This window comes from Phyllobates terribilis, unplaced genomic scaffold (genome assembly GCF_046119375.1).
Source record: "Phyllobates terribilis strain yellow unplaced genomic scaffold, ASM4611937v1 Scaffold_4__5_contigs__length_816908805, whole genome shotgun sequence".
In the NCBI taxonomy this organism is placed as follows: Eukaryota; Metazoa; Chordata; class Amphibia; order Anura; family Dendrobatidae; genus Phyllobates; species Phyllobates terribilis.
The window spans coordinates 63,795,801-64,320,405 of record NW_027362764.1 but is presented as its reverse complement, the minus strand read 5'-3'; the positions used below and the strand labels follow the sequence as shown (position 1 = coordinate 64,320,405).

Below are 524,605 nucleotides of genomic sequence, written 5' to 3'. Positions count from 1 at the left end.
TCAACCCAAGGACAAAAGCAAAAGACCTTGTGAAGTTGATGGTTGCAACCTGGTAAGATTGTGTCAATAACCACAGTGAAACGAGTACTGTATCAACATAGGCTGAAAGGCCCCTATGCCAGGAAGAAGCCATTACTCCAAAAGAAACATTAAAAAGCCAGATTAATGTTTGCAAATGCACACAGGAACAAAGACCTTCATTTTTGGAGTCATGTCCTGTGGTCTGATGAAACGAAATTTGAACTTTTTGGGCATAATGACTATCATTACGTTTGGAGGTAAAAGGGAGAAGCTTGGAAGCCTAAACACCATCCAAACTGTGAAACACGGGGGTGGCAGCATCATGTTGTGAGGTTGTTTTGCTGCAGGAGGGACTGGTGCACTTCACAAAATAGATGGCATCATGAGAAAAGAAGATTATGTGGCAATACTGAAGCAATATCTCAAGATATCAGCCAGGGAACTAATCTACCGCTATATTCCTTCACGTAACCTCCGTTCCTCCCAAGACCTCCTTCTCTTCTCCACACTTATTCGTTCCTCACGCAATCGCCTCCAAGATTTCTCCCGAATATCCCCCATCCTATGGAATTCTGTGCCTCAACACGTCCGATTATCCACCACACCTGGATCCTTCAGACGGAACCTGAAAACCCATCTCTTCAAACAAGCTTACAGCCTGCCATGACCACGCTGTCACCTCAACCAACAACACAGGAACTACTGCAACCCCTCACCCTACTGTCTCCTTCCCCATCATCCTGTAGAATGTAAGCCCGCAAGGGCAGGGTCCTCTTCCCTCCGTACCAGTCTATCATTGTTAGTTTGTTTACTGTAAGTGATATCTGTATTTGGTATGTAACCCTTCTTATGTACAGCGCCATGGAATCAATGGCGCTATATAAATTAATAATAATAAATAATAATAATAATAATAATAATAATAATAAAAGGGAGTTAAAGCTTGGGCAGAAATGGGTCTTTCAAATGGACAATGATCCAAAGCATACTGCCAAAATGGTAATAAAGTGGCTTAAGGATAACAAAGTCAATGTTTTGGAGTGGCCATCACAAAGCCCTGATCTCAATCCTAATGAATATTTATGGGCAAAGCTGAAAAGCAGGTGCAAGCAAGGCGACCTACAAACCTGGATCAGTTACACCAGTTTTGTCAGGAGGAATGGGCCCAAATTCCGATAAACTATTGTGAGAAGCTTGTGGAAGGAGATCCCAAAGGTTTCACCCAACTCATTCAGTTTAAGGGCAATGGTACCAAATACTAATGAAATGTATGTAAACTTTTGACTTTGCACTAAGTAATAAAAATGCCTTAAAACATTCTCTCTCTCATTGTTCTCACATTTGGTAAATATTAAAAATGATGGTAATCCTAATTGACCTAAAACGGGAAAGGTTTATTCTGATTTCATGTCAGATATTGAGAAAAACATGCAGATGTGTCTTTTTATATAGTGTATGGAAACTTCTGGTTTCAACTGTAAATGGATAGATATAGATAGATAGATAGATAGATAGATAGATAGAGATAGATAGATAGATAGATAGATAGATAGATAGATAGATAGATAGATAGATAGATAGATAGATAGATATGGGATAGAAAGATAGATAGATCGATATGGGATAGATAGATAGATAGATAGATGATAGATAGATAGATAGATAGATAGATAGATAGATAGATAGATAGATAGATAGATAGATAGATAGACATCTTGGTGCACATAGTAGCTGCAGCCAGAGGTGTATCTAGGTTTTCTAGTAGCCGGGGAAAGAATTCAGTTTGGCGTCCCCCCCTACCCTCCAGCACATTTGCGATTTGTGCACTTAGACACGTGCCGACGAGCTGCTCTCCCTAATTCTCTCAATGTTCAGTGAACAACTGAGAGAAGCAGGAAGAGACGCTCGTTGTCACATGGTCATCAATAGGAAAATTGCATATAGGTGAAGTGGCCATGTGATGTCTGATGAAACCTGGAAGCAGAGCTGAATCTAGACAGTGAGTATATTACACGTTGTTAGGATTGGCTGCCAGGGCTTCTTTTTATAATGGGCTTGTCCAGGTTTGAGATGAAAGTCTGCATTCACTCTGTGTGACTGAAGGCTTCTGAATTCTCACAGCGCATGCACTGCATACTTTTAGGATTCCCCCTTGCCAGTGGCAAGAGTGGACGGTCATGTCAGCACAAGTATGTGATTTGTATACTTTTGGCCATTTTCCATCTAGACGTGTCTGGCCTCACTCAATTGATTTCCATTGAGTGAGGCCAGGGCCGTCTCCAGGTTTTTGTGGGCCCTGGGCGAAAGAGTCTCACTGGGCCCCTTTAACACATACCACGATTCATGATGCACAGATACCGCAGAGAAATATATTCAGTACTGACCAAATGTTTGGACACACCTTCTCATTTAAAGATTTTTCTGTATTTTCATGACTATGAAAATTGTACATTCACACTGAAGGCATCAAAATTTTGAATTAACACATGTGGAATTATATACTTAACAAAAAAGTGTGAAACAACTGAAAATATGTCTTATATTCTAGGTTCTTCAAAGTAGCCACCTTTTGCTTTGATGACTGCTTTGCACACTCTTGGCATTCTCTTGATGAGCTTCAAGAGGTAGTCACCGGAAATGGTTTTCACTTCACAGGTGTGCCCTGTCAGGTTTAATAAGTGGGATTTCTTGCCTTATAAATGGGGTTGGGACCATCAGTTGTGTTGTGCAGAAGTCTGGTGGATACACAGCTGATAGTCCTACTGAATAGACTGTTAGAATTTGTATTATGGCAAGAAAAAGCAGCTAAGTAAAGAAAAACGAGTGTCCATCATTACTTTAAGAAATGAAGGTCAGTCAATCCGAAAAATTGGGAAAACTTTGAATGTGTCCCCAAGTGCAGTTGCAAAAACCATCAAGCGCTACAAAGAAACTGGCTCACATGAGGACCGCCCCAGGAAAGTAAGACCAAGAGTCACCTCTGCTTCTGAGGATAAGTTTATCAGAGTCACCAGCCACAGAAATCACAGGTTAACAGCAGCTCAGATTAGAGACCAGGTCAATGCCACACAGAGTTCTAGCAGCAGACACATCTCTTCAACAACTGTTAAGAGGAGACTTTGTGCAGCAGGCCTTCATGGTAAAATAGCTGCTAGTAAACCACTGCTAAGGACAGGCAACAAGCAGAAGAGACTTGTTTGGGCTAAAGAACACAAGGAATGGACATTAGACCATTGGAAATCTGTGCTTTGGTCTGATGAGTCCAAATTTGAGATCTTTGGTTCCAACTACCGTGTCTTTGTGCGACGCAGAAAAGGTGAACGGATGGACTCTACATGCCTGGTTCCCACCGTGAAGCATGGAGGAGGAGGTGTGATGGTGTGGGGGTGCTTTGCTGGTGACACTGTTGGGGATTTATTCAAAATTTAAGGCATACTGAACCAGCATGGCTACCACAGCATCTTGCAGCGGCATGCTATTCCATCCGGTTTGCGTTTAGCTGGACCATCATTTATTTTTCAACAGGACAATGACCCCAAACACACCTCCAGGCTGTGTAAGGGCTATATGACCAAGAAGGAGAGTGATGGGGTGCTACGTCAGATGACCTCGCCTCCACAGTCACCAGACCTGAACCCAATCGAGATGGTTTGGGGTGAGCTGGACCGCAGAGTGAAGGCAAAAGGGTCAACAAGTGCTAAGCATCTCTGGGAACTCCTTCAAGATTGTTGGAAGACCATTTCCGGTGACTACCACTTGAAGCTCATCAAGAGAATGCCAAGAGTGTGCAAAGCAGTCATCAAAGCAAAAGGTGGCTACTTTGAAGAAGCTAGAATATAAGACATATTTTCAGTTGTTTCACACTTTTTTGTTAAGTATATAATTCCACATGTGTTAATTAATAGTTTTGATGCCTTCAGTGTGAATGTACAATTTTCATAGTCATGAAAATACAGAAAAATCATTAAATGAGAAGGTGTGTCCAAACTTTTGGTCTGTACTGTATATAGTACAATGCTGAAGATTTCACTTCTTACATTACATGAGCGATATCTATTGTAAATTCTACAAAAGCTCAGAAACCAATATAGTCCTCCATACAGAATACTGGCCCCCATATAATGCTCCATACAGGATACTGGTCCCCATATAATGCTCCATACAGGATACTGGCATACTGGCCCCCATATAACGCTCCATAGAGGATATAGAATGTCACCACCCTCCCCATATAATGCCCCATGCAGGATGTCACCTCTCCCTCCCATATAATGCCCCATGCAGGATGTCACTTCCCCGCCATATAATGCCCCATGCAGGATGTCACCTCTCCCCCCCCATATAGTGCCCCATGCAGAATGTCACCACCCTCCCCCATATAATGCCCCATGCAGGATGTCACCTCTCCCACCCATATAATGCCCCATGCAGGATATCACCTCTCCCCCCATATAATGCCTCATGCAGGATGTCACCTCTCCCCCCCATATAATGCCTCATGCAGGATGTCACCTCTCCCCCCCATATAGTGCCCCATGCAGGATGTCACTTCCCCCCCATATAATGCCCCATCCAGGATGTCACCTCTCCCCCATATAATGCCCCATGCAGGATGTCATCTCTTCCCCCCATATAATGCCCCATTCAGGATGTCACCTCTCCCCCCCTTATAATGCCCCATGCAGGATGTCACCCCCCCATATAATGCCCTACGCAGGATGTCACCTCTCCCCCCATATAATGCCCTATGCAGGATGTCCCCCCCCGTATAATGCCCCATGCAGAATGTCACCTCTCTCCCATATAATGCCCCATGCAGAATGTCACCTCTTCCCCATATAATGCCCCATGCAGGATGTCACCTCCCCCCCATATAATGCCCCATCCAGGATGTCACCTCTCCCCCATATAATGCCCCATGCAGGATGTCATCTCTTCCCCCCATATAATGCCCCATTCAGGATGTCACCTCTCCCCCCCTTATAATGCCCCATGCAGGATGTCACCTCTCCCCCCATATAATGCCCTATGCAGGATGTCACCTCTCCCCCCATATAATGCCCTATGCAGAATGTCACCTCTCCCCCCATATAATGCCCTATGCAGGATGTCACCTCTTTCCCCCATATAATGCCCCATACAGGATGTCACCTCTCCCCCCATATAATGTCCCATGCAGGATGTCACCTCTCCCCCCATATATTGCCCTATGCAGGATGTCCCCTCTCCCCCCCATATAATGCCCCATGCAGGATGTCACCTCCCCCCCATATAATGCCCCATGAAGGATGTCACTTGCCCCCCCCCCATATAATGCCCCATGCAGGATGTCACTTCCCCACCATATAATGCCCCATGCAGGATGTCACTTCCCCACCATATAATGCCCCATGCAAGATGTCACTTGTTTCCCCCCACGATATAATGCCCCATGCAAGATGTCACTTGTTCCCCCCCACCATATAATGCCCCATGCAAGATGTCACTTGTCCCCCCCCACCATATAACGCCCCATGCTTCCATACATATAACAAAAAAAATCAAATACTCACCTCACTTCTCACCTGCTGCTGCTGCTCTGGACCCCTCACCTGCGCCGGTGTCTTCCCGCTCTGCGCTGCCTGTGACGGCTCAGGAGAGATAGTGGTGTAAAGACCTCACTGCGCCCTCTGACCTGAGACGTCACTGTGCAGCAGCCGCGGAAGAGATCGGAGTTGGTGCGGAGGCACGAGGAGAGGTAAGTATTGTGCCGGCTGCCGGGGCCCTGAGCAAGCGGGGGGAGGGAGCAGGCACTGACACCGGCACCGCACCATTCAAGGGTCCCATAGCGCGCCGGGGTGCCTGACGGTGAGTGGGTCCCCCCGCCTGCTCAGGGCCCCAGCACTTGCGGGTGCACCGGGTGCTGACGCCGGCCCTGAGTGAGGCCACACATGTCTAGTCGATATGTGACCGCATGTATGTAAATCGCCGGCACAAGAGAATCCTGACTGTGTGCAGTGCGCACTGAAAGAATTCTGTTGTCTGCAGTCACATAGAATGACTGCAGACTCATCACAGACTTGGACAACCCCTTTAATGTTCCTAACATAAATAAAAATATGACCATTAGTCAGTATCACAAACAACATTTACATCCAGGTACTATTTGGGATGGATCGGTCCCCGAGCTGGAAGAATTTTTCTCCTCCCTGAATGTGAACGACTACAACATCAACCTCACTTATAAACATCATTTCGACTTCTTGGATATCAAGATTTCGATTCATGAGGATGGTGGGGTAGGCACGACTATATTCAGGAAGGAGACCTCGGTTAATTCTCTCCTGTATGCCTCATCTGCCCACACCAGATCTACAATCAGTGCAGTACCCACAGGACAATTTTCGCGTCTCAGACGCGTTTGCTCTGATGAGGTGGATTTTAATGTGTGTGCGGCGGACATGCGGGAGAGATTTGTTTCGAGAGGCTACAGTAATCGTAGCATTAAGAGGGGGTACCAGAGAGCGAAGGAGGCCTCCAGACAAGAACTGCTCGTACCCAAGCCACCTTCAAGATCCACAAGTCGACCCGTGGTGAGATTTATATCTACATTCAATAATCAGTGGCATGCCATCAGGTGCATCCTTGATAGACACTGGCAGGTCCTAAAAACCGATCCAAGCCTCTGAGAGTTTTTAGCTGATCGTCCTCTTATGACTGCGAGGAGGGGCAGAAGCCTCAGAGATACTCTTGTGCACAGTCATTATGTGCGCCAGAGTGTCTTGCCCTTTAATATCGGTAACCATAAATGGGGCTGTTATCCCTGCGGATCCTGCCTCTCCTGCAGAAATATAGTTAGGACTAAAACATTCCATAATGCGGATGGCACGAGAGTTTTTGATGTCAGGCAATACATCTCCTGCAGCAGTGTCGGAGTCATTTATCATGCTACCAGTGGATGTGGGCTCGTCTATGTGCGGCTCACGTCTAGGGAATTGAGGAGACGCATGAGGGAGCATGTGTTGGATATCTTGGGGGCTGGAGAGGTGGAGGACCTATCATCACTTCGGACCCTGCCAAGACATTTTAAGCAATATCATCATTGCGATCCCAAGAGTCTGCAGGTCCGCGGCATTGATCAGATCCATTTGTGCCTAAGGGGAGGTGACGCCAAGAAGGCACTGGCCAAACTAGAATGCCGTTGGATCTATAGACTGGGAACTATGTCATCAGCGGGCCTGAATGAACGATTGAGTTTCTCCCCCTTCCTCTAACCGTATGGCGGCTACCTGCTCTTTCCGCGCCTCTTCTTCTCTGGACGTGGGTACCCTCATGATACGACCCATGTCTTCTGGTTCATGATCATCTATAAGACATTTTGATCAGGTTAATCGCTGCCGTTCGACTTCTCTTTATGATGGCCCATTGTATGATCGCTATTAATTTTTCTTATCTGGATGCTCTGACCTCCTGGTGACCTTCCCCTTCATACTGTTTAAGTATGATCAATCAATATTTCTGATCGATTTATCTCTGTGCTTCTGTCCTATATCTCTTTTTTGCAGTCTGTCTTTTAATAGTGTGTGACATGGACATGGACATTTATCCATATTATGGACATTGATTGTAATGTCATCTGCTGTGCATCATATGTGTTGCTTAAAATATACATTTTGAGCGGGGTGACATGGTTACATTGCGAATCGATATGATATCTATTTATCTCTCTATGTGGAGTAACTTTTGTTTTGTTCAATATCTGTCCCCTGCATGTCCATGACTGGTATCTGTGGGCTGACCTTGTGCGCATGCGCCGGATGCCGCGGTCATGTGACTGTGACGCGGTCTCGGATGGGCGGCGCCCCGGAACATGTGACGTCACTGGGGGAGTTCCCCTTTTCCGGGACGCTGCTTGAGACCGCGCCGTGGTCACCAAAGTCCGCTGGCGTGCGGCGCTATGCGCCTCCATTGGTCAGTGCCCACCTGCTCTTTATAGGGCTCACATATATAAGAGGCCCTGTATCCACACACACCCCACCACTGCCCCCTGAGGAAGTACGGAAACACGTGTCGGGGCTTCCCCTGGCACTGCTGGTTATCTTTTACCTTACTAAGTATGTCTTGTCTAGCCTTGTCCATGTGATACTTGTATTTTCTGTGTGTTGCAGGATTTGATGATAGTCTACATTGACCTTATACAGGTCACATGACCAATGTTACTGTGACTTTTCCTGCACACTTCTTGGTGTGATTAATGGATTATATGGGTTGGATTATGTGATTTATTTATTATAGGTTCGCTTTCAATCTGATACCCACTGTGTCTCTATCTACCCTTTGTTGCCTCACCTACCCATGTTATGTCTGATAATATATGAAATTTATACAATGTGTGTCTTTTTAAATATCCAATAAAGTATTGTATCTTTTTAGTCATCACGTTGTGTACTAACTACGTCCTACCTTGGGGTTTTTGAAACACTTATGGTCTTTTCTTCGCTTAACATTTACATCACCTTATAGATGACATTGTCCCTGGAGTCGTTCGCTATCTTTTCATCTTCCTCTTGTCCAGACTCCACAATGACTTTTCTCATCCACAGCTCGTCTCTGCAGACTTCCATCTTCTCCGGTTTTCTGCAGCACATCCCCACACGATGCCCTGAAAGATAGCAGTGTCATTATAATGCTCCTGAATAAAAATATCTGCCCTACGCTGAGCCCCTGAAAAAATATTGTCCCTCACTATATTCCCTGCATAAAATATGACCCCCACACTGTCCCTCTTATGGTACATGCTCTCCACACTGCTCTCTCCTTTCCATATTGGGCCCCCTCTTCACACTGTCCTCTCACACTGGGTCCCCCCTATAGGGCCCAGTCTCTATACTGTGCCCCCTCATCACACTCCCCCTACTTAGCATACTATCCACTCCTGACTGTGCTCTTACAGTGTCCCCCCATGCTATGCCCCCCACACTACTCAGTCTTTATTCTGTGCCCACTCACACTTTTCTCCCCTCATACTGTCTCCTCTCACATCCCCCCTGCTAACCATACTGTCTCCTCATATATTTACTCCCTCACTCTCTATACTTTCTCCTCCACATCCCCCCACCTCCCCATACTGTGTCCGCACACATTCCATCACCCTCACTCCCCATACTATGTCTGCACACATGCCATCACCCTCACTCCCCATACTGTGTCCATACACATCCCATCACCCTCACTCCCCATACTGTGTCTGCACACATGCCATCACCCTCGCTCACCATACTTTTTTCCCCTTGCTAATAATACTCTGTCCGCACCTATCTTCCCACTCGCCATACTGTGTCTGCACCCACCCCCCACTCACTCCCCAGATTATAAATCTTCAACCACACAGAATAAATCTTCTCCAACCACACAGAATAAATCCCCCTTCCACACAGAATAAATCCCCCCTACTACACAAGATAAATCCCCTCCTACTACACAAAATAAAGCCTCCCTCCACACAGAATAAATCCCCCCTCCACACAGAATAAATCCCCCCTTCACACAGATTAAATCTCCCCCCTCCACACTATTCCCCCCTTCACACAGAATAATTCCCCCCTCCACATAGAATAAATCTCCCCCCTCCACACAGAATCCATCCCCCATCCACACAGAATAAATCTCACCCCTCCACACAGAATCAATCCTCCCTCCACACAGAATCAATCCCCCCTCCACACAGAATAAATCTCCCCCCTCCGCACAGAATCAATCCCCCCCTCCACACAGAATAAATCCCCCCCTCCACACAGATTAAATCTCCCCCCTCCACACAATTCCCCCTCATCCACACAGAATAAATCCCCCCTCTACACAGAATAAATCCCCCCTCCACACAGATTAAATCCCCCCCCTACGCTAAATCATCAGTATCTTCAACTCCACAGCCAAAGGAACACTTACCACTGATGCTCTTCGCTCTTCTGGGCGCCGGCTAGTGACGTCAGCAGCGTGATCATATGACCTGATCGCGCTGCTGATGTCGCCCTGACCCGGCGGTCAGAGCTTCAATTATACTCGCATCTGAAAGAAAGACACTAGTACAATTGAACACTGGGAGCCGGCGCGCTGCACGTTCTGGGAGCCGACTGTCAGCTTAACAGCCAGGTCAGAGAACAGCCGAATCCCAGTGTGGGGGGTGAGAAAATACAACCGGCGGGGGAGACACCTCGGACCACCACATTATTCGGCCCGACTACGCCCCCTGCCTGCTGAGCCCGGGGTACATGCCCCGGCTGCCCTCCCTACATACACCTCTGACTGCAGCACTCTCTGGTATGTATATATTGCAGTCACAGCAGCTTGCACCAGTTCTCATTTGCTTTGTTCTCTTAGGAGGTGCTGGTCTAATTTGTTTCTTCGTATCTATCTGTGTCACCCTGGCCTGGATGCCAAAAATGTATAATAAAGCTGTGTCTGAGAGCAAGGGGGAGGTTCTCTGGTCAAGGACCATTAGCATGCAGCACCTCCTGTCCCAGGCCAGTAGGGGGAGCAGGCTGCCCCTATAAAAGCTGGAACTGAGGGCAGGGTTAGAGAGAACTGGACAACCTGTCTCTGAAGAAAGAGGTGTCCCAGAGCAGGGACAGACAGTTGTGTTGCAGCCTAAGAGGCCGTGTGGCAATAGGAGAGCCACGAGCCAGGGACAAGAGGCGAAGTGAGCCTGTCCTGGCAGATAGAGAAACTATTCTACCAGACTTTGGTGTCTGAGGCTGTGGGGATTCCAAGACCTACAGCAGATAACCAGTCCGCAGGGGATTGTATGTTCCTTGGCCTAAGAAGCCCGGAGGTTCCGCCACAGCAGAAGGGACCAGCAAAGCCGTACTAGGCCGGCAGTAGAAAGGGACCCAAGTTGCAAGCCATACAGGCGAGAAGACACGGCGAGCTCAGGAACGTGGGCTATTACACCACGAGGAGGGAAATAGCCAGAAAGAGCGCAGAGATCACGGTAGGCCTACACCCTCACCCTGACCAAGGCCAGCTTCCCACTTGTTCTCAGAAATTCAGGCCCCCTCCTAGCTGGGACTGTTTTTGGGTCGTCTCACCTGTTCTAATAAAGACCCTGAACTGTTTAAGAGGCCTCCGTTCCCTGACTATTGCGGTTGGAAACATCCCCTCCATCCTCCATCTATAAACTGCCCTGGGGCCATACTCCTCCCGTGGGGAGTTGTACTATTCAGTGCTGCACATTTACATCTGCCCCAGCGGTCTGCACGGCAGTGGCGGTTAGCACTGACCGCAATCCACGGGTGGCGTATTCGGACATTGCAAAACATATAGAAGACTGCCACGGACCGGGTTGCCACTACTACCCCCATCATTGCCTTGTTGCCCGGCTCCGAGTGCCCCACGGCCCAGGGGGCGAGTCAGCTTTGGCGTAGTCGGCAGGATTGTGACCAACCCGCCACAAACGGGTATTGCGTGCCTGAAAAAGACTGTACACGTACCTTAAAACAAAGGTTTCCCGCCATCCGGAGCCGTTTCCTGCCATTTTCAGCCGTCTCCCGTCATCTTCAGCAGTTTCCCGCCATCTTCAGCCGTTTTGCCGCCATCGGACGCCATCTGCAGGACGCCGCGCGGGAAGAAGAGGGGCGTGGACGTCCAAAGCGCGCGAGACTTGAAGCCCCGCCCTACGCACCAATGCTGCGCAAGGTCCTGGAAGGGAGAGAGTGCGACGCTGACATCACCAGGACGCGACGCAAGGTCCTCGTCCGGAGCAGCACCAGCGGAGCCGCGGCCTACAGAAGAGGATAGTCGGAAGGTAGGCCACGGTTGACTAGGGGGGAAGAAGATGTCGGACGCGGAGGCGCCCACTACCACCAGCGCAGCTGCAGCAGCGGTGATGCCATTGTCCCTGCTTTACATCCCTGGAGCGGCCTGGCTGCCCAAGTATTCAGGGGAGCCCCATGCACTAACTGACTTTAAGGAAAGGCTGTACAGTTTATTCCAAGTTTACCCCCTGACAGAGGAACAGAAGATTAGCATACTGACAGGGCAGTTAACTGGCGCAGCCCAGCGGGAGGTAAAGTCATGGCCCGCTGAGGAGAAAAGGACTGTAAGGGACATTCTGGCCCGGCTGCGGGGTACCTTTGATACACGTACCTCCGCTGAAATTAAAATGTGGTTCTACGGATGTAAGCAGCGGGCACAGGACAGCATCAGAGACTATGCTCTAAATTTGCAGGAAGCCTTGAGAGCCATCAAACAAGCTGACCCTGGCAGCGTACAGGATACAGATAGGCTATTAACAGAACAGTTCATAGAAGGTCTGCTGTCCAGCGCCCACAGGACCCAGCTGCGCCTCATGTTCTTTCAGAACCCTGATCTGACCTTTGCCCAATTCAAGGTCAGGGCCATAGGGGTGCTCCGCGAACCCGCAACAAGTGGCGCTATAACCCCCCGGCGCCCTGCTCTCACCTACCACCAGGAGGCGGCGCCCTCCTCTATAGACTCTGTGGGGACTGATGCACAGGCCCTGAACCAAGCCCCATCGAAAGATCTGCACCACCAAGTCCAGGAGCTGACCAGGAGCGTCGCGGCGTTGACCAGGACCGTCCAGGCGTTGCAAGTGGACCCATCAAGACCCATCGAGTTGGCCTCAAGTCCGGAGGATGTCCCGTGGCGTCGACAGAGGAGGATCCCGTCGTTCCGAGGGAGGCCCACAGACCGCTACGCGGAGGATGGACAGCCAATTTGCCGTCGATGCAACCAGCCCGGACACATTTCCAGGTACTGTAATTTAAACGGGTCCAACCTGGGGCAGAGGGCCAACCCCCAGGCATAAGATCACCAGGCCCTTATAATTGGCGTGATAAGCACGTTGGGGGGCGCCCGGTTTTACCCGTGGTGCAGGACGGTATCCCCATGAGCGCCTTGCTGGATACCGGGTCGCAAGTAACTACTATCCCTTATGTACTTTTTAAGCAGTATTGGACTGATGCTGATATAACACGGTACCCAGACAGTGACTTGAGCATCATCGCCAGTAATGGCTTGCCCGTGCCGCAGATGGGGTTCAAGATGACCATTAAGATTGGTAATGTTGAACTGCCGGCACAGGGAGTAATTATTGTGGATATTGACCGTCGTGAAAGTCACCCTAAAATAACTGTGGGTACTAACGTGATTGAAAATTGTCTTTCAGAGGTAATTGTAATTCTACAACAGGTGGTGGTGAATGCTAGTTCCAGCCAACAGAGAGTCCTCAACAAAGAGATAAAGGCCCTGATGAGACAGCAGCAGGTAGAACTGTCTGGTGGTGAGATCGGTAGCGTAAGACTGAGTGATCCGTTCCCCATTTCCATGCCTCCCAAAAGTGAAATGATGATCTGGTGTCGGACTGCAATCGGGTTGAGAGGTAGAGACTACCAAGCCATGGTAGAACCCGTGTACTCAGACAGCAGGCCCACCATTTTGACAGCCCGGGGGGTGGTTGATGTCCGTCATGGGAGGGTGCCCGTTCGCATTCTCAACATTGGGGAGAGGGAGGTACACTTACCCAGGTACGCTACACTTGCCAAACTGTTTGCTGTTGAACACAAAGCTATGAGGGCCGTGGAGCCTTTGCCTCCATCTCCACAGGCGGAGGGTAATGGCTCCCAGAAACAAAAGGAGGACTGGTGCCAGAAACTCCACGTGGGTGCTGACTCCACCCCCCTGCACCAAAAACAAGGAGTCTACCGGGTGGTACAGGAGTACGAGAGTATCTTTAGTAAGCACCCGCTAGACTTCGGCAGAGTAAAAGGGATAGAACACCACATCCCCACAGGGAGCCACCCACCAATAAAAGAGAGACACAGACCTGTACCCCCTGCACATTATCAGAACGCAAAGGGCATGCTAAGAGAAATGAAAGAAGCTGGGGTCATTAGAGATAGCTGTAGCCCCTGGGCAGCCCCCTTGGTTCTGGTAAAAAAGAAAGACGGTACCATGAGAATGTGCGTGGACTATAGACAAATCAACCGTATTACCCATAAAGACGCGTATCCGCTACCTAGGATAGAGGAGTCTTTGGCCGCCCTAAAATCAGCTAACTTCTTCTCTACTTTGGATCTTACTAGCGGGTACTGGCAGGTTCCTGTGGCAGAGGCTGACAAGGAGAAGACCGCATTCACCACCCCGATGGGACTGAGCGAGTTCAACTGTATGCTCTTCGGGCTCTGCATCGCACCAGGGACCTTCCAGAGGCTGATGGAATGCTGTCTAGGGCACCGAAACTTCGAGACGGTCCTCCTTTACCTGGACGACGTGATCGTCTATTCGAAGACTTACGAGGACCATCTAAAGCACCTGGCCGAGGTGTTCGAAGCCCTGGCAGGCTATGGCCTGAAGGTGAAACCATCAAAGTGTCACCTGTTGAAACCGAAGGTCCAGTACCTAGGGCACGTGGTAAGTACGGAAGGAGTAGCCCCCGACCCTGACAAGGTCACAGCAATCAAGAGCTGGCCAAGCCCCTCGAACATCAAGGAAGTGAGGCAATTCCTCGGGTTGGTAGGCTACTACCGAAGGTTCATCCCCGGGTTTACTAAGATGGCAGCTCCTATGCAGGACCTCCTGATAGGACAGTCTAAGTCCAGAAGCCAAAAGCCACCCTTCAAGTGGGACAAACCGGAAGAGGAGTCCTTCCGCCAGTTGAAGATGGCCCTCACAGGGGATGAGATCCTGGCCTACCCCGATTATGGCCAGCCTTTTATTCTCCACACAGACGCCAGTAATGTGGGGCTGGGAGCCGTACTGTTACAAAACCAACAGGGTAGAGAAAGGGTGATCGCGTATGCCAGCCGGAAGCTGAGGCCCACCGAGAGGAACCCGGAGAATTACAGCTCCTTCAAGCTAGAATTCTTGGCAGTGGTGTGGGCCGTAACGGAACGCTTCAAGCATTACCTGGCCTCCGCAAAGTTCACTGTGTACACGGACAACAACCCGTTAACACACCTAGACAATGCAAGACTTGGTGCCCTGGAATAGCGATGGATGGCCCGTCTCTCCAATTATGACTTCACGATCAAGTACCGGGCAGGCAGAACCAATGCCAATGCTGACGCTCTATCAAGAATGCCTCACTTACCTGACGGAGGCGAAGACCCAGAAGAGCTGGAGGAGGTAGAACTCCCTGCGTTTCACCGGTATGGAGCCACCCAATACTCCCACCGCGTGAAGGAGGAAGACTTAACAACCGTCATGGTCAATCCCCTACCTCACTACAGCTGGGCCGAGACCCAAGATAGTGACCCTGCAATCCGCATGGTGAAAGACCTGCTGACCCAAGAAGACGCCCGTCTAGATCCAGATGCTCCAGAGGAAGCCAAGCAACTATGGAAAGAGAAGGGCTGGCTGTTCCTCTATGAAGGTAAGCTGTACAGGAGACTCGTCAACCACCGGACGCACGAGCTGACCTGGCAAGTCGTGGTCCCAAGGCGAGATGCAGCTATGGTCCTGGAGGCTTACCATGACAGAGCGGGGCACTTCGGCTGGAAGAAACTGGAGTTCCTGCTAAGAGGACGGTTCTTCTGGATCGGCATGAGAGGGGCTGTAGAGAAGTGGTGCAGGGATTGTGGCCCTTGTAATTTAAGGAGAAAGGACCGCACCAGCCAGAAGACACCCTTGAGGCCCATCGTCACCCAGCAGCCTCTTGAGCTGGTAGCTCTGGACCACGTCAAATTGGCTCCAAGCCGGTCAGGATACATTTATGCCCTGACAATCGTGGACCACTATTCCCGTTTTCTAGTGGTGGTCCCGGTAAAAGACTTGACAGCCCAAACGGCGGCCAGAGCCTTCCAGCAATACTTCTGCCGTCCACATGGGTATCCGGAACAGGTCCTGACAGACCAGGGTCCAGCGTTCGAGGCTGAAATCTTCCAAGAGTTCTGCAACCTCTACGGCTGTAAGAAGATTCGGACAACGCCTTACCACCCACAAACCAACGGGATGTGTGAGAAAATTAACAATATAGTCATTGATCTCCTGAAGACGTTGCCCCTGGAGGAACGCAGCCTGTGGCCAGAAAAACTGCCGGACCTGATAGACTTATACAACCATATCCCGGTGAACGCTACAAACTGCACCCCGACTTACCTGATGCGAGCCAGACCAGGTAAGCTGCCCATAGACCTGGAGATGGGAGTCCTAACGCCTGAGGACACCTCCCCAGATGCGGACTGGGATACGGAAAGGCGACTGCAGTACAAGAAGGTACAGGAGAGTGTGGAGAAGAGCCTGGCCCAGGTGAGAGAAAGGCAAGAAAGACTCTTCAACCAACACGCCCCTGCTGGTCCCCTAGAACCTGGTGAGCAGGTCCTGAAGCGAAAGAGAAGGCTACACAAGCTGGACGACCAGTGGGAAAGGGAACCCTACACCGTACTGCAGTCTGATCACGACAACCCGAAGGTGTGCGTGATCACTAAGGATGGAGGAGAAACCACTAGTACCGTCTCCAGAGACCACCTAAAAAGGTGCCCCGAGCAACTCCGTAGTGCAGAAGAGGATCAAAGTGACCTTGAACCCGCAGAGGACAAGGAAGAGATGATCAGCACGGTTATTGGGGAGTTCCCGCAGTCCTGGACTCGAATAAACGATGCCATAGTGGTACCCGTCCTGCATTTCCTGCAACCGGCTCAGCTACAACCTACACCAGAGTAGGAAGGTGAAGAAGAACAAGCAGCTCCAGAGGCAGAAAAGCCTGTACCAGCAGCCCAGGAGAGTCAACCCTCTGCTGACAGTGAGCCTGCCATGCCTGCGGTAAGCCAAAGGACCCGCAGACAGCTGCCTGCCCTGCCTGTACACCCAGCTAGTAGCTGTACCCTTAATGATAGTGGGGAAAGCCAGGTTAGACCACCACCAGACAGTGGGTTAAGGAGGTCAACCCGGAGCACTAGGGGTCAAACACCAGCTCGCTGGATGATATGAGTACAAGATCTAAATGTACAATGTATATATTTAATGTGTTATGTTTGTTACCTGATAACAAATAGTCTTTTCTTCAGTTTTTCTAGTTATATGGACTAACAGGTTACGAACTTTGGGTAACCGGGACTTCCTTGTAAATATGTTCGGAGCCTAACCAAAGGAGTGAATAAAGACTGTCAAGGACTCGGGGCAAGGACAGACCCCCACCTGGTTAAGGCTCCCATTGTGTTGGTGAAATGGACACCTGGTCACAGACCACACTGTGACCTTAAGAACTCAACCTGTGCGTCGTTTGTCTACTAATGTTTTTATGGTCATGCATGTTACTCTTGTTTCTTGTTTAGTCCTGGAGTACTAAATTTTACTAGGGGGGAATGTGTCACCCTGGCCTGGATGCCACAAATGTATAATAAAGCTGTGTCTGAGGGCAAGGGGGAGGTTCTCTGGTCAAGGACCATTAGCATGCAGCACCTCCTGTCCCAGGCCAGTAGGGGGAGCAGGCTGCCCCTATAAAAGCTGGAACTGAGGGCAGGGTTAGAGAGAACTGGACAACCTGTCTCTGAAGAAAGAGGTGTCCCAGAGCAGGGACAGACAGTTGTGTTGCAGCCTAAGAGGCCGTGTGGCAATAGGAGAGCCATGAGCCAGGGACAAGAGGCGAAGTGAGCCTGTCCTGGCAGATAGAGAAACTATTCTACCAGACTTTGGTGTCTGAGGCTGTGGGGATTCCAAGTGTAACGGGTCTGGGAGGCGGAACCTCTGAGCTACTATACAAGGGGGCGGTCCTTGTAAGGGAGCGGGTGGCGACCAGGGTAGACGGGCAGGCAGTCACAGCAGGTGACTGGGACAGTCTCTGAATGAACGGGCAGGAGGTCACGGCAAGTGACCGGGGCAGTCTCTGGATGAACGGGCAGGAGGTCACGGCAAGTGACCGGGGCAGTCTCTGGATGAACGGGCAGGAGGTCACGGCAAGTGACCGGGGCAGTCTCTGGGTAAAGGATTGGTACGACCTGTGGCGGCAGATGATAGACGTGAGCTCCCAGGTGAGCAGGCGAGAGTCTCTGGATAATCGGGTGGTCACAGCATGTGACGGCGGAGCCTCCAGGAAGACCAACAGACAGGTAGCAGATGAGCGCTCCCAGGTGAGCGGGCAGGAGTCTCTGGACAGGCGGGTGGTCACAGCACGTGACGGCAGAGCCTCCTGGTAGGCTAGCAGACAGGCAGCAGATGAGCGCTCCCAGGTGAGCGGGCAAGCTGGTCCTTAGACAGACTGACAGGAGTTGGAAGGCAGACCGTCGGACCTCAGGCAAGCAGGCAGGTAGAAGATGTGCGCTCCCAGGTGAGCGGGCAAGCTGGTCCTTAGACAGACTGACAGAAGTTGGAAGGCAGACCGTCGGACCTCAGGCTAGCAGGCAGGTAGCAGGATATCAGGCAGGAATTAGACAGCAGACTGGCAGGAATCTGGCAGGTATCTGGCAGGTAACTGGCAACGGGACCTGAGGGCTGAAGCAGAGTAGTGAACAGTGCTACAACATTGCTCGGGCACCTCCATTTTGGAGGAGGTGCCTTTTATATGGGAGGTCCTCCGGCAATTGGCCGGGGACTCCTTAGGACGGCGCGCGCGGTCCCTTTAAGAGAGGGGGAGCGCGCGCGCCCTAAGCACACTGCCGGGGAAGGAGCGCGTGCCGGAAGCAGCGGGAGGAGAAGCGCTGGAGGACGCCGCGCCAGGAGCGGGGAGGTGAGAGGGACGGCGTCTCTGCCTAGAACGGGGCAGAGACGCCGATGCTACAGTACCCCCCCCTTTAGGCCCCCTCTTTTATTGGCCAGAAAGAAATTTCTCAAGGAGAAGCGGGGCGTTGATGTTCTCCCTGGGTTCCCAAGTTCTCTCCTCAGGACCAAACCCCTTCCAATCTACCAGAAAAAAGGTTTTTCCTCTTACCCTCTTGGAGGCCAGAATACTCTCTACCTCAAAGATGTCATCAGCGGAAACCGGAGCAGGAGGGGCACCTGGATTTTTGGAAAAAAAGTTAAAGACAACGGGTTTGAGGAGAGATACGTGGAAGGAGTTGGGGATCCGTAGGGTGGCCGGGAGTTTTAATTTGTAGGCCACAGGGTTAATTTGCCTGAGGACTTCGAAGGGGCCGATGAATCGAGGACCCAACTTGTAGGAGGGTACTTTGAGCCGCACATGTTTGGATGAGAGCCAAACCTTGTCTCCCGGACGGAATTGGGGCGGATCCAGACGTCTCTTATCAGCATATCTCTTCATCCGTTCAGAGGAGAGAAGAAGAGCGGACCTGGTGCTCTCCCAAATAGTAGAAAATTCGCTGACAAGAGACTCCGCAGCAGGGTTGTCCACAGAAACGGAGACAGGAAGTGGAATCCGGGGATGTTGGCCACCGACTATAAAGAACGGGGATTTGGAAGAGGACTCGCTCTCATGGTTGTTATAAGAGAACTCGGCCCATGGTAGGAGATCCACCCAGTCCGAGTGGTGAGCATCAACAAAGTGCCGGAGGTAGCTGGACAAGATCTGATTGATCCGCTCCACTTGACCATTGGACTGAGGGTGATAAGCGGAGGAGAAATCCAGGGTAATGTCCAGCAGCTTACATGTGGTTCTCCAGAAGCGAGAGGTGAACTGAGCCCCACGATCCGACACGATGTGGAGGGGCAGACCATGGAGACGGAAGATGTGGCGGATAAAGTCTTTAGCCAGCTCGGGTGCAGACGGAAGACCAGGCAGGGGAATGAAGTGGGCCATCTTAGAAAAACGGTCAGCGACAACCCAAATGACAGTACAACCGGCAGAAACTGGAAGGTCGGTGATAAAGTCCATAGCGATGTGTTGCCAAGGAGCAGCAGGTACGGGAAGGGGCAGGAGATGGCCGGCAGGTAGATGTCGGGGAACTTTGTTACGGGCACAGGATGAACAGGCCGCGACGAAGTCTACCATGTCCTTACGCAGGGTAGGCCACCAGTAATGCCGGGTAATAAGTTGGAAGGTCTTCTTTTGGCCAGCATGGCCAGCTAGTTTAGAAGAATGTCCCCAGCGAAGAACCGTCTCCCGATCTGGCACAGCTACGAACGTCTTACCGGGTGGAAGACGAGTCAGATCCAAGGGGGCCACATTCATCACCTTGGAGGAGTCGATGATGTGCGTAGGTTCCTCTTCTTGATCGGAGGACAGGAAGGACCGGGACAAGGCATCAGCTTTGACGTTCTTGTCCGCCGGACGGAAATGAAGAATGAAGTCGAAGCGGGCAAAAAACAACGACCACCGGGCCTGGCGAGGATTGAGTCTCTGGGCATTTTGGAGATATGCCAGGTTTTTGTGATCCGTGTAGATAATTACCGGGTAGAGAGCCCCTTCAAGCAGATAGCGCCACTCTCCCAGTGCCAATTTGATGGCTAGCAATTCCCGGTCTCCAATGGAGTAGTTGCGCTCCGACGAGGAGAAGATTTTGGAGAAGAAGCCGCACGTTACCATTCTCCCGGTAGAAGACTTCTGGGTGAGCACCGCTCCGGCTCCGGAGGAGGAGGCATCAACCTCCAGGTAGAATTGTTTATTACAGTCCGGACGGTGCAGGACGGGAGCAGAGGCGAAGGCTTTCTTTAGGGAAAGGAAGGCCTCCTCGGCTTCAGGCGACCATGTCCTGGGGTTAGCCCCCTTACGGGTAAGTGCAGATATGGGAGCAGTCCGAGACGAGAAGTGTGGGATGAAAAGACGATAATAATTAGCGAAGCCCAGGAATCGCTGTATCGCCTTCAAACCTTCAGGACGAGGCCATTTTAGAACGGAAGAGAGCTTCTCGGGATCCATTTGCAGACCTGTTTGGGAGATGACATAGCCCAAGAACGGAAGGGAGGTCTGATCGAAGAGGCACTTCTCGTATTTGGCGTAAAGGTGGTTCTGCCGAAGCCTAAGCAGGACCTGACGAACATCCCTCCGGTGTGTGGGGAGATCCGGAGAGAAGACCAAGATATCGTCCAGGTATACCACTACGCAGGAGTACAGGAGGTCACGGAAGATGTCGTTGACTAGTTCCTGAAAGACCGCGGGAGCATTACAGAGACCGAAGGGCATCACAAGGTACTCGTAGTGACCGTCCCGGGTATTGAATGCCGTCTTCCACTCGTCTCCTTGACGGATACGGACCAGATTATACGCTCCTCGTAGATCCAGCTTGGAGAAGATCCTGGCGCCCTTGAGACGGTCAAACAATTCGGAGATGAGTGGCAGGGGATATTTGTTTTTTACCGTGATGAGATTGAGTCCTCTGTAGTCAATACAGGGACGTAGCGAGCCGTCTTTCTTTTTGACAAAGAAGAATCCGGCTCTAGCCGGGGAGGTAGATTTTCGGATAAATCCCCTAGCCAGATTCTCTTCAATGTACTCAGACATGGCTCGGGTCTCGGCTGCAGACAACGGGTAGATACGCCCACGGGGAGGAGTGGTGCCAGGTACCAGGTCGATCGGGCAATCGTATGGCCTATGGGGTGGCAACGTCTCAGCTTCCTTCTTACCGAAGACGTCCGCATAGGGCCAGTAGGGAGCCGGGAGACCAGGTAAGTTAGCTGGAGTAGGCTGAGGGCGAAGTGGACGGACCGGGACCAGGCAGGTCCTATGGCAGTCAGGACCCCATCGGAGTACTTCACCGGACCGCCAGTTCAATACGGGTTCATGTGTCTGGAGCCAAGGTAGACCTAGCAACAGGGAGTGAGAAAGTCCGGACAGCACATGGAATGAGATCTCCTCAGAGTGCAGCATTCCCACCTGCAGGGTTATGGGTTCGGTGACGAGCAGGATGGTCTCCGAGAGAAGTCTTCCATCCACGGAGGCGACTGACAATGGTTCAGCCAGGGACTTGGTGGGAATATGGTATCTCTCTACCAGAGACTGGGAGATGAGGTTTCCAGCAGCTCCAGAATCCAGATGGGCGAGTTCAAAGAGACGATTTTCTCCCCAAGCAATAGAGACCGGTAAGGTCAGAGACGGAGAGGGCTTACTTTTGTCTAGGACGACCTCTCCGAGTGGTCCTAGACACTGGCGTTTCCCGGCTTTTCCGGGCAGGAACGGATGAAGTGCTTCATACTGCCACAATAGAAACAGCTTCCCTTGGCTCGGCGAGATTCTTGGCGAGAACCGACCATCTTGGTCTGGTCGACCTGCATAGGCTCAGGAGAGTGTAGCTGAGGAGAGACGGAGGGAGTGATGGATTTCTGAAAAGTAGGAGCTAGACGTGGAAACCTCCTCTCACGGGTGACCTCTTTGGCACGCTCCTGGAACCGCAGGTCAATCCGGGTGGCAAGAGTTATTAGGTCATCGAGAGTGGTAGGAATGTCCCGACCGGCAAGTTCATCTTTAATACGGCCGGACAGACCCTCCCAGAAGACGGAAACCAGAGCGTCATTATCCCAGGCCAGCTCCGAGGCAAGGGTACGGAACCGTATGGCATATTGGCCCACGGAGAGACTTCCCTGACGGAGGCGTAGCAGAGATGATGCGGATGAGGTCTTCCGTCCGGGTTCGTCGAAGACTTTCCGGAAAGCCGTGAGAAAGGCAGGCAAGTCGGACACCAGGGGGTCTCCTCTCTCCCATAGAGGATTTAGCCAGGCCAGGGCCTCTCCGGTGAGATGGGACATGATGAAGGCAATTTTGGCCCGGTCGGAGTTAAACTGGTGAGACAGGAGTTCAAAGTGCAGGGTGCACTGATTTATGAAGCCCCAAGCCTGGGCGGAGTCGCCTCCGAAACGAGGAGGTGCAGAAAGCCGGGGTCCGGGGTAGGATACCATGTTATTAGTGGGCAGTGGAGCTGCCGGATTGCGAGTCATGGCACTGGCGGTGGTTGCAGGCAGAGCAGTCAGAGTGTCCAGGCGAGAATTGACATTCCGCAGGTGACCCAGGATGGACTCCTGTTGGGACCTCTGACGGGACAGTTCATGACACAGGTCCGAGAGCGAGGGAGCTTGGGTGCCACCGGGTTCCATGGCCCGAGCAAACTGTAACGGGTCTGGGAGGCAGAACCTCTGAGCTACTATACAAGGGGGCGGTCCTTGTAAGGGAGCGGGTGGCGACCAGGGTAGACGGGCAGGCAGTCACAGCAGGTGACTGGGACAGTCTCTGAATGAACGGGCAGGAGGTCACGGCAAGTGACCGGGGCAGTCTCTGGATGAACGGGCAGGAGGTCACGGCAAGTGACCGGGGCAGTCTCTGGATGAACGGGCAGGAGGTCACGGCAAGTGACCGGGGCAGTCTCTGGGTAAAGGATTGGTACGACCTGTGGCGGCAGATGATAGACGTGAGCTCCCAGGTGAGCAGGCGAGAGTCTCTGGATAATCGGGTGGTCACAGCATGTGACGGCGGAGCCTCCAGGAAGACCAACAGACAGGTAGCAGATGAGCGCTCCCAGGTGAGCGGGCAGGAGTCTCTGGACAGGCGGGTGGTCACAGCACGTGACGGCAGAGCCTCCTGGTAGGCTAGCAGACAGGCAGCAGATGAGCGCTCCCAGGTGAGCGGGCAAGCTGGTCCTTAGACAGACTGACAGGAGTTGGAAGGCAGACCGTCGGACCTCAGGCAAGCAGGCAGGTAGAAGATGTGCGCTCCCAGGTGAGCGGGCAAGCTGGTCCTTAGACAGACTGACAGAAGTTGGAAGGCAGACCGTCGGACCTCAGGCTAGCAGGCAGGTAGCAGGATATCAGGCAGGAATTAGACAGCAGACTGGCAGGAATCTGGCAGGTATCTGGCAGGTAACTGGCAACGGGACCTGAGGGCTGAAGCAGAGTAGTGAACAGTGCTACAACATTGCTCGGGCACCTCCATTTTGGAGGAGGTGCCTTTTATATGGGAGGTCCTCCGGCAATTGGCCGGGGACTCCTTAGGACGGCGCGCACGGTCCCTTTAAGAGAGGGGGAGCGCGCGCGCGCCCTAAGCACACTGCCGGGGAAGGAGCGCGTGCTGGAAGCAGCGGGAGGAGAAGCGCTGGAGGACGCCGCGCCAGGAGCGGGGAGGTGAGAGGGACGGCGTCTCTGCCTAGAACGGGGCAGAGACGCCGATGCTACACCAAGACCTACAGCAGATAACCAGTCCGCAGGGGATTGTATGTTCCTTGGCCTAAGAATCCCGGAGGTTCCGCCACAGCAGAAGGGACCAGCAAAGCCGTACCAGGCCGGGAGTAGAAAGGGACCCAAGTTGCAAGCCATACGGGCGAGAAGACACGGCGAGCTCAGGAACGTGGCCTATTACACCACGAGGAGGGAAATAGCCAGAAAGAGCGCAGAGAGCTCGGTAGGCCTACACCCTCACCCTGACCAGGGCCAGCTTCCCACTTGTTCTCAAGACATCCAGGCCCCCTCCTAGCTGGGACTGTTTTTGGGTCGTCTCACCTGTTCTAATAAAGACCCTGAACTGTTTAAGAGGCCTCCGTTCCCTGACTATTGCGGTTGGAAACATCCCCTCCATCCTCCATCTATAAACTGGCCTGGGGCCATACTCCTCCCGTGGGGAGTTGTACTATTCAGTGCTGCACATTTACATCTGCCCCAGCGGTCTGCACGGCAGCGGCGGTTAGCACTGACCGCAATCCACGGGTGGCGTAGTCGGACATTGCAAAACATATAGAAGACTGCCACTGGTCTGACCACCCTGAGCCACGGACCGGGTTGCCACTACTACCCCCATTATTGCCTTGTTGCCCGGCTCCGAGTGCCCCACGGCCCAGGGGGCGAGTCATATCTATAAACAAAAGAATACAACAGCACTCTGTAAGCGCTAATATGTACGCAAACATTAAATATTTGTTTGCCAATTCCTAAGAGCCCACCAGCCATGACAAGGCGACCTTTCTTGGATGAGACCCTGAACCTAATATGTATCAGACATACCCATCCCTGGCTAAAAGCTCATAAATTTAAAGGGCGGGTAGCATCCAGCACTAATTAAAAACAGCTTTAAGCTATGTTCACGAATTGCGTTTTTGCTGCGTTTTTTCATGCAAATTTTCAGCTGCGTTTTACAGTACCAGCAAAGTCTATGAGATTCCAGAAATCTCATGCATACATCTTGGTTTTTTTAATCAGGATTTTGTGCTTTGCATGTATTTTTGCAAAATAGAGCATGTCATTTCTTTCAGCGTCTTTTCACCCAATGAAAGTAATGGGTGATGAAAAAATCGCCGAAAAAAACGCACTAAAAACACAGGTGTCAGCTTTTCTCTGCGTTTTTTGTGCCAAAACCAGAATGAGATTTATTTTTTTTTCACTGAACTTTATGTACATGCATAAAGAGACAAAAGGACAGTGAAAAAAATGCAGCAAAATGCACCAAAAAAAAAAAGAAAAAAAACAAGAAAAATCCTGAACAAACCTCCTGGCAAGAGATCAGGTTTTGCTGCAGAAAAAAAACACACAGCAAAAACGCAATGCGTGAACATAGCCTTAGGCTATATTCACACATCAGTATTTCTGATCAGCATTTCATTAGTATTTGTACGCCAAAATCAGGAGTGCCTGCAAAACACAGAACAGGTGTCAATCTTTCATTTATAGTTTTTCTCTGTAAATTACACTCCTCGTTTTGGCATATAAACACTGATGCAAAACACTGACATGTGAATGAGCCTGATGGAAGGAGTGCTCAGCAAAATGAGAAGGCAATCACCACCTCCAACAGTATACCGCAAAAAAACCCACTCTAAATCAGGGGTCTCAAACTCAGCTGGGTATATGGGCTGCACACGGAAAAAAATTGAATTTGGGGGGCCGCATTCTTTGCATGACAAAGTGACATTTTTAGTGATACCATTTTTTTTCTATACACCTTTTGAATTGGTCCTCATCTTGTAGTAATGCCCCATCCTGGTCCTAATCTTGTAGTAATGCCCCATCCTGGTCCTCATCTTGTAGTAATGCCCCATCCTGGTCCTCATCTTGTAGTAATGCCCCATCCTGGTCCTCATCTTGTAGTAATGCCCCATTCTTGTCATCATCTTGTAGTAATGCCCCATCCTGGTCCCCATCTTGTAGTAATGCCCCATCCTGGTCCTCATCTTGTAGTAATGCCCCATCCTGGTCCTCATCTTGTAGTAATGCCCCATTCTTGTCATCATCTTGTAGTAATGCCCCATCCTGGTCCCCATCTTGTAGTAATGCCCCATCCTGGTCCTCATCTTGAAGTATTGCCCCATCCTGGTCCTCATCTTGCAGTAATGCCCCCATCCTGGTCCTCATCTTGTAGTAATGTGCCCATCCCGGTCCTCATCTTGTAGTAATGCCCCATCCTTACCTCATCTTGTAGTAATGCCCCATCCTTACCTCATCTTGTAGTAATGCCCCATCCTGGTCCTCATCTTGTAGTAATGCCCCATCCTGGTACTCATCTTGTCGTAACGTCCCCCATCTTGGTCCCCATATTGTAGGAATGTCCTCATCCAGGTCCCAATATTGTAGGAATGTCCCCATCCAGGTACCATATGTCCCCATCCAGGTGCCCATATGTCCCCACCCAGGTGGCCATACGTCCCCATCCAGGTGCCCATATGTCCCCATCCAGGTTCCCATATGTCCCCATCCAGGTGCCCATACGTACCCATCCAGGTGCCCATAGTGCACATAACAGAAAAAAAAAAGATTCTTCTAGCACCTGTCCTCCGTTCCCTCTGCGTTCTTCTGCACATGCAGCATGCAGGTGACTCGCACCCTGGGCCGTGGGGCACTCGGATCCGGGCAATAGGGGAACGATGGGGGTAGTAGTGGCAACCCGGTTCCGTGGCTCAGGGTGGTCAGGCCAGTGGTAGTCCGTTATGTGCTGATGATTATGTCCGACTACGCCACCCGTGGATTGCGGTTATTAGGAACCGCTGCTGCATGCAGACCGCTGGGGCTGATGAGGTGTGCAGCTAGGGTAGTGTGACTCCCCACGTGAAGAGTGCGGCCCCAGGGCAGTATAATGGATGGTGGGAGTGATGGTGGTGAGAGTCCCAGTACCGGTAGTGCTGGAGGCGCGAAGGAGCACACAGACAACAGGTTGCAGTCCAGGGTCTTTACTAAAACAGGTAAACTGACCCATAAACAGTCCCGGCTAGGAGGGGACCTGGATGTCTGAGAGCAATGGGGAAGTTGGCCCTGGTCAGGGTGAGGGTGTAGGCCTACCGTGCTTTCTGTGCTCCTTCTGGCTACCTCCTCCTTATAGGGTAACAGCCCACGTTTCCGAGCTTTCCGTGTACTCTCGCCTGTATGGCCTGCGACGTGGGTTCCTTTCTGCTCCCGGCCTGGTACGGCTGTGCTGGTCCCTTCTGTTGTGGCAGAGCCTCCAGGCTTCTTAGGCCAAGGAATATACAGTCCCCTGCGGACTGGTTATCTGCTGTAGGATGTGGAATCCTCCCAGCCTCAGACACCAAAGTCTGGTAAATTAAGTCCTTTATCTGCCAAGACAGACTCACTTCGCCTCTTGTCTCTGGCTTGTGGCTCTCCTCCTGCCACACTTCCTCTTAGGTGCAATACAACTTTCTGTCCCTGCTCTGCTCCGGGACACGTCTCAGTGCTGAGACAGGTCATCCAGTTCTCTCTAACCCTGCCCCCAGCACCAGCTTTTATAGGGGCAGCCTGCTCCCCCTACTGGCCTGAGACAGGAGGTACTGCATGCTAATGTTCCCCTGACTAGAGAACCTCCCCCTTGCTCTCAGACACAGCTTTATTACACTTGTGGCATCCAGGCCAGGGTGACACACAGGCACCATAGACCCCTTGACGATCGCGACCTGGTCCAGGAGCCGCGGACACCAGCGCTGTAGTGCAGTGTATTGCCGAGCAGAGACCGGCTCTCTGCACAGCAATACCAGTGTCAGCCGCCGGCCTATCAGAGGCCAGAAGCTGACACCTGCGCATGTCAGTGATGTCATACACCGCTGCGCTGGGACGCAGATGTCAGCTGCTGGCCTCTGATATGCCGGCGGCTGGCATTGGTATTGCTGTGCAGAGAGCCGGTCTCTGCGCGGCAATACACTGCACTACAGCGCTGATGTCGGCGGCTCCTGGACCGGGCTGCGATCGGGGTCTATGGTGTCTGCGGGCCGCATGAAGCAGCCGGAGGGACCGCATGCGGGCCGCGTGTTTGAGACCCCTGATCCAAATAGAATAAAGCAAGTGTGAACGGGTGCAAGCTGCTGTTACTGCAAAATATACAAACAGAAGAATACAGCAGCACTCTGTAAACACTAGGATACATGCAAACATTCAATATATGAAGTTTGGACAGCATTACTGCTATATAGAATATACTTATAACATGATAGTATTAGAACACAAATTGGCCAATTCATGAGAGCCCATCAGCCGTGACAAGACGACCTTTCTTTGATGGGACCCTAAACCTATTATATGTCAAACATGTTTCTTCCTTTCTAAAAGTCTATGAATTTAAAAGGCAGGTAGGATCCATCCAGCAATAATTAAGAATAGCAAAATAGAGAATGGTCTAGCAGGGAGACCACCGCAGAGTTTAACTGCATTGGTGTTCTCTGTGTTCCTCAGAAGAGGGTAGCTTTGATGGACCACCCTTTATTTTTCCTAAAAGATGGTACAATGCTGTGAACTAAAGAAAGTTCTCCAGTGTTTCCTAAATAAATAGACACGGCCCAGCCTGTTAATGAAATAATATTTAGGGAATGAATATTTAGAATTTTTTTAATATTTTGACTCAAAAATAACTATATTGTTTCAGCACATCCCTTTACGAGGTCCTGCCAGAATCAACTATAAAACGGAAAAGCTATTGTATTTAGAGCAGTTGGACACGGCCTGTACGCAAAACTCTGATCTAATCTGTGTCTAATACTGGGATAGTGGCCATAAAATGTTATTAAAGGAAACCTGTCACCGCTCCGGACATTTCTGTTTTAGTTAATTCTTCGCCATTAAATAACGCTGGTACGTCTTCTCAGACATAGGGGGTCATGTAGTATCAAGGGAATTTTTTAAAGTAGTTGTCTGGTATAAAGACATTGATTACCCATCCTTAGGATTAGATCATTGCAGTCTGACACCCACACCCACACCCTCACGATCAGCTGTTTTATGCTCCGGTGGCATGATGCAAAGACATTGCATGGTGCTGAAATGTCCAGATCAATTCAAAGTGTAGCTGCTGTTGATGGGTACTGCAGAGCAGATTCAATTCAATGTGTTTACATCCGACCAACGCCGGAGCTTCCAAAGCAGTTTGGTGGGGATGCCAAAAGATGAACCCCCACCTATCTGATAATAATGACCTATCCCTTGAATACAGCCTCAATATCTTGAGACTGGACAACCCCTTTAAGTCACTTTAGGAGTGTGATTTTTTTTTCCCTAAAGTAGCAGACTTTGCACCAAATTTATAAAATGGTGAAATTAGAAAACAAACAAACTAGAACTTGTACTGCAAGTGGAGTACAATAATCACTGACAGTCAGCAGACCTCACGACAGAAGAGTAGACAGATTATGGCTAACGAGAAACATGTCAAGAGTTGTCTGGAAAAAAATTATTTCTGCATCCATACTAAGTACAAACTAATAAAATTGTCACTTTATTTTATTTAAAAGGTGAACGCCACCATTTGTATGTGTGGTATTTTATTAGATTGTACTATTTTATTAGCTGTATTGCCAGAGTAGTATAATAAAAAATAAAGTAAATTAAATAAAAAAATAAATATACATGTATCCTGTACATATACCGTGTGCATATATATATATATATATATATATATTCACACAGATACTATATATATATATATATGTGTTAAAGTTATCTACGCCACCCAGGCAATAGAATAGATTTGCATTAAAGTTTTTTGCCATTAAAGGGAATCCATCAGTAGGATCAACCCTCCTAAGCCGTCTATATGGCCATGTAGGTCATAGGAGGCTGAATAAAATAATACCTTGATATCTGCAATCTGATGTCTTATTCCCAAGAAATTAATTTTTTTTTAATATCTAAATGAGTTGTTAAGATCTATGGAGTGGACATAGATCTCGCTGAGAAACCGCCTCCAGCGCTTATTGTAAATGAAAGGGGGCGTTACCAGTGTGAGACATGTAGATCTGGAGAGCAGACTGTCAGTCATTACATGTCTCACACTGGTAACGCCTCCTTTCATTTACAATAAGCTCTGGAGGCAGATTCTCGGGGAGATCTATGTCCGGCCCTTAGATCTTAACAGCTCATTTACATATTAAGAAAAATGTGGATTTCTCTGAAATCGGATTGCAGATATCAGCTTCCTATGACCTACATGCCCATATAGACGGCTTAGAGGGGTTGATCCTACTGACAGATTGCCTTTAAAAAGTTGCATATCGTAAATGTTTCTAAAACATCTTGCAAGGCGACCCCTGCACCCACTCACTGTCCGTTTACATGAAAATTAGGTGAAAAGTGTTGAAAAATAATTTTAGACACAAGAAAAGACAAAAAAAGACACAAATTTAAAAATATAATGATTTACTAAATGAATAATAACTTTGTGTTGTGTTGTACCAATCAATGCTCATGGTGTCAGATTGTAGGGACATGCTCCTTTGACAATAGAATTGGGAAAGTCATAAATAGAGCTCCTGTGGTGCTTCAAACAGGGACAATGCTGCTTTAGAGATCGGTGGTGATTATAAATATATTACCTATATTGTAGATAGATGAATAATGTTTGTCTTGGGCCAATCCCTTTAGTTATTTTTTGGGCTTAAAATTATAATTTTTCTTTAAGACATATTTAAAATAATTTCTTAGTATATTTTTGCGGCAGTGGATACAGATCTCCATATCTAATGTACAGTTATACAGTTATACAGTTATAGATTGATGAAACTGTCTAAAAGAATCACCACACTTGTTGCCCATAGCAGCCAATCACAACACAGCTTTTATTTCTTATAGTCCTCTTGAAAAATGAAAGCTGCGCTGTGATTGGTTGCTATGGGTAGCAAAGACAGTTTTGCTTAGAGACAGTTTTAATAAATCTGCCCTATACAGATTAATGAGAATTTGAATCGAGAACTTAAAGGGTATTTCCATTTCTGGTATTTAGAGCATATCATAAGTATAAGTATGTGGCCTAAATATCTGGTAGATTGGGGTCCCACCTCTAGGTCCCTCTCCTATTGCCGCTTTAGCACACCATATGAGTGCTTCTCTCCATTCACGTTTATGGCAGTTATGAAAATTGCTAAGCAAGAGCATTTGTGAATGAAGGGAGACCCCCAGTTACGGTCATCTCTCCATTCCCAGTGCTGTAAGGTTTTACAACATTTTGCCATGAAAGTGCATCAGGCAATCATGGGCGGACATAGAAACTGTGGGGCTCTATAGCAAAACTTCTAATTGGACCCCCCCCCCCAAAAAAAAAAAAATATTCGGTGGGGTAACAGAAGAGCATATCTCGTAACTTTGACTTTCCAGCCTTTACAAAGTAATTTTCCTCCTCGTGAAGACCTAGGTTCCCCTCTTTGAATTCAATCGTCTTACATATCAGGACATCAAGAAAAAACAATCGGGTCCTTATAAAATCTATACGACCTCAGATGAACAACACATGACAGATTACACCAAGTCATTAATTATTTACCAAACAGTAATCCAAAGTACAGAAGCAGTGTGTGAAAAATTAAGTACACCCCATGACCCAATAGCTTGTAGAACAAGCTTCATCAGCAATAACTTGAAGTAATGGCTTCAGTATGACTTTATCAGGGATTCTCTCCCACTCTTCTTTACAGCGTTGCTTCAGTTCATTGAGGTTTGTGGGCATTTGTTTCTCCACCGCTCACTTAAGGTCCCACCATAGCGTCTATATTGGGTTTTGGTTTGAACATGAACTCGGGCAATGCAACACCTTGAGTCTTTGCTACGAAACAAGCCCAAAACATCAGCCCTCCACCACCATTCTTAAAGGGGTATTCCCATCTCCAAGATCCTATCTCAATATGTAGTAGGTCTAATTATAATAATAATATTAGCAAATACCTCCAATTAGAAATGTAGTACAGTATTTTTAATTCGCTATGCCACTTACCTCATGTGCAGGCAATACAGGACCTTAGGTATCCATGGTTACGACCACTAGCAGCTAGCTAACTAACTGTCACTTTATCAGTGGAAGTAACCATGGATACCTAAGGTCCTGCAATGCCCTGCACATCAGGAAAGAGACATAGCGAATCAAAAATACTATACTACATTTCTAATTGGAGGTATTTGCTAATATTATTATTATTACACCTATTACATATTGGGATAGGATCTTGGAGATGGGAATACCCCTTTAATACTTCTCCTTGTGGAGAATGACATACCGGCCCGGGCATGCCAATGTAAGGAGGCTTATTCGCCATGCAATGCTCCTCTTGGAAATTAAATATGCAAATTGCCTCTTCAGAAAGGATAAGGACTAGAGCTCTATAATGGTTTTAATCTAACATGTCGCTAGACATTATGTCCATCCATCTATCTATCTATCTTGCCAAATTTTAGGGACACCCTTCCGGGAAGGATATTCTACATCCATATCCATAGTTGCCAATGTATTAATACGTTTCCTAGGGACACATTGGCTCTGACAGGCCGCATGGTATGTTGGGATGCGGCTTGTCCTATTCCAATGATCCTACCCAACCCCATGTACAGTAGATAATTATACAATTTGATTATTTTATAGATGTTTCACAATGAGTAGACCTATTAAATAAAGAAAAGTAAAGAGGGAGAAAGGAAAAAAAAGAAGTCTTCCTTTCTCTCTGTTTCTTCTTGAAAGAACAGGACATTCTCTTTCTTTCTTCATTTTGGAAAAACTGAGAAGATGGTTATAGTAGATACAGAATACTGGACTGTATTTCAGTTACTTTTTGTTTCTTGCTTTAGGCAAATCAATATCTTTACAGGAATTTGACTATTGATATAGGCCTTGTGCAAGGTGACGGTGTACACATAGGCACTGTGTGCTTAACCTATACAGAAAAGTCCTAAATCCAGTCCTGCAGAAAGGAAATACAATCATACTTTTCTTCGGGAACCCTAAAGAATGAAATTTATAATATAAGCAGCGATAATCAAGATTTGTTAATTTATTAGCCATTTTATCTTTCTTCCTCTAAAACTTTTGTGGCGCCCCTGAGGGTTCAGTCGCCACAGAGGTACTGCACCTCACCACGAGATGTGGTGTCTCCCTTCTCTCAGGTAAGGTGGGAGTGCTGCTCGGAACCCCAAACACCTGCATCCAACACTACACTGCTCCAGGCCGGCTGGAGGGGCAACATGCAGAGTGCAGCTGCTGAGCCCTGACCCTGACTGGAGTGGAGTGAACCCAAAGGTAGGGGGAACCAGTAGTGGGTGTGGGTGGATTAAGTAGTTAGAGGGAGCACTTTGGTAAGAGTATATATAGGGAAGCCATCTTAGGGTGGCAGTGCTGTTAGGGAGAGTTCAGTCAGTGGGAGCAATTCAGAAGAACAGCTCGAGACAGTTCAGAAGAACAGTCCGGGAGCAGAGTCTCATTAGGAGATCTGCTCCACAAGTAGGGCCAAGTCAGGAGGCCCAGAAGGGGAGCAGGGAGTAGGCTCCGTTCTAAGAGAGGATCCCAGGGGGTACGGCGCGTGTGTGGCGCCCCTGAGGGATCAGTCGCCACAGGGGTACTGCACCTCAGATTGAGGTGTGGTATCTCCTCTTCCAGGTAAGGATGGAGCATCACTCAGGACCCCACTTCACCACTCAACACTACACCACTCCTGTCCTGTAGGGGGTCTAAATGCACCAGGGTGCTGCCCCGTCCCGGGATAAGAGGAGATGGGGGGAACCAAAGATAGGGGGAACCAAGTAGTGGGTGAGGGTGGAGGAAACACTTACAGGAAGCACTTATAGAATCATATATAATATTTGGCCATCTTTAGTTCAAGGTCTTTGATTGTGGGTCTTCTGTCAGGGTCCAGCAAGAGTCTGCAGCTGGCTGAAGATTTGCGATCCTCGTACTCTGGCCTTGAGACGAGGAGCGGGTCAGAGTTAACCAGTGTCTCTGGCCGGTCAGGGTCCTGTTCTAAGAAGGCCTTGGAGGGGAGCAGAGGAGATAGGCTCCACAGGCAAAAGGATCCCAGGGGGATACGGACGGAGCAGAGTCGCCACCTGTATTCTTCACTCTGGCCTAGCCAGAGGGATTCCTGCTGCAAGAGGGGTAACCGGCCCCCGATATCTGACTTTGTTACTTCACGTCTCAGTCAGAAAAGCCCGGAGGCTTAGTGGATCCCAGGGGGATACGGATGGAGCGGAGTCGCCACCTGTATCTCTCAACCTGCGTTTATCCAGTGGGACCCGGCCTTACACCACGTTCATACCACACACACTCAGGAGAAGACTCAGTGGGAGAACTTACTAAGGAGATGAACACACCAACGGGGTCTTGACAGGTGCTCCTGATCTACCTGGGAAGTGCCGAACCCCCTTCCTGGTGGCCGCAGTGCGCCGTGTGTAGCAGAGAGAAGCTTTGCGGCTGAAAGTGCATCTAAAGTGAGTAAAGACCTGGATGACTTCATTCACCGCCTCCGCTTGTTTATTCCTGCGCGGCACTGCACCCACCATACCTCCACACAGTTCATCAATCACTGCCCTGAGGCCTACTCCGCCTGTGGGGAGTAGTACCAACCGAGCTGCCAGAACATCAGACTCAGAGGACTGTTGCAGCGCTGGTGGCCTTCACCAGAAACCACAGGTGGCGTAGTCGAACAACCACTCATCCAAAAGCCCATTCTTTTTTGTGTGACAGCCCTGGGCACGGAACGGGTCAAGGCCACGACTGCATCCCCACAACATCTGCAAGGCCCGGCTCCGATTAACCCCACCGCTCAGGGAGGGCGCGTCACGTGCAGGACAGAGGGATCGTTGCCGCATTCTAGACCCCTGAGGGTCAAGCAAGTCTGTGTAACTCCGACGGACAGGAGGGACTTCAGAGTACCCGAACAGGATTCAGAGTGGGCCGCGCAGGGCAGGAGGGAGAAGGACCTAGTGTGAAGACGATCAAAATAGGAACACGAGAAAGTGGGGTTCTGCCAGGTATTCCCAAGCTGCCTGAGGAAGGATTGAACCCTAGCCCGGTGAACGCAGCGTGACGCGGGATGCCTTCACCTGTGCAGTGCACCTGTGGATGGTCTTAAGAACTGTGAGTAAAAATCTCGGATGACTGCACGGTACTGCCTCCGTCCATTCTTTCATCGGCACCATTGTCCCCCCCTGCACTACAACGCCCAGCGCAACCCACTCTCTCACTTCACTGCCCTGAGGCCTGCACCACCTGTGGGGAGCCGTTCCATCACAAGCTGCCCTAACATCTGCCTCAGAGGACTGTTGCAGCGCTGGTGATCCTCACCAGATACCACAGGTGGCGTCACGAACTTTCTAAAATATTCCCCCCTTTTTGCACTGACCGCCCTGGGTCACGGACCGGGCCAGCCACCGTGATATCCCCGGTAACCAGAGGCCCGGCTGCCGAGTATCCCACGGCCCTGGGGGCGCGTCACTTTCATCTCCTGGTAAAATATCTCCCCTTTCTGTTTCCATAGAGTTGGCAAGTAGGCTTTACATTTAAAAGGGTTGTCTAAACTGCATTAAAGGCTAGACTTACAAGGAGCTCGTGAAAATAAGCAAATTTTTATTTTACATCTTATTTAAAACCTTTTCTCCAGAGTGGCAATATGATTCTTCCGGTCAGTACGGGTATGGTGATACCAAACGTATATGTTTTTTTTGTTTTGATTTCATATTTTAGTGGTTAAAACAAATGCAGAACTTTTTTAAAAAGATTTGTAACTTTTATAAGTTTCCGTCGATGGACATGTGTGAGGGCTTGTTTTTTGGCTGCCAAGCAAATATTTTTATTGATACAATTTTGAGGTAGTTATGATGTTTTGCTTGCTTTTATTGCATTTTTGGGAGAACTGCTGCCACCAAAAAATAGCAATTATGGTGTTTTCATTTTCTTTTTCTTTTTGGCTGCTCTTCACAGGAGGACCAATATGACAGCAACATGGGCTTTTATTAGACCCGGGCTGCCATGCCATGTGCCCTCTATGATCGCGTTTTAGAGGGAGTGATGGATGCCAGTGCAGGTATACACCGGCAACTCAGCCATTTAAATGCTGTTGTCAAAGCTTCAGATGAGACCATTCTCGACCTCCATCTATCAGAAATGTATGGCATATTTTGTGGTCGTACCATGAATGTCTAAATAATAAAATAAAACACATTTTCTAATATACTCATGTTATCATTTAAAGGGAACCTGTCACTAGCTTCTTGCTGCCTAAATCACGGGCATCATGAATCAGAGCCTGGCTGCACAATTGTATCCAGGTATCCAAAAAAGCGAGCCGAGCACTATAAGAAAAAACGTGACTAGTCACCAGCCGACTTTTCCCCACACTGCTCCAAGTAACTGACTGGTCTCTCCTCATGTAAATACATGATATAGATCTGTCAATCAACTGGGGAAAAGTTGGTCGTGAGCAGCGCCGGCTAGTTAGGTCTCCGGCGTTAAAAAGACAGGCATACCTGACTGCAATTTTGCAGGCAGTCTCTGATTCATGCTACCTGAGGTTCGGGCAGTATGAATCTAGACATAGGTTCTCTTTAATTTACAGCAGCTTTGCACTGCTCCTAAGTTTTGTCTCGTCTTGTGTATGGCCAGCAACAACTGTTTAGTTCTGCAGAAGACCATTTAGACTAGTAACTTGCTCCTGGGTTGAGATGAGCGAACCCTAACTTCAAAGCTCGGCCTTCATTCTGGATAGTTAGTGTTCGATGCCAAACGCCTAACAAGGACTTCTCCCGGAAGTTCATTGCAATGTTCGGAGTTCCGGGGGAAGTCCAGGAGAAGAGAGATAGAGAGAACCTGAACTTCCACGGGTCTGCTCATCCCTGCTCTTGAGCTCTAATGCAAAATCTCTAACAGAACACCTAGCTATGATACCTCATTTTTAGGACTGATCTATAGATACATCTTCTAGAACTGCTCATCTCAGAGACAGGATATATCTGGGGCTTATGTGGTGTGACTGTCTGCAGAACTTTGCACTTTGCAGGCACTGTTGTCCTAGTTTCACTCCTACTGTTGCTTTTCTATGTAAACTGCTTGATAATGTGTAGTCTGAGGACAGCAGTCACCACCACAGGTCACATTGTGTCTGCTCCTCCTCCTGTGTGCAACCTCAGGGTGCAGAGGAACCCAACTGCTCCACTCCCTGATGGTGCAGAGGCTGCCTGGATGCTGGAGGTCTCAGACCCTGACAATTGGTGAGCTGCAGGAGGGATGCTAAATCAGTAACACCTTGGGACTTGTCTGCAGAGAGATGGAGCTATAGCTATATATTGGGGCATGCTGTCCATGATACAGGGCACTGAGCTGACCATCACGTTACAAGAATCTGTGACTGGCAATAGCATAGGGCAGGAGATACCCAACCTTTCTTACCTTGAAAGCCACATTCAGCACTGAGAGATGGTCGACTCGTGAGCCACATGCTAATAAATCTTAATTGCCCCCTGTGTTCTGCTTCACATAGATCTTAAATGTCCCCTTATAAAGTAATAATGCCCCAATTCCTCACCCATGTAGTAGTAATGCCCTGAGTGCCCCCTTATAAAATAGTAATGCCCTGAGTGCCCCCCTTATAAAATAATAATGCCCAAAGTGGCCATTTTATAAAAGGTACCACCTTATAATATGCTCCAATTGGCCCCTCATAAAGTAATAAAGCCCTGAGTGCCCCCTTATGAAGTACTTATCACATGAGTCCCCCCTTATAATATGCCCCGTGTTCCCCCTTATAATGTTTTCATGCCCCAAGTGCCCCCTTATAAAATAATAATGTGCTGAGTGCCCCCTTATGAAGTATTTATGACCTGAGTGCCCCCCTTATAAAATAATAATGCCCAAAGTGGCCCTTTTATAAAGAGCTTATGACCCAAGTACCTCCTTATAACATGCCCCAATTGGCCCCTCATAAAGTAATAAAGCCCTGAGTGCCCCCTTATGAACTACTTATCACATGAGCACCCCCTTATAATGTACTTGTGCCACCTTATCAGGGGTGAACACTGACTGCTTGGGGCCCCTGTGCAAGAAATGTGTCTGGGCCCCCCACCTTTTATGGCGACAAAGCTACAGATGTATATATAGCCACACACACATATATACCTCTTACATAGTCTCCTTTATTATGTATATTGCCGTCCCTTATTACACAGTGCCCTCTCTTGTTAAGTACAGCACCATCCCTTACATATTGGATTATCTATAGCGCCCTGTTCTTTATTACATACCGTCCTCTCTTGTTAGATATATAATGCAATGACGGCTGATAGAACAAGGGAAAGCTTCTTTTTTAATGGAGGAGCTGATGGACTGGTCTTCTGGTCACCGGCTGCTCCATCAGCCGTCATTTTATATCTAACAAGAGAAAACTATGTAATAAAAGAGGACGCTGTGACTGACAAAAATAACAAGAATACGCTATGTAAGGGACAGCACTGTACATAACAACAGAGGAAGCTATATACAGTAATAAGAGACAGCACCATATATAACTAGAGAGGATGGTACATAATAAAATAGGGTGTTATACATAATAAAAAAGGAAACTATATAACTAAGGATGGCGCTATACATAATAAGTGAGTACACTATATACTAAGGGACTGTGCTATACATAATAAGGCTATATTCCTGCATCTGTGTGCAGTGTTAGTGTGCTGCCCGCTTTTACAGACGCATTGAGCATGTCCTATTCTGATCCTCAAAATTGGATCAGTACAGGACATTCTCTGACCCTCACAGATCTCATTCTCAGATCCGTGACTTTCATGATTGTGTGAATGGATCTATAAAACTCCACGAGTCCGTGGACCATCCGATAAAAAAATCTGGCAGCACACGGACATTTCACACAAATGTGAGAATGCAGCCTAAGGGATTTTACAGATAACATTATCACTCCAAGTCACACAGTGCAGATACAGAATAATATTTACATCCAGGCACTTACCGCTGACGTCTCATCTGATCAGAGTCGGTTTCTTGTCACGATGATCTCCAGCCTAAAAAATAACAAGGTCACATATATTGTATACATACATGCGTCTCCCCCACACTGCGCCCCTGACTACATATATGTACCACCCCCTATTAATATACTAGTAGCCACTTAGTAATCAAAATATAAAGTGATAAGCAGCACTGTGCCCCCCATTAACTATAATCTCCACTGGCCAATAATATAAATTGTTCAGTGTCTGTGACTCTCCCCAGTTACCTGTAAGGCTATGTGCACCTGGAAAATATACAAGGCTTTACAGTACAAGCAAAGTGAAACCCCCATCATTGCTCTCTCCCAGCACCCCCATCATTCCTCTCTCCCAGCACCCCATCATTGCTCTCTCCCAGCACCCCCATCATTGTTCTCTCCCAGCACCCCCATCATTCCTCTCTCCCAGCACCCCATCATTGCTCTCTCCCAGCACCCCCATCATTGCTCTCTCCCAACACCCTATCATTGCTGTCTCCCAGCACCCCCATCATTGCTCTCTCCCAGCACCCCCATCATTGCTCTCTTCCAGCACCCCCATCATTGCTCTCTCCCAGCACCTCCGTCATTGCTCTCTCCCAGAACTCCTGTCATTGCTGTCTCCCAGCAACCCCTGTCATTGCTCTCCCCAGCCCCATCATTGCTCTCCCCACCCCAACCATCCTCATCATTGCTCTCTCCATCCCCATCATTGCTCTCCCCATCCCTCCCATCCCCATCATTGCTCTCCCCATCATCATCATTGTTCTCCCCATCATTGTTCTCCCCATCCCCATCATTGCTCTCCCCAGTCCTGTCATTGCTCTCCCCATCCTTGTCATTGCCCTCCCCATCCCCATCATTGCTCTCCCCAGCTCCATCATTGCTCTCCCCATCCCCATCATTGCTCTCCCCATCCTCATCATTGCTCTCCCCATCCCCATCATTGCTCTCCCCAGCCCAATCATTGCTCTCCCCATCATTGATCTCCCCATCCCCATCATTGCTCTCCCCATCCCCATTATTGCTCTCCCCAGCCCCATCATTGCTCTCCCCAACCCCATCATTGCTCTCCCCATCATTGCTCTCCCCTTCCCCATCATTGCTCTCCCTATCCCCATCATTGCTCTCCCCAGCCCCATCATTGCTCTCCCCATCCCCACCATTGCTCTCCCCCACCTCCACTCATTCCCCTGTTCCTCTCCCCAGCGTTTCAGTTTAAAAAAATAAAAAACACAACTTACCTCTCTCCTCGCTCCCCTGCTGCAGCACCCTCCTCATTGCCGGAAACTTTTGCTCTGACCCAGGCGTGCGCTGTATGATGACGTCATCAAGCAGCGCGGGCCTGTGTCAGGGAGGAAGCGCCGGGCAGGAAGCAGAGAACGACTCCCTCAGCTCCGCTGCCATTGTCTTACTCTCAGCAGCGGAGCTGAAGGAATCACTCCATGCATGCCGCATATGATGAGGGCAATCTGGCCAAAGGGCCCCCCGGAACCTGGGGGTCCGAGAAGCAGGCCAGATTGCCCTCAAAATTAACCGCCTGGCAAGGCCCCCCTGCACCGGCTGCACCGTCGGTAGGTCCACCCCTGCCCCTTATAAAATGATAGTCACCTTATGAAGTAATAATGGCTAGAGTGGCTGTTTATAAAGTAGTAATGCCTCCTAATAAAGTAATAATGCCATAAGTGGCAACTTATATATTAGTAAATGCCTGAGTGCCTATTCTGTGTTCTTGATAAAGTGCCCCTATTAAAGTAATATAGCCCCCCTCCACAAGTAATAACCATTGAGGCACTTGTTTAAGAGGTTGGTCACACATCAGGGACCCCTGGGAGACGGCTCTCCATTTGGGTGATATGTTATAGGTCTCTGTGCCCGACAGTGGTATGCAGCACTGTGTTTGGCTATATGTTATAGGTCTCTGCGACTGGCTATGTTATTCTGTAATAGCTAACAATAAGATAAAACTTCCAGTGACGTTACATTATTCACTCTTCATATGACATGCAAAATGTTCACACTGTGTGATTTATTCAAAATATAGATTTTTTTTCTAAAACAGCTGACAGTGGAGTACCATGTTGGAAGATTATAAATGGTACTTTTTGGGATATGCAGAGGAGGTTAGGGGCTTATATACAGTGTAGAGTTTCACTCGCTTTCAGGCAGCTGGTAGCGTTCACACAGGTACAGGAAGGCAATGCGGTTGAGTCCAAGCAGGTAAAACTTATTATCTCCATAAACTTCGGAGGAACCCAGTCTAAACAAAACCTTTCTAACATATAGATATAACAAAAGAAAACAATGCCCTCAAAAAGTACAAGGTCATCTGTGTAGTATCAAGTCCTTTCAAGTCTCTAAATAATCACAGGTCCCTTCACCTTTACAAAGCCAAGTCCAAAAAGTGTTTCCACCTCTACTGCCAGACAACTCTGTAGCAGGTCATCTCCCCTTTTACACCTGCTGCACCTCCTGGATTGGAGGATAGGAACGGCCAGTCCCTCCCAGCTCTTCCAGTCATTCCTAAAACCCGGACCCATTTTACTTCTCAGCACTATATGTGATGGAGCCTGCTTCTCTGGGTTTCACATCACCGAGGCTAAGCACCTCTGTGACACATATACTACATCTAGGACCTGTCCTGCTGCTTTCTCACAACAGGCTACTAGACTACTATAAAAGAGGTGGCCGTAGTTTATATTGGGAAAACCTGGTGACAAGTTCCCTTTAAGCCAAAATCCTGGAGAGACAGGCAGAACACTAGGGCACGCGAAGGGTCAAATAGTCCACAGTCAAAGCCAAAGCAGAAGAGTAGACATGCAAAGCTGGGTGAAAGATCAGGGATAAAAATCCAATGTGACGGACTGGTGTACCTAGGGACACAATAACTGGCACAGATACAACTAAGTCCTCATTCACACGTCAGTATTTTTCAGGTATCAGAAAAACAGACCAGTTATGTTGATCAAACTTTGATCAGAGTGTTGTCATCAGTTTTTCTCGTACATGGAGAAAACAAAAAGTTTCTCTACCTTCTCCTGTGAGAAAGTCCGTGAAAATCGGACCATTCTCACATGGAATCTGAGCGCGGTCCTATTTTTTCATGGATCCATAGAGTTGCATTGCCGATTTTGATCCGACGTTTGAATCAAAATAGGTCATGTATGAGAGCATTGGATGTCTGAATGAGGCCTAACAGAAATTTAATTAGAGAAGCTGGTTTGCTAATTGGCTGCAGAACCATCCGCCTGATTGCTCCCCTGGACTAGTCCTTTGATTTGCTAGTTAGTCAAACCTTTCCATTGGCCAGATAGTTGGAACCTCTGTATAAATGGACCAACAAGCCCACTACCCTCGTTCCGCTCATCCTCCCTGCCATCACTGCTAAAAAGCCTGGCACCCAGCAAAAGATAATGTTGAGGGAATGCCCATCTAATGGTATAGAGTTCACACGCGAATAGTGCTAATCAGTAATGGCCATAGTACCGCTTTCACAAATATGTCCTATCCCATGGACAGGTCATCAATGTCTTTGGACCGGAGATCGCCTTTAAGGATATTTTAAGTATTGAACCCACTGGGCTGTCAGTGACTTTCTGATGTAGCTGTGCATGTTGTAGTTTCTGGTAATTGCGTTTGTGCATTACACGTCGTCCAGATCTGTCAGTGATTTCTATGGTAGCCCGTAGAATAATGGTGCTTAATTGGAAATTCCTTGTAGCTTTCTGCTTATTGTAGTGAGATTATACGGGTCATGCACAGTTTTGTTTTCCAGGACAACTGATGTAACATAAGAGAACTTCAAGCAGTGATTTTACCTATGTGTACCTGTTGCTACAGGAGCGGGAGAGGCTGATTATTAGGGCGGAGTACTGTGTAATAGACGGTTTTGTATTATCCTGTATTACGTAATATGACTGTATAGTGGAATACGTCCTGCCATAGTCTACACTGTGCCACAGGGCTGGGACTGCCGAAGTAGGGGCATAGCTAAGCCAGGTACCACTCCTAGGCATATCCAGGTACTGCAAGGGTTAGGTTAGCTGATACAGACTTGGGCTCCGTTCAGACTAATAGGTTCAGGATTACTCCAGAACAGTTACTGACAGGGAGACTCAGACAGGTACTTCAGAGATAGGTTGTAGCAGTCCGGATACATGGGCTACTCTGATAGGGAAACGTTCAGACACTGGACACACCGGGACCAGGGGACTTCGGGAACACGAGTGGCCACACCAGGACCAGGACAATGTTCAGATACTGGGCACACCGGGACCAGGGGACTTTGGGAACACGACTGGCTGCACCAGGGCCAGGGGACAGTGTTCAGATACTGGGCACACCAGGAGCAGGGGACTTTGGCAACACGACTGGCCGCATCAGGAGCAGTGGACAATGTTCAGGCACTGGCCGCACCGGGACCAGGGGGCTTCGGGGACAGGACTGGCTGCACCAGGACCAGGGGACAATGTTCAGGTTCTGGCTGCACCAGGGCCAGGGGACTTTGGGAACAGGACTCGCCGCACCAGGACTAGGGGACAATGTTCAGGCGTTGGCCGCAACGGGACCAGGGAACTATGGGAGCAGGATACTGGCTGCACTGAGACCAGGGATTAGAGTTCAGGACACTGGCCACACTGGGACTAGTGGACCTAACAACTCGCTAGTAGCGGAGACTACACACTAATGAATGCTGTTGCTTCGGCCACTCCCTAAGGATTAGGGAGTCTTGTATAAAAGATGCCTCCCAGCTATTGGCTGGAAGCTATCTTGCAGGTGAACTAATTATATTAAATGCCTCTCAGCTACAAGCTGAAGGCATTTACTATATGCGCGCTACCCCTTTGAGAGCAGGGGAGGCCGCGCATGGACTAGGCACGCCGGGGACCATGACAGGGTTGTGAATAAGCCGGCGTCCCTGCATGGAGGGGGAAGGGGACACCATGCAGGGGCGTCACCCATGGTGTAGCATTCTGCACCTCCTATAGCCCCACATGGAGCTCCTGCATGTTTTATGGGAGCTGATCTAGGCGCCCATCACATTATCATGTACAGAGGAAGATTGTTATTGAGTCACTTGTATTGAGCGAGGCCGTGCATGTCTAGTCGGAATGTGACCAGGAGTATGCATACTGCATACTTGCAGTCTTGTGACTGCTCGGTCTCACCATGCATAGAGTGACTGCACAATTTCGTGAAAATTTGGACAACCTCTCTAAGAACTGTGAGGAATACAGAAGTTAGATTGGGAAATTGTGCAAGATTTCGTAATGCAAAAATTTGCAGCAGAATATTGATTTTCTCATGACAATGGCACTCGTTAAAGAGTCAAATATATTAGACAGCATGTGAACAGTATATTCTTAACCCCTTATTGAATGTCACCGTACATGTACAGGACATGTATGGAGCGGGATCAGGAGCTGAGTCAGCTACATACACACGGCTGACGGCTCTGTTATACAGCCAGCAACTACCTCCAACAGCAGCGAATGTGGCTGTCTCCAGTGTCTGCTGATTAACCACTTAAAGGCAACCTGTCATCTGATTCATGCTGCCTAAATCATGGGCAGCACGAATCAAGAGTCTGGCTGAACGACTGCAACCAGGTATATTTTTTGTGCTATGGGAGAGACCTGTCAATCACCTCCAGGAAGAGGCGGCCGGAGGGGGAGAAAGATCAGACTTGTTTCCAGATCTTTAAAGTATATATTTTCTGAAACACTGCAGCCTTTCAGAGAACATTATAACTGGCTGCAATACTTTAATACTCTAGCACAAGAGATTAAAGAATAGCAGGTTGGAGTCCCCAAGTGAAACTAAACAAAAAACAAGTATCCAAAAAAGTTTGGAAAAATATATAAAAAAATAAATAAAAAATATAAAGTTTAAAAGTTTGAGTCACCCATCAAAAATAAAGAAAAAAATATATACGATACATTTGATATTGTCGTGTCCGTAAAGGTCCGATCTATCAAATTCTAAAATAATTTCACTTGTATGATAAACACCAGGGCCGGACTGGCCATCTGGCAATTCTGGCAAATGCCAGATGGGCTGGTGTCAGCTCTGGGCCTCTCATTCATACCAGGGACGTACATGCAAACCTTCCCGCTGATGCCCCATTTGTTCTATAAAGATTCTGCACTGCGCAGGGATTAAATGCAGTGGTGATCTGACCTCTTCTTCTTCCTAGCCGCATTCAGTACATAAAGGAGGTAGGAGGGCATGACGCTGACGCTGATGCAGCCTGTCAGCTTACAGGGGTCTAAAATGAAGACTCTCCTTGCTTCCTTGCTTTTGGACAAATCCAGACATGCAGAGGAAGTGAGAGCTGCGTCTGGCTTCTTACCCACTTTGGATGTAAGGTACGTCCAAAGGAGGGGAGAGTGAAGAAGTAGCTGAATTGCTACAGGGATCACCTGGAACGGCGTCAGCATCAGAGGTGAGTAAAAGTGTTATATTTTTTACTGGGAGGAATTAAACAATAGTGATTTAGAAGGGGTTGTCCAAGTAGTGGACAACCCCTTTAATTTTACATTTATCATCAATTACTAAACAGCAAAAAGGGGCTAATAATAATCTTTTTATTTATATAGTGTAGCACCCTGAGGATTCGGCTGCTACAGGGGTATTGCACCTCAGCCAGAGGTGTGATATTCCACTCCCGGGTAAGGATGGAGTGTGGAACTGAGCTCAGTTAGCTGCATGCACTACACACATCCCATTTCCGGGGAACAGACCGATGGTACTCCCACTAGAGAAATGTGCAGGTACGACAGTGTCTGTTCCTGGCTGGAGTGGGAGGGGGGTGGAACATCCCAGTAGTGTAGGGGCAGATAGGGGGAGCAGCCTGGGTAAAGCTAGGAGCTCATTGGGTGCTGGTCACCTGAGCTCACACATAGAGGGAGTATTTAAGGTGGGCACCATCTTAGATCAGGGTCAGTCTGTGAGACGTCAGTCAGTCAGCCACAGTCAGTCAGTCAGACAGTCTGTCTGAGAGCCTGAGAAGCAGAGCAGAGGAGAAGGAAGAGGGACCCAGAGGCGCAGGAAGAGGGGACCCCAAGAGCCCATAAGAGAGCTAATAGGGTGAAGGGTCGGCAACAGGGTACCGGATCCCAAGCTGGTGGAGGCTACAGCACTAATCCTCAGCCAGAGACCGGAGGTCGTGGGCAGGATCTGCCACGACCACCCACTAAATCCACCCGGAAGGCAGACCAAGAATAGGGTCAGGGAACCCAGAGACAAGGGTTTACCAACAGGAGGCCCGAGGGAGCCGGACTTAGGTGGATCCCTGGTGGGAACGGCCAGAAGAAGGGAGAGTCAGAAAGGAGCTCAGGACCACACTCCGGAGTTGCCTGGGAGTTGACCGAGTCCAGGGCCTGGTGGACGCAGCACGGCTTGGGTGGTCACTGCTGTACACAGTGACCCGAGCAACACCAGTAAGTAAAACCCTGGAACTGCATTTTATGCCTCTGAGTCTCTTTGCTGCACCTTCACAACCACCATCCTCCACGGCTGACCCCCTGAGGCTATACCCCTCCCGTTGGGGGTTATACTACCAAAGCTGCACACATACCAACAGCCTCAGCGGACCCTGCTGCAGCGGCGGCCTTTTGACCGCAAATCAACGGGTGGCGTAGTCGACATAAAAGAACATCTAGTAACATCTATAAGGACTGCCACACACTGAGCTTGACACCCTGGGCACGGACCGGGTCACAGCCACTCGGAGACTACAACCCCCATCTGATCCGGCTCCGGGTATCCCCAACAACACTGGCCCAGGGGGCGCGTCAACTTTGGCGTAGTCGGCAGGATAACGTGCCCGCAACAACCGGGTACTGCGTGCCTGAAGAAAAGTTCACCGTTACCTCAAAAAGGAGTCTCCCGTCGGTTCCGGAGGGTCCCCGCTAACGGACCCTATCACAGGTCGTTTCCCGCCGGTTGTCCGCCATTTGCAGCTTTTTACCGCCATCCATGGAGTTTCCCGCCACTGGGAGACGATTCCCGCCATTTCCAAAGATTTCCCGGTTTGGGGGAGCGGACGCCATTATGGGCGTGCCAGAGGGTGGCAAAAGGCCACCTCCCATCGTGGGCCAGGTCGAAGAATGGCGCCAAAAGCGGAAACCGCGCCCACCAACAGAGACTGTGATGCTGGAAGTGTCCATCAGCGTGAGAGAACTGCCCCTGGAACTGAAGTTGCCCCGGGACCACCCTCAATGTGGACGGAGACAGAACAAGAGAACGAAGATGGGTGCAGCCTGGAGGAGTCTGGAGAGAGCGCACCCGGAGACAAGACGTCTGGAGGAGAGTCCAGAGAGAGCGTACCCGGAGATGGAGGGAGAGACAGGCAGCACCGACCCAGTGGTCAGGAGCCTGCTGCAAGCAACAACCCCACTAGGCTTAGTGGAGATCCTGGCACAGCTCCCCCGAGACCGGGAGTGTGCACAGACCGCGCTGGAGGGCCTCGCACGGAGGATGGCCCGGGTGCAGCGGGAGACGTTGGCGGAGTGGAGCCGAGAGATGGCCCAGCAGACCGGAACCCGTCAGCGGAGCACGCCACCCGAGACGAGGAGACAGACCGCCTCTGAGGATGGTGCAGGAGGACTCAAGGCCGGAGACGGCGCCGAGAAGGGAGCTGAACGAATGGAGGCAGGTAAAGGGGACGTCTCTACCCCGAGTCGGGAAACCGCGTGCCTGCCCCAGCTCCCCGTCGCAGAGCCCGAAATTCCCCCTGCCGTGCCCGTCGCTGCATCGTCACCGCCGCAGACTAGGTCTCAACCGGAAACCGCGGCCGCGACCCCTGTGACGTCACGCGCTTCGACCCTGAGTGCGGCAAAGCAGGAAATACCATCGGCCTGGTCGCAAGGCCTAGTACACCCGGGCGCCGCCATTCCAACAGCGCCCCCTACCTCCGCGGAGCCACCAGCCTGGTCACAGGGCCGAGTAACCACGGGCGCCGCCGTTCTTACGGTGCCCTTTTCCTTTAGCGTGCCCCAAGCCTGGTCGCAAGGCCTGGTCAACCCGGGCGCCGCTACCACCACAGCGCCCATAACACCTAAAGTACCGCACCTGGGTGAGGACCTGTTCGCCCAGCATACGTGCCCGGATGGGCAGCCCTTCAGATGGCCACCGGAGTTTCACCATCCCCGACTCCGGAAAGAGAGACCCCTAGATGAACCCCTGATTCCGGTTCCGAAGCCCGCAAGGAGGACCTCGCCCCCGCTGGAGGAGGCACAGTTCGAGTGGTACCCCACTGGAGAAGACCTCATGGGGTTCACTCAGGAGACTCGGGCGGCCGCAGCGGAGCGTGCAGAGTGCTGCCGCCAGCAGCTCGAGGTCTTCGAGAGGGAGCGGGGAGAGAGGCGGGTCCGGGAACAGCAAGCGCAGATAAGGAGCGCGGAGCAGAAGAGCCGGACCAGGAGGAATCCCCGTGCAGCTCATGGTCCCCCTTCCACCGGGACTGTGATAAAATTCAACATGCAGCATGGGTGGGGCTTCATTAGGGACCATCATACCCCCGGCGACGTCTTTGTGACCCGCAGAGACGTAGAAAGCCATCTGCCGGAGGGACACAGAGGTCGTGACCTGTACGTAGGGGACGAGGTCACCTTCACCCGGCACAAGTGTGCCAAAGGACCCTACGCCCTCCATGTGCATCGCCTGACGGAGGAGGAGCTGCGGTGTGAGGAGGAGCAAGAGGACCCGGACGGGTCTGAAGAATCTAAAGAAGGAGCAGGAGGACGCCGTCGTTGAAGTACGGTAGAGAGAGACTGTACATAGTTACCCGTCAGGGTATAAGAACTGTTCTAGTTAAAATATAGTCCCCGTTGGGACCAGCCAATTGAACTGAAACCCGTGTGTCCCTGTTCCCACTGACCGAGGACTGAGAGCGGTCATTCCTCCCTAATACCTGGCCGAGGACTGAGAGCGGCCATATTTCCCTTGTATATAGTTGCGCTTCCTAAAACGCCCCCTACCGGTTTTATAGGAAACTGTTTTCTTCCAAGAGAGACTGTCGCACTTTACCCGGTCACAAGTTGCACCGTGACCGGAGGAACCAGAAACAAGAATGTTATTTATATGAAAAGTTTATTGCTGATATATATATATGATGTTTTCTATGTTTATGTTTATGAAAAAAAAAAATTGTATGTTTTGGATGTTTATATCTTACAGCCCGAGGACGTGCTGTGATTTACCAGGGGGGAATGTAGCACCCTGAGGATTCGGCTGCTACAGGGGTATTGCACCTCAGCCAGAGGTGTGATATTCCACTCCCGGGTAAGGATGGAGTGTGGAACTGAGCTCAGTTAGCTGCATGCACTACACACATCCCATTTCCGGGGAACAGACCGATGGTACTCCCACTAGAGAAATGTGCAGGTACGACAGTGTCTGTTCCTGGCTGGAGTGGGAGGGGGGTGGAACATCCCAGTAGTGTAGGGGCAGATAGGGGGAGCAGCCTGGGTAAAGCTAGGAGCTCATTGGGTGCTGGTCACCTGAGCTCACACATAGAGGGAGTATTTAAGGTGGGCACCATCTTAGATCAGGGTCAGTCTGTGAGACGTCAGTCAGTCAGCCACAGTCAGTCAGTCAGACAGTCTGTCTGAGAGCCTGAGAAGCAGAGCAGAGGAGAAGGAAGAGGGACCCAGAGGCGCAGGAAGAGGGGACCCCAAGAGCCCATAAGAGAGCTAATAGGGTGAAGGGTCGGCAACAGGGTACCGGATCCCAAGCTGGTGGAGGCTACAGCACTAATCCTCAGCCAGAGACCGGAGGTCGTGGGCAGGATCTGCCACGACCACCCACTAAATCCACCCGGAAGGCAGACCAAGAATAGGGTCAGGGAACCCAGAGACAAGGGTTTACCAACAGGAGGCCCGAGGGAGCCGGACTTAGGTGGATCCCTGGTGGGAACGGCCAGAAGAAGGGAGAGTCAGAAAGGAGCTCAGGACCACACTCCGGAGTTGCCTGGGAGTTGACCGAGTCCAGGGCCTGGTGGACGCAGCACGGCTTGGGTGGTCACTGCTGTACACAGTGACCCGAGCAACACCAGTAAGTAAAACCCTGGAACTGCATTTTATGCCTCTGAGTCTCTTTGCTGCACTTTCACAACCACCATCCTCCACGGCTGACCCCCTGAGGCTATACCCCTCCCGTTGGGGGTTATACTACCAAAGCTGCACACATACCAACAGCCTCAGCGGACCCTGCTGCAGCGGCGGCCTTTTGACCGCAAATCAACGGGTGGCGTAGTCGACATAAAAGAACATCTAGTAACATCTATAAGGACTGCCACACACTGAGCTTGACACCCTGGGCACGGACCGGGTCACAGCCACTCGGAGACTACAACCCCCATCTGATCCGGCTCCGGGTATCCCCAACAACACTGGCCCAGGGGGCGCGTCAATAGCACCAACATATTCCGCAGCGCTTTACAATTCAGACAATTTACAGACATTATGGGCACTGTCCCCATTGGGGCTCACAATCTACATTCCCTATCAGTATGTCTTTGGAGTGTGGGAGGAAACTGGAGAAAACCCACGCAAACATGGGGAAAACATACAAACTCCTTGCAGATGTTGTCCTTGGTGGGATTTGAACCCAGGACCCCAGTGTTGCAAGACTGCAGTGCTAACCACTGAGCCATCGTGCTCCCAATAGGCTAATGAAAATGTAGAAAAAGGGTGCAATACAGTCATGGTGGCAGTTTAGGGAGTTAGGGCAGCTGACAGGTTCTTTAATGGTACATTTAGGTGCAGTCAATGCACCTTAAAGGGGTGGTCCAAAGCTAAATGATTTTCATCCTAAATTACTATTAATTCTAATAATTGAATAGCATTTCTAGTATACTTTAATTACAAAGTCCTTATTATTCCCTCTCTAATCTATCTGCTTTAGATATTTTTTTTATCTATTTCCTCTTTGATGATCTTCTGTTTGAAAATCCCCATTGCATGCTGGGATACTCAAACGAGTCATTATCAGAAGGCAAAGGCTGCGGTCAGTGCCGCAGCCTCTGTCCCCACCCTGAAACAAATTTGTCATCCAGGGGCGGACATATCATTGATGTAACCTATGGTGCCCCACAGGGGCCCAAGAGGTAAAAGGTCCCATTTCCACCTCCGAAACAGGTGGAATTGTGCATTATGATGATCTATTGGACTGCAAAGGGCCTATAAACTGTTCTTGCACAGGGGCCCTTTTATGTTTGTGTCTGACAATGGCGTCATCAGTGACATACATTTCTGGGGCTGGGATAGTCCCTGCTCTACTGAGCATGTGTCAGTTGTCAATTCCGATGTATGCTCAGTAGGACTTCCCTTGTTACTATGCAATCGTCTTCTCAGTGCACAGTGACAGCGCACAACCTCGCCGGCTCTAATGATAAGTGGACGAGCCGGTAAGAGAGCACACTGTTAGTGCGCATTGTAAGGAGCAAACAGAGAGAGCAGAGACCAGCCCTGCCCCCAATAGTGAAGTCACTTTCATGGGTGGACCAAGTCCCTGTTTGCTGCAATCTGTGCATCAGTGCACAGCTGGCTGTCAGTCAAAGTGCCAGGGAGTGATTACAGCTGCTGCTCTCACTGCTGTGACTGTAATTACTCCGGGCACGCCTCCATGACTGAAAGTCGGTGGCTCCTGGGAGAAATAAAATGTATTTTGTCCCAGGTGCCGCACTTTTAGCACAGCGATGGGGCGCCTTCATAATGCAATTAACCTGCAAATTAACCCTTTATCTGCAAGTAAATAGCTATCTGACCTGACAGGTTCCCTTTAAATTTCACATAGCATTATTCTGGCTTCACAGCAGTTTGTATTCTGTAAATGTGATATATATCTCAAGCGATCCACAAAAATCGACGAACATATATCACATTGACTTCATAACAAGTGGGCCTGTGTGCTCACAAAGGCCAGGGCTGACTTTAAATCCAAGTCCGACCCCGATAAACACCATAAGGCTATGTGCCCACTATGCAAAAATGAAGCTGAAAATTCCTGCAGCGTTTTTGCATGTTCTTGGCAGTCAAAAACGCTTGCGGATTTTACACGTGTTTTTGACGCGTTTTTGACGCGTTTTTACATGCGGATTTGACTTGTGTTTTTCAAATGCATTGGGACCTCAAATCCGCATGCAGAAACGCACAGATAATGGACATGCTGCGGATTTTTCCGCAATGATAATCCGCACTGGAAAATTCCGCAGCATGTGCACAGAACATGCAGATTTTCATTGGGGATCATGGGGCACGGATTACCAAGTGATTTGCAAGCGTTTACGCTGCCGAAATTCCGCATCAAAAACGATTGAAAAACGCGTAGTGGGCACGCAGCCTAAAGCTTAAAAAAATTGCCAGAATTGCTGTTCGTTTAGTCACTAAACCTCCCGATAAAAATACAAGAAAAAATGATCAAAATATCAAGGATGTACCCTAAAATTATACTAATCATCATGTCAGCCCACAACTCAAAAAACAAGCGCTCACACAGCTCCATCAACAGGAAAATAAAAAAAATGACAAGTCTCAGAAAATGGTGACAACATTTTTTTTTTTTTTAACTGCCAAAATAAAAAAATAAAAACTTTTCTAGCTTGGTAGAACATCAATTGTACTGATCTGTGGAGTCATGTTGGCAGGTCATTTACCACATAATAAACACTGTAAAAACAACCCCTCACTCCCATCCCCCACCCCTCCAAAAAAAAAAAAAGTGGAATTGCATTTTTTTTCTCCAGATTGTAATTTTTTTTCCCTGTTTCTCAGTAAATTGTATAGTAAAGTGAATCGTGATATATAAATCTACAGCTAGTGCCAGAAAAAAAAAACAAGCCCTGATACGGCTACATTGATGGAAAAATACAAAACGTATGGTTATTGGAAGAAGGGGAGGAAAAAACAAGAGCACAAAATCAGAAAGTCACCTGGTTGGGAGGGGGTTAAGGATATGTTCACACATGTTGTTTTTTTTTAACGTCACAAATCTGCAGCAAAACTGATCTCTGGAAGGAAATCAGCTGCGTAAAAAATGCAGATTTTGCTGCGTTTTTTGTTCATTTTTTCAGCGTTTTTTCCACTGTCCTACTGTCTCTATGCATGTGCATAAAGTTCTGTGAAAAAAAAGAACCCCATTCTATTTTGCCTAAAAAAACGCTGAAAAAAAAAACGCATCAAAAACGCTGATGCAAATTTTGGCAAGTTTTTGATGCATTTTTTCAGTGTTTTTCTCACCACCCATTACTTCCTATGGGTGAAAAAACGCTGAAAGAACTGACATGCTCTATTCTCCAAAAACCCAACCAAGGCACAAAATACCCACCAAAAAAACCCATGATGTGTGAACAGAAAATTCTGGTTTCTCATAGACTTTGCTGGTACTGCAAAAGGCAGCTGAAAATTTTCATAAAAATCTGCAGTAAAAAACGCTGAAAAACACAACATATGTGAACATAGCCTAACGGTAATTCTGTGGAAGCAGGAAAAATGAGCAAGCATAAAAATCTGAAATGTCCACTACATGGAAGTTATTTCCTACCAAAATTGGTGTAAAGTTAGGCTGTGTTCACACCTTGCGTTTTTGCTGCTTTTTTTAATGCAAATTTTAGGCTGCGTTTTACAGTACCAGCAAAGTCTATGAGATTTCAGAAATCTCATGCACACACATTGTTTTTTTTTTCCTAGCTGATTTTGCAGACTGCTGTGTTTTTGAAAACTACAGCATGTCACGTCTTTCAGCGTTTTTGCAGCGTTTTTCCCCCATAGAAAGCAGTGGGTAGTGCAAAAATGCAGCAAAAATACAAAGGTATCAGGTTTTGCTGCGTTTTTTGTGCCAAAACCAGAATGAGATTTTTTTTTCCACTGAACTTTATGTACATGCATAAAAGAGACTAAGGCTATGTGCCCACGTTGCGGACCTGAAGCATATTTTTTACCCTCCCCCTGGCGGGAAAATCGCATGCGGATATTACATGCGGTTTTCCCACCAGGTAGAAGCGTTTGTGAGGCGTCTTTGCATGCATTTCCGCATGCGGGTTATCAAGCACTTCTCCAAGCATCACTTGGAAAAGTGCTTGACAACTTGTTCAGAATGGTAAAATAAAAAAATAAACTTCATACTCACCTTCTGATGCATCCTCTGCCCCGTCCGGAGTCTTGAGCGGCTCACGCTGTTGTGTGCAGGACCTGCGGTGACGTCATTGAGTCATGTGGTGGGTCACATGACTCAATGACGTGGCAGGTCCTTCAGACAACAGCGCGACGGAGGGAAAACATCAGAAGATAAGTATAAACTTTATTTTATTCTTTTTTTTACAGGTTCTTTGGTACCCAGGTCTGGATGAGAGTCTCCTCTCATCCAGACTTGGGTACCATCCGCACATTGATTCCGCTGCGCTTCCGCAAAATTAATGAACATGCTGCGGATTTTTGACTGCAGCATATACGCTGCGGAAAAATCCGCAGCATGGGCATTGACATTGCGGAATGCCATTGGGGACCATGGGGTGCGGATATACATGCGTTTTTCAAGCGTTTACGCTGCGGAAATTCCGCAGCATATACGCTTGAAAAACGCTACGTGGGCACACAGCCTAAAGGGCAGTGAAAAAACGCACACAAAAAAACAAGCAAAAAAAGCAAGAAAAATCCTGATTAACCTCCTGGCAAGAGATCAGGTTTTGATGCAGGAAAAAAACGCTTTTAAAAAACATGGTGTGAAAACATAGCCTTACTGCCAAGAGAGCAGGTTTTGCCTGCGGGAAAAAATGCAGCAAAAAAGCAACGTGTGAATACAGCCTTAAACCTTGTATACCAGTAATACGGTAAATGTAACCAAGGCTCACCGAAACCTGTATTTACTGCTATGGCTGATTGGTGTATGAAATGTGATAACCACATTCGCTGCAACAGGAGGAGTGTAACTATAACGTAGATGCAACATTGTTGCCATCTAAAACCCCATAATACGTTTTAGAAAAAATATATAGCAAAGGTGTTTCTATATGAAAAGGAAAAAGTAAGATCCATTGAAAATCTTCCAACTTAAGTTGTGTTTTTATGTTATAATGTTTCCTTCCTTTTCAGCAGGATGAGGGGGTTGAACCTGAGCTCCAGGCCACATACACATAAATCACACAGCGCTGGCTCCATGTAACGAGCGCAGACTCCATGTAACGAGCGCACAGCCTTATTCAAGGGTTAAGTTCAAGGTACAAGTTATAAACAGTCACATGCCGACATCAGTAACCAGAATATGGATTTCACAATAGTTATGGGTTATGGCAGCGAACAGAATATACAGCGTTACTGGCTTCATAGAAATCTTGCATCATACAGGATGGAGACAATACTGACACCTGGCTCTATCTATGAATCTGTCTACCGTTCTCAGTGTAAATGAGTACACCCCCTTTTAAAAGTAACATTTTAATCAATATCTCACTGAATAAAAATAACAATTTCCAACAAGTTTCAATGAACATTTTTTGAACCCATAACACGAAAGTAAGGTTAATATAACTTTCATTCCAAAATCTTCAGTTTTACACAAATTAGTTGATGCAAAAATGAGTACACCCTACATCAAATACTAATACAATTTAGTATTTTGTATGACCTCCATGATTTTTAAGGACAGCACCAAGTCTTCTAGGCATAGAATGAACAAGTCGGCGACAGATTGCAAGATCTTTCTTTTTCCATTCTTCAAGAATGACCTCTTTTAGGCCTCTTTTATTTTTTCTCAGGAGTGGGAGCCAAAACCAGGAGTGGGTGATAAATGCAGAATTGGTGACTTGTTTCTATTATACCATTTCTCTGATTGTTCCTCACCTGGTTTTGGCTCCCACTCCTGAGAAAAAATACTGACCGAATACTGATCAAATACTGATAGTGGGGCCGTGGCCTTAGATCCTGGATGCTGGATGGAGAGTGATGACAACTTGTCTCTTCACAATTCCCCATAGGTGTTCGGTTGGGGTCTGATCAGGAGACACTTGGCCACTGAATCACTTTCATCCTGAAATCCAGAAATGCAACAGATGTGTGTTTTGGATCATTGTCATGTTGGAAAAGAGCATATCTACCAAGGGCACGGAGTGATGGCGGCATCTTTTCTTCAATATACGGCAGAACATCTGTGAATTCATGATCCCATCAATGAAATGTAGCTCCCAACACCAGCAGTTCATCCAGCCCCACATAAGGACACTGCCACCACCATGCCTCACTGTAGGCATCATGCATTTAGAAAACTGAATTTACAGTAGAAAAAACACACTTCTAAGCAGAGGCGTAGCTAGGGCTTTGGTTCAGTGGGAGCGAAACTTCTGAGTGGGCCCCTAACCAGGTAACACTGATTACAACTATGGTGGCGCATCCAGATAGTAGATGTAGGAGAACCTCAGCAGATAACGGCGCTGTTACTGAAAATAATCTCTATACAAAGACCAGCACTGATATTACCGCCATATGGTGACATATTGATAGATGCCAATCCTGCAGAACATATAAGAGTAATTTTTATATTATACTACAGCTGTTCTGAGGAGAAAAGTATGGCTAACATGTAATCACTTTGCACACTGGGTTGCACTTATCCCTGTGGGGTACTGATAAACTCACAATATGATTTCATACAATCCTATTTCCTTATGTGTATAAAAGAGGGGATTATTTTATGATGATCAATGGGATACTTACTGTGTGAAATGGCCTTTTTTTGCTATAAGGGCTCTATGGAATAACCAATAGAGTTTAGTACCTCTGGTGCGGTTTTTACACAATAGTCTTGTGTGCTTGTCCGCTTTTTAAGAGATTTTTTGATTAAAGGTATTTTTTATTCTGAGATTACATATTAGCCAGAACATATAAGAGATCACAGCACAGTTATATATAAGGAAAAAAACACAAAATTTGAGCTTGGTTTGATCAAAAACAGTGTTACTAAGAACCCTATTTTATTTAAATGCACTTGCTTTTTATTTATTTACAGCAGGGTTTATTTTCATTTTGCTTCTTGTAGGTTTTACAGTTATATATAGTAACTTACAGGTGACGTTTCTGATTAAATTGTTCACTTTTCCCGTCTTTTCCATCTTGCCCAGACCGACACAACAACTTCTCCATCCAGGACTCAGAGTCTCAGGTCTGCAGAGATCACAACAAAGACACATTTGACTCCTTACATTTCAGGCCCCGTCCCCATCTATCGTCAACCTGCACAAACTCCTCATCCTGCTGATACCCCAATACTGAGCCGCTGCTGCCGTGTCCCTATTACTGCACCTGCTGTGTGGTGCGGTGCGCCCTCTAAATGGTAAAACTAACCTCTAGAATATAGTAATGCACTGTGCAAGTGCCCTAGAAAACAGTGCCCACATTGTGCCCCATATAAAGTAATAGTGCCCTCTGTGTGCCCCTCTCACGGTCACAATAACCTGAGGTCCCCTATAACAATAAGTGTCCACTTAAAATTTAAAAATGTCCTGAATCTCCCCCCATGTACAGCTCCGCTATACACAGTATGATGCTCTCTTATACACAGTATAATGCCCCCTCACTGTATAGTACCCCCCACACAGTATACTGACCCCTTAGTAGCCTCCAAACTGATGGCTCTAACACTGTATGATGGCCCCACACTATACAAAGACCCCACATTATCTCCCACACTGTATGATGGCCCCCACACTGTGCAAAGACCCCACATTATCTCTCACACTGTATGATGGCCCCCACACTGTACAAAGACCCCACATTATCTCCCACACTGTATGAAAGCCCCCACACTGTAAAAAGACCCCACATTATCTCCCACATTGTATGATAGCCCCACACTGTACAAAGACCTCACATTATCTCCCACACTGTATGATGGCCCTCACTGTAATCCCCACACTGTATAAATAGCCTACATATAGTATAATGCCCCCCATAGTCCTTCATATAGTATAATCCCCCCCATAGGCAGGGTCTGTAGTATAATCCCCTCCATAGGCAGAGTATATAGTATAATCCCTCCATAGGCAGAGTCTGTAGTATAATCCCCCCATAGGCATAGTATATAGTATAATCCCCCCATAGGCAAAGTCTGTAGCATAATCCCCCCCCATAGGCAAAGTCTGTAGCATAATCCCCCCCATAGCCAGAGTCTGTAGCATAATCCCCCCATAGGCAGAGTCTATACCATAATCTCCCCCATAGGCAAAGTCTGTAGCATAATCCCCCATAGGAAGAGTCTGTAGTATAATCCCCCATATAGGCAGAGTATATAGTATAATCCCCCCCATAGGCAAAATCTGTAGCATAATCTTCACCATAGGCAGAGTCTGTAGCGTGATCCCCTCATAGGCAAAGTCTGTAGCATAATCCCCCACAGGCAGAGTCTGTAGCATAATATCCCCCCCATAGGCAAAATCTGTAGCATAATCCCCTCCCATAGGCAAAGTCTGTAGCATGATCCCCCACAGGCAGAGTCTGTAGCATAATATCCCCCCATAGGCAAAGTCTGTAGCATAATCCCCTCCATAGGCAAAGTCTGTAGCATGATCCCCCCCCATAGGCAAAGTCTGTAGCATAATCTCTCCCCCCTCCCATAGGCAAAGTCTGTAGCATGATCCCCCCCCATAGGCAAAGTCTGTAGCATGACCCCCTTCCCTCCCATAGGCAAATTCTGTAGCATAATCCCCCCATAGGCAAACTCTGTAGCATAATCCCCCCTCCCATAGGCAAACTCTGTAGCATAATCCCCCCTCCCATAGGCAAAGTCTATAGTATAATTCCCCATAGGCAAAATTTGTAGCATGAGCCCCCCCCCCCATAGGCAGAGCCTGTAGCATAACCCCCCCCCATAGGCAGACTCTGTAGCATAACCCCCCATAGGCAAAGTCTGTAGCATAATCCCCCCCCCGATAGGCAAAGTCTGTAGCATGATCCCACCCATAAGCGAAGTCTGTAGCATAATTCTAATCCCCCCCCCCCCCATAGGCAAAGTCTGTAGCATGATCCCACCCATAAGCAGAGTCTGTAGCATAATCTCCCCCATAGGCAAAATCTGTAGCATAATCCCGGCCATAGGCAAAGTATGTAGCATGACCCCCTCCCCTCCCATAGGCAAAGTCTGTACCATAATCCCCCCCCCATAGGCAAAGTCTGTAGCATAATCCCCCCATAGGCAAACTCTAGCATAATCCCCCCCTCCCATAGGCAAAGTCTATAGTATAATCCCCCATAGGCAGAGTCTGTAGCATAATCCCCCCCCCCCATAGGCAAAGTCTGTAGCATAATTCCCCCATAGGCAAAATCAGTAGCATAATCCCCCCATAGGCTAAATCTGTAGCATGATCCCCCCCCATAGGCACAGTCTGTAGCATGACCCCCTCCCCTCCCATAGGCAAAGTCTGTAGCATAATCCCCCCCATAGGCAGAGTCTGTGGAATAATCCCCCCCATAGGCAAACTCTGTAGCATAATCCCCCCTCCCATAGGCAAAGTCTATAGTATAATTCCCCATAGGCAAAGTCTGTAGCATGATCCCCCCCATAGGCGAAATCTGTAGCATAATCACCCTTCCATAGGCAAAGTCTGTAGCATGACCCCCTCCCCTCCCATAGGCAAAGTCTGTAGCATAATCCCCCCCCCCCATAGGCAGAGTCTGTAGCATAATCCCCCATAGGCAAACTCTGTAGCATAATCCCCCCTCCCATAGGCAAAGTCTATAGTATAATTCCCCATAGGCAAAGTCTGTAGCATGATCCCCCCCCCATAGGCAGAGCCTGTAGCATAACCCCCCCCCATAGGCAGAGTCTGTAGCATAACCCCCCCATAGGCAAAGTCTGTAGCATAATTCTAATCCCCCCCCCCCATAAGCAAAGTCTGTAGCATAATCTCCCCCATAGGCGAAATCTGTAGCATAATCACCCTTCCATAGGCAAAGTCTGTAGCATGACCCCCTCCCCTCCCATAGGCAGTCTGTAGCATAATCCCCCCCCCATAGGCAGAGTCTGTAGCATAATCCCCCATAGGCAAACTCTGAAGCATAATCCCCCCTCCCATAGGCAAAGTCTATAGTATAATCCCCCATAGGCAAAGTCTGTAGCATGACCCCCCCCCCATAGGCAGAGTCTGTAGCATAACCCCCCCCATAGGCAAAGTCTGTAGCATGACCCCCCCCATAGGCAGAGTCTGTAGCATAACCCCCCCCATAGGCAAAGTCTATAGCACGATCCCCCCTTCATAGGCAGAGTCTGTAGAATGATCCCCCCCCCCCATAGACAGAGTCTGTAGCATAACCCCCCCATAGGAAAGAAAATAAATAAAAACAATACTCCCCTCTCCTCCTCGTTCCCTCGCTGCTCCGAGCGCCAGAACATCTTCAGCCCAACGTGCCGGGCGCCAAGTGATGACGTCAGATGCAGAGGGGGGACTGATGGGAGAGGGAGCGTCGCGCTCCTTCTCTCATCACTGAGCTTGCGGTGACGGCGGGGGGCCTGATGCTGGCATCGGGGGCCCCCACTCCTGCTCAACGGCTGCCAGGCTGTGCAGTGACATAGTCTCCCTGCTCTGCCCTGGAGTGCTGCGCACACCGATACAGTTACGATAGCGTAGCTCCGGGTGGGCCCGCTCAGAGCTCATGGCCCGGGACCACCGCCGTCTCTGCCCCCCCCAGCAGCTACACTGCTGCTTCTAAAGCCTCCTTTACATTTCTGAAGAAGAACAGGGTGACAGTTATTCAGTGGCCAAGTGTCTCTTGATCTGACCCCAACCGAGCACCTATGGGGAATTCTGCAGAGACAAGTAGTCATCACTCCATTCTGCATCCAGACTCTAAAGAGCTCGTTCTTGAAGAATGGAAAAAGATAGATGTTACACTGTGTCACCAACTTGTTCATTCCATGCCTAGAAGATCGGGTGCTGTCTTATCTATCTGTATATCTTTTTATCTCTTTCTTTCTTCTTTCCTTACATCTATCTTTTTTTATTTCTTTCTCCTTTTTTCTTACTTTCTAACATCTGTTTTTATTTTTTTTCTGTCTTTCCTTTTTTTCTCTATTTTTTTAACCTTTTCTTCCTAACAATTACTACTATTATTTTATTTAACAGGAACATAACTATTTTTATGTATTTATCTTTCTTTTTCTTTCCTCAAACCATCTACTATCTTTCTCTCTTTATTTCTTTCTCTATTTTTTATCTATTTATCTTTCTTTTTCTTTCTCTGCTTTTTTTTTTCCAAACATCTATATTTTTCTCCTTCCTTCCTTCCAAATGAAGGCAGAACTCCAAGTTGTGTGACGCAGATAGGTGGACAGTTTATTTGCGCTGATGTTTCAGCTCAACACAAATTGAACCTTTCTCAGTCTCTCTACCTACAATCCTGTGTAAATGGTTTTTAGGTCACGGCTCCACTATCAGTATTTAGTCAGTATTCGGTCAGTATTTTTTCTCAGGAGTGGGAGCCAAAACCAGGAGTGGGTGATAAATACAGAATTGGTGACTTGCTTCTATTATACCTTTTCTCTGATTGTTCTTCACCTGACTTTTGTGTTTTCATTGGCTGTAAGCCATAATCATCACCATTAACAGAAATAAACACATGAAATAGATCACTGTGTGTGTAATGACTCTATATAATATAGGAGTTTCACTTTTTGTATTGAAGAACTGAAATAAATGAACTTTTTGATGATATTCTAATATAGTGAGAAGCACCTGTGGATTATAATGGAGCCATTGTACATCATCAGCATACTGTCATATATGCACAGAGAAATGTTGTGTTTCCCATCAATCAATCATCATGTCAGCTGCAGACTTGTGTACATGGTAAATACAGCCACTGGTTTAACCTGTTATGTCTCATGGTTACAAGAGACCGAAATTTGTTACTCCACACCTTTTACTTTTACTTTGGGCTTTTCCCTTCTATGTGATGTCATATCACAAGGAGATGACATCATTTTATGATTGATGAGGGTCCTACTGCTGGGAAACCCACCAATTCTGGGACTAGAGGTGTAGAATCAAATGCAGATTTCTGTCCCAGCTCCAGACTTAGGCAACGGCCCCACTATCAGTATTCAGTCAGTATTCGGTCAGTATTTTTTCTCAGCAGTGGAAGCCAAAACCAGGTGAGGAACAATCAGAGAAAAGGTATAATAGAAACAAGTCACCAATTCTGCATTTATCACCCACTCCTGGTTTTGGCTCCCACTCCTGAGAAAAAATACTGACCAAATACTGATAGTGGGGTCGTGGCCTTATTGTATATTCCGTTGCCTTTGCTGAATGTGCAGGGCAAACATGGTGTGCACACTGCCTTAAAGGGGATGTGTCATCTGAAAATTACCTATTGTTTACATCAGATTGTACAATAAATGTAAGTAAAAAATTATATATATATACAGGGTGGTCCAAAAGTAGGTGGACAGAAAGTGTAATAAGGTTATGAAGGGGGAGATTTAGCAAACACTAAATTGCAGCCCCCTGTCTGGATCATCCTCCAATAAACCATGAATTAGACGTGGACGATCAGCTTCCACCCAATAGATTTCAGGATTCGCATGATAGAAGCTCGTGAAATTCCCAATTCCAGAGAGGCTCTTCTGATGGACTTTTTTGGACTCTGAACAAATGTTTCAGCAACAAGTTGTTTATTATCTTCTGTACAGACGGTTTTGGGTCGACCAGTTTTTGGGGCATTAAGGATTGAGCCAGTGGCAGTGAATTTGTTACGAATGCGGTAAATGGTTTGTCTCTTTGGGGCTTGAGTACCAAATGTTTCAACTCAATTTGCTCTAACATTTTGAGATTTCCAATACTCTGTTAAAATCCATTTTCTTTGATCTGTATTTAAATTATTTGCCATCATGTGTTATCTGAATTATCTGAAAAGAAAATTATCTGTGAAGACTAGATCTGTGAAACTGGCTCCGTTGCCCTTAGCAACCAATCAGATTCCACCTTTCATTTCCATCCTGTGAGGAATGAAAAGTGGAATCTGATTGGTTGCTAAGGGCAATGGAGCCAGTTTCACTTTACACCATGTTTGATAAATCTCTCCCTCCATAACCTTATTACACTTTCTGTCCACCTACTTTTGGACCAACCTGTATTGTTCATGAGGGGAAAGAGGAGGTGAGCTGTGACATCACTTATTGTGAATGGTGGATCCTGTGTTATCTACTGTATATAGAGGTGTTATCAGTCATTGTACAGGAGGAGGAGGAGGTGAGCTGTGACATCACTTATTGTGAATGGTGGATCCTGTGTTATCTACTGTATATAGAGGTGCTATCATCCATTATACAGGAGGAGGAGGAGGTCAGCTGTTGACGCGCCCCCTGGGCCTGTGTTGTGCAGGGAATACCCGGAGCCGGATCGCTGGGGGTTGTAGTCTCCGTGGCGCTGACCCGGTCCGTGCCCAGGGTGGTCAATTCAGTGGCAGTCTTAGTGTAATAACAAGTGTCCGACTACGCCACCCGTGGATTGCGGTCAGTGGGGACCGCCGCTGCAGTGCAGACCGCTGAGGCTGATGCTGTATGCGCAGCCAAGTATGGGATAACTCCCCACGGGAGAAGTATTGCCTCAGGGCAGCTAGTGTGGATGATGGGAGTGATGGTGTGAGCGTCCCAGTACTGATGGTGCTGGTGCGGCGATGAAACACAGAGACGTGTGGTTGCAGTTTCCAATGCTTTACTCACAGTTCTTTACTGGTCCTAGTCACCTCGGTACCGGCGGTGACTGCCCAATCCGTACTGCGTCCACCAGGCAAGGGGCTCGACCAACTCCCAGGCAATTCCAGAGCGTGGCACGGGGCTCCCTTCTCTTCCTTTCTCTGGCCGTCCTCACCAGTGACCCACCTTTTTCCAGCTTCCTCGGGCCTTCTCTTGGCGAAACCTATCTCCGGTTTCCCTGACCCTATGTGGTATGCTTTCCTGGTGGATGTAGTGAGGGGTCGCACCAAGTTATGGTCACAACCTCCGGTCTTTGGCTGAGGAATTTATTGCCTCCACCAATTTGGGTTCCGGTACCCTGTTCTGCCAACCCGTCACCCGCAATCTCCTGGGCCTATGGAGTTCCTTCTTCTCTCGTGTCTCTGGGCCTCTCTTAAAGTTCCTTTTCTTCTTTCCTTTCTGTTCCTTTCTGTTTCCGTTCTCTCTGGCTCCGGCCTTCACCCTAGGCCTGCCTCGTGGAGCTGGGCCCAGACTGAGCCATAGCTCCCTGTCAGCCCTCTCTGGCTGAACTCCTTCTCTCACTGCACTCCTTTGACTGTCTTGTCTGTCTCCTTCTAAGATGGTGCCCACCTTATATACCTCCCTCTATGTGTGAGCCCAGGTGACTAGCAACCAATGGGCTCCTACCTATGCCCAGAGACCCACCCCCATCTGCTCCTACACCACTGGGTGTGCTTCCCCCTCCCCACTCCAGCCAGGGACAGATGCTGTCGTGCCTGCACTCCTGTCTCGTGGGAGCACCGTTGAACTGTCCCTCGGAAATGGGGTGTGTGTGGTGCATGCAGCTACTGAGTCCTGGTCCACACTCCATCCTTACCCGGGAGTGGAATATCACACCTCTGGTTTGAGGTGCAATACCCCTGTAGCAGCCGAGCCCTCGGGGTGCTACACTGTGACATTACTTATTGTGAATGGTGGATCCTGTGTTATCTACTGTATATAGAGGTGTTATCAGTCATTGTGCAGGAGGGGGAGGAGGTGAGCTGTGGAGCTGTGACATCACCTATTCTGAATGGTGGATCCTGTGTTATCTACTGAATATAGAGATGTTATCAGTTATTGTGCAGGAGGGGGAGGAGGTGAGCTGTGACATCACCTATTGTGAATGGTGGATCCTGTGTTATCTACTGTATATAGAGGTGTTATCAGTCATTGCACAGGAGGAGGAGGTGATCTGAGACATCACCTATTGTGAATGATGAATCCTGTGGCATCTACTGTATAAAGAGGTGTTATCAGTCATTGTACAGGAGGAGGAGGTGAGTTGTGACATCATCTAATGTGTATGGTGGATCCTGTGTTATCTACTGTATATAGAGGTGTTATCAGTCATTGTGCAGGAGGGGGAGGAGGTGAGCTGTGACATCACCTATTGTGAATGGTGGATCCTGTGTTATCTGCTGTATATAGAGGTGTTATCAGTCATTGTACAGGAGGAGCAGGTGAGCTGTGACATCACCTATTGTGAATGGTGGATCCTGTGTTATCTACTGTATATAGAGGTGTTATCAGTCATTGTACAGGAGGAGGAGGATGTGAGCTGTGATATCATCTATTGTGAATGGTGGATCCTGTGTTATCTACTGTATATAGAGGTGTTATCAGTCGTTGTACAGGAGGGGGAGGAGGTGAGCTGTGACATCACTATTGTGAATGGTGGATCCTGTGTTATCTCCTGTATATAGAGGTGATATCAGTCATTGTGCAGAAGGAGTAGGAGGTGAGCTGTGACATCACCTATTGTGAATGGTGGATCCTGTGTTATCTACTGTATATAGAGGTGTTATCAGTCATTGTTCAGGAGGAGGAGGTGAGCTGTGATATCACCTATTGTGAATGGTGGATCCTGTGTTATCTCCTGTATATAGAGGTGATATCAGTCATTGTGCAGAAGGAGGAAGTGAGCTGTGACATCACCTATTGTGAATGGTGGATCCTGTGTTATCTACTGTGTATAGAGGTGTTATCAGTCATTGTTCAGGAGGAGGAGATGAGCTGTGATATCACCTATTGTGAATGGTGGATCCTGTGTTATCTACTGTATATAGAGGTGTTATTGCACAGGAAGAGAAGGTGAGTTGTGACATCACATATTATGAATTGTGAGTCATGTGTTACTGACTGTTGTGTTAACTTATATTGTAATCCTGTCTGTCATAATAATGAGACTGCTACAGCAAGTATGAATATTGAAATGTATGGCAAGTATTGAAAACTGCAATATTTCAGGATTTTTTTTTTAATAATGATATCGATATGAAAAATTATCTAAAAAATTGTGTTAAATCAATTTACCTTAAAAACTTTTAAAAAAAAAACAATGCGTCTTTTTCTGCTGGCAAATTCGCTTTAAAGGGCTATTCCCAATATTGCAAATTACTGTATTACCTGTCCACAGTGATCACTAGATGCTGAGAAACCCAGTGATCCTGAGAACAGGGATTACAATTCTCTATAGTACAGACCGCTTTATTCTAATAGGACAGAACCCTGTCACAAGGATTGGTGGGAGTCCTGGTAATCAGACCCCCGGTGAAGTTTCTTATGCGGTAAATTATATGGACTGTATAGAGAAAATGAGACATTGGGAAGGATACAGTGGGCAAATATGACAATGAAAGTAACTAGTGATTGACAGAAAGCCGAGTACTTGGAAACAGTGCGGAACTGATACAGAAATGATAATGTAATCCACAGAAATCTACTAGAAGTCACAAAGCTGGTGACTTCCAGGAGGGCTGGAGGATGATGTAACTGGCCACAAATTTCATAGAGAGCTGGCTGCCTGGGCGAAGAGCTGGAGGGGGCTGGAGGGACGGATGGAGTATATATAAGTATGGGAGGAGTTTCAGATATGACAATGTGCGTGAGAACAGAATATTACTGCTGATCTCCAGCAAATATTAACAGATACAGCAGCAACTTATCACCGGGCGAGGAGGAGCCGCAACCAGGGACACCCAATCCGGGCCATATTAGGAGAATTAATGCCATTTATTGCTTACAGGGAGGAGGATCTCAGCACGTTTTACCCATTAGCACAGTACTTTAAGCCTCTATTCCTCAGTCCACCTCCACATTGTAACACCAGGACTGTACAGCATCCCCTGTGGAAATATCTGAGCGATTTATGTTAAAGAACCTGTTAGGGTAAGTACAAAATAGCAAAGCGGAGCTGGAAAGACGCAGCTGGAGGTTGTTATTTTCAATACTGATGTGAGATTGCAACATATTATGGTTTTACATAGGACTGCAATATAGTCCCAAAAAAGTGAAACGAACAATTCTGCTCTGCTACATCTGTAGAGTTGCGTTCGTTACAAGTACATTTCATACTTTAATTCTTCTCTTTTATCTTTTACCCGTTCGTTTGTGCTTGTGAGCTAATGTATTGGGGAATAAAGAATATACATGGCATATAAATGTAGACTTCTAATATGAGCATATTTACAAAAATGTACATATATATATATATATATATATATATATATATATATTTATTTATTTATTTAATATATTTATTTATTGTGTATAAATATGTAATATAATAAATGGAATATAAAATAATATATGTAATTTATTAAATAATGATATAATATATTCATTAAAGTTTACTTTTATATACCTTTTTTATTTAGATATATATTTATTTAATATATTAAATAATATCTATATAATATATTAATTCAATTTTACTTTTATATACTCTTTTTTAATTTAGATATATAGATTTATTTAATGAATTAAGTAATATCTATATAATATATTAATTAAAGTTTACTTTTGTATACCTTTATTTGATGGAATTGTGTAGAAATGTATTTTTGTTTTATTTGTATACATTTTTGAACAAAAGCCAATTGAAACAATATATATAAAGTAATTGTCATTTAAGGAATTTTCAGACTGTCTAAGTGCAGGTACTCGCAACTAATCTAAAAGATTGCTCCTGTCATTTGTTTGGTTGTCATATACGCCATAAATATATTTTTTTTTTTTCTTCCAGTAATCAAACATGGCAAGTAACCCGAATAGCGCAGCCAATGGCGTCGAGGGGAAAGGGAAAGCTAATGACCCTGGAGAAGTAAAAGTGGATGTTCAAGACACTACCGAACCAAAAAGGTGAGTTTTATAGATCTATGGATTATTATATGGAAAAAAAAGAAAATTAATAAATATTATATCAATGCATAAGACTAACATAAATTCCTAACAATAGAAAAAAATGGACACGTTGCGGTATATTCTATTATATTTTATATATATATATATATATATATATATATATATATATATATATATAAATATATATTTTACCCTATGCTTCTGGAAAATAAGCTATACCATTGTGTAGGAGTCATTCAGTTATGGCCAATGTCAACAGAGACTGGCGGCACAGAGCTGTAATATGGCTCTGTACAGGTAGCAAGGTTTATGGGGCTGCGGCTGTACCAAAGCCATATTGCTTTGTTTTTTTATGATTCATAAGAAATCTGACTAATCACATGTGAAATGCGGTACTGCATTGTATATAGGAGAGAATATTGGTGACACTATGCTGCATTGAGGCATTATATGGTGGCACATGGAGCGCCTATAGGACTGTCTGCATATTCTGCTTTTCAGTGTCTGTGCGGACACCTCTGTTGTGTGCATGAGGCCCAAGTTCATATTTGCTATTTTTTGCTATTTTTTTTCCTGAGAACAAGGATATTTTATCAAAGCATAATATATATGTATATATATATATATATATATATATATATATATATATACACGTGGTCAAAATTGTTGTTACCCCTTGTTTAATAAAAGAAAAATCCACAATGGTCACAGAAATAACTTGAATCTGACAAAAGTAATAATAAATTAAAAATCTATGAAAATGAACAGATGAAAGTCAGACATTGCTTTTCTGCTTCCACAGAATTTTAAAAAAAATTAACCTCATGAAATAGGCCTGGACAGGAATGATGGTTCTTCTTAACTTAATATTTTGTTGAACAACCTTTTGAGGCAATCGCTGCAATCAAACGATTCCTGTAACTGTCAATGAGACTTCTGCACCTCTCGACAGGTATTTTGGCCGACTCCTCATGAGAAAACTGCTCCAGTTGTCTCGTGGTTGAAGGTTGCCTTTTCCAGACGTCATGTTTCTGCTGTTTCCAAAGATGCTGAATAGGATTTAGGTCAGGGCTCATAGAAGCCACTTCAGAATAGTCCAATGTTTTCCTCTTAGCCATTCTTGGGTGTTTTTAGCTGTGTGTTTTGGGTCATTATCCTGTTGCAAGACCCATGACCTGTGACTGAGACCAAGCTTTCTGACACTGGGCAGCACATTTCTCTCTAGAAACCCTTGATAGTCTTGAGATTTCATTGTACCCTGCACAGATTCAAGACACCCTGTGCCAGATACAGCAAAACAGCCCCAGAACATAACAGAGCCTCCTCCATGTTTCACAGTAGGGACAGTGTTCTTTTCTTGATATGCTTCATTTTTCTGTTTGTGAACATAGAGCTGATGTGCCTTGCCAAAAACTTCCAGTTTTGTCTCATCTGTCCATCGGACATTCTCCCAGAAGCTTTGTGGCTTGTCAACATGTAGTTTGGCAAATTCCAGTCTGGCTTTTTTTATGATTTTTTTTCAACAATGGTGTCCACCTTAGTCGTCTCCCAGGAAGTCCACTTTGGATCAAACAATGACGGATGGTGCGATCTGACACTGATGTTCCTTGAGCTTGAAGTTCACCTTTAATCTCTTTAGAAGTTATCCTGGGCTCTTTTGTTACCATTCGTATTATCCATCTCTTTGATTTGTCATCAATTTTCTTCCTGTGGCCACGTCCAGGGAGGTTGGCTACAGTCCCATGGATCTTAAATTTCTGAATAATATGTGCAACTGTAGTCACAGGAACATCAAGCTGCTTGGAGATGGTCTGATGATTATGGATGATTACAAGATTGTAGACACCTGTGATGCTAATTAGTGGACACAACTTGATTAAACATGTCCCTTTTGTCACTTTATTTTCAGGGGTACCATCATTTCTGTCCAGGCCTATTTCATGAGTTTAATTATTTTTTTTTTAAATTCTGTGGAAGCAGGGATGAAAAGCAATCTCTGACTTTCATTTGTTCATTTTCATCGATTTTTTATTTATTATTACTTTTGTCAGATACAAGTTGTTTCTGTGACCATTGTGGGTTTTTCTTTCATTAAACGAGGGGTACCAACAATTTTGGCCACTTGTGTATGTATATCAGTTATCTGTCGCCAAATAGAGAATATTGTATTGTAGTAGTTGGGTTTACTTACAAGCACATCGGTGATGCGGATGCTACATTGCAGTTGTTTTGCAGCTATTTAAATTGGCCTTAGGTCACACTAATATTTTGATATAACTCTCAGATTTAGCAACCTCTTTGTCGCAAAGGCCAAAATGGGCATAATATCTAGTGAAACTTAAAATATAACACAGAAAATATGGTCTTCTCAGGGAGGTGGTCCACCTGTCTCTATCTATCTATCTATCTATCTATCTATCTATCTATCTATCTATCTATCTATCTATCTATCCCATATCTATCTATCTATCTATCTATCTATCCCTCTTTTTATTAAATATCTCTGTATCTAATATCTATCTATGTAATATATACATACAGTATATTCTTTATTCTTTTCTTTCTTTGTTTCTTTCCTTTTCTCTTTCCTTCTTTCTTTTCTTTATTCTTTCTTTCCTTCTTTCTGTTCTTTTCTTTCTTTCCTTTTCTCTTTCTCTCTTTCCTTCCCTCTTTCTTTCGTTCCTTCTTTTCTTTCTTTCCTTCTTTCTGTTCTTTTTCTTTTCTCTCTCATTCTTACCTTCATTCCTTCTTTCTTTTTTCCTTTTTTCTTTCTTTTTCTTTCTTTCCTTCCTTCTTTATTTCATTCTTTCTTTCCTTCCTTCCTTTCTTTCTTTCCTTCTTTCTTTTCTTTCTTTCCTTCTTTCTTTCCTTCTTTCTTTCTTTCCTTCTTTCTTTCCTTCTTTCTTTCCTTTTTTCTTTCTTTTCTTCTTTCTTTCCTTTTCTCTTTCCTTCTTTCTTTCTTTCCTTCTTTCTATTCTTTTCTTTCTTTCCTTTTCTCTTTCATTCTTTTCTTTCTTTTCTTTCTTTCCTTTTCTTTCTGTTCCTTTCTTTCTTTCCTTCCTTCTATCTTTCCTTCTTTGTTTCTTTCTTTTCTTCTCTTTCTTTCCTTCTTTTCTTTCTTTGTTTCTTTCCTTTTCTCTTTCCTTCTTTCTTTTCTTTATTCTTTCTTTCCTTCTTTCTGTTCTTTTCTTTCTTTCCTTTTCTCTTTCTTTCTTTCCTTCCCTCTTTCTTTCGTTCCTTCTTTTCTTTCTTTCCTTCTTTCTGTTCTTTTCTTTCCTTTTCTCTTTCCTTCTTTTCTTTCTTTCCTTTTCTCTTTCCTTCTTCCTTCTTTTCTTTCTTTCCTTCTTTCTGTTCATTTCTTTCTTTCCTTTTCTCTTTCTTTCTTTCCTTCCTTTTTTCTTTCCTTCCTTATTTTCTTTCTTTCTTTCCTTCTTTCTGTTCTTTTCTTTCTTTTCTTCCTTCTTTCTTTCCTTCTTTCTGTTCTTTTCTTTCGGTCTTTCCTTCCTTCTTTCTTTCATTCCTTCTTTCTATTCTTTTCTTTCTTTCCTTTTCTCTTTCCTTCTTTTCTTTCTTTCCTTCTTTCTGTTCTTTTCTTTCGGTCTTTCCTTCCTTCCTTCTTTCTTTCCTTCTTTCTATTGCAGTTGCTCACAAATTATTATTTCATGATTGATTATTTGGTAACAGAAGTGAACCTGACGATAAACCTGTAGGGAAAATAAATACGTGCCACCTCCCTGGGTGATGAGGAGGGTCCAGGTGCTGTTTGTGGCAGCCTGTATACAATGTAGGAAGGAGAGCTGCCATGTACACAGTCACCAGTACCAACACAATAGTGGGATTTATTTTACAGGGTTGTTCCTATGAGACATTTCTAGAATATTTCCTAGTATTGGTGATTATGGCATGGAGCAGAGCCAAGACGTGCAGGCACAAGTGACACGAGAGTAAAAGGAGGGAAGATTGTTTCTGCAGGAAACGACTAATCGTATTTCTCCCTCTGTAGCTGTAATGGTTTCTGTTACTATAGCAGTCGCTCACGTAAGGTCTCTGCGGTCACCTCTGCTCCTCAGGAAGTGGTTGAGCCGACATAGTGTAATTCTGAATTCTCACAAGAAAATCCATCTCTACAGCCAAAATCAATCTTTAATGATCACTTAAAAAGTTCACATCTCTTAGTAAGAGTCGTGGTTAATTACAAAGAGCGTCTCTCGTTCTGGAGGACCTGCCCTGTCCATTCATGTGAATGGACACTGTGTAATGCCTAGATTTCCCTGGGGTGGCGCTGCAGAGAAACCGAACACTTACCACCACACTTTCTCATAGATTACAGCTGGTCGCTGTGATTATCTTCTCTTCAAATGACATATTTGGTTGCCTCACTGTCTAAGTGGGAATCAAATCTTAAACATTTTTAGCCCTTTCTAGCTTTACGACATACTGTTACACAAAGGGGCCGAGCTTACACCCCAAAGGGTTGAGGGACATCGGCTACAAATGGCTCATGTTCCCGGTGGGGCATCTGGGCAGCCATCACCCTTATTCCCCCCACGACGCTGGGCATCAACGAATTGATGATGAAGGTCCTAATCACCACCACCTCCCCCAAAATATGCAATAAAAAGTATATACCGTATATCCCAATAAGGTACCAATAAAAACTATAACCCGCCACAGAAACAACACAGCCTCTTACACTTCATCATCAGAAAAGTAAAAAAAAGTTACGGGTAATTTTTAGTGGATGATGAATGGTATAATGAAATAAAAAAAGGCAGAAAGGCACATTTTATCCACTTGGATTTTTTTTTTCCAATACATTGATTGATTGGTAAAATTAATAGTGTCATTCAAAAAGAAAACCCGTCCCTCAAAAAATAAGCCCTCATACCAATATGCTTACTGAAAAATAAAAAAAAAAGTTATGGCGCTTGGAAAAAAGGGAAGAAAGAAAAATAGAGTTAAAATGAATAATGAGGTTAGAAATTTTTCAACGCTTCCCTGCTTTTCGGGATGACTTATTATCTTTCTCCCAGCGATCGCTCTTTATCCAGCACCTCAGTGTCATGTCATGTTCATGGTCACACGGTCATAAACATGGATCCTGAATGTTGTTTGTTCCCACAAGGCCTCCATGATTGGGATTTTTTATGACAGCACATGATCACTTTTTATTGCAGGGCAAACAGTGTTCAGTGTTTTCAACAGTTTTTTTTTTCCAGCTGACTGTTTGCTCTCTTTCTGTAAAAATAACATTATATTACCTGATTTATAGGGCAAGCTGATTATATCACGAATATTTATGACCATGGAGCCATAAGAGGCTAATTAATAGAGACTAGAAAGTCCATTTATATTCATGTAGATAGACAGCATTAACAGGTTGCGGAGCAGCGACAAAATTGTACATTACAGTTGGGTGCTGGTTTTCTATATTTTTCATCATTGTGCCATTATCTTGCAGAGCAGCTCTATGTTACAGAGCCCTGCTCCTGCCACAGGTTACTGGATCGGAGATAACTCTGATCCTGGTAGTCAGCTCCTTAGGGGTTCATCTCTGCAATCGTGGAGTACAGATAAGCACAAGTCACAGAATCAGAGATAACTCTGATCCTGGCATTTCAACCCTTTAGGGGCTCCCTCTGTATTCCCTGTGATTGTGGAGTGTAGATATGTCTAAAGTGACAGGACCAAATATTGTCCTGGTATTTCAACTCTTTAGGGACTTACACTGTCACCTCTGCTATCATGGAGTTCTGAAAGACTGCAAGTGAGAGGATCAGAGGTAAATCTGATCCTGGCAGTTTAACCACTGTAGCAAATCCTAGCACTGCAGGTCTTAATTAGATGCACCTGGCTAGCTTTGACTTATAACAAGGAAATGGGTTCACCTTGTGTCAGTCTGTGGGATGTTGAGCAGAGTAGAGAGTGTTGAAGCTGGTGAGTGACCAGCCAAAATGTGAGCTGTAACTGGGAGAGAGACAAGCCAGGGTTTCTCTCTGAATGGAGACTGCACGGGTCAGCTAGGAAAGCTGAGCAGTCTGTGTGTTAGCGCTGCAGAGTAATGTTTGGAAGCTGCAGTCTGTTCAGTGTGAACTGTGCCCAGAGTTGAATACTTCTGCTTGGCGCTTGAGCTCAGGCTAAGGGGATACTTAGACTGGAAGGACCGTACCTCTTCTGTGTATAAAATTTGGAGATAGGACTATAATCTGTTCAGGTGAGCCCACACTGATATATACGGTATGTGCCTTCTGAATTAACTGTTTATTTGTTGTGATTCCTTTGTGCCCAGAAAAGGCTGTTTTTGGTTTTGAATCCGTTTGAGTTTTATGAAAGCGATAAAACTGCACATGTTTAGACCAAACCGCATTGCCTGTGTGAACGTTACTTAATGCTTACCTGAGAGAGTGACTCCCTACATCACATAAAGAGGTTGTCCACTACTTATTCATTGATGACCTATTATAGGTTATCAATGTCTGATCGGTCGGGAATAGGGCATCAATGTAAAAGTTGTAGACAACTTCTTTAAGGACAGCCCTTCTTAAAGCTGGGTTCAAGTTACATTTTTCACCTGTGTTTGCTGTATGTACCGAGTAAAGCTCCTGACATATACGTTAAATAGACACCTATGACTGGTACCATACAGTGACATCTGTCACCCATAGCCTATTATGTTAACCCTTTCCTGACATGTGACATACATGTTTGTCATATCTACGCACATGATGAGCGCTGGCTGTGTTACTGGCTGACTGAACCTCATAAGAGATCATGATTTTTACTATATACTACAATACTAACTTGCTACTATATACAGTCATGGCCAAAAGTGTTGGCACCCTTCAAATTGTTCCAGAAAATGAAGTATTTCTCCCATAAAATTATTGCAGTTACACATGTTTTGTTATACGCATGATTATTTCCTTTGTGTTTATTGGAACAACACAAAAAACAGAGAAAAAGGGCAAATTGGACATAATTTCCACATAAAACCCCAAAAATGGTCCGGACAAAATTGTTGGCACCTTTACAAAATTGTGGGTAAACAACTTTGTTCTATGCATGTGATGCTCGTTCAAACTCACATGTGGCAAGTAACAGGTGTGGACAACATGAAAATCTCACCTGACACCAGATAAAAAGAGGAGAAGTTGACTCAATTTTTGCATCGTATATCTGTGTGCCACACTAAGCATGGAGGACAGAAAGAGGAGAAGAGAACTGTCTGAGAACTTGAGAACCAAAATACTTAATTTTTCTTGAACAGTTTCAACAGTGCCAACACTTTCGGCCATGATTGTATGTTTCAAGTCGTGTTAAATTACCCAAGTGAAAATTAAAGAAAATAAAAAGTTTTAAAAAATATTAACTAAGAACATAAAAGATTGACTCACTCCCTGTTTCCCAATCTAAAAAAAAAAATAATAATCATACTTAGTTTTGCCGCAATTATTAAAAGTCCCATCTAGAAAAATATAAATTTATCTCATGTTAAAATTAATCTCATAAGATTAATCTAGTGATCTCATACAGTAAATGAAAAAATAAAAATCGTAACATCGGAATTGCCATTTTTTGGTCAGCTCACCTCTTTCCATGAATGTAATAAAATGCAATTAAAACAGCTTGGGGGGAAAAAATCACTCTCATAAAGCATCTTCATGAACTGAAAAAGAAAAAAGTTACGAGTCTGAAAATGGTGAAACAAACTATTTTTTTTTACAAAGGTTTTTTTTTTAATTTCTTTTTTTTTTACCACTAAAATCTTAAAGCATACAAGCTTGGTATCGCCGTAATCATACTGACCTGTATAATTGTGATGGCAGGTAATTTTTATGCCGTAAAAATTAAACCCATAAAACAATGGTGTAATTTTTTTTCACCATTTAACTGCACTTGGATTTTTTCTTCCTATTTTACAATACATTATTATTATTATTATTATTTTTATTACATTAATGGTGTCAATCAAAATTATAACTCATCTCACAAAAAAAACCCAAAACATACAGCTATGAAGATACAAAAATATAAAAAAAAGTTATGTATTTTGAAAGGAGAGGAAAAGAAACAAAAATTGGTCAAATAAAATTATCCTGCGCTCTTGCCTATAGAATATCATAGTTTTCTATACTTTTCCACCCTTTTTGCATTAGGGATTTTACTAAGAACTACACTTAATCTATTTTAGTAACATATCTTATGTTTATTTATTTTTATTTATTTTACTCACTTATGTAGCGCACGTTACAGATAATATCATCAGCATTTTACTGTGGCCCCCATAAGTAGCAGAATCTGACAGCGTTTCCTCTGGGCTAAAATTACCCTTCCCCTATGTTGTAGATATATTCTACATTCCTCATCTATAAAAATATACATATTTATTTCTTTTTATTTTTTTTCCCATATGATTTAGAGGAATCAGCATCTTTGTGTTTCCCGGTCGCTCGCAGATGTGGATTTTATCACAATTAAAACCTGTATCCGGAATCGCAGGGGGTCTAATTGTGTCGAAGGGAAAAAGATAATAATTCACTGTAGGAGCAGAATCTGGTACATTGTGATATTCATTTGTTTTGCTGGATCTCCAGGATATTAAAGGTTTTCTTTGGGACTGTACTCGTGAGGGTCTATCCTGAATGAAGGCAAACAATGATGGAGATGTTGTGGTTGCTGGACCGTTGCAACGCCTGCCTTGATCGGCGGGGGTCCTGGAAGTTGAGGCTTTGATCAGACATGAAGATACAGACAATGTCGGACTGGGGTGCCAAGGGCCCATCAGTAACCAACTCCACGGCCCCGCTTTTCAGCTACATGTAAATGTGACATTATCCTCAATCACACATTTATATAACAATGAACTGGGTAGATTGTTAGATGAATAAGATGCTGCCCTTGTTTGTACATAGTGATTCATATAAGAGGGTGGTAGCTCTTGCACAGGGGCCCACCGGAGGATTCTCCTGTTCTCCTGTGGGCCAGTCCAAGCCTGGACACAGGAAAGGGGCTCTGATTGACAGCTGCACTCCCACACTCAGGCCACGTTCACATGTTCAGTATTTGGTCAGTATTGTGCATCAGTATTTAGAACCCAAAACCAGAAGTGGTGACGTGTTTCTATTATGGTTTTCCTTTGATTGCTTCACTCCTGATTTTGGCTTACAAATACTGATATAAAATACTGACCAAATACTAAACGTGTGAACGTGGCCTAAGTGCCAGGTGGAAACTTACAATTCCAGATGTTTATGTCTATAAATACTATGATTAATTAGGTGCCCACTTTTTTGCTTACTGTGACCATCTTGTGGATCACTTAGGTTCACCCTTTTGATACCGGTTGCGCGGGCCCTGTGACAATAATATTGCCTTAAAGGGAATCTGTCAGCAGGTTTTTGCTAGGAAATCTGAGAGCAGCATGATGTTGGGACAGAGACCATGATTCCAGTGATGTGTCCCTTACTTGACTGTGTGATATCATTTTAATAAAATCACATTTTTTTTTGCTGCAGATCTGCCAGTTCTCTGAATGCTGAGCTGTGTATAATCCCGCCCACATCACTGTTTGGCAGCTTTCTGTGTACACTGTGCATAGGCAAAAAGCTGCCAATCATTGGTGGGGGTGTGGTTATACAGAGCAGGAGGACTGCATGGCACAAGACATCTAGTCCTGTAGTGATACTCTCCTGATGATAAAACTCTGATTTTATTGAAAATGAAACAAGCAGCCTAGTAAGTGACAGATCGCTGAAATCAAAGTCTCTTTCTCTACATCATGCTGCTCTCAGATTACATAGTTAAACATACTGACAGATTCCTTTTAACCTGTAGAATACATTTTACACCTTTTTTTTATTATGGCTGCTAAATCCATTTCAACTTGTTACACATAAAACTGAGCCTCAAGCCTCACACTTTAATGAAAAAAATATCAAATGCAAAAAAATAAAATTATGGAATGTTTTGTTTATTGTATTGTTTTAGAATATTTTTACTTTAAAAAAAAATAGTTTTGTGATCTTCACTGTTGGAAAAAGTTTAGTACTTCTCCAGGTCAGTAATCTGAATCCAAACATTTCCTAAGCAATTCCAAACAAGTGTCCAAACATTTCCTGAAATAGCTGCATTGAATCTCGTAACTGTTTTACTTCTGGAGTGCAATGTGCCTTATATGAGCCAGACGTGACTCACCAGAATTGTACAGTCCGGGTGATGATTATTCCAACATCTGAAGGCTGAGGGCCCTAATGCAAAATCTCCAATTGGGCCCCAACTATCACGGGTCTTTAATAGTTTTATTCTTCAAATATGGACAAATAGGACCTTTTGAACAACGGTAAACTTTAGGGCCTGGGTGTGACTACAACCCCTGCACCCACTATAGTTACGCCCTTAATTTCAATCCTCTCCCAAAATTGCCCACTGAGGCTGCTATGGCCTAAAAGTACAATACCACCAAAGACTCAACTTATAAATTTCATAAATGAAAAACCCAACATAACCCATAAATGGAAAAACTCAACCTACCCCATAAATGGAAAACTCAACCTACCCCATGAATGAAAAACTCAACCTACCCCATACCCTACCAGTACCCTACCCCAATTACTTCTAGCTTTAACCACTGGTTTAGGGCCACCATAACCACCACAACTGGCTGATTTACCCTCCACCAATTCCCAGAGACACAACCCTGTAAAGATCTCCTAGTATTCATCAGACCAACAAAATTGTTAAATAATTGTAACCAGACCCATAATGATCTCCCTCACACCACTTTAGCACCAACTGCAAGGACCACCTACCCACCGAGGCTGCTATGACCTAAATATTTTACCTAATTCCTTGGGATCTATGAACCTCATAGATACTAACATTGATGTTTGATTTAGGGATGCTTTTGTCCAGCCCCAAAACAATCCAGAAATGCTCATTTGTGGTTTGGGTGAGCACCACCCTGTCTTCCTCCCTACCTTCCAAACCAAGTCATGTTGGCCTTCCCTCACTTCTCCAACACTGCTCCATCTTTTCTTTACTATCTCCATATTGTACATTACCCCATTTCTGAAAAACATGAAAAAACTCTGTATAATCAGATTAGTTTTATTCCTTGTCCTGTGATATGTGTAGCCGGCAGAGATTTTTTATGTTTATTTTTTTTATGGGAAATTTATTTTACTGGAACAGGCAGCAGGTCCTCTTTAAGAGATCATGAGTATCATGTAATTAATCAATCACTGTAAACTAAGACACCATCATTTCTTGCTATGCCCTGATGACTTCCTGACTGATAAGTCCACTGATGACCCCAGCAGCCTATTTCCTCTCATTTTGGTTTCATTAATACTCTACAATACAATTATATACTAAGGACTGATATTTGTATCCCTCAGAATTGATCTCATTACTGACGCACATTACGTAACATCGGGATCTCTAACATTATTTTTTTTTTCTTGCAGCAAGAAGAAAGGATTTTTTTCCAGGTCAAAGAACAAAACCAAAGAGGAAAAACCAAAGGTCGGCGCATTCACAATGGTAAGAAGCACCGCCTTCAGAAATAATTGAATTCTATTAAAAAAATAAATAAATCAATTAAAATATATCTGGAGAGAAGCCCTCTTATTTTTTTGTCTAACACAGAAAAAATGTTTTCTATTATATATTATCAAAACTCAAGAAAAATATCCCTCCCAAAAAAACAAAAATGAGCATATACCCTACAGCTAGTAAATCAGTAAATGGCAATAGTACATAAATAACATAGGGTACTTATTTAACGCTATTTTGATCAAAAAAGCATAAAAGCCATTCCACCACAACAAGGTGTACCCATCGGGACGGTTCTAACCTTACTATGTAGCAAAGTAGAGCTCAGTTTGTTATGTGATTAAACTCTTTATAATATATACAGTACTGAACTGTCAGTAAAGGGCACTTGTGAAGGACTTGTATCAGGACCCAACACGTAAACACACGCACATTTACACAAATATTCACATTAGGCACAATATAATAAAACATGCACGCATATCTACACATTACATTACACATACATATACCTAGTACAAAAATGCACACAAGCACATGTAACATAACCACATAATACATGCAGACGCTTAATGACATTTTTGCTATGCTCTTCTCCAGACAACTGTTTGTTATTTTTTTGTTCTTTCATTCATAGCTGCAACAGCTATAACTTTTTATTTTTACGTAAGTTTTCACTACATGGGTATGTGCACACAACATCTTTTATACACCGGCGTACCCGCTGAGATTTTCTTGCAAAAGACACTTCAGGACAACGCTAGTGGTGTTTTTTTCTCAAGTGTTATTTTCTTTTGTCTCTTCTGACGCATTTTGCAGCGGTTTCGCCTGTGGCCTTTTTTTTTAAATCGTATGTATTAATAGTAGGTGGCTTCAAAGCAGAAGCTGCCAGAAGAATATTCTGGAGGCTGTGGTAACGCGACTTGCTCGGCTCTCCCAGAGGCAGACACAGGACACACGTGTCGGGTTAACTTCCTGCTGGTTTATTTAGACGGCATGAGCTCCAGCAGGGTTCCACAAAAATAAACAGGCCCTCTCCGGGGTAACGGAAAAATAAAAGATAAAGTATAACAGAGTCCATTATCGAGCGGGGCTTCGCCCACTCTGGGTAGCACAGTGAAGTCTCTCCAAACACCAGTCCTTCGGTGTTGCTCTCTGGCTTCACCAAACAGAGCTTGGAGACTACACTCTCCAGACCACACACTGCAGACAACAAAAACAGTGACTGAGCATTTAAACTTGCTCATCCACACCCTGAGGGGAGGTAGTGTGAATAGCATCCCACCCTCTTAACATGCTGGCACAAAGTTTGTAGGTTTCAGTTCACAAAGCAGCCGGAGTGACACATACCTCCCCTCGTATATAACACCAGTAACTCTGTCACATATTCCCCCCCTCTGCCCAAAGCCGGGGGTTTGGGCACCTTCAGATACCAGACAGGGAATTCTAGAGAGGACATCAGCGTTCCCGTGTAACTTCCCTGGCCTATGCTCCACGTTAAAATTAAAGTCCTGAAGACCTAGGAACCATCTAGTTACCCTGGCATTTTTACCCCTCTTTTCCCTCATCCATCTCAAACGGGCATGGTCTGACACCAATTTAAACTTACGGCCTAGTAGGTAATATTTTAGTGTATCTACGGCCCACTTTATGGCTAAACAGTCTTTTTCTACTATTGTGTAGTTCTTCTTGCAGGACGAAAGCTTACGGCTCACATAGAGAATGGGATGTTCTTCCCCATTTATCACTTGAGAGAGTACTGCTCCTAGACCAACCTCTGAAGTGTCTATTTGGACCACGAAGTCTTTCTTAAATTCTGGTGCAACCAGGACCGGCTGCTTACACAGTGCTAGCTTCAACTGTTGAAACACGGACTCTGTTTTGTCCGTCCACTTCACCATGGTTGATCTGGTGCCTTTCAGGAGATCCGTCAATGACGTATCCATTATGGCAAAATTTGGGATAAACCACTGGTAATATCTCACCATTCCCAGGAACACTCTCACCTGGTTCTTGGAGAGCGGTTGCAGCCAGGTCTGGATTGCCTCCACTTCATTGACTTGCGGCTTTATTTATCCTCTCCTGACAACATAGCCCAAGTACTTGGTGTCCTCTTTTATAACGGCACATTTTCTCTGATTTATAGTAAATCCCACCTTCCTCAGAGCATCCAGAACGGCCTGTAGTTTAGGTAGATGACTAGCCCAGTCTGGGCTAAAGACTACAATGTCGTCAATGTAGGCTGCGGCATACGTCTTATGTGGGGCTAGGATCCGATCCATAGCCCTCTGGAAGGTGGCTGGGGCCCCCTGTAGTCCGAATGGCATCCGAGTGTATTGAAAGCACCCATCATGTGTCATGAAAGCCGTCTTCTCCTTGGCCGTCTGGGACAAGGGGATCTGCCAATAGCCCTTCGTCAGGTCAGGGGTGGTGATATACCTGGCTGATCCCAGCCTCTCGATGAGCTCGTCGACGCGGGGCATCGGGTATGCTTCGCACTTGGACACCTCATTCGAGATCACTTCCCGGCGTGCTTCGGGAATCCAGTACGGCTTCAGATTCACTCTTACATGTGGCTCTGTTAGCATGTCATGCTCTACCACCTGAGTATGCCCTGGCAACTCTAAGAACAGGTCACGATTCCGCTGTAGCAGTTATTGACACTGTTGCTTCTGGGCCGGCGATAGAGTCTCTGCTGCAGTGACCTCTTCCACCTTGCCTTTGGGAGTGGCTTCCAGGCAAGCAGTTTCCACAGGTTCCCGGTCCTGCCACGGCTTGAGCAAGTTCACATGGTACACTTGGTGCGGCTTTCTTCGGCCAGGCTAGTGGACTTTATAATTAACTTCGCTGACTTTATCCACCACCTCGTAGGGACCTTGCCATTTGGCCAGAAACTTGCTCTCAACTGTGGGGATTAGCACCAATACACGGTCCGGGGCTGGAACTGCCTCAGCCTCGCCGATCGGTTATACACCCTTGCTTGGGCTTCCTGCTCCTGGAGGAGATGCGCCTTCACGATCGGCATCACTTTCGCTATTCTTTCCTGCATCTGGGCGACATGTTCAATGATGCTCCGGTGTGGCGTAACCTCGGCTTCCCAGGTATCCTTAGCGATATCCAGGAGCCCTCGTGGATGTCGTCCATATAGTAGTCAAACGGAGAAAAGCCAGTAGAGGCTTGTGGAACCTCCCTTACCGAGAAGAGCAGGAATGGCAGCAGGTAGTCCCTGTCATGTCCATCCTTCTCTACGACTTTCTTGAGCATCGCTTTCAGGGGTTTATTAAAGCGCTCTACTAGGCCGTCTATCTGTGGATGGTAAACAGAGGTTCGCAGCTGGCTAATCTGGAGGACCTTGCACAGCTCCTTCATTACCTTGCTCATGAACGGGGTCCCTTGATCCGTCAGGATTTCCTTCGGCAGACCGGTCCAGGCAAATATATGGACAAGTTCCCTGGTTATGTATTTGCTCGATGAGTTCCTTAGCGGTACCACTTCTGGATACCAGGTCGCATAGTCCATGATCACCAGAATGTATTGGTGGCCTCGGGCTGATTTGACTAAGGGCCCTACTAGGTCCATAGCAATCCTCTCAAATGGGACCTCTATCACCGGTAGTGGAACTAATGGACTACGGAAGTGAGCAGAGGGAGCCGTTATTTGGCAGATGGGGCAGGATCTACAGTAGTCTAGAATTTCTCGGTAACACCCTGGCCAATAAAACCTTCTCAATATCCACTCCTGAGTTTTCTCGACCTCTAGGTGTCCCCCCAGAACATGTGAATGGGCCATATCTAGACCCTCCATCTGTATGGCCCTGGCACTAGCAGCTGTTCCACTATCTCACCGCCCCTTAGTTTGGCCACCCGATATAGCAACTCCCCCTGAACTCCAAAATGGGAGAACCTGGTGTCGGCCCCCGGCTCTTGAGCAACCCCATTACATACAGTAATCTGGTCAAATTCCCCCTTCAAGGACAGGTCCCAAACTTGAGCAGTCCCAAAGTTCTCTCCGGACACATCTAACCCAGGGAGGTCGGCCTCCTCGGTCACCGTCTCGCCCTCATCACCGGCAAGGATGCACAGTGGGAACTCATCCACTTGAGACTGCGTCGGGGGTTCTTCCCCAGGGACCTGGCTTTTTCCAACGTTACTTAGTCCGGTTCCCTTTCCCCACAAGTCGCCCACTCCAGGTAGCACAGTGAAGTCTCGCCAAACACCAGTCCTTCGGTGTTGCTCTCTGGCTTCACCAAACATAGCCTGGAGACTTCACTCTCCAGACCACACACTGCAGACAACAAAAACAGTGACTGAGCATTTAAACTTGCTCAGCCAAACCCTGAGGGGAGGTAGTGTGATTAGCCTCCCACCCTCTTTGCCATTCACAAAAAAACATACCCTTTAAGTGAGTTAACCCCCAGCATATAACATGCTGGCAGAAAATTTGTAGGTTTCAGTTCACACAGGCTAGCAGCCAGAGTGACACGTACCTCCCCTCGTATATAACACCAGTAACTCTGTCACAAGGCCTACAGCAGTTAAAAGAAGTTCATAAATACTGAATATGTGCACAGCAAGTCGTTTTGACATACTGTAGTATATGTTCATTCCTTTTAGCATTTTTCAGTGCTTTTTCAGGAGGATTTTAGACAGAATCCACCTGAAAAAGACGTTATGTGCACATAGCCCATAAAGGTCGTGTTTTTTGTGAGATGAGCTGTAATTTTTTTTAGTGTTAAGAGTTACATTCTTGTTAACTTTTTTATTCATTTAATGGAGAAAAAGAAACAATCACAACATTTTTTCTTTTTTTACGACATTCACGGTCACCATGTGTGTACTGTTGACTGCATTGTAAGGGTTGTTACGATTACAGGGATACCAAATACGTCTGTGTTATTTACCATTTTGTGACATTTATTTTTAAAAAGTGTGTTAAAAGTGTCATTATTGTAATTGTTTTTTAATATTTTTTGAATAATTTTGCAGGAAAAAAAACCTCCTTGACTTTTATTTTACTTCTAATATACGGGTGTATACAGATTTGCTGATATTATAGGGAAAGTACAGTGCTGTGAAAAAGTGTTTGCCCCCCTCCTGATTTCTTATTCTTTCACATGTTTGCCACACTTAAATGTTTCAGATCTCAAAACAAATTTAAAGGGGTATTCCCATCTCCAAGACCCTATCCCAATATGTAGTAGGTGTAATAATAATAATATTAGCAAATACCTCCAATTTGAAATGTAGTATAGAATTTTTGATTCGCTATGTCTCTTTCCTCATGTCCAGGTATTGGAGGACCTTAGGTATCCATGGTTACGTCCACTGATAAAGTGACAGTTAGTTAGCTAGCTGCTAGTGGTCGTAACCATGGATACCTAAGGTCCTGCAATGCCTGCACATGAGGTAAGTGGCATAGCGAATCAAAAATACTATACTACATTTCTAATTGGAGGTATTTGCTAATATTATTATTATTACACCTACTATATATTGGGATAGGATCTTGGAGATGGCAATACCCCTTTAAATATTAGACAAAGATAACACAAGTAAACACAAAATGCAGTTTTTAAATAAAGGTCTTTATCATTAAGGGAAAAAGAAATCCAAAACTACATTGCCCTGTGTGAGAAAGTGATTGCCTCCCCCCCCCCTTAAAACATACATTTACTGGGGTTTATCAAATCTTTGGGAATCTGAGCTCAATTTCCCTAGCCACACACAGGCCTGATTACTGCCACAATTGTTCTCAATCAAGAAATCACTTAAATAAGACCTGACTGACAAAGTAAAGTAGACGAAAAGATCCTCAAAAGCTAGACATCATGCTGCGATCCAAAGAAATTCAGGAATAAATGAGAAACAAAGTAATTGAGATTTCTCAGACAGGAAAAGGTTATAAAGCCATTTCTAAAGATTTGGGACTCCAGCGAACCACAGTGAGACCCATTATCCACAAATGACGAAAACATGGAGCAGTGGTGATCCTTCCCCGGAGTGGCCGGCCAATCAAAATTACCTTGAGCGCAGCGTCAACTCATCCAAGAAGTCACAAAAGATCCCACAACAACATTCAAACAACTGCAAGTCTCACTTGCCTCAGTTAAGGTCAGTGTTCATGACTCCACCATAAGAGAGACTGGATTAAAATGGCATGGATGGCAGAGTTCCAAGACGAAAACCACTGCTGAGCAAAAAGAACATAAAGGCTTGTCTCAATTTTGCCAGAAAACCTCTTGATGATCGCCAAGACTTTTGGTAGAATACTCTGTGGACTCTGTGATCCCATTACATCTGGTGTAGAAGTAACATAGCATTTAAGAAAAGGAACATCATACCAACAGTAAAATATGGTGGTGGTAGTGTGATGGTCTGGGGCTGCTTTGCTGCTTCAGGACCTGGAAGACTTGCTGTGATAAATGGAACCATGAATTCTGCTGTCTACCAAAGAATCTTGAAGGAGAATGTCCGGCCATCTGTTCGTGACAGCAAGTTGAAGCCCACTTGGGTTATGCAGCAGGACAATGATCCAAAACACATCGGCAAGTCCACCTCTGAATGGCTTAATAAAAACAAAATTAAGACTTAGGAGTGGCCTAGTCAAAGTCCTGACCTTAATATAATTGAGATGCTGTGGCATGACCTTAAAAAGGCGGTTCATGTTCGGAAACCCTTCAATGTGGCTGAATTACAACAATTTTGCAAAGATGAGTGGGCCAAAATTCCTCTAGAGCATTGTAAAAGACTCATTGCCAGTTATCGCAAATGCTTGATTGCAGTTGTTGCTGCTAAGGGTGGCCCAACCAGTTATTAGGTTTAGGGGGCAATCATTTTTTCACACAATGCCCTATAGGTTTGGATTTCTTTTTCCCTTAATAATAAAGACTTTCATTCATAGACTGCATTCTGTGTTTACTTGTGTTATCTTTGTCTAATATTTAAATTTGTTTTATGATCTGAAACATTTAAATGTGACAAACATGCAAACGAATAAGAAATCAGAAAGGGGGCAAACACTTTTTCACACCGCTCTATGTCTATTTACCAGTACAATATGCCTGTAAAAAAGAATATAATTTGACTTTTTTACAGATTTAATGGAAAAAACGAAACAATCACAACATTTTTTCTTCTTTACGACATTTACGATTACCGTATGTAAACTGTTGACTACATTATAAGGGTTGTTACGATTACAGGGATGCCAAATATGTCTGTGTAAATTACGCTTTTGTGACATTTATTTTTTAAAAAGTGTGTTGAAAGTGATTATTGTAATTGTTTTTTTAATATTTGTAATAATTTTGTAGGAAAAAACCCTATGTGGCTTTTATTTTACTTCTAATATACAGATGTATAGAGATTTGCTGCTATATAGGGATGTATAGCTATTTACCAGTACAATATGCCTGTAAAGAAGAATATATTTTGGTTCTTTAGAAAAAAATCTTCCTAAATTTACCAGTGCAGCCTGTGGCTCACTGATAAAGCTTCTGCTTGCTGTGCATAAAGAGATGCTGGGGTCCTTCCCCCAATGTCCTGAGTCAGAGCAGGAGAATCTACAATAAGAGAAAGTAGAGTGGCCACAGCAGCATCTGAAAAACCTGCAGTGCTACATGGCCCCCCTCCACCACGGGCCCCTGTGCATGTGACCCAGCCACCTATCTGGTATTTCCACCCCTGCTACAGAGCCTCTCTCGCTTTCTCATGCATTACATGGATTGCTCAATGAGCACCATGTACTGCCTTATTCTTCCTGTGGTGGCGCTGCAGGGAAATTGAACACTTTTTGGCTAGGATCTCCCACAGAATATAGCCGCCCACCGAGGGGGGGGGTCACAGTAGCGGATCCCCTTTGATACTTTAATTTTTTTTAAATCTTTCTAACAAAAAGAGGTTCTTCAAAGCAGACGACCCCTGCAACATTGCCAACATTTTTGGAGATGTTTAAAGCCCTGTCCCTACTGAGAACACACCCACCACTAATATAAACTCCACTCCATTTTGGCCTGGAATCCTACAAAAATCGAGACAACAACATCTGCAAGGAGTTTGTACGTTCTCCTCGTGTTTGCGTGGGTTTCCTCCGGGTTCTCCGGTTTCCTCCCACACTCTAAAGACATACTGATAGGGAGTTTAGATTGTGAGCCCCAATGGGGACAATGTATGTAAAGCGCTGCGGAATATGTTAGCGCTATACAAAAATAAAGATGATTATTATTATTATTAATTGGGAACTATTCCACCTTAGCTCAAAGAGCCATTATGGTGCACTAAAGATAATTTTAATGACTAATTCTGCTCTGCTACAACCCGCACAAATCCTCTAATCTCATCTGTTAACTGTCACATTTCAGATAATCTGTTTACAATTATATAATTGAAAGGTAGATCAAAGATATCATGAAATTTCTCATTAAATATCTAAAAGTCACTCACACTTGTCCTGCGGTTATGATTTGGCTGGTACTTGGGCACATGGTGTATGTTCTCTTCTAGGAAGTCTCGAGTGGCCAAGGCCTAATATCTGATCCAATTAGTTTAATTACCCAAAATGTCCTTTTATCGCTAATGGCTCATGCTTCTTGCATCTCTAATGGACACCCACTGCTAAAAGTCTCTTTCCATTTCCTTAAAAGGGGTTCTCTGGGAATAGAAAAAAAAATAAAGAACCAAAGAAAATGTCATTATAAATAAATTCCTAAATGCTTTCATTTAGAAAATCATAATAGTTTTGTCTTAAAGAGGTAATCGCTATATAATGAAGATGGCTGCCGAATGTTGAGCTTCTTACTGCACATGCTCACAGGCATCAGTACTAACATTCTTATTGCACATGCTCACAGGCATCAGTACTAACATTCCTATTGCACATGCTCACAGGACATGTCCTAACATTCTTACTGCACATGCTCACAGGCATCAGTACTAACATTCTTACTGCACATGCTCACAGGCATCAGTACTAACATTCTTACTGCACATGCTCACAGGCATCAGTACTAACATTCTTTTTGCACATTCTCACAGTCGCCTGTACTAACATTTTTACTGCACATGTTCACAGGACCTGTCCTAACATTCTTACTGCACATGCTCACAGGCACCTGTCTTAACATCATAACTACACATGGTCACATGCACCTGTCCTAACATCATTACTACACATGCTCACAGGCACCTGTCCTAACATTCGTACTGCACATGCTCACAGGCATCTGTACTAACATTCCTACTGCACATGCTCTCAGGACCTGTCCTAACGTTCTTACTGCACATGCTCACAATCACCTGTCCTAACATTCTTACTGCACATGCTCTCAGGACCTGTCCTAACATTCTTACTGCACATGCTCACAATCACCTGTCCTAACATTCTTACTACATGTGCTCTCAGGACCTGTCCTAACATTCTTACTGCACATGCTCACAGGACCTGTTGTAACATTCTTACTGCACATGCTCACAGGCATCTGTACTAACATTCTTACTACATGTGCTCACAGGCACCTGTCCTAACATTCTTACTGCACATGCTCACAGGCATCTGTACTAACATTCTTACTGCACATGCTCACAGGCACCTATCCTAACGTTCTTACTGCACATGCTCACAAGCCCCTGTCCGAACATCATTACTGCACATGCTCACAGGCACCTGTACTAACATTCTTACTGCACATGCTCACAGGCACCTGTACTAACATTCTTATTGCACATGCTCACAGTCGCCTGTACTAAAATTCTTACTGCACATGCTCACAGGACCTATCCTAACATTCTTACTGCACATGCTCACAGGACCTGTCCTAACATTCTTACTGCACATGCTTACAGGCACCTGACCTAACATACTTACTGCACATGCTCACAGGTACCTGTCCTAACATTCTTACTGCACATGCTCACAAGTTCCTGTCCTAACATCATTACTACACATGCTCACAGGCACCTGTCCTAACATTCTTACTGCACATGCTCACAGGCATCTGTACTAACGTTCTTACTCCACATGCTCACATGCACCTATCCTAATGTTCTTACTGCACATGCTCACAAGCACCTGTCCTAACATCATTACTGCACATGCTCACAGGCACCTGTACTAACATTCTTACTGCACATGCTCACAGGCACCTGTACTAACATTCTTATTGCAAATGCTCATAGTCGCCTGTATTAAAATTCTTACTGCACATGCTCACAGGACCTGTCCTAACATTCTTACTGCGCATGCTCACAGAACCTGTTCTAACATTCTTACTGCACATGCTCACAGGCACCTGTACTAACATTCTTATTGCAAATGCTCATAGTCGCCTGTATTAAAATTCTTACTGCACATGCTCACAGGACCTGTCCTAACATTCTTACTGCGCATGCTCACAGGACCTATCCTAACATCATTACTGCACATGCTCACAGGACCTGTTCTAACATTCTTACTGCACATGTTCACAGGCACCTGTACTAACATTCTTACTGCACATGCTCACAGGCACCTGTACTAACATTCTTATTGCAAATGCTCATAGTCGCCTGTATTAAAATTCTTACTGCACATGCTCACAGGACCTATCCTAACATCATTACTGCACATGCTCACAGGACCTATCCTAACATCATTACTGCACATGCTCACAGGACCTGTTCTAACATTCTTACTGCACATGCTCACAGGCACCTGTCCTAACATTCTTACTGCACATGCTTATAAGCACCTATCGTAACATTCTAGGACAGGTTTCTGTCTATTTAACAAGGCAGCGGCCATCTTAATTATACAGCAATTACCTTTCTAGACAAAATGATTGTGATTTTCTAATTTTAATCTATTTAGGAATTTATTTCTATTGACATGTCCTTTTTCGTTATTTTTTTTTCTATTCCCGGAGAACCCCTTTAATCAATCGCATTATAAACTTACAGGGCTAACTTTTTGGAAAAGAATCTAAAAAATTATACTTGTATCTGATAATCACTCATAACAAAATACAGTAGGACCTGAATATTTTAAAGTTTGATTTAATTATTCAGGATTTCATTCATAATTATGCTGGTAGGTAAAAATATACCCAGTAAACAGTATTTCAAGCACAGCCTGATCCCGCTGAATCGCATGGTGTCCTTCAACCAGTCAACAGCCTTGGAAAGTATCACGCGATGCCTATTTTTGTGAAGTGGTGGACTATATGTCACTTGAGAGGGAACACATGAGACAGCACGTAACCCAGTATTTTCTTTTCTACACCCTTTTTGGAGGTATTTTAGTTAATTCAGTTTTATTATTGGGGTATAATACTCATGCATTTTTAAAGACATCTGTCATAAAGGATAATTCTCTTAAAGTCTTTAAAGGGGTTGTCCAGGATTATAAAAACATGTCTGCTTTCTTTCAGAAGCAGCGCCTTGCCTGACCATCTGTTGTGTATAGTATTGCAGCTCAACTCCATTGAAGTAAATGGGGCTGAGCATTATATTAATAATAATACAATATTAACTTGCATTACCAGGACCAAGGTAGTCCGATGTTACTGAAAATCCTTTAAATTCCATTATATATATATTTTTTTTTCTAGTTCCGATATTCTGGAGGAGTAGACAGACTTCTGATGTTGGTAGGGACAATATCAGCGATGGCTCATGGCGCCGGCCTGCCGCTCATGATGCTCGTTTTTGGAGACATGACAGACAGCTTTGTGGACTTTGGGAAAAATATGACCGGTGAGTACATAATCACATGGCTTGCATTAATGACTGTTCAATATTCTATCGTATGCTAAAAAAAACCTATGTACAATGCAGCCCTACAAAACGGAATTGTGGAAAGTGACCTTGTTTTCTATAGGGAAAAGTCAGCATTTTGGTTTTCTAAATTCATGTTCACACATTGCAGATTTTCTTTAGTGCACAATCCGTGCTGAAATCCTTTTTTAAATCCGGAAAGTTTTGATTGGTTGAGGCAACAAGGGTATTGTTTTCTTTATCAGTGGGAGAAGTATTGGTTCTCCTTAAATGGTCACTGTCCTTTCAACAAACTTTGCATAAAACAATAGTACAAGCAAAAATAAGAAACTTTGTAATATATCTTATCAGAGAATTCAACTTCTTTCTCCACTTCTAAGCCATTTCTACCTCCTGCCTCCTGAACTTAACATCTGCTGTGAAAAAATAGCTCTAATCAGTCTTGGCCAAATCAAGATGGACTGCTAGCATTTTGTTGTGTGTGCTGTGAATGGGAGACATCATAGCAGATAGTCTCCACTCTCTAGCTCAGAGACAACTGAAAATTAGAGCTGGAGCCTGCAGAGGTGAAAACATAAGAGAAACGTATGATAAATTACATAATGGCCAGAAATAGTGTTATTCCTCATGTACACGCACATGTCAACCTATTCTGAAAAATTACCTGAAATGTTCAGTACCTTAAGGAGACCGGCTAAGTACGGAGACATCATCTGCTCTACACTAAAGAGGGACAAATACCCCCCACCCCCCGAAACAGGCTTTTTGCAGATGAGTTTCTGTCTTGGCAATTATTCCTTCATTCCTTCTTAAAGGTTAAGACATTGATTTAAAGAGTAGCTACCTCTCCTAAGCGGTACTGGTGAGCTTTTTTCTGAGACCTGTTAGATTATATATTTATCGCCATATATGGATAATATATACCATCATGTATGGATGATATATACACTGCTCAAAAAAATAAAGGGAACACTCAAATAACACATCCTAGATCTGAATGAATGAAATATTCTCATTGAATACTTTGTTCTGTACAAAGTTGAATGTGCTGACAACAAAATCACACAAAAATCATAAATGGAAATCAAATTTATTAACCAATGGAGGCCTGGATTTGGAGTCACCCCCAAAATTAAAGTGGAAAAACACACTACAGGCTGATCCAACTTTGATGTAATGTCCTTAAAACAAGTCAAAATGAGGCTCAGTATTGTGTGTGGCCTCCACGTGCCTGTATGACCTCCCTACAACGCCTGGGCATGCTCCTCATGAGGTTGCGGATGGTCTCCTGTGAGATCTCCTCCCAGACTAAAACATCCGCCAACTCCTGGACAGTCTGTGGTGCAACGTGACGTTGGTGGATGGAGCGAGACATGATGTCCCAGATGTGCTCAATCGGATTCAGGTCTGGGGAACGGGCGGGCCAGTCCATAGCTTCAATGCCTTCATCTTGCAGGAACTGCTGACACACTCCAGCCACATGAGGTTTGGCATTGTCCTGCATTAGGAGGAACCCAGGGCCAACAGGACCAGCATATGGTCTCACAAGGGGTCTGAGGATCTTATCTCGGTACCTAATGGCAGTCAGGCTACCTCTGGCGAGCAGATGGAGGGCTGTGCGGCCCTCCAAAGAAAATGCCACCCCACACCATTACTGACCCACTGCCAAACCGGTCATGCTGAAGGATGTTGCAGGCAGCAGATCGCTCTCCATGGCGTCTCCAGACTCTGTCTCATCTGTCACATGTGCTCAGTGTGAACCTGCTTTCATCTGTGAAGAGCACAGGGCGCCAGTGGCGACTTTGCCAATCCTGGTGTTCTGTGGCAAATGCCAAGTGTCCTGCACGGTGTTGGGCTGTGAGCACAACCCCCATCTGTGGACGTCGGGCCCTCATACCACCCTCATGAAGTCGGTTTCTAACCGTTTGTGCAGACACATGCACACTTGTGGCCTGCTGGAGGTCATTTTGCAGGGCTCTGGCAGTGCTCCTCCTGTTCCTCCTTGCACAAAGGCGGAGGTAGCGGTCCTGCTGCTGGGTTGTTGCCCCCCTATGGCCCCCTCCACATCTCCTGGTGTACTGGCCTGTCTCCTGGTAGCGCCTCCAGCCTCTGGACACTACGCTGACAGACACAGCAAACCTTCTTGCCACAGCTCGCATTGATGTGCCATCCTGGATGAGCTGCACTACCTGAGCAACTTCTGTGGGTTGTAGAGTCCGTCTCATGCTACCACGAGTGTGAAAGCACAACCAACATTCAAAAGTGACCAAAACATCAGCCAGAAAGCATTGGTACTGAGATGTGGTCTGTGGTCTCCACCTGCAGGAACACTCCTTTATTGAGGGTGTCTTGATAATTGCCAATAATTTCCAGCTATTGTCTATTCCATTTGCACAACAGCATGTGAAATTGATTGTCAATCAGTGTTGCTTCCTAAATGGACAGTTTGATTTCACAGAAGTTTGATTTATTTGGAGTTATATTCTGTTGTGTAAGTGTTCCCTTTATTTTTTTGAGCAGTGTAGATATATATATATATATATATATATATATATGTATATATATATATATATAATCATAATAATGTATATTATTTTTTTGTTCTATACAGCTGAAGACATGATAGAAGCATCCAACAAGTTCCAAGACGATATGACAACGTAAGTACAATTTTGTTGACAAAGTTAATAAAAACTTATTATCAACTGATTAAAGGGAACCTGTAAGCTCTCCTAACCTTCTATAAACAGTCATTATGACTAAATATATAAGCCTATTTTTGCTTTACAATAAACTCCTTAATTTGCGACATACTTGTTATATGTGAAAAATAAAGCTTTAAGCCTTGCTTGCATTATGCAGATTAGCCAGGATTAGTTGGATGGAGCATTGATACCCCCAAACTAGTCCAGATTCAGATGTCCCCCTAGGCGCTAATATGGACATCCTGGCAAGTCTCAGAGCATGTGTCACAATGTTCAGCCTCCCTGCTCATGCACAATGAAGCCAGGTGTAGGCTCCCTAGCTTCATCAACACACTGTTTGAGACCATATAGGCAAATTGTTGCTCGCATGCACCGTGATTTTGCCTTGCCGCTGTACTGGATGTCAATCATACCAAGGGGGCTGGCTTACAATATCTGTGGCTGGACTAGTTAGGGCTAATAAACACTCCATACAAGAGTCATCTGCCATCTTCATGAACTGATTTCAAACATCTCCATAAGAGAGTCAGTAGACCACAAAACACACTACATAGTCAGTCGATCCCAACCACGTTGGCCAAAATTGGCAGGTTACCCCAGCAATCCCCCAGCAATCAGCTTTAATCTGTGGAGAAACCTGGTAGTAGGTGAACCACCACAGGACAGACTAAGCATTACACAGTGGCCTCAGCGATGACCAACACATGACCGTGTGGCCACCGATCAGCTACAGTGGACATGCCATCCCCAACAGAAGAGCGTAAAAGGAGACTGGTAGGGTACAGGACAGCGCTACGGAGAAGTCGTGGGAGACTAGTAGGCAGGTATAGATTTGTTTTTATTTTGAGACTACACAGGACCCTGTAAAAAAAAGGGGGTGGCCAAATCCCTAATAGGGAATATATGGGTATCCTAAATGTACTGCAAAGATCCCTTTCTTATATCATTGGTTTCGTTTTGGGATGAAGTTTAAAAAAAATATCTGAGGCGAGGGAATTGCTTTCTGACAAATCCATTTACAGGACTGTGATTGCTAAGCAATGAGTTTATAGTAACCACATATGATTCAGTTCATAGTAACCAGACATTATTTAGTCCTTAGTAACCAGAACCGATTCAGTCCTTAGTAACCAGAAATGATTTAGTCCATAGCAACCGGACATGATTCAGTCCATAGTAACCAGACTTTATTGAGTCCATAGTAACCAGAACCGATTTGGCCCATAGCAATCGGACATGATTTAGTCCATAGTAACCAGACATAATTTAGTCCATAGTAACCAGACATGATTTAGTCCATAGTAACCAGACATGGTTTAGTCCATAGCAACCGGACATGATTCAGTCCATAGTAACCAGACATGGTTTAGTCCATAGCAACCGGACATGATTTAGTCCATAGTAACCAGACATGATTTAGTCCATAGTAACCAGACATGATTTAGTCCATAGTAACCAGACATGATTTAGTCCATAGTAACCAGACTTTATTGAGCCAATAGTAACCAGAACTGATTCGGCACATGGTAACCAGACATAATTCAGTCCATTGCAACCAGACATTATTGAAGTCATAGTAACTGGACATGATTCAGTTCATAGTAACTGTAATGTATGCTAGGGCTACAGAGGCAAACACAAAGCTTGCAGTTTTGGTAGGCAACATACAGTAACCTCAGATGGTTGTCAGTGGTGTGCACAGTGACCGAACATGGCCGCAACTTGGAAATGACACGCGACCTGTTTTTTCTTTTTATAACTAAATTAAAGAAGAGTCCTTCCAATGTTTTGGTTTGGGTAACTTATCTGATAATTGATGTTGTGCAGCTAGTTAGCGTCTTGCCGACACTGGGAGCTGTAGTTTTACAAGAACTGGAGAGCAAACTGTTAGCAATCACCGTCCTATAAAGATTATAAAATAACCCAGCGCAGACTGGTGGACTTATTACAAATTCATAAAATACAGTGAATTCAGTGGTATTCGGAGGGCTGGGGTCACTATAGGAGGTGCAGACGTCTCCTTCCTTATCAGCTCCAGAAGACTTCCTCCCATTCTTCCTTAGTGTTTATTTTGAGTTTTCAATGTGATGGAGTCGTAGGTACAAATCTTGAGTCTATCCTTCCGTGCTCATTCCCCAATTATTGCAACTCGGGTGGTGCTATTCACACTAGATTTATGGGAATTGATTAATACTTTACAAATTGTCCAAATTTTACTGATAATAAATTAAATACAATTTAAGAACTATATTTAAAAAAAGTGGTTTTTACATATATATACATTTATGTTTCTAATCATACTGCTTTCTGGCAGTGAAAAAAAAATTGCGTTTGCATTCAAGAATTGAAAGCCTAATCATGTCTAACTGGAAAAGGTATATGGCTGATAAGGCTGAGTTCACACGTAATATCATGGTGCGGCATCAGTGTGGCCGAAAATTGTGTCAGCGCGTGGTTTCCCACCAAATGAGTGTGATTTTACAACCGTTGGTTATGCTAGGTTCAGGCAAGCGCATCTTCCTTTTTGTTATTCGTATTATATCTGGTTTTATACACTATTAATTAAAACATTTTACAAAGCCATTACATTTTTCTATGTTAATAATTGCAATGGACCCATTAAAAACAGATGCAGTACAAATGGTGACCATGTGGCATCCATTTAGTTTATAGGCGAGTCTGATCCGAAAAACTATGCTGTGATCTTTCTTTCTGTACTAGCTCAGTCACTCCTATTGGCCTGTGTGTGGCATGTTTGGCACAGGGACAACATACGGACCAAAAATATATCTAAACAAGACCTTAAAGAGGTTGTTCAGGATTTTTTATTTTACGATGTGCCTGAAAACCAACAGACAGGTAGTTGCAAACTGCCTGCCTGTTGTACCCGCGTTGGCTCAGAGCGGTGACCACTGCTGCTGTCGGCGATTTAGCTGCTTCAAGTCAGCAGAGCAGCTCTTCTTCTTCAAAGCTGTTCTGTTGACAGGGTGTGACTGCTGGCATCACGCTGATTCACAGCTGGCTTCCTGCAGTTAGGCAGCAGGGAGCCAGCTGTCAGTCAGCATGAAGTTGGCAGTCAAGTCCAACCCACAGAGCAAAACGGAAAAGAAGCCGCTGCTCTGTCGACATGACGTCAGCGGAGGAAGCCGATTTGCCGGTAGGTGCAGTCGTGACCACTCTGTGCCGGCACAGATCGGCGCCGGGTACAACAGACAAGTAGCTAGCAACTTGTGCCTGCTAGTTATTAAGCACATTGTAAATAGTCCCTTTAATGACCCTCCGGTTTTGCAGGTAAAAACTAACGTTTAACTTCAACACTGTGCACCCCTGAACAATAAATGTGAAAACCTTACTGATTTGCACTTAAACCACATTCAGCCATGGTTTTTTTTGCAGCACTGTTGTCATTACCATGAATTTACCCTTTTTCACAGCTATGATTCTGTTCCATCTGCCATTTATAGTACCCGCATCTTCTTTTGTACAAATGGGGACTTTGATCCCCCACAAGCTCCATGACCCAGGTTCGTCCGGTACTTCTGCACCCCCCATAGCGATGCCTTTGTCAGCAGGACATGATCAAGACTCATAGGTCAGCACAGTTACCTTGCACCAGTTTTCTGTCCAGTCTCATGGAGTCTCATGTGACCTCAGGGGTATATGCTCCCCTAAATGTAGGAGGTCATTACAGTAGATGGACTAAGTCTTCGTGTCCTTCAAAGGGTATCGCATAACTAGTTCTTGGAATTCAGATAAAAATGTTTCTTTCTTGTGTTTATCAGCTTCTCGAGGTGTGGTTATACTGTATGTCATGGTGCAAAGTCCGAATATTACAGGTTATCTATTAACAATAAGTTATTTCCACAATACATCTATATCTGATTAGTTGTCTTCACTGTATGCAGAGATGGGCAGAACAAACTGAGTAACAAGGTGATAAAAGCAAAGACAAAGGTCACTGCTAAGTATGATTCCTTGCATAGTAGTAAAACTTTGGCTCTTTATTTAAAGGGATCTTTCATTATGACTAACATAATGGCATCCATAATATACCCCGATAGGGTCACTCTACTGTGTGCAGCTGCCCTCTTTAAATACCCCAACATTTAGACATGAGGAATGAAATTACTGGCACCTTTAGTAATGGAGAATATCAGGTAACGGCAGTATATTATATAAACTGATTAATATAATGTAGGCTTCCCCTAAGATGTCAAGTACTAACCCTAAGGAGGTGAAGTCAATGGGTATTTATATGAGGCAAGTCATATTATTTATTCTAGCTCTTACAGATACTGTCGTTATTGCAGATATTCTTTAAAGGGATTTTCCTACCAAAATCATTATAGGTATTCCCGTAGGATATATATTTGCCAGTGGCGGTGTACCTATGGGTTAATCACAGTAACAGGGGCCTCTGTTTGTTGCCACGTAGCCTGAATTTATATGCATTCTCCATTAGTGGGTCTCAATATATAGGCTAATCCAGCATTTTGTCATATACCGACACCTATTCTTTCTTGCCCATATTTATTTCAGTATATAGATGTGATATTCAGATCTGTAAATACACGTTATTTCCCTCTCATTGACGGTCCTCATAACTTACAAAAATGTACCTTACATGGTATAAGCTCTAAATGAAACTCCCTTTAAAGAGGACCTACAGTCCTTGCAGAAAATGTGTGTAAATGCCGCTGTTCTCCTGAATCCGGAAATGTTTTTCTTTTGTTCCTGCTCCTCTCCATTCTTGAGATATGGGGCAATTTTCCCTGTATATAAATCAAGTCTTTTTAGCCAACAGGGAGTGGTTCTCATGAAGATGCCCACAGAGTACACTTGAGGACCACACCCACTTGTTTAACAAGACTAGATTCATGTAAAGGGAAAAGAGGTCTGTATCTCAGGAATGGAGAGGAGCAGAAACAAAAGAAAAACATCGCCGGATTCAGGAGAACAGCGGCATTTACACCAGGTAAAAAAAATTACAAAATTATGGCAAGTGACAGGTCCACTTTAAGTTTGTCCACTGAACAAAATGCTTTTAGTACAGTATGACAAGTCAAAATTAAAGGGGTATTCTGGATAGAGAAATTATTTTTTAACTCTCGATATATGTATTGCTCTGAATATCCTAAAAATAACCCAGCCTCACGCGAGTACAATTTACCTAAATTAATCACCCCAATTAACACCTCTCTGTTACTAAATCACAAGCCAATTGGACGTGCTCACCATGAATCCCATCACAGGCCTAACCCCTCTTCCTACTACAAGTCCCATAATTCCATGCTATACAGGACTATGTGAAAGGGCTCTGCACATTCGTCAGTACTGTAGAGTTCATATTTACAAAGCCTCTTAAATAGTGAACAGGGTACTGTGAATGCTCGACCACCAATTGTGAAAAGTCTACAGGTCGGAACTAATTGAAATAAAACCACTGGCAGGGAGGACTGGTAAGATATTTTAGAAGAGAACGGCTTTTAGAACAGTAAGTTGGAAAGTTGTACAACTTTTAGAATGTAATACAAAAACAATAACTTGATGTAACCAGAATCATCGTTGTACATAGTGTTGACCATTATCCTTTCCTGATGCAGGTATGCCTATTATTATTCGGGGTTAGGATTTGGAGTGCTTCTTGCCGGCTATATCCAAGTTGCATTTTGGACCTTGGCTGCCGCCCGGCAAATCAAGAAAATAAGAAAGAATTTCTTCCATGCGGTGCTGAGGCAGGAAATCAGTTGGTTTGACATCAATGACGCTGGAGAACTGAACACCAGGCTGACTGAGTGAGTACTCACTGACACTATATACTCAGATTTTACATAGTGTTATTGTATGGCTCCAAAAGTGCCACCTTGGAGGATAGGGTATGGCCTGGGTCACCCCTGAGTAATTATCAAGGGGTAAAACTACTCAGGGCTCTACTTTTTGTTATCCAAGGACTTGTCACTAACTTTCCCCCAAAGACGACCACTCCAAACTAGAAAATAATTCTACTATTATGGGATTATAATCTTCATTCAGGAAGAGAATAGGAAGAGAAATTCTAGAAGTGGATATTGACCTATGCCACGTGCCAGAGCCAGACCAGAATCTTCTCCAAAATGAAAAGATCTCCATTTGCAAGCAGCTGGTTTGGGGTTTTTGTCCCTCATCAATGAAAAGTGGGAGTTGGAGAAAGCCATTGATATCTTTCTTGGCCTTTTTATTAAGGAGGCTGTCAAGTCGGTAGAATGAGACTTATAGACCAGGCTTTGCTTCCTTGTAAAAGTTAGGCAAATAGCCTCCTCATTGAGGGAGCATTTCCTGGCCTATAAGTCTCCCTGTGCCATAGATGTCAAACTCAAATACACAGAGGACCAAAATAAAAAAACTTGGACAAAGTCGCAGGCCAAACTTGATATCTACTAAAAAAATAGTCTACAATTGAGGAAGTTTTTCCTTATCATCAGATATAATGATGAACCTTTTCATATAGAAACAAACCTAAATGGGGTTTCCACACAAACCAAGTACATTTTATTTAATAGATATAAGAATAAAATAAACGCATAATCACAAATGGGGCATACTGGAATATAATAATATGTTATGTAAGGCCAGTAAAAAGATATGGCCCAAGGGCCGAATTTATATATCTAATAACAAAAGGACAAAAACCTTAGATTAATAAATAATGTAAATAAATTATGATGCCAACAAAAGTGCCCCCAAACACAGTATGATGCCCCCACAGTGAATTCCTCCACAGTACCCCCCAAATGCATGGTAAAATGACCCTACTGTACCCCCGCCAGCAAAGTATGGTGACCCAACTGTGTTCCCCACACAGCCCCCCGCACAGTATAATGGGCCACACATAGTCCTCCGTACAGTATAATGGGCCCCACATAGTCCTACATACAGTATAATGGCCCCACATAATCCTCCAAACATAATAATGGCCCCACATAGTCCTCCATATGGAATAATGGGCCCCACATAGTCCTCCATACGGAATAATGGGCCCCACATAGTCCTCCATATAGTATAATAGGCCCCACATAGTCCTCCATACAGTATAATGGGCCATACATAGTCCTCCATACAGTACAGTATAATGTATAATGGATGAGTAGATTGTACTTCCTAAGGAAGTTAAGGTCTTTTAATGTGTGTGGCAAAATGCTTGAGGTGTTCTACCAATCCATTGTGGCTAGTGCCACCTTTGCGGCAATAATTTGCTGGGGTAACAGTGTGCGTGTTGCTGACGCCAACAAGCTCAACAAACTTATAAAGAAGGCTAGCGCGACGGTGGGCCTACAGCTTGGGACTTTTGAAGAGGTGGTAGAGGATAGGATTAAGAAGAAGTGCAGAGCTATAATGGGCAACAACACACACCCGCTTTATGAACTGTTTGCGAAACAGAAGAGCACATTCAGCAATCGCCTAATACAACTAAGGTGTAAAAAGGAAAAATACAGGAGATCGTTTGTTCCAACAGCTATGGGGGTGTTTAACAAATGTCTGAAAAGCAATGTCTAAAGCATTCCAAATGTTATGTTATCATATGTGTCATGTTCGAGATCTGTGTTCTGCTGCTGTGATACCGCAATTTCCTCCGGGATAAATAAAGTATATCTTATCTTATCTTATCTTATCGTATAATGGGCCATACTTAGTCCTCCATACGGAATAATGGGCCACACATAGTCCTCCATATAGTATAATGGGCCGGCCCCACATAGTCCTCCATACAGTATAATGGGCCATACATAGTCCTCCATACAGTTTAATGGGCCATACATAGTCCTCCATACAGAATAATGGGCCCACATAGTCCTACAAACAGTATAATGGGTCCCACATAGTCCTCTATACAGTATAATGGGTCCCACATAGTCCTCGATACAGCATAATGGCCCCACATAGTGCTCCTACAGTATAATGGGCCACACATAGTCCTCCATGCAGTATAATAGGCCACACATAGTCCTCCATACAGTATAATGTCCACACATAGTCCTCCATACAGTATAATGGGCCACACATAGTGCTCCATACAGTATAATGGCCCCACATAGTCTTCCATACAGAATAATGGCCCCACGTAGTCCTCCATACAGTATAATGGGCCCCACATAGTCCTCCATACAGTATAATGGGCCCCACATAGTCCTCCATACAGTATAATGGGCCACATATAGTCCTCCATACAGTATAATGGGCCCCACATAGTCCTCCATACAGTATAATGGGCCCCACATAGTCCTCCATACAGTATAATGGGCCCCAGATAGTCCTCCATACAGAATAATGGGCACCACATAGTCCTCCAAACAGAATAATGGGGGGGAGGGTGCTGGCAAATATAATCACAATGCAGGCCAGATTTGGTCCCCGGGCCAGAGTTTGACACGTGTGCCCTATGCTGACTTGGCCCCCCAGAGCCTCTTCTTATTATGTTACATGCATAGGGATCAAGGAAGCTGAGAAATTGTAATTTGTTTGCCAAATTGGTTTTCCTACCAAAGGGTAAAAAAATCTAAAGAATACAAGGAAATTAACAACAGGAACTTCAATAAACAACACCCCACATTTCAGCTTCCTGGATCTTGTGGGTGTAACATGGTTAGAAGAAAGTGCGATGTTGGACTTCTTGCAGCCAGACATCCAGAACATTATTTTCATTTTTTGTGAATTCATACAGGGAAGGCATGCAGGAATCCACTGATTGCTGAGGATTTATTATTTTTTAGGATATTTTTTATGTTACAGTGGGTACGGAAAGTATTCAGACCTCTTTAAATTTTTCACTCTTTGTTTCATTGCAGCCATTTGGTAAATTCTAAAAAGTTCATTTTTTTTCTCATTAAAGTACACTCTGCACCCCATCTTGACTGAAAAAACCCCCAGAAATGTAGAAATTTTTGCAAATTTATTAAAAAAGAAAAACTGAAATATCACATGGTCATAAGTATTCAGACATAATCCTTAAATGGAAAAAGTTTGAGACCACCAGAAGTCTTCCTAGACCTGGCCGTCCAGCCAAACTGAGCAATCGTGGGAGAAGAGCCTTGGTGAGAGAGGTAAAGAAGAACCCCAAGATCACTGTGGCTGAGCTCCAGGGATGCAGTAGGGAGATGGAAGAAAGTTTCACAAAGTCAATTATCACTGCAGCCCTTCACCAGTTGGGCCTTTATGGCAGAGTGGCCCGATGGAAGCCTCTCCTCAGTGCAAGACATATGAAAGCCGGCATAGAGTTTGCTCAAAAACACATGAAGGACTCCCAGACTATAAAAAACAAGATTCTCTGGTCTGATGAGACTAAGATAGAACTTTTTGGTGATAATTCTAAGCGGTATGTGTGGAAAAAAACAGGCACTGCTCATCACCTGCCCAATACAATCCCAACAGTGAAACATGGTGGTGGCAGCATCATGCTATGGGGGTGTTTTTCAGCTGCAGGGACAGGACGACTGGTTGCAATTGAAGGAAACATGAATGCGGCCAAGTACAGAGATATCCTGGATGAAAACCTCTTCCAGAGTGCTCTGGACCTCAGACTTGGCTGAAGGTTCACCTTCCAACAAGACAATGACCCTAAGCACACAGCTAAAATAACAAAGGAGCGGCTTCAGAACAACTCTGTGACCATTCTTCACTGGCCCAGCCAGAGCCCTGACCTAAACCCAATTGAGCATCTCTGGATAGACCTGAAAATGGCTGTCCACCAACGTTCACCATCCAACCTGACGGAACTGGAGAGGATCTGCAAGGAGGAATGGCAGAGGATCCCCAAATCCAGGTGTGAAAAACTTGTTGCATCATTCCCAAGAAGACTCATGGCTGTACTAGCTCAAAAGGGTGCTTCTACTCAATACTGAGCAAAGGGTCTGAATACTTATGACCATGTGATATTTCAGTTTTTCTTTTTTAATAAATTTGCGAAAATTTCTACATTTCTGTTTTTTTCAGTCAAGATGGGGCGCAGAGTGTACTTTAATGAGAAAAAAAATGAACTTTTTATAATTTATCAAATGTCTGCAATGAAACAAAGAGTGAAAAATTGAAAGGGTCTGAATACTTTCCGTACCCACTGTATGTTCTTTTTATGGTCTGTGTTGTTGTTACATCTTATTGTTCTGAATTACCTGATAACCTGCTTGGTTTCTGTGGAGACTTTGGAAGATATAATTATATCTGAAATAGATCTAATCTGTTTACTGACTAGACAGTGGAAGAGGGAAAAAGAGAAACACAGACAACAGGGTGTCCTTATAAAGAATGTAAAACCTTCAAATCTTAAAAAGAAATTGAAATAAATAAACATAAAAAAATGAAAAAAAAAACAACCATAAAGTATAATTAATCAATAATAATGATAATAATAATTACTGTTATTATTATTAAAGGTGTTTTCCCATGTTTAAAATTAATTGGATACACCATCAGTGTACCTGTCTCTGGAGAAAGGAGATTTCGGCCATATGAAGCTCATGATGACCCTTGTGAAAATAAAGCAAATTTAAAAAAGGGTATTGTATTGATCTGGAGTGAAAAGTATCTGTTGGTCTTTCTCCCAAATGGCGAAAGTCTAGTATTGGTGGGTGAGATAAGGATTTCTAAAATTCGAGGAAGAGCATGACACACCACCCTTGAAGCAGACTTTATAACCGGAGAACCAGTTGGGTAGCTTGAGTTTGTGAGCCCTAATTTTCAACAGGGGTCCTAACTATCACATGTTTTTAATAGTTCTGATTTCCATATATGGACCAAAGGTACCTATTGGGCCTCTCTAGGCTTCAGGGCCCTGGTGCCACCTACTACAGTTACACCCCATAATGCTCGAGAGAGTGAAGGAAGTGTGAGAGTTTTGTTACTTGCTGGAGAGAGAGGATAAGGTAGTGGCACAACCTGCCAAATTCCCCTTTTATTAGCTCTCCATTAACCTTGTTTAGGGGAGACCTTGCTTTAGTTTTCATGAGGAACAAGGATAGCATCACCCTCTGTCGTCCGTAACCTTTTGACTTGGATGCCTCTCTATGGTATGTACACCCTTAATTGTAGGTTAACCCTTGGGCAGGCTTTCCATGTTATCCAAAGGTACCCTTTGGGCCTCTCTAGGCTTCATGGCCCAGGTGCTACCTACTATAGTTACATCACAGAAGGCTCAAGAGAGTGAAGGAAGTGTGATAATGTTGTTACTTGCTGGAGAGAGAGGGTAAGGTAGTGGCACAACCTGCCAAATTTCCCTTTTATTAGCACTCCATATCCTTTGTTTAGGCGATACCTTGCTTTAGTTTTCATGAAGAACAAGGATGGCATCACCCTGTGAGGGCCCGTAACCTTCTGCCTTTTGCCTTTCTATGGTATATGTACCCTAATTCTATGTTATTCCTTGGGAAGGCTTTCCATGGTATTGTTGGTACGAGTGAAGATGTCTTCTCTATCCCTTCAACATTACAGCTAGGTCTGTTTTGAATTTTCCTTTCTTTTTTTTATTTCAGTGATGTCCAAAAAATCAACGAAGGCATTGGAGATAAGATCGCCATGCTGGTCCAATCCTTGGCTACTTTTTTGACCGGATTTATCATTGGCTTTGTTAAGGGTTGGAAGCTGACCCTGGTCATATTAGCAATCAGCCCCGTAATGGGACTTTCAGCAGCTATTTGGGCAAAGGTAATAAAAAAAACCCACAGCTTCTAGTTCTTCCCTATAAAATGTCAATAGTTGAGGTCAATTTAAATCTTACCATTTATTCACAGATATTGTCAGCATTTACTAACAAGGAGCTGACGGCATATGCCAAAGCTGGAGCCGTGGCTGAGGAAGTGCTCGCCGCTATCAGGACTGTTATAGCCTTTGGCGGACAAGATAAGGAAATTAAGAGGTAGAGCTCTCTTCTTATAATACTGTTTTAGGCCGGGAATAGACAGTGACCATCACAGCATCAGTGATTGACTTGTTTAACCCTTTTGTGTACCCAGGTATGAAAAGAATCTAGAGGAGGCCAAAAAGATAGGGATCAGGAAGGCAATCACGGCTAACGTCTCAATAGGATTTGCGTTTTTAATGATATACGCATCCTATTCATTGGCATTTTGGTATGGTACCACCCTGATCATAGAAGGACAGTACACTATTGGGAGCGTGCTGACCGTGAGTACAGATGTCTATGAATTCTCCTTCTAAAAAAAAATTATAGAGAATATTGATTTACTATGGCCACATTTATAGAAAGATGGCTAGGATGTAAAGCGCCTTTGTTAACATCTGGAAGCAGTCGCAGTTGGGGTTTTGTCAATGTCTAGGAGGTGTTAATTTGATTGTCAGATTTAGAAAACCCATTTGCAAATCACCTATATTCATAATCAAAACTGGGTACCAATTTCCCAAAAATTTCAGGTTTGCTAAAATAATCAAGATTCGATTGAGCAGTGACCATGTTGGAAGAATCTTTGAGTGCTGAGAAGAGGGTTAAAAATAATAAAAGATTATACTAACCTGTGGGAGGGCCACCCCAACCATCCAGGTCCTCTGCTCTGAATCAGTATTTGGATCAGTTCTCAATCCAGATCTTACGATTAGCCCTCATGTGGGGCGCAATTTAGCCCTCATGTGGGGCGCAATTTAGTGACGCCTGAAGATCTGAACCAAAGACCGATCTGATGACCAATACAAATCGAGCAGAGGACCAGGATGAGATCGGCAGTTGGAAGACATGTGAGGACCACCCTTTATTTTGATTTTGGATATGGAGAGGTAAATGTCTTTTCAAGACAGATTTTATTCGGAGCGAATTTTATTCAGGCCACATTGAGAGTACAGGTCAATTTGAGCAAATGAATTTTGAGGGATTTTCTTATCTCTACTTGTCTACAATCCAGAATGGAGCATAGGTATGAAAAGCATTCCCTAGTCTGGAGTACCTGGCTCCTTTGAGGACACTTTGCACAGACAGTTCATATTTAATTTCCCCTGTGACGGCGTTATAGAAGAATTGAACACTTTCTGATGGTTTCCCCAGCAGATTGCATCTGATTACTGGGGACTCCAGAAGAAGGACTCCCTCCGATCCTGTGATCAACTTATCATATTAGGACCCTTCTACAAAAAAGATTGTCAAAACTAGACAGCCCCCTGTAAATTAACTTTTAATTTATATCTATCAGTGTCATGACGGACTATTGAGATGTCTTTCTTTTATGACTCTCTTAGGTATTCTTTTCTGTCATTATCGGAGCTTTTGCCGTTGGACAAACATCCCCCAATATTGAAGCATTTTCCAACGCCCGGGGGGCCGCATATGCAGTATTTAACATTATCGACAATGTAAGACTTTTTTTTTGTAGATTCTTTTTATTTGCAGGAATCTTTACTGTTTGTGACTATGTGTATAGAACTTTTTATGAAATATGGGGGAGGTACATGGAGCGGTCACAAGTTTTTTTGACTTCTGACCACTAATAGCGTCGTCTATGCCGCTCTCCAGTGTGGCTAGACTCGCTGTCTCAGCATAGGTGTCTCCTGGCCTTCTTGGTCTTTGGGCCAAATGGGTCAACTGACTTCTAGCTTCTTTTTGCAGGCTTTGGATTTGTGAGCAAATGTTGAGTAGAGGAGCAGTTGGGAGGGAGGAGGGAGATGCAGCTGAAGCTCTGTGAAACTCAATATTGGATTTACATCGCAGACCTCTGTAGGTACAGATTGTCCAGTGCTGTAGACTCAAATAATTCACAACCTAAAGGGGTTATCCAACGTGTCTCACTTATGTGAGAGGTGCTGCTGTTATGTCACCAGTATAGACCTACATTGTCTGTATACGCACAGGTCTACATTGCCTGTCGGTAAAGCCTGCCTTGCTAGAGGTGCCTGTTATTTGCTCTGCCTGCTTTATTGCAGTTCATCATATCTAGGGGCTACTAATTAATTAAGGGGTCCCATAAATTAATACATTTTGTCTATACATACTTACACTTTTTTTTTGTTTTTTTCCTACAGAAACCCAAAATAGACAGTTTTTCCTCTGCAGGCTTCAAACCTGACAAGATTAAGGGAGACATACAGTTCAGAAATGTGAAGTTCACATATCCATCCAGGCCTAACATCCAGGTTAGTAACTTGTGTTACCACAGCAATACTCCTAATGACGATAATAACAAGGCCATTATAGCTGACAACATTATGTAGGGTTTTTATTTGGGCACTGTATAGTGGTATTATTTATTTTTACAGTATGGTGGTACTTGTACTTTTAATGTGTAATGTACTGTGGTATTACCTATGTGTACAGGATGGCACCATTATCTCCATACAAGTGACATGCGTAATGAGAATATTTCTCTCTGAAGGTTTTGAAAGGCTTGAACCTTACGGTTCCCAGCGGTCGGACGGTGGCCCTCGTGGGGAGCAGTGGTTGCGGAAAAAGTACAACGGTCCAGCTTATTCAGAGATTCTATGACCCAGATGAAGGCACGGTAAGGTGGATTTTTACATCCTTTTCAGAATTTTCCTGCCATCATTGGATAGATTTTAACTGTCTTCTTCTTGAAGATCACCATTGATGGACAAGATATTCGGAATCTGAATACCAGATACTTAAGAGAGGTCATTGGGGTGGTGAGCCAAGAACCAGTCCTGTTTGATACCACCATAGCTGAGAATATCCGCTACGGCCGGGAAGATGTAACCATGGAGAAAATTGTACAAGCCACTAAGGAAGCCAATGCCTACAACTTCATCACGAAGCTTCCAGATGTAAGCTCTACATGGTTTTATCTTTTTATATATAGTCAATTAATTACTCTCTTTTTGACATTGTGGTTATCTCGATCTTGATACCAGTAGTTATGACTTTCCAATTAAATTGGGGTGACTCATGAGTTCAGCGCCTATTGGGAAATATGGACATTGTAGAAGGGTCCTGAAACTTCTGTGAGACCATTGTCTAAGGACATACATGATACAGATGTTTGAATGAGCATGTTTTTGTGAATTTGCAGAAATTTGAGACTCTTGTGGGAGAGAGAGGAACTCAGCTCAGTGGAGGCCAGAAACAAAGAATTGCGATTGCCAGGGCCTTGGTTCGCAACCCCAAAATTCTTCTTCTTGATGAAGCCACATCAGCTCTGGACACTGAGAGTGAATCTGTTGTCCAGGCAGCTCTGGATAAGGTAAAGTGACTAGCATATTTTTTACTTTAATGACCAATCTGTTTTGTTTTTTTTATAAATTCATTACAAAAGCCAAATCGTTTTGTTGTTCCCCCCCAATTTTTTTTTTATGATGCCCTCAGCCTACATGATAACTTATTGTGACCCTGTGACATGGCACTATGGCATAGAGCCCGTTAACGACTGCTGGGAAAAGGTTTATTAGTGGTTGTTTAGTGTTCAAGTCATTTGGCTCATGTATCTTATATGGTATAACATTACTGTGGCCGGACTAAAAAGTTATACCTAAATTTCCAATTCATACTATTCTCTGGGGCACTAATCATTCAGTATGACTGTCTCTAAGCACTTTACTATTAATTTTTCTGTAGGCTAGAGAAGGACGGACCACTATTGTCATTGCCCACCGATTGTCAACGATCAGGAACGCAGATACTATTGCTGGATTTTTGGAAGGTGTCATAACTGAGGAAGGATCCCATGGAGAACTCATGAAGAAGGAAGGAATTTACTATAAGCTGGTCACTATGCAGGTAAAAAAAACTATACATGCAGAATATCTTTCAACAATTCACTTGTACCTGAAAAGTTAGACATTTTAATTTAGCCATAATTTCAATGTAGTCCAAAAGCCAACCATACACGTCAGATAGCTGCCATAGCTGTCGACTCCTGTGTTCTCTATGAGAACAGCTGTTAAACTCCCCAGGTAGCAGAGAACTAAGGATCACTTTGAATATCAACATTATGTCCCCCAACATCTGTGATTAGAGAGTCGGGAGACCCCTATATGCATTGTACAGTTGGCCGATCTTGCCGATATCGATGGGTTCGGCTGACTTTAGCCTATTCTGTATGGGGGCTTTAAATCATAACAACTCATGACAGTGGATCCTATAGGCTATGTTATAGCTGATCCTTGTTACTTCTCTTCCATTTATGATATACTCCTCATTTTGGCTTCAAAATCTGTATCAAATAGCCCCCTTATTAAGACATTTCAATGTTTGTTTTTTTTAATAACATAAAAACCCAATGAATTTAAAAAGAAGCTTACGAGTTGTCTTATTTATCAGACCAGATCTACTATGTGGGTGCAATATAAATTGTAAAGTTTTGGCATCTCCAGAATATAATCTGTGGCTGTTCCATGATATGCTTCATCACTGTGTTTCTGCTTGCTTTATTGTGATTTTTTTTTTATAGAATCCTTTTTATTAAATTGTAGAATTCAATAAATGGGATTGTGAAAAAAAAGAAAAAGCAGTATGAATTAAAAAAAGCTAAAAAAAAAAAAAGCATTTTTCTAAACCAGCATCTGCAGGCACCAAAAATGCACCCATGGACGTACCTTAAAGTTGACCATACACATTAGATAGTTGTTGCTGAATGCTCCTTTGGCCAGCAGCTTTTTCTCTTGATCTTCCCTTAGCCAAACTCTTCTGATAGCAGCAAAAGGATCGGTTAGTTAAAATCCAACTTCTCCAACCTTATCTTCCCCGATGGAAAATGTCATGAGCTTCCTATGCACATTAGATGGAAAGCCAAGGACAAATCAACCTATGTACATCTAAAGTGCATGGCCAGCTAAGGGTGTCAGTAGACATATTGGTTTTACATAGGTTTTTTGTGCCATTTTTCAAGCCAAAATATCGAGTAGATTTTAAAAAGATAAAAAATATGTGTCCTTAAGTCTGCATCTTCACATCCCGCCAATCTCCACGTGATATAATTTAATATGTACTCTCCTTCATCATTAGACAATAGATGCTGAGGATAAGGAAGGTCAAGAAAAGGGTAATGAATACGAAATTATAGATGGCTATGAAAAAGTCCCTGATACCAACATAATCAGGAGGAAATCAAGTCGGCACAGCAGCTACAAGAAAACAACAGAGAATGAAGATAAGAAGAGCGACAAAGAGGAGGAGGTGAGTGCCAGGAAATACCATTAATACCTGTTCTATTTTAGCTGGAAAAATTTAATGAATAACATAAGGCTGGGCTATAAGTACAACATCAAGGTGTGTTAAAGGGGTATTCCCATCTCTAAGATCCTATCCAAATATGTAGTAGGTGTAATAATAATAATAATTTTAGCAAATACCTCCAATTATATATGTAGTATAGTTCTTCTGATAAGCTATGTCGCTTACCCCATGTGAAGGGCATTGCGGTAGCTTTGGTATGCATGGTTACAATCACTCATATAGTGACAGTTAGTTGTTAGTGGTCATCACCATGGATACCTAAGCTACTGCAATGCCCTGCAAACGGGTTAAGTGACATATTTAATGAGAAGAACTATACTACATTCCTAATTAGAGGTATTTGCCAATATTATTATTATTGCACGTGCTACATATTGGGATAGGATCTTGGAGATGGGAATATTCCTTTCAACCATTCATGATCAGACCATTTTTCATCTTTGCACTTTCATTTTTTCTTCCTTTAGTTTCAGGACCCATAACATTATTTTTTCTGTCTCCATCGCCATATTAGGGCCTGTTTTTTTTCAGAGCGAGCTGTAGTTTTGATTGACATCATTCACTTTACCATATAATGTGCTGAAAAATGGGGAAAAATTCCAAATGGGGTGAAATGGTAAATAAAACCCCGAAATTCCACCATTGTTTTGAGGTTTTTTTTTTTATTTCGGCATTCATTGTGCTGTAAAAATGACCTGGCAGCTCGATTCTTCAAGTCCGTAGGATTAATGCAATACCAAACTTATAAAGTTCTTTTTTTTTATTTGAATGGTTTAAAAAATGTAAGAAGTTTGTGGGGGAAAAAAAAGTTTGGTTTGTGTCGCCATTTTTTGGGAACTGTAACTATTTTTTATTTTTCCATCGATGGAGCTGTTGTTTGTTTGTAGAGATGTAGTTTGTGTTGTTACCTTTTTAAGGTACATACAATGTTTTGATTGCTTTTAATAGCATTTTTGGAAGGGAGGTGTAAAAACTGTGATAGCAATTCCGGCGTTTTTTTTCTTCTTTTTTTTGGAATTTAACACATGGTTTAAATCACTTCATATTTTGATAGATGCCATTTTTAAGGACATGACAATATCAAATATATTTGTTTTATTTTGATTTATTTATTGTTTTGAGCTGGAAAAAGGAGATTTACATTTTTATTTATTTTACTTATATAGCACTATTAATTTAACAGCGCTTTACAGACATCATCATCACTGTCCCCATTGGGGCTCACAGTCTAGATTCCCTATCAGTATGTCTTTGGAGTTTCGGAGAAAACCGGAGAACCCGGAGGAAACCCACGCAAACAGGGGGAGAACATACAAACTCCTTGCAGATGTTGTTTTTGGTGGGATTTTTAAACTCAGGACCCCAGCGCTGTGCTAACCACTGAGCCACCATACTGCCTTTTATATTTTATTTATTTTTTCACATTTTTACTTTAGTTTTGAGTCCCCTGAAAGGAGGACTAAAATGGCAGCCATGTAGCTTTCAACGGGAATCCAGCTGCCACGGTAATTCTTCGGCTCCCCACTGATGGGGGGGTGGATGGGAGCTGGTGCGACCCAGTACAACCAGTATATTGAAATGCCACTGTCAGCAGCATTTAAATGGTTAAACAGCAGCCATCTTTGCTAGAGAAGGTTCATCTATATTTGAACAGGGACACGCAGTGGAGTTTCCAAAAAAATAAACATATTACATCCTAATTTTATAGAATAATCATGTATTTACTGTATTTATGATTCCACTGTGGGGTTTGGTAATTAATTATCAATCTCCTCGCTTCCCAACTCATATATTGGACATGTATATTTCAGGCTGAAAAAGTTCCGCCAGTCTCTTTTCTCAAAGTCATGAAGTTAAACAAACCCGAATGGCCATATTTTGTGGTTGGGATCATTTGTGCCGCTATAAATGGTGCCACACAGCCTGCCTTCGCAATTATATTCTCAAAGATTATTGCGGTAAGTAAATAATTGTAAACAGAACATTGCATTTCACTTGTGTTTTATCTTTTATTGCATTAAATCAAAGCAAAATAATAAAAAAGTGTAACTGGGGGGCTTTCTTAGTGTAGAGATGAAAAGCTGTGCTGTGCTTTGACCAATCATATTAAATGTGCTGCCCCTTTCCTCTTTAATAGCATGAGACTCCGAGACTGAGAATGAAATTCTGCAGTATCATCCCCCTCCTCTCCCCCCACACCTCTTTTTTTTCCTCCTTTTTTCCTTCAGTTACTGAAGCTTGATTTTTTTTTAGTGACTGGTAAGGTCTCTGAACATTTTTAAGGGAAACTAAATGCTTTTGATAAGTGAGGAACATATCAACTTCAACTAAAAGGAAATATTCCAAAAGTTTATTGTTTCATCTTTAGGATTATTGAAGGTTCTTCACACAAATTCCACATTAGTAATTTCTTATTAAACTATCTCATATTATGTGCTGAACCACGGGAATGTCGTTGCTTATGTATTATGTTTTTCATTCTTCGTTGTGCACAGATCACGTAGTAATTATTGTTTTCTTAAATTGTAGGTATTTGCCGGTGAGCCGGATGAAATGAGATCCCAAAGTAACATGTTTTGTTTGATATTTCTGGGACTGGGAGGCATCTCTTTTGTGACCTTTTTCCTCCAGGTATTTCAGTTTGAACAGTGTCATATCACTTAACATTTTTTTTATTTTAAAGAGGTTGTCTTAAGAGTAAAAACAAGCTATTTTGCTGTTTACCTTTCATTAAAAATCCTCTCCGTTCTCAAGAATTTAAGGAATTTTAAATTGTTTACTGCTGGTTGCTTGGGCTACCGACCACCTTTGAAGTTTAGCAGCTGTGGCCAGACTCCTAGGCAATAGAGTTTGTAAGCGCTGCCAATGCATTCCTCCAATGCTGCAAAGGCAAATCTACCTTCGCTCGTAGCATCGCAGACCTGCGGTGCAACCATGCAATTGGTCCCAACTGTTGATCAATCAGGAGCGCATGGACTCCGGCAAGTAGGACGCCGGGTGGCAAATGCACTCCTAAGATAAGACCATGAGACAAACCCTGCTCAATAAATAATATCTACCCCAGTAATTCATTCTCTAAGGGTATGTTCATACAATGCTTACGTGTTGCATTTTTGCAGCATTATTCCAAAAATGCAGTAGTTTTTGCCTGAATTTTTGAAAAAAGTAATAAAAACGAGGCCAAAAAAGTTTCTAAAATGCATTGTGTAAACATTCTCTAAAGGTGTGTTCCCAAGTGGCAGATTTCATGCTCATTTTGTTGTTGTCATACTTCTGGATTTGAACCCTTGATCCTGTGCTCGGGTCTCTTTCCGCTGAGCCACAACAGATACACCTTTTCTTTGAGTGTTTTAGTTCTATTATCATTGTTTCTGTCGGTTTTGGGTAACAGGTGTTTTTCATTTACTCTGTTTGTTTGACCTATCACCTTTCGGGTGCAGCTTTAAATACTTACTAAATGCTTTAAAGAAAGAAACTCGGTACTGAGTTTGTAGGATTACAAAAACATGGCTGATTTTTTCCAAAAACAGCGCCATGCCGGCCGACAGGTTTTGAGAGATAATGAAGCTGAGACTCATTCATTTTAATACCAAAATATAGATATAGACAGCGTCCACTCCAGGGTGATAGTGAAATAAAGATGTCTTTTATTCCGCCATGTATAGCACAACGTTTCGACTCCAGTGTGTCTTTTTCAAGTGTACATAATATCAAACATGGTGGCCTTATATGGTGTGATTTACAAATCATTCATTTTAATAGTGATGAGCTGCAATACCAGGCACAACCTCTGGACAAGTGTGGCACTGTTTATGGATAGAAGTAAACATGTTTTTCTAACCTTGGTCTTCTGCTAAGATACATTTTCTCATAGCACGAGATAATTTCCTAATACTTTCTATTTCTAATTTTCCAGGGATTCACATTTGGAAAAGCCGGAGAAATTCTTACAACAAGACTCAGGCTATTTACCTTTAAAGCGATGTTAAGACAGGTATGATCATCTATTGCATTTACTTTATAAGGGTTGACACCCCTAGGACATATAGAGAGGGGGTTTCTCAGGCAGAATATCCGTTTAAAAAAATTCAGCTTTATAGTACTATCTATTCAGTCAGGGACAGGTTGTGGTGTTGTACAGCGATATGTCATTTCTCCCACAATGCTGCCCCCGCTGGCTGGGAAGGGTAGTACATGAAGAAAAACAGTTTTATCCAATGGTTAATTTACCCATCTTCTGTAAAGAAGCCAATATATCCATCATTACGATGTTGACCTTATTACGATGGTAGAACCCTAGAATAAAAAGGGAGGCTGCAATCTGTGTTGAGGCCAAGGTCTAGGTACTGAGGATAATAGAGGTTTCACGAAGTGGATTATTTCATGTCGTCTTTTGTATTTCAGGAAATGGGCTGGTTTGATGACAAGAAGAATAGCACTGGTGCTTTAACGACAAGACTGGCCACCGATGCCTCCCAAGTGCAGGGGGTACGTGTTTAGTTTTGATGACTTTGCTAGAGGAAGCTCAAAAATAAAACCTAATATGTGGACAGTAGTAGGATACTTTGGGCTATGTACCGACATTGCAGCTACTATGGGGTCTTGCAGCCACATATACTCAGAGGAATGAGGAGCTGCTGACCACTAGAGATGATGGAAAGAGGGATACAAAAAAAAACACATGCATTCGGTTAATGTCGGCCCTATCCGTGAATATAAGTCTCCCGACAGATCGAGGCAGGGAAAGTACTTGGGTATCACCAGCAGTCTCACAGAGAATGAATGGAGCTCTATTAAATATCGGGCATTCCCGATGCTCCTGACATCTGCAGGATGTCAACCATAGATCTTTACTTACAGCTGCTGAAATGGGACGTAATTTACCTTATTTTACCTGTGTGTCTTTCTTGCAGGCCACCGGATCCAGACTGGCCTTACTGGCACAGAACATTGCCAACTTGGGCACCGCCACGATAATATCTTTCATCTACGGATGGCAGCTAACGCTCCTTATCTTGGCGATTGTACCAGTCATCGCCGTCTCTGCGCTTCTCCAAATGAAAGCGTTTGCTGGGCACGCGAAGAGGGACAAAGACGAACTGGAAGTAGCTGGGAAGGTGAGCGACGTCTGCCGTAATATGTGCCGTCAGCCCGTCACATGCTAAGGCTCTGTTCACACATCCAGTTGTCAACTGTTCGTAATGGATCCAGTATTAAAAAAATCTAGATCAGTTACATAAGAAGCAAAAATGTATGCACATTGGAAACCATCCGATATGATCCATAGACTTCACTGCTAAATTAAACATCCATTTTTTTTCGGAAAGGAGGCAATTGGTAAACATTTTATGACACTTCCGATCCCATTAAAATGAGTGGGTCCTGTACTGAAACATTTTATTTCTATTTTTATGACCCCAAAACTGGAAATATCTACTGGACATGTGAACAGAGCCTAACACATACAGGCCAGGATGTCCTTTGATACCGCCTCCTAGTGGCGAGGCAGCCACAGATGAGCGGATATCTCCCTGATACTACTGATGTCCAGACATCTGCCTACCTCAGACCCATACTGTGTAAGAACAGTGCATTATAGGGTCCCACGTTGCCATAATTGGATCTTGCACTCTGGCATTCTGCTGGCAGCGCCCGGCTGCACAACCAGAGCCTCTTACTTACTGATCCCCGCTCCTTCTATCATCTATCATAGATCGCCACTGAGGCTGTAGAGAACATTCGTACCGTGGTCTCATTAACCCGAGAGAGGAAGTTCGAGGCTATGTATGATGAAAAACTGGTCGGACCTTACAAGTAAGAGAAGCCATAATGTGTGCACTTGTGCGTTTGTGGGGTATGATACCGGCCGAGACGCAGCACAGAAGATCCCTCGTCTCACATTGAATTTATTGTCTTTTTGCCCAGGAATTCCATTAAGAAAGCGCACATTCATGGAGTGACTTTTGGATTATCTCAAGCCATCATGTTTTTTGCCTACGCCGGGTGCTTCCGCTTTGGGGCTTGGTTGGTAGCAAACAATCACACGAGTATGGAGGATGTATTCTTGTAAGTCAATCTGTCTATCCATCCATCTATGATTCTAGCTACTCCTACAATCCTGAGCATGAAGGACCCCTTTACAGTTTCACCCAGCTAAAGAACGACCTCACCTAAATGAGGCTGTGTTGCATTTGCCTTAAAAGGGTGGTCGGCACCTAAAATGTATATTCTAAATACCTATCCTTACACCCTAACCACTTTTGTACATTTTTCCCTATCTAGCAAATCCCTGTTTTTTTTTTTTTTTTTACAGTATTTCCTGTGACATTTCGTTTGAGAGAAGTCTCAAATGTGACGTCACAGGAGGCTGGGGCTGCACTCGCTCATCGCAGCATCCATAACCCCTCCTGGAACAGGACGTCACAGGGGGCAGCGCTGCAGTTACTTACTAGTTTCTTGCATCGTGACCCCCCTCTGAAGATGTCCTAGATCCTGGATGATGTAAGCTGTGGGAGATGTGAGTGCAGCGCCGGCTCTCTGATTCTATCTCTGCTGTCGTTGTAGCTTCTAACTGAAGGAAGAACTATCCATCTACCTACCTTTGTCTGTTTATCTTTCTACCAAACTCTTTATATCATTGACCACTACACTTATGTATTTTTTCTATACAGGGTATTTTCAGCCATTGTATTTGGTGCCATGGCTTTGGGTCAGACCAGCTCCTTTGCTCCAGACTATGCAAAAGCCAAGACGTCAGCAGCTCATATATTCAATCTGCTGGAGAGGCAGCCTCTTATAGACAGCTACAGCGAGGCCGGAGACAAACCTGTAAGATTTTTAATGAATAAGTGGAATTATTTTTCGTGAATTGTCTATTTGCTCATATTTTAAAAAGAAGACATATCTATAGCCACTTAGAAGTGCAGCTATATAATGTGGGGAGGGGTAATGGCACTAAGGCTAATTCTTTAAATGTTATACAGAATTATGAAAATGTTTTCTTCCCAAAACAGCCCAATATCTCTGTAATAGATTGTGTGTGGTATTACTAGTGGGCTCCATTAACTTCACGGGAAGGGATCTGCAATACCAGACACAACCTGCATGCAAGTGGGGCACTGTTTCTAACAAAAAGCATCCATGTTTTTCTAATTCTAAGATTTGCCGCAGGAGCAGATCAATAAAACTCTCTTGTCATTTCCTCCAGTCTCAATGTGATGGGAACGTCAGATTCCAAGGAGTCCGGTTTAATTATCCAACACGACCAGATTTGCCGGTGCTTCGAGGATTGGATATCAGCGTTGGGAAAGGAGAAACCCTGGCACTAGTGGGCAGCAGTGGATGCGGGAAAAGTACCACGGTCCAAATTCTCGAAAGATTCTATGACCCATTGGATGGAGAAGTGGTAAGTAAACCCAATGGAAAAGATTATGGTAATGGATGTCTTAGTGCCCACTGGCAACTCTGTGTCTAAGCGCTTAGCCACTCGGTGTCTTTCTTATAGAGTGTGGACAATTCTGACGTGAGGACGGTGAACATCCAGTGGCTCCGGGCACAAATGGGCATTGTGTCTCAGGAACCCATGCTGTTTGACTGCAGTATAGCGGATAATATCGCCTATGGAGACAACAGCCGGGTGGTGCCATTTGAAGAAGTGGAGAAAGCAGCCAAGGAGGCCAATATCCAGAGCTTCATTGAATCACTCCCTGATGTAAGTCAGCAAAATGTCAATTTCTATGTGACTTCTAATTTTCACATGTAGGCTGGATCACATTGAAATGGACTATTGCAAGATTAAAAGTCGTGGTTGACTTGTGATTGTTACAATAAGGCCACGGCTCCACTATCAGTATTCGGTCAGTATTTTTTCTCAGGAGTGGGAGACAAAACCAGGAGTGGATGATAAATGCAGAATTGGTGACTTGTTTCTATTATACCTTTTTGCTGATTGTTCTTCACCTGGTTTTGGTGTTAGGGTGAACAGTTTGGTATGTTCACTAGTTGCCTGCTCCTGGCCTAATGGATATGATCAAGTGCATGCAAGAAAGAATAACATCAGACACACACAGGCGGATGTAAGCTCTCCTTGATCAGCTATGGCACAGCTCCAAGTGTCCTTTATTCAACTCCAACATAGGTTTATATAAACTCTGTACATGGGCTCGGTTAGCCCCAGAATGTGAGTAACCAGATGTATTGATTGGTTAGTCCATAGGCAGAACCATGAGGTCATCAGGGTGGGTTGGTCCATGAGGTCATCAGGGGGCATGATCCATGAGGTCATCAGGGGGCGTGATCCATGAGGTCATCAGGGGGCGAGATCCATGAGGTCATCAGGTGGCGTGATCCATGAAGTCATCAGAGTGTGTGGTCCATGAGGTCATCAGGGTGGGTGTCTCCAAGCGATGTGTCGCTCTGTGATTGGTTAGTCCTTCTATAGAATTCAGCTTCCTCTTGGAACTTCCTTGTACGACAGGATGTAGTCATAAATAAAGTCTCCACCTTTGCCACATGTACAACAGGATGTAGTCATAGGTCCAGTTGCCATCTTGCATAACAGAGCATGGTGTGATGAAACAGGAAATGGCAGCCATCTTTTGATTTAAACAAGCTTATGTAAGGTGAAATAATACACTTTATGGGTCTTTTCTCTCAATCGTATATGTCTTGAGGTTAATTAAGTATTAGATCCTATGGCTCTCCTCAACATTGGCTCCTACTCCTGAGAAAAAATACTGACCGAATACTGATAGTGGGGCTGTGGCCTTAGTTTAACCCTGCCACAATATTATTCCACAACTCTTTCCTAAATACAGTGAACCCTAGATTTTAAGAGTACCTTTCATCAAACTTTTTGTGTTGAACTGGACACATGATGTAATAGGTGCTGCAGAGTAGAAGAAAACGTTTTGGTTTTTCATCATTTCGCCCCTCCGTTGCGGAGATATTAGCGATCAAAGTATTTGACATCTAAACAGTTAATTTTTTTTTAGTCCAAGTGGGTGTTACCAGAGAGATTTCACTGAGGGCGTGCACTTCATCCTCTTTCTGACGCTGACCAATCATAAGCAAGCAGCAACACACTGGAGAAAGAAGAACACGCCCCCCATAATAGCTTACAGCAGGTTCTTCAATGTGTGATATGTAAGGATACAGCTGGGATCTCCTGATCTAACATACTGCATGATTAGAAAATGCTGGCAAATTAGAGCTCAGATGACACACAGCTTTCAGTTAAGGTCGTTATATGAGCAGAGCAGCCTGTCATATGTCTCACACAGGAGTCGTTTGTTCTGCTCTCATTGCAGTTCGATTACAAGTTGCTTTGAGCACAACAGACATAAGTGTGACTCATCACCGGACAGGCTGTGGGGTGGAAGGGGCAGTACAGCAGAATTGACAGTCCTATGAGAGGAGGAGAGCTTATAGAAGGATTTGCAATGTGGCACTGCTAAACTCAGCTGTGCTAACCCTTCCCCCACGTCCACATTATCTGAAAAGGGATAGTCATCTGCTTCAATCTTCCAGCACATTCTAGCCATGCATGAGGTTAGACCAGGAGATCAGGGCTGTATCTTTGTATCTTACAGCCTGTGAAACCTAAGCTATGGTGGAGGGGTGTTCTTTTTCTGCTGTGATTTTGCCCGCGAATGATTGGGCAACTCAAAGAGGGAGACGTACACGCCCCCCAGTGAAAACTATCTGATAACAGCCACTTGGACTTATCAAAAGATAACTCATTACCCAACAAATACTGATTTCTAATATCTCTAAAAAAAAATAATGACCTAATAATTGTGCCTAAATTTTGCAACTTTTTGTGTTTTCACATCAGTTTTCTCCAAGCTCTGCCAAAATAGGTGGGGGTGGGGTGAGACAAGGGCATGGCGGAGGTGTCAGTGGAGGGCGTGACACCACAGCTTCTCTAATTCATGACGAGTTGTGACGTTCCGTATCTGACATGAGATTTCTGGTGTTGTGCACAGAGGCGCACGCCACTCTTCAGATGCAGGGCTGCCACTAGGAATTTTGGGGCCCCCTTGAGACTCTGCACAGGCTCCACCCCCAACTCCGCAGCTAGAAATGGCCCCAGCAGCCTCCCCCCAGTCTTCATACACTGCCCGATGTGGCCTTCTCACTGATGTGCACACACTGACACACACACTGACTGCCTACCTCCTGCTACTGCCTAAGTCTTCCTGCCTGACCCGGGCGGTCCCAATGCACGTGTGGCACGCTGCTACTCTGCTCCAAAATGAAAGTGAGCGTGCAGCGTGTCACATGACTGGCGTCAGGACCATGATGCACCCGGCGGCGGTTTAAAGGTATAGCGCTCATTTCCGGGTGCATTAAAGTTTAAACAGTTCCCCCTGAGTAGAGGCAAAGAGAAGGCAGGGCCCTGGCTGACCACCCCCCCCCCTTTTTCCTTCTGTTCACCGGGCCCCATACAATAGTAAGAGCAGTAATGCCCTGATGGCGGCCCTGTTCAGATGTTCCAGATTCATTAAGAGGCATGCACCTCTTCACAAAACAGGAGCGTCTGATTCCAACACACCCCATCATAACACTCTGGTATTGAGGCATCGAGGCCATAGTTTTTATTCTAAATTGCATAACCTCGGTTTTGATAATCATTCTGGGCAGTGTGGTCAAGCGGTTCCAATGATAGTGAGCCCACTGTAACTTTTTATTCTTTTAAGAGAAGACCACTCCAGCAGGTTTTTTTTTATTGCAGCGCTGGAGTGGTGCAACTAATCGAAGTTCCCTGCCCCTAGTTTTAAACTTACCAGCCGCCGTTTTCATGTTACCGGCGCCGCTCCGGTTGGTCTTCTGCAGGTTGTGACCTGTCAGATCACTCCAGTGTTTGCTGGGTGATCCAGAAATCACTTCTCAATGTAAGACTACGAGAGCCAGAACGAGGCCAGAACACGGCTCTCATAGACTTATATTGAGAGCGTGTGACCGTTACCCTCTGACTTCCGGTCAGTAAAAGAGTTGCGGTCACAAGTTGGCGGCATGAGACCGGAGCAGTGCCGGAAACAGATGAAGACGGCAGCTGGTGAGTGTAATACTAGGGTCAGGGAACTTACCGTAAATTAGTTGCACCACTCCAGCGGTGAAATAAAAAAAAAAATTCTGGAGTGGTGCTTTAAATTTTTGACCATATGTAATGCAGAATTGATGTCTCCTAAAAATCCCTTTCTTTTCCAGAAATATAACACCCGTGTTGGAGATAAGGGAACGCAGCTCTCCGGGGGTCAGAAGCAGAGAATCGCCATAGCACGAGCTCTGGTCCGTCGACCCAAAATCCTGTTATTGGATGAGGCCACATCTGCTCTGGATACAGAGAGTGAGAAGGTAAAAAACAGCATAGTGAGCGAGCACACATTGTCTATAAGAGGAAGCATATAGACATAAATGTTACCTGCCCTGCATTACACCAAAACTTCAGCGCCTTGATTGAGGAAGAAAAAAAATCATGGCTGGACTTGGGCCTAATGGTGCCCTCTGCAAAATTGTCCTTTGATGTCTCCACCCAATTGTTTTTTTTACTCTGTCTCCTTAGGACAGAGGGGTGGGCAGGTTTCTATCTCTTATATCTTAGGAAAATTGATGGCAGTGGCAATGTATGGCAATTGGGCAAAATAGGACACTAAACAGAAGGACAAAGGGGCAGTCATTTGATATTATGCAGATAGGGGGCGCTAAGCTGAAGGACACTATTATGCAGAGTGGGGTGGCAGCAAGTAGTGAACTGAGAATGAGTCATTTGAATCTGACCTGCTTTCGCCCCTGCTGCAGTCTATGCAAAAGCAATGGTTGCACATAGCTCAGCCTAGATATGAAAAAAAATGATCAGGCATGTTGAATTTCCACATGCCCAATCTTGTGCTCTCAAGAGAGATAAGTCTCCATTCACATTTGGCAGTGACTTACTTTACTCCCTTCCTCTATGCACACTCATCCATACTGAATGGGCAAGGTTATGGCAGGCACTGTCAGCCAAACCATAGGCATCAATTTAAGTCTCTCCTTGAAATTTTTGCACTATTTTTTGTTTTTATATTTTGATTTTTGTTATAGCCATTTTATCTGTAACAATCTAATGTTTTCTCTCCCCCTCAGGTTGTACAGGAAGCTCTGGACAAAGCTCGGGAAGGTCGCACATGTATCGTCATCGCTCACCGCCTGTCCACCATTCAGAACGCAGATAAAATCGCCGTGATCCAGAACGGAAAAGTTGTAGAACAAGGGACACATCAGCAGCTGCTGCAGATGAAGGGGGTGTATCACTCACTGGTCACAATACAGCTCGGACCCACATGAGAAGGACACGAGAGCGGACATTGCAGATTCAGATGGTGTTACTGTGAATCCAACGACCATTAACGCCCAGCGCCGCGGACATTACACCGGGGACGGATCTCTCGCTCTTTGCTCCTTCTGACAATAACCAAATGTAAAATGATAAAAATTAACGTTATTTTTTTGTAAGAATTGGTTACGTCATTTCCCGTATATGTCGGAAGGAAGCAAAGGCGCTGGTGTAGAGACCTGGATGATGAGCGCTCTACTACTGATGTTGAAGCTGTTCTCTGTATGCAAAATGGTTAAAAATTCCAAAAATGTGTTTATTTGTTGATGTGTCTAATGCTGTTCTGATATTGAAACATAAGTTAAAGTGGTCTTCTGTGACTACGCTACAAGGTGGGAAACAGCGCCTCTCTTTCCTATAGGCTGTGCCTGGTATTGCATAAACAGCACCACTCTTTTTTGTGAGTTGTGTCTGGTATTGAAGCTAAGATGCAAGACTGCACACAGCGCACAGAGAAGAGTGGCGCTGTTTCTGCAAAGAAAAAAAAAAACACAGTCACTTAGGACTTCTTTAACGTTTGATATAATTTTTGTATAATTTTTTCCTTAATATTTTGTGTATTGTTAATATGATATATACCTCTTATTTAATAACAAGTATTGATCACTTGATAATTTCGGAGACAGGATAGTCGGAGGGTTGTTGTACTGCTGCTATCTTCCCACTTTGTTTTTTTTTTACCACTCCAGTACTGGAATAAAAGTTTTATTGAGCAAAGTTTGAAAAAAAAAATAAAATAAACTTTTTTTTCCTTAACATTTCAACTTGGCGGTTTCTTTGGGGTTGTTTTACAATTAAGTACAAATACGGACAAGGTAGTTACAACGTCCTCCTAGGGCCATGCTCTAAGAAACATATCACCAGGGTGTAACTACGGGCAAAGCAAACAATACAACTAGTTTTGAGAAGATTTTTTTCTTTAAAAGTGAATGTGTCATCAGAAAATGATCTGTTGTTGAAATAAGATTTTTTTTTTTTTATGTTAAATATATTTTTAAAAGTTTTTGATGATTTTGATAATGGGGGGAAAAGTTGCCTAGCATTATAAATGCACACTGATAAGACTTGTATAAGGTGCCAGTCACACAGATACAAGTAGTGGAACACTCTAGCTTATTTATTTTAATTTTTTTTCCATATACCTATGTTTTTAAAAAAATATATAAAATTAAATCTAGCAATTTTCACACTGGTCACTACAGTCATGGCCAAAAGTATTGAGAATGAGACAAATAGTAATTTTTCCAAAGTTTACTGCTTCATTTTTTGTAATGGCAATTTGCATATACTCCTGAATGTCAAAGAGTGATCAGCTTAACAGCAATTACTGTACTTGCAAAGTCAATATTTGCCCAGAAAATGAACTTTAACCCCCAAAACACATTTCAACATCATTGCAGTCCTGCCTTAAAAGGAGCAGCTAACATCGTTTTAGTGATTGATCCATTAACACAGGTGTGGGTGTTGATGAGGACAGGGCTGGCGATCAATCAGTCATGATTAAGTAAGAATGACATCACTGGACACTTTAAAAGGAGGCTGGTTCTTGGTATCATTGTTTCTCTTCAGTTAACCATGGTTATCTCTAAAGAAACATGTGCAGCCATCATTGCACTGCACAAAAATGGCCTAACAGGGAAGAGTATCGCAGCTACAAAGATTGCACCTCAGTCAACAATCTATCGCATAATCAAGAACTTCAAGGAGAGAGCTTCCATTGTTGTCAAAAAGGCTCCAGGGCGCCCAAGAAAGACCAGCAAGCGCCAGGACCGTATCTTAAAACTGTTTCAGCTGCGGGATCGGACTACCAGCAGTGCCGAGCTTGCTCAGGAATGGCAGCAGGCTGGTGTGAGTGCTTCTGCACGCACTGTGAGGCGGAGACTCTTTGAGCAAGGGCTGGTTTCAAGGAGGGCAGCAAAGAAGCCACTTCTCTCCAGAAAAAACATCAGGGACCGACTGATATTCTGCAAAAGGTACAGGGAGTGGACTGCTGAGGACTGGGGCAAAGTCATTTTCTCTGATGAATCCCCTTTTCGATTGTTTGGGACATCTGGAAAACAGCTTATTCGGAGAAGAAGAGGTGAGCGCTACCACCAGTCTTGTCTCATGCCAACTGTAAAGCATGCTGAAACCATTCATGTGTGGGGTTGCTTCTCAGCCAAGGGAATCGGCTCACTCACAGTCGTGCCTAAAAACACAGCCATGAATAAAGAATGGTACCAGAATGTCCTCCAAGAGCAACTTCTCCAAACCGTCCAAGAGCAGTTTGGCGCCCAACAATGCCTTTTCCAGCATGATGGAGCACCTGGCCATAAAGCAAAGGTGATAACTAAATGGCTCATGGAACAAAACATAGAGATTTTGGGTCCATGGCCTGGAAACACCCCAGATCTTAATCCCATTGAGAACTTGTGGTCAATCATCAAGAGACGGGTGGACAAACAAAAACCAACAAATTCTGGCAAAATGCAAGCATTGATTATGCAAGAATGGACTGCTATCAGTCAGGATTTGGACCAAAAGTTGATTGAGAGCATGCCAGGGAGAATTACAGAGGTCTTGAAGAAGAAGGGGCAACACTGCAAATATTGACTTGCTGCATTAACTCATTCTAACTGTCAATATAACCTATTGGTACTCATAATATGATTACAATTATATTTCTGTATGTGATATAAACATCAGACAAACACTAATAAAAACCAGAGGCCAGCAGATCATGTGAAAATATAATTTTGGTGTCATTCTCAAAACTTTTGGCCATGACTGTAGCCCATATACTAGACTGAAACTTCCTGTTCTGTACAGAAGAGTGTTCAGCAGTCTCATTATCGTCACAGAGAAGAATACAATGAAAGGTAACACTACTATACATAGGATCCACCACAAAAGGTCGTCACAGGTCACCTCCTCCCCCTCCTATACAGTGACTGACAATATTTCTATATGCATATCAAAAGACTGACTGTCACTTCCAAACAGAAAACTGGTGTGTACAGGTGCATACTAAGAGTAGCCATCTCCATACATAACTAACAAATTTGCACTCTGTAATGCTATAGCATGTAAACATGAAATATATGAAATTTTAATTGAATTACTGCTCTAGAAAATAGAAAAAAGCGAAGATACTTAGCACATAAAATTTGGCAAATTCCTGCATGCCCAGAAGCCACGGCAAGGCGACCTTCATTGCTGGGAACCTATCCTACAGGTGCTACTCTTAGTGAGCACCGGTACAGACCTGTTTTCTGTTTGGAAGTGGCAATCAGTCTTTTGTTATTTATATATTGGTGCTCTGATCGATTACTGCACCCATCAGCCCGTGGTTGTTTTAATTACAGCGGGATCCTACCTACCCATATAAATGTAGGCTTTATCCTAGGAGAGGATTCACATTAGGATAGGTTCCCAGAAATGAAGGTTGCCTTGCCGTGGCTACTGGGCATGCATGAAATGGCCAAATTATGTGCTAAGTATCTTCGCTTTTCCTATTCTCTAGAACAGTAATGCAAATCAAATTTTATATATTTCATGTTTACATGCTATACTGCTACAGAGTGCTCCTTTATTTGTTAATATATCTATATAAAGTAAATAGCACAGGGTCCACCATGAACAATAGGTGATATAACAGCTCACCTCCTCCTTACGTCTGTATACATTAGATATTACAGAATCCACCATGTTAAATATTTGGCTGTAACAGAAGGCAGTTTATTCACTAAAAGGGCTGTAGAGCAGCATTATAATGAGGGTCTGCAGAAACAGTGAAGCATGGTGGAGGCTCCTGGCAAGTCTGTAGCTGCATTTCAGCAAATGGAGTTGAGGATTTGGTCAGATTAATGGTGTCCTCAATGCTGAAAAATACAGGCAGATACTTATCAATCATGCAATGCCATCAGATTGTGTTCAAATATATGCTGCAGCCCCCAAATGATCCCAAACATTCAACGAATGCAGTTACAAGGGGTTATCCACTACTGGTAAAGAAGAACGGGTCCGGAAAGTGATAATCCGGGCCCCCACAGAGCCCTGATCTCGCATCATCCAGTCTGTCTGTGATTATATGAAGAGACAGAAGGATTTGCAAAAGCAAAATCAACAGAAGATCTGTGGTTAGTTCTCCAAGATGTTTGGAACAACCTCCTGCCAACTTTGTTTAAAAACTTTGTGCCTAGAAGAACTGAACTTGTTTTAAAGGCATAGGGCGGTCACACCAAAAATTGATGAGATTTAGATTTCACTTTTGTGCATTCATTTTACATTTTATTAACGGATGAAAAATAAACTATTAACACTTCTTTTAAAACATTCTTACTTTAAAGCACATTTTCCTCATCTGCCTAAAATTTTTGCACAGTACTGTATATTCAGCTTATATATAGACAGAGGAGCGTATGGTGGAGAGAGACAACTGCAACACATTCTGTTTAAATGCTTTATTTTCTATGTTAAAATTCTCATTAATAACAGCAGTCAGACTGGCGACAAGGCCAGATCCTGGAAAAGCAGCACTGAGGTTGGAAGCACACAGAGAAAAATACATTCAGTGTGAAAGTCATAGGTACAGTCATCAATCTGATCATATGTGGTCTGCCCAATATCCTGAAGATTAACACCACGCAGGCTGGGGATAACACGACCGAGAGGTCTCCCGATGTTAAAAATGAGAAAAAAGTTTATTTCACATCTTGCATCCGGCCTCAAATAAGATGGATATAAGCTTCAGGCCCGATGCCTAAGACTGCACTACTGAGACTCTGAAGACAACATTCTGATTTTTGTCATGAAGACATAAAGTTGTAAATCTGTCTCCTTCTGGGGTGAAATGTTTTTATTTTTTATTTTTCCAGTAATTTTTTGCAATATTATCACAAATTTGAAAAGTGATGAGAAAAGTAGGAGATGAAGCTTAAAGGGGCTTTCTCACAAAAAAAACAAAAACATTTCTCTAACTGGCGAGATCTCTTCCGATGAGGAGAATGGGGATAATTGTGAATGGAGAGGTAATGAGCAGGTGTGACCACTGTACTACAGGACTGGGGGTGGCGCTTGTTTATTACCACTCCATTCACAAAGGGACTTTTAGGCTCCCAATTCTGAAATCGGTGGGGGTTTCAGCAGCAGAACCCTCAGTGGTCACACATGTATCATCCATCCAATGTACTTATTATCATCATCGAACCCCTTTAAATAACTATGGTTTGTCCAAAGCAGGTCAACCTCTATAGGCCGCGTTCACACATTACGTATTTGGTGCAGCTTTTACGCACTTAAAATCCGCACTGCAGCATTTTACAGTACAGGCAAAGTGGAGGAAAGGGAACTTAATTTCGTTCCCATGCGATTTTGTGCCTAATCCATATGAAAATTAGATTTTTTTTTTTTTTCCTTAAACAGCAGTATGACATTTTTTGACAATTTTTTTTATGCAGATTTTATCCATTCATTTTAACGGGGACCCTAAATCTGTAGGCCACGCTACCGGCCTTAAAACACAAGAAAAAAAAAAAAATTAAAGAATAAGTGCAAAAAAATATGCACGGATTTTAGGCGCATCTGTGAGTAAAATCCGCACCACATACGGAACGTGTAAAGCCAGCGCTGCTGTATAGCAGAAACCTTCATGTATAGGAATTACGGATAAAGGTTGCTAAAAAAAACAACATAAAGAGGCCACAACATAAACAGGCCACCGATCAAGTAGTAAAGTTCATTTCTTGTCGTTCACTTGTAAAATGAACAGTGATTGGTCGATGTGTGCGGCACCACTGCTCTTCTTTGCACTAATTGTACCACATAATCAGCCTCGTGTATCAATGTGATGGCAGAATACGTGGGTTTGTTGCCCTTAAAAACAGAATAGATTTCAGTTCTCCGCTTCACTGAGAAAATGGAGGCTCCATTGACTGGTTGCTATGGGCAACATGGCCGCTGTTTATCAGAGGGATGAGGCCTTGTGTGGCCGTCGGTGACCTCTAGTGGTTATAATAGGCCACCAGTGTTCTCATCCAGTCAGACCTGACAGTGTGTGTGTGTGTGTGTGTGTGTGTGTGTGTGTGTGTGTGTGTGTGTGTGTGTGTGTGTGTGTGTGTGTGTGTGTGTATATATATATATACACACACGTGTGTGTATGTGTATGTATGTGTGTGTGTGTGTGTGTGTGTGTGTATGTGTGTGTGTATATGTGTGTGTGTGTGTGTGTGTGTGTGTGTGTGTGTGTGTATGTATGTATGTGTGTGTGTGTGTGTGTGTGTGTATGTATGTATGTATATGTGTGTGTGTGTGTGTGTGTGTATGTATGTATGTATATGTGTGTGTGTGTGTGTATGTGTGTGTGTGTATGTATATGTGTGTGTGTGTGTGTGTGTATGTGTGTGTGTGTATGTATATGTGTGTGTGTGTGTGTATGTGTGTGTGTGTGTGTATGTATATGTGTGTGTGTGTGTGTGTGTGTGTATGTGTGTGTTTCTTATTCTACACTATAGACTGTAGTTTTTTTTTTTTTTTTTTTTTTTAAGATTTATTGGTAAAATTACCTTTCAAAATGTTAAAAGAATTATACACTGGAGGCAGCCATGCATGTCTTGACTAAATTAACCCAAATTAATAAGGATTTTGTTTATTAATTCATTAGAAATCTCCGCCGCCCCTCTACGGACACGCCTGCTTGGCCTATTGCGTATTTTTATTTAAAGGGGTATTCCCATCTCCAAGATCCTATCCCAATAGGTAGTAGGTGTAATAATAATATTATCAAATACCTCCAATTAGAAATGTAGTATAGTTGTTCTGATTAGCAGTAGTTTAGGTATCCATGCTTACAACCACTAGCAACTAACTGTCACTATATGAGTGGTCGTAACCATGGATACCTAACCTACTGCAATTCACTGCACATGGGGTAAGAGACATAGCTAATCAGAAGAACTAGACTACAATTCTAATTGGAGGTGTTTGCTAATATTATTATATCTACTACATATTGGGATAGGATCTTGGGAGACGGGAATAGCCCTTTAAGTAACAAAAGGTGCCGCTTGCGACGCTCATCTCCCATGGGAGCAAAGTATCGGAATTCTGAAATCCGACAGACCTGATCCTCGCAATTAGTAGATGTCAGCAGTCCCATGTGCCATGCGTCCCGTCGTGTTGAGGGCAACCTGGTAGTCAGACGGTACGGTGAAACTGTGAATGGCTCATGAAATCAGTTGTGTATGGCCGACTTTACGACAATGGATCAATTGTGCGACCTTTTGAACCTGAAAAATTTCGTTGCATAAGGGCTTGTTCACACGTAGGCCAGTCCAGAGCAGATCTGCTATGACAATACTAAGTGAGAGTACAGAGCAGCTACAGTGAGCGTCTCTCGCTGGAGGACCTGTCCCGTAATACACTCACAAACCATGAATTAAATAACTGTAATGCTTAGCTCCTCCTGTGGGGGCACTGCAGAGAAATAGAGCACTAACTGCCAGGTTTCCCTACATATTACAGAGGGTCTAATATTTGGTCTTTTTCATATGCGCTTTATTCTACTTTTAATTTTTCATCTTTTTTAAAGTCTATTTATGTCCCCACGCTTGTTTCTTTGTAATATGTTCGCCATTGTGGGAAGAGTTTGGGGTTTTCCAGAGGTTTTCCGCCAAGAATTTTTTTAAAAGTTGCAAAAATGTACAACTCCAGTCTCCTCCAGAGTGATTTTATGCACGTCTGAATTTTTTGTGCAAACTTTGCCAAATTTTAGAGGAACATGTGACTTTTTGCACAAAAAAAGTAATAAAAAAAAAAGTTAAAAAGTCAAAAAACAATGAGCAATTCTGATTTTGCGCAAAATTCATAGACCACATGAGCCATTTTCAAGAAAAATATCAACTAATACCATCAAAGGGAAAAAAAATGACATAAAAAAAAAATGAAAATGATAAATTGAGCCCATAGGTGATCAGCTTATGGTGAAGGGATTGTCAAAAACAGAGAACCGGTGACCAGGTGAAAAGTGAACAGTTTTTCTCTTATTTTATTCCCGCTGCTCATCTGAGTATTCCGGCTTTTATTTTTTTTAAATCCGCCATACGGTTCCAGAGATATGGGCCTTTTTATTTGGTGCTATATTTTTTTTACGGCCTTTACAAGGAGGCGTGGCTCACAGGTAATTATGCAGAGCGGATTTAAAGACACGCCCCTGAGGATCCGTAAGCACCTCCCCTTTAGAAAAAGCCGTTAAAAGCTAGCAATAGATAGAAAGACCCCTATCTCTGGAACCGTATGGCCGATTTTAAAAAACAAAAAAATGTCAAACTCAGGGGAGCAGGGGGAATAAAACTAAAACTAAAAACTACATCTATATTTGTAGATTACATTCAAATAGTTTCTCTATGCCAGTGATGATTGGAGTCTACTTAAAGGGGTAAATATATAAGAAAAGAAATACTGCTTAAGTTTAATTACATTATTATTTTTTTTTACGTTTTTTTGTGGTTTTAAAACCTTAAAAATAATCACGTTATGTATTTTAATATTCATCTATAACATATTATAGGTCTGGACACCTTGTAAGCCCAGAATTTTCTTGTTGTACACAGTTATACCTATCAACAGACGGCATCAATAGCTTTTCATCATCATCATCATCATCATCATCATCATCATCATCATCAAATCTAATTAAAAAGAAAACATAAAAATGAAAAAAAAAAATAATCCCATGCTCTCGGGGTAAGTGATAAAATGGACGAGACATGTCTCACACACCATGACGGATGTAGTCTTTATGGGTTTCTTAGGACATTGCATTGTTTTTGCGTTGAGCACTCTGCATTGGTTAATGCTTTTTTTTTTTTTTTTTTTTTTTTAGGACCCGCTTTTGCTTTGTTTTTTTTTATTTTTTCATGATACAGACAGAGCCGCTCCATTATGGGTCATAAAGTGATGGGTGGGGTGGATACTATAGTAAATACTGCCCCCCTATGGCTCAATAAGGTCGGACATACTGCAGGGTGCCGATCTGAAATTAAAAGGGTTTGTCCCAAAGGGGCAAATTATTACCTATACACAGGTTATAGGGGATACCTTGCTGATCGCTGAGAGTTTGACTGCTCAGACCCCCAACAATTTGGCAGAAGGGGGCGGCATGCCTGTACTACAACACTCCATTCGGAGATGGCACCATTTCAGAGTCCCCAGCGTTTAGAAAGTTATCATCGATCATGTGGACAATCCCTTTAAAAGGCAATGTAATTACCTGTTCCCATGTTGCAGGAGAGTTAAAGCATGACCCTGTGCCCACTAAAATCCATGGGCATCCATAATGGTTATGGATTTAAATAAGTCTTATTACTCGGTGCAGAACAGTTCTGCGTCCCCCTCATCATCTGCATATTAGCCCCCTAGACTCTAATACTGCAGACAAAACAGCCCCTTTAAAGGGTTATTTTCATCTCCGCTTATGATGACCAATAGGAGAATAACTCATTTTAGATCCTGATCACCAAAAAAAAAAAAAATAGAAAATATGGGAGACATTCTGCAAAATTCATCACTGATATTAAAAGGTATTTTTCCATAAACAAATATATCACAGGATAGGTGATAAATGATGGGGGTCCCAAAATCCCCTTTGTAAACGGACATGTGCGACATCCTTCTCTCCACTGATAATCTACTGTCTATGGGAATTTTAGACAGTTAAAGGGGTTGTCCACTTTAGGGAACATTTTTATTTTTTACATAAATTTGTGTATTTTGGACTAAAAAAATATTTTTTTTTTTAATTGGGTCTCATTAACAATTTTGCACTGTTTGCCTTCCACTGTCTCTGTGTTTCACTGTCTCTTGCTGGCTGTAGAATGAGCTAACTCAGAACCTGTCAGTGAGCTCGCTGTGACTGTCTGATGGAGAGTTTCTAGCTCTTTTATATGTCTTTCTGAGCTCTTCTAGGATGATTTATGACCAAAGACCACATCAAAATTGAATGTTTAGGGAAACTGGGAGCAAATCTGTGCAAAAATTTTAAAGACACCCAATTGCAAAAATGATTTTTAGCCCAAAATACATGTATTACGTATAGAAAAAAAAAAAAAAGTTTCCTAAAGGCCAATAACGCCTTTAATGAATCAGTAGTCGTATGGGCTCACTACGAGAAAGGCACCATGTTTGCATAGGACACTTCAAGCAGTTGCTTAAATAATCACACCCCGAAGCCCATGAGGACACTGCTGGAAGCGAGTTCATGTATGGGAAAAAAAAAAGATCTGATGTTTTTGGAACTCCCCTTTAAATATGGAAGACAATGAGGCTGGTTCTGTCTGTAGGACTGTGGGTGGCAGGTCCACGTATACCGGTATTGTTCTGTAAGATCGGCTTCACAAGTCCAACATTTAAAGGTCCATGTACGGACTGCGACTTCTGGACCGAACTGAACTCAACAGCCTCGTGCGTGTATATCAGGCTGTTAAGTTCGGGTCCGGAAATCGCAGTTCATGTACGGACCCCGAAACTCGGTCTGAAGATTTGTAAACATTGTGCTAAAATCTGCATTTTATGTGATAATGGAAAGTTAAAAAGGACAAAGGCGCATGGTCGTCACCAACTACAGCTGAGCGCCGACCGTCAGCTGCACGATGTCATGGAAGTTCTGGAACACGGTCCGGCACATCTTTTCGGTGTCCGTTTCGGGGCTGGATTTCCAAGCACTGCAGGATACAACGAACCTGAGACATCAAAAATAATAAAAATAAAAAGATGTTAGTAGTTTTTTGAGGATTTGTTAAGAGGAAAAAAAAAAAAACTAAAAAATACTAGTGATTCAGGATAGCGATATGTGCACACGGAGTTGTTTTTTTTTTTTGCTAAAAAAAAAATGCAAAAAAAAAAAAGCTTAAAATACTCTCCCTATTCAGTTTCAATGTAAAAAAACAAAAACAAAACATTTTACTGTGCACATGTTGAGTCTTTTTTGAGCATTTTTATTCCACTTTAGGTTTTGAAAAATGCCTGGTGGGAAAAAAAGATTTATTGGAATCACTGGAATTACCCAATGAGAAAAACATTTTAAAGCTCTAAAAAACATAAAAAAATGCCTGGTCAGTAACGGGGTTAATTGGAATGGTCTTGAACTGGTTAATAATTATGTAAAAAAAAATAATTAGTAATCTTGCAATTTTTACAATGGCCACTGGAGCTTTTCTAGACTCATACTTTCTTTACTTTTAGGAAGAGTTTTCAGCAGGCTCATTATTATCAGAGGCAGGATCACAATGACTGATAACCTTGGATCCACCAATCACAAAAATCCATGTCACAGCTGATCCCTCAATAACTGTTGCACGCCCTCATTAGAAGCTTTAATATAGAAGATAGGCTGCTAATGTTCATGTGTTGTTTCCTAAAAGTTTGAGTCTAAAAGAGCCCCAGTGGCCGGTTTGAGTATTGCAATGTTTTGCTTTTTAATAAAAGATTGTGATATGGAATTTAAAAAGAAAAAAACAAAAACAAAACACATTGCAAACATTTTGTTTCACACCTGGTTTAAACAATAGGTCATTTTCTGATGATAGCGTCCCTACCTGTCATCTCGGATTCTGTAGAAAAAGCCGTATCCATCGTGTATCATAGGAACGACAGCCCCGTGGATATTTGTGTAGCCGATCAGACTCGTGGACAGAACAAAGTTGCCACCACCTCCACTGGGATCACACCGAGGACACATAGTGAAGATATCAGATGGGTGTATTCAGTGCAAAATGACAATATAATGTGCAATAAGTGTAATTTATCAATTTACTTTGGAACATGCAACGCACTGACTGCAACATTTAACCCATTTCTGCCGTGACCAGTTTTCATTTTTCCTCCCTGTCCTTCCAAAATCCATAACGATTTTATTTTTCAAGGCTTGTTTTCTTTAGCAGGATGAGGTGTAGTTTTGCATGAGACTGTATTAAATGTTACCATATAAAATGTATAAAAAAAAAAAAGGAAAAAAAAAAAAGGAAAAAAAAAAAAAAAAATTGTTGTTTTTGGGGTTTTGTTTGTCACAGCATTCATTGTGCGATAAAAATCACCCAAGAACACGATTCTCCAGGTCAGTGCGATTAAGCCAAAACCAAATTATATAGTCTTTTTCTTTCTTTGCTTTTTTTTTTTTTTAATTTAAAGTGGTAAAAAATATAAATTCATAAATTTGTATAAAATAAATAAATAATCTTGGGGCAGATACAATGTTTTAATGTTTTTTTAAAGGGTGTACAGCTACCATATAAAAAAAGAAAATCTGGAGTTTCGATTTCTTTTTTATTTATAGTACATTGCCGTTCAGGTTATTTTATTTTATATTTTGATAGATTGGACTTTTACAGTGATATGCGATAATACCAAATATGCTTTTTTTTCTGTACTTATATAAAGGGAAAAGGGTGATTTGAATTTTGATATTTTTTAATATTTATCCAAACCTTTTATTTTTTTTATATTTTTAGTATTTATAATAAGCCAATCCAATAACGGCATTATAATCACCTCTTTGTGAAAGCCGGGTCGTTATAGAGTTCTGGGACGGCAAGTCCTTCTTCTTTTGCAATGAGGAGGAGACCCAGCAGATGGCGGTCAAATCCTGCAAGTAAATGGATAGAAGGGCATTTCAGAGAAAATATTCATTAGTATATGAAATTATTAGAAAACTGAGCAAAATCAGTAAAACAAAAAAGATTTACAAAACGTTCTCAACTTTTTATCAACATTCAATGGTGACATTTCAATAAAAGAGTGAAACGTGGTTGTGCAACGCCTCTCGTTTCAGCATCAGGTGCAGCAGAACCAGCCTTGGTACCTGCGGACCTCACCCTATCCCGGGCAGCAGAGGTGTCGCTCCTTATCCGAAAATGTGAGCTGCTGCACAACCCCTTTTCTGCATTTTTAATTACCTTTGCCGACCTGGCATTCATTCATCATCTTGTTATGCTTCGCAAATGCCTTGAGCATCAGTTCTTGGCGCTGGGCACGCTGCAGAAATAACAATTGTGAAAATTTACGTTTACATTTCTCCTACAAGATGGAAAAAAGTGAGAAATGGCTTTCTGGGATCTTTAATCCCCCCATTAATCACCTAAATGAAGGTCATTGCTGTACATTTCTGTGTGGCTGTGTCTGGTACTGCAGCTGTGTACTATTCCCTTGTATGGGATTATGACGCAGTACCAGGCACATCGCTGTACATTTCTGTGTGGCTGTGTACTATTCCCTTCAATGGGACTATGACACAGTACCAGGCACATCGCTGTTCATTTCTGTGTGGCTGTGTCTGGTACTGCAGCTGTGTACTATTCCCTTGTATGGGACTATGATGCTGTACATTTCTCTGTGGCTGGGCCTCGTACTGCAGCTGTGTACTAATCCCTTGAAGGAGTTTATGACGCAGTACCAGGCACATCTCTGTACATTTCTGTGTGGCTGTGTCTGGTACTGCAGCTGTGTACTATTCCCTTGTATGGGATTATGACGCAGTACCAGGCACATCTCTGTACATTTCTGTGTGGCTGTGTCTGGTACTGCAGCTGTGTACTATTCCCTTGTATGGGATTATGACGCAGTACCAGGCACATCGCTGTACATTTCTGTGTGGCTGTGTCTGGTACTGCAGCTGTGTACTATTCCCTTGTATGGGACTATGACACAGTACCAGGCACATCGCTGTACATTTCTCTGTGGCTGTGCCTGGTACTACAGCTGTTTACTATTCCCTTGTATGGGACTATGATGCTGTACATTTCTCTGTGGCTGGGCCTCGTACTGCAGCTGTGTACTAATCCCTTGAAGGAGTTTATGACGCAGTACCAGGCACATCTCTGTACATTTCTGTGTGGCTGTGACTGGTACTGTAGCTGTGTATTATTCCCTTGTATGGGACTATGACACAGTACCAGGCACATCTCTGTACATTTCTGTGTGGCTGTGTCTGGTACTGCAGCTGTGTACTATTCCATTCAATGGGACTATGATACAGTACCAGAGAAGGCCACTACACAATGTAAGGCACTGAGTCTGGTAGACAATGATAGAGACACAACACTGCTGGTCCCCTTATTTGGCCGATTGGTGGGGCTGGATGGAATCAGACCCTCCCAGTCGGATATTGATAACATAATGATAAGACATCAACAATATAGCCTCTAAAACTTTTTTTTAATGGCAATTGGGTAGAACATAAATGAGGACCTACTGTGGAAGCAGGATCCAGCATGGATCGGCACCAATTCACAGCCTCCATTGTGCAAGGCCTCATGGTTTCTGTGCGGCCGTGATAGAACATCCTAGTCGAAGCGGTTTCATAGCAGCATCCGGGGCTGTGCCACCGACAAAAAACAGACGAGATACATTTTTGCATTTCTCTTTTAAATAAATAGCTAATGAAAGGTATGTCAACAGCGTCTTTTTGTTGAGTTTTTCGGAGCAGAACCTTCCAGTTTTTGAGGAGTATTTGGAGAGTTTCCGCTCAGTTTCTGCTTTGAAAAAAATTCCATTTGCACATTAACCCCTTAACAACATTAGACATACTAATACGGGTCTGTGCCCTGGGACTTAAGAGCCAGACCCGTATTCGTACGTCATGGCGATCGCGCGCACACACAGGCTGTGCGGGCGCGATCGCCGCCGGGTGTCAGCTGATTGTCACAGCTGACACCCGATACTATGTGCAGGGAGCGGTCACGCACCGCTCCCAGCACATTAACCCCCGCGATGCTGCGATCGAAGTCGATCGCAGCATTGCGGTGGCAAGAGGAGGTGATCGCAGATACTCACCTCCTCTTCCGGCTTCCAGCGCTGACTGCCGTGGCTTTCAGGATGTTGCCATGACGACCCGATGTCGTCATGACAACATTCGGGTTACCAGACAGCAGGAAGATTTTTTGGACATGCGCAGTGCATCTCCAAACAATCTTCTCCCTGTCCAGCGCTGATAGCCTGCATGGCACAGGGATGGTGCTGCATTCCTGTGCCATGCAGGCGATCAGAGAAAAAAAAGTGAAAGTCCCACAGTGCGACAAAGTAATAAAGTATAAAAACTATCAGAAAGTGAAAAAAAAATAAAAAATTGTAAAAATATTAAAAAAAAAGAAAAAAAATAATCCACCAAAAATAAAAATATAATGTACTCATCAATAAATATTATTATAGAAAAAAAAAACAACAAACAATAAAAGTACACATATTTGGTATCGCCGCGTCCGGAACAACCTGACCTATAAAACTGTCCCACTAGTTAACCCCTTCAGTAAACACGGTAAAAAAAATAGATAAAAAAACGAAGCAAAAAACAATGCTTTATCACCATACCGCCAAACAAAAAGTGGAATAACACGCGATCAAAAAGACAAATATAAATAAAAATGGTACCGCTGAAAACGTCATCTCGTCCCGCAAAAAACAAGCCACCATACAGCTCCATCAGCCGAAAAATAAAAAAGTTATAGCTCTCAGAATAAAGCTATGCTAAAAAAAATTTTTCTATAAAATTGCTTTTATTATGTAAAAATGCAAAACATAGAAATACGATATAAATGTGGTACCGCTGTAAATGTACTGACCCGAAGAATAAAGCTGCCTTATCAATTTTACCACACGTGGAACAGAATAAAAAAAAAAAAAAAAAACAATTCCTGAATTGTTGGTTTTTGTTTATTCTGCATCCCAAAAATCGGAATAGAAAGCGATAAAAAAATGTAACGTGCCTGAAAATGGCACCAATAACAACGTCAAGTCATCCTGCAAAAAAACAAGCCGTCACATGACTGTCTGCCAAAATCTGGAAAAATGATAGCTCTCAAAATATGGCAATGCAAAAACTAGATTTTACAAAAAATGCGACTTTTAGTGTGTGACAGCTGTCAGTCATAAAAACCCCATATGATTCTGGTATCGCTGTAGTCTCACCGACCCGAAGAATAAAGTCGTCTAATCACTTATACCGCACGAGGAACGGCGTAAAAAATAAACTCTCAGGTTAGGGTTGTGCTAGGGTTAGGGTTGGGGTTGGGATTTTTTTCAAAAGTAAGAAAAAAAGATGACGATATGGCGACTAGTGTTGAGCGCAAGTGCTCGCTACTTGAGTTTGCATCGGGTGTTCTGGTATGCATTGAGTATCTGAGTGACATGCTCGAGTCTCCGCCCCATATGCTTCACGGCCCAAAAAACTTTGCGGGGATTGCCTGCCATGCACGAGCGGTCCCCGCATGTTTTTTTTTGGGTGTCTAATAACCGTGAAACATCCGGGCGGGGACTCGAGCATGTCACTCGAGCACACGCAGTACATGGTGCATACCTGAGTACCTGATGCAAACTCAAGTAGCGAGCACTTGCGCTCAAGACTAATGACAACTTATTCAATATGATGACCTAATTTTATCAAATTCTGTGTCGTACCTCTGGGTTCAAAATGTTCACTATACACCTTAATAAAATCCTTGAGGGGTATAGTTTCCAAAATGGGGTCACTTGTGGGGGAGCTCCACTGTTTAGGCACATCAGGGGCTCTCCAAACGCGACATGGTGTCCGCTAACCAATTGAATGGAAAAATCGGCTCAAATTGTTAGCGGACGCCATGTTGCGTTTGGAGAGCCCCTGTGTGCCCAAACATTGGAGCTCCCCCACAAGTGACCCCATTTTGTAAACTAGACCTCCCAAGGCACGTATCTAGATGCATAGTGAGCACTTGGAACCCCCAGGTGCTTCACAAATTGATTCATAAAAATGAAAAGGTGTTTTTTTTTCACATTTTCATTTTTACGAATCAATTTGTGAAGCACCTGGGGGTTCCAACTGCTCACTATGCATCTAGATAGGTGCCTTGGGGGGGTCTAGTTTCCAAAATGGGGTCACTTGTGGGGGAGCTCCAATGTTTGGGCACACAGGGGCTCTCCAAACGCAACATGGTGTCCGCTAACAATTTGAGCCAATTTTCCATTCAATTTGTTAGCGGACACCATGTTGCATTTGGAGAGTCCCTGTGTGCCCAAACATTGGAGCTCCCCCACAAGTGACCCCATTTTGGAAACTAGACCCCCCAAGGCACCTATCTAGATGCATAGTGAGCAGTTGGAACCCCCAGGTGCTTCACAAATTGATTCGTAAAAATGAAAAAGTGAAAAAAAAACACTTTTTCATTTTTATGAATCAATTTGTGAAGCACCTATGGTTTCCAAGTGCTCACTATGCATCTAGATAGGTGCCTTGGGGGGTCTAGTTTCCAAAATGGGGTCACTTGTGGGGGAGCTCCAATGTTTGGGCACACAGGGGCTCTCCAAACGCAACATGGTGTCCGCTAATTATTCAAGCAAATTTTACAATCAAAAAGTCAAATGGCGCTCCTTCCCTTCTGAGCCCTGCCGTGCGCCCAAACAGTGTTTTTTCCCCACACATGGGGTATCTGCATGCCCAGGGGAAATTGCACAACAAATTTTGGGGTCCATTTTTTTCTTGTTACACCTGTGAAAATAAAAAAAATTGGGTCTAAAGTAACATTTTTGTGAAAAAAGTTAAATGTTCATTTTTTTCTTCCACATTCCAAAACTTCCTGTGAATCACCTGAAGGGTTAATAAACTTCTTGAATGTGGGTTTGAGCACCTTGAGGGGTGCAGTTTTTAGAGTGGTGTCACTTTTGGGTATTTTCTGTCATAAAGACCCCTCAAAGTGACTTCAAATGTGATGTGGTCCCTAAAAAAATGGTTTTGCAAATTTTGTTGGAAAAATGAGAAATCAACTTTTAACCCTTATAACTCCCGAACAAAAAAATATTTTGGTTCCAAAATTGTGCTGATGTAAAGTAGACATGTGGGAAATGTTATTCATTAACTCTTTTGTGTGACATATCTCTCTGATTTAAGGGCATAAAAATTCAAATTTTGAAAATTGCAAAATTTTCAAAATTTTCGCCAAATTTCCGTTTTTTTCACAAATAAACGCAAGTGATATCGAAGAAATTTTACCACAATCATGAAGTACAATATGTCACGAAAAAACAGTCTCAGAATCAGGGGGATCCGTTGAAGCGTTCCAGAGTAATTACCTCATAAAGTGACAGTGGTCAGAATTGTAAAAATTGGCCTGGTCATTAACGTGCAAACCACCCTCGGTGGTTAAGCGGTTAAAGAAGGTGCATTCTCTTTAAAGGGGTTTTCCCATTTCAGAAAATCCCTGTCCCCGGCTGCATTTTGTTTAAAAAAAAAAAAAAAGTGCTTTACCCTTCCTTCCCAGGTCCAGCGTGGAATCTCCACCTCAGCTCCCGATGTCTGTTATTGTCTGCAGCGCTGCAGTCAGTCAGTCAGCTCGTCTACCCAAGCTGACCGGTCTTCTGACCTGGACTCACAGCCTCTTAGACACGTGGTCGATATAGAGACCATGAATACTGTCTGAACCAGGTCCAAGAAGTAGAAACTGTCCAAAGTTTTCTAAGACTGATGAATTGTACTAAATAACATTATAACATGCTGTCCTCCTAATATTTTAACCCTTACCGTCCATGAAGTTTGTAAAATGCCAACTGTAGAGACAGCTGGACAAACGTGTCTGGGTGAAGCCTCTTCTTCTTCACAAGCGACTTCCCGAAAGATGTAAAGGCGTAACTAGCTACCTGTAAGTCAGAAGCCTGGGAACAAAAAAAGACGTGAAAAATACCGACTCACCTACCAAGAAATAAATATTATACATGCTGATTTGGATTTTCATTGATAGATCTGTAATGATGATCTGCTCAACTTGAAGCCTCACTAATCCCAAAAATGGATGGACTGAGGTTCCTTCACACTTTTTCCTGCACAGCAGCCTACCTTTCCACCGACAGCAGGTGGAAAAAAAATCCAATATATATTGATATCGAATAGTAAGAGCAGCTCCTATGTGTACCTGAGTGTGATACTGAGCTTTGGCCGAGGCAATATCATTTATTATCTTCTGATCCACGGTGAAGACCAACTCTTCCGGATCGGAAAGCTCCCGAACAGAGGATGAGCCCTGAGAAGAGAAGGAGGACATTACACGGACCAAACAATCTTACTCCGGTGATAGTGATCGGCTGCATACCTTCCAGCGCCCCTCACAGGCCTTGATGTTCTGGTCTAGGTAGTCACATAATGCCACGAGCACCATGGCGTCATAAGGCGCGTGCTGGAAAATAAGCGCAGAGAATGAGATCATACTGCAACCTCCTGCATGGGAAGAGCGGACAAACAAAGTGGTAGTTTTAGTTTTTTTTTTAATTATTGTTACCATTTTTGGCATTTATACAACTTTTCAATTATTTCTGGGGGCCAGAATAACAAAAAAAAAAAACCAGCAATTTTTTCACCATTTATTTTTTTATGGCATTTACTGTGCAGGATAAAAAAAAATGCACTCACTTTAGTGCAATTACTTGGATTCCAAATATGACCCTATTTTTTTGTGATTTATTTTTTTTGCTTTTTTAGGCATTTTTATATTTGCACCACATTCATTATGGCTTTTGTTCCATTTTTTTTTCATTCCTTGTTATTTTTTAGTTTCATCATCAATGAGGGTGTGATTTTCACGACCCAGATGCTTTTCAATTCATTGCTGATTTAATACACTACTAAACTTCTTTATTGCAATTTATTATACTTGTCGGTGTAAAACTGACAGGCATCCCATTATGGCCTGCCTCTGGCAAAAATTGCAGACATAAGGTCTTCAGTAGTCCCCCGACACAGGGTCTTCAGTAGTCCCTTGACATAGAAACTCATCATTACCCCCCAGGTACGTTCCCAGGGCACTAATGGGGTGGAGAAAGGAGTCCCTTCTCTCGGTCTAACCGCTTAGGTGCGGCAAGCACTAACGACTGTAGCATCTGAGGGGTTTTGGTAGGATCGGGATTTAATCTGGACAACCCCTGAGGTCCACAGATAAACAGAAACTGGACCAGGCCTCCAGAATTTGAATCCTGATATTTTGACTTACATCACAGTTCGATCCTAACAAACCATTCCGGTATACGATGGAGTTGTAGGATTTGTCACCCCAGCGTACAGTTGGGTTTCCGGCCAGGCCCATCCATGTAATCTGTGTGATAGAGAACGCAGATAAATCTAATTAGCCAAAACTAACCCAAACCAAAAAATTAAATCCCGCTCAACCCTATGAGCTGTAACGCAGGACATTGGTGGTTGTTGTTAGAGATCACTCACATCTCACTTGTCTACCTTTACACCATGGCTGGCTTATTTTGCCCCAATAATTTGCACCAGAATGGCCGCAACTTCTTGGCATATCCCGACTGTCTTACAGTCAAGGGAAAGGTTTATTCTGATTTCATGTCAGATATTGAGAAAAACATGCAGATGTGTCTTTTTATATAGTGTATGGAAACTTCTGTATATCCTGACATCTCACACACTGAGCTATGGTGGGGGCGTGTTCTTTTTCTGCTGTGTTGTTTGCCTGCTTCTGATTGGTCAGCATTATACAGGGAAAAGTAGAATAAGCTCCCAGTGAAAGCCATCTGATAACTTTTGCAAAGCGTAGTTGGTATTAACTCATTAGATGCCAAATACTTTGATTGCTAGTATCTCCACAACAGAGAGGCGTATTAAGAAAAAAAAAAAAAAAAAACATTTTTATTAAGTTCTGCAGCCACTATTAAATTATGTGTCCAGTACGACATGAAAAATTTGGAAAAAGGTCCTCTATAACACATGATGGAACTGAAAATTACTCACAGGAAATCGGTTTAAATATATGACTGACAACAAGGAATCCACCATTCAATAGGTGATGTCACAGCTCACCTCCTCCCCCTCCTGTACAATGACTGATAACACCTCTATATACAGTAGATAACACAAGATCCACCATTCACAATAGGTGATGTCACAGCTCACCTCTTCCTCCTGTACAATGACTGATAACACCTCTATATACAGTAGATAACACAGGATCCACCATTCACAATAGGTGATATCACAGCTCACTTCTTCCTTCTCCCCTCAAAATGGCATTTTGACTTTTGGCCAGTCAGTAAATTGCAAGATTGCCCTATCCTGGGTGAGAGCCGACATCACGGCCATACTGATTGTCTAATTGATCTATTTTGGGGAGAGATGCATGAAATGCTGACACAACTTGTTATATAAAGGTTACCTGGCTATAGTCCTCGGGCGAGCCGTGGGGACACTCATCATCAATGGACTGAACAAACAAGCTGCTCTGAATCCGCTCCAGATGGGATAAATTCTTTGGGTCAAGGCTAATGAGGTGTTCACGAGACTAAAAGAGACCAGCGATGGCGCAATGGTAAAAAAAAAACAGCTGAAACGTACAAGTAACAAAGAAGAAATAAAAACGAACCATAGCCCAGCGCGTCCTCTCCTCTGTTGTCAGTGCCGACAGTCCTATCCCGTCCCGGCCACTCTGGCAAATGTCCTGGATGTAAGAAAATTGCCTGAAAAGAGATAACTAATCAGAAGCTGCCAGAATGGCCGAACCACAGGACTGCACGAGTTAAAGTGAACCCGCCGCTAGGGTACTTAAAGAGATTCTACCAGTTGCCATAAATATGTTTTTTTTTTTACCAGGTGTAAAAGCCGATGTACTTCTGATTCCGGAGTTGTTTTTCTTTTGTTCCTGAGCCTCTCCGTTCCTGAGATATGATCCCCTTTCCCCTGTATGTAAATCTAGTCTTTTGAGTGAAGAGGGTGTGGTCCACAACCCATCTCTGTGGGAGTCTCCTGGAAGACCACGCCCATTTCGATAAAATGACTAGATTTAAATACAGGGAAGACGAGGCCATATCTCAGGAACGGAGAGGCGCAGGAGCAAAATAAAAATATTACTAGATTCAAGAGAACACCGGCATTTACAGCAGGTAAGAAAATTATTGATCCATAGCAAGTGGCCAGTCAAAATCCCCACCACCACCACCATCAACATAAATCTCTAAGTCAGTACGGTAATGGTGATTACCAAAAGTTGCATAGTTTTCTCTTTTTTTTTTATTTAAAAAAAATAATAATTATATATATTTTTTTAGATATTATATATATATATATATATATATATATATATATATATATATATATATATATATATATATATATATATATATATATCTCTCTCTCTATCTCAAATATAAATATATTCTTTATATATAAAAAAAATTATATATACACACACATCTATCTATCTATCTATCTATCTATCTATCTATCTATCTATCTATCTATCTACCTCAATATTTCTGGAGGAGAGAGCATCTGGCCATCGACAATAGCTTCAAAGCTGAAAAGTCGTCCCCTGCACATGACGATCAGGTGAGATGGGCAGTTGCCTTCTGATTCTGGAATAAGAGAAAAAAATATAATAAAAATTAAAAAAATGCAAGATTATGGACCCTTTATAAGATATTTCTACTTTTATTTTTTTTTTATATGGTCCAGCAGGCAAATAGTGTGGTCCAGGAATCTGCAGTAATGTGGAGGAAACAAGCAGGAAGTGTTCAATTTCTCTTCAGCACCCCCAAAGGATAAAGAGAGAATTACACAGTTCTCACTTGTCTGCCCATGTAATACATAGAAGCGCTGGGTCCTCCAGACAGAGGGTAGTCAATCATCTGCACGGATTTGCAGCAGATTTTACCACTGAACATAGGGGAGAAATCTGCAGCAGAACAAGTTCTACTCACCGGTCTTGAAATAGTTGGAGATTCGATCTCTGGTCACACCAGGGATTTTGCAGGTGTTGAATATATTTCGGAATTGGGACATATCCAGGGGGGAATTCCGAGCCTTATCAACGACCATCTTCTCCCTGTAGAAAAAAAAAAAAAATAAATCAGCAATGTTTCCACCAGGCGTACGAATGTACTGGTCGCTCCTGCGTTATTACGGTTCTATACATAGTGCGGGACAAGAGAAATACGAAGGGAGTGGGGGAAGACTTTTATAGCACTCGCAGCTAGATGGCGGCATAATTGTAGAAATGCATTCACACAAATCAGAGAAATTTGTTAAGCCTTTCCCGACATAATTGTTTGTTCTATGTCGGCTCTCTGTGTTGAGATCCCCTAAAGGAACTATATGTTGTCTCAAATCGTCAGGTATTGTGTACACGTCCATTCTACGTCCGGACAACCCTTTTGAAAGGGTTTTTCTGCTTTTTGGAAACCCCTCTGCCCAGCTGCAGTTTGTTTTAAAAAAAAAAAAACAAACAACAACAACAAAAAAAAAAACAGCTGTGCTTTACTCACCCTCCTTGGGTCCAGCATTGAGGTTCTGCTGATGCCTCCTCGGTATCTATTATCTGCAGAGCTGAAGTCGCATTAACAGCATGAGAACAGTGGCTCTACCCGAGTAGACAGCACGAGCCGCTCAGAGCTCTTATTGTCTGCAGCGCTGTTAATGTGACATCAGCAGCGCTGTTAATGTGACATCTGCTTTGCAGATAATAACAGATACAGGGGGCAGCAGTGAAGACTAAAGGCCCCGTCACACTAAGCGACGCTACAGCGATCCCGACAACGATACGACCTGTCAGGGATAGTTGCTGCGTCGCTGTGTGGTCGCTGGTGAGATGTCAAACAGTCAGATCTTCCCAACGACGCAGCAACGATGCGGCGACCCGTAATGATCTGTATAACGATGCACGCCTATGTGTTTCTGTGTCTGAGTCGTTAACAAGGTTGTTGGTTAGGTGTCAAACACAGCGATGCATGCTACCCAGCGGGGCCTCAACGATCAAAGAAATGTCCAGACCATTCCGACACGACCAGCGATCTCACAGCAGGGGCCTGGTCGCTGCTAAGTGTCAAAAGTAGAGAGATCGCTGCTAAGGTCGCTGTTGCATCACAAAACTTGTGACTCAGCAGCGATCTCGCTAGCGATCTCGCTTAGTGTGATGGGGGCTTAAGCGCTAAACCAGGGGAGGGTGAGTAAAGGACATGCTTCCGGGGGACAGGGGTTTGCTGAAACCAGAAAGGTTTGGAAATTGCCACACAATGTCCACGGCACAGCGTCACTAGATGTGAGCGTCTCACCTTCTGATGAGGTCCCAGAATTTCAGTGTGTACCATGTCGCTATGCTCGCTCGTTCCAGTTGGGTGCCAATTTTGGGAGGCCAGTAATGCTCCAGGTAAGGGGCAGGGCCACCAAAGTTGACGTTGAGCTGAGATGGCATCCGCACATCCAGATACGCTGCATTCAGCCACCATTCCTCCAGCTGAAAGAAAAAGACAAAAAGGCATCAAATGCCGGCAATGATCGGGCTCCATTATTGCTTGGGGGATTCCTAAAGGCTCCCATTGACAGTCGGCCCAAAGCTGCACCTCCTGCCTCGCCATACACATGTATACCCGGGCTAGTCCGGCGATCGCGTGCTTTTCTCTTTAGGAAGAGAAGAATAAGTTTATACCAGACATATCTCCCCTTAGAACAAAAGGCTCGGGCACTGTAATTCAACATGTCCGACATCATCATAATCATCTACCGGGGCCCTCCATACACATCAGATGGTCAGCTGCTCCTGACAAAATCAGCAGCTTATTATCTTATTTGGGGACCCAAACGCAACTAAAACCTGGCCATTCAGTTGCGCACAGTAACCACTCCCCCCCCATATCCTATTATCCCCCTTTCTTTAAACTTGTGCCGTCCCTCTGTTACTCCTCCTGGAAATGCATGAATAAGAATGGATAGGGTGTGTCCCTCCCTACTAATTCTGATTGGACAGTGTCAAACACGCCCCGAGGAAATGGTAACACCCAAACAAGTGGTCACCTGTTTCCAGACAAGTCCCACCCCTCATGCATTTAAACAGGCCGGCGGGCACACACATCAGGGTGGACACCGCGTTCTAGCCCCTCACATGTCTGCAGCAGGTCTACCTATCCCACACCCAGCCTCACACCAATGTCTCTAATGGGCGATCTCCATTACGCATTTCTTTAGATCTGTGACCCTCACTACCAGAAACACGGCGTCCCTCCTCCTCCTCCTCTACACCTGATTTCTCCAGTAGGTTTTTCCTATCTCCCGCTTAGATACCGGTCTGTCTTATGTATTATTCGGAGGTCTTTTTGTGAATTACACACTTTAATGATAACCTATGTATATACCTTTTTTTTTATTTTTGTTGTCATTTAATTTTGTTCATTTGTCCTATTCTGTTTATTTAGATTACATTGATGAAGGCCTAAATTGGCTGAAACGTTTGGTGTTTCCTTGGACTGCATTTAAATTAAAGATTTTTTTTGCAAAGTTACCATTTGATTGCCGAGGTTTTCTCATACAAGTTCGGGTTTGGACCCTACTCGAGCACCTTTCTAGTAGTGCAGCGCTCGTTCTCTAATTATATGGCTTTTATTCTAAGTCACATGACAAGGCTTGTTAGAGAGTCGATATTGACTTTTAGGATCACTGCTTCCAATAGGTGCCCCAGGAGTTCTAGCCTCCTTCTTCTCTGAAGAGTCGGCGGGGGTATATATATCGGGCAGAGTCGGCGGGGGTATATATATCAGGCAGAGTCGGCGGGGGTATATATATCGGGCAGAGTCGGCGGGGGTATATATATCGGGCAGAGTCGGCGGGGGTATATATCGGGCAGAGTCGGCGGGGGTATATATATCGGGCAGAGTCGGCGGGGGTATATATATCGGGCAGAGTCGGCGGGGGTATATATATCGGGCAGAGTCGGCGGGGGTATATATATCGGGCAGAGTCGGCGGGGGTATATATATCGGGCAGAGTCTGCGGGGGTATATATCGGGCAGAGTCGGCGGGGGTATATATATCGGGCAGAGTCGGCGGGGGAATATCGGGCAGAGTCAGTGGGGGTATATCAGGCGCCATTGCTATGTGTACGACTGATCTAGAACTGAAGCTGTATCATACTCCTCGAATATATGGAGCCCGATGCTGGTTTATACAGGAACCCTTTTAAATGGGTTTGTATCAGATTAGAAAAACATGGCGGCCTTCTTCAGGAGCCAGGGTGATTAAAGGTCATGGAATAATAATTGCAGCTCAGTCCTATTTACTAGGGCTGCAATACCGAACACTGCCTAAACACAAGTGTGGCGCTGTTTTCTAAAAAAAAAAAAAAAAAAAATGCAGCCAAGTTTTCCTAACTCCATACAACTCCGTGTACGTATTCTGATGATGCCCCCGTCCTGGCATTACAAATGACTATGAGAGTTCAGAGGCGGCTGGGTGTAAAAGGCACAGACTGATGTTGAAGGGAACATTCATGGACAAATTTCCAGGTCACAGAATATAAAGTGGCCGATCATTAAGGTTTCTATTACAAGACACAATGGAGTGACCTGAGAACATGAAAAGGAGAAACCCCCGCTGGGTCAATGAGCCGCTCGGGTACCTATGACCAGGTGCAGAGGAAATAGTCACCTTCAGTATCTGCGGTGTGTAAGTCAGCTCTGCTATGAGTTTTCTCTAAGTCATAGTTTGCATCTTCCGCTCTATGGCAGCCTACTCTTAATTTGGAACGATCTAGGTCTGTCCAGTTCCTCCTGTGATCTGATCATGGCAAAGAGTTTCCAAAAAAATAAAAACCTTCCCATTTGCACACTTGCCCTTAGGGCTATTTTACACTCATATTTCACGTTCTTTATTGAAGACTTTTCAGAAGTCTCATTATCATCACAGGCATGATTACAATGACAGGTAATACAGGATTCACCCAATCACAATAAGTAAGCCCTGTCACAGCTCACCTCCTTACTTCACAATTAATTTTGCACACGCTCATTAGAGGCTTCAATACAAAAAATAGGAATCTGACAAAGCCTATTGCTACTAATGTACATGTGCATTTCCTGAAAGAACTGGAAGCGCGAGTCTAGAACAGCCCTAGTGGTAAGTGTGAATACTGCACAATTATTATTTTTAAAATATAATACGTGAAATGAAAAAAAAATATATATATTTATATACCATAATTTAAAAAATATATATATTTTACACAAAACCTGATTTAGAACATTAGGTCATTTTCTGATGACATATTCCCTTTAAGTGAGGGATAGCATGATTTCAGGTGACTCATGGGATGGAGTTGCCAGTGATCAGACCCACAGCGATTATACATTTATCGCCTATCGATAAGTCATCAATGCTGTTTATAGGACAGTTTTCTTTACCTAAATGCCTGTATTTGGGGCTAAAAATCATTTTTGCTATTGAGATTCATTAAAAATTTTGCAGCAGTTTGCTTTTTTTTAGGCTCTTTAGTTTCCCTGCACATTGAACTTTGATGTGGTATCTGGTCATAAATCAGTTGGGAGGTGCTCAGAAAAAGAAAGACAAGAGAGCTCGCTGACAGATTCTCTGTTAACTCATTATGCAGCCAGAAATAGACAATGCAACACAGAGGCTATAGAAGGCAAACGGTGCTAAATTTTTAATGAAACCCAATCGGAAAGAATATTTTTAACCCTTTATACAAGCATTTAAGTAAAAAAAAACGTCCCTAAAAAGTGGAGTTTCTTTCATAGTGTCAGTCTCGGTGTCACTACTGGGTGTAATACTAGTTACAATCAGATAGATCTCGAGTTCCTTACCTTACAATGTAAGAAAATCCGTCTTAAAAGGAGTAGGGGATTGTCTATAAGGCCAAGTAATCTGACACTGATGCTGGGACAGAGAGGCTGATGCATTGCAAGACTGTACAAGAACTCGCCATGACTTCTGCTTTTATATCTATTACACGGATGTCAAGACTAAAATTCAGATCCACTGTGAAATATACAATACAGGGACTAGTTTTTAAAAGCTCCCATTTGTGCAAACATGATGTCAGTGCTGCATTAAATTGCTACCTCCTGTGCCAAGTGTACGCAGCCTTGCTGTCACTGAACATTGCGGGTTTTTTTTTAAGGAAACAAGTGTATTTTTTTGGGCTAAAAAAGTAGTTTTTTTTTTTTTTTTTTTTAAAACAATTTTGATCCCTTTAGATTCTACATCCTCTATGTATCAAAGTACATAGATGGCTGCAGAATAAGCTCCAGTGGATCCGTAAGTGAGCTCGCCTGACGGCAGGGTGTGTAGCCCTCAACTTTCTTCTTGTAAACTGGGTTAAGCGCAGAATGAGCTCACTGACACATTCACTTTTAACTCTATCTGTAGTCTGCTATGTACTGTGATACGTAGAAACTACAGAAACCTAACATTTAACCAATTTGCACAAAATACAATAATAAGTGTGTGATGAAATACAAATCATATTCCCTACAGGAAGAAATGTCACACTTATAGGTTTGCATCCTTTGATGCATTTAAGGAGATACCATTTGGTGTCTTTAAAATGAGATTTTAGATTATCCCTTGTGGTTGGGGATAGATTGGGAATAATGAAGGACCAAGTCATGAGAAATTTACCTGTTAGTCTTTCTTTATCTGTTAATGTTTCCAACCATTCCATCTTGAATAAGAATGATCATTTGGACTGTATCAGAGATTGGGATGGGACGTTTGGGTTCAGCCAGTTGTGTAGGATGCTTTTCCTAATTGCTGAAGCCCATAACGTCAGTGTTGCTTTAATGTGTTTAGGAAGAAACTTCTGGTCTTCCTCTAATATATTAAATATTGCCCACTGTGGTGTGAGTGGAAAGGTAATACTAAGAATGTTTTGAATTTCTGTGTGGTTTTCATGCCACATGTCCTGTACTTTTGAGCAGCTCCAAAGATGATGAAATATGTCTGCATTGAGCGTTCCACATTTTGAGCCATTATATGGTGCTGTAGGTGTCATTTTGGCTTGTTTAGCTGTGAAGGATCAACATGGCCATATCAGTATAGCTGCTATAGGGAATATGGTTTTTTTTGTGACATTGTAGCATTTAGGAAATCACCCTGGGAGATCCTTTTCCCATTTGGAAGGCCCCGAATCTTTCTCTTCCCATGACCAACGTTGGCGTAATATGGAGTAGATAGTTCTAGTTGAAGTAGTCTGTGATCTCGAAGTTTTGAGAAAAGTCTCCATGTTATTTAACGGAGCATTATTTTTCCTACCGTTGAGCTACTTTTTTGGGCTAAGCTACGTGCCTGGAGGAAAAGGAAGGGCCTGAAAGAAGGAAAGCGATGAGCTGCTGTTGTGAATGTTAATAATGAGAAATTTTGATCTAGCAAGTCAGCTGCCAAAGTGCAGCCCTGTTCCACCAGCAATAAATAATGTGTGGGTGGGTGATTCTTTATAAAATTAGGGTTACCTAGAAAAGGTTGGAAGGGGGAAATAGTCCCTAGACCTCCACAAATTTTTCTTCCCTTCCTCCAGGTCAAAATGGTTTGTCAAAGGACTGGATGTTTCCTAATTTCATCAGGAATTTCATCATTTCTCAAGTGGATTAGAGCAGTTAAGGAGATCTGTGGATATAGCTGTTGTTCTAATTGTACATTGGCAAAGTGAGAAACACCCCTGATCCAATCTGTTATGTATCTGAAATTTGCTGCCAAATTATATCTTCCAACATCTGGAAAGTTAATTCCACCCTCACTCCTAGGCAGTTGTAGTTTTGGCAAACTTATGCGTGATCTAGCTTTCTCACCCCAAATAAATTTTCTAAAAGTAGTATTTATAATTTTTTGATCAGATTGTGTCAGCAGCAGCGGAAGAGTTTGAATTAGGTATAATAACTTTGGGAATATGATCATTTTGATCAGGTAACATCTGCCTGTAAAGAATAATGAAAAATGCTTCCATGAATTAAGTGTGTTAGCCAATGATGCAATGAGTGGTCTAACGTTAATAGAGTACAATTTGTCTATGACTGCTGGAAGACGTATGCCTAGGTATTTGTAACGGACTCCATACTCCATCGAAAAGGGAAGGAAATATCCGATATCCTACCCGATCGGACCAGTGCTAGAGCCTCTGATTTATTATAATTTACTTTAAAGCCTGTTTCTCTACCAAATAAGTCTATTATTTCCATTATAGCTGGTATGGCCTGTGTCGGGTTAGAGATGAATAATAATAGATCATCTGCAAAGGCTAGAAGCTTGATTGATGCTTTACCTACCACAAAGCCTTGAAATGTAGATGAGTTTTGTAAGATTCTTAAAAGAGGGTCTAGAATTATACTGAATAACAATGGTGATAATGGGCATCCTTGTCTTGTGCCTCGCTGTATTTGGAAGTGATCAGAGAATGTGTGATTTATGTATAGTCTGGATGTGGGATTTTTATATATCTGTTTAACGGCATTGCAGAATTGTGTGCCAAAGTTGCGGATTTCTAACAATTTATGAAGATAGGACCAAGAGATGCGGTCAAAAGCTTTGTCTGCGTCTAGGCTTACTACAATATTATGTTTGTGACCTTTTGCTCTGCCTGAGGATATTGCCCCTATAGCTGTTCTAATGTTGTATGTAATGGATTTCCCATGAACAAATCCGGTTTGGTGTGGAGATATTCATTTAGGGATTATCTGCTGTACTCTATTTGTTAGTATTTTTGTGAAGATTTTAAAATCAGAGTTTAGTAGTGATATTGGTCTGTAACCGTTGACCTGCAGAGGATCTTTTCCTGGTTTGGGTAGTATAATAATGTTTGCCTCGTTGAATCTATCGGGCAATTTGCCATCTTTTATTATTCCATTAAATACCTCACAGAGGTGTGGGCTAATTATGGTTCCAAGTATTTTGTAGTGTTCGTTTCCAAAACCATCTGGTCCCGGGGCTTTAGATAATTGTAAGGTGTTGATAGTTTGTAGTACTTCTGTTGGGGTAATAGGGTTATTTAGTATTGTTCTTTGTTCTTCTGAGAGTGTGGGGGCGACATTGCTCTGAAGAAAAGCTGAGCTATCATCGCTTTCCTAAAAGCGAGCTGAAAAAACTCATTTACTATCTCTTCGTTTCTGAGTGCCAACCGACCATTTTTTGGGGGGATTTTGTTTATTCTGGTTTGTGTTCTAAAGGGTTTTGTATGGGATGGAAGCAGTCGCCCTGGTTTGTTTCCCCTTTTGAAGTATTTGCGTTTTTGGTAATTCAAATTGTGTAGTGCATATTCATGTGCCAATGTGTCAGCTATTTCTTTTGCTTCTAAAAAAAAAAAATTTTCTATTAGTGGGAGTGTTATTAGATTTGAAGTTTTTGTAGGATTGTGTCAGTAGTTTCTGAGATTCTATGGTTTTTTTTCCATTAATTTTTTTTTCTTTTATTGCTTACATAAGAAATAATTTGTCCCCTTATCACAGCTTTGGATGCGGCCCAGAACAAAGAAGCATCATGGCATCGCTCCTTGTTGTCATTTTTATATATGTCCCAGGAAGCTAGAAGGAATGTCCTGAACTCCTCTGATTTGTAAAGATAGGCAGGAAATCTCCAGCTTCTCTCTCTTTTTATTGGATAAGTTAAATGTGAGCTGAACGTTACTGGAGCATGGTCTGAGATATGGATATTTAGAATATCTGACTGGTGTACTAGTGGGAGCATAGATGTGCTCAGCAACCAGCAGTCAGTTCTAGCATGAGAGTAGTGTGAGTAGTCTCTTTCCAGTGGGTGTTGCAATCTCCATATGTCTATTACTCCCAGCTGGTTCAGTAGGGATTGGATGTACCCATTCTGTGATGACTGCCGTGTCAAGTGAGGGCTGGATCTGTCTAATAGTATGTCGTGAGCTTCATTGAAGTCTCCCCCTATAATTAGATTAGGAGTTTCCCAATCAGTTATATGGGTTATTAGATGTGCCTGAAATTGAGGATCATGAACATTTGGTGCGTAAAGCTTGACCAAGCAATAAGTTGTTTCTTCAATAGTAACTTTGACCAATAGGAATCTCCCCTGCGGATCTGCCTTCACATCCAAAATCTCGTGATTAATATTTTTGTTGAAGAGTGTGGCTACTCCTCTTTGTTTTTTCTTGTAAGAAGCTTCTGCACCTAATATATATTTTTTTTTACTGAGTAGAGATGGATGGTTATCTTTTATCCAGTGTGTTTCCTGTAGGAAAATAACATGGAAATCTGTGCGTTGTAGATAGTTCAATACTTTTTTTCTTTTAACAGGAGAGTTAAGCCCATTGACATTCCAAGAACTCCATTGAATAGATAGGATTGTGGATATCTCTGAAGTGGCTGTGTGTTTCATTAACCTATCCCCATTTTTGGAAACATCCATAAAATTATTAAAATTTGAGTTTTAGCTCTCCACCTACCCCAGCGAGTGAGTGCAAGAGCTTTTAGAACCTGTGACCTATGTAGGATCATGCAGAGACCCCCCCCCCCCCCTTCTCCCCAACATCAAAAAAAACATTTCCCAAAGATTAATGTTACTGCAACTTATAGGAAGTATTATGACTAAACATAACATTTTTAAGAAAGAGAAAGAAAACTAGGTATGTGTGGTCTTGGCTACTGCCTAGAAGAAAGAAAGATTAGTGACGTCGCTATTAGTAGAAGGAATGGAACTGCTGAACAATGCAACTCTAAGTGTTCAGGTATCGCCTAGGTCGCCAGGTGAGGATTTAAGTTCTGTGTGTAGATAGGTTAGGGCCTCTGTTGGATCGTCAAAGGACTGATTCTTTCCAGATCTGTGCAAATTAGGGGTGTGGCATCCCCCTTGTTGAGCTGGTCAGTATATATGTAGCTTACCACGGGCTTAGGTGGTCTGATATTGGGACCCGGTTCTATTTGTCTACCCTTTTATATGCATTACTTCAATATACAGTAAGGTTTTTAATATAGACAGTGTAGGACCATCCCAATTTAGGGTCACCTTGTCGCTGGTGGGACGGCTTGTATACTTTTTTTGATCAAAAATAGTTCACTAAGTACCCTATATTTCATATGCAACTTTGCTTTACATTTATATATAATGATGGTAGGGTATGAGATAGTTTTTGTCTTTTGTAGGTTTTGCATTTTTTTGCTAGTGTGAACATGCTCCTATTTCTTGCATGTGTACCATCTTAGACCTCAGTTCACATTGCTTGATTTTTAAGATATGGTGAAAGGTAGAATAGCCGGATATTGTAAGCCAAACCGAATATTGTTCTCCACCAAGACTCTGCATGCTGGATTAAAGGCTTTACGTTTTGTCGCCAGGGCTGCAGAATAGTCCTGAAAAAGCAGGAGATCGTTGTTGTTGTAGACAAGCTTTTGTTTCTTCCGGAAGGCCGACAGCAGACGAAGTTTATCTTGAAAGTCTAGGACCCTGAAAATGACCGGTCTTGGTCTATCCTTTTCTCCACTCCTCGGTGGTCCCACACGATGGGCCCTCTCTACCATTAATTCTTTTATTGTTGGATTCAAGTTTAATGCCTTAGGGAGCCATGTTGAAGTGAAGGTGATGAGATCAGATGCAGGAACAGATTCAGGGAGACCTACCAGTCTCAAGTTATTGCGACGTGATCTATTCTCAAGGTCATCAACCTTTTCTAGTAGGAAGGATGTCTCTCTATCCTTGGAGGTTAACTTATTTGAGATATCTTTTACTGTATTTTCCAAATCAGAGATTCTCCGTTCTGCCTCTGTAATACGTGTTCCCTGAGAGTTGACTTGAGAGACAATCCCTTCTAGTGATGCTTGAGAGGTTTTCAGTCTATTGTCAATTTCTGGCATTAAGCGGTCCATTATGGCTTGGGCTAGGGGTTGTGGATCGTCCAATGTGCCTTCGCTTACCGCTTTTGTAGGGGAGTTGGCATTTTGTGAGCGCATTGATGATCTACTCCCTTTATTGTTTTTCCCTACAAATTTATCCATTGTGTGAAAAGTTCCAAATGTGATTTCATTTAAGAGGTGGTGACGTCACCAAAGTTTTGATAATCACACGAGACTGTGGGAGGCAGTCAGCCAAGAGGCTTTAAGTGGTAGATTACATGGAAGTATGTTATTTTGTAAAGATTGTTTGCTTTGTGTGTGGCACCATCTGCGCCCGAAGACTCTGGGGTTTCCGGAGAGCTGGGCTAACGTTATGAGCCCTTGTCCGGTCCTTATCCTAAATATTGTGTCTCTGATTGAGAAGGGAGAGAACAATTTCTTATAGATAGGAGACTCAATTAAAATGCAGGCTGGTTGCCTGCCTCCCGGAGGTCTTCCAAATATTTCCCTCCAGCACTTACATCTGTCTCAATAGGTCTCAGACTGAGGAACAGTTCCCACCTATCTATGAGCCGTGGGGTCTCCCTTTTGCTCTCTATTTGGCTGTAACAGGTTTTGGGGATTGTGACAGTATGTCTCTTTTCCTCTCTCCTATCTGCTTGTTAGGGTTTAAGAGAAATATAAAAGAGAAAGAGGGGAGGTAAACAAATAGGACTTGTCTCAGGCCTGATTCCTGTGCCTCAGACTTCTATTCTTTAGGAGTCCTTTGTGGGAGGAAATAGAATGGCCGCTGGGGTACGCAAAAGTGCAAATCCCTCCGCCTTCTGGAAGCCCACACACTTCACTCATCCACCAGGGCCCCCAAATTCCTCTGTGGGTTTCCGAACCCGATGTCCCCCACAATCAAAGACTGGGAGCCACCACTCAGCCCCGGCCAGTGGAACCGTCCCACGCCAGGCCCAGAGGAGGTGAGAGAGGGGGAGAAGGGCGCCCCAGGCGGGAGAAACGGCCGCCGCCAACTCTGATCCTGCAGCACCGGAGGTAACTGATCTTCTCCTCTATGTCCCTCTGAGTTCCCGGTGATATCTGGCAGCCCTGCGGCTGACGTCCGTGCCTCACCGCCCGTGATCCCCGCTCACAGACCCAGGACAAGGTGAGAGAGGGAAGACGGGGAGGGGGGAGCGGAGGGTGAAATGGCTGCTGCAGCACGTGTCAGTGCTCCTCACTCCTCTCCGCCGTGGAAGTCGCGGACGGGAGTTGCGGTACCTTATTGAGGGGTTCTGCAGTTATCCCAAGATGCTGGTCCAAGCCTGATGTCGTGGGGTATCACGGGACTCCATCGGTGAGGACCGTTGCAAGCACGTGCCGGGCCTCTTCCTCTGGCACCCTCGGTCCGGGGCCGGATCGTCTCAGCGCCCCGCCGGTCTGCGTCCAAGCACCGGGGACAAGGCTGCCAATGTCCGACCCACCACACAGCTCGGCGAGAGCCCACCGCCCGAAGGTATAGTTCTCCGCTCCTCTACAATCACGTGGGGAAGGCCGCGGTCTCGGTCCTCACAGCAGGCCCCAGCTCACAGCGCAGGGAAAGCTCTCCGCAGGCCCTCAATCCAAGGTCAGGTGAGTCTGCAAAGACTCCGGGTGTCTGTATAAACGTCCGTTAGGGATAAGATGCCCCCAAAAGCAGGGGGATTAAGGGGGATTTGAAAGTATGTATAGGAGCTCCTCCACATGCGATCTTCTCCTTCAGTGGTTGGACATGCCCCCCAAAAATACATATTTTAATATATTCTATATACCCACACAGATTGCAGGGCGTAGTGAGCACAATCAGCGAGTATCGGGAGATGGCGGGTATATATTGATAATACAAAGTTACGATGGCACACAGATATTCTATATGGGGATCAATAAATGCAAGAATAATACCAAAATTATAAAATCTTGTAGATAATTATTGAATGACCTTGATAAGTACAAAATATTCATAGATGCAAGTGCATGAGTGCTTTTTGTTTAGATGCTAAATAATAGCGATAAAAAAAATAATATATAAAATATACATATAAAGTCCGATAGATAATCACCTCAAATCAATCACGGAATAACTGAACCCCGACGCGCGTTTCGCACATTTGCTTCCTTAGGGGAGACTCGAGTGCTGATTACTCCTTGTATGAATCTGTGTGTATACACTACGATACGAGGAAGCCACGCAAAACGCGCGTTGGGGCTACAGCACGGCTACGTGGTTACCTCAGTCCCCATGGATGAGTTCTTTATTTTGAATTATTTCTCTATTCTGGCCATTTACTCTTTCACTTTGAGCAGTGGCCACTTTTTCCTCATCTTTAGATTCTGAGCTTGCAGAAATGCCTTACATTTGCATATACTGTGGATATATCATCCTAATTGCTTCATGATTTATGAATCCATTGATGGGATTACTGTACCTTGTCCCCGGGGGACCCACATATATATTGCCGCCATTGCTGTTCATGTATTTCCTATCCTGTAGAGACTGTCTACTATCTTTATATATACATACATTTTTTAATGTTTCTATTAAATAAAAGTGATTCTTTTAAATCATACAACAATCCTTTTGTTCTTGATATGTTGGGTGTCCCACTCCAATTTTTCTAGGTTCTATATTTGATTAAGGAGTACCCTTTTCATTGACTATTACTATGTACCATGGTGTTCGGTCCAATTGTTTGATATTTTTGTATATTATTTATTTTTAAGCTATTTAATAAACTAGAATTTTTTTAACTTTCTATACAAGAAGGCAGACAGTGCAAAATATTCATAAAAAAAACTATTGCAAAAAGCCAAATATGCAGGCATTCAAAGAGGTTTTGTCATCTTCAGTAGTGCACTGCTCTCCAACTTTCTGGGACAAGATGGAGGGAGGGGGCAACAGTGAGCTCTTGAAAATTGACCATAGGTACGACTGTCCAAACAGTCTGCTCTACCATGCTGAAAGTAGAGATTGCAAGTAGGATCCAGCAGCATTAGCAATCATGTTCTCTTTGCCTAGTAAACCGACCACCTCTGATAGACTTCGGAGGTGGCTTGGCAAGGAGATCTTTTTAACAAGAACATTGCAATTTTATCCATGTAAGATGAGGCAGCTCCTTTAAGAAAAAAAAAACAACAAAAAAACCCCAACATTATAAAAGCACTTAATAAAGAAAAAGAACCTACCCAGTTTTTCCTTGTTCTTGCCCTTTCCAATAACTTTTGGTGAAGTTCTTTGCCTATTCCATTTCCAAAGTCGTTCACGATCCTACAAGTCTTCTTGTATTCTTCTTCATTTAGAAAGGGTTTTACTGAGAAAAAAAATGAAACAGCACATGTGAACAATGATGTAAGACACGGGTAACTCGTATGCCTTCTCTCGTGTGTCCAGATCAATAAGGGCCACAACGCAGACTTCACAATGTGCAGGAGAAAGATGTTCCTGGCTCTGCACTGGTACAGGTGCGTCTCACTAAATTAGAATATCATCAAAAAGTTCATTTACTTCAGTTCAGTTAAAAACAAAAAGTGAAACTCCTATATTACATAGAGTCATTACACACAGAGTGATCTATTCCAGGTGTTTATTTCTGTTAATGTTGATGATTATGGCTTACAGCCAATGAAAACACAAAAGTCATTATCTCAGTAAATTAGAATACTTTATAACAACAGTTTGAAAAATGTTTTTAAAATCCGAAATGTCCTACTGAAATGTATGTTCAGTAAATGCCCTCAATACTTGGTCGGGGCTCCTTTTGCATCAATTCCTGCATCAATGCGGCAATGTGGCATGGAGGCGATCAGCCTGTGGCACTGCTGAGGGGTTATGGAAGCCCAGGTGGCTTTGATAGCAGCCTTCAGCTCGTCTGCATTGTTGGGTCTGGTGTCTCTCATCTTCCTCTTGACAATACTCCATAGATTCTCTATAATAGATTCTCTATGGGGTTAAGGTGAGGCGAGTTTGCTGCCAATCAAGCACAGTGATACTGTTGTGTGTAAACCAGGTATTGGTACTTTTGGCAGTGTGAACAGGGGCCAAGTCCTGCTGGAAAATGACATCTCCATCTCCATAAAGCTTGTCGGCAGAGGGAAGCATGAAGTGCTCTAAAATGTCCTGGTAGACGGCTGCGCTGACTTTGGTCTTGATAAAACACAGTGGACCTACACCAGCAGATGACATGGCTCCCCAAACCATCACTGATTGTGGAAACGTCACACTAGACCTCAAGCAGCTTGGATTGTGGCCTCTCCACTCTTCCTCCAGACTCAGGACCTTGATATCCAAATGAAAATTGGAACTCTGGGACCTTGTGGAGTGTGTCAATGACTGCCTTCTGGACATCTGTCAAGTCAGCAGTCTTCCCCATGATTGTGGAGCCTACTGAAACAGACTAAGGGACCTTTTTAAACGCTTAGGAAGCCTTTGCAGGTGTTTTTTGTTAATTATTTTAATTTACTGAGATAATGACTTTTGTGTTTTCATTGGCTGTAAGCCATAATCATCAACATTAACAGAAATATACACTTGAAATAGATCACTCTGTGTGTAATGACTACAGTGGGTACAGAAAGTATTCAGACCCCTTTAAATTTTTCACTCTTTGTTTCATTGCAGCCATTTGGTAAATTCTAAAAAGTTCATTTTTTTCTCATTAAAGTACACTCTGCACCCCATCTTGACTGAAAAAAACAGGAATGTAGAAATTTTTGCAAATTTATTAAAAAAGAAAAACTGAAATATCACATGGTCATAAGTATTCAGACCCTTTGCTCAGACACTCATATTTAAGTCACATTCTGTCCATTTCCATGTGATCCTCCTTGAGATGGTTCTACTCCTTCATTGGAGTCCAGCTGTGTTTAATTAAACTGATCGGACTTGATTTGGAAAGGCACACACCTGTCTATATAAGACCTCACAGCTCACAGTGCATGTCAGACCAAATGAGAATCATGAGCTCAAAGGAACTGCCCAAGGAGCTCAGAGACAGAATTGTGGCAAGGCACAGATATGGCCAAGGTTACAAAAGAATTTCTGCATTACTCAAGGTTCCTAAGAGCACAGTGGCCTCCATAATCCTTAAATAGAAGAAGTTTGGGACCACCAGAAGTCTTCCTAGACCTGGCGGTCCAGCCAAACTGAGCAATCATGGGAGAAGAGCCTTGGTGAGAGAGGTAAAGAAGAACTCCAAGATCACTGTGGCTGAGCTCCAGAGATGCAGTAGGGAGATGGGAGAAAGTTCCACAAAGTCAACTATCACTGCAGCTCTCCACCAGTCAGGCCTTTATGGCAGAGTGGCCAGACGGAAGCCTCTCCTCAGTGCAAAACATACGAAAGTCTGCATAGAGTTTGCTCAAAAACACATGAACGACTCCCAAACTACGAGAAATAAGATTCTCTGGTCTGATGAGACGAAGATAGAACTTTTTGGCGATAATTCTAAGCGGTATGTGTGGAGAAAAACAGGCACTGCTCACCTGCCCAATACAATCCCAACAGTGAAACATGGTGGTGGCAGCATCATGCTATGGGGGTGTTTTTCAGCTTCAGGGACAGGACGACTGGTTGCAATTGAAGGAAACATGAATGTGACCAAGTACAGAGATATCCTGGATTAAAACCTCTTCCAGAGCGCTCTGGACCTCAGACTTGGCCAAAGGTTCACCTTTCAACAAGACAATGACCCTAAGCACACAGCTAAAATAACAAAGGAGTGGCTTCAGAACAACTCTGTGACCATTCTTGACTGGCCCAGCCAGAGCCCTGACCTAAACCCAATTGAGCATCTCTGGAGAGACCTGAAAATGGCTGTCCACCAACGTTCACCATCCAACCTGACAGAACTGGAGAGGATCTGCAAGGAAGAATGGCAGAGTATCCCCAAATCCAGGTGTGAAAAACTTGTTGCATCGTTCCCAAGAAGACTCATGACTGTACTAGCTCAAAAGGGGGCTTCTACTTAATACTGAGCAAAGGGTCTGAATACTTATGACCATGTGATATTTCAGTTTTCCCTTTTTTAATAAATTTGCAAAAATTTCTACATTTCTGTTTTTTTTCAGTTAAGATGGGGTGCAGAGTGTACATTAATGAGAAAAAAATGAACTTTTTAGAATTTACCAAATGTCTGCAATGAAACAAAGAGTGAAACATGTAAAGGGGTCTGAATACTTTCCGTACCCACTGTATAAATGGTAGTAAATAAAGAAAGGTAATCAGCTGAATGATGAGTGTCCTGGAGATAACCGAATATCCTGGGGACAGAATAATTAGGACATATATCCCCTCTACAGTGACAGAGATGATATTGTCATTCATTCAAATGTGCTGCGAATGACACATATTGTCATATGTGTCATTATAAAGCAATACAGGAACTTTTCTTCATGTTATCACCCTTCTTTCCAGTCACAGTCTATTAGGGTCATCACTCCTTTAGTATAGATTCCAGTGACCTGAGGAAATGGACAGTAACATTTTTTTTTATGTTACAGTAATGTATCCCTCCCTCAGTAAAGCATCAGGTGATCTGGGAAAATGGACAGAAACTTTTTTTATGTTATCATCCCTTTCATTAATCACTGCTTGCCTAATACTGTTATCTCTACCCTGTGCAGACAAGGAAAGATGCAGGAACCTTTCTTCAGGTTATCACCCCTTTCACAATCACAGAGAATATCTGCTCTCTTGGTTTTTCATATTTAGGGGACAGATTATGTTTTTTGCCATTATAGTTGTGGGGAGATGAGCAATTACATATCAAATTCTCACACATTTGTTGATGGGCAGCCAAATCAATGACATTTTTTGACTGATGTATCTACGTGATGATTTTTGTACTTACATGAATAAACCACTGCACATTCTGAAAGTTTATTTTTGGATGTTGTGGATGAGACTTATAGAGACAAACATATGCATAGATATATTTTTTTAACATTACACTTTTATACAGAATTGCATAAAGGTCTCATGATTGTAAAGTGCTGCCTGGCATTTTCAGAAGGATCCGAAATTCAGAAAATATTCAGCTCCTGAGATGTAACTTAGGTTTTATTTCATTTTGACAAAAGTGTGATAATTCTCATGGTAGCAAAAGGATTACAACTTTTTTCAGGGCGTCTTCCACATACTCTACCTGATTCACAGTACTTAGACAAGGACTCTTCAAGGAGAGGAACAGGGAGAGGAGGGAGAGAGTCCTGGTACTGAAATGTCCTCTCCTCTACAGACCCAAACACGTGATTCTCCATGATGATCAGGAGTCAGTCATCTGCGGGGAAAGATGAAGGAGAACTAGAGATGGGTCACACTTTTAATTTTAGACACAGATGGACGAGGCTTGATTTTTTTCTCGTTTTGAATGACACCATTCATTTTTCCATATAATGAACTGAAAATGGGGGAGAAAAAAAAATGGCAATTTTATATTTTTTAAAGTTTTTTTTTTAATTGTTACTTTACTTACTCTCTTGTGGGACTTGCATCTTCCTTTGTTCTATATTAAACAATACAACTGTATTGTAGTATATAGCTAAAATCACAGTCTTGTATCAAGTATTAAAGGGGTTTCCACAAATTTTTTTTTTATTGATTGCCTACCCTTAGAATAGGTCTGACTGGTTGGGGGGTGCGATATTCGGCCCCCTCGCCAATCAGCACAGGGGGCAATGCAGAAATGGATTCAAGTTAATCTTTTAATAACACTAAGAATTTCTCAGAAATTCCTCCCAGCACCGCACGGCCGAGTCCTATCGGCACCAGAGCCACAGATTCTCCACTCAGGTTTCCAAATAATCTAAAAAGTGACATTTATACAGAGAGCAGCACATTATGGCTGCACCGTGTCCTGCAGGATGATAATGTAACGAGCTGCTCAGCTGCGAGCACGAGTGGCTGCAGTCCAGACCCGGCGCACTCCGCTGATAAGGCTCGTTAATAAAACATTTACAGATATCAGGGGTGAACGTATCCGAGGGCAAACTGAACTCTGCCCCAGATACGGGGGCTCGGTGCAAGCCCTGCTGACACTGGAGCACAATCTGGTTATCACAGTGTGCAACAGGTAAAGAGTAAAATCCACCATGCACACACTGATTACTGGGTGACTGCAAGTGTGACGGCTGCCACTGATCCCTTCCTGAAATCAGGCCCGATTTATAACAAGATGCCCATAGTGAGAGCTTGCTAATGGCCAGGAGTCTGCACAAGCAGAACTTTATTGTAGTGAGGGGCCGGGCGGACGCACCAAAAGAGCCGATCGGGGCCGGGCGGACGCAGCAAAAGAGCCGATCGTTGCCCGGCGGACGCAGCAAAAGAGCCGATCAGGGCCGGGCGGACGCCGCAAAAGAGCCGGGCGGACGCAGCGAGGTGCTGATCGTTGCCCGGCGGACGCAGCGAGGTGCTGATCGTTGCCCGGCGGACGCAGCGAGGTGCTGATCGTTGCCCGGCGGACGCAGCGAGGTGCTGATCGTTGCCCGGCGGACGCAGCGAGGTGCTGATCGTTGCCCGGCGGAAGCTACTTGTGCCTAGATGCTCAAAGCCAGGCTATTTACTGGACTCTCCCACATATTAATATGACGCCCAGACCTTACCCCTCCTGACGCCCGTGGCTCGGGATACATGGTGACTTGGGCCGTGTGACATGACTTTCGCACAGTTGTATCTAATGATTGTCACTGCGACTGCACAGGACTGCGCTGCTGCCATAATGTCCACCCCTGGTGGATTTTCGGGTGCGGGTTCCTTGCGATTTGCCATCATAGATCAAAGCTCAAGTCACGTGCTGTGTGAAGAGTCATGTGGGCGGGACCTGGCTCCTGAGGACTCATGCAGTCTTCATACACTGTGACTACAGGTGTGTGTGGCCCCGACCTCCTCCATTACTCGGGGGCCACATTACGTGTGCTCATTCTTGGTGCATGATGGGAGTAGTTTCCATATATTAAGGCTGAATGCTACAACTTTTTATGTCACTTAGGAACTAATTCTGCACTAGTGATGTCCACACCAGCAGCGAGTGGAGTTGCCCTTTAAGTCAGAGCCATAATAACAAACATGCCGTAAAGTGACATGTAAAGCTGCAGGAGTCGCACCCCCGTCAATACACCCCCCCCGTACAAGCCTGTGTGTTAGCCTGGACCCCGTACCTGCGGCTCAGCCTCCGTGCGAGCTCCGTCCGCACCGATCACCTTTACCCTGGATTATTTCCAAGTACAATACTACGGTACGCCGAAAGGCACAAACATCCACACTGTGCGGTGATTGGACAACCAGAATGGATAAGTCAAGCTAAAACCCGCCTACTGGGCGGAGGCAAGCTCTACGATTGGTTGTCACGTCTGGCTCATGTACGTATAAACACTGTGACCAGCCAATCAGAACATTGCATTGCAACGGCCATATTTGAAAAGGGCAAAGTGCTGGGAAATGAGTGTGACAGCCAGGAAGAGGAAGCAGGTACAGGGCAGCAGCCTGGCACTGTGATCCGTGGGCACCAGGGGCAGCCAGGGCACTGTGGTATATGATGGCATGTGTTGTATTATGTAGATGGGCTCTGCTGTGCACAGGTGCAGGGGAGAGATGGTGCTATACAGCAAATTCTTCACATAGCACACAGCTTACTGACGCATTTCACACACAGCTTACTGACGCATTTCACACTCAGCTTACAGAATAGTTTCACACACAGCTTACTGATGCGTTTCACAAACAGCTTACTGACGCATTTCACACTCAGCTTACTGACACATTTCACACACAGCTTACAGACTCTTTTTACACATCTTACTGACGCAGTTCACACTCAGCTTACTGACGCAGTTCACACTCAGCTTACTGACTCTTTTTACACATCTTACTGACGCAGTTCACACTCAGCTTACTGACGCAGTTCGCACTCAGCTTACTGACTCTTTTTACACATATTACTGACGCATTTCACACAGTTTACAGACTCTTTACACATTTTAATGACACATTTCACACACGGCTTACTGACACATTTCACACTCAGCTTACTGACACAATTCACACACAGCTTACAGACTCTTTTACACATCTTACTGACGCATTTCACACACAGCTTACAGACTTGTTTCACACACCGATTACTGATGCATTTTCCACAGTTTGAAAAATGTTGCACACAGTATGCTTATTTACACATATCACGTAGTTTTCTGCTGTATTTCATTCAAAACCGTTTGATGCATTTCACGCACAATTTTTTCATGCATTTCGCGTACAGTTTGCTGTATTTTGCACAGCTTTCTGACGCATTTCACACTCAGCTTACTGACACATTTCACACACAGCTTACAGACTTTTTTTTTTTTTTTACACATCTTACTGATGCATTTCACTCTCAGCTTACTGACGCATTTTGTACATCAAAAAGAAAAGGGAAATCCACCGTCACATCCAACAGGAAATAATTAAAAATTGTTCTTTATTGAAAAAAAACCTAAAACATGCTAAAATGAAACCTCAGAAACCTGACGCGTTTCGGTGTATACAACACGCTTAATCATAGGACAACCATTTTTAATTATTTCCTGTTGGATGTGCCGGTGGATTTCCCTTTTCTTTTTCATTTGTTTGTGATCACCAATGGGTGCGGCACCCTCAGGATGGATTCCGGCTGACATATGGTTTTGAAATCGACAACGTGGTAAGCTTTCTATATTTCCCCTCACCTCCTCCCTTCTATGCGACGCATTTTGTACAGTTTGACTCATTTTGTAAAAAGTTTACTGACTCATTTCAGACAGTATACTGATGCATTTTGCTCACTGAATAGTCATGCATTTTGCACAGATTGCTGACACTTTTCACATACAGTTTACTGACTCCTTTCACAGTTTACTGATGCATTTTGCACACAGCTTGCTGACGCGTTTTGCATGTAGATTAAAGATGCGTTTCACACAGCTTACTGATGCATTTTGCACACAGCTTGCTGACGCATTTTACACGATTTCCCTCATTTCGCAGTTTACTGACTCATTTCACACGGTTTATTGATGAATATTGCATACACATTACTGACGCGTTTTGCATGTAGATTAAAGATGCGTTTCGCACAGCTTACTGATGCATTTTGCACGGTTTGAGAGATTTTGCTCACACTTTTTTTACTCATTTCGCGCAGTCTCTGCTGTATTTTGCGCACAGTTTCTGACGCACTTTGCATCATATGACCCCATATTGCTGTATAGGAGACGGCTACATAGAGACAGCATAGCATGTGCCATCCTATATAAGAGAGTTCTCAATCCTGGCATATAAAGAGCGGTCCTGGTTGGGAGAAGTCTCTGATTGTTCTTAATAGTAAAAAAAAAAAAAAAAGCCGCACGTCCACAAATCCATGGCATATAAATCCTGTATAATCATGAAATTAAAAGAACATAAAAAATAAACAATTCAATCTTTATTCCAATATAAGGATGGGAAATGTTAAATAATGAATACTCAGCCATTCTGGCCTGGATTTCCAAAATACGTACATCAGCCTCATCAGGTCTAAAATATATACAGTGGATACAGAAAGTATTAGGACCCCTTTAAATTTTTCATTCTTTGTTTCATTGCAGCCATTTGGTAAATTCTAAAAAGTTCTTTTATTTCTCATTAATGTACACTCTGCACCCCATCTTGACTGAAAAAAACAGAAATGTAGAAATTTTTGCAAATTTATTAAAAAAGAAAAACTGAAATATCACATGGTCATAAGTATTCAGACCCTTTGCTCAGTATTGAGTAGAAGCCTCCTTTTGACCTAGTAACACTGAATACTTATGACCATGTGATATTTCAGTTTTTCTTTTTTAATAAATTTGCAAAAATTTCTACATTTCTGTTTTATTTCAGTCAAGATGGGGTGCAGAGTGTACTTTAATGAGAAATAAAAGAACTTTTTAGAATTTACCAAATGGCTGCAATGAAACAAAGAGTGAAAAATGTAAAGCGGTCTGAATACTTTCCGTACCCACTGTACATTTAGTAATATATGCTGTTTGTATTGTAAAATTTGATGACAGATCCATATTAACCAAGTCCATACTTTGTGTTTTTAAAGGATGGATAAGCTGGTGAACTGCTTTTATAAACAACCCAATGCCTTAACCCGATTAATATGCTTTCCCTGGGCTGGAGGAGGATCGCTGTTTTATGCACAGTGGGGACGTTTGTTAGATGAATCCATTGAAGGTTTGTGTTGTGCATTTTACATTGAGAATAAGTGCAGTCACTGTGTACATACATTACAATACTGATACTATACTGATTCTGAGTTACATCCTGTATTATACTCCAGAGCTGCACTCACTATTCTGCTGGTGCAGTCACCGTGTACATACATTACATTACTGATCCTGAGTTACATCCTGTATTATACTCCAGAGCTGCACTCACTATTCTGCTGGTGAAGTCACTGTGTACATACATTACATTACTGATCCTGTACTGATCTTCAGTTACATCCTGTATTATACTCCAGAGCTGCACTCACTATTCTGGTGGTGGACTCACTGTGTACATACATTACATTGCTGATCCTGTACTGATCCTGAGTTACATCCTGTATTATACTCCAGAGCTGCGCTCACTATTCTGCTGGTGCAGTCACTGTGTACATACATTACATTACTGATCCTGTATTGATCCTGAGTTACATCCTGTATTATACTCCAGAGCAGCACTCACTATTCTGCTGGTGCAGTCACTGTGTACATACATTACATTACTGATCATGTACTGATCCTGAGTTACATCCTGTATTATACTCCAGAGCAGCACTCACTATTCTGCTGGTGCAGTCACTGTGTACATACATTACATTACTGATCCTGTATTGATCCTGAGTTACATCCTGTATTATACTCCAGAGCTGCACTCACTATTCTGCTGGTGCAGTCACTTTGTACATACATTACATTACTGATCCTGTACTGATCCTGAGTTACATCCTGTATTATACTCCAGAGCAGCACTCACTATTCTGCTGGTGGAGTCACTGTGTACATACATTACATTACTGATCCTGAGTTACATCCTGTATTATACGCCAGAGCTGCACTCACTATTCTGCTGGTGCAGTCACTGTGTACATACATTACATTACTGATCCTGAGTTACATCCTGTATTATACTCCAGAGCTGCACTCACTATTCTGCTGGTGCAGTCACTGTGTACATACATTACATTACTGATCCTGAGTTACATCCTGTATTATACTCCAGAGCTGCACTCACTATTCTGCTGGTGCAGTCACTTTGTACATACATTACATTACTGATCCTGTACTGATCCTGAGTTACATCCTGTATTATTCTCCAGAGCTGCACTCACTATTCTGCTGGTGCAGTCACTATGTACATACATTACATTACTGATCTTGTACCGATTCTGAGTTGCATCCTGTATTATACTCCAGAGCTGCACTCACTATTCTGCTGGTGCAGTCACTGTGTACATACATTACATTACTGATCCTGAGTTACATCCTGTATTATACTCCAGAGCAGCACTCACTATTCTGCTGGTGGAGTCACTGTGTACATACATTACATTACTGATCCTGAGTTACATCCTCTATTATACCCCAGAGCTGCACTCACTATTCTGCTGGTGCAGTCACTGTGTACATACATTACATTACTGATCCTGAGTTACATCCTGTATTATACTCCAGAGCTGCACTCACTATTCTGCTGGTGCAGTCACTTTGTACATACATTACATTACTGATCCTGTACTGATCCTGAGTTACATCCTGTATTATACTCCAGAGCTTCACTCACTATTCTGCTGGTGCAGTCACTGTGTACATACATTACATTACTGATCCTAAGTTACATCCTGTATTATACCCCAGAGCTGCACTCACTATTCTGCTGGTGCCGTCACTGTGTACATACATTACATTACTGATCCTGTACTGATCCTGAGTTACATCCTGTATTATACCCCAGAGCTGCGCTCACTATTCTCCTGGTGCAGTCACTGTGTACATACATTACATTACTGATCCTGTACTGATCCTGAGTTACATCCTGTATTATACCACAGAGCTGCACTCACTATTCTGCTGGTGCAGTCACTGTGTACATACATTACATTACTGATCCTGTACTGATCCTGAGTTACATCCTGTATTATACTCCAGAGCTGCACTCACTATTCTGCTGGTGCAGTCACTGTGTACATACATTACATTACTGATCCGGAGTTACCTCCTGTATTATACTCCAGAGCTGCACTCACTATTCTGCTGGTGCAGTCACTGTGTACATACATTACATTACTGATCCTGAGTTACAGCCTGTATTATACTCCAGAGCTGCGCTCACTATTCTGCTGGTGCAGTCACTGTGTACATACATTACATTACTGATCCTGAGTTACATCCTGTATTATACTCCAGAGCTGCACTCACTATTCTGCTGGTGCAGTCACTTTGTACATACATTACATTACTGATCCTGTACTGATCCTGAGTTACATCCTGTATTATACGCCAGAGCTGCACTCACTATTCTGCTGGTGCAGTCACTATGTACATATATTACATTACTGATCCTGTACTGATCCTGAGTTACATCCTGTATTATACCCCAGAGCTGCGCTCACTATTCTGCTGGTGCAGTCACTGTGTACATACATTACATTACTGATCCGGAGTTACCTCCTGTATTATGCTCCAGAGCTGCACTCACTATTCTGCTGGTGCAGTCACTGTGTACATACATTACATTACTGATCCTGAGTTACATCCTGTATTATACTCCAGAGCTGCACTCACTATTCTGGTGGTGGACTCACTGTGTACATACATTACATTACTGATCATGTACTGATCCTGAGTTACATCCTGTATTATACTCCAGAGCAGCACTCACTATTCTGCTGGTGCAGTCACTGTGTACATACATTACATTACTGATCCTGTATTGATCCTGAGTTACATCCTGTATTATACTTCAGAGCTGCACTCACTATTCTACTGGTGCAGTCACTGTGTACATACATTACATTACTGATCCTGTACTGATCTTCAGTTACATGCTGTATTATACTCCAGAGCTGCACTCACTATTCTGCTGGTGCAGTCACTATGTACATACATTACATTACTGATCCTGTACTGATCTTCAGTTACATCCTGTATTATACTTCAGAGCTGCACTCACTATTCTGCTGGTGCAGTCACTGTGTACATACATTACATTACTTATCCTGTACTGATCCTGAGTTACATCCTGTATTATACTCCAGAGCTGCGCTCACTATTCTACTGGTGAAGTCACTGTGTACATACATTACATTACTGATCCTGTACTGATCCTGAGTTACATCCTGTATTATACTCTAGAGCTGCACTCACTATTCTGCTGATGGAGTCACTGTGTACATATATTATATTACTTATCCTGTACTGATCCTGAGTTACATCCTGTATTATTCTCCAGAGCTGCACTCACTATTCTGCTGGTGCAGTCACTATGTACATACATTACATTACTGATCCTGTACCGATTCTGAGTTGCATCCTGTATTTTACTCCAGAGCTGCACTCACTATTCTGCTGGTGCAGTCACTGTGTACATACATTACATTACTGATCCTGAGTTACATCCTGTATTATACTCCAGAGCAGCACTCACTATTCTGCTGGTGGAGTCACTGTGTACATACATTTCATTACTGATCCTGAGTTACATCCTGTATTATACTCCAGAGCTGCGCTCACTATTCTGCTGGTGCAGTCACTGTGTACATACATTACATTACTGATCCTGAGTTACATCCTGTATTATACCACAGAGCTGCACTCACTATTCTGCTGGTGCAGTCACTGTGTACATACATTACATTACTGATCCTGAGTTACATCCTGTATTATACCCCAGAGCTGCACTCACTATTCTGCTGGTGCAGTCACTGTGTACATACATTACATTACTGATCCTGAGTTACATCCTGTATTATACTCCAGAGCTGCGCTCACTATTCTGCTGGTGCAGTCACTGTGTACATACATTACATTACTGATCCTGAGTTACATCCTGTATTATACTCCAGAGCTGCACTCACTATTCTGCTGGTGCAGTCACTGTGTACTTACATTACATTACTGATCCTGTACTGATCCTGAGTTACATCCTGTATTATACTCTAGAGCTGCACTCACTATTCTGCTGATGGAGTCACTGTGTACATATATTATATTACTTATCCTGTACTGATCCTGAGTTACATCCTGTATTATTCTCCAGAGCTGCACTCACTATTCTGCTGGTGCAGTCACTATGTACATACATTACATTACTGATCCTGTACCGATTCTGAGTTGCATCCTGTATTTTACTCCAGAGCTGCACTCACTATTCTGCTGGTGCAGTCACTGTGTACATACATTACATTACTGATCCTGAGTTACATCCTGTATTATACCCCAGAGCTGCACTCACTATTCTGCTGGTGCAGTCACTGTGTACATACATTACATTACTGATCCTGAGTTACATCCTGTATTATACCCCAGAGCTGCACTCACTATTCTGCTGGTGCAGTCACTGTGTACATACATTACATTACTGATCCTGAGTTACATCCTGTATTATACTCCAGAGCTGCACTCACTATTCTGCTGCTGCATATATAGTTACATAGTTAGTAAAGCCGAATAAAGACTTGCGTCCATCAAGTTCGACCTGTTAGTTCTGTAATTGCTAAAGTTGATCCAGAGGAGGGCAAAAACCCCAAATGATTTAGCCAATCTTCACCTGAGGAAAAATTCCCTCCCGACTCTGAAACCAGCAGTCAGAATAAATCCCTGTATCAACCTACTATTTTATTTTATTTTTAAGTATATGCTGAAATCTGCCTGGTATCTAGAAATGCATCCAGTCCCCGCTTGAACTGGTGTAGTGAATCCGACATTACAGTCTCCTCACTCAGTGAATTCCATATTCTCACTGCTCTTACCGTAAAGAACCCCTTCCTATGCTGGTGCTGAAACCTTTTCTCTTCCAGTCTTAGTGAGTGCCCTCTTGTTACCGTAATATTCCTCCTTTTGAACAAATCCCGGGCAAGATCTCTATACTGTCCCCTAACATATTTGTACACATTTATTATGTCCCCCCTCAACCTTCTCTTTTCCAGGCTGAATAGTCCTAGTTTTGCCAACCTCTCTGGGTATTGCAGTCCCTCCATTCCCTTTATTAATTTTGTTGCCCTCCTTTGTACCTTTTCAAGCTCATTTATATCCTTTCTATATATTGGGGCCCATAACTGAGCACAGTATTTCAAGTGTGGTCTGACCAGAGCTTTGTACAGTGGAAGAACTCTGTACATACATACTGTGTACATACATTACATTACTGATCCTGTACTGATCCTGAGTTACATCATGTATTATACTCCAGAGCTGCACTCACTATTCAGCTGATGGAGTCACTGTATACATATATTACATTACTTACCCTGTACTGATCCTGCATTACATCCTATATTATATCCCAGAGCTACACTCACTATTCTGCTGGTGCAGTCACTGTGTACATACATTACATTACTGATCCTGTACCGATTCTGAGTTACATCCTGTATTATACTCCAGAGCGGCGCTCACTATTCTGCTGGTGCAGTCACTGTGTACTTACATTCCATTACTGATCCTGTACTGATCCTGAGTTACATCCTGTATTATACTCCAGAGCTGCACTCACTATTCTGCTGGTGCAGTCATTGTGTACATACATTACATTACTGATCCTGTACTGATTCTGAGTTACATCCTGTATTATACTCCAGATCTGCACTCACTATTCTGCTGGTGCAGTCACTGTGTACATACATTATATTACTGATCCTGAGTTACATCCTGTATTATACTCCAGAGCTGCACTCACTATTCTGCTGGTGCAGTCACTGTGTACATACATTACATTACTGATCCTGAGTTACATCCTGTATTATACTCCAGAGCTGCACTCACTATTCTGCTGGTGCAGTCACTGTGTACATACATTACATTACTGATCCTGAGTTACATCCTGTATTATACCCCAGAGCTGCACTCACTATTCTGCTGGTGCAGTCACTGTGTACATACATTACATTACTGATCCTGAGTTACATTCTGTATTATACCACAGAGCTGCACTCACTATTCTGCTGGTGGAGTCACTGTGTACATACATTACATTACTTATCCTGTACTGATCCTGAGTTACATCCTGTATTATACCACATAGCTGCACTCACTATTCTGCTGGTGCAGTCACTATGTACATAAATTACATTATTTATCCTCTACTTATCGTGAGTTACATCCTGTATTATACTCCAGAGCTGCGCTCACTATTCTGCTGGTGGAGTCACTGTGTACATACATTACATTACTTATCCTGTACTGATCCTGAGTTACATCCTGTATTATACCACATAGCTGCACTCACTATTCTGCTGGTGCAGTCACTGTGTACATACATTACTGATCCTGAGTTACATCCTGTATTATACCCCAGAGCTGCACTCACTATTCTGCTGGTGCAGTCACTGTGTACATACATTACATTACTGATCCTGTACTGATCCTGAGTTACATCCTGTATTATACCCCAGAGCTGCACTCACTATTCTGCTTGTGCAGTCACTGTGTACATACATTACTGATCCTGAGTTACATCCTGTATTATACTCCAGAGCTGCACTCATTATTCTGCTTGTGCAGTCACTGTGTACATACATTACATTACTGATCCTGATGTACATCTTGTATTATACTCCAAAGCTGCACTCACTATTCTGCTGGTGTAGTCACTGTGTACATACATTACATTACTTATCCTGTACTGATCCTGAGTTACATCCTGTATTATACTCCAGAGCTGCACTCACTATTCTTCTGGTGCAGTCACTGTGTACATACATTACATTACTGATCCTGAGTTACATCCTGTATTATACTCCAGAGCTGCACTCACTATTCTTCTGGTGCAGTCACTGTGTACATACATTACATTACTGATCCTGATGTACATCCTGTATTATACTCCAGAGCTGCACTCACTATTCTGCTGGTGTAGTCACTGTGTACATACATTACATTACTTCTCCTGATGTACATCCTGTATTATACTCCAGAGCTGCACTCACTATTCGGCTGGTGTAGTCACTGTGTACATACATTACATTACTTATCCTGTACTGATCCTGAGTTACATCCTGTATTTTACTCCAGAGCTGCACTCACTATTCTGCTGGTGCAGTCACTTTGTACATACATTACATTACTGATCCTGAGTTACATTCTGTATTATACTCCAGAGCTGCACTCACTATTCAGCTGATGGAGTCACTGTGTACATACATTACATTACTGATCCTGAGTTACATCCTGTATTATACCCCAGAGCTGCACTCACTATTCTGCTGGTGCAGTCACTGTGTACATACATTACATTACTGATCCTGTACTGATCCTGAGTTACATCCTGTATTATACTCCAGAGCTGCACTCACTATTCTTCTGGTGCAGTCACTGTGTACATACATTACATTACTGATCCTGAGTTACATCCTGTATTATACTCCAGAGCTGCACTCACTATTCTTCTGGTGCAGTCACTGTGTACATACATTACATTACTGATCCTGATGTACATCCTGTATTATACTCCAGAGCTGCACTCACTATTCTGCTGGTGTAGTCACTGTGTACATACATTACATTACTTCTCCTGATGTACATCCTGTATTATACTCCAGAGCTGCACTCACTATTCGGCTGGTGTAGTCACTGTGTACATACATTACATTACTTATCCTGTACTGATCCTGAGTTACATCCTGTATTTTACTCCAGAGCTGCACTCACTATTCTGCTGGTGCAGTCACTTTGTACATACATTACATTACTGATCCTGAGTTACATTCTGTATTATACTCCAGAGCTGCACTCACTATTCAGCTGATGGAGTCACTGTGTACATACATTACATTACTGATCCTGAGTTACATCCTGTATTATACCCCAGAGCTGCACTCACTATTCTGCTGGTGCAATCACTGTGTACATACATTACATTACTGATCCTGAGTTACATCCTGTATTATACTCCAGAGCTGCACTCACTATTCTGCTGGTGCAGTCACTGTGTACATACATTACATTACTGATCCTGAGTTACATCCTGTAGATCTTTTATTATAAAAATGAAAAACATAACAATAATAATAACAGAAACATAACAAAATTAATAACCAGAAAATAAACAATGTAATGAAACTGGTCCAGCCGCTCTCTCTCTCCTCACACACATATTATACATATATACACAATAATAACTACCTACACCATGACATCTGGTCCGGTTACCAAACAAATAATAACAATATAATAAACAATAACCGACAAATTATATACATACTAATATATACATTCTTTTTTTTTTTTTTTTTTTTTTTTAAATAAATAAAATAAAATAAATACTAACTATACAAATATATACAAGACAAAACAAAACCCCCCACACTCAAGCCCACCAGTCCCTCCCCGGCACTGACCTGAGAGCTGGTCCTGCGCCTCATGCCTCAGTCCAACGTCCATAGGCCAGATCAGGCAGTGCCAGTTTTTCACCCAAATAACCGGTGTCCCACAAGATGAACCCACCTCCCCCCTTTTCCCTCCACCCAACCTAACACCTCCACCCAAACCCATATATACAATATATACAGAAACAAGCAATACAATAACAAACAATACAATAACCACAACTGACAAAGCCCAAGTTCGGCGCCTGCAGCCCTACATCACTGTCTACTGAACAAAACAAAACAAAAATCTATGGTGTCAGCAGCAGCCCACCACCAGGAGAGGAGATGACCAGACTAGGGCACACTAAAAGAAAAGCCCCTCCAGAGGAGAGCGGCCCTCTGTGTACCCAGTCTCTCATACTCCAGAGAACGCACCTTCACCAGGTCACCGAGTATGGTCCTAAACACATCGTCCACTGGGAGGATTTTCCGCTGCGTCGATACTAAGCACCGTGCGTTCCACGTGTGATACCTAACCACTGCGTTAACTAGAAATAAGGTGCAGCGGTCCCGACCACCCAGGTCCCCGAATGCTCCATAGGCCCATTCCGCATAAGAGAGACCGGCCAGCCGGGGCCAGCCAATGGAGGCGCCCACCCTGTTGTACACCTCTGTGTTAAAGGGACAACGAAGCAGGAAGTGGTCCATGCTTTCAAGCATGGTACCACAATGCTCCCGAGGACAGTTCCTGTCCTCAGAGCTCCTACACTTCAGATTGTCCCTCACACACAGTTTCCCATGGAAGCAGCGCCAAGCCAAGTCCCAAACCTTCGAGGGGATCCTGATAGAATTCAAAAGATGCAGACCCACCCCAAGATCCCGACTTGAGCAATCCCTGAGCGCCAGAGGCCTCTGAAAATGGGTCAACAGAACCCTTTTGTCAAGGAGCTTCCTTGGCAGAGTCCTGACCTCCCACATTCCCAGACCCCACCGGCGAATTACCTTCAGAACCACGGTAGCGTAAGCCGGGAGATGTCCATGCGGTGTGCGGAGATCCTTCACTTGCCCTCCTGTCTCCCATTCCTGGAAGAAAGGCTGAAACCATCCCTTACAGGAGAATACCCACGGAGGAGCCCTCTCTTTCCAGAGGTTTGCAATATTGATCTTAATGAAGGTATTCACAAGGAATACCACAGGGTTGACCATACCCAACCCTCCTAGTCTCCTCGTACGGTAAGTAACCTCCCTCTTGACCAGGTTCAGTCTATTCCCCCATAACAGTTGAAAGAACAAACTGTAGACCCGAGTCCAGAGAGGCTCTGGCAAGATGCACACACTGCCCAGATAGATCAGCAAAGGGAGCAGGTAAGTTTTGATCAGGTTTACCCTTTCCCTTAGGGTCAAAGACCAACCCTTCCATTGGTTCACCTTCTGAGTGGCGATCTCTAGCCTGCTGTCCCAATTTTGTTTGGGGTAATCCCCCTGGCCAAATTCGATGCCAAGAACTTTTGCAGAGACTTTGGGTTCTGGAAGGGTGTCCGGGAGATCAAAACCAGGATCTCCTCCTCCCAGCCAGAGACTCTCACACTTATCCCGGTTGATCTTAGACCCGGATGCCTCCGAGTAGCGATTTACTTCTGACATCAGCCATTCTGCCTCCCCATCAGAGGAAACAAAAACGGTGACGTCATCGGCATACGCCACCACTCTCAGAGTGGCTTCCGGTGCTGCCCGGTCCATCCCGATCCCAGCCAACGGTCCACGCTCCACCCTCCTAAGAAGTGGGTCAATCGCAAACACGTACAGTAGCGGGCTCAAGGGACAACCCTGGCGAACACCACACCCAACCTCAAAAGAGCTGCCAATCCAACCGTTCACAAGCGGGAAACTCTCTGCCCCAGAGTACAAGGTCTTAAGCCAATCAACAAACCCCCCCGGCAGGCCATACCTCAGAAGGACAGACCAGAGGTACTCATGATTAACCCGATCAAACGCTTTTGCCTGGTCCAATGACAGCATGTACCCCTTCCAGTGGCCAGCCCTACCCTGCTCCACCGCCTCTCGGACACAGAGTACAGCACTAATTGTACTGCGGCCCGGAACAGAGCAATGCTGGGCCCCCGAAAGGAGCTGGGGTGCAAATTTCACCAGCCGATTAAACAGCACCTTTGCCAAAACCTTCCTGTCTGCATTGAGAAGCTCTATGGGACGCCAATTCTCAATGCAAGATGGGTCCTTACCCTTTGACAAGATGATCAGGGCAGACCTCCTCATTGACTTTGGCAGAGTGCCCGAGGAAAGACACTCATTGAATACCTCAGTCAAGAGGGGAACCAAGGCGTCCTTAAAGGTCTTATAGAATTCAGATGTTAAGCCATCCGGACCGGGAGATTTCTTCAGGGCAAGCCCTTCAATCGCCAACTTAACTTCCTCTTCCCTGATCATCTCTGTCAAAACGCCAAGAGAGGGGTCTACCCCTGGTTCGGGGACGGCTTCAGCCAGAAAAGCCGACATCTCATCCCAATCCAGATCCCTCTTCCCCAAGAGGTGTGAGTAGAAGGATCTGACGACCTCCAGGATCCCTGATCTGGATCTTTTCAGGGACCCCGCAGTGTCAACCAGTCCTGTAACAACTTTACTATTTACTGACATCTTGCAGTTTCTATAAGGGTCGGGCGAGCGGTACTTCCCGTAATCCCTCTCAAAAACCAAAGATGCGTGTCTATCATACTGACACCTCATTAGCAAAGATTTCACTCTGGAGATCTCCTCGCGGCTACCTCCAGTTGAGACAAGATGCTCGAGTTTCCTCCTCAGGCCCTGATACAGGCGGTACCTGTCCAGGCTCCTGAGGCTCGAGAGCTGGCGGAAGAATCTCGCCACCCTTTTCTTAAACATCTCCCACCACTCTGACTTACTACTACAAAGATCCAGTAAGGGTACCTGGCTCTGAAGAAAATCCTCAAAGGACTGTCTTATCTCCGCTTCTTCCAAGAGAGACGAATTGAGCCTCCAAAAGCCTCTTCCCATCCGGGGGGTCTCTGTAACATTCAGGGAAAACAAAATCAAACAGTGATCGGAGAACTCCACCTCAACAACAGATACAGCTGAAGAGACGGCTTCCTCCTTTAAATAAAACCTGTCTATCCTGGACCTACAGTTACCTCTATGATAGGTGAACCCCTCGTGGCCTGCGGTGTGCCGGATGTGGACATCCACCAGGCGAGCCTCACTAGCTATACTATTAAGGGCGACGCTATCATAAGTCAGCTTGTCTCTGGAACCTCCTCTATCCCGGGGCCTCGTGACAGTGTTGAAGTCCCCTCCAAAGACGACCTGCCAACTCGTAAAAAGGTAGGGCTTGATCCTCATAAAGAGACACTTCCGGTCCCATTTAGATTGGGGACCATAGATGTTAATGAGCCGAAGCTCTTGTCCCTTCATGAGGACATCTAATATCAGGCACCTCCCCATTTCTAACTCAATAACCCGTCGGCATTCTACCGGTGCGGTAAAAAGGACCGCCACTCCGCTATACGGCTCGGCCGCAAGAGACCAATAGGAGGGCCCGAGTCTTCACTCCCTCTTAGCTATAAACTCCTCTGCCATATTTGGCAGCCTGGTCTCTTGCAAAAAGAAAATGTCAGCTTCAACTCGGCTGAGAAAATCAAAGGCCGCAAATCTAGCCATGTTTGACTTAATGCTGGCGACATTAATGGACGCCAGCGTCAACGGAGTGGGTACCGCCATCATTGGTGATTGAGTTAGATGGCTTTCTTCTTCCCACTCCCCTTATCCTCTGCCTCAGAGGAGGAATCCTTCCCCCTCTTTAATGACACAGAGGTGTCCATTCCCACATTTTTCCTTCTTTTTTCGTCCTAGTCTCCGGACTCTGGGCCAGTCCCTCCCCCCAAGGACCTTGCATCCCCAGGAGAAGGAGACTCTGCGCCCCCTGTAAGCTCCGCTGAAGCCGGAACCTCACCCTCAGCCTCCTCCTCAGAGGAAGAGACGTTATCAAGGGCTTGGAACCGGTTAGAAAGACCAACTAGAGGGGAGTCGGTTTTACCTTCCTTAGGTACATTGGTCAGAGCGGGAGAAGATGTTTTATCTCCCTTCTTTCTCTTCTTTTTGGTGCCGAGCTTACGCTTGTGCTCTAGCCACCGCTTATTATCCTCATCCATACTTTCATAATGGGAGGATTCTGAAGCAGAGGCAGTTTCCTCCCTGTGGATCCTCCTGACCTCCTCATCCAACTCATCATCCCTCGGGGCCTCAGCAGCAACACTGGCATCCAGGACAGGGGCTGCCCCGGTAGTCTGGGGCTCGCCCCGCTCCCTCTCCTGTCTGCGCTTGTCTAGACGCCTCAGCTGGGCAGGCGTCTTTTTATTGCTTTTCTTCCCTGGCCCCTCAGCTCCCCCACCCCTGCTAGTCCCCTCTCCAGCAGAATCGGCCTCACGGCTTACTCCCACCGGGGTCTCTACTGCATTAGCAAAGGAGCGAGGACAACGGCTGAATGGGTGGCCTAACTCACCACACAGGTGGCACCTAATCTCCACACAAGAGGCGGCAAGATGGCCGACACCCCCACACAACGCGCATTTCTGCATGGTGCAGTTTGCACTGAAGTGTGTGGGGTCGCCGCACCTGTGACAGAGCTTCGGTTGCCCCTGGTAGAAGACCAGGATACGATCCCTACCCAGAAAGGCAGACGATGGAATGTGGGCAACCGTACCACCTGAACGCTTAAGTTTTACCATAAACGTCCAGGCCCCTGACCAGATACCAAACTCGTCGTGGTTTTTGTTTGGCATCTCCACCACCTCTCCATACCGACCAAGCCACGTCATGATGTCATAGCAAGAAAGCGACTCGTTACGAGTCATCACGGTCACTTTCTTGATCTGGTTTTGGCGAGACACTGCCTGAACGGCAAAGTCTCGCCAGCCGGGCTCATTTTTTGCCAACTCATAATTCGCCCAGAAGAGCTCAAGCCCCTCCGGCCGAACAAAGCTGACATCAAACTCAGGCGTGGAATAGGGATGTATCAAGGCGTAGATGTCAATCGCCTTGAAGCCCATCCTCAGCAGGAGCTCCACAACTTTAGACCTTGGCGGACATGCATCACTGCCCCTCCACCGAATACGGACCACATTCCTACGCACACTGCCTGGCCCGGCTGTTTGGAGGGACCACACTGTATCTCCCCCTTTTTGCTCTCGGAAGGCCCCGAGAAGGATAGATCAACCTCTCGACCCTCTACCATTAGTGATCTCTCCCCCTTCTTTAGAGCCTCCAGAAGGCGCCGTTGCAACATGCCGTCCCCAAAGCCCGGAGACGAGGAGGATGCCCTATTTGCCCCGGAGGTGACACTGGCATAACTCTGGACAGGTGTTGCCACCCCCGGGGGGGGCAACCGGACCAGTGACCACATCAGCCCCAACAGTATCACCATTACCCACCTCCATCTCACCCTCCACCAAACCAGCAACCACACCACTAGACAATGAATTATCCTCATTCACCTCCACCACCACATTCATTCCTGCTGGACCAGTAACAATGGTGGATGACCTTCTGACCTCCGCATCAGGCACAAGGGGCTCAGTCACCTCCATAGAACTGGAGGCGACCTCACCCCCGGTCTTATGTGTGCCCTCCACATCATCGGTCGGTAATTTCCGCTGTTTGGTATTTGGTATAATGTGCCGCTGATCTCTAGCTGCAGTTAGGCGCCGCTGGTCTTTAGCATCAGGATCTTCCGGACCAGCGGCGCCAACACAAAATAGCACTTTCGTGGGAGGACCGGAACGCTCAGCCCCAACTGCCCCCTCACACTGCCGCCGCTTCTCAACTAAGTGATCAGCGGCAACAGCATTCAGAGGCGCCGAGGCTACCGGAGCTGCCCCCGACACCGGGCTGCTCCCCCCTCCCACTGAGGAGCGCACCACAGCATCGTGGCCTGATGGAACGCCCGCCGCCGGGCCGCCCTCACTGTCCAGCCTCTCGGCTGATGCACCTCCTGCTACGTCCCCACTACTACAAGCAGAGACGGAGCTCTGCGCCTCACTACCGCGCTCTGTAATCTCCCCGCGCCTTTGCACCGGATCCACAGCAGAACCCGGGCTGGGCTGGGCAACGGGGCTTATACAGCGAGCTGAGCCTGCCGCCGACTCAGGGGGTACAGGGAGGGGGGCATATACGTATCTTACCGCTTCCTGCAGCTTTGGCTTGGTCTTCTTTGCCTTTTTGTGGCCCCCAGGTGCCTCTTCTGGTAGATCGTCACCAAGATGGAAGTTTTGGAGGCACACTGGGGACTCCAGGAGCTTAATCTCCGCCATTAGCGCCCCTCCCTGGCCGCTGCTGTCACTGTCCTCCCCAGAGCCGGCAGAACTGCGACCGGATGTCACTGTCGCCTGTCCTGCAGGGAGCTCGCTGCACGTGGCCTGCGGGTGACTTTGCAGGCTGCCAGGTGGGGCTTGCTGCTGGTCATCATCACTCTCATCATCCACCTGGCTCTCAGGCTGCAGCCCTATCTGCCTTTGCTCTCTGGTATCAGCCATTTCTCTAAAGCGGTCTTTATTTATAAGTTTTTCTTTGAAAGGACCACTCTGCTCCCTGATGGTGGTTTTCCTAAGTTCCAGGCGTTGAATTTCACTGCTCAGTCTTTTTACCTCGGCTTGGAGTTTTGCCTTCCTTGGTTTGGAGGCCCCCGCAGCTTTGGCGCTTGTGCAGCGCAACTCCTCCCGGAGCCTCCTGATGAGCTTACTCGCATCTTCATACTCACGGAGGCGGATCATGACCCGGGAGGCATAGGTGGACACAGACTCCCGGGGTCCCTGCAGCGCCCATTCCCCCTCAGGAAGGTCGGCCTCACCTCCGTGAGCACTCAGCTTTCCTCCGGAAGGAGCACCATCTTGCACGCCGCTGTCAGGCTTTTCCTCCATGCTGGAAGCCTTGCGGCTTCTGGGGGTCTCCACAATCCCGGGGGGAGTAGGAGCCACATTGCTGCGACTCCTGGTGCAGCGTCTCACCCCCGAGTCCTCTGATGTGCAGGCCGGTTGCTGGTTTCTTCTGCCCCCCGCCGGCCTGGTTCGGGAAGCAGAAGCCTGGGACTTGGCTCCATCACTCATCCCAGAAACCCGCTCCCTCCCTGTGAAAGAGAGAAAGCAGGTCCCCAGGTGGAGAGGTGTTGGTTTCTCAGAGATCAGGAGCTCACAGCAGGATCTGCAGCCACCACACCCGTAATCAGCACATAGTAACATAGTAACATAGTTTGTAAAGCCGAATAAAGACTTGCGTCCATCAAGTTCGACCTGTTAGAACACTGACTAGCAGCTGATCAGAGCTGCACCCAGTATGCTGCTGGTGCAGTCACTGTGTACATGCATTACATTACTGATCCTGAGTTACATCCTGTATTATACTCCAGAGCAGCACTCACTATTCTGCTGGTGCAGTCACTGTGTACATACATTACATTACTGATCCTGAGTTACATCCTGTATTATACTCCAGAGCAGCACTCACTATTCTGCTGGTGCAATCACTGTGTACATACATTACTGATCCTGAGTTACATCCTGTATTATACTCCAGAGCTGCACTTACTATTCTGCTGGTGGAGTCACTGTGTACATACATTACATTACTGATCCTGAGTTACATCCTGTATTGTACTCCAGAGCTGCACTCACTATTCTGCTGGTGCAGTCACTGTGTACATACATTACATTACTGATCCTGATGTACATCCTGTATTATACTTCAGAGCTGCACTCACTATTCTGCTGGTGCAGTCACTATGTACATAAATTACATTATTTATCCTCTACTTATCGTGAGTTACATCCTGTATTATACTCCAGAGCTGCGCTCACTATTCTGCTGGTGCAGTCACTGTGTACATACATTACATTACTGATCCTGTACTGATCCTGAGTTGCATCATGTACTATACTCCAGAGCTGCACTCACTATTCAGCTGATGGAGTCACTGTGTACATATATTACATTACTTACCCTGTACTTATCCTGCATTACATCCTATATTATATCCCAGAGCTGCACTCACTATTCTGCTGGTGTAGTCACTATGTACATAAATTACATTATTTATTCTCTACTTATCGTGAGTTACATCCTGTATTATACTCCAGAGCTGCGCTCACTATTCTGCTGGTGCAGTCACTGTGTACATACATTACATTACTGATCCTGAGTTACATTCTGTATTATACTCCAGAGCAGCACTCACTATTCTGCTGGTGGAGTCACTGTGTACATACATTACATTACTTATCCTGTACTGATCCTGAGTTACATCCTGTATTATACCCCAGAGCTGCACTCACTATTCTGCTGGTGCAGTCACTGTGTACATACATTACATTACTGATCCTGAGTTACATCCTGTATTATACTCCAGAGCTGCACTCATTATTCTGCTGGTGCAGTCACTGTGTACATACATTACATTACTGATCCTGAGTTACATTCTGTATTATACTCCAGAGCAGCACTCACTATTCTGCTGGTGGAGTCACTGTGTACATACATTACATTACTTATCCTGTACTGATCCTGAGTTACATCCTGTATTATACCCCAGAGCTGCACTCACTATTCTGCTGGTGCAGTCACTGTGTACATACATTACATTACTGATCCTGAGTTACATCCTGTATTATACTCCAGAGCTGCACTTACTATTCTGCTGGTGGAGTCACTGTGTACATACATTACATTACTGATCCTGAGTTACATCCTGTATTAAACTCCAGAGCTGCACTCACTATTCTGCTGGTGCAGTCACTGTGTACATACATTACATTACTGATCCTGAGTTACATCCTGTATTATACTCCAGAGCTGCACTCACTATTCTGCTGGTGCAGTCACTGTGTACATACATTACATTACTGATCCTGAGTTACCTCCTGTATTATACTCCAGAGCTGCACTCACTATTCTGCTGGTGCAGTCACTGTGTACATACATTACTTTATTTTTATTAATCTAGTTTACATTATCAATAATGAAGCTATAATTATTTTTTTCTTGTAGAAACCTCCTTGTATTATGTATTGGTAGATTTTAAGAATGCACAGTAGATAAATAGCAGCTGCTGAACTTGTAGTGCAGTGATAACCAACAGATGGCGCTGTATATAGCCTGTCATACAATGATTTATGTGGAGAGTTGAAGAGGTTGATATTGAATTATTTTATTCTTATATATAATACTGCGCAAAAACTTTAGGCTGGTGTGCAAAAAATGCTGCAAAATAAGAATGCATTTAAAAGTAGAAATGTTATTAGTTTATATTTATCAATGAGCAAAATGCAAAAATCTTAATAAAATCAATATTTGGCGACCGCCCTAAACAGCATCAATTCTTCTAGGTAAACTTGCAACAACAGTGAATCATGGTGGAGGCTGCTACAAGTTTCTGGGGGTTCAGCTACTGAGACTCCAAAGAACAGGAGGCATAAAGTCCCCTGTGTGACTGAAGCATTGGTGAACATGTGACAACTAAGCTAAATGCTCTTCACCTCCCCCAAAAAATGGAATAAAAAAAAAAAATCAGAAAACCAAAATGTGTTACCAATAAAAACTACATAAAAAAAAAAAAAGAAGTGAGGCAAATCGATTCTCATGAGCCTCTTCATCAGCCAGGTCAGTAATTTGTGGCCCCTGGACAGGAGTCCGAAGAATTGTCACTTACATCTCGGCATCCCTGACTCATTTGATTAGAAAACATAGCACGATGCGGCCAATGGACCCAGTCCTGCGAATCAACTTGCACCAACTCTAGTCCTCATACAGATCTGTTCCCCGAAAAGCTAAATAGTTATATCTCTATATACAGTAGATAACACAGGATCCACCATTCACAATAGATGGTATCACAGCTCACCTCCTCCTCCTCCTGTACAATGACTGATAACACCTCTATATACTGTAGATAACACAGGATCCACCATTCACTATAGGTGATATCACAGCTCACCTCCTCCTCCTCCTGTACAATGACTGATAACACCTCTATATACTGTAGATAACACAGGATCCACCATTCACTATAGGTGATATCACAGCTCACCTCCTCCTCCTGTACAATGACTGTTAACACAGGATCTACCATTCACAATAGATCATATCACAGCTTACCTCCTCCTCCTCCTGTACAATGACTGATGACACCTCTATATACAGTAGATAACACAGGATCCACCATTCACAATAGGTGATGTAACAGCTCACCTCCTCCTCCTCCTGTACAATGACTGATAACACCTCTATATACAGTAGATAACACACAATCCACCATTCACAATAGATGATATCACAGCTCACCTCCTCCTCCTCCTGTACAATGACTGATGAAACCTCTATATACAGTAGATAACACAGGATCCACCATTCACAATATATGATATCACAGCTCACCTCCTCCCCCTCTTGTACAATGATTGATAACACCTCTATATACAGTAGATAACACAGGATCCACCATTCACAATATATGATATCACAGCTCACCTCCTCCTCCTCCTGTACAATGACTGATAACACCTCTATATACAGTAGATAACACAGGATCCACCATTCACAATAGGTGATGTCACAGCTCACCTCCTCCTGTACAATGACTGATAACACCTCTATATACAGTAGATAACACAGGATCTGCCATTCACAATATGTGATGTCACAGCTCACCTCCTCCCCCTCCTGTACAATGACTGATAACACCTCTATATACAGTAGATAACACACAATCCACCATTCACAATAGGTGATGTCACAGCTCACCTCCTCCCCCTCCTGTACAATGACTGATAACACCTCTATATACAGTAGATAACACACGATCCACCATTCACAATAGGTGATGTCACAGCTCACCTCCTCCCCGTCCTGTACAATGATTGATAACACCTCTTTATACAGTAGATATCACAGGATCTACCATTCACAATAGATCATATCACAGCTCACCTCCTCCTCCTGTACAATGACTGATGACACCTCTATATACAGTAGATAACACAGGATCCACCATTCACAATAGGTGATGTCACAGCTCACCTCCTCCTCCTGTACAATAACTGATAACACTTCTATATACAGTAGATAACACAGGATCCACCATTCACAATATGATATCACAGCTCACCTCCTCCTCCTCCTGTACAATGACTAATAACACCTCTATATACAGTAGATAACACAGGATCCACCATTTACAATAGGTGATATCACAGCTCACCTCCTCCTCCTGTACAATGACTGATATCACCTCTATATACAGTAGATATCACAGGATCCACCATTCACAATAGGTGATGTCACAGCTCACCTCCTCCTCCTGTACAATGACTGATAACACCTCTTTATACAGTAGATAAGACAGGATCCACCATTCACAATAGGTGATGTCTCAGCTCACCTCCTCCTCCTGTACAATGACTGATAACACCTCTATATAAAGTAGATAACACAGGATCCACCATTCACAATAGCTGATGTCACAGCTCACCTCCTCCCCCTCCTGTACAATGACTGCTAACACCTCTTTATACAGTAGATAAGACAGGATCCACCATTTACAATAGGTGATGTCTCAGCTCACCTCCTCCTCCTGTACAATGACTGATAGCACCTCTATATACAGTAGATAACACAGGATCCACCATTCACAATAGGCAATTTCACAGCTCACCTCCTCCTCCTCCTGTACAGTGACTGATAACTGATCAGTAGATAACACAGGAGCCACCATTCACAATAGGTGATATCACAGCTCACCTCCTCCTCTTCCTGTACAATATGGCGATTGAAGACACCCTGACCTGTACAACAAAATTACCAGGTAATTTTTACTGCAAAGTGAATGTGGAAGAACAAAACCCAAAAAGCCAATGGCGGGATTGCTGTTCATTTTTTTTTTTATTCCACCTTATCTGGAATATTTTTCCTCGTTTTTTTTTGTTTTTTTTTAGTATATTTTATGGTAAAGTTTTTAATTACCCCAATCCTATCTGCTATGTTTAGGGAAAAATAAAAAAAAAGTTTTTAGAAACGCCTTTAAAAGAAAAAAGGGAAATGAAAAAGAGTCTCTAAAGGGATAAGAATAGCACAGAATAAAACTGAAAATCCCATTGCTCCATTTTTTAAAAATGTAGGAGAGCAGCTTAGTTTAGGACTAAAAATACATCTGATGAGTAACTTTCTGGCCCCCTTGTGTGCATAAAGTGGGGTAATTGGGGACGTGGTCAGTAATTGGGACCAGTTAAAGTCATGGCATTTTTCGGGGGGGGGGGGGCGAGCACTGATTACCTTATAGTCAGCCCAAATTATATTACATTACTTCATAAAAGGGGGGATAATAAAGATACAAAGAAGCATTAAAGGAATATTCCCATTTCCAAGAACCTATCCCAATATGTAGTACGTGTAATAATAATATTAGCAAATACCTCCAATTAGAAATGTAGTATAGTTCTTCTGATTAGCTATGTCGCTTACCCCGTGTGCAGGGCATTGCAGTAGCTTAGGCATCCATGGTTACGACCACTCATATAGTGAGACTTAGTTGTTAGTGGTCATAACCATGGATATCTTAGCTACTGTAATGCCCTGTACACGGGGTAAGCAACATAGCTAATCAGAAGAACTATACTACATTTCTAATTGGAGGTATTTGCTAATATTATTATTATTATTATTATTATACCTGCTACATATTGGAGATGGGACTACCCCTTTAAGCACAGCAGATTTGGACCCAGAGCTCAGGATCTGAGCTCCTCCTCGGTGAGGTCATTGTCTGCGTTACTTTGTATCGGTATCCAAAACCGGCAAGTGCCCACAGAAAGCATTTATGGGGGAAGAAAAGCTGGAGGCGCTGGTAAAAGAACAGAATGGCTCGGACTCCGGGGTCCGACATTAGCATAGGGAACAAAGGCAAGCCGCGGAGTTGGCACTCGGAGCTCGGCATTGATGTGCCGGTCACATCACATCTTTCTCCAGCAGTGAAGAAACCCTCTGTTTCCCAGTGAAAGGCATCCACAATATATCCTGCTGCTGGGCACAATGCCGGCCTCTGTGGCCGCGCTACTCGCAGCTAATGGCAACACGTTTCGGGATCCAGTGTATCCAGGATAATCCCTGAGACCAGCCGCCCCAGCCTCCGCCTCTATAGGGCCAGCACTTCTCTGCTTCATTACAGGGAGTGTACCATCAAATATCACCTGGGGTTTAAATCAGCTTTTTATGGTTAATTGATTTTTTTTTCTTTTTTTCAGATCCCTATTTATATTTAAAAGATATCAAAGATCTTTAGTATTCACATTGGCCACGCGGCCTAATATTATCCTCCTACTGTTCTTCACATGAACATTAGCAGCAATAGACTGACTCAGGCCCTATCTGTATAGAAGTGTTATCTGAGCATGCTCTAATCTGTGCAAAGGTCAATGTATAGGGAGGAGGTGAGCTGTGACATCATCTATTGTGAATGATGGATCCTGTGATATCTACTGTATATAGAGGTGTTATCAGTCATTGTACAGTAGGAGGAGGTGAGCTGTGAAATCACCTATTCTGAATGGTGGATCCTATGTTATCTACTGTATATAGAGGTGTTATCAGTCATTGTACAGGAGGAGGAGGTGAGCTGTGATATCATCTATTGTGAATGGTGGATCCTGTGATATCTACTGTATATAGAGGTGTTATCAGTCATTGTACAGTAGGAGGAGGTGAGCTGTGAAATCACCTATTCTGAATGGTGGATCCTATGTTATCTACTGTATATAGAGGTGTTATCAGTCATTGTACAGGAGGAGGAGGTGAGCTGTGAAATCACCTATTGTGAATGGTGGATCCTGTGTTATCTACTGTATATAGAGGTGTTATCGGTCATTGTACAGAAGGAGGAGGTGAGCTGTGACATCACCTATTGTGAATGGTGGATCCTGTGTTATCTACTGTATATAGAGGTGTTATCGGTCATTGTACAGTAGGAGGAGGTGAGCGATGACGAAAGAGATAAAACAACTAAAAATTTAAAAAAAATAATGTATATTTTTAATGCATTTACCATAAAACCTGATTTATACAATAAGTCATTTTCTTCTGATGCTTTCCCTTTTAAAGAGAACCTGACAGCTGGTACATGTGTATTTTTTCAGACTCTCCACAAATGAATATAGAGAAAAAACAGCATCTTTAGGCCGTGTTCACACATAACAATCTTATCTGATTATTTTCTTTTTGCTGTGTTTTCCCCTTTATTTGATACAAAAACCTAAATAGATGAACTAGAATATAAGTTGATGTAATAGATTGTAGTTTGCGAGCTGCAGGGACCTCACTCCTTTTGGTATCTGAGTTATGTGTTATTATGTAACGTCTTTATTGTCTGTACAAGTCCCCTCTACAATTTAAAGTGCTGCGGAATATGTTGGCGCAATAGAAAATATAAAACATATTATTATTATGCATGCAGTCTGTAGGCGCTTGTTCACTCTGGCCACTAAATAGACAAAAACAAAATGAGCAAATACCCTGCAGTGAAAAAATAAATAGCAATAGTGCATAAAAATAATATAGGGTACGTGGTTAATGTAATTTTCATTAAAAAAATGTAAAAGCCACCCCACCACGTCATGGTGACCCTATTCGGGACGGTCCTAACCTCTAGTATTAAAACCTTACCATGTGTCTAACGATGTAAATATGAATAAGGTCCGAGCAGAACCAGGAGTGGAGACCCCTAAGCAGATCTAACAACACCCTGATTCCCCTATCGTACCTAAATAGGTTCCGCACCTATTGCCGAGCAGGATACCTAATCCCTGACTGACCCTAGAGCTAGGCCCTAGGTGGGGAGGGAAAGGAGTGAGCACTAGTCAGCCCCACTGCAACTAAAGACAAACAAGGGAAACATACAAGGGGATACACTTAGCTTTGAGAAGACATCAGAGAGATCACGCCAACAATCCACTAAGGAACTCCAAGAAGAAACTAGCCGACTGCTAGATCTCCAGGCCTGAACAGAGGAATATGCTTCCATCACCGGCAACTCTCTGGAGACACTGAGGGTTTTTAAAGATCAAGCAAGGGTGTGTTAATTAGCAGCAGAAGGAGATCACTGCTGGGTTCTAGTGAGAGAAGGATGATGAAACAATCAAGAAGGTGTCTGCAAGGCCAAACGCAGCGACCTTCTACAGCCGGATCCAGAACCACTGTCTGTCAAAACTGATACACCCGTGACAATAAGCTGCAGCTGGACACCTCCAATGGTGGCTTATCTCCTATGAGAACAATGTTATCGGATATGCAATCTTTTATTTCCCAAACATCGGGGAGAGTCGGGACACTGCCATACACTTTAGATGGTCATTCAGTCCTACCGAAATTGTCTTCTGTTCGGACCCCTAACATCCAAGTTCAGCCATTAATATGAATGACTGCTAAAAGTTTCAGGACCCTCTGTGATTGCCTGGGACTGTTTTAAGAGAAGACTCCAAATACAAGACCCTGTCACTAAAGGGACTTGCAGCGCTGGGGTCCTGACTTTAATTCTCATCTGCATGGAATTTGTTTGTGCCGTAAACAATGAATAAAGCAGTGCATGGCCATTGCTTCTTTCTGAAAGAATAAAGCAGGGTACGGCCATTGCTTCTTTCTGAAAGAATAAAGCAGGGTACGGCCATTGCTTCTTTCTGAAAGAATAAAGCAGGGTACGGCCATTGCTTCTTTCTGAATGAATAAAGCGGGGTACAGCCATTGCTTCTTTCTGAATGAATAAAGCAGGGTACGGCCATTGCTTCTTTCTGAATGAATAAAGCGGGGTACAGCCATTGCTTCTTTCTGAATGAATAAAGCGGGGTACAGCCATTGCTTCTTTCTGAATTAATAAAGCAGGGCACGGCCATTGCTTCTTTCTGAAAGAATAAAGCAGGGTACGGCCATTGCTTCTTTCTGAATGAATAAAGCGGGGTACAGCCATTGCTTCTTTCTGAATGAATAAAGCGGGGTACAGCCATTGCTTCCTTCTGAATGAATAAAGCAGGGCACGGCCATTGCTTCTTTCTGAATGAATAAAGAGGGGTACAGCCATTGCTTCTTTCTGAATGAATAAAGCAGGGTACGGCCATTGCTTCTTTCTGAATGAATAAAGCAGGGTACTGCCATTGCTTCTTTCTGAATGAATAAAGCAGGGTACGGCCATTGCTTCTTCCTGAATGAATAAAGCAGGGTACGGCCATTGCTTCTTTCTGAATGAATAAAGTGGGGTACAGCCATTGCTTCTTTCTGAATGAATAAAGCAGGGTACTGCCATTGCTTCTTTCTGAATGAATAAAGCAGGGTACGACCATTGCTTCTTCCTGAATTAATAAAGCAGGGCAGGGCCATTGCTTCTTTCTGAATGAATAAAGCAGGGTACGGCCATTGCTTCTTTCTGAATGAATAAAGCAGGGTACGGCCATTACTTCTTTCTGAATGAATAAAGCAGGGTACGGCCATTGCTTCTTCCTTAATTAATAAAGCAGGGTACGGCCATTGCTTCTTTCTGAATGAATAAAGCAGGGTACAGCCATTGCTTCTTTCTGAATGAATAAAGCAGGGTACGGCCATTGCTTCTTCCTGAATTAATAAAGCAGGGTACGGCCATTGCTTCTTCCTGAATTAATAAAGCAGGGTACGGCCATTGCTTCTTTCTGAATGAATAAAGCAGGGTACGGCCATTGCTTCTTTCTGAATGAATAAAGCAGGGTACGGCCATTGCTTCTTCCTGAATTAATAAAGCAGGGTACGGCCATTGCTTCTTTCTGAATGAATAAAGCGGGGTACAGCCATTGCTTCTTTCTGAATGAATAAAGCGGGGTACAGCCATTGCTTCTTTCTGAATGAATAAAGCGGGGTACTGCCATTGCTTCTTTCTGAATGAATAAAGCAGGGTACGGCCATTGCTTCTTCCTGAATTAAAGCAGGGCACGGCCATTGCTTCTTTCTGACAAGCCATTTCAAAGCCCCTTTGTTAGAATATCTGGGGGTCCTCGTGGTCAGACATCAAACGTTCTGCAACTTTTAACGAGAGGCACAATCATTAAAAGCTTGCTACATCACGGTATGTCAAAATAATGTTCTCCACTTTTGTACAATTTGCACCAAATTCACTTATGTCTGCAACAGTCCGTAAACTTGGAGAGAAATAATGTTGCTGACAACAAAGTGGCATCTTTACAAATGTTCCCCTAAGGTACAGGGCATAATGCCACCCGAGGCTTATCATCTGCAAGAGGAAAGCAAGAATTACGGAACATTCTATACACGTCTTTCTCTACCTGTTTGTTTTGTTTTTTCAGTTTTCTCCATCAGGCTGCCAGGAAGAGAGTCCCGGTTTTCAGAGCCATTTCTTCAAAGTATGGACCAAATAGTGGATGAAATTATTACCGTGTTGTTACCGCAACTGCAGGAAAAAAGTTTTTCTTTTTTTGGCCACAGGTAAATATTTCCTAGATCACATTAAAAGGATCCTGTTACCTTGAAAATACTGTTTGATCTGGGGGCATGAAGGTGACGATCAGGAAGAACTGAGCAAAATGATATATAGTTTTAGTCATTCTTGCTCATTGAGAACATCGGAGTCCAGTGGGTGGTCCAAATCAGTGACTGATAGATTTCCTTGTATGTCAGTCACTGACTAGGACCGCCCACTGGACTCCTAAGTCCAGAATGAGTAGACATTCCAAGAAATACTGAATCTTTTACCATAAACGTATAAATCAATCTGCTCAGCTGCTCCTGCTTTAAATATTTAATCCAAGTCTGACCTTTAATGCTCAAGTCCCAAATTCTAGTAAAAAACCCTTTTGTAAAAGACTGATTTTTTTTTGTTTTGTTTTTTATGTAATTTAACTCCTTAGCGACCTATGACGAAAAAAAAACAACCCTAAAAAATCAATAGAAGTCAGTTTTTGATCTAAGTCACGAATCAGACTCTCCTATAGAAAATCAATGGTTCCATAAAAAAAATAATGGAGGTCATCCGTGTGCCATCTGTGTGTCATCCGAGTGTTGTTAGTTGTTTTCTTCTGTTTAATGGGAACTTGAATGAGGCCTTAGTCTTTCGGATCCCTTGTTAGCTAATAGTCCGGAGCACATGTCGTCTTATGAAGTCTTTATCTATTAAACAGAACAGAGAGGATAAAGCCGCATTGTGTTCTTGTCTATAGAGTCCGGCCGGAGCGTACGTTCCAGATGGGAGGATGAATTGTTCCGTCCTTCCATGTGTCCATTGTGGATTTCATTTTGCCACTTTCCTGAAAATTGAAGCATTTTTTTTATTATTATTTGTTTCATTTTCTTTGCAGCTTTGGATCCTTCACCAGTTTTGCTACTGCTGTAAGACTGAAAGAAAAGTATGGTCTGGAGCCCGTGCACATGTTTGTGTCTGGAGCCTCTGCGCCTCATGTGAGTCCTGGGCCTCATGCACATTAATATACCGTAAATGACTATAAAGAATAATTTAAAATGATCCCTGGAGAAATGCACACCAAAATCTATGTGCACACGACGTCTTTTTCAAGCAAACTCCACCTATAATCCGCTGGAAAAGTGCTCCAAGTGCTCCAAAAAATTAACATAAACCACAGCAATATCAAAACGACATTGCTGTGCACGTGTTCAGTTTTATGTCATGTCTTCCGCTTAAGGGTCTTTCTGAAGTGGCTGTGGCTGGAAAAACTCAGATGCGCTAGCATCTGAAAGACGTTGTGTGCCCATAGCTTAAGAGTAACTTTTTGCAGATTTTTTGGAAAAGAAGCTGAGCAGAACTTCCAAGTTTTTGATGAGTTTTGGAGAGTTTCCTATCAATTTGTGCTCCAAAACCTCCAAAAAAAAAGAAGAAAACAAAAGCTCACTGTGCATGGCTACACAATATCTTTTCCAGGCGGATTCTGCCTGGAACCCACCTAAAAAATAGTAACGCAAAACTGCAGCAAAAAGTGAACATAATGCACAGCAATGTAAAAACTACATTGTTGTGCACTTGTTCAATCTTTTGTTATGGTTTAGAAACCGTGAAGCTGTTAAAAGAAGCTTCTTAGTGGAAGTCGCTCGCTAGTCAAAGTTTAAGGCCACGTTCACACGTTCAGTATTTGGTCAGTATTCTACATCAGTATTTGTAAGCCAGAACAAGGAGTAAGTGAAAAATACAGAAGTGGTGACGTGTTTCTATGATACTTTTCCACTCCTGGTTTTGGCTTCTAAATACTGATGTGAAATACTGACCAAATACTGAATGTGGCCTAAATTATGGAAAAAATACGCCAGGGGTGGAACCGTTGCAAAAGCGATGTCAAAAAAATCAGAGAGGCTGCTTCTGGTACTCCCGGCTGTTTTCTAAGGCAGCTTCGCCTAGGAGAGCCTCAGCGGGTCCCCTGGCATCTTAAAGTTACCGTTTGCTCATACCCTAAAAATTCTTGTGAACAAACTATCAGTACCTTCCTTTCAACCTTAGGATATGTCCACTTTGGACTGCTGAAGATTTGCAACTAAAATTTGGATTGGATCTAGATTAGACTTTTAGGTCACGGCCCCACTATCAGTATTTGGTCAGTATTCGGTCAGTATTTTTTCTCAGAAGTGGGAGCCCAAACCAGGAGTGGGTGATAAATGCAGAATTGGTGACTTGTTTCTATTATACCTTTTCTCTGATTGTTCCTCACCTGGTTTTGGCTCCCACTCCTGCGAAAAAATACTGATTGAATACTGACCAAATACTGATAGTGTGGCCGTGGCCTAAAAAAAAAACCCTCTCTTTTACTTCCTCTCCCTGGGTCCAACGCTCAGTCTCCCGCACTGCTCCGGGTGCCTGTTATTGTCTGCAGCGCTGACATCACCTCGGCTGCAGCCAATCAATGTGACAGTATGTGCCACTGAGCTCACTCCTGCAGTGCTGTCGACGTGACAGCGCTGCAGAAAATAACAGGCACGGGGAGCAGCAGTGGAGACAGCACTGGACTCGGGGGAGAGAGTAAGGCCGTTTTGTTTTTTTTTCTAAATAGCAGCCAGGGGACATTGGTTTTCCGAAACTGTAAAACCAACTTTAACAAATTTTAATTCACATGTTGTTGAATTTTTTTTCCATTGGCAAATTGATTTGCTGTGCAGATTTTTAACCTCTTCTTCTTGATATAGGGGGAAAACTCCAACTAAAAATAGCAAACCGAGTTTATTTTAATTTTTTTTTTAAAGTTAACATTTTTTAAAAGTGACAAAAATGTTAAAACAATTATTTAAATGTGGTAACCCTCTTATTTTTACTACACAATCAACGTATTAAAAGTGAAATTTGAGCAGAATTGCCACTTCTTCTTTTTGTTCACTATTTCGCCCCACATAGAATTTTTTTTCCCTGTCTTTCATCTGATTTTCATGAATTCTCTATAGCTGGCATTATATTCTGATAATTAGAAGATTAAACTCTCTGTAAATTCCATAACCTAACTCTTCAAAATTATTTATCCACTGACATATATTTTTAGGATAAAAAAGGCTTAATTTTCCTTTTCAACAATGTTTTCTGCTAATCCTACAATATAGTGATTATGTTGGAAATGGAATTGTAATCACAAACCACTACAACTCGGGCAGTAGAGATATTATAAGGTAGAGGACTTTTAAATAATAAAAGGAAACTTATATATACTGTGGTGGCCAAAAGTATTGGCACCCCTGCAATTCTGTCAGATAATATTCAGTTTCTCCCTGAAAATGATTGCAATCACAAATTCTTTGGTATTATTATCTTCATTTAATTTGTCTTCAATGAAAAAAACACAAAAAGAATTGTCCTAAAGCCAAATTGGATATAATTCCACACCAAACCTAAAAAAGGGGGTGGACAAAAGTATTGGCACTGTTTGAAAAATCATGTGATGCTTTTCTAATTCGTGTAATTAACAGCACCTGTAACTTACCTGTGGCACCTAACAGGTGTTGGCAATAACTAAATCACACTTGCAGCCAGTTAACATGGATTAAAGTTGACTCAACCTCTGTCCTGTGTCCTTGTGTGTACCACATTGAGCATGGAGAAAAGAAAGAAGACCAAAGAACTGTCTGAGGACTTGAGAAACCAAATTGTGAGGAAGCATGAGCAATCTCAAGGCTACAAGTCCATCTCCAAAGACCTGAATGTTCCTGTGTCTTCCGTGCGCAGTGTCATCAAGAAGTGTAAAGCCCATGGCACTGTGGCTAACCTCCCTAGATGTGGACGGAAAAGAAAAATTGACGAGAGATTTCAACGCAAGATTGTGCGGATGGTGGATAAAGAACCTCGACTAACATCCAAACAAGTACAAGCTGCCCTGCAGTCCGAGGGTACAACAGTGTCAACCCGTACTATCCGTCGGCGTCTGAATGAAAAGGGACTGTATGGTAGGATACCCAGGAAGACCCCACTTCTTACCCCGAGACATAAAAAAGCCAGGCTGGAGTTTGCCAAAACTTACCTGAGAAAGCCTAAAATGTTTTGGAAGAATGTTCTCTGGTCAGATGAGACAAAAGTAGAGCTTTTTGGGAAAAAGCATCAACATAGAGTGTACAGGAAAAAAAAGAGGCATTCAAAGAAAAGAACACGGTCCCTACAGTCAAACATGGCGGAGGTTCCCTGATGTTTTGGGGTTGCTTTGCTGCCTCTGGCACTGGACTGCTTGACCATGTGCATGCCATTATGAAGTCTCAAGACTACCAACAAATTTTGCAGCATAATGTAGGGCCCAGTGTGAGAAAGCTGGGTCTCCCTCAGAGGTCATGGGTCTTCCAGCAGGACAATGACCCAAAACACACTTCCAAAAGCACTATGAAATGGTTTGAGAGAAAGCACTTGAGACTTCTAAGGTGGCCAGCAATGAGTCCAGACCTGAATCCCATAGAACAAGAGTGTGCAAAGCAGTCATCAAAGCAAAAGGTGGCTACTTTGAAGAACCTAGAATATAAGACATATTTTCAGTTGTTTCACACTTTTTTGTTAAGTATATAATTCCACATGTGTTAATTCATAGTTTTGATGACTTCAGTGTGAATGTACAATTTTCATAGTCATGAAAATACAGAAAAATCTTTAAATGAGAAGGTGTGTCCAAACTTTTGGTCTGTACTGTATATATATATATATATATATATATATATATATATATATATATATATATTACACTGCTCAAAAAAAATAAAGAAAGCACACAAATAACACATCCTAGATCTGAATGAATGAAATATTCTCATTGAATACTTTGTTCTGTACAAAGTTGAATGTGCTGACAACAAAATCACACAAAAATCATCAATGGAAATCACATTTATTAACCAATGGAGGCCTGGATTTGGAGTCACCCCCAAAATTAAAGTGGAAAAATACACTACAGGCTGATCCAACTTTGATGTAATGTCCTTTAAACAAGTCAAAATGAGGCTCAGTATTGTGTGTGTGGCCTCCACGTGCCTGTATGACCTCCCTACAACGCCTGGGCATGCTCCTGATGAGGTTGCGGATGGTCTCCTGTGGGATCTCCTCCCAGACCTGGACTAAAGCATCCGCCAACTCCTAGACAGTCTGTGGTACAACGTGACGTTGGTGGATGGAGCGAGACATGATGTCCCAGATGTGCTCAATCGGATTCAGGTCTGGGGAACGGGCGGGCCAGTCCATAGCTTCAATGCGTTCATCCGCACCAGCATATCGTCTCACAAGGGGTCTGAGGATCTTATCTCGGTACCTAATGGCAGTCAGGCTACCTCTGGCGAGCACATGGAGGGCTGTGCGGCCCTCCAAAGAAATGCCACCCCACACCATTACTGACCCACTGCCAAACCGGTCATGCTGAAGGATGTTGCAGGCAGCAGATCACTCTCCAAGGCGTCTCCAGACTCTGTCACATCTGTCACATGTGCTCAGTGTGAACCTGCTTTCATCTGTGAAGAGCACAGGGCGCCAGTGGCGACTTTGCCAATCCTGGTGTTCTGTGGCAAATGCCAAGCGTCCTGCACGGTGTTGGGCTGTGAGCACAACCCCCATCTGTGGACATCGGGCCTTTATACCACCCTCATGGAGTCGGTTTCTAACCGTTTGGCAAGACACATGCACATTTGTGGCCTGCTGGAGGTCATTTTGCAGGGCTCTGGCAGTGCCCCTCCTGTTTGCACAAAGGCATCGGTAGCGGTTCTGTTGCTGGGTTGTTGCCCTCCTACGGCCCACTCCACGTCTCCTGGTGTACTGGCCTGTCTCCTGGTAGCGCCTCCAGGCTCTGGACACTATGCTGACAGACACAGCAAACCTTCTTGCCACAGCTCGCATTGATGTGCCATCCTGGATGAGCTGCACTACCTGAGCAACTTCTGTGGGTTGTACAGCCCATCTAATGCTACCACGAGTGTGAAAACACAACCAACATTCAAAAGTGACCAAAACATCAGCCAGAAAGCATTGATACTGAGATGTGGTCTGTGGTCCCCACCTGCAGAACCACTCCTTTATTGAGGGTGTCTTGATAATTGCCAATAATTTCCATCTATTGTCTATTCCATTTGCACAACAGCATGTGAAATTGTTGCTTCCTAAGTGGACAGTTTAGTAATATAGTAACATTGTTTTTAAGGTTGAAGGAAGACTAAGTCCATCTAGTTCAACCCATAGCCTAACATGTTGATCCAGAGGAAGGCAAAAAAAAGCCCATGTGGCAAACACTAAGCTCCACATTGGGGAAAAAAATTCCTTCCCGACTCCATACGACAATCAGACTAGTTGATCAACGCCCTATCAAGGAATCTAGTATATATAACCTGTAATATTATACTATTCAAGAAAAGCATCCATGCCCTTCTTAAATGTTCGTAGTGAATCACTCATTACAACATCATGCAGCAGAGAGTTCCATAGTCTCACTGCTCTTACAGTAAAGAATCCGCGTCTGTGATTATGATTAAACCTTCTTTCCTCCAGATGTAGAAGATGCCCCCTTGTCCCCGTCTCAGGCCTCAGAGTAAAAGGATCAGTAGACAGGTCTTTGTACTGTCCCCTCATATACTTGTACAGAGTAATAAGATCACCCCTAAGCCTTCTTTTTTCCACACTAAATAACCCCAAGTGTAATAACATGTCTTGGTATTGCAGACCCCCCAGTCCTCTAATAACCTTGGTCGCTCTTCTCTGCACCTGCTCTAGTTCAGCTATGTCTTTCTTATACACCGGAGACCAGAACTGTACACAGTATTCATAGAATCATAGAATGGTAGAGTTGGAAGGGACCTCCTGGGTCATCTGGTCCAACCCCCTGCTCAAAGCAGGATTCACTAGATCATCTCAGACAGATGTCTGTCCAGCCTCTGTTTGAAGACGTCCATTGAAGGGGAACTCACCACCTCTCGTGGCAGCCTGTTCCACTCATTAATCACCCTAACTGTCAAAAAGTTTTTTCTAATATCTAATCTGTGTCTCCTCCCATTTAGTTTCATCCCATTGCTTCTAGTCTTTCCTTGTGCAAATGAAAATAAAGATGATCCTTCTACAATGTGACAGCCCTTGACATATTTGTAGACAGCTATTAAGTCTCCTCTCAGTCTTCTTTTTTGCAAGCTAAACATTCCCAAATCCTGCAACCGTTCCTCATAGGACATGGTTTGCAGACCAGTCACCATTCTGGTCGCTCTTCTCTGAACTTGCTCCAGTTTGTCTATGTCTTTTTTAAAATATGGTGCCCAAAACTGTACACAGTATTCCAGATGAGGTCTGACCAAAGAGGAGTAAAGACCGATAATGACTTCACGTGATCTAGACTGTATGCTTCTGTTAATACATCCCAGAATTGTATTTGCCTTTTTTGCTGCTGCATCACACTGTTGACTCATGTTCAGTCTATGATCTATTAGTATACCTAAGTCTTTTTCACATGTACTGTTGCTTAGCTCTATTCCTCCCATTCTGTATATGCTTTTTTCATTTTTATTGCCCAGATGTAGTACTTTGCATTTTTCCCTGTTAAAAACCATTCTGTTGGTTGCTGCCCACTGCTCCAGTTTATTTAGGTCTTTTTGAATCCTCTCTCTCTTCTCTAGTATTAGCTATCCCTCCTAGCTTTGTATCATCAGCAAATTTAATCAGTTTACCCTCAATTCCTTCATCTAAATCATTGATAAAGATGTTGAACAATACAGGTCCCAGGACGGAGCCCTGTGGTACCCCACTTGAGACATTCATCCAGCTGGATGTGAAGCCATTTACAACCACCCTTTGAGTCCGATCACTAAGCCAGTTATGAATCCACCTAACAGTTGCCTGGTCCATTGCATACTTGGTCATTTTTTCAATAAGGATGGTGTGAGATACTTTGTCAAATGCTTTGCTGAAGTCAAGATATACTATATCTACAGCATTTCCCTGATCCACCCAGTCAGTGATTCTGTCATAGAAGGAAATTAAGTTAGTCTGACATGACTTGTTAGTTACAAACTCATGCTGACTCTGGTTAATCACTTCATTCTTATCCATGTACTTACATATATGTTGTTTAATAATTTGTTCAAAGATCTTTCCTGGTATAGAAGTCAGACTCACCGGCCTATAGTTCCCTGGGTCCACCTTCTTCCCCTTTTTGAAGATAGGAACAACATTTGCTCTTCTCCAGTCTTCTGGGACTTCTCCTGTTCTCCAAGAATTTTCAAAGATTATGGAGAGTGGTTCTAAAATTTCTTCTACGATCTCCTTCAGTACTCTGGGGTGTAATTCATCTGGACCTGGAGACTTGAACTCATTTATGTTAGCTAAATATTCCCTCACAATCTTTCTGTTTACAGATAACTTGGATTCCTCTATTCCTTTAAAAGGACAGTGAAGATCAGTTGATGTTACATTTTCTTTCTGAGAGAAAACAGATGCAAAATAGGAGTTAAAAAGTTCGGCCTTCTCAACATCCTCTCTTACCATTTCTCCATTTTCATCCTGTAAAAATCCTATAGCATCTTTGACTTTTCTTTTACTTTTGACATACCCCCAAAATCCTTTTTTATTGCTTTTGACATCTCTTGCAAGCCTTAATTCATTGTCAGCTTTAGCTAACCTGATACGTGCCCTGCAGGATCTGCAGACTGCATTATAATCTTCTTTAGATATGCCTCCCTCTTTCCATTTAATAAACATTTCTTTCTTTCTTTTTAGCATGTGTTTAAGTTCTGTGTTCATCCATCCTGGTTTCCTTAAATGCTTCCCATTCTTCCTACTTTTCGGGATTGTTAACGATTGTGCTTTGAGAATCTCATTTTTAAAAATTTCCCATCCTTCCTGGACATTTTTGTCCTTAAGGACATCCAGCCATTGGATCCCTCCTATTCTCTTTCTGAGTCTCTTAAAATCTGCCTTTCTAAAATCTAACCTTGAGGTTTGAGTCTTCACATGTCTTCCTCCTCTAGTTATCCAAAATTCTATAATAGCATGATCGCTGCCTCCTAGGGTCCCAGCCACCTTTACCTCCTCAACCATTTCCTCCCTGTTTATAAGGATTAGATCCAAAGTAGCAGATCCCCTTGTTTTCTCCCCTACCTTTTGGAAGATAAAGTTGTCAGCAAGAGAGGATAAGAATTTGCTTGACCTGTTAGTTTTACTTGAGAGAGATTCCCAACAAATGTCTGGATAGTTGAAATCTCCCATGACCACGACGTCATATTTTTTGGAGAACTTGGTCATTTGATACATAAAGAGTTCATCCATATCTTCAGCTTGCCCAGGTGGCCTGTAGTAAATGGCTACAATGGTGTCCTTTCCGTTGTTCTCTCCTTGTATTCTTACCCAAACAGTTTCCACAGAACTCCCAGTCTCTGAAGCTTCAATCTCTGTGCAGATATATGCTTTTCTAACATACAATGCGACACCTCCTCCTCGTTTATCAAGTCTGTTTCTTGCAAATAAGTTGTATCCTTTTAGCCTTGTATTCCAATCATGTGTATCGTCCCACCAAGTTTCAGTGATTCCAATGACCTCATATTCCTTTTCCTGCATTAGTAGTTCTAATTCTCCTTGTTTGTTGCCCATGCTTTGTGCATTTGTATAAAAACATTTTAGTTTGTGATTGGTTTCTCTTCCTCCCATATTTTTATTATTTAAATTGTTTTGTCTTTGTTCTTCCTTTCCACTTCCAGTAGCAGAGATCTCAATAGTATTTGTCATTAGAATAGTATTATTCTAAGTGTGGTCGCACTAATGACTTGTATAGAAGTAAAATTATCTTCTCCTCATGAGCATCTATGCCTCTTTTAATGCATTCTATTATTTTATTTGCCTTTGCAGCAGCTGCCTGACACTGGCCACTAAATGTGAGCTTGTCATCCACCAATACACCCAGGTCTTTTTCAGTTACAGTTTTGCCCAGTGTTTTACAATTAAGCATATAATTATACATTTTATTTCCTCTGCATTACCTTACATTTATCCCCATTAAAGCTCATTTGCCATTTATCAGCCCAAGCTTCTAGTTTACATAGATCCTCCTGTAATATAAAATTGTCCTCCTCTGTATTGATTACCCTGCAGAGTTTAGTGTCATCTGCAAATATTGAAATATTACTCTGTATGCCCCCTACAAGGTCATTAATAAATATGTTAAAAAGAAGGGGGCCCAATACTGACCCCTGTGGTACCCCACTGTTAACTGAGACCCAGTCTGAGTGTTTTCCATTAATAACCACCCTTTGTTTCCTATCACTGAGCCAATTCTTAACCCACATACATATATTTTCCCCTATCCCCATTGTTGTCATTTTATGTATCAACCTTTTGTGTGGAACGGTATCAAAAGCTTTTGAAAAGTCCATATACACAACATCCACTGCATTTCCTTGGTCCAGTCCAGAACTTGCCTCATCATAAAAACTGATCAGATTAGTTTGACAGGAACGGTCCCTCGTAAACCCATGTTGATATTGGGTCATGAGGTTATTCTTCTTCAGATACTCTAGTATAGCATCTCTTAGGAAACCCTCTAGGATTTTACCCACAGTAGAGGTTAAGCTTACCGGCCTATAATTTCCAAGTTCAGTTTTTGTCCCCTTTTTGAATATTGGCACCACATTTGCTATACGCCAGTCCTGTGGTACAGACCCTGTTATTATGGAATCTTTAAAGATTAAAAATAATGGTCTATCTATGACGTTACTTAATTCCTGCAGTACTCGCGGGTGTATCCCATCCGGGCCCGGGGATTTGTCAACTCTAGTGATTTTTAGACTTCGACGTACTTCCTGCTGGGTTAAGCAAGTGACATTTAATGGAGAATTTTTGTTATCACTAATCATGTTTTCTGTCATGCGATTTTCTTGTGTAAATATGGTTGAAAAAAATCATTTAGCATATTGGCTTTTTCCTCATCCTCATCCACCATTTCACCCTGACTATTTTTAAGGGGGCCAACACTATCATTTTTTATTTTTTTACTATTTATGTAGTTAAAGAATATTTTGGGATTATTTTTACTTTCTCTGGTAATGATTCTCTCTGCCTCAGTCTTTGCTGCCTTGGTTTTGTTTTTACAGAATTTATTTAATTTTCTATATTTATTAAATGCCTCATCACTACCTACTTGCTTTAGTTCTCTAAGTGCTTTCTTTTTGTCACTTATTGCGCCCCTTACAGCTCTATTTAGCCATAGTGGTTTCCTCCTATTTCTAGCATGTTTATTCCCAAAGGGTATACATTGTGCACAGGTCCTATTCAGGATGTTAATAAATGTCTCCCATTTGCTTTGTGTAGCTTTATGTCTCAGGATATCGTCCCAGTTTATAGCACTAAGATCATCTCTCAGCCGTTGGAAATTAGGATTCCTGAAGTTTAGTGTCCTTGTAACCCCTCTACTACACATCTTATTAAAGGTTACATGAAAACGTATTATTTTGTGATCACTATTACCCAAGTGACCCCCAACTCGTATATTTGATATGCGGTCTGGCCTATTGGTTAATATTAGGTCTAGCAGTGCCCCCCTTCTTGTTGGGTCCTGAACCAGTTGTGAAAGGTAATTGTCTCTCATAGTTGTCAAAAACCAATTACCTTTGCTTGAACTACATGTTTCTGTCCCCCAATGTGTTTCAGGGTAGTTGAAGTCCCCCATAATAATGACTTCTCCTTGAGTCGCTGCTTCATCTATTTGCTTTACGAGGATATTCTCCGCTACTTCCATTATTTTTGGAGACTTATAACAAACCCTATCAGTAATTTATTATTTTTTCCCCCTCCCCTTATCTCCACCCACAGGAACTCTACAATTTCATTAGATTCACATATATCCTCCCCAGGGGTGGATTAAGAGTAGCAAGGGCCCCGGGCAGTTTAGAAGGCGCGGGCCCCCCCCCCCCCCACACACCTGATTTATCACGTGACATGTCACATGATCCCCTGTGATAGATCATGTGATAGTTCACGTGAAATTAATTTGCCACAATATTAATTATATATTTTTTTTAGGCTGTGTGCCCACTATGCGTTTTTTAAGCGTTTCCGCAGCGGCAATTCCGCTGCAGAAATGCTTAAAAAACGCATGGTAGAAGGTCTGCCATGTTCCCCAATGATAATCCGCATGTGCTGTGCACATGCTGCGGAAATTTCCGCTGCGGATTATCATTGCGGAAAAATCCGCAGCATTACCAATTATTTTGCAGAAGCGCGGCGTTTTCGCCGCCATTGACTTGCATTAGAACGCATGGAATCCGCATCACTGCATCTGTAGATGCGTAATCCATGCGTTTCAATGTGCGGATGGTACCCGGGTGTAGAGGAGAGGAGACTCTCCTCCGGACCCGGGTACCATAGAACCTGTAAAAAAAGAATAAAATAAAAAATAAATATTATACTTACCTTCTGATGGCCCCCGGTGTCTTTATCCGATGCGTCCTGGCTTGCCGGAAGCTCGCGATGATCTGAAAAGGACCTGCCGTGACGTCATTTAGTCATGTGACGGGTCACGCGACCGCTGACGTCGGCAAGCCATCAGAAGGTAAGTATATATTTTTTATTTTTTACCATTCTTTTAAGGTCACACTATATAAATCCATGCTGGTTGCATGGATTTATATAGTGTAACCAAGTTGTCAAGCACTTTCCAAGTGATGCTAAAATCGCTTGGAAAGCGCTTGTCAACCCGCATGCGGAAATGCATGTGAAGAACGCTTCACTTCCTCTTGTCCCTGGCAGGAAAAACAAATGTACAATCCGCATGTAAAATCCGCATATACAATCCGCATCTAAAATCCGCATGCGTTTTTTCTGCGAGGGAGATGCAGAAACGCTCAAAAAAAATCCGGAACATTTCTGTATCATGGGCACATAGCCTTACATTAATTGTATGACTCAATATTGAGCACACGTAGCCATCTATACACAGCGGGAGGCCGCACGGTGCCATCTATACACAGCGGGAGGCAGCACGGTGCCATCTATACACAGCGGGAGGCCGCACGTAGCCATCTATACACAACGGGAGGCCGCACGTAGCCATCTATACACAGCGGGAGGCTGCACGTAGCCATCTATACACAGCGGGAGGCCGCACGGCGCCATCTATACACAGCAGGAGGCCGCACGGCGCCATCTATACACAGCAGGAGGCCGCACGGCGCCATCTATACACAGCAGGAGGCCGCACGGCGCCATCTAAACACAGCAGGAGGCCGCACGGAGCCATCTATACACAGCAGGAGGCCGCACGGCGCCATCTATACACAGCAGGGGGCCGCACGGTGCCATCTATACACAGCAGGGGTCCGCACGGCGCCATCTATACACAGCAGGGGGCCGCACGGCGCCATCTATACACAGCGGGAGGCCGCACGGCGCCCCCCTCCCCCTCCAGAGACAGCAGGAGGCCGCACGGCGCCATCTATACTCAGCAGGAGGCTGCACGCAGTCACGTACACACACAAACATATACTGATATACATACACGCATAAACACATTTGAAACACAAAAATACATTAAACAGACATCACACAATGATATCTGCCTAGACACACACACATACATACATACATACACATACACACACACACACACACACACACACACACTCACCATCCCCCGGCTCGGCTCCAGTCCTCAGGCTGTTCGGTGCAGCAGTGCAGGCCGGGCGCACACTGCGTGACGTCACAGCTAGGAGACACGGCCGCGCACAGGGCAGTGTCTCCTAGCAGTGACGCGGCCGGGCCAGCACAGGGAAGTTAACTGCTGCAGTGCTGGCCCGGCCGATGAAGAAGTAGCGGCCGTGCGCCGCTGCTGGGGGTGCGGTCCGGGCCCCCCCTCCCGCCACTGCTGCCGGTATGTGCCTCGGCGGCCTGCACATATAATGAGGGCAATCCGGCCATAGACACCCCGCCTGGAGCCGCGGGCCCTCTGGAGGCTCGGGGCCCTGGGCGGTCGCCCGGATTGCCCTCATTATAATCCGCCCATGATCCTCCCGCAAGATGGGTTTTAAGGATGATTTTACATATAAACACCCCCACCCCCTCGCTTGTTTGTACGGTCATTTCTGAACAGACTATAGCCCTGTAAATTAACTGCCCAGTCATGGCTCTCGTCCAGCCACGTCTCAGATATCCCCACCATGTCATAATTATTTTCCAACAAAATTAATTCTAATTCCTCCATTTTGTTGGTGAGGCTTCTGGCATTAGTGTACATGCATTTTATGTATCTCTCTGTACCTCTATTCCTGATTTCACGGAAGTTTGATTCACTTGGAGTTATATTCTGTTGTTTAAGTGTTCCCTTTATTTTTTTGAGGAGTGTATGTGTGTGTGTATATATACAGTACAGACCAAAAGTTTGGACACACCTTATCATTTAAAGATTTTTCTGTATTTTCCTGACTGAAAATTGTACATTCACACTGAAGGCATCAAAACTATGAATTAACACATGTGGAATTATATACTTAACAAAAAAGTGTGAAACAACTGAAAATATGTCTTATATTCTAGGTTTTTCAAAGTAGCCACCTTTTGCTTTGATGACTGCTTTGCACACTCTTGGCATTCTCTTGATGAGCTTCAAGAGGTAGTCACCGGAAATGGTCTTCCAACAATCTTGAAGGAGTTCCCAGAGATGCTTAGCACTTGTTGGACCTTTTGCCTTCACTCTGTGGTCCAGCTCACCCCAAACCATCTCGATTGGGTTCAGGTCTGGTGACTGTGGAGGCCAGGTCATCTGGCGTAGCACCCCATCACTCTCCTTCTTGGTCAAATAGCCCTTACACAGCCTGGAGGTGTGTTTAGGGTCATTGTCCTGTTGAAAAATAAATGATGGTCCAACTAAACGCAAACCGGATGGAACAGCATGTCGCTGCAAGATGCTGTGGTAGCCATGCTGGTTCAGTATGCCTTCAATTTTGAATAAATCCCCAACAGTGTTATCAGCAAAGCACCCCCACACCATCACACCTCTTCCTCCATGCTTCACGGTGGGAACCAGGCATGTAGAGTCCATCCGTTCACCTTTTCTGCGTCGCACAAAGACACGGTGGTTGGAACCAAAGATCTCAAATTTGGACTCATCAGACCAAAGCACAGATTTCCACTGGTGTAATGTCCATTCCTTGTGTTCTTTAGCCCAAACAAGTCTCTTCTGCTTGTTGCCTGTCCTTAGCAGTGGTTTCCGAGCAGCTATTTTACCATGATGGCCTGCTGCACAAAGTGTCCTCTTAACAGTTGTTGAAGAGATGTGTCTGCTGCTAGAACTCTGTGTGGCATTGACCTGGTCTCTAATCTGAGCTGCTGTTAACCTGCGATTTCTGAGGCTGGTGACTCGGATAAACTTATCCCCAGAAGCAGAGGTGACTCTTGGTCTTCCTTTCCTGGGGCGGTCCTCATGTGAGCCAGTTTCTTTGTAGCTCTTGATGGTTTCTGCAACTGCACTTGGGGACACTTTCAAAGTTTTCCCAATTTTTCGTACTGACTGACCTTCATTTCTTAAAGTAATGATGGACACTCTTTTTTCTTTACTTAGCTGCTTTTTTCTTGCCATAATACAAATTCTAACAGTCTATTCAGTAGGACTATCAGCTGTGTATCTACCTGACTTCTGCACAACGCAACTGATGGTCCCATCCCATTTATAAGGCAAGAAATCCCACTTATTAAACTTGACAGGTCACACCTGTGAAGTGAAAACCATTTCCGGTGACTACCTCTTGAAGCTCATCAAGAGAATGCCAAGAGTGTGCAAAGCAGTCATCAAAGCAAAAGGTGGCTACTTTGAAGAACCTAGAATATAAGACATATTTTCAGTTGTTTCACACTTTTTTGTTAAGTATATAATTCCACATGTGTTAATTCATAGTTTTGATGCCTTCAGTGTGAATGTACAATTTTCATAGTCATGAAAATACAGAAAAATCTTTAAATGAGGTGTGTGTATATATACAGTGCTGGCCAAAAGTATTGGCACCCCTGCAATTCTTTCAGATAATACTCAGTTTCTTCCTGAAAATGATTGCAATCACAAATTCTTTGGTCTTATTATCTTCATTTAATTTGCTTGCAAGAAAAAAACACAAAAGAGAATGAAGCAAAAATCAAATCATTGATCATTTCACACAAAACTCCAAAAAAGGGCCGGACAAAAGTATTGGCACCCTCAGCCTAATACTTAGTTGCACAACCTTTAGCCAAAATAACTGCGAACAACCGCTTCCGGTAACCATCAATGAGTTTCTTACAATGCTCTGCTGGAATTGTAGACCATTCTTCTTTGGCAAACTGCTCCAGGTCCCTGATATTTGAAGGGTGCCTTATCCAAACTGCCATTTTGAGATCTCTCCACAGGTGTTCTATGGGATTTAGGTCTGGACTCATTGCTGGCCACCTTAGAAGTCTCCAGTGCTTTCTCTAAAGCCATTTTATAGTGCTTTCGGAAGTGTGTTTTGGGTCATTGTCCTGCTGGAAGACCCATGACCTCTGAGGGAGACCCAGCTTTCTCACACTGGGCCCTACATTATGCTGCAAAATTTGTTGGTAGTCTTCAGACTTCATAATGCCATGCACACGCTCAAGCAGTCCAGTGCCAGAGGCAGCAAAGCAACCCCAAAACATCAGGGAACCTCCGCCATGTTTGACTGTAGGGACCGTGTTCTTTTCTTTGAATGCCTCTTTTTTTTCCTGCACACTCTATGTTGATGCTTTTTCCCAAAAAACTCTACTTTTGTCTCATCTGACCAGAGAACATTCTTCCAAAACGTTTTAGGCTTTCTCAGGTAAGTTTTTGCAAACTCCAGCCTGGCTTTTTTTATGTCTCGGGGTAAGAAGTGGGGTCTTCCTGGGTATCCTACCATACAGTCCCTTTTCATTCAGACGTCGACGGATAGTACGGGTTGACACTGTCGTACCCTCAGACTGCAGGGCAGCTTGAACTTGTTTGGATGTTAGTCGAGGTTCTTTATCCACCATCCGCACAATCTTGCGTTGAAATCTCTCGTCAATTTTTCTTTTCCGTCCACATCTAGGGAGGTTAGCCACAGTGCCATGGGCTTTAAACTTCTTGATGACACTGCGCACGGAAGACACAGGAACATTCAGGTCTTTGGAGATAGACTTGTAAGCCTTGAGATTGCTCATGCTTACTCGCAATTTGGTTTCTCAAGTCCTCAGACAGTTCTTTGGTCTTCTTTCTTTTCTCCATGCTCAATGTGGTATACACAAGGACACAGGACAGAGGTTGAGTCAACTTTAATCCATGTTAACTGGCTGCAAGTGTGATTTAGTTATTGCCAACACCTGTTAGGTGCCACAGGTAAGTTACAGGTGCTGTTAATTACACGAATAAGAAGCATCACATAATTTTTCAAAGGGTGCCAATACTTTTGTCCACCCCCTTTTTTAGGTTTGGTGTGGAATTATATCCAATTTGGCTTTAGGACAATTCTTTTTGTGTTTTTTTCATTGAAGACAAATTAAATGAAGATAATAATACCAAAGAATTTGTGATTGCAATCATTTTCAGGAAGAAACTGAGTATTATCTGACAGAATTGCAGGGGTGCCAATACTTTTGGCCAGCACTGTATATATATTATGTAATTTAATTATTATTTATAGATTTTTTTATTTTATATAAATAAATAAAAGTTAAAGGGGTTGCCCAACTTACCCCCCAAAAAATACAGAAGCAGAAAATGGGTTAAAAAAAAAAATTGTCCACTCTCCCAGTGTAACCCCTGCGGCTTCAGCGGAGGAAGTGATGACATTCCGTTCTTTGTTCACCTGATTGCTGAGACCTGTGACTGGCTGCAGTGGTCCGGTGACTGGAAATGAGACTTTATTGGGTGAGACTCCAATGACATCCCATTCCAGTCACACAGGACTCAGCAATCAAGTGGCAAAAATGGATGTAATACCTTCCTGTCCTGCGGAAGGCCGCCCGTTGGACTGGTGGGAATATATTCTTTCATTATCTTTTCGTTATCGCTCACTTTTGTCATTTTTTTTTTTAAGACTGAGAACCCAGTAGGGCATAATGGGGCCGGTCTTTAAAAACAAACAAACAATGAACCCTAAAAAATAAAACAACCCACCTTTCTGCACCCTGTAGTCAAAATCCCGTAAGCTAACTACAAAAAGATCAGAACTGAGCGATGAAGAATTCCTAAAGTGGATGTCCACAACCGGGGGAACACCTGCCGAACTTCTGGAGAACAAGGAAGCCATGCAGCTCTTCCTCCCGCCACTGAAAGCTGATCTAAGAGTCGTCGAGAACGTTGTGTAAGTTCTTCTTGTTTCTCTCGTGATTCCTTTATAAAGTCGTCTTTTTACACAGTTCTTATAGACTTTCTGGTTTCCATGACTACAGACTACAGTCAAGCTCTGCCCGTAGTCAGATCCTACAATCTTCACCCTTCTTCTTGGTCACCTGTGAGCAGTAGAAGTGGGGGCAGAGAGAAGTGTGTTCTGTAACCATGGAAACACATAGGTCTGCATATGAGCTGTAAACAGAAAATGGATATGTGCAGAGTTGTTGTTTTTTTCACTCCGTAGGTACGATAAGCCAACGTCTCCTGCACTTTCATGTGGACTGACGTGTTTTGACGGGACAGAAGACATTCCTCATGACCTGACTGGTAGGTTTTGATTTGTGGTTCACTATATTTTAACCTTTAGAACTATTTTTATTTTTTTCCCTTTTTTTTTTCCTCTTTCATTTTTGTGCTTTGTTTTTTCTTCCATTTTTTTTTTTTTTTTTTTACCAAGAGCTAAACATTTACTTTAATCTTTCCTACAACTTGAGCATATGAGGACTTGTTTTTTTGAGGGGCGAAGCTGTAGTTTTGAATGACGCCCTCTTTTTTAGTATGTATGCGAAAATAAACGGCAAAAAATCTAATTAAAATGAAGTGTTAAAAAAAAACACAATTCCAGAATATTTTTTTCTTTTGCTTTTTCTGCCATTTCACATGCGGTAAAGATAACCTGTTATCATGATTTGCCAGGTCTGTATGATTATGGCAATGCCAGACGTCTATAGTTTTTTTTTTTATTATCATTATTTTAATTAGTTAAAAAATAAATCTAAATTTTATAAAATTAAAAAAAAATTTAATTGTCTCACCATTTTCTGAAACCCATAATTTTTTTTACATTTTTGTCTGTAGAGCACTGTGTGATTAGATTATTATTTTTTTGTTTTTTCGCATTGTAGCAGTAATTTTTCTTGATAATGTTGCAGTTGCTTTTTATTGTATTTTTTGCAGAATAGGGCAATGAACAAAAAATGGCAGTTCTGGAGTTTCTATTTTTTTTCTTTTTTTTTTTATTACTTTAGGCAGTGTACTCTAAGGGTTCATTAATTTTATATTTTCATAGTAGTGAATTTTACATATGAGGCAATGACAAATATGCTTTGGACGTTGTTTTTTTGTATTACATTTCCTTAGTTTTAAAAGAGGATAAGGGGGTGATTCAAACTTTTATATTCATTATTTTTCACTTAATTTTTTTAGTGCCCCTAGGGACTAAATGCCGCCATCAGTGTCTGACAGTGGCTTATAATTGGTTACACAGCAGTGATCGGCGTTGGCTCCAGTCTCTGCTGTTAGGTGGCATGTGTCGGCTGTAAAGCACAGCTGTCGCCTGCTATTTTTCAGAGTGGGCTGAGCCCGCTCCTTGCATGCGAACACTGACGCAAGGTGTGTGTGAATGGGTTAAAGATCTTCTCTCATCTTATGTAGTCTTTAAGAAAGGATCTTCCTGTGCTTCCTTGACTGAAATTGGTTGTACAAGATTAGAAAAATGGACTCACTCTCCCTCCTTTACCCAGAATCAGCACCCTGTGTGTCTGGCAATGCATGTCAGCCCTATTAAAGTAAATGCCTGCAATACCAGGCACAGCCTGTAGAGAGGAGTGGCGCTGTTTTGGTATCAGAAACCCACAATACTAAACTGTAATCTATGATCATGCTTGTCTTTTTACTTACAGCTTGGAAGGAACTCACAAGTGGAGACTTTAGTATTCACATGATGCCAGGGGGACATTTCTACCTGAAGGACCCAAAAAATGAGAAGTCGCTATTGACCTATATATCAAAATATTTACAAGCAGCAGAAGTTGACTATTTTTAAAGTTTATCTCCTATGGATGCTAAAATCACAGTATTGTGGCATTTATGTGTGGGGGGGTCCTCCTGTTCGGTGGAGAGGAGCTTGCACCTTTTCAACTTCAGCTCTAATTAACCCTTTGCTGACGTGATCTAATAGCACATAACACGTCAGGTGCAAGTATATTGAGCAGAATCTTTTCGGGGCACTGCATCTACAAAAAAAAAAAAAAATCGATGGAAAAATGAAAAAAAAAAAGTCACGGGTTTCAGGAAATTGAGAAACAAAGTTGACGTACATGTTATGTTTCAACTATATTAACTATGTAAAGTTTTGTAAAAAAAAACAACAAAAAAACTGCCATTTTTACTTTTTTTTTTTTAGCCATCAAACTATTAAAAAGAATAAGTAGAAAAACAAGTTTGGTTTCACTGTAACCCTACTGTTCCAGCAAATCATGTTGCCAAGCAATTTTTAGCCCACAGTGAATGCTGTAAAATCAAAATAAAATTAAAAAAAAACAAAACAAAAAAAAAAAAACAAACAACTCACAATTCTGCCATTTTTTTAAGTGTCCCTGGAGTTCAATTTTTTTTCCCCCCACTTTCCACTACATTGTATGGTAAAATTAATGGTGTCATTCAAATCTACAAGTGGCCCTGCAAAAGTGGGTGAAAAAAATCTAAAAGTTATGACTCTTGGAAAAAGCAGAAGGTAAGGAAAAGAAAAAAAAAGAATAAAAATTGACCATATGCAAATTATTGGATTTGCATTAAAAAAATATTAATGGTATCATATTTTGTAAGTGTAAAAGTCTGCACAACACGGTTTATATCTGTAGACCTGATGTGTTTTATCAGTTTGTTATTCATATGGGCCCCTAAGGTTTCTATACTGTGTATTGCCATAAGGTGCCTTAAGGAGGCACCATATCTTACCCTACAAGCAAGACTTACACTAGAGAACTGGAACAAGCCATTATTTGCTCTAGCAATCTTTGTATCCAAGATTATAGATCCATATGACACATGTGTAAGGGTCTGAGAGATTTTGATAAGGCCCAAGTTGTGATTATGTAGACAACTTAGGTCAGAGCATCTCCAAATGGTCAGGTCAGGTGGGGTTCTCCTAGTTTGCAGTGGTTAGTACCTACCAAAAGTGGCCCAAGAATGGAAAATTGGTGAACCAGCCACAGGGCCTAGGGTCCTACAGACTCATTGATGGGCATGGAGCTCAAGTATTGGCTCATCTGCTCTTTTCCAATGGTGGAGCAGTCTCAAATTATTGAACGTTGTTGGCTATAATTGAAAGGTATCAGATCACCTCAACTTACTGTGTAGCCACAGACTTATAATGGTGTGTACAGTAGACAAGTATCAGTACTGGACTACAAAGCAATGGAAGAAGGCAGCTTGGTCTGGATGTTCTGGTGGACGGCCCAGTGTGTGTTAATCACTTACCTGGGAAAAAGGTGTTCTTAGGATGCACTTTGAGAAGAAGACAAGTCGCCAAAGGCAGTGTGATGGAGCAATGTTCTGTTGGAAAACACTGTGTCCTGGCATCATGGGGGAAGTGACACATACCAACTACTTAACATTGGGCAGACCCCTACACCCCTCTTCATAGCAATGGGATCCCCTAACAGTAATACTTTTTTTTTTGGAGTACGATGGCCCTTGCCGCACTGCAGAGATAGTTCAAGAATAGTCTGAGGATCATGATAAAGCTCAAGGCGATGACTTGTCCGATTTTCCAGCTCTTAATCGAATTGATCATTTGTGAGATGTACTGGACAACCAAGTCTGATTTATGAAGGCCATATGGAGCAAGTTAGGGTTTAAAGGGAATCTATCAGTAGGATCCACCCTCCTAAGCCGTCTACATGGGCATGTAGGTCATAGAAAGTAGAATGATACCTTGACATCTGTGATTCCATGATCTTAAGAAATAGGTGTATCTCTGGAGTATGTAAATGAGCCATTAAGATCTATGGGCCGGACATAGATCCCCTGAGAATCTGCCTCCAGAGCTTATTTTAAATAAGAGGAGTAATTGAGACATTACAGCCCTCGATTCAAAGCAATTTTGCCACAACTCTGGTGTAAATTGCTTTAAAAAGTTGTACATTTTTTGCTCAACTCAGTTATGCAAAAATTGTGACTTTTGGCGTGCACCTCTTAATGAATCTAGAGCATCTGACTCCGACGCATCTCATAAAGACTGGTGTGAAACGTCACCGGTCATCAGGTCCATAATGACTGACCGTCTTAATTTACATGTCTTACTGATAATTCCCTCTTTATCGGTCGACCATGACAGCACCACGAAAGAGGGGATCTGCCCACCAAGGACAGGAAACCTACAGGCTTAAAAGGGGCGGCCCTCTCACTCGCCTCAGTTTGGTGTCCTGTCCTTTTCAATGTGCATTGTGTAACACCGTCCTTCCAGACTCGTATCCAAAAAAATTGTGTCAATCCTGTATCAATCAGACGCTAGCAGATGAGACCCCTAGTTTGGCCTCGGGATTGAAAACCTTAGTCAAGTCTGAAATTAGTAAAATCCTCTCTAAAAAGGCTAAGGGTAAGGCGGATACAGACTGTGAGATCTCCCCAGCCCCTAATGACTCCTTGTCGTCGTCTTATGAGTTGGACTCGAACAACTCAGCCTCTTCATCATCCACTTCCTCAGACAGTGGTGCGGGTCAGCATTTTTTCCCACTTAATGGGGTTGATGGTTTCATTAAAGCGGTTCACTCAACCATGGGTATTACAGATGCCAGACCAGAGAAATCAGTCCAGGACGTAATGTTCAGGGGGCTGCGGCAAAGGAAAAGAAGAAGTTTTCCTTTAAATGATAAACTTCAGGATTTGATACGTAGAGAATGGAAAAGACCAGAGAGAAAGGGTGTTCTCCCTCTGTTCTTTAAGAGGAAATACCCCTTTGAAGACTCAGCTTCTTCCTCCTGGGAGAAAGCCCCAAAAATAGATGTGGCTATAGCTAAGGCATCTAGACGATCGTCTCTCCCCTTTGACGATATGGGGGCTCTTAAGGACCCTTTGGATAGGAAAGCTGACACCTTTCTCAAAGGGACCTGGGAAACGACTGCGGGGTCTTTAAAGCCAGCGGTTGCCGCTACTTGTACAGCCAGGTCCCTAATGATATGGCTGGACCAGCTTCAATCCCATCTGAGAAATAACACCCCCAGGAAAGAGATATTATCTGATATGTCACTCTTACAGGGGGCAGCAGCCTTCCTGGCGGATACCTCTGCGGATTCGGTCAGATTGGTGGCAAGGTCAGCCGCCATGTCCAACGCAGCCCATAGAGCCCTGTGGCTTAAATGTTGGCCAGGTGATATTCAGGTAATAACGAGACTCTGTACTATACCATGTGAAGGGGAGCATGTTTTTGGGCCGATTCTGGATAAAGCTAGTGACAAAAAGAAAGGGTTCCCTAGCTTGCCTGTTCCCGCTTATAAACGTCCTAAGGAGAAATGGGAAGACCGCAGACCAAAAGGTAGAGGGCTCCTATTCGGCTCTTCTTCTAACCGAGGGCCCCGGAAACCGAGTCAATGACTCGCAGCCCAGGTAGGGGGGAGGCTGTTGGGCTTCTTACCTGCCTGGACAAAAATTTCTGCTAGTAACTGGATCCTTGATCTGGTAGGTTCGGGTCTGAGGTTCGAGTTTCGGCAGATTCCTCGTGGGAGATTCATCTTGACCCCAATCCGTTCCTCAATATTACAACAGATGGCCCTACAAGTGGAAGTGCTGGACTTGGTTCGTAAAGCGGTCCTAGTGGAAGTCCCGGCAGCAGAAAAGGGGCTAGTATTCTACTCGCCCCTCTTTCTGGTTTCTAAGCCTGACGGTTCATTTAGGTGTATCATTAACTTGAAAGCCCTTAATAAGTTTTTGATAGTCCCCACCTTTAAGATGGAATCCATAAACTCAACAATAAAGTTACTTTTTTCAGGCTGTTACATGGTAGTGTTAGATTTAAAAGACGCCTATTACCATGTACCTATACATATAGATTTCCAAAAATACCTTCGGGTAGCTTTGATCATAGATGAAGAAATTAAACATTTCCAGTTTAGAGTCCTACCGTTCTGTCTGGCCATAGCCCCCCGGGTATTTACTAAGGTTATAGTGGAGGTCATGGCTCATGTTAGGGAACATGATATTTTAATTATCCCTTACTTGGATGATTTCTTGATAGTTGGAGACTCAGCCTCCCAATGTGATAATCATCTAAAATTAGTAATCTCCATCTTAGAAAGTCTGAGCTGGATCCTGAATCTAGAAAAATCTAGGGTAGTGCCTTCAAAAATACAGCAGTTTTTGGCTATTATGCTGGATTCAGACCTTCAAGTATGTTACCTCCCGGAAGCCAAAAAACAAAAGGTTAAAATTCTGGTAGGGAAAGCATTAGCAAACCCGGTCATGTCTAGTGTTGAGCCACCCCCGTAGTGTTCGAGTTCGGTTCGTCAAACACCTGTATGTTCGCCGAACTGTTCGTTGAACTGTTCGTCGAACACCTTCGAACACCGTTAAAACCAATGGCAGGCAAACAAAAACACATAGAAACACATAGAAAACACTTCAAAGGTGTCCAAAAGCTGACAAACTGCTCAGAAGACACAACTAACACATGGAAAAGTGACAAGTACATACAGTGCCTACAAGTAGTATTCAACCCCCTGCAGATTTAGCTGGTTTTATAAGATGCAAATAAGTTAGAGCCTTCAAACTGCAAACGAGAGTAGGTTTTATGAACAGAAGCATAAATCTTACAAACCAAATAGTTATGTTGCTCAGTTGAATTTTATTAAATTTTAAACATAAAAGTGTGGGTCAATTATTATACAACCCCTATGTTTAATATTTTGTGGAATAACCCTTGTTTGCAATTACAGCTAATAATCGTCTTTTATAAGACCTGATCAGGCCGGCACAGGTCTGTGGAGTTATCTTGGCCCACTCCTCCATGCAGATCTTCTCCAAGTTATCTAGGTTCTTTGGGTGTCTCATGTGGACTTTATTCTTGAGCTCCTTCCACAAGTTTTCAATTGGGTTAAGGTCAGGAGACTGACTAGGCCACTCCAACACCTTGACTTTTTCCCTCTTGAACCAGGCCTTGGTTTTCTTGGCTGTGTGCTTTGGGTCGTTGTCTTGTTGGAAGATGAAATTACGACCCATCTTAAGATCCTTGATGGAGGAGCTGAGGTTCTTGGCCAAAATCTCCAGGTAGGCCGTGCTATCCATCTTCCCATGGATGCGGACCAGATGGCCAGGCCCCTTGGCAGAGAAACAGCCCCACAGCATGATGCTGCCACCACCATGCTTGACTGTAGGGATGGTATTCTTGGGGTCGTATGCAGTGCCATCCAGTCTCCAAACGTCACGTGTGTGGTTGGCACCAAAGATCTCGATCTTGGTCTCATCAGACCATAGAACCTTGAACCAGTCTGTCTCAGAGTCCTCCAAGTGATCATGAGCAAACTGTAGACGAGCCTTGACATGACGCTTTGAAAGTAAAGGTACCTTACGGGCTCGTCTGGAACGGAGACCATTGCGGTGGAGTACGTTACTTATGGTATTGACTGAAACCAATGTCCCCACTGCCATGAGATCTTCCCGGAGCTCCTTTCTTGTTGTCCTTGGGTTAGCCTTGACTCTTCGGACAAGCCTGGCCTCGGCACGGGAGGACACTTTCAAAGGCTGTCCTGGCCGTGGAAGGCTAACAGTAGTTCCATAAGCCTTCCACTTACGGATGATGCTCCCAACAGTGGAGACAGGTAGGCCCAACTCCTTGGAAAGGGTTTTGTACCCCTTGCCAGCCTTGTGACCCTCCACGATCTTGTCTCTGATGGCCTTGAAATGCTCCTTTGTCTTTCCCATGTTGACCCTGTCTGAGTGCTGTTCACAAGTTTGGGGAGGGTCTTAAATAGTCAGAAAAGGCTGGCAAAAGAGATCTTTAATCCACACATGTGAAGCTCATTATTCTTGGTGCCTGAACTACTTCTTAATACTTTTGGGGGACCAAACAGAATTCTTGTGGTTTGAGGGGTTGAATAATAAATGATGCTCTGAATTAACTTTTAACGTTTTTAAAAAAAAAAAAAAAAAAAAATTTGCTGAAGTGCATTTCCCACTTCCAGGCTGATCTACAGTACAAATGTCACAATGCCAAGTTAATTCCGCATGTGTCAACCAGCTAAATCTGCAGGGGGTTGAATACTACTTGTAGGCACTGTATAGTCATGCGAAAAGAAAAGAGGTGGAGGAGTAAAAGGAGGGGGAGACACAGATATAGGCATGTCATGCCCTTCTAAAATCAAGAAAGGCTGGAGTAAAAATCTAAAATCAGCCTACCAACACCCAGACGTCATGACAAGAAAATTAAAAAAAGAAATATCTCCATTCAGAACACTTTCCTTACAAGACGTAGTGGTATCCCCGTTGTGAGTTGTGCCAAAAACGGAACCCAATACATTCGGACTAATCCACCATTTGTCATATCCAAGGGGCAGGTCCGTAAACGACAACATCGACGCGGAACCAAGTACAGTAGTATATACTGTACATCCTTTGACAAGGCAATCAGGCGGATCAAGAAGTTGGGAAGGGTCACCCTAATGGCCAAAACAGACATTGATGCGGCGTTCCGGTTACTTACTACCTGTGACTCCGAATAGTGTCCACCTATTGGGCTGCTTCTGGGAAGGAGCATACTATATAGATCGCTGTTTGCCCATGGGGTGCTCCAGATCCTGCTCACTATTTGAGGTGTTTAGTTCCTTCCTCGAATGGGTTGTAATGGACGTTTCTAAGGGGGCACATATTATCCATTACCTCGACAACTTCTTATGCCTGGGCCCAAAAGATTCGCCACAGTGTGAATACACGCGGTAGTCCACCTGTGAGAAGGAAAGAGCTGGAGGAAGAGCGGACACCACAGAGCCGAGGGGTTAGATGGAGAACGGAAGAAGGAAAGAGGGCGAGGGAGGTAAGGGAGTACAGTGGAAGGCCGACCTGAGCTCCCCCACGTTCCTGCTGGGCGGGGAACAGCCCTGGGAAGAAAAGCCGCTTGCGCATCCCTTTGAGGTTACAGGCGCGAGCAGGCAGAGGGACTACGCTGGAGTGCGAAGCCGACATGGCCAGTCCGTTCCTGCCCGTGCGACCTCCGTGTCACCGGGTTTGTGCCAGAGCCGCGGAGGACCCTGACGGCCAGCCCCCCTCTCCCAATACTGGTGCCTGTCCGCTGGTGGGTCGAGCCCCCCCGCGGTGGGGGGGAGTAACATCTGCAGAAGAAAGACCATCTTCCAGCCATACTAAGATGTCTACTTCTTTTCGTGGACAATGTGATACGATCCCTTTCTTACGGACACGCCCATCGCTACAAATTCCAGATGAGGCACAAAAACAGCAGGTGCTTCAACGGATATCAAGTGCTCCTTCAAGTCGGCTCTCCTCCACCTCAACTTCAACATCACAAATACTCCAGTCCTCAGAGGTGTCACCCCAATCGCACTTGCTTCCTCACATCTCCCAAGTCTCCAGCTGCCCGTCTGAGTATGGGGTAACACAGATGGTTGAGTCTGCACAGCTGTTTACTCATACTATAGCCTAGGAAACGGAGGTCTGCTCCAGAGCTTCTGTTAATCCAGACGAGGAAATGATCTGCACTGATGCCCAGAATCTTTATGAGTCGGATCCAGGACCAGATGAAGAAGGTTCTGAGCATAATGTAGACCCTCGTTCCCAAACTGTAACTCCTGTTGGTGGAGACAATGATGAAGACGATCATGAGACTCAAATACCTGATTGGAGCGACAACTTGACTTTTCGGTCAGGGCAGGAAGAGGTTGGCTCTGAGGACGACGGGTGTGAGAACACACAGGGTGATGATGACGAGGTTGGAGATCCCACTTACTGTCAACCCACAGTCAGCCAGTCGATGAGGTCAGCAGAGGAGGTGGAGGAGGATGTGACTAGTCCAGGGGATGGGGATGACTCGGTACCCGGGCCTTTGCCTGGCCTTTGGGATGTCGCGGTGGTCGGCTCCAGGTCCCGTACCCTGGGGTCACTCTTTAAAAGGGTGGATAATTGTTAATTTTATAAGAGTTTGTGACGCCACCTGTGGTATCTGGTGAGAAGCACCAGCGCTGCAGCAGTCCACTGAGGCCGGTGATAAGGCAGCTCGATGGTATAGCTCCCCACAGGTGGAGCTAGGCCTCAGAAAAGCGTATGCAGGGGGAATGCAGGACAGGCGAGACCCAGCTGGGTCAGAGCAAGAACGGGAACGGACACGGTAGTCACTTCTGTACCTTTCACTGGTGGAAATTCAGGCACATCCCGGAGCACTGTAGGGTGAAGGGTGCATATCAGGATCCTCCCCAATGAGCGGGTGTAGGGCCTCGTGCTTCTTGCCTCTGCGTAGTAAGTTTCTGACCTGCCTGGAGCTAGGCCTAACTTTGTCTCTGTTCTGCGCTGGGTGACCTTGTGGTAGGGCCTTGTCTTGGAGTTCACGCTCCCAGTATGCGGGGCCTAAGCGTCTCCTGGCTCTGTTACTTATCAGCACCTTAGCGATCCTGGGACTTGTAGTTCTCCAGGGATTCCGGTTATGCCTTACTGGGTCATAGAGATCCCGGTAAGCTCGGATCCGGTGTCCGGTAAATGCTTCGGGGTGAGCTGGTTAAGCTCCTCTGCCCCCTATGTACTAACTCTCCACTCGCCTTCGGCCTACTCGGGCCCTCACTAGGCTATACACACTAACGGCAGCTTGCCGCGCTTCACCGATCTTATGGCACCGGCACACCTTAAGCTCTAACTGGGCTCCCTTAATCTAGCTAACAGGAGCCTCGTACTCCACTGCTGAACTATTAACTGAGTTCTCTAGACTAGACTGAGCTCCACTGCAGACTGACCTCTCTTAGGCTTCTCTACTGCAGGAACTCTTCAGAGGAACTGAACTGCCTAGCTCCACCTTCCCTATTTATATCCCTAACGGGCTCCCTCTGCTGGTCTGAGGTGGAAGGTGGAGATGTGTGAATGTTTATGGGGGCCTCTTGTGGAGGATTCCATCAATGCACTCTTCTAGGATCTGTGATACCAAGCGCAGCTGGGCGTCACAGATGCTATTGACGACGAGGTTAGGTTGCGCCTTCCTGGACAGAGACGGAGTACTGGAAGCACGTCAACAACTGCATCCTCAACCACAACTCTGCCTCTGACCACAAGTCGTAGTGGCTCTTCAGGTCGCATGGGCTCTAAGCCTTGCATAGCCTGGGCATTTTTTCAGATCGATAAGGATGACCCAACTCGTGTTATCTGTAATATTTGTCACCAAAAGCTAAGTAGAGGCCAAAAAATCCATAGTTTGAGTACTTCATGCATGAACCGTCACATGGATATGAAGCATAAGTTGCAATGGGAAGCTCACTGTGCTACAATGAGGCCTAGCGGGCCGGGCCAACCACCGTCTGCCCCATCTTGTGCATCCGCGGCCTCTTCATCCTCTGTGACTGGGGGACAGCAGTCACACATGTTTTTGGACGCAGACCTGCCACCTCTTTACTCGCAACAGCCAGTGTGATTGGCAGGTCATCATTTCATTTGGAAGTGGAAACACCAGCTGGTGCTGAGCGCTCTCCGACATCGAGAGCACCACCTTTGGATCAAGGCAACCTAACTTTTCCGCCTGCATCTTCCTCACAGACCGGCAAGTTTGCCGGGGACACCCTACTCAACCCCGTCTAAGCACAACAGCCAGCCCTCGGTCCCTCAGATGTGGACAAGTAAAAGACCATTTCCTCCTAGCCATGACAAAGCTAAGAGGTTGAATTTCACCATCTGCAAGCTGTTGGCTACAGAAATGCTGCCTTTCCGCCTGGTGGACACAGAGGATTTTCGAGACCTTATGTCCATCGCAGTGCCCTAGTACCAGATGCCCAGTCGGCACTACTTCTCAAAGAAAGGTGTGCCTGCGCTCCACCAGCATGTCGCACAGAACATCACCACTTCTTTGAGAAACTCTGTATGTGACAGGGTGCATTTCACCACAGACACTTGGGCGAGTAGGCATGGACAGGGGCGTTACATGTCGCTGACTGGGCACTGGGTAACTATGGTGACAGCAGGACAAGGGGCTGCTGTCCAAGTCTTGCCGTCCCCACGAGTTGTACGTCAATCCTCTTTATCTAGAAGTTCCTCCACTGCTTCTGCCTCCTCAACCTCCTCTCGGTCCTCCACCTGCACCCAAAACCTGTCTGGTAATGCCACCCGCTTTCTAACTGCGCAGAAGGAATCCTGCACACCTCCTTACTATGCTGGCAGCAGGGCTCAACAGCATCAGGCGGTGTTTACTTTGAAATGTCTGGGAAATGTGAGTCACACAGCTGAGAAGTTGTGGTCAGCTCTGGAGACCCAGTTTCATGAATGGTTGTCTCCACTGGACCTGCAACCAGGGAAGGCCGTGTGCAACAATGCTGCAAACCTGGGTGCGGCCCTTCGCCGGGGCAATGTCACACACGTGCCTTGTATGGCTCATGTGTTGAACCTGGTTGTCCAGCAATTTTTAGCCCACTATCCCGGACTAGATGGCCTTCTGCAGAGGGCACGGTCGCTGTATGCTCACTTCCGCCGTTCGCATCCCGCAGCTCAACGACTTACATCTCTACAGAAGTCGTTGGGTCTGCCAGTTCACTGGCTGAAATGCGATGTGCCTACCTGGTGGAATTCAACTCTGCACATGTTGCAGCGACTGTGGCAGCACCGACAAGCCCTGGTGCAATACGTTCTGACGTATAGCCTGGGCCAACGAGATCCAGAGGTGGGGCAAATCACGCTGCAGGAGTGGTCTCAGATCAGGGACCTATGAAGTTGACGCGCCCCCTGGGCCGTGGGGTACCTGGAGCCGGGCCAGTAGACCCCGGGGCGTTGTAGTCACTGTTGCGGTGACCCGGTCCGTAACCCAGGGCGGTCAATCCAAGGGTACTTTGTATATATGGGTTTTATAATGTCCGACTACGCCACCTGTGGAGTGCGGCCAAAGGGGCCGCCGCTGCGGAACAGTCCTCTGAAGCTGGTGGTTTTGCAGCAATGGTATTATTACTCCCCACAGGAAGAGTGTAGCTTCAGGGCAGTGTGGGTGGATGATGGTGGTTGTAGTGCAGGGAGTCAGTAATGAACACAGAGTCCGTGTGATGCAGTCCCAAGATCTTTACTCACAGTTGTTGCAGTCCAGATTACAGGTACCAGAGCAATCTCCCCCGTCGTGCTGTGCGTACTCAGTGAGGGGCTCAGTCCACCCCCAGATAGCTCCGGAGTACTTAGCAGGACCCCCTTCTGTGTGTCCTTTCTCTGGCCTTCTCTCTGCACCTCACACCCAGTGACACTTCTATCCGGTATCCTCGGGCCTTGGCGTGCGACGTGTGTTCCGTCCCCTGGGTCCTATGTGGCTACCTTCTTAGTGAGACTGGTGTGGACTTTGGCCTGCAGTACATGAAATGCTGCAGCCTCCGGTTTCTAGTTGAGCCTTTCTGTTTCTCCGCTGTTTCTCCGCTAGTTGAGGGACCGGTTCCCCTTATCTGGCCTGACCCCTCTACCTCCTGGTAGCAGCGGGCGTACGGGTGGCCTTCTGCACGGCCTATACCCCTAGGGTCCCTTCGGTTCCTGGAGCCTTCCTGCTCCCACTCCTCTCTTCTCTCCTTCAGTCCTGGGCCTCCCAGGCTAGGCCCGCCTCCGGAGCAGAGCTCATGCAGAGCCTCTGCTCCTGTCACTTCTCCTCCTCTGACTGGCTTGCTCTTTCTAAGATGGCTTCCTATTTATACTATGTGCTCCCCTAAGCTGCTTTCTCCACCCACACCCACTACATAGGACCTTCCCGCCAGCTGGGACCTGGGACTGTGCTCTCCCTTAGGAGCAATCTCGCCCTACCCCCACTGCGGGTATGTGTTGGATGCAGGTGTTAGGGTCCCGAGCCATACTCCTTCCTTACCTGAGGGTGAGCTACCACACCTCTGGATGAGATGCAGTACCTCTGTGGCGACTGAACCCTCACGGGCGCCACACACCCTTCTGCACAGTTTTGAAATGGCGACGAAGATGTTTAGTGCTGACGCCGATGCCATTATCAGCATGACTATTCCGGTGATCTACATGCTGGAGCACACGTTAAACAGAATTCAGAGTCAGGTGGTAGGACAAGAGGAGGTAGAGGAAGTAGAGGAGGAGTCGTATGCGTAAGGGATAACATCTCCAAGGTCCAGACGGTCGGCAGCACCAAGGCGGCAGGCATGGGAGGGTGGGGGAGAGGGATTAACCAGGGCGCATGGTAGCAGCCAAACTGTTGAGGAAGGTGCAGGAGCCGAGGAAGAAGTGGAGGACGAACTGGCGATGGGCATGTAAGACTCATCAGATGAGGGAGACCTTGATCACATTTCTGTTGTGTGAGGTTGGGGGCAGAGGGCAGAGGAAGGAAGCATGATTCTTACCTCGCTACCAACACAACAAGGACTTGGTACTCCTGGATGCGCAAGACACATGAGTGCCTTCTTGCTGCACTACCTGCAACATGACCCTTGGATTGTCAGAATTTGAAGTAATCCCGACTACTGGGTTGCCACACTCTTAGATCCCCGGTACAAAAGTAAATTTGCCGAAATAATTCCTTCCATAGAAAGGGATTCACGCATGCAGGAGTATCAGCAGAGGCTGTTGCAGAATCTTACATGTGCTTTTCCACAAAACACCAGTGGTGCATGTAGTGAATCTCACAGTTCTAACTTACAAACCGTGGTACTGTCGAGTCTTCATCACTCAAACCGTAACAGTAACACAGTATCTGCTGGTAATTTTGTGGAATCGTTTCACCACTTTTTTAGGCCACAGGAGACAAGAAGTCTGACACATAGTCAACGCCTAGAGAGGATGGTACAGGAGTATCTCCAAGTGAACATCGAAGCCATGACTGCGTCACTGGACCCTTGCTCATTTTGGGATTCCAATCTGGAAAAATGTCTGGAGCTCGCCACTCACGCCTTGGAGATCTTGTCATGCCCTACAGCCAGCGTTCTCTCTGAATGTGTGTTCAGCGCTGCTGGTGGTGTGCTGACAGATAAGCGCACGCGGCTGTCCACTGAAAATGTAGACAGACTCACGTTCATAAAGATGAACAAATCATGGATCTGCAAGGACTTTTCTACCCCTGTGTCATCCTGCGGAGACTACAAGCTTGAGGATTTGGTAAAATCACCTCACCAACCATTTTAAGCAACTCTGGGGCAATTGATGCCACTTAAGTGGTGTCTGTGCCACAATTTTTGGAAAAAATGGAGACTCTTTTTGGAGTCCCCTTGCTGTGTTTTTACGTGACGTTGGCATCGTCAATTCCAGGTGGGTTGGGTGGCCTTTTAACGGTAAGAAACTACATACACTATGGCTTGGGGTAACACAGATGGTTGAGTCTGAAGAGCTGTTTACTCAGAGGTCTGCTCCAAAGCTTCAGTGTCTGCTAGTCAGCGTAGAATTTTTAACTACATCTAGCCTAGGCAATACTTTGGGCGTAGTAGCCAAGCTGCGAAGCAAGATGCACCGCCTGTGTATCTAATAAGAATTTTTAAATGCATCTAGCCTAGGCAGACTGTGGGGACCCCCAACCAAACCCAGACGCTCAGCCCCCCTACCTCCCCCATTTCCTTGACAATACAATAATGTAACTCTTACAACTGGATGGGTGAGGATCGGTCACAGCTTTATTAACTCTTTATACTCATTCCATTAGAAAGGCATTTTATTTCTAAAATAATTCAGCTTGTTGCAGCATGCCCTGGGTCTCCACACCGGCAAGTTGGCCAACAAGAGTAACTCTCCAACATGTCCTTTCTATTTCCAGGCCACGGAGGATCCTGCGTACTCGGATGCAGGACTCTGACCCCCATTCATCACTCTTAACGCTTCTTCCACTCCGTCCTGGAGTCCTGACAGGAATATGTCCAGTCCAATATCCATTAAGTGAACACCATCGGGCCATATGAGGCCTGCTTCATCTCCTTCCAGTTGTCGGTGTTGTATCACTACACCGCCTCTGTCTCTTCTAAATTTTGCCATCCGAATATTTATTACCTGCCTTGTCCGTTCGATGGCCGCGATGTCTCGCGCACCTTGCCATACCGCTATTGGCGCAATCTCTGACCATACTATAGTTAGTTTTGTGAAAAATTCTCTGAACCGCTCAGTGTCTAGTTTCATTATTGCCATTAGTTATGCGCTCTTGTGATGACCTAGGTCGTTTCCCCCGGCCTGTATAAGTAAGATGACTGGACCTCTTGCCTCTCTCCCTACCTTGATTACCTCCATTAGTACCTGTGGCCATAGCAGGCCTCTAATAACTCTCCAGTTGAAATATGTGTTATGAAACTCTAATTTCCTCCCGCCTGGGCGGACTTTCGCCCTTTTTTCTGCCCAATATATATACGAGTGGCCTATCACCCACACTGTTAGCTTAGCGTCACCTGTAAAAGAAACAGACCACGTTAGGATAACAAGTCCGGTCTTATGTATCTCGCCAAACACGTGGATCGCCATCTCCCTATCCTCTGAACTTCCGTTTCTGACAGTCCTGCTCTTGCTGCTTCCGTGGCCGCGCCTATGCGGAATGAGTGTGTCCCATAATCTTTGGGGTGGTTCCCTGCCGATGTTATGCATTTATTAAATATAGCTTGGAACTGGTATCTTGATAATGGCATTCCATCAATGTGTGATAGGAAGAAATTACTTTGTGATCTGATGGTTATATATGTTTTTACTATTGTTACCCGACTCAGTGTACCGTTTGTGGGTTGTAGAAGTACCCAAGTGCCCCTGCCCGCTGGAACCGTTTTCGATTGGCGTATGCGTAGACGTATTGCATTATTGGCTATGACTACGTCCTGGTGTAATAAGCCTCCACTGGTGGTAATTTTGGATTGAGGGACTAATTCGCTTATGCATAGCGCCTCGAAGAAGGCGATCGCAAATGCAGTATGTAAGCCTATAAGAAAAGCTAGCAATCACAATTAGAACATCCAAGAAAGAAGGGAGAGGAATATTATAGAAATAATACCAATATATAGAAAGAGCATCGCCCTCAATAATAAGCAGCCAGAGATATAGCTGTTGTTACAAAATACAGTATCTTTATTAGTTAAAATACAACATATAATGTATAACCGTAAAGGACAAAAAGGAGTGACTAGGATGAAAGACCCCAATGGGGGTTAAGATGGAGAAAACCCCATAAGAGTGAGAGGGAAACCTTAGCCCAGTTGCAGGTGTAACTCCATAATGAATGACCAGGTATAATACATAGTCAGGCAATGTGGTATGGGTCCAGCTAGGCTATAAATCTGAGTTAAATAGAATAATATAGCAGATAAGGTATCTGAGATGATCTGCTAGTAATAATCAGAATAGCCGCACATTACCTTGTGACATAATGATGACCGGGTAACGGGAGTCTGCAAGAGGGAATGAATAGCGCGCCTCAGTAGACAGTAGTGTTGCTTCAAATTGTGAGTGTCATGTTAATGGTGTTAGGGATATGATGTGAGAAATCAGTTTTAGTGACACGGGACGGGCCAAATACACTCCTGACTTGGCTGACCCCTTTTCCACCCTTTTATGGATTGTCTGATGATGAATCTTTGTCACATCTCCCCAATTCAGTAGTTGGAAGTGAAATGCTACTCCGGTCAGACACCGCTGCGCTGACTCCCCTGATATGCCCCTCATCATTAGCTGGTGGAGAAATTCTATGGTGACTTGTAATCTGGCTTGTTCACATTGGTCAACCCGTCTGCCTGCTACTAGTCGTGTCCACTCTTCCCATGCCTTACCGTATGCTTGCCACGTCGACGGGGCAACTGACGCTCTGATTAATGGCATAAACTATTCGCCACTAGATCCCATAGGGAGAGTGGGCAACTGTTGCCTGATGGGTGGGCGTTGGGGAGGAGCTCTGTGAAAATCTGCCAATTGAATTGTAATAAAGCGTTAGCAGCAGCTTTAGACCCCTCAGCATCGTGGCTAGCGCGGACCCATACATTGTGTTTTAGGCACAGGAATGCTAACCGGCGTAGTAGGCCTAGCACTGGGAGAGACGATGATGCCATCTTATTAATGCAGTGCCCTAGGCTGGTGTTTTTTGTTATGAAGCGTATATTCTTGTTAGCCAGGCGCGCGCCCCATATTTCTATTGCTACCACTATTGGGAAGAAAAATAATTTTCCGGGCTAGATGCGGCTAAAAATTCTTATTAATTTCAAAGCTGGTGGAGCTTGGTATAGATGGCCTAATACAATGAGTACCACACACTGCTATAAGCCCAAATATTTTTTCAGAGCTAGATGCAGATAAAAATTATTTTTAATTTGCAACCTGGTGGAGGTTAGTATAGATGGACTAATACAATGAGTACCACACACTGCTACAAGCCCAAATATTTTTTCAGAGCTAGATGCAGATAAAAATTATTTTTAATTTGCAACCTGGTGGAGGTTAGTATAGATGGACTAATAGAACAAGTCCCACACACTGCTACAAGCCCAAATATTTTTTCAGAGCTAGATGCAGCTAAAAATTCTTATTAATTTCAAAGCTGGTGGAGCTTGGTATAGATGGCCTAATACAATGAGTACCACACACTGCTACAACCCCAAATATTTTTTCAGAGCTAGATGCAGATAAAAATGATTTTGAATTTGCAACCTGGTGGAGGTTAGTATAGATGGACTAATAGAACAAGTCCCACACACTGCTACAAGCCCAAATATATTTTCAGAGCTAGATTCAGATAAAAATTATTTTGAATTTGCAACCTGGTGGAGGTTAGTATAGATGGACTAATAGAATGATGCTATGCCCAAAAGGTTTTACTTGGCTAGGTGCAGTAAAAAAAATTGTATTCTATACACAGGTGGTGTAGCTTGCAACACAGATAGGCTACTCCACTGACTATCACACACTGCAAGAGGCCAAAAAGGATTTGCTTAGCTAGATTTAGCCAAATGCTGTGAAAAAAAACTTGCACAGCACTGGCACAGACCTGCCTGGCAAAAAGTGATAGGAACTGATGTAACCTAGCCCTGAAAAGGACTGCAATTACAATTAGTCCCTACTCCCAACCTATCTATTTAAGAGCACAGACCTGCCTGATAAAAGTCGTAGGAAATGATGTAACCTAGTCCTCAAAAGGACTGCAATCACAACTATTCCCTACTCCCAAGCTATCTGTAGATTTGTGCGAAAATTGGCTTGAAATTAACACTCAAAGTATAGCGCACACAGCAACAGCGGTGCCGTCTAACACGCAGCTGCAGCAGTGAGAAAATGGTGGCTACGTGGAAAATGGCTGGGTCTTATAGGGCAAGGACATGTGACATACACTGCCAATGACACATGCCCTTGCTTGTGTGAAAAAAAGCACTTCGCTCCGTGTGTGCGCTGCTGATAGGCTGACAGATTGCACCTACCCACTGTTAATGCGGGAAAGAGAAAAAAAAATGGAGATCTTCATTATTCCTGCAGAGATCCATCCCCTGCCCCTCCCCCCGCCCCGCTGTACACTCAAACTGCGTATTAACATTAATTTTCAGCATTACTGAGAAAAAATCCAGTTACGATTTTGATGCACGAACTGTTATCGAACATAACCTCGAACAGCCGGATTTTTTTCAAATCGTTCAGGTTCGTCGAACGGCTCGAACACCGCCCAAAACAGCTCGAATTTGAGATTGGCGAACAGTTCGAGTCGAACACCGCTCATCTCTAGTCATGTCCCTTAGAGTTGCAATGTCCTTGTTGGGTACCCTGTCATCTTGCCTTCCCGGGGTTCTGTGGGTACAATACCACTCCAAGGTTCTACAGTGTGACGTTCTACATAATGAAGTTTTGTTGAATGGGCACTTAGAAGGACGAATATTCTTGTCACCCCGATCAGTTGAGTCCGTACAGTGGTGGGTGAACGAAGCGAACCTATCTCGAGGGGTTCCCTGGGTGTTTAGAGTCACTAAGATAATTACCACCGATGCAAGCTTCCGTGGGTGGGGGGCCCATCGGGGGGATATGGTAGTCCAGGGGTCTTGGTCAGACGTTGAAAAGGGTCTTTCCTCCAACACTAAAGAACTGCTAGCAGTGGATAAAGCGATTAATCATTTCTTGCTTTTCCTTCATGTTAAAAACGTTAAGGTCCTTTCAGATAATAGTATAGCGGTAGCTTACGTGAACCATCAGGGGGGTACACGTTCAAGATCACTGATGACAGTGCCGGATCATCTTTTTCAGATTTCGGAATGCCATCTCCTTTCCTTAACAGCCCTCCACATCAAAGGAAAAGAAAACATAAAAGCAGACTACTTAAGCCACCATTCTCTGAGGCAGGGCGAATGGGAACTAAAGCAGGACATTTTTTCCCAAATACTCCGGAGATGGGGGCTTCCGGTGGTAGATCTCTTTGCCACGAGACTAAATCGAAAGACAGAGCTCTTTTGTTCCCTAAATCCCAGAGAAAACCCCCTAGCAGTGGACGCCCTCCAAGTAACTTGGGATTTCAGCCTGGCCTATGCCTTCCCCCCATTGAATCTTCTTCCCATGGTCCTAAGAAAGATCAGAGAGGACAAGGCGAGGGTTCTTCTGGTTGCACCGTTTTGGCCCAGGGCCCTGGTTCTCATGCCTGAGGAACATGTCCATCTCCGATTCCGGATCTCCTCGGCCAGGGTCCAATAGTCCATCCTCAAGCTCCTGGCCTCCACTTGACGGTGTAGAACTTGAGGTCTCTGTTAGAACGCAAAGGATTCTCTCGGGACCTAGTGGCCACACTAATGCGTAGTAGAAAACCTATCACTACTAGAATTTACACTAGAACTTGGAAGAAATTTTTATCTTTTTCTGGTTCAACAGGTGGTGATGGGGGGGGGCGCCATTTGCTAAAATTTTACAGTTTTTACAGAAGGGCCTCGAGTTGGGGTTGGCAACAAGTACCCTTAAAGTCCAAGTCTCTGCCTTGGGTGCCCTATATAACTGTGACTTGGCGGGAAATTATTGGATTTCTCGCTTTATCAAAGCAGTGTTTATATCCAGGCCTGTTATCAAAAGCAATTTAGTACCCTGGGATCTAAATTTAGTTCTAAAAGCACTAACTAGTTATTATTATTATTTATTATTATAGCGCCATTTATTCCATGGCGCTTTACATGTGAAAAAGGGGTATAATACAAGAACAATTACAACATTGAACACAATGTGACAGCGACTGGTACAAGAGGAGCGAGGGCCCTGCCCGTGAGGGCTCACAATCTACAAGGGATGAGTGAGGATACAGTAGGTGAGGGTAGAGCTGGTCGTGCAGCGGTATGGTGGAGCGGTGGTTACTGCAGGTTGTAGGCTTGTCGGAAGAGGTGGGTCTTCAGGTTCCTTTTGAAGGTTTCCACGGTAGGCGAGAGTCTGATACATTGGGGTAGAGAGTTCCAGAGTAGGGGGGAAGCACGAGAGAAATCTTGTATGCGATTGTGGGAGGAGGAGATAATAGGGGAGTAGAGAAGGAGATCTTGTGAGGATCGGAGGTTGCGTGCAGGTAAGTACCGGGAGACTAGGTCACAGATATATGGGGGAGACAGGTTGTGGATGGCTTTGTATGTCATGGTTAGGGTTTTGAACTGGAGTCTCTGAGCAATGGGGAGCCAGTGAAGAGATTGACAGAGAGGAGAGGCCGGGGAATAGCGGGGGGACAGGTTGATTAGTCGAGCAGCAGAGTTTAGGATAGATTGGACGGGTGCGAGAGTGTTAGAGGGGAGGCCACAGAGCAGGAGGTTGCAGTAGTCAAGGCGGGAGATGATGAGGGCGTGCACTAGTGTTTTTGCAGATTCATGGTTGAGGAATATGCGGATCCGGGAGATATTTTTGAGTTGGAGTCGGCAGGAAGTGGAAAGGGCTTGGATATGTGGTTTGAAGGAGAGTTCAGAATCCAGGGTTACCCCAAGGCAGCGAGCTTGAGGGACTGGGGAGAGTGGGCAGCCATTGACGTTGATAGATAGGTCAGTTGGGGGGGGCTGAATGAGATGGCGGAAAGATGATGAATTCTGTTTTGTCCATGTTAAGTTTTAGAAATCTGTCAGAGAAGAAGGATGAAATAGCAGACAGACATTGTGGGATTTTGGTTAGTAAGGAGGTGATATCGGGTCCAGAGAGGTAGATCTGTGTGTCATCAGCATAGAGGTGATAATGAAAGCCATGGGACTCTATGAGCTGTCCCAGGCCGAAGGTGTAGATGGAGAAGAGCAGGGGTCCTAGAACTGAACCTTGGGGGACACCGACAGATAGGGGGCGAGATGAGGAGGTGGTGTGTGAGTGGGAGACACAATGTCCGGTCTGTTAGGTATGAGGAGATCCAGGATAGGGCCAAGTCTGTGATACCGATAGATGAGAGAGTCTGTAGTAAGAGGGAATGGTCCACTGTGTCAAAGGCAGATGACAGGTCTAGGAGGAGGAGGACAGAGTAGTGTCGCTTAGATTTGGTGGTTAGAAGGTCGTTGGTGACTTTAGTCAGTGCAGTTTCAGTAGAATGGTGCGGTCGGAAACCAGATTGTAGGCGGTCAAAGAGGGAGCAGGAGGAGAGGTGGGAGGACAGCTCAGAATGGACGTGTTGTTCCAGTAGTTTGGAGGCATAGGACAGAAGTGATATGGGGCGATAGCTAGACACAGAGGATGGGTCAAGGGAGGGCTTTTTGAGGATGGGTGTGATTGAGGCATGTTTGAAGCAAGAGGGGAAGACACCAGTTGTTAGTGACAGGTTGAAGAGGTGGGCTAGGACTGGGATGAAGATAGTGGTAAGGTTTGGGATGAGGTGGGACGGGATTGGGTCAAGTTTACAGGTAGTGAGGTGTGATTTGGAGAGTAAGGAGGAAAGGTGATCTTCAGAAATGGTGGAGAAGGTGGTTTTGGAGGAAGAGGGTTGAGGAGGTGTGGGGAGGGGCTGTGGGGGCTTTAGGCAAAAGCTTTGTCTGATGGTGTCAATCTTCTGCTTGAAGAATGAGGCAAAGTCTTCGGCTGAAATAAGAGGAGAGGGAGGAGGCACTGGGGGACGCAGGAGAGAATTGAAGGTGTTGAATAGTTGTTTGGGGTTGTGAGACAGGGAGGATATGAGAGATGAGAAGGATGTTTGTTTTGCTGCAGTGAGTGTGGACTTGAAGGTAGTGAGGGACTGTTTGAATGCGATGAAGAGCTCATGGGAGTGGGACCTTTTCCATCTACGCTCAGCAACCCTGGAGGCCCGTCGCAGTTCTTTAGTTAGGCTGGTGTGCCAGGGTTGTCTGTTTAATGTGCGAGCCTTGGTATGTGTGAGGAGGGCGACCGAATCGAGAGCTGCAGCGGTTGTGGTGTTGTATAAAGTGGCAGCAACATCTGCATCATGTAAGTTCACCCTTTGAACCAATAGATTCAGCAACCCTTAAGTCCATCTCCCTTAAAACAGCGCTTCTAATAGCTCTAACATCAGCTAGGAGGATCAGCGACATCCAGGCTCGGTCTTCAACTTCACCTTTCACTCAGATCCTGGACGATAGAATAATTCTTAGAAGTGACCCAGCATATCTTCCTAAAGTAGCGTCCCATTTCCATAGGCTCCAAGAAATAATCCTACCCTCGTTCTGTCCTAATCCAAGTAACCAAAAAGAGGCAGAATTACATACTTTAGATGTAAGATGATGTGTGATTAGGTACCTTTCGGTTACCCAGGCTTTCAGGAAAGATAGTTCTTTATCTCCTACCAAGGGGTTAGAAAGGGGCTTAAGGTTGCTAAGTCCACCATAGCTAGGTGGATCAGGGAGGCGATTACTCTAGCTTATGCTTCCAGCGGTGAGGAAGCGCCACAGGGGTTGAAAGCTCACTCTACCCGGGCAGTGGCGACCTCATGGGCGGAGAAGACGGGTGTCTCGATGGAAGACATATGTAAGGCTGCTACCTGGTCTTCTCCATCTACCTTCTACAGGCACTATAGACTGGATTTTGGGTGTTTCATCTGACCTCACTTTTGGGAGAAGGGTGCTCTAAGCTGTGGTCCCTCCCTAGACTTCTTCATCTCTGCAATTCTCTTGTGGTGCTGTCATGGTCGACCGATTAACTTATGACTTTCTTACCGGTAACTGAATTTTTCAGAGACCATGACAGCACCCTTATATTCCCTCCCTTCACATTATGGGAGCACTCCTTATTTATTAATTAAAGATTTCACACTTAATTGGTGTTGTATAAAAATGTTTTTATGCTTGTTTTGGTATGTCTACTAACCTGGTGGTACTCTCAATGCTCTGTAATCCAAACTGAGGCGAGAGAGATGGCCGCCCCTTTTAAGCCTGTAGGTTTCCTGTCCTTGGTGGGCGGATGCCCTCTCTGGTGGTGCTGTCATAGTCTCCGAAAAATCCCGTTACCGGTAAGTAACTTATGACTTTCATTTACAATAAGCTCTGGAGGCAGATTCTCGGGGTGATCTATGGCCGGCCCATAGATCTTAACAGCTCATTTACATATTAAGAAATGTGGATTTCTCTGGAATAAGACTTTGCAGACATCATGGTATTTTATTCAACTTTTTATGAAATGCATGTCTGTATAGACAGTTGAGGGTTGATCCTATTGCCAGATTTCCCTTAAAGGATCTGCTGCTTAGGTCTTTGGCCAGGTACCACAGGATCTACATCGTAGTAGGTAGACTATTTTAAATGTTAAAGCTAATCCGCTTTCTATTTTTATGGTTTGACCACTGCAGTCAATGTGCCAGTAAATGGAGGGCCAGGAGAGTCACATCGCAGGACATATAGCCAATAGGTAGTAAATATTTAATTATACAGAGGAGTGCATCTAGCTTAGGAAAAGCCATCTTTGCTCTGCATTCTGCAAAAAAAAAACTAATTTGGTTTCTTAGCAGGTTAGGTTTTATTCAATCCATAATTTAGTATCTAAACTAGTGTGAAACAGTCAGGTATAAGTCATTATGTGCAGTACTTTTTTTATTACCCCCCTTTTGAGAGGCTAAGCACTTAAAGAGACTAGGGCTCCAACAACTAAATAAAAGTTAAGACTGACACTAGGACATTTTATTGCTTGTGTGCTAAAGAGTGAAGAAGGGGGAAATAAAACACACTGCAGTTTATCTGTATCACACCAGGACAACCAGCTGGACTTTCACCCTAAAGTAGGAATGATCACAAAATCCTATTAGTAACCAGAGCAGGAGAAAGCGCTGAAGTCATTAAACCCAGCACATAATCCCATCCACCATTGTGGTATTCCCATATTACCTGCAGTTCTTTTGATGGAAGAGAATGCAAAAAAAAAAAAAAAAAAGCTGAAAAATTTAACTGGTGCGCTTTTTCAGCGTTTTCTCACCACCCATTACTTCCAATGGTTGAGAGAGAGAAAAAAAAAAAAAAAAAAAAAAAAAAAACACTGATAAGTGACATGCTCTATTTTTCAAAAATACATGCAAAAAGCACAACCTGAAAATTTGCAGAAAAATAAAAAAAAAACACGCGTGGTGTGAACATAGCCTTACAGCTTTATTTCTTGCAATGCTGACCCCCTTTTGGGAGGGGCAGTGCTCTGGCAACAGAGACTCTGGGGAAATTCATGAATACACTGCTTCTTTCAGGAAACACATGATGCAAGTGGAAAATTACTTTCCTGGATGGTTTAATCTCTGGAGAATATTTTAGCTTTATCATCCTTCAAGAAATGGTTTCCTAGAAGATGCAGTAACCTCTGCGCTGCATTTACAGTACGTGTAGCATTAAGTCACTGACAATACATTGGTTGAATTACACAGGCACATCACTTCATGGTCTACCGGACATCTCGACAGCGCAGATCCCGTTTAAAATAATTTTAGAAAACACAATCTCTCACCTAAAACAAATGTTTTGCTCGTCAGGCGATTTGTCACACATTGCTCATCACACATTAGTGCAACTATGCTGGGATCACAATTGTGCTGTGCGATTGCTTTTTTGACCTAGGCGTCACTAGGTTTGTGCAGTGCGATTCATGCACACATTGCCATTAATAACCCAGTTAAACACAAACATGCAGTTGTAAGTCAGCCTGTGTGATTTTTTTTTTTTTTTTTTTTAATTAGAGGACAACTTACTGAGTGCTGGGACCCCCCAGAGACTGGGACTCTAGAACCAAGCTCTGCAAAACCCAGTCATGAAGGGGCAGAGGCACATGCTCTTCCTTTATGAAAGTCCTATAGAAAATGAATAGTGTTTAGCTAGAGCATGTGCACCTCCACACCATTTAAGATGGTTTGGGAACATCAGCCCTCAGATCAGTTGGGGGTCATAGGCAGATTATAATGAGGGCAATCTGGGCTACCCCCCGGGGCCCATGGCCAGATTGCCCTCATTATATGTGCGGCACATACCAGCAGTCAGAGGCAGGGGGCCCCCGGACCGCTCCCCCAGCAGCAGCACACAGCCGCTACTTCTTCAGCCGGGCCAGCACTGCACCTGTTAACTTCCCTGTGTGCTGGCTCGGCTGCGTCACAGCCAGGAGACACGGCCCTGTGCGCGGCTGTGTCTGCTAGTGTGATGTCATGCAACCCCCCACTGTGTATGGGAGGATTGTGGCAGCTCATATTGTATATAGGGGGATGTCAGCATAGTTAATTGTGCTCAATATTAAGTCGTGTATGTGTGCATCTTCTAAACTGCCCGGGGCCCTTGCTACTCTTAATCCACCCCTGGTTGGGGGTTCAACAGTTGGACTCAAGTGCTCAGCAAGTTATCATCCATCAAATATTGAGTGGACTTTGTAATAAAAGGGGTTATTCCCATGATGACCGTACCCACAAAAATCTATTTTTTCACCCAAACAGATGTCAAGGCAAAAAGTAGTGTTGCCCTCATACAAGATTTAAGCTAGTAGATAAGTGGAACCAGGAGTATCTGGTAGACACTTATCCACTATTTATGCAATAAACCCATGCTTGACCAGATTCCATCTGGTTACAGAATTGAAGCACCATGTAAAAAGAAAAAAAGTTGAGCCCTTTTAAATAAGTTGTAGTAAAAGCAGAATCCTTTATAGCAATTGAAATTTGCAGCTCCATATATCTTGCAGTTAAGCATGGAAGGGTCTGGCAAAAGCTGAAGGAAACTAGTGTAGGCACCCAGGTAACTGCTTCTGTTCATTACTTGGTTAAGATTAGTGATGAGCGAACGTGCTTGCCACTGCTCGGTACTCGCCCAAGCATCACTGTGCTCAAGTATTTCTGGGTTGCTCGGGCGGGAACTCTGGTCCCCTCCCTGCATGTTTGCCGCTCTTTATAGAGCCAATGAAGATGCAGGTGTAGCACCCCGAGGGCTCGGCTGCTACAGGGGTATTGCACCTCGAACCAGAGGTGTGGTATTCCACTCCCGGGTAAGTATGGAGTGTGGACTAGAACTCAGTTAGCTGCATGCACCACATACATCCCATTTCCAGGGGACAGATCAACGGTGCTCCCAACAGATAGATGTGCAGGTACGACAGCGTCTGTCCCTGGCTGGAGTGGGAGGGGGGGGGGGGGGGGGGAGGAATATCCCAGTGGTGCAGGAGCAGAGAGGGGAGGGACTCTGGGCATAGGAAGGAGCCCATTGGTGGCTAGTCACCTGGGCTCGGGTGTCAGAGGGAGTATAAAAGGTGGGCACCATCTTAGGAGTTCAGTCAGACAGAAGAAGAGGAGAAGAGTAGTGACAGGGAGCAGCAGCCCTGTCTGGGTGCTGCTCCTGAAGGGAGCAAGAGAGAGAAAGACAAGAGGAAAGGAACAAGGAAGGAATGGAACCTGGAGAAAGGCCCAGAGACATGAAGGAAGAGGGAACCCGAACACGCTAGGAGTCAGCGGGTGAAGGGTTGGCAGATCAGGGTACCGGATCCCGAACTGGTGGAGGCCACTTATCCTCAGCCAGGAACCGGAGGTCGTGGCCACGTCTTGGCGCGACCACTCACTACACTCACCACGAAGGCACGCCACATAGGGTCAGGGAAACCGGAGATAGGTTTCGCCACCAGAAGGCCCGAGGAAGCTGGACATGGGTGGGTCCCTAGTGGGGACGGCCAGAGAAAGGAACGGAGAAAGGAGTTCAAGGTCACACTCTGGAACTGCCTGGGGGTTGGTTGAGCCCCGTACCTGGTGGACGCAGCACGGCTCGGGTCGTCATCACCTGCAGGACTGACACTGATAACATCTGTGAGTAAAGCATTGAAAACTGCAATCAGTCTGTTCCATCGCACTACCAGCACTAAAGGTACCGGGACGCCCTTTCTATCACTCCCTTCACCCGCACCAGCTCCCTGAGGCCATACCTCTCCCGTTGGGGGTTATACCACCATTGCTGCACACATACCACCGGCCTCAGCGGACTGTTCTGCAGCGGCGGCCTTGCGACCGCAAATCAACGGGTGGCGTAGTCGACACTTAAACAACATCTACAAAGACTGCCACACACTTAGTTTGACTACCCTGGGCACGGACCGGGTCCCCGCCCTCGGAGACTACTACCCCCATCGGATCCGGCTCCGGGTATTCCCCCGCGCACACGTGCGCCGCACTACAGCACTGGCCCAGGGGGCACGTCAACTTTGGCGTAGTCGGCAGGATCCGTAACCACCGGGTACTGCGTGCCTGAAAAAGAGACTTTTTACTTACCTGTGGTGAAGTTTCCCGCCGTCCGGAGTCGTTTCCCGCCATCCGGAGCCGATTCCCGCGATCCGACGCCATCTTCTGCCTTCTTCCCGCCATCCGTGGAGTTTTCCCGCCATTGGGCGCCATCTTGAGGACGCCGCGCGGGAAGAAGAGGGGTGTGGACTCCGAAAGCCCGCGAGAACTGAAGCCCCGCCTCACGTCCGGACGTTGCGTAAGGTCCTGGGAGGAGCCCAGTGACGCCGACGTCACAGGAGCGCGACTGAAGGTCCTCAACCCTGACGATCCACTGCGGAGCCGCGGCCTACAGAAGAGGATCATCGCCAGGTAGGCCACGGTCCACTAGGGGGGAGGAGGATGTTGGATACGGAGGAGAGCTTCACCGCCACAGCCGCCATACCAGATTGCAGAGCTGCTAGCGGTGCTCCAGAAGGAAGAACCGGAGTACGCGCTGGAAGAGCTGAACAGGAGGATGATCTGGGCGCAACGAGACGTGCTCGCCGGGTGGAAGGAGGAGTTGACCCGGCGCACGCTGACCTGCCAACCGGAGGTGCAGCCACCATCCAGCACCGCGTCGATCCCGAGAGGCAGCAGAAGCGGGCCGGGGACGATGCCGCGGGGGAGGCCGCAACGACAAGTAAGGGGAACGCTGTTACTCCGGGCCCTGAGGCCACGGACCTGCCCCTACCTCCCGCCGCGGGACCCAAAGCTCTGGGTGCTGCACCGCCCACCGTACCTCCACCACCAGTATTCAGCCCCCCAGCAGCAAGCTCTGCAGCGGAGCCTCGCCCTGAACCGTGCTCCCCAACACCGGGCACGATCAGAAAGTCACCGTCCTGGTTAAAAGGCCGAGTGCCCGCGGGCGCTGCACCCCAGCCGGGGCCCCCAGTCGTGCCATCATTGGGGAAAGACCTGTATGAGCAGCACACCTGCCCGGATGGGACACCATTCGTCTGGCCGCCTGAGTACACCAACCCCCACTCCAGGAAGAGTCATCCCGTAGGAGCAAGGGCCCCAGATGAACCGCTAATCCCAGCTCCGGAGCCCGTGGACCTCTCTTCACCCCGCTGGAGGACGCCCAATTCGAGGGGGACCCCACTGGAGAAGACCTGATGGGGTTCACTCAGGAGACCCGGGCGGGCGCCGCCCGGCGCTATGAGACCTGCCGCCAACAACTGGCAACGTTTGAGCGGGAGCGGAGAGAGAGGAAAGTGAAGGAGGAGTGGCTCCACATTAAAAACGTGGAGCAGAAGACAAGGACCTGCCAGGACCCCCCCCCCGTACAGCTCACGGTCCCCGAGTCACCGGGACTGTTAAGTTTCACATGGCATGTGGCTGGGGCATCATCCAAGACCCGAAGACCATAAGCCAGGTGTTTGTAAACAGGAGCGACGTAGAGTCCCACCTACCGGAGGGGCACAGTGGACAGGACCTGGTGCCTGGAGATACCGTCACCTATACCAGGCATAAGGGAGTGAAGGGGTGGTACGCCCTTCATGTCCACCGGGTCAAGGAAGAAGAGGAGCAATCGTACCAGGAGGAGGAGGAGAAAGAGGGCCCGGACGGGTCTGAACCTGAGGAAGAGAAAGGAGCGTGTGGAGCACACCGTTAATCGTAAACGGTAAAAGAGGAGATGTAAATAGTTACCTGACCGGGTATAAGGACTGTTGTGGGACTGTTTTCCACTAAGAGTGTGGTCCCCGTTGGGACAGAAAGAACTGTTGCCTATTTTTGCCCTAATCCCTAACCTGACCGAGGACAGAGCGGTCATCCCTTCCCTCTACCTGGCCGAAGACTGAGAGCGGCCAGATCCCAAGAACCCGAGAATTCAAGAATGTTTTATTTGAGAATGCCTTAATGTGAAATTTGATATGATGCCAAAGTTTTACATAGTGTTTTTGTAAAAGAGTTCTGGTGGCATTAGCCAGCTGTTGAGAAAACCTCCCATAAAAGGGATGGATGAAAGTTGATGTGTTTTATGTGTACGTACACTTTAAAAATTGTTTTTACTCTATTTCAGCCCGAGGACGTGCTGTGGTTTACCAGGGGGGAATGTAGCACCCCGAGGGCTCGGCTGCTACAGGGGTATTGCACCTCGAACCAGAGGTGTGGTATTCCACTCCCGGGTAAGGATGGAGTGTGGACTAGAACTCAGTTAGCTGCATGCACCACATACATCCCATTTCCAGGGGACAGATCAACGGTACTCCCACCAGATAGATGTGCAGGTACGACAGCGTCTGTCCCTGGCTGGAGTGGGAGGGGGAGGAATATCCCAGTGGTGCAGGAGCAGAGAGGGGAGGGACTCTGGGCATAGGAAGGAGCCCATTGGTGGCTAGTCACCTGGGCTCTGGTGTCAGAGGGAGTATAAAAGGTGGGCACCATCTTAGGAGTTCAGTCAGACAGAAGAAGAGGAGAAGAGTAGTGACAGGGAGCAGCAGCCCTGTCTGGGTGCTGCTCCTGAAGGGAGCAAGAGAGAGAAAGACAAGAGGAAAGGAACAAGGAAGGAATGGAACCTGGAGAAAGGCCCAGAGACATGAAGGAAGAGGGAACCCGAACACGCTAGGAGTCAGCGGGTGAAGGGTTGGCAGATCAGGGTACCGGATCCTGAACTGGTGGAGGCCACTTATCCTCAGCCAGGAACCGGAGGTCGTGGCCACGTCTTGGCGCGACCACTCACTACACTCACCACGAAGGCACGCCACATAGGGTCAGGGAAACCGGAGATAGGTTTCGCCACCAGAAGGCCCGAGGAAGCTGGACATGGGTGGGTCCCTAGTGGGGACGGCCAGAGAAAGGAACGGAGAAAGGAGTTCAAGGTCACACTCTGGAACTGCCTGGGGGTTGGTTGAGCCCCGTACCTGGTGGACGCAGCACGGCTCGGGTCGTCATCACCTGCAGGACTGACACTGATAACATCTGTGAGTAAAGCATTGAAAACTGCAATCAGTCTGTTCCATCGCACTACCAGCACTAAAGGTACCGGGACGCCCTTTCTATCACTCCCTTCACCCGCACCAGCTCCCTGAGGCCATACCTCTCCCGTTGGGGGTTATACCACCATTGCTGCACACATACCACCGGCCTCAGCGGACTGTTCTGCAGCGGCGGCCTTGCGACCGCAAATCAACGGGTGGCGTAGTCGACACTTAAACAACATCTACAAAGACTGCCACACACTTAGTTTGACTACCCTGGGCACGGACCGGGTCCCCGCCACTCGGAGACTACTACCCCCATCGGATCCGGCTCCGGGTATTCCCCCGCGCACACGTGCGCCGCACTACAGTACTGGCCCAGGGGGCGCGTCACAGGGATTGCCTGACATTCACTGTAATGCCACAGCCATGTTGGTTGTGGGCATTACACCATCCCATCTGTCTTCTGAAATGCTCTCTGCTCACAATTAAAGAGGCTGCATTGCAGGCGGAGCAAGGAACAATACAGGGTGATACCACACAGCCCAGCCTCATCCCAACAAGGATTGGGTGACAATGAGGAAGAGGAACAGGAGCTAGTTTCCTGCGCTATAGACTGTATGACAGCTGTGCAGGTAATACCATCTGTTCAGTGTGGATGGCCTGAGGACAGTGCGAGTGATGGAGGAGAGCATGGCCATTTGTCCTCTTGGTGAGGACACGGAAGTCTTGCCTGTTAGTAGTCTGGCACACATAGTTGAGTATGTTACGCTGCCTTTCCTGTGACCCTTGTTGTCCAAATTTTGGATGACAGTCATTACTGGTTGGTGACACTTCTAAACCCACGCTACAAGGAGAGCTTCCGGTCTCTTATTCCCTTGCAGGACAGGCCTAATTAAATGGGGCAGTACCAGAAGGCCCTTGTTGCAGAATTTAAAAACAAATTCCCATCTGAAAATGCTGGCGGCAAAGGTCAGTTCGTTGGACAACCAAGGAGTACAGGCGAGAGACAAATGAAATCCAGCAGAGGAACACTGCCAAAGTTCTGGGAGCATTTTCTCAGACCCTCCCCATCGCACAAGCCCTGATGTACAGGGTACCCTCAGAGGGAAAAGTTGCAGAAGATGCAGAGGGAGTACCTTGCTGACCGTAGCAACGTCCTCAGTGATTCCTCTGTGACTAATTGGGTATTCAAGCTGGACATGTGGCATGAACTGGTACTCAACTCGTGTTGGGGCAGGCCAGGACCTCCAAGGAGTAATCAGAGCGGGTTTTTAGTGCTGGTGGAATTATAACCGATAAGTGCATCTGCCGGTCAACTGAAAATGCCGACAGGCCGACTCAAGATTAACAAGGGCTGGATTGGGCCAGACTTCAACACCAAATTATAGCAGCATAACTCACTCAAATACAATTTTTTTTTTGGGAGGTCCAACTCTATTCCCATGTACCTCTCTTCACACCCCACACATGGGTATACGCTTCCTGATTTTGGCTATTTGCTCTTGTCCTCCTCCACCATTATCTCTATCATATCAACATATTCATGTCTTGCAAGGTGCATTGGAGTTACTCCAAATTTTTGGCAGCCGCTGCAGTCACTGCATATGCAATAACAGCATAGGAAACCCAATAGTTAATCATGGGAACAAAGCATAGCCAGCTGATGGCTCTAACAATAGTGAGGGCTGACTGCTGGCCCCTTAAGAATAGGCTGTGACTCAGAGTCCCTCCATCATAAATTAAACAGGATGTGTCACACACCACATGGCCAGATAAGGTTGTAAAATGTTAAAATTACATTTCCTGGTGAATGTATTTGTCTTGGTTGAAAGCAAAGGAAAACCGCTAGGTATGAACATAAACAAAAATGCTCCTCCACACCTTGGGCTATTTTGTTTTATATACAAGTATTACCCTGGAAAGGATGTTCATTAACATATTTCCCAGGAAAATCCATTTTGGTTTTGTTTTGGTATGTTTTATTGCGAGTCTGTAGAAGTGGTGCAATTCCTCTGACAATGTTGATAGCAGTGACCTGGGAGTCAGAAATGCTTCCAGGGGGTCTTCCCCATGCTGTTCCCATCGATTTGGGCAATTTAGGCCCTCTGCAGACAGCTGGGGGAGCCGCCTGAAAAATGCTGGAGTTTCCCATAGACTTACATTGGGCTCGTTGCTCGGACCGAGCACTTGAGTATTCCAATTTGCTCAATGAGCACCTGAGCATTTTAGTGCTCACTCATCACTAGTTAAGATCCTTCCCGTATCTAGAAGCCACCTTAGATATTTAGGCAACATTGGCAGGACTGGCTGACTCTACTGGAAGAGATCAAGAGTGTATTAGGACATTTTGACTTTTAATGCCCATCTTTCTCTGCAGCCTATTCAGCTCTTACCATTGAAGACATGTATGCTCAGTTTGGATGGGAATTCATATGAAGGTGGAAGGCGACAAGGAATCATTTACTCATCCAACTGATGTGTTTGGGCATGATGAAGAGGCAAGGATCAGGATTAGACTTATCTTGTATATTACACATCAGTAAAATGACAAGTGCATCACTGTTGTTGTGTAAAATTGTTTAATAAGAGCACAGCATAGAAAACAGTAGGAGTGTGGAAAGTGGGTCTTCTGTGCCAAAACAATCCTATGTTATAGTACCTGAAAGATGGTAGAAATCTAGCACAGGTAACTAGTGGCATTAGTGGGGCTGTGCCCCCCATAAGACATTATATTCTCACTGCTGCATCCAGGACATTAGTGACTGCACAGTTTTACACGCTGTATTTCTCAATCAGCTCATTGGCTTTGGACACGTAGGCACTCATGGCATCCTCCTTAGACAAGCCTGCAAAAAAAATAAAAATTATATCTATGTTGAAAGTGTGGAGATCAGCATTGTGAATGAATTCCTGCAGATTTGTAGGGCTGCACTGAAACCCCCAGCCCTCATAAGGTTTAGTCACATTGCAAGAAAACAGGATATCAATGGCTTGTAGCAGTCATGACGGCCCCCAAGTTACACACATCTGTTTTATAGACACCCCCCCAATTCCAGTGCATCTTGAAGGCTTGTGAACATTAGTAGTCATATACATGAAGTAATGAAAACTATCATGGGAAGTGTAAAATATATACCAAAATCAGTGCATACTCTGCAATAACCATTGAAAACTTAATTTTTTTCCCATATATATATTCTTTTTTTTTTTTTTAAAAACTACTGGCAAGTTTCAAGCCCTGTACATTGTGCAGCCACCAAGTCACTTATGGGTGAACTGCAATCCCAAATCTACAGCAGCCATGCACGGGAATAGATTATGATTTCCAACACTTGGTGTGAGTGTAGTGTAGTTGGGCCATGGTTGGTTCTCCTGCCAAGTCTGACAGACTTTAGAAAAGTGCTGGGTCAACAAATTGTAGGAGTCAGTTCTTGTGCCACTCTTGTTTTGCAAAAGTTTGCATAATGTATACATGCCAGAAAAGTGATAGTCGTGACAATTTTGCACAGTTCTATTTAACAGCAGTTGGTTGGCCATTACAGAAACGTACCTTTCTTTGAATTCCACGCTTCCCATTTGGCCTTGCCCTTAAGGTCCAACATTCCAGGACAATCTGCAGAAATAAGAATTTTTATTTTACAGTTCATGATAACCTCCATCACCCTGCTCTCAGCATGTCTTGCAAGGTGTAATATAGTGTTATATCCCTAGCAACTTCCCTACTGATCTATATACAGGACATACATTGGATAGTAGTTGACCCATTTGGTGGTCTTGTGTAGGGGTCCTCTGCTGTATCACCCACTATGTCTACAAAGCTGGCTCCACATCTGATTATCATCGTTCAAGTATAGACTGATGTTTGGACCAGCTGCAGGTTGCATGCAGCCTCAATGCAGTCCATATGCCAACAATAAATGTTGGGCATGCAAGAGTGGATTCACTGGCCTTACTTGCAGAGGTAGGGCTTGTTCACATTGTTTTTCCAAGGGTAAAAGGCTGCACTTTGCAGGCAACCATCATATTAGAAAGAACATGTCCCCACCATAGCTCAGTGTGTGAGATGTCAGGATATACAGTTGAAACACATGAATGTTTTGCCACAATATCTGACATGAAATCAGAATAAACCTTTCCTGTTTTAGGTCAATTAGGATCACCATAATTTTTATCATTTGCCAAATGCCAGAATAATGAGAGAGAGAGAATGTTTTAAGGCATTTTTATTACTTAGTGCATAGTCAAAAGTTTTACATTTCATTAGTATTTGGTACCATTGCCCTTAAACTGAAGGACTTGGGTCAAACGTTTGGGATATCCTTCCACCAGCTTCTCACAATAGTTGGTTGGAATTTGGGCCCATTCCTCCTGACAAAACTGGTGTAACTGCTCCAGGTTTATAGGTTGCCTTGCTCGCACCTGACTTTAGCTTTGCCCATAAATTTAATAGGATTGAGATGAGGGCTTTGTGATGGCCACACCAAAATATTGACTTTGTTATCCTTAAGCCACTTTCTTACCATTTTGGCAGTATGCTTTGGATCATTGTCCATTTGGAAGACCCATTTCCGCCCAAGCTTTAACTTCCTGTCTGATGTCTTGAGATGTTGCTTCAGTATTGCCACAATCTTTTCTCATGATGCCATCTATTTTGTGAAGTGCACCAGTCCCTCCTGCTGCAAAACAACCCCACAGCATGATGCTGCCACCCCCATGTTTCACAGTTGGGATGGTGTTCTTAGTCTTCCAAGCTTCTCCCTTTCCACCAAATGTAACAATGGTCATTGTGCCCAAAAAGTTCAATTTTAGTTTCATCAGACCACAGGACATGTCTCCAAAAATTAAGGTCTTTGTTCCTGTGTGCATTTGCAAACATTAATCTGGCTTTTTTTATGTTTCTTTTGGCACAATGGCTTCTTCTTGGCAGAGTGGCCTTTCGGCCCATGTTGATACAGTACTCATTTCACTGTGGTTATTGCCACAATGTTACCAGTTTCTGCCATCATCTTCACAAGGTCTTTTGTTTTGTCCTTGGGTTGATATGCACATGTCAGACCAAAGCATGTTCATCTCTGGGACACCACAGAACCAGTCTCCTTCCTGAGCGGTATGATGGCTGGACATTCCCATCTTGTTTGTACAGATGAATGAGGCATCTTCAGGTATCTTGAAATTGTACCCAAGGATGAGCCAGACTTGTGCAAGTCCACAATTCTCTTCCTGATATTGTGGTGAATTTCTTTAGACTTTCCCATGATGCTACACAGAAGCAGTGTGTTTCAGGTGTGCATTAAGATACATTCACAGGTGTGTCTAACTCAGATGTTGCCAAAAACATTACATATGGGCAGTGCAGAATTGTTTAAAGGCATAGTAATCTTAGTGTATGTAAGCTTTTGACTTTGCAGTAAGTAATAAAAATGCCTTAAAACATTCTCTCATTATTCTGGCATTTGGCCAATATTAAAAATGATGGTAACCCTAGTTGACCTAAAATGGGAAAGGTTTATTCTGATTTCATGCCAGATATTGAGGAAAAACATGAATGTGTGTCTTTATGTAGTGTATGTAAACTTCTGGTTTCAACTGTATGTGCAGTGGTTTATTTCATCCAGTCTTACCATTTATGCTCCATGCCTTTTGTCCCTGTGTTGATCCATCAGGACTTGCTCACCTATTATGCGTTTATGGGAGAGGCGGCCATTTACGTCATCGTATGCAGCATATATTTAGAACACTTACTATAGCCTTTAGCATGTCTGTATAGTGCATTTTATTTTTTTACAAATAATTCATGCACCAACCATTTTTATTCTAGACATCTACCCATGTCATTGGAGGCATTGCATTATTGTAGATTAGGAAAGGTCACCATTATATTTTTAGGGGGTCTTATCCTTCCTGCCATAAACCCCATCAGTTGCTCTATTTTGAAATTAATATATAAATTTAGATTCATAGTATTAATGCAAACATTTCCACTCATTTCTTGGTTGGTATTTGTACAAGTGTCTCCACACAATGGTTTTCAGGTTATTAAAGGTATGCGTTTCTAAACTATTTATGGTATGTGTAAACCTATAAAAGGACCAAGTATGGTTGTAATACATACAATTGTGGTTTGTGTTGGTTCTCACTTTACAGTACCAGCAAAGTGAATGAGATTTCTGGAGTCCCACGGTGCGCATTTTTTTGTGGATTTGGGCCTGCAAAGCTTTTTTTTAATTAGCTGAACACCTAGTAATGCAGTAAAAAAGTGCACGTTTTATGTAGCTTTTCTGAACTAAAATCCAAGTGTGTGCACATAACTTCTGTTAACATTAAAAAAAAACCTGCAGCAATTGAATCCAAGTATCTGAATTTGACACAGTGATGCAAAATTATTTCCCATCTGAATCTACTTTCTAGTCCCATAGAGCATGGACCACCTCCACCCCATTGAGAAGGGTCTCTTTAGAGACTAGTTGTCAGATTCACTGGGGGTTTCAGCAGTCACCTACCCCCCTACCACAGATCAATAAGTTATCACCCTATGACATTCATAGGAATGAACTTTCAATCTTGTGGAAACTTCTTTACATTTAAGAGACTTCTCTCAACTTATTCTGATTGACAGCAAGAAGCTGCATTTAAGGTGGCAGTGGACGCCTTCACATCTTAAGTTTGTACCCATGGATGTCAGTCTGGATGAACAGGTGACATCTAGCCCTGAATTGTAAGAAATGTAGTCACTATAGCACAATAGACTCCAGCAGCTCTGTGTTACCTTCATTTATACAGTCTGCCTAGGCTTTTTGAATCAGTAAAGTGTCTTTGCAGTAATCCCCTACGTTTTGGTGGATTTGCAGAAAAATGTCCATGTATACATCAGACTATTGGACAGGATGTAAGGCAAGCCCCATACTGCACAGTTTTGGATGGAGTAGGAGCAAGACATGATGTAAAGAAGGTCATTACAAGTATGTTACAATACATCAATAGCCTGATATACTATATAGATGATACCTATATTGATGTCTCCCACAGTGGCCTGCTTATAGAGCCCATAGAGTTCCTTTAGTTCGTCATCAGTTGGCTTGGTTTTCAAGTTCTTTACAGCCTCCGCTGCCTTGTCGAAATCTGCCTGCAAAATCAGAATTGAGAATGAGGCAAAGTGAAAGAAACCAATTCTGATGCTACATTGCAATAAAAATGTATACACACCTCAAAAAAATAAAGGGAACACCAAAACAGAATATAATGCGAAGTAAATCAAACTTCTGCGAAATCAAACTGTCCACTTAGGAAGCAACACTGATTGACAATCAATTTCACATGCTGTTGTGCAAATGAATAGATGGAAATTGGCAATTTCCAAGACACTCAATAAAAGGAGTGGTTCTGCAGGTGTGGACCACAGACCACATCTGTATACCAATGCTTTCTGGCTGATGTTTTGGTCACTTTTGAATGTTGGTTGTGCTTTCACACTCGTGGTAGCATGAGATGGACTCTACAACCCACAGAAGTTGCTCAGGTAGTGCAGCTCATCTAGGATGGCACATCAATGTGAGCTGTGGCAAGAAGGTTTGCTGTGTGTCAGCGTAGTATCCAGAGGCGCTGCCAGGAGACAGGCCAGTACACCAGGAGATGTGGAGGGGGCCGTAGGAGGGCAACAACCCAGAAGCAGGACCGCTACCTCCGCCTCTGTGCAAGGAGGAACAGGAGGACTGCCAGAGCCCTGCAAAATGACCTCCAGCAGGCCACAAATGTGCACGAGTCTGCACAAACGGTTAGAAACAGACTCCATGAGGGCCCGAAGTCCACAGCCCAACACCGTGCAGGACGCTTGGCATTTGCCACAGAACACCAGGATTGGCAAAGTCGCCTCTGGCTTCACAGAAGCAAGCAGGTTCACACTGAGGATATGTGACAGTCTTGAGATGCCAGGGAGAGTGATCTGCTGCCTGCAACATCCTTCAGCATGACTGGTTTGGCAGTGGGTCAGCATTTCTTTGGAGGGCCACACAGCCCTCCATGTGCTCGCCAAAGGTAGCCTGACTGCCATTAGGTACCAAGATGAGATCCTCAGACCCCTTGTGAGACCATTTGCTGGTGCGGTTGGCCCTGGGTTCCTCCTAATGCCAGACCTCATGTGGCCAGAGTGTCAGCAGTTCCTGCAAGATGAAGGCATTGAAGCCATGGACTGGCCCACCCATTCCCCATGTCTCGCTCCATCCACCAACGTCACACCACAGACTGTCCAGGAGTTGGTGGATGCTTTAGTCCAGGTCTGGGAGGAGATCCCACAGGAGACCATCCGCAACCTCATCAGGAGCATGCCCAGGCGTTGTAGGGAGGTCATACAGACACGTGGAGGCCACACACACAATACTGAGCCTCATTTTGACTTGTTTTAAGGACATTATATCAAAGTTGGATCAGCCTGTAGTGTGTTTTTCCACTTGAATTTTGGGGGCGACTCCAAATCCATGCCTGCATTGGTTAATAAATTTGATTTCCATTGATTTGTGTGTGATTCTGTTGTCAGCACAAAGTATTCAATGAGAATATTTCATTCATTCAGATCTAGGATGTGTTATTTGAGTGTTCCCTTTATTTTTTTGAGCAGTGTATATATCAGGGCTGTGGAGTCAAAGCCAAACTGCCAACTCAGACTACTCAATTTCCCCTCACTCCACAGTATGTACATAAAGTGCAGCACAGATTCATCTCAACTAAAAGCCTAAGGCTAAGTGCACATGAAGCGGTTTTGTGGCAGTGTTTCTGCTGTGAAAACGCTTGTTAATAGGTCTGCCAGCTATAGAAATGGTAATCCTGATGTGCAGTGCAAATTATATGGAAGTTTCTGCTCAGGATTACCATTGCAGTAAAAACCACAGCATGACCATTGTGCAGGCGTTTCTGCCATGAATTTGCACCCATTGAGCAATTGAACCGCACCAAATCCACAGGTATAATATTTATATCTGCAGATTTGATGCATTTCAATTAAAGCCAATAGGCGCGAAGTAGCAGCGGAAACACGGTGTGGGTGGTACCTGGTCGGCAGAGGAGTACTACTCCCCTCATCCAACCGCCGCTCTGGGGAGCAGTAGTTCTCCTAAGCAGAGCTGGGAACCACCAACAGTAAAAACCCTGCAATGACAACTATGCGTTGGAATCTGGAGGTGTGACGCCATACGCTTTGCCGATAGCTCTGTAGTGAGTAGTTGGGTTCGTGTGCTTGCGAATCCCTAGTGAAATCCAGACCGAGTGATGGCAACAGTGTGATCTCCCTGGTGTCTTCTCTGAAACCCTGACATGTGCACATATCCTCAATCTGCTCAGGGGTAGCTGAGCTATTTCTACACTATGGGAAGTATAGCAGATTCCCTTAAAGTGCGAGCAATTTGTCACTACTGGACATGTAAAAATGGCCGCTTAGTTCTGATGCACTTATGTAGTCACAAATTAAACCTCAAAAGCATTTTAAATTTATCAGGTCACCACATTTTAGTCTGTACAAGATTAGAATGATTTACCTTTAGCAGTTCTCTTAATACATGATTGTAATTCAGATCTAGGACACCAGGCTCAGACTGGCCCACAGGAGAATCCTCCGGGGGGCCACCACCTTCTTATATGAGCAGTACTTGGCAAAAGACACTTTATTCATTATATGCAAAGGCAGAATCTTATTCATTTATCAACTTGGTTTATTGCTATAGAATTTTGTGAATGAGGATAGTCATTTGCGTGCAGCTGAGAAGTGGGGTCCTGGAGTTGGATACTGTGGGCCCTTGGCACCCCAGCCCGACACTGAGCACATTACATTTATATATGGATCAGTGCTTTGCCATCTCTTTGGTGGACTAAAGTCATCTACAAATCCTTCCCAATTTAAACTTGCTCCCCAGAAACAATGGGTCAACTGTAACAAGCAGTCACCCAGAGGACATGTCCAAGACCCATACAATGTGGTTACAGTGTGACTGTTACTGGAGATTGTGGAAACTGAATACATTAATGAACCCATTCATCTCCATGCTGGTGGAGCACAGACTGGAATAAACCTCAACTAGTGTTGCTGCATCCTGTTCTGCCCTTGTCCAAATGGATATAAAATTATCCAGCACATCTATATTATGATGAGCAACATTAAAGAGAGCTTGTGAAGCCAACATGGACATAGAAGGCACTTTCATTTTGAAATCATCTTTACCCTTCTTGTAAGGGTTAGTTTTGCAGTCAAATCCATAGCTGAAATTGTATGTTAATGAGTTGCAAGTGTGTGGGTTGTGAGATGCAATTACAGCTCTCCTGCCTGGGACAGGTCACAAACACGAGCGACTTGTCAGGCAGCAGGTGATGAGCAAGAAGGTAGGCAGGAGAGCTTGGTGCACTGCCCACCCACTGCACTTGCAACTTATCAAGTGCAACCATACACCCATGATTGAATTTGGTGTAGGAGGTTAGAAATTATAGCAGATACCCAAAATATAGCCTCATAGCAATGTTTTGTCACAATGCCACCAGTAACTTAGGAATGAGTATTCTGTTTGCCATTGTTTTGCCCACATTAGTTACTAGAAGTTATACGGTAATCACTTTCCAAGTAGTGAGGGGAAGGAAGGAGAGCCACAACCAGGTTGCAGACTTGTGCGCAGCTGCATGCATGTTACATGCTGCAGGTATTACACCAAATTATGACTTGCATTGCAAACTTAATCTTTTCCATAATTTAGTGGAATTTGTATGATTACATTTCTCCCTGAAGCACAGAGCTTTTTCTTTGTGTGGCAGATACTCATTTGGGTCTATGAAGAACATAGAAGTGATGACGGCCACTTCCCTGGGGGAGCTGTATGCAGGCAGACTGCCAAAAAGTAGTTTACTTTCTTGCAGTTATAGGTGAAATTAGTAGAGAGCTAGAAAAGGCAAACCAAAGTTGTCCATCTGAGGACATGATATCCTGACCTTCGGGGGGGGGGGGGGGGTAGGGGGGTCAAGGTGTGCGCAAGGACAGGAGAGAACACTGTTGGCACCCCAAACTTCTCCCAATCTTGTGCACAGACTTGGACCACAGGAGAATCCTCCAGTGGGCTCCTGTGCAAGACTAGGCCACAATCTCTATGAGAAATACTAGACAATTCCTGAATCACTATGTATAGACAAAGGCAGAATTGTATTCATTTAACAATCTATCCAGTTCATTGTTATATAAAATTTGTGATTGAGGATCATGTCACATTTTCATTTAGCTGAAGAGAGGGCCCTGGAATTGGTCACAGGTGGGCCATTGGCTCCCCAGTCAGACACTGCTTGTGCACCCCACAAAAATGCCTCTCATCTAGCCAGTGCCAAGCAAGTTGCAAAGCCTAGAATCCATACTCCAAGGCACCCATTCTGTTATACCAGGGAACAAGTGGGAAAAAACTCCTTGTGCCATCAGCAGTTTGTGAAAGGGCACAAGACAGCTGCTTTCAATGCACCATTGTAGTGCAATCACTTCTGCAAGATAATTGGAGAGAGACAGCGACAAATGCTTGGTGCAGTGCCCATCATTTACAAGTTACAGGTATGAAAAGCTAGTAAGAAGCTTGGAACCAGAGCTGCATTGTATTCCTATAGCAAGTGCAAATATTGGGCTCCCTCTGGGGTGCAGCTGACAGTGCTAAACCTCCTTCCTTTGACAGAAGTGCCCCCGTTCCATGCCTTTCTTTTAAATACAATACATGCCTCAGCCTGTCCAAATTCCTGCACCACCAATATACAGACAAGAGGGGGCTCAATAGCAACTCATGGTGCCAGGGTGTGCCAACCAAGCCCTTTCCATGACCCTTAAGAGGGTTTTCTCACAAGTGACATTCATGGCATATTCACAGGATATGCGATGAATGTCTGATAGCTGAAAGTGCCAGAGGTGGGACCTGCAGCCATCTTCAGATTGGGGTCTCCTGTTCCCACTTTTGGGCCAGCATCAGACCCTGTTGAGAGGAGGTGGCACATGCACCAGCCCTCCAATCATTGCTGTAGGAATTATGAACACAGCATTTTAAACTTTTAGAACAATGAATGGAGATAGCCGGCACATCCACCACCACATCTCCACTCAGTCAGACAAGGGCTGGAACAGATTGATCAGCAGAACTCAGCTGTGCAGACAGATTCACTTGCCAGATAGTTATAAATGTACCTCAGGTATCCCTTATCAGACAAGTTATTATCTAGCCACAATTAAGATAATTTCTGGATTGGTGGGGGAAGCAGGATATGCAGTGATCATCATAATGGGGAACTTTGAACCTTGTTGTGCTGAGATACTACAATTTCCCTCTGGATGGGTAAAGTGCATTGTATTAGAATAGTGTGGCAGTTTGCATGTTCGACCTGCGCTCCATGCTTTCCTTATGGGGCTGCACTCTGCTTATTTTGCCAGATCCATAGAGATTGAATGGAGCATCTGACCTGTTTTGTTTATTTTGGAACAGGAATAAAAATTCCCTTTTCTGCAAGTCAGTGCTAGTCCCAGTAGTCAGACCCCCTACTGATCATTAAATCATCACCCATCCTATGCAAATTGCCTCTTCAGAGAGAAAAAGGACATGAACTTTATAGCACCACCTATTGGAAGCAGCAATCCTACAAGTCACAATCGACCAATAACGAGTCATGCAATATGACTTGGGATAAAAGCCAAATCAGAATCTCAATTTGCAGATACGGTGTGTCAGGCTATTGGCCCTCGTCAGTGCAAAGTATGAGAACAGATTTGGCTAGATGAGAGGCTCTGGACTGAGGTCTAAGGGGTAACATTTCTCCTTGTGGAGAGCATGACATAAGGGTTCTGGCATGCCAGTGTAAGGAGGCTTAAAAAACACACCCATACCCATTCATAGGCAATAGCTTGTTTCACCCAGAGAAACCCCTTTTAAGCAAATTTCCAACTCCATTGTTGGCCAACAGGAAGCGAGACCTTCAGGGCATCTGCCCATGATGAGGAGCCGCTGTTGCCCCAACGCTGCAGTATACTGTAGCTGCACCAATTATGCAAATAAGCAGCCACGATTTTTTTATCCCCCCCCCCCCGCATGCAGACTTTCCTCATTGATGCAAGTCTATGGGGAAAGGCCACATGTGGACCAGCAAGAGAAAATTGACATGCTGCAGATCTGAAAGACGCGCCACATGTCAGTTTCCGCAGGTGCATTGAGACGCATAGTGAACATGGGATTTCTAGAAATTCCATCCACTAGGCTGTAACATCTGGCCGCTGCGGGTTTGACGCTGCATAAACATGCAGCATTTCCAGACGTGTGCACATACCCTCAGGGATTCTCACCAGAGATTAGCAATAAAGAATAGACCAACCAGCACTGGATTCACTAAATTCAAGGGCCCATAGTACCATATACTGTCTTGCTCAGAAGCATAAAGCATTTTTATTCTGCTATAGCAGCAATACCTAAATTTCAATTTGTACATTTATCTGCAAAACTTGTCATGGGCACACATTAAAGGGTTTATAAGGAAGGTAAAATCCGGTGCCACATGCGATAAATCCTTTTATTCCAAAATTAAAACGCGTTTCGAGGACACAGCCCCTTATTCGTCAGTATCATACTGTGCAGAATCACCGGTTTCTGAGCCGGGACATATGCCTTATATATTCTCCTGGCCAGAGTCAGTCCAGTGGGAATGGCCTTGCTCTATACACTTGTATGGAGCAAGGCTGTGCCCACTAGTTGGTCGTACCCACTGGACGCCTGTGGGCTAGCGCCATGCAAGTGTATGGGGCAAGGTCATTCCCACTGGATGGGAGCATGCATAATACATACCCTCCGGTCCAGTCTCACAAACCAGTGAATCCTCGCTGCGCACAGTGCCTATGCTGGGGGAGTTCATAAGTCTGCAGTCACACCGTGAGCGTATTTGGTGCAGAGAATCCTGCATCTCTTGGCAGGAATATCACAGAATAAAATATATATTTTTTTGTACAGATTGTTCCCCTCATGAGTGAAATATGCAGCAAAAACACTGGAAGGAGTGTGACATGCTGCAGATTTAACCAAGTCAAAAATAAACAACGTGTGCATGGCACATCAACTCACTTAGCTGGCATCCGGAAACCCTTGAGGTTGTGACAGTGTGCACACAGCCCAACTACACAAAAACCAACAGACATTGCATAATACTTAAGTATACCATCAGACTGAGCTATAGAAATATAGAAATGTTGTAACCAAATTCACATGCAGATTAGGGATTCACCATAGAAAAGGAAACCCAGAAGAACTGGTTGCATAAGCTGCACAGCATTTGCTTATTGTGACAACTGCCCTAAATGTGTGCCCTGACTAAATATGGCCAGATGTACACCATTATACGTGTACAGGCCTCATTTAGCAAGAGTGTTACCCATAGCAACCAATCACAGCTCGGCTCTCCTCGTTTAAACAGCTCTGACAAAATGAAAGCTGCACTCTGGTTGCTATGGACAAAGACCATTTCTCCTGCAGTCAGTTGAGAACTTCCCCATCCTCAGTATATAAATGTCCAGTCTAGATTCCTTACTGAAAGGGTTAATTTTACTTAAAATCCCCATCACATGAGAAAAAAAAAAGTGTAAGGGACTGAGAAAACAATGTTACAAAGCAAGAAAGACTATACAGATGTCTAGAGATTATATTTATATCCTACCAAATCCATTCTAGTAGTGGTCAGTCACAAATCCCCACCAGACCTGCATGGCAGGAGCAGGGGTGCAGCTGGGAGCTCAGGGGCCCTAATGCGAAGTCTGTAATGTGGGCCCCCTCACCAACAATGTGCATTTAGGACACTGGTGTCTTATATGGAAGGGAGACATCTTGAGGACCATCAGGCACATGTGTGACTGCAACCTAAGCACCAACTAAAGAATGCCAAGACATGTAAAAGGAACAAACAAAAAATACACATAGTTTTCCAATAAAGAATAATAGCCCCATATGCAGTGCTAGAGCTGCACCCTGCAATGGGCTGTACCTGGGGAGACATGGTGGATGCAGGACTCAGCACAGCAGCACAATCAGCAGGCAGCAGCAATAATCTGCCGCTCAGCTGTCTGCCTTTTATATGGGTCAGGCTCCAAAACCCACTGATTGGTTCCCATGTCTTGTGCAATGACATCAGCCATTGTAACTGACATGGAGTGGAGGCTGCAGGTGTAACCCATTCATTGCCAAGACATCCATGTGGTGCTGAGAGCAGGTTTTCCGCTCTGCACTGCAGATACTGCTTATTGCACACACAGTATACAGTATCAGTGTCCATTATACACTGGGGGATGGATTAGAGAAGGTTTCAATGGTCCCAGCAGCTCTGTATCTCCAGCTGCTGATAGAGAATTTCTATAGCAGCACATCTCGGTTTGGTTTCCAGTCTTGTGCAATTTCCTGGACTATTGTGTGGAAAGTTTACTTCCACCACAGCATGTAGATCTGAACTTGCTTTGTACTGTAATACGCAGAAAATCCGCCATGTGTGAAGTCACGTCTTATTAGGGTGCATTTACATGAGACGTTTTGGGGTGGAGAGTAAACCGCAAGCAGTTAGGACGGGTTCAGACCGCCATACTACCATTAACATGCACTAGTCATTAAATCGGACCAGAATTGTGCATGCTGCAATTATTTTCCACGCTAAAAATTCGGCCAAGTTAACATGCACACTGGCAGTAACGCATCTGCGTGCAGTCCGGAGCGCACACGGACAACACACATCCATAATACGCTCATCCATATGAACTAGATCTTATTGATTGGAACATATTGCACCTTATTAAATCCAGCCTTATTCCACCTTATTTCTTGGTCCATATACAGACGGCAATGCCCGGCTACTGAGGATATTTTTCACAAAAAATGCAACAGAGAAAATCAGACGCAGTGTTTATGCTACATGCAGGATGGACCACATACGGACAGCACACAGACCGATGGTCCAGATGGAAAAAAAATAGCAGCATGCACTATTCTGGTCCATATTACGGACCATTGTAGTGTATACAATCCCAATGACCACACGTCCACATTTCAGAAATGTGTCCGGCCATTTTTTTTTTGCTTATATTGACATCTAAACCTTGTCTTAGACCTCATTCACATGGACCATTTTCATCCGTATGCTGGATCTGATTTTCATCCCTTTTTTTATGTCTGTTTTCTTCGTAGATGTGGTATTTGATTTTTTTTCATATGCAAAAAAAAATAAAATTATAAGCTTCTCCTACCCATTGAAAACTAAAAAACAGACAACACTCAGATGATACAAGGATAGTGATCATGCGCTGTCCGTTTTCATGGACACATTGATTTCAGTGGGCTAGTTTGAGCCATAACGTGGATAACAAAAGACAGATATGTCTCTGGATTTTTTTTTGCACATACACGGTCCGAAAAAAAACCCCATGGACATGTGAACAGCCCTGTAGACTATAATTGGTATGTCTGTTTTTCAGGTCTTCAATCCCTGTTTTTCTTGTGTAGAACACATGCGTTAAAAACAAACATCTGAATTAGGCCTTAAAGAGACACATTGAAGAGCACAGGTGGACACGTTCTCTGACTAAAAATGCATAATGTCCTCCAGTGGATTTTAAGATTGTGTAAAATGACCTGCGGTGCAGACCATAAATGTCAAGTGGTTTTGATTTTCTTTGCATTTTCCTTGTAGATTTCACTCTTCACTATGCACAATGAACGCCATAAAAACAAAACCCAAAATACTCCATAATTTGTGTCTTTTTACCATTTCACCCCATGTGGAATTCTTTTTGCCATTTTTCATTATAGGGTTTGCCCAGGTTTTTCACGAAAATCTGCAGTCACTGTATGTGACTGCAGACCTGTGAAACCTTGCAGCGTGCGCTGTGAGGATTCTCCAATACCAGCGGCTAGATGGCGGATGTGACCATAAGTATGCGATATGCAAACTTCCGGCCATTCAAGTGAAATGAGTGAGGCCGTGCACATCTAGTCGGTCTGTGGCCGGCACCAGAGAGTCCTCACAACGCGCGCTGCGCAAGATGTGAGGGTTCACAAGTCTGCAGTCACATAGAGCGACTGTAGATTTTCATGAGAAACCTGAAAAAAACCTTTAAATTATATAGTAATATGTGGTGTCATTCAGAACAACAACTAGGCCTGAAAAAAAACAAGTCCTAATACATCTTTGTCTTTAGGGGGAAATGAGACCACAGTATAAGTCAGAGTGAGATCAGACTGCAGTTCACTGACTGGCCGGCAGCTCTCCCGACCCGAGCGTGACTGCTGCATAGAAATACATGAATCTGTCACGCTCGGGTCTGGAGAGCCGCCGGTCAGTCCGTGCACTGCGTTCCGATCTCACTCCGATTTATACTGAAGAAGTTTGGGGATTTTTTCACCTGATTTTGGACGCTGTCTATTTGGTTCATTTACCGATTTATACGGCTGTCTGAAAAAGAAAAGTTATGGGTCTTGAAAAAGTGTGGGCAAAAAAAACAAAAGCGCAAAAGAGAAAATTGGGAAGGGCGAGAAGGAGTTAGGAGTTATGCTTGATGTCCTATAGGGGTTTTAGAAATGTAAGGAGGGTTTCACTCAACTTCATCCTTTTTTTTTCCAAGCCCTAAAGACTCTCGTTTGTCTACTGACGTAACACCAGCGCCCCCTGTCTGTATTGTCAGTACAGTGCAACCGCAGCAGCTTCATAGGGATGTACCATAAGCAGACATCTGGCTCTCTGGGAACAATGCCATCCAGGGGTGACACTATAGAGTTACACGATTATTTAATGCCCTATGGTTCAGATGTAGAAAACGTCATTGTCATTGTACTCCTATACGCCCCTTAAGGGCACAAACAATCCACGTGTTTCCAAACCACTAATATTACTTAACTTTTAATTACCATCGTAAAAGATAAAAGCTCATGTCTCTTAGAAGAAGGGGTGGAAAAAACGAAAGCGCAAAAACTAAAATTGTCCACATCCTTAATGGGTTAAAACATCCAATGTGATGTTGAATTGGAATCATATGAAAATTCAGGTCAACCCTATAAGAAGAGAAAGCTCGCCATGTGTGATAATCATAAGAAATATATCTGATGGCGGATGATGGGGCATGTAGAAGAAAATATAGTAACAATTTATATTATTTCATAGAGTTTTCTCTTTTTTTGTTTGCTTTTTTTTAATAAAAAATCTATTCTTTTTATGTAAAATAAAAAAAAACTTGAGTTGAAAAGCAAAGAAAAGAAATAAAATATAAACTAAATCACAAACCACCCGGCAGTGAACGTAATTCTGTGATAATCGCTATTATTATTATTATTATTATTTATTATTATAGCGCCATTTATTCCATGGCGCTTTACATGTGATAGGGATATACATAACAAAAGCATTTACATAATCTTAACAAAACGAGTCAGCGACTGGTACAGGAGGAGCGAGGACCCTGCCCGCGAGGGCTCACAGTCTACGAGGGATGGGTGAGGATACAGTAGGTGAGGGTAGAGCTGGTCGTGCAGTGGTGTTTACTGCAGGTTGTAGGCTTGTCGGAAGAGGTGGGTCTTCAGGTTCCTTTTGAAGGTTTCCACGGTCGGCGAGAGTCTGATATGTTGGGGTAGAGAGTTCCAGAGTAGGGGGGAAGCACGGGAGAAATCTTGTATACGAGTGTGGGAGGAGGAGATAAGAGGAGAGTAGAGCAGGAGATCTTGTGAGGATCGGAGGTTGCGTGCAGGTAAGTACCGGGAGACTAGGTCACAGATGTATGGGGGAGACAGGTTGTGGATGGCTTTGTATGCCATGGTTAGAGTTTTGAACTGAATTCTCTGGGCAATAGGGAGCCAGTGAAGGGATTGACAGAGAGGAGAGGCCGGGGAATAGCGGGGGGACAGGTGGATTAGTCGAGCAGCAGAGTTTAGGATAGATTGGAGAGGTGCAAGAGTGTTGGAAGGGATGCCACGGAGCAGGAGGTTGCAGTAGTCGAGGCGGGATATGATGAGGGCATGCACTAGTGTTTTTGCAGAGTCTTTGCTGAGGAATGCACGGATCCGGGAGATGTTTTTGAGTTGGAGTCGGCAGGAGGTGGAAAGGGCTTGAATATGTGGTTTGAAGGAGAGATCAGAGTCCAGGGTTACCCCAAGGCAGCGAGCTTGTGGGACTGGGGAGAGTGAACAGCCATTGACGTTGATGGATAGGTCAGATGGGGGATGTGAATGAGAGGGTGGAAAGATGATGAACTCTGTTTTATCCATGTTGAGTTTTAGAAACCTGTCGGAGAAGAAGGATGAGATGGCGGACAGACATTGTGGGATTCTGGTTAGTAGGGAGGAGATATCGGGTCCAGAGAGGTAGCTATAAATCATATTGAAGTCTGCCACAATTATGGCCAATTATTATACTGCTGTGTATATATATATACATACACACACACATATACAGTATATACACATATATACACAGCACAGTCAGATAGTCTGAGACTGCATCATAAACCGCCCTAGAGTGAGAGGTATTCTGTAATAATCGCTATAAATCACCATGATGACCCAGTATACATATATGCATATATATTGTAGCAATATACTATAATATATAATAATATTGTAATAAAACCCTCAGGGAGCACAGTTAGATAGTCTGAGACAACACAGAAAAGACCTGTGCAGGATAGTGAGTCTAAAACTTACAAAAACTACATCTCCCACAATCCCCAGGAGCTTCAGCCTCGGGATTGAACTGGAACCGGCCAATCAGATACAACTTCCTGTTTTGCGTTCCAAAGCTCGGAACGCAGCTTAGACCGCGCGTTCTGATTGGCTGCTTCTAGTGTCAGTGTTGGTGCGTTCCACGTGAGCGGTGCACGGGACTGAGAGCGGCTGGTGAGTTTTTTACGGTTCTTGTCAGAAGAATAATATGAAGCTAGCGATATGGGAGAAATGAGCCTGTGCAATTTACCCTAATTTATGTGCACTACAATGCCCAGCATTCTATACTTGAGAATAGTCACTCCTTTATTCCTCCTTGCTGATGGTTTCCACACAGATACCACACTTTTTCTTCTGCTAGTTTGGAGTCAGAAGGGAAGGTCAGCAGTAAATTAAAAAAAAAATTAGAAATAAAAAAAAATATGTGCACGTCAGTATTCACCAAGTGACCCAAATAATTATATTTTTTGACCCCTTCCTGACTGGGCAATCTTATTTTTTTTATTTTTCCTCCCCTTCTGATTGGCATAACTTATTTTTCCGTTAACATACCTCCTTTTTTTAAATTAAATTTGCAGGATGAGTTGTGGTTTTGAAAGGTATCATTCAGTGTGCATTTTTTCTAGCTTTTTTTTATGGTAATGTGTTGTATTTGGGTTTTGCTTTTACGGTGTTCATTGTGCAAAAAATACCAAAAAAAGCCCCTCTTAACTTTGAAAAAAAAAAAATAGTTTCTGTTAACATTTTCTGAGACCCATAACTTATTCGTCCAGTGATGGATCCATCTTGTAGGCCTTTTTTTTTTTTTTTTTGCATGACAAGCTGATATTTTTCATGGTACCATCTTGGGATACATATAAAGTTTTGATCTCTTTTTCTAGTATTTTTTTGAGGAAGAGGTGAAAAAAAACTGACAGTTCTGGCGTTTTGTTTTTTTTTTTGCATTTTTTAATAGCATTTACCTGATGGGTATATAATATAATTTTTATATAGTGAGATTCACTTAAAAAAGGCCCTCAATATTCTGTAATAATTTACCCTAGGACAAAGCAATCTGAGCGAAACATTCAATGTGCTCCTCAGTATATGGAGCATTAAACAAGCCAGGATGCCCCCTCGTCTGACAGTCTCGTAACATTTAACCTTCGGGGTGCATTCTCCCGTACTCCTTCACTCGGCCACTCGACTTCCCATCAAGATGGTGGTGTAAAGTATGGAGCAGCGCGTCTTCATGGTGCACCGCTATTGGGTCACCAATTCGTTTAAGCGATGTCCAAGTCAAATCAGGAACAGTTATGGTGTTCATGGTGTACCCTCAAAGAGTGTTAGGGAAGAGTCGTGCGGTCGTATAACTCGGGTGAGGATTGAAACGTAAATCCTCGGCTCTCCTAACTCAAGCAGCAAGTATTTATATGCAGCTGGCGGATCGTGGACCCACTGCGCCATGGGCTGGGCTTACTCTGGAGGGGCGTGGCTAAGCTGCTACTTGGTTTTCACTAGAGCTCCTGATGGTGGCATTAGGCTTGAGCTGCAGGTAGCCACCAGGTACCATTCCAGGGCAGTCCCTGGTACTGAGGCAGCTGACCCCAAAGGTTAGGATAGCAGTCACTGGCGACACCAGATGATGAAGCTGGTTCGGACAGTGCAGGTACTGGAGCACTAGACAGGTATAGGCTGGACAGGTAACAGGTTCAAGGATAGAGTCTGGTACAGACAGGACGGGTTAAGGAACAGAGATCCGACAACGGACTTATCAGCTTGAAGACTAACTAAATACTAATGTTGCTCAGGCACCTCCCTAAAGGAAAGGTGCCTTAAATACTTAACGTCTCCCAGCTATTGGCCGGGGACAGATCAGTAGTGTGCGCACTACCCCTTTAAGAACCAGAGAGAGCGCGCGCATCCTAAGCGCGTGGTGTGCGCAGGTCCCTGGGACACAGGAGCTGGAGCAGAGGACAGAGCTGGGCGGTCGAGGCAATGATCATGTCGGCGTCCCTGCTAGGGGGAGGGAAAGGAACCATGCAGGGTTGTCGGCGCTACAGCTCCCCTTCCTCCCTTACGCTCCCTCTCTTTTTAAAGTGATGAATTAGGATACATGTCACTCCGTGTAAAAGTAGATGCACAGAAAGGATACGACTCTGTAATCCATAGAAAATTAAATCTGGCACTCTTGTATGCAGAAAATGATATTGGATTGCATTACTTATTTATTCAAGTAATGCAATCCAAAAAGTAACGTTCCGGTCATAAACTTCGACCTTCATCACAAATTGCTTGAGAAAGTAAGTACCAAAAGACAGCAGCGAAGTGGAACCTGGGTTTGGGAACATCCCTGTGAAATGTCCTCTTTCTTTTAAACCTGCAAGGAATTTTCTCCAGAGGAAGTGAGGCATGGCCAACCAATTTAGAAGAATATCCCTACAGCACAACGTGCCTCCTACATGAGTCAGACAACAGAGTCTTTTCTGGAGGAATCTGAGACAACAGTAGGACCTCAGTAATCATCCTGGTCGGTGGGTAGGAAGGATCCAGAGATTACATCTCCCTTGTTGTTCCTGTCGGCCGGGAGAAGATGTAGGACAAAGTCAAGGTGGGCAAAGACATCAGCATATGACGAAAAAGCAGATGGCAGACCCGACAGGCTAGATGGTGTTACTGGTGGTCGAACTGGACGTACAGGGACAAGACACCTCTCTTGGCACGACTGTTCCAAATGAAGCACTTCACCGGATCTCCAATCTAAGATGGGTTCAGGAAGATGTAACTATGGCATGACCAGGAGAAGAGGATGAAACGGACCAGGTAGCACGTAATAGGCGATCTTTTCCATGTGCAGCATTCCATCGACTTACTGCTGTATGAGGTTTCCAGCTAATCCGGAATCAAAGTAGGCCGTCTCAGGGGAGAACCGGGTATTTTCACTTGACATGGTTACAGACAGGGTCAATGGTAAGGAGGAATTACTTCCGCTTAGGCTTGAGAGTTCTTTCGAATTCTCAGGACAGGATCGGGAAACGTGTCTCGTGCTACCACAAAGGTAGCACAATCCCTTGGCTTAACAGACCTCTTGCTGTTGCTCAGCCAGCTTTATGTAGTCGACCTGCATAGATTCAGGGTAGCCAGCTAACATAGACGGCTGAGGAATAAGCGGCCTCTGGAAAGAGAGCAGAGGAGTATTGAGATCAGCAGGGTCCATGGCCTGTGCAAACTGTCATGCTGGTGTATCGTGGGTCCACTTGTCCACAGGCTGGGCTTACCCTGGTTTTCACTAGCACTCCTAATGGTTGAATTAGACTTGAGCTGCAGGTAGCCGCCAGGTACCATTCCAGGGCAGTTCCCTGTACTACGGTAGCTGACCCCAAAGGTCAGGATAGCAGTCATGGACTTGGCGTTCCTGGCGAGATCGGATGCTGATGCTGGTTCAGACTGTGCGGGTACTGGAACAATAGACAGGTATAGACTGGATGGGTAACAGATACAGAAGTAGGATCAGAGATAGTTTCAGATACAGACCGGACGGGTTCAGGAACAGGGACCTGACAACAGACTAGGCAGCTTGAAGACTTAACTAAACACTAATGTTGCTCAAACCTCTTTATACAGGTGCCTTACACACTTAGCATCTCCCAGCTACTGGCCGGGGACAGATCAGGAGTGAGCACTCTAACCCTTTAAGAACTGGGGAGCGCACACACGCGCGTCCTAAGCGCACAGTCGGGAGACTTTCACTGCGTACGTAGGTTCCTGAGACACAGGAAGTGAAGCAGAAGACATAGCTGGGCTGTCGAAAAGGTGAGCTTTTCGACATCCCTGCCGGGTAGAAGGGGAGAAGTGAGGAACCGTGCAGGTACACTGGCGTTACAGTACCCCCTCCCCTTCAAACTTGCAAGGATTTTCTCCAGAGGAAGTGAGGCATGGCCAACCAATTTAAAAGAATGTCTCCACAGCAGAGCATACCTCCTACACAAGTCTGACACCAAAGTCTTCTCTGAAGGAATCTGAGACAAGTTCAGCAGGACCTCAGTAATAATTTTGGAAGGTTGGAGCTCCTCCCCTTGGTCAGTGGGTAGGAAGGACTCAGAGATTGCATCTGCTTTGACGTTCCATGTCGACCAGGCAAAAATGTAGAACAAAATCCAGGCGGGCAAAGACATCAGCGTATAAGCAGATTTCAGACCCATGGGCTAGACTGAGTTACTGGTGGTCGAATTGGATGTACAGGGACAAGACACCTCTCGTGGCACGACTGTTCCAAACGAAGCACTTCACCTTTTCGCCAATCTAGGATGGGTTCAGGAAGATGTAACCATGGCAGGACCAGGAGAAGAGGATGAAATGGACTAGACAGCACATAACAGGTGATCTTCTCCATCGCCAAGATTCCATCGACTGACTGACTGATATATGAGGTTTCCATCTAATCCAGAATCTAAGTAGGTCGTCTCAGAGAACCTGGTGTTTCCACTTGACATGGTTACGGAGAGGGTCAGTGGTAGGGAGGAATTACTTCTGCTTAGGCTTGTGTTTACTAGAGCTTAGGCTTGGGAGTTCTCTCAACTTCTCAGGACAGGATCGGGAAATGTGGCCCATGCTACCACAAAGGTAACCCAATCCCTTGGCTCAACGGACCTCTTGCCGTTGCTCAGCCAGCTTTACATGGTCAACCTGCATAGAATCAGGGCAGCCAGCTGAGGTGAAAGACTTAGCCAGACAAAGCTGTTTTCTCTCAAGCTCCATCACTCCGGAGCGTCCCTGAAATAACTTGGAGCAGAGGGGAATTAGGATCAGCGGGGTCCATGGCCTGTGCAAACTGTCACTCTGATGGATCGTGGACCCACTGCGCCACAGGCCGGGCTTACCCTGGAGGGGCGTGTCTAAGCAGCTACCTGGTGTTCACTAGACCCCCTGATGGTGGAGTTAGGCTTAAGCTGCAGGTAGCCGCCAGGTATTACTCCTGGGCAGTCCCCGGTACTGCGGCAGCTGGCCCCAACGGTCAGGATAGCAGTCACTTGAGAGGCTGGATGCTGAAGCTGGTTCGGACAGTGCGGGTACTGGAACACTACACAGGTATAGACTGGACGGGTAACAGTTGCAGGTTCAGGCATAGATTTCTGTACAGACAGGATGGGTTCAGGAACAGGGACCTGACAACGGACTTAGCAGCTTGAATACTAACTAAACACTAATGTTGCTCATGCACCTTCCTACAAGGGTAGGTGCCTTCAATACTTAGTGTATCCAAGCTATAGGCTGGGGGCAGTTCAGGAGTGCACACACTACCCCTTTAATAACTAGGGAGCATGCGCGAGTCCTGGGACACTGGAGCTTGGAGCAGAGGGCACAGCTGGGCGGTCGAGATGGTGAGCATGTCAGCATCCCTTCCTGGGGAGAGGGAAGGAGACTATGCAGGGACGCCGGCATTACACACACTCAGGTTGGGAGAACCGCCGGCCAGTCCGAGCATTGCGTTGAGATCCTCATCCAAGTTTGTGACTCTTCCCTTTTTCGTTACAGAAGTTGGAAACTACAGGAATATTGCTCTCTACTCATGATGGATGTTGTCTGAAAATGGTAGAACTTAGTCCTCAGTTGTTAAGGAATACCAGACACCCCTTGATAACATTGCTCAGGCACCTATGGAGCCTCTTCCTTTTCTTTAACTGCTTAGATGCCATATTCCCTATTGGCCATAACATCTAAAAGACAAACAACCGGGATTGGAACTAGTGCTGACCTCAGTTGTTGTAACAAAATTTTGGCTTGCTATTGATGAAATTTAGAGTTTCCAGTAGTCGGACAGCTCAGGAAATTTATTACATATTCCTCTATTGAGCAAAATATATATATTTTTTTTTCTTAGGGGAAAAAAACAGCAGCAACATGGCGGCCAAGACCCCCAAAGGGCACAGCCCATATGAGAAGATCTGGACCCCGGTGGTTTTAGATGATATACAGTTCATCCTGCAGACTTTATTGAAAAAGTTTGAGGAACTTGGACTAAAAAACATGAAGGACGAAGCAAAATCCAAAAAGGGTAACAAAGCAAAACTTTCTGACGGAAACAGTGAGAAAGTTGCCAACACAAAGACCGAGATGGAGGCTCAGAAGACAGGTTGGACCTATGCGGATCTGAGGAAACAGCTAGTCATAGGGATTAATGGTGTCACCTGGGCACTGGAGAAGAATGACCTGGACATGGTGATCGTGTGTAAGTCTGCAAAGCCGGAGATGATCACAAGGCACATTATAGAGCTGAGCTACAGCCGGGAGGCCTCTGCCTGTCAGCTGCCACAGCTCAGCGAGAACGTGGCTCCAGCTCTCGGCATGAAGTCTGTGCTGGCACTGGGCTTCCGAAAAAGCTCTGACGTATTTCGGGAGCAAGTATTAGCAATAAAGGCACGATTTCCCCCGCTACATGTCCCTTGGCTACCGGCTGAATGTGGGCAAAATGAAGATGTCTGTGTTTCAGTGGAAGATGATGGATCAGAAGAGGAGAAAAGTGTTACGCCAACCTCCTCCAGAAAGCGGGAACTCTCCCCCTCTGAGCATCCGCCAGATGTGAAGCTGCAGGAACTAAAAGTTAAAAAGATCGTCCCAAACCCAAAGAAGAAGCAGAAATTTAAAGTAAAGAAATCGCTGATGAAAAAATATAAAAACCTCCTCCTGGATCCATAATAAACGGAGAAAAAAATTACATGTTTCTGTGTTTTATTTTTTAACCTGCCACCGCAGTTTCTTTTTAAGATGGATTTCCAGGGATTGGAACAAAAATTGTTGTGTTTCTGTGTCTCGGGGTGTATAATAAAACTGCTACAGATGTTGAGTAATTTTCCAAGGTGTTACCTTCGTTTCCCTTGTAGCCAACTGTATTGATTTAATCGGAAAACCCAAGAAGACAAAAATGAGTTCCTCCCTCCATTACTGATGGCCTTCGTATTGGAACACGGAATCCCCAGATATCCTTTTCAAAGAGCTGTATTAACACTTGAGTATTCCTATCTTCATGGCATATCACTAAGATCAATGGCGTCCTGCCTCTGGGACACCCACCTATCCTGGTCACTCGGCTGCACAGGGAGTTGTAGTAGGTGAACTGTGACATATAGAAGTGTTATCAGTCATTGTACAGGAGGAGGAGGTGAGCTGTGACATCACCTATTGTGAATGGTGGATCCTGTGTTATCTACTTTATATAGAGGTGTTATCAGTCATTGTACAGGAGGAGGCGGTGAGCTGTGACATCACCTATTGTGAATGGTGGATCCTGGGTTATTTACTGTATATAGAGGTGTTATCACATTGTAATTCTGTCTATGAAGATGTGACTGCTGAAAAGTCATATATACAGAACCGGAAGTATGAGTTGAATATAAGACCGAGTCATGGTTATTGTGAAAATTGCACCATTTATGAATTTATTTTTTAATTACTATAGGCTGATAGTAATATGGGAAAAATTATGAAAATTAAAAAAAAAAAATTTAATATAAAAACTTGACTTAAATAATAGACCATTTTCTGTTTGTTTGTTTTTTTGTTTTTTTAAAGATTCAGTCATTCTCTGATAATGGACACTAATGAACATGTCCTTGAAAGAGAAAAGTTTGGGTACAGTGTTACCTTATCTTTCTCAGGCACAATTGTGGCAGCAGTGTATTGTGGTGTTTTAGATCTTTTCCCAACGTGATGTAATAGTAGGTCACACGTGGGGTGTCTGGCACCGTACCTGAGAGATACCACCTTTGTTATACAGCAGACATCTTTCTGTAGCGAGCTCCGATCGCTTATTCCTTGTGATTATCCTATTATATGCTGCTGTCACTCACTGCAAGGGCTTTTAAATAATGTGATTGTCGGTGTGTGTGTGCTCTGACTCCTATCATCCCACTGTGACGTGATCATAGGGGGCTGAGTTGTGATGGCAGCCGGTATTCTGCTCAAGGCCCTAATGGCTGGCAAATATAAAGCTGGGCTTACACATTAGATGGCTGTTATCAATCACCCCCCATTGTGGACATGACTAACAAGATTTTCTGGAGCGGCACCACCTTCAGCTCTTTGCTAATCTCTGCCTCCCTGACCATGCGCGATAAGCCTAGTATATACTCCACGGCTTTATTGGCGCACTGGACATGGCCAGGGAGGCCGCGGTGTCGCCGACTCTGCAAATCTCGCGGCTAATGTGTCATATATTACCACTGCTTTCCTGAAAATGGGACCACATTCCTCTCCCAAAACTCCAGCAATCGTCTCCTTACTTCCAAGACGTTTACAGACTGTTGTAAAAGAAGAGGGGACTCTACACAATGGTGGACGCGGCCCGGGGACAACTCTTTTGAAATATGTTGCTGCCATCATCAATTTGTAAATAAGTACATTTTTTTCAGATGAAATGGAAAAATGTCCAATGTTCACCTTCCGATCTGTCTTCTACTGTGGATAAAGTACGGCTATGAGAGATTTTGCATTCTTGATTTCTTTGAATTTTACACAGCGTCCCAACATTTTTGGAAATGGGCTGGTATAAATAACCAAAATCTATATTCACATTGTGTTTTGCAGTACTGGGAAAACTACCCACCAAGGCATACTTCTGAACCCCAGAACCATTCACTGCAATGAGACAGAGTTTCAATTGACTTTGTCTTTGCTCCTTGACTGCGGTGTCCGTATTTTCGGACAGGCACATGAACATGGCTGTCTGAGAAGGACCCCTCCAACAGGGAGCGCAAACGGAGTCAGTTTGAAAGCCATTTGTCTCCTGTGGGATTTAGTTGTTTGCCCCTGACAGAAGTCTTCCCAGTGCTGCAAAGCTCAGTGTGAATGTAGCCTTACTGGCTATGTCTGACTCCCAGTGGTCCCTGGCATCACCACACCTTATGTCGTCAGCCGTCCTTTGGGCAGATGCAGACTTGGACAGTGCAAGAAACTCATTCCTGGGACTGTGTTCATGTGTGACCACATGTCCGCATTTCAGAAATGTGACTGGCCATTTGTTTATATCGACGTCTAAACCTTGTCTTAGACCTCATTCGCATGGACCATTTTCATCCCCTTTTTTGTCTGTTTTTGAAAAAAAAAAATTATAAGCTTCTCCCCATTGAAAAATAAAAAACAGACAACACTCAGATGATACAAGGATGACGATCATGCGCTGTACGTTTTCATGGACGGCGGACGCATTGATTTCAATGGGCAAGTTTGAGCCGTAACTTGGATAGCAAAAGACCGACATGTCTCCGGATTTCTTTTTTGCATACCCACTGTCTAAAAAAACAACAACATTGACATGCGAACAGTCCTGTAGACTACTATTATACGCCTGTTTTTCACCCACGCAAGAAAAACAGGCATGGAAGACGTACAACTCATACGTAAAAAACAAACTGTAACGGGTCTGGGAGGTGGAACCTCTGAGCAACTATACAAGGGGGCGGTCCTTGTAAGGAAGCGGGTGGCTCCCAGGGAAGACGGGCAGGTAGTCACGGCAAGTGACAGGGACAGTCTCTGGGTAGAAGGGCAGGTAGTCACGGCAAGTGACAGGGACAGTCTCTGGGTAGAAGGGCAGGTAGTCACGGCAAGTGACAGGGACAGTCTCTGGGTAGAAGGGCAGGTAGTCACGGCAAGTGACAGGGACAGTCTCTGGGTAGAAGGGCAGGTAGTCACGGCAAGTGACAGGGACAGTCTCTGGGTAGAAGGGCAGGTAGTCACGGCAAGTGACAGGGACGGTCTCTGGGTAGAAGGGCAGGTAGTCACGGCAAGTGACAGGGACAGTCTCTGGGTAGAAGGGCAGGTAGTCACGGCAAGTGACAGGGACAGTCTCTGGGTAGAAGGACAGCAGGCAGGTGGCTGGTGAGCGCTCCCAGGTGAGCGGGCGAGAGTCTCTGGACAGGCAGGTGGTCACGGCAAGTGACGGCAGAACCTCCAGGTAGACTAGCAGACAGGTAGCAGGTGGATGCTCCCAGGTGAGCGGGCAAGAGTCTCTGGACAGGCAAGTGGTCACGGCAAGTGACGGCAGAGCCTCCAGGTAGACTAGCAGACAGGTAGCAGGTGGACGCTCCCAGGTGAGCGGGCAAGAGTCTCTGGACAGGCAGGTGGTCACGGTAAGTGACGGCAGAGCCTCCAGGTAGGCTAGCAGGCAGGTAGCAGGTGAGCGCTCCCAGGTGAGCGGGCAAGAGTCTCTGGACAGGCAGGTGGTCACGGCAAGTGACGGCGGAGCCTCCAGGTAGGCTAACAGGCAGGTAGCAGGTGAGCGCTCCCAGGTGAGCGGGCAGGCTGGTCCATAGACAGACTGACAGGTATCGGAAGGCAGACCGTCGGACCGCAGGCTTGCAAGCAGGTAAGCGGATATCAGGCAGGTATCAAGCAGGTATCTGGCAGGTGACTGGCAGATAACAGGCAGGAATCTGGCAGGTGACTGGCAGGTAACAAGCAGGAATCTGGCAGGTAACTGGTAACGGGACCTAAGGGCTGAAGCAGAGTGAAGGCTTTGCAACAACATTGCTCGGGCACCTCCATTTTGGAGGAGGTGCCTTATATATGGTGAAGTCCTCCGGCCATTGGCCGGGGACTCCTTAGGACGGCGCGCGCGGCCCCTTTAAGAGAGGGGGAGCGCGCGCGCCCTAAGCACCGTGGCCAGGAAGCAGCGCGCGCTGCCAGCAGAGCGGGAGGAAGACGCCGGGCACGGAGCGGAGAGGTGAGGGGAACAGCGTCCCTGCCTAGCAGGAGGCAGGGACGCCGACGCTACAGTACCCCCCCCCCCTTTAGGCCCCCCCTTTTTTAGGCCAGAGAGAAATTTATCAAGGATGAGAGGGGTATGGATGTTCTCCCGGGGCTCCCACGTTCTCTCCTCAGGACCAAACCCCTTCCAATCTACCAGAAAAAAGGTTTTTCCTCTTACCCTTTTGGTGGCCAGAATGTTCTCTACCTCAAACTCGTTCTCAGCGGAAACCGGAGCAGGGGGCGTACCTGTAGACTTGGAAAAAGAGTTAAGTACCACGGGTTTGAGGAGAGATACATGGAATGAGTTAGGGATCCGTAAGTTGGCCGGGAGTTTCAATTTATAGGCCACCGGATTGATTTGTTTGATAACTTCCAGTGGGCCGATGAACCGAGGCCCTAACTTGTAGGAGGGAATCTTGAGCCGGACATACTTGGACGAGAGCCAGACTTTATCTCCAGGACGGAATTGTGGAGGATCCAGGCGTTTTTTGTCAGCGTGTTTTTACATCCGCTCAGACGACTGAAGAAGTGCGGATCGGGTACTCTCCCAAATGGAGGAGAATTCGCTAATGATAGATTCCGCAGCCGGATTGTCCACCGAGGTGGAGACGGGGAAATGGGATCCGAGGATGCTGACCGAAGACTACAAAAAACGGGGATTTGGAGGAAGATTCGCTCTCGTGATTATTGTAAGAGAATTCGGCCCATGGTAGGAGATCCACCCAGTCCGAATGGTGGGCATTAACGAAGTGCCGGAGGTAACTGGTCAGGATCTGATTGATCCGCTCCACTTGACCATTGGACTGTGGGTGGTAAGCGGAGGAGAAGTCCAGGGTGACGTCAAGCAGCTTACATGTGGCTCTCCAGAAGCGTAAAGTGAACTGAACCCCACGATCCGACACGATGTGGAGGGGCAGGCCATGGAGACGGAAGATGTGGCGGAAAAAGTCTTTAGCCAGTTCGGGTGCAGACGAGAGACCCGGCAGGGGAATGAAGTGCGCCATCTTGGAAAAGCGGTCAGCGACCACCCAAATGACCGTACAACCGGCAGAGACCGGGAGATCCGTTATAAAGTCCATAGCTATATGCTGCCATGGGGCAGCAGGTACTGGAAGAGGAAGGAGGCGACCGGCTGGCAGGTGTCTCGGAACTTTGTTGCGGTCGCAGGACACACAGGCTGAAACAAAGTCTATTACATCCTTGTGCAGGGTAGGCCACCAGTAATGCCGGGTAATAAGCTGGAGGGTCTTTTTCTGACCGGCGTGGCCAGCTAGCTTAGACGAGTGACCCCAGAGTAGGACCTTCTTCCGATCAGGTACTGTTACGAACATCTTACCGGGAGGGAGACGATTTAGATTCACGGGAGCCACCTGCATTACTCTGGCGGGATCAATGATGTGCTTCGGTTCCTCCTCTAGATCAGACACCAGGAAGGATCGGGACAAGGCGTCAGCTTTGATGTTTTTGCCTGCTGGGCGAAAATGAAGAACGAAATCAAAGCGGGCAAAAAACAAGGACCACCGGGCTTGGCGCGGGTTAAGTCTCTGGGCGCTCTGGAGGTAAGCCAAGTTCTTGTGGTCCGTGTAAATAATTACCGGGTGAAGAGCCCCCTTGAGCAGGTAACGCCACTCCTCCAGTGCCAGCTTAATGGCCAATAACTCTCGATCTCCTATAGAATAATTGCGCTCAGAAGAGGAGAAGAGTTTGGAGAAGAAGCCGCAAGTTACCATTCTTCTGGAAGGCGACTTTTGGGTAAGTACCGCTCCGGCTCCAGAGGAGGAGGCGTCAACTTCCAGGAAGAATTGTTTGTTGCCGTCCGGACGATGCAGCACCGGGGCGGAAGAGAAAGCCTGTTTTAAGGAGAGCATGGCTTCCTCTGCTTCGGGCGGCCATTCTCTGGGATTAGTGCCCTTACGGGTGAGCGCAGAGATTGGGGCAGTCCGGGAAGAGAAGTGCGGTATGAAGAGGCGGTAGTAGTTGGCGAAACCCAGGAACCGCTGAATAGCTTTCAACTCCTCTGGTCGGGGCCACTTCTGGATGGCAGACAGTTTCTCACGATCCATTCGTAGGCCGGTCTGAGAGATTATGTAGCCCAGAAACGGAAGCGAGGTCTGCTCAAAGAGGCACTTCTCATATTTAGCGTAGAGGTGGTTCTGCCTGAGCAGAACCTGACGAACATCCCTCCGGTGTGTGGGGAGATCCGGAGAGAAGACCAAGATGTCGTCCAGGTACACCACTACGCAGGAGTAGAGAAGGTCCCGGAAGATGTCATTGACCAACTCTTGAAAGACGGCGGGAGCGTTACAGAGACCGAAGGGCATTACCAGGTATTCATAGTGGCCGTCCCGGGTGTTGAATGCCGTCTTCCATTCATCCCCCTGACGGATACAGACCAGGTTATACGCCCCACGGAGGTCCAGCTTGGTGAAGATTCTAGCCCCCCTCAGACGGTCAAATAATTCCGGAATGAGCGGAAGGGGGTATTTATTCTTCACCGTGATCTGGTTAAGGCCTCTATAGTCTATACTGGGACGGAGTGAGCCGTCCTTCTTTTTGACGAAGAAGAAGCCTGCTCCCGCCGGGGAAGTAGATTTCCGGATGAATCCCCGGGCCAGATTCTCCTCAATATATTCTGACATGGATCGGGTCTCCGCAGTGGACAAAAGGTAAATGCGCCCACGGGGAGGGGTAGCGCCAGGCATCAGGTCGATTGGGCAGTCGTATGGTCTATGAGGGGGTAATGTCTCTGCCTCCTTTTTATTAAAGACGTCCGCATACGACCAATAAGGAGCCGGAAGATCAGGTAGATTGGCTGGAGTAGGAGAAGGACGGACAGGATGGACGGGAACTAAACAAGTCTTATGGCAGTCCTGTCCCCAGCGAAGGACTTCTCCGGTCTACCAATCAAGCACGGGTGCATGTCTCTGAAGCCAAGGTAGGCCTAGTAAGAGGGCGTGAGAGAGTCCAGGCAGAACATGAAAGAAGATGCTCTCTGAGTGCAGCATTCCCACCTGCAGGGTTATGGATTCGGTGATGAGTTGGATGGGATGTGGTAAGAGGCCCCCATCCATGGCAGCGACAGATAAGGGTACAGCTAGAGGTTTGGTGGGAATGCGGTATTTCTCTACCAGAGACTGAGAAATGAGATTTCCGGCAGCTCCAGAGTCAAGTTGGGCTAGTTCAAAATAACGGTTCTCCCCGCAGATGATAGAGACCGACAGCAACAGAGATGGAGAGGGTTTACTCTTGTCTAGGACGACCTCTCTGAGCGATCCTAGACACAGGCGTTTCCCGACCTCTCCGGGCAGGAACGGATCCGGTGCTCCTTACTGCCACAGTAGAAGCAGCTCCCCTCGGCTCGGCGTAACTCTTGACGGGTTTTGACCATCTTGGTCTGGTCGACCTGCATAGGCTCAGGTGAGTGCGCCTGGGTAGTAACGGGAGAAGTGACAGGTTTCTGGAAGGTAGGGGCTAGACGTGGAAACCTCCTCTCACGGGTGACCTCTTTGGTGCGCTCCTGGAACCGGATGTCAATCCGGGTGGCAAGTGTTATTAAGTTGTCGAGAGTGGTAGGAATGTCCCGACCGGCGAGTTCATCCTTAATACGGCCGGACAGACCCTCCCAAAAGACAGACACCAGGGCGTCGTTATCCCAGGCCAGCTCCGAAGCAAGGGTACGGAACCGTATGGCGTATTGGCCCACGGAGAGATTTCCTTGACGGAGGCGTAGCAGAGATGATGTGGATGAGGTCTTCCATCCTGGTTCGTCGAAGACTTTCCGGAAAGCCGTGAGAAAGGCTGGCAGGTTGGACACCAGGGGGTCTCCTCTCTCCCATAGAGGATTTAGCCAAGCCAGTGCCTCTCCCGTGAGATGGGACATGATGAAGGCTACTCTGGCTCGGTCGCTGGAAAACTGGTGTGTCAACAGTTCGAAGTGCAGAGTGCACTGGTTAATGAAGCCCCGTGCCTGGCTGGGATCTCCGCCAAAACGAGGAGAGGCGGGGACCGGGAAGAGATGCCATGGTGTTGATGGGCTGCGGCGGTGCCGGGGTAGGAAGTGTGCGAGTGGAGGCAGCTCCCGAAGAGGTAGTCAATGTGTCCAGGCGGGAGTTAACACCACGCAGGTGACTCAGGATGGACTCTGACGGGAAAGTTCATGACATAGGTCCGAGAGCGAGGGAGCTTGGGTGCCACCGGGTTCCATGGCCCGAGCAAACTGTAACGGGTCTGGGAGGTGGAACCTCTGAGCTACTATACAAGGGGGCGGTCCTTGTAAGGAAGCGGGTGGCTCCCAGGGAAGACGGGCAGGTAGTCACGGCAAGTGACAGGGACAGTCTCTGGGTAGAAGGACAGCAGGCCGGTAGCTGGTGAGCGCTCCCAGGTGAGCGGGCGAGAGTCTCTGGACAGGCAGGTGGTCACGGCAAGTGACGGCAGAGCCTCCAGGTAGGCTAGCAGGTGAGCGCTCCCAGGTGAGCGGGCAAGAGTCTCTGGACAGGCAGGTGGTCACGGCAAGTGACGGCGGAGCCTCCAGGTAGGCTAGCAGGCAGGTAGCAGGTGAGCGCTCCCAGGTGAGCGGGCAGGCTGGTCCATAGACAGACTGACAGGTGTCGGAAGGCAGACCGTCGGACCGCAGGCTTGCAAGCAAGTAAGCGGATATCAGGCAGGTGACTGGCAGGTAACAAGCAGGAATCTGGCAGGTGACTGGCAGGTAACTGGTAACGGGACCTGAGGGCTGAAGCAGAGTGAAGGCTTTGCAACAACATTGCTCGGGCACCTCCATTTTGGAGGAGGTGCCTTATATATGGTGAAGTCCTCCGGCCATTGGCCGGGGACTCCTTAGGACGGCGCGCGCGGCCCCTTTAAGAGGGAGGGAGCGCGCGCGCCCTAAGCACAGTGGCTGGGAAGCAGCGCGCGCTGCCAGCAGAGCGGGAGGAAGACGCCGGGCACGGAGCGGAGAGGTGAGGGGAACAGCGTTCCTGCCTAGCAGGAGACAGGGACGCCGACGCTACACAAACGTCTGAATTAGGCCTTGAAAAGACACATTAAAGACCACAAGTGGACACGTTCTGACTGTACATTATGCATTTTTAATGTCCTCCAGTGGATTTTAAGATTAGAGGCCCTGTGTAAACTGACCTGCGATGCAGACCATAAACGTCAAGTCTTTTTTTACTTTGCATTTTCCTTGTAGATACAATGAACGCCATAAAAGCAAAACCCAAAATACTTCACATTTGTGTGTTTTTTTTCCCACTATTTCAACCCATGTAGAATTCTTTTTGCTATTTTTCATTAAAGGGATTGTCCAGGTTTTTCACGAAAGTCTGCAGTCACTCTATGTGACTGCAGATCTGTGAAACCTCACAGCGCTTGGAGCGCTTGCTGGGAGAATTCTCCAGTGCCGGTGGCGAGATCGGCGTATGTGACCACAAGTATATGATATGCATACTTCAGGCCCTACAAGTGAAATTAGCGAGGCCGTGCACATCTAGTCGGACTGTGGCCGGCACAAGAGAATCCTCACAACGCACGCTGCGCACGATGTGAGGCTTAACAAGTCTGCAGTCACATAGAGCGACTGTAGATTTTTATGATAAACCTGAACAAACCCCTTAAATTATATGGCAAAATGAATGGGGTCATTCAGAACTACAACTAGGCCTTCAAAAAACAAGTCCTAATACATCTTTGTCTTTAGGCGCCGTGAGACGGCCATATAAATAACAGCAAGATCAGACTGCAGTGCACGGACTGGCTGTCAGCTCTCCTGACCCAACTGTCACAGCTGCATTGAAATACATGAAGCTGTCCCGCTCAGGTATGGGGAGCCGCCGGCCAGTCCGTGCACTGCGTTCCGATCTCGCTCCGTTGTATACTGTATATTGGTTTAAGGGGAGGATCAGGGGGTGGAGATGCTTCGGATTGGCTTTTCTGTAATGATCTATACTATTTAAACCTGGAAGTTACACCATCTTGTATGATTGAAAAAAAGATATATGGCGAGGGGCGTAACGTCGCATTTGTGGCTGAATGAAGAAATTTAGGGATTTTTTTCCCCTGATTTTGGGCGCTGTCTATTTCAGTGGAGTACCGCCAATGGTGGTAGGTCACGCGACTGCTATGGAGCTCGTGAATCTGTCATCACACTTTCAACTGTATCGGCATCTTGGATTCTAATACAGTTGAAAGCAATGATGAAGGAGGGAGCATCAGCTGACGCTTCCTCCCCCATCATTCTCCCTCGGAGTCTGACGTCTCAGCGCAACGGGTGCGATGACATCACTACATGGCGACGGCTGCGCTGAGATGTGTGGTGTTTCTGAACGCTTGCTCCAGAGACTGGAGCAGCGGGGGAACAAGGAGTATTATATTTTTTTAATTTACTGTATGGAGGACTATGGGGGGAGTGGAGTGTACTGTATGGAGGACCATGGGGGGAGTGGAGTGTACTGTATGGAGGACCATGGGAGGGGTGCAGTGTACTGTATGGAGGACCATGGGAGGGGTGCAGTGTACTGTATGGAGGACCATGGGAGGGGTGCAGTGTACTGTATGGAGGACCATGGGAGGGGTGCAGTGTACTGTATGGAGGACCATGGGAGGGGTGCAGTGTAACTGTATGGAGGACCATGGGAGGGGTGCAGTGTACTGTATGGAGCAGGGCTGTGGAGTCGGTAAGCCAAACCTCCGACTCCTCAATTTCCATGACACCGACTCCGACTCCACGACTCCCTCATTCATGTTTAAGTGATAAATTTACTGTAGCACAGATTCATCTCAGCTAAAAGTCTAGACCCTTAGATCAGGAATAGGACAGACATTTATAGGACATGTCATAACTTTCCCAAATTCTTAGGAAAAAAATATTCCCCACAAACTGCATTGAACTACTGTACCCAATTTATTATATATTGTCGTAGTCAATCCCTTTTATACCGACTCCACCAAAATGGGCTCCGACTCAACAGCCCTAGTATGGGGGACCATGGGGGAAGTCTAGTATACTGTATGGAGGACCATGCGGGAGGGGTTCAGTATACTGCATGGAGTACCATGGGGGGTGGGTGCAGTGTACTGTATGGAGGACCATGGGGGTGGGTGCAGTGTACTGTATGGAGGACCATGGGGGTGGGTGCAGTGTACTGTATGGAGGACCATGGGGGTGGGTGCAGTGTACTGTATGGAGGACCATGGGGGTGGGTGCAGTGTACTGTATGGAGGACCATGGGGGGGTTTGTGCAGTGTACTGTGTGGAGGACCATGGGAGGGTGCGGGGTACTGTATGGAGGACCATGGGAGGGTGCGGGGTACTGTATGGAGGACCATGGGAGGGTGCAGGGTACTGTATGGAGGACCATGGGAGGGTGCAGGGTACTGTATGGAGGACCATGGGAGGGTGCAGGGTACTGTATGGAGGACCATGGGAGGGTGCAGGGTAGTGTATGGAGGACCATGGGTGGGTGCAGTGTAGTGTATGGAGGACCATGGGAGGAGGCAGTGTAGTGTATGGAGGACCATGGGAGGGGGCGCAGTATACTTTTATGGAGGACCATGGGAGGTGCAGTATACTGTATGGAGGACCATGGGGGGGGGTTCACAGTATACTGTATGGAGGACCATGGGAGGGTGCAGGGTACTGTATGGAGGACCATGGGAGGGTGCAGGGTACTGTATGGAGGACCATGGGAGGGTGCAGGGTACTGTATGGAGGACCATGGGAGGGTGCAGGGTACTGTATGGAGGACCATGGGAGGGTGCAGGGTACTGTATGGAGGACCATGGGAGGGGGTGCAGGGTAGTGTATGGAGGACCATGGGAGGGGGTGCAGTGTAGTGCATGGAGGACCATGGGAGGGGGTGCAGTGTACTGTATGGAGGACCATGGGAGGGGGTGCAGTGTACTGTATGGAGGACCATGGGGGGGTCACAGTATACTGTATGGAGGACCATGGGGGGGTCACAGTATACTGTATGGAGGACTTTGTGGGGGTGGGGCCCAATTAGAACTTCTGCTATGGGGCCCCATTATTTCTATGTACGCCCCTGGTCTATTTGATTCATTTACCGATATATACTGCCACCTGACTGCACCCTTTGGGAAAAATGAAAGTTATAAGTCTTGAGAAAGTCATAGGAAAAAAACTAATGCGCAAAAGAGAAAATTGTGAGTGGGTGGGAAGGAGTTGGGAGCTATGCCTGATGTACGAGAGTTTTAGAATTGCAGGGAGGGTTTCACTCAACTTCATCCTAAGGACTCTCGTTTGTCTGCTGACGTAACACCTGCGCCCCCTGTCTGTGCTGTCAGTACTGTGCAACCAAAGCAGCTTCATAGGGCTGTATCATAAACAGGCATCTGGCTCTCTGGGAGTAACGCCATCCAGGGGTGACGCTATAGAGTTACACAAACCATTATTTAATGCCCTTTGGTTCGGATGTGGAAAACGTCTTAGGAATAAAATGCCTATGTGATGTTGAATTGGAATCACGTGGAAATACAGGTCAACACTTTAAAAATAGAAAGTTTGCCATGTGTGATAATACTTCAGCCTCGGGAATCGGACTGGAAGCGGCCAATCGGATACAACTTCCTGTTTTGCGTTCTAAAATGTGTTCAAAACTCAGAACGCAGCTTAGACTGCGCGTTCTGATTGGCTGCTTTTAGCGTCAGTGTTGGTGCGTTCCACATGAGCGGTGTATGGGACCGGGAGCGGTTTGTGAATTTTTATGGTGCTTATCAAAATAGTGTGAAAATAGCGATATAGGGGAAATGAGACTGTGCAATGTAACCTGCGTTATGTGCACTACAATACCCACTCGGCATTCTGTACCTTTTATTCCTCCTTGCTGATGGTTTCCACATAGATACCACACTTTTTCTACTGCCAGCTTAAGGTTTCTCTTGCCATTTTCTGTGACCCATAACTTTTTCCATCAGCGATGGAGCTGATGGGTACATAATATATTTGCACACAGGGAGATTCACTTAAGAGGCCTTGAATATTCTGTAATAATTCTCACTAGGACAAAGCAATCTGAGCGAAACATGCAATGTGCTCCTCAGTATATGGTGCATTGAACAAGCCAGGATGCCCCCTCTTCGGACAGTTTCGTATACCCCCTTAATCCCGTCACTCGACTTCGCGCGTCTTCATGGTGCAACGATTTCGGGTTACCAATTCGTTTAAGTGATGTCTGTGTGAAATTAGGAACAATTATGTTTCCGTGACGTGCCCTCAAAGAGTGTCAGGGAAGAGTCACATGGCTGTATAACTCGGGTGAGGATTAACCTAATCCTCGAACTGGCCGTCGACTCTCCCAACATGACCGTAACTGCAAGTATTTCTACACAGCTGGTCACGCCGCCTGCCAGTCCGAGCATTGCTTTGCGATTCTCTTTCAAGTTTGTGACTCTTCCCTTATTCGGTACGAAATCTGGAAACTGCATGATCATTGATCCCTTCTCATGGTGAAGGTTGTCCAAAAATGGTAGAACTTAGGCCCTCAGTTGCCAAAGAAAACCAGACATCCCTTGATAACTGCACAGGCACCTATGGAGCTTCTTCCTTTTCTTTTAACTGCTTAATGCCACATTTGCTATTGGCCATAGCATCTAAAGGACAAACAACCGGGATTGGAGTTAGCACTGACCGCACCTGTTGCTGCAAAATATCAGCTTGTTATTAATGAAGTTTAGAGTTTCCAGAAGTCGGGCAGCTCAGGAAATTAATTACATATTCCTCCACTGATTTAAAATATATATATATTTTTTATTTTCTTAGTGCAAAAAAAAAAAACAGCAACAACATGGCAGCCAAGACCCCCAAAGGGCCCATACGGAAACCAAAACCAATTGTGTCTAAGACGTCTCTAAACAGCCCATATGAGAAGATCTGGACCCCGGTGGTTGGAGATGACATGCAGTTTATCCTGCAGACTTTATTGAAAAAGTTTGAGGAACTTGGACTAAAAAAGATGGAGAACCAAACAAAATCCTCAAAGGTCAAAAAGGGTAAAAAAGCTAAACTTGCTGATGGAAAGAAAGAGAAAGTCGCCGACACAGAGACCCCGGAAGAGGAGGCACAGAAGACAGGTTGGACCTATGCGGATCTCCGGAAACAGCTGGCCATAGGAATTAATGAGGTCACTCGGGCCCTGGAGAAGAATGACCTGGACATGGTGATCGTGTGTAAGTCTGCAAAGCCGGAGATGATCACAAGGCACATTATAGAGCTGAGCTACAGCCGGGAGGCCTCTGCCTGTCAGCTGCCACGGCTCAGCGAGAACGTGGCTCCAGCTCTCGGCCTAAAGTCTGTGCTGGCACTGGGCTTCCGAAAAAGCTCTGATGAATTTCGGGAGCAAGTGTTGGCAATAAAGGCACGAGTTCCCCCTCTACATGTCCCTTGGCTATCGGCCGGACCTGGGCAAAATGAAGATGTCTGCATTTCAGCGGAAGATGATGAATCAGAAGAAGAGAAAAGCGTTACTCCAGCCTCCTCCAGAAAGCGGAAACTCTCCCCCTCTCAGCATCCGCCAGATGTGAAGCTGCAGGAACTAAAAGTTAAAAAGATCGTCCCAAACCCAAAGAAGAAGCGAAAAGTTAAAGTAAAGAAATCACTGGTGAAAAAAATAACAAAAACTGTTTCTAGATCCACAAAAAAAACTGAGAAAAAATGATATTTCTGTTATTTCATTGTTTAATTTGCGACTGCACTTTTTTTTTTTTTAAGATGGATTTCCAGGGATTGGAACAAAAATTGTTGTGTTTCTGTGTCTCGGGGTGTATAATAAAACTGCTACAGATGTTGAATAATTTTCCAAGGTGTTACCTTTTTTTCCTTCGTAGCCAACTGTATTGATTAATCGGAAAACCCAAGAAGAACAAGAAATGAGTTCCTCCCTCCATTACTGATGGCCTTCATATTGGAACACTGAATCCCCAGATAACCTTTTCAAAGAGCTGTATTAACACTTGAGTATTCCTATCTTCATGGCATATAGCTAGGATATGATCAGTGGCATCCTGCCATAGTGATATGAAAATGTGGAAAAAAAAGAATATAAAAATCTGACTTAAACAATAAGCCATTTTCTGATCACACGTTCTTTTTAAGATTCAATTATACTCCAATAATGGGCACTAATAAACATGTCTTTGAAAGAGAAAACTTTGGGTACAGGGTTAGCTTATCTTTCTCAGTCACAATTGTGGCAGCACTTTATTGTGGTGTTTTAGACCTTTTCCCAATGTGATGTAATAGTAGGTCACACATCAAGTGTCTGGCACCGTACCCGAGAGATACCAACTTTGTTATACAGCAGACATCTTTCTATAGCTGCAGCAACTAGAGCGAGCTCCGATCGCTTATTGCTGCTGTTTAACCATTTTATTTGCCGCTGTCACTCACTGAAAGGGCTTCGAAATAATGCGATGGTCGTAGTCTGTGCGCTCTGACTCCTATTAGCCCACTAAGTGTATAAAGTAAACTTGACTCTCAGATGTGAAAACGGTAGATATTTATTTGTGCAGGCAAACCAAAACAGACCTTTAGGTCCTAAAATGGACCTTCTTCAGTAACACTGCACATGATATAAATGTGATGTAACATTCATTAAATAATGCAACCAAAAAAAAAAATGAAATAGAGATAATACCTGGAAGAAGCGGAAATCACAGATTGTGTGTGTGTGAAAAGATTGTAAAATTAGAAATTAAAAAAATGGAAAAGGATAGGATCCTACTGGGGCACAGAATACAGTAGTGCTGTGCTTTATTCTCCTATTAGCCCACTGTGACATGATCATAGGGGGCTGAGTTGTAATGGTAGCCCGAGTTCTGCTCAAGGCCCTAATGGCTGCCAAATAAAAAGCTGGGCTTACACATTAGGTGGCTGCTGGCTGAACAATGCCATTTCAGATGATTTTCCCACACACCGGTCCCATTGTCTTAATCCCACTCTTTCTACTGCTTCCAGCAAGCCCCTTTTGTTTTCTGTTTAATTAATTTCCATAATATGGTTTATTTTATTTGGCCAGGGAATCAGTGAGTGACTAATCAAGGGGGCGGACTAATCATCCTATAAATCATGTTATTACCCCCCTTACTGAGGCCTTGACTAACAAGATTTGCCGAAGTGGTGTCACTGCTAGCTCTTAGTAAATCTCCGTCTTCCTGACAATGCGCAGTAAGCCTAGTGCACACGGCTTTATTGGTGCACTGCACATGCCGAGGGAAGCAGCGTTGACGCCGGCTCTTCAAATCCTGCAGCTAATGTGGCCTACGCTTCCCTGAACATGGGACAATGCTCCTCTTCCAAAGCTCCAGCAATTATGTCCTTTCCAGATATTTACAGACTTGTAAAAGAAGAGTGGACGCTACCCAATGGTGGACATGGCCCTGGCACAACTTTTTTGAGATGTGTTACTGCCATCAATTTCTAATGGAGTTAATTTTTTTCCTTTCCCCCATGACCGCACCACACCAGAGAGGGGATCCACCCATTAAAGACAGGAACCTACTGAATAAAAGGGTGGAAAATTTCCCTCTCATCAGTTGGTTTCTTGTCCTTGAGGGAACCAGTAGCTGAAGAATCAGGTGTGGAAAGGAACAGAAGAAGTACCCAGGCCTGGCCCGGCTGCCTGGAAGAAGGGCTACTTGCTTGTAGCGCCCTTGTCAGGTCCCGGAGGTATGGAGACTTTTTATGTGTCTGCCGACCACCACGTCGTCCCAGGTCTGCGCATACGCGTAGCGCGCCCTGATGATCAGCACGCCGGTGCCTTCTGACCCAGAGGTGACAACTTCACTTCTGGGGGATCTGGAGAAGGCGTCCATGTGGGAGGAGATGCAGTTGGTGGGTTTCTCATTTAAAAATGGAGTCTGACCACCAAAGAGCTAGTTTGCTCCGGCACTCCTTTCCACTGTGGTTATCGAGCAGCAACAGCACCAACTTCCGAGTAGGCGCAGCAGTGGCAGTCGCACGAGTGACAGAAGAAGCGACAGAGAAGAGGCATACATTTCCAGTAAAAGAAAATTCAAGCTCTCATTAAAAAGAAAAAAAATGAAAAAAAAAAACGGAAAAGAAAGGTTCACAACCTTCATCTTAAAAGAAAAGTTACCCTTGTGAAGAGAGGACACAGCCCCATGGGATAAAGTTCCAAAGATAGATGTAGCAGTGGTTAAACCGTCCAGAAAATCAATGTTGTCCTTTGAAGACATGGGTATCCTGAAAAATCCCCTGGATAGGAAGGCTGATGGATACTGAAGGCATACCTGGGGGAAGCCTCGGCGACCTATACAGCCAAATTTATGATGATTTGGATGGAACAACTAGATGGTCAACTAAGGGATAATGTTCAGAGAGAAAAGATCCTGGACAATCTACCATTGATGCAGGGAACAGCAGCCATTCTTGCCGATGCCTCAGTAGACTTGGTGATGTTGGCGGCCAGGTCAGTGGGCCTCTCTAACACCGCTCGTTTGGTGCTATGGCTTAAATGTTGGCCGGTGGATGTTCAGTCTAAAACCAAGTTGTGTTTCATTCCGTGTCATGGAGAGTATCTCTTTGGGTCAGGTTCTGGATGACATCCTGGACAAGGCTGGTGATGATAGAAAGAAGGCATTTCCTGGTTTGTCCATCCCAGAGTATAAAAGGTATTTTCGGAGGAGATGGTATGGCTGGAAAAGACCCAGGGATCAAGAAAAATGGGAGGACAAAAGAGGAAAAAAAATAGAGGATTCATGTTTAGGGGTTCCTCCTCGGGGAGAATGAAGTCTTCCCCGTGACGCCATTCCCCGGTTAGGTGGGGGGGGGGGGATTTTTTTTTCTTCCATGCCGGGGGAGGAATTTCACCCAGTGGCTGGATTCTAGATATAGTGGAATCAGGCCTGAGGTTGGAATTGCCGACTGTTCCTCCCTGAATATTCACAGTGACATCACCCCGGAAATCTTGGGAGGAACCGTTTGCCCTGGAAGCAGAAGATTTGATTCTAGTTCAGAATCAAGCTCTGAGATACCAGTGGAAGAAGGAAAAAAGGTGATTCTATTCCACCTTTTCTTGATAAAGAAGCCAGATCAATCTGATCAAATTCCTGATAGCTTGACCTTTCAAAATGGAGTCAATAAAATCGGCTATAAAACATTTCCATATTGTTACATGAGTGTGCTGGAACTGAAAGATACATACTGCCATGTTCAACACAAGGGAAACATTCCGGCACCACGCTGCTTTTCAAACATAAATCACTAGGAATCGCCTCAGACTGCGTGCTTTAAGACTAGGACGGTGGTGCACATCCAAGTGAATTATAACTTCAACACAGAGCAGAGATAATGGTAGCACTCAACCAGTCTTCTTAAAATAACGTCCTTTATTGTTATGTGCGGGACATCGGACTGAGACCCCGGAGGGTGTGCGGGTGAGAGGAGAAAAGGACAACGGCCGTTTCGCTGCCTTCCGGCGCTGGACCTTGGACCCGTTGAAGCACTGGAAGGCAGGGAAACGGCCGTTGTCCTTTTCTCCTCTCCCCCACACACCCTCCGGGGTCTCAGTCCAATGCCACACGGGACCTTGGACCCATTGAAGCGCCGTAAGGCAGCGAAACGGCCGTTGTCCTTTTCTCCTCTCCCCCGCACACCCTCCGGGGTCTCAGTCTGATGCCGCACGCTGATATTTCCCGCATAACAATAAAGGACGTTGTTTTAAGAAGACTGGGTGAGTGCTACCTTTATCTCTGCTCTGTGTTGAACATACTACAATGTTCTGGTCTATCGTCTGTCTCACAACCCTAAACAGCTATTCAGTACTTTAAGTTCTCTCCTCTGTCCCCCAGCTCTCCCTCCCTCCCCACTCATCTCAGCTGAAGACTTTGCCTCATTCTTCAAGCAGAAGATTGACAACATAAGGCAAAGCTTTGGCCATAAGTCCCCACAGCCCCTTCTCATAACTACTCAACTCTCCTGCTCCAAAACCAGCTTCTCCGCCATCACCGAAGATCAGCTTTCCTCTTGACTCTCCAAGTCACATCTCACCACCTGTGAACTTGACCCAATCCCGTCCCACCTCATCCCAACCCTAACCCACCTCTTCAACCTGTCACCTGTCTAGCTATCGCCCCATCTCACTTCTCCCCTATGCCTCAAAACTGCTGGAACAACACATCCATTTAACTGTCCTCCCACCTCTCCTCCTGCTCCCTCTTTGCTTACAATCTGGCTTCAGACCTCACCATTCTACTGAAACTGCCCTGACTAAAGTCATCAACGACCTACTGACCGCCAAATCCAAGCGACACTACTCTGTCCTCCTCCTGGACCATTCCCTCTTACTACGGCCCTATCTTGGATCTCCTCATAGCTAACCGATCGGACATTCAGCGTCTCCCACTCACACACCACCTCCTCATCTCGCCCCCTATCTGTCGGTGTCCCCCAAGGTTCAGTTCTAGGACCCCAGCTCTTCTCCATTTACACCTTCGGCCTGGGACAGCTCAGAGTCCCACGGCTTTCAGTATCATCTCTATGCTGATGACACACAGATCTACCTCTCTGGACCTGATATCACCTCTACTAACCAGAATCCCACAATGTCTGTCTGCTATTTCATATTTCTTCTCTGCTAGCTTCCTAAAACTTAATATGGATAAAACTGAATTCATCATCTTTCCACCATCTCACTCAACCCCCCCCCCCACCTGACCTATCAAAGTCAATGGCTGTCCACTCTCCTCAGTCCCGCAAGCTCGGGGTAACCCTTGACTCTGATCTTTCCTTCAAACCTCATATCCAAGCCCTTTCTACTTCAGACGGACTCCAACTCAAAACTATTTCCCGGATCCGCACATTCCTCAACCATGAATCAGCAAAAACACTAGTGCATGCCCTCATCATCTCTCGCCTCGACTATTGCAACCTCCTGCTCTGTGGCCTCCCTTCTACCACACTTGCACCCCTCCAATCTATCCTAAACACTTCTGCCTGACTAATCCACCTGTCCCCCCGCTATTCCCCGGCCTCTCCCCTCTGCCAATCCCTGCGCTGGCTCCCCATTGCCCAGTGACTCAAGTTCGAGACCCTAACCATGGCATACAAAGCCATCCACAACCTGTCTCCTCCATATATCTGTGACCTAGTCTCCCGCTACATACCTGCACGCAACCTCCGATCCTCACAAGATCTCTCCTGCTCTACTCCCCTCTTCCCACAATCGCATACAATATTTCTCCCGTGCATCACCCCTACTCTGGAACTCTACCCCAACACGTCAGACTCCAGGTTCTTTTTGAAAGTTTCCACTGTAGCCTAAAGACCCACCTCTTCCGACAAGCCTACAACCTACAGTAACCCTTGCTGCGTGACCAGCTGTGCCCCCACCTACTGTATCCTCACCCCTCTTTCTAGATTGTGAGCCCTCGAGGGCAGGGTCCTCTCTCCTCCCGAACCAGTTGGTAACTTGTATTTGTTCAAAATTGTACTTGTTGTTTGCTACGTATACCCCTTTTTCACATGTAAAGCGCCATGGAATTAATGGCGCTATCATAATAATAATAATGCACGAGACCAGAAATTCCTAAGGGTGGCCCTATTTACAGTAGTGTTCAAAATCAGTTAAAAACACAATTTTTTATATTAGTTTTTATTTCCATGCATTGAGAACATTGCACACTGTTTTCTAATGATTGACCTCACTAATTGAGCACACCCCCTTTCAAATACAGACTCATAAACCTGCAGATCATGAATGCCGAGTCTATTGGTTTTCTTAGAATCTGGTAAATTTTTTGACATGTGGTGATATAATTTATACCAAAAACAGTGATTAATCTGGTCATATTGGACTGCTATTATTTTGAACACTACTGTATAAACAAAAAAGGTCAGACATTAAAAAATAAATGCCGCCATAAAATCCTAAAGAGGAGAAACCAAGTGGATTAAGGGATTAATAACATTGTTCGGGCATTTATGGAGCCTCCTGCTTTTGCTTAACTGCTTTCATGCCACGGTCACTATTGACTGTGACATCTAAGGGACAAACGACCAGGATCGGAGCTAGCCCTGATCCCGGCTCTTGCAGTGGGCTATCAGCTGTATGTTGTTTGTACAGCATAGATGATTTCCAGTAGTCACACATCTCTGGAAATGTAATTTGTATACCTATTTTATTTTAGCAGAACACTGCCAACATGGCGGCCAAAGTCGCCAAAGGGACGATAGGGAAATCATAATCACTTGTGTCCAAGATTTCTCGAACCAGCCCATATGAGAAGATCTGGGCCCCGGTTTTGGAGATGACATGCAGTTCATCCTGTAGATTTTATTGAAAAAGTTTGAGAAACTTGGACTTAAGCGGGAGAAGGAGTAAAAAAACGAAATTTTCTTATCGGAACAAACAGAAAAGCACCAACACAGAGACCCCGGAGGAAGAGGCCGCACAAAAGATAGAGTGGAAAGTAAAAGAAATCACAAATTAAAAATTAACAAACTGTACTGGATTTATAAAGAACGGACATAACATAAGATGTGAAGGAGGAGGTGAGCTGTGACATCACCTATTGTAAATGGTGGATCCTGTGTTATCTACTGTATATAGAGGTGTTATCAGTCATTGTACAGGAGGAGGAGGTGAGCTGTGATAACACAGGATCCACCATTCACAATGTGATATCACAGCTCACCATCTCCCCCTCCCTGTACAATGATTGGTAACACCTATACGATATCACATTGTGAATGGTGGATCCTGAGTTATCAATCAATGTAGAGGGAGGGGGGAGGAGGTGAGCTGTAACATCACCCATTGTGATTGGTGGATCCGGTGTTATCTACTGTACAGTGAATATAAAAAATATACACTCCCTTATTAAAATGCCAGATTTGTCATGTTAAAGGGAACCTGTCATGTAAAAAAAATGCTTTTAACCTGCACATATCGTGTTAATCTGAAGGTTTATAGCATTCTGAACCTGCCTGGCGCCTGCACTCTGCCCCGCTGCCAGAAGGAAATGAACTTTATTCCTCCAGGCAGGCTCGGGATTTCAGTCACAGGAGTGGACCGGCATGGCTTCAGTCACCGCTCAGTATAGAGTGAGTGACAGCTGTATCTGGGCTCCCGGCACTGACTGACAGCCAGCTGAGCATTAGAGTCAGCTGTCAGTCAGTGCTGGAGACGCAGATACAGCTGTCTCTCACTGTATACTGAGCGGTGACTGAAGCCGTGCCGGTCCACCCCTATAACTGAAAATCCATCTTATATTGCTTGATATATCTACATCTAGCAGCACAGATCTCCCCGGTGTATCCATGCTGTACACAGTGGCATCTCTCCGCTCACATGCAGGAAGTATCACACTGTTGTCCAGATATTGAGACTGCAGAGAGCCTGAATTGAGCCTTCCTGTCTTAAAGGGCCAGGCAGGTGTAAGAATGCTTTAAAAAAAAATAAGGGTTTATTTTATATCAATTAAAACGCAAAGTGAATGAACAAAAGAGAAATCTAAATCATATCAATATTTGGTGGCCGCCCTTCGCCTTCATCATTTCCTCTACTTGCACATGGTTTTGTTTTGAAGGAACTTTATCTTTTGTTCATTCATTTTGATAATTGATAAAAATAAACACTTTTTTTTTTTTTAAACCATTCTTACTGTACGGCATTTTTTCTACACTTTTGCTGAATACGGTGTTTCGGAAAGTTCTATTATTTGGTCTCTTAAAAAGCAGATTTCTGAACCTTACCATATGGAGGACACTTTATATAGAGAGCAGAAATCTTCATTTGGAGAAAACTGCACCAGATTGTGAAACTTACCGTATATCAGACACATTTCTCATGGATGTGTGTCACAAATGACGGTATTACGTGCTACAAAAATGGCACAACCCTGCAGACGGTTTATCCATTGCCCTTTCTTTTTTTATTCCAGGTGACCTATATGTTGAAAGAATCCTGCAATATACACACTGTTAGGATTCGGTTCCGCTTGGGTTTCAGCAGTCGTCAAGTCACTGCTATTATGTGATGCAGTCACGTGCCGACCATATTCTCATTCAGAGTAGCGGATGAGAATCTAGTCGGCGTGTGACCAAGTATGCAGATCGCGCTGAAATTGATAAGCAGAGCTGAATCCTAACAGCGTGTATATTGCACACTGTTAGGATTCGACAAGCACTGCAGCGGCGTTTCAAACTTACACGGTTGAACGCACACACAGTGTGTAATTCATGCTGACCGCACGAGTTCACAGTACCACAAGCCATTCTGTGACCAGATATTGTGTGGCCCCATGAAAACACTTCCTGATCATCTTAACCGTGACACAGAGCCTTATTGTTACTAATCAGAATCCAGCTTTATTTTTTTTTTTTTTTTTTCAACCCAGATATGTTTGGCTTCTATGATACCCAAAGATAAAGCACGGAATGCCTTAGCAGGGAGACAGGAAGGGTTGTCATGGGGACACTGTCACATTATAGGAATATCTGACAAAGTGAAATTTTTTTATCTTTTTTATTTCAAATACGCTTTACTTAAAGCTCTGAAAGGAAGTAATACTTTTGCAGGGGAAGTGCATGAGAAGGCGACACTGCGATCACACCATGAATGTTCTTATCGGATTTACTATAACATCACACTAGCTCGCCCGTGTATCTACTCATTCTTCTATCACAAATAACAAGATTTTAGTTTTGCCAATTATAGAGATCCTGCGACTTTTTTTTTTTTCCTCGGACTGACCGTTTCCCCGGCGGCGACTGATATCCGGTATTTAAATGACACAAAAAAAAGCATTAAAAGCAAAAAACGGGAAGGGAACTAAATCTTACAGGCACCTGGGCAAAAATTTGGCCAGAGATCCATTGTACAGTAAGTTATTTTTGGCCCTCTGATAACCACATGGTTGAGACGCTGCATTCGACGGTGCATTGCCAAATCTGAAAAAAAAAAAAGTTTTTTTTTCACATGCAATCCGCAGTCCGATCCGTATATAAAAAAAAAAAAATTAAATAAAAACAATGATGACGAGAAAGACCAAATGATCTGTCGTGTCCTTGAAAAGTTAGATTTTTCCAAGCTTAAAGGAATGTGTGCTTCCGTAATTTTTCACTCTGTGGGGTAGATTTTTCTCGTTGGTTTTAGTCCTGTAAATTAACGATGTGCGCCAGGAGGAGATGACGACGACGCTGTATAATGTCTGTGTGGTGGCAAAGCTGCCCAGGCCGCTGCTTCCTTTCCTTCACACCACCTGGCGGCTCCAGCATCTGCTTCGCTTTGTGCTTGTCTCTCCTGAAGAGCAGCTCCTGACCCATGCGTCGAATGACTGAGGCGGTCTACTATGGCGGAGTTTACTGTAACACCAAACCGACCTGAAGAGGGGGGGAAAAAAAAAAAAAGTTAGCAAAATTCACATAATTCTCAATAGACAGAATTGGTCCCCTTCCACTTCTGGAAGCTCATAATTGTTAAAAGACCATTCACAGCTGTACTATGTTTCTAGCATACAGATTCTGTATCATTATTTTTCTTCCAAGTTTTGCTGCTAATCTGTGCTCATAAGGCCACTCACTGGACAAAAATGATCTCCTTCCAACCCTGGCAGCTGATAATGGTTGTGACAGGCAGTTAGTAGTTGTTTTATAGTAATTGACTATGCTTCTAGCCTAAGGGTTTTGCATTATTATTTAGCCTTCATGTTCCTCCCATGTTCTGCTGTTAATCTGTGCTCCTAGGGCCACACGCTAGACAGAACTGGACTCTGACAGCTTGTATTGAATGGCTAGTACCGTTTTATAATCATCTAGTGTAAATAAAAGTTTTCATATGTCCCCTAAGCTCCTGAGGGAAAACTTCGAACAGAATCAGTCCACTTCCCCCTCTGGAAGCTAACACTATAGCCGCTTTGTTACGTCACCCGCAGAAGTAGTCTTCTGAGCCACACTGCAGAGACTCTGCTCCTTCCAGGACAAGCAAACAGAAAGCTGCTCAGCAGTGTATGAGGATCACTTTGTTGTAGAGGGACTGAGCATGTGTGACCACCAGCACCCTGCTCAGTAGGTGGACATGCACAATGCCATACACTTTAAACACCAGGTGGCGCCAAACTATGTAAATGTCATATTCTTCACTAGATCATTTTTTAACACTGATTTAATGGTTGGACAACCCCTTTAATTACCACCCAGCCAGAGATACTGCCCTGTCCCTTCTCCCCAAACCTATTATTCTAATTGTCTGAGGTCAGTATGTGAGAGGGGGAGGTGAAATAAATGCTTCTCGGAAAACAGTCATATTCTGGGTTTCTTGACCCTGGAAAGCGAAAAAAATTGTGACCTAATCTCCTAAAATTCAGAGACAAGATGGGGACAGCTAAGGCCGTTCTACAGTGCGAGGATCCCATCCAACATCTCCCTGTACCTCGCTTCGGGGTGAGATGTTACTGTCCTTTGTAGGTATATTCTCACCTTTTCAGACTCCATAGCTGGGCATCTCCAGTTGAACAAGTAGTATTGCAAATTGCCATCTCCTATGCCAAACTTTAGTTTTTCCAAGAAAGTTTTGTTTTCCATCAGATCCAAAGCGTTGAAAACATCAAACCCTTTCTGCACGAGAAACGGGAAGAAGATAAATTTGTGGAAATTCAATTTACCATTTTTTTTTTTGTCATTCACACAATGCAGTTTTTTTCTTCTTTAGTTTCTACAGCCATAATCAGGACTTGTCCCTGACTAGTAAGAAGTCCTTTTCCTGAAGCAAGTTGTGCCTCAAACCCACAATCCCATATCAGGAATTGAGGACATTCTTCCAAGACCTGTCATCATGTAATAATTGCTGGTTATCAGACCTCTGGAACCAGCCATAAAGAGCACTGCAACCCCTTCAATCTGAGGATTGGTGGTTGTCCCAGGAAAAAAACATCACTAACTGAGGAGTACCCCATTCTGGTACCAGAAAAATTTTGAACTTGTCCTGAAAACAACATGTATCACTTGTTCACAAGATAGATACTCATCCATTTGCTAGGACCCCCACCAATCACAAAAACAGAGGTCCCAAAATCCCGTTTTAAGAAAGCATTACTGAGCATGTGCAACCACCACTCCTATAAGACAGTGGTTGCACATGCTCAGAATTATTTATCTATCCTGACTTCATTATGGTTATTTTACATACACAGACTCCATTTTGGAAAGCAAGGAGATGTATGCTTTGAGATAAGGAGTCTCAGGAATTCCTTGGTCTTAGAGATAACGTAGGAAAATTAAAGTAAAGAATTAAAGCCACACCTAAGACCCTTAAGACAACCAAGACCCTTAAGGTGGGTGTAGACAGTATTAACTTTAGCCACTTAGACGTATATATGCACATAGGTAGAGATAACTCTGACTGATGGTGTAATAAACAGATACATAAGTTTGTCAGCGTGACTCTCTCCTCTACGTACTTGGATTTTACAATTTTATTTGCAACAGGCGCAACTTCTCAGAACGTCACATTACATGGAGACGACATCAGCAAGGGTTCAATCATACTGGAAAATTGGGGACACCTGGTATGATTAGCGACAGTCCGAGTGGACGGTCCCTCAGCGATCATAAATCTAAAACCTATCCTTTAGAGAGGGGACCCCTTTTAGACTCAATGTAACTCAAAGTCAACACAATATACAGAAATCCTATATCCACTGGTCAAATCAAAAATTGTACATGCCGGACTGCCACATTTAGGGCCTGACGAATGAATGAGCCAATACATGACAGCACACTTAGGGCACATTCCCTCACTGCGGCCAAATCACAGATTTTTGCTGTGAACGCTGCAAAATTCCGACAAAAATATTTGTATTTTTTTTTGCCGCCCGGGCGGATTCTGGTGATTACGGTTTGAAAATAAAGAAAATGTTGGATTTTCCTTGCAACAATTATTAAAGAACGCATCTCAATAGGAGGGGAGAAAAAACGAGCGCAAAATGGACTTACTAATTTGGCGATAATCAGTGCATCGTTCATTAGGTCCAGCAGGGGCGTCTCCGTGTGGACGTTGTAGAAGGAATAAGCGGCTTTGAGAGTTTTGTGCACCGGATGATGCATGACCGTGGAAGGTAATGTGTAAAAACTGAAGAAGTCCGTCAATACGCCTGTAGAGCTCTGCGAAGAAAGGGGGTGCCAATTAGGTATTCCCATCCCAGAAATGTATGCCACATTTCATTACCCTGTGCCTTTTTATGGAAATGTGCACAGGTTCCTATTAGGACAGGACATGCAAGACAGTGATGGTCGAGGGCGTCTTCATATGGACGGTAGCGATCTGGTCATAGGGCTACAAGGGGTGAACCCTCTTCCCTTGTAGAGCGCCATGATAAGTTCTGATAATGGCACCGAGACTTACCTCTACCACAAACGTATCAATGATGCTATCCTGAGGGAAAAACCAATGTGAAATCTCCTCTTCATCCATGACCGGAGCGAGGTGAAACTGACTCAGGTAGCTATTTAATAACTGCTGGACCATCGGGATGTCCTTCTTCTCCATTGATCTTAGCCCAGCAGTCTTTGTAGCCTTATTATTAGGAAGGTAAAAGAAAAAAAGAAAGTATTAAAATTATTCAACCCTCATTGCAAATTTAGTATTTTTTTCCAGCTAAATTTGCACACTTTCTGCAATAAACTAATGAAACAAGAACAATGTAAATGATTCATCACAACTAATAACTAACTGGATATCTAAAGTGGATTCTCCAAACTCAGCACTAAATGCCACTTTTACCAACTCCTGAAGTCTGAATATTTAGGAATCCCTCATAAGAGCGCACATCTGAAAATCAGTTATTCTCGCAAGCACAACTGATGTACTAATCAAGAGACTAACCAATCATAAGAAAAAAAATACATCAAATACCTGGACTGGCTGGGGGTTTGGTGATTGTGCTATTTGATTGTATTTTAGAAATATGGCAAAGTCAAGAGAATGGTCCAAAAAGTTAAGGGAAGAAATAGTTTCCTTGTATAAACAATATAAAAAAGATATAAAGGCAGGGATTGTTCCTAGAGATACAGGTGGAAGCAGAGATCACAAGCGGAAGATATTGGGTACACGGTCTACACTACCGGGACAAGGCAGAAAGAGGAAGCTGTCACTAGATTCCCAAAAAGGAAGGGGGTCAAAAACCCTTGTGTGATTGCAAATGACCAGCAGCGAGATGTGGTGGAGGCAGACAATGAGGTTTCAGTTTGCACAGTAAAGGGCAATCTAAACGCTGACGGTTTCCATGCTCCAAGTCGTTACCTCTGCGGACACAAAAATGCAAGAAAAGTCGTCTTCAATGTTCTCAGTACCATAAAATAAGACAAAGAAGTTTTGGAATTCTGTTCTGTGGAACATATAAACAAAATTGGAACTTTTCAGACCTATGGATCAGCAGTCTGTCTGGAGATTGAAGAAAATGCTGAAAACACTCTATGTACAGTGAACTATGGTGATGGCTCGGTGATACCTACAATGAAGCAGGGTGGTGGCTCAGTGATGCCTACAGTGAAGAACGGCACTGGCTCAGTGAAGCACAGCAGTGCTTCAGCGATGCCTACAGTGCAGAATGGCAGTGACTCACTGATGCCTAAAGTGAAGCATGGTGGTGGCTCGGTGTTGCTTACATTATAGCAGTGACTCAGTGACATGGTGATGAAGCATGGTGTTGAATCGGTGATGTCTATAGAGAAGCATGGCGGTGGCTCAGTGGTGCCTACAGTGAAGCATGGCGGTGGCTCAATGATCCCTATAGTGAAGGACAGTGGTGGCTTGGTGATGCCTACAAATATTAAAATACTGATCATCCCTACCAAACAGAAAGACAAGTGTGAACAGTGTGAATGCAGGATGCAATGATCCAGAACATATAATACAGTCCACCAAGACTTGGTTTCACAAGTCATGGACGTTTCTGGAGTGGCCGTCACAGTTGTGTGACAAGAAATCCATCTTTAATAGTATCTGAAGAAGGCGGTGCCAGCATGAAAACCCAAGAATAATTAGTGACCTGGAGGCCAACACCCATAAGGAATGGACTAAGTTCCTCAGGAACGGTGGCAGAATATGGTGTCAGGCTAACCATCATTTGTGTAGCAGGTTACAACAGCCAGAGGAGCAGTAAAAGTGGAATTTTGTTCTAAATTTGCAGAAACCACTTGTTACATTAGTTGTGCTGATCGATTTACATTGCAGTAAAACAAATAGCCAAAAGTTTGTAAAATTTGTTAATAAACCCAACAAAGCTGAATTATTTAAATTGTAGCAAGCAATGGAAAAAAAAGTGCCTAAATAAGTTATCATCTGTCTAGAACTGCAGGGGGGAACCAATTTAACAGAAGGACATCGAATCCAAAAAAGGGGGAAAAGAGCGAAGGGGACGCACCACCACCGCCTTCTGTGCATTCTTAGGATCTGCGGGGGTCCGACGTCCACTGACTATAAAGTGATGGAATATCCTAGCAATAAGTCAACACTTTGTAAGATGGGAATACAGCTTTAACCACTTCATAATTGGGTGATTTTTCATTTTTGTGCTTTTTTCTTTTTGTTTATTTCTCCCCTTCTTCTAAGAGCCATAACTTTTATATATTCTCAGTAAAAATAGCCATAGCGTTTTTATTTATACCGTTTTGGGGCACAATGATTAGATTTTTTTTTTAATCCATATTTTTCAGTAGGTGCGTGACCCAAAAAGAAAAACCTGGCAATTCTGAAGTGCTCTAATTTTCTATTTTCATAGATCGGACTTTTATAATCGTGGCGATATTAAGTATATATACTGATTTTATTTCTCCATTTTTTCAAAATGGGGAAATCCGTGATTAAAATTTATATTTTAGCATTTTTTTATTTTTCACTTTTTTAGCAGTCCTATGGAACTGAAGTATCACAGCGTTTAAAAAAAAAAATAAAATTATGCCCCGCTAAGAAGTTTAGCTTGGAAGACGTTCAGGGGCATGTAAGGTGATTACACAGCAGCGATCAGAGCGAGCTCTGATCCCTGCTGTTGTGGATAACACAGCCGGCCCCCTTCATGTACAGTGCAGGCTCAGCTCCCGAGCCTGCTCCATAAAAGGTGCACCCGACATAGGTCAGATCAGTATTTCTTATGTTGGAAAGGGGTTTAAGCACCTGAAAATGGTTCCAAGATTGTCATGACCGGTAGAAGTATAACAAGCTGTGGCTACTTACATCTGGCAGTCTGTACAGCTTCATTGTCCTCTGTAACGTCATATTCCGACTAAGGTGAGAGAACTTCACCTCCACCAGTTTTCTAGGGTTCAAGGAGCGATGCCAGTACCTGTAGGAAAAAAAAATAAAACCCATTAGGATTATCGCACCCCTGTACCAGCAAAGAAGAGGTTAACCTGTGGAGACGGCGAGGCGGGCGGCACAACCCCTAGATTCTCATTTCAGGCACACTCTGGGTAAAACACGTTCTTTGTATCCCAGGACGACTTCCGCATACAAAGTTTTCCTTCTCGTCTGAAATCTACTTTTAGAAACGTCTCCATAGCCAAACCGTGATTCCCCCTCTGTAGCGTCCGGCAGCTGTATACTGAGCCGAGGGCTATTTGTGAACCACACAAATTGGATCTTACGAGGAATAAAGACCTCAATGGGGTCTCTTTATCCAAATAATGAGGCGACTAAAACACCAATGAATCCAGAAAGAGGGATTAGCGGGGACCGTTCCCATAAAACGCCAATAAGTCTCCTATCTGGCCACCATATATTTCATGTACTATCTGCTGTCTAAGTGGGCAGGACCTAAACAAGTCTGTGCTGTAAGTAAAGGTAGTGTACTGTACAGCCTATAAAACCCATACATTTAATGATATCCTAATATAACTACTCAAACCAGCCTGAAGGAAATGCTAAATTCTGCAAAGCCATGTTCCAGCGCTACTGCAACATCCCATCATTCATGTGACCACTGCAGCCAATCACTTGCTGAAAGGGTCTCATGTGGCAGTGATAGATTGCAAATGTCATGTGAATGATGTACGAGACATCATCACTGAAGATCTGTCAATCATTTGTATATCACCGGATGCAAAAGGGGTGAAATCTGCGCCAAGTCCACGGCATTTTTGCAGTCCTAATTGCAGCAAAACCTGCACAGTTTAGTGAATGTTTAGCAGATATGTCCACCATGGGTGTACCCTAAAATGCCAAAAAGGAGGCGATGGGCATAGCCAGGCATGATGTAATTTAGGAAGCACTTCCATCAATACAGCTGCAAATCTGCAGCATAATCCACTCACGATACCTTCATATTTTGCTGCGGATTTGGTGCAAATTTCAACCTTTCCATTGCAAAGGGTGAAATCCCTGCAAAGAATTGACCTGCTGCAGATGTAAAAATCTGCACTGCAGTCAATTTGTAACTCAGAAAATATATGGATATATAAATGTATGGACGAGATTCATTGATGAATAGAGATGGGTAATGAATTATGCTGCAGATTTTCTGGAAGAAAATCCGTGCTGAATAAAAGACGCCTGGTAGCCGAGGCTCGTTTTTTATAGTAAATTATGGCCTCGTACATAACGCAGGAGATGTCAGCTCTCAACACGGACAGTATGAAAAGAAATCTGGCAGCACGCAGGTTTTTTTTCTCTCCACCTTATAAAGGTCCTTTGTATGAGCATTTTACCAGCATTGCTGCTTTCTGTGACAGGTTCCCATGAATGTGCAATAGTCCGCACACAGGAAAGACTTCCACTTTTTACAGGCTCCCCTCCGCCAGCTACACATAATATTTGCAGAGCGTCCCTTTAGAATTAAGGAATTACTTTCTTCTTTTTTTTTTTTAGATGGGAGTTGTGGCTTTACAAGAAAAGGCCTTTCTCCAAGAAATCTCAAAATGCACAGGAACTGTGCAAAATAAAAAAGGTAAAAATGGAAAATCAAAAGCCAGAAATAAAAATATATTTATAAAATATGTACAGCGGGTGAAATAAGTATTGTACAAGTCACCAATTTTCTAAGTAAATATTGACATGAAATTCTCACAAGATGTCCTTAAAAACCCACCCAATCCACACTGGCAAAGAAATCAAACCATAGATGTCTATAAGTTATGTGTAATAATGAGAAATGACACAGGGAAAAAGTATTCAACAAGCTTACTGAAATGTATTTAATACTTTGAACAAAAGCATTTGTTGGTGATGACAGCGTCAAGATTCCTCCTGTATGGAGAAACTAGTCGCAGGCATTGCTCAGGTGTTATTTTGGCCCATTCTTCCACACAAACACTCTGCACATCCTGAAGGTCCCGTGGGCTCCTCCTATGAACTCTGAGCTTTAGTTCCTTCCATACATTTTCTACTAGATTCAGGTCCGGTGATCGGCTCGGCTATTCTAGCAGCTTTATTTTCCTTTCTCTGAAACCAGTTGAGAGTTTCCTTGGCTGTGTGTTTGGGATCATTGTCTTGCTGAAATTTCCACCCTCGTTTCATCATAATCATCCTGGTAGATGGCAGCAGATTTTTTAACCAGAATGTCTCAGTATATTTGTCCATTCATCCCTCCTTCAAGGAAAACAGCCCCACACCATGATGTCCCCCTCCCCATCTTCATTGTCGGTAAGGTGTTTTTTGGGGTGATATGCAGTGCCCTTTGGTCTCCAAAAATGGCATGTATTATGACATCCAAAGAATTCAATTTTGATCTCATCTGACCAGACTATATTCTCCCAGTATTTCACAAGCTTGTCTAAATGTTGTTGAGCAAACTTTAAAGGCGCTTGACCATGCTTTTTGTTCAGCAGTGGAGTCTTGCGTGGTGAGCGTGCATACAGGCCATGGAGGTTGAGTGCAGTACATTGTCTTTGAAATAATTGTTAAGTGTCAGAAAAATACCCTTCCTATAAAATACGTAAATCTTTAAGTATGGCCTAGGGATAATGATGGCTGTCATTTTGGACCTTTTCCTGCAACTATAATATGCACTTTTTGGGTTTATCTCAAAAAGGTTGATTGTCTTTATTCTTGATCTTATTTGGACTGACTGTCTTTAACAAGATAAATATAATATTTCTATTTGATTTAAATGGGGTATTTTAATGTATACCAATAAAGATTTACGTATTTTAGGGGAAGGTTTTTTTTTCTGCCACTTTACTGATGTTCTATATCCTACTTATTTATTACCTGTGAGTACGTTGAAACAATTGTACCTGCTGATTCCAGATCTTTCTGTAGCTCTCCACAGGTGGTCCTTGGTTCAGGGACAACTCTTCAGATAATTCTATTTCCTCCTCTGTCTGAAATCTTATGGGGAGCACCTGGTCGTGGCTGGTTTATGGTGAAATTATGTTCTTTCCACTTCTGGATTATCTGCCTGACAGTGCTCACTGGAACCTTCAGTACTTTAGAAATTCTTCTGCAACCAGTGCCATCAGTATGTTTTGCAACCATAAGGTTGTGAAGGTCTGGAGACAGCTCACTGGTTTTACTTATGAGATATTTCTTGTGTGGCACATTGCTAACAAGACACCTTTTTATTGGCCATTTTTTAAACCAGCTGATATTATTTTTCACTAAGTGGCAGGATTGCTTTCTTACTAATGATATCGATTTCAGCTGGCGTCATGACTTTCCTTTACTTTTTACACTTCTCTTCCCTGTTTCATTGCTCATTATTACACATAACTTAATCTATGGACATCTATGGTTTGATTGAAAATTGGTGACGTTTTCAATACTTACAGTTGTGCTCAAAAGTTTTCATACCCTGGCAGAATTTTTCCTTTCTTGGCCTTGTTTCAGAGAATATGAATGATAACAAAAAAACTTTTTCTCCACTCATGGTTATTGGTTGGGTGAAGCCATTTATTGTCTAACTACTGTGTTTTCTCTTTTTAAATCTTAATGACAACCAAAAACCATCCAAATGACCCTGATCAAAAGTTCACATACCCTGGTGATTTTGGCCTGATAACATGCGCAGAATTTGACACAAATGGGTTTGAATGGCTACTAAAGGTAACATCCACACCTGTGAGATGTTTGCTTGTAATCAGTGTGTGTGCATAAAAGCTGAGTGAGTTTCTGGGATCCAGACACTCTTGCATCTTTCATCCAGCCACTGACGTTTCTGGATTGTGAGTCATGGGAAAAGCAAAAGAATTGTCAACGGATCTACGGGAAAAGGTAGTTGAACTGTATAACACAGGAAAGGAGTACAAAAAAATATCCCAAGGAATTGATAATGCCAGTTAGCAGCCTTCAAACTGTGATTAACAAATGGAAAATCAGGGGCTCTGTAAAAACCAAACCACGGTCAGGTAGACCAACAAAAATTTCAGCCACAGCTGCCAGGAAAATTGTTTGTGATGCAAAGAAAAACCCACAAATAACATCAGCTGAAATTCAGGATTCTCTGAAAACTAGCAGTGCGGCTGTTTCAAGATGCACAATAAGGAGGCACTTGAAGAAAAATGGGCTGCATGGTCGAGTCGCCAGAAGAAAGCCATTACTGCGCAAATGCCACAAAGTATGTCACCTACAATATGCCAAACAGCACAGAGACAAACTTCAAAACTTCTGGAACAAGGTAATTTGGAGTGATGAGACCAAAATTGAACTTTTTGGCCATAACCATAAACGTTACATTTGGAGAGAGGTCAACAAGGCCTGTGATGAAAGGAACACCATTCCTACAGTAAAGCACGGAGGTGGATCGCTGTTGTTTTGGGGATGTGTGAGCTGCAAAAGGCACAGGAAACTTGGTAAAAGTTGAAGGAAAGGTGAATGCAGCACGTTATCAGCAAATACTGGAGGCAAATTTGCACTCATCAGCCCGGAAGCTGCGCATGGGACGTACTTGGACGTTCCAACATGACAACGATCCAAAACACAAGGCCAAGTTGACCTGTCATTGGCTACAGCAGAACCAAGTGGAGGTTCTGGAGTGGCCATCTCAGTCTCCTGACCTCAATATCATTGAGCCACTCTGGGGAGATCTCAAGTGCGCAGTTCATGCTAGACAGCCCAGGAATTTACAGGAACTGGAGGCTTTTTGCCAAGAAGAATGGGCAGCTTTACCATCTGAGAAAATAAAGAACCTCATCCGCAACTACCACAAAAGACTTCAAGCTGGCATTGATGTTAGAGGGGGCAATACACCATATTAAGAACTGGGGTATGTGAACTTTTGATCAGGGTCATTTGGATGTTTTTTGTTGTCATTAAGATTTAAAAAGAGAAAACACAGTAGTTTGACAATAAATGGCTTCACCCAACCAATAACCATGAGTGGAGAAAAAGTTTTTTTGTTATCATTCATATTCTCTGAAACAAGGCCAAGAAAGCAAAAATTCTGCCGGGGTATGTAAACTTTTGAGCACAACTGTATTGCTTTGCATTGATAAGGTTTTACAGCCTGTATTAACCTCCAGAGCTGCATTCACAATTCTGCAGGCTGTTATTGGAAATGGTTGACAGGCTTGATTTTAGAGACATCCCAAACAGCTGAGCTCCTATAATGTACGGGGATTTTTGCTACATCCGATTATTATAGAGTGCCTGACAAAAAAATAGCACTTTTCAGAATACTCGCCACCAAAGAAAGCTTTGCGCCCACAAATAACCCAGGTGTAGATTTCAGCTCTAAAGTCTTTAGCGTGAATGCAGCTTGTGATTATAATAGACACAAGTATACAAAGCCTTACGCTGTCCGAAAAAGCTATGAAACTTAGAATAGTTTTAACATTACTATTATTAAAGACCTTATTTGGGACTTAAGGAACGCAGTGGCCCCTTTAAACAGAGTCTTGGATCCCCAATCTAACTGATAACCTAACCTAAGAATAAACAACATTTTTTAAAGCGTACCTGTAATTTCAGGTGACTTTCAGAATAAGCAGTCTTGTGTGTGCACATGAGGAATAACACAATTTCAGGCCATTACATGTCTTGTATTCTGCATTTTTCACTCATTTTCAGTTGACTCTGAGCTAGTGGGTGGAGAGACTAGCTGCTATGATGTCTCCCATACACAGCACACACAGACATGAGGGATTCTTCCTTTCCTGTCCCTATGTAGCAAGTGTCCAGAAGCAGCAGCGTAGAGGACATTATGTAGTAGTAGTGAGCAGTGTATATGTGAATCCAGCACAGTCTTTATGTTGCTCTCCTTCACTCTGGTCCCCCCTTCCTTCTCATTCTATGGCTCTAATTTGATTCCTCAGTGAGCTGGCAGTCCATAATGTCTTGAGCAATACAGATTTTGTTAGTATTTAGAATGGATGGGTGCGTTCAAGAGGTGGGGAGGAGAAGAAATGAAGAAGCATATTTCTCTTCTAAGATAAATTACAAAGTTTTTTATATTCACTTGTACTACTGATTTCTGTTTATGACTTTACAGGGAGAAATTAAAATACTGAAGAAACCCTTAAAATAAAAATCTATTAAAAATTTGATTGAGGTGATACAACTTTTTAGGTAAAAATGGCATAATTATGATTTTTTTTTTCCAACGTGCACCACTACACTGTAGGTGTAGTAAAAAAAAAAAAAAAAGTTGACAGCAATTCTTTAGAATACCACACACACACACACTGTGCTCACTAGTGAAGACCATCGCCCATTAAATTCAACAACAGTAATAAAGGGGTATTTTCATCTCCAAGATCATATCCTAATATGTAGTAGGTGAAATAATAAGAATATTAGCAAATATCTACAATTAGAAATGTAGTATAGTTCTTCTGATTTGCTATGTTGCTTACCCCGTGTACAGGGCATCGCAGTAGCTTGGGTATCCATGGTTCTAACCACTCACATAGTGACAGTTAGTTGTTAGTGGTTGTAACCATGGATACCTAAAGCTACTGCAATGCCCTGCACTAATCAGAATAACTATACTACATTTCTAACTGGAGGTATTTGCTAATATTATTACACCTACTACATATTGGGATAGGATCTTGGAAATGAGAATACTCCTTTAACTCCAAGTATTGGCGACATGAAGAATGGCATCAGGAGATAGTACGCTGCTCAAAAAAATAAAGGGAACACTCAAATAACACATCCTAGATCTGAATGAATGAAATATTCTCATTGAATACTTTGTTCTGTACAAAGTTGAATGTGCTGACAACAAAATCACACAAAAATCACAAATGGAAATCACATTTATTAACCAATGGAGGCCTGGATTTGGAGTCACCCCCAAAATTAAAGTGGAAAAACACACTACAGGCTGATCCAACTTTGATGTAATGTCCTTAAAACAAGTCAAAATGAGGCTCAGTATTGTGTGTGGCCTCCACGTGCCTGTATGACCTCCCTACAACGCCTGGGCATGCTCCTGATGAGGCTGAGTATTGTGTGTGGCCTCCACGTGCCTGTATGATCTCCCTACAACGCCTGGGCATGCTCCTGATGAGGCTCAGTATTGTGTGTGGCCTCCACGTGCTTGTATGACCTCCCTACAACGCCTGGGCATGCTCCTGATGAGGTTGCGGATGGTCTCCTGTGGGATCTCCTCCCAGACCTGGACTAAAGCATCCGCCAACTCCTGGACAGTCTGTGGTACAACGTGACGTTGGTGGATGGAGCGAGACATGATGTCCCAGATGTGCTCAATCGGATTCAGGTCTGGGGAACGGGCGGGCCAGACCATAGCTTCAATGCCTTCATCTTGCAGGAACTGCTGACACACTCCAGCCACATGAGGTCTGGCATTGTCCTGCATTAGGAGGAACCCAGGGCCAACCGCACCAGCATATGGTCTCACAAGGGGTCTGAGGATCTCATCTCGGTACCTAATGGCAGTCAGGCTACCTCTGGCGAGCACATGGAGGCCTGTGCGGCCCTCCAAAGAAATGCCACCCCACACCATTACTGACCCACTGCCAAACCGGTCATGCTGAAGGATGTTGCAGGCAGCAGATCACTCTCCAAGGCGTCTCCAGACTCTGTCACATCTGTCACATGTGCTCAGTGTGAACCTGCTTTCATCTGTGAAGAGCACAGGGCGCCAGTGGCGGCTTTGCCAATCCCGGTGTTCTGTGGCAAATGCCAAGCGTCCTACACGGTGTTGGGCTGTGAGCACAACCCCCATCTGTGGACATCAGGCCCTCATACCACCCTCATGGAGTCGGTTTCTAACCGTTTGTGCAGACACATGCACATTTGTGGCCTCCTGGAGGTCATTTTGCAGGGCTCTGGCAGTGCTGCTCCTGTTCCTCCTTGTACAAAGGCAGAGGTAGCGGTCCTGCTGCTGGGTTGTTGCCCTCCTACGGCTCCCTCCACGTCTCCTGGTGTACTGGCCTGTCTCCTGGTAGCGCCTCCAGCCTCTGGACACTATGCTGACAGATGCCGCAAACCTTCTTGCCACAGCTTGCATTGATGTGCCATCCTGGATGAGCTGCACTACCTGAGCAACTTCTGTGGGTTGTAGAGTCCATCTCATGCTACCACGAGTGTGAAAGCACAACCAACATTCAAAAGTGACCAAAACATCAGCCAGAAAGCATTGGTACTGAGATGTGGTCTGTGGTTCCCACCTGCAGAACCACTCCTTTATTGAGGGTGTCTTGATAATTGCCAATAATTTCCATCTATTGTCTATTCCATTTGCACAACAGCATGTGAAACTGATTGTCAATCAGTGTTGCTTCCTAAGTGGACAGTTTGATTTCACAGAAGTTTGATTTACTTGGAGTTATATTCAGTTGTTTAAGTGTTCCCTTTATTTTTTGAGCAGTGTATATACCAGCATATACAGTACAGGCAGAAATCACATAGGCAATACATACTGTACCTGCATGTAGACACCGGCTTTGGTAGAACAACCCCTGCTGTGTAAACAGCTTGGAAAATCCCCTCCAGGTTTACTCTCCGGGTTATCTCTCGGATGAGGACTGGAGCCACACGCTTTGATCGCAGCTTTTTATGGACACAAAGGAAATTGATTTCTACCATCTTCTTTTCACTGCAAGAAATGGGCAGAAAGATCCTCTACATCACACGTGTTAAACTCTGGCCCGTGGGGCAAATCTGGCTCGTAGGGTGATTATATTTGGCCCTCAACATCAGAACCACCATCCCTATGTGAGGCCCATTATTCTGTATGGAGGATTATGTGGGCCCATTATTCTGTATGGAGGACTATGTGGGGCCCATTATACTGTATGGAGGACTATGTATGGCCCATTATACTGTATGGAGGACTATGTGGGGCCCATTATACTGTATGGAGGATTATGTGGGCCCATTATTCTGTATGGAGGACTATGTGGGGCCCATTATACTGTATGGAGGACTATGTATGGCCCATTATACTGTATGGAGGACTATGTGGGGCCCATTATACTGTATGGAGGACTATGTATGGCCCATTATACTGTATGGAGGACTATGTGGGGCCCATTATACCGTATGGACGACTATGTGGGGCCCATTATTCTGTATGGAGGACTATGTGGGGCCCATTATTCTGTATGGAGGACTATGTGGGGCCCATTATTCTGTATGGAGGACTATGTGGGGCCCATTATTCTGTATGGAGGACTATGTGGGGCCCATTATTCTGTATGGAGGACTATGTGGGGCCCATTATTCTATATGGAGGACTATGTGGGGCCCATTATTCTATATGGAGGACTATGTGGGGCCCATTATTCTGTATGGAGGACTATGTGGGGCCCATTATTCTGTATGGAGGACTATGTGGGGCCCATTATTCTGTATGGAGGACTATGTGGGGCCCATTATTTTGTATGGAGGACTATGTGGGGCCCATTATTCTGTATGGAGGACTATGTTGGGCCCATTATTCTGTATGGAGGACTATGTGGGGCCATTATTCTGTATGGAGGACTATGTGGGGCCCATTATTCTGTATGGAGGACTATGTGGGGCCCATTATACTGTATGGAGGACTATGTGGGGCCCATTATACTGTATGGAGGACTATGTGGGGCCCATTATTCTGTATGGAGTACTATGTGGGGCCATTATACTGTATGGAGGACTATGTGGGGCCCATTATTCTGTATGGAGGACTATGTGGGGCCCATTATACTGTATGGAGGACTATGTGGGGCCATTATTCTGTATGGAGGACTACGTGGGGCCTATTATTCTGTATGGAGGACTATGTGGGGCCTATTATTCTGTATGGAGGACTATGTGGGGCCTATTATTCTGTATGGAGGACTATGTGGGGCCATTATTCTGTATGGAGGACTACGTGGGGCCTATTATTCTGTATGGAGGACTATGTGGGGCCCATTCTGTATGGAGGACTATGTGGGGCCCATTATATTGTATGGAGGACTATGTGGGGCTATTATACTGTATGGAGGACTAAGGGGGGGCCATTATTCTGTATGGAGGACTATGTGGGGCCCATTATTCTGTATGGAGGACTATGTGGGGCCCATTATTCTGTATGGAGGACTATGGGGGGCCCATTATTGTATATGGAGGACAATGGGAGGCCCATTATACTGTATGGCGGACTATGGGGGGCTCATTATTCGGTATGGAGGACTATGTGGGGCCCATTATACTGTATGGAGGACTATGTGGGGCCCATTATACTGTATGGAGGACTATGTGGGGCCCATTATACTGTATGGAGGACTACATGGGGCCCATTATTCTGTATGTAGGACTAAATGGGGCCCATTACTCTGTATGGAGGACTACGTGGGGCCCATTATTCTGTATGGAGGACTACGTGGGGCCCATTATACTGTATGGAGGACTATGTGGGGCCCATTATTCCGTATGGAGGATTATGTGGGGCCCATTATTCTGTATGGAGGACTATGTGGGGCCTATTATACTGTATGGAGGACTCTACGGGGGGCCCATTATACTGTATGGAGGACTACGGGGGGGGCCCATTATAGTGTATGGCGGACTACGGAGGGCCCATTATTCTATATGGAAGACAATGTGGGGCCCATTATAGTGTGTGGAGGACTATGGGGACCCATTATTCTATATGGAAGACTATGTGGGGCCCATTATTCTGTATGGAGGACTATGTGGGGCCCATTATATTGTATGGAGGACTATGTGGGGCTATTATACTGTATGGAGGACTAAGGGGGGGCCATTATTCTGTATGGAGGACTATGTGGGGCCCATTATTCTGTATGGAGGACTATGGGGGGCCTATTATTCTGTATGGAGGACTATGGGGGGCCCATTATTGTATATGGAGGACAATGGGAGGCCCATTATACTGTATGGCGGACTATGGGGGGCTCATTATTCGGTATGGAGGACTATGTGGGGCCCATTATACTGTATGGAGGACTATGTGGGGCCCATTATACAGTATGGAGGACTATGTGGGGCCCATTATACTGTATGGCAGATTATGAGGGGCCCATTATACTGTATGGAGGACTATGTGGGGCCCATTATTCTGTATGGAGGACTATGAGGGGCCCATTATACCGTATGGAGGACTATGTGGGGCCCATTATACTGTATGGAGGACTATGTGGGGCCCATTATTCCGTATGGAGGATTATGTGGGGCCCATTATTCTGTATGGAGGACTATGTGGGGCCCATTATACTGTATGGGTGGCCTATTATACTGTATGGAGGACTCTACGGGGGGCCCATTATACTGTATGGAGGACTACGGGGGGGGCCCATTATAGTGTATGGCGGACTACGGAGGGCCCATTATTCTATATGGAAGACAATGTGGGGCCCATTATAGTGTGTGGAGGACTATGGGGACCCATTATTCTATATGGAAGACTATGTGGGGCCCATTATTCTGTATGGAGGATTATGTGGGGCCCATTATTCTGTATGGAGGACTATGTGGAGCCCATTATACTGTATGGAGGACTACGGGGGGCCCATTATACTGTATGGAGGACTACGGGGTCCCATTATTCTATATGGAGGACTATGGGGGGCCCATTAGACTGTATGGAGGACCCCATTATTCTGTATGGAGAACTATGGGGGGCCCATTATTCTATATGGAGGACTATGGGGGGCCCATTATTCTATATGGAGGACTATGGGGGGCCCATTAGACTGTATGGAGGACCCCATTATTCTGTATGGAGGACTATGGGGGGCCCCATTATTCTGTATGGAGGACTATGTGGGGCCCATTATACTGTATGGAGGACTATGTGGGGCCCATTATACTGTATGGAGGACTATGTGGGCCCATTATTCTGTATGGAGGACTATGTGGGGCCCATTATTCTGTATGGAGGACTATGTGGGGCCATTATTCTGTATGGAGGACTATGTGGGGCCATTATTCTGTATGGAGGACTATGTGGGGCCCATTATACTGTATGGAGGACTATGTGGGGCCCATTATACTGTATGGAGGACTATGGGGGGCCCATTATTCTGTATGGAGGACTATGGGGGGCCCATTATTCTGTATGGAGGACTATGGGGGGCCCATTATACTGTATGGAGGACTATGTGGGGCCCATTATACTGTATGGAGGACTATGTGGGGCCCATTATACTGTATGGAGGACTATGTGGGGCCCATTATACTGTATGGAGGACTATGTGGGGCCCATTATTCTGTATGGAGGACTATGGGGGGCCCATTATACTGTATACTGGTTGGCCCACGACTTTGTCCACGTTTTTCATTTTGGCCCTCTGTGTTTTCAGTTTGACATCCCTGCTCTACATCATCTACAGCAGCATTTCTCAGAGTCCCCCCACAACCCCTAAAGACTCTGACAGTACATTGTGCTGCCTTGGACATGTCTTCAAACACATGGAATAGTAAATTTCAGTATATAAACAAGAATAATTGTTTCTCAGAAGGTCAAAAAGTCACGGTCTCCTGGAGTCCTGTCGCCACATCTGCACTGTGGGTCTACGCAAGGCATATTTTATCAAGCATTACAGACGAGCAGATTAATATAATAACACTAACACTTACTTGTCATAAATACGGATAGTCGCTGGAACAGCACTTATAAAGCCGACTAATTTTTTGTTGGAAGACACTCTTACACCACAATGCCACTGAGACAGCCAGCCTGGAGGACGCAGCGCCCTACAATACACAGGTATTACCGTCAGTGATACAGTGATATACCTACCATATATAGTCTATCGGTCTCAACAGATTACAGAGCGATTAAAAGAGGCGTCAAAATGGTTAATCATCATCAGGCGCCGTTCTTCCCTGGCACAGAGCAGTCACAGACCTCTCTCAGCGGCCCTGCTGATGTCACGATGACAGAGGCTTCTTTTCCACCCTGCTCCGTTGACGACCCATGACTTCCGATGTCATTCTGACTGACAGCCGCCTCCGCCAGTTAAGCAGTGGGAATCCAGCTGTCAATCAGAATGACGTCAGAAGTCCTGACCTGTCAACAGAGCGGAGCGGAAAAGAATCCGCTTCTCTATTGACATGACGTCAGCAGAGGGCGCTGAATCGCCGGCAGGAGCGGTTCTGCGCCAGCAAAGGACGGCGCCGGGCACAACAGTCAGGTAAGTAGCAACTACCCGCCTGTTAGTCCTTAGGCAAATTCTTTGTTTTTCACAAAGTCCTGGATATCCCCTTTAAAGAATAGTTTTATGTCGCCGTAATCTAAGAGCCATAACTTCTTTATTTTTCAGTCTACAGACGGTTTGTCTTGAGACACGAACCCTGGTTTTTATTGGCGTCCACACAACTTTCTGATCTCCTTTCATTCCAATTTTTTTGGGGGGAGCCAAAATGACCAAAGTACAGCGATTCTGCGATTAGATAATTTTTTTAGTTTAGCATTCACAAGGAGGAATAAATATTATGATATTTTATTAGTTTCGAAAGTTAGGGTATGTGCCCACGATGCAGAAATGCTCTGGATTTTTTCCTGAGCGTTTCTGCATCTCTCTGGCAGGAAAAAACGCATGCGGATTGTACATGCGGATTGTACATGCGGTTTCCTGCCAGGGACATGCGGAAATGAAGCGGTCTTCACTTTCATTTCCGCATGCGGGTTGACAAGCGCTTCCCAAGCGATTTTAGCATCACTTGGAAAGTGCTTGTCAACTTCACACTATATAAATCCATGCAACCGGCATGGATTTATATAGTGTGTGAATGTCAAAAAATAAATCTATACTTTACCCTCTGATGGCCCCCGGTGTCCTGCTTCATCGGTCCCGGCTGCCGGCAGTGAAGACTTTAGGACCTTCCGACGTCAGAGTCACGTGACCCGTCACATGACTCTGACGTCAGCGAAGGTCCTTCATTCAACCCCGAAGTGCGCGGGAAGCCGGCAGGACGCAGCGCGGACCGTCAGAAGGTGAGAATATATATATTTTTTATTTTATTCTTTTTTTTTTTTAATGGTACCTGGGTCTGGATGAGAGTCCTCTCCTCCACACCCAGGTACCATCCGCACATTAGACCGCATGAAAAGCGCATCAACATATACAGTGATGCGGATTCCATGCGGTCTAATGCAAGTCAATGGCGGCAAAAGAGCAGCGTTTCCGCAAAATTAATTGACATGCTGCGGATTTTTGACCGCAGCGTTTACGCTGCGGAAAAATCCGCATCATGGGCACAGCACATGCGGATTTCCATTGGGGAACATTGCTGCCCTTCTACCATGCGTTTTTCATGCGTTTCCGCGGCGTTTACGCAACTGCAAAAACGACGCGGAAACGCATGAAAAACGCATCGTGTGAACTCAGCCTTATACTCATTGATTCCAAATATGCTTATTTTCTTTCTTTCTTTACATTTGTTTTCCATGTTTCAGGAAAACAGCAGGTGATCTGAACTTTTAATATATGTATTTTTTCCCTCGTTATTTTAGTCCCCCTAGTGAACATCAACCTCCATTCCCTTCCATAAGGCCTTATTCACACATCAGTATTTTGCATCAGTGTTTATATGCCAAAACCAGGAATGGAACTTACAGAGAAAAACTATAATTGAAAGATAGACGCCTGTTCTGTGTTTTGCAGACACTCCTTTGGATATACAAATACTGATGTGTGAATAAAGCCTAACAGTGTTACAGTCGATTATAAAACTGATTATCTCCTATGAAGCACAGACTCTACTTCAATTTTGCACCAAAAACACAGCAAATAAGAGGGAAAATGCATAAAAAAAAATGCACTAAAACTGCAATAATTAGAGCAAATTGTTATTGTGTATTATGGTATTGACACTTGCAGGTAAAAACCAGGCCAAAAAAATGCAGTTTATAATGCAAAATTAAAAATGCAATTTAAACTGTGTGAACACGGACTTAGAAATTGACTGAATATTGACCATATTACGCATCTCTCGAGCCCAATCCAAGCATGTGGTCTGCAAATATGTACGATGGGTGTCATCAAGGGTTTAATATCTTTTCATTTACATTTAAAGGGTCATTACTCACTTTGTTCACGTTCGGTCTCCTTTAAATTTAAAAATAGTGAGACATTGGATAGGCCAAAGCCAAAAAGGTATGACCGATACGCTACATGACGGACACCGGAGAAGCTCAAAACAGACCCCAATGATTTACACTGGGGGCTCGTTGACATCTGCCAGGGTATCCCTCATAGTGACGAGATATACAGCGCTGCCTACAACACCATTTTCCGGTCAAAAGCAAATTAATCTGTGAAGGAGACTGAGGCCAATGTGAACCCAACAATCTCATTTCATAGAAGTCCAGGACACTCACCATTGTAAAAACTCCGGGGAATAGTCAAAGCGGAACATGTTGTCGTCGTCTTCCACGTAATTCTCATTCAGCAAAGTGTAAAGTTCTTTCAGCTGGACGGTGGATACACGACAAGAGAAAGATCACTGTGATTATGAAGCCTGGACATACGATACAAGGATACAACAAGGAATAACCAGCTTTCCTGTACATAATCCATGGGGAAAATCTTCAACTGAGACTCATGGACAGGCCAGAAGCTCTACATAATGGGCACACTGAGCTCAGCATTGTCCGTGCTCCCTGCAACGGGATGGAGCTTACAGAATCAGTATGCAGTAAGCTCCTATGCTCCCCCTAGTGGTGGTTGCAGACAGCAAGAATGTGGTGTTTCCTGTGCGGCAGAACCTGAGCACCTTTGAGTCCTAATTCTAAGAACTTAGGAGCAAGACAATATTTTTGGTCACCATACGTCAGACCCCCACTGATCTGATATCGATGACCTATCCTAAGGATATCTAAGTACTGGACAGCCTCTTATGTACACTCTACTCCTATATATGCTGTATATGATAAAAGGAACAGTCATTCGGCACAGCTACATCAATAAATGCGGTGAAGTTATGGGTGTGTCAGGTGTGACAGACAGACACTCTGGATCCGGCAGTAGAAGGTCACTGCGCTTGGCATTGCAGACGCCTTCTTGATCCTCTCATCTCATTCTCCCTTTAGGACACAGCAGAGACCTCCAGCTTCTGCTGCTGATTGACACACCCTTGCTTGGTAGTTAAAAACTCATTGTTTCTCCAGAGGGTCGCCGGTAATAGTTCTATGTAGTCTTGAAGTACTAGTAGTCGGCTAGACTCATCTTTAATGCCCTTGGAGGACAGTTGGCATTATCTCTCTGGTGTCTGTTCAAGCTAAGTGTATCCCCTTTGCATGTTTACCTTGTTGTTTTTAGTGTATAGTGGGGCCTGACTAGTGCTCACCCCTTCCCCTCCCTATCTAGGGCCTAGCTCTAGGGACATTCTTGGGTTTAGGTTCCTGCTCTGCGATAGGTGCAGAACCTATATAGGGACAGTAGGGTAGGCAGAGTGATATTAGATCTGCCTAGGGGTCTCCACTCCCCCTTTCCCTAGTTGTTGGGCTCCCTTCCTCTCTTCCCGTTGTTGTACACTTATTCCTTCCCTCACCTTGTGTGACAGGTAACCCACGAGTTGGTGACTTACCACCTCAGCGTTGCTCAGGTCTAACGTGTCCCACATGAAACCCTGAGGCAGAGAGTATGGCTCCTGGCGTATGTTGTCCTTGTCGGGTTCGATCGGACCGTGACAAGTTATAATTTCGTCTAAAATGAGAAGTGCAGGCGTTAAGAGGACAATATAAGCAGATCCACAATGTAAACCATTCTATCCTCACTCCATCCTACGGCAAATGTTCTCAGTGGCGTGAAGTATATTTTAGTATAGGATATAAATTCCACTGTAAAACTTACGCCATGTTCTAAACCCACCTGTGTTAACAAACAGGAACGCCACAATATCTGTGTATGAAGTTAGTATCCAGAACAAGGCATCTCCATGGTAACAGACTACAAACAATACCAGTGTAGTCTGATTTTGTAGTCACGGGGTAAGTTTTACAATGTGAAGGATAAATCAAACATTTCCTACCAAGGTGTTCGAAGTTGTAATTTTACTAAAACAATTTTACAGAGGATTTTACTCTTTGCAATGTATAAGATGAAATCCAGACAATATATTGTACTTTTGGCCAAACAGAAATTCAAGAATCCACCGGACACATAGGAGCATATTTATCAAATCTGTCCAATTCTTAGACTTAAAATGTGCCAAATGTATCATAGCTGCTGCTGCATTTTGATAAATCTGGATTATTTTACCACCGTCTAGCCCAAGTTGCTATTTGTTGGCTATGTTTGTGCCACAAATTTGCGGCAGTGTTGGATGTCTGGCCACGCACCTTCTCAGGAATCCATGCCGCTTGTCAGACAAGGTACAGAAAGTGTCTAAAGCACATAATAAATATGTGATAAACCTACAATGGGGCCCTTTGATAAATGCCACATCAATCAATATTATAAACCTACAAAAATGTAGACGCTTATGCCATCATAACAACAACAAAACATCAATTTGAAATGCGTCTTTCCCAGGAATCAAACTCCTGACCTTGGTCTCGGCAGTGCAGGAGCTTTAGCTGTGAGTCACAGGCAATAATATTATTATGATGGCATAAGCTTCTAAATTTTTGTAGGTTTATAACACATAATAAATATGGTTTACGTAATGAAAAATAGGTTTTCTGTGGAAATGATGGCAGATATTTTTGTACATTTAGCTTGATAAATATGCTCCATAGAGTACTAAGAGAAGCGCTCCTTTGCCTCCTCTGCTCTGTATGCCGTGTCTGATCAGTCCCCTATTCGCAACATGGCACAATATTTCGATAGGTGTCCTTTTGCTTCATACGTGAATATACAAGTCTCCCATACTATGCTGGTATTAGAAAGGAGGCAACACTCTCATTATAGCTGTGACTGTCCCAAAATCTCCATACTCACTGTGCAAATTTCCAAAGTCAAATGAAAAAGGAAGACAACATTTCCGAAGATGTGATACAACTACAGGTTGTCACTTTTTAACAGAGATCTTATCTATAAAGTGGTGCTTCAATGAATGTAAGTAAAACACAGAACGACAAGCACTGGATGAATAGGGAGTCCCCTGGTGACAACTTACTAAGTTTCGGTACTGGCTGTGTATCCCAAAACTGGTATTTACGTTTGCTTGCCTCGTCAAGGTTCTTCGCTGGTCCCTGGCAGGCGGAAAGTAGCTCCATGGCTCTCTGAATGTCTTGGAGCTTTTGCATTGGAATAGCGGGATTCTGGGTGGTAAAACAGGGAATGTGGATGAATACAGATACACAGTAATAGTACACCTGCTACATGCGGCACTAAATGTGACACTATGATGCAAGTATCGTGGGTGGGGTTCAGGGTTGCCAATTCACTTAGTAGTTCCAGACGCTTTATTTTTAAGAGGACAGGTCACAAGTGGGCACTTTTTGCTCTTACTTTATTCCGGATACTCCCGTGAGTATTCCGTTTTTTGTTAAATCCGTCATACGGTTCCAGAGATATGGATTTTTTATCAAGTGCTAATTTTTATGGTTTTTACTAAGAAGAGGCGGTGCTAAAAGTAATAATGCAGAGGAGCCTAAACACGCGCCCCCAAGGAACCGTGCACTGAATAAAAAGGCTTATGTCTGGGGGAAAAAAAATCAAAAATCGTAATACTCATGGGAGCAGCAGGAATAAAGCAAGGGCAAAACTGGTCACTTTTGAACTGACGACAGGTCCTTTTTTAAGGATGTAGTTGGGGCAGGAGGGGTGCAGTGAATTTTGCCTATGCCCCTGGTGTGAAATTGGTGGGGTCTCAACTGGCCAGACCCTCAGCGATCCTATATTTGTCACCTATTCTGTGCATACATTATGAATATTGTTAATAACCCCTATTATATCATACTAATTGTGGGAAAACTTGAACAGTTGGGACCCCCCACTAATCCTGAGTTACCCTTAGTTTATTAAAGAAACAAAAATAACAGAAAACTCACCATGATCTCCTCCTCTTCTTTGATTCTGTCCTGTCCAATCTTGTAATAATTGAAATAAAAAAAAAACAATTATTTTTCCTTGGAAGACATTCTTTTTCTCACAGACTTTATTAAAATGATCTCTAGCTGGGAGGCAGCCTGCTGTAACAGGAACCCATCACCCACGATCTAACTGTAATAAGTAAAGTACAGAGCCCCAACCAACACTTTACCCAAAATGGAGCAGATAGGCAAAAACAAACCCGATTTTTCAGCCATATTTCTACAAGTCTTAGAAAAACGTCTTGCAGACAGATATTGCCAGAAATTTTTTTTTCACTTTCATTTCTAACTTTGACTTTACTGAAGTGCTCAGCATTGCCACCATTACGTACAAGGTGCATGTAGAGCAGGAAGTGATGTCAGAGAAGGACGTGCAGCTTCAACCAATAGCTGCAGAGCAGGAAGTGATGTCAGAGAAGCACATGCAACGTCAACATATAGCTGCAGAGCAGGAAGTGATGTCAGAAGGAAGTGTAGCTTCAACCAATAGCTGAAAAGAAGGAAGTGATGTTGGGCTATGTGCCCACGATGCAGATTGCAAGCAAAAATTTCCTGAGCGTTTTTTCCTCTCCCTGGCAGAAAAAACGCATGCAGATTTTACATGCGTTTTTTCTGCCATGGAGAAGCGTTTGCTAAGCGTTTTTACATGCTTTTATGAATGCAGTTTTTCAAGCGCTTTTCCAAGCGATTTTGAACATCACTTGGAAAAGGGCTTGACAAGTTGGTCACACAATATAAATCCATGCAACATGCATGGATTTACAGGGTGGGCCATTTATATGGATACACCTAAATTAAATGGGAATGGTTGGTGATATCAACTTCCTGTTTGTGGCACATTAGTATATGGGAGGGGGAAAACTTTTCCAGATGGGTGGTGACCATGGCGGCCATTTTGAAGTCGGCCATTTTGGATCCAACTTTACTTTTTTCAACGGGAAGAGGGTCATGTGACATCGAACTTATTGAGAATTTCATAAGAAAAACAATGGTGTGCTTGGTTTTAACATAACTTTATTCTTTCATGAGTTTTTTACAAGTTTATGACCACTTATAAAATGTGTTCAAAGTGCTGCCCATTGTGTTGGATTGTCAATGCAACCCTCTTCTCCCACTCTTGACACACAGATAGCAACACCGCAGAAGAAATGCTAGCACAGGCTTCCAGTATCCGTTGTTTCAGATGCTGCACATCTCGTATCTTCACAGCATAGACAATTGCCTTCAGGTGACCCCAAAGATAAAAGTCTAAGGGGTTCAGATCGAGAGACCTTGGTGACCATTCAACTGGCCCACGACGACCAATCCACTTTCCAGGAAACTATTCATGTAGGAATGCTCGGACCTGACACCCATAATGTGGTGATGCACCATCTTGTTGGAAAAACTCAGGGAACGTGGCATCTTCAGTGCATAAAGAGGGCAACACATCATCATGTAGCAATTTCCGATATCCCGTGGCATTGAGGTTTCCATTGATGAAGAATGGCCCCACTATCTTTGTACCCCATATAACACACCATACCATCAAGATACGAGATGTGCAGCATCTGAAACAACGGATACTGGAAGCCTGTGCTAGCATTTCTTCTGCGGTGTTGCTATCAGTGTGTCAAGAGTGGGAGAAGAGGGTTGCATTGACAATCCAACACAATGGACAGCACTTTGAACACATTTTATAAGTGGTCATAAACTTGAAAAAAACTCATGAAAGAATAAAGTTATGTTAAAACCAAGGACATCATTGTTTTTCTTATGAAATTCTCAATAAGTTTGATGTGTCACATGACCCTCTTCCCATTGAAAAAAACAAAGTTGGATCCAAAATGGCCGACTTCAAAATGGCCGCCATGGTCACCACCCATCTGGAAAAGTTTTCCCCCTCTCATATACTAATGTGCCACAAACAGGAAGTTCATATCACCAACCATTCCCATTTAATTTAGGTGTATCCATATAAATGGCCCACCCTATATATTGTGTGACCAGAGAGTTTTGCTTGCAAATGCTGCATCCTTACTTAAAAAAAAAAGAAATAAAAAAGTTAAAAATAAAAAAACCTTATACTCACCTCTCCGGCGGACCCAGGTCTCCTCCCGCTTGCGATCCTCTCTCCTCGGTGGCCCGCAGTGTACTGGCAGGACCTGCAGTTTAGTCAGCTTATGGTCACGTGACCATCACCTGACTGCTGACGTCAGCGGTCGCATGACCATCAGCTGACTAAATGACGTCACCGCAAGTCCTGCCAGTACACAGGTGGCCGCCAAGGAGAGAGGATCGCCGCCGGGATGAGACCGGGGGCCGCCAGAGAGGTTAGTATGAATATTTTTATTTTTTACTTTATAATTCTTTTTTAACTTGCAGGTACGATGGTACCTGGGTCGGATGAGAGTCTCCTCCTCTCCCAACCGGGGTACCATCCGCGCATTGAACCGCATAATATCTGCATGTATACATGCGGATGTTATGTGATTCAATGCAAGTCAATGGGCGTGATTTTGCCACGAAATCGGGCCCAAATTGGTTGTGCTGCGGATTTTTCGGCAATGATAATCCGCAGCGGATATTTCCGCAGCATGTGCACAGCACATGCGGATCATCATTGGGAAACATAGCAGACACCTTAACAAGCGATTTTAATGCCTATCCGCGGCGGACATACCACCGCAGAAACGCATTAAATCTGCATCGTGGGCACACAGCCTTAGAGAAAGACGAGCAGCTTCAACCAATAGCTGAAGAGAAGGAAGTGATGTCAGAGAAGGAAATGGGAGTCATTCTGGCAACTTTTGCGGTACAGTCCAGTAACGTACGGCAGTTGTTGCTTCTTGTGTTGCAGAAGACTTACACTTTAGTTAAGCAAAAAAATTTGCAGAATACTGGTCCAGTGGCCATGGTCACGGGACCAAAGCCCTGGAAGCCTCCGCCTGCCACACACCATCCTCAGCACCTCTTTGAGTAGTAAGCCCGCTGGGATACAAGCATGCATTCATGCATTCATGCCAAGCCTGCCAATCAGAAGAAGCACCGAGGATGCTGGCAGCTGAGAGGAGGTTTACAGGGCTTTAGTCTGGCGGTCTTGGACTACTTATATGGCCGCTGTACCAGGATACAGCAAATCTTTATGCTCAACTCTACCTTGTGGCCTTTACCCTGTACTTACATACGCCCCCGTATTCCTCTGATGCACATTATAAAGCAGCGTGGGTGCCCCCCAATAGCGGCTTCCTCCTTCACTGCCCACCATACTCTGCCATCTGTAATCCACAGGAGACACCACGGTTTCCTACTAGGATTACCGTTGATTACCACCCCTCCAATACAGGGTGGTCCCTAGTGAACGGCACAAGGCTCTGCTTGGGGGGCACAATCAGCTAATAATGTTCTTTATGCATGCAGACGTACATACATAAAGCACTGAAATACAATATACCTAAAACAATATTAAATATTAATGCCCCATACTACCAAATGCCTAAATGTCAGATACACGACCCCGGCCTGGACGGAGCGCGGCCCAGTGTTCTCTATACAAATAATCTGTTTACCTAACTTGTCCCCGGTGCCCCCGTGTAACGCAGCTGCTGCTAGAAACCAATGGAAATAAATTATTCACAGCAAAAGGTTCACAACGCATTTCTGTCTGTCAGAGGAAATATAAATACTAGACGTCGGGGTTTTTTTGTTTACTTCACACCCTGGAGCATTATTTGTACAGTCAGTAAAAGGGACAGGTGGAAAATAGCTCTAGATAGTCTGCTTTACTTACATTATAATCGCAGTCGTTTATTTATGCTACTACATAGTGTAAAGTGTGTCTGTGTGAGTGGCACTTCTGTGACCCCTGGGGAACTGTGCCTGTGTGGTTGGGTGGCATTGCCGTGACCCCTGGCGAACTGTGACTGTGTAGGAGGCACTGCTGTGACCCCTGGGGAACTGAACTGTGTCTGTGTGGTTGGGTGGCACTGCTGTGACTTCTAGGGAACTTGTCTGTGTGGTTGGTTGGCACTGCTGTGACTACTGGGGAACTGTGTGTGTGGTTGGGTGGTACTGCTTCAACTACTGGGGAACTGTGTCTGTGTGGTTGGGTGGCACTGCTGCGACTACTGGGGAACTGTGTCTGTGTGGTTGGGTGGCACTGCTGTGACTTCTAGGGAACTTGTCTGTGTGGTTGGGTAGCACTGCTGTGACTTCTACGGAACTGTGTCTGTGTGGTTGGGTGGCACTGCTGTGACCCCTGGGGAACTGTGCCTGTGTGGGTGGCATCGCTGTGACCCCTGGGGAACTGTGCCTGTGTGGTTGGGTGGCACTTCTATGACCGCTGGGAACGTAAGTGTGTCTGTGTGTGTGTGGGTGGGTGGCAGGCACTGCTGTGACCACTGGGGGAGTTTGTCTGTGTCGCTGCAGGAATCAGTAAGGAAGTGTTTATATGCTGTGACTGCTGGGGAAGATGGGGGGTGCTGTCTGCTGGGAGCCCAACAGTGCAGAACAAAGAATAGAAGGGAACACATCACATCACTAAAAGGATCGGTGGGTGTCCCACGAGTTGCCCTCATCAATCATCCTAAAAATATGCAATCACTCACGACATGGACAATCGCATTTCAGGCTTCCACATCCACAGTTGGAAGTATCTGGACTGATTCATGTCCGGGCAGGAGGACGGCTCTGGATGAGATGTTTATGCCATTTATACTAACATTCACATTCAAGTCAAAATCACATCAGCAGATAAAGGGGAAAAGCAAAAAAAATCCAAAAAATGCCAGACATCCACTTTTCTAGAATACCAAAATAATCTGCATGGTTTTGTTAGTTGTTTTTTTTTTTTATACATTTTTAGAGAAATATTCTGTTATTTTTTAGATTAGGTATAAGATGCCTCCCTCTAGTAAGGTCATAAAAGATCTCTGGAAGACGTTCACATTTTATAATTTGTTATATTTATTTTGCAGTCTTCCATTGTTACTGGGGCATTCACAGAAGTCCAGTTACAGGGGAAAACAGATCCGTTTGGGGCTATTCATTACTGGCAGAGCTGCTCTTGGTCTATAAAAACTAAGCAGCGGTGCCAGTCCTGGGAGGCACCCAGACATCATATATTCAATAGAGGCAGCAACACTGCCAGTGCAATTATCCACTATACAGCAATTATAGAAGTTGCAAAAAGATAAAAATAAAAATATAAATTTTAAAAAATGTTTAAAAACGGCTTCTGTCTTCTCCTCAAAGACAACCAAAAGCAAGACTCATTGCTGTTGGGTTGCAGAATGAGTTAACTGCAAACCAATCAGTGAGCTCTTTCAGGTGGAGATTTTGTAAACTTTTTATCAACGTTTTCCTGAACTCCTCTGTGCTTATTTATTGACCACAGACCAAATGAAAGTTGACCTGAACTTTGATAAAGTCATAAATCAGCTGGAAGGAGCTCAGAAACTCTCCGGTCAGTTTACAAACTTTTGTGGTGGTGGCTGAAAGTTAAATATCTCGAGGAAACTTATGTGATTGTGAGAGGAGAACATCTACACCTCATGCAAATGACCCCGGCCACTGCAAGATTTTGCTATTTGGAATTAACAAGAAAGCTACTTACCTTTGAAGGCTGCTGTGTCCTAATTTCTTGAGAGTCGGATGCAGAGTCGGACTTTGTGCCCCCAGAATTTGGCTTTTCCTTTTTTCGCTTTTGTTTTTTCTTCTTCTTTTTAGCCCCAAGATCCCCGGATGGACTTCTGTTTGAGCAATATTCCAATAGAAATGTGATTATTAAATTAAGTATTTTTACAATGCAAACCACATTGTCAGAAAAATAAATTATTATATATTATAGGATATTTTTGTGATTGTCCGGGTGTAGACCCCACTAAAACTGAAGGGCAGAAGTGCTCAGCTTGAGTACTGTGCCCATTTGGATTTGATCAGCTCCTGACTCACTAGCCTTGTCCTCCTGACCCACTAGCCAGCAGGTGCCCATTTGGATTTAATCAGCTTTCCTCGGAGACCCGAGCATGAAGTTTACAGATTTTTAGAAAGCATGCTCTGCTCTACGAAAAAAGGGGCAAACATATGGAAACATCACAAAAAAAAATCACTACGGTGTGTAAAAAAAAGAAGGTTATAAAACACAGTCACCCCTTAACCCCTTTCCATTAGAGCAAATTTTCATTATTGCAGGGGAAAATGGTGAAAAAACAAAAACATAATTCCGCCTTTGTGTTTTGGGTTTCAATTTGATACTGTGCAGTAAAACATGATTCTTCAGATCAGTACGATTATGGCGATACCAAACTTTTATTGGTTAGAAAAATTCAGAACTTTGCTTTATGTCGCCATTTCCAAGACCCATAAGTTATTTTTTTTTGTCAAAAGTTCCTGTATTTTTGCCCAGCGAGCTGTGGTTTATATTAGAGTTATGGATGTTACAAAAAAAAAAAGGCAATTCTGGGGTTTAAATTTTGTTCAGTTTTTTTTTTTTTATTAATTTTACATTTTCAAAGATCACAGAAAAGGGAAATTGTGGAAAATCCACGCTGCTAGTAATCGAAATGGTAAATCCTGGTCCACACAAGAGCGTTTGCAGTTTATTTTACTTCTTTACTTCATCAGGACAAAAAACCATTGCAAGCGACAAGATACAAACATTTATAGCATTGAGATATTACATATTTTCATAGATCGGACTTCTATGGGCATGATGATGCCACATATATTTTTAAAATTTCTTTATGTTCGGATTGCGAAAAGGGGGTCGATTCAAATTTATGTTTTTTTTTTTTATAGCTTTTAAAAACGTTTAGCACATATTTTTTTTAGGCCCCTCCTTACAGGACTTGAACCTACGATTGATCGATTGTACTATATATACATTGCAATACCGCAGTATTGCTGTATATAATAAAAATAATGATCTGAGCTTCATTGGTGTACCAAGAGGGTGGCGACAAGAACAATCAACACGCCCCCATCTGCCTTGAAAACACATCAGCACCCCGCGATCGCACTGCAGGAAAGGATGGTATAACAGGTGCCAGAACATACACCTCACCAGGTTTGTAACACTTAAAAAGCCACAGTCAGTCTCTATAGCATAATTTAAGTGGTTAAGGAGCAGTGATCAGAGCTGCCGTTAAGAGTCGAGTGCTGGCTGTATAACACAGCCAACATCTGCCCTGTATGGAGCAAATTTAACTGTTCCTCATCGAATTATAAGAACATTCCCATAAAGTAACAGAAAACAATAAAAGAGGTTAAACAGTTGTAAGAACAGCGGCTAATTAGCTTCTGGAATATGTCCAGCCATAACGTAGGACTCCCTTAAAAGTAGGCCATTGGGCCCACCATCTAATGAATATGGTGGCCTCCTGACTCACTAGCCGTGTCCTCCTGACTCACTAGCCAGCATCATGCCAGAGCCTCATGTATATAACTTGAATAAAAATCCATTTGTGGCCAGGAAGGTAAATCTAAATATCTTTTTTTTCTCCCTAACCAGCAATGTAATTAGTTTGGTGATCCTGACAGGTTCCTTACCTAAAAGGAACCCCCCTTCAATGAACCAGAAATGAAACAAATCTCAGTGCCGGGGACACGAGCAGTCCTTGTATCACACTACATTTCTCCTGCAGAAGAAATGCACTGCTGGCCATTGCTTCACCTGGCAAAGGCGCTATTTGCCGTGGGTACAAGGTGGGCCATGGGCATCAATTGGCCGCCGCGAGCACGGGCCGGGGTGAATGGCTGACTGTCATGGCGGTCACATTCTGAAATATTCCTGATGTTCCCGATAAAACAACCAAAATCTTATTAAACTGTAAGTTGAAGCTACGCTGCAGAAGGACAGGGTGAAATCCATTCTTGGTGAGGAGGGGGAATGAACACGGGATATTTAGGAGTAGCATCCAACATCACCCTGGAAACTGTGCAGGCAGCGATGAAATTGTGCTGCAACAAAAGAAAAAAAAATCTCAGGGACAGAACGAAGTAACGCGTCCGTCTTGTGGAGTAATGTCTCCTTAATACAAGCACAGAAGACGTGTTCTCTGCGGCAACACAAGGGGCTGTGTCACCAACTAACGACAGATAAAACTGCAATCCCACAACACGCTCTCACACCCCGCCAATGTTACCGAGGATCTGCAGATTTCATATAAAAAAAGGGTTAAATTAGTGGAGCGTTAATGGTAGAAACACAGGGAGGATTTGTGCTGGATTTTTCCATTGCGAAACCACAAGCGGATTCGGCTGCAGATTTTTCCTTTTTAGACTTGATAATGCATAGAGGGAAACCTATGGCAAGAAAACATACCGGCCCTCGGATGCCGTGACAATACCATCAAGATAACGGGTGATGGATTGGACACTCCTCCTGTTCTCCAGGATTCAACCGCCTATATGCTGCTGTCACAATCGACAGCGGTCTCTTAGGGGGTTAAATCACTGCGATCACAGCTAGCTCCAGTCTCAGCATTAACAACTGGGTGTCAGCTGTATAACACAGCCGCCACCCACAGAGCATGAAGCGGGCTCAGCTCTTGAGCCTGTCCCATATAGTGTGTGGATGTACCTCATACATCACAAAGGTTTAAAATTAAGATTTTTTTTATTATTACACACCATGTGGATATAATTTGTTAAATCCTCATTCACTTTAGACGTTCCTCCCTCAAATCTAGATGTAAAATCTGCTGCATATTCGCCCCTGAATTGCATTTCTGCAGGAAACACGGGTAAATTGAAAAAAAAAAAAATAATTCTTTCCCCGCACTCCTTGTTAATATCTTAACATCCATGCGTCCTGTGTAATATCCGTGGATGACCTATAGATATACACAGACAGATCACACATCACAAATTACCCGACACATGACCCCAGAAGAATCCCATGCCAATCATATTAACGCCCGTCATACACTTGGCAGTATGAATAGTTATAATTCGCCATAACAACCAGCCTTAGATTTTAGCAGATGTTCTGCTTATAGCAACGATAATCCATCTGCATTTAACAGGGTCCTCCCATCGCACAGACAATAATCTGAGCGATCGCCAAAAGTCTCAAATCCGCCACCGAAAACCTCCAGCAATCAATTGATTTTCTTGGCAAAAGTTACTCTCAGATATTTGTTTTTCCAAGCAGCGGCCACTACAGGGGAAATGTGGTACTACATCCGGCCATTCCTATAAAAGTCACAACATTCTAACATTCTATAGGCGGATTGGGGTTTCGATACCCGTTTGTATCATTGGACTGTTACTTTTTATGTTTAATAACATTTATTGAACCATTAAAAAAAAAAAAGTTGTCTTCAGATGCCATATTCAGATAGCCATCATTTTTTTTTTTTTTTTTTTTTTTAAATTTTCAGACAAAGTTATGTGAAGTCTTGTTTTTTTTATTTTTTTCTGGTACAAGCGGTTGTTTTTATTGGTATCATTTTAGGCTTCACACAACTTTTTGATTTCAATTTATTCCATATTTTTCCAGAGGTCACGCTACAAAAAGAAACAAAAACAGAAATTCTGTTATTCTGATTTTTTTTTCCTGTATGGAATAAATATTTTTATTTTTTTTATCATTTTGGACTGTTAACAAATATTGTCATTTTTTGGATTTTGCTTCTTGTACATGAAGAAAAAAAAACAGTGGGGTCGACTGATAAAGAATGTCTAGTGCGCTATAATAACCTATTTGGTCTCTGTCTTTCTATACGTCTCTTCTTCAAGATGAGCTGCTATTTCTGATTAAACATTCAGCAGCATTTACTGGATACTATAGGTTAGAAACATAACGTACCCTTGTCATTGTCCCTATTTAGGGTCTATTTCCTTTATTTCCACCCTGTTCCCACCACCCCTTCCCTTTTTCCCCCAACATTATTAAAATGTTTATCTTTCCTTCCTCCCTCCACATTCCCTTCTTCTCCTAACAGTTAAATGTTGTGATTTAGGTTTTGTCATGTTTATATTCTTTTTTAAAATCCAATAAAAAAATATTTAAACAAAAACAGAATGGGGTCGATTTAAACTTTTACATTTCTTTTTTGTATGTAGTATTTTTTTTTACATTTTTTTTTTGTATTAGACTCATCAATGAAGTTGAACTTGCGATTGCCTGTATATTAATACTGTATGATTACCTATCCTCTATGAAGCAGTCTTAAAGGGAACCTGTCACCATAAAAAGGCTTTCTAATCTATGGGCACCATGTTGTAGAGCAGGCGGAGCCGAGCAGATTGATATATACTTTTTAGAGAAAAGATTCAGTATAACCTGTGTTTTAATCATTTAATCCACTGCTCTTTTGGGGATTTCCAGTCCAGTGGGCGGTCCTATTAGTTATTGACAGCTTCCTCTGTATAAGAGATAACTGTCCACTGGACCGGAAATCCCCAAAAGAGCAGAGGATAAAATGATTAAAACACAGGTTATACTGAATCTTTTCTTACAATCTATATATCAATCTTCTCAGCTCCCCCTGCTCTATAACATGGTGCCTGCAGATTGGGCAACATTTTCATAGTGATCGGATCCCTTTAAGTAGACTCTGATCCCGGGTGTCATAACCACCCACTGGCAACCTGCCATCATTTCGCTGCCAATGGTGGTGGAAAGCTATCCTCTGTTCCTAACTGCCTAAATGCCACAGACACAATTGACAGCGGCATCTAAGAGGTAAAACTGTTGCAATCGGAGATTGTTCCGATCACAGCAATTACACTCTGGTGCCAGTTGTATAAAACAGCCGACACCTGCACTGTATGGAGCAACTGTGCCTCAAGTGAAGCTGATCACTGAAAATCAAGATCGATCAGCTGCAAACTAAGAGGGAACCTGGCTGCAAGTGTTGGGTATCCTGCAGCGCCACCACAGAGGAAACAAGGTATTACACTCCTCCCATTGACAGCCGTGTAATGCTAGGTCTGCTCTAGGAGAGGATCCGGACTCTCGGATCTTCCCAACTCTTAAAAGTTATTTGAAAATTAGTTTTCTAAACTTGACAAATCTTTTCGTCCCACGTGGATTTAGTAAGTATTTTTTATATAATAATTATTACCTCCCCACATAATTTTAAAAAACAAATTCCAAGAAGAAAAAACATTGTGACATGTCGTAATACTTTGCAGTGATAATGGCAGGAGCCTGAGCTCTGCAGCCGGCCACGTATAATAGGCACAGTGTTGTCAGTGACATATGCCGGCCGCTAAGAGAGCACTTGATGGTTTCCTAATTGACTCTAAGGAGTCGAAATAATCCACATCCCAACAGTCCTCGCTCAGAGAGGATTTAGCAAACAGCAATATTTAGAGACCATGAGAATGTCAGCAAATCTCTGGTGAAAGAGGCACCGGCCCGAGACGCACGCGTGACGTCACTACAGATCATAGGAAGGTCTGGGGAGAAGAGGGGACACGGAGAACATGGAGAGAAGTAATGGTCTCATGATCTTGTCTTTAATATTTAAAAAGGATTTTCCAAGTACAGAAAACCCTTGTTAACAGCCGAAGTTTGCTTAAAAGTGGTTGTCCGGTCTTAGAGTGACTGCAGACTTGTGAATTTGTGCAACGAAAATTCTCTGGTGCTGGAAGCAGGCGGTCATGTAACCCCAAGTATGTAATTTGCATGATTCCAGCCACATTCTGACTAGACTTGTCTGGGCTCGCTCAATACACTTGCACTGAGCGACTCTGCGCACGTCTAGTCGACATGTGACCGCACGTATGCAAATTACATACTTGCAAACACGCGTCCACAGCCATCATGTGAGGAATCTGTGTACTGTGAGGGTTTGCGAGATCTTTTTTTTTTTTTTCTTCGTGTGACTGCATACTTGTACCCTAATGGAAACATTTAAAAAAAAAAAGTGTTTTTTTTAACTTACACTTCCTGGGTAACGTGGCAAGTTTCCGATGCTGCTCCTGGGGTCTGTTATATTCTTCAGCGCTAACGTCACAACAACAACGCTGCAACCAATCACAAAGGTCAACAGACCTTCCCGTGTAGACAACACAAGTTGCTCAGAGCCGCTGAGCTACAGCGCGCTGTCAATGTGACATCACCGCTGCTGACTATAACAGGCAACAGGAGCAAGATCGGAAACTCAGCTTTGGACACTAGGAGGGAGTGTAAAGCTGTTTTTGTTTTTTTAAAGCAAACTGAAACCGGGGGAACAGGGCTGTGACTGGCCTAACGCGGAAACCTTTTTATAGGCCATCAGTATGTTTTGCAACAATAAGGCTGCGAAGGTTTTGAGACAGCTCACTGGTTTTATCCATTATGAGAGGTTTCTTTTGACACACCTTGGTAATGAGACACCTTTTTATAGGCCATCAGTTGAACCAGCTGATATTTTTCACTAAGTGGCAGGATTGCTTTCTAATTACTGATAGATTTCAGCCGGTGTCATGACTTTCCATGGCTTTTTGCACTTCTCTTTTCTCATGTGTACAATACTTTTTCCCTTGTGTCATTTCTCATTATTACATATAATTTATTGACATCTATGGTCTGATTTCTTTGCCTATGTGGCAATAAATATTATATATAAATATATTTTATTACTTTTTTTTTTGCAGGGATTTGCTCAAGTAGGCGTTAGGCATCATTCACAACACAGGTGCACAGTTTCTTGTTAAAACAGGACGTTTATTAACTCCATAAACTTCAAGCAGAAAGTATTAAAAAAACAAAGAGTCCATACAACAGTATGAGAAACAGAGCGGTTCAGCTGCTCAATATTCAAAGTCCAATAGTCGGCCTCTTGCAGAGTCTAAGCAACTTACACAGGTCCAAATACTAGAGGTGTTTGCACCTCTGCTCCTAAACAAGGAATGAACAGCTCAGCTGCCCTATTAAACCAGCTGCATCACCGGGATTGGAGGATTTGAATGATTAGTCCTGCCCATCTCATCTATCATTCCTAACAAGCCTGGACCCATACATTGGTCCTATTAAACCTCACAGCCTCTCCTATCCAGGATTCTGCCAGCTGCTTGTCTAATATATATACTAGCTATTGAACCCGTTCTATGCCCGGGTGGCGAGCATTTTTATTGGTATATGATCTCCCATGCTGGTATGTGCTGCCCCCCTCCTTGTATTTGTGCTGCCCCCATCCTGTCCCCACCATCCAATCCTGGTATTTGTGGCACCCCTCACCCCCAACCCTGGTATGCGTGGCACCCCTCACCCCTATTCCTGGTATGCGTGGCACCCCTCATCCCCAATCCTGGTATGTGTGGTACCCCTCACCCCAATCCTGGTATGCGTGGTACCCCTCACCCCCAATCCTGGTATGCGTGGCACCCCTCACCCCTATTCCTGGTATGCGTGGCACCCCTCATCCCCAATCCTGGTATACGTGGCACCCCTCATCCCCAATCCTGGTATAAGTGGCACCCCTCACCCCTATTCCTGGTATGCGTGGCACCCCTCATCCCCAATCCTGGTATACGTGGCACCCCTCATCCCCAATCCTGGTATAAGTGGCACCCCTCATCCCTATCCTGGTATGTGTGGCACCCCTCATCCCTATCCTGGTGTGTATGGTATCCCTCATCCTGGTATGCATGGTACCCCATCCCTCATCCCGGTATGCATGGCACTCCATCCCTCATCCCCAATCCCGGTATGCGTGGCACCCCTCAAACCCCAATCCCGGCATGCGTGGCACCCCTCATCCCCAATCCCGGTATGCGTGGCACCCCTCATCCCCAATCCCGGTATGCGTGGCACCCCTCATCCCCAATCCTGGTATGTGTGGTACCCCTCACCCCCCAATCCTGGTATGTGTGGTACCCCTCACCCCCAATCCTGGTATGTGTGGTACCCCTCACCCCCAATCCTGGTATGTGTGGTACCCCTCACCCCCAATCCTGGTATGTGTGGTACCCCTCACCCCCAATCCTGGTATGTGTGGTACCCCTCACCCCCCAAATCCTGATGTGTGTGGCCCCCCTCATCCCTTTCACACTGTACACACATACAAAACACCTTTCTTCTCTGTGCTCCAGCGCTGCTGCGTCCTCTTCTGCTGGAGGCCAGGGGAGGAGTGCGACGCTGGAGCACCGCGCTGTCCGGCGCCATTTTGCTGAAGACACAATGTAAATGTGTCTTCAGTAAAATGGCGCCGGATAGCGCAATGCGCACGCGCCGGTCCGACGCCTTCACTCCTCCCTGGGTCTCCAGCGAAGAGAGGCGCCGCGGCAACGCTCCTCCCGGTCAGGTAAGTATGGCGCCGGAGATAGAGTATGCGTTCAGTGCCTAAGCATACCGCGATCTCCGGCGCCATACACCTCCACTTACCTGTAACGGCTGGATGCGGTCTTCTGTCTGGAGCCAGACTGCGCGTCACGCATCCGCAGTCTATCGAGACTTCAGACAGAGACATGCATGCCGCTATATATATATATAATAAATCAGCAAAGTCAGATGGGACTGGGTTAATTAGATGCACTTGGCTAGCTGTGACTAAGAACCAAGAATTGGGTTCACCTTGTATCAGCGTGCTGTATATTGAGTGGAGTGAAGTGTGCTGAAGCTGGTGAGATATGTGAGATATAGCTGAGAGAGAGACAACCCAGAGTCTCCCTCAGAATGGAGACTGCATGTGTCAGCTAGGAAGGCTGAGCAGTCTGTGTGTTAGAGCTGCAGAGAACCGTGTGGAAGCTGCAGCCTGCTCAGTGTGAACTGTGCCAGGAGTTGAACACTTCAGTTTAGATCTGGAAGCTGCAGGATCTCAGGCTGATGCAGAGACATGGTAGGACTGTACCTCTTCTGTGTGTAAAGCTTGCAAGGACTGTAATCTGTTCAGGTAAGCCCACACTGACAAATGTACCTGCTGAATGAACTGTTTATTTGCTGTGATACCTTTGTGCCCAGAAGAGGCTTTTTTGGTTTTGAATTTCTTGAGTCTTATGAAAGCCATAAAACTTCACATGTTTGGAACAAACTGCATTGCCTGTGTGAACGCTACCTAATAGAGTGAATCCCTACAATATATATTATACACACACACTTGGTGTTTGCAGTCCTGGCAGCGCGGCTCGATTAGGCCCCAGTTATCGGTCACACATGCAATAGTGTGAAACCACTGGAGAGCTTTTGTTTCCACATCCCACGTCATACTGGAAATGACTGACGTACGGCTCCATACTATGACTACCCATAATAGTGACAGTCTTCATGGGGTGTTCATGGGGATCAGATCCTCCTTCTAAAAGGGGCTCTAGAAGGTTCATCTGGAGACCAACGCCAAGATCTGTGGTGGATCTGTACTCCCTGGTATCGTTTCTTACGTTTGTTCCTCTGCAGTCATTGCTCCTTGAATGCAAATTCTACAATGTAGAACTTTTTAAATAGTCCTGATTAAAAATATGAATACCGTTTTGCATACACAGCTCCTATGCAGACCTATGTGTCTCCATGGTTAGACCACCAGCATACCCTTCTGGATCTCCACTCCCCATTATCTTGCAGCTCTACAATCAGGAGTAGATATCAGATGTATTTTCTGCCAATTTCCGGAGGAAACTCTAGTAAATCCGTTGATTGCGCCCCCGTTCCGCTGGGCCCTGCCCACCGCGTGGGGTATGGTGAGGCTGGCTCAAGGGCTTTAGAAACAAAAATAAGTGAACTTAAAGGGGTTTTCCACGTTCAAAAAAGTGATCCCTAAACAATTGTAGATATTTAAAATAAACATGCCAGATAGCACTACCCGGAACTCTGGGTTTTGTGCATATCACCGCTGCAGCCGATCACAGAGCTTAGGACTCTCCTGACGTAGAAGTTATGAGCCGAGCAGCTCAGTGACTGGCTGCAGCGGTGATGTGCACTATAGTCAAATAATGATGTCACTAGACCAGAGCGTTTCTCTAATCATGGACAGCCCCCTTAATCATCACAGCTGTAGAGGGGGCGTATAGGCTGCCCAATGCCAGCACACGGACACTGCAGGAGCTGTAGACAGTCCAAGAAACTTTTAGAGGGGAGCATCTCTGAGCGGAGAAAATACGTAACATCGATCACGGGGAGCTACGCACTGAACTATCAACCGGGCGAGGAAGAAGCGGGCGACGCCGATCTGTGACAGAAAGAGAAATGCTCCATGTGCTGCAGCCCACACATCAGAGCCGAGCGGTGACCACTACAGACAATGACGCATCCAACAACTGCAGTGAAGCCCCCCAGACAGGAGAATCCGCAGCAGATCTCAGCTCTGGCTCATAGATGGGGGGCTGCAAGGTCTCTCCATCATATATAAATGAGACAGCGGGCACGACCATAAAGCGGCCATATGTCCTCGCTCAGACCAGACCAGGCAATAAGTAATGTATGTACAGAGTGACTGCACCAGCAGAATAGTGAGCGCAGCTCTGGAGTATAATACAGGATGTAACTCAGGATCAGTACAGGATCAGTAATGTAATGTATGTACACAGTGGGTGCACCAGCAGAATAGTGAGTGCAGCTCTGGAGTATAATACAGGATGTAACTCAGGATCAGTAATGTAATGTATGTACCTAGTGACTGCACCAGCAGAATAGTGAGTGCAGCTCTGGGGTATAACACAGGATGTAACTCAGGATCAGTAATGTAATGTATGTACACAGTGACTGCACCAGCAGAATAGTGAGTGCAGCTCTGGGGTATAATACAGGATGTAACTCAGGATCAGTACAGGATCAGTAATGTAATGTATGTACACAGTGGGTGCACCAGCAGAATAGTGAGTGCAGCTCTGGAGTATAATACAGGATGCAACTCAGAATCAGTATAGTATCAGTATTGTAATGTATGTACACAGTGACTGCACCAGCAGAATAGTGAGTGCAGCTCTGGGGTATATTACAGGATGTAACTCAGGATCAGTAATGTAATGTATGTACACAGTGACTGCACCGGCAGAATAGTGAGCGCAGCTCTGGGGTATAATACAGGATGTAACTCAGGATCAGTAATGTAATGTATGTACACAGTGACTGCACCAGCAGAATAGTGAGCGCAGCTCTGGGGTATAATACAGGATGTAACTCAGGATCAGTAATGTAATGTATGTACACAGTGACTGCACCGGCAGAATAGTGAGTGCAGCTCTGGGGTATAATACAGGATGTAACTCAGGATCAGTAATGTAATGTATGTACACAGTGACTGCACCGGCAGAATAGTGAGTGCAGCTCTGGAGTATAATACAGGATGTAACTCAGGATCAGTAATGTAATGTATGTACACAGTGACTGCACCAGCAGAATAGTGAGTGCAGCTCTGGAGTACAATACAGGATGTAACTCAGGATCAGTAATGTAATGTATGTACACAGTGACTGCACCAGCAGAATAGTGAGTGCAGCTCTGGGGTATAATACAGGATGTAACTCAGGATCAGTAATGTAGTGGATGTACACAGTGACTGCACCAGCAGAATAGTGAGTGCAGCTCTGGAGTATAATACAGGATGTAATTCAGAATCAGTAATGTAATGTATGTACACAGTGAGTGCACCAGCAGAATAGTGAGTGCAGCTCTGGGGTATAATACAGGATGTAACTCAGGATCAGTACAGGATCAGTAATGTAATGTATGTACACAGTGACTGCACCAGCAGAATAGTGAGTGCAGCTCTGGGGTATAACACAGGATGTAACTCAGGATCAGTAATGTAATGTATGTACACAGTGAGTGCACAAGCAGAATAGTGAGTGCAGCTCTGGAGTATAATACAGGATGCAACTCAGAATCAGTACAGGATCAGTAATGTAATGTATGTACATAGTGACTGCACCAGCAGAATAGTGAGTGCAGCTCTGGAGTATAATACAGGATGTAACTCAGGATCAGTACAGGATCAGTAATGTAATGTATGTACACAGTGAGTGCACCAGCAGAATAGTGAGTGCAGCTCTGGGGTATATTACAGGATGTAACTCAGGATCAGTAATGTAATGTATGTACACAGTGAGTGCACCAGCAGAATAGTGAGTGCAGCTCTGGGGTATATTACAGGATGTAACTCAGGATCAGTAATGTAATGTATGTACACAGTGACTGCACCAGCAGAATAGTGAGTGCAGCTCTGAGGTATAATACAGGATGTAACTCAGGATCAGTACAGGATCAGTAATGTAATGTATGTACACAGTGAGTGCACCAGCAGAATAGTGAGTGCAGCTCTGAGGTATAATACAGGATGTAACTCAGGATCAGTACAGGATCAGTAATGTAATGTATGTACACAGTGAGTGCACCAGCAGAATAGTGAGTGCAGCTCTGGGGTATAATACAGGATGTAACTCAGGATCAGTACAGGATCAGTACAGGATCAGTAATGTAATGTATGTACACAGTGACTGCACCAGCAGAATAGTGAGTGCAGCTCTGGGGTATAATACAGGATGCAACTCAGAATCAGTATAGTATCAGTATTGTAATGTATGTACACAGTGACTGCACCAGCAGAATAGTGAGTGCAGCTCTGGGGTATATTACAGGATGTAACTCAGGATCAGTAATGTAATGTATGTACACAGTGACTGCACCGGCAGAATAGTGAGCGCAGCTCTGGGGTATAATACAGGATGTAACTCAGGATCAGTAATGTAATGTATGTACACAGTGACTGCACCAGCAGAATAGTGAGCGCAGCTCTGGGGTATAATACAGGATGTAACTCAGGATCAGTAATGTAATGTATGTACACAGTGACTGCACCAGCAGAATAGTGAGTGCAGCTCTGGAGTATAATACAGGATGCAACTCAGGATCAGTACAGGATTAATAATGTAATGTATGTACACAATGACTGCACCAGCAGAATAGTGAGTGCAGCTCTGGGGTATAATACAGGATGTAACTCAGGATCAGTAATGTAATGTATGTACACAGTGAGTTCACCAGCAGAATAGTGAGTGCAGCTCTGGGGTATAATACAGGATGTAACTCAGGATCAGTACAGGATCAGTAATGTAATGTATGTACACAGTGACTGCACCAGCAGAATAGTGAGTGCAGCTCTGGGGTATAACACAGGATGTAACTCAGGATCAGTAATGTAATGTATGTACACAGTGAGTGCACAAGCAGAATAGTGAGTGCAGCTCTGGAGTATAATACAGGATGCAACTCAGAATCAGTACAGGATCAGTAATGTAATGTATGTACATAGTGACTGCACCAGCAGAATAGTGAGTGCAGCTCTGGAGTATAATACAGGATGTAACTCAGGATCAATACAGGATCAGTAATGTAATGTATGTACACAGTGACTGCACCAGCAGAATAGTGAGTGCAGCTCTGAGGTATAATACAGGATGTAACTCAGGATCAGTACAGGATCAGTAATGTAATGTATGTACACAGTGAGTGCACCAGCAGAATAGTGAGTGCAGCTCTGAGGTATAATACAGGATGTAACTCAGGATCAGTACAGGATCAGTAATGTAATGTATGTACACAGTGACTGCACCAGCAGAATAGGGAGTGCAGCTCTGGGGTATAATACAGGATGTAACTCAGGATCAGTACAGGATTAGTAATGTAATGTATGTACACAGTGACTGCACCAGCAGAATAGTGAGTGCAGCTCTGGAGTGCATATGACATGAAATGATAATATAGATGGGGTTGGTGCGGGGCCACCATTGGTTATACAGTGGTCAGGAGCGGGGATGTGCTTGGATGACCGCTCACTGGTTGTTGGTGGTGTTCACATGCTGCAGTTACAGGGTAGTTTTCCCTCCCACCAGACATGACAGCAAAACGTCTCTGTCTCCTGCTCACCCATGTGTGAAGCCAACACCTCGGGCTCAGCGGCTGCATCCAATCCATGACAGCAGGAATATCTGCTGCTCCGCGCACCTAATACATGCACAGACCCCGGATTACTATGTCACCGCATAACTACAACTCCCAGCATGTCCACACTGCCGACCAGCATAACTACAACTCCCAGCATGTCCACACTGCCGACCAGCATAACTACAACTCCCAGCATGTCCACACTGCTGACCAGCTGGAGAGACGCAACCGGTTACAACTAACTGAGGTTTGTTTTCTAGGTGAGAGGTGAAGCCCCCGACCCCACAGATCTGCACATTCTAGAGGGCAGGAAACCTGTCGGCTGTTATCCGAGCAGAGAGCGAGAGATTGGGCACAGAGGGCTGCAAGTGTACCAAGGGGAGCGGAGGATGCCCACGAGTCACCTGGGCAGCACAACCAAACTCTGTAGGTGGAGGGCAGGTGCCGCCTTCTAGGGCAAAAACACACTGCTGGCTGTGGGCAGCCACCGATATATGTGCATAAGGTGGGCACCAAGCACGGAGTGGGCATAATGTCAATCCATTCACAAAGGTGGACGTGCCATGCACAGTGGGTGGACAGCAGGGTACAGAGGAAGGGCAGCAGGACACTGGTTGTGGGGGGCAGCAGAGGTGGGCACAGGATGGGGGGGGCAGCAGAGGTGGGCACCGGATGGGGGGGGGCAGCAGAGGTGGGCACAGGATGGGGGGGGCAGCAGAGGTGGGCACAGGATGGGGGGGGCAGCAGAGGTGGGCACAGGATGGGGGGGGCAGCAGAGGTGGGCACAGGATGGGGGGGCACCACCTTGGAAAGTTACCCTGCGGTGCTTGGGGTGATGGCAGCTCTGGAGGCCTCGGATGCAGCCGGGCTGTGCTGGGCACATGAGCAGTCTCCTGTAGTGACGTGTGTCCAGCATGTTATGTGCAGGCGGCAGCAGCAGCACACACTGCACCATCACACAATGCCGCCTGCAGCAGCAGCAGCAGCAGCCCCGGAGCCCGCCCCCTCCTCACCCCTTAGCATGCTCGGCCTCGTCCTCGTTGTCACCGTCTATGCCGCAGGTGTCCTGATCATCCAGCTCCAGGCTCTGCTGGCTGGCCGCCGACTCACTGTCCTCCGCCATCACGACACAGACACAGAGAGAGGACTGAGCCCGAGCAGGGCACGATGCATCCTGCACAGCGGCCTCTGGCGGCCAGGAGAGAAAAGACACCGCACTGCTGCTCTCCCACCAACCTGCATGGCGTCTTCTCACCACAAGAGGGCGCCCACATTCAGTGCAGCCGGCGTCATCCTCACAGGCGGCACCGAGGGAGCAGGAAAGTGATAATGTGTGCGTCCTATTATATCTCCTGTAGATTATACATTATATTATATGTATGGTATACTATATCTCCTGTAGATTATACATTATATCTTATGTCTGGTATAATATAATGTATAAGCTACAAGACATATAATGTATAATCTGCAGGACATATAATATAATGTATAATCTACAGGACATACTGTATTTTTCAGACCGTAAGACGCACTTATCTTTTAGAGGAGGAAAATAGAAAAAAAAATGTGGTCATGATGCCCTGTTAAAGGGGAGGGGGTCTGCTGCTTGCACTGGTATAGGGGTAATGTCCCCCAATTCTGTTAATATCCCCCATCCTGGTATATATGGCCCTCATCCCCATCATGGTATGTATGGCACCTTCATCCTGGAATGCATAGCACCCCTCATCCTGGTATGTATGTCACCCCTCATCCCTCTTCCTGGTATGTATGGCCCCCCTCATCCCATGCTGCACATAAACAGATAAACACGTTCTACTCCCCTTTCTTCCCCGTGTTCCATCGCTCGTTCTGCTCTGCTGCCAGCACTGATCTCACAGAGTGAGCCGCGCATGGCGGTGACGCCATGTGCCCTCACACTGAGATGCTGTGCCGGAATAGTCACTGCTCCCCACGCTGGGATTGTGTGCGTGGGAAGCAGTGACCATTCACTCTCCCTAACAGCGCGCACACTGTACCAGCAGCGCAGCTCCTGCTGCCGCCGGCGGTCTGTGTGTTCGCTATTAAAGGCCATGAATATCCACTACAACCCATGGGAGTGGGTTGTAGTGAATATTTATGGTCTTTAATAGCGGGCACACAGACCGCCGAGTGCAGCAGGAGCCGCGCTGCTGGTACAGTGTGCGCTATTAAGGAAAATGAATAATTCACTGCTCTCCACGCCCATGGGCGTGGGCAGCAGTGAATTTTAAATTTTCTTTAGCAACGGGCACAGTGTAGGCTGCAGCAGGCGGCTCCTGACTCCTGTGCCCCGCTCCCCACCACCACCACCATATATAGTCCATATGCATTCGGACTATAAGACGCACCCCCCCCACTTTCCTCCAAATTTTTGGAGGAAAAAAGTGCGTCTTATAGTCCAAAAAATACGGTATATTACATTCAGTAGATTATAAATGATATTACAGTGCTGGCCAAAAGTATTGGCACCCCTGCCATTCTGTCAGATAATATTCAGTTTCTTCCTGAAAATGATTGCAATCACCAATTCTTTGGTCTTATTATCTTCATTTAATTTGTTTGCAAGGAAAAAACACAAAAGAGAATGAAGCAAAAATCAAATCATTGATCATTTCACACAAAACTCCAAAAAAGGGCCGGACAAAAGTATTGGCACCCTCAGCCTAATACTTGGTTGCACAACCTTTAGCCAAAATAACTGCGAACAACCACTTCCGGTAACCATCAATGAGTTTCTTACAATGCTCTGCTGGAATTGTAGACCATTCTTCTTTGGCAAACTGCTCCAGGTCCCTGATATTTGAAGGGTGCCTTCTCCAAACTGCCATTTTGAGATCTCTCCACAGGTGTTCTATGGGATTCAGGTCTGGACTCATTGCTGGCCACCTTAGAAGTCTCCAGTGCTTTCTCTCAAACCATTTTATAGTGCTTTTGGAAGTGTGTTTTGGGTCATTGTCCTGCTGGAAGACCCATGACCTCTGAGGGAGACCCAGCTTTCTCACACTGGGCCCTACATTATGCTGCAAAATTTGTTGGTAGTCTTCAGACTTCATAATGCCATGCACACGGTCAAGCAGTCCAGTGCCAGAGGCAGCAAAGCAACCCCAAAACATCAGGGAACCTCCGCCATGTTTGACTGTAGGGACCGTGTTCTTTTCTTTGAATGCCTCTTTTTTTTCCTGTACACTCTATGTTGATGCTTTTTCCCAAAAAACTCTACTTTTGTCTCATCTGACCAGAGAACATTCTTCCAAAACGTTTTAGGCTTTCTCAGGTAAGTTTTGGCAAACTCCAGCCTGGCTTTTTTATGTCTCGGGGTAAGAAGTGGGGTCTTCCTGGGTATCCTACCATACAGTCCCTTTTCATTCAGATGCCGACGGATAGTACGGGTTGACACTGTTGTACCCTCGGACTGCAGGGCCGCTTGAACTTGTTTGGATGTTAGTCGAGGTTCTTTATCCAACATCCGCACAATCTTGCGTTGAAATCTCTCGTCAATTTTTCTTTTCTGTCCACATCTAGGGAGGTTAGCCACAGTGCCATGGGCTTTAAACTTCTTGATGACACTGCGCACGGAAGACACAGGAACATTCAGGTCTTTGGAGATGGACTTGTAGCCTTGAGATTGCTCATGCTTCCTCACAATTTGGTTTCTCAAGTCCTCAGACAGTTCTTTGGTCTTCTTTCTTTTCTCCATGCTCAATGTGGTACACACAAGGACACAGGACAGAGGTTGAGTCAACTTTAATCCATGTTAACTGGCTGCAAGTGTGATTTAGTTATTGCCAACACCTGTTAGGTGCCACAGGTAAGTTACAGGTGCTGTTAATTACATGAATTAGAGAAGCATCACATGATTTTTCAAACAGTGCCAATACTTTTGTCCACCCCCTTTTTTAGGTTTGGTGTGGAATTGTATCCAATTTGGCTTTAGGACAATTCTTTTTGTGTTTTTTTCATTGAAGACAAATTAAATGAAGATAATACCAAAGAATTTGTGATTGCAATCATTTTCAGGAAGAAACAATGTATTATCTGACAGAATTGCAGGGGTGCCAATACTTTTGGCCAGCACTGTATATGTGCTGTTGATTATACATTATATGTCCTGTAGATTATGCACTGTATTATACAGTATGTCCTGTAGATTATACATTATATTATATGTCCTGTAGATTATAAATGATATTATATGTGCTGTAGATTATACATTATAATACCATATTTTTCGGACCATAAGACGCACTTAGGTTTTAGAGGAGGAAAATAGAAAAAAAAAGTAAGCAAAAAGTATGCTCATGATGCCCTGTTAAGGGGGAGGGGGGTCTGCTGCTGACCCTGGTATAGGGGTAATGTCGCCCAATTCTGATAATATCCCCCATCCTGGTATATATGGCCCCCTCCTTCCTGTTATACGTGGCCCTCATCCCAATCCTGGTATGCATGGCACCCCAATCCCCCATCATCCTGGTATGCATGGCACCCCAATCCCCTATCATCCTGGTATGCATGGCACCCCATGATCCCCATCCTGGTATGCATGGCACCCCTCATCCCAATCCTGGTATGCATGGCACCCCCTCATCCCAATCCTGGTATGCATGGCACCCCAATCCCCCATCATCCTGGTATGCATGGCACCCCAATCCCCTATCATCCTGGTGTGCATGGCACCCCATGATCCCCATCCTGGTATGCATGGCACCCCCTCATCCCAATCCTGGTATGCATGGCACCCCCTCATCCCAATCCTGGTATGCATGGCACCCCCTCATCCCAATCCTGGTATGCATGGCACCCCCTCATCCCAATCCTGGTATGCATGGCACCCCCTCATCCCAATCCTGGTATGCATAGCACCCTTCATCCCTCTTCCTGGTAAAAAAAAAACAACAAAAAAACAAATTATACTCACCTCCTCTCTGCTCCAGCGCTGCGTCCTGCTCTGCTGGCGACAGATCTCACTGTGTGCGCCCTCACACTGTGAGAAGGTCTGCCGGAATAGTCTCTGCTCCCCATGCCGGGACTATCACGTGGTGAGCAGTGACCATTCACTCTCCTTAATAGCATGCACACTGGACCTGCAGTTCGGCCCCTGCAGCGGCTCGGCGGTCTGTGTGCCCGCTATTAAAGAGCATGAATATTCACTACACCCCACGCCCATGGGGCTTTAACAGCGGGCACAGTGCAGGATGCAGCAGCTGTCAACTGCCTCCTGTGCCCCGCTCCTCCGCCGCTGCCCTCCAAAATTTTGGAGGAAAAAAAGTGTGTCTTATAGTCCGAAAAATATGGCATATGTCCTGTAGAGTATACAATGTATTATACAGTATGTGCTGCAGAGTATATGTCTGGTATATTATATGTGCTGTAGAATATACATTGTATTATTCTGTATGTGCTGTAGACTATACATTATACTACATGTCTGGTATATTATTAATTACATATTACAGCTCTTTTGTGCGCTGTACTGTAATAACCATAATTTATAATATGCAGGTAGATTTCTGAGCAGAATAATGACAACCAGAGAAACTAAGAAGTTACAGACAATTGCTAGAAAGACAATTCCGCCTGAGTGGTAAGGAAAAGGATCAGGAACTTTTTATGTTCTGCCTCGCCCCTACCTCCACCCAGTGCCCATCTATACTTGTCCCCTTATTGCCCACACATAGTAACCGTGCCCTATTGTGCCCTTTATACTTTCATAGCGCCCCCTATGGTTGGCTCACAGTAATAGTATCCTCACTCAGTAATGATGCCCTCTGTGCGTTTCCCCAAACCATAAAAAATGGCTCCTCGCACCTTGGATGCCTGCTAAGAGACCCTCACTCCTAAATAACGTCCATAGTGATACCCTTCTTAGTGCCCGTAAAAATTACAAAAATAAAAGAGCGTTCTCTATGTTCGTATAAAGATCTTATGAGTCATCTGGGTGGTGCCCCGGCCCTTGGCATGCCCATCTCTTCTACACTAATAGTGCCCTCACCTGGTAATGTTGCCCGCTTGGTGTCTCCATTTGCCCCATACCCCTAACTTGGAGGGTTCAGGGTGAGAAGTACTACTGGTACCACGCCGTTCATCACTCTCAGCAGACACCTGTATTAGTCTCAGCTCATGGGCTCAGACATTCGTCTGGTGGTGCAGATAGCCAAGTTTATGTCCAATAGCAGAGAAAAAAAAAGGTAAAAAGGCAGCACTCACCGAATCTTCATGGAAAAATCCTTTATTTTCAAATGCAAAACATGGTGGCGGTCGGCATGTGGCAGGATTCCCGTAGGGAGGTGCGGGGAAAAGGGGAGCAGAGGACTACGGCCGTTTCGCAACCTTCCGGTGCTTCTACTGGTCCAAAGGTAAGATTCGGTGAGTGCTGCATTACCTTTTTTTCTCTACTATTGGACCCTAACTTGGAGGGGCCCAGTCGGAGCAACCACTACCCTTTACTGTATTGGCGTGCACAGCTTGCTGATACAGATAATCTCAGTTGTAAAGCAGGAGACACAGCCTGTAGAATGGCAGGTCCCGGGCACAGTGACGTGGTGATATCATTGCGCCGGGACTCTGACATCCTGTGTATGCAACGGAGCGATGATATCACGGCGTTGGTCCGCCCGCGTTTTGTCGCTGTCTGCCAGTAGACTCGCTGGAGTTAGGGGAGTATATGTTTATTTTAATATTGTGCGAGGAACATCATACAGAGTGGGATTTACTAAGGGGACTGTCATACAGAGTGTGGGTCACTAAGGGGGCCATCATACAGTATGGTGCCTACTGTGAGAACATCATATAGTTGGGAAGGCATACTGAATATAGGGGAGCTGTGGGCCAATCATACTGTGTATAGGAGAGCTGTGGGCCCATCATACTGTGTATAGGAGAACTGTGGGGGTATTATATTGTATATGGGGGAGTTGTGGGGACATTATGCTGTGTATAGAGCTGTGCAGGAAGAAACTCAGGGGACATTATTAAATGTTAAGTGAGAACTTCTATTTATAAGGACAAGCAAAGTATTGTGACTATCAAAGGTGCACAGGGGGCTGGGACGATACAGTTTATAATCTTAATCAGCCAGATGATTAGATTTGTTAAGCCAAGAGAAATACACTATTGTGTTTATGATGACTTGTTAAATGTATGTGTATTCCTGTGGCTGGTCAAAAAGACAGACCAGTATTTGTTTAACCCTGATTGTTTCCTCTTGGGTCTGTGAACAATGATGTTTGGTAATATGCTAATGACATATTATACTAAGCTACAGTACAGACCAAAAGTTTGGACACACCTTCTCATTTAAAGATTTTTCTGTATTTTCCTGACTATGAAAATTGTACATTCACACTGAAGGCATCAAAACTATGAATTAACACATGTGGAATTATATACTTAACAAACAAGTGTGAAACAACTGAAAATATGTCTTATATTCTAGGTTCTTCAAAGTAGCCACCTTTTGCTTTGATGACTGCTTTGCACACTCTTGGCATTCTCTTGATGAGCTTCAAGAGGTAGTCACCGGAAATGGTTTTCACTTCACATGTGTGCCCTGTCAGGTTTAATAAGTGGGATTTCTTGCCTTATAAATGGGGTTGGGACCATCAGTTGTGTTGTGCAGAAGTCTGGTGGATACACAGCTGATAGTCCTACTGAATAGACTGTTAGAATTTGTATTATGGCAAGAAAAAAGCAGCTAAGTAAAGAAAAACGAGTGGCCATCATTACTTTAAGAAATGAAGGTCAGTCAGTGCGAAAAATTGGGAAAACTTTGAAAGTGTCCCCAAGTGCAGTTGCAAAAACCATCAAGCGCTGCAAAGAAACTGGCTCACATGAGGACCGCCCCAGGAAAGGAAGACAAAGAGTCACCTCTGCTTCTGAGGATAAGTTTATCCGAGTCACCAGCCTCAGAAATCGCAGATTAACAGCAGCTCAGATTAGAGATCAGGTCAATGCCACACAGAGTTCTAGCAGCAGACACATCTCTTCAACAACTGTTAAGAGGAGACTTTGTGCAGTAGGCCTTCATGGTAAAATAGCTGCTAGGAAACCACTGCTAAGGACAGGCAACAAGCAGAAGAGACTTGTTTGGGCTAAAGAACACAAGGAATGGATATTAGACCAGTGGAAATCTGTGCTTTGGTCTGATGAGTCCAAATTTGAGATCTTTGGTTCTAACCACCGTGTCTTTATGCGACGCAGAAAAGGTGAACGGATGGACTCTACATGCCTGGTTCCCACCGTGAAGCATGGAGGAGGAGGTGTGATGGTGTGGGGGTGCTTTGCTGGTGACACTGTTGGGGATTTATTCAAAATTGAAGGCATACTGAACAAGCATGGCTACCACAGCATCTTGCCGCAGCATGCTATTCCATCCGGTTTGCGTTTAGTTGGACCATCATTTATTTTTCAACAGGACAATGACCCCAAACAAACCTCCAGGCTGTGTAAGGGCTATTTGACCAAGAAGGAGAGTGATGGGGTGCTACGCCAGATGATCTGGCCTCCACAGTCACCAGACCCGAACCCAATCGAGATGGTTTGGGGTGAGCTGGATCGCAGAGTGAAGGCAAAAGGGCCAACAAGTGCTAAGCATCTCAGGGAACTCCTTCAAGATTGTTGGAAGACCATTTCCGGTGACTACCTCTTGAACCTCATCAAGAGAATGCCAAGAGTGTGCAAAGCAGTCATCAAAGCAAAAGGTGGCTACTTTGAAGAACCTAGAATATAAGACATATTTTCAGTTGTTTCACACTTTTTTGTTAAGTATATAATTCCAAATGTGTTAATTCATAGTTTTGATGCCTTCAGTGTGAATGTACAATTTTCATAGTCTGAAAATACAGAAAAATCTTTAAATGAGAAGGTGTGTCCAAACTTTTGGTCTGTACTGTAGTTGGATGTTGATTTAAAGAGGCCACTGTATACCAACTATGTAAATTGATTAGCTCAAACAATGAGACCTGAGCGCTGCCCTTTCCCCCAACCTGTGACTGATGACCTTACACAAATGTAAATACAAACAGGGATGTCGGTAGTGATGCAAGCAGAATCAAGGAGAATCAGAAAGACTTTACAAGGAGAATGAGAGACATCCTTCAGGACAGTAGATGGATAGCATGGCAGCTCCATCCAAAGAGACACAGATTTGGATTCTACATGATTCAAGCCTAAGGATACATGGCCCTGACTGGAAGGATATGGATCTGCTCCATCATAGAGCCCATTGATACATTTTGGGGAGACCAGGTTGGGACGATGAAGTCACCTGGCCCCATGGATATGTTGTTTGGGGTTGCCAGGTGGGACCCTCCGGTCGCTTGGAACCCATGGAGACATTCGGAGAAGCCAGATCGGGACCAGCTGGTCATCTGGCCCCATGGAAACTCTCGGAGGCCAGGGTGGGACCCTCAGGTCTCCTGGCCTTGTACCTTGATGGACTGCTAGCTTCTTAATCTTGCCACTATCTTCTCTCTTTGGGGGTCTGCCAGAAGCGGGGGACCACTGGTTGAGGTAGTCAGCCCTGGAAGTCCCAAAGTCGCAGCTATTCTATCCCTAGCAGGTGAAGCGTAAGGGTGAGACTGTGTAATGTTGGGACTGTTATACCATCTTGGGTATTTGCTGGGACTGTTCTATCTGTTTATTGTCCGCTTTGTGGTTCAATAAAATATTGCCACACGGTGTTACCCTCCCTCTGTGTTGTCCGAGTAGTATTACGCCCACGGAAGACCCCAGGTCTTCACAGGGGCATCATTTTCCAGGGGGCAAATGTGGGCAATGTTTTTTTAAAGCACTTGCACAGGGCATTAATATTTTCTAGGGGGCAATTTTACCATCTAGAGGGCACATAGGAGGCATTTTACTATGTAAGGGGCACAGTGGTGGGCATTATTATGTGTTGCAGTAAGAGGAGCACTATTTTTGTACCACATAGTAGGTGCAGTAATAGGGACACATATGGCAGCAGCGGCTCAGTATTGGGGTCTCAGCAGGATGAGGAGGTTGTGCAGGTTGAGGATAAATGGGGATGCTGCTGGAAATGTGAGAAGTCAAATGCGTCTTTGTTGTAAGCTCTGCAGCTGTGTTGTGGCTGGAAGAAGTTGTCATGGCGTACTGGGCCAGATGGAAAAGTGAATGACTCAATCAGAAAGAGCATCAGCTGTTACCATCTATAACTAGTAATCTCTTATAAATTCTGCAGTGCTAGTATAGAGATTAATTTCAGTAACACCATGGTCATCTGCTGAGGTTCTCCTAATGTGATGGGTGAAGCTGCTTCTTTTGGGTGAGGTTGTTAGGTGCTAATGATGATGTTGCTATTTCCAACTGCTTTTCCAGGTTTGCGTCGGTCTGGAACGCTGTCAACACTTTGCAATGATAATTTTATAAAGAACTCAACAGTAAGTCATACTGAGCACAGATGTATATTACACTGCAGGTCTCCTCACAGTGGGAGATCCATCACTGCTCATGTTATATTTATAAAACTCCAGCAGTGGGAGATCTGCTTTATACATCACATAGGAGACACCGAGACTGCCGTATTTACATCACATAGGAGACACAGAGACTGCCGTATATACATCCCATAGGAGACACAGAGACTGCCGTATATACATCCCATAGGAGACACAGAGACTGCCGTATATACATCCCATAGGAGACACAGAGACTGCCGTATATACATCCCATAGGAGACACCGAGACTGCCGTATATACATCCCATAGGAGACACCGAGACTGCCGTATATACATCCCATAGGAGACACAGAGACTGCCGTATATACATCCCATAGGAGACACAGAGACTGCCGTATATAACTCACATAGGAGACACAGAGACTGCCCTATATACCTCACATAGGAGACACTGGGGCAGGAGCATATACATCACATAGGAGACGCTGGGGCTGGAGCATGTACATTACAGGAGACATTAGGGTTGGAGGCAGCAGCACATCACCGGAGACATTGGGGCTGGAAGCTGCAGCACATACATCACAGGAAACACGGGGGCTGCTACTCCTGCATTCTTGCAGTGCAAGAAGGATTTAAAGGTTTGGCGGCCGGCAAGATATGGTTGCTGGCCTGAGCACTGCGGCCCCTGGAAAGTTCCCCACACATGTCCTAAACACACGATTACACCACTGTAATTTTAAACATGGTTACTTGCTTAGCGGCCTATTTAGAAATTACACATTCCCTGAACTGAATCCCTAGCTATGCCTCTACGGCACAGTTATTGTGTGGGGAACAAAAGTAGGGTATTATTACTGTCTATGGCACTGGTTATAGCAGTATTTGGGGGAATGTGAGGAGGGTCCTGGAAAAGCAGTAAGTCACTATGGGGTGGTATTATGTAGTCATGGTGTAAGGATATTATCTAATCTTATATGGCGGTATTATTGGAGATCTAGGTCTTATAGTAAATCTTCATTTCCTGCAGGAAGGGTAATATTAGTATGGGTCTATGTGCTTTCAAATGCCGGGACTGAATTTCAGTCCTAGTCCAGCCCTGAATCTGGTTGACCTAAATGATATGACCTAGAAAATCCCGAGTCTCAGGTTCCCTTCCCACTATAGAACATGCGGTTTATACAAATGTCTTATGCTTTCCGAAAACATGTCCTCGTTTCTCAGTAATTAGCTGTAGAGCAAACTAATTTACCTTTTAAATAAGTTTTGTCCTCTGGTTATTACAAAAAAAAAAAAAAAAGTCATCCAATACAGAGGGGATATTTAAAGGCATAGCGCTCGATTCATCAAACATTTGGCGCTAGAAGCCTGATTTCAAACTATTTGACATTTTGTAAATTTTTTGTGTATTCTCGTAATTGCTCAAAAATGTTGCTACTTTTGGTGTTTTTACGCCAACTTTTTGAAAAGTGGGTGGGGTTTAGCAAGGGGCATGGCCAATAAACCAATTCATTACAAACTTTCTATTTTTCTGCATGGGAAACTCATTCCTGTTTAAGAAAATAGACTATTGTGTGTGTCCATGACGAATAACACTCTTTCTAGCCATTATATGACTAGTTTCCTGCATATTTCACCATTTTCCCTTCTGAAGGCTCCAGATCTCATTTTTAGTTATCTCTGAGCTAGTGGGTAGAAACTAGCTTCTATGATGTCTCCAATACACAGCACACACAGATGTGAGGGATTCCTGCACTCCTGTGCTTAGAAGAAACAGCAGCAGCATGGAGGACATTATGTAGTTCTAAATCCAGCTGTGTGGGGAGATCAACACTTACTAGAAAGCAGTGCATCTCTCTACCTGTTCTCTCACTTTTCCCCACCACCCTTTTCCATACACTTCAATAGGCAGTTGTAATGTGATTCCTCAGTGAGCTGGCGGTCCCTGCTGTTTCATCAAGACAGATTTTAACAATTTTTCAGGCTGTATGGATGAGTTCAGCAAGTGGGGAGGAGAAAAAGTGTAAAGGACAGTGATTATTTAGGTATTAATACACTACCACATAGTGTACTGGAAAACGGAAAAAAACATTCCAAGTGCGGTGAAATTGTGAATAAAAAAAAAAAATGCAATTCTGACGTGGTTTCCAATCCAAGCCATGCGTCATATGTAATTAGGTCCTGAAGAACCATAATACTCCTTTTCTGAACACACACTTTTTAGGTGTTTTAGCTCATGGAAGTTTAACTGCTGCTCTTTTTTTTTTTAAATATTGGCAGTTTTTGCTGCAACCATTAGGCCACGTTCACATGTTCAGTATTCGGTCAGTATTTCACATCCGTATTTGTAAGCTAAAACCAGGAGTGGAACAATCAGAGGAAAAGTATAATAGAAACACGTCACCACTTCTGTATTTATCACCCACTCCTGGTTTTAGCTTACAAATACTGATGTAAAATACTGAACGTGTGAACGTGGCTTTATAGTTCACTCTCTTAAAAATGTATTTTTAAAAATTCGTAATTCAAAAATATTTGTTTTCTAGTTTCCAGAAATATAATTTTTTAGGTGGGGTGGGGGGGAAGCGTATAGACATTACAGCAGGGGATCACAACTGATTGTTTGAAGTAAAACATTGTTTAAAAACCATGCAGGTAAATGTTTTACCTCCCAATACGAATCAGCCGTGATTCCATCCTGTAATGTCTGTATATTTTTTGTCTGCCCAGGAGCTGTGGTATGATCAGACCATGTTCCTGCACGGTCAGACACAGCCATTACACAGTACACAGCAGGGGCACATTTATAAGATCATCTCAGCACAGGAACATTTTATTTATACATATCCAATTGTGGAACTTATTATCATTCCAAGATCTATTGATTAAAATTACCATATTTTGCGGTTTATAAAATGCATCCCAAATTTTGTGCACGAAAATAGGAAAAATATGTTTAATAAACCGGTGCGTGTTATAATCAGCTTACCTAGCGTTTGTGGAGCGGGGTTCCAGGCGGCAGGGTCGCTGCTGGCAGAGGCAGGATGGGGTGTTTGGAGGCAGGAGTTGGGAGATGGCTGCGAACCCTACGCTGGTAGGTTGAGTTGTTCGGTGGTGCGGGGGCTCCGCCAGAATTTTGTATAAGCCAGAGCCTCGCACCTTCCATACTCTTCTATGCAGTGGATTCCGGGAAAATGGCCACCGGAGGTGGCGGATGCTCAGATTGAGATCTTGGCACCGAAATCTTGTCTCTCATTTTCCTGGAGTCCACCATATAGAAGAGTATGGAAGGTGGGGGGCTCCGGCTTTCACAAAATGTCATCGGAGCCCATGCACCACCGAACACCTCCTCCTACCAGCATGAGGCCCGCAGCCATCTCCCAACTCCTGCCTCCACCAGAACCTTCCGGCAGCAGCAACACTGGGACCCCGCTCCACTGCAGCCGGTAAGCTGCACCGCTCAGTTCGGATTACTCACCCCCATTTTCCCCCAAAATTTGGGGGGGGGGGGGGGGGGAGAGTGCATCTTATAAAATGAAAAATACGGTAACTTTTGTTCATGGGAAAACCCCTTTAACTCGGCAAACTGAACGCACATCATCTTCTGCAGACCCCCGACTCTCATGACAATCCATCGGCGCCCCTCGATCAACTGACAGGGGCGCTGGTGGATTGTCATGAGAGCCGGGGGTCTGCAGAAGACCCCTGTGCCTATCACTGAGAACCTCCTATGAAAGCCAGTCCGTGGCCGGCGTTCATAGGAGATCAGCATTTATGCTACGCATAGCAGGGCTGAAGCCTTGCTATGTGTAACACAAGCGATTGGATGATCGCAGCTTCAAGTCTCCTAAGGAGACTATTGAAGCAAGTAAAAAGGTTTTTAAAAATCTTAAGAAAACCTAAAAAGTTTAAATCACCCCCCCCCTTTTGCCTTCTTTCTGGTATTTCCGTGCTCAGAAACGCCCGATCTATCAAAATATAAACTAAATTAATCCAATCGATAAACGGCGTAACATGAAACAAAAATCTAAACGCCAGAATTATGTTTTTTTGGTCGCCACAACATTTCACTAAAATGTAATAACAGACGAGCAAAACATCGTATATACCCCAAAATGGTATCAATAAAAAAGTCAGCTCGGCGTGCAAAAAATAAACCATCACCCAGTCCCAGATCATGAAAAATGGAAAAGCTACGGTTATGGGAAAATGGTGCCATTTTTTTTTTCTTACAAATTTTGGATTTTTTTTCCACCACTTAAATAAAGAAGAAGCTATACATGTTTGGTATCTACGAACTTGTAATGACCTGGGGAATCATAATGGCTGGTCAGTTTTACCATATTGTGAACATGGTAAATAAAAAACCCAAAAAACTATTGTGGAATTGCTCTTTTTTTTGCAATTTCTTTTCCCCGTTTTCCAATACACTACATGGTAAAATCAATCATCAAAATATCATTCAAAATAACTTGTGCCGCAAAAAGCAAGCCCTCATATGGTCATTTTGATGGCAAAAAAAAAAAAAAAGTTATTGCTCTGGGAAGAAGAGGAACAAAAAACGAAAATGCAAAAACAGAAAATTGCAAGGTGGTGAAGGTACTATTAGTGTCATAGCGTGGAATGCCATTGCCTGGGGCAAGACAGACGATTATTCCATCCCTTAACCCAGTAATCATGCCCCCTGAATACTTCTTTAAAAATTAATGATACCATGTTTGTGCCACTCCCTCAAAAAAAAAAAAAAAAGTTTATACTCACCTATTTCCCAGACCTCCTTCTTTTCGCCTGCACACAGAGCAGACCGGCACAGGCTCAAGGATGCAGACATCTTGCAGATCGTAAGCCTACAGGGCAGAAAAATGGTCAGATGTGAATCTAGGTTTTCCAACACACGGAGCAAAAATTCACCTCTGTTCTTCCCTCCTATACACAGCGTAAGCGGTTTGAGTGGCCGTCATGTGTTCGCTCATATGCAATTTGCACATATACAGTCACGTGCTGACGAGCTGTTCTTTCTAATTTTCTTAATGTTCAGTGAAATACTACAGCTCGGCTTCACTGAGAGGAGGAGGAAAAAAAGGCAGTCGACCCATGACCGTAATGATAAAAATCACGAGTGGTCATTCATGTGATGACTGCTGGAATTGGCAAGCAGAACCAACTTTCAGTGGCATGCTACAGTGCTTCATTTTATAAATTAAGGCTCCTAACAAATACAGATGTAGAAATCCTAAGCTTGTCGGATATCACAAATTTTATTAACATGTATCACATTATTTGACAAGTTATGGATTGCTATATGTGTACATGGTCAGGACCAATAACTGTACAGGAATACAGCACCAGAAGTTACAACAGTATAAAAATGCAGCATCACAACTACCATCAGTACATGAATAGAGAACCACCATCAGAACACATATACATCACTGAACCACCATCAGTACAGTAATACATCACTAGAACCACCATCAGTACATGTATACATCGCCGAACCACCATCAGTACAGTAATACATCACTAGAACCACCATCAGTACATGTATACATCGCTGAACCACCATTAGTACATAAATACATCAAAAAGCTTAGTACAGTGATCAATTGTAATGTTAGGTCAGCCCCATATACAGTTGTATCACCATCAGACTGCAAACCATTACCATACATGAACCACAGTACGGAGGAGATGTAGTCAGTATCTCAACTAAACATTTACACCCAGGTCATTTATATGTGACCTCCTCTCTGATTGGTTTTGTTCCCTTTCTTCTCCATCTGGTCCAGATGCCATGATGACTTGTCACATCCACAGATCAGCTATGTAGACTTCCACCTTCTCCGCTCTTCTGCAGCACACCTCGACATGGTGCCCTTAAAGATAACAGTGTGATTATAATGCTCCGGAATACAAATATCTGCCCATTATTAGCTATAACCACCACACTTTTCCAATTGTAAGTGTCCACAACCACACTGCCCCCCTTTCCATACTGTCCCCCTTATACTGGAAAGTCTATTTTGTACCCCCTTCTTGTACTCCCCTGCATACTTTCCCATACTTGATGCCCCCTACACTACCCAGTATCCATACTGTGACTCCTCACACTTTCCCCACCATACCGCCCCCTAACCCTTTTCTCCCCCTCACAATTTTCTACTCCACCTTAATATTGTCCTCTCACACCCCCCCCATACATTTCTCCCTCTCGTATGTTCCTCTCACAATTTTATCCCTCATACTGTCCCCTCACAATTTTCTCTCCTGTCTCAATATTGTCCCCTCACACTTTCCCTTCCACAATAAAACTCCTCTGTATCTTCAGCTCCATTGGAGCACTAACTTATTGCTGACCGTTCTCCACTAGGTGTAGGAGTGATGTCGGCAGCATGGTCAGGTGATCATGTCACCTAATCATGATGGTGGTGGCGCCCTTACTCGACATACTGGCGGCTAATTCTTCAATTGTACTTGCGTATAAAAGACGCGAGTACAATTGAATGCAGGGGCCAAGCTGTCTGACAACCAGCTTGGAGAACGTCTGAATGCCGCTTCCAGGGGGACAGCAAAATGGCATCCCTGGGGAGACAGCTCAGACCACCACATTAAACAGCCCGACAGTGCCCCCCTGTTGGCTGCCCCACTTGACCCCCTAGTTATGTTCTTTGGAGTGATTTGCAGAGGGCATCATTTGCATGGAGCTGGTATGGTCTCAGGCTTTCCTGGATTCGCTGTACGTTATCACTTCATACGTGACTTCTGAGTAACGTTTCATTCTTACATGGAGGTGACATCTTGCCTCAGGGCTGTTGCTATCTGATGCCAAGTTGGTCGGGTACATTTATTGTTGTTCTTCATGGTCAGGCTTTGCTTATATATAAATATACTTTGCTGCAAAGTGTGACTCATCCTGCAGCGACTTTACTTCACTGCAACCTAATGAATATCCTAAAGAATATATAGTTTTATTTCACAATTCTTAATAATGTAATTATAAAACTAGGAACCACTGATCAGGATGGTACTATCAAGAGTACTGATGTGACAAACAGTCCGAAAAATCTCTCGAATCTCTCTGCCCACTGCTTGTTGTCAAGTGTAACCCATCTCTAGCACTAGAGATGCCATGAAGGATTACAGCAAGTGAGCAAGGGCTTTCAGTTCAGCGCAGGCAAGCCATTGGACAATGACAGGAATGCTGGGAAGTGAGGGTAAGAAAGTCCCTGCACCTGTAGTGCTGTGAGAATGCTTATGAAGGAGAAGAGTGAATGGCAGTTACAAAGCATGAGGTCAGGACAATTCCTGGTCATATTATACTGGTATGCTCATCAAAATTTGTGGAGGATGAGGACAGCACGACTATGCTTTTCTACATTTGCAGTTACACTTTAAAGTAAAATATTGGACAAATTGTTTACATTTAATAAAATCCATTTTCTAGGGTCATGCCATGCCTATCTCAATAAGATGACTCCCATCCATAAGTGCTGTAAGGATATATGGACCTCATACGAGGAAGAATATTACACAGCTGCAGCAAAGGAAATGTATGGTAGAATGAACTCACCCCACCCTCCTTCTGGATCAATGGGGCCAACAGAAGATAATCCTACCTGGATGTGACTTTAGAGGTCCATTTCTCATGAGTTTATCACAAATAATCTATTAGATCTTATTGATGCTACAAGGATGACACAGATACGATGTAACTAGCAGCAGACGTGCACGTGTTCTATATCGGTGGAGGGTGGACCTCTGAAAAATTTCTGCGATAGCCCCAGTAAAAAGCCATTCAGCATGATTAATTTTGACTGACATGGCCAATCCCTTTACTGAAGCTGTGCTTAGGCCTTTGGTAGAGTTAGGTTCACCTGTCATTGATTTTTCACATGTCAAAAAAATAAAAAAATAGACTGCATGCTTGTACATTTTTCATCATGTATCATGTTTTTCTTGCACGCACACAAACAAAGCAAAAAATTGGATCCCACACAGATCAACTGTATAGCACCTGATTTTTACGAATAGATTTTCATTATTAACCTAGACAACGGTATTTTACAGGTGTCCAACCCACTGCACGCATGCAGCCAAAGATGGCTGGTGATGCAGCCCAAGACATTTCCAGACCTAGTGGACCACTGTTACTGATTTTTTTAAGCTATCAGCCCTTTATTTTTTCCAAGAGAACTGTGTGCACACAGCGTTCTGTATTGAATGCTGCCAAGCAGAAGACTGGGTTACGTCTGACATTGGTTTATGTGATATGCATAGAGCAGTCCCGATGTCTCCTATATGATGAGCAGGCAGCAGTCTCCATGTATCCTATGTGATGTGTAGACAGAAATCTGTGTCTCCTATGTGATGTATATATGGCAGGCTCGGTTATGTGATGTGTACACCGTAGTCTTGGTGTCTCCTATGTGATGTGTAGACAGCAGTCTCCATGTATCCTATGTGATGTGTAGACAGCAGTCTCGGGGTCTCCTGTGTGATGTATGGTATATACAGTTGTGCCCAAAAGTTTACATACCCCAGCAGAATTTTTCCTTTCTTGGCCTTGTTTCAGAGAATATGGATAACAAAAAAACATTCTCCACTCATGGTCATTGGTTGGGTGAAGCCATTTATTGTCAAACCACTGTGTTTTCCCTTTTTAAATCTTAATGACAACCAAAAACATCCAAATGACCCTGATCAAAAGATCATATAACCTGGTGATTTTGGCCTGATAACATGCACAGAATTTGACACAAATGGGTTTGAATGGCTACTAAAGGTAACATCCACACCTGTGACCTGTTAGCTTTTATGCGCACACACTCTGATTACAAGCTGAGAGTTTCTGGGATCCAGACAGACTCTTGCATCCTTCATCCAGCCACTGACGTTTCTGGATTGTGAATGAGGAAAGCAAAAGAATTGTCAACGGATCTACGGGAAAAGGTAGTTGAACTGTATAACACAGGAAAGGGATACAAAAAATATACCAGGAATTGATAATGGCAGTCAGCAGCATTCAAACTGACTGACTAACAAATGGAAAATCAGGGGCTCTGTAAAAACCAAACCACAGTCAGGTAGAGCAACAAGAATTTCAGCCACAACAACCAGGAAAATTGTTCGGGATGCAAAGAAAAACCCGCAAACATCATCAGCTGAAATTCAGGATTCTCTGAAACTAGCGGTGTGGCTGTTTCAAGATGCACAATAAGGAGGCACTTGAACAAAAATGGGCTGCATGGTCGAGTCGCCAGAAGAAAGCCATTACTGCGCAAATGCCACAAAGTATCTCGCCTACAATATGCCAAACAGCACAGAGACAAGCCTCAAAACTTCTGGAACAAGGTACTTTGGAGTGATGAGACCAAAATTGAACTTTTTGGCCACAACCATAAACGTTACTGTTACACGCGCCCGGACTGACTGGCGTGAGCGTGATTAGTGATCCCACTATACCATGAACCGAGGAGTGCCTGGAGGGGTGTAACTAAGTATCAACCCTATCCGATCAAGGTCGCACGGCGGCTTAGTCGACTCCATGGACCAAGGAGGAACCGAGCAGAGGGACCAGGTGCGACTCCAGGTCAGACCCCGGACACAGTGGTTGACCCACACCGGGGAATGCAGGAACAGGCAGGTTAGACTGGCATACAGGCAGGTGGGTATTGGCAAGTATGGCTGGTATGCAGACAGGTGAGCACTGGCAAGCACGGCTGGTATGCAGACAGGTGGGCACTGGCAAGCACGGCTGGTATGCAGACAGGTGGGCACTGGCAAGCACGGCTGGTATGCAGAGAGGGTGATACTGGCAAGCACGGCTGGAGTGCAGACCGGGAGGTACTAGCTGGTTGGAGCGCAGGCTGGAGAGGGTCCAGTACAGACTGGGAGACAGGTACAGAGCCGCAGATGCGGTAGACAAGCAGAGTAAAGCGAAACCGCTGGAGCGGAGGACAAGGCAGAGCAGAGAGGAACTGCTGGTGCGGTGAGCAAGCAGAGCGGGGCGAAACCCGCAGGTGCGGTGGGCAAGGCAGAGCAGAGCGGAACCGCCGAATGATAGTGTTGCTCAGGCACCTCCTACTGGGTGGAGGGGGTTTAAATATCCAGTGACTCACAGCAATAGGCTGGAGACGCATTAGGGGTGCGCCCACAGCAGCTATAAGAATCAGGAAGTAACCGGGCCGCCGCCCTAAGCAGTCAGTCAAGAGAAATGCACACAGCATGAACTGGAGCAAGATATGCAGGCTGGACTGACAGGTAAGATTGCGGTTTTGCATAGTGGGAAGTGGTGCACTATGCAAGTGACGCGCCCCCTGGGCCTGTGCTGCTTCTGCTGCGCAGGGGGATACCCGGAGCCGGATCTGCTGGGGGTAGTAGTCCTCGTGGCGGTGACCCGGTCCGTGCCCAGGGTGTCAAACTAAGCGGCGGAGTTTAGTATAAGATGTTATAGTGTTCGACTACGCCACCCGTTGAATGCGGTTATGAAACCGCCGCTGCAGGGCAGACCGCTGAGGCCGGTGGTACGGTTGTGCAGCGTGGATAGTATAACCCCCAACGGGAGGGGTATGGCCTCAGGGCAGCGGACGTGGATGATGGGGATAGTAGAATTGCTCGCAGGCACCAGGAACCACTCAGAGACGGTGCGGTGTAGTTCAGGGTCTTTACTGGTGGCAAAGGTAGACCCTCCCGGGAGTACTGGCTAGCGATCGGGGCCTGGTCAGTCCGTGAGCAGATAGGATCTCCCCTGGCCAGGCGGAGTTGTAGGCCTCCCCAACTAATTGTACTCTTCTGGCTACCTTGCTAGAGGCGGGTAAAAGTAGCCCACGTCCCTGAGTGTACCGTGTGGTGCTCACCCGTATGGCCGGTGACTCGGGGCCTTCTGGTAGCTTCCGCTCCACGACGGCGGTGCTGGTCCCTTGCGTGTGACCGTGCCTTCGGGTTTCTTGGCCAGAGGACCTGAAATCCCCTGCCGGTCGGTTTCTGCTGCTGGGTAAGGATTAGTCCCCACAGCCTCGGACTCCGGGTCCGGTGAGAACTCTTCAATCAGGGCGAGCTCTACAGCTTCCAGCCCCTGACTCCTTTTAGCACTGCTCCCACTGAGCTCCTGATCTTTCTTTCCTATAGCTGCTCCTCTCCAGACCAGATTATGTCTCTGTCTGGGACTCCTCTTCTTCTCTTTCTCTACCTAACCCTGCCTCAGCCCCAGTTTTATATAGGGGAAGTTCTTCCCCTCCCAGGACTGGGCAGGAGGTGTGGCATGCATAGGATTCCTGACCAGGAGACCTCCCACCTGCTCTCAGACGTAATATTGCTATTACTGTGGAAACCAGATCCCTGGGGTGCCACATTCCCCCCTAGTGAAATTTAGTACTCCGGGACTAAACATACTTTTGTAAACATAACAAGTTATAAACAGAAACAGTACAATAAAGAAAAACACATTAGGATGGTCACGGCGTGTCCGCAACCGGGTGCAGTTTTTGAAGAAAACAAGGGTGTCCATTTCACCAAAGAACAGGGAGCCGTAACCAGGTAGGGGTCTGTCCTACCCCGAGTCTTTAACAGTCTTAGTCCTTTCCTGGGTTACGCTCCAAACATATATACAAAGGATTCCGGATAATCCATAAAAGGCACCTATGAAATAACTAGAAATACATAATTATTTACAAGCAACAAAAAAAACAGGTAAATACAAATAAAACAGTCTAAACACTTTAGATCCTCCAACGTACGGGCAACTGGCCTCTAGTGGCTCTAGTGGACCTACGGAGCTTACTGACTGGTCCTGAGCTACAAGGTGTAGGAGCTTTCAAAGGTAAACTGGGCAGCTGTCTACGGGCTCTTTGGCTCACTAGGGGTACGGCAGGCTCACTATAAGCAGAGGATCGATTCTCCTGGTCTGCTTTTGTGGGGTCTTCTGCCTCCTGGACCGGCTGCTCTTCCAGCTCTACCTGTTTGTCCGTAGGCACTTGGGATGCTGGCTGGAGGAAGGTGAGGACGGGTACCACAACAGCGCCATTGACTTGAGTCCAAGACCGAGGGAAGTCTCCGAGCACAGTACTGACCATATCTTCCCTTTCCTCTGCGGGTCGAGGGTCTTCTTGTTCTTCTTCAGGGTTCCATAGCTGTTCGGGACATTTCTTCAGGTGATCTCGGGATACAATGGCTGTGGTTTCTCCTCCATCCTTACTGATTGTGCAGACTTTCGGGTTCTCATGGCTTGAGGGCAGTAAGGTGTACGGGTCCTTCTCCCACTGGTCGTCCAACTTGTGGAGCCGTCTCTTCCTCTTCTGCTCTCCAGGTACCAGGGGAACAGCGGGAGCATACTGGTTTTAAGTCTTCTCCTGTCTTTCTCTAGCTTGACAGAGACTTCGCTCAACGCTCTCCTGTACTTTCCGGTACTGCTGCTGCCTCTCTGTGTCCCAGTCTGCTTCTGGTGAAGTGTCCTCGGGTGTCAGGACTCCCATATCCAGATCAATAGGCAGCTTACCAGGTCTTGCTCTCATTAGGTAAGCCGGGGTACAGTTGGTAGAACCTACCGGGATGTGGTTGTATAGGTCCACCAGATCAGGCAGTTTCTCAGGCCACAGACTGCGTTCTTCCAGGGGCAATGTTTTCAGAAGGTCTATCACCACCTGGTTCATTTTCTCGCAGAGTCCATTGGTTTGTGGATGATAGGGTGTTGTTCTTATCTTCCGGAAGCCATACAGAGTGCAGAACTCCTGGAAGACCTCCGCTTCAAAGGCAGGTCCCTGGTCCGTCAGCACCTGATCTGGGTATCCGTGTGGACGGCAGAAGTGCTGCTGGAAGGCTCTAGCTGCTGTTTGAGCCGTTAAGTCCTTGACGGGGACGACAACCAAGAACCGGGAGTAGTGATCCACGATGGTTAACGCATAGACGTAGCCACTTCTGCTGGGGGTCAGTTTTACATGATCCAAGGCTACCAGTTCCAACGGCTGCTTGGTGACGATGGACTGCAGGGGAGTCTTCTGGCTAGCACGGTCCTTCCTTCTTAGGTTGCATGGGCCACAGTCTCTGCACCACCTCTCGATGGTTCCTCTCATGCCTACCCAATGGAACCGCCCGCGCAGCAGGAACTCTAGCTTCTTCCATCCGAAGTGCCCAGCTCCGTTGTGGTATGCCTCCAGTACCATAGCCGCGTCTCTTCTTGGCACCACTACTTGCCAGATCAGTTCATGCGTCCGGGAGTTAACCATTCTGCGGCACAACTTCCCCTTGTAAAGGAACAGTCGACTCTTCTCAACCCACAGTTGCTTGGCCTCCTCCGGAGCGTCTGGGTCAAGGCGGGCATCTGGCTGAGTCAGCATCTCCTTCACCAGTCGGACGGCGGGGTCACTGTCTTGCGTTTCCGCCCAGTTGTAATGAGGTAAGGGGTTGAATGTAGCAGATTGCTTACCCCTTACACGGTGGGAATACTGGATAGTCCCATGACGGTGGAACGAGGCGAGTTCAACTTCTTCCAGTTCCTCTGGATCTTCCCCTACGTCCGGTAGGTTTGGCATTCTGGACAAGGCATCCGCATTGGTATTGGAGCGTCCTGCCCGGTATTTGATCGTGAACTCATAGTTGAACAGGCGGGCCACCCATCTCTGCTCCAGGGCACAGAGTCTTGCCGTATCCAGGTGTGTCAACGGGTTGTTATCCGTGTACACGGTGAACCGGGAAGAGGCGAGGTAGTGCCTAAAGCGTTCGGTGACTGCCCACACCACTGCCAGTAACTCTAGCTTGAATGAGCTGTAATTCTCAGGGTTTCTTTCGGTGGGTCGCAGTTTTCGGCTGGCGTAAGCAATTACCCGTTCTTTCCCCTGCTGGATCTGGGACAGTACGGCTCCTAGCCCGATGTTACTTGCGTCGGTGTAGAGGATAAAGGGCTGTCTGTAATCAGGGTACGCCAGGATTTCATCCCCCGTGAGGGCCATCTTCAGCTGGCGGAAGGACTCTTCTTCCAACTTCTCCCATCTGAAGAGCGGCTTCTGGTTCTTGGCCTTCCTGGACTGGCCTATCAGGAGGTCCTGCATAGGAGCTGCCTTTTTGGTGAAACCGGGAATGAACCTTCGGTAGTAGCCTACCAACCCGAGGAACTGCCGCACTTCCTTTACGCTGGAGGGTCTTGGCCATTCCTTAATCGCGGTGATCTTATCAGGGTCGGGAGCCACTCCGTCAGCACTCACCACGTGTCCCAGGTACTGCACCCTTGGTTTCAGGAGGTGACACTTGGAGGGTTTCACCTTTAGGCCGTAGTTTGCCAGGGCTTCGAACACTTCTGCCAGGTGTTTCAGGTGGTCCTCGTAGGTCTTGGAGTAGACGATGACATCGTCCAGGTATAACAGGACCGTCTCGAAGTTTCGGTGTCCCAGACAGCATTCCATCAACCGTTGGAAGGTTCCTGGTGCGTTGCAGAGTCCGAACAGCATGCAGGTAAACTCGCTAAGTCCCATCGGGGTGGTGAATGCGGTCTTCTCCCGGTCCGCCTCTGCTACAGGAACCGGCCAGTACCCGCTAGTGAGATCCAAAGTAGAGAAGAAGTTAGCAGATTTTAAAGCGGCCTAAGACTCCTCTATCCTTGGTAAGGGGTACGCATCTTTGTGTGTGATACGGTTGATTTTCCGGTAATCTACACACATTCTCATGGTGGTGTCTTTCTTTTTAACCAAGACCAGTGGAGCTGCCCAGGGGCTACAGCTATCCCTGATTACCCCAGCCTCCTTCATGTCTCTAAGCATTCCCTTGGCGTGTTGGTAGTGTGCAGGGGGTACGGGTCGGTATCTCTCCTTTATGGGAGGATGGTCTCCCGTGGGGATATGATGTTCTACCCCCTTTACTCGCCCGAAGTCTAACGGGTGTTTACTAAACACTCTCTCGTACTCTTGAACCACCCGATAGACTCCCTGTTTCTGGTGTGAGGGAGTGGAGTCAGTACCCAAATGTAGTTGCTGACACCAGTCCTCTATTGTTTTCTTAGAGCCGTTACCTTCCTCTGGATGAGATGGAGGCAAGGGTTCCACGGACTGTACAGAATTTTGATTGATGGTATACAATTTGGCTAGCGTAGCAAACCGGGGCAGGTACACTTCCCTTTTCCCGATGTTTATTATGCGAACGGGCACCCTCCCATGGCGTACATCAACCACCCCCCGTGCTTTCAAAATGGTGGGCCTACTGTCTGAGTAGACGGGTTCTACCATTGCTTGGTAGTCTCTACCTCCTAGACCAATAGCTGCCCGGCACCAAATCATCATTTCACTTTTTGGGGGCATGGCAATAGGGAAAGGGTCACACATTCTCACGCTTCCAATCTCACCACCGGAGAGTTCCACCTGTTGCCGCCGCATCAGTGCCCGGATCTCTTTTTGGAGCACTCGCTGCTGGCCGGAGCTGGCGTTCTTGGCAACCTGCTGTAAAATGAAAATCACCTCTGCAAGACAATTTTCAATCACATTAGTTCCTAGAGTTATCTTTGGGTGACTCTCGCGCTTGTCAATGTCTACAATGATCAGTCCCTGTGCTGCCAGTTCGACTCTACCGACTTTAATGGTCATCTCTTTGAATCCGATCTGTGGCACGGGTTGACCATTGCTGGCGATGATACTCAAGTCGTCGTCAGGGTAGCGGGTTATATCCGAGTCATTCCAGTACTGCTTAAAGAGCACGTACGGGATGGTGGTGACCTGTGACCCGGTGTCCAGTAGGGCACTCATAGGAATGCCATCCAGTACTACAGGCAAGACTGGACGTCCTCCCACGTATTTGTCACGCCAGTTCGATGGGCCTGGTGATCTTATTCCTAGGGGTTGGCCCTCTACCCCAGATTGTGCCAGTTTAAAGGACAGTACCTTGCCATATGTCCGGGTTGATTGCAGCGGCGGCAGATGGGTTGTCCGTCCTCGTTGTATCGGTCGCTGGGTCTTCCTCTGGCCGGTGGGGTCCTCCTTGGTCGACGCCACGGGATGTCCTCCGGTCCGGATGCCAGCTGGATCTTCCCTGGAGCAGCAACCTGTAAAGACTGCACAGTTCGGGTTAGCGCAGCTACGCTTTTAGCTAGCTCTTGAACCTGATGGTGCAGGTCTGGAGCCGGGTCATTGTTCAAAGCCTGCGCATCAGCTCCCACAGGCCCTGCCGACAAGGGCGCCGCCTCCTGGTGGTAAGCGGTAGTAGGGCGCCTGTGGGCCACAACGCCACCCGGTGCCGGTTCTCGGAGCACCCGAATGGCTCTGTCCTTGAACTGTGCAAAGTCCAGATGAGGATCCTGTAAGGCCATTGCCCGCAACTGGGTTCGGTGGGCATTGCAATATAGTCCCTCTATAAATTGTTCGGTCAACAGCCTGTCCTCGTTTCCCACGCTGTCAGGGTCTGCCTGCTTAATGGCTCTCAGGGCCTCTTGTAGGTTTAGTGCATAGTCCCTTATATTCTCATGTGCTCGCTGTTTGCACCCGTAGAATCTAAGCTTGATCTCAGCTGAGGTGCGGGTATCAAAGGTGTCCTTCAGCCGGGTTAATATCCCTGCTACAGTCCTCCTCCCAGGTGGCCAGGACTTTACCTCCCTTTGGGCTGCCCCGGTTAGTTGGGCCACCAGGATGCTCACTTTTTGCTCTTCTGTGAGGGGGTACACCTGGAAGAGGCTATCCAGCTTTTCTCTAAAGTCATTCAGGGTATGTGACTCCCCTGAGTACTGGGGTAGCCAGGCTGCCCCCGGGATATAGGGCATCGTGAAAGGCATGACCGCTGCAGCGGTGGCGCTGGCGGTGGCTGTGGCAGTGAAGCTCTCCTCCGTATCCGACATCCTCCTCCCCCCTAGTGGACCGTGGCCTACCTTGCGATGATCCTCTTCCGTAGGCCGCGGCTCCGCAGTGGATCGTCAGGGTCGAGGACCTTCCGTCACGCTCCTGTGACGTCGGCGTCTGCTAGGCTCCTTCCAGGACCTTACGCAACGTCCGGACGTGAGGCGGAGCTCCAGTTCTCGCGCGCTTTCGGAGTCTACGCCCCTCTTCTTCCCGCGCGGCGTCTTCAAGATGGCGTCCAACGGCGGGAAAACTCCACGGATGGCGGGAAGAAGGCAGAAGATGGCGTCCAACGGCGGGAAAACTCCACGGATGGCGGGAAGAAGGTAGAAGATGGCGTCGGATGGCGGGAATCTTCACCACAGGTAAGTTTAAAAGTCTCTTTTTCAGGCACGCAGTACCCGGTGGTTGCGGGCACGAAATCCTGCCGACTACGCCAAAAGTTGACGCGCCCCCTGGGCCTGTGCTGCTTCTGCTGCGCAGGGGGATACCCGGAGCCGGATCTGCTGGGGGTAGTAGTCCTCGTGGCGGTGACCCGGTCCGTGCCCAGGGTGTCAAACTAAGCGGCGGAGTTTAGTATAAGATGTTATAGTGTTCGACTACGCCACCCGTTGAATGCGGTTATGAAACCGCCGCTGCAGGGCAGACCGCTGAGGCCGGTGGTACGGTTGTGCAGCGTGGATAGTATAACCCCCAACGGGAGGGGTATGGCCTCAGGGCAGCGGACGTGGATGATGGGGATAGTAGAATTGCTCGCAGGCACCAGGAACCACTCAGAGACGGTGCGGTGTAGTTCAGGGTCTTTACTGGTGGCAAAGGTAGACCCTCCCGGGAGTACTGGCTAGCGATCGGGGCCTGGTCAGTCCGTGAGCAGATAGGATCTCCCCTGGCCAGGTGGAGTTGTAGGCCTCCCAACTAATTGTACTCTTCTGGCTACCTTGCTAGAGGCGGGTAAAAGTAGCCCACGTCCCTGAGTGTACCGTGTGGTGCTCACCCGTATGGCCGGTGACTTGGGGCCTTCTGGTAGCTTCCGCTCCACGACGGCGGTGCTGGTCCCTTGCGTGTGACCGTGCCTTCGGGTTTCTTGGCCAGAGGACCTGAAATCCCCTGCCGGTCGGTTTCTGCTGCTGGGTAAGGATTAGTCCCCACAGCCTCGGACTCCGGGTCCGGTGAGAACTCTTCAATCAGGGTGAGCTCTACAGCTTCCAGCCCCTGACTCCTTTTAGCACTGCTCCCACTGAGCTCCTGATCTTTCTTTCCTATAGCTGCTCCTCTCCAGACCAGACTATGTCTCTGTCTGGGACTCCTCTTCTTCTCTTTCTCTACCTAACCCTGCCTCAGCCCCAGTTTTATATAGGGGAAGTTCTTCCCCTCCCAGGACTGGGCAGGAGGTGTGGCATGCATAGGATTCCTGACCAGGAGACCTCCCACCTGCTCTCAGACGTAATATTGCTATTACTGTGGAAACCAGACCCCTGGGGTGCCACACAAGCAAGCCGCCAGGGATGTTACAGTACCCCCCCTTTACGCCCCCTCTTCTTCAAGCCTGCAAGGGTCTTCTGCAGAGAATTTGGAGGCCAATCCTTCTCTTCAAGAGGATTACCTCTTCTGTCCATTAGAGGAAATGAAACTGATCTCATAATCTTGGTGACTAGGATGCTTCCTCCTATCAAGCCATCCTCAGCAATAGATGAAGTGGGTGAAGTACCAGGAACAGCACACAGGAAAGTCTCTCTCCGCCAAGCTTACTGGATGAAGTGGGCGAAGTACCAGGTACAGGGTGTAGGAAAGTCTCTCTCCCTTTATCATCAGGTAGCACCCCGGAGGATTCAGGAGACAACGGGAGGTCCTCCGCCTGGTTGGAGGGGTGCAGAGACTCGGGGGTAAACACCGCCTTGATGGATGTAGGACCAGATTTATTAGAGACGGAGGGTCCTTGCTTTAGGACCATCTTCAGACTGGTTTCAGAGATGACTTGTCTGTAAGGCGGGACGGTACCTGAAGCCAGATCATTGGTACAATCTTCGAGACTGTGTGGGGACAACGCCTCCGCCTCTCTTCCTTCGGAGACTTCAGCGCACAGCGAGTCAGTGACTAGCAGATCTGGTGAAGAAGAAGAAACTGCTGACTGTCCTGAAGATGTGGGGACTGGACACCCCTTGTACCTTAGCAGTCCCCCAGGATACACCATGCAGGATCTCCAGACCTGAGCGAGCACTAGATCTCTCGGCTCTGGACGACCTGTGGGTAAACCAGTCAGCACCAGGAATGCGAACTTCTTCATATGTAATGCTCCAATCTGGAGCTTAATTTGTACAGACATATTTTGACTGTTTCTGAGTAGGGCTCGTCCTTCTGCTGACAATGCCCAAACCGGCTTCTGGAGTTGTCGGACGGGAATCAGATACAGACTCTTCAAGGGTTTAAAGCCCGAAACTTCCGGTTAATCCGAGGCCTTCACTTGCCATGGAGACAGTCATGGTCATCTGTGGAGAGGAAACATCAACGCCAAGGGCAGCCTCTCCTACAGGCCTAATGTCTTGGGATTCTCCAACCTTCGCTGGACAAAGACCGTCAGGGGGTCCCAAACGACCGCAGCGGGACCGCTAACCGATTTTGTGACTGCGTTCTGGCTTCTGCTTTGCCTGAAGAACATAGTCATCCTTCATGGATTCTGTGCGGAAAGCTGCCTTTACAGGCTGGGGAACAGGAGGTCTTTGGGAGGACAGAACCTGGCGTGACGGTTTACCTCTACGCCTTGCACGTCTGGACTGCCTCTTGAGGTTGGGAAGAGAAGTATTCTGTGGCGCATAGTCATCCTGTGTGGATTCTGGGTGGGCAGCAGTCTCTTCGGGCTGGAGGACTGGTAGGCTACCTACACACATTACCCATCGGGGCTGCTCCAGGATATTGGGAAGGGAAGCTTTAGCAGAGGCTTCAGGATTAGGGTCATCGAAGGCCATAAGAAAGGCCACCAGGAAGGCCTGCAGGTCAAAGATGATAGGATCCCATGCTTCCCATAGGGGGGTGATCAATTTCAAGGCATCACCCACTAGGTAGGACATCATGAATGCTACTTTAACCTGATCAGTAGGAAAATAGTGAGCATAGAACTTGACATGCAGCATGCATTGCTCCACAAATGCACGGCTACGTTTTGAATCCCCATAGTACCGTGGTGGATCCGCAGGAACGAGTGCTGATAGATCCATTTGGGCTAGTGCATAAATCGCCTGGGCCATTGCTTGAGAACATTTTTTTTCTTGGTGCACGTATTCGCCAGATAGGGATTCAAAATGTCTCTGAGAGCAAAAGGCCGTGGGGCTCAACGGGAACCATGGCCTGAGCAAACTGTTACGCTCGCGCCCGGACTGACTGGCGTGAGCGTGATTAGTGATCCCACTGTACCATGAACCGAGGAGTGCCTGGAGGGGCGTAACTAAGTATCAACCCAATCCGACCAAGGTCGCACGGTGGCTTAGTCGACTCCGTGGACCAAGGAGGAACCGAGCAGAGGGACCAGGGGCGACTCCAGGTCAGACCCCGGTCACAGTTGTTGACCCACACTGGGGAATGCAGGAACAGGCAGGTTAGACTGGCCGACAGGCAGGTGGGTATTGGCAAGTATGGCTGGTATGCAGACAGGTGGGTACTGGCGAGTACGGCTGGTATGCAGACAGGTGAGCACTGGCAAGCACGGCTGGTATGCAGACAGGTGGGCACTGGCAAGCACGGCTGGTATGCAGACAGGTGGGCACTGGCAAGCACAGCTGGTATGCAGACAGGGAGATACTGGCAAGCACGGCTGGAGTGCAGACTGGGAGGTAGTAGCCAGTTGGAGCGCAGGCTGGATAGGGTCCAGTACAGACTGGGAGACAGGTACAGAGCCGCAGGTGCAGTGGGCAAGGCAGAGCAGAGCGGAACCGCTGGAGCTGTGGACAAGGCAGAGCAGAGGGAAGCCGCCGGAGCGGTGGGTAAGGCAGAGCAGAGGGGAACCGCTGGAGCGGTGGGCAAGTCAGAGCAGAGAGAAACCGCCGGAGCAGTTGGCAAGACAGAGCGGAGCGAAACCGCAGGTGCGGTGGACAAGGCAGAGAGGACAGGGCTCTGTTCACATGGAACAGACTGGAAAATACAAGAAGATACGGAGGAAGGGAAAAGGGACAAGCAGAACCAGATACACACAAGGTACTTACTATGAAGTAGCGAGTGGACACAACTCACAAACAGAAGTACAGAGACAACGAGTAGGAGTTAGGTGCAGGTTCAGATACTGCAGGAAAAGGGAAGGTACGGACATAGAGAAAAGCAGATAACAGGCTAGGATACAGTTCAGACAGGAACTGCTACTGCAAAGAGATACAAGAACGAGCCTGGGTATACAGCCCCCAGAGATGGCAGAAACAGACAAGAAGACACAGAACTGGACCTGGCAACTTCAGAGTCAAGGAGAACACTGAATGATCGTGTTGCTCATGCACCTCCTACTGGGTGGAAGGGGTTTAAATATCCAGTAACTCACAGCAATAGGCTGGAGACGCATTAGGGGTGCGCCCACAGCAGCTATAAGAATCAGGAAGTAACCTGGCCGCCGCCCTAAGCAGTCAGTCAAGAGAAATGCGCACAGCATGAACTGGAGCAAGATATGCAGGCTGGACTGACAGGTAAGATTGCGGTCTTGCATAGTGGGAGGTGGTGCACTATGCAAGCACGCCACCAGGGATGTTACAGTTACATTTGGAGAAAGGTCAACAAGACCTATGATTAAAGGAACACCATTCCTACAGTAAAGCATGGAGGTGGATTGCTGATGTTTTGGGGATGTGCGAGCTACAAAGGCACAGGAAACTTGGTAAAAGTTGAAGGAGAAATTAATACAGCACGTTGTCAGCAAATACAGGAGGCAAATTTGCACTCATCAGCCCGGAGGCTGCGCATGGGACGTACTTGGACGTTCCAACATGACAACGATCCAAAACACAAGGCCAAGTCGACCTGTCGTTGGCTACAGCAGAACAAAGTGAAGGTTCTGGAGTGGCCATCTCAGTCTCCTGACCTCAATATCATTGAGCCACTCTGGGGAGATCTCAAGCGCACAGTTCATGCTAGACAGCCCAGGAATTTACAGGAACTGGAGGCTTTTTACCCAGAAGAATGGGCAGCTTTACAATCTGAGAAAATAAAGAACCTCATCCACAACTACCACAAAAGACTTCAAGCTGTCATTGATGTTAGAGGGGGCAATACACGGCATTAAGAACTGGGGTATGTGAACTTTTGATCAAGGTCATTTGGATGTTTTTGATTGTCATTAAGATTTAAAAAGAGAAAAACACAGTAGTTTGACAATAAATGGCTTCACCCAACCAATAACCATGAGTGGGGAAAAAGTTTTTTGTTATCATTCATATCCTCTGAAACAAGGCCAAAAAAGGAAAAATTCTGCTGGAGTATGTAAACTTTTGAGCACAACTGTATGGCAGACTTTGTTATGCGATGTGTACACAGTAGTCTTGGTGTCTCCTATGTGATGTGTATACAGCGGTCTCCGTGCATCCTATGTGATGTACAGTACAGACCAAAAGTTTGGACACACCTTCTCATTTAAAGATTTTTCTGTATTTTCATGACTATGAAAATTGTACATTCACACTGAAGGCATCAAAACTATGAATTAACACATGTGGAATTATATAGTTAACAAAAAAGTCTGAAACAACTGAAAATATGTCTTATATTCGAGGTTCTTCAAAGTAGCCACCTTTTGCTTTGATGACTGCTTTGCACACTCTTGATGAGCTTCAAGAGGTAGTCACCGGAAATGGTTTTCACTTCACAGGTGTGCCCTGTCAGGTTTAATAAGTGGGATTTCTTGCCTTATAAATGGGGTTGGGACCATCAGTTGTGTTGTGCAGAAGTCTGGTTGATACACAGCTGATAGTCCTACTGAATAGTCTGTTAGAATTTGTATTATGGCAAGAAAAAAAGCAGCCAAGTAAAGAAAAATGAGTGGCCATCATTACTTTAAGAAATGAAGGTCAGTCAGTGCCCAAAATTGGGAAAACTTTGAAATTGTCCCCAAGAGCAGTTGCAAAAACCATCAAGTGCTACAAAGAAACTGGGTCAAATGAGGACCGCCCAAGGAAAGGAAGACCAAGAGTCACCTCTGCTTCTGAGGATAAGTTTATCTGAGTCACCAGCCTCAGAAATCGCAGGTTAACAGCAGCTCAGATTAGAGACCAGGTCAATGCCACACAGAGTTCTAGCAGCAGACACATCTCTTCAACAACTGTTAAGAGGAGACTTTGTGCAGCAGGCCTTCAGGGTAAAATAGCTGCTAGGAAACCACTGCTAAGGAAAGGCAACAAGCAGAAGAGACTTGTTTGGGATAAAGAACACAAGGAATGGACATTAGACCAGTGGAAATCTGTGCTTTGGTCTGATGAGTCCAAATTTGAGATCTTTGGTTCCAACCACCGTGTCTTTGTGCGACGCAGAAAAGGTGAACGGATGGACTCTACGTGCCTGGTTCCCATCGTGAAGCATGGAGGAGGAGGTGTGATGGTGTGGGGGTGCTTTGCTGGTGACACTGTTGGAGATTTATTCAAAATTGAAGGCATACTGAACCAGCATGGCTACCACAGCATCTTGCAGTGGCATGCTATTTAATCCGGTTTGCGTTTAGTTGGACCATCATTTATTTTTCAACAGGACAATGACCCCAAACACACCTCCAGGCTGTGTAAGGGCTATTTGACCAAGAAGGAGAGTGATGGGGTGCTACGCCAGATGACCTGGCCTCCACAGTCACCAGACCTGATGGTTTGGGGTGAGCTGGACCGCAGAGTGAAGGCAAAAGGGCCAACAAGTGCTAAGCATCTCTGGGAACTCCTTCAAGATTGTTGGAGGACCATTTCCGGTGACTACCTCTTGAAGCTCATCAAGAGAATGCCAAGAGTGTGCAAAGCAGTCATCAAAGTAAAAGGTGGCTACTTTGAAGAACCTAGAATATAAGACATATTTTCAGTTGTTTCACACTTTTTTGTTAAGTATATAATTCCACATGTGTTAATTCATAGTTTTGATGCCTTCAGTGTGAATGTACAATTTTCATAGTCATGAAAAGACAGAAAAATCTTTAAATGAGGTGTGTCCAAACTTTTGGTCTGTACTGTATATACAGCAGTTTCAGTGTATCCTACCAATACCTCAGTATTGTTGTGTTTATTTTTTATGTTTGCAAGCCTATGGGTAAATATATATTAATTGCTGACAATCTGTTTAACAGGATTATCTCAAGTTTATAAGTGGTTATAGATGGACCTCTACCAATCCTGAGAACCTGGGGCATGTGAATGCAGCAATGCTCGATCAATACCACATCCATTCCATTCACACTCTGGATTGTTGGGGTCCCAGTAATCGGGGTGTTCTTCCCTATCCATGGGATATGTGTCAACTTTCCAACCTTGAGACACCTTTTAAAAAAAAAAAGGAGTTTTTTATATTCTCTATTTAAAAAGTAAAAGAAGAGATGGCAACATGAAACTAAACTAGTCACTAGATTTGTGGCTTTTTTTACTTTAATAAAAACATCAATGATATTTTATAGATATGTACATTTTCTATATTAATGGTCAGAAACACGGGACCTGCTTGACTATTTAGAAAGACTCTCTGAATAAGCCGCTGCGTAATTATTATTGTGTGGATTATTTTGCTAATTTATTGTGGCAGATATCACAAAATAAACACGCACAGACTTTTCTTTTTTGCTCATCAGCTTTAGTTAGTGTTTATGCATTTAATGTACGGCCCAAGACAACTCTTCTTCCAGTGTAGGCCGCAGATGCCAAAAGTTTGGACACCCCTGCTGTATTATGAAAACTGATCATACACTCTGATGTCTCACGGACGTAAAAAAACGGACACATTGATGGCATACGGATGAAAATTAGTTGTTAATAGTCGTGAAAAAAAAACTTGTTTTTCAAGTGTGACAGTGGCATGTAAAAGGCCACCATCATGGAGGTCATCACTCAGAGGTTCAATGATTTCACCCTCATAACTCTCCCTCACCTTCACCCTATGATAGTAGGGGGCCTACTGATGGTCCCCCATGTCTGCCATGGTATGACTGCTATGAGGCCATGCATGTGGCTAGGCTTGATCGGAGACCAGTAATTTGCACTGCTGATCAAGAGATCACAGATTCAAGTTCTGTAAGGGGACTAACTAAAAATACATGTATAAAAACAAATAATTAAAAACTATTAAATGTGCTATAAAAATATCCCAAAACAAACGTTTAAAATCACCCGGCTTTATTAAAATTTAATTATTTAAATCTAAAAAATATTCAAACTAACATGTGGTATCGCAGTTTGCCCAATTGTCCAAACTAATGAAAAATGTTTACCCTCAAACGTTGGACGTCGAAATGGAAATATTGGAAACCGTTTTGTGTGTCACTTTCCATCCAAAAGAGAGGAATAAAAAGATTAGAAAGTATAAACACCAACCTGGAAGAGGAAAAAAAAAAAAAAAAAAGTTTCTCCAATTCCAAAAAAACCCCCCATAACATTAATGTGTATGTGTGTACACAAAACCAGACTCCAACATTGAAATTGCAACACTAAGGAGGAATATTTGTTAAGTTATAGAAATCACAGGATGCAAATGATGAGAAAATGGGAACAAAATTTTCAAAAAACTTCTCAATTTATTCAGCATTGAGTATGAGCTCCTCATACAGAAATCCCTGAATTTACTTCCTCAGCTAATGATCGTCTGAGGAACGTTCTGCCGTGCTGACTGCACTTGGCAAATCATCAAGATCCGCTGCTGGCGGCTTCTGTGCAATTACCGATCAATGACATCGTAGACGCCCAGAGATGCTGCAGCCATGGTAGCATGTTTAGGCCACACAGGCTGATCACAGTAATATGAAAAACATGTGACCTGGTAAATGTTGGACTGGATCGGCATAGGCCCAACCAGTAACATTGGTTCAATTTACTTTTGCTTCTATGTAATATTAACTTGGGTAATGAATAGAGGATACCTTTTTCTGCAAATTGTGAATCAAGTGTAATAGCACTACTCATTAGCACTCCTTCACAGGGGCCTACCGGAGGATTCTCCAGTCCTCCTATGGGCCAGTCTGAGCCTAGGCCTGGTGTTGTCGAGTTGAAAGCGGCTTCTGGGACACTTTTGAAGAAATGGTCGCACCAGTGGTTCCATCACCAAATCAATGTAACACCGAGCTGTTAGTGACCAGGAATGAAGACTAGAGGGGTCCGGGTAACGACTGGGCAATACGCACATGAAAAACGTACATGACGATCACTTACTATAAACAAACTACTATCCTCATCTCTTAAAGCAACAAAACGATTGATTCAAAAGGGAATGTGTCATTAGAACATGACTGGCATTGTTCAAAGCAGGTTTTTGTGTTTTGTGCGAGGGGATTTTTCTTCATATTCCGGTCTTTAAAGAGGAAAAAAACAAAAATGTGTAATTCTTACACTGGCCACTGGGGTATTTTTAGACTCCTACTTCCTGTCCGTTCAGGAAGAGATTTCAGCAGGCTCCATATTGTCAAATGATCACAATGACAGATAATGCCTCTATGCACAGCATCCCGCAATCACAATAGGTGATGTCACAGCTCACCTCCTCCCCACTCCCTTCACAATGCTCTTTGCATATGCGCATTACATGTTTAAATACAAAAGATAGGATTAGAGTCAGCTCATTGTGGCTAATGTTCAAGTGTTTCCCGAAACTACAGGAAATAAGAATCTAAAAATGCCCATAATGGTCAGTGTGAATATTGAAAGATATATATATATATATATATATATATATATATATTTTTTTTAATACAGTTTGTGATAGGAGAAAAAAAAAATGACAAAATTAAACAAAAAATAAAAATAAAATACATTTAACACAAAAACCTGATTTAAACATTGACATTTTCTTTAAGAAATAGTCTAAAATGAGTCACCGGGCAAGGCATTTTTCAAAGGTTTTATTTTAATAATTCTTGTATAACCAAGCAGTTCATTTAAGAGAATGCACAGAAAAGTCATTCCAGCAATGTTAGAGTAAGTCATACATTCTCTGCCCACCAAGTCAACAGGGAGCAGTCGAATCAATTCTCAAAATTAACAAAAACCATATTTACATAAATATGCATGTGACGCTAAGTGGAGTCTAGATGTCTTCTACTTCTCAGCTATGTCGATCTCTATGGTCCACTACTGTGTTTAGAGCATACATCATACGGATATGGAAGAGGGTGAGCAGAGGTGAAATCTGGTGCATGCAAGAATAAAAAAAAAAAAAATTAAATTAAAAATAACCAAAAAACCTGAAAAAAAAAAAAAATGGTCTAATTAAAAAGAATGAATTAAACATTTGGGAAGTTTCTTAAAAAAGGCACTTGGAGAATAGGGATCGAATTCTATGGACACAAAGCGTACAATGCACTTTTTGTTATAGGAAAAAAAAAACCTTCAAAAACTTTTAATACCAAAAAAGACCAAGCTCACAGCTTTTTTTGTGTAGAAATATATTACAAAAGAAGGTAAAAGCAAGTTAGAATGAAAAACATAAAAGATGTGTATATATATTTTTACAGCTTTGTATAAAAAAAAAAAAAAAAAAAGAAAATAAAAAGGGAGAGTAAAAGAAAAAAAAAAGAAAAGAAAAATATAAAGCGGTACTAGGCAAAAATGTCAATTGGTGTAAAAGCAGCAATGCATAGCCTTTTCTGATAATGTCTACATCGCCTCTGTAAAATGCAGATATACAGTAAACATTGTGATACTATTGGTTTCAAAACTACAACTTGTCGTCACGTGTTCCTGTCAAGGATAGATTAGTGGTCAGAACCCAGGAAGAAAAGGTTAAGTTCCTAAAGTTCGGTACAAAAAAAGAAAGGCTGGGGTACTGCTACACTTAACTATTCACTTCTTAACTAAGTGTAAAAGATTCCATAAAAGCCATCCTGCGTCTCTTCAGAGCATAGTCTTTATCATCGAAGATCAGGTCCCATTTCGCAGAGAGACCCTCTACCCACCCATTCCCCTACAAAGTAAGCATTCCCGAAAGAAAAAAAAAAATTATTTGGCAATTAACTACTCCATTTTTGTAACCCAGCAACTTATTTCATATTGAAGGCCAGAAGAGGACGCTCTTCTCGTTTCTGCCACGGGCTTTTTTTATTCTCTCCTTGGTCGTCGGATCCATCGTCTTGAATGGAGTACTCGTGATCAGGGCTGTTTAATGGCACTGGTGAGGAGTCTGCAGTTCGTTTTAGAGTTTCTTCCTGAAGGCTGGGTAGTTGGCCATAGATCTTTTTTGCTGGTGCCTCAATGAAAGGTCTATTATCCTCAGGGCTACACACAGCTGTTCCACATTCGCTACCACTTTGGTCCATATCATCTAGATAAACAAGCTGCGTGTAAGCCGTGCCGTCAGACATCTTCTGTTCATGCTGCTGGTGCTCCTGTAATGTTGGGTGCTGCGAAGAAAGATGATGTTGCAACAATGAAAATTTTTCACCTCTTCCTTTTCGACCAGATTTTGGTTCGTTCATGTCAACGCCAGAGTCTAAACTTGCATCATTGCTCCCGTTCTTCCCCGCTCTTTGGAGATCAACGTATGAATGTCTAACATGGGCGTTCGACCGGCCATCTAAAGACACAAACCAGGCACGGGGATGAGGCATGGGTCTTCCTCCACCCAGCTCCATTAACGCTTTCTCGGTCAACAGCTGCACTTCGCCGTTAATCTGAGCAATCGCTGCATCGTTCAACGAAGCTGGAATCGAAACAGATTCGGACATCACAGTGTTTTGCCCGCTCCATTCCATGCTTTCTCCATCTTGTAGATGTTGCTGCGACATCGCTTGAGAATTTAATTGGGAGGCTTGTACCTGCTGTGGATGTTGAGCGTGAGATTTGGAAAGCTCGGCCTGAAGACGTTCGAGTTCATACGGTTGTTCGGCAGACACGATGAGATGTTCTCCTGGCAGCTTCATGTAGTGCGCAGGAATAACCAGGGTGGGCAAAACATTTCTATAAACACCGTCATTCACCTGATCGACAGAATTGTAACATATAAGTTGACCTGGACGAGGGAAAGAGGTTGGTCGTTCAAGGTGGTCCACAGACCTTGACATCATACATTCATTCGGCCGTCGGTCTATGGACTGCTCTTGTTCAGGAGCAGAAGGCACAGGGTGACTTTGTTCCTGAAGATTTGGCTTACTTCCTGCCATAACATGGTTTACAGATTGATCCTTGTTTTCGAATAAAGGCGGACAGATCACAGAATTGTAACTCCGACGATACTCGTCTTTCATGGGAGACACAAAGCCATCTGAGATGTCTGCTGACTTTCTTGATTTCAATATGAACTGATCCAACGACTTATTGTACACCTGTCTCAACGTCCCACTTGGAGTCAAGTTATCCAACGACAGGCGGCTCTTCTCGTCTTGATGAGAAAGCAGCTCTTCTCTTGAGCTGAAGTCCCGTGAGGTATTATACGAAGGCTTTAGCATCGGAGTGTGCATATCCACATCTCCGCTGGAGGACATCATCTCCATGTGGACAGGGCTGATTAAGTTGATGTGAGACATTGATGTGGATTGATCTTTCTTGGAAGAATCCAAAGCAGATGTGAGCGGCAGCTTCCGGTGATGACGCGGCTTCAAACATTTCCTCCTAAGTAAATAAAAAATAAATATATTGTGTAAAAATTATAAAATAATAAAAGCAACAAATATGTAAAGAAAATGCAAGTGTGTGTATGTGGTGCCACATCAAAGACTTCAAATGTAGCATTAGACAATGGTAGAGTTATACATAACATAAAAAAACCTGCAGGTCCCCAGGAGTGGGGATTATGTTAGACACGTTTCTCCTACCTGTTGTCTGGCTTGAACCCTTCCCCTACATAGGATGTCCTATGTTGGCTGCAAAGGTATGGAGCAAGCTCAGGGGACGAGGCTGCTCCACACCAGGCTGGTGCCAGTGTGCTATACAGCCAGCACCTGCCAAAAACAGCAGCGATCGGAGCGAGCACCAATCACTGCTGTTTAGCCATTTAAATGCCGCTGTCAATCTGTCAGCCGTATTTGAATTGAAAGATTGTGTGGCACAATCGTTTTGTCACAGATGCTGATGGGGGGACTGCGAAGGGCCGATGGCATGGTCATGGCAGCTATTGAAGGCCACCCCCTCCTCCGTTGCGACTGGGCTTTTTTGGGAGATCAGTAATTTTATTATATTCTGCATTGCAGTACATGGTACAAGCACTCCAAAAGAGACTAAAAAATAAAAAAAATGAATTAAAACAATTTAAAAAATATTCTAAAAAAATGAATACATTTACACCTCCTTGGGTGTAACCTCACTAGAATATCAAGAATAAAGTTTTGTGAGCAAAAAACCCCCCAAAAAACGAGCCCTCACAAAGCTCTAGTAAAGGAAAAACAAATTATCTTTTAATATACAAAGTTTAGAACTTTTCTTAAACCAGTAAAATAAAAAAAAGCCTTGTTTGGTATTGCCATAATCGTATTAATCTTTGCAGCACGCTGTAAAAAAACAACGGTGGAAATTAGTTATTTTTTCATCGCTTCCAGTACATTATATGGTAAATGATTGGGGTCATTCAAAACCCGCAAGCCCTCGTACAGTTGTGTCGTTGAAAAAAATAAAACATTTAAGGCTCTTCGATGGGGAGGAAAAAAATGTATGCGCCAAAATGAAAATTGACTGTGGTGAGACATTATTAAAACTGTTCAAGAAGGCACAAGAAGTGTCTAGACTATATCCTAAATTTGGCACATATGTGTACTCCTGAAAATGCATGAAAAATAAATAAATTGGCAACTGGGTGCAACCTTTTGGAAGGGTGTGCTTACACAGTGTGACACTCCAATCAGTGCAGCCAGCATCAGGCACGATGGGGACGTTCCCTTTTCTCAATAGGAATGTGAACACCCAATTGACAATTTATTCATGCATTTTTAGAAGGAATAACAGAGAAACGATATACCAGACAATCATAAGAATATATGTACTACGATACTGGCGTAGTACTGCTGGAAACCAGTGGCTGAAGTAACACAAGGAACAGCAAGCGGGAGTAGAAGTTCTTGAAGTTAGCAAGGAGTTGTAGGAAACAATCCGTAAAATGACTTCGAACAATCTGGGTAAGAATGTTCAGGAGCTGGAGACTGAAACTAGGCTAATAGCTAGACAATACTCAAGAAGTGAGTGAGAGTTCTATGTGACTTTAAAGTGCACCTGTCAGCAGGATTGTGCTCAGTAAACTACATACATGGTCATGTGGGCAACATTACACTAATTAATATGATACCTTGGTTGATCAAATCAGTCCTGTGGTTCTTGTGTAATCTTTACTTTCAGTTTGGAGATAATGATATGCTTGTTCTTTGGGGCAGCCTGTGGGAGGCTCTCTGCTTACATATTCATCTGTATGCTCTTATGACAGCTCACCGTGCCTTCACTGACCTGCCTCCTATTTTATATAATGCATCTAGTACTGCAGGGCTAGGTAAAATAGAGGGCAGGTCAGTGAAGGCACGGTGAGCTGTCGTAAGAGCATAAAGATGAATATGAAAGCAGAGCACCAGACAGAGCGCCCCCCCCCCCCGTAAGCCGCCTCGAAGCACGAGCATAACATCATCTCCAAACTAAGTAATGATTACACAAGAACCACAGGACGGATTTCATCAGCCAAGGTATCATATTAATCAGTGTAATGGCGCCCACCTGACAGTGTATGTGGTTTACTGAGCACAATCCTGCTGACAGGTGCGCTTTAAGTATGCCCAAACAGGAAACAAGATGGATTCCATAGATTCAGAATCCACCATTTTGCTAATGGGCAATTGCAGTACACAACAGCAGCCTCCAGTGGTAAGGAGTGACAATACAGCACAATTATTAAAAAAGAACAATAGCGGCCACTAGCGGTCAAACTGTAGAAGGGCAACAGAAATCCAGATATTATGCTCCAGATTTGTCATTTCACGAGGAATACATATGATAAAGCTTATGAGCATTGCTCACTTGCACTTACCTACAATAGTATAGCAAGAGGCAGAAGAGGACCAGGAGAATGAACACAATCCCTCCTAATATTGCCAGGAGGAACAATGTGTGGTAGCTTGTGATATCTTGTTTGACCACAGGATCTGAAAACCAGAAGGGAACATTGATAACATTTTTCAAAGGATTTTCCTACAAAACAGTCAGCACAAGTAAAAAAATATGATAGCTGGAGCCCAACAATCACCAGAATAAAGGTCCCAGAGTGGCCACCAGGGATTATTTTAAGTCATGGTAGAGCATGGGTAAGGATGCTTAGTTCAGAGTCTACTGGAGTGATGGAGCTAGGCTGTAATAACGGGAATAGAGGCTACTAAACTTACAGAACTGTGCCTGGTAAACAAAGTAGGGGATCGTAGAGCGAGTTTAAAGGGGTTGTTCAGCAACAACAAGTTATGACATTTTTCCTGTGGATTGGTGATAACTTATTGATCAGTGGGGTCAGACTGCTGGATCTTGCACCAATTAGCACAAAGAGGAACAACAGATAGCAGCAAATGTTTCTCTGCTGATGCATATGGCAGAAGATAATCCTCTGTCATATGCATCAGCAGAACAGCAATTACCATTTCACTTTACTGATCTGTCAGAAGCAGGCAACAAACACATCTCAGCTCTGCCAAGTATTTATAAACTCCATTTTGGAGGGTTGTAGAACAGTTAAGCTCTGACAGAAACCAGCTAACAATGATGTAAAAGGAAACTGATGTCATTGTCTGCTATCTACATCACTACAGTTGCAACCAGGCCAGGCAAGATGCTGTACATTAGCAGAGTCCTCACAGAAGAATAAGGTAAACAATACACTTAGATTAGCTTGATGATAAAGAGAGGTGAGGTTAGTCAGGAGCACAAAAGGAGAGGAGTCAGCAGCACTACATGCTAAAACATGTAGTTTTAGCAGGTAATAATAGGACCGCCCAATCAGCTTTGAGAAACTGGATGCACAGAGTGGCAGATAGAGATAAAAAAACAAACACAAAAAGGTACAAGAAAAACTATGTTGCACTTAGTCTGCAAATTAACGGTGCTTTGTGAAAAATGTTATTGGGAGAATAACCCTTTAAACTTTATTTTTTTTCAATTTAACTACTCTTTACATACTTTTAGTCCCCCAAGGGAACCTGAACCTGCGATTGCAGTATATACTATATGCGATCAAACAATGCTTTAGTATTGCAGTATATAATAATAAAAAAATATATATAATAATATCACTCTCATATGAAAGCCACACCTGAACGGACTTCTCTGTTGGGATTGTGCCACATACTTGGCCAACGGCATTTACGAGGTGAACAGCAGCAATGGGAGATAGCATGGGTCAGAGTCTGAACACAGCACCCCTACATACACCAGACCAATGACGTACCTGTGTGTGTGTGTGTGTGTGTGTGTGTAATATATACAAGCACACAAACACATATACACACACACACACACAGTGGGTGTAATAAGTATTGAACAAGTCACCAATTTTCTAAGCAAATATATTTCTAATGGTGCCATTGACATGAAATTCTCACCAAATGTCAGTAACAACCCATCCAATCCACACAGGCAAAGAAATTAAACCATAGATGTCCATAAATTATGTGTAATAAGAGGTAACACAGGGAAAAAATATTGAAACACGTTTACTGAAATTTATTTAATACTTCGTACAAAAGCCTTTGTTGGTGATGAAGCCTCAAGATGCCTCCTGCATGGAGAAACTAGGGGCATGCATTACTCACGTGTGATTTTGGCCCATTCTTCCACAGTGATGGAGTCTTGCGTGGTGCGGGTACTTATAGGCCATGGAGGTTGAGTGCACTATTTATGGTTTTCTCTGAAACAACTGTACTTGCTGATTCCAGGTCTTTTTGTAGCTCTCCATGGACAACTCTTCTGATAATTCTTTTCACACCTCTGTCTGAAATCTTGCAGGGAGCACCTGGTTGTGGCTGGTTTATGGTGAAATTATGTTCTTTCCACTTCAGGATTATTGCCCCAACAGTGCTCACTGGAACCTCCAGTACTTTAGAAATTAATCTGTAACCAATGCCATCAATATGTTTTGCAACAATAAGGTTGCAAAGGTTTTGAGACAGCTCACTGGTTACCCATCATGAGATGTCTCTTGTGTGACACCTTTGTAATGAGACACCTTTTTATCGACCATCAGTCTAACCAACGGATATTATTTTTCACTAAGTGTCAGGATTGCTTTCTAATTACTGATAGATTTCAGCTGGTGTCAGGATTTTCCATGGATTTTTGCACCTCTCTTTCTTCATGTATTCAATACTTTTTCCTTCTGTCATTTCTCATTATCACACATAATTTAGGAGCATCTATGATTTGATTTCTTTGAATGTGTGGATTGGATGGGTTGTTACTGACATCTGATGAGAATTTCATATCAATAGCACTGTTAGAAATATATTAAATCAGAAAAGTTGTGATGTGTTCAATACTTATTTCACCCGCTGTATGTATACGTATACACACATACAAGTCGCAGGACGTTAAAGAGTTAATTGGCTGAATAGACGCCGAGAAAGACTGTCTATTCTAAGGCGAGGCCATTCATTTGAAAAAACCTGAATGATAGGTGTACTTATACTTATATTACTAGATGTCTTACCTGGGTTTGAAGGAGACATGGCTGCAACCCAGTATCCCATCTGTGGAGCAATGTAGGTCCAGGTCAGATGATGTCCTTCCTGTTGGATTATCCCGATACTACTTTTTACCCACGTTCCTGTCAATGACAAATATGGAAGAATTAATAACAATTCCAGCAACATGAAGGATCGTTCCCTCGTTCACGTGTTTTATGCACTGTGTGACAATTCTTTGCTATCAAAGAACCATAAAAAGATATTGCAGTCCCCTACTGCAACAAAAATCAAATACTCAAGATGACCACTAGGTGGAGCTGTTGGGTCAAAAAACTGGAACATACCCTATAACAACGCAAAGGATCCACTTGCAGGACAAAACAATGGGCAACAGACAATCATGCCACTATAATGGGGGCACCCAAATCAGTATATCCAAGAGGTATGCAGTATAGGAGAAGCTTTCTAGTCTAGACTTTGGTATTTTAACAAGTTCCTATAAGGCGGAGTTCAGACTAGTGTATTTTCAGTCTGTGTGCATGCCAATAGCACGTTTCATTTACACCTACAGTATATAGGCAAAAGAAGAAGAAAAAAACAACAACTCCCTGCATGCTCTAGTCAAGTTTGATTTACGGACAAAGCTCAAGTATAAAAAAAAAGTGTGAATTATCTCCCTTTTCGCCATCCAAAAATATTCTGTACTGCTGCATCCATAAGTGTCAAATTTATCAAAATATAAAATCATTTAACCTATAAAAAAAGGTAAATGCTGTTTAGAAAAATCAAAACCTTCCTCATAATGTGATACAAAGTGATCAAAATGTCACATGTAAACCAAAATGGTACCAATAAAAGTGCAGCATGCAAAAAAACAAGCCTGCCTACAGCTCTATGGACAGAAAAAAAAATTGATCAGGAACTATTAATATATATATATATATTTTACAAAAAAGTTCAGAATTTAAAGTCACCAAAAAAAAAAAGTATAAGTTTGTTATCGATATCATATTGACATGGAGAATCATGATGTCGGATCGTTTTTACAATGAACAAAGTAAAACGAAATCCCCCCAAAAACGATCCCCCCTCCCACAATTTCACTGCACTATAGATTTTTTCCCCCCTCATTTTTCAGTACATTATGTGGTGAAGTAAATGGGGACAATGAAAACTACAACTCCTGCCGCAAAAAAAATCCTCATATGGTTATGTCGACGGATTAAAAAAAAAAAGAGAAGTTATGGACTTAGAAGGAGAGGAAAAGAAACAAAAGCACAAAACAGAAATTTGTTCGCCTCCATAAGGTGTGAAGCCTATAAACATGGTAGTTACACAAGATTTAGGTGTCATATATGGACACTGTATACTACTAAAAGTATCAGTGGTCCGTAGCAACCAATCGGAGATTAGCTTTCATATTTTAAACAGCTCTGAAAAAATGAAAGCTGAGCTCTGATTGGTTGCTATGGGTGACTAAGACAGTCATACTATTAGACAGTTTTAGGCCTTCATTCGTGTTTGATATCGACTAATGTTGCACTGTTACGTTTAGCACTAGTGTACAGAACTACACATGACACTATCCTTATTGCCAAAATGGTACCCAGGAGCGGACGTGTACCTTTAAGCTCCTGGGCCCCAATGCTAAATAGGGCCCCTTCACACACCATAACTCGCGTGCGATTGCTACCCATGTCCCTGCCCCGCAGAAGGCCTCAGGGCCTGTCTTTTCCTCACTGGCTTTTTTAACAGATGCTTAATCCGCTCCATTAATGAGCGCATCTTTGTGCTGGTCAGAGCCTCTTAACCTACTTGTGTGTGCTACGTATCTTTCCCTGCCAAGCACGACTCAATGGCCACGCAGATGACAGGCCGGACAAACAACAGGGAATATGGCAGACAGTGAAGGCATCAGAGGGGGTCTCTGTCTGCCTCTAGTCTTCTGCACCTCAGACATCAGATCTACTGAACAACAACATTGCTCAAAAGGGAACTTAAAATTGGGCAAATGATGGTCCAGTAATCCAGAATGTGTGATAATTCAGCACCACTTAGGCCCAAGTGACGTCAGATCAAATCAACCAAAAACAAACAGCTGACTACAGGAACAGAGACCAAATAAAAAAAAAAAACAAACAAACAGGATTTGACATTCACATTATTAACAGAAAGACCCCAATTTAAGAAGTTGGATTTGGAAACAAATATTAAAGGAAAAAGAAACAAAACCTTGCATTGCAGTTTTAATTTTTAGACTATTGTTACAGGTCAATGAAAATGATATAGATTATATATATATTATATTTATTTATTTATTTTATTTTAATATATATATATATATATATATATATACACATATACATATACATATATATACATATATATACATATACATACATACATATACACAGTACAGACCAAACGTTTGGACGCACCTTCTCATTTAAAGAAATTTCTGTATTTTCATGACCATGAAAATTGTACATTCACACTGAAGGCATCAAAACTATGAATTAACACATGTGGAATTATATACTTAACAAAAAAGTGTGAAACAACTGAAAATAGGTCTTATATTCTAGGTTCTTCAAAGTAGCCACCTTTTGCTTTGATGACTGCTTTGCACACTCTTGGCATTCTCTTGATGAGCTTCAAAAGGTAGTCACCGGAAATGGTTTTCACTTCACAGGTGTGCCCTGTCAGCTTTAATAAGTGGGATTTCTTGCCTTATAAATGGGGTTGGGACCATCAGTTGTGTTGTGCAGAAGTCAGGTGGATACACAGCTGATAGTCCTACTGAATAGACTGTTAGAATTTGTATTATGGCAAGAAAAAAGCAGCTAAGTAAAGAAAAACGAGTGGCCATCATTACTTTAAGAAATGAAGGTCAGTCAGTGCGAAAAATTGGTTAAACTTTGAAAGTGTCCCCAAGTGCAGTTGCAAAAACCATTAAGCGCTACAAAGAAACTGGTTCACATGAGGACCGCCCCAGGAAAGGAAGACCAAGAGTCACCTCTCCTTCTGAGGATAAGTTTATCCGAGTCACCAGCCTCAGAAATCGCAGGTTAACAGCAGCTCAGATTAGAGACCAGGTCAATGCCACACAGAGTTCTAGCAGCAGACATCTCTTCAACAACTGTTAAGAGGAGACTTTGTGCAGCAGGCCTTCATGGTAAAATAGCTGCCAGGAATCCACTGCTAAGGACAGGCAACAAGCAGAAGAGACTTGTTTGGGCTAAAGAACACAAGAAATGGACATTAGACCTGTGGAAATCTGTGCTTTGGTCTGATGAGTCCAAATTTGAGATCTTTGGTTCCAACCACCGTGTCTTTGTGCAACACAGAAAAGGTGAACGGATGGACTCTACATGCCTGGTTCCCACCGTGAAGCATGGAGGAGGAGGTGTGATGGTGTGGGGGTGCTTTGCTGGTGACACTGTTGGGGATTTATTCAAAATTGAAGGCATACTGAACCAGCATGGCTACCCAGCATCTTGCAGCGGCATGTTATTCCATCCGGTTTGCGTTTAGTTGGACCATCATTTATTTTTCAACAGGACAATGACCCCAAACACACCTCCAGGCTGTGTAAGGGCTATTTGACCAAGAGGGAGAGTGATGGGGTGCTACGCCAGATGACCTGGCCTCCACAGTCACCAGACCTGAACCCAATCGAGATGGTTTGGGGTGAGCTGGACCGCAGAGTGAAGGCAAAAGGGCCAACAAGTGCTAAGCATCTCTGGGAACTCCTTCAAGATTGTTGGAAGACCATTTCCGGTGACTACCTCTTGAAGCTCATCAAGAGAATGCCAAGAGTGTGCAAAGCAGTCATCAAAGCAAAAGGTGGCTACTTTGAAGAACCTAGAATATAAGACCTATTTTCAGTTGTTTCACACTTTTTTGTTAAGTATATAATTCCACATGTGTTAATTCATAGTTTTGATGCCTTCAGTGTGAATGTACAATTTTCAAAGTCATGAAAATACAGAAAAATCTTTAAATGAGAAGGTGTGTCCAAACTTTTGGTCTGTACTATTATATATATATATATATATATATATATATATATATATATATATATATATATATATATATATATATATATATATATATATATATATATATATATATATATATATATATATATATATATATCTATCATACACACACACACATTTTATGAAACATTTTTATTGGCCTCTAACAATAGCGATTTTTTAATATTTTTTCTCATTTCTTTAGAAACTTGCCAAACTTTATGAATATCCAATTTTTCAGTTGTTTTCTCACCTTAGGGAGTTTGACACTATATTTTATCAAGATATAGATTTAAACCAATAAACCAATGCTGGGACCACCACAGATCACCAGAATGGGGTACCTTTATCCCTGTTCCCATAGGGAATGAATGGAGTTACAGACACGTGTGTGCACTTCTGCTCCATTTTAACAGGGATAAAGTACCCCGCTTTGGTTTTGACTGGGGGATCTCCGCGGTTGGACCCCACCGATCTTTAAGTTAATCACTAGAGAGGAGAAAATTGATTCAAAGAGAAATTCAGATACAGCAGAATAATAATTTTTATTTTTTTATTTTTTTTTTTTAGGTGAACCCAGCAAAATTGGAGCTTTTGTCTGAAAGCAATCTAGTCATATTTATGTTAGAAGCATTGCAGACTATCACTGTAGGAGACATTTTTATTTGTCCCAATTATCATCCTTTACATAGTGCTGGCCTAATACACCGAAGTGCCAACTTCTTCAATGAGCAGTAGATGAGGATATAAGAAACCCTCAGTAATTGGGAATATTTAATCATCCTTAACGTGTTAAACGTTCGCTTATTTGACATGACAACTGCTCCTTTTAACCATCCCTGGGTACCATCTGACATCCCGGCATTGTCATGTTAATATTCATTCATGTGTCAGATGAGACAAGAATTTGCAAATCACCTGCAAATCCTGGCAGAAAAAGAAAAACGAAGAAAAAAAAAGCAGATGTGAAATATTTGCATTTGGTACATTGTTAGCCGTACGCCAGATGTTCATTTTTCACTTAAAAAAAATTCTTGTTTTTCTTTTTCTTTAAGATCTCAGGACCGTAAAAGACTTTGTAGTGCAAATGAGAGAAGGAATCAGCTAAAATCCAGCTTTCCACCACGAAGACATTTGTGTGATGAGGGCTGATGAATATTTAATTGGAATTGATATTTTATTCCGTACAAAATGCTTAACAACAAAAATCTGCCCATTACTCTGATTTTACCACTGAATCAGCATAATACAGACACGACTAGGCTCAAATCTTCTCAAATTAAATATTAACCCATTAAAATCAAAAGCTACATTTTTTGGCAAAATTCTATTTGTATTTTTTTTTTTTTTACATCATCAGAGTGGTTGAAATTATTTCACATAACATTTGTATAATATTTTAGAGTTTTTGCAGCATGGTATAAGCACCTTTAGGATACTTTAGTGTTTTTTAAGAAAAAAAAACAAAAAAAAACAGCCCACCCATTAAGATTAATGAGCAACATTTTTTTTTAAATTATTTAAATTATTCTCCAAATATTGTAAAGTTACAAATTATCGTTATGCATTTCATTGCCTTACTTTGCTTCTTTTTCTCTCAAACACTATGCAGCAGTGATGTCTGAATGCACAGTTCAATCTCTTTTAGAAGCTGCTTTCAACTGCTGCTTGGCAAAGATCAGTACAATATATTCAAACAATCAGAGTATATAAATTACCTTGTCCGAGTACAAGGGTGGTAAGTAGAGAGGCTCAGACAGGGAAAGCCCGGTACATAGACTGTTTGAACATCTTTTATTGATCTTGCCGAGTAGCAGTTGAAAGTAGCTTCTAAAGGAGCAGGAACTGATCACTAAAGCAGCGCATAGTGTTTGGGAGAGAAGGAAGCAAAACAATGTAATTGTCATGCTGGTGTCTCACACAGGTAATATCTCCAGCTCTGCGTCTTGTATCTGTACTGTCTGCCCCGACCTCGGACCACCAGACTACGCTTCTGTCTTCGCCCTCCTGTGTTCCACATTCCTGCCTTGACCTGTTGGTCAGCTGCTGCAGGTCCGGAGACTACCCTGGAGTGACACCTAGTGACTACCTACAGTCCAAGCCTATCCTCACCATCAGAGGCGCTAGTGAAAACTGGGTAGAAACTTAATCACGCCCCTCCAGGGTAAGCCCGGCCAGTGGCACAGTGGGTCCACACCCACTGGCGTCACAGTAATTAGATTAAAAAAATTGTGGTCTTACTTTAACTTACTTAAATGACTGAACATTTTATTATTACAACTATATTATAAAGGTCACATACAACTCTACTTAATGAAATAATAAAAAAAATTATACTATCTATCTATACACATACACTGCCGTTCAAAAGTTTGGGGTCATTTAGAAATGTCATTATTTTTTAAAGAAAAGCACATTTTTTTTTACAATGAAGCCAACATTAAATGAATCAGAAATACACTCTATACATTGTTAATGTGCTAAATGACTATTCTAGCTGCAAACGTCTTGTTTTTATTGCAATATCTTCATAGGTGTATAGAGGCGCATTTCCAACAACCACCACTCCAGTGTTTTAATGGTACATTGTGTTTGCTGTGTAAGAAGGCTAATGGATGTATTGTTTAGAAAACCCTTGCACAAGTAAGTTAGCCCAGCTGAAAAAGGTTTGGCTGATTTGAGAAGCTATAAAATTGACCTTCCTTTGAGCTAGTTGAGAATCTGGAGCATTACATTTGTTTGTTCCATGAAACTCTCAAATGGCCAGAAAAAGAGAACTTTCATGTGAAACTCGACAGTCTATTCTTTTTCTTAGAAATGAAGGCTATTCCATGCGAGAAATTGCCAAGAAACTGAAGATTTCCTACAACTGTGTGTACTACTCCCTTCAGAGGAGAGCACAAACAGGCTCTAACCAGAGTAGAAAGAGAAGTGGGAGGCCCCGCTCCACAACTGAGCAACAAGACAAATACATTAGAGTCTCTAGTTTGAGAAATCGATGCCTCATAGCTCCTCAACTGCCAGATTCATTAAATAGTACACGCAAAACGCCAGTGTCAACGTCCGTACTTGGACAGTGGTATACAGACGTCTAAATGAGGTAGATCTAAAAGGATATAGATGAGAGAAGAAGTGTCCCCTTCTTCAGGATCCACCCTACATAGGCCAGGGTGGAGTGCCGCTTACATCTATACTCTGGAAAACTCATGCCTTGCATGTATTATTTTGATGACCATTTATCCGGACGGCTGTGAAAGAGTCTTAGGCACTATTTCTCTATTAAAGGGCCATCTTGAAGCCAGCCTTCGAAAATATTAAAATACACATTCATTACGATGAAGTAACATACCTGGATATTTCCCGTGGTATATTTACTCATCGTAACAAGTTAGACTACAACCTTCATTCTTTCCATTGGCAAATAAAACTGATTAGAAATCCAACAATTTTTCCAACCCTCTTGTTTTTGCGAACCCCTCCACCGTGTATTTCACATGGTGACTGACAATAGGGCAAAGGCTAATGTTCCCGCACGGTTAATTACAATACTTGTCATTTTGCATTCACTTACACCCTGGGTACACACTGCCCAAATCTCAGTTTCTAACCCCATGTCAAGTAATTATCCAGAAGGTTGACAACCAGTCACGTCTCGTAAAGGGCTAATTGGATGTAAGAAGCAGGAGACATGGGCCCAAAAGATCCTGATGGGGAGGGAACCTGATGTCATCTACAAAGAACATACAGCCTCAGCTGAAAATGACCAATGCAGAGTAAAGAAGGGCAAGAAAAAATGTTCAGCGATATATGCCATTAAATGGGTTCTCCGGCACGCTCTACCTACGTATTGAGAGGTGCTGATGACGCTGCATCGACAGGAGCTTGCCAGAAGGCATAAGAGGCAGGTACCGCGCACGCTTCCTACTGTATTCTAACTAAATTAGAGAGGTGCACAATGCCCTTCAGCACCACCACTGCGTTGGAGATCCCCCTTTAGAACAGTCCTGTGGCCATGCCTACATAGAATGGATGTGTCATAGGCAAATTCATGTTTTTTTGCTGCAGGTATCTACATTTCGGCTTAGTCCTAGCGTAATTTAACAGGGTTAATCAGAGGTTTTTTTCATGCAGAATTATAGGCAACTGAATGAGATGTAAAATGTTAAATACCTCATTCACATGCACGGCTGGCAGAGTCGTGGCCTACTCTTTCCACTCTATATTCAATAAGTATATATCACAGCTGACAAAAAAAAAATTGTTTACACATAAAAATTGTACCCACAGACAGGTCCCCCATAACATTCAGAATGCCCCTCATGAAGTGATGAATAGTGACCTATACAGTGATATCTGCTCATATAGAGAAAAAGTCAGAGTGCCCCCGCAGGATCAGTCAGCTACTGCACCTCACCGCTAGACAGATTCGCACTCCAAGCCATATGTGAATGTGAAGCACCTTGCCACTCATTGTAACCCAATCATTTTGTATCCACGGCAGATTGATAAGAACAGAATTAACAAAATCTTCCAAACATTTGACCCACTCTTACACTCTTATACATAAAAGGCCTTTGAAAAGACCGAAGACCAAATCGGGAATGTCCTGACCAAACCTGCAGCCCTAACTTAAGTAGCAGCAAATGTGACATCTGTTCTCTGATTTAATGAGCTGAGTGGGTGGGAATTGAGGTAATGTACAGGATTAGCATATTGGCAAAATGAGCACTGACAGCCGAAGAACAAAATCTGCAAAAATACTGAAAGGTCCTAATGAGGTGTGTTAAATATAAAGTGTAACAAAAAGGAGCACTCAGACTACTTTAAGGGTGGATGGCAATGCAGATTTGGACACAATCCCATTTAAAAACATTAAAGATGCAGTGTTTGTAAAAATAAAAATAAATCTATAAATAATAAAAAAATTATATATTATATTCTAAAAAATATAGAAAGTAGGTGGTAAAGTCCTGGATGGGAGGTATAAGTGATGCAAATCCCGGAAAGGAGAAGTTTTCATTGGGACCGGATTTTCGGTCCAGGTTTTAGGAGTGATCAGAAGAACTTGGGTGGGAACGGTCACTCCTACATCTCCAGTGCAGGCTTTCCCAGGTGTTTATAAAGCTGCTGAGCAGACTCCGAGCTGTCTGTTTGGGAGGAGAAAAGAACCTTGTTGTGCTAGTCAGTTTTTACCAATGGAAGAGAGAGAGAGAGTGGATTTTATTCTAAAACGGGTGAGCCCATAACTGCTATGTGAACTGGTTTGTTTATTTTGTCACACCTTTGTGCCGAGAAAAGGCTGTTTTTATTTCTGAGCTGTGATCGTTTAATGGACTTTAAATAAACCGATCACTGTTTGGAAACAAGGACTGGATCCCTGTGTGTACTCTACCGGCTGCCAAAGAGCATGAATCCCTACAGCATATATAGGATTTTTACGCTTAATGTCCATAAAGACAGATCGATAAAAAAAAAACATATTCAGTGTATGACGAAAAGATAAGCAACTACTCCGACTACTACAGCCTGTGAACAAGTCCAAAGTGTTTAGAGCTCAGCTGGAGAATGCTTGATGGGAGTATCGTTTAACCTAGTAGGATAGAATATTTTTGGCCTACTGTGAAAAAAAGCAGAGGGGGGAGGCTCCTGCTGCAGTCAGTTGTAGAGCCACACATGGGACAATAAAGTGAAGAAAAAAGGGGACGTGGCTAAAGGGGACGTGGCTAAAGGGGACGTGGCTGAGCTTCTGGGACCAAAAAAACATGGCCCTCAAAATATATTTGCAACAAATTCTATTGAATTGTGATATCAATAAAACAGAATACACCGCAACACCTTAAATGTTTTCAATGTAATCTTTATTTAAGTTTTAGTAAAGAAAGATAGAACTTAATTTCAACTTTCCACAAGTATTTCCAAAGTTTTTTTTTTTTTTTTTTTTTTTAAATTGTATGATTTTTTTCAATTTTAGATTGTTATTTTCAAGTTTCCAAGGAACAGAAATACCTTCTCCCTTTTCCTAGCCATATAGCTTCTTCGGCTACCGTCTCTAAAATAGAAACTTTAAATACAAGCTTTAGTGTTTGTCCTGGAGGGTTAAGTCTTTTTAAGCCTTTCCCTCATCCTGACCTTTTTTTTTTTTTCCACTGCTCTACTCCATAGAACATAATTCCATAAAACTTTGTAAAAGCGAATTCCTGTGATCATAGAAAAAACAAACCCAGAGGAATGAGTGAATGCGGCTGAGCTGCAGTACTGCACACTACCAGGTGTGGTGCTGTTTTTTAAACCAAAGCAGTCGTGTTTTCATAATTGCGTTCTAGCTCTTTAATTCAGGTTACCATTTTCCAGCTGGTCTCATTATTTTATCCTATACCTTAATCATCAGATTATTTCGAGGTGTTTTCTAGATCCGAGTTAATGTCCCTTAATCATCTTATAAAATCCAAGCTTTAAAGAGCTAAAAGGGGTTTTTAAAGTGAATCCAATTAGGTTGCTGGAAATTAAGGTTTGGAAAAACAAATGAGATCAGAAAAACATGGCAGATTTCTTATAAAAACAGCGCTATACTCGCCTACAGGCTATTGCCGGTACTGCAGCTCATGAAGAAGAGTTCTTCTTCTGAAAGTGTAATCAATCACGTGATCACTTGGGTTTTGGAAAACTTTACATTACTTAGAGCTTGTAATTGACCCAATGGGATTATTCAGGCATATATAAACTGTATGCAGGGAAGGAGAAAAATTTCAAAAGGATACTGTAGGATTTCATAGCCGCGCCCCATCTCGCATATGTACTTACATCATTGCCTGATAATCAGCAATGGATGATAAGCGGCGCGGCTCAGTCATGTGACCCTATATAATAAGCCTGGCTACAGAAACTTGTAAAAGGGGAAAAAAAATTTAAAAAAAGGCCATGGCCCAGCTGTAGACGTACAACAAAGCCCGGGTTTGTCTACAACTAAAAATGCAAGAAGTTCCTGTATTTAAAAAAAAAAAAAAAAGAAAAAGAAGGAAATGGCTCCCAAAGTGCCCATAAAGGTTACAGATTATTTTCCTGTAAACGGCTCGCTGACCCTACTATTTATTTTCCCTTTTTGTTAAGGAGTCTGCTCATAGAGTTTACTGGTGTTCGGAGAGTCCCCAGTGGTCCGCACTACCCACAAGCACTAAAGCGGGCCATATGCGTTACATAAATGACGGCCAAAAGATTTTTCATCTGGGACATGCAATAATGGTTTGACGGGTGGGGGTCTGACCTCAGAATCCCGTAGATGCCAAACACCAAAAGGACATCGGTTCCTTTGGCATTTCATTTGTTTAAAAAAATTAAAAAAAATTCCGCTATGCAGTGCATGGAGAAACATGATCGGAAACCTTTTAGGGCAGCATGGTGGCTCAGTGGTTAGCACTGTACGGTGGCTCAGTGGTTAGCACTGCAGCCTTGCAACGCCGAGGTCCTGGGTTCAAATCCCACCAAGCACAACATCTGCAAGGATTTTGTAGGTTTTCCCCATGTTTGTGTGGGTTTCCTCCGGGTTCTTCGGTTTACTTCCACACTCCAAAGACATATTAATAGTGAATTTAGATTGTGAGCCCCAATGTAAAGTGCTGCGGAATCTGATCGCGCTATATAAGCAATGCATAAATAAGTAAATAAAAACCTTCCATTCTTGGAATCGGTGGGGTCCTGGCAGTCGGACGGCTACTAATCTATCAACAGATGGCATTTCGCGATCGGCAGTGTTAAACAACGGTCGACGGGCAAACATGACGATAATCATTTAGTAGCCAGTTTACACAAGCAGGCGGCACTTTATATACTCACTGAACGGCCGGTAATAGATCATACAGTGCCACTGTTCTCGGCAGCACAGGTTCTGCTTACACAAGACAATGCGCTGTGGAGAACAATAATCTTTTGTGCAAAGATCATTTGCTCGTTTGTCAAGTGATCGGTAGCCTGTTTACACCACAGACCTCTCGTTTAGTGTAAATGCAGCTTTAGGCCCCATTCACACACATTCGCGTTTCCCATACATTATGCACTTTATTCTTTTCTTCCGAGATAAAACATGTACCTATTATTGTCTAAGAGCCTTATACCATTCCCGGTTATCATCGATCCCCAAAAAAGCCAAACACATGTCTAATTTTGATCAAATTTGCAGATCAATTTCTCCCACCGTGACCCGAAGAATGTTCCGAAACAAATATTTCAGGTTAGATCCTGTGTAACAGAAGGGCTTTCTAAACTTGGCAGAAAGACAGAATTTCTCACATGGTAACACAGTGACCAGGTCATTGTCTCCTTGTGTAGTCAGCAAGTTCCCGATCTCATTGCTGAGGCAGCAGCAAGAAAAGGCCTATTCATTTCCTTCTATATGGGGACAGCTTATCTGAGCTCCTTAACAGTAGGTAGTGGCCCAAATTCAGTAGCCGTACTCGCCCGCCCAAGGGTCACCTCTACAGGGCAGGAAACAAGGCAACACGGGCATCCGTCATTATCCTACATGTTGGTTTTCAGTTGCCCAAACTTCATATTTCTCAACCCTTTAAGTAATGTGTCGCACAGTCAGTCATACCCTATGAACATTTTCATCCCAGGACCATTGCGTATAGCAGTTAATGATGTAGACAATTAGGCTAATTGTCAATATACTCAACCTATTTTGATGGGATTCACCATCTAGTGTGCATTTGTCGAACGTTGCAAATAGGAATCAGATGAGCTGGACTGCAACCTATGGTGTCCCATCGCGATAAAGGGTTCCACCGATGGCTGCCATTTATGTATCACACGCAAAAATTGGAGCGGTTGTGGAAGAGGTCTTATAGAGTACATACACTATATGGGCAAAGTATAGAGGAGAAGCTTTTAGGACTTTCCATGCTAAATCCATAGGCATTAATATGGAGTTCGTCCCCCCTTTTCAGCTAAAACAGCTTCCACAAGATTTGGACAAGGGCCGGGCTCACCATTTCCTTCTAATACACCCCCAAGGAATTGGATGGGGTTGAGGTTCGAGCTCTCAGTCAAGTTGTTTCACACCAAACTCACCCAACCATGTCTTTATAGACTTTGTGCACTGGGGCACTGCTATGGGGAACAGAAAAGGGCCTTCACCAAAATATTCCCACAAAGTTGGAAGCTACAATTGTCCTATAGGTCTTGTGCTGAAACACTAAGCTTTCCCTTCACTAAAACTAAGGTGACGAGGCCGATCCCTGAAAAACAAGCCCATAGCATTATCCTTCCTTCACCAAACTTTAAAGCAGGCACAATGCAGTCAGGGGGTAACGTTCTCCTGACATTGCCCAATCCCAGACTCATCCATCAGATGGCAAACAGAGAAGTGTGATCCGTCACTGCACAGAACACGTCTCCTCCAGAGACCAGTGGTGGCGGATTTACACCACTCCATCCGACGCTCAGCATTGTGCTTGGTGATGTAAGGCTACCATGCAGCTGCTCGGCCATTAAAGTCCCATCGTGCTGATGTTATGCCAGAGGAGGTCTGGACTCTGCAGTTATGGAGTCAGCAGAGCAGTGGTCACTTTTCTTTCCTCTGCTCCTCAGCACTCGGCCCCCCGCTCTGTAACGTTAAGGGGTCTCCACTTCGTGGCTGAGTTGCTGCGGTTCCCTCCACTTCTCAATAATATCACTCACAGGTGATGGGGGAAGATTCGGGAGGAAGAAATGTCATGGACGGACTTGTTACCCCAGTGGCTCCAATTACAGGACCGCGCTGGAATCAGTGAGCTCCGCAACACTGGCCGGTCTGTCACATGGTAGTAATAGCAGACGGCACTGAGTGGGGCCGGACGTTATACACCAAGGACCGAGGGGCCGGATGTTATAACGCTGGGGGTCGAGGGGTGGATGTTCTACACATGTGCCAATGAAACAGAATTCATTTTGTTCATATAGTTAAGTCTATGCCAGCATTACCAGCCCTGACAATCGGGAAGGAGGATACAGAAAAGTATAAAAAGTCTAACAATTCCACTTGTTTGATATTGAGGGAAGGAAGTAACCAGGAACTAGTTCTCCATCAAGATCTTCGCCTGGTTTGCTTAGTAAACATTTTCCTACTACAAAAAGGAGAGTCCTTTGTGCCGCACAATCTAAGTGATAAAATGAACACACAGAACCTGTATTAACAAAACGCCTTAATCAAATACATATCCGGCCACGACTTGGTCAATGTCATGGCTTCTCCACTCCCAGGATTAAAACTGGCTGATCAGTCATTTCCTGGTTGCTCATATAAAAGGATCCCAGCAAAACATAAAAAATAAATAAAAAAAAAAAAATTTAGAACTACAGAGCATGGACTTTCACGGCTCATCTGCACAATGATGCAGCTCTATGAATGCAGCTCTGGAGTATAACTGAGGCTGTAACTCAGGGTCAGAACCAGATAAGTCATGTAATGCATGTACAAAGTTACTCAACTTATTAAGTAGATTCATTCTACATGTGTTTTATCTTTTTAGGCCAAGTCTTCTGCACAGGAAACATGCAAAAAAATAAAAATATACACAAAACTATCCCCACACATGTACAAAAGTATAGTGTAAGGCACCTTACCATGGTATTGGTCAAATTTCCACGCGGGCACATGTGCATTGTGTTTAAGGTTACTATGAGATGGCAGAGGGACAGTCACATAGATCGGGCCCTGAACCAATATGTCCGTTTTATCACTGCCGAATAAATGGATGCTGACTGCAGTGACTGGGGTGAGGTCAAAGCGGCTTCTGTTCCCTATAAAAAAGCATACACAAAGCAGATCAATAATAGTAAGCATGACCACACATTTGGGCACAGTATTAACGTATTCGAGCCAGTGTGAAATGTTTGGCGACGGTCCGTCATAGGCAGAAACTGCAGATTAAGCAGAAAAATGGTGACACATTTGGCGCACCTGGAGCGTGTTACCCTGAACCATACATGACACTTCGCTTGCACGTCTTGCCAAGTCCCGTCCAGCCGCACAATATGTCAGCTTCCTCACTCATTTAATTTCTTAAACTACTAAACATGCCCTCATTATTTTGAGCTTGGCTTGGACCTATTGGCAACTTCGTACTACGTGAGGCTCTTCCAAGTAGCAATTTCCACATTTCCGTCCCTGTGCTCGTAAAAAATGAAACTGGAGCGGAATAACACTTTCTAATTTTATTTGGACAGAAAAGTCACATTCTTGAAAATATACAAGGCATTTCAACAATTTTTGATAGAATGTTTTTTTTTGAAACGTAAAATTATCTAAAAAATAGGTGTCCCATCTAAACACTTCTTGAACTGTGCTCTACAAAGAGTAGATCTGGATGGCGAGTACGAATTCACACTTTTTCATTATTACGAGGTTGATCAAAAAGAGAATACAGAAAAAAAAAAAGCGTTGCCACGCTGACAACTCTGGAAATTGGACTAGGTGCATACATAGAAATCACAGGGCCCCATAGTAAAAGTTCTAATTGCCACAACAGCCCACCATTCATTATGACTGGCCCCCACCCACACCCTACTCAGTATAATGGCCAACCTAGGCCCCTTGATCAATACAATGGCCCACCTAGTATGATAGGCCTCTCACCAATCCCACCCCCCATTCAGTAGGATTGGCCTCATTTACTGACATTTACAAGAAAAACGAAAACACTGCTCATGTCCCCTTGTTCCCCCAGCACGCTGCTGCAGTCTGTGCAATGTGCGTGCTGAGGCTTCAGCACAGCAGGTGCAATGTAGTGATGTGATAGTGCCTGGAGTGTATGGAGTCTCAGACTTACACACGCAGGCTCAATGGTGGATCAGGGAGCCTTGATTTACACTCACTTTCTAAGTCCATTCTCCATCTTGCAGACATAAGTTCCTTACATGATGCAGACGCTGGCACCGATTTATCTACCACCACAACAGCTACAACTCTCTAATCGGTCACCCCCTCACACAATCAACAGGCAACCCTGGAACACCAGCCTAACTAAAGAACTGAGGAGGGTTTCCAGGGTTGCTGAACGGAGATGGAAAAAAAATCCCATTCCCAACGAGCACTTCATTACACACAAACTGTCTCTCACCACTTTCAAGTCCACTCACTGCAGCAAAACAAACCTACTTCTCTCATCTCTCTTATCCTCCCCATCTCACAACCCTAAACAGCTATTCAACACTTTCAATTGTCTCCTCCCTCTCCTCTCAGCTGAAGACTTTGCCACATTCTTCAAGCAAAAGATTGATATCACAGAAAGCTTTGACCTACAGTCCCCACAGCCCCTCCTCATAACTACTCAGCCCTCCTCCTCCAAAACCAGCTTCCCCACCATTACAGAAAATCAACTTTCTTTTCCAGATCACATCTCGCCACCTGTGTACTAGACCTGATCCAGTCCCACCTCATCCCAAACCTCACCTCAGTCTTCATCCCAACCCTAAACAATCTCCTCAACCTATCACTGACAACTGGTTTCATCCCCTCATGCTTTAAACATGCCTTCATCACACACATCCTCAAAAAAACCCTCCCTTGACCCATCCTCTCTGTCTAGCCATCGCCCCATATTACTTCTCCCCTATGCCTCAAAACTACTGGAACAACACGTCCATCTTGAACTGTCCTCTCACCTCTCCTCCTGTTCCCTCTTTGACTGCTTACAATCTGGCTTTCAAACGCATCATTCCACTGAGACTGCCCTGACTGCAGTCACCAATGACCCATTAACCGCCAAATCCAAGCGACACCACTGTCCTCCTCCTCCTTCTGGACCTGTCCTCTGCCTTCAACACAGTAGACCATTCCCTTTTAGTTCAGATTCTCACCTCTTGGCATCACAGACTTGGCCCCATCTTGGATCTCTTCATACCTAACAGATCGGACATTCAGCGTCTCCCACTCACACACCACCTCCTCATCTCGCCTCCTATCTGTCGGTGTCCCCGAAGGTTCAGTTCTAGGACCCCTGCTCTTCTCCATCTACACCTTCTGCCTGGGAAAGCTCAGAGTCCCACAGCTTTCAGTATCACCTTTATGCTGATGACACCCAGAACTACCTCTCTGGACCTGATATCACCTCCTTACTAACCAGAATCCCACAAGGTCTTTCTGCTATTTCATCCTTCTCTGTTCTATTTCTAAAACTTAACATTGACAAAACAGAATTGGTTATCTTTCCTAAATCTCATTAACCCCCTCCCCCAACAGACCTATCCATCAAAGTCAATGGCTGCTCACTCTCTTTAACTCGCTGCCTCGGGGTAACCCTTGACTCTGATCTCTCCTTCAAACCACATATCCAAGCCCTTTACATTTCCTGCCAACTGCAACTCAAAACTATTTCCCAGATCCGCACACTCCTCAACCATGAATCTACAAAAACACTATTGCATGTCCTCATCTCCCGCCTCGATTACTGCAACCTCCTGCTCTGTGGCCTCCATTCTGATACTCTCGCACCCCTCCAATCTATCCTAAACTCTGTTGCCCGACTAATAAACCTGTTCCCACACTATTACCCCGGCCTCTCCTCTCTGTCAATCCCTTCACTAGCTCCCCATTGCCCAGAGACTCCAGTTCAAAATCCTACATACAAAGCCATCCACAACCTGTCTCCTCCTTGTATCTGTGACCTAGTCTCCCAGTACATACTTACACGCAACCTCCGATCCTCACAAGATCTCCTGTTCTTCTCCCCTCTCATCTCCTCTTCCCACAATCGCATACAAGATTTCTCCCGTGCATCCCCCCTACTCTGGAACGCTCTACCCCAACCCATCAGACTCTCGCCTACTGTGGAAACCTTCAAAAGGAATCTGAAGACTCGCCTCTTCCCACAACCTTCAGTAACCCTCGCTCCACCATACCGCTGCATGACCAGCTCTACCCTCACCTACTGTATCCTCACCCATCCCTTGTAGACTGAGCCCTCGTGGGCAGGGTCCTCTTTTACCAGTCGCCGTCACGTTTTGTTCAAGATTATTGTAATTGTTTTTGTATGTATACCCCCTTTTCACATGTAAAGCGCCATGGAATGAATGGAACTTTAATAATAAATAATAATGCAAGGGTGCAGGCCACAAACCAATCATATTTAACATATGGTTAATTAGGGGTTTGGCAGATGTCCTACCTGATGAGTTTCCATCGGTTCCTTGTAAATAAGGAAAACTTTCCACTTCTAAGGAAGTGCTGGCAACAGTCAAAAACGCATTCAGATCTTTATAGGTAGCATTTCCAGGAAGTTCCAGGGCGCTTCTGTCAAAGTGCACCCGAGGCTGCAGGCGAGACCCTGTATGAACCACAAACATGATAGTCCGGTCAAATAAACTTATACAGGTTTTCAGCAAGATAAGAGAAGTTCAAAATGGATTTCCTTATATGAACATAAAACACATTCATTTTTTTATTTTTTTTTACATCCAATTACTACAGCAAAAAAATTCAAAAAGAAATAAAAAAAAATAAAAAAAAACATGCTAAACCTCCTTGGTTCTTTTTCTGGTACGAGCTTAAGTCTTCAGATCCTGGCTACGATGGCACTAAAAAAAATGCAACAAAAAATCCCAGCTTGTCGCCTTGGCAAAGGATTTTAGAGAGATCACATATGTCTCCATGTGAATCAGCAAAAACTCTAGTTCCAATGATTTGATCCCCAAATAAAAGTCTGAAGCAATTAGGTGATAATCATTAGGAAAGTGTCACAAATGGCTTTGATAATCAGCACCAAGTTAGATTTGCAAAAAGGAGGGGATGCAGCTGTCAAGCGGTGACATTCCTCATCTCAGAGGTGACATTCCTCATCTCAGCCTGCATTAGTAATCAGATTTTTCTAAAACAGTACACTTAGGTAGGGAATAATTTCCAGCATAGAGCATCCATTATCCAATTCTGGCCTCATGTATATAACACAACTGATTTTAAATGTCTAATGAACTGATGAATAACAGCCATGATACTTCCTGTATTCATCATTTTATGCCAATTGCTCGATGGAATGAAGTTTCTCCATTACAGTTACTGTCCAGATTTGGCTTATCAATTTGGAAGAGATGCAATGAATAATGAAAGTACATTACTTAGAAGATCTGTCCGCTCTCCAGCATCTTATTTTAAAGGGTAAATGTACCTTTTAAGTAATGTTTTAGAAGAAGGTGTCCTGTATGTGTACATGAGGAATATCACTACCTTCGGCCATTATGTCCCTTCTATCCTTCATTTTACCAGTTTTCCCCTCGGAAAGCTCTATCTTTTAATTTACCAATCGACTGAGCTAGCGGGTGTAAACTAGATACTAAAATGTCTCATACACAGACATGAGGAATTCCTGCTCTTCATCCCTTAATTTGCACACAAACAGCAGCAGTAATGAGCAGTGTAGATGTGAATACAGCTTTGGGATGAGGTAAAAGACTTGTTAGAAAGCACAATCTGATTCTTCCCATTTTCTTGCTCTGCTCCCTTTTTCGGGAGGAAAAACAGAGGAGTTGCACAATTCAAGATATCAAATTTGCCCATTAGATGAAAAAATATATATAAGAAAACAGTAGTGTGCAAAAAATAATTGGTGAGGAGGGAAGAAAGCTGTACAGGAATCAGTTTATTAAAAGGACGATATGCACATTAACCGGATAATTGTGACCACGCACACGCAGGTTCAGTGGCAAAGGCCAAGTAGTACAAATATTTTCTTTAGTTATCCTTTAAGTTCATTCAATATTTTTTTCCTGTTTCTTATAGCAGCTTTACTGTAAAATATACCAAGCCGTAGAAGATTACTTCACCTCTGGAGGGATTTTTTCCTGAAGCGCGTCATCTGAAATTTTTGTGGCATAATTTTTTATTTTTTTTTTAAGAAGTATAAGCTGCCTGAAGGATGGTCAGGTCATTTTTAGCCACTTTAGTTAAAACAACTAAAAAAAAGATGGAATGTAGGAGCAGCAAGTCATTTTGACATTTCAATGCAAAATGATCATATTTTGGGGGCAGGTTCATGGTAGAATCCGCCTGAAAAAGAGGTCATGTGCACATTATATATATATATATATGTGTGTGAACAGACTTTGGTTAATAAGGATTTTTAAGCAGATCAGCTCCAAAAATCATCCTCAAAACCTGCTTCAAAACAATCAATCAATCATACTTCAAATGCAAATCCACTCTGTTCTTACGGCAAGTTATTTTTTTTCCCCCGCCAACGAGGTTTTGAAAAACTTGTCGCTTCTATAAGGCGGATTCCTCGGAATCCGCTCCAAACTTGGCACAGTTGAGTCAAAAGGCTGTAGTTCAGGAAAATAGCAAAACAAAAAAAAAAAGCTTCAAAAAAAGCTTCAAGACTGCTTAAAAAAATAAAATAAAGGAAAGCAGCATTTCCTTAGATGGATTACTCTATAAAAACTATCCTTGCCAAAGACGACTAGAAAGGAAATAATGACAGGAGCCAATCCAAAACATCCAGTCGTATTCACAATCACAACCTCACTGGTCACTACTGGCATCTACCTTTCCCTTCAACTAACTTTGCAGAAATGTCCCACTTCTCTGTAGATTCTATCCCCTCATTGGCAGGGTTCTCACTCCCATTGTACCCGTCTGTCACTGATTCCCATTCAGTTGTACTTGTTTTGTAAATCGCAATTTAGACTGACAGTTTTTTTTTTTACGTTTTGTTTTATTTAAGCTTTTTATTTCCCCCCCCCCCCCCATTTCATTTTTGCCATTTTTCATTCATTTATTTTTTTCCCCCATCTACTTAACACCTTGACCCCCCATAACATCTTAAAAGACCTTTGGGGGACATTTTAACATATTACCGTAATACATTTTTTTCTATTATTGCAGATTTTCCCTGTAACAGGGGCTGCTACATTAGCCCCAGTTACAGGGAAATTTCAACTTCCTGCCTACATAGAGCTGACGGGGTCCCTCCTAGGACCCAGCAGCTCATGTTCCCTGCCTACACCATGAGATCACATGAACAAATCAAATGCTTTCTAATCTGTATATATTGCTGGTTCAGCGTGGTATATATATATATATATATATAGATATAGATATAGATATAGATATAGATATAGAGAGAGAGAGAGAGAGAGAGAGAGAGAGAGAGAGAGAGAGAGAGAGAGAGAGAGAGAGAGAGAGAGAGAGAGAGAGAGAGAGAGAGAGAGAGAGAGAGAGAGAGAGAGAGAGAGAGAAGGTGAACATGGTAATAAACAAATGTCTGCCTTCTCTGTGGGGAGTCTGGCTGTGTCTGCCTGGACGTACAAAGTCTATGGGCAGTCCAGAAGTAGTTAAGAGCGTTGTTAAAAAAAAAAAAAAAAAAAAAATTAAAATGATTACATTTTACCTAGGCCAGCTTTGTACACTTTTACATACAAGGGGCATACAATAAATCAGATATACTTTGCAATGGATGTGTGGAAACAACAGAACTAGCACGGCCTGTGGTCCACCTGTACAAATCTCCACAACTTACATCTGGGGAATCAAAACCACAAGCCACTTATTTATGACTGTAAACCAAAAGCCAAGCAGACGAAGAAAAAAAAAAAAGGCAAAAAAAGGCAAATAAATCAGCCCGTGCCCGTCATACTGGTCTTTTCCTACCAAATTTAATTTTATGGGTGATTCTAATTGAGATATAGATATATACGCATCTATCTATAATAAATATACTCTTGCTTATATGGTGTAGCAGCGGCCATATAAAAACTATGTAGTGCAACAATATTCCCGGGCAATAAAACATGCACCAAAACAATGTGGCTCTGGGACAGACTTTTAGCCTGTAAAACACATCAACTTTAAGTAGCAGGCAGGATTCCCAGACGTCTTCTAGTCGTCTGGTCAGCGTGAATACCTTATAACACCCTCTCCATGGTGCAGCCAGGCTTTTATTACAGACGGGCACCAGGCATTTACATGCACCGTGTATTCTACATGTGGTTCTCATTAGTACAAAACACTATACGATGCCTTCCAGGTCAAGCAGCTACTAAACTTCCCAGGAAATTGGCGCAGGTCTTGATTAGCTGACTATTGGCACATGGTGGACGCACACGCTTTAATTAAAAATGTGCCATTTAAAAAAAAAAAAAAAAAAAAAAAAAAAAAAAAAAAAAAGATTGCCGCAGTAGTATTTCTCATGGGTAATGACGTCAATTAATAGATTTCTCATAAGTCATGACCGTATCATGCAGATATCTTGCTTGAAAAATCCAATTTTTTAAACTTATTTTGGAAAAATGTAATAAATTGCTGAAAAAAATGAGCGAGAGATCAAGAGAGAGAAAAGTAAGTTTGGGTCCCCACTGATTTCAATGGGGTTCAGGTTCTGGTTCCCGAACCAAACTTTGGAGTAAAGTTTGGTCGGGTACCAGGACCTGAACTTCAACGAGTCGGCTTATACAGGATCTATTGAGTAATATCAAGACGGCCGACACTCTCTCCATACAGTTCAATAGGGAGTCGCTTACTTACGGCCATTTAGGGAGGAATTTATTTTATACGTCTGTAGGACGGTGAGCCACTGCAGGAAGGTGAGCCAAATTAAAAGAAACACCACTCCTAATAAATTGGGTTGTCCGTGTGCCAGAAAATTAAATCCACGCCAAGCATGATACGACGTAGATTTCAAGCACAAGCAAGCATATCATTATCTGAGCTCTCTCGATACAATTGCTCTAGATAGAAGAATTCTTTGTACTGATGTTATTCAAAAATCAGCAAAAAGACAAAAAAAACAACAACCCATTTTAAAGGCAAAAACTCCTCGTGTTAGTTCATATGCTGTATTTTGACAAGTATTTTAGAGCGGATTCTGTTTCAAATTTTGCATCAAACACACTTTAAAATACTCTTTAAATAAGTTACCATGAGAAAACATTCTTAAATCGCACATTTTTCCAAAGTTAAAAAAACAAAAAAGGTAGCCACTGAATGATAAGAAGCAGAAAGTGTCCCATACATAAAGGCCACATAATGGCATAAAAACCCCACACACTTTCAGGTCTAGATAGTGAATTTTTCAACTTGAAAATCAAATCTATGTTTAAAAAAAAAAAAAAAAAAAAAAAAAAGGAGGGTAATATGAAGGTTATGTTCACATGCAGGTTTTTTTGTGCCAGACAAAATCTGACATGGTTTTTAAGAGAAATTCACATGAGTTTTTAAAAAAAAAAAAAAAAACCTTCAGGTCTCGTGATTTTTGAAGAGGCTTTTTTTACCCAGTCTTTTTTCTTGCGGCCTTTGCAGTATGAGGTTCGGAGAGGATTCTGCTTCAAAATACAGTATGTAATAAAAAAATCAAAAAAGTCAAAACATAATGACATTCACATGATGATCCTGTAAGTGAGTCCGCGTGTAACAGCGAGCAGGCAATTCACAATCCGCTATGCACAGTACAAAGAGAAGTTGTATTTCCATCAGACCCGTGATATTTCCTGGGGGAGAATTAGAGAAGTTCCTCATTTCTGCCTCTACCAGAAGGCTCCGCATAGTAAAAAGCAGAGTTATTTTTGCATTGACCTCAAAATAACATCTTGGGAACAGCGTCCAGATGCACCGCAGCCAAAAGGCTTAGAGATGGCTACAGCAAAGGCTGAAACGCGGCAGAGATGGACATATGGTAATCCCATCAATACGCACAATGTCAGCGCACAACGCTCCTCTCTAATCACAAGCTTTTCGCGTGGGCAAATCTACCAGGTCAATGATTTAAAGGGAAAAATCCCATTTTCAAACCATTTATAATATTCCACATCTAAAAAAACTGATACAGGACATAAGAGTTACTCTAATTAGTCGCAAATCTATGTACCTAAACTTACGGCTTTTTCCCTCCAAAAGGGCTTAACTAATTCCAAATCATAATCAACAAAACATCAACTATAGACTCAACAGCAGCTATAGATTTAAAATCATATTTTGAAAAAAATAATCTTGCAATTTTCACACTGGCCACTAGGTCTAATGTGAGGCCTGATCTTTACATGGATAATAGCAGTAATAGACTGACTCATAGCCTATTTGTATAGAAGTATTAACTGAGCATGGTCCAAGCAAGAAAAAAGGTCATTGAATGGAGGGTGCGAACGTGAGCTGTGACATCGCCTATTGTGAATGTCGGATTTACTCTATATAGAGGTGTTATAGGAGGAGGTGAGCTGTGACATCACCTATTGTCAATGGGAGATCCTGTTATTGACTATATATAGAGGTGTTATCAGTCATTGTACAGGAGGAGGAGGAGGTGAGCTGTGACATCACCTATTGTGATTGGTGGTGTCCAGCAAAGTGTGGGAAAGACTAAGTGCAACACAAAGGGAAGAGGTGGAGGAAGCCAAAACACTAGGGAAAGGGGGAGTGGAGACCCCTTGGCAGATCTTATCTCACCCTGCCTACCCTACTGTCCCTATATAGGTTCCACACCTATTGCCGAGCAGGACCCTAAACCCTGTATATCCCTGGAGCTAGGCCCTTAATAGGGAGGGGGTGAGCACTGTTCAGGCCTCACTACTGACTAAAAGACAACAAGGTAGACAAACAAAGGGGATAAACTTAGCTTGAGCAGACACCAGAGGGGAAACGCCAACTTTCCTCCAATGGCACCAGAGAAGAAGTCTGCCAACAGCTAGTGCTGAAAGCATGCACAGAGGTACATAAAAGTATCACCGGCAATAGTCTGGATGAAACAGAGTTTTTAACTTCCATGTAAGGGTTTGTCAAACAGCAGCAGGAGGGAGGTCGCCGCTGGGTCTTAAAGGAAGAAGTATTAAGAAGGTGTCTGCAATGCCAAGCGCAGTGACTTTCTACAGCTACAGTTATGTCCATATGTATTTGGACAGACAACATTTTTCTAATTTTGGTTCTAGACATTACCACAATGAATTTTAAACAAAACAATTCAGATGCAGTTGAAGTTCAGACTTTCAGCTTTCATTTGAGGGTATCCACATTAAAATTGGATGAAGGGTTTAGGAGTTTCAGCTCCTTAACATGTGCCACCCTGTTTTTAAAGGGACCAAAAGTAATTGGACAATTGACTCCAAGGCTATTTCATGGACAGGTGTGGGCAATCCCTTCGTTATGTCATTCTCAATTAAGCAGATAAAAGGCCTGGAGTTGATTTGAGGTGTGGTGGTTGGATTTGGAAGGTTTTGCTGTGAAGTAAACATGCGGTCAAAGGAGCTCTCCATGCAGGTGAAACAAGCCATCCTTAAGCTGCAAAAGCAGAAAACACCCATCCGAGAAATTGCTACAATATTTGGAGTGGCAAAATCTACAGTTTGGTTTATCCTGAGAAAGAAAGAAAGCACTGGTGAACTCATCAATGCAAAAAGACCTGGGCGCCCACGGAAGACTACAGTGGTGGATGATCGCAGAATAATCTCCATGGTGAAGAGAAACCCCTTCACAACAGCCAACCAAGTGAACAACACTCTCCAGGAGGTAGGCGTATCAATATCCAAATCTACCATAAAGAGAAGACTGCATGAAAGTAAATACAGAGGGTTCACTGCACGGTGCAAGCCACTCATAAGCATCAAGAATAAAAAGGCTAGACTGTACTTTGCTAAAAAAACATCTAAAAAAGCCAGCACAGTTCTGGAAGAACATTCTTTGGACAGATTAAACCAAGATCAACCTCTACCAGAATGATGGAAAGAGAAAAGTATGGTGAAGGCGTGGTACAGCTCATGATCCAAAGCATACCACATCATCTGGAAAACACAGTGGAGGCAGTGTGATGGCTTGGGCATGCATGGCTGCCAGTGGCACTGGGTCACTAGTGTTTATTGATGATGTGACACAGGACAGAAGCAGCCGAATGAATTCTGATGTATTCAGAGCCGTACTGTGTGCTCAGATCCAGCCAAACTGATTGGTCGTCGTTTCATACTACAGATGGACAATGACCCAAAACATAAAGCCAAAGCAACCCAGGAGTTTATTAAAGCAAAGAAGTGGAATATTCTTGAATGGCCAAGTCAGTCACCTGATCTCAACCCAATTGAGCATGCATTTCACTTGTTAAAGACTAAACTTCAGACAGAAAGACCCACAAACAAACAGCAACTGAAAACCACCGCAGTGAAGGCCTGGCAGAGCATCAAAAAGGAGGAAACACAGCGTCTGGTGATGTCCATGAGTTCAAGACTTCAGGCAGTCATTGCCAACAAAGGGTTTATAACCAAGTACTAGAAATGAACATTTTATTTACAATTATTTAATCTGTCCAATTACTTTTTGTCCCTTTAAAAACAGGGTGGCACATGTTAAGGAGCTGAAACTCCTAAACCCTTCATCCAATTTTAATGTGGATACCCTCAAATGAAAGCTGAAAGTCTGAACTTCAACTGCATCTGAATTGTTTTGTTTAAAATTCATTGTGGTAATGTCTAGAACCAAAATTAGAAAAATGTTGTCTGTCCAAATATATATGGACCTAACTGTAGATCCAGAGTGACTGTCTAATACACCTGACACACCCATGACAGGTGGATCCTGCGTTATATACTGTATATAGAGGTGTTATCAGTCATTGTAATCCTGCTGTTATAATAATGAGACTGCTGAAAAGTCTGTCTATACAGAAGAGGAAGTATGAATCTCATTAAACCTAGTGGCCGGAGGGAAAATTGCAAGATTTGTGTTTTTTATATAGTGATGTGGAAATATGGAAAATTAAAAACATTTTTTTTTTTAGTTTTTGAAAAAACAACCCTCCCCCACCGCCACATTTGACAAACATTTAAACAATGGGTCATTTTCTGATGACACATGATTAGGTTGAACTTTGATGTTAATAAGGATTAGTGTTTTTACAATCTGTCTCCTGTAATCTATTTGTAGAAACAGATTTTGGTTTCTCCTATTAACATTTCAATCCCCTCCTGCGGATTTATGAAATATACAAGTTTTAGGTCGATTGAAATTGTACCCAAAAAGGTTCTGACATGAGAGGAGCGCTCCTGGGGTGCAAGGCGTCCTACATCAGTAATGCTGCCGCCAGCTCATTAGGACGACTCCTCGTCGCCTTCAAGCTGTTTAGAGGTAACCGATCCGCTGTGTGCGCAAACTCATTAATTAACACAGATGAAAATGATGGACTAATGGAGGCCTTACATATGGGGATGTATTACTGCTCTGCTCTGTACACCGCCATGAAAGAGTTCCCCCCACAGGGGTCCAGGGGGCCGAAGGTACCTCCGTTTTCACATGGAGGATCAGAGATATAATTTGTAGATCCTGGGCCCTAGTGCTAAATCTTTGCCGGGACGGTCCTCCAAAGTGACGGCCAACTCTACCCTCTGCATATGTGACATAAGACACAGTCTGTAATAATAGAGCGTCCATAAAATGCACCAGGAGGGTCCTTGAATCTGCCGCTTCCATCTGTGTAACAGGTGGTCATCACCGCCATTTGCAACTAGTTTCCCTTTTGGCCGACTAGTAGGGATGAAATAAAATCTTAGGGGACGCCAAAAGGCATCACATGGTCATGTCGGCACTAAAATTAAGTGACCACAACCAAGTAGCACCTCTCACACTTGAAGCACTTTATAGGGGTTTATCCAGCGCTAATCACTTCTACATCAGGGGCGAGCAGTGCAGATAACGCTATGACCCCCCACACCGCTGCCAAGAGGAGTGCACAATCGGCAACGTTCATGTAGCCTGTTCATTAGAATAAAACACATACATGATCAACAGGCATTGTATACATGTCTTGGCAGGTGTGTGGGGTCATAAAGTCACACTCACTATTAATGCGGAAATTAGTGGAGCTGAATAATCCCTTTATATTGTATGAAGTGCATTAGAAGCACTGTGGAATATGATGGTGCTGTAAGTAAGCAAAATACACTGCTCAAAAAATATAGGGAACACAAACAACAAACACAATGTAACTTGAAGGCAACCACACTTTTGAGAAATAAACTTGTCCAGTTATGAAGCAACACTGATTGGGAATCAATATCACCTGCTGTTGTGCAAATGGAACAAACAACCAGTAAAAATGATAGGCAATTAGCGAGACACCTACTATAAAAGGAGCGGCTCTGCAGGTGGTGACTACTGACCATTTCTCGGTTCTCATCCTTTTTGGCTATTTTGGTCACTTTTGCCCTCACCCCTTGAGGTACAGTAGAATGAGGCAGTGTCTACAGTACAACCCACAGAAGTTGCTCAGGTGGTGCAGCTCATCCAGAATGGCACATCAATGCGAACTGTGGCAAGAAGGGCAGCTGTGTCTGTCAGCACAGTGTCCAGAGCATGGAGCAGATACCAGGAGACAGGCCAGTACACCAGGAGACGTGGAGGGGGCTATAGGAGGGCAATAACCCAGCAGTAGGACTGCTGCCTCCTCCTTTGTGCAAGAAGTAACAGGAGGCGCAGTTTCAGAGCCCTGCAAAATAACCTCCAGCAGGTCACTAACAACCACGTGTCTGCTCAAACTGTCAGAAACAGACTCCATGAGGGTGGTATGAGGGCCCGATGTCCACAAGTGGGTGTTGTGCTTACAGCCCAACACAGTGCAGGGCGATTGGCATATTCCTCATTGGCGCTATGTGCCCTTCAAGAATGAGAGCAGGTTCACCCTGAGCACATGTGACAGACATGACAGAGTCTGAAGACACCATGGAGAACGTTCCGATGCCTGCAACATCCTCCAGCATGACCGGTTTGGCAGTGGGTCAGTAATGGTGTCGGGAGGAATTTCTTTTGAGGGCCACACAGCCCTCCATGTGTTCGCCAGAGGTAGCCTGACTGCCATTAGGTACCGGGATGAGATCCTCAGACCCCTTGTGAGACCATATGCTGGTGCGGTTGGCCCTGGGTTTCTTCTGATGCAGGACAATGCCAGACCTCATGTGGCTGGAGTGTGTCAGCAGTTCCTGCATGATGAAGGCATTGATGCTATGGACTGGCCCGCCCGTTCCCCAGACCTGAATAAGATTGAGTACATCTGGGACATCATGTTTTGTTCCATCCACCAATGCCACATTGTACCACAGAATGTCCAGGAGTTGACTGATGCTTTAATCCAGGTCTGAGAGAAGATCCTTTAGGGAAACATCCGCCGCGACATTAGGAGCATACCCAGGCGTTGTAGGGAGGTCATAGAGGCACATGGCAGCCACACACAATACTGAGCCCCATTTTCTTGTCTTCAGGCATTTCCACTAAAGTTGGATCAGCCTGTAATTTGATTTTCCACTTTGATTTTGAGTATCATTCCAAATCCAGGCCTCCATGGGATATTAATTTTGATTTACATTGATCACTTTTATGGTTTATTGTTCTTAACGCAGTCCACTATGTAATAAAGATTTGCAACATTCACCGATATCTAGGACGTGGTATTTTAGTGTAATATATTTCTAAAGGTGTTATTGACCTGAAATTCTCACCAGATGTCTGTAACAACCCATCCAATCAACATATGGTCTGATTTCTTTGCCTATATGTCCATAAATTAAGTTAAATTATGCATAATAATGAGAAATGACACAGAAAATATTGAACACATTAAGAAAGAGGGGCAAAAATCCATGGAAAGTCATGACACCAGCTGAAATCTATGAGTAATTAGAAAATAATCCTTCCACTTAGTGAAGAATAATATCAGCTGGTTCAACTGATGGCCTATATCAAGGTGTCTTATTACCAAGGTGCCACACAAGACACATCTCATAATAGTTAAAACCAATGAGCTGTCTCCAGACCTTCACAACCTTATTGTTGCAAAACAAACTGATGGCATTGGTTACAGAAGAATTTCTAAACTACTGAAAGGTTCCAGTGAGCACTGTTGGGGCCATAATCCGGAAGTGAAAAAAGCAGCATTTCACCATAAACCAGCATCGACAAGGTGCTCCCTGTAAGATTTCAGACAGAGGAGCGAAAATAATAATCAGAAGAGTTGTCCAAGAGCTAAGGACCACCTGTGGAGAGCTACAGAAAGACCTAGAATCAAATACAATTGTTTGTTTCAAAGAAAAGAAAAGTAATGCGCTCAACCTCCATGGCCTGTATGCACGCTCACCACGCAAGACTCCATTGAGGAACAAAAGCATGTTCAAATGCATTTAAAGTTTGCTCAACAACATTTAGACAAGCCTGTGAAATACTAGGAAAATATAGTCTGGTCAGATGAGGCCAAAATTGAACTCTTTGGATGCCATAATACACACTATGTTTGGAGGCCAAAAGACACTGCATATCACACCAAAAACACCATACCAACAGTGAAGTTTGAAGGCGAGAACATCATGGTGTGGGGCTATTTTTCAACATACATCACTGGCAAACTTCATATAATTGAAGGCAGGGTCAATGAACAAATGTACCGAGACATGCTTGATAAAAATCTGCTGCCATATACAAGGATGATGAAGATGACACAAGGGTGGACATTTCAGCAAGACAATGATCCCAAACACACAGCCAAGGAAACACTCAACTGGTTTCAGAGAAAGAAAATAAAGCCGCTAGAACTGTAGAGCCAATCACCGGACCTGTATCCAATAGAAATTATATGGAAGGAACTAAAGCTCAAAGAAGGAGCCCACGGAAGCTTCACGATTTTTTAAAGAGTGTTTGTGTGGAAGAATGGGCCAAAAATCACACCTGAGCAATGCCTGTGACTAGTTTCCCCATACAGGAGGCGTCTTGAAACTTCATCACCAACAAAGGCTTTTGTACGAAGTATTACGGTAGCTACATTTCAGTAAGCGTGTTGAATACTTTTTCCCGGTGTCATTTCTCATTATTACATAAATCCATAAAGTTCATACATTAAGTTATGCTACCGACATCTGGTGAGAATTTCATGTCAATAGCATGTTTAGAAATATATTTACTTAGAAAATTGGTGATGTGTTCAGTCAGCCACTAGGGTAAAACATGTAGTCTATGGGCATGTGCACATGACCTCTTTATCAGGCGAGCACGCGCCGTAATCCAAAAGGAAAAAGTGCAAAAAAACACAAATTCAGTCTTTTGAGCTCCAGTTTTACAAAGACTAAGCCGCTCACTAGTTTAAGAGCTTAAAAAACATATTGGTGACTAAAGTTGCGACAAACAGCACTCCGATATTTAATATAAAATATTAAAATATTGTCAAAGTAGAGATTTTTAATAGGGGTCTTTCGTTGAGACCTAGTCTGTCCATATGCATATGGATGTCAAAAAGCGGGTGCCCCGTGTCTGATCACAAAAGGGGGGTTCTGAATGATTGGATAATGATTAGATCTAGATCAAACAATCACATTTGCATTTTTTTGTCTTTTTTTTTTTTTTTTTTTTTACTGGCACAATTAGATGCACTGTACTCACCTTGAAATCCTGAGACTATCTGCACGTAATCATCATAGACCATGAGGGTGGCCGACCGCTCAGGCAGTAAACCGAGGCTCAAAGAGGAAAACACTGAGAATAAACAAAATAATAAAATAAAAATATAAAAAAATATATTTTTAAGAATTAAAATTTAAATTAGAATGTCTGCCTATTGTACTTGTACCGGAGATGGTCCCCAATTCAGGACCCTGATCTCACAGCCAGAGATTAAAAGCAGCTATGTGGAGAAGGTCTGGTGGACCAGAGCATGACAGACAGCAGAGTCATGTCAAAAGGAATTCTGTACAATTCCAGGAAATTAAAAGATATTGACACCTTCAAAGACATTTTTTTTTTTTACTTAAAAGCATGTATTTTAAACTAAAATAAATAAAAAATTAATCTGTATCATAACTGATGCGAATGGAGGGAGAGGAACCCCGTTGATTATTATGTGACCCCATCTGCGTTCCGTTATCTGCCAGTGCTCAGAACGAAAGAAAAGGTTCAAACACACGTTTTCTTCTGTTCCAAGAACAGATGAGTAACGGAAACCATACGCACCCCATAATCATCAATGGGGCCTCTGTTATCATTTACATCAGTTATGCAACCGATTTTTCACATCCATTATTTTTTTTTTCTACGGAAAACGGAACAGAATGTTCAAAACAGAAGTGTGAACGCCGCCTTGAACAGTTGAAAACTACCCGTCAGATCGAGCTCACAGAAGGATACTCACTTAGCTCATTCTGCAGTTATCAACGTGAAGCAAAAACACGGTGCACATTTTTAATGAAAATTATATACAAAAAAAATTAAAGGAGGTTGCCTACAATTCAGACGACCCCCTTCTTAGATCCTACATTCCCTCTTGTAAAATAAAAAACACTATATTCTCGTGTCCCATACGGGCGTCGATCCAGCGATGGTGATGCTGGGTCTCACATGACATTGGCTTTGCAGTTCACGTGGCAATAACAATCAGCAGCCGCTACTGAGCAGTCACACCATCCCTGGACGGCCAGGATTCATCTGAAGGATGGGCGAGGACAGCAGCTCAATAGCGGACTCTGATTGGCTGCTGGGCTCCCGTGGCATAATGTCGCCAGACGTCGCTGGAATGGCGCCGTTATGGAAGGAGAGCATTTAGTGTTTATATTTTACAAGGGGTATATAGTATTTAAGAAGGAGGTTGTGCGAGTATTAGACAAGGTCTTTCATTTATGGTACAAAATACACGTACTTATTTAAAAAAATATCAGCTGGGTGTATTTTGCATGTAAATTCACCAATGTTTAAAAAAAAGCGGTAAAAGGAATAGCAAGAAATTCTGATTTGTGCAAAATGACAGAAGGTCAAGGAGGAGACTCCAGCTATTAGTAATGAGGTAGATGACCTCTACACAGCGTAAGAACTTTGGACAGCAGACACCTTGAAAAACTGTCTATTAACATCATTAGCCATGATCTATGGAAGTGACCAGACCATAGCTGGCAACGAGCGCGCGCGCACACACACACACACACACACACACACACACGTTTTATAGATGCTTCAACAAAATGGTGGTCCTGGTGCATACCTCACAGATTTCATGAGCACCCTCTCCTTTACTTAATATTTCTACCATCTTCTACACACAAGAAAACAGAACATGCTACGTGAAATTTTTTAGAGCTGACAACAGCTGACCGATTGTGGGGGTGCTGGGTGTTGGATCCCCACAGATCAGCTATTGAGGGCCTATCCAAGGCATAGGTTGTCGATATTAAAAGTAGTGGACAACCTCTTTAAAGGGAATCTGTCAGCAAGATTTCACCCCCAAGCTAATTATATGCGTATGAAGTCCTTTTAAAGACCAGTCCAGAAATATCTTTACATGGCCAGTCCATTCCTCCAAAATCAGTATGTGAATTGAGGCTGAAGAGCTATGGTAGATCTGAAGCCTGTGACACTCCAGCTCTATTTCCAGCCCAGCACCGCCTACTCCTGCTTGACTGCCAGCGTATACGCTGTGTGACTTCAAGCAAAGGAGCCATCAGTCAAAGCAGGAGGCAGGAATAGAGCTGGTGTGACAGAGGCTTCAGATCTATCATAGCTCTTTAGCCACAGTTCAGACGCTGATTTCTCAGTAACTGTGGAACGGACTGGCCATGTAAAGGTATTGCTGGACTCGTCGTTGAAAGAGCTACATGCGGATATATATTGTTTTGGGAGTCAAATCCTTCAGAACTAACTTTGACATCAAGGACTTGTCATTACCCATCTCTACATTCAAAGAGCTTTCTAACCAACATTACAGTTGGTAGCATAGCGTCCTGGTCATTGCCACAGGGTAGATAGATAGGAATAGGGATAGCTTTTGATTGTACATTTGCAGTTAACAGCAGGTTATATCCCACCTGGTAACCGGACTGGTCTCCAGGGCGCGGAGTTTGGCACGTAGGCGTGTTTGGTGGCTGTGACAATCAGTTGACTTCCCAGTTTGTACTGGAGTTTGACAAGCGCTGTCCCATCTGATCCGGTGGTCCCAGTAGCGGCAGAGACTTGGTTGGCAAATATCTCTACCACGGCATTGCTGAGCGGCTGGTGGGTACTCACGTCACTCACCTGGACTTTTAACGTCACCTCTGTAAAGAAAAAAAATATATGTATGTTGAAAAATTGAGGAGGTGCCTAAAATTACTGGCCTCATAACAATCAACAGGTAATAAATTATTGTAACTTTTTTTTGCCTATTCCGAGCAAAGAAACCAAAGCATTTTATTTTCCATCTAACCAAAGTGATTCAATGGAATGACATGAATTGTAATTCTATTGGTTTGAGCCGCAATACCAGACACAGACCATGACCCAGAGTGGCGCTGTTTCAAGCTACAAAAAAAACAACAAAAAAAAAAAAAAACACACACCAGTTTCTATCCCCATACAGGCAGGAATAGAAAATCATACCCCGCTTTCTTTCAAAAACAGCACGAACCTTGATCATGGGATGCATTTGGTATTGCAAACTTGAATCCAATGTATTGAATAGGGCCGAGCTGCAATATCGTGCACAACCCATAATCAAGGGTGGTGCCGTTTCTGCAAGAAAGTAGACAGGTTTTTCTAATCTTAAAAAAACCCTTTTAAAAGGCCCTCATACAGATTAGTTGAAAGTTGGTCAAACCTGCCAATTTCGGGCGAACCGGCTGACCATTGATTTGTGTGGGAGCTCCCATGACAGATGATGTCAGGTGAGACAAGGATCAGGCAGCCGTAATTTGTGTTTTCAGGGAAGGTGAGCCGCAGCCGAAGGTGTCTGGTGATGGCCTTCTCCTCTCTCCCCAATGAAACCACACAAGTGCTAGGCTTAGCCAAGAGCGCACGTGTTTGGTGGAGTCGGCAAAGACCAAGCGGTTGGCCGACGCTTCGTCTGGTAGACAGCTTTTACATGTATGGCCAAATTTAGAGCCGACACCAAACGCCTTTACAGGGTACTTAAAAATAACAAGATGACCCCCTTTTTACATTACTCTATATATTCAATGCTGTAAGAAAGAGAGGAAGTTTGTGGTTGGAAATGATGAATTTTGTGGTGGTATCTGTTGACCGATATCATTTCCTGACATGGACACACACCAGCTGGACTAAACCTGGAGGAATTGCCTCCCATCTAAAACAATTCTTAAAAGAAAGAATTCATTAGCAGCTGTTTCACACTTCACTATGGAAATCAGTCACCCACTATCCAACAGCATTCACCGACGGGCCCTTTAACAGGTAATTACTAGAACATGGCCACTTCCCGTCCACCATATAACAGCAGAGAAATCATCACAACAGCTCAGGGTTACCTTTCTACAGACAACGAAAGTCGATTGACAATCATTTGATGGGTACTCGTTTGAATGCCCTTTCACACAAGCCAGTACAAACAGTACCGGGACAAGCGATCATTAATTTGATCGGCGCTCCATTTTTTTGGCATTAGATCCAATGTTTACACAAGGAGATGTGTGTCCTCCATCTTGGTCATCTCTCCCTTACTCAGCCGAGTGCTTTTGTGTTCTCAGAGAGCTGCTGCCAGACTTATCCTTCGGCAGCTTATCTCTCTCAAAACTAAAAGGATAGTCAGTACGACATTGGACCTGCCGAATCCTTGTGGGCCTCCATAGACTATCGATCGAACCAGTTATCGGCAGGTTCAGCTGACGTTAATTTTGAGAGAAAGATTGGTTAAGACCCTCATACACATAAGACTGTCTCTGGGACAGCCGGGAAAGACCCTCATACACAGATTTTCAGGTGGGACCGGCTGACATCGGCAGGTTAATGTGAACGGGGGCCAGTATACTATTCCAAAAAGATGGTTATAATGACTGACAGGTGTCAGACCTTACGCATCCCTGATATATATATATATATATATATATATATATATAAAAAAAACAAAGAGGCCAAAGTAACAACACATATTTACACTCTTAATGAAAAATACCCCCTCAACACACCACCGTCCACTCCCTCCCTCAGTACTCTGCTTGTGTATCAGTCTTCACTGTAGGTTCGGCATTTTATTTATGGACCTGCTACAGGTTTCAACTATACAAAAGGGTATAAAAGTGGTAGCAAAATTAAATAAATTTCATAATAAAGCCTACCAATATATTTAAAAAAAAAAAAACCTGTATAAATTGATGCTGAACTATTGCCAATTTATGTATAAAAAGGGGCACTCCGTCGGCAAATGCACCAAAATACTGATCCCACTGAAATGCAAAAAAAATTTCGAGTTGCTAAGAGAAAATATGAAAACTGCAGTTTTAGAATTGCAAATTAACATCAATGTATTCAGATCTAAATGCCAAATGCTAATGTGAGAATACTATAAATCAACAGCTAAAAGGAGACGATCCAGCTCACGAGAGCGCATTAGTCTCAACACTGGGAAGATGGAGGAATTCTCTTTCAAAAGCAAAATTTTTCATGCACATACTTTGGGGTCCGGGTGTCAATATAAACTGACGGACCATACACAGATAAATGGCCAATCCAATATCAAAATCCCGACCTGGCTTTCGTTCCCGTTTTCTCCCGCCAAGCAGGATGCCAATACAACTTTATACATTGGAAGGAGTCGCTATATTAGAGAATCGCTGCTTCTGCAACATGGTACACCCAACTCTCCTGTAAAATCAGGGCCCCGCACTTACAATAATGCTGGCATCAGACTAAGCCCCCTATAGTAATGCCACTACACAAAAGCGCAATAAAACCATGAAGAAGGCCATTGTTGCCACCCTGTGAAAAGTTTACAAAACAAGTTCAAAAAAGTTTAATAAGTTCCACTCACCAAAAACAAACAAACAGACGTCCCAAGGCAGGGAGCTTCCAGCACAATGTTATGTGGCAGGGCTCGGCACAGGAATGCCAGCTGGGGCAGGTCCATAGCACTGAAGCCAGAAATGACTCCTAAAGGAGGGGCTCACAGATGGCGCGGTGCGATTGTCATTGATGTTGAGTGACACGCAGCAGCAAGGGGAAATCCTGTGTTGAGTCAACTGCTTAAACAGCAGAGCTGCATCACAATGACCCACATCATCGTATCACGTCCGGGAACGATTGCAGTCTTACACTCTCTTGATACTCCCCATTTATAGTTAGGCACCCAAGGGGATGAATATTTTAAAGTACCTCCTAATATGTCCGATTTTACCCACTTCATACACGTAGTTTCGTGCCGTATAGGTCTTATGTACAAGAAGGGATTGGGGATATATCCAGGGAGACTTGGATACTGGTGGATCAACTATATATTATGGTTCCATATCTGGCACCAAAAGACTGGGTACATGGTGACAACCCAGTATTGATATTTCGGAAAGCTTCATCGTGTTGGATGAGACCATTCAGTTCAAGAGGTTTTCTATGCACACAGTTTTGCCACCATACACATTAGATGAAAATGGGCCGACACTCGTTCATCGGTTGGATGAATAGTCATTCATCCATGAACAAAAATACATCTCGGACTGCATCTGCCAATTTTAGATTTTTTCAGCTGATGATATGACCAAGGTTCATCATGAACACCAAAAAAAAAAAATTCAACACTTACAACCGTTGTTTTGAACGATAGCGAACCTTCACCATCATTCACTAAAAGGTCAAAATTAACCATTTTGAACAACTTATCTAATGTGTATGAGCTCCATTACAAATATCTCACGGCCAAGGGGTGTCAGCATTAATTAAGCTTTAAAAAGGTTAGTGGTAACAACATCAACAGAGATGATGTCATGTCCGCACCTCTGACATCACTGAACTTCAGTTAGGATGGGACATCTCCAAATCAGTGCTAAGATATCCATAAATCTGAAGAACCCAATTTTCACAAGATCATTGTTCCAGTGCGCCTGTTCCTCTGCCTCCCGTGTTCCCGTTTTCGGAAGGCGGTGTGCTCCTGAAGACTGAAGGTTCAGGCCAGAGGCTCATCAATGCTGCCGACCTAAACTGCGCACTCTCCAATGCCACTAGCAGATGCAGCTTCACCTCTGCAGCATCGGAGAAGCTCAGCGACAATGAAGAGGTCCCGATCCATCCAACTGCACAGCAGCACTTTTGCAAGGTCTATGGCAAAGAGGTTGGAAGAGCTGCATTTTTTGCCTTGAAGATCCTCCACCGCTGATAGATTGCAGAGGGGTCTGATAATCTAGGCTACAGAATATTGAATTAAAAAATCACTCAGTCTTTACGGAGCCAAGCTAACCCCTTCGAATGCAAGACCCCACAGGGACATAGCAGGGGGGGATCCAGTAGTCTATATTCCCCAAGTGAAGGCTACCAGGAGAAGCACCAACAATCCACCCTACTCTGAGTAAGATCCTTTAATACAGAACTAGAGCAAAAAACAATTTTTGCCTCCATAGACCGGGGGGGGGGGGCCTCGTAATAACAGAACTTAAGCCCCCGGCAGCTTAGCGCCTGTAACAATATCCCGATGCGTACCGTCTATTGAAGTCAAGCATGCATTGAATTTTCCACAAAAGGAGTAGGACGGTATGAGCTTCGAAAATCCGTGAACCAGCAGCACATAATGCCAAGTGCTCACTGAAGGGTCTTAACTCTCCCCGAGGAATAGAGTGATGCCAGTACGCAGCAAGAGAGTCTATCAAGAGCGGAAACGACTTCACACAAGGAGCTGGTAGAGTTTCACGGGAAGGTTTTGCAGTTTATACAGGTATTGTACAACAAATACCGAAGAAGAAAAACATGGCTGTACTACCGTTGCGCGAAACTAATGCTAAATATTGACTTCTAACAATCTATAGATCGTGTTCTATAGGAAGACAGCAACCTTTTAAAAGGACTGTGTGCACCAAGTGCATGGCCTTAAGGGACGGCGCACAACACCTGGTATCATGCACCCTACCCATTAGATGTGCACTAGGCATTACGCGATCAATGGAGCGGTCCTTTAGGGTAGGGCCGCATGTGGACAAAGCTTCAGCTCCCACTGTGCCACGGCTGCACCCTTAATACTCACCAATAGGAGATTACTGGGATTCCAACACTCGGCACCTGCACCAAGTAGCTAATATCTGAGTAAGCAATGTACAGAGTGGCTCCCCGCAGCTCCATACATTGTTTACTGGATGCAAATATCAGCTAATCATTGGGGGTATAGTTCTATGGCAACTCAAACTCCTGACTTCTTGACAATTCGTGTATGGACTGAACTACCCAGACTGATTGCGGGTCTCCCAATCCGAAATAACAGCCTCATACATTATACGCCCATGTCAGTCTAAATGCCGCCTTAGGCTAAGGCTACACTAAGACTTTCTGCAGGGTTACAGACTGCAGTCCACAAGATTGTACACAATTTAGTTTATTCCTTTGCACTCCAGAGTTATATAAAAATTTCAGTGCAGCCAAAAGTCAATGTTCTTTAGTGGGATAAACGTTATTTCCCCCACTGTTTTGTGCAAAAAATATGCAGCATTTAACAGTTGGATGGATGTGATTTTGTAAAAACTCATGCCCACTTGTGCATTAATAGATGCTGCACAACTGTGCGTTTTCTGGCAAGTTCCTACTCCCTGCAATTACATTATTTAAGTTTGGAACTGCACCATTCCTGCAGTAATTAAAAAAATCTGCATCAGAAAACACAAAAAAAAGGGAGAAAAAACCCACAAAAGCTCCACAGTAAACAGAGCAGAAAAGTATCGTGTCTTTTGGTGCAGACATCTGTGGAAAAGCAACAAAGCATTTCTGCAAATGGGATCATGAGGTCTGATATTCTGTGGGTATTAATTACTCCTGGCTACAGCCAGAAAAATACCTCCGCTGCTCCGCCATTATGCCAGAGATCATGTCATCGTTAATACAGATTATTAGTTTTCCAGAAACGATGGCTGAACTTGTAAACGTCAGAGGCAAAAAAACAAAAAAAACACTTGCACCAAAAATGGGAAGGGAGGACGAGCCATCCTGCCAAACACTCAGCAAACAGATGTCTTCAATTTAGTACAGATGTCTTGGTCTGTGCACAAAGCAGGAAAGAGCCGCATAGTCAGAGTCCAAAAATTTCAACTGAACAGATAGAAATTTCCATTGTTAGTTTTTGCAATATTGTTCTTATTTATTTTGTGTTTTTTTTAAACAAATGTTTCCCGATGTGTATAATTAATCTAGAGCCCTTTATGAATCTTCCAAGAAAATTGATTAATTATGCAAAAAAAAAAAAAAAAAACAGCAACAACAAAAAAATGTATGTATATCTACATGCATAGATTAACGCAAGAGCATAGTTTGGAGTTTTCCTTACTAGCCTTCTATTAGTTTTTCTGCTTTTACCTGTTTATCCCCATTTAATATGTACTCCATGGACAATGCTACCAGGTGTGCGTCTTGTGAGATGTGTGCATGCCTTGAACAGCCGTTTGAGGGTGAATATGTCTGCGCTCGATGTCAGTGCATTACAAAAGTGCCCCCCACACACAGTATGATACCCCCATGGTGCATTCCTCCACATTAGCCTCCACATGCACAGTATAATGACCCTACAGTACCCCACTTCAACTCCCAAGGCAAAGTATGGTGACACCAACACAGTATGATCCCCCAACTGTGACCCCCACAGAGCCCTCCATACAGTATAATGGGCTTACATACAGTATAATGGCCTGCACTAGCCCTCCAAACAGTATAATGGCCCCCCACATAGCCTTCCATATAGTATAATGCGCCCCCATAATCCTCCATATAATATAATGCGCCCCCCATAATCCTCCATATAGTATAATGAACTTCCCATGGTCCTCCATAGAATATAATTCACTCCCCAGTCCTCCATACAGTATATTACACACCCCGTAGGGTAAAATGCAGCCCCCATATATTATAATGCACCCCACAGTCCTGCAGTATTATGGGCACCACGTACTCACTGATTTTTAAAATACCGTATATTTTAAATACGTTGACCCTAGTATAAGCCGAGGCCCCTAATCTTACTACACAAAAACTGGAAAAACGTATTGACTCGAGTGTAAGCCTAGGGTGGGAAATGCAGCAGCAAATAGTAAATTTCCCAATCCTGGTACGCGTGGCCTCCTCAATCCCCCAATCCTGGTACGCGTGGCCTCCTCAATCCCCCAATCCTGGTACGCATGGCCTCCTCAATCCCCCAATCCTGGTATATGTGGTCCCCTCAATCCCCCCAATCCTGGTATATGTGGTCCCCTCAATCCCCCCAATCCTGGTATATGTGGTCCCCTCAATCCCCCCAATCCTGGTATATGTGGTCCCCTCAATCCCCCCAATCCTGGTATATGTGGTCCCCTCAATCCCCCCAATCCTGGTATATGTGGTCCCCTCAATCCCCCAATCTTGGTATGTGTGGCCCCCCCAAACCTCCAATCCTGGTATATATGGCCCCCTCATCCCCCAATCACTGCACACACAAAAAAAACAAACACTAAAGCCATGTGCCCATGTAGCGTTTTTACGGCTGTGAAAACACCGCAAAAATGCTTGTAAAACAGTCTGCCATGCAAAGCAATGTGAATTCGGATGTGCTGTGCACATGATGCGCTAATTTCTGCGCCGAATTCGCATTGCGTTGCAAAACGCAGCATGACCATTTCTACTGCGATTACGCTGCAAATTCACGGCCATTGAGGAACACTGAAACGCAGCAAACCCGCAGGTATATGTGGATTTGCTGCGTTTCAATTAAATTCAATGGCCGCGAATTTGCAGCGTAATCGCAGTGCGTGTGGTAACCAGGATGAAGAGGAGACTACAACTCCTCCTCATCCCGGCTACCACGCGGTGACAAAAAGAAATAAAGTTAAAAATAAACAAAACCTGTATATTTCACCTCTCTGGCGGCCCCCAGTCTGCTCTCCGGTCTCCTCCAGTCTGCTCCCGGCCACGTCCTCTCTCCTTAGCGTCCCGCGGTGTACTGTCAGGACCTGCAGTGACGTCATTTAGTCACCTGATGGTCACGCGACTGCTGACGTCGGCGGTCAGGTGATGGTCGCGTGACCATCAACTGACTAAATGACGTCACCGCAGGTCCTGCAAGTACACCGCGGGACGCTGAAGAGAGAAGACACGGCCGGGAGCAGACTGGAGGAGACCGGAGAGGTGAGTATACAGTTTTTTTTTTTTAAAGTTTTAATTCTCTTTTTTTTTTAGTATAGATGCTGCATTTAAAGCATCAGTTGTTCACACATTATAAATCCATGCCGGTTACATGTATTTATATTGTGTGACCAACTTGTCAAGCACTTTTCCAAGTGATGCTCAAAATCGCTTGGAAAACTGCTTGAAAAAACGCATGTAAAAAAGCTGAAAAAACGCTTCTCTCTGGCAGAAAAAACGCATGTAAATCTTCATGTGTTTTTTTCTGCCAGAGAGGCAAAAACGCTCTGCATCAAATCTGCTACGTGGGCACATAGCCTAATACTCACCTTCCTTCCTCACCTCTCCTCCAGCGCTGCGTCCTGTCTGCTGCAGCTCATGTCGGCATCTGAGCAACGCGCATTCTCAGATCCTGAGGTGAGCTGCTGCTGCCGGCATATTTACTCCTCTCCACGCCAGGACTATGGGCGTGGAGATGCATAAATATTCATTCTCTTTAATAGCGGGCACTGTCAGCAGGAGCTGCGACTCAGCGCTCCTCCGTGCCCACTACTAAAGAGAATGAATATTCCCTCTTCTCCACGCCCATGGGAGTGGAGAAGAGGGAATATTCACATGCCTTTAGCAGCGGGCACATGTGATAGCTGCTTCAGCGGCTACTGTGTGTGCTCCGCTCCGCCGCAACCTCCCTCCCCCCACCACTATCCACCAATACAACTCATCCCCACGCAGCTTGGGGCCCCATAGCAGTGGCGTGGTCTGCCGCCATTGGCGGTACGCCACTGCATGTATAAATATAATGTGTGGTCAGTACAAAGGACTAGCACATGACATTCCTTCCAAAGACCATGCTAAGGACAAGGGGGCACTCATTATAGGTGGAAAAATGGTGATTCCGGCACCTAAACAGGAAAGGGTTCTTTACAGTCAGAGCAGTCAGACTGTGCAATGCCGACCACTAGAGGTAGTGATGGCCGACACTATAACAGCTTTCAAAAAAGGGCTGGGTGATTTCCTCGATACACATAACATTGTGGACTACAGTTAAATCAGAAAAAATATTACACCTATAGTAGTACGTTTAATACGATAATAGTAATTGCATAACTGGTATCATAATTAGGTTTGATCCAGAGTTCTAGGACTGATCACCTTTTCTCGGGGTCAAGAAGGAATTTTTCCGCGTGATGCAAATTAGTTGAATGTGTCCTGGGGTGTTTGCCTCTTCAGGGCCCTAGCTCTCGGAATCGATGGGAGCCCCTGCAGCGAGAACCCCAGTGATCGGGAAGTTATTCCCTATACTGTGCATATGGTAGAACGTTCAAACTTGAGAATATTCCTTTAAAGCCTCAGACATCAGTGTTTTTTCATGTACGCAAAAAAAATAAAAAATGGTATATGCGCCATCAGTGTTTTGTATCCAAGTGTCAAAAACATACATAACACACATACATCTGAATGAGGCCGAAGTCAGGGTCAGACTCTGAATAGAGCAGACAGTCTTGGGGCCAGGGGGAACCAGAGAATAGTGGGGGACATCACGCCCCTGTTCTGTCGATTGATGCGGTCCTAGGAGTATACTACTAGTTAAGCGATAGCTTTAATTTACCATTTTTACTTACTCCCCTACTAATAACTATGACATGACAATTAAAAACTTTCATTTTGTACAGCAAAGCCGATAGGTCAAGTGAGCTGCCGAAAACAGCCTACTGGGACTGCTCCACTGGATAATGTGAAAATGTAAAAACACACAACAACCCTCAAGAACGATATTTTAAAAAGATTATATTTATACCGGCAAATGAGATCTCATACTTTGCACTAAGGAGTGGCAACACCCAGAAACACGAGTCTGCAAATAGAGATTCTGGATTGGCTATTATCACAAGTCATATGACAAGGATCGTTAAAGGGTCGATATTGACACCTAGGATTTCTACTTCCAATAGGTGGCACTAGAGTTCCTGTACTCTCTGAAGAGGCAATTTGCATATCTAATTTCCCAGAAGTGCATTGCATGGCCTATAAGTCTCCTTATACTGGCATGCCACTCTCCTAAAGGAGAGACATACTTTCTGGTAAGAAATACATTCCCTTTAAAGGGACAATGTCATCAAAAAATGACCTCGTTGAAATCAGGTTTTGATGATATATGTATTTTTTTAAACTTTGATAAATAACTTCAATTTTCTCATTGGCCACATAATAGACTTTTGATTCCTGCTAATCACATGAACATTAGCAGAAGTAGACTGACACAAGCAGGGTGTGTGTCAGTCTACTTCTGCTAATGTTCATGTGATTAACAGGAATTAAAAAAAGCCTAGTATGTGGCCAATGAGAAAATTGAAGTTATTTATCAAAGTTTAAAAATGAGGATAATGAGTCTGCTGAAAAGTCTTCTGTACAGAAAATGAAGTATGAGCTTAGTGTAAATTTTTAAGATTTCTGATTTTCTTTTATTTAGTGATCTACTAAATACAAAAAAAAAAAAAAAAATTTGTATAAAAATCTGATGTACTGATCATTTTTGATGACACATTCTCTTTAAGAAATTACAAATTTTTTTTTGCAAGACAGGTGGGAAGAAAGCCTACACTTTAATGCAATTTTCATACAATTTTCACCCCCGGTATAATATAATTAGATGTGAAGATACGGAATAAAATGATTGATGCACCCACGGAAAATAGCAATGCTGCGGAGTAATGTAAGCATCCATTACAGCTATTAACAAAAAAGCAATATCCTCGTCTTCATCTCAGCAGGCAGAATTAAGGCTGCTGAAAGATATATTCCTTGCTGGGGATCGGGTTGGGCTGCAGCGGCCATGATTGTGATGGAATAGCTCAGAGATGAATTCACTATCAGCCGTAAGGGTGTATCCGACTGAGCTCGCTGGAGTAATTGCTGACATTTCCGCATACTTTCCACTCCTCGCTGGGCGGCCAGATTCTACCATTTACTTCCACACATTGTGGTCATCTTAGAGAAATGTAGGCGTACGAATAGAAGATCATTGCTCATTACAGGATGGGAAAACTTAGCCATGACTGACTTTAGTTACTACATGCAAAAAAATTCACTCAAAAACGAAGGCACAAAAACATTTTATAACTGAGCATTTCCATGGGAATAGTTAATGCGATTCCTCTACCTTGAGACTGGAAAGTGGCTATGTATTTCTCATGAATCAGATTGACAGATGCCTTAATGCTGCATGAGAAAGGCGCTATGTGCGGCATACAGGGGTCAACGCAAATGGATAATAAACCAATGAGGCATGGTGCAATTGACGGGCACAACTCTAAGGGGCTTTATGCCGCCATAGTCCGACCTGTGGTCGAGTTGGACCATTTCCCTAATCTGAGCACAGCGCAATAGAAGAAACTGTGATGCCCCGATGTAGAAAAGCTTAGATTACAGCATGCAAAAGCAACTGCTTTATTGAACATACAACACATTTCGGTACTGGATGAAAGCTTGTTTTACAGAGCTGAAACGCCTGCTTTTGCACCCTACACTGGGGGAACGCCGCTGAAGATAGTCCAGTTCCTTCTACTGCAATTTACATTTTTCTTGAGTGGTCACCCTACCGCACTGGTTCTCAACTCCAGTCATCAAGACCCACCAACAGATTATGTCTTCAGGATTTCCTTAGTATTGAACAGGTGATGGAATTATTACCTGTGTAATACTAATGAAATGCTGAAAACATGATTTGTTGGTGGGTCTTGAGGACTTGAGTTGAGAACCACTACCCTACCTGGTACCTTCCGTTTGGCTCCCACCTGCTTCTAGATGGTCATCTTGGCTGCATGGGGAGCAGAATGGCAGGTCTAAAACTACACATCCCGTGGCCATTCCTATTCTAGAGTACAAAAAAGACAGGAAAGGGTCGGTGTAGACTTGCCAGCATGCTCCCCCATGCCACAGGTGCCATCAGGTGGAATGAAACGTGGATCTGAGCATAGAAGGCATAGGGAGGCAAACCGAGATCATGACGATTTATGAGAAATGTATAGTCACTTTTCAGTCCCAAGGTGGATGGTCGCCTGAAAGGAACTATCCAAACAATCTCTCTGGGAACCTATGGGATATTTTGAAGGGGCTGGCCATGATAACAAAATGTTGGTTGATTACTTCCAAAAAACAGTGCCGAACCTGACCAACGCTGGTAGAATAAATTTTCACCTCTCCTCACTTAACCTTCACCTCTCGGATTCAGAATGGTCAGTAGATGTTGGGGGATGAGGCCTACCCATTGAATTTTTACACCTTGATGGGGTCACAGCGAAATTAGCCACCAGGGCTATGTGTAGCATTGTATCAAACGTAAGCTTTGAAGGAGGGTCCTATAAGTAGATCAATATGTCCCAATGTATAGTGGAACCATAGCTATAGGGGGTCAGAGGTAGCAGTTGCACCCAGGTCCCCCTTTACATAGACTAAGGATCCAAAGACTGTTCTAGTTTTGACCAGAGATGGGGCTTGGGCTGAAGGACTCTGGGAGTCAATATCTCTGCAATAGAGACCCAAGCAATACTAAAGCTCTGAACCTTCTCATGCTCCAGCTGAACATTCGGCATCTTCTGTAGATCAAAAAAAAAAATTCTACTAATTACATTAACTGCAGGCTTATAACAAATTAATGACCGTTTCTAGGTTAATTTTTCCATGCTTAATAGAGGATTCTTCCGATTTTTGTCTTCTGGGAGTATTTGACATCTAAATCTCTCATGAGTGGGGGACGCTTCTATTTTTGTCTTCAGGTCATGAACTTTCCATTGATGTCACAAATGTTTACAGTGAGAAGAGAATAAAAATGAGAAAAGATAAATTTAACTTATGATTGAAATAGCAGTACGGACTCCGCAGCGACAGTGTGAAGGAGGCTTCACTGTTGAGCGAGTTCAAGTCCAAAAAATTAAGCACATTTTTTAAAAAAAATAAAAAATTACTGAATTCTCAGTTAACCCCCTCCTCTCACACTGTGGAAGGGTCTTGTATTCATGCCGTGCACAGGTAATGAGTAAAGGGGTTCTCAGGCGCCACTTCCGCATCTTCAGATACCTGGTGTGACGTGTGCATGATCGGCAGATAACACGCACCTATCCGATTAGGTCGAGGACAGGAGGGGAAGCGAAGCTGCTGTGACCCGGGATGAAGCAACTAAAGTGATGGCAGCATCCGGACAATTGAACTATATTCGTGTTATGTGAAGCTTTTTAAAGCTCATTAATGTATTTTTTTTCTTGGGGGGAGGGGGGACGACGACTGGAAAACCCCTAACACATATCATTCAAGAAATAATAATAATTTAGGATCATAAGTAAGCATGCATTTCACCTGTATTTTGTGAAGCACGAAAGTTTCAAAGATTAAATGACAAGATCTTATTGGCTTTACATGCAGCATATTGGCATTGGTAGCAAGTGGATAAATATGTGTCAATCCTCCTTGCTATACATACTCACCTATAAGCCCCCTGATTGGAGTGGACAAGAGAAAGAGGCACAAAAAGGGAGGTGAGAGAGCGAGGGGGGCAGAGGCACAAAAAAGGAGGGGGGGGGGTGAGAGTGAGCACGACATACAAAAAAGGAGAGGAGCCAGGGAGAGGCACAAAAAAGGAGGGGGTAGAGGGGGGAGAGGAGAGGGAGAGAGAGCGCGTGACATACAAAAAAGGAGAGGAGAGAGGGAGGGAGAGAGCAAAAAATAAATAAATAAAAAATTAACTAAGTAATGGCTTAGTGTGATAACATCTGCCAAGAGTTTGTTTCTTCCCGTGGGTTTAAAAGACATACTGATACAGAATTTAGATTTTAAGTCCCAATGGGGACAGTCATTCTGATGTCTAAAAGTGCTGTGGAATAATAGCACACTAACACTTTAAGGACTTGAGGGCGTAACACTTGATCTAAAAGTAAAAAAGTTTAAGAACTTTGGCGAATCTTATCACAACTTTTCAAACAATCATACAAAAACGATGAGCAAGAAGAGGTCACTGGAAGTTTTGCTTACAAGATAGACTAAATGTAAACCCTTCCTCGTGTTTCTCATGGGAAAAGAAGGTTAACCTGCCAAATGGGCAAAGTGCAACATAAACTGTAAGATCTTTTCTTTTGAAAGAAGAGGGTCATTAACGGATCCCGCAGGGATTTAGTCTATAATGATAATTTCAGTACTCATAGAAGGGGCCAAGTGGCGAAGGGAAACAAGCTTATAGCTCAGCTTCAAAACACTAGTAATACAATCCGGACATTGGTTTCCCTGCAGTGACCTCGCCGCTTCCATATTTTATTGTTTGAGTCCACAACACGTGAAATAATCAAAAGACCAAAAAAAGAGAACGTGTTAGCAGAATGTAATCCATTTCTCTGCGATGCGATTAGGAACAAGAACTGGCAGTCGAATAGACCGGTAGTGACGAGGCTTAATGTTCACAATGAAGGATGCCTTATAGGATCACATTCTGTATGAACGCCACCTTTTGTGATGCCATATGCTGGATTTCATTATCAGGCATTAGCACGACTGTGCGGAATATTTAAATCTCAGACTTCGCCACTATCACTTATCAATACTGTTCGTTTTTCTTAAAGAAACCATAGGGAACAAACCTAGCTCTGCGTGTCGGTAACTCATACTAGTTCATGAAACGCTGGAATTAGAAAGGCCCATGTGAGCATTAAGGGCATTTTCACAATCTGAATGGATATTCTGATAAAGATTTCAATAGGTTTGTGAATATCACATTGCTTAAAGAAACATGTCCCCCACCATGCAGTTTGGACAGCAGTCGGCCAAATTATTTTTTGCCCGGCAGATATCTCACTCTACTATCCCTTACATAGGAGTGCTCATGCTGCCACCCCAAGGTAGCTACGCTACTGTGCACAACCCATTAAACTACAGAATATTAACCTTTGCGTTAGTCCCTGAGAACTTGATGAATGGAGGTTACATCATCATAAAATGCATATGAATCTTCCAGCTGTCACGATGTGGAGCAGGTTTTGCAGCAGAAAACAATCCCCATCCTATTCTCATTTACTAATTGTACAATGTTATCAAGCTCAAGAATTTCCCCCTCCAACTGTTAGATGAGCGTGACGTCAACTGGCTCCCAGGTCACCCACTAGTAAAATATGTGGTGCCCACTAAAAAACTTCATGGTGAAGCATGGTGCAACCTACAGTATCAACTACTGAAACAAAAAACCAAAGAGATAAACTGGAATATAAATTTCTGTGCATGCAGCGTGTAGGCGCATGTTCACACTGGCCACTAAACAGACAAAAGCGAAGAAAAAAACAAAATTAGCAAATACTCTGCAGTAAATAGCAACAGTGCATGAAAATATACATAATTTTGATTAAAAAAAATATATATATATATATATATATATATATATATATATATATATATATATATATATATATATATATATATATATATATATATATATATATATATATATATATATATATATTTAAATCCCTTTTCTTTAAGCTGTACATTACATTCATGTAGTTCCCTATGGCTGAGTGTCTTTTAGCTGGGTCTCAGTCCTTATTCACATTTTACGTCACTTGACAAATGGTAAAGTTTTAATACTAGAGGTTAGGACAGTCCCGAATAGGGTCACCGTGACGCGGTGGGACAGCTTTTATGTTTTTGTGATCAAAATTACGGTATGGTTATGTACCCCATGTTTGTTTCATGCATTACTGCCATTTATGTATTTACTTATTTTGTTTTTATCTTGGGTTTTGTCAGTATCAACTACTAATCTGTACTTTATATGGGACCTGAACACTGTCCTTCAAAAAACATGGAAGAGTACCAAAATCTGCCATCTTGTATGCCAATCACTAAAAAAAAAAATTTAACTCCAAAAAAGCATTGCTGGCCACCGCTTGTTGTCAGGTGTAATCCATCTCCAGCAGAAGAGTGATTACAGAAGGTAAGGGCAGGGCTCTGCCTCTCTGCAGCAAGTGAGGATGGGATTTTGCCTCTACTGTATGTCAAACTAAGTCTGAACATAAAGGTGGGATTTCATTTCAGGGCAGAAAGGCACTGGACAATAACAGGGAAAATGTATGCGGGGAAATTATAGATAGGAATTTCAGGCTCCTATAGTGACGAGAGAATGCCGATGCAGAGTAACCACCAACACCAAAAAAGTGGCCAAATGCGCGTGCAGTCGAAAGTCCTGCTGCTGTGTCCTGGAGGGAGATAGACAGCAGTGTGAGAGAGGCCGCCCCTGGTATCTCCAGGGTGACATCAGATAGACCAGGTGGACAGCAGTGTGATCAGCCTCTTCTTACCCCAGCACCACTGGTATCTCCAGTATTAGATCAGATAGACCAGGGAGTTAGCAGTGTGAGCATCCTCTTCTTCCCTTAGCACCCCTGGTATCTCCAGTATTAGATGATAGACCAAATGGAGAGCAGTGTGAGCAGCCTCCTCCCTTAGCACCCCCAGTATCTCCAGTATTAGATCATAAAGACAGGGTGGTAGCAGTGTGAGAAGCCTCTTCTTACCTCAGCACCCCTGGTATCTCCAGTATCAGATAGACAAGGTAGACAGCTGTCACGCAAGGTGTGGGAAAGACTCAGTGCAACACAAAGGGAAGAGTGAAAGGGAGCCCAGACACTAGGGAAAGGGGGAAGTGGAGACCTCCTAGGCTGATCTAATATCACCCTGTCTCCACTATCGTCCCTCTATTGGCTCTTCAGCAATCTCCACACGCGAACCTCACCCTCTTTTTCCCTGGTGTTAGGTCCCGGCTAGGGAAGGGAGGGGGAGCGATCCCCACTGACAACTAAAGACAACAAGAGGGAACAAACAAGGGAATATAGCTTAGCTTTAGTCGACTTCAGAGAGATGAACACCCGTCCTCATTGCTCCAGAGAGGATGAAGTAACGCACTTGCTCCGAGACTTCACAAAGGGTAATGTGAGTATCACTGGCATCTCCCTCTAGCAGACAGCAGGTATTTATACATCCAGGCCAGGGTGTTAATTAGCCAGAGGAAGTTAGCCGCTGGGTCCTAGAGAGACAGCCTGTAAGGTGTCTGTAATGCCAAACAGAGATCTCCTGCAACCAACTGCAGGGCGACTGTCTGTCACTTCTGACACACCCGTGACAACAGCAGTGTGAGCAGCCTCTTCTTCCCACAGCACCCCTGGTATCTCCAGTATTAGATCAGAAAGTGTTGGAATTCGGAAAAAAAATGAGGACATTTGAAGCGAGCTGCGAGCGAGCTTGATTAGTTTTGCCAAAATATCAACTAATACCTCATACATTTTTTCATCTTTGCAGGATGCAGCCAGGCCAAGTATTGTTGGTAGGGGGAATTGGGGCGTCTCTCCTTGTGGGCTGCACTTTGATCAGGCGGATGGCACAGAGCTATACAATATGGGCATGACCAATAGGCTGTAATGGCTGTATGACTGGCACCTTACATGAGCCTTATCCTTGAACATTTATAATACCAAGCCCCCTCACAACCCCATGAATGTGATAATATAAGGCCACAGACCTAGTATTTTCTTCCAACAGTATCGATATCCCGGTTATAAGACAGCAGCACAGGAATCTCCATTACTCCAGTACACAGCGTACCATTCATGTGGGAAGGCTTACAATAAATCCAACACAGACAGTTCTGGCTGGAGAGCAGTCAGCAGCCTCCCTGCAGCCAGCTGCTTCGCATGTGTTACCACTTAAATTTTTTATTTTTTTTTAAAAGTTGGGAGATTATAAATTACAAAATAGGCCACCAACTTCAATGCAGTCAAGTAGAGCTTATCTAGAGAACAGGTGTGCTCCGCTGCCACACAGTCACTCCCCCTATGACGTCCATAAAGTAAAGGGGGCTGCTGTCCGGTATTCTGCACACAACTGTCCATGAGCTACAGGTCACCATTGTGCTTTTCTGGTGGAAATCAACAGGATTTATTTATTTAATAGTGTGGGATGTTGTGATATGAAGGATCTGATTGCTTTAGAGAGAAGAGTAAGATGCTTTGGCAGGACCCAACATGGGTCAACATGAAACTAGATAATAGACCACTAGATAAGAGTGGCAGGAAATTCACCAAACCTACAGGAGCACAAGCTGTGAAAAACTTGGTGCATCTTACTAGAAAACGCTTGACATTTTTTCTGTCGTATTCCAGAACTGCAACATCCTTGGAGGACAGAAGAACAAGGTGTTCAGTGCTCAGACACGGCCGAGGTAAGGAAGGCTGAAACCCAACCACCACTGAGCAAGACACAGAATAACAAGGTGTTCAGAGACAAGGTAGAGGTAAGGAAGGCTGGAACCCAAACACCACTGAGCAAGACACAAAAGAACAAGGTGTTCAGAGACACAGCCGAGGTAAGGAAGGCTGAAACCCAACCACCACTGAGCAAGACACAGAAGAACAAGGTGTTCAGAGACACAGCCGAGGTAAGGAAGGCTGAAACCCAACCACCACTGAGCAAGACACAGAAGAACAAGGTGTTCCGAGACAAGGCCGACGTAAGGAAGGCTGAAACCCAACCACCACTGAGCAAGACACAGAAGAACAAGGTGTTCAGAGACACGGCCGAGGTAAAAAAGGCTGAAACCCAACCACCACTGAGCAAGACACAGAAGAACAAGGTGTTCAGAGACACGGCTGAGGTAAGAAGGCTGAAACCCAACCACCACTGAGCAAGACACAGAAGAACAAGGTGTTCGATGCTCAGAGACATGGAGTAACAAGTTGAGAGGGACTCTTGACGGACCAGATGGATGGGCCAGTGGTTGGATCAATGGGACGTTATGCCAAATGCTGATGGTCCCCACTAAACAGAGAACTAGGGGTAGGTGGTATTAGTCAAACGACAGATCGAGTAGAGCTATGTTTGCTATTTAAGTGATGATACTCTTTAGGAACCCCCATGGACCCAATTATAACTCAGTGGATGGATCCGGTACAGTATTGTGCTTTCCATTACAAAAAGAAGCCACAGTGCAGATGTGAACAGAGCTTAAGGGACCTTAATTGCGGGTTGTGAGAGGCCTAGACAATTCCCAGTCCACCTGTGAGCATTCTATAATGGATCTGTACCATAGTGATCCAGAATACTGCTGTGTGCATCAGCCCCTATATTAGGATCCATTGTAGTACCGCATCTGTGGGGAGAGAGTTGGGTGTGCCCCCATACATATTAGGCTGTCGGCCGACATTAGTCATGTGTACAGGGGCCTTAAGGTACCTGTATTGTGGATGATAAGGGTGGTGATCACCACAAGTAGCTGCATCAGGCACTGGTTGTAGGATCTCAGCCAGGTAACGAAGAAAAACAATTTAAAAGCTGCTGGGGATCGAGCCGTGCCGCAGACAAGTTGGACAGTTGAGTCCTCGGCGGCTTCTCCCCGCCCTCTGCCATGGATTGACAGGTCTCTACCTATATGTTATGAAGGCAAAGACTCATCAGTCCAGGGAAACTTCTAGGGAGACCCACCTGTCAGATTAGTCTACAGAGGAGCTCTGTCCCCGGTGGCTTATTTTGTTCCCTGAAACATGGATTGGGCAGCATGCATCAGGATCCCTTTAAGAATAAAAAAATTATATTGTCCATTGTTCACGGAGACAATAGTCACTTCTGGTCAGAGCTCACATCATGGGGAAAATGACAAAATAAGATTGGACTCTATATAAAAAAAAAAAAAAAAAAAAAAAAAGAAGGGCATTTATAAAAAATAAATACAAGTTTAGACCTCCATATTGAAACTCATCACTGCACAATTTGCTGCTGTATAAAATAAAGCTTTTTATTCGGTCCACAGCCCGTCCATTGAGCGAGATGGTGCAGGACACAGCTGTTTATCAGACCTCTCCAGGGAGAGGAGAGAGCACTTTCTCACATTGAGTGCAAGCCCCAGCAGAGCTTTCCCCGCGACAGGAAGCCGCTGCGCTCCATTCTTTGTGGATAATGACAGACACCTGCTCTCCGCTGTGAGTGGTGTCCTCCATTCAAGAGGCCAAGTGACATTTCACCATGAATGACTGCACTTCAGCCAAGTACTAAGCTCAGAAGTCGTATTTTGACTGCGTGCAAAAAAAAAAAGAACAAAAAATAATTCAGTGAGCCAGAATGTCAATGCCGGATAACATAACAAAAGGTGCAGAAAACAAAGAAAAAGAGAAAACAATTGGAAGCAACAGAATCAATTACAGAGGTGGGCTCCTCTAGGAATCATATTACTAGGAAACGATACCAGCGCAATACAGCATCCGATAAGACAGTTTATATGGATTTGTAAGGCCCTGTTCACACTGTGTTTTCTGCAGTGCATTCAGGATTTAGTAGGACCCCCAAGTGGGCCATAGACTACAATGACACAAATGGACTTCAATTTCTTAAAAAGTGTCAGTCTTCTACGTTTCTGTGCCTTTGTGAAGAAACTCTCTCTGCGCTCGTCTGAATGAAAAACTGCAGAAAAAAAAAAAAAGGTCCCTAAAGAGAAAGATTTCTTTAGACTCTCCCGCGATGGCAGATATTGGTAAAGATAAGGATGGTGTAGATGGACTTCAATTGCTATATCTTTTTGTTCTTAGAGAGAGCTGGCTCTCATTTTCCAACAGACGCAAGCCCAACTAAGATGAGCATGCATGTGCTTAATAGTTATGGATAATCCAGACATCAGCGGACAGATATCGAATACGTATGGCTAGTTTTAGACTCTGTCCACATTAGTGACGGAGATACCATTATCTCTGATTGGAAAAGTATGGCTGACCGCAATGGACATCTCGGAGGTATTCCCAACCTGTGTATCTATTACATAACCATACCAAATGTCAGATAAGTGGGGTCACGCTTCTGGGCAGAACAGTGACAAGGCCACTCATCTCCGTAGAGAGATTGGCATGCTTATGAAATCTATGGATGTCACAAAAAGCAGGTGAAGACAAGCCATGCCACCTCACAGCTAAGCTCAAAAGGAGACTGGGGTGGCTGCAAATTGGCACCAGATAGGCAAGAATTATAAATAGGCATTATAGCGTACCCAAAGTATACCTCAACTTGTACTCTCCCGCCTGATCAGACCTCTTGGAGAGATCAAAATACCCTTAGGATGGCAGAGGAACCAAGGAAATCTTCTGACACATGGGTTTTGTGGATGGGTCTGCTAAAAGTCATAGTTGGGAGAGTGTGTGCCAAGGTACCAAGAAGATGGAAAAATTATTTGGCTTGTGAAAAATTGGGCTGGCTACATAGGTTACAGTATGACGTGGTCACTAGAAAGGCAGCTGTAACGAAATTTGTGGCTAGTCTTCTAGAGTGGGTTTAGGCAAGGGAAACCTCTCCTCAGACATTCACATACCATGCTGGAGTAGCCCCTTTAATACGGTCAATGGGGGAAAATAGCTATGCAAAAAAAAAAATCTAATCTATATCTATATCTATATATAATCGTCTTATCCCGTCTGTCTGTCTGTCTTTGTCTGTCCTGGAAATCCCGCGTCGCTCATTGGCCCGGCAGCGGCCAATCAGCGCCGCGGGATTTCTGAAAAAAGATGGCAGCCGTTAGAGGCTCATCTGGCGGACGGAGGTCAGCGGCGATGCAGCGGGGAGATGAGCGGCGCTAGCAGCACAACTACCCCGACCGGCGCCGCTGACCTCCATGCGGCTAACGTCGGAAGATCAGCGGCTTGGCCCGCTGATCTCCCGACAGCAACGGAGGACCGGGGAGCAGCGCCGCCGGTCGGGATGCTTCTGCTGCGAGCAGCCGCTCATCTCCCGGCTTCTCGCAGCAGAAGGAGCCGCACAGGCAGCGCCGCTCCCCGGTCCTCGCTAATACGGAGCCGCACAAGCAGCGCCGCTCCCGGGCCCACACTAATACGACGCTGATTGATTGGTCGCGGTGGCCGGCCGCGACCAATCAGCGAGATTGGCGCCAAATGTAAACACTGCTGTGCTGATTGGTCGCGGCCGCCGGCGACCGCTACCAATCTGCGATTTTTTCGCCAAATTTAAACACTGCTCTGCTCATTGGTCCCGGCCGCGACCAATCAGCGAGATTGCCGCCAAATTTAAACAACGCTCTGCTGATTGGTCGATTTTATCGCCAAGCTCTCCGGTCCTCACTAACACAGTTCGCTGATTGGTCGCAGCCGCCACCCGTGACCAATCACCGATATTGCCGCCAAATTTAAACACTGTTCTGCTCATTGGTCCCGGCTGCGACCAATCAGCGATATTGGAGCCAAATTTAAACACCGCTCTGCTCATTGGTCCCGGCTGCGACCAATCAGCGATATTGGAGCCAAATTTAAACACCGCTCTGCTCATTGGTCCCGGCTGCGACCAATCAGCGATATTGGAGCCAAATTTAAACACCGCTCTGCTGATTGGTCGCAGCCGCGACCAATCAGCGATATTGGAGCCAAATTTAAACACCGCTCTGCTGATTGGTCGCGGCCGCGACCAATCAGTTATTTTGGCACCAAATTTAAACACGCTCTCCGGTCCTCACTAACATGGTTTGCTGATTGGTCGCGGCCACGACCAATCAGCGATTTTGGCGCCAAATTTAAACACCGCTCTGCTGATTGCGCCCGGTTGGCCGCGTACATATTCTAGAATACCCGATGCGTTAGAATCGGGCCACCATCTAGTATATATATATATATATAATCGTCTTATCCCGTCTGTCTGTCTGTCTGTCTGTCTAGGAAATCCCGCGTCGCTGATTGGTCCGGCCGCTCCCCGGTCCTCACTAATACGATTCGCTGATTGGTCGCAGCCGCGACCAATCAGCGATATTGGAGCCAAATTTAAACACCGCTCTGCTGATTGCGCCCGGTTGGCCGCGTACATATTCTAGAATACCCGATACGTTAGAATCGGGCCACCATCTAATATATAATATATATTGTGTACACACACACACACAATAAGAACCTCCTCCAAAAAAAAACAAAAAAACAACATAATGCCCATAAGTTTGTATCGAAGCCATCCAAATGGTGTTGGTAGTCCGGATAAGTCTACGATACTCTATTTCAAATTCTATAAAGAAGATGGCAATGAGACGGAAGAGGTCATCCGCAGTTGAGTTCTCCTCATCCCGACGCCGTGCGCCAACGTCATTATGTCCCATTACAATTTTACAGTCACGGTAAAAAAGCCCCAGGGGAGACCGGAATAATGCAGAGCCATAAATAAAATGTGCCACTCAAAATGCATTGTTCCATTAAACCTGGTGGTGAGTAATCCTTGATATGTAAACCACAATACTTCGGAAACAAAAGTTATTCCAAAAGGAGAGCATTAACTTACCTAAAATAAACACAGGAGGTAAACACTCGGCTAATAATATCCCAGCTCCCTTTGAACACATAGCGAGCCGTGCCAAGATTTTTACCAAGGAGATTCCTCCGGGAGGGTAAAACCAACATAATGCACAAAATGTGGTTATCTATATCCGATCACACTTCCTCTAAGTGACAGGCTGAATATTTTTCAGACTTGTGGCTTTTGATGTACTATTCCTTCGGAAAGCACTAGTCATTGGTTAAGGGAAATCTGAGTTTATGGAGAGAAAAAAATGAATCAGTTCATTCCATACTGTGGGGTTACAATCATTCCAGCGTAAAAGGAAATTCTCCAAATACTACGCAAACTTCAGTAATATAAGCCAGCGTGCAATTAGCACCTTCATTAAAGGAACACCAAACAAAAGTATATTGCAGAAACTTCTCCCTTCATCTCCTTTTCTTTTCTCTTCTTCCCATCTTCTCATATTACAATTAAAACAGAGAAATATATAAAACTTAACTACTATGTTTTAGGAAATCAGTCATGTTCCCCCTTCTGTGCCTCAAAGTCTCGAGTCTGGCTGTAAGAGAACTGACTGCAGCAGAAGCTTTTCCCCACCGTCTCGTCTGCAGTAGGATTTCAAAGCCGATCCCCTCTTGCCTTACAGGGCTGCCCCTGGTCAAAGACGGAATGGGTCAACTTCTGTACCTCCTGCGACAATTTCTCTAAAAATCCCTTTACACTGCCCAATAAACTATAACAATAAAATCATTTCAGGTGATCGGGAAATGTATTCATGTCACAGTCGTAAAACTCTTGGTCGTTGGATCTTCGACACAGACATAAAAAGTCATTATTTTCAGCAGCACATTGCTTCATTTCAACAGGGAATGTGCTGGAGATAATATACACGCTATATGGGGTCAGAACGATCATACTAATAGATCACAGACTGCACGAGTCAACAGTGTGATGCAGCAGCAAAAAAGGGAAACAGTTCTGGGATGTATTAAGAGAAGCATAGAGTCTAGATCATGTGAAGTAATTATCCTCCTCTACTCCTCCTTGGTCAGACCTCATCTGGAATACTGTGTCCAGTTCTGGGCACCACATTTTAAAAAAAAAAGACATAAACAGGAGCAAGTTCAGAGAAGAGCGACCAGGATGGTGAGCGGACTGCAAACTATGTCCTACGAGGAACAGTTAAAGCATCTGGGAATGTTTAGCTTTCAAAAAAGAAGGCAAAGAGGAGACTTAATAGCTGTCTACACATATCTGAAGGGCTGTCACACTGTAGAGGGATCAACCTTATTCTCATTTGCACATGGAAACACAAAAAGCAAAAGGAATGAAACTGAAAGGGAGAAGATACAGAATAGATATTAGAAAAAAAACTTTTTTCAGTGAGGGTGATCAGTGAGTGGAACAGGTGGCCACGAGAGGTGGTGAGTTCTCCTTCAATGGAAGTCTTCACACAGAGGCTGGACAGACATCTGTCTGAGATGGTATAGTGAATCCTGCATTGAGCAGGGGGTTGGACACGATGACCCTGGACATCCCTTCCAACTAACATTCTAGGATTCTACTGACTGTTCTGTCCCCCATACAGTTTGAATCAGTCCCTATTAACTTAGTTGATTGGCACTCCTGGGCAGAAATCGACTCGTCCAAGTACATCTTTAGCCTGCAGAGTTTTCCGCAGGATCGGTAAACAAGACACTGAAGGCAACTACATTTCTTATTTAATTCAAATATATCTTTATAGGTTTAGCATTCCTATAGGACTAATAAAGGCCGACATCACTGACATGCCACAAGGCGGCTACCCATCAAATAAACTGCTAAATATGTTGGAGCTTTCCACTGTAGGTATACTTTGGGGAATATTCCCCATATAAGTGTGTGAATTGAGCCCGCTTCTGCCCCACCATGCAGTGAGCTTAGGTTTGCATAATGCCTGTGACATGCTTGCTGCTGCACGGGGCACAGTCTGCTGCCTCTCCTATGCCTCGAACCTATAAATTAAGTTAGTCTGCTGGCAACAGAACGGTTAATCAAGATGGCAGAAAAAAAAAAACTAACTTATTCTCTTCTAAAATGAAAGAAAAATGGGGTATATTGTGGGCTATGTTAGGAGACGTGGCAAAGAGTTTCTCTATATATTGTCAGAGATAGGAAAATTTTGCCCATAAGATCAAAGTCACAGATCTTTAAACACATGGAAAAACCTTTCCAACTGTTGCCAAAATCATTCACATGTATGGCTACCCATGTAAGTTTCTCAACAGACAGCATGAACATGTATGGGAAAGGAAGAAAAAAAAAATTACTAGAGGCCTGAAGGGTCTCCAGGGGATCCTTTCTTCCTCGGAGTTTGAGCAATGCTTCTCGTGGAAAATGCTTGGGTCCAAGAAGCCACATGGACTGCAATACAAGCTTTTATTGCACACTCAAATTGCATTCTTGGAGGCCAGTATGTATACAACTGTACATGGCTTTTACCGGAAAATCAAGGGCAAACAGATACGCCCCCTGAAGGTTATGCAAATGTTCTACAGAAAAATCGCAGTAAAACTGATCACAAAGTATAACTTCTTACACAACAACTTGTATTTGAAGCTTTCTGGTCTCAGATTGCCATTTGCCAAGGAGATTTACAGGAAAAACATAGCAACATTTGCTCTAACAAAGGGGAATTGTATCTGGCAAGCAATATGCAAAGGCATTACAAGGATCATTTTCATTTGTTTTATCTTCAGATTTGCATAGAAAAAGATCTGAACAACAGAGCTATAAACAATGAACAAAACCTCTTCTTCTGAAAAACAGTGCCACACCTGTGTACAGGTTGCATGCAGTATTGCAGCTCCACTTACGTGGATGGGACAGAGTAGCAAAATATTACGTACAACCTGTAGATAAGAAAACTACGTTTTTCTAGGCCTGGACAGCCACTTTATAACTAGCTAGTTACAAGCATATCTTGGTGATTGCAGTGAGGAGGCAGTGGCACTCCTCAAAGTTAAATCTGCATGTGACCCAGACTAAGCCAAACACAGGACAGAAAATAGAGGCCAGAGAGGGCCCGCCGCCTCGGCCCAAAAGGGCAGCCGGCCACAGGGAGGGCCCGCCGCCTCGGCCCAAAAGGGCAGCCGGCCACAGGGAGGGCCCGCCGCCTCGGCCCAAAAGGGCAGCCGGCCACAGGGAGGGCCCGCCGCCTCGGCCCAAAAGGGCAGCCGGCCACAGGGAGGGCCCGCCGCCTCGGCCCAAAAGGGCAGCCGGCCACAGGGAGGGCCCGCCGCCTCGGCCCAAAAGGGCAGCCGGCCACAGGGAGGGCCCGCCGCCTCGGCCCAAAGGGCAGCCGGCCACAGGGAGGGCCCGCCGCCTCGGCCCAAAGGGCAGCCGGCCACAGGGAGGGCCCGCCGCCTCGGCCCAAAGGGCAGCCGGCCACAGGGAGGGCCCGCCGCCTCGGCCCAAAGGGCAGCCGGCCACAGGGAGGGCCCGCCGCCTCGGCCCAAAGGGCAGCCGGCCACAGGGAGGGCCCGCCGCCTCGGCCCAAAGGGCAGCCGGCCACAGGGAGGGCCCGCCGCCTCGGCCCAAAGGGCAGCCGGCCACAGGGAGGGCCCGCCGCCTCGGCCCAAAGGGCAGCCGGCCACAGGGAGGGCCCGCCGCCTCGGCCCAAAGGGCAGCCGGCCACAGGGAGGGCCCGCCGCCTCGGCCCAAAGGGCAGCCGGCCACAGGGAGGGCCCGCCGCCTCGGCCCAAAGGGCAGCCGGCCACAGGGAGGGCCCGCCGCCTCGGCCCAAAGGGCAGCCGGCCACAGGGAGGGCCCGCCGCCTCGGCCCAAAGGGCAGCCGGCCACAGGGAGGGCCCGCCGCCTCGGCCCAAAGGGCAGCCGGCCACAGGGAGGGCCCGCCGCCTCGGCCCAAAGGGCAGCCGGCCACAGGGAGGGCCCGCCGCCTCGGCCCAAAGGGCAGCCGGCCACAGGGAGGGCCCGCCGCCTCGGCCCAAAGGGCAGCCGGCCACAGGGAGGGCCCGCCGCCTCGGCCCAAAGGGCAGCCGGCCACAGGGAGAGCCCGCCGCCTCGGCCCAAAGGGCAGCCGGCCATAGGGAGGGCCCGCCGCCTCGGCCCAAAGGGCAGCCGGCCACAGGGAGGGCCCGCCGCCTCGGCCCAAAGGGCAGCCGAGCCACAGGGAGGGCCCGCCGCCTCGGCCCAAAGGGCAGCCGAGCCACTTAGGCGCAAGCAGATTTCCCAAAGTTAGTCTAAATATAAAACTAGAAAAATAAAGAACATATAATGACCCTTAAAAAAATAACTAGTCTTCAAAATTTCTTTTCATAATAGGATTTCAGATGTCAAGATCCTGTCTACATCTGCTAAAAAGGACAAAGCCGGGAGGCATGTTATGTCGGCAGCTCTATATTTCGTGACTCACTAGGAGGACCAGACAAGAGCAGAGAATGAACGATGTCACTGGGGATTCATCATACGCCGCCTCTCCGTGCCTTCCAGCTGTGGAATCCTATAGGTTATGAACACATCGATAAGCAGGTCAATAGGGTGCTCTACCTTCCACCGAAAACATGCACTCTAGTGAAGTCTGAAAGCAGGAAAACCAGAAAAGGAACCCCCCCCCCCCCCTTTTCTTTAGATTATATTTTTAAAGTTTACATTAATAATATTTGGAAACCTAGAAGAAAAAAAATAGTCATAGTGTCCTTAGGATGGCTACAGTAGTCCACCACATAGGTCAGACGTTACAGTCCATAAATAGGAAATGGCACCACCTCTATTCTGCACTAGTTTTAATCTAAGAGTCCTTCATATACTTTAAAGGCAGGGTTCCCCAACTCCAGTCGTCAAGAGCCACCAACAGGTCATGTTTTCAGGCTTTCCTTAGTATTGAACAGGTGATTGTATTCTTGCCTGTCCAGGTGATGCAATGTGTAATACTAAGGAAATCCTGAAAACAAGACCTGTTGGTGGCCTTGAGAAGCGAAGCTCCAGAACACTGCTTTAAAAGGTATGAAGTTCTACGCTCTGGTTAGAAGCCTCAGACTACGGGCAGATTAAGGGTAGCAGGGCCTTGGGAAGTTTAGGGTGTATGGGCCCCCCAGGACCCGATGTAACATGTCACGTGATACATGATATTTTTGGGAGGTCATGCAACAGGTCACATGATGAACATACAAGTGCAGCGCTAAACATAAGAGGGGATGCTATGTAATAAGGGACTGCACTATTCAAAACAAGAAGGGATACTATGTAATAAAGGGACAGTGATATACATAAGAGGGAATTCTATGGAAAAAGGGAACATTTCCCTTATGTACAGCACTGAACATAAGACCGTATATACTAAGGAATGGTGCTTTACATAATAACGGAGTTTCTTTTGCAAACAAAATTAATACTCCAATTATCTCTCTGCAAATACACTAAAAGATAATAGTTGAAGAGTTCCTAGGATATATCCTTGCAGAATACACCAGGCCACCCAGTCGCCCAAATTTACTCAATTCTCTCCACATACTTGGATGGATCGCCATTGTGGTTTATGAGGGAGTGGGAAAGGGAGATTGGATCAGAAAAAAACTGTCCAATTAAAAAAAGCTTTTTTTCTATACACAAAATATCTTTAGCTTGTAAAGTATAAGAAAAGAACTATAAAATTATCACAAGCTGGTATAAAATGTCCAATAACCCTACGAACAATCTACACATCAGTCTGTAATCTTTGTTGGAGAGGTTGAATCTTCCATAGGCTCCATGCTCCATACATGGTAGGAATGCCCATCAATCCAACAGTTGTGGACTAAAGTTCTCAAAGTATACAAATACATAATCAGGAAAGGATCTGCCTGACACTTCCCAGATTGGGCTACTCTAGGATTCCAAGCTTTTATAAAGCCATCAAACAGAGAACACTCAAACACTGACAGTCACTAGATCTATAATCCAGAGAAAATGACTGACAGATGTTATGGAAGGCCAGGTTGCTTTGATAGAAGCCTTCAGCTCGTCTGCATTGTTGGGTCTGGTGTCTCTCATCTTCCTCTTGACAATACCCCATAGATTCTCTATAATAGATTCTCTATGAGGTTAAGGTCAGGCGAGTTTGCTGCCAATCAAGCACAGTGATACTGTTGCGTGTAAACCAGGTATTGGTACTTTTGGCAGTGTGGACAGGGGCCAAGTCCTGCTGGAGAATGACATTTCCATCTCCAAAAAGCTTGCCGGCAGAGGGAAGCATGAAGTGCTGTAAAATGTCCTGGTAGACGGCTGCGCTGACTTTGGTCTTGATAAAACACAGTGGACCTACACCAGCAGATGACATGGCTCCCCAAACCATCACTGATTGTGGAAACTTCACACTAGACCTCAAGCAGCTTGGATTGTGGCCTCTCCACTCTTCACAACAAGCAACAAGAATACTCCCTGCCGGCGATACGTGCTGCTGCCAATGGTGGCACGAAAAATTATTATGAGGGCAATCTGGCCTTGGGCCCTGTGAGAATGTAGGCTGTCAGATGAAACCTCATAATCTCTACTTTTATCAACAGGGGGAGAAAAGTTTGGTTTTCAAAGCAATTAAAGTTACTGTATATGACTGAAAGCAGCTGCCAGAGACGCTCGGAAAATAACAATCCCATCCAGATACATAACGTACGTGTCAGCTGCAATCACTGATCTGCTCTCTCCAACTATCCGGACTACAGTTTCCATTACTCCGAGCCAGATGCTATGAAATTTTTGGATATAACACAAGCTATTTTGGATACTACACATAGCTCCTCATTGCGGCAAAAAATAAGAAATGGGTTGTCCAGTGAAGGTCACTTATAGATCAGTTGGTGTTTGACCACTGGGATCTGCTCCGATCAGCAGAATTGGGCACATTTAACCCGGTAAGAATGGAGCAGCAGCGCGCATGTTTGACGTCTCTCCATTCATTCTCTGTGGGACTGCCGGGAAAAGGATGAGCGCAGCACCTGGCAGTCCTATAGGAAATAAAAGAAGTGGCGGTCACATATGTGCCCTGCTACTCCATTCTAACAAGGATATACAGTTAGGTCCATATATATTTGGACAGAGGCAACATTTTTCTAATTTTGGTTCTAGACATTACCACAATGAATTTTAAACAAAACAGTTCAGATGCAGTTGAAGTTCAGACTTTCAGCTTTCATTTGAGGGTATCAACACTAAAATTGGATGAAGGGTTTAGGAGTTTCAGCTCCTTAACATGTGCCACCCTGTTTTTAAAGGGACCAAAAGTAATTGGACAGATTAAATAATTGTAAATAAAATGTTAATTTCTAGTACTTGGTTGAAAACCCTTTGTTGGCAATGACTGCCTGAAGTCTTGAACTCATGGACATCACCACACACTGTGTTTCCTCCTTTTTGATGCTCTGCCAGGCCTTCACTGCGCTGGTTTTCAGTTGCTGTTTGTTTGTGGGCCTTTCCGTCTGAAGTTTAGTCTTTAACAAGTGAAATGCATGCTCAATTGGGTTCAGATCAGGTGACTGACTTGGCCATTCAAGAATATTCCACTTCTTTGCTTTAATAAACTCCTGGGTTGCTTCAGCTTTATGTTTTGGGTCATTGTCCATCTGTACACTGTGTTCCAAATTATTATGTAAATAATATTTTCTCAGATTTTCCCAAATTACCTATATGAATTGCAGTCATTGTAATTTTCCAGTCAAATAACTATTAGAGTACAATTGAAAGGTTTTTGTACAAATTGCCTATGACAACAGTATATTTTTTAAAAAATAAAAAACTCAAACTGCACTCAAAATGCATGTTCCAAATTATTATGCACAGCGGAGTTTTCAACCTTTTCATTTTAATAAAGAACAAAAAAATGGTCATTTTTTAAATTATAAGCATTAGCAGGTTATTACAAACTGAAATCAAACAGTTTTCAACTCAAAACTTTATTCTAGGTGATGTAACATTTGCACATAGAACCCCTTGTTCGAAAGGAGCTTCTGAACTCTCTCATCCATTGAATTTGTCAGGTTTTGGATGGTTTCTGCTTCAATTGTTTTGCATGAGGACAGAATACCCTCCCAGAGCTGTTGCTTAGATGTGAACTGCCTCCCGCCATCATAGACACTCCTTTTGATGATGCTCCAGAGGTTCTCAATGGGGTTGAGGTCAGGGAAGCATGGGGGCCACACCATAAGTTTGTCCCCTTTTATGCCCATAGCAGCCAGAGATGCAGATGTGTTATGTGCAGCATGAGACAGCCTGCATGGAGCGGTACATGGGGACCAGTATCCTGCATGGAGCGGTACATGGGGACCAGTATCCTGCATGGAGCGGTACATGGGGACCAGTATCCTGCATGGAGCGGTACATGGGGACCAGTATCCTGCATGGAGCGGTACATGGGGACCAGTATCCTGCATGGAGCGGTACATGGGGACCAGTATCCTGCATGGAGCGGTACATGGGGACCAGTATCCTGCATGGAGCGGTACATGGGGACCAGTATCCTGCATGGAGCGGTACATGGGGACCAGTATCCTGCATGGAGCGGTACATGGGGACCAGTATCCTGCATGGAGCGGTACATGGGGACCAGTATCCTGCATGGAGCGGTACATGGGGACCAGTATCCTGCATGGAGCGGTACATGGGGACCAGTATCCTGCATGGAGCGGTACATGGGGACCAGTATCCTGCATGGAGCGGTACATGGGGACCAGTATCCTGCATGGAGCGGTACATGGGGACCAGTATCCTGCATGGAGCGGTACATGGGGACCAGTATCCTGCATGGAGCGGTACATGGGGACCAGTATCCTGCATGGAGCGGTACATGGGGACCAGTATCCTGCATGGAGCGGTACATGGGGACCAGTATCCTGCATGGAGCGTTACATGGGGACCAGTATCCTGCATGGAGCGGTACATGGGGACCAGTATCCTGCATGGAGCGGTACATGGGGACCAGTATCCTGCATGGAGCGGTACATGGGGACCAGTATCCTGCATGGAGCGGTACATGGGGACCAGTATCCTGCATGGAGCGGTACATGGGGACCAGTATCCTGCATGGAGCGTTATATGGGGACCAGTATCCTGCATGGAGCGTTATATGGGGACCAGTATCCTGCATGGAGCGTTATATGGGGACCAGTATCCTGCATGGAGCGTTATATGGGGACCAGTATCCTGCATGGAGCGTTATATGGGGACCAGTATCCTGCATGGAGCGTTATATGGGGACCAGTATCCTGCATGGAGCGTTATATGGGGACCAGTATCCTGCATGGAGCGTTATATGGGGACCAGTATCCTGCATGGAGCGTTATATGGGGACCAGTATCCTGCATGGAGCGTTATATGGGGACCAGTATCCTGCATGGAGCGTTATATGGGGACCAGTATCCTGCATGGAGCGTTATATGGGGACCAGTATCCTGCATGGAGCGTTATATGGGGACCAGTATCCTGCATGGAGCGTTATATGGGGACCAGTATCCTGTATGGAGCGTTATATGGGGACCAGTATCCTGTATGGAGCGTTATATGGGGACCAGTATCCTGTATGGAGCGTTATATGGGGACCAGTATCCTGTATGGAGCGTTATATGGGGACCAGTATCCTGTATGGAGCGTTATATGGGGACCAGTATCCTGTATGGAGCGTTATATGGGGACCAGTATCCTGTATGGAGCGTTATATGGGGACCAGTATCCTGTATGGAGCGTTATATGGGGACCAGTATCCTGTATGGAGCGTTATATGGGGACCAGTATCCTGTATGGAGCGTTATATGGGGACCAGTATCCTGTATGGAGCGTTATATGGGGACCAGTATCCTGCATGGAGCGTTATATGGGGACCAGTATCCTGCATGGAGCGTTATATGGGGACCAGTATCCTGTATGGAGCGTTATATGGGGACCAGTATCCTGTATGGAGCGTTATATGGGGACCAGTATCCTGTATGGAGCGTTATATGGGGACCAGTATCCTGTATGGAGCGTTATATGGGGACCAGTATCCTGTATGGAGCGTTATATGGTGCCCATAATACTGTATGGAGGACTATACTGTCCGGTCTGCACTGTGAGGACTCGCCGGTTTCTGAGTTATTGTAGAATTTACAATAGATATCACTCATGTAATGTAGTAAGTGAAATACTTGGCCTTGCACTATAATAATGTTTCTCTGCGGTATCTGTGCATCATGAATCATGGAATGTGTTAAAGGGGCCACTGAAACTCTGTCGCCCAGGGCCCACCTTAACCTGGAGCCGGCCCTGGGGGTAAGTATAACAAGTTTTATTTTTTTTCTAAATACAATTAATTAACTAGGAGTGTGGGGAATCAGAGATGCACGGGGGGATGAGAGATGCATGGGGGGATGAGAGATGCACGGGGGGATGAGAGATGCACGGGGGGATGAGAGATGCACGGGGGGGGGGGGGGGCCTTCATGCCCCCTATGAAGGGCAGGGGGGGGGGGGGGGGCCAAAAAAATTCTTGCACAGGGGCCCACTACAGTCTGTGTCCGCCCCTGAGATTACAGATGCCTAATGAAGTATATCGAGAGGGAAGGTACAGATCATTTCAAGTGTTTTATCTCACCCTAGAGTTGGATTCACAGCCACACTGCTCAGTACTGCTATATATTCTCCATGTTGTTGCTGCTTCTGAATATGTGCTACATAGAGAAAAGAGGAAATCCCTCATATTTGAATGTGAGGGGAACAAGCGGCCACGAGAGGTGGCGAGTTCTCCTTCAATGGAAGTCTTCAAACCGAGGCTGGACAGATATATGTCTGAGATGGTTTAGTGAATCCTGCATTTAGCAGGGGGGGGGGGGGGGTGGACACAATGACACTGGATGTCCCTTCCAACTCTAACATTCTATGATATCTGTGTGTATAGTATATGGGTACAGGAAAAAGCTATATCTTTGTACCGTGTCAACCACTGAGGACTCAAAAAACGTAATATTTTTCTGTAGTATATGGGAACATCATAGCATCGAGTCTCCACCCACTAGCTCAGAGGCAACTGAAAATAAAAGATCAAGCCGCTCTGAGAAATGAAAACTGGTGAAAAATGCTGGATACCTATATAATAGCATCAATTTCATTTTCATTTCATAAATCAATATTACATATGACAACAAGCAACTTCATAATATATCTTATCAGAGAAATCTGATTTTTCCCCTCCTGAAGTGATTTTTCACTCTCAGTTCATTGATAAAATCTGTATTCAGTGAAGACAAATTCTCTCATTAATAAGACAGTTGGTGCTTTTAAAAATTTCTATGGAGGAGGAGCTAGAGGCAGATGCAGACATTCTGCTGCAAGATCTCCTGAGGAGGGAGGAGCTAGAGGCAGACAGACATTCTGCTGCAAGTTCTCCTGAGGAGGGAGGAGCTAGAGGCAGGCAGACATTCTTCTGCAAGTTCTCCTGAGGAGGGAGGAGCTAGAGGCAGATGCAGACATTCTTCTGCAAGTTCTCCTGAGGAGGGAGGAGCTAGAGGCAGATGCAGACATTCTTCTGCAAGTTCTCCTGAGGAGGGAGGAGCTAGAGGCAGATGCAGACATTCTTCTGCAAGTTCTCCTGAGGAGGGAGGAGCTAGAGGCAGGCAGACATTCTTCTGCAAGTTCTCCTGAGGAGGGAGGAGCTAGAGGCAGGCAGACATTCTGCTGCAAGTTCTCCTGAGGAGGGAGGAGCTAGAGGCAGACACAGACATGCTGCTGCAAGTTCTCCTGAGGAGGGAGGAGCTAGAGGCAGACAGACATTCTGCTGCAAGTTCTCCTGAGGCCACAGTTACACTTCTCCATAGAACTTTGTTAGCACCAACTGTCATCTCAGTAATGAAAAAGTCTGTATTCACTTAAGACACATTGTCCCTTTGAATTGAGAATGAACAGTCAGTCAAGAAGAAGAATGAATATTTCTCTAATTCGATATTTAATAAAGTTTTTTTATTTTCATATTGATCGATGGAAAAAAAAATAAAAAATGACATCTAAAACTCTTTAAACATGGCTTTAATCCAGCTTCCAAAAGTGTAGCAACATCAAGAGCCCGAGCCAATGTCAAGAAGACAGGTCCTATCATGTGCACCGTGTCTTGTAATCTACGGTTACAATTTCAGTTTACAGACCTGGCAGGACTGGGAAGAAGGTGTGCAGGACTCCTCCATCTTTACATCTGAATTCACAAGAAAAGGAGGACTATATTCTACATGCCTACAAGATCTTATAGGGAAACCTCACTGAGATCAGACTGGCCCTTTATTCTCAGGCACGTCACAATGAAGTGGGACAGCCATTTGGCCAATATCCAAAAAAGCAGGGAAACAGATTTAATTAGAGAGAAGATAAAGGACAAGGCTTGCCGTGGGGTGGTGGAGGGCAAACGTTCATTGTCCAGAGCAGCTACGTTGGTGTCGCACACAAAGAAAAGAAGCTTTGTTCTCAATTAGAAACGAAAATAAATTAACTTCAAGCCATTGAAAAGATGACAGATCGTTCCTGTCCGCTCACTAAATAATAAACCATTAGTCAAAGTGACCCGAAACAGCAAAGCCTCCTCCCTCAGAGTTGAGGGATCGTGTCCCTGACCTTATAGCTCCTCAAAATACCTAAAATTGATATCAAATCATCCCCCAAAGATACAAGTCCCAATTCAACAAGGAGTTTTGCTTGAAATGATGCAATTTTTCTTGTACAACTTGTTATTGTGCAAAAATTTAGCAAACTGACAGCTTTACGCAAATTTATGCAGAGTGGGTGAGAGCTTAGATGAGAGGGGCCTTGGCAGATTATGGTCGACAAATTCATAATAATTTATGCAAAAAAAGTGGCACAAGTTACAACAGAAATGTACTCCGGTTTACTACTTGCAGTGACACAAGAGAGCTGAAATACACGACAAATTCATTAAGAGGCCCATGCCACAATGCTTTTGATGTATCTTACATGCCACCATACTTTTTTTTTTTTTTTTTTTTTAATACTCCAATCTTAATGAAAAGAGAAGGTTTTGATGAAATCAAGGCCGTACAGGAATCTTCAAAAGAGATTAATCTGGAGATGATGTAGACCTCTACTTAAAGGGCTTGTTCGGTCCAAAACGATAAGTCTGCAATCACTGTGTGATTGCAGATTTAGGATTCCCCCCAGCGCACGCGCTGCGTGGATTGTCATTTTCAGACCTGGGACCGGAGGATATGTATGCGTTATACACTTGTATGGAGCGAGGCGGCGCCTTTTAGTCGGCCACGCCCACTGAAGTCACTAGTCGGGGGTGCGGCTTTGCTCAATAGCTAGACCACGCCAACTGGTTTTATTCTCAATAACTGGAACATATCTTGTAGCAATTCTAGGCAACACTAGTTGTTTAGCACACTACATTCAATGCCATGTGGAAGTGTGAAAAACAAAAAAAACCATACCAGAGGAACAGCAATGGTGGAAGCTCCAAAACATTCCTTTGAAGAAGTCTAGAGACAGCACAAGGCGCCAAAATGTTAGTTTGAGGGTCACAAGTCAGGGCAGGGGAGCAGCTGCTGAAATCTGCCATGAAAATCTACTGTAGGGCTAGTTTGCTTTGCGACTACAGTAAATGTTGGCGGGATCTGCTCACACTTTGATGTCACTCCTCTTCTCCCCTCCTGGGCGTTTTGCACAAACATGGAGGATGAAATTTAGGATCATAGAACACAGACAATTTTTTGGTGACTACAAAGTGAGTGTGATATGTGGACAGTGTCACAAAGGATGGCTGGCAGCGCTGCTTCTGTTAGTTGGTATCACACAGGATGGGATTAGACACATGGCTCTGCTATGTCCAGTGTACTATTAATCCCAGGCTAACGACTTGTTCTCATCCCTGCAAGAGGTCACCTCCGCAGCACTGCAGCCCGAAGATCTGGACTCACGGCCGCAGCCCGGACCGATAGCCAGAGAGCCCTCACTTAAAAGAAGTTGAACAGATAAAATAAATACAATTTTAAAGGGTTTTTTCTATCCAAATTGTTAAGAGATTTGGTGACAGCAAGGAATCACTGTAAAATTCCTAATATATGCCAAATTATCAAAAACATTCTGGATTATCAAGTGACCAAAAAAAATTACATTTGGCCATATTATGGCTCCAAACAACCTACTTTAAGGACATGAATGCTTCTACTTTGGTCTACTGTATTCCCTTCATGCTTCCAATTTTATAAAGCCATATATGTATAAATCCAACAGAAAAAAAACAACAGTAAATTCTTACATTCTGGTACAGAATTACGATTAGCGCTAAACTGCAGTAAACAGGCATTATCATATAAATTCGGCTATTCTTCTACAAAAACTACAGTGTTTTTAACCAATATGGCAAAAATAGAAAAGAAAAAAAGAAAAACAGACCACAAAACAAGCATGGGTGAATACACCCTTCAATTGAATTTGTCATCAGAAAATGACCTAATGTTTAAAATCAGATATTTGTGTGAAATGTATTTAACATTTTCCACTGTTTTTCCACATCACTATTGTAATTAAAAATAAAAAAATCAGAAATCTTTCAAATTTTCACACTGGTCATGGGGGTTTTATCAGTCATTGTACAGGAGGAGGAGGTGAGCTGTGACATCACCTATTGTGAATGGTGGATCCTGTGGTATCTACTGTATATAGTGGTGTTATCAGTCATTGTACAGGAGGAGGAGGTGAGCTGTGACATCACCTATTGTGAATGGTGGATCCTGTGTTATCTACTGTATATAGTGGTGTTATCAGTCATTGTACAGGAGGAGGAGGTGAGCTGTGACATCACCTATTGTGAATGGTGGATCCTGCGTTATCTACTGTATATAGCGGTGTTATCAATCATTGTACAGGAGGAGGAGGTGAGCTGTGATATCACCTATTGTGAATGGTAGATCCTGTGTTATCTACTGTATATAGAGGTGGGAGGAGGAGGTGAGCTGTGACATCACCTGTGTTATTAGCTGTGTAGAGGTGTTACTTACTGTAATCTTGCCTGTGATGATACAGACCCTGCTGAAAACTCTTCATAAAAAGAAACAGTATAAGCCTAATATTGCCCCAGTGGTAATTGCAAGATTATTAATATTAGTAAAAAATATATAAAATGGATTTAAAAAAAAAAATGCTAAAAAGGTTTAAAAAAAAAAAAAATACAAGCTACACAAATCAATAGTTTATTGTCTGAAGACACTTGTCCTTTAAGGCTAATGACGATGTAATCGTTCTCATTCACATGTGTATAGAGGGGCGCTTAGATGACATGACAGGCATTCTACATTCTACCGGCCACTTTGATAAATAGATGTAATATAATTAGATGTAATCCGGCATAAATGGCTTTGGGAGTGCGAGGATTGTCCAGACAGTTTCATTAGGCAGATGGTTCAGCGTCTCCTATTCACAATCAATGGAGAAGGAGCAGGTGAGTGCGATGGCATCTGCACTATGCAAAATATGCTGACGGCGGTGGAAATAATTAACAAATAATGTTTCGGCTCATTATCATAATTAGCTTCATCCCAATGCTGCCGAGGCCTTAATGCCATTACAAAGCAGAGAATGGCAAATTCCCATATGGCAAATGAGAAAAAAAAAAAACAATCGCCGACCCTTAACAAATAAAAGATTACCAAAAGCCATAAAATAATTGGTACAAAAAGTTACCTCCCCCCTCTAGGTTAGGCCAGCAATGTCTTCTGGTGGCGGCCCAACCCCTAGACAAGTCAGCGGGTGACATGGTGGGTGACCCATCCAGCCACCCATCACCCAAGCAATGTTCTGAGTAACTGGCATGTGCCAGAGGCAAAAAAGTCACCCAACCCAGGTTGTATCCGGACAGAAAAACTCCAAAAATAAAAAATAAAGAGTTTGCCAGGCGGCAAAAATAAGTCGTTCTCCTATAAGCGGTGATATAAAGCACCACGTACTGACTTACACTCATGTGTGTGAACCCTTACCTTTTATTAAATTTGGTTGGGGACTCCAATATTTCACTGTACAATTTCAGTACATTAGAAAAACTGGGACATGCTGTAATTTACATCACAACCACTGGGTGGCCACATAAGACAGAGCATAAACGTCTCCTGACAGAGTATCATGAAGTCATGTTTTAAAAAAGTTGTTCATCTCGTTGCACTCATCTGGGATATATTGCTACAAAAGGAAAGGTAGGGTAGGGACATAAAACTAAAATAAATAAAGTATGCACATTTTTTTCCCCCCACCTGCGTGTAAGGAACAGTTCGGAAAATGAAAAGAATGACATTGGAGCGCTGTGACTTTTCATTGGAAAGGCCACAGTCACTTTTTGGGGGTTTTTTTTGGCCAAGTGTCACAGGACGTGTCTGTACTTCTGCACTTTGGTCATACAAGGAAAAAAACTTTTTTCCACAACTGCAAAAAGAAAATAAGGATTGGGGGGGGGGCGGGGAACAAAAGTCAAAAATAGAACTATGTCCAAGGTTATCACAGACTCCGGCATGGAGACATAAGCAATCAGACAGCTGATAACTGGAGCAGAAGGCTGAAAATAGAATTAGCTAGACACACAAATCTCCCATCACAAGATTTTAGGGTTTCCCCCCCCCCAAAAGTGCCCCCCCAAAAAATAACCCACAATATTGCCCAACTGGAAGAAAAAGGTGCAAAGGTTCTAAGTGCCTGTTTATCACAGCTTTATTGCCGTTAAGTATAATACCAAGATTTAGAACAGGCGGTCAGTCCAGCTTCACTGATCACTGTTTGGTGTTTTTTTTATTTTTTATTTCTGAGTTTCTGACTGTACTGGTTTTCTACAGCAGACTTGGTCTCTTTTCACACTTTGCATTTTTTTCTGCAGGCAAAACCTGCTCACTCTGCAGTAAAGAAGCTGCTTACAAAAAAAGCAAACAAAAACAAAAAAACGTTTGCATGAGATTTCTGAAATCTCAGCTTTTGCCGATACTGTAGAAAGCAGCTTTTAATTTGCATTAAAAAAGCAGCTAAAACGCAATGTGTGAACAGAGCCTTAGGTTATGTTTTCATGCAGCTTTTTTATGCAAATTAAAAGCTGCGTTTTACAGTATCAGCAAAAGCTGAGATTTCAGAAGTCTCATGCAAACGCGCTTTTTTTTGGGGAATTAGAGAACTACAGCGTTTTTTTTTTAAATCTGCAGCATGTTAATTCTTTTAACTGTTTGAAGAAAAATTTCCCCCATAGAAATCAACTTTTTAGGTGTTTTTGAATCATTTTTTCGTGAATAAAACTAACTTTTAAACATATAATGTAGACAAAGCACACATCTAATCCGCAGCCGAAACACGACAAAAACGCAGAAAAATATTTTTACAGCCAAGAGAGTAGTGTCAAGGATAACAGCAGGAGTCGTCGCGCAGATCCCACCGCTGCCACCAGGTTGTCAGAGGACACAACTCCACTGCCTCCAATCGTCAGGACAATTACGCAATTAACTGACGAGTGACAGACATGGCTGCTTCCACTACTGCCTGGGAAGCTTACTTCCCTGCTTCTGCGTAAACAAATCTCAGCCTTGTGGTCTTTTCCCCTGAGCAAATCTCCTGTTCTAACTACCTGCTCATTGCAGGAGGCCCCTATTTCAATGGGGGTGATGTGTCAGCTCTCTCTCACTTCCCCAGTTAAAGTTTCTCTCTTACCCAGCCCCAATTAATCCCATGTGAGGGCGGTATGTCACCTCTCTGGAGAGGTTTTATGGATTTTAATTTTTTCTCTATGACAAGCAGATTTTGGCTACAGAAAAAAAAAATGCAGCCTTACGGTTATGAGCAAGCCGATGCAGCAATATAGACAAAAAACAGGAGAATGACAACACGGAAGATCTCCACTGATCGGAGATCCCTGAGCTACGCCAAAGTAATCTCTCAATGTCACATGAATCCTGTAGACAACATATTGGTTAAGCAGATGGACGTCCAAAATTACTTCGTGTGGAATAATTATAGATTCTGATTTGTACAGTGAAACTTCTCAAAAGTATAAGAAATGGACAAAAAAAAAAACAATCTGACATTTTATGTTTTGTACAGCTCATTTGTCAGCTTTACTGTGTAGACTGGGACAGAATCAGCAGGGACCTAACAACCTATCTATTCTACTAAAGGTCTAGACAAAAGCAAGATTGTATCTCCATACTGTACAAACACAGTGATGCATACAGAGACATATCTATCTGTAGTATAATATATTTGCTATGGAAACTGGGGCCCCGTTATAGGTTTTGCATTAGGGCCCAGGAGCTGGTGCATGACATGAATGCTAGCATCAAATTGTGAAATTTTAGACCACGCAAAATCAGAAAAAGGGCTATATAGTCCTCAGGAATGCACCCGTACTTGGTCCCCGATTCTTAATTGCTTTTCTGGAATATTTTGCTTTTTTTAGTGGCTTTAGTATTTGCGGCTTATTCTCTACACATTTTGCGCCTCTTTTTAAGTCTTTATTTTTCCTCGACAACTTTGCTTATCCAGATGTTTTAGACAGATTCATGATCTCCGACTTTAACCAAATGTCGCATTTTTTTGGGGAGCATATAACTCCAGTCTCCCACTGGAGTAAGGTCTCTGGAGAAGTTTTCAATTTGGCGATTTGTAAAGTATTTGTAACTTTTGGTGTCAAAAAGTTGCAAAAACTGGTTAAAGGTAATCTGTCAGTAGGATCAACCCTCCTAAGTCGTCTGTATGGGCATGTAGGTCATAGGAAGCTGAATAAAATGATATATTGTTATCTGTGATCCGATAGGTTATCCCCCCCCCAAAAAAATCCACATTTTTCCTAATATGTAAATGAGCTGGAAAGCTCTATGGGCGGGGCACAGATTCCATGAGAACGAAGCTAAATGCGAAACGCACGTTTACTGAATTTTGCTGACGAACACCAACATCAAGGTCAAGAGTGTGGCTGAGAGAATGGATTACTAACAAATACACAGAAGTTAGTGTAGGAGCCACGTCACCGAAAATTGAAACCTCTTAATATTGGACCCTCAACAGTATTTTTTTTTCTTTATTTAACCGACCTACCCCAAGGTTAGAGGGGTTGTTCAGCCAATAAAAAGATTTTAAAAATGACACACACACACACACACACACACTTGTATAAAATTGGAATAAAAAATATATATTCTCACCCGCATTGACCCTTCTCCAGCTCCCAATCTGCTTGCTTACCTTACCAGGTTGTTGCTTCCGGGATTAAATTTTGACCCACCGGAAATGACGGTCCTGCCAATCAGTATTGACATGGGTCACCACTTAAGGCAGTGATTGTCCGCGCTGGCATTTTTGGCCATTTACAGGTGTCAAGATGGGACCAAGAAGCAGTGACCAATTAAGTGTCGTTATGGGAGATATACTCGGTGAGGGCAAGTATTGATACCCTTTTAATAAAAAAAAATTGGTGGGTGGGGTAAGAACTCATTAAAAAGTTTTATTCTACAAGGTAGAAAAAAAACAAACAAAAAACGACATTTTACATAATGTCGTTTTTAGATGGGGTTGTAGCATCTTCTCTCTCCACCAGAGCGGCGCTCCCCTGCCTCCTGCTTACCCTCCCCGGCCTCCTGCTTACCCAGGTGCAGTAGCTCCTGATGACTGACAAATTGCATCATTGGCAGCGAGCTCAATCCTAAACTGTGCGCTCCCCAATGCTTCAGCTTTGCCTCTACATTAGGGTGGGGAACCTCAATTTATGACCCTCGATGACTTTTTATCCCGCCCCTGGGCAGATTCCCGGGGACCACACTGCTTGAGCCGGCAGAAAACAGATTCCCCACCCCTGCTCTACAGCATCAGACGAGAGCTTGGTCGCTGAAGTGTGCCGACCACTGCGCTCCTTGCCTAGGAAACCGGCCACTTCTGCAGTCTACCAGAAGTGAGCAGCAAACTACAGAATTATAAGTCCCTCTGTTCTTGACAGTGGAGAGAGTTTTTACAAACACATTGCAATTTTAACCATTTAAGCAGTTGAGACCACCCCCCCCCCCCATTTAAAAAGGCCAAAAATGTATGACGACCTATAGTTAGGATAGGCCACCAATGTTTAATAAGGGTGGTACTAATCCTCACAAAACAGCAGAATGAGAGGGCTGTAGCGCTTATATAGACACAGCGCCATATATCCAACAAGGCACTGTCTGGTACTGCAGCTCAGCCAAATTCACCTTAAAGGGATCAAGTTGGAGACCTGCAGTACCAAACATTGCCACTATACAGACAAGGAATAAATAATCCGAAAGATTTTTTAGCCCAAAAGTTTCAAAAAGCACTTCCATATAATGCATTATTAACCTATAAAAACAATTGGAAGATTAGCGCCAGTGGAATAAAATAGATTTTTATTGACATATAATTAAAATCCAAATAAAATACATAAAAAGTGGGAAACTAGAACAGAGAAAAACTACACAAGCCAGTCATGTCATGATATGTCCACCATATGGAGCAAGTGCTCTAAATCACTGAACCATAATTATGTTGATTAAATATATCAAATTTTAGGAATTGAAAGATATACTAGGTAATTTACCAATATAAATAAACAAATCAGGTCACATAAGGTGCTATTAGCTACAGTGCAAATCAACTACAATTTCTATAAGGTGCAAATTAATAATGCAAAGAGAGTAAGCACCACCTTAAGGCCACAAATACTGCAAGTGCAGACAAAAAAAAAAAAATCACAAAGTGCATATGGGCAAATGAGCTACAATTTTAAGGTGCAATTAATAGTGCAAATAATACAAGCATCTTCTCAAGGCCACAGATACTGCAAGTGCAGAATATAATTCATATAAAGTGCATATAAACTAGTGTGCAAATAAGCTGTAATTCATATAAAGTGCAATCAATTGAATCACAAGATGCTAGCACCTCCATAAGATCATAAAAAGAGAGAGTCATCTGAAGTAACAGACAAGAACAGTGATCAAAGAATGGTGGAAGGAATAATATTAATCATCAATAATTATATGACCTGGCTGATGAAGAGACCCCGACGGGCACATTTCACGGCTTGCTTCTTCTTAGGGGGGGGGGGGGGGGGAGGAGATACTCACACTAGTCTATATGCACTTTATATGAATTATATTCTGCACTTGCAGTATCTGTGGTCAAATCAATAGATACCACTTTAAATGGATCATCCTGTTTAGAAAACCCATTTTCAAATACCCAAATAAAGGGGTTTGTTTGTTTTTTCTCCTCAGGGAAGGGGTTAACTGTTTCGGGACCCTGATCATTTAAAGTAGTAGTCGCCCTATTGAAGACACGGCATATCAGTACATTAAACAAAGTAGCAGCTGATTTCAGATAGAATCTGTGTAATGCCTCATCTCTCCTGCGGAGGCACTGCAGGAAAGTTATACACTTCCAGGTTCCCCTAGAGTCTATAACTGATTGGTAGGGATTGTAGTAGCTGGGCACCCTAAGGTCTAATTATCCCAGAACCCTTCCAACAAGAAAAAAAAAAATCCTTATCGAAGTCATAATTCAAGTTACTATCCAATGGGTGAGGAACATCAACTGATGTAACCAGAACATACGAGTTACCTGATTTTTGTGCTGGCTTCCGAGTTTTAGCATTATGCAATCAGATTAACAGATACAGGAAACTACAAAAATTGTAAAAATTGACTAATCTAGAGCAATGAGACGGTAATATGGAATATTATTGCTGTCTCATACTGGAATCCAGGCCATATTTCCTTGAAATCCATACAGTCCTGCAGTTTTCTTCTTCTAAAACACTCAGCACAATTTTCCACACCAATGCAACAACAGGAACGAGAGATGATTCACAGTATTTTATAGGAAGTTCTGCCACCACATTAATAGCTACCGGCACAAGATCAGATTATTGAGTCATTATATTACATACACATGGACAGACCTTCTCCAGGACGGGACTACCCAAGCCTCATATCACCGGGAATGGGCGTTCATCACAACTGTGTGCATGCACATACAGTAAGTGTGGTCATACAGCTATAAAACCATGATATCAGAGGTATCCCGAAGGCCACGTATCTCTCGGAGAATTCCTCATCACCGGCAAAGAATGCCTTGAATGCGGAAGCATCGGTGTAAAAAAGGACAACACATGTATTGACTTAAGCACAATCCAGAAAAGGTTCCTTTCTGAAGGATGTTTTATAGCACGCTCGCCATAGTAACCACAACATCCATCGGAATCATCCGGAACGGTAGAACACAGACTACTAAAAGAACCATTGAAAAAGCATCGAGCAAAGCAACGGATCAGCTGCTCAGCGAATGCAAAAAACATTGTATAGCGGTAATCGTAAACTTGGAGGAGAAGTAGACGTCAAGAACTTGGCAGCCACCTAGAAATTTGTTCTTGGCACTCAATGTTTGGGTGGATGATGTTGGTATGGTAAATAAGAAGCCCCCTAAAAAATGGCTCCTGAGGTCTACAGGAGTTTGCCCACTCTTTCTGTCCTCATCCTGAAAACTTTTTTTCTGAACCCATCTTAAAGAAATATCCAGAAGAACGAACTTTCAGCCAACAGCCATCTCCCCCGATTTCCCCATATGCAGGAACCCTGTTGCCTGCCCAAGTGCTCCTGTGTTCTCTAGGATAGAACCATTGCCTCACTCATCTGCCAGCAGCTCTACTCCACACCAAATAAAAAGATGGCATGTTGGAAATGCAACAAACCCATCCTTCTGTCTACCATCATCTGAGGGAAGTCGGGAGGCCCCCATACACATTAGGCTGCCCGCTGATCCTGCCTATACAGGCGGGTTTGATAGTCAAACGTCTCTAATCGGGTCTCCGAATGGAAATGTGGACAGCAAAAAAAAAAGACCAAACTTAGAACATTTTCTGATGACCATCGGTGCTCCTCTTGGGACACGAACGAGCATGACAGAGGCCAACTAATGGCAGATACCCATCACAAATATGATCTTCCATTAGTGATGAGCGCAAGTGCTCGTTACTCGAGTTTGCCCAGAGTATCGCGGGTGCTCGAGTGAGATGTTAGTCCCCAAGGCCACATATTTTGTGGCTGTTACTCATAAAACATGCGGGGATTGCCGTGTTTGTTTAACAGCCGCAAAACATGTGGCCTCGGGGACTAACACCTCACTCGAGCACCCGCGATACTCTGGGCAAACTCGAGTAAAGAGAACTTGCGCTCATCACTAATGGTAGACAACATATGTTGTCCATTTTTACGCCGATGCTTCTGCATTGAAGGCATTACCCGAACGTCCTAGACAAACTCAAGTAACGAGCACTTGCGCTCATCACTATCTACCATGTTGGATTTTTTTTTCCCCCATCATTTTCAGATTCTGTAGGTTAAAAAAATAAATAATTCTGACCAATACGTTGGCACCAATGAAATCACCGACCAAGCCACAAATTAATTGGTCGTCATGATTTTTCATTCTCGATCATTGCTCAATGGAAGGGTGCGTCCACGTGCTACAGCCGACAAGGTGTCCGATACAAGATCGTGAATTGGCTACCACATTGGGCGAAGCTTCAGCCACATGTTGTCTCCCCCTAATCCTGCCCAGTGAACGAATTACAAAACGTTCCTCTGCTGTTGATGGCGGCATATTTTAGGTGGGCACATTGGTTGGAATCATTCTACTGCCATCAAGAATAAAAAAAAGTGAGGAGGAACAAACGATCAATGGTGGGTACAAACCATCTCACAACCATTGCAACGTGTGAATGAAAGTAAACAAGCGCCGGTCGGCAATCATTGCCGCCTATTTATCAGTCCATGTAAAAGGAGCCTTAATTAAGAGGCCGAGCAAATGCTGAACTAATGGTAAACCTGACCTGGACACCATTCAGCTCAAGTGTTAAATTGATCAGTGTTGTCTCCATGTATAATCACCGCAAACATCGATTCAGTGATCTTAGATTTACAGAACCAATCAACAAGAATCCCAGTGTTCGTCTCCGAACAATACACAGGTCTGTTCTCCTCTGTGGCTAATGACGGCGGCCATCCATCTCCATTCTACAATCACACCCATCATCTCTGCACAGAGGAATGCAGCCTTGGGGCAAGAAGTTGTCACTTATCCAGAGTCATGTACAAGTGTAACTCTCCATCCAAGGAGATCAGATCACCTTCAACAGAATCAAAGCCTTCACTGTCTCGTCCGACTCCACCGTAACGCAGGTTTGGTTCTGACAACTTTACATCTGCGCTCATAGAAGAACTTCTCTGGAATTAGAAAACAGGGTTTTCTTCTTATCTGGACATAGCGCCCCTCCTGTCCATGCAACGTGTCTGTTATTGCAGCTCTTTCGCATTCATGATGCAGCAACACCAGACACTTTCAATAAGAAAAGTTGTGCCGTTTCTTGGGAAAATTAAGGAAATTTTTTTCTTTCTTTATTTTGCCTCTCCGTTGCAGAGATATTATCAATCATATTTGATATGCAACAAATAAAAAAAAAAAAAGACAAACTGGGGATACGCGGCCGAGACACCGACGGCCAAACTGGGGATACGCGGCCGAGACACCGACGGCCAAACTGGGGATACGCGGCCGAGACACCGACGGCCAAACTGGGGATACGCGGCCGAGACACCGACGGCCAAACTGGGGATACGCGGCCGAGACAGTGATGCACAACACTGACACCGATACCATTTCTTCACGTATATGTTTAAAACATGGACGCATGAATGAGGCTTTAGAGTTCATTTACAAAAGCGTATAATCAGTCCATGCCCGAAAAAAAAAATTAAAGCGTGCTGCACGCACCACTTTAGTATATTTTACAGACCAAAATAATGCATTCAGTGTAAAGGCAGCTCCTGCAGCCATCCACAAATGTGGACGAGCACAAAGAGTCCGACTTTTAATACTCTACCTCCCCGGATCCAGAGTCTCCACCGCTGCTCCCAATGTCTGTCATCGGCGCTGCTGTCAAACAGTGAGCTCAGACCGAGTTGTTGGCATGAGCCATTCAGAGCTGCTGAGCTCACTGACTGACTGCAGCGCTGTCTATATCATGTCAGCGCTGCAGTCAATAAAAGACACTGGGAGCAGCTGCAGAGGATCCACGCGGAACCTGGGGAGGGTGAGTAAAGCACAGTTTGGTTTTTTTTTTATAAACTACAGCCAGCGGATAGGGGGGTTTCCAAAACTGGAAAATCCCTTTAATCCAATAAGCAATGCAATGATGAAGAGAAGAAAAAAAAAATGCATAAAAAGTGGTAAAAAAAAATTCCAACTAATGAGACTATGACTTGAGTGTAATATACAGCAGGGAAGTCAAAAGTTACCAGCAGGAATGGACGGTTCTGCCGCCAAATGCTGATCCCATCTGCACTATATAGACAATCGCCCTCTCCATCATCCTAAAAGCCCCTCTCCTGTCTGAGGTAACGGCATTAACATCTCGTAGCCCATGAATCTCTCAGCTTTAATCAAACCATGACGGATATGATAACCGCCATCTATATATTCAATCCTAACAGGAGAAGAGCGGCGATTATTCCCCGTCGCTGCCACAGAGTGAAGACAATGCTGTATGTTCTCTGGATCTTTATTCATTCACACAAAGCGTTTCGATACCTGATGAATGAGTCGACCCAACTTCGAAACGCATAAAAAAAAAAATCTAATAGAATGTTCAGGTTCCAGAACTTTCTACAAAATGAGATCACAAAGTTATGTCAATACTCAGGAGAGGGCTGGAGCAAGGCCAGACTCATGGAGAGCTTAGGAGGAAATAAAAAAAAAAAAAGGGATCAAGACAAAGGGTGACAGGAAAGGATATCAAGTGGCCATAGCATAACAAAAGGGGCGACAAAAGGAAAAACAAAACAAACTTTATAACCAACTTTGTGCAATACAATACAGACTGTAGAGGAGGCAAAAACCATTGTGGGAGATGTATCACAACTGGTGCCAACCATTGCAGTCCTCCATTATCTCGCCCCCCTATCTGTCGGTGTCCCCCAAGGTTCAGTCATAGGACCCTTCCTCTTCTCCATCTACACCTTTGGCCTGGGACAGCTCATAGAGTCTCATGGCTTTCAGTATCACCTCTATGCTGATGACACACAGATCCACCTCTCTGGACCTGATATCTCCTCCCTACTAACCAAAATCCCACAATGTCTGTTCACTATCTCATCCTTCTTCTCTGACAGATTTCTAAAACTTAACATGGATAAAACCAAATTCATCATCTTTCCACCATCTCATTCAACCCCCCCACCTGACCTATCTATCAACGTCAATGGCTGTTCACTTTCCCCAGTCCCATAAGCTCGCTGTCTCGGGGTAACCCTGGACATTGATCTCTTCTTCAAACCTCATATCCAAGCCCTTTCCACTTCCTGCCGACTCCAACTCAAAAATATCTCCTGCATCCGTGCATTCCTCAACCACGAATCTGCAAAAACACTAGTGCATGCCCTCATCATCTCTCGCCTCGACTACTACAACCTCCTGCTCTGTGGCCTCCCTTCTAACACTCTCGCACCCCTCCAATCTATCCTTAACTCTGCTGCCCAACTAATCCACCTGTCCCCTCGCTATTCCCCGGCCTCTCCTCTGTCAATCCCTTGACTGGCTCCCCATTGCCCAGAGACTCAAATTCAAGACCCTAACCCTGGCATACAAAGCCATCCACAACCTGTCTTCTCCATACATCTGTGACCCAGTCTCCCGATACTTACCTGCATGCAACCTCCGATCCTCACAAGATCTCCTGCTCTACTCCCCTCTTATCTGCTCCTCCCACAATCGTATACAAGATTTCTCCCGTGCATCCCTCCTACTCTGGAACTCTCTAACCCAACACATCAGACTCTCGCTGACCATGGAAACCTTCAAAAAGGAACCTTAAGACCCACTTCTTCCGACAAGCCTACAACCTGCAGTAACCCTCGCTCCACCATACCGCTGCACGACCAGCTCTACCCTCACCTACTGTATCCTCACCCATCCCTTGTAGACTGAGCCCTCGCGGGCAGGGTCCTCGCTCCTCCTGTACCAGTCGCAGTCACGTTTTGTTCAAGATTGTTGTAATTGTTCTTGTGTGTATACCCCCTTTTTCACATGTAAAGCACCATGGAATAAATGGCGCTATAATAATAAATAATAATTATCCCCCCTCATTGGCTTTACCCCAAGAGGTAGAACGAGGATTAAAGAATAGGTTCAGCGTACTCATTTTTTAAAGAGAACAATCTGTATACCGCAGGAAACTTAGGGAATGTTCTCAAGGACTTTTTTTCCATGGTTTTTAGAGCTGATTTTGCTACAGACTCCACATAAGGGAAAAAATCTTCAACAAACCTCTTTGAATAAGCGGCCTATTAATTTTAAAGGGAAACCAAGCCTAGTTAGCATATAGTGCTGTTTTTTCACCCCCCCCAGGTGGAAAACAAGCATGGGCACGTTCATACAGTATTTTGTTGTGGATTTTAGTGGCTGAAAAATTCAGGTCAAAAATTGGACTTCTAAAAACTAAGGCAACAATTCAGTATTAAAGGAAGTCTGTCACCCCTAAAATGGCAATTAAGCATCCTAAGGCTATGTTCACACATGCGCTTTTGAGGCATTTTTTTCTGCAAGCAAGATCTGGTGCACCAAGTCATAAGCCACGCCAAGGATGCACCAAGGCACCCTTCTTTGCATATTAAATAAAAGTTGATTTTTAATTAAATATTAAGTTAAGCTATACTCGCCTAGTAGGTGCCCAATATAAATGTTTAGGCAGCTTAACTGGCATTTTGGAGCTGACAGACTCCCTTTAATTAAAGGAGCGCTGTAGTAAGATGGGATAAATTCATCACGAGGCGTGCACATATGAATTGGGCCCTACGCCTTGGGCAATTTTTTAGTGAGATTTATCACTTTTTGTCTTGAAAAAAAAAAAAGTTCACAATTTGACTTCTGAATCAATTAAAGCAGAAATGGAGCAAGAATTTACATGTTTCTTCCCCCACCCCCCCAAAAAAAAATAAATGTAACACAAAACATCTCTTACCATTGCAATAAATAGTTGGCTTATTCAAATATTCAAAGAGTCAGTATGGATTTTGAAGCAGAATCAGCTCCGAAATCTACAGTTATAAAAAAATAATAATAATAATACTCTGTATGACCATGACCCAAGAACTGAGATTTGGGGTATTTGTTCTTGAAAACACCCCTTCCAAATCTGAGTAGTGAATCAATTTAAGAAAAAAAAAAAAACTACATCCAACAACACACCAAAAAATACTCCATATGGACATAACCTAAGTACAGGCTGCCATAAATTGCAGCCTAGACTCTGAGGATAGTGTCACAGGGAAGCTGTATAGACCCCATAGCCGCCCTCCATGTCAAGTATATCCTATGGATTTTCCAGCTATGTAAATGAGATTTTAATATGTCTATAAATTGCAGAAAAGTAAAACATTATCAAAATTGTAAAATCTGCAGCATCTCATTTCTTTGCAGAAAAATTCATTGCAGATTTCACCCATTGCAAAACATAAGGAAAAATCTGCAGAAAATCCCTTACATGTGCATTAACCCCAAAGAGAACGTTAGGAAATTGCTTTTTGGGCGATTTCCTAATTTAACATCAACAGAGCTCTGGTCAATACAATGGATTATTAGCTATCAGATCCAAAGTGTCTTTGCATTTTTCATCAGAAACATGGAAGAATCAAAGATTCAATATTATTTTGCTACATCCGGTATAATTTTGCATAGGAAAAAAGTCATTAATTTTTGCTAATATTTTACAACTTAATATTTATTTTTCTTTTTTTTTACTACAATATTGTAACACTAATCTGCTACAATTCCAATCAATGTTTAATACCATTGGGATGGAATCAGAACACTGGCGAACCAATATGGAATTGAGGAGATATGCACCCCACATATACCAAAGTGGGGGTACTTTTTGAAAACAGCCCTAAAAATCAGGATTTTATCCCCCCCTCCCCTTTGTTGATAGAGAAAACGTGGAGAAGAGAAGAGAGGAGTGGGGGTCGAGGGTGAGGGATCAGGGGACATTTTGAAAAACTGTTTTCATTTTACAACTTATAAGGGGGCTGCAGCAGCGAAGGCTCAAATTTCCATCTGAGCAGCAGCAGCAAACAAAAATGAAAAGCGCCAAAGTTTCCTGAGCAAAATGACATTAGAACAATGGAAGGAAACCGCATCCAGGAGAGAAAGCCCCCTCTTCCTCCAAATACAGAAATAATAAACCCAGATGGATACAATTTCACAATATTTACAAGATGGTTTAACATTGTAGCAAGCCTTTTTGTTTTTCTTTCTTCATATTCTGCTGAATGTAAAACTGGCAGAGAAAGGGTGAAAAATGAAGGTTACAGCTCAGCACTTTAATTCAGGTGTCGAAAATATATAAAGTTTTATTTTATTTTATTTATTTATCTTTATTGCTGCCACATAGAACAGGATCAATTTTGGTATGTGGTCTTGACCAAAAAAAAAGTATAAGAATATATTATGCTTTTATATTTATTTATTTTTTGTTAAACACCAGATACCAAAATTGATCCTGTTTTATATGGCATAATTAAATATATATTTTATATATTATCTTCAAACAGGATTAATTTTGCTGATTTGAATTAAAGTGCCAAGCTGTATGATATCTCTCTCTCTCTATATAATCTCCATATCTATCTATATATTTATTTATTTCACATACATACACACAGAGAAGAGGATTGAATTTGAAGCTGCTAATGAAAGGGTTAAACAAGAAAGCTTGCACAAAAGGGTTAACTGCAAGGATCACATTGTATCAAACCCAAGCAACAATGTTTCCAATTATCTCAAGATTAACCCCCCCCATCCCATCTCCCCTGCAATCCAGCAAGAGAAAGGTTAAAAAAAACAAACAAAAAAAAAAACAGATGTCAAGGGTAGATCACAGCAGCCTGGCATTGCAAGGGTCAATCCCAAGAATTACAATGAACTCTGATTGCTAAGCAATAGGAATGTGCGACCCTTGAACTTTTTTTTATTATTTTTTGCAAGCAGGGATGGGAAGGGTTAAAAAAAAAATAATGCATGAAACGATGCAAAGCTGTGCAATCTGACATGGAAGGGGTTAAACGCACAGATGAGATGGGAGTCTGTGTTATTGGGGGGGGGATGGGATACTATTTAACCCCTAACCTGACCCAGGCAGGGAAGGGGTTAAGCCTCCTTCCTTGCAGCCTGCGGGGTGTGTGAGTGCAGAGCATCCCCACATTGTGCCGGGAGGAGGAGGATGATGGGGGTTGTCCACCGACCTTGAGCTGCTGCATTCTGCTCCTGCAGGGTTTTGGTGGCCACTCTCCACACGTTGCAGCCCAGCAGACAGAGGAGAAGCGCCGCCACAGAGCCGGTCATGTCCTCTCCTCTAGCCCTAGATGTTCCTGGAAGGATCCCGGGGGGAGAGGAGCGCAGAAGAGCATGCAACCGCCGCCTGCACCCGGGAGGGGTGATCACAATGCCGCAGCCGCATCAGGAACAAGCCTCCATGTTGCTCCCCGCCTGCTCCGCTCTGTATTGTGTGCGCTGCTCGCATCCTCCTCTCCTCCTCCCCGACAAGCGCTAATGTTCCTCCAGTAACTCTTCAGCTCCCGGCGCTGCCCGACCATGGCCTGAGCTCCGGCGCCACCTGCTGGCGATATCGCTAACTGTAGCCACTTTTCTCCTCTGATCGTAATGTCTGCGCAAAATAAATCTTGCTTTGTGGTGTAATCCAACAGATTCCTTCTTTTCATCTCACAGAGAGGCACCAAAGCTTGGGAGAGGGTTACTTGTGCTTCATAAGGCCATTTTCACACGTAGCGTAAAGGCTGCTTTTGTTTTCCCTACTGCTCCAATAATAAAGCTATATTCAGCAGTGTTTTCAGAGCATATAAGCTGCATGTGAACATGGCCTTAGTTTCCACATATACTGGAGACATATACACATGTAGACTCATTCAAATCTATGGGTCTGCGCACATGTCAATGTGCTTCCACAGACCGTGTGTTCGTGGGCAAAACACACTGACATGTCCGTTTTTTACTAGCAGCTCGGGCGGCAAAACGTCCCACACACGTGTATACTGATGACACATGGGTGACATCCATGTGTAATCAGCATGACATGTACGGGCGCCTGGGAAAAAGCAGTATAGTTTGCGCTGATCCCAGGCGCCGGGTGCTGAAGGCCGCTTTCATCATTGTCACAGGGTCTCCCTGAGATCAGCGTGACCAGGCGACGCTGTTGGGAATTATATTCAGCACCCTCTGTGTGTGTATGTTGCTTATTAAATAAACAGCTTGAAATCCATCATAATGTTCATAACCAGCTGAGGGAAAGCTGACAGCTGGGGGCTGATGTTAATAATCTGGGAAAGGGGCCAATAGTCATAAAGGTTCCCAGCCTATTAATAACAGCTCACAGCTGTTCGCTTAGCCTTAACTTGTTAGTAAAAGGGATAACTCACAAAAAAAACTACGTAGGGTCCCGCTATTATTACTAACCAGCAAAAGCTAAACAGACAGCTGTGGGCTGATAGTAGTAGCCTGGGAAGGAGCCATGGATATTGCTCCCCTCCCAAACTAAAAATATCAGCCCTCAACCGCACCAGAAATGGTGCATCCATAAGATGTGCCAAATCTGGCGCTTAGCCTCAGTTCTCCCACTTGCCCTGGCTCAGTGCCAAGTGGGATAATATTTGTGGGGTTGATGTCAGCTTTGTATTGGCAGCTGACATCAAGCCCAGGGGTTAGTAATGGAGAGGAGTCTATAAGACGGTTGGCGGCCTGGACGGTGAGTGCTACCCAGCCCCCTAGAGAGGTGCCGGTCCAAGAGACAGCCCCCATACTCCGGCCACAAGCATATGTGGAGAAGAAACCCACAGCCCTGGATCTCACTTGGTCAAGTGGGTGGCGAAGGTGATCGAGGGAAAAAAGAAGCAGGAGAAGTGAGTAAGGACTCAGCTTGACCACCCCAGAGGCGGAGAGGTGGCTATATACATTATTTGAATCCCCAAAAGAGGTACGGCTTCATCAAAGAGGCAGTGACCGGCCGCACGTTATGTTAATGCTGGGTCTCTGTGGTTCGGCCCCACTCTGCAAAGTGGGACCACTTTTGCTTCGTAAAAGAAGACGGGCCGCGGCCATTGTACGTAACCTTGATTCGGCTGGAAGAGGAGGATCCTCAGGCGGTGCGGCCAGAAGAGTTGAAACCCCAGCTACAGCAAGAGGTGCCCGCAGCCAGGGTCCCACACCCCTAGCCCTATACTTCCGGGCAAGACGAATGTACTCGCAAAAGTAGTGGGGAGACCACCTTCAACACCACGTCCTCCACTACGAGCACAGAAGTAAAAGGGACTTTGGCCACGGTTTACGTGTCCCAGGGTCCTTATTCGACAACCTACATGGGGAAGAAGGGCAACAATGAAACCTGGGTCTGAAAAGGGCTGGAGAATTTGATACGGCGGTCAGGGGTGGAGGGTCTACCCAGTAGGCTCCACTGTACTTGTTGCATGAATGGAATTGTTTCGCGTTTCGGTGGGCGGAAGACCCAGTAGTGACCGGGAACCCCGGTGTTGGTCAGAACGGCAGCGGAGTTTGTGTTTCCTCCCAAGTTTTATTTCATGCGTGTTTGCAAATCCCCTTGCTGGATTGAGGGACTGTGAACGGCTAAAGGGTCCCAAACCCTTTTCTGTCCCTAAGGACTCTGCACTTTGCCCCATGGACTCTGCCCCATCTCTCCTTAGACTCTGCCTCATGTGTTCTATGAACTTTGCCCCCAAAAGACTGTGAGCCTGACACATAGGCGGCACTGTGCAAGTAAAGGGACTGTTGTTCATAAAAGGGGGAGGGGAGGAAACAGAAGACCTGATATTCCAGCTGGGTCAGGACTTTGTGGACTGCACTCAAGGACTGATGGGCCATTGTTGTGTGGGCCTAAGGGCCATTGTTTTAAAAGGAACATGGACTCAGATGGACATAAGTACCAGGGTTCAAACTGAGAGGACCGACCAAACTAAGTAAGAGAGTGAATCAGGTGAAAAAGGAGATATTAGACATGCCCATGGACCACTGAGCAACTGTCATTATGTTGGCCTATGGGCTCATAGAACTTGAAATCTATGTTCCGGGGTCAGTGCCGACCGGTTATGGACACTAAATACCTCTGGAGAAAAAGAGTTCATTTTTTGTGTTTTATGTGCATGGTTGTCTTTTAGGCTCCTGAATGGTCGAGGACGACCATGTTCAATGGGGAGAGGAATGTAAGGGTGTGGACTTTACTGTCACATTTCTGCCCCTGAAGACAACAATTGCGTTATGTAAATAATGTCATGCGTTTTTATTAGTGTTGAGCAAGTATGTTCTATTAACCCTTTCGCCGAGTATGCTCGGCCTGAGCTCTGAGTATTTATAGCTGCTCGGTGATATGGTTAAATCGCTCCCGTGTGCATGATTTGCAACTGTTTGACAGTTTTATTACATGTGAGGAATGTCTATTTCTTACACATTCCTCACATGTAATAAAACTGTAAAACAGTTGCAAATCATGCACACGGGAGCGATTCAACCATATCACCGAGCAGCTATAAATACTCGGAGCTCGGGCCGAGCATACTCGGACAGAACATACTCGCTCAACACTAGTTTTTATACATATATTTCGTCAACTGAGTTTTAGGTCTGTACAGTACAGTCCAAAAGTTTGGACACACCTTCTCATTTAAAGATTTTTCTGTATTTTCATGACTATGAAAATTGTACATTCACACTGAAGGCATCAAAACTATGAATTAACACATGTGGAATTATATACTTAACAAAAAAGTGTGAAACAACTAAAAATATGTCTTATATTCTAGGTTCTTCAAAGTAGCCACCTTTTGCTTTGATGACTGCTTTGCACACTCTTGGCATTCTCTTGATGAGCTTCAAGAGGTAGTCACCGGAAATGGTTTTCACTTCACAGGTGTGCCCTGTCAGGTTTAATAAGTGGGATTTCTTGCCTTATAAATGGGGTTGGGATCATCAGTTGTGTTGTGCAGAAGTCTGGTGGATACACAGCTGATAGTCCTACAGAATAGACTGTTAGAATTTGTATTATGGCAAGAAAAAAGCAGCTAAGTAAAGAAAAACGAGTGGCCATCATTACTTTGAGAAATGAAGGTCAGTCAGTCCGAAAAATTGGGAAAACTTTGAAAGTGTCCCCAAGTGCAGTTGCAAAAACCATCAAGCGCTACAAAAAAACTGGCTCACATGAGGACTGCCCCAGGAAAGGAAGACCAAGAGTCACCTCTGCTTCTGAGGATAAGTTTATCCGAGTCACCAGCCTCAGAAATCGCAGGTTAACAGCAGCTCAGATTAGAGACCAGGTCAATGCCACACAGAGATCTAGCAGCAGACACATCTCTTCAACAACTGTTAAGAGGAGACTTTGTGCAGCAGGCCTTCATGGTAAAATAGCTGCTAGGAAACCACTGCTAAAGACAGGCAACAAGCAGAAGAGACTTGTTTGGGCTAAAGAACACAAGGAATGGACATTAGACCAGTGGAAATCTGTGCTTTGGTCTGATGAGTCCAAATTTGAGATCTTTGGTCCCAACCACCGTGTCTTTGTGCGACGCAGAAAAGGTGAACGGATGGACTCTACATGCCTGGTTCCCACCGTGAAGCATGGAGGAGGAGGTGTGATGGTGTGGGGGTGCTTTGCTGGTGACACTGTTGGGGATTTATTCAAAATTGAAGGCATACTGAACCAGCATGGCTACCACATCATCTTGCAGCGGCATGCTATTCCATCCGGTTTGCGTTTTGTTGGACCATCATTTATTTTTCAACAGAACAATGACCCGAAACACACCTCCAGGCTGTGTAAGGGCTATTTGACCAAGAAGGAGAGTGATGGGGTGCTACACCAGATGACCTGGCCTCCACAATCACCAGACCTGAACCCAATCGAGATGGTTTGGGGTGAGCTGGACCGCAGAGTGAAGACAAAAGGGCCAACAAGTGCTAAGCATCTCTGGGAACTCCTTCAAGATTGTTGGAAGACCATTTCCGGTGACTACCTCTTGAAGCTCATCAAGAGAAGGCCAAGAGTGTGCAAAGCAGTCATCAAAGCAAAAGGTGGTTACTTTGAAGAACCTAGAATATAAGACATATTTTCAGTTGTTTCACACTTTTTTGTTAAGTATATAATTCCACATGTGTTAATTCATAGTTTTGATGCCTTCAGTGTGAATGTACAATTTTCATAGTCAAGAAAATACACAAAAATCTTTAAATGAGAAGGTGTGTCCAAACTTTTGGTCTGTACTGTATGTTGGTATGGTAATGTGTAGTGAAGTTTAGGGTACAGTGTAGGATGAGCATAGGTTATGATTTAGGACATAAGATAGTGACTATGGGGTAGGACAGACTTTGGTAAGCATTATAAGTATAATGTGTTTTGACAGGAATTAAATATGGTATACATAGTGTGCAGCAAGTATAGTAATATATAAGTGATATAATATATAGTGTTGTGAGGGTGATCTGCCAGCTACATATTGTAGGGACAGATATTGTTAAAGTTTGGGACTAGCCCATCGTGGGAGGGACAAGCCCCAGTAAAAAGGGACTGCTTCATGATAGACGATTAGATAGTGAGGTACAGTAACCAAGGTCAATTTCAAATGCAGGGGGCTACTGGTGTCAGCAAGAATCTATCGTTCGGGGTAGTGGGCGGCCTCACTGGAATCCCACGCGGACATTGCTGCAACGTCCGAAGCTCTAGGCTTGATACAGGTACTATGAAGAGTGCTTTATTCTCTGGTGTATAAGTGACGATGGACGTGGAACCGAGTGAAGGGACAGCAACAGATCCCGAGTGCACTGCGGGGCTGGACGGGAAATCCCTGGGGCTGAGAGAAACAGTAAATATAGGGATAGTCCAGGAGGGATGGATAGTGATGCTGAAGACGTGCTGTACTAAGGAAACAAGAACTAAGAAGTGATGTGCCCAGTACTGTGTGCTATAATCTGATGAACTGTTGAAACAAACTGTGTGTCTCCTGAGTTGTGTGCGGCGGCTCCTGAAGATGGAGGCCTGGAGAAAGCGGAGGCCTGCGGCCTACAAGTGAGTGTGATGCGCCCCACACCTGACAGCACATTGGGACTGGGACATGATTTTCATGTAAAGTGCCATGGCGTCCACAGCTACCGCCTTCCAGCACCTTATACATCCACAATGCTACTGTTGTAATATGCAGCACTTTTTCCGTCTAGTAAACCAGCATGGAACATTTCCACTTTACATGTCCTGTGTGCACAGACCCTGAGGGAATGCCCACCTGGGATGTAATTCTGCAGCAAATTTGCACCTGCAATAACCTCATTAAATGGTGCAGATATCGCTGCAGTTTCTGCTGGAGTAATAGTGCAGACAGACTGACAACTTTCCCTTTGCATTGCAAAGAGTGAAATCCACTGTGAATATCTGTAGCATAAATTAACATGTTGCAGATGCAAATCCGCAGAGCTGGTGAATTTATTGTGCAGGATTTCTCCATGGATGAATGAGATTTACTAAAAAACCTTATCCATGTTTTTGTTACTGTAAAACGTTTGTGGATTTTCAGAAGGGAAACCCTCAACGAACAAATCCTTTGTCCGCACACTTTGGATTTGCAAATGGAAAATAAAAGTGAAGTAACAAAAAGACAGCAAAGTAGGTAAGTTTTTTAAAGATTTTTTGCCTCGTGATATTGATGATCTATCCTTAAGGGGAATCTGTCAGTAGGATCGTCGTCCTAATCCATCTATATGAGCATGTAGGTTATAGGAAGCTGAATAAAATGATACCTTGATATCTGTGATCTGATGTCTTATTCCAGAGAAATCCACATTTTTCTTAATATGTAAATGAGCTGTTAAGATCTATGGGCTGGACATAGATCTCCCTGAGAATCTGCCTCCAGAGCTTATTGTAAATGAAAGGGGGCATCTTGTCTTTTTTCTCCTGATTGTTTTACGACCAAATCAAAGTTCAACTAGATCGTTCAGGATTGGAAAGAAAGGGGTCATCGAGCCTGTCATCATAATAAGCTCACTGATGGATTCACAGGTAACTCATCCTGCAGTCTTGTATGTACTGTGATACATAGAGGATGTAGAAACCAAACAGTCCAAAATTTATAATGAAACCCTATTGTAATTTTTTTCTTTTTATTTAGCAAATCATTATACATTTAAGTAAAGAAATTCCCCAGAAAGGATTGATGTGCTTTAATGCACCAATAACTCAGCAACATGATACATTTAGTTCTGACAAAATGCAGGCCTACTGCTCATTTAACGCTCTCTTACGCCATATGCCATACTGTGTACACTCCCTAAAAATGTACCAAAATGTTCTGTATTATGGATTTGCTTGAGCCCCCATAACGAATGCTGCAGCCCAACACTCTCAACGCCACCATCATATCAGCATGCGGCTTCAAGGACATCGGCCGGAGTTGACACCTCTTCTTCCTGCAGGAGGACACCCAAGAACATTATTCCTCGCGTCATCTACTCAAACAGGAGCTAGCAGCACCACCAAATATAATGGCGCCAGTGGGGTGTGGCGAATGTACAAGGCAGCGAATATGGTACATAGAAACACCAAATGTCTTAAAGACTTACACATCTATGTTAAATTCTGCAAAAGGGCAGGAGTGGTTGACCTGAGGTTCACCTTATCAGTTTCATAACTAGAGTCCAATGGGCCCTGGTGGAAAATTTGGACCTGGGCCCCACCTGCATGTTGGTGAGATGTATAGGTCCTTTAAGCATTGTAAATCCTATAAAGACATACGTCTTGCTCCCCCAAAAGATGTAATAATGTTCCCCATCCTGTAGTAATGTCATCCAATCTGGACCCCTTTCTGGTACAATGTCCTCCATCCTGGGTCCCTTGCAGTAATAATGTCCAACATCCTCTGCCCCTTCCAGTAAGAATGTCCAACATCCTCTGCCCCTTCCAGTAAGAATGTTCTCCATCCTGGGCCTCTTCCTGGTATTATTTCCCCCATCATGCCCCTTTCTTGCTATAATGTCCCCCATCATGCCCCCCTTCCTGCTATAAAGTCGCCCATCCTAAGCCCCTTCTTGTAATAATGTCCCCATCCTGGCCCCTTTCTAGTATCATGCCCCACATCCTGGGCCCCTTCCAGGAATAATGTTCCCCATCTAGGTGTAATGTCCCCATCCTGACCCATTCCAGTGATATATGTCCCACATCCTGGACCCCTTCCAGTAATAATGACCCCCATCCTGGGCCTTTTCCTAGTATAATGTCCCCCATCCTGAGCCCCTTCCAGTAATACGTCCCCCCATTCTGGGCCCATCCTGTAATAATGATCCCCGTTCTGCCGCTCTTCTATAACACATGAAAACACCCAAAAACGATTCTCCGGCAGCTGACTTCGGCTTGCCAGTTATGGACAACACATGATATCACTGCCATGCGCCATCTGTGACTAGCCTGAACCCAAGGTTGCCTTCCCGGACAGGTTTTCAGGAGGTAGGGACAATTTTTTTTGTATTTCAGCAGGCATGCAAATTGTATTTCAAACTTCATCCTTACTCCTCCGGTAAAGAGGAGCAACGGGTTGGTATTGTGATCTCTCTATTGCAGGGAGATCTTCAGTCATGGGCGTTTTCATTACCGCAGGACTCGGTTTGTCTCCAGCAGTCTGTGGAGGATTTTTTCGGGGCTCTGGCCCTCATCTGTGTTGACCCTGACCGAGTTGCCTTGGCTGAGTCTAGGCTACATTGCCTTCAGCAGGGAAATCGGTCAGTGGAGACATACAGTTCGGAATTCCGTAGATGGTCAACTGATTCCAAATGGAATGACTCAGCCCTTAGAAGCCAATTTTGTGAGGGGCTTACTGTTACATGCACGCCGCTAGGTTCGGAGAGGGCGAGACGGGTTTTATGAATTCGTTGGAATCCTGGGGGAACCATTACTCAGGGTGACCATAGGCTGCAGCTTCTCTCAGGCACACGATAGATTCAGTTGCTGACCAGTCTCATCTGACAAGAGTCTTTTTTTAACAGTTTAACAGTGGAATTTAATTAGAAGCACGGCCAGTGCAATTCAGGGATATTACAGCCACAATCTTCATTACAGTACAGGTTAATAAAGCAGGCACAGTAAAGTCAGTCTCTTCGGTAGCATAATTCAGCACAGATTAGATCTCTTAGCAGCACACTTTTATGCATAAACAGCAGACTTTTCCTTCACAAGGACGCAATAGTACACAGCATTCTTTATCCTGCATGGAGATGGAGGGGGGAAAGGTTTGATGAGGGAGATGATCCCTATGACAGGATTCCTTCCAGTCCTTATCTTTCTGCCTGATAATACTCCACACTGTTAGCTCAGGGAGTCTAACTGACTTCTGATTAGCTTCCCTCCTGACCTGAATCCTCTTCAGTTGCCTTCTGTCAGATACAGATAACACACCACCTTTCTCTTCCAGCCAGACAGTAAACAACTTCCCCACAATCCCCCTGGGGCTCTGCTAAAACACTCCCTTTCTCCTGTGACTGTGTCAACCCCTCTAGTTGCTGGATGTTTCTGGAGCACAACACTTCCTGTCTCCTGTGCCTGTGCCACTTCCATTAGTTGCTGGATGCTTTTGAAGCAACAGAACTACTTCTGTATGTCACATTACTGAAACGTTGAAAGATGCCTTAGCAGTATATGATACCCCTCAGTCCTTGGAGGCTGCCATGTCGTTAGCCATACGACTTGATAGATGCCTTCGGGATAGGCGGGTGAGACCACCTTATCCGGGGCCTTCTTGTCGGGGTTGTGTACCTCTGCCGGTGGAGCAGTCTGGGGTTGAGCCAGTACTGGGGGAGGTGGAGGAAACCATGCAGTCAAGGAGTGTCTCTACATCATACATCTCCCCAGAGATTCGCAAGAAAAAAGGCGTATGTTTTTTTTGTGGGAAAAAGGGACATTTTGTTGGGACCTGTCCTTCAATTTCTAAACAAAAGGAGACTCGATTAACTCTTGGTAGTCTGGAGTTGGATAAACAAGGGGTGCATTTGTGGCCAAACTGCAGTTCCCGCTTTGTCCTGACAGCAGAGGTGGTGCTAGAGAGCAAAAACTAGAAAATTTCTGTGTTTGTTGACAGTGGAGCCGGAGTCAGCATGGTTGATGCTGAGTTTGTGAAAACTCATGGTCTTGCTTGCTGTGCGTTAGCTGAACCTATTTCCATCTTTGCCATTGACTCAACGCCACTTGCACAGAAAGCATTTACTCAGATTGTACATAATGTAAAACTGAGGGTGGGGTCAGTTCATTGTGAAATAATCCCTTGCTATGTTCTGGACAATCTTCCTACTCCGATTGTTTTAGGTATCCCCTGGCTTGTTAAACATAATCCGTTGGTGGATTGGCAAACCGGGGAGATTATTGAATGGGGAGATTACTGCCATGAGAACTGTTTAGATATTTCTCTTGCTAGTTTCTCTATGGAAATATTACCTGCTTTTCTGTCTGGTTTTGAGGACGTTTTTTCTGAGAGGGGGTGTCAGGATTTGCCTCCTCATCGTGCATACGACTGTCCTATTAACCTGAACCTCGGAGTTAAACTACCAAAGTCCAGACTGTATAATCTTTCTGGCCCTAAGAGACAAGTCATGAAGGATTTCATTGCGGAAAGTCTGGAGAAGGGACATATCAGACCCTCATCTTCGCCCATGGCGGCAGGGTTTTTCTTTGTGAAGAAAAAAGATGGCTGTCTACGTCCCTGTTTAGATTTCTGGGAATTAAATCAAATTACCATCCGTGATCCATACCCTCATCCTCTTATTCCTGATTTGTTCACCCAGGTTGTGGGAGCTAAGGTATTCTCCAAGTTAGATTTAAGGGGAGCCTACAATCTGGTTAGAATCAGAGAAGGGGACGAATGGAAAACAGCGTTCAATACCCCGGAAGGACATTTCGAGAGTTTGTTTATACCTTTTGGTTTGACCAATGCACCTGCGGTATTCCAGCATTTCATAAATTATATTTTCCATCATTTGGTGGGGAGGTTTGTGGTGGTCTATCTGGACGATATTTTGGTTTACTCACCTGATTTTGAGACTCATCGGAGGCATGTTAAGCAGGTGCTTCAGATATTAAGGTATAACAAACTTTATGCCAAACTAGAAAAATGTGTTTTCGCTGTTCAGGATGTGCAGTTTTTGGGGTACTTGTCATCTTCGGGTTTTCGGATGGATCTGAAGAAGATCCGTGCAGTCCTTGACTGGGAACGTTCCGAGAACCTGAAGGCTCTACAGCGTTTTCTGGGCTTTACTAATTTTTACCGGAAATGTATCCAAAATTATTCTGTTATAGTGAAGCCCCTTACTGACATGAATAAGATGGGGTCTGATTTTTCCAAATGGTCGGATGCCTCCCTCCAGGCTTTTTCTTCCTTAAATAATCATTTTGCCACTGCACCTATACTCAGTCAACTCGATGTTTCCCAACCCCTTATTGTGGAGGTTGATGCTTCGGATGTCGGGGTTGGGGCTGTGTTGTCTCAGGGTTCATCCCCTGGTAAATGGCATCTGTCACAAACTGATCGGAGCCATGTGCCCCTGATCCTTCCTCACAACTTCCGTGAGTTCCGGGTTTAGGATAATGTGAAGTGAGCTTATAAATTTTATATATTTATTTACTCAAAAGAGCGATGCTAGGTACAATATATACAAGCGGTAACAAGATATATATATACAGTAGTCAGACAAATACAGTAAGGAAGCAGTAATATGATACAGTAAAATTAAAAGGAATAAAAGTGAATATACCATACTTTCATCAAAGGTCTCTGGACACGGCAGGAAGGGTGCTGTCATGGGTCCAGGGCGGTTCCTAGTGTCTTTCTGCCCATCTGTAGCGACAGGTGACCCTCAACAGAAGAACCCTCCTCTCTCACAGAGGGACACATTTATACGTAACTTGGGCAGGGCAGAAAATAGGCGATTTACATGTAATCTCCTCTTCCCTTCTATCAGACATTTCATAATCCATTTCCCAGCAATATTCTCATTGTAAGGTGCGCATAGTAATTGATCTAACACAGGAGCTTCCCCTGACTTCAGAGGTAATTCAATTAGCTATTCCTCATTGCCATGATTCAATTAGCTCCCCCATACTCTTGTCAGGAATAGGCGTTTGCACTACAAAGGTATATATCCTAGCTGACCTGTATTCAATTCTCTCCTGGGGTCCTTTGAAGTCAGACAGACTAGCATTCCTGCTGAGACCTTCATAACTGGGAATATGAATTTCCAGTCCCTGGCCTCACCACAGCATCCATGCACCTTCTTTTCTAAAAAATTGTCTTCGGCTGAGAGAAATTATGACGTGGGTAACAGGGATCTTTTGGCGATCAAATTGGCGTTCGAGGAATGGCGTCACTGGTTGGAGGCGGCTGTCCATCCTATTACTGTTATTACTGACCATAATAACCTATCATATCTCCAGTCAGCTAAACGTCTCAACCCTAGGCAAGCCAGATGGTCCCTGATTTTTACTAGGTTCAATTTTGTTGTCACTTTCCGTCCAGGGGTCAAGGCTGATGCTTTGTCCTGGAGCTTCCCTGGTGGTGGTGATCATGAGAACCCTGCCCCTATATTACAGAAAGGGGTAGTCATTTCGGCACTTTATCCTGAACTGGAGGGTGAGGTGTTGGAGGCACAGGGGTACGCCCTTGCCTCCTGCCCTTCAGGAAACTTATTTGTACCATCTAATCTGCACCGCAAAGTTATTAAGAGGCATCATAAATCTGTGCTTGCTGGGCATCCAGGTGGTAAGGCAACCGCGGACCTCCTCTCTCATCGTTTTTGGTGGGCGGGGTTGCATCGGGATGTAATTGAACACATAGCTACTTGTAGTATTTGAGTGCATTTTAATTTCTCATACCCGTCCGTCTGGTACTCTTCTTCCGCTATCTATCCCTAGTAGGCCATGGACACACTTGTCCATGGATTTTATTACTGACCTACCGGTTTCTGCAGGCAAAATGGTGGTTTTGGTGGTAGTAGATAGGTTCAGTAAAATGGTTCACTTTGTCACATTGCCTGTGACGCGCCCCTGGGCCTACTTGGTGTAGCGTTGCGCACGTGGGGACTACCCGGAGCCGGGCCTGTTGGGGGTAGTAGTCTCGTGGCGGTGACCCGGTCCGTGTCCAGGAAGTCAAACTGTGTGGCTGAGTATTAGCAGTAGATGTTGGACGACTACGCCACCCGTTGAATGCAGCTATGGAGCTGCCGCTGCAGGGCAGACCGCTGAGGCCGGTGGTACGATTGTGCAGCGTAGATGGTATAACCCCCAACGGGAGGGGTATGGCCTCAGGGCAGCCGACGTGGATGATGGGGGTAGCAGGAACCACTCAGAGACGATGCGGTGTAGTTCAGGGTCTTTACTGGTGATAAAGATAGACCCTCCCGGAGTACTTGCTAGCGATCGGGGCCTGGTCAGTCTTTGAGCAGATGGGATTTCCCCTGGCCAGGCGGAGTTGTAGGCCTCCCCAACTAATTGTACTCTTCTGGCTACCTTGCTAGAGGCGGGTAAAAGTAGCCCACGTCCCTGAGTGTACCGTGTGGTGCTCACCCGTATGGCCGGTGACTCGGGGCCTTCTAGTGGCTTCCGCTCCACGACGGCGGTGCTGGTCCCACGCGTGTGACCGTGCCTTCGGGTTTCTTGGCCAGAGGACCTGAAATCCCCTGCCGGTCGGTTTCTGCTGCTGGGTAAGGATTAGTCCCTACAGCCTCGGACTCCGGGTCCGGTGGTAACTCTTCAATCAGGGCGAGCTCTACAGCTGCCAGCCCCTGATTCCTTTTAGCACGACTTCCCCAGAGCTCCTGATCTCTCTTTCCTATAGCTGCTTCTCCTCTTCTCTCTCTACTCTTTCTCTCTAACCCTGCCTCAGCCCCAGTTTTATATAGGGGAAGTTCTTCCCCTCCCAGGACTGGGCAGGAGCTGTGGCATGCATAGGATTCCTGATCAAGAGACCTCCCACCTGCTCTCAGACATAATATAGCTATTACTGTGGAAACCAGACCCCTGGGGTGCCACACCTGCACTTCCAAATGCCAAGACACTTGCTCAGGTGTTCATAAATGAGATCGTAAAGCTTCACCGTGTTCCCTCCGATGTGGTGTCAGATCGGGGGACCCAGTTTGTTTCCAAGTTCTGGAAGGCATTTTGTTCTCGACTGGGGGTGCAGCTGTCCTTTTCCTCTGCCTTCCACCCTCAGTCGAATGAACAGACCGAGCATGTCAATCAGAATTTGGAGACCTACCTCAGGTGTTTCGTTTCCGAAAATCAGGAGGATTGGGCATCCTACCTACCGCTGGCAGAATTTGCCATTAATAATCATCGTCAAGAATCCACTGGCAGGTCACCGTTCTTCAGTGCATAAGGTTATCACCCACAGTTTGGTACCTTTAGTGGGGGAGGAGCTTCGGGAGTGCCTGAGGAGGAACGGTTTGCTTCGTCACTCTCCTCGGTATTGCAGGGTCTGCTGAGTAATTTAAAGATCATGGGAGACTGTTATAAACGTATAGCTGACAGAAGACGCCTGCCAGGTCCGGACCTGGATGTGAATGACTTTCTGTGGTTGTCTACCAGGAATATAAGATTGAAAGTTCCTTCTTGGAAGCTGGGACCTAGGTTTATTGGTCCTTATAAAATAACCGCCGTCATTAACCCAGCAGCGTTTCATCTTGAACTTCCTCAGGCTCTTAAAGTCCACAACGTGCTCCATAGGTCCATAATTAAAAAATATGTGGAACCTCTTGAGCCCTCACCTCTACCACCGCCCCCAGTAATGGTTGATGGTAATCTGGAGTTCCAGATTTCGAGGATTGTAGATTCTCGTCTCCAACGTCATTCTCTACAATACTTGGTGCACTGGAAAGGCTATGGTCCAGAGGAGAGAATATGGGTTTCAGCATCAAAAGTGAACACTTCCAGATTGGTGCGCTCGTTTCACACCTCTTTTCCTGAGAAACCCGGTCCTGAGTGTCCGGAGGCCACTTGTAGAGGGGCGGGGGGTACTGTCACAAGTGTGTCGGAGGTGACAGACAGTCGCCCTGCAGTAGGTTGCAGGAGATCACTACGTTTGGCATTACAGACATCTTCTTAGAGGCTTTCTCTAGGACCCAGTGGCTACCCCCCTCTGACTAATTAGCTCCCTGGCCTGAGTGTATAAATACCTGGTGTGTCTGAGAGGGAGGTGTCGGCGATATTCATTACTACTTGTGAGGCTTTAGCAAGAGCACTACTTCGTTCTCTCTGGAGCTTGAGGCCGTGTGGACATTTGGCTGGAGTTGTCTAAAGCTAAGCAATCCCCCCTGTTTGTCTACCCTAGTTGTCTATAGAGTTTAGTGGAGATCAACTAGTGCTCATCTCCTCCCTTCCCTAGCCTTAGCCATACGCCAGGGAAAATCAGGGCGAGGCACGCGTGCGGCGGTTGGTGAAGAGTCAATATAGGGACGGCAGTTGAGACAGGGTGACACTAGACCAGACTAGGAGGTCTCCCCTTCCCCCTTTCCCTAGTATCTGGGCTCCCTTTCCGTCTGTATTGCACTAAGTCTTTCCCACACCCCGCGTGACAATCTATGTATCTATCTGTTTATCTATCTATTATCTATCTATCTATCATCTATCTATCTATTATTATCTATCATCTATTATCTGTCTATCTATCATCTATCTTTTTCTATTTGTACAGTACCTCTAAGACTAACATAATCATCCTCAACCTGGAAAGTGTAATTTCCGCCCTTCTCTTAAACAATGTCCCCCAATTGTTAGGTGATTGTTACCAGTGCCTATAATTTATGTTGCAGGGTTCCCCGGGATAATGACAAGGTCGACGCTATAAATATAGTTATTTTGCGTGTAAAAGAAGAAAAGAAAAGAGGCAGGAGAATAACAGGTCTGCGATGAATGGAGCCCCGCTGGGTTTTTCACAGATTAAAGATTCACCTCTGCTGCGTCTCTCGTAAATCCGGATAAAAGTTGCTCGTGCGATGCCCATTATTTACCTTAATTGAATCATTAAATTTACATCTGCTCTTAGGAACAAACTAAAAAAAAACAAAATACCAAGTTTGGGAAGGGGGTTAGTGGCAAAAAGTAGATATTAGTCTTATTCACCCTGTGTAGCCTTTGTCACAGTTTTGCAGAAATTATGTCAAAATCTCCAATTTGAACCTTCTGTATACATGATAGATGCTCCAGCAGGGCAAATGCTCGAATGCATTCATTCCCTATGGGGTCGCCGAGAGCTGCGCTCATCTTTTCAAGCAGTCGCAGAAAAAAGTTCCCCTACAGGGATAGTGATGCACTGCAGAGCCAGCTGTCAATCAGTGACTGTAGGTGCACCGACTGAAAGCCGGCTGCTCCCGGGAGAAATAAAGTACATTTTTTTCCCCGTGTGCCGCACTTTCAGTACAGCGGCCAAGCACCACCATAACGATGTTAACCTGCATATTAACCCTTTATCTGCAAGTTAATAATGTTATCGGACTTGACAGGTTCCCTTTAACTGCCTTGTATGACCTGGGTGGAGTGGTCACATTTTCTGTTTTCGATTGTTGGAGATTGCGAGATATATTTGTGAAAATCTAATGGCTGGTGATTTTCCTTCTGCTGTAATACAGCAGTGTCAAATATAACATGACAAGACATGCATTTTTAATGATTTCTCTAATGATGTGTATTGATGCTAACATTCCTACTGCAGACATCTTTTTTTTTTTTTTCTAAGGCTATTATAAAATGTTAATGAGAAAAAAGGATCCTGGAAAAAAATGACTGTCTGCACATAGGTATAATAATAAGGGGCCCCGTACACAAAAGATATGTCGTATGAACAATGGTTCGACTGATCGTTTGGCCTTCAGATAACTCTCCCAACCATTTCATATACAGGAACAATCACTCTGCTGTGTTACTTCTGAGTAGAACTCTAACCAGGTAACCCTGATTACAACTATGGTGGCGCACCCTAATAATGGATGTAGGAGAACCTCAGCAGATGACAAAGCTGTTACTATAAAAAATCTCTACAAAGACCAACACTGATATTACCGCCGAACGGTGACAACTAGTGGTAGATATCAGTCCTGCGGAACATATAAGTTTTTCTTTATTGCTCTGCTGGAGTGATGCTTTAAATGTACGTCCCTTGCTCCCTATCTGATACTCACCTTCCGGGGTTTCCATTTGTTTTCACAGCCGCTCGCTTTGGTCTCTGACGAAAAGTGACCTGTCTGCAGCTCCAGTGTTTCATGGAGTGATGTGGTGGTCACTTTTCAATATAAGTCTATGAAAACCTCGTTCTGGCTCTCATAGACTTACATTGAGAGCTTGTTACGTAGATTCTGACTTTTGGCCAGTCAGAAGCTGTGCTTATAAGATGCCGTCGTAGGATCGGAGTGGTGCCAAAAAACGGGGAAGACGTGGGAGCGTGAGTATGTGACTGGGGATAGTGGGCTTACATTTAAAGCACTACTCCAGCGCTGAAAAAGAAATTGCTGGAGGGGTGCTTTAACGTTTAATAATGTCCTCTGAGTCTCCCCATATCTATAATATAACCGGGGATGCGTGTCTCTGTCTGAAGCCTCGATAGACTGCGCATGCGTGACGCGCAGTCTGGCTCCAGACAGAAGACCGCATGCAGCCATTACAGGTAAGAGGAGTGTATGGCACCGGAGATCACGGTATGCGTAGGCACTGAACGCATACCACGATCCCCAGCTCCATACTTACATACTTACCTGACAGGGAGGAGCGTTGCCGCAGCAGCTCTCTTTGCCGGAGACTGGGGCAGGAGTGAGGCGTCGGATTGGCGCATGCGCATAGCGCTATCCGGCGCCATTTTTCTGAAGATACATTTGCAGTGTGTCTTCAGCAAAGTGGCGCCGGACAGCATGGTGCTCTGGCGCCGCACTCCTCCCCCAGCCTCCGGCAGAACAGGGCGCAGCAGCGATAGAGCACAGAGAAGAAAGGTGAGTATAACTGTTTATTTTTTTGTATGTATGTATAGTGTGAAAGGGATGAGGGGGCCACACATACCAGGATTGGGGGGATGAGGGGTACCATACCTACCAGGATTGTGGTGTGAGGGGTACCAAACATACCAGGATTGGGGGGTGAGGGATACCACGCATACCAGGATTGGGGGGTGAGGGGTAGCACACATACCAGGATTAGGGGGTGAGAGGACCACGCATACCAGGATTGTGGGGTGAAGGGATCGCGCATACCAGGATTGGGGGGTGAGGGGGACCACACATACCAGGATTGGAGGGTGAGGGAGACCACGCATACCAGGATTGGGGGGTGAGGGGGACCGCGCATACCAGGATTGGGGGGTGAGGGGGACCACGCATACCAGGATTGGGGGGTGAGGGGGACCACGCATACCAGTTGGGGGGTGAGGGGTACCACACATACCAGGATTGGGGGGTGAGGGGACCACGCATACCAGGATTGGGGGGTGAGGGGACCATGCATACCAGGATTGCGGGGTAAGGGGACCATGCATACCAGGATTGGGGGGTGAGGGGTGCCACACATATCAGGATTGGGGGGTGAGGGGACCATGCATACCAGGATGATGGGTACCACACATACCATTATTGGGGGATGAGGGGACCATGCATACCAGGATTGGGGTGTGAGGGGACCATGCATACCAGGAATGGGGGGTGAGGGACCATGCATACCAGGATTGGGGGTGAGGGGTGCCATGCATACCAGAATAGGGATGAGGGGTACCATACATACCAGGATAGGAATGCGGGGTACCATGCATACCAGGATGAGGGATGGGGTGCCATGCATACCAGGATGAAGGGTACCATGCATACCAGAATAGGGATGAGGGGTACCAGGCATACCAGGATAAAGATGAGGGGTGCCATGCATACTAGGATGAGGGATTGGGTGCCATGCATACCAGGTTTCTGGGATGAGGAGGCCATACATACCAGAATTGGGATGAGGGGTGCCATGCATACTGTAACATCCCTGGCGGCGTGCTTGCATGGCTTGCCACCTCCCACCATGCAAGACCGAAATCTTACCTATCAGGCCAGGCTGCACACTTTGTTCCAGTACCTGCTGTTTGTATGTCTCTTGTCTGCTGGCTTAGGATGGCGGCGCTGTTACTTTCTGATTCTTAAAGCTACAGTGTGCGCAGTCCTAATGCGTCCCCAGCCTATTGCTGTGAGTCACTGGATACTTAAACCCCCTCCACCCAGTAGGAGGTGCCTGAGCAACACTTTCCATCTGTGTGTTCCTTGCAACTTAGTTGCCAGGTCCTGTCCTGTATCTAGTCTGTTTCTGCCACCCTGGGGGCTGTATACCCAGGCTTGTTACCTGTATCCGTGACTTCTAGTCAGTTTCCGCCACCCTGGGGGCTGAGTTCGCAGGCTCGTTCCTGTATCTTGTTCCGGGTTCAGATCCTGTCTGAACAGTGTCCTAGTCGGTTACCTGTTTGTCTCTATGTCTGTACCTTCCCCTTTTCCTGCAGTATCTGAACCTGCACCTAACTCCAACTCGTTGTCTCTGTACTTCTGTTTGTGAGTTTTGTGTCCACTCGCTACTTCATTGCAAGTACCTTGTGTGTATCTGGTTCTGCTCATTCTGTTTCCCTGTCTCTGTATCTAACTCCTGTGTTCCAGCTATCTTCTTGTGTTTTCCAGTCTGTTCCATGTGAACAGAGCCCTGTCCTGTCTACCGCATCTGCGGGTTTTGCTTTGCTCTGCTTGTTTACCGCACCTGCGGTTTTGCTCTGCTCTGCTTGTTCACCGCATCTGCGGGTTTTGCTTTGCTCTGCTTGTTCACCACACCTGCGGTTTTGCTCTGCTCTGCTTGTTCACCGCTTCTGCAGGTTTTGCTTTGCTCTGCTTGTTCACCGCACCTGCGGGTTTTGCTCTGCTTTGCTTTTTCACCGCAGCTGCGGTTTTGCTCTGCTTTGTTTGTTCACCGCATCTGCGGTTTTGCTCTGCTCTGCTTGTTTACCGCACCTGCAATTTTGCTCTGCTCTGCTTGTTTACCGCACCTGCGGTTTTGCTCTGCTCTGCTTGTTCACCGCATCTGCGGGTTTTGCTTTGCTCTGCTTGTTTACCGCACCTGCGGCTTTGCTCTGCTCCACTTGACTACCGCACCTGCGGGTTTTGCTCTGCTCCGCTTGTCTACCGCACTTGCGGGTTTGCTTTGCTCTGCTTGTCTAACGCACCTGCGGGTTTTGCTCCGCTCTGCTTGTCTACCGCTCCTAAGGCTTCGTTCCTGTATCCCAGTCTGTACTGGTCCCTATCTTGCCTACGTTCCTACCTGCCAGTACCCGCCTGTCTGCATGTAAGCCGTGCCTGCCTGTGCCCACCTGTCTGCATGCCAGCCGTGCCTGTCAGTGCCCACCTGTCTGCATACCAGCTGTGCCTGTCAATATCCACCTGTCTACATACCAGCCGTGCCTGCCAGTACCCACCTGTCAATATGCCAGTCTAACCTGCCTGTTCCTGCATTCCACGGTGTGGGTCAACAGCTGTGACCGGGGTCTGACCTGGAGTAACACCTGGTCCCTCTGCTCGGTTCCTCCCTGGTTCACGGAGTTGACTGAGCCGCCGTGCGACTCGGACCGGGTTGATACTTAGTTACGCCCCTCCAGGCACTCCTCGGTTCATGGTCCAGTGGGATCACTAATCACGCTCACGTCAGTCAGTCCGGGCGCGAGCGTAACACATACCAGGATGAGGGGTACCATACATACCAGGATAGGGATGAGGGGTACCATGTATACCAGGATTGGGGTTGAGGGGTGCCATGCCTTCCAGGATTGGGGTTGAGGGGTGCCATGCATACCAGGATTGGGGATGAGGGGTGCCATGCATACCAGGATGGGGATGAGGGGTGCCATGCATGCCAGGATTGGATGGTGGGGACAGGATGGGGGCAGCACAAATACCAGGAGGGGGGCAGCACATACCAGCATCGGAGACCATATACCAATAAAAATATAACGCTACAAGTGTCCCTCTGTCTGAAGCCTCTATAGACTGTGCAAGCGCGACATGCCTGCGCAGTCTGGCTCCAGACAGAAGAACGCATGTAGCCGTTACAAGTAAGAGGAGTGTATGGCGCTGGAGATCGCGGTATGCGTAGACACTGAACGCATACCGCGATCTCCGGCGCCATACTTACATACTTACCTGACCGGGAGGAGTGTTGCCGTGGCATCTCTCTTCGCGCCGGAGACCGGGGCAGGAGTGAAGGCGTCGGAATCAGCGAGTGCGCATAGCGCTGTCCGGCGCCATTTTACTGAAGTTTGAATTTGCAGTGTGTCTTCAGCAAAATGGCGTCGGACAGCATGGTATGGGCACGGTCGTACTCCGGCGCCACACTTCTCCCCTGGCCTCTGGCAGAACAGGACACTGCAGTGCTGGAGCACAGGGAAGAAAGGTGTGTATAAGTGTTTATTTTTTTGTATGTGTGTGGGGGGTGAGGGGGGCCACACATACCAGGATTGGGGGGTAAGGGGGCCACACATACCAGGATTGAGGGGTGAGGGGGGCCACACATACCAGGATTGGGGGGTGAGGGGGGCCACACATACCAGGATTGGGGGGTGAGGGGGGCCACACATACCAGGATTGGGGGGTGAGGGGGCCACACATACCAGGATTGGGGGGTTGACGGGGGCCACACATACCAGGATTGGGGTGTGAGGGGGGCCACACATACCAGGATTGGGGGGTGAGGGGGGCCATACATACAAGGATTGGGGGGTGAGGGGGCCACACATACCAGGATTGGATGGTGAGGGGGGCTACACATACCAGGATTGGGGGATGAGGGGTGGCATACACACCAGGATTGGGGGATGAGGGGTGGCTCGCCCCCTGGGCCGTGGGGCACTCGGAGCCGGGCAATAGGGAGACGATGGGGGTAGTAGTGGCAACCCGGTCCGTGGCCCAGGGTGGTCAGACCAGTGGCAGTCCTTTATAAGTTTTAAGTAATGTCCGACTACGCCACCCGTGGATTGCGGTCAGTGCTGACCGCCGCTGCAGTGCAGACCTCTGGGGCAGATGTAAATGTGCAGCTCCGAATAGTACAACTCCCCACGGGAAGAGTAGGGCCCCAGGGCAGTGTATGATGGATGATGGAGGGGATGATTCCGACCGCGTTAGCCAGGAAACGGAGGCCTCTTAAACAGTTCAGGGTCTTTATTAGAACAGGTAAAACGACCCAGAAACAGGCCCGGCTAGGAGGGGGCCTGGATGTCTGAGAGCAAGTGGGAAGCTGGCCCTGATCAAGGTGAGGGTGTCGGCCTACCGTGCTCTCTTTGCTCCTTCTGGCTATTTCCCTTCTGGTAATGTAACAGCCCACGTTCCTGAGCTCACCGTGTCCTCTCGCCCGTATGGCTTGCAACTCGGGTCCCTTGCTACTCCCGGCCTGGTACGGCTCTGCTGGTCCCTTCTGCTGTGGCGGAGCCTCTGGGCTTCTTAGGCCAAGGAACATACAGTCCCCTGCGGACTGGTTATCTGCTGTAGGATGTGGAATCCTCACAACCTCAGACACCAAAGTCTGGTAGATTAGTTTCTTTATCTGCCAGGACAGACTCACTTCGCCTTTTGTCCCTGGCTCGTGGCTCTCCTACTGCCACACGTCCTCTTAGGCTGCAACACAACTGTCTGTCCCTGCTCTGGGACACCTCTCAAACCAGAGACAGGTTGTCCAGTTCTCTCTAACCCTGCCCCCAGCTCCAGCTTTTATAGGGGCAGCCTGCTCCCCCTACTGGTCTGGGACAGGAGGTGCTGCATGCTAATGATCCTTGACTAGAGGACCTCCCCTTTGCTCTCAGACACAGCTTTATTATACTTGTGGCATCCAGGCCAGGGTGACACACATACATACCAGGATTGGGGGATGAGGGATGGCATACATACCAGGATTGGGGGATGAGGGGACCATGCATACCAGGATTGATGGGTGAGGGGACCATGCATACCAGGATTGGGGGTGAGGAGTACCACACATATCAGGATTGGGGGGTGAGGGGACCATGCATACCAGGATGATGGGTACCACACATACCATTATTGGGGGATGAGGGGACCATGCATACCAGGATTGGGGGTGAGGGGACCATGCATACCAGGATTGGGGGGTGAGGGGACCATGCATAACAGGATTGGGGGGTGAGGGGTGCAATGCATACCAGAATAGGGATGAGGGGTACCATACATACCAGGATAGGAATGCGGGGTACCATGCATACCAGGATGAGGGATGGGGTACCATGCATACCAGGATGAGGGATGGGGTACCATGCATACCAGGATGAGGGATGGGGTACCATGCATACCAGGATATAAATGCGGGGTATCATGCATACCAGGATGAGGGATGGGGTACCATGTATACCAGAATAGGGATGAGGGGTACCATGCATACCAGGATAAAGATGAGGGGTGCCATGCATACTAGGATGAGGGATTGGGTGCCATGCATACCAGGTTTCTGGGATGAGGGGTGCCATACATATCAGAATTGGGATGAGGAGTGCCATGCATACCAGGATGGGGATGAGGGGTGCCATGCATGCCAGGATTGGATGGTGGGGACAGGATGGGGGCAGCACAAATACCAGGAGGGGGGCAGCACATACCAGCATCGGAGACCATATACCAATAAAAATATAACGCTACAAGTGTCCCTCTGTCTGAAGCCTCTATAGACTGTGCAAGCGCGACATGCCTGCGCAGTCTGGCTCCAGACAGAAGAACGCATGTAGCCGTTACAAGTAAGAGGAGTGTATGGCGCTGGAGATCGCGGTATGCGTAGACACTGAACGCATACCGCGATCTCCGGCGCCATACTTACATACTTACCTGACCGGGAGGAGTGTTGCCGTGGCATCTCTCTTCGCGCCGGAGACCGGGGCAGGAGTGAAGGCGTCGGAATCAGCGAGTGCGCATAGCGCTGTCCGGCGCCATTTTACTGAAGTTTGAATTTGCAGTGTGTCTTCAGCAAAATGGCGTCGGACAGCATGGTATGGGCACGGTCGTACTCCGGCGCCACACTTCTCCCCTGGCCTCTGGCAGAACAGGACACTGCAGTGCTGGAGCACAGGGAAGAAAGGTGTGTATAAGTGTTTATTTTTTTGTATGTGTGTGGGGGGTGAGGGGGGCCACACATACCAGGATTGGGGGGTAAGGGGGCCACACATACCAGGATTGAGGGGTGAGGGGGGCCACACATACCAGGATTGGGGGGTGAGGGGGGCCACACATACCAGGATTGGGGGGTGAGGGGGGCCACACATACCAGGATTGGGGGGTGAGGGGGCCACACATACCAGGATTGGGGGGTTGACGGGGGCCACACATACCAGGATTGGGGTGTGAGGGGGGCCACACATACCAGGATTGGGGGGTGAGGGGGGCCATACATACAAGGATTGGGGGGTGAGGGGGCCACACATACCAGGATTGGATGGTGAGGGGGGCTACACATACCAGGATTGGGGGATGAGGGGTGGCATACACACCAGGATTGGGGGATGAGGGGTGGCTCGCCCCCTGGGCCGTGGGGCACTCGGAGCCGGGCAATAGGGAGACGATGGGGGTAGTAGTGGCAACCCGGTCCGTGGCCCAGGGTGGTCAGACCAGTGGCAGTCCTTTATAAGTTTTAAGTAATGTCCGACTACGCCACCCGTGGATTGCGGTCAGTGCTGACCGCCGCTGCAGTGCAGACCTCTGGGGCAGATGTAAATGTGCAGCTCCGAATAGTACAACTCCCCACGGGAAGAGTAGGGCCCCAGGGCAGTGTATGATGGATGATGGAGGGGATGATTCCGACCGCGTTAGCCAGGAAACGGAGGCCTCTTAAACAGTTCAGGGTCTTTATTAGAACAGGTAAAACGACCCAGAAACAGGCCCGGCTAGGAGGGGGCCTGGATGTCTGAGAGCAAGTGGGAAGCTGGCCCTGATCAAGGTGAGGGTGTCGGCCTACCGTGCTCTCTTTGCTCCTTCTGGCTATTTCCCTTCTGGTAATGTAACAGCCCACGTTCCTGAGCTCACCGTGTCCTCTCGCCCGTATGGCTTGCAACTCGGGTCCCTTGCTACTCCCGGCCTGGTACGGCTCTGCTGGTCCCTTCTGCTGTGGCGGAGCCTCTGGGCTTCTTAGGCCAAGGAACATACAGTCCCCTGCGGACTGGTTATCTGCTGTAGGATGTGGAATCCTCACAACCTCAGACACCAAAGTCTGGTAGATTAGTTTCTTTATCTGCCAGGACAGACTCACTTCGCCTTTTGTCCCTGGCTCGTGGCTCTCCTACTGCCACACGTCCTCTTAGGCTGCAACACAACTGTCTGTCCCTGCTCTGGGACACCTCTCAAACCAGAGACAGGTTGTCCAGTTCTCTCTAACCCTGCCCCCAGCTCCAGCTTTTATAGGGGCAGCCTGCTCCCCCTACTGGTCTGGGACAGGAGGTGCTGCATGCTAATGATCCTTGACTAGAGGACCTCCCCTTTGCTCTCAGACACAGCTTTATTATACTTGTGGCATCCAGGCCAGGGTGACACACATACATACCAGGATTGGGGGATGAGGGATGGCATACATACCAGGATTGGGGGATGAGGGGACCATGCATACCAGGATTGATGGGTGAGGGGACCATGCATACCAGGATTGGGGGTGAGGAGTACCACACATATCAGGATTGGGGGGTGAGGGGACCATGCATACCAGGATGATGGGTACCACACATACCATTATTGGGGGATGAGGGGACCATGCATACCAGGATTGGGGGTGAGGGGACCATGCATACCAGGATTGGGGGGTGAGGGGACCATGCATAACAGGATTGGGGGGTGAGGGGTGCAATGCATACCAGAATAGGGATGAGGGGTACCATACATACCAGGATAGGAATGCGGGGTACCATGCATACCAGGATGAGGGATGGGGTACCATGCATACCAGGATGAGGGATGGGGTACCATGCATACCAGGATGAGGGATGGGGTACCATGCATACCAGGATATAAATGCGGGGTATCATGCATACCAGGATGAGGGATGGGGTACCATGTATACCAGAATAGGGATGAGGGGTACCATGCATACCAGGATAAAGATGAGGGGTGCCATGCATACTAGGATGAGGGATTGGGTGCCATGCATACCAGGTTTCTGGGATGAGGGGTGCCATACATACCAGAATTGGGATGAGGAGTGCCATGCATACCAGGATTGGGGATGAGGGGTACCATGCATACCAGGATTGGGGATGAGGAAGTCATGCATACCAGGATGAGGGATTGGGTACCATACATACCAGGATTGGGATGAGGGGTGCCATGTATATAAAATTTGGGATGAGGGGGCCATGCATACCAGGATTGGGGATGAGGGGTGCCATGCATACCAGGATTGGGGATGAGGGTTCCATGCATACCAGGATTGGGGATGAGGGGTGCCATGCATACCAGGATTGGGGATGAGGGGTGCCATGCATACCAGGATAGCGATCTGAGGGGGCCATGCATACCAGGATTCGATGAGGGGCCATGTATACCAGGATAGGAATGAGGGGTGCCATATATATCAGGATGATGCATGGGATGCCATGCATACCAGGATAAGGGACGCCATGCATGCCAGGATTGGGGTGAGGGGTGCTATGCATACAGGATTGGGGGTGAAGGGTGCCATGCATACTAGGATTGGGGGTGAAGGATGCCATGCATACTAGGATTGGGGGTGAGGGGTGCCATGCATACCAGGATTAGTGGTGAGGGGTAGAGATGAGCGTTGTTCTACTCGAACTGTTCGCCAATCTCAAATTCGAGCTGTTTTGGGCGGTGTTCGAGCCGTTCGGCGAACACGAACAATTTGAGAAAAATTCGGCTGTTCGAGGTTATGTTCGATAACTGTTCGTGCACCAAAATCATGACTGGATTTTTTCTCAGTAATGATGAAAATTAATGTTAATACGCAGTTTGAGTGTACAGCGGGGTGGGGGGAGGGGCAGGGGATGGATCTCTGCAGGAACAATGAAGATCTCCATTTTTTTTTTCTCTTTCCCGCATTTACAGTGGGGAGGTGCAATCTGTCAGCCTATCAGCAGCGCACACACGGAGCGAAGTGCTTTTTTTCACACAAGCAAGGGCATGTGTCATTGGCAGTGTATGTCACATGTCCTTGCCCTATAAGACCAAGCCATTTTCCCCGTCACCACCATTTTCTCACTGCTGCAGCTGCGTGTTAGACGGCACCGCTGTTGCTGTGTGCGCTATACCTTGTTAATTTCAAGCCAATTTTCGCACAAATCTACAGATAGCTTGGGAGTAGGGAATAGTTGTGATTGCAGTCCTTTTAAGGACTAGGTTACAGCATTTCCTACGACTTTTATCAGGCAGGTCTGTGCTCTTAAATAGATAGATTGTGGGAGTAAAGACTAATTGTAATTGCAGTCCTTTTCAGGACTAGGTTACATCAGTTCCTATCAGTTTTTGCCAGGCAGGTCTGTGCCAGTGCTGTGCAAGTTTTTTTCACAGCATTTGGCTGAATCTAGCAAAGCTAATCCTTTTTGGCCTGTTGCAGAGTGTGTTAGTCAGTGGAGTAGCCTATCTGTGTTGCAAGATATACCACCTGTGTATAGAATACCAATTTTTTTACTGCACCTAGTGAAGTAAAATCTTTTGGGCATAGCATCATTCTATTAGTCCATCTATACTGACCTCCATCAGGTTGCAAATTGAATATAATTTTTTTCTGCATCTAGCTCTGAAAAAATATTGGGCTTCTAGCTGTGTGTGGGACTTGTTGTATTAGTCCATCTATACTGACCTCCATCAGGTTGCAAACTGAATATATTTTTTTCTGCATCTACCTCTGAAAAAATATTGGGCTTCTAGCTGTGTGTGGGACTTGTTCTATTAATCCATCTATACAGACCTCCATCAGGTTGCAAACTGAATATATTTTTTTCTGCATCTACCTCTGAAAAATATTGGGCTTCTAGCTGTGTGTGGGACTTGTTGTATTAGTCCATCTATACTGACCTCCATCAGGTTGCAAACTGAATATATTTTTTTCTGCATCTACCTCTGAAAAAATATTGGGCTTCTAGCTGTGTGTGGGACTTGTTCTATTAATCCATCTATACAGACCTCCATCAGGTTGCAAACTGAATATATTTTTTTCTGCATCTACCTCTGAAAAAATATTGGGCTTCTAGCTGTGTGTGGGACTTGTTGTATTAGTCCATCTATACTGACCTCCATCAGGTTGCAAACTGAATATATTTTTTTCTGCATCTACCTCTGAAAAAATATTGGGCTTCTAGCTGTGTGTGGGACTTGTTCTATTAATCCATCTATACAGACCTCCATCAGGTTGCAAACTGAATATATTTTTTTCTGCATCTACCTCTGAAAAAATATGTGGCCTTCTAGCAGTGTGTGGGACTTTCTCTATTAGTCCATCTATACTGACCTCCATCAGGTTGCAAACTGAATATAATTTTTTTCTGCATCTAGCTCTGAAAAAATATTTGGCCTTCTAGCAGTGTGTGGGACTTTCTCTATTAGTCCATCTATACTGACCTCCATCAGGTTGCAAATTAAAAATAATTTTTATCTGCATCTACAGTACCTCTGAAAAAATATTTGGGCTTCTAGCTGTGTGTGGGATTTGTTCTATTAGTCCATCTATACTGACCTCCATCAGGTTGCAAATTGAATATAATTTTTATCTGCATCTAGCTCTGAAAAAATATTTGGCCTTCTAGCAGTGTGTGGGACTTTCTCTATTAGTCCATCTATACTGACCTCCATCAGGTTGCAAATTGAATATAATTTTTATCTGCATCTAGCTCTGAAAAAATATTGGGCTTCTAGCTGTGTGTGGGACTTGTTGTATTAGTCCATCTATACTGACCTCCATCAGGTTGCAAATTAAAAATAATTTTTATCTGCATCTACAGTACCTCTGAAAAAATATTTGGGCTTCTAGCTGTGTGTGGGACTTGTTCTATTAGTCCATCTATACTGACCTCCATCAGGTTGCAAATTGAATATAATTTTTATCTGCATCTAGCTCTGAAAAAATATTTGGCCTTCTAGCAGTGTGTGGGACTTTCTCTATTAGTCCATCTATACTGACCTCCATCAGGTTGCAAATTAAAAATAATTTTTATCTGCATCTACCTCTGAAAAAATATTTGGGTTTCTAGCTGTGTGTGGGACTTGTTCTATTAATCCATCTATACAGACCTCCATCAGGTTGCAAACTGAATAAAAAAAATTTCTGCATCTACCTCTGAAAAAATATTTGGGCTTCTAGCTGTGTGTGGGACTTGTTCTATTAGTCCATCTATACTGACCTCCATCAGGTTGCAAATTGAATATAATTTTTTCTGCATCTAACCCAGCCAATAGTTTTGGCCTAATACCACAGTTTGGCCACTCAGCTCTGCTCGGTTCCCATCCATTGTTTTTTTGTGCAAACAACTCCAGAGTTGTGAATTAGTTAACCACCAAAATGAGTGGAAAAAGGCCTGCTGCTGGTGGAAAGGGGAATAGGCGTGTTGGGAAGGGGAAAAAAGGTTGTGTCCGTGGGGTAGGTGTTAAAGCAACAGTAACATCTGCAGAAGAAAGACCATCTTCCAGCCAAACTAAAATGTCTACTTCTTTTAGCGGACAATGTGATAAGATCCCTTTCTTACGGCCACGCCAATCGCTACAAATTCCAGATGAGGCACAAAAACAGCAGGTGCTTCAACGGATATCAAGTGCTCCTTTAAGTGGGCTCTCCTCCACATCAACTTCAACATCACAAATACTCCAGTCCTCAAAGGTGTCACCCCAATCGCACTTGCTTCCTCACAGCTCCCAAATCTCCAGCTGCCCGTCTGAGTATGAGTTAGAACAGATGGTTGAGTCTGCAGAGCTGTTTACTCATACTATAGCCTGGGAATCAGAGGTCGACTCCAGCGCTTCTGTGAATCCAGACGAGGAAATGATCTGCACTGATGCCCAGAATCTTTATGAGTCGGATCCAGGACCAGACGCAGAAGGTTCTGACCATAATGTAGACCCTCATTCCCAAACTGTAACTCCTGTTGGTGGAGACAATGAGGAAGACGATGATAAGACTCAAATACCTGATTGGAGCGACAACTTTAGTTTTTTGTCAGGGCAGGAACAGGTTGGCTCTGAGGACGACGGGTGTGATAACGCACAGGGTGATGATGATGAGGTTGGAGATCCCACTTACTGTCAACCCACAGTCAGCCAAGAGATGAGGTCAGCAGAGGAGGTGGAGGAAGATGCTAGTGACGACAAGGTCAGGTTGCGCCTTCCTGGACAGAGACGTAGTACTGGAAGCACGTCAACAACTGCATCCTCAAACACAACTCTGCCTCTCACCACAAGTCGTGGTGGCTCTTCAGGTCGCATGGGTGCTAAGCCTTGTGACGCGCCCCTGGGCCTGCTGTGTCGCGCAGCGTCCCGCGCACGGGGGCTTACCCGGAACCGGATCAGATGAGGGTTGTAGTCTCCGAGTGGCGGGGACCCGGTCCGTGCCCAGGGAGTCAAACTCAGTGTGTGGCAGTCTTGATAGATGTTATTTGAGTGTCGACTACGCCACCCGTTGATTTGCAGCTATGGAGCTGCCGCTGCAGGGCAGACCGCTGAGGCCGGTGTAGAATTGTGCAGCGTGATAGTATAACCCCCAACGGGAGGGGTATGGCCTCAGGGCAGCCGACGTGGAAGATGGGGGGTAGCAGGAACCACTCAGAGACGGTGCGGTGTAATTCAGGGTCTTTACTGGTAACAACGATAGACCCTCCCGGAGTACTTGCTAGCGAACGGGGCCTGGTCAGTCCTTGAGCAGATGGGATCTCCCCTGGCCAGGCGGAGTTGTAGGCCTCCCAAACTGACTGTACTCTTCTGGCTACCTTGCTAGAAGCGGATATAAGTAGCCCACGTCCCTGAGTGTACCGTGTGGTGCTCACCCGTATGGCCGGTGACTCGGGGCCTTCTAATGGCTTCCGCTCCACGATGGCGGTGCTGGTCCCTCGCGTGTGACCGTGCCTTCGGGTTTCTGGGCCAGAGGACCTGAAATCCCCTGCCGGTCGGCTTCTGCTGCTGGGTAAGAGTTAGTCCCCACAGCCTCGGACGCCGGGTCCGGTAAGGAAGCTTGTCAGTCAGGGCGAGCTCTGCAGCTGCCAGCCCCTGACTCGTAGTAGTATTGCTCCCACTGAGCTTCTGCTGTTTCTTCCTATGACTGTTTCTTGTCTCTACTCTCCTTGACTCCTAACCCTGCTTCAGCCCCGGGTTTATATAGGGGAAGTTCTTCCCCTCCCAGGACTGGGCAGGAGGTGTGGCATGCATAGGATCCCTGACCAAGAGACCTCCCACCTGCTCTCAGACATAATATCTCTATCACTGTGGCAACCAGACTCCTGGGGTGTCACATTCCCCCCTAGTGAAATTTAGTACTCCGGGACTAAACATATTTTTAGAAAAACATAACAAGGTATAACAATAACAATACAATAAGAAAAACATATAAAGATGGTTACGGCATGTCCGTAACCGGGTGCAGTCTTTGAAGAAAAGCAAGGTGTCCATTTCACCAAAACAGGGAGACGTAACCAGGTAGGGGTTTGTCCTGCCCCGAGTCCTTAACAGTCTTTAGTCCGTCCTGGGTTACGCTCCAACTATGTACAAGGATTCCCGGTAAATCCGCCAAGGACTCCTACAAATAACTAGAAACACAAAATTATACACAAGCAACAATACACAGGTAAACATAAATAAAACAATTTATACACTTCAAATCCTCCACCGTGCGGGTAACTGGCCTCTAGTGGCCCTAGTGGACCTACGGAGCTGACTGCCTAGCCCTGAACTACAGGGTGTAGGAGCTGTCAAGGGTAAACTGGGCAGCTGTCTACCGGCTCTTTGGCTCACTAGGGATATGGCAGGCTCACTGCAAACAGAGGGTTGATCCTCCTGGTCTGCGGGTGTGGGGTCTTCTGCCTCCTGGACCGGCTGTTCTTCCAGCTCTACCTGTTGCTCCGTAGGTGCTTGGGATGCTGGTTGGAGGAAGGTGAGTACGGGTACCACAACTGCACCATTGACTTGAGTCCAAGACCGAGGGAAGTCCCCGAGCACAGTACTAACCATATCTTCCCTTTCCTCTACGGGTCGATGGTCTTCTTGTTCCTCTTCAGGGTTCCTCAGTTGTTCGGGACACTTCTTCAGGTGGTCCCGGGATACAATAGCTGTGGTTTCCCCTCCGTCTTTACTGATGGTACAAACCTTCGGGTTCTCGTGGCTTGAGGGCAGTACGGTGTACGGGTCCTTTTCCCACTGGTCGTCCAACTTGTGGAGCCGTCTCTTCCTCTTCAAGACCTGCTCTCCGGGTACCAGGGGAACAGCGGGAGCATACTGGTTGTAAGTTTTCTCTTGTCTTTCCCTAGCCTGACAGAGACTTTGCTCCACGCTCTCCTGTACTCTCCGGTACTGCTGCTGCCTCTCTGTGTCCCAGTCTGTTTCTGGTGAAGTGTCCTCGGGTGTCAGGACTCCCATTTCCAGGTCAACAGGTAACTTACCAGGTCTTGCCCTCATTAGGTAAGCCGGGGTACAGTTGGTGGAACCTACCGGGATGTGGTTGTATAGGTCCACCAGATCGGGCAACTTCTCAGGCCACAGACTGCGTTCTTCCAGGGGCAACGTTTTTAAAAGATCCATTACCACCTGGTTCATTTTCTCACAAAGTCCATTAGTTTGCGGATGGTAGGGTGTCGTCCTTATCTTCCGGCAGCCATACAGATTGCAGAATTCCTGGAAGACCTCCGCTTCAAAGGCAGGTCCCTGGTCCGTCAGCACTTGGTCCGGGTACCCGTGTGGACGGCAAAAGTGCTGCTGGAAGGCTCTAGCTGCTGTTTGAGCCGTTAAGTCCTTGACGGGGACGACAACCAAGAACCGGGAGTAATGATCCACGATGGTTAACGCGTAGACGTAGCCACTTCTGCTTGGGGTCAGTTTTACATGATCCAAGGCTACCAGTTCCAACGGTTGCCGGGTGACGATGGACTGCAGGGGAGTCTTCTGGCTGGCACGGTCCTTCCTTCTCAGGTTGCACGGGCCACAGTCTCTGCACCACTTCTCAATGGTTCCCCTCATGCCTACCCAGTGGAATCGCTCGCGCAGCAGGAACTCCAGCTTCTTCCACCCGAAGTGTCCAGCTCCGTCATGGTATGCCTCCATCACCATGGCTGCGTCTCTTCGTGGCACCACTACTTGCCAGAGTAGTTCATGCGTCCGGGAGTTAACCATTCTGCAGCACAACTTCCCCTTGTAAAGGAACAGTCGACTCTTCTCTGCCCATAGTTGTTTGGCTTCCTCCGGAGCGTCTGGTTCAAGGCAAGCCTCCGGGCGAGTCAGCATCTCCTTCACCAGTCGGACAGCAGGGTCGCTGTCTTGCGTTTCCGCCCAGTTGTAGTGAGGTAAGGGGTTCAACGTAGCAGCCTGCTTACTCCTTACCCGGTGGGAATACTGGATAGTCCCATGATGGTGGAACGCAGGGAGTTCAACTTCTTCCAGTCCCTCCGGATCTTCTCCTTCGTCCGGCAGGTTGGGCATCCTGGACAGGGCATCCGCGTTGGTATTGGAGCGTCCGGCCCGGTATTTGATTGTGAACTCGTAGTTGGACAGACGGGCCATCCACCTCTGCTCCAGGGCACCGAGTCTTGCCGTGTCCAGGTGTGTCAACGGGTTGTTATCCGTGTACACGGTGAACCGGGAAGAAGCGAGGTAATGCTTAAAGCGCTCGGTGACTGCCCATACTACGGCCAGGAACTCTAGCTTAAATGAGCTGTAATTCTCGGGGTTCCTTTCGGTGGGTCGCAGTTTTCGGCTGGCGTAGGCGATTACTCGTTCCTTCCCCTGCTGGATCTGGGACAGTACGGCTCCTAGCCCGATGTTACTGGCGTCGGTGTAGAGGATAAAGGGCTGGCTATAATCCGGGTACGCCAGGATTTCGTCCCCCGTGAGGGCCATCTTCAGCTGGCGGAAGGACTCTTCTTCCAGCTCCTCCCATTTGAAGGGCGGCTTCTGGTTCTTGGCCTTCCGGGACTGGCCTATCAGGAGGTCCTGCATAGGTGCTGCCTTTTTGGTGAAACCGGGAATAAACCTTCGGTAGTAGCCTACCAACCCGAGGAACTGCCGCACTTCTTTTACGCTGGAGGGGCTTGGCCATTCCTTAATTGCGGTGATCTTATCAGGGTCGGGAGCCACTCCGTCAGCGCTCACCACGTGTCCCAGGTACTGCACCTTTGGTTTCAGGAGGTGACACTTGGAGGGTTTCACCTTTAGGCCGTAACTCGCCAGAGCTTCGAACACTTCCACCAGGTGTTTCAGGTGGTCCTCATACGTCTTGGAATATACGATGACATCGTCCAGGTACAACAGGACCGTCTCGAAGTTTCTGTGGCCCAGACAACACTCCATTAGTCGTTGGAAGGTTCCTGGTGCGTTGCAGAGTCCGAACGGCATGCAGGTGAACTCGCTAAGTCCCATCGGGGTGGTGAATGCGGTCTTCTCCCGGTCCGCCTCTGCTACAGGAACCTGCCAGTACCCGCTAGTGAGATCCAAGGTAGAGAAGAAGTTAGCAGATCTTAAAGCAGCCAATGACTCCTCTATCCTTGGTAAGGGGTACGCATCCTTGTGTGTGATACGGTTGATTTTCCGGTAATCTACACACATCCTCATGGTGTTGTCTTTTTTTCTGACTAAGACTAGTGGAGCTGCCCAGGGGCTACAGCTATCCCTGATCACCCCAGCTTCCTTCATGTCTCTAAGCATCCCCTTGGCGTGTTGGTAGTGGGCAGGGGGTACGGGTCGATACCTCTCTTTTATAGGAGGATGGTCTCCCGTGGGGATGTGGTGTTCTACCCCCTTGACTCGCCCGAAGTCTAACGGGTGTTTACTGAACACTCTCTCGTACTCCTGAACCACCCAATAGACTCCTTGTTTCTGGTGTGAGGGAGTGGAGTCAGTACCCAGATGTAGTTGCTGACACCAGTCCTCCATGTTTTTCTTAGAGCCGTTACCTTCCTCCGGGTGAGATGGAGGCAAGGGTTCCACAGATTGTATAGAATTTTGGTTAATGGTATATAATTTGGCTAGCGTGGCATACCGGGGCAGGTACACTTCCCTCTCCCCGATATTTATTATGCGAACGGGCACCCTCCCATGGCGTACATCAACCACCCCCCGTGCTGTCAAAATGGTGGGCCTACTGTCTGAGTAAACTGGTTCTACCATTGCCTGGTAATCCCTACCTCTCAGACCAATAGCTGCCCGGCACCAAATCATCATTTCACTTTTTGGGGGCATGGCAATAGGAAAAGGGTCACACATTCTTACGCTACCAATCTCACCGCCGGAGAGTTCCACCTGTTGCCGTCGCATCAGTGCCCGGATCTCTTTCTGGAGCACCCGCTGCTCGCCGGAGCTGGCGTTCTTGGCAACCTGCTGTAAAAGGAAAATCACCTCTGCAAGACAATTTTCAATTACATTAGTTCCTAGAGTTATTTTTGGGTGACTCTCATGTTTGTCAATATCTACAATGATCAGTCCCTGTGCTGCCAGTTCGACTCTACCGATTTTGATGGTCACCTCTTTAAATCCGATCTGTGGCACGGGCTGGCCATTGCTGGCGATGATACTCAAGTCGTCGTCAGGGTGGCGGGTAATATCCGAGTCATTCCAGTACTGCTTAAAGAGCACGTACGGGATGGTGGTGACCTGTGACCCGGTGTCCAGTAGGGCACTCATGGGAATGCCATCCAGTACCACAGGCAAGACTGGACGTCCTCCCACATATCTGTCGCGCCAGTTCGATGGGCCTGGTGATCTTTTTCCTGGGGGTTGGCCCTCTACCCCAGGTTGTGCCCGTTTAAAGAACAGTACCTTGCCATATGTCCGGGTTGATTGCAGCGGCGGCAGATGGGTCGTCCGTCCTCGCTGTATCGGTCACTGGGTCTTCCTCTGGCCGGTGGGGTCCTCCTTGGTCGACGCCACGGGATGTCCTCCGGTCCGGATGCCAGCTGGATCTTCCCTGGGGTGGAAACCTGTAAAGACTGCACAGTTCTGGTTAGCGCAGCAACGCTCTTAGCTAGCTCTTGGACCTGATGGTGTAGGTCTGGAGCCGGGTCATTGTCCAAAGCCTGCGCATCAGCTCCCACAGGCCCTGCCGACAAGGGCGCCGCCTCCTGGTGGTAAATAATAGCTGGGCGCCTGTGGGTCATAACGCCACCCGGTGCCGGTTCTCGGAGCACCCGGATGGCTCTGTCCTTGAACTGTGCAAAGCCCAGATGGGGATCCTGTAAGGCCATCGCCCGCAACTGGGTTCGGTGGGCATTACAATACAGTCCCTCTATAAATTGTTCAGTCAACAGCCTGTCCTCGTTTCCCACTCCATCAGGGTCGGTCTGCTTAATGGCCCTCAGGGCCTCTTGTAAGTTCAGGGCATAGTCCCTTATACTCTCATGTGCCCGCTGTTTGCACCCGTAGAATCTAAGCTTGATCTCGGCTGAGGTGCGGGTATCAAAGGTGTCCCTCAGCCGGGTTAGTATCCCTGCGACAGTCCTCCCCCCAGGTGGCCAGGACTTTACCTCCCTTTGGGCTGCCCCGGTTAATTGGGCCACCAGGATGCTCACTTTTTGCTCTTCTGTGAGGGGGTACACCTGGAAGAGGTTATCCAGTTTTTCTCTAAAGTCCTGCAGGGTATGTGACTCCCCTGAGTACTGGGGTAGCCAGGTTGCCCCCGGGATATAGGGCATGGTAAAAGGCATAACCGCCACAGCGGTGGCGCTGGCGGGGGTTGGAGCGGTGAAGCTCTCCTCCGTATCCGACATCCTTCTCCCCCCTAGTGGACCGTGGCCTACCTTGCGATGATCCTCTTCCGTAGGCCGCGGCTCCGCAGTGGATCGTCAGGGTTGAGGACCTTCCGTCGTGCTCCTGTGACGTCGGCGTCTGCTGGGCTCCTTCCAGGACCTTACGCAACGTCCGGACGTGAGGCGGGGCTTCAGTTCTCGCGCGCTTTCGGAGTCCACGCCCCTCTTCTTCCCGCGCGGCGTCTTCAAGATGGCGTCCAACGGCGGGAAAACTCCACGGATGGCGGGAAGAAGGCTGAAGATGGCGCCGGATGGCGGGAAAACCTCACGGATGGCGGGAAGAAGGCTGAAGATGGCGCCGGATGGCGGGAATCTTCTCGGATGGCGGGAAGAAGGCTGAAGATGGCGCGGGAAAACTTCACGGATGGTAAGTTTTAAAAGTCTCTTTTTCAGGCACGCAGTACCCGGTGGTTGCGGGCACGAAATCCTGCCGACTACGCCAAAGTTGACGCGCCCCTGGGCCTGCTGTGTCGCGCAGCGTCCCGCGCACGGGGGCTTACCCGGAACCGGATCAGATGAGGGTTGTAGTCTCCGAGTGGCGGGGACCCGGTCCGTGCCCAGGGAGTCAAACTCAGTGTGTGGCAGTCTTGATAGATGTTATTTGAGTGTCGACTACGCCACCCGTTGATTTGCAGCTATGGAGCTGCCGCTGCAGGGCAGACCGCTGAGGCCGGTGTAGAATTGTGCAGCGTGATAGTATAACCCCCAACGGGAGGGGTATGGCCTCAGGGCAGCCGACGTGGAAGATGGGGGGTAGCAGGAACCACTCAGAGACGGTGCGGTGTAATTCAGGGTCTTTACTGGTAACAACGATAGACCCTCCCGGAGTACTTGCTAGCGAACGGGGCCTGGTCAGTCCTTGAGCAGATGGGATCTCCCCTGGCCAGGCGGAGTTGTAGGCCTCCCAAACTGACTGTACTCTTCTGGCTACCTTGCTAGAAGCGGATATAAGTAGCCCACGTCCCTGAGTGTACCGTGTGGTGCTCACCCGTATGGCCGGTGACTCGGGGCCTTCTAATGGCTTCCGCTCCACGATGGCGGTGCTGGTCCCTCGCGTGTGACCGTGCCTTCGGGTTTCTGGGCCAGAGGACCTGAAATCCCCTGCCGGTCGGCTTCTGCTGCTGGGTAAGAGTTAGTCCCCACAGCCTCGGACGCCGGGTCCGGTAAGGAAGCTTCTCAGTCAGGGCGAGCTCTGCAGCTGCCAGCCCCTGACTCGTAGTAGTATTGCTCCCACTGAGCTTCTGCTGTTTCTTCCTATGACTGTTTCTTGTCTCTACTCTCCTTGACTCCTAACCCTGCTTCAGCCCCGGGTTTATATAGGGGAAGTTCTTCCCCTCCCAGGACTGGGCAGGAGGTGTGGCATGCATAGGATCCCTGACCAAGAGACCTCCCACCTGCTCTCAGACGTAATATCTCTATCACTGTGGCAACCAGACCCCTGGGGTGTCACATTTGCATAGCCTTGGCATTTTTTCAGCTCGATAAAGATGACCCAACTCGTGTTATCTGTAACATTTGTCAGCAAAAGCTAAGTAGAGGCCAAAAAATACATAGTTTGAGTACTTCATGCATGAACCGGCACATGGACATGAAGCATAAGTTGCAGTGGGAAGCTCAGTGTGCTACAATGCGGCCTAGCCGGCCGGGCCAACCGCCGTCTGCCATATCTTGTGCATCCGCGGCCTCTTCATCCTCTGTGACTGGGGGGACAGCAGTCACACCTGTTTTGGGGCGCAGACCTGCCACCTCTTTACCCGCAACAGCCAGCGTGATTGGCAGGTCATCATTTTCTTTGGAGGTGGTAACACCAGCTGGTGTTGAGCGCTGTCCGACATCGATAGCACCACCTTTGGATCAAGGCAACCTAACATGTCCGCCTGCATCTTCCTCACAGACCGGCAGTTTGCCGGGGACACCCTTATCAACCCCGTCTAAGAACAATAGCCAGCCCTCGGTCCCTCAGATGTGGACAAGTAAAAGACCATTTCCTCCTAGCCATGAGAAAGCTAAGAGGTTCAATTTCACCATCTGCAAGCTCTTGGCTACAGAAATGCTGCCTTTCCGCCTGGTGGACACAGAGGATTTTCGAGACCTTATGTCCGTCGCAGTGCCCCAGTACCAGATGCCCAGTCGGCACTACTTCTCAAAGAAAGGTGTGCCTGCGCTCCACCAGCATGTCGCACACAACATCACCGCTTCTTTGAGAAACTCTGTGTGTGACAGGGTGCATTTCACCACAGACACTTGGACGAGTAGGCATGGACAGGGGCGTTACATGTCGCTGACTGGGCACTGGGTAACTATGGTGACAGCAGGACAAGGGGCTGCTGTCCAAGTCTTGCCGTCCCCACGAGTTGTGCGTCAATCCTCTTTATGTCAAAGTTCCTCCACTGCTTCTGCCTCCTCAACCTCCTCTCGGTCTTCCACCTGCACCCAAAGCCTGTCTGGTCATGCCACAAGCTTTCTAACTGCGCAGAAGGGATCCTGCACACCTCCTTACTATGCTGGCAGTAGGGCTCAACGTCATCAGGCGGTTTTTACATTGAAATGTCTGGGAAATGTGAGTCACACAGCTGAGGAGTTGTGGTCAGCTCTGGAGAACCAATTTCATGAATGGTTGTCTCCACTGGACCTGAAACCAGGGAAGGCCGTGTGCGACAATGCTGCAAACCTGGGTGCGGCCCTTCGCCGGGGCAATGTCACACACGTGCCTTGTATGGCTCACGTGTTGAACCTGGTTGTCCAGCAATTTTTAGCCCACTATCCCAGACTAGATGGCCTTCTGCAGAGGGCACGGTCGCTGTGTGCTCACTTCCGCCGTTCGCATCCCGCAGCTCAGCGACTTACATCTCTACAGAAGTCGTTGGGCCTGCCACTTCACCGGCTAAAATGCGATGTGCCTACCCGGTGGAATTCAACTCTGCACATGTTGCAGCGACTGTGGCAGCACCGACAAGCCCTGGTGCAATACGTTCTGACGTATAGCCTGGGCCAACGAGATTCAGAGGTGGGGCAAATCACGCTGGAGGAGTGGTCTCAGATCAGGGACCTATGCACCCTTCTGCACAGTTTTGAAATGGCGACGAAGATGTTTAGTGCTGACGATGCCATTATCAGCATGACTATTCCGGTGATTTACATGCTGGAGCACATGTTAAACAGAATTCGGAGTCAGGTGGTGGCACAAGAGGAGGTGGAGGAAGTAGAGGAGGAGGAGTTGTATGCGGAAGGGCTAACATCTGCAAGGTCCAGACGGTCGGCAGCACCAAGGCGGCAGGCATGTGAGGGTGGGGGAGATGGTTTTACCAGGGCGCATGGTAGCAGCCAAACTAGTGAGGAAGGTGCAGGAGCCCAGGAAGAAGTGGAGGACGAACTGATGGAAGACTCATCAGATGAGGGAGACCTTGATCACATTTCTGTTGTGCGAGGTTGGGGGGAGAGGACAGAGGAAGGAAGCATGATTGTTACCTCGCCACCAACACAACAGGGACTTGGTGCTCCTGGATGCGCAACACACATGAGTGCCTTCTTGCTGCACTACCTGCAACATGACCCTCGAATTGTGAGAATTAGAAATAATCCTGACTACTGGATTGCCACACTGTTAGATCCCCGGTACAAAAGTAAATTTGCAGAAATTATTCCTGCCATAGAAAGGGATGCACGCATGCAGGAGTATCAGCAGAGACTGTTGCAGAATCTTACATGTGCTTTTCCACAAAATACCAGTGGTGCACGTAGTGAATCTCACAGTTCCAACTTGCCAACCGTGGGACCGTCAAGTGTTCAGCACTCAAACCGTAACAGAACCACAGTATCTGCTGGTAACATCAATTTTGCGGAATCATTTCACCACTTTTTTAGCCCATCCTTTGCAAGGCCACAGGAGACAAGAAGTCTGACACATAGTCAACGCCTAGAGACGATGGTACAGGAGTATCTCCAAGTAAACATTGAAGCCATGACTGTGTCACTGGACCCTTGCTCTTTTTGGGCTTCCAATCTGGATAAATGGCCGGAGCTAGCCACTTACGCCTTGGAGATCTTGTCATGCCCCGCAGCCAGCGTTCTGTCTGAACGTGTGTTCAGCGCTGCTGGTTGTTATGTTCTGCTACCAGTGCTAAGGAAAGAGAGGAGATCTGTCCCTACGATAGAACTCAGCTTAATCCCTACGATGTAACAGGGAACCTGATCCTGCGATCAGACCTGCTAAAGTCCTAAGCTAGTCTGTACGGAGACCTATAGATGTGGGGAAGGAATCCCTACAAGTACTAAGGACTGGGAGGAATATGGGACACCTCCTAACAGAAATAGTAGCAGACAGACGAGCAAACAAAATATATAGAACATAGAGGTCAGTAGACCAAGCAAACTAACAGAGCAAGACACAGAGCACAGGCTAGCTAGAAAGTAGATATACAATGAAGTCCAGCAAAGCCAGAAGGGCGGAGCAGGATTAAATAGGCCAACAAGGTCATGTGACCAGCAAAGGAAAAAAAACTAAGAGCAAGGTTCTAACACTGGTGGTGTGCTGACAGATAAGCGCACGCGGCTCTCCACTGATAATGTAGACAGACTCACGTTCATAAAGATGAACAAATCATGGATCCGAAACGACTTTTCTACCCCTGTGTCATCCTGGGGAGAGTAAAAGCTTGATGATTGGTTAAAATCACCCTACCAACCGTTTTAAGCTTTCAAATTACTAATCATGTTTATCTGTATCTTGGCTGGAAAATAATTTGGGCTTTGTAGCAGTGTGCAGCACTGATTCTATTAGGCCATCTATAATAAGCTCCACCAGATTTAAAATTACTAATCATGTTTATCTGTATCTTGACTGGAAAATAATTTGGGCTTTGTAGCAGTGTGCAGCACTGATCCTATTAGGCCATCTATACTAAAGCTTCACCAGATTTAAAATTAATAATAATTTTTAGCTGCATCTAGCCTGGAAAATAATTTTGGGGCTCCGAGATGCGCAAGACACATAAGTGCCTTCTTGCTGCACTACCTGCAGCATGACCCTCATATTGTCAGAATTCGAAGTAATCATGACTACTGGGTTGCCACACTCTTAGATCCCCCAAACTTTTCGATCAACCTTTTCATTTTAATAAAGACCAAAAAAATGGTCATTTTTGAAATTATAAGCATTAGCAGGTTGTTAGAAACTGAAATCAAACAGTTTTCAACTCAAAACTTTATTCTAGGTGATGTTACATTTTCACATAGGACCCCTTGTTCGAAAGGAGCTTCTGAACTCTCTCGTCCATTGAATTTGTCAGGTTTTGGATGGTTTCTGCTTCAATTGTTTTGCATGAGGACAGAATACCCTCCCAGAGCTGTTGCTTAGATGTGAACTGCCTCCCGCCATCATAGACACTCCTTTTAATGATGCTCCAAAGGTTCTGAATGGGGTAGAGGTCAGGGGAGCATGGGGGTCACACCATAAGTTTGTCCCCTTTTATGCCCATATCAGCCAGAGATGCAGATGTTTTATGTGCAGCATGAGATGGTGCATTATCATGCAAAAAAATTATCTTGCTGTGAAATACACGGTTCTTCTTCTTGAACCATGGCAGGAAGTGCTGTTTGAGAAAATCCACATACATTATGGAGTTCATCTTTAGCGCCTTCAGGGATCCTAAAAGGGCCGACAATCTCTCTCCCCATGATTCCAGCCCAAAACATTACTCCACCTCCTCCTTGTTGGCGCTGTAGCCGTGTTTGCGTGGGGTGTCCATCAACCAGCCATCCTCCACTCCATTCATCTGGACCATCGAGCGCTGCACGGCACTCATCCGTGAACAAAACAGTTTTGAAATCAGTCTTCATGTAATGTTTGGCCCACTGGAGCCGTTTCTGCTTGTGTGAAGTGGATAGAGGAGGTCGACAGGATGGCGTATGCACAGCTGCAAACCTCTGAAGGACCCTGCATCTTGTTGTTCGGGGGACGTTGGAGGCACCAGCAGCTTCAAAAACTTGTCTGCTGCTATGACAAGGCTTTTTTGCCGCTGCTCTTTCAACCTGACGTAATTGCCTGTAGGAAAGAGTCCTCAATTTGCCCTTATCAGCACGCACACGTGTGTACTGTGAATCAGCTACATACTTCTTGATTGCCAAGACACTTCATCCTGATCATCGCACAATGTTGATTGTAGTCATGCCTTGACCTAAACACTCCACAATTTGTTGCTTCTCAGCAGCCGACACATCCTTTTTCTTTCCCATTTTGGCAGAAAATGTAGGCTGCTTAATAATGTGAGACAGCCTTCTTAAGTAGTCTTGCCTTTCATTGGACACACCTGCCAAACTAATTAGCACAGGTGTCTGCAATTGCTTACAGTGATATAAAGAGCCCTGACACACATCACCATCAATGAGTTTAACTGACAAACAAACAAATTCTTCCCTTATCACTCCTAAACACTTTTTGCATAATAATTTGGAACACAGTGTACATGTGCTTTTCCACAAAACACCAGTGGTTCACGTAGTGAATCTTACAGTTCTAACTTGCCAACCGTGGTCTGTATGGAGTTGTTCAATAAAGGGCCCAAAATTAAGATAACATAGATGGGAGAGGTCTCTATGAATAGGAATTCTTAAGTATTTGATACCCTGTGAGGGCCAGGCAAAGGGAAAGTTGGACTGGATGGAATCCTATATGGATTTGGGGAGGGAGACATCGAGGGCCTCAGACTTCGCTGCATTGATTTTAAAATTTGACCATGTAACAAAGTGATCTATTTCAGCCATAACAGCAGGGATGGATATATGTGATTGAGTGATATATACTAGGACATCATCAGCAAATAGAGAGCACTTGTACTCGGTGCCTCCCACCTCAATCCACCTAATATTGGGGTTATGGCGAATTGATGAGAGCAGGTGCTCCGTCACTAGGATGTATAAGAGAGGGGACAGAGAACATCCCTGCCTTGTCCCATTGGTGATTGTGAAAGGTGATGAAAATGTTCTGACGCGCCCCCTGGGCCTTGGGACACCCGGAGCCGGACCCTTTTTGGTGGATGCTGGTGGTTGTAGTCTCCGTGGCGGCGACCCGGTTCCGTGGCTCAGGGCGGTCAAACCAGTGGCGGATCTATTTATGTGGTTTTGATGTTTAAATGTCCGACTACGCCACCCGTGGATTGCGGTCAGAGTGAACCGCCGCTCCAGGGCAGACCGCTGAGGCTGGTGTTGTGGGTGCAGCAGAGCGTAGCATAACTCCCCACGGGAGGAGTATAGCCTCAGGGCAGTGTATGCGGAGGATGGGGGTGATGGTGCAGGGCAGCAGCAGTAACGACACGGAGTCAGTGATGCAGTCCAGGGCCTTTACTCACAGTTCTTATTATCCAGACCACGTCTGCAGGTAACGGCTGCCCACGTCGTACTGTGCTCACCAGGTGAGGGGCTCAGACAACTCCCAGATAACTTTGGAGCGCTTCACAGGACCCCCTTTGTGTGTCCTTTGTGTGGCCTTTCTGGCCTTTCCCTTTAAAAACAGGGTGGCACATGTTAAGCAGCTGAAACTCCTAAACCCTTCATCCAATTTTAATGTGGATACCCTCAAATGAAAGCTGAAAGTCTGAACTCCAACTGCATCTGAATTGTTTTGTTTAAAATTCATTGTGGTAATGTCTAGAACCAAAATTAGGAAAATGTTGTCTCTGTCCAAATATATATGGACATAACTGTAACAGGATGGAGGAACAGGATTGGGGAACCAGGATAGGGACAGCACAAATACCAGGATGGAGGCAGTACAAATACCAGGATGGGGGCAGCACATACCAGCATGGGAGACCATATGCCAATAAAAATGCTCGCAACCCAGGTGTAGAACGGGCTTAATAGCTAGTACAATATAATGCTCCTACAACTCTCCAATACATCCATGTTCACCAACAACCAGTCTGTTCCAGGGATCTTTCAACAGGGCAAAAATCAAAGTTCACCACCTGATATAACTAGTTTAACACAAAAAGAAATACGCCTGCGTTTGAGCAAATTAAACATTGACAAATCCCCTGGACCAGATGGTATTCATCCATGGATACTGAGGGAATTGAGCTCAGTAATTGACAAACCGCTATATCTCATATTCTTAGACTCTCTTGGGGTGGGCGGTGCCACAAAATTGGAGGATAGCCGATGTGGTACCGATATTTAAGAAAGGTAAGGTGGATCCAGGTAATCAGGGGTGGATTAAGAGTAGCCAGGGCCCCAGGCAGTTTAGAAGGCGTGGGTCCCCCGATACAGTGGGAGGCCGCGCGTAGCCTCCTAGATACAGTGGGAGGCCGCGCATAGCCTCCTAGATACAGTGGGAGGCCGCGCGTAGCCTCCTAGATACAGTGGGAGGCCGCACGTAGCCTCCTAGATACAGTGGGAGGCCGCGCGTAGCCTCCTAGATATAGTGGGAGGCCGCACGTAGCCTCCTAGATACAGTGGGAGGCCGCACGTAGCCTCCTAGATACAGCAGGAGGCCGCGCGTAGCCTCCTAGATACAGCGGGAGGCCGCACGTAGCCTCCTAGATACAGCGGGAGGCCGCACGTAGCCTCCTAGATACAGCGGGAGGCCGCACGTAGCCTCCTAGATACAGCGGGAGGCCGCACGTAGCCTCCTAGATACAGCGGGAGGCCGCACGTAGCCTCCTAGATACAGCGGGAGGCCGCACGTAGCCTCCTAGATACAGCGGGAGGCCGCACGTAGCCTCCTAGATACAGCGGGAGGCCGCACGTAGCCTCCTAGATACAGCGGGAGGCCGTCTGGCGCTCCCCATACACAGCGGAAGGCCGCACGGTGACCCCCCTACACAGCGGGAGGCCGCACGGCGACCCCCATATACAGCGGGAGGCCTACACGCACACATATACAGACATATACATACACACATAAACACATTTGAAACACAAAAATACATATAAACAGACATCACACAATGACATCTGCACACACAGACACACTGTGACACAGGCACACCGTGACACACACACACACGTCATCCTCCATCCCTCTGCTCGGCTCCCGTAGTCCAGCTCCTCTCCGGTGGTAAGCAACAGTGCAGGGCGCACACTGCATGACGTCATGCTAGCAGACACTGCCGCGCACAGGGCGTGTCTCTTAGCTGTGAGGCGGCCGGGTCAACACACAAGCAAGTTGATAGGTGCAGTGCTGGCCAGGCCGAAGAAGAAGCAGAGGCCCTGCGCAGCTGCTGGGGGAGCGGCCCGGCTACCCCCCTCACTGTCCAGTCTGCCCCTGTCTGCCAGGATATGTGCGCCGCATCGGCGGTGCACACATTATAATGAGGGCAATCTGGCCAAGGGCCCCCCTGGAGCCTCGGGACCTGGGCGGTAGGCCAGATTGCCCTCATTATAATCCGCCTATGCAGGTAACTACTGTCCGGTAAGTCGGACATCTATAGTGTGCAAAGTTTTTGAGGGCATCATAGGAGATGACCTGCAGAGTTATATTTCAGAGAATAATATAATAAATGATAATCAGCATGGATTCATATAACATAGGTAGTGTTTAACCAATATGTTGGGATGGATTCTATGAGGAGGTAAGTGCAAATCTGGATGTTGGTAATGCAGCAGATGTGATTTATCTGAACTTTGCGAAGGCATTTGATACTGTACCACATAACAGCCTTATACTGAAGCTACAGAAGCAAGGACTTGGGGGAACTATATGTAGATGGGTAAGGAATTGGCTAAATGACAGGAAACAAAGAGTCGTCATAAATGGTGCGTTATCTAAATGGGATATAGTCAGCAGTGAGGACCGCAGAGATCTGTAGTGGGAGCAGTGGGTGGCCGCAGGGTCCTGTGCTAGGACCGATTCTTTTTAACCTCGTTATTAATGACCTGGGGGATGGGATTGAGAGTAAAGTGTCAGTCTTTGCTGACGATACCAAACTATGTAGGATATAAAATCTGATCTTGATATTACGATATTGCAGAAAGATCTGGATAAGATGACTGAATGGGCAAATGAGGTTTTATGTACAGTACAGACCAAAAGTTTGGACACACCTTCTCATTTAAAGATTTTTCTGTATTTTCATGAGTATGAAGATTGTACATTCACACTGAAGGCATCAAAGCTATGAATTAACACATGTGGAATTATATACTTAACAAAAAAGTGTGAAACAACTGAAAATATGTCTTATATTCTAGGTTCTTCAAAGTAGCCACCTTTTGCTTTGATGACTGCTTTGCACACTCTTGGTATTCTCTTGATGAGCTTCAAGAGGTAGTCACCGGAAATGGTCTTCCAACAATCTTGAAGGAGTTCCCAGAGATGCTTAGCACTTGTTGACCCTTTTGCCTTCAACTCTGCGGTCCAGCTCACCCCAAACCATCTCGATTGGGTTCAGGTCTGGTGACTCTGGAGGCCAGGTCATCTGGCGTAGCACCCCATCACTCTCCTTCTTGGTCAAATAGCCCTTACACAGCCTGGAGGTGTGTTTGGGGTCATTGTCCTGTTGAAAAATAAATGATGGTCCAACTAAAGGCAAACCGGATGGAATAGCATGCCGCTGCAAGATGCTGTGGTAGCCATGCTGGTTCAGTATGCCTTCAATTTTGAATAAATCCCCAACAGTGTCACCAGCAAAGCAACCCCACACCATCACACCTCCTCCTCCATGCTTCACGGTGGGAACCAGGCATGTAGAGTCCATCCGTTCACCTTTTCTGCGTCGCACAAAGACACTGTGGTTGGAACCAAAGATCTCAAATTTGGACTCATCAGACATCAGACCAAAGCACAGATTTCCACTGGTCTAATGTCCATTCCTTGTGTTCTTTAGCCCAAATAAGTCTCTTCTGCTTGTTGCCTGTCCTTAGCAGTGGTTTCCTAGCAGCTATTTTACCATGAAGGCCTGCTGCACAAAGTCTCCTCTTAGCAGTTGTTGAAGAGATGTGTCTGCTGCTAGAACTCTGTGTGGCATTGACCTGGTCTCTAATCTGAGCTGCTGTTAACCTGCGATTTCTGAGGCTGGTGACTCGGATAAACTTATCCTCAGAAGCAGAGGTGACTCTTGGTCTTCCTTTCCTGGGGCGGTCCTCATGTGAGCCAGTTTCTTTGTAGCACTTGATGGTTTTTGCAACTGCACTTGGGGACACTTTCAAAGTTTTCCCAATTTTTCAGACTGACTGACCTTCATTTCTTAAAGTAATGATGGCCACTCATTTTTCTTTACTTAGCTGCTTTTTTCTTGCCATAATACAAATTCTAACAGTCTATTCAGTAGGACTATCAGCTGTGTATCCACAAGACTTCTGCACAACACAAATGATGGTCCCAACCCCATTTATAAGGCAAGAAATCCCACTTATTAAACCTGACAGGGCACACCTGTGAAGTGAAAACCATTTCTGGTGACTACCTCTTGAAGCTCATTAAGAGAATGCCAAGAGTGTGCAAAGCAGTCATCAAAGCAAAAGGTGGCTACTTTGAAGAACCTAGAATATAAGACATATTTTCAGTTGTTTCACACTTTTTTGTTAAGTATATAATTCCACATGTGTTAATTCATAGTTTTGATGCCTTCAGTGTGAATGTACATTTTTCATAGTCATGAAAATACAGAAAAATCTTTAAATGAGAAGGTGTGTCCAAACTTTTGGTCTGTACTGTAGATACATGTAGAGTAATGCATCTAGGATACAGTAATCCTATTGCTGCATACACATTAAATGGGAGCATACTCAGGACTACAGAACAGGAGAAGGACTTGTGTATTCTGGATACAAGTAAGCTGAGCAGCAGTACTCAATGTCAAACAGCAGCTGTAAAAGCAAATAAGATTTTAAGGTGTATAAAAAGAGAAATAAAATCCCGCGATCCCAACGTATTGCTACCCCTTTATAAATCACTGGTGAGGCCACATTTAGAACATGGGATCCAGTTTTGGGCTCTACATTTTAAAAAGGATATTCAGAAGTTAAAGTCAGTTCAAAGGCAGCAACTACAACCCCTTGCAAAAATTATGGAATCACCGGGCTCGGAGGATGTTCATTCAGTTGTTTAATGTTGTTGAAAAAAAGCAGATTATAGACATGACACAAAACTAAAGTCATTTCAAAGGGCAACTTTAGGGCTTTAAGAAACACTAAAAGAAATCAAGATTAAAAATGTGGTACTCAGTAAGGGTAATTTTTTTCAGACCAAGCAGAGGGAAAAATGATGGAATCACTCAATTCTGAGGAAAAAATTATGGAATCATGAAAAACAAACACACAAAAGAACACTCCAATACATCACTAGTATTTTGTCGCACCACCTCTGGCTTTAATAACAGCTTGCAGTTTCTGAGGCATGGACTTAATGAGTGACAAACAGTACTCTTCATCAATCTGGCTTCAACTTTCTCTGATTGCTGTTGCCAGATCAGCTTTGCAGGTTGGAGCCTTGTCATGGACCATTTTCTTCAACTTCCACCAAAGATTTTCAATTGGATTGAGATCTGGACTATTTGCAGGCCATGACATTGACCTTATGTGTCTTCTTTCAATGAATGTTTTCACAGTTTTTGCTCTATGGCAGGATGCATTATCATCTTGAAAAATGATGTCATCATCCCCAAACATCCTTTCAATTGATGGGATAAGAAAACTGTCCAAAATATCAATGTAAACGTGGGCATTTATTGAAGATGTAATGACAGCCATCTCCCTAGTGCCTTTACCTGACACGCAGCCCCATATCATCAATGACTGTGGACATTTGCATGTTCTCTTCATGCAGTCATCTTTATAAATCTCATTGGAACGGCACCAAACAAAAGTTCCAGCATCATCACCTTGCCCAATGCAGATTCGCGATTCATCACTGAATATGACTTTCATCCAGTCATCCACAGTCCATGATTGCTTTTACTTAGCCAATTGTAACCTTGTTTTTTTCTGTTTAGGTGTTAATGATGGCTTATGTTTAGCTTTTCTGTATGTAAATCCCATTTCCTTTAGGCGGTTTCTTACAGTTCGGTCACAGACATTGACTCCAGTTTCCTCCCATTCGTTCCTCATTTGTTTTGTTGTGCATTTCCTGTTTTGGAGACATATTGGTTTAAGTTTCCCGTCTTAACGCTTTGATGTCTTCCTTGGTCTACCAGTATGTTTGCCTTTAACAACCTTCCCATGTTGTTTGTATTTGGTCCAGATTTTAGACACAGCTGACTGTCAACAACCAACATCTTTTGCACCATTGCTTGATGATTTACCTTCTTTTAAGAGTTTGATAATCCTCTCCTTTGTTTCAATTGACATCTCTTGTGTTGGAGCCATGATTCATGTCAGTCCACTTGGTGCAACAGCTCTCCAAGGTGTGATCACTCCTTTTTAGATGCAGACTAACAAGCAGATCTAATTTGATGCAGGTGTTAGTTTTGGAAATGAAAATTTACAGGGTGATTCCATAATTTTTTCCTCAGAATTGAATGATTCCATAATTTTTTCCCTCTGCTTGGTTTGAAAAAAATTAACCTTACTGAGTACCACATTTTTAATCTTGATTTCTTTTAGTGTTTCTTAAAGCCATAAAGTTGCCATTTGAAATTACTTTGGTTTTGTGCCATGTCTATGATCTGCTTTTTTTTCAACAACATTAAACAACTGAATGAACGTCTTCCGAGCCCGGTGATTCCATAATTTTTGCCAGGGGTTGTACATTATTACAAGGGATGGAGGTCTCTCATATGATGAAAGGTTGGAAAGCTGAGCTTGTTTAGCTTAGAAAAACGACGCCTCAGAGGGGATTTCATTTACATGTATAAATATAATGTGTGGTCAGTACAAAGGACTGGCACATGACTTATTCCTTCCAAAGACCATGCTAAGGACCAGGGGGCACTCATTACGGGTGAAGAAAGGCGAATCCGGCTCCTAAACAGGAAAGGGTTCTTTACAGTTAGAGCAGTCAGACTGTGGAATGCCGAACACAAGAGGTAGTAATGGCCGACACTATAACAGCTTTCAAAAAAGGGATGGATGATTTCCTCGATACACATAGCATTGTGGGCTACAGTTAAATTAGGCAAAATATTACACCTATAGTAGTACATTTGATCCAGGGTTCTTGTACTGATCGCCTTTCCTCGGGGTCAAGAAGGAATTTATCCCCGTGATGCAAATTGGCTGAATGTGTCCTGGGGTTTTTGCCTTCTTCTGGATCAACAGATTTAGGTATATGGATTTTAGTAATACCATTATTAGAATCATAAGAGTAATACAAAAAAATAAAACTAATTAAAAAATGATAGACTGGTTCATTTTTAATTGTAATAGTGCAGTAATAATAAAAATGGTACTAATACCTTTTGTGAGGCCTAGTCCCAGTAAGTTAGTAAGTCAGTGTAGTGTTAGTGTATGGAGTACAATTGGGGGAGAAAGGTTGAACTCAATGGAACTAGGTCTTTATTCAACCTACGTTACTATGTTACTGTGTTACTGTGTGCCCCCACAGCTCTCCTATACACAGTATTATGACTCAACAGCTCTCCTATGCACAGTATAATGCCCACACAGCTCTCCTCTACACAGTATAATGACTCCACAGCTCTCCTATACACAGTATAATGCCCCCACAGCTCTCTTCTACACAGTATAATGCCCACACAGCTCTCCTATACACAGTTTAATGCCCACACAGCTATCCTATACACAGTATAATGCCCATACAGCTCTCCTATACACAGTATAATGCCCACACAGCTCTCATCTACACAGTATAATGCCCACACAGCTCCCTAATACACAGTATAATGCCCACACAGC

At 44.8% G+C, this 524,605-nt stretch overlaps 7 protein-coding genes across 13 annotated transcripts; 3 read left to right on the top strand and 4 right to left on the bottom strand.

The window, feature by feature from the left end:
- Positions 1–37,229: 37,229 nt before the first annotated feature.
- ABCB1 (ATP binding cassette subfamily B member 1) lies at positions 37,230–124,186 on the top strand. 2 transcript variants are annotated; one of them, XM_073677438.1, is made up of 28 exons: positions 37,230–37,251; positions 67,771–67,886; positions 79,355–79,430; positions 91,024–91,168; positions 93,801–93,849; positions 99,498–99,689; positions 105,393–105,564; positions 105,651–105,775; positions 105,873–106,044; positions 107,104–107,217; positions 107,884–107,994; positions 108,234–108,359; positions 108,436–108,639; positions 108,885–109,055; positions 109,427–109,588; positions 110,816–110,986; positions 112,858–113,004; positions 113,576–113,677; positions 114,963–115,040; positions 115,451–115,534; positions 115,960–116,163; positions 116,760–116,860; positions 116,972–117,112; positions 117,718–117,874; positions 118,254–118,451; positions 118,551–118,757; positions 122,258–122,404; positions 123,173–124,186. In XM_073677438.1, exons 2-28 carry the CDS (start codon positions 67,780–67,782, stop codon positions 123,371–123,373), a joined length of 3,864 nt encoding a protein of 1,287 aa, XP_073533539.1. In that variant the 5' UTR covers positions 37,230–37,251; positions 67,771–67,779; the 3' UTR covers positions 123,374–124,186. The 2 variants fall into 2 exon arrangements, with proteins under 2 accessions (XP_073533539.1, XP_073533538.1); XM_073677437.1 differs by lacking the exon at positions 37,230–37,251 and adding an exon at positions 66,667–66,914.
- Positions 124,187–129,859: 5,673 nt separating this feature from the next.
- Positions 129,860–166,283, bottom strand: CROT (carnitine O-octanoyltransferase). Of its 2 annotated transcripts, XM_073677435.1 has the most exons (17): positions 166,152–166,283; positions 164,141–164,275; positions 160,185–160,309; positions 147,465–147,646; positions 146,115–146,239; positions 145,661–145,769; positions 144,782–144,875; positions 144,575–144,700; positions 143,396–143,497; positions 142,502–142,585; positions 142,325–142,432; positions 141,937–142,067; positions 137,644–137,767; positions 136,349–136,427; positions 135,945–136,038; positions 134,993–135,112; positions 129,860–134,137 (listed from the first exon to the last, which is right to left on the bottom strand). In XM_073677435.1, exons 2-17 carry the CDS (start codon positions 164,253–164,255, stop codon positions 134,017–134,019), a joined length of 1,839 nt encoding a protein of 612 aa, XP_073533536.1. In that variant the 5' UTR covers positions 164,256–164,275; positions 166,152–166,283; the 3' UTR covers positions 129,860–134,016. The 2 variants fall into 2 exon arrangements, with proteins under 2 accessions (XP_073533536.1, XP_073533537.1); XM_073677436.1 differs by lacking the exon at positions 143,396–143,497.
- Positions 166,284–166,354: 71 nt separating this feature from the next.
- On the top strand, positions 166,355–286,063 carry LOC141264969 (S-acyl fatty acid synthase thioesterase, medium chain-like). 5 transcript variants are annotated; one of them, XM_073677433.1, is made up of 8 exons: positions 166,453–166,521; positions 167,633–167,674; positions 169,082–169,212; positions 194,929–195,067; positions 195,937–196,036; positions 213,183–213,352; positions 213,626–213,708; positions 285,025–285,267. In XM_073677433.1, the coding sequence occupies exons 2-8, from the start codon at positions 167,652–167,654 to the stop codon at positions 285,114–285,116; spliced, it is 738 nt and encodes a 245-aa protein (XP_073533534.1). In that variant the 5' UTR covers positions 166,453–166,521; positions 167,633–167,651; the 3' UTR covers positions 285,117–285,267. The 5 variants fall into 5 exon arrangements, with proteins under 5 accessions (XP_073533531.1, XP_073533533.1, XP_073533534.1 ...); XM_073677429.1 differs by lacking the exon at positions 285,025–285,267 and adding an exon at positions 215,064–215,689 and having other exon boundaries at positions 166,457–166,521; XM_073677430.1 differs by lacking the exons at positions 167,633–167,674; positions 285,025–285,267 and adding an exon at positions 215,064–215,688 and having other exon boundaries at positions 166,355–166,461.
- On the bottom strand, positions 247,375–259,964 carry ACBD7 (acyl-CoA binding domain containing 7). Its single transcript, XM_073677427.1, has 4 exons — positions 259,819–259,964; positions 251,818–251,935; positions 248,363–248,425; positions 247,375–247,658 (listed from the first exon to the last, which is right to left on the bottom strand). Exons 1-4 carry the CDS (start codon positions 259,960–259,962, stop codon positions 247,585–247,587), a joined length of 399 nt encoding a protein of 132 aa, XP_073533528.1. The 5' UTR covers positions 259,963–259,964; the 3' UTR covers positions 247,375–247,584.
- Positions 264,593–271,218, top strand: LOC141264970 (ribonuclease P protein subunit p38-like). Its single transcript, XM_073677434.1, has 2 exons — positions 264,593–264,698; positions 270,385–271,218. The coding sequence occupies exon 2, from the start codon at positions 270,405–270,407 to the stop codon at positions 271,197–271,199; it is 795 nt and encodes a 264-aa protein (XP_073533535.1). The 5' UTR covers positions 264,593–264,698; positions 270,385–270,404; the 3' UTR covers positions 271,200–271,218.
- An 8,671-nt stretch (positions 286,064–294,734) lies between the features above and the next one.
- Positions 294,735–341,625, bottom strand: NMT2 (N-myristoyltransferase 2). Its single transcript, XM_073677426.1, has 13 exons — positions 341,397–341,625; positions 326,188–326,323; positions 320,553–320,591; positions 319,676–319,820; positions 318,143–318,261; positions 316,935–317,026; positions 314,189–314,305; positions 310,047–310,217; positions 301,454–301,562; positions 298,625–298,795; positions 298,216–298,383; positions 296,701–296,838; positions 294,735–295,605 (listed from the first exon to the last, which is right to left on the bottom strand). The coding sequence occupies exons 1-13, from the start codon at positions 341,504–341,506 to the stop codon at positions 295,585–295,587; spliced, it is 1,536 nt and encodes a 511-aa protein (XP_073533527.1). The 5' UTR covers positions 341,507–341,625; the 3' UTR covers positions 294,735–295,584.
- Positions 341,626–377,639: 36,014 nt separating this feature from the next.
- On the bottom strand, positions 377,640–473,373 carry FAM171A1 (family with sequence similarity 171 member A1). Its single transcript, XM_073677425.1, has 8 exons — positions 473,063–473,373; positions 419,181–419,408; positions 416,773–416,865; positions 403,562–403,720; positions 400,020–400,196; positions 385,407–385,523; positions 382,749–382,863; positions 377,640–380,359 (listed from the first exon to the last, which is right to left on the bottom strand). The coding sequence occupies exons 1-8, from the start codon at positions 473,160–473,162 to the stop codon at positions 378,793–378,795; spliced, it is 2,556 nt and encodes an 851-aa protein (XP_073533526.1). The 5' UTR covers positions 473,163–473,373; the 3' UTR covers positions 377,640–378,792.
- Between the last annotated feature and the right edge of the window lie 51,232 nt (positions 473,374–524,605).

What these genes read in the sequence shown, in the direction of transcription:
- LOC141264970 (XM_073677434.1), top strand. Translation starts at nt 270,405, where the DNA reads ATGGCGGCCAAGACCCCCAAAGGGCACAGCCCATATGAGAAGATCTGG.
- NMT2 (XM_073677426.1), bottom strand. Translation starts at nt 341,506, where the DNA reads ATGGCGGAGGACAGTGAGTCGGCGGCCAGCCAGCAGAGCCTGGAGCTG. An exon ending in ACTATCCGTATTTATGACAA is followed by an intron (nt 310,218 to 314,188) that starts GTAAGTGTTAGT and finishes CATTTCTTGCAG; the next exon opens with TGAAAAGAAGATGGTAGAAA. An exon ending in AGCTGTACAGACTGCCAGAT is followed by an intron (nt 298,796 to 301,453) that starts GTAAGTAGCCAC and finishes CCTAATAATAAG; the next exon opens with GCTACAAAGACTGCTGGGCT.
- CROT (XM_073677435.1), bottom strand. Translation starts at nt 164,255, where the DNA reads ATGGAGAATCACGTGTTTGGGTCTGTAGAGGAGAGGACATTTCAGTAC. An exon ending in CAAGAACAAGGAAAAACTGG is followed by an intron (nt 147,647 to 160,184) that starts GTAGGTTCTTTT and finishes TTTTTCTTTCAG; the next exon opens with CTGGAGGAATGGTGGCTGAA. An exon ending in GACCCGGCTTTCACAAAGAG is followed by an intron (nt 135,113 to 135,944) that starts GTGATTATAATG and finishes GTGTGATCCCAG; the next exon opens with TGGAGGTGGTGGCAACTTTG.
- LOC141264969 (XM_073677428.1), top strand. Translation starts at nt 285,050, where the DNA reads ATGGCAGCCAAGACCCCCAAAGGGCCCATACGGAAACCAAAACCAATT.
- FAM171A1 (XM_073677425.1), bottom strand. Translation starts at nt 473,162, where the DNA reads ATGACCGGCTCTGTGGCGGCGCTTCTCCTCTGTCTGCTGGGCTGCAAC. An exon ending in GCAGAATGCAGCAGCTCAAG is followed by an intron (nt 419,409 to 473,062) that starts GTCGGTGGACAA and finishes TTTTCTTTACAG; the next exon opens with AGGTGACGTTAAAAGTCCAG. An exon ending in GAGACCAGTCCGGTTACCAG is followed by an intron (nt 416,866 to 419,180) that starts GTGGGATATAAC and finishes GTTTATTCTCAG; the next exon opens with TGTTTTCCTCTTTGAGCCTC.
- ABCB1 (XM_073677438.1), top strand. Translation starts at nt 67,780, where the DNA reads ATGGCAAGTAACCCGAATAGCGCAGCCAATGGCGTCGAGGGGAAAGGG. An exon ending in AGGTCGGCGCATTCACAATG is followed by an intron (nt 79,431 to 91,023) that starts GTAAGAAGCACC and finishes TTTTTTTTCTAG; the next exon opens with TTCCGATATTCTGGAGGAGT. An exon ending in AGAGCGACAAAGAGGAGGAG is followed by an intron (nt 110,987 to 112,857) that starts GTGAGTGCCAGG and finishes TGTATATTTCAG; the next exon opens with GCTGAAAAAGTTCCGCCAGT.
- ACBD7 (XM_073677427.1), bottom strand. Translation starts at nt 259,962, where the DNA reads ATGTCATTGCACAAGACATGGGAACCAATCAGTGGGTTTTGGAGCCTG. An exon ending in CATCCACCATGTCTCCCCAG is followed by an intron (nt 251,936 to 259,818) that starts GTACAGCCCATT and finishes CTGATTTTGCAG; the next exon opens with GCAGATTTCGACAAGGCAGC. An exon ending in TGTGGGAGACATCAATATAG is followed by an intron (nt 248,426 to 251,817) that starts GTATCATCTATA and finishes TTATTTCTGCAG; the next exon opens with ATTGTCCTGGAATGTTGGAC.